This window comes from Mauremys reevesii, linkage group 11 (assembly GCF_016161935.1).
Source record: "Mauremys reevesii isolate NIE-2019 linkage group 11, ASM1616193v1, whole genome shotgun sequence".
Lineage (NCBI taxonomy): Eukaryota > Metazoa > Chordata > Testudines > Geoemydidae > Mauremys > Mauremys reevesii.
Genome location: NC_052633.1, coordinates 27524308 through 28101023, shown reverse-complemented (window position 1 = coordinate 28101023; position 576716 = coordinate 27524308). Strand labels below are relative to the sequence as shown.

The following is a 576716-nucleotide window of genomic DNA, read 5'->3' as shown; positions in this document are numbered from 1 at the left end:
CTTGAACACTTGGAATTTCCCATTGGATGGAAATTCTGTTTTCAAGGCAGCTCTAATAACTCCTTATGTTAGTGGCACCTATAGATCCTAACAGATTAGGGCCCCATCTTATGCTAGGTGCTGTATAGTCACATAGGAACAGACAGTCTCTCCCCTGTAGAATTTACATTGTAAGGCCAGGTCTAAGCCAGAAACTTTTGTAGGAACGCCATTTCTATACAGCAGCAAAAGCCCTAGTGTAGATGCAGTTACATTAGGGGGGAAAATTTACTTTTTTGCTGGTCTAACAATGTCATACTAAGACTTTTTTTTAAACACTAGCTTGTTTCATTTGGGGAACCAGTCTAAGCTATACTGTCAAAAAAAAAAGTCTTTTGCTGGTTTTGCTGGCATAGCTATACTGACAAACCTTTTCTAGTGTTGACTAAGCCTACAATGAGAACATCCCAAATTATTTTCCTAAACAGAATTTGAATCTGAAGCTATTTGAAATTCAAACAGGTACCATTATTTAAAAACAGAAACAAAAACATCCTGCTGCACTTATGCCCTTCCTGATTTTCTCTGGAAGAGAAGAAAGATTAGAATTTCTTGAAAACGTCTCTTTTGACAGTACTTCTGGCTCGACCCAAAGAAGGAAGACTTGGACATCTCACAAGAAGTCTTGATTCTGCAACATTTCCAGACTATAGATAGCTCAACTTCAATGGGATTTTCCCTGAGTAAGGACTGCATGACTGAGCCTTAAGGCCCTGATCTTGAAATGAGGACCCTAGCACGTATATAGAGCCCCATTAAAATCAATGAGACTCCACCCTGCTTTACAAGCATCACTTTCAGTATAATGTATAAAAAGTATGTAGTAAAACTTTCTGTAATAAGAGTTCTGCATTTAAAATCTTTACTAATTAGCTGTAAAAATGCTGGTATTGTAATAATCACTTGTAACAGGAGCCCATAGAAAATAGGCATGTCAGTACAGTCTTGCTGCATTCATTCTATGCTCAAGCAATTTGAGAGCGCTGCAGGATTTAATAACCTGAAAAAGTAACCACGAAGTTTTAAATGTTCACATCTTAAAATGCTTCCCTTTCTAAAAACAACCTGATCATAGACGAAACTATATTCTACTGGAACAATGAAGCTGTCAACCAGTAATGGAATGCTCCTGAGTGCGTGCTCCAGAAGCTGGACCTACACCTTGTATTCACTCCTTCAAAAGATGAAAATGACTTTGTAATTAACCACCTTCAGAACTAAGTGCAAAACTCATTTCTTTGACTTTATTCTCCCTTGAATGTTTTTCACATCTGCACAACACACTTACTTCACATAAAAGCAGCAAAGAGTTCTGTGGCACCTTTTAGACTAACAGACCTATTAGAGCATGAGCTTTTGTGGGTGAATACCCACTTCACATATGCACTATTCACTTACACAACTATACATAAACAAAACAAAAACCCTATAAACTTATCAAGCTATTTCTACAACAGGCTGAGAATGAAGGAAAATAGACTGTTATTGTTATGTCTATTTTAAATACTTGGATGATCAGATATGACTGGAATGGAGGCTATATATTAACCTAGACAGATGTACAGACAAATGCACAAAGCACAGGTAGAGAAGATCTGAACAGCAAATACTCAAAGGAATATTTAAGCCAAATAGTTCACAAGTAATCGAAAGGATTGAGCGTTTGTATAAACCATGTCTTGAATAATTTTGATTAACAAATTAATTTTCAAAAATTGAAGTCAATTTATAGATAATCCCCAAACAAAAAGGAGACAATTTTTTTAATAAAATATTCCTGTTCACTTGAAGAGTTCACCCAGATTTTCACCTAAGCCAACAGGAGTTGTATACATAGAAAGAATTTGAACAGCATTTATGTATAAAACAGAGAAAAATCACCTATTTTACATCTGCATTTTTTAATATCCACATTCTAGCGAGGACTGGCCAAAAATATTTTGACCTTTTTTATTGAAAAGTGACTTTTCAAATTATACAAGTACGTACATATCATTTGAAGTTCTCCAATCTTTTAACAAAATGGTTCAAAACAAAAAATATATTTCAACTAAAATCCAATGAAAATTTTCAGTTTATTTTTTCTCCCCTAACAACTGAAAAATTAAACAAAAGTTCTTTTCAATTCCATTCAATTCAAATTTATATATTTTTCAAATTGATTAATCAAAAATAGGACAATTTTGGGAAGATTTTAAAACAGAAAGAAAATTGTTTACTTTGTTCAAAGTTTTTCATGGAAAACAATTTGCATTTTTGATCAGCGCTAGGTATAGCCTATTCAAATAAATCCACTTCATCTGAATATGTAAATCACTGTTTTAATGCTATATGTCTACATCAGAGAGCTCATAGCTATGCTGGCATAGCTCCCAGCATAGCCGCAGCCTACACCGACAGAAGTTTTTCTGTTGGTGCAGGAACACCATCTCCGCAAAAGATGTTAGCTACATTACTGAGGGGTTAGTTACACTGGGGGTTTTGTCAGCATATCTATGTTGATCAGGGATTGTGGTTTTTTCACAAATAACTGTGCCGAAATAACTTTTTGGTGTAAACCAAGCCTAAGAGTAGCTGTTCTTATTTCAGTGATGAAGATGATACTCCAGATATACCTATTCCTATATCCTTATATCCAGAACATCACACCTTGGTACTTAAAGGGTGAGTAGAAAATTCATGGATGATGTAATTTTTCAATAACTGCATTATATGCCAGAGTTTTAGTAAAGATTACGCCGTTGTCATATTTCTTGCTTAGCGTCATCAAATGAGAGTTACTGTTTGAATAGCTAAAGCAGTTTCAATTTAGATTTAAGATTTCCAGTGATTCATTGCTTCCAACAGAACAAGGCTCAGTATTCAAGCTACTAATTTACAAGTTTGCTTGTAATCTTCTTTCCTTTATCTTTCCTTTCAGACAGTACAAAATGAGGAGGCTGATATCTGTGAGAATCTATACATTGACTTTATTGCCTCCATTTTCAGGGATTCTCACCAGTTTTGACTTCAAGTGATGTTTAACTTTCCAATCAAACTGAAAGAGTATTTAGCTAACAAGGCAGATGCACATATATGTTTTACATATAGGTACCCACTTCAAACATTAACTAAATGTTCACTACCCTGTAAGTAATAATCATTCTTATTAAGAACCACCTTATGATTTCTGATAGTTTTACACGTGCCCCGGTAAACAGAGCCAACTGAGAAATTCAAATTCAGGCAACAGGAATTTTTGAACTTTCCATGCTACAATGCAAGTCTGATATAATATAGGCTCCATTTAAACCATGTAATATTGTGGTTTAGGAATACAAGCAAAACAATCCGACATTTCATGGCTAGGAAAAAAGAAGCTATGAATGACCTTATGTCAACTGTAAAGTGTAAAATAAATCAAGTGAAAATTTTGAGTATTTCACCAATACCTCAACATACGTTTTGTAGCACACACAAAATATAGCCTCCATGTAATAAATCAGAAATGGTAATGAACACATACCAATTAACTATTTCTATTTGCGTGGTCTGATGCTTCCATCCAAACAAAATAATTTAATATCAACAGTGCAGTGTCCAAAATTGCTAAATAATCCTAAATCATTTAAATAGTGCTACCTTGGTTTTATTTCTGAGAATTAGTCTAAGACTAATTCTTCTCTGTCATAAGAAAGATTTTTTTCTACCTCAGGAAATATTTTTCTAGTTGCACATTTATTAAGCAATGTATGACAAACTGACTTCGCAGCTGGGCTAAGGGCTCAGGTTCTGTGAATTACAGTACCGGGCTTCCCTGTGAAGTGTGGAGTGCCCTTATCTTCCAGGGTTAAATCCAAGCCAGCCTCAATTGAACAGTTGGACATGTTCATCACAGTATAAAAAGGTTCCACTATTTCTAATCTGAGAACCATGTGTTTTTGCAACGACATGGATTAGTAGTTTTCATTCCCAACGAATAGTTGCATCTGTCATCATTTATGTTCCTACCGAGCAAGTCTGGTATTTCATAGTGGTTATCCGTCTCCACAGCTATTTCCATGTGAAGGAGTTGAAGAAGAAACAGATGTGAAATGAAGAAATGTATTCTGGGTTGTTTCAAAAACACTAGGAAATGCCCCAGTAGTATAAAATGGGGTCTGAGAGGGTGGGGGAAAAAACATCTTTCTAAAGCTGGTAATTTTGTTTTCTGAGTGTTTTGGGAGAGAATGACGGGAGGGAGAAAGAAAAAAATTGCTCTGTGAGGCAGGGGCAACAAAACAACTTGAAATCATCCTGTACTTTACTATGCATTTTTATATTTTTATTTGCCTTTGTTTGGATTCAACTTTTTTACATCCGACCTTTTAAGCAACATAACATTTGGAGGTTTCTTCTGGGGTGGGAGGGAAATTTTAAACATTTTTTCATTTCAATCTTTTGTTACATATGGTTAAACTACTGATTTAGTACATCATCTCATTTTGTTTCTTTCAATATGAACTATAACTGCATTTCATCATGTCTGACTAAGAATTAGCCTGTTGGTGACAGCATTAACAATATGCTAATTCACACTTCTATAGCAGACCCTATATTCAGTCCTACACAAGGAGCCAGTAACTATTATCACTGTCAGTCTTTCTTCATTTTCCACAGCTCATGCTTTGTGGGTACTATTTCTTAATATGGTTCTGTTTTAGTCCTCGTTTTAAATCTAAACCATGTGGGAATAGCCCCAACCGTCATTGCTAAAGAGAGTTATAAAAGCAACTTGAAATTACTTCAGTTAGGCCAGGGATGGGCAAACTACAGCCTGGGGGGGGGCCGCATCCGGCCCTTCAGATGTTTTAATCCGACCCTCGAACTCATGCCAGGAAGTGGGGTTTGGGGCTTGCTCCATGTGGCTCCCGGAAGCAGCAGCACATCCCCCCTCTGGCTCCTACGTGTAGGGGCAGCCGGGGGCTCCGCACACTGCACCTACCCCAAACACTTCCCCTGCAGTTCCCAGCAAATGGGGCCAATGGGAGCTGCAGGGGCGGCGCCTGCGAACGGGGCAGCACACAGAGCTGCCTGGCCACGCCTCCACGTAGGAGGCAGAGGGGGGACATGCCGCTGCTTCCGAGAGCTGTTTGAGGTAAGTGCCACCCAGAGCCTGCATCTCTGACCCCCTCCTGCGCCCCAACTCCTTGCCCCAGCTCTGATCCCCCTCGGTCCCACCTTCCTGCACTCCAGAGCCCGCACCCTCAGAGGAGGCCTCATCACCCCCACTCGCACCCCAACTCCCTGCCCTATACTGGAGCTCCCTCCCACACCTTGAACTCCTCATTTCTATCCCCACCCCAGAGCCTGCACCCCCAGCTGGAGCCCCCACCCCCTCCTGCACCCCACCCCCAATTTCATGAGCATTCATGGCCCACCATACAATTTGCATACCCAGATGTGGCCCTCGGGCCAAAAAGTTGGCCCACCCCGAGTTAGGAGATCAAACCCCCTCACGCCCTTTTGCCCAAAAACTTTCCTGCCACAAGAAACCCCATTCAGCTGCTCCCTCAACATTTATGTTGCATATTGATTGGAAGGAAGGGTTGAGAGTTATATCCAGGCTCAGAACAGTCACTTGATACGCTGAAAAGAACTTTCTTGCAGTAAGACTGAAACAGTCACTTTCACTAACTTCTCTTGGTGCCTTCTTAATTTCTCTATGCAGGGCCCTTCTTTCCACACAGACCTCTGCTGAATCTTTTCCCTCCATCCCTTTTAGATTGGGATTCCTGATTGTCCAACGGTTTTCCCAATAAAAGGAGAACTTCCCCCAGTGTGCTAAAAGGCTCAGTCATCTCCCATAACCCTCCCTATTCCTGAACGTCTTATTCCCCTCATTTTTCCTTCATAGATCTGCTTTTCCCAGTCTCCATCCATTTCTGCTGGTCTGCCAGGCAGGAGCCACAATGAACAGCTCCCCAAGTGGTCCAGTTTGGCACTACACCTGCCATTTTGCATTTTCTCTTGGAACTAAACAGTCAATTTAGCATAGCTCTGAACAGGGGTGGCTCTAGACATTTTGCCGCCCAAAGCATGGAAGGTCCGCTGGTCCCGCGGCTTCGGCGGACCCTCCGCAGGCATGCCGCCGAAGGCACCCTGCCTGCCGCCCTAGCAACGACCGGCAGAGCGCCCCCCGCGGCTTGCCGCCCCAGGCACGCACTTGGAGCGCTGGTGCCTGGAGCCGCCTCTGGCTCTGAACATTCTCGTAGGATTTGAATATCACTGTACTTTATGTAAATAAATACTAATGGTGAAAATATGGCCTGAGTTTTCAAAGGTCCCATAGAAACAAATATTTAAAAGGCAATCATGAAACCACTCATGAACTTGACTCAAAATCACCTAACAACAAATCAAACTGCTCATCTATGCCCTCTATTCCCTAACGATAGAGATATACGTTAATACCTTTGACTCTTTGAACAGCTGCCTCATGACAAAGTACTAAATAAGGAAACGTAATTAGCAATAGAGCAATATATATTGTGATTGTTTTCTTCTTCTTTTTCTTTGTATCTCTAAATTTGTCACCAGAATCCCATACCAGCTGCTGGGACTAAATGGGAACATGGCAAAATCATCTGCAATGAGCTTCTCAACCATTATCATGAGAAAAAGAAAAAGCTTCCATTTTGTGCCCAAGAGCTACCACTAGCAACAGCAGAATAAACTGATACTGGAACGGTTTGTTGTCCCTTGACTCTTCATGACAACCTTTTTTTCATTCACTCAAAGTTTATTCAAGCTCTTTGTCCAGTTGCCGCAGAAAGCTTGGTTGTTCACATGGAAAAAGCGTAGATGTGTTTGGCCTGAATTTACAATGAAAATTCTTGTTTTTCCACAATCTGTTGTTGTTCCACACGAAGGATTGGAATTAAACACACAGAAAATGAAAGGTTAAGAACTTGATTCTGTTCTCCCTTTCACTCTGCAAAACCAGCATGAGGAACAGAATCACGCCTCTAGGTCTAAGTGCTATGCATTAAACCTGCAATTGCTGCTATAAAATCCAAATGCTGTCATGCTTAGCCCCCTCGAAGAAAGGCAGGATGTGACTCAGCAGAATGTGTCATCTATTCATTTAGGATTGGAGTGGAACCCAAATCTTTATTTTCTTGTTTGAATCCAATACATGCACAAAGTGCACAGCAAGAACATTCTTAACTCAGGCATTAACCTTACCTTGCCAAACGCTTAATACCTGTATTCTGCAGCCATATCTTTACAATACTATACATTCCCCTTTATTTATTCATAAAACAATATATTGTGTTATTCATTACTCAAAGAACTTCCATCATCATATTTTATGTAGTGCTAATCAAGGAATCCCCCATTCCAAACCTGACAGACACACAAAATAGTTTCACATATATTTCCTGCCATATCAGCATGCACTTTATAAATCAGCCTTGTTCCTTTTAAAATCATAATAGCCAATCTACCTCCAGACTCAAATAATAATGTGCGAAAAGAATATGAACTGGGACATTTTAAAATGCATAGTTTTCTAAAAGAGCACGTAGGTTTAACACATACCTTTGCACATTATTCATCTACCCAAAATTGTGGCACAGCATATCATATTCACATACAGAAGCAAACTCCCAGGGCAAATATCACATAACCAATTTATATTACATTTACAGAAAAAACATCTTTGACATTTGATCGGGGAAATACCATCCCCCATGTGATACAATTGGCAGAGGACACTGCATTGGGATGAACAGTTCTTTGGGGTACAGGATACAAAGATCCACAACAGGTGGAGACTGCCACCTCTTTCTTGTGGCAGAGGTGTACTTCACAGGGCTCCAACCATAGCTGCAGGAAGGGGGGTATTTTGAGGTTCAGGAAGGGCAGGAAGTAAACAGCAGGTCAATGCCTATGCAAACCCTCTTGCACTGGAGGCTCCAGCAGCAAGGGAGGCTAATAGAACCCTGAAGATAGTGGGCATAGAACAGTTTAGCTGGCACTCCATGGATTCCTTCCCTACTGGATCAATCCTTTTGGAATCCCACTTGACCTGGCTTTGTGCAGAGGAAAGGATTTAGTCTATAGCTACTTCTACCTGTTCTTGCAGTTCAGAAGGCAACTCTGTTTGGCTTTCCACTGCCAAGCAATCCGAAGGTTGTTTTTCCTTTACCCTAAAATTTTTAGCTCTTCAAATAATGCTCTAGTTTGAAAGCCTGGGAAAAAGACAATTATTGCCCTGCAATTTACATGGTATTTTCTACAGATATATCCATGTCCAATAGTTGCAATGTAATTGCAGATGTCTAGCATGGTTATTAGCACAAAACTAAAATTGAGTGATACTAAAAAATATGAGTATTGTTTTCAGAATGCACCCTTTTTACTCAGATACTGAAATTCTTTTTTGTACAAATACTATAATTTTGACATTGCTTTTGATAATTGTTACCATTCATATGCATCTAACTAGCAGTTATACCATTCCAGACAAGGCTAGTCTTTTCTTTTCAGATGACTCAAGTTAAGTTTTCCATTGTACAATATACAAATAACTCTATCCAGTCTGAAGAAGGGAAATTTGTGATTCTGCCCAATACATTTTAAAAGACTGAAACTGAGAGTTTCATCCATTTGAAAGGGCCACTCCAGTTTTACGTCAGTGGAACTCCTCTGAAAATGGAAGTGGTGAATCAGCTAGTCTTCTTACCTTGTAATGGTGACACCAATTTACATATTTAAACTTGATTGAATTTTTAAAATCTCATATTTTTAAATTTTGTGCTGTTTACTTCTTACACTTCTCTCAAACTTAGACCTGTCAGTTTTACTTTCCCTTTTATAGTCAGTGTGACTTTCCAGTTCTCATGACCTCGCAGAACACTGTTCAGTTAAAGTTTCCAACATTACAGGGAAATATCAATTGTGCGAATGAAGAAACTGCCAATTTTTTAAAAAGTAAAATCTAACTTTGGAGAGACCAGACGATTCTGAAGATTAGCAACAGACTACAAATATTTCCCTGACAGGTTGCCCGTCCAAATCCAGCCAAAATCAAACAGGGACTAAAAATCAGTATGGTAGGATGACTAGTAAATGGTTTATGTGAAATCAGGCAGTGGTTTCAGGCTAATTCCTAGTGCACAAGCATCTCTAAACATACAAATCACCTTAGCAACTGGCTGTCTCAGTAGAAAGGCCATAGAGACTGAAATATGCTCTTAAAGCTTGAGTGTGGCCCCCTCCACATCAGAGTGGAGAGGCTTGGAAGGTTGATCCAAAACTGTGTGTGTGCTACCTATTTTGTAAAAGATAAACAGCATTTACCAGCCTTATCTGTCCTGCTCAAGCTTTCAAAAGCACAATAGTTAAAAAAAATAATTCCCCAGTTTTGGGCCTAACCAGCCTAACAGCATCTCTTTAATTATCACACATTTATGCTACAAGTGGGTGTAAAAGGCTGCCAAAATAGAATTCACCATTCACAACAGCGGTAATATTTTGCACTCACTTTGCATAGGTACAAATTGTCCTATATGGTAGTGAGGTATCACTGGTATATGGCCTATACCAAATAAACAGCTGCAGCATTCTGCTCCCTGGCTGTACCTATTGCTACACAGCCCTGGCAGCCACAAAATCCCACATCTGCACCAGAGATTATAGTTGTGCTGTGTCTTGGGCTGAAGTCATCCTCAAAATGGATTTATATCCCACTTCTAAAACCATCCTTTCTTTGACTTCTCAAATATGCATTGCAGATTTCCAGATGCAAACTCCTGGAGAGGTACCAGTAATCAAAGGCATTCTCATGATTCTATAAGGCAATTTTGCTCATCCCTCTGCCAATAGCTGCAGTACATGTCTGCCAATGTTCTACAGTGTGTCCTACTGTATTGCCAAAACCAATTTTCAATGTACCAACTGATACATTTTCCACACTGTCTGATATATCTCAGTGTTAGAAGATTTACCTGATCATCATACATTCATCATACATTTTCCCTTTCTTAATTTCACTCCATTACACCAAGTTGGAGGATAACCTCTTTTCCCTTCCCCACAAAGTTAAGTTTAAGGGTGTCAATGCAGTTTACTTCCTTCCTCCCAGCTGCATTACCAAGCACCCAGAGGGGAAACCATTCATCCTAATGATCTGATCTCTTACTGCATTACAAAAAAAAAATCATGATTTTTTCAAGGGCTGATAAAATGCTGAAAAATGTCATCAAAGCTCACAAATGCAATAATGAAATGCAAGGATGGGTCATTTTAAGAAATTGGAGACTTTCACTTTTTGGTGCAAAAATTAATGAAAATTTACTAAAACTGGTCAGTTTTGCTTTTAAATTTTCACAAAGCAAAATGCAGGTGTTAGTCTGTCTCTAATTATTATACAATTTATGAAAAAAAAAGAATTGAGAGTAGGAGATTGATTTTGCTCACACTTATGCTTATTTTACACTGGTGTAACTCCATTGATTTAAGGAGAGTTAGCCCTGATTGGCACCAGTGTAGCAGAGGGGAATCAAGTCCTAGGTTATCATGGAATTTTAACCAAATTGTTACCAAATACTATAGGCATTATTCTGATCTCACATTGGTTTTACACCAGATTTATACTGATACAAGAGAAAAGAGAATCCTCTTTAATCTGCGGTAGATTCTATTTTCCATTCCCTTAGCAAAATAAAAAGTAAGCAATCCTTTGACTATAAGTTTGCAAACATGTATCTTAGGCCTGGTCTACACTGGAGGGGGGGGGTCGAACTAAGGTATGCGACTTCAGCTACGCGAATAGCGTAGCTGAAGTCGAACTACCTTAGTTCGAACTACTTACCCGTCCTCACGGCGCGGGATCGAAGTCCGCGTCTCCCCCATCGACTCCTCCACCGCCGTTCGCGGTGGTGGAGTTCCGGAGTCGACGGGAGCGCGTTCGGAGTTCGATATATCGCGTCTAGATGAGACGCGATATCAAACTCTGAGAAGTCGATTGCTACCCTTGGACGTACCCTTAGTTAAAATCCATTTTGTGACTTAACTTCAGGACTAGCTACAGATGTATGAAAAATAGGTATGGCAAACATGAGAGAAACTTCAAACAGATTATTGTTTAATCATATTTCTCATACAATGGTATTCATCTTTCCTTACGGCCACATATTTTGAAGTCATATTTGGACGTTGAACAATGCAGGCAGCTCACAAGGCAGGTAATTTATCAGAGGTTTGAGTCTTAATTCAAAGTGATTTTGAATTTACCTATTGTGTGTGCACCCGATAGATTCTGACATAAGTCTGAAATTACTTCTCATTTCATACTGAAGCTTTCAGGGTTCTAATCTATAGGAACTGGCTGCTAATCCGGGGTGAAATCCTGGCCTCCTGAAAGACAGTAAAGTTCTCAACATGGCTCTCAAGTGGTCAAGAAGTCCAGTAGTTGGATTTGTAATGTATTATGTATTTTCTGTGTTGCTTTACATGCATGTGTTTGGGAACTATAGTTCCAACAAATAAACAGATTGCTGATTAGACCACAATAATGAAAAATTAGCAGGACTAATAGTTCAAGAATATCCACAGTCATATTGTAACTGAGAAGACAGTCTGCTAGCAACCTTACAAGGTCATTACCTATCTCTGTCCAAAGGAGCCAGCTTAGGAGAGGAGAAGCAAAAGATGAGACTTGAGGGACACAAATGGAGGTACATACTCCCATCCACCAATACCAAGTCCAACACCAAGTCCTACTGTGGAGGCTCCACTCCTCCCAGTGCCCTCAGGGAAAGACAGGACTTGCACTTCCTCCATCTTCTCCGCTACTGGCATTTCCTTTTTATGAGTGCACAAGTTCTGCATGCTAATAGAAAGCAAACTCTTTATACATTTGTCCCATTACATCTCTCCTACATATTAGTACAAAAAGAACTTTCTATTTATTACCTCATCAGTGTTGAATTTGAGACTAAACCAAGGTTTTCTGATACTGCCAAAATATTTGTTGACTCATCATCAGTAATTAAATAAATAAAAATTAACATTACTTACTTATGGGGAAAATTAGTATTAAATGCAGATTCCAGCTGCTATTAATCATTGACCTTTAAGTATTAACATCTCTTTCTACAAAGACAAGGACACCTCAACCACACAGTGCTTCTGAGGGTGAGATTAAAAGGGCATAATGCAGGCCCATTAAGTCTTTCAAAGTATTAGCAATGTAAATCATAAATGTATCAATTATATGTGTGTCTCCAGCAGAGTTGCAGTAAGCTACTCACAAAAGATTGCCAAGTCTGCTCACCAGTGAATGTTCCATTTGGCTCATGGTAAAGGACAAGCCAAAAACTACAACACTGAGCTGTACTTTGGCTCCAAAACATTTTAAGTTGCTCAAACTGTAACCAAAAGCACTGCCGAAAGCTAAGGCAACAGGCAGAATGAAAACTTGGCATCAATAAGAAATTAAGACAACTGCATTTTTTAGGATACAAAAGTTAGTCAGGGCTCCAGTTTGAGCTAAGGCAACATTTAATTAGGCCTGGTCTATACTACAGCTGGTGGTCTATTTAAGCTACACAATTTGAGTTACATTAGTAGTGTAACTCAAGTCGACGTAGCTTAGATCTATTTACTGTGCTTACTACTTACATCCATGCTATGCTATGTTGGCGGGAGACGCTCTCCCGCCAACATTGCTTCCACCTCTCGTTGAGGTGGAGCACAGAAACCGATGGAAGAGTGCTCTCCCATCGACTGAGCGTGCCTTCACTAGACTGGCTAAATCAATGCCACCGCACTGATTGCAGCAGCTCCGATTTAGCTTCATAGTGAAGACAAGCGATTAGTGTTGGTCCTAATAACTGATCATTTTTACCTAGGATAAATAGATACAGTTAAATCTACATCTGCCATAATATCCTGCATTTCTTGTATCTACTATGGGAAATATCTTGAAAATCGCAAGTACTGAGTTATCTAACTGCAAATACTTATTTCTCTAAACCATTTGGCAAGTTTTAAACAGACAGTGTACTTCCGTCCCAAGGATCCCAAATTGCTGTGAAAATTTGTATCCAATCTTGAGAATGGCAAGTGCCCTTCTCTCCCATTTGCAGGAGGTGATCTTCATCTTACAGTCAGACATATATAAATTATACCTGTAGCAGGGCAGTCACCCCCTCCGGCCCTGAAAGGGTTAAAAGCCAGCCCTTGGAGAGGGCTGAGGCTGAGAGCCAATAAGAATAGGCTGATTGGGAAGGCAGCCACAGCTGGGGCCATGCCCAATTAGGAGACAGCTGGCCCTATAAAAGGAATGTGAGCCAGGAGCTGGGTCAGTCTCTCTCTAGCTTTTGGGAGAGAAGGACCTGGCTGCCTGGGAGCTCAGGGTACAGGGCATAGAGCAGGGCTGGGGAAAGGCAAGAGGAGCTGGGGAGCTCCAGCTTGGTAAATCCCCAGGCTGCGGGCCTTGCTAAAGGCCAAAACAGGTACTGGGATTGCCTTGGTCCAGCCCGGGGTTAGACAGAGGCAGCTGGTCCAACCTCCTTGCCAATGATGAGTGGCCATGACAGACTGCAGTTTGCCCCAGTGAGCGGGGGCTAGATGACGACTGGCAGTAGCCACTGAGGCAAGGTGGGTTAAGAGGGTGGGGGTTCCCCTGAGAGGGAAGACCCAGAGCGGGGGTACTGCAGGGGCAGAACCCCGAAGTAAAGGGCACCGGGGTCTGGGCATTTTCCAGTTAAATGTCTTCCTTCCCAAACCCTTCTCAGGGTTATGTAAATAGCAGATTGTTAGCAGCCATTCATTACTTGAAATACATATGGCTAGAATGACTTCATCATGACTTTATGATAGAAAAGCATATTAAAATCCACATTTTATGCTACCCCAGTCCGGTACAGGAGTATCAGTCAGAGGCTCACTGGACCCACTGACCCCAAATATTCAAAAACCATGATCCAGGCCCCCAAAATCATGAGATTGAGTTTAAAATCATGAAGATTTCAAATAAATAAATAAATAAATCTGAAAGTGTGTTTATTTGCCTTCTTGCTTTTAAGCCTTCAGAGTACAGTCAGGTCACACGACCAAGCATGCTTTGAAGCTCTGAGGGCCAGAAATGTTCTCTGACCTGTATCCAGGCACTGGATAAGTAAAATATCAACTATCGCACGAGTCATGATAAAATGGCAAGAGATAGCAACAGTGCTCTCCGTGCTGTCCTCCAGCTTGCAGGTTGCAGCCCTGAATCCTCCTCCTGTGGCTAGTGCTGCCCCCCTGCCAGCAGTGGGGTGTCTCTCTGCTAGGCTCTCAGTCTGTCTCCCAGTTTCCAGGCTGCTTGCTGATCAGCCTTTGCTCCGCAGCCTGCTACCAGGCTGCTCCCTCTGGCCTGCTGCTCCTGTTCCTTAGCAGCCTCTGGCCCTCTCCTGAACCTGGTCCTCTCCGACCTCAGGTTATACTTCCCTTGCTTGTGCTGGAGGGTTTATAGAGCCCTGTATTAGCTGGATGTTAAACTGGGGAGGTGACACAATGCCCAATAATGAGCCAGTAGATTAATTCCACTATGGATGCAGATCTGAGTTTGGATCCCCAAGAGTTCAGAATGGGGAGGATTGGTTTGGATCTATTGTTTTGATTTCAGCCCATCCCCAGTTATGGGTCTTTGTTGACCAAAGTAGAAGTAGACAGGGAAAGCACACAATGGCACTTTGTCCATCCAACTGTGTGGTCTTCTTTGGATTCTGAATTCTTGTGAATTCACCTCAGTTGCAAACTTGCTGTTTACATAGAAATATGTTACTACTTTGTCAAGAGAACAATTTGTCTTTTTCGCTGCAGTGTTTCACTTTGCTGACTGTGAAAATTACCTTTAATTTCTGGGGAAAGCCCAAGGCAAAAATGTTTTGTATTTTTAACAAACCCACAACATAATAAGGACTTTTTTTTTCTTACAATGGCAATCTTTTCCATACAAATATTGGCTCTTTATTTACTTCCCTTAAACAATAGTTCAGCAAAGTTGCATGTGAGTATAATCATTTTTAAACTTTTCAGCTTACATAAAAGCCCATTTATGTAACTGCACCTTGGCTTTCTTGTGTGTGTACATGTGTTTTTTAAGCAATAATCCAGAAGTGTGTGCCACATAACTAACCCTTAAAATGCTGGCATTTTCTAAACAGCAAGCCCTATTAAAGTTTATATCTAACCATGAGAGAGAGAGAGAGAGAGAGGATATATATCATTAATACATACACTTTAAATATATTTAGCAAAATATGTACAAAAGAGCTTTTCAACTTAAAAGTGCCATACAAAAATTAACTAATCTTCATGTCCCTGTATCACTTCCTTTATAATTTACACAGGTGGAAATGGAGAGTGAAGTTGTTATTCCTCAATGACACCAGTATCCATAATAATTCATATGTCTGCAAACTCCAGAAAGTTAAACCATATTTTCCTGATGGGACTATTAGGCGGTTTCAAGACCAGAATGTCTTTCCTGGTGTGCTGTACATGTGGCAAAGCCTTTTCAAATTGTTTCCAGACACTGTGCTATTTTTATAGTTCAGTCATATAAGCAAATCCTATTCAGCATGTTCTCCACCTAGTTGCAGCTTTAGATGAAAATTTCACCTCTCGTAAATGACAAGCCATGGGTTGCCCAAATTCTATAGAAAACCCAGATGTAACAGGTTCAAGTTCTAGCATTAAGAAGCTGTTGAAAATAAACTAAGCTCCCAGTCATGCCACATTAGGTCATCAGACAGACCGGCTGCATGTTTTTGAAAGTTAACTAAGTAAATTAGAGGAAACACACTAAAAATGATTTCATCACCATCTCATTGTGCAATGGGTAAGCTCCTTTTAGTACAGGCATTTTGAAATTACATTAAAGCAGACATATATTATTACTTCACTAGGTTTGCATTCCACTGTTTAGTTTGTGTTTTCTGAACACTAGAGGATTAGTCTCTCTTTCTAACGGTGTTTGAAGCTGAAACCCCAACACACTACTGGCAGGCTAGGAAATTAAAATTCTCCACTACTGATTTGAGGGAGATGATCATAATTTGGCTGCGTTCATTAGCCTGGAGCTGGAACAGCAGTGCTCCTGATGTTGTCACTGAAGCAGAATGAAAAGACCTGCTACATCAGCTCAGCAGGGCTCACAGAAGGGCACCAGAGACTCAGCAGGACTGGGTGCAGAATAGGCAGAATCCAGAGTTAAGGTTAGGTTTCTCTCTCTTTCTTCGTCTGAAGTCGGCATTGAATTTTCTTACTTCTTGTGTAAAGTGATACTCCAGAGTCTCCTGGTGGTCTTAAAATTATCCCTCCAACACAGCTCATAAGGAACATAAGAACCCTGTAATAACAGCAGTCAGCATTATCATGGAGGAGCCTGGGATATGTACAGAATAGTATCATAAAACTAGTGCTGAGTGTTGGTATTACAGGAACACTCACAATATTAATTTCCTTCCTTGTATAATTTCCTCTGAAAAACAAAGATTGCTTTTGGCTTAACATACCAAAGTGATTCTTCCCCCTCTTCCTAATATGAGGGAAGTGACAATTAATCTTTCCATGTGCAGTTCTGTTCCAACTGGTCTCTCATCTCTAGAGTGTATTTTGTAATCTGAGCAAGAGCAATGAACCATGCACATTAAACGTCACAGCAATCTAAGATCACTACTAATCACTCATACAGGATTTTAATGCGTTACATCAAAGGAACAGTCTTTATTTACAATTTTATTTAGGCCCTGATCAACCAGATTGTTATTTCAGCCCTCAGGCCTTCATCAAGATTTGAAAATGGAATGAGCTGAATGGATTCAGACATTTGGTATACAGAGATTATTGCTACTGCTTTAATTTTGTCTCTATAAAGGGCCTGATGCAAAGTCCATTGAATCTTTCCATTTACCTAAATGGGCTTTGGAACAGCCCAAAACTCTCAGTGATTTCAACAACTATCATATATAAAAGAAAATGGACAAATTAATCATTTGATACTATCCACAAACAAAAAATCTGTTGCACCCAAATTTGCATGTCTCACATTTTTAATCTAGTCTATATGCTTCAGTCTACCAGAGAAGTTTAATACTTTTCACTTCTCCAGCACATTCTAAAGCTTTCCTATCACTCTCCATATATCAGTCCATTCAGCCTCATAACATGGAGGTATTATGATTATTATTATTCCCATTTTACACAAAGGGAAAACTGGGCACAGAGAGTTGAAATAATTGCTTCAAGGTCACACTACAAGTCTATGGCAGAGCCAACCCAGGTCTGACTTCCTGGTACTTGAATTAGGGAAAAAAGAACATAAGAAATGCCATGCCTAGTCAGACCAGCAGTCCAACTAGTCTGGTATTTTAACAGTGGCCAGCACCTAATGCTTCAGAGAAAGGGACAAGACACCACACAGTGGACAGTTATAGAATAACCTGCTTATGGCAGAACTTTCTTCTCACCCCCAAGAAGCTAGTAGACAATTACTGGATCATACTTCTTGTCCCCAGTACCATAGAATAACCACACAAATGTACCGTATCAATCCTGGAGCATATGCCATATGGTTTAACCTTTGAGTATATTGCACTCCCTGTGTTTTCTATGCCTGAAGGAGGAAATACAAATATATGTCTTTCTCTTTCATTGAGAGCTCTGGAAACTGCAGTGTATAATCTGTACTAAACAGAGAAGTGAGAACATCAGTCATGATCTAGACTTTCAAACTGAACTAAAAACATTATATTCTTTAAAAGCTAAATGGTTTTTCAATGTAAATGCAACGGCCTTTGTGAGTCAGTCAGGATGGTATCTAGTAAATATGTACTAAATCCAGAGAGACTCATCACCTCCTTTTGTCTACTGAGGGTTAAGTTACTAAGAATTGGGATCTGAACAAGGAACTGGAGAATCTGAACTGGTTTTAAAAGTGACATCAAATTTTCTGATAGCTGTAAAGTTTGTAATATGAGCACTGGAGTCTTAAAATGCCTGTTCGCCATATCACCTACAATTCTTACCTGATTACCACAAGCTGTTTTTTTTTGTTAGAATTGCTTCTTCATGACTCACAAAATTATGTTTAACTCACTTGTGGGCACCACGTTGGACAGTTCAGCATTTGAAAATCCTTTCACTCCAACAGAAGTTGGATGTTTCTTGAACTTTCCCATTTCCATAATGTTTCAGTATATTAGCATTTAAAAAGTAAATCCAGCCTTAGGGAAAAGTCCATCTCTCCATGAATGTATGTGTAAACATGTAGTTATGGCCTTGCCCACTGTAAGGTCAGGACCCTAAACATGCTGCAGAAACATTGACCAGCATGACTAACTTTACACTAAACACATCAGTTGTATCCCAAACTCTGGAACAGGAACCATGTCTTAATTACTCAAGTCCCTAGCCCAATGGGGCCACATTGAACACTGGGGATTCTATAAGCTACTAATATAAATATTAAATAATACTATGAATTGGTTTAAAAATATTATAGTTTTTGAGAATAATGTCTACAGAACTGTATTGGTTTCATACCTATTAAAATTCTATAGAATAATGATTTTAGTATTACTTCAGTGTCCCTTGTCTTAAGAAGTCTCTACCATCCCTTGCAGAAAAGTCCTATAGAATTCATTATAGATTAAATCAATGTGGTTCTCTAGACATTACTATAGAGTTTTTAAACCAACTTCTAATTTTATTTAATATTTTTATTGCTATCCAGAAACCCCCGTCAGGACTGGATCCTTATTGTGCTAGGCACTACACAAACACACATGGGGACACTGTCCCTTTGCCAAAGAACTTAGGGCCATAGGGGAGATTTTCAAAGACAAAAATGGGAATTAGGTGCTCAACTATTTACATACAGTGGGAGATGGGCACTTATGTGCTGTTCATGCATTTGAAAATCTCCCCCATAATTCTCTATTAAATTTTATCCGTTGGCTTAGAAAGTCTAAAGAAAATTCATCATTCTCTATTCAAATATGTAGGTCGTTAAAGGAATTTCCATAGAATCCTATTACAACATTTCCACAGAACCATATGGGTTTCATTCCCATTACATTCTATATGACTGTTCCATAAAGGATATTTACTATTTTAGGACAAAGAGCACTAAAACTGTGCTTATACCAATGGTGGCACTGCTAGGTGGTGAGATGCATTCACCGTGTATAAATATGGCAAAACCACTTAAAAGGTTCTAAGTGGATCAAGACCTTTCTAAATATTTGCACTGCTGTTCTTCTTTATTCATTTATTATTCTTTAAACTCAGTTGCTCTTTATTTTCCCCACTGTGGGAGTTCTGTTGATCTGAATTGACAAGTAGTCCAAACTGCTGACCTGGCAATAGTCAGAACAGAGAGGAAAATGCCTGCTCTGGGCATAAGTTCTTTGGAGCAAGGACCATTCTTTTGTTCTGTGTCTGTACAGTGCCTAGCACAGTGGGATCCCGGTCTTTGACTGTGGCTCCTATAAACTATGGCAATATACATAAATAAATAACAGTTGAGTGGTATGCTATGTGTTGGGTAATCGTTAATTAGAGCCCAGATGTGAACAAGAAAAAAATATTTATTAAAAAGAAGATCAATTCCAATCAGTGTGAAAGCTGGGATTTTCCTCTAAGCACCACACAACCCAGGTAAACTGCTTCCTTCTTAGTCCTACTCACAAAACTCTCTAGCAGACATACTAAGCTATAAGCATTATATTATCAGAACAGATTGTCACTGGATTATTGGTGATCCAACAAACAGGATTTATTAATATTTATTTATTTACAAATGAAAACTTTTAGTGGGGTCGTAAGAATCATATACAAAAATCTAAGCTTCCTTGAAACAGTTTGGCCCATCTCTTGTGACTATAGTTATGTTATCATTCAAGATAGCATCTTTGCCACAAAGCCAAGCAGCCACAGAAGAATTTTAGATGTTAAGAAAATAGTCGGATGTCAAATGCTAATGCAAACAAATCTGTGCAAAATTTATTATTTTGAACATTAATAAAAAAGTTCAGTTCTTAGATACTGGTCATATAAATGATAAATCATGTGTTTATAATTACAAAATTTGTATATAAAATGGTATGACACTATGATCCAGAACACTTTACATGAAAAATAAATTGCACCAGAAAATACAGTGCAGCAATATCACAATGTGTTATCTCTAAAGCAGGCATATTACACTCAAGGAATTTGTAATGGGAAACAGCACCTTGTAGGCACCAGTTCAAGAACTAGTCAGTATTGGTAAATATTGAAATAAATGGTCATCTCATAGTTAATGACCTATGTGAAATCATTATTCATTGGTTTATATAGAGCTACCTTTCACAAGCATCAAGGGCTTGATCCTGCAAGATGTTGAGAGCCCTTCACTCCTATTATCTTCAGTAGAAGGGGGTTCTCAGCACCTCACAGGACTGGCCCCAAGTAAGGAAATCAAGTTGCTAGTTGAGTGCTTGCTGAACATGTGTCCACATCATAAACCCACCATCACAGCTGGCAGTAACTGACATCTCTGTTTACAAACCTCAGCAGAGACTAAAGTGAATGAAGACTGAGCTACCATCTCACCCTTATTATTATTGACTGTTTGTAATACAGTAGCACCCAGAGCTGGTTCCTCTGTGTCATGTCTAAACATGTTGGTGGAGCCATTTGTAAAGCATTTTGGGATCATTTTAAGATGAAAGTCACTATATACATTTAAGAAATTATTTTGCCACCTCAAGTATTCTTATTCTTCCATGAATGCAATAGAACTATATCCTACAGTGAATTGTCAGTTCCTCATCTAATTTTCTGTCCTGTATAGCAGCAGCTGAAGTCAATGCTCTGACTTCAATTCTATTCCTTGTTTCCATTTTCACACTGACTTCAGAAGCTCTAATATTCCCCATTTAAAAAAAATAATAATAACCTACTTGGAATAACTTTCCAAAAGTGTAGCTCACATTTTCCCCACACTTGCACAACTACTTTGTAAAAATAAGCTTCAACGTTCCACAAACAAGAGACCTGGAGAGCTGCCCTTTTCCAATAGCCTTTGTTGGTTCAGCACAAATACAGGCCGATCCTATTTCCCAGACCAGAAGTTTTCAGTCATAACATCTATGCCAATAGCAGCAACACCTGCATTACTGTAAGTTTCTAAGCAGCAGTACTACCAGTAGTTTTTACAAACCATTTCATCACACAGAAGACCTAAAACATTGCAAAAAATATAGAAAGGGGCTGCTTCTTGGTTTGGTTTTGTTGTATCTCTGGACCAGTGGATGTGAAAAGTCTTGCCACTTTTTGCAGGAGCTATTGCCAACCTAATATCAAGAAATGTAAAAATCATCTTACCCAAAATAAAACAAATAAAACACACATAAGGCTCATCCTTCAGAGCTTTATTCTGTCACAACTGTTCACTGTACAATGGTGATTGATTCATATGTGTGTGTGTGTGTGTGTGTGTGTGTGTGTGTGTGTGTGTGTATTGTTTTCTTAGTATTAGACATTGTCTGCAAGCATTCAAGCTGGTTTTGCACAAGAAGCTCTCTTGTGCAAAAACAGATCATTGCTTAGATTAGGGTGACCAGATGTCCCGATTTTATAGGGACAGTCCCGATTTTTGGGTCTTTTTCTTATATAGGCTCCTATTACCCCCCACCCCCGTCCCAATTTTTCACACTTGCTCCCTGGTCACCCTAGCTTGGATTCTCTTAAACTGCCCCAATCTACTCTGGCAGCTACAACGCTCTATCCCTTCTGACATGCTCTTTGCAGATCAAGAAATTCAAGACTTGTACAGTTGGGAGTCCATATCAAAGCTACACGTTCAAGAATGGTTTACTGTTGTCCTTATGCAATCTCTTTCCTCAAGTCCTATACAAAGGCCTAGTCTTCCCACAATGAACCTCCAGCTGAGATGGCTGGACTCCACTTCAGAAACCTGTCATTCCTAACCGGCCATCTGGTATTGTGGTTGAGCTCCTTCAGAGCCCAAAGATCATCTCTTCAACTCCACTCAGCCTCTGCTGGTTTTTGGATTAATGGTCCAAGTATGCAACACTAAACTAACATCGGTGACTCATTAAAGTAATTGGGACTACCTGTACAAATAATTTATCATCAGCATGAATGAGGGTAACTCAACGGGGCCAGAATGTCTGCCATCCAAAACTCAGGTATGCTTTTATGTTACCAGGCTAACATGACAAACATTTTTCTTCATCCTGTACACAGTGTTCATCTACTGTTCAAAACACTTGTAGAAATGTAATTTAACTACAGAAGTGCAGTTTCATTTTGCATTAATTTAAAAAGAGATTGGGTTCATAATGCACTGCTTCTTTTTTAAAACCTTTATTTACTGTCTTTTGTTCTCAAAAGTGCCTTATATATATGTACGACATGTTAGCTGGCACATTAAACTTTCATCGCTTCCAGCTGGGACAAGAACTGACAGCACTTCGTCCAGGGAACAAATTTCAACAGGACGGGTGAGACTTTAGCAATACAAGCTCCATATTATTCATGGAACATGTGGAACTGAACCCAGACTCTGGTCATGAAATGTAGCTCTTTATATTAAAGTCTTCTCAATGTCCAGAGAATGTAAAAAAATAGTTGTGGGGGACAGTATTCGGTTTGGAGCGGGAGATGTATTCAAGGGTTGCTTTTGCTTATGGTTGCCACAGATCTGTGACTCTTCTTCTTAGTATAGCCCACAGGAATTAAAAGGAACAAACAATATATTGCTAACCACAGCAAAGCACTGGTCTCTTTAATTTACTGTTCCAAAAGTATATACGGTAGTTTATTCAAGTAGCACAAATTGTTAGGCTGGTTAAAATATTTTATTCAAGTTCATACTGAATAAAACCTCAAATTCCAACCTAATTTTAACAAGTTAAGAAAGACCAATCTCCACAGAAATGCAATTATAGCCACCCAGAAGCTGACAGAGCTAAGTATTAGTGATGTGGCTTCATTAATAGAACACTATTACCCATTTTGATGATGTACCAAAATGTTTTAAAAATAAAATTAGAATTGCTAAATATTTTCATTACTTAGGCCTGGCCTACACTAATCTGTTATTTTGGAATTAGCCGAGTTAATTTGGAAAAAAAAAAATATCATCCACACGACCAAACCGTTTTTTTCGATTTAAAGGGCTCTTTAATCCGATTTCTATACTCCACCTCGGCAAGTGGAGTAGCGCTTAAATCGAGATCACAATCCTGGGTTAAAGGTATTGTGGACGAAATTCAATGTTATTGGCCTCCAGGAGCTATCCCAGAATGTTCCCTTGTGACTGCTCTGGACAACACTCTCAACTCCGATGCACTAGCCAGGTGGGCAGGAAAAGCCCTGGGAACTTTTGAATTTCATTTCCTGTTTGGTCACCATCAGCACAGGTGACCATCAGCACAGTCCACCATCATAGGCGACCATGCAGAGTCCACCATCACAAGAAATCATGCAGTCCTGGATTCGCAGATGAGCTCCAGGATGGCCTGAACAGGAGGTACTGGATCGCATTGCATGTTGGGAAGACGAATCTGTTATGGCAGAACTACGTTCCAAAAAAGGAATGCAAATACATACGCTAAAGTCTCCAGGGCCATGACGGAAAGAAGCTACTCCAGGGAATCAGAGCAGTGTCATATAAAATTCAAGGAGCTCAGGCAGAGTAGATAGAAAGACGAGAGGACATGCGAGGTGGAGTCATAGTACCAGGAGATAGGCGGTGCACCATACTGCACTGTCTGCTGGCAATATGGCGTCTGCTGTAGCTTTCACGGAGGGAGGAGCAAGTGATGGTACACACCCAGAAACACCCGTGAGAATGTTTTTGCCCCATCATGCACTGGGAGCTTAACCCAGAATTCCAGTGGGCAGCAGGGACTACGGGAACTGTGGGACAGCTTCCCACAGTGCACCACTCTGACATTCGATGCTAGCCTCAGTACTGTGGACAGACTCCGCCGAATTCACGTGCTTTAATGGGGACACACAACACCGAATGTATAAAATCGCTTCCGAAAATTCGAATAGAATAAGTTCAAATTAATTTCTTAGTGTAGACGTAACCTTACTGTATGTGATTTCTGCTCCAAAGCAAAGATCTGAGAGAGAGAGAGAGAGAGAGAGAGAGAGACTTTGCCATACCATAGTTATTTCTGGCTCAACTGGCTTATCAAAATTACTTTCACCAAAAGAAAATTAATTTTGTCATGTGCAACAGTCTAAGAAAAATCATAACAGAATTCACCTCCTAGCAGCTCAGGCCCCAGTCCTGCAATAAGTTCTGCATAGACAGGTGCAGAGGTTCACCCATACAGACCAACATGCAGGATTGGGGCCTGCATATTCATAACAATCAATTAGAATTTTCACTGCCAAGGGGCCTGCTGCATTTGCATCACTGAATAACCCTGTCACTGTGGTTACGCAGGCAGCACTTTGTAGTCTGGAACCGTCAACCCTTTTCTTGTTAGTGTTTTATTAAAACTAAACAAAATAGTGCACAATACAACTTATTTTCTTATCTAAGAAGTAAAGGAGGAGATCAAATATGTAATGGATACAGCGGAGCTGAAGTGACATAGGTTATGTATATGTGAGACGATGCTCTGAGGTCTGAGATGGTCTGGTTAACTTATGGGACCAGAAGCATAAGTATGGAAATACCCCTACGAAGACTGTTTTCATAGCACTTCCGGCCTGACTGAAAGCAGGTCCATCAATGAGATTTCTACTTCAATTTCACAAATCAAATTCCAAAAGAGCCCGACTCTAAAACTCCCACTGAAGTAATTTCAAACTGAAGTCAAGAGGTGTTGACTGCACTCAGCAGAATCAGGCCTGGAGTTCAAATAAACATGCAAATCTTGCATGCCCTCTGAGCCTGCCTAGAACTCCTTCTGAGGTTTGGCCATTACTAAATATCTTAGCCCTGTAGAAAGAAGTGTGCTCTGAGCAGAGGACTAGGATCACAAACACCTAAATTCTACTCCCATATTTGACAGTGACCCCCTCTGTGGCCTGGGGCAAACCACCCTACCTCAGATTTCCTACATGTAAAATGTACCAACCCCTACTTCAAACAGACATGGTGAGAACTGATTTCTATTTGTTAAACCCTTTGAAACAGTAAAAAACTGTCCAAAGTACTCAGTATCATTATTAAAACCCTAACAGAAATTAACCTCAATCAATTGGTCAAGAATAGGTCCATCAAACACTGAGCAATTCATATTACAATTTCTTTAAGAGAGTCGTTGTCTATTAAGATTATTGCACTTAGCCATTTTTAAAAATGTCCTCTGAATCATTTCTAGTCAAGAAGAAGAGTGAGTGGAAATTTCAAAGGAGCCCGAAGGTGTTAGGCATCCAAATCCCATTGATCTCCTTTTAAAAGTCCCATTGGACACCTATCTGCATCTTTAGGTGCCTAAATACATTTAAAAATCTGGCCCCAACTCCCTTGGGCCCCTCACCCTAGTTATTAGCCCCTGCTAAAGTACTCAGGGCTCATGTGCCACAGAATTCACAAGATACAGATATAACTTCCCAAATTTTCAAACCCCTCCAGGTTCAGTTTTACTTTTTATAAGCAATCACATTCTTTGCTAAATAAACTACTATGTAGTTATAACAATTATGGAGTCTACAAGCTCATTTCCTGAAGAATGATGGTACAGGCAGTTACAATAAACTTTTTAGGCCTGAGCAGAAATAAGAATCAGTTCCAATTTTCTTTTAATCAAATTGGCTACTCTTCTTACAAATTCTCAAAGATAGATGTAACTCAGCTGCTGACCCAAATTTTATGGATATAAATTCAAATTATTACTTTAATCTTGCCTCTGGAAATCCAAGTTTATGATTTTCCCTGTCAGCGCAAATATGGTTTGCATATGGAGATCATATGTTGAGCAGATAGACCAAGCATTAGATCTCTTTTATAATTCTGCAGTACTCTAAAACTTGATCGCACACGCACTCCCCAAGAAATATTCAGGACAGAAATATTATACTGCATGTGGCAAACGTAACTAGTTTAAAAAGGGTAACATTGGAATCTATTACCTCCCTGGGGCAGATGTATATTAATGGGGGGGGGAAGGAAGAATCATTAGGTAACAAGTTACTTTGCCCAGGGGAAGTTTCTTCCTAATTACCATTAGTTAGATGTTGCTTGATGCCCTGAAGTTTGAGAATTTACATCCCAACCCAAACCCTTGGGTTTTTTGAAGGTAGAGGGTTGTTTATTTTGTTCCTTATCATCATAACATCAGATATTCTTGTTATTCATATAAATGTCCAATCCATTTTATGACTTCTGCTAAGCTCTTTGCTTCAATTATATCATGTGCCAATAAGTTCCACAGGCTACTGGTGCATTGTGTGAAAAAGTTTCTTTTTATCAGTTTTAAATTTCATTTTCTGATAGACACAAGAATCAAAATCATTTGGAAGTCTTGTGAGAAACTCAAATCTTGCAAGTTTCTCAGTTCAAAGAGTTTTAGAAAAGCAGCACTCATGACTGGGAGGGATTTTAAGGGTTTGCCTTTGTCTGAATTAAAACCCTCAAACTTGCTACTTTTGTGTCATGATTCAGGGATAGATTTTTAAAGATATTTAGGCACCTACAGATGCAAACTGGCACTTAGTGGGATTTCAAATTTGAAATCAATGGGAATTAAGCACCTAGGTGCTTTCGAAAATCCCACTAGGCACTTTTCCGCAGCTTTATACATCTAAATACCTTTAAAAATCTGACCTTTATCAGTAAAATCCTGGATAAACATCCAGTCTCCAAAGGAAGAGAGAAAGGGGCTATAAAGAAGATTCATCATAACATTTTAGTAATTTTGTTTTGACTTGAGCTGGTTGTATATTTTGCCATGGACCACATGCCTCTCAGAGTATGTGGATAACGTGCTCACTGCATTTTGCATTCCTGATGTTTCATCCATTTGCAGGACTTGCTTCCAGTAGATACCCTGCAGCGTGGGGACAAGCTCTTGTCCTTTTTGGCATAGTGTCTTTTTCTTTCCAATCCTGCAGGTCTCTCTCTCCCTTTCTCTCTCTCTAAATCTTAGTATAATTGATATTTTCTTCTGGTTCCTTTGCAATCATTTTGTAATGCAAGGCAGTACAGTGGGGGACTTTAAAAGATATACAATTTTCAGTATATTATACCTATTTTGCATCATTTTATATCAATTTTGCTATATAACTGTGAATCTAATACTGATATTTTCGAATAAAAGCATTGAATTTGGACTCAAAGGGCTTGAGTTCTATTCCCAGACCTGCCACAGGCCCGCAGAGTGACCTGGAGCAAGTCACTTTACTGCTCTGTGCCTCAGTTTCCCCATATAAAATGGGGATAGTGATACTGACCTTAGTTGTAAAGTGTTTTAAGCTCTATTGATGAAAAATGCTTTATAAGAGCTAAGCATTATACTATTATTTCTTATGCCTTGTATATTTTCCATGGTTTATGAGTTTCAGCTGGACTTTTGAAAGTGAAGCTCATGCCCTTGCTATATGATCCTAGTTATACCCTGCCCTGTTTTGTGTGCAGATAATACATCCATAGTATAACAATCAGAAATGTTATGATTAAATGGCTCCACTTTTCAGGGTAGCCTAATTTCTTCTCCACAGCAAAATTTGGGAATGCTGGTAAAAAAAATTAGGAGGAACATGGAGGAGATCAACTGAATGGCATTCACAGGTCATAGTACGTGGTCTGGCATGCGTTTTAATGGGTGATAGCCCCGCAATTTTTAGCTCTATTTGCTAGCTGCCTGCTTGAAGTGCTAAGCTTGCCAAACAGAAATTCATAGCAAGGAAAAGAAGTCTAACTGCCACACAGAGAACACCACAAGGAGCATAGATTTATTTAAATGTAGTTAAATCATTTCTTTTAAACAGAATTCCCTGATGCTCTAACATATGAACTGTTGAAAATCATTATTCTGCAGCTAACACAGAGTAACCTGCAGTGGATGGAAAATGTTAGGAAAGCCAGGGTTTGACAATACTTATGACTCACTGTAGAGCTATCTCCAGGGATTGGAGGTCATCCACTCAGAGCGTGGGCTGAAATATTCATTGGTTTATTTTTCAAGAATTTCAGCGTGAGGCTCTTTGAGGGAAACCCAACACAAGAGCTTTTGCCATGATTGCAGCTACAAAGATGAATACATAAAGATAACTGAAATACTGGCAAAACAGTAGTAAAACCTTTCTTTACCGAACAACATTTGATTACAACTGCTAGCACTGATCTAGAAGCAAGCTGTGCTTACAATGTTGACTCAATGATGGATCTGTTTTGCAAGATGCAAATATATTTAAAATGTATAAAATGACTTCTAGATTTATTGGTCTAATACTTATGTTTTAAGGCTGAGATTTTCAAATGGGAATCAGGCATCCAATTCATAGATTCCAAGGCCAGAAAGGACCATTGTGTTAGATCTCTCCCTGATAGACTGAAGAGCCCATCATCAAATATTTGTCCCACATGTAGGTAATAAGAGTCTGTAATCAAGTCGCCTCTTAACTTTCTCTTTGTTAATCTAAATAGATTGACCTCCTTGAGTCTATGAGGCATGTTTTTGAATACTTGAATCATTCTTGTGGTTCTTCTCTGAAATTCCTTTATGCAGCTTTGGAAATCCCACACTACACTGTAAGAGTGATGGCTATTCCTACTTAAGATGGACTATCTCTGACATGGAGACAATTTGCAAAAAACAGTTACTTACCTTTTCGTAACTGTTGTTCTTCAAGATGTGTTGCTCAGGTCAGTTCCACTGTAGGTGCCCAGAGCCCCTTGGCTGGACTTGCTCGGTGCAGTCTTCTTCTCTTTCTTTTTCGGCACTCATGATGGAGATCGGTGCTGGGAGGAACCTGGTGCCAGGGGCACTACACACCAAAGTTGAAGCACTGGGTGCCGTGTCTGGCCGTGCCAGCTCCGAAGGTGGGTGTAAGACAGTCTGCATCAGGAGGGCCATTAGACATATGTCACATTCTCTCTGTGTCCTAGGACAAAAGTTTTTACAGATGTGACACTTTTGTTTTATGTAGAATTCCCCAAGGCAGTTTAGACAGCTATCGCGCAGGTTGCTAACAGGCATAGGCCTGTTACACATGGAACAGGGCTTAAAATCTGGAGACCAGGGCATGCCCTGCCTGGTGCAAAGTCCCCACTGGGACAGTATGTAACTAAACACTTAACAGCTAATTTACAAACAATTTAACTATTTACAGCTGGAAACACAAGGTTGAGATAGAAGGAAAAAATGCTGAACACTTGCAAAGCAAGGGACAGAGGCACGCCGACTAACCACCACGGGCTGTAAGAAGGATCTGAGAGGGCATACGGACGGTGGCACCTGATATTTTAGAGAATGCCACAGCCGGTCCTATGGATGCCACTAAGGCAAAAGTCTCTGAAGACCGCACACATAGGCGCGTGCACACCTACAATGGAATTGACATGAGCAAGCACTCAAAGAAGAACTATTCTGATTATGTTCATAACTATATTCATAGACTTTCCATGCAACCTTCAGACTCAGGAAATGGTGACTTTTAATCAATCTTTATGTGGTGTCAATTAGGTTACAAGGTTGAATTTTCTAGCCAAAATGTAACAGGCATAGAAATAGCTGAACAGATTAATAATTGGGAAGCAGCAGATTCCAATAGACAGACTGTAAGACTGGAAATGTGGGGACCTGTCTATACAAAGATTTAGTGCACAACCAGGCGGGTGTAAATTCACAATGCTCTTGCCTGCAGTGCACCAACTGGCCATGTGAGCACTGCTACCGCATATTAAAAGTTCCATAGTGACTAGGTCAAAGTGCACTATGAAATTTTTAGCGTGTGGTAGTTGGGTCCACACAACCAGTTACTGCACGGCAGGCTAGAGTGCTGTAGATTTACACCCCAGTCTGCCTCACACTTACTTTCTGTATAGAAAAGCCCTTGTATATCCAGCTGTCCAACTGATCATGTAACATTGGCAAGTCACTTACCGGTAATTTTTCTATATCTCAGTTTCCCCAAATTAAAATAGGGATAATGGTATTTGACTACACATGAGAAAATCTTTAAATTCAATAGTAGTACATAAGTGTTAAGTATTATTATAAATCTCCCTTTCGTCTGTAGTTGCTGAATCAAATCTGGACTGGCTTAATTACCAGAGTCATTGGCATCTCATTCATTAAGATGTAAAATAATAAAGACATCTCAGGCTCTAGGCATCCCAACATAATTAGTGATACAGTGAGTACAATTGAATTAGATCTCTGCAGCCTTAAAATTAGCTCCACAGGAACTCAGCCAGCCACCTACTTCCTTTGTCATCTAGGATGCATACCTTTAGCCTTCTCCAGAGACTCTATTATACAGGTGTCTTTTGCAGCATGCCCAGAAGTCACCAAATTCAGGCTATTTCAGACAATAAAGGGAGTAAGTTCTAGAGACTCAGAGTCCTCACAGAGAAATTTGTGCCCACGGCCCCCCTCTCTTTTTTGAGGAGGGAGATCTAAATCATGCACCTCTGCTGACCTCACCCATGGCCGTGTGGCACGTGGAGAGAGGTGATCCCTCAAGAAGGCCAATCCCAGACCATTTAGCAGTTGATAGGTCATAGAAAACATCTTAAATTCCACCTAGAAACAAACAGGCAGCCAAGGCAGATCACAGAGCGACAATGTCGTGTGCTCCCAGCAAGATACTGCACTGAAAAAGTAAGCCGCTGAGCTCTGCACCACGTTCCATCGCCAAAGATTTGAAGGTATAGTATTCTTTGCAATAGTTTAATCCTGAGGAGACTAAAGTCTGGGTACAGTGGCAAGGTCTGCACCCAAAAGAAAGGCTGCAACTACAGCAGGTCAGAAAAATTCTGATGAAACATTTCTTGGCTAGAATTTGCCAACTCATTGAAATCAGAAATGTTTAGTGGAGATGGTTGTTCAATCTTAACAAAATTCCAAAGAACCCTGCCTATCTCCATCAGAAACCTGCCTAATTTCCTGGCAGCCTGCCTGCCTGGCTCCTTGACAGGCCACCTGGCAAGCTGACAGGGAGCCAACAGCCTGGATGCCCTAGGAGACATTGCTCCCAGGCTCACAGCTCCTCAGCAGGTTTGCCAGGGTCCTGGCTCCCAGGGTTCTTAGCACCAGAGCAGCCTGCCAGGAAGACTGCCCCAGAGCCAAAGCTCCATTCCTTTCACAGGGAATTTCAGTAGATTGGTTTTCATGCTGAATTTGAACTAAAACAAATTTTGAAATACTGAAATCCTCCACAAAACAAAATTAACTTTCTCTGCCCAGCTCCAGTTGTAACCTTCTAGCCAGACACAGATGATAAAATGCTGTTTGGGTTACGGCTGTAATATGATTGTCAAATAGCAGCTGGGGAACAAGATCACCCATAGATTGCAAACACTATAAATGAATGGCCAATAAACTTCTTCAGTCAAAGGAGTTGATGTTATATGCACCATCTGCTCTAGCTGCTTCTCCAATCCACCATCGTCACCTCAGTCTTATCTGGGTTGAGCCTCAGCCAGCTCACTGGCATGCAAGCCCCACTCTTGACTAAACACTGGCTGCGGCACTTAATCACATTGTCAAAGTTGTATGAGATAGAGACATAGAGCAGGGTGTCACCAGCATACTGAAAACTACGCATTACATTGCTCCCTATTAACCCTCCTAACAGCCTCAAATACATGAGAAAAAGGAAGGGTGACAAAAAGACACCCTGTGGCACCCTGCACCAGAGCATTTTTCAAGAAGAGGAAAACCTGTCAACAACAACCCATTGAGATCCCTCCAAGAAAAGAATGAAGCCACTGAAAAGTCGCCATATCCACTCCCACCAAGGTCTGCAAGGGAGTCAGCAACACCTTGTGATCAATAGTTTCAAAGACAGCTAATAGATCTAATACTACCTGCATGGGCACTTGCCCTGGATCAGTCACCAAGAGGATATAGATTTAATTGATTGCACTGGGTGACTACGTGCCATAGCCAGGTCTATACATTGATTGACTGGGGTCAAGAAGACCAAAAGCATCTAAATACTGTGAGAGTTCTTTAATCACAAACCTCTCAACAATCACAACGAAGAATGGAAGATGTGATACTCATCGATAATTAGCAAGATTGTCAGCATTCAGCCATGATTTCTTGAGCAAAAGCCACACTATTGCTTCCATCAATGAAATAAGCAGCCTACCTTAACTAAGAGACATTGACCATATCCACAATTAAAGGACCAGTACTTCCCCTCTGGCCTTCACCAATAAGGAAAGACATGGATCCAAAGCTTAGGTTGTGGGACAAAGTACCTCCACTATTTTAGGGAGGGTCACTGTCTGAAACTCTAGCAGAGAAGATGAGGCCTTTGTTCACTGAAGATCTTGCTCTGTCACCATAGAAGCAGACAGCCCTCCTCTAATCTAATTAGTCTTGTCCACAAAATAACAAGCTATTTCCTCATAAGCATGACTCATACCAGCTAGCTACTGAACTGAGATTTTGCAGATGTTATGGTGGAGGGAAAAAACTTTCATAGTTGTCTCCTGAACAATCACAGCAGAAAAGTTATTTTTTTAAACAAAATCTTCTTTCTGCAGCTGAACACAACTTCCACCACTGGTGCATTTGCCATCTTCCCTCTCACTTTATTTGTTACAGATCATCTGTAAACCAAGGTGACATGAAAATGCAGCTGAAGAAGAGCATGTCACAGTTCAGGATGATTGCAACTATATTTCACTTCAATGGTTCAGCAAGCACACCCAATCTCAGCTTTCAGCTCCCCGGCCATTACCTCTCATAGGTGAAGACCTACATCTCACCCCTTTCTGACCAGGGTAAGTCCATGATGAACAGTTCCCTGCCTTCACCACATATATCCTAGCAAAGACAGCCTGCTTACTTTCTCTTCAAATTGATTGCTACAGATATAAGTTACCACACAGTTCTTTCTATGCAAGCCTACTTTATTCTTAAGGAAAAAACAGTGCAGAGAAAACCTATTAAAAACAATAAAAAAGAGCTTACACCCATTCAAATAAGCTTCCCAGAGTTCATCCCAACTCCAACATGAGCTTTGGCAGGAAAAGTCTTTCAACACCCTACTCTAAGTTTCTTCTTGTGGTTACAAGTTCCTCACAGTTTCAGCTCAGATCAAGCACCCAGTCTCCTGAGGCCTCATTAGGTCACAGAATCATAGAATATTAGGGTAGTAATGGACCTCAGGAGGTCTTCTACTCCAACCACCTGCTCAAAGCAGGACCAATCCCCAACTAAATCATCCCAGCCAGGGCTTTGTCAAGCCTGACCTTAAAAACCTCTAAGGAAGGAGATTCCACCACCTCCCTAGGTAACCCATTCGAGTGCTTCACCACCCTTCTAGTGAAAAAGTTTTTCCTAATATCCAGCCTAAACCTCCCCTACTGCAACTTGAGACCATTACTCCTTGTTCTGTCATCAGGTACCACTGAGAACAGTCTAGATCCATCCTCTTCAGAACCCCCTTTCAGGTAGTTGAAAGCAGCTATCAAATCCCCCCTCATTCTTCTCTTCTGCAGACTAAATAATCCCAGTTCCCTCAGCCTCTCCTCATAAATCATGTGCTCCAGCCCCCTAATCATTTTTCTTGCCCTCCGCTGGCCTCTTTCCAATTTTTCCACATCCTCCTTGTAGTGTGGGGCCCAAAACTGGACACAGTACTCCAGATGAGGCCTCACCAATGACAAATAGAGGGGAATGATCATGTCTCTCGATCTGCTGGCAGTGCTCCTACTTATACAGCCCAAAATGCCATTAGCCTTCTTGGCAACAAGAGCACACTGTTGACTCATATCCAGCTTCTCGTCCACTGTAACCTGTAGGTCCTTTTCTGAAGAACTGCTGCCTAGCCACTCGGTCCCTAGTCTGTAGCAGTGCATGGGTTTCTTCCATCCTAAGTGCAGGACTCTGCACTTGTCCTTGTCAAATCTCATGAGATTTCTTTTGGCCCAATCCTCTAATTTGTCTAGGTCCCTCTGTATCCTATCCCTACTCTCCAGTGTATCTACCACTCCTCCCAGTTTAGTGTCATCTAAAAACTTGCTGAGGGTACAGTCCACACCATCCTCCAGATCATTAATGAAGATATTGAACAAAACTGGCCCCAGGACCGACCCATGGGGCACTCTGCTTGATACCGGCTGCCAACTAGACATGGAGCCATTGATCACTACCCGTTGAGCCCAACGATCTAGCCAGCTTTCTATCCACCTTATAGCCCATTCATCCAGCCCATACTTCTTTAACTTGCTGGCAAGAATACTGTGGGAGACCGTATCAAAAGCTTTGCTAAAGTCAAGGAGTAACACATCCACTGCTTTCCCCTCATCCACAGAGCCAGTTACTCATCATAGAAAGCAATTAGGTTTGTCAGGCATGACTTGTCCTTGGTGAATCCATGCGGACTGTTCCTGATAACTTTCCTCTCCTTTAGGTGCTTCAGAATTGATTCCTTGAAGACCTGCTCCATGATTTTTCCAGGGACTGAGGTGAGGCTGACTGGCCTGTAGTTCCCCGGATCCTCCTTCTTCCCTTTTTTTAAAGATGGGACTACATTAGCCTTTTTCCAGTCATCCAAGACCTCCCCCCATCACCATGAGTTTTCAAAGATAATGGCCAATGGCTCTGCAATCACATCCGCCACCTCTTTTAGCACCCTCGGATGCAGTGCATCTGGCCCCATGGACTTGTGTTCGTCCAGTTTTTCTAAATAGTCCTGAACCACTTCTTTCTCCATAGAGGGCTGGTCACCTCCTTCCCATACTGTGCTGCCCAGTGCAGTAGTCTGGGAGCTGACCTTGTTCATGAAGACAGAGGCAAAAAAAAGCATTGAGTACATTAGCTTTTTCCACATCCTCTATCACTAGGTTGCCTCCCCCATTCAGTAAGGAGGCCATACTTTCCTTGACCTTCTTCTTGTTGCTAACATACCTGAAGAAACCCTTCTTGTTACTCTTAACATCCCTTGCTAGCTGCAACTCTAAGTGTGATTTGGCCTTCCTGATTTCACTTCTGCATTTCTGAGCAATATTTTTATACTCTTCCCTGGTCATCTGTCCAATCTTCCACTTCTTGTAAGCTTTTTTGTGTTTAAGATCAGCAAGGATTTCACTGTTAAGCCAAGCTGGTCGCCTGCCATATTTACTATTCTTTCTACACGTCAGGATGGTTTGTTCCTGCAACCTCAATAAGGATTATTTAAAATACAGCCAGCTCTCCTGGACTCCTTTCCCCTTCGTGTTAAGGGAAGTCATTCCAATCCTTCCCTAAGGACTGAGGCCCTCTGTGGAACAGAGTCCTATCTGTTTGCTAGAAAAGGAAGAAGGCCCTAAGTTAGTTTAAACTCAGGCTGTTTTTCTTTGTCTGCTGGTCTCTGGAGAATCTAGTTTGAAAAAAGTATACTAATCAGAAATGAATCTGTCTCAGTCACTGGGAGAAGTAATTCTCAAACTTAGTATGGAAAACAGCTATGGTATTTCATACTTCTTTTCCTCATCTTTGGACAGAACTCATGGGATGCAGATGCTGTACTGCAGGTCCATTCTTCCAGCATCAACAACATCTGCTACTTTGGCAGGAGTCACAAGCAATTGTAATTCTGTAGTTACCACAAATGTTAGTGTTTGTTCTGTGATCAGGCTATTGAAATGGGGCTTTCTGGGCTTATCGAGAATCCATTGTGGGTGTGGGGTAAGGTTGCCAACTTCCTAATCACACAAAATTGAACACCCCTGCTCCACCCCTTCCCCGAGGCCCCACCCCCACACGCTCCATCCCCCCTCTCTCCATCGCTTGCTCTCCCACGCCCTCACTCACTTTCACCCGGCTGGGGCACAAGGTTGGGGTGTGGGAGGGCTCTGGCTGGGGATGCGGGCCCTGGGCGGGACCAGGGATGAGAGGTTTGGGGTGCGGGAGAGGGCTCCAGGCTGAGGCAGGGGGTTGGGGGGATATGGGCTTTGGGCTGGGAGTGTGGGCTCCAGGCAGAGCCAGAAATGAGGGGTTCTGGGTGCAGGAGAGGGCTCCAGGCTGGGGCAAAAGGATTGGGGTACAGGGGTGGGGGGGTTGGGGATGAGAACTCCGGCTTGGGGTGCAGGCTCTGGGGTGGGGCTGGAGATGAGGGGTTTGGGGTGCAGGAGGGGGGTCCAGGCTGGGCCAAGGGGTTCAGAGTGTGGAAGGGATTGCGGGCTCCAGCTGGGGGTGTGGACTCTGGGGTGGAGCTGGGGATGAGGGGTTTGGGGTGCAAGAGGGAGCTGGAGCAGGGTGTTGGAGGGGGTGTGGATTCTGGGAGGGAGTTTGGGTGCAGGAGGGGACTGTGGGCTAGGGCAGTGGGTTGGGTGTGGGAGAGGGTTCGGGGTGCGGCATCTTGGTGGCATTTACTGGAGCTCCCGGGAAGTGGCCACCAGGTCCCTGCAGATGCTAGATGCATAGGGAGCCAGGGAGGCTCTGCATGCTGCCCTCGCCCCTGCAGGCGCCACCCATGCAGCTCCCATTGGTCACAGTTCCTGCCCCCACTGCGGTGCTGACTGGACTTTTAATGGCCCAGTCAGCAGTGCCACCTGGAGCCGCCAGGGTCCCTTTTCAACTGGGTATTCCGGTCAAAAAATGGATGCCTGGCAACCCTAGGTGGCGGGGAAGATGTACCTCTGTTTCTTAGAAACTGGTGGATATTTACCAATATACCAGACATGTTCTTCCCTTTATCTGCACACACAGCTCGTAGGAACACGTCCATGCTGAAAGTCTGCCCTTAAAAGTCTGGGACACTATGGTGTCCTAATGAAATGTGAAGAGATTAATTCATCCAAAAAGGGGGAAATTTACATATTAATAATAAATACATTGGCTAAAGTTCAGTAAGATTTAAAACTCATAGTTCTACTTGTTAACAAGTTCTATCACTCTTTACATACAGAACCATTCATACAGTGATACTCAGCAAGTTATAGACACATGGATCCTATTAACTCATCACTGAAATATTGGAGTGAAGGCTGAATCCTTTAAGCAATACAAAGTAAAACTACAGGCTAGAACTTCAATTTGAAATAACCAAGGAATTTTCAGTAAGGATAACACATTTACCAAATTGGAAGTTAGCAAGGACAACAGCGCAAACACTCAAACAAGGGATTTTAATGATTGCATGTGACCTGACCTCAGTTTTAAATTCCATCCAAAAGATGGCACCCTAGAGCAGCAGAGTAACTACTAGCCTGATGCTGAAATATTCATTTCCTAGTAATAATGCTTTGAAATGTATATATTCAGAGCACTGGATAAATATTAAATTATTTATAGTTTAAACATTCTACAAGGTAGAATAGTCTTACAATCCTATTATAGCCCAAATAGAAATAATAAAGGCCAAATTTTGACATCAGTACTCCTTTGTAACCCCCTCTGAAGTTAATGAAGTTTAATGGGTTTTAGAGTTGTTGCTGAAGGCAGGTCTTGAACAGAACTGACCTGCTAAATGTCCTCTCCCTAGATGTTAAAAATGCTTGTGACACAGAGTGACCCATCTTCACTAGTTCCCTCAGTGTTGCTAACAACTATGGAGCTGAAGAAGTGATAGCCTTGATTTAAGGTCCTTGGTTTCACTTCAGGCCATCAGCTCTTCCATGTGGTCATTAATTTCCCCAAGATGCCCACTTTGTCAGTTGTCATTGGTTAATCCAGGTTCTGACTCACACAGACAAAGACCACAAAAATTCAAACTTAAGGCTGGGTCTCTCTCACCACCCAACACTAAGTCTTGGTTTTGACTGCAAAATTCTATCTCAGCTCTAACCATGGCTTTTCATTCTATGAATAAATGTGTGTCACAACCTATATAAAACTTTTATTTACATTTAAATGGGTAATAACAGGAGCACATAAAATCATTATGCCAGATGTTGATCTAGTAGAAGAGGAATCCCAAAGATATAATATACTGTAGTTAGAAACCACCATTCTTCTAGCAAAATAACCTGGAAAACTTGAGCAATGCTATGGAATTCAGACGTCTGTCTTTTTTCCGTCAGAGGGCTGGGAATTTTTAGAGCCACATACATCCACAGCGTGTACTTCTGAAAATTGCTGAGAGGTTGTGTGTGTTATTTTATGTTTGATTTAAGTGACCAACCACTTGAATTGAGATGTGGCTCTTTATTTCTCTTGAGAGAAGATGACTAATTTGATTTTATAGTATGTATGCTGAAGGGCATATTTTCAAGAAAACTATTTCTTTCATGTGAACTAACCACACAGGGATAGGAAGTATCAGTCAAATACAACTTCCCCGACTGTCCCAGTCACAAAGATTCCACTAAAAATATGCCAGAGGTATGTAAAATATTATTCAGTAGTTTGAGGAGGGAAAATTGGAGTACATTCAATATAAAGAAAATAGAATGAAGAACAGGAACAACCAATCCAGAACTCACCAAGGGTGAGTATCTGGGCTGGTATCATGATTCTGACAGTGCCCAATGACAACTGCTCCAGAAATAAGTGGTAGATGCCACAATGGACCTATGGGTGTAAATCTACATATTATGGGTGACACTTTCATTGACCCGTTCTGATGATTAGCTTGTTGTCTGAAATATGAGGATTTTACTTGTACAGAAGTGTAAAAAATAGACCACGATCCAAAGTCCGTGGATATTATTAGAAAGACTATCATTGACTACAATGGGACCTTACACACAAGACCAGGGCAGGCTGTCACATTAATGCTCACTCTCTCTCAGTGGTCTTGACATTCAAATACTACATTGCACATCAGTAGTTTCACGATAAAGTTGTTTTTGTCAATATGCCTCCAAGTGGATAGTTTGAAGGAAACTTTTTCTACATGCAAGAGCTTTTTGTATGGAAATTCCACTAGAAAAATTCTGCTGCAGTGATCCAGAGCAGAAGCCTGCAAATGTTTAATCCCTCTACTACAGTGGGGCACAATCTGAATGACTACCATTGTACACAACTGCCTGATTTTGCACATTTTTGATCATTCAAAATACTCATTTTCATTCCCATCATTTTTTCTAAATTCCATTTAGCTCTTTTGCTGCCAATTCCCATTGTACTCCTCAGTGTGGTAGCCAAACACAGCTGCATTCCTTGCAGAAAAAAATGAACCATATAAGAATGCAATAGCAGCCTGATGTGATGTACAGGGCCGGCTCTAGACCCCAGTGCGGCAAGCACGCGCGTGGGGCGGCCCTTTCCCGGGGGGGCGGCAGATTGGGCCGGCGGACCTGCCGCAGTCATGGCTGCGGGAGGTCCACCGGAGCCCCGGGACAACCGGACCTCCCGCAGGCATGACTGCGGACGGTTTGCTGGTCCCGCGGCTCGGCTGGACCTCCCGCAGGCATGACTGCGGCAGCTCCAGCAGAGCCGCCGGACCTGCGAACCGTCCGCAGCTGCGGGAGGTCCAGCCGAGCCGCGTGACCAGCGGATCCTCTGCAGTCATGCCCGCGGGAGGTCCGCTGCTCCCGCGGCTCTGGGGCGCCTCCCGGGCATGACTGCTTGGGGCGGCCAAAAACGTAGAGCCGCCCCTGGTGATGTAGGGGGCACAGACAGTGGGAAAGGGGAAATAGTTAGGGCTTTCCTAGGGCCTGATGATCTCTTTGGGCAACTGGCATCTGATATTACTTACAGCAGTTTTCAGACTGCTCTAGATTGTGACGGGGAATTTTTTTTGGCACACAGATGACTCAAGATTAGGCAGAATCAGGAGTGTTTTTCGGCCTCCTATGCACACCCACCCTACCCAGCTTCCTAACATGTGTTGTATAATCATTGGCCATAGACAAGCATCTGGACCTCAATCTGGCTATGGGAGGCAATATATGCAGAGAGGGTAGATCAATCTGCTGAACAAATTCCTTCCATTCCATTGGCACATAATTCAGATGTTATTCCAGCAATTCTATATTATTGATTTGAAGTACGCAGCTTTAAGAGCCTTAGAGATGTTTACTGATTTATATCTCAAATTAGGTCTCTGGAATTTTGATGATGTATAGGTCATGATTCAATTTTCCAGATTCTGTTTTTATGCTTATTTTTCTGAGAAGACATGTTTGACCTGGTCAGCTGAAAGAACTTTTCTTTATCTCTTTCATATGTAGATTCTACCCTTATATTATTTGCCCAAGAATACGCTGATTTTGCAATTGTATAGGGACTTGCTGAAAGATAAACTCAGTGATTATCCAAGAGTTTAATGGAATGATGAACTGGCATTTGTAAAAGGCAAGACAAGAAATTTATGTCTGAATGGATATAGATTTCAATATGTTGCTGTCAGAAATATATACATTCTAGATGTTGAGGGCTAATCTCAACTACATTCTTCTTTCCTCTGTGCTCCCTTCTTGCCACCAGAATGGCACAAACTGCCTCCAGCATCCCAAGCTGGGGATTCCTTCATCCCTCACTCTGGCCCATCTGCCTATTGTGTATGCAAGCCTCCTCCGCTAATATCAGTGTATGGGGCAGGGCATAGTGAGGCCACAGCACACATCATGATGGCACTAAGGGCAGTGTCACCTCCCACGGGAAACCAGGACAGGTTGCCATAATTTAGAGTAGCCCCCTGGACTGAGGATGTCATGCCAGGAGGTATTTCAGCCAATGAACCAGCCTGGAATCAATCACAACCATGAGCTGTGAGTTCTTTTTTTCTTCAAACTGGTTTTTCTTACATTAGTTTAGACCTTGATTATATTTTGTGGTTTACTACAGAAGACTTTAACTCAAAATATTGACAACTCTACAATTGAAAGAACCCATCCAAACATATTTGACAGAATTATGTAATACTTTGGATGTCCTCCTTCAGTTAGATGAAAACCATGTGTATCCATTTTTTTAACCCCCTAAACTTTCAAATAATTGCCTAGGACATTATAAAAAAATCAATTAAGAAATTTCCAAGCGTAAATAGAGACATTTGAGGTTATCGTTGCTGGTGCCTTTTTTAAACAATTCTGTTGGGATATGAAAATTATATTTCAATAAAACAATTTTGATCTAAGATTATACAAAACAACAGACAGGAATAATTGTAAATAGTTATAGGAGTGTCTTGCCAAAATAATTTGCCAATGAACAATTAGTACAACATGTCTACAAAATCTCTTAGGGTTTCCTAAGGTTGAGATTTTAGCATGCTTAGAGTATCTGATTCAGAGATATTCCTAGATGTTACCATATTCTAGTAGTTTGTTATAACTGAAGATGTGAAGTTCTAGTGGAACAGCTGCTCTTTTTGTGAAGAAAATTTAAAACAAAGAAGCAAAAACCAAAACTTGATAATGTATTTAAGTAATATCCCATTCAAAAAAGGGAAAATGTGTTTTGAGAAAATGAACCAGTTAAAAATTACTTAGACAAGTTACATGTCTTCAAATCACCAGGGCCTGATAAAATAATCCTAGAATACTCAAGGAGGAGATATCTGAGCCATTAGCGATTATCTTCTAAATGTAATGGAGGACAGGAGAGATTCCAGAGAAAAGAGCAAATATAGTGCCCATCTATAAAAAGGAACATGACAACCCAGGAAATTACAGACTAATCAGCTTAACTTCAGTACCCAGAAAGATAACAGAGCAAATAGTTTAGCAATCAATTTGCAAACACCTAGAAGATAATATGGTGATAAATAACACTCAGCATGGATTTCTCAAGAACAAATCATGTTAAACCAACCTAATAGCTATCTTTGACAGGGTAACAAGCCTTCTGGATAGGGGGAAGCAGTAGATGTGGTATATCTTGACTTTACTAAAGATTTTGATACTGTCTCACATGACCTTCTCATAAACAAACTAGGGAAATACAACCTAAATGGAGCTACTATAAAGTGGGTGCATAACTGGTTGGAAAACCATTCCCATAGAATATTTATTAATGATTCACAGTCAAGCTGGAAGGGCATATCAACTGGGGTCCCGCAGGGATCAGTTCTGGGTCCGGTTCTGTTCAATATCTTCATCAATGATTTAGATAATGGCAAAGAGTACACTTATAAAGTTTGCAAAGAGTCCTGTGGCACCTTATAGACTAACAGATGTATTGGAGCATGAGCTTTCGTGGGTGAATACCCACTTCGTCGGATGCATGCATCCAACGAAGTGGGTATTCACCCACAAAAGCTCATGCTCCAATACATCTGTTAGTCTATAAGGTGCCACAGGACTCTTTGCTGCTTTTACAGATCCAGACTAACATGGCTACCCCTCTGATACTTGACTTATAAAGTTTGTGGACTACACCAAAGTGAGAGGAGTTGCAAGTGCTTTGGAGGACAGGATTAAAATTCAAAATGATCTGGACAAACTGGAGAAATAGTCTGAAGTAAATAGGATGAAATTCTATAAGGACAAATGCAAAGTTCTCCACTTAGGAAGAAACAATCAGTTGCACGCATACAAAATGGGAAATGACTGCCTAGGAAGGAGTACTGCAGAAAGGAATCTGGGTGTCATAGTGGATCACAGACTAAATACAAGTCAACAGTAACACTGTTGCAAGTAAAGCAAACATCATTCTGGGATGTATTAGCAGGAGTGTTGTAAGCAAGACATGAGAAATAACTGCTCTACTCTGCACTGATTAGGCCTCAACTGGCATAGTGTCCAGTCCTGGGTGCAACATTTCAGGAAAGATGTGGACAAATTGGAGAAAGTCTAGAGAAGAGCAACACAAATTATTAAAAATCTAGAAAACATGACCTATGAGGGAAGATTGAAAAAATTGGGTTTGTTTACTCTGGAGAAGAGAAGACTGAGAGGGGACATGATAACAGTTTTCAAGTATGTAAAAGGTTGTTACAAGGAGGAGGGAGAAAAATTGTTCTCCTTAACCTCTGAGGATGGGACAAGAAGCAATGGGCTTAATTTGCAGTAAGGGCAGTTTAGGTTGGATATTAGGAAAAAACGACCCAACTGTCAGGGTGGTTGAGCACTGGAATAAATTGCCCAGGGAGGTTGTGGAATCTCCATCATTGGAGATTTTTAAGAGCAGGTTATACAAATACCTATCAGGGATGGTCTAGATAATACTTAGTCCTGCAATGAGTGCAGGGGACAGAACTAGATGCCCTCTCAAGGTCCCTTCCAATCCTACAATTCTGTGATTCTATGTACTTTAGAACAGTGGTGGGCAACCTGCGGCCCACGTCAGAGTAAGCTGATTGTGGGCTTTGAGACATTTTGTGGACGTTCACCATCTGCACGCACAGCCCCCCATGCAGCTCCCAGTGGCCGCAGTTTGCCGTTCCCAGCCAATGGGAGCTGTGGGAAGTGGCGGCCAGCACGTCCCTGTGACCCGCCACTTCCCGCAGCTCCCATTAGCCAGGAACAGCGAACTGCGGCCACTGGGAACTGCGGGGGGGCCATGCCTGCAGATGGTCAACATTCGCAAAATGTCTTGCGGTCTGCAATCAGCTTACCCTGATGAGCTGCAGGTTGCCACTACTGCTTTAGAATCATTTTCCCCCTTAACTTACCTGCCAAGATCTGTGTCTAGAGATCTGTATTTCTTCTCAGAGAGCTGGCATCACTAACACTATATGTAGCACAGTGAATACAGCTCTCTGCTCTATCACAGGTTTAGTGACGTCATTAACTCGTCAAGAAGATATTCAGAATCCTGACCTCAAGATACAGACTTTTACTCAAAGCCTTTAGAAATCAATGCTTGACTCCCATTGACTTCAATCATCTCCAGATCAGGCCCTTAGCCTTTTAGTTCATCTCTAATGTTACATCTCTTTGTACTAAAAAGGACTCGGTAAGTAGACCTTACCACGTCTAAAGGCTACTCGCTTGACATCCAGTGATATTGTTGCCCTTCACTTTCTGAAGTGCATGATCAAGGGCATTTTTAAGACTGAGCCCCTTAGCAAAGTGGCATATAACAATTGTGAAGCTGTTGCCCCCAATAAGTAATATGTACTTAACTGAGTTGTCTCAGTACATATTGCAGGATTAGGCCTAAGAAATATCCATCACAAATACACCAGTAGCCATACGATCAACTGTTATCCACATCAGTGGATAACTCCTGCTTCAGTACAGGCACTCAAGAAGTTGAGGGGGAGGCAGATGTTCCCTGTCCACAAAGCCTCCCTTAGACATGGGCTTGCCTAGCCATGTTAACCAATTAGGGCCACTTTTAGCACTTTTTGAATAGCCAAACCATCCAGTACAGTCAGGGCATGAGTGGCTGGGAGGGGCCATAGAAATCCTCCCTGTGTGGTGCTGACAAGAACATTCTGGCCTCCTCTCCTGGAGAAAGGGATAGGATGGATTAAAGATAATCCTGCTGAGAAAGTGTTAACATAGTTTTATTATAGTTCAAGGTCTTAATTTATATCATTTGGTTTGTTCATACACCGCTACCTCAATATAATGCTGTCCTCGGGAGCCAAAAATTTTTACCACGTTATAGGTGAAACCGCGTTATAAGTGAAACTGCGTTATATCAAACTTGCTTTGATCCACCGGAGTGCACAGCCCCGCCCCCCCGGAGCACTGCTTTACCGCGTTATATCTGAATTCGTGTTTTATCGGGTCGCGTTATATCAGGGTAGAGGTGTATCTTTCTTTTAATCAGAGGTTTTAAAATGTCCTAACTCATTTTCGCAAGCAGAATTTCATTCAGCACTTTACAATCAATCTGAAAGCCCATCCTCTTTAGGAAAGCTGTAGTATAATGATTTTTTTTTAAAAAATATCAGAGCACATATTTGTTAGCAATCCCTAAAGAGCCATGTAACATTCAGAGTGTACTCAACAAGTGGGCATTTGGGGCCCATTGGCATATAATGGATGTGTAGCAGCTTAGAGTGCACTGGGGGAAGTATATGTTACAAATCTTATTCCTGCAAGGCATCCAGCACAGTGTAACCTTCCACAGGGGCATATTTTGACATTGGTTTCAGTGCAAGTGTGTGTGTTCGGGCAGGGGGGCGGTTTCTAAACATATTTCTAAGAAAGCACACCCAATATGGTAAGTCCTCACTTCCTATTCAAGACAGAAAAACCTAAACAGGGCACAGATTTATGGGTATAGGATTATTATATCAACCAGCCACATATCTGTGAGTCTCTGTGACATCCTTGATAAGCTTTTTGGGCACTTCCTCCTGTGATGTAAAACAGTGTAGCTCCATTGAAGTCACTACATTGGATGCCATGAAGAAATGGAATTTGAAACATATATACGCCACTCTGAACTGCTCCACATTGAATGTATGTCAACAGGTCCCATGGGCCCACTTGTTAAATATACAGTGAATAGTAAATTCAACAAAACTACCCCAATTTATGCTATCTAAGGAGCCAATCATAGATCAGTGTCTACAGCCCAGCACTCATAAGTAGCCCTAAAAAACCAAACCAGTCTGAGCACCAGGATACAAACATACATTTTACTAAATACTTAGTTTAGAATTATAACGCATTGTTTTGTGGCAAGTAACTGAGAGGATAAAGGACTTTAAAATTATGAAAGATGCTTAACAGAGTCCTCTTAAGACTATATGGCATGAGAATCCCAGAGCTTAGAAGTAAATGCCACTTAAAATGAGACTAACCAAAGGACAATGGGTTTTGGCATAAAGTAAAGATGCCATTTTGAATTTTTGTGCCAAATATCATATATTGTAATTGTTTGTGAGAAGACTTTCTGCCTTAGGTTTTCTCAGATCATAGAGACAAACCAAATGATCAGAGTTTTCCTTTAAGAACTTCAAGATTCCACTGGTAGTTGATTAATATACATCTTGCCTTGTTAATGTAAGAAAATATTTCAAATGGTTTTTAAAATAATATTTCCAAAGTAAGTTTAAAATGTTTGTGTTTACATTTGCTGTATAGATAACAATATTCCATAAATAAAGAAAAATTATTATAATGATATAGGCAGGTGGAAGGACATTAAGGGTCTTCTTTTACATCATAATTCTACAACAGTCTTGTGCACCAAATTAAAAATTAAGTTGACTAATTATAAATTAGTTAAGTATAAACAGTTTTTTTTTCAGCCAGGTCAAGTAATTAAATATAGAAGCCCCTTAAAAAAAAAAAACCCTCCGTGCATAGTCAAACCCTTAATTTGTTACCAGAGCTCAGAACTGTTATGAATTAGGTGGAAGTCTGAAAGGCATTCTGGGTAGTGGTATGCAGATGAGCACAGAAAACAGTCCATTTTGCTTCTAAAAATCATATGTTCAATGCAGCCAGAAAAAGAGATTCCTTTATTAGAGCCTGGTTTCCTAATAATAATGCTTAGTATTTAGACTGCATTTATATCTATAGATTTCTCTTAGGCTAGGTCTACACACATGCATGGGCTTGCAATTGTGAACCCTTTCGCCATGTGCTCAGTTATGGGTTCAGAAATGATCATATAGTCTGTTACAGAAATGCCATTAAGGTTTGTTAGTATGGACCAACAGTGACATCTGGTGCCAGCAAATCCATTTTCAGTTGGGGCAATGCTTTAATTTCACAGCTCACTGAAAATCGCTAGGACAAATCAGTGCCTCCTATTTGGCACCAGAGTATTTGGGATATTGGCTATAGAGGAAAAGAAAAACAAAACAGTAAAACTGGCAAGAAAATGACATTTTAAGGAATGAAAGGAGAAAGCAAGAGTTTTCACAGGATTTTCTTATGGTGCATTTTTTCCAAAATTATTTTCTTGGATATGGTACCTTGAATAGCGCATGTTGCAGCTCAGAAGGGATGGTCATCTTTTGTGATAACAGGAATCAGATGTCCTTTGGAGCGCCACTGCAGAAAGGGCACCCAGGCCTCTTCCCACCCTCACTCTGCTTCTCCCCCAAAGTCAGAGTGGGCTCAGGCCAGCCAGTTGGCCAGGGTGGCTCTGCTGGGGCTCCTCCAGCTCCAACAGGTGAGGGGGGGGACAAATGGGGTGGGGCAGGAGGCTAGCCTCACCAAATGAGGGATTCATGCACCGCCCATGGGTACGCACCTCTGACTTTAATATGGACCATCTCCCAAACCCTTTCCCAGACTCATGTGATACAAAACTGCAGCAGGATTTGAACAAAAAGATCACAGCTTCATGCATAGAACCAACTATGTTGCAAGACTAATACCAGAACCAACGATATTGCAAGACTAGTACCAGATGTTGCATAGCTCCCTTAAATCAATGGAGTTATTACCAGATTACAGCAACTGAAGATCTGACCAGTTATCTATAAATATTAGCCATTAAATATAAACAACCTCACTTTGGGGCAGAACTCTATTCTTTAAACTGATCAAACCTTCTTTTCAACTATCTGATGAAGTTCAAACCTTAGCTGTACTAGAGTAATATTTTCATACCAAAAGAAGTGAACCAAGTTTCCGACCATTTGTAACAATGGTATTGCTATTTGTCCCTATGAATCTCCCTAGCCCAAGAGTCCCTAGTTAGATCTCTCTCAACTACAATATACTTTATTTTTGCAGAGTATTGTTCATACTAAAGTATAACAATGCTTCCTCCACAAACTTGAGCTGTACACAAAGACAGAGCACTGCATAAAGACTGAAGAGACTTGGGTTAAATTCTTTGTTCAGCCACAGATTTCCTGTATGAATTTAGGCAAATCACTTAATTTACCCTATGCCTCAATTTCCATCTGTAAAATTGGGGTAGTGCTTCCCAATCTCACACAAGTGGTGTAAGGATAAGTTCCATTAATCATAGAATAACAAATGTAGGGCTGAAAAGGACCTCAAGAAGTCATCCAGTCCAGCCTCCTGAGCTGAGGAAGGACCAAATAAACCTAGACAGGGGAGAGTCAATAAGTGGACTATGGGCCAAATCCAGACTGGCAGATGCTTTTGAACAGACCATGAAATCTCTTTACTTATTATTATTAATTATTTTTACCCTTTCATTCTCTCACAATGCAATCTCTAATACACTGTACTGTGAGTTAATGATTGACTGGTTCTCCGTAATTCCTTATTTGCTTAATTTGAGCTATTATTTTCTTGGGGATTGTTTTTAGGTTTATAAAGTGGTTTGATTTTATTCTTCATTTCATGCACTAAAAATGTTTGCGATGGGATATATTACTAATGCACAGCATTGTGTTTGTTGAACAGGGCACTTGCAGTGTGAAAAGTATTTCTCTGGAGTCTGGACCTTGACTATACCTTGCCCAAAAAATTTGGACTTTGACAAAAAATAATTGACTATCCCCTAGCTAGACCATCCTGACAGGTGTTTGTCCAACCTGTTCTTCAAATCCTCCAATGATGGGAATTCCACAACCTCCCATGGAAACCTAACTACTCTTATAGTTAGAAAGTTTTTCCTCATATCTAACCTAAATATCCCCTGGTGCAGATTAAGCCCATTACTTCTTGTCCTACCTTCGGCAGACATGGAGAACAATTGATCACAAACTTCTTTATAACAGCCCTGAACATATTTGAAAATTGTTTTCAAGCCGCTCCTCAGTCTTCTTTCAAGACTAAATGGTTTTCTAAACTTTTTATCATGCTTTCCTCTGAACTCTTTCCACCTTGTCCACGTCTTTCCTAATGTGTGGTGCCCAGACCTGGACACAGTACTCTAGCTCAGTGGTCCCCAACCTTTTTAGCCTGGCACACGCCAGACGACGAGCCATGGAGGACCGTGGCAGTGGATGAGCACCCACCGAAATTCTGCCAACAAGCGGCAACATCAATAGGTGTCGCCGCCGAAATGCCGCTGAAATTCGGCGGCATTTCGGTGGCGACGCCTCTGGATGATGCAGCTTGTTGGTGGCATTTCGAAAGATGCTCGTCGCCGGCCAGTTCGCAGGCGCACTTAGACGCCCCGGTGGGCGCAGTGGCACCCGCGGGCACCACGTTGGGGACCCCTGCTCTAGCTGAAGTCTCACTAGTGCTGAGTAAAGCAAGACAATACCCTCCCATACCTTACATACAACATCATGTCAATTCATCTCAGAATATTAATTTTTTTCCTCCACAACCTCATCACACTTTCTAAGGTGCAGCAAATGGTTGTCTGTGGGGACTAACATTTACTGTACTATACTTTCTTCCTAACAACAACTATCGCTAGTTCAAACGCTTTTGTGAAGGATTCATGAACTGGTCACAATCACAAGCCAGTCTGGCTTTTCCTACATTCAACTAGCCAAAGGAGTGTTTTCAAAGTGTAATTGTTCTGGGCATCAAGATACTTTACAACATGTTCCATTCCCATAAGTTGCTTGCAGCCAGCAGACTGTTGTAATAATACGATTCACTGGAATAAAGACTTGGATAATCATCAGCTTTATTATTGCATCTTTGCGCCAGTGCAGACACAGTCTGAATCCTAATTTACCAGCTGTTTCTTATTTCTCTCCCTTCTTGACTGCACTTTGGATTTTTGGGTTTCAGATGGTTCAGACAGACCTTTTTGGGATGTCTTAAGAAATTTACAAATTAAAAAATCCCATTTAGGGCTGGTTCAGTGGAGATGCACTTATGGGAGTCAAGCTTGATCTTGAGCTCTTGGGCCGGCTGTGCCTTCGAGGGAGTTTTGTCATTCTCTGTATGAGGGGAGTGCTTTGAGTCACTCTCTAGTGACCCCATCTGGTGGAAGAATGGGAAGGCATTGACAAGTTCTTGAGAGAGCTGCAGACACCCTCCTCCTCTTCCATTAATGGAAAAGGATATGCAAAGGCCACCCAAGACAATCTGCCACCCTAGGCAAAACTTCAGCCTCCTGCCTGCCTGAACCCTGCAGCTCAGCCACTGTAGTCTCCCTGGCCACTGCAGAGTAACAACATATTCTTTTTAAAAATTGCAAACATAGGCTAGATTTCAGAAAATTTGCAGTTCTGCATGTTTGGCAAGAAAACCAAGATTTCAATAGAGCTTCACTTGAAGATTTGGGGTTCATTCAGCTGCAAAAAAGGGATGGCGTAGGATTTCCAGGTGGATCAATACTGAAGCAAATGTTTGCACAAACCCGTGATGAATGGCCACCAAATTTCACACACCTGTGTTTACAAGTACCTTCTCAGGAAGAGCCTTAGAAGTTCTTCTTTGTTCCACTATAAAGTTGACTGAATTTACAATGAAATGAAGTCAGCCAACTTTAGCTGGAGTGCACCTTTTCTTAATAGATTTAATTAGGTTACCATGGTGAAGATAGTTTAGAAAGAGACAGCACATTGTTTGAAGTGCCAGGAGTTATCCACCCAAAGTCCTTTTCTAATATTCTTTCTGAACTGCTCTACTAATTTAATCTTGCCTGCACTAGATAGCATTACATTTGAGTTCTTTGTTCTTTTTTAACAAAATTTAAAAAAATAAAAAAGCAGCTTTTACAATTGGAGATGGGTGTACAGATTTAGAAGATATAGAATTTGCATCCATCAAACCACTGCCCATTCCTAGAAATCAAGAATTAACCACTATAGTGATGGCATTCAAAATATGTATAACTTTTAAGTTTCAAAAATAGGCACTTAAAAGTCTGAAAAAAATATTGACTAAATCTCTTTTGAAAATTTTACCCCACGTCCCTCTAGCCTTGAGACTAGGGAACAGAAGCAAAAGTGTGAAACTGTCACTCTCTGAATATAAGAAAACACAAAATGGAAATGACAGAAGAAGGGAAGTAAAGCAACCCACGCTCCGTAGCAAGCTGTTGGGTCAGAAAAAGTCTGGCTCTGAAAAGCCACAGCTGTTCAGAAACCTCACCATCCAGTTTATAACCCTACATAATTATTTTACATTGCAATGAAATACACAGAGACCTGGCCCTATCTGCCCTCTTCAGTTTATTTTCCACTGTCCTATTTCTTCCTAATTTTTTTTTAAATCGAGCTAATAGATAAATGATGGGAAAATAAGGATAATTTGTTTTTCTTCTTCCATTATGACTTGAGCCTATGAGCTAAACAGCCAGACACAGCTGGATGGTTAACTATTTGTCTAACTGCAAAATGTTTCAGTTCTGAGATGCCCAAAGTGCAAAGAACAAATTCACAATCTCCTGTGATTACGAGATCTTTTTAGAGTTCACTTATCAGCAATCATGTGTATGTCTGCAAAGTTTCCACTCAAGGAAGCGTTTCATCCCCAATGAGCAATGCTCAATGCAGGTTAAGTTGAACTTTATTAAACCCTATACACTGCTCCATCCATGTGGCTGAGAATTGCTTCCAGCCTAACTCCACCACATTCCTTGTTCCTTTGGTAACCTGTCAATAATAGTCCATGAATGGAACATGGGTCCTCTGACTCCAGCTCCACTGATGATGATCCATTTTCCCTATTTAACAAACATTTTAAAACAAAACATTAAAAATAAATTATTGACCAGAGGTTGCTAGCACATAGCCCAGTTGGCCAGAGGTTGCTAGCACATAGCCCAGTTGGAGTCTCGTCTTTACCACAGACTCAGCATAGTCTGAGATAATGTGGTCACCTGTGAGGACATCAAACTGGGATGGACCTCTGTCTCCCTGTCACTTGTCTGGTTCTAGCAAACTCTCTCTCTGTGGAGCTCCTCCCTTCCTGTGAGGTTTGGTTTCCAGGTGGTTCTGTGTGTCTCTGTTCTGTGATGAGATCTGTATCTCTGAAGGACTCTCTCTGGGTGTTGTGTCTATTGGCTCACAAGTGTCTCCTGTTCCTTCAGATCACTTGTCTCTTGCATAGTCACCTCTTATGAGCTCAATGCCACTGCACCACTCATGATTCCTTCAGTTCACTCCTTCTGGTCTCTCTCTAATGGCTGGATCCTCACACGAGCACCCTTGGCTGACCTGTCATTCTCTTGTGCCCGAGTTCTCTGATCGTTGGCCCTCTCTCAGCGGTATCGCCATTCTTCTGGCTGCAACGGGTCTCCTCTCATTGGTAGCAGGGTTTTGGTCCTTCATCCAATCAGTGCCTGCACTGGACTGTCACCCTTGTGATAAGATATTCCTGTCCATCAAAAATACTAACAAGGGGTCTGAACCACAAGAAATAGACTTGTGTAACAGTCACTTAGGTGGAATCAGCTGTGAAAACAGCTAACACCATTACTCTGTGTGCATGCTGGGTAATGGGTGGAAATTCTATAAATTGGGGTCCAGTGTTGGTAAATGCAGTTTCCAAAACGCCGTATCTCAGAAAGTGGGCCTTCAATTTGTCAATCACTGACTTGCTTCTTGTCTCAGGCAGGACATCGACCTCCCAAAAATTTGAATAGTAATCCACTGTAATCAAGTGATGCTTTCCATTGAAGGTAAGTAAGTCCATTCCCATCCTTTCCCATGGTCAGGTGAGCAGCTCTTGTGGTAACTGCTGGCAGGAAGAGACTGTTATCACACAACTGGCAGGTATCACTATCTAGGAACAGAGTTGTGTGTTAATTCCCAGCCAGTAAATACACACACAAGCCCATCAGACAGCTGACAATGGCCAGATATGAGGCATGTATTTTTTGAATAACATCCTTATGTAATTAGGCAGGGACAACAGCAACCTGGTCCTCAGAATATGATTCCATCCTCCAAACTCAGCTCATTTTTATTTGAAAATAGGGTTCTGCTCTTACATAAGAACATAGGAACGGCCATACTGGGTCAGACCAAAGGTCCATCTAGCCCAGTATCCTGTCTACCGACAGTGGCCAATGCCAGGTGCCCCAGAGGGAGTTGCCCTTCTCTGAACCTTTTCTAGTGCCAGGTCGAATTTGGGGTAGTGTGGACGCAATTCGATGTATTGGCCTCTGGGAGCTATCCCAGAGTGCTCCATTGTGACCGCTCTGGACAGCGCTCTCAACTCAGATGTACTGGCCAGGTAGACAGGAAAAGGCCCGTGAACTTTTGAATCTCATTTCCTGTTTGGCCAGTGTGGCAAGGTGCAGGTGAGTGCAGATCTCATCAGCAGAGATGACCATGATGGAGTCCCAGAATTGCAAAAGAGCTCCAGCATGGACCGAACGGAAGGTATGGGATCTGATCGCTGTATGGGGAGACGAATCCATGCTATCAGAATTCCGTTCAAGTAAATGAAATGCCAAAACATATGAAAAAATCTTCAAGGGCATGAAGAACAGAGGCTATAACAGGGACTCGCAACAGTGCTGGTTAAACTTAAGGAGCTCAGGCAAGCCTACCAAAAAAACAGAGAGGCAAATGGCCATTCCAGTTCACAGCCACAAACATGCCGCTTCTATGATGAGCTACATGCCATTCTAGGGGGTGCAGCCACCAGTCCAACCCTGTGCTTTGACTCCATCAATGGAGTAGGACGCAACACAGAAGCAGGTTTTGGGGACGAGGAAGATGAGGAGGAGGAGGTTGAAGATAGCTCACAGCAAGGAAGCGGAGAAACCGGTTTCCCCAACAGCCAGGATCTGTTTCTCACTCTGGACCTGGAGCCAGTAACCTCCAAACCCACCCAAGGTGGGCTCCCAGACCCTGAAAGTGGAGAAATATACCTTTGTAAATATTAGACATGGTTTAAAAGTAAGTGTGTTTAATGATTAATTTGCCCTGGCATTCGTGGCCAGTACAGCTACTGGAAAAGTCTGTTAATGTGTCTGGGGATGGAGCGGAAATCCTCCAGGGACATCTCCATAAAGCTCTCCTGGATGTACTCCCAAAGCATTTGCAAAAGGTTTCTGGGGAGGGCAGCCTTATTCCGTCCTCCATAGTAGGGTTAGTTGGGTTTGTGCTGCATGTTAACCCAGAAACCACAGCCCCTCCTTTTAAATTGCCAACTTATTTTAAATGGCCAACCCAATGGCCGCTTGGTATGGTAAATAAGGGCGCTGCTGTTTGAAACCATTCCCACATGTTATGAAGGTTAAAGAAGCCAAAAGACTGTGGCTTACCATGGCTGCCTGCAAGCCGAATTCTGTTGCCCGGCCCTGGGTGAGTGATCTTTCACACCAAACCGGCAGGCCCTCAATAAGAGGCAAAATGCGACCTTGTAACAAAAGCACATGTGGTATGTAATGTTAACAGCAAGGTTTACCATGAAAGAATGTACCCATTGTTCTATAAAATGTGTCTTTTTAACTACCACTCTTCCTTTTTTTTAGCTCCACCAGCTGCATATGTTTCTCCTTTCCAGAGGCTAGCAAAGATTAGAAGGCGAAAAAAACGCACTCGGGATGAAATGTTCTCTGAGCTCATGCTCCCCTCCCACACTGACAGAGCACAGCAGAATGCGTAGAGGCAGACAATGTCAGAGTGCAGGAAAGCACAAAATGAACGCAAGGAGAGGTGGCGGGCTGAAGAGAGTTAGTGGCGGGCTGAAGATGACAGGTGGCATCAGCTTGCTGACAAAAGGCAGGAGTCAATGCTCAGGCTGCTGGAGCATCAAACTCATATGGTCCAGTGTATGGTTGAGCTGCAGGAAAGGCAGCAGGAGCACAGACTGCCGCTACAGCCCCTGTGCAACCAACAGCCCTCCTCCCCAAGTTCCATAGCCTCCTCACCTAGACACCCAAGAATGCGGCGTGGGGGCCTCCGGCCACCCAGCCACTCCACCCCAGAGGATTGCCCAAGCAACAGAAGGCTGGCATTCAATACGTTTTAAAGTTTTTAAGTTTTAAAGTGCAGCCTTGTCCTTCCCTTCTCATGCACCCCACCCCGTGCTTCCCTCCTGCCCCACCCCTCCAGGGCTACCTTGGCAGTTATCCCCCTATTTGTGTGATGAATTAATAAAGAATGCATGAATGTGAAGCAACAATGACTTTATTGCCTCTGCAAGCAGTGATTGAAGGGGGGAGGGGAGAGTGACTAGCTTACAGGGAAGTAGAGTGAACCAAAGGGGGGGGGGGTCATCAAGGAGAAACAAACAGAACTTTCACACCATAGCCTTGCCAGTCATGAAACTGGTTTTCAAAGCTTCTCTGATGCACACCGCGCCCTCATGTACTCTTCTAAACGCCCTGGTGTCTGGCTGCTCGTAATCAGCAGCCAGGCGATTTGCCTCAACATTACAACCCCGCCATAAACGTCTCCTCCTTACTCTCACAGATATTGTGGAGCTCACAGCAAGCAGTAATAACAATGGGAATATTGGTTTTGCTGAGGTCTATCCGAGTCAGTAAACTGCACTAGCACGCTTTTAAACGTCCAAATGCACATTCTACCACCATTCTGCACTTGCTCAGCCTATAGTTGAACAGCTCCTGACTACTGTCCAGGCTGCCTGTGTATGGCTTCATGAGCCATGGCATTAAGGGGTAGGCTGGGTCCCCAAGGATAACTATAGGCATTTCAACATCCCCAATGGTTATTTTCTGGTCTGGGAAGAAAGTCCCTTCCTGCAGCTTTTGAAACAGACCAGAGTTCCTGAAGAAGCGAGCATCATGTACCCTTCCCAGCAATCCCACATTGATGTTGGTGAAACGGCCCTTGTGATCCACCAGTGCTTGCAGCACCATTGAAAAGTACCCCTTTCAGTTTATGTACTCGCTGGCTTGGTGCTGCGGTGCCAAGATAGGGATATGGGTTCCATCTCTCGCCCCACCACAATTAGGGAATCCCATTAAAGCAAAGCCATCCACTGTGACCTGCACATTTCCCAGAGTCACTACCCTTGATATCAGCAGCTCTTTGATTGCGTTGGCTACTTTGATCACAGCAGCCCCCATGGTAGATTTGCCCACTCCAAATTGATTCCCAACTGACCGGTAGCTGTCTGGCGTTGCAAGCTTTCACAGGGCTATCGCCACTCGCTTCTCAACTGTGATGGCTGCTCTCATCTTGGTATTCTGGCACTTCAGGGCAGGGAAAGCAAGTCACAAAGTTCCATGAAAGCGCCCTTACACATGTGAAAGTTTCGCAGCCACTGGGACTCGGCCCAGACCTGCAACACTATGCGGTCCCACCAGTCTGTGCTTGTTTCCCAGGCCCAGAATCGGTGTTCCATGGCATGAACCTGCTCAATTAACACCATGATGTGCACATTGCCGGGGCCTGTACTTTGTGATAAGTCTATGTCCATGTCCTCATCACTCTCGTCACCATGCTACCGTCACCTCCTCGCCTGGTTTTGCTTTTGCAGGTTCTGGTTCTGCAGGATAATGTGCGTGCTGTTTACAGTGCTCATAACTGCCACGGTGATCTGAGTGGGCTCCATGTTCCCAGTGCTATGGTGTCTGCACTGAAAAAAGGCACGAAACGATTGTCTTCCATTGCTCTGACGGAGGGAGGGGCGACTGATGACATGGCTTATGGGGAATTAAAATCAACAAAGGGGGTGGCTTTGCATCAAGGAGAAACACAAACAACTGTCACACAGAATGGCCCCCTCAAGGATTGAACTCAAAACCCTGGATTTAGCAGGCCGTTGATTTCACGGAGGGAGGGAGGGGAGAGCAAATGAATACAAATGAATACAAAACAAATCAGGTCTATTTCTTGTTTTGATCCACTCCATCTATCTTATACATCTTAGGCTGGCAGCAGATGGTACGATTGCTAGCCATCGTCATCTCCTGGCTGCTCACCAGAAGACGGTGCAGTATGACTGCCAGCAGGACTGAGTCTCCAGGAGATGAAACTTAAAAAGGGAATGACTCCCATGTCTGCCCAGGCGCCCCTGACCAACCTCACCAAGGTCGGCTAAAAGAGCACCCATGAGTACGACGACGATGGCTACCAATCGTAATGCACCATCTGCTGCCAAAAGGCAATGAGCTGCTGCTGTGTAGCAATGCAGTCCCACGTCTGCCAGCACCCAGGAGACGTAACGGTGAGCTGAGGAGGCTCCAAGCTTGCCATGTTATGGCGTCTGCACAGGTAACCCAGGAAAAAAGGTGCAAAATGATTGTCTGCCGTTGCTTTCACGGAGGGAGGGAGAGGGGGGCCTGACGACATGTACCCAGAACCACCCGCGACACCCCCATAAGGCATTGGGATCTCAACTCAGAATTCCAATGGGCGGTGGAGACTGCGGGAATTGTGGGATAGCTACCCAGAGCTACCCACAGTGCAATGCTCCTGAAGTCGACACTAGCCTCGGTACTGTGGACGCAGTCCGCCGACTTAATGCACTTAGAGCATTTTGTCTGAGGACACACACAATCGATCGTATAAAAACAATTTCTAAAAAAACGACTTCTATAAATTTGACCTAATTTCGTAGTGTAGACATACCCTAAGGTATCAGCTAGCACCAGTAATTGTCCTGGATGATATCTAATCTCTACCTGGTAGTGCTGCAGTCACATCAACATGTGCTGCAGTGTCTTTCAAATTGAGGTCTTCAAAGTCTCTGAGAACTGGGCATGCATATGTAAGGGTAGAAATTGGCCCAGTGTTCTAGTGAATTTATATAAAGTACAAGTTCTTTTATTTACTTTTTTGCACCAGAGATTCACGTCCTCTCCATCTTTTTCAGTGAGCTATATGAGATATGTGAAGTGCAATGACTGCATATGTTTCAAAGAATGTTTTTCAGTCATTACTTCTACAGATGGTCAGAAAGTCTCAAAACACAAAACAGAAAAAAAAATTCCTTTTTTCAATTGGCTCTAATGACTTGTCTATATTATATATTTGTACATAAAAATCTAGTTTTCAAAATATCTTCAGGAGCTTTTACTAGCTGTCACAATTTTTCAAATGGTAACACATTAAGGTGTGACCATCACAAGAATTCAGCTAATGCCAAATGTAATGACTTCACATACTAGAAAACCCAAGTAGTACTTCCCGGGGGAGGACACTTTCTTATATGACACTCTTGGCTTTCCCCAAAAGTATGTTAGTTCCTGGCTTTACTGGGTTATCTTGTGGCAAAAACCTCTGAAAGCTTAACTCACTTTAGATTTCAAAACCCCGTTTCTTCTCTAGGGACCAATTATTCTGTTCAACTCAGGCAGTTGTTAATATCTTAGAAGGGAAAATATTACATCTGTCTGAGTCGTCCATTTCCTGTTGGACATTTACTAAATTACTCCAATGGTTAGAGACATGGAATTCCAAATATATCTATGCAAGTTTTGCCACAAGACAATCCTGTCACCAGAAAAGCTGAGGTTGCATGTTAGTTTGTTGGGGCGGGGAGGGGGGAAAGCGTGACCAGATGGCCAGATTTGTTTCAGACGTCATTTTATCTGAGGACTGTTCTCTCTTTATATGTGTTTGGCATTAAGTTATACAAACTCTGGAAAACACCACTCTGGCAAGGGAACAGACCTGATAACCAAAGAGGTCTTTTTCAGGCCAAATGTCTTATTGCCACAGAATGAGGTTTTCAAAAGCCTAGTTCTGCTTCCATTGAAGTTAATGGGAGTTTTATCATTGACACTGATGGGAGCAGAGTTAGGTCAACATTGAGCATGTTAGAAAATCCCACTACACAGCCACGCTGTAGAAGTCATGGACAAAGCTATTTGACTAAACAGTTACAGCAGTGGAGATGCCACAGAGGGGACAGCTGACAAGAAGAGGTGTGAAGGGACAGTAGCAGGAGGCATCACTATGGAGCTGTTGACAGCGTAAAGGTTGAAGCAGCAAAGAAGAGACTTTGCAATACATATTCATAAGGGATGTTGAATGGAGGGGAAAGAAGGTAGCGAGGGGACTCTGCAGAGCACAGGCTAGAATAGGTGCAGTAGATGGAGTGAGTGCGGCAGGCTACAGAAATGAGATCGTGGCAGTGCCTTTGATTATTACATTTATGCACCTTTCAAAAGTATGTAACCAAAAAGGAGAATAAATGAGCAGAAAGAAATGTGTGTTGATCTAAGAAGCTGTATCATAGCAGCAGTCTGTCTAGTACAAATAAGGGGTTTAATGCAGATCAGAGGAAAATATTGAATTTCAAGATATTTTTCTTTGACTGTAAGGAGCTTTATGATGCTTCTTATATTTCTTTTTCTGGGACCAAACCCAGTTGCATATAATCTCTGGAGTACCTACAAGTAGTGGTTATCCAATTGTATCCTCCCCTTCTGTAGTTTTATGGATACCATTAGAAAGAAACTTTCCATTCCCTCACAATAAATCTTTTCCAAGTTCTGTCTTGCTGTGTTTGAAGTCAGCCCTAGTGATTTGTGAAGCAGCTTTGAAACTAGTTAAATAAAAAAAACTGTCCTTCAGTGCAAAGCTATTGTTTCCAGTAATAAGGTAAATTAACTCATTTGAACAGATAGGTTTATAACTGTGTAGAGAGAGAAATAGAACAGCCAGGCTGAATGATTTAAAACTGTTTACTGAAGAGATGGACACAGTATGTTTCATTTCAGTGTCACTGTGTAGCTGGTATGTATCTATTTGTAATTTAAATTGATGGAGGCACCCTGCAGTATGTGAATAATTATACTGGTTTCTGTGAAACAACGATTCTGAGCCTAATGGCCTCTATATGTTAAACAAGTACAACTCATTTATTGTATATTTCAAGAACATCAGCTGAGATAAGATTGTTGTACTGGCACAAAGTTGTAAGCTAAATTTAAGATACATAATATGAGACAATATTAATCCTATGACAAACCTAATTTGAATGGCAGATAAGGAATTAAAGTATTTCTAACAATACTAATTATGAATATCCCAAATATATGAGTGTATGTTATGTTAATGCTTGCTTAAGCTTTTGCTGTAGAGAGCTTTCTGTAGAACTGTTTGCTCCAAGCTGCCCTGAAGACCGCCCTTATTCTAGGAGCCTGGTTGCTAACTAAGGCAAACTTCCTGTGTTAAGTTCAGGAGTCCAGCCTCCTCCCGGGCCCATGTAATAATATCGGTATGCTTACCTTCCTGGTCTTCAACAGTCCCACGGCCCTCCTCCTGGGAGCTCCTGACCCTCCGAGTCTTCTTTCTCTAGTAACACCCACCCGCTTCAACAGAGTTCAGGTGGCCTTTTATCAGGTCCAGGTGCTTGTTAATTTATTGCCAACCAGCCACCTTGGCACACCTGGAAGTAATTATCTGACAAGAAGGGCTCTTTCTCTTGAAAGAAGCACATCACAGGTAGTTTGGATTCTGACTCCCTTAAAGGGGCCAGCCACCCCATGACAAGGAAGTGGGGAGGACTGGGCAGAAAACTCATTAAGGTTACCCTCATGGAATGGTCCATATATCACTACATCAGGCAGAATGGGTGTGGGGGATTTGTTCCCAGTGGAATGGCCATCTGTTGTGATCCCAGAGCTTACAGATATCTGCAGAAGGCCAGGGCTCCTTTGCACAGTGGTTTTGTGCTTCTATATCAGCTCCTGGACCCCTTTGCTTCCATTCCTACTCCCTCAGAGTACAGTTGGATTGGGAAAAGCTGTCAAGGCTCTCTCAGGCTCCTCCACCTGCAGGATTCCACCTTCTTTAATGGTGGGTTTTCTTGTACAGAGGATGTGCAGGAGAGTTAGGCTATGTCTACACTGCACCATAGTGCAGATAACAGGCCTGCGAATTGCAGAGCTCAAAGTGTTGCACAGTAACAGCCCTGTGCAGATGCTGCTGGCCTGAACTAAAAGGTACCTAGTTCACAATAACATAGCCCTGTTAACATGAACTAGGTACCTTTTAATTCATGCCAGTGCATCCCTGCAGGGCAGTTAGCATGAAGCACTTTGATGAGCTCTGCAATTCACACCCCTGCAGTCCAGACTGTAGCAGAGCATATACAAGCTCTTAGAGCCTCATGTTACAGTAATTTTCCATTGGTTGTTCCATAGGGATTTGTGGGGGACGCCAATCTTCTCCCTGACCTGTAGCGGACATAACACCATGGGTGGCACAGGTTCTGAAGATTGGGTAAAGGGTGCAAAAGGGGCAGCTGACGAACCCAGTATGCATGAAGGGAGGTGAGGGTGAAGAATACACATGGAAGGGTCAAGACAGCCTAATCTACAGATTGTGAGAGTAGCTTCAGGTTTTATTTCTGTGTAACCACAATCTCTTATGGCATTCTATTTTTTTTAAATACAAACAGTATTGAAATACAATTCCATAGATTCACCATACTTTAGTGCCCTCAGTTCAGAGCATCCTAAAATATAGCCCTAAAAGCAAAACCTGTCTGGAAACGGTGAAAACAGAACACAAACATGTCTTAAGCCAAGCCTTGAAACCAGTGGGCAGGATTTGCTTCTCACTGGATACAGGAATAACTGCCATGAAGTTACATCAGTGTATAACGGGTGTAAGCATGAGGAAATTCAGGCCCGGATCACTGCTTCCTGTTTACAGTGGCATGTCTAATCCAAGTCAGATCAAGAAAGGAGAGAATCAGAACGCTTCAGACATATAGTAAACATTACAAAACACCCTTCAAAAATATTTTAAGCTTTTGAATGATGTTATAAGCAATGGGTTAAAGAAGTTACAGTCTAACTTTGGTTCCAAGCCAGAAAGCATGGTAACTTGTTATAGACGTTATTTCACTTGGCCCTTCTCTGTTCCTCAGCACAGATTTTGACATTTTTACACTGTCTCTCTGAGCTTGCCAGTTCCATGTGTGCATTTTCCAGTGACTATGTAATGCTACTTTGGACTGATGTCATTGCTGAAGTTGTACCAAACCCATAAAAAAAAAAAAAGAAAGAAAGAAACACCCACAACTCTGGTACTTAAGCTGTTACCAAACCAGACAGATGCAATTGTAATATCATACTGCACCAACTTTCTTATAAATGGACTTAACTGTACAGCATCTATTTACTGAGGAATGCTAGAACTGCTTAATAACTAAAGCTGCAGAGAGAGGCTCACAAATTGAACCCTGCAGTTTAGTTTGGAAGAGCTGGAAACAAACCACAGTATTCAAACCTCCAAAAATCCTTCAGCGGTTGATCTCATTAATCTCGGGGATCCCACACACACAGTCAGTTCCTCCCCAACACCTTGCCTCCACTATCATGGCTTGGGATCTCCTTTTAAACTTCCCTATGGAAAATCTATAGAGAACAATATCCTTTTAGATTTCAATATACATCTCTACCCCGATATAAAGCAACCCGATATAACATGAATTTGGATATAACGTGGTAAAGCAGCACTCTGGGGGGGTGGGGCTGTGCACTCCGGCGGATCAAAGCAAGTTCGATATAATGCAGTTTCACCTATAACGCAGTAAGATTTTTTGGCTCCTGAGGACAGCGTAATATCGAGGTAGGGGTGTATTCAATAGATTCCGTATATTCAATAGATTTCTCTATTAAATTCCATAGGTTATTTTAAAAAGTATACAATAGTTATGGTTTCAGAGTGGTAGCTGTGTTAGTCTGGATCAGCAAAAACAATGAGGAGTAGTTATGATTTTCTATTATGGTCTCAAAAGTTTTCCATAAAGCCTCAGACCCCAGGATTTGCTGGGCAGAAAGAGTTCACCATTCTCTCATCTGAGCAAACAGTCTCAACCTATGATCACCAACTTTCTTTGAGGATGGGATGCGGTTTATAAAGGCATTGAAACATGAACCCAAGATTCACCTCAAGTGGATCTGAGGGTTAATGCAGGTATTTTGTTGATGTTTGTTAATACCGCATAATATTCAGGATAAGCTTCTGCTTCTTTCATAGTATCTGATTAGTTACAAAAAATATACAAGAACTGAAAATGTCTGTATTGACTGAATATTTGTATTTCTGTATTTTTAAAGCAAAGTAAATAGACAAAAGGAATACCATGTTATATGTTTTCTTATCTTTCCCATGTACATCAAGCCACAAGACTATATAACTCATAATCAATTTCAAATGGCCCTGTACATTTTCTCCCTGTAAAAGTAGTGTTGCAAACTCAAGATTGTCATGAGTCTGGTTATATTTGAAGTGTTTCATAAAGCCCTGAACCTCTGGTGGCATGTGATTAGATGAGACACTCAGCTTTCATTATTTTAAAAAAAGAAAGATTCTAGCCTTCATGGTCGCAGAGGAAAGCCTAAAAACATAACCAAGTGCACCTATTGGCTCAGAAACCAGAAGAAAATTACAGATTTTTTAGCTCATACTATCAAAATATAAAAATGAAAAATTTCATGATTTTTATGGGCTTGTTTTGGCAATACTGTGATGGAGTTATCTTTACACATTTTCTATAAAGGAATATTTCCTAATTTTTCCTTCTGCATGTTGTATCACATAAGATAAATGGATTCATTTTAGTTAAAAGTAATGTGGATAGGATATCCCATCCTAAAAGGAACAATGATAATTCTCTGAAATTTCCTTTAAAATGTTCATCCACTGATAACAAAGACCAAAGTTTTTCAATCATGTTTGTACTCTCAACATCAGGTAGGGGTGTGTGTGTGTGTGTACATTTCCTGTTAACACACACACACACACCCACACACAACTAAAAATGCAGAACACGACCATTTATTTTAATTTTTTGTTTTAAGAAGTTGTTCCTTATTTAAATTTGAATGGTTTGCAAACTGCAGAGTTATTACCCTTTATTAAAGGAGCAGTGTTTTTCCCCATATCTCTTCCCTATTTCTTACCAGCTATCAGGTTGCTTAGTAGCCCAATATTCAAACCCCTGTTTGCATACTCTTAACTTTTGGGTAGGTAGGCTAGAAGTTGTGTGGGCTCAGGTTGGATGGTATGCCCAAAATAAGCATTAGATAATCTGGTCCTAATTGTTTTGTTCTTAACCGTTTGAAAAAAGGATAAAACTCCTTCCAGTGTCTCCAGATGAAAAACCTTCCTCTATGTATAATTTCTCTTTGTGGATTTTTCAGTGTGTGTGTGTGTGTGTGTCTGAGACATCATTTTTCCCTTATTTAACATAAAGATTGCAAGTTTCCTCAATTAAAATAAAAGCAGGGAAATTCGATTTTTCCACTTTAAGTTAATATCTATTACTGGAAGTAGTTGTAAGTCACATAAAAATGGAGTGAGGTGCTTTCATTTCTTATGTGCACATCATTGTGAAATGAAAGATGTATGGTTCTTCACAGCTGTTTCATCTCAGCCTAATCTTATGTTTACAGTTGTGATCTGCTTACTCTTTTATACAGTTTGATGGTATTTCCTGTTTACAGAAGAGCTGATACCTGGGTAGTCTATAAATCATCAATCCATATTCTTTCAGATTAAGCTATTCAAATCAAATTTTGATAGAAACTTTATTTGAGCTAGTGCAACTTTCTACTGCTCAAGATTTTTCTTTGCACTTAAGTCTGACTGTTCATGCACAATATTATTCATTCAGAAAAAAATAGATTCAAATCCTAAAAATATATGTCCTATTTTAAATAATCACCTTGAAATTCTATTTTCCACTAGTGATTCATGAGATGCTACTCTGAGTGATTAGAGTCTCACATTATACTGACCGTTATTAATGATCTATTTTCTAGCTGAGATTAACCACACTGTTTAATTAGGATCTAGAATACAAATAATTAAAAACAAAGACCTTTTTCACAGGCTTCTGGTTAAGCCATCTAATACTGCATTTCATTATTTATAAACACAAACTCCAGAAAATCTGTGTGAATATGCATTACGCAGTAATATGGCGACATCAGATTTCTCAGATCCAGGTCTCATTTTTCATCCAGTTTTTCCCCTCCTCCAGTGTTACTATATCTGTTAAAACTTAATTAAAAAACTCATGAACTTGTAACATGCATCATAAAGCAATGTTCTATTAATTTTAGTACAATAATTCCCTCTGGTGGTAACAATTTGACTTCATTATATAACTTAGACATTATACAATAAAAGGTGAAGCCAACATGGCTGCTTCTTGAATACGGCCCAACATGGTGTCAGACTGGGACTAAAACTCAAGTGAAAAAACTGAATGCTCCTTCAAAGGTAAAGCACACAGGAAATGTTGCTGAACAATGAAAGAAGTTCAAATAATTTCTGATTTATTTGATGGCTCTAGTCAGAAGAAAAGCCACAAACTTTCAAATATCATTGTTCGTGCATGTGGCATGAAAAACGGTACTGGTATTTCACAACACATTTATCTGAGAAAAGGAGATGGGAAAAAGTAATTCAATTATGTGGTTTGACACATTTTTATTAATACTGTCCCTCCCCTACCCAAGAAAAAATAACCTATATGAAAGGCATCCCTTCTGCCACCAGTGAACAGCAAGGCCAGACAACAAATGAGCATGTAACAGAGCTTAAAACTGGAAGTTAAACTTGTGAGTTTGGAGAACTTATACATTCTCTAATAAAAAACAGAATTTGTGGTACTAATAAACCCACATCAAGGAGTGATTGCTAAGAATTCTAGACTTCACATTTAACTAAATAGATATAAGTAGCAACTACTAAATCACTATTCAGAACACTGAAAAGAAGAAAGAATCAGCAGATGCAAAGAGCTGGGGGAAGGAAAGACAAGAGTAACCAATAAAATATAGTTTGTTACATATGGATCTTGGTACATCAGGTGTCCCTGTCCCCTTGCCAATTGCTATTTAAAACAGCAGTTAGAGGGTCCTGGGAATGTTTTTGTATTTTCTAAAAATCCTACCATAAAAGTCCATCATAGGGAAGTGCCAGATTTTCAAAGTTACTTAGGCACCCAGAGATGCAGATGGTGCCTAGAGGGCTTTTCAAAAGCTCTTCAGCAAGCTAGGTGCCTAATTCCCATATATTTCAATGGGAGTTAGGTGCCTGACCTATTTAGGCACTTTTCAAAATCTCACTAAGCACCATCTGCATCTTAAGGTCCCTAAATACATTTGAAAATCCGTCACTGAGGTTTTGTCTATACTACAAAGCATTTGGCATGTATTTTAAACAATCCAGTTAGATGAAATAAGGCTGACCCCAAAGTCACAGTCAGCATGTTGTCAAACTGGATTGTTCACAACAAAGTTCGAACACAAATGTCTGCAGTGTGTGGACAAAGCCTTAGAAATACTGTGGGAAAAAACTGTTTTTGGAAGGAAGACACTGTAATATAGCGGAGAAGCATAAATAACTGTTAAAAAGGTCTTGTGTTGAATTAATTTGAAAGCCTAGTTTGATGCCTCCAGATGTAGTCTGACAGCAACTTTATTATCGGATGTGCTCCAATTGATTTTGCTTCTAGCACAAATACTCAAAGATACCAAATTCTAAATAAATAAGTGCTCTATACTGCATTGAATGTGAAAGGCTTTGTTTAAAACAAAGAATTTGAGCTTGAAAGGGTCCTTGAATCCTTAAAAGTCTTTGCCTAAAACACCTCCCAGTATACAAGGAACATCATCTGAAGAACAAAGGTACTAATTCAACATTGTCCACAAACAAGCTATAACCTTAATTACGGCAGATGCACCAACTACAGAACATTCTCCGGAAGCTGTAGTTTAACACAGAACATTATATAGAAGCACAGATCACAGGTTTGCTGAAAAATCTATCCATCTCTATTGATCCTTACAGGAAGTGGTAAAGAACCTTGTGCGATGAAGAACCCTAAATCCTCAAAGTTTGATTCCTGAAGGACAGCCTGATTCAAAGAGAGAAGTTCCACTGACTCATCACTACTAAACTATTCATGATGAGTCAATGTCCACTGATAATGTAATTCTTAAAGGACATAAATTAGCAGTTTCAAGTAGCATAGTTAGGCTGCTATGAAATGTCATATCACGCTCATTTAGGACTTCTGTGCAAACGGAGAGTCAGAAACATACAAGTGTTTTGCTGTTTAAGTGGCAGGGGCACACACACAACTTCATAGACACCTTAAAGCTTGGTACTTTTCTAGGTATCCTCCCTGTATCTGCAACCCCATGTGTAAGGAAGGCCACATTAGGAAGATGGTATTTTTGAACCATTAGTGTCGCTATGTGCTTTGGACTTTTACTTTGAAGCCTGTTGGGATATTTAATTCCTTTTGCCATCTTTAGAAGCCTATGTTCTGATAAATTCTAAATCTGATTTGGTTTTGAATATTGTAAGAGGTTCCACCTCATGGTGTCAGGTCATGGAGTTGCAGGGGTCTCCACTGCTAGCTTCCCTGTTGAATACTTCTTCAGCCCTGCAATGGCCTGTCTCAGTCTACATCTTCCATTGCCCAGCCCTCCAGCCAGGTCACTTCTTAAGTTCAGTCCTCTTCTGGGATTACCAGAGAGTCCCACTGAAATTCCAAATACATTTTCAGACAAACATTCTTTTGCCCCTCTTGAGCTACGCTGAGGTTTCCTGCTCTTTGCCAGCACTCTGTGCTTCTTAAGCTGAGCACTACCTCCCAGAGCTTTTTACCCCTAGATCCCATTTCTGCTAGAAGTTTTCCCAACTTCTTCCCCTCCCCAGGGACTCATGCAACTTTTCCCAGGGACATCCCTGCTTCTCACAGCCCTTGACTCCCTATCTCAGTTCCTCCGGCAGAAGCCTAACCAGCTCCCAGTACTTAGCACCAGCCTGCCTCTATCAGACCCTTCCCAGAAAGAGAGAACTCCCCTTGCTTCCCCATCCTGTGTCTCCTACCCACTGAGTTCTTCTCGATCCTTATGTCGTCCTCTGACCCTTTCACAGCTGGGATAAATAGTTGTAATTATGTCACGGATGAGAAGCAGCTGGGGAATAACAGGTATGTCACAGGCAAGGCTGAGCCAAATTCCCCTTAAAGAGCCAGCCAGCCTGTGATACATACATAATGGTATGTCTATTATGGGGATGTGATGGTGATGATGCGCAATACTGAATAGCCTGAGTTGTCTCAGGAGCTAAAGGGGTAATTTGTTTGTTTTAATAAGTAAGGGATACTAATCCTTTGAGGTGGGAAGTCTGGGTAACTTTCAGTATAAGTAGTAGTTTAATCTTTTCTTTCCAACATGCATGACTTGGCATATTTGTGGTCCTCATCCCTTACCACTTTCGTGCAGAGTAGCACATTTGTACACCACACGGGACACTGTTCCTGAAGACACCTGAACAACAGAAACTCAGTGCTGCGCATGTAGGAAGAAAGAAGAGGCTGACCACACACCTATTTAGCCAGGCTAGAAGAGTCTAGACTGACCCTGCCCTTCCCTTTCTGACAAGGACCCTTGCCAGTTCTGCTGACATCAGACAAGGGATGAATACAGTAGTTCCCTGCATTAAGCAACACTATCAGGACTGCTGCTCTGCTATCTCAGCCTAAGAGCAGAGTGTTGGTCAGGCAGACTACAGACATGCAACCTATTGGTACAAATCCACAGTCACTCTGGACTTCATGCCTGCCTGTCACAATGCAGCCACATGGAAACAGCATGGAGAGAATGCAGACCTGCCTGCTTTAAAAAAAAAAATACCACACCACAGAGACCCCTTTGTTACTCTTTTTAAAATGACCTCTCACTCTTGGAAGTACTGCCATGATAAATCCTACAAGTGATAACATGGTAAGTATGCCCCATTCTCCTGTGAGCCAAGCAATCATAACACAACATTGCTATTTCACACTTTGCTCCCTGTTTTGGGGGAGGAGGGGGGAATAAGGGGATCAGGAGTACATTGGGTCAACAGTGCTGGCCACCCCTGCTTTTCTGATCCTCAGCACAACTGTGTGTTCATGATTTAAAACAAACAAACAAAAAAACCCAAACACAATCACTCAGAGCTAAAACCATAATAAAAGTCATTACAAATAGTTAAGTGTTGATTTTGTTTGATATTTTACAGCAAGATTAGTTAAGCTTCCAGGAAAGGAAACCCAGATAACCCAGAAGACAGGAATGAACTTTGCATTATTGATTCAAGACGCTAATTTCCATCAACACATTCAGTTTGCTTTGAACCACAACACTTTCATAGAACATAAAAGGAGTTGGTTTATGGTGGAAAATAAATCCTTACTATTCATCACAATTAGTAATATTTTCATGATAAAAGAACATTCTTAAAAAAACAGATACTTTAAGATACAGTATGAGAGTCTAATTTATCAAAAACAAACAAGACTAAGAATTTTAAAATAATTCCTTTCCTTCTCACTTTGCTTTCCAATTACTAGGAGCCTACCAAATTCATGGTCCATTTTGGTCAATTTCACAGTCATGGGATTTTAAAAATCATAAATTTAATTATTTCAGCTATTTACAGCTGAAATTTCACAGTGTTGTAACTGTAGGGGTCCTGACCCAAAAAGGAGTTGGGGGAGGGGGGAAGAGGTTGCAAGGCTATTGCAGGGAGGGTTGTGGTACTACTACCCTTACTTCTGTGCTGCTTCTAGCAGCAGTGCTACCTTCAGAGCTGGCAGCTGGAGAGTGGCGGCTGCAGGCCGGGATCCCAGCTCTGAAGGCGGAGCCACCACCAGCAGCAGCACAGAAGTAAGGTTGGCCTGGTGTGGTATTGCCACCCTTACTTCTATGCTGCTGCCTGCAGAGCTGGGCCTTCAATCAGCAGCTGCCACTCTTCAGCCGCCCAGCTCTGCAGGCAACAGCGCAGAAGTAAGGATGGCCTGGTATGGTATTGCCACCCTTATTTCTGTGCTGCTGCTGGCGGGGCACTGTCTTCAGAGCTGTGTGCCAGGCCAACAGCCGCCGCTCTCCAGCTGCCCAGCTCAGAAGGCAGCACAGAAGTAAGGCCTGGTCTACACTAAGGGGGGGGCGGTCGAACTAAGGTACGCGACTTCAGCTACGCAAATAGCGTAGCTGAAGTCGAAGTACCTTAGTTCGGACTACTCACCCGTCCAGACGCCACGGGAACGAAGTCTGCAGCTCCAAGGTCGACTCCGCCACCGCCGTTCGCGGTGGTGGAGTTCCGGAGTCGACCGGAGCGCGTGGAGAGTTCGAACTATCGCATCTTGATTAGACGCGATAGTTCGAACTCCGAGAAGTCAAACTCTCCGTGTCGACCCGTGTGGTAAGTATAGACCTACCCTAAGAGTAGCAGTACCGAAACCCCCCTAAAATAACCTTGTGATGCCCCCACCCCGCAACTCCCTTTGGGGATAGGACCCCCAATTTGAGAAATGCTGGTCGCCCCCATAAAAATCTATACAGTACAGGGTAAAAGCACACAAAAGACCAGATTTCACTTGGGGGGGGGGGCATGACACGTTTTTCATGGCCGTGAAATTGGTAGGGCCCTACCACTTAGCCTTCAAACCATCTTAGAGTATGTCTGGGACCCTCCCATCTCCCAGGGTCCTAAAGTCCTGGCTCCAGCCCAAGCCCAACATCTACACCACAGATAAACAGCCCCTTAGGCCGCACCCCGTGAACCTGAGTCAGCTCGCATGAGCCAGCCACAGGTTTTTAATTGCAGTGTAGATATGCCCTTAGTGGCACTGATCACTAGCACCAGCAGGAGAGAAGAATGGAGAATTGGTCCTTGAAGTTACTTATGAGTGAATTTTCCATTCAGTGTTTGGGGTTGTATGCATTCTATGTCGGGCATCTAGACCTTTAGCTCTTGCTTTCTCGCCAAGTCTGTTAAAACCTACACTTGTTAGGTTTGGGGGCATGCTGCACTTTTTTCCTATGGTTCATGAAGAGATGGGTATTGGGTAGTGCTGTTGAGAGGGACTGTGAGAGGAGGCCAGTTATTTCTTGTTATATTTGTGCTGTCACTGCTGTATTTAATCAGGAATAATTGATGGGTCTATTTATTAGCATAATTATTGGAGGCAGAGAATGGGGGTGACCATTCTTAGTTGGATGACAAATGAACAGGTTTCCATTCAGTTTCTCCAAAGATGTGCCTCAGAGTATGCTAAACAGCAGTTTTATTTAGGAGTGTACCATGACTTTATTACATAATGCTACATTTTCATAGTGGGAATTAGAGAGCTATGAAAACAAATCCCATTACTAATGACATCTATGAATCACACCTGACACCTAACAACCACGCTCACATGGAAGCTTAAGTGCAAAACATTTTATTAGCATGCCTTTCATCAGAAGATCTCAAAGCAATTTACAAACTGTGGGAGTGTTCTCCATGTTTGCTTAGCATGAATATGAAGTCTATGAATTTAAACATTTGTCTAAGGGTTTTAGCAAGATGAAAAGGAACAGGGTTAGGAAGATGGCTGTGTAGCACAATGCACTGCATCTCAGGGCATTTTCTAGGGCACAGTTCTTGTTTCTGTTTACAAACATATCCACTCGAGCTGCTTAAGCAGAAACACATGCATGACCGCCACAAATTGCAAATTCATGTGACATATTTTCATTTGTTCTACCACAATGCACCTTAATTGCCTGTGTTATCTTATTGGTGTAAAGCCTCTCCTTCCCTGGACATCACATCCCTACTGCTTTAGCTACCCCCTTTGCTGCACCATGTCAGAAATTAGGCCCCAATTCTGCCTTGTGACTTGCATTGGTGGACTGCTGTGACCAGAAAGAGTTCCACTGAAGTCAGTGGGGCACGGCAGTCCACTTGTCAGGATCATAATGCAGAACAGTGATCTAAGACTATATGCCTTTAGTAGCAGGGTCCTATGGCAAAGTTTTCAAACTTGGATGCCTAAAGTTGGATGCCTAAATCAAAGTTTTCATTATCAGAAGTGCTGAATCACTTGCAACTCCCACTGAAGTCAACGAGAGTTGTGGCTGCTCTTATATTGTGTTGTGGACTCAGAGGTGCAGTACATATTTTTAGATGGTGTAAAAATCAATCGAAATCTTTGCTTTCTAAACACATTTTCAAATAAAACTTCAGAAAAAGATATTCCACTATGAAGTATAATTTTCCCCTTCTGCTACCCATGGTAATACAAACAGCTATTTTGTGGTGTCAGTAAACTAGACACCTCTATAGGGAACGCAGCTCTTACCATCCACACTTCTGTTTTAAATAGGTATATTATTTTGATTAACAGTGTGTTGCAGATTTATCCAACTAGTCACCACCACGACAGAATGCTTTATCCACTATGCAACTAGACTATGTACATTGTTGCTGTTCAGCAGATGAATTATGGTTTTTGTTTTCCTCTAAAGAATTTGCTCTGCAATAGGTTAAGGCTTCAAAATGATGAAGGCCTGAGACCTTCTTTTGTGCATCGCTGAGAGCTCAGTCCTATTAACTGTTGTCACATGAGCAATGCCCCTGACTATTCATGTAAGGATTGCTCATGTGAATAAGGAAAAGTGAGATTAGGGACTAAATTAGCCTAACTTTAAAATAATTATTATAGTTTCGGGCCCCAGGACTTAACAGGGAGATATAGTATTTTCCTGATTTTTAATATAAAATAATTGAAACTTTAGGATTTATAAATGACAGATACCAGGGTGGGAATGGAGGGGTGATCACCCAAGAGGAGAATCTCTGGCTTTCCAGTTTCCCACTGTAGGCACCTTGATTTCCAGAGTTCGCAGAGCCACTAAGGAGCACTGAGCCAAGAAGCAGGGAGAGTCTACAGCTGCTGCAAGAGGGGCTAGGTCACGACTCAGCAATTCTGTTTGACTATAGGCATTATATTATTGCTTCAGATTTTTAGAAGCATTGTTGCAAGGCAGATGAACAGTGGCTAGTCAGGTTTCAGAGGGGTAGCCGTGTTAGTCTGGATCAGCAAAAACAATGAGGAGTCCTTGTGGCACCTTAGAGACTAACAAATTTATTTGGGCATGAGCTTTCGTGGGCTAAAACCCACTTCATCGGATGCATGGAGTGGAAAATATAGTAGGGAGGTATAAATACACAGCATATGACAAGATGGGAGTTGCCTTACCAAGTGGGGGGTCAGTGCTAACGAGCCAATTCAATTAAGGTGGAAGTGGGCTATTCTCAACAGTTGACAAGAAACAGTTGACAATCAGTCACAGTAGGCTGTCCCATTGTACACAGCACCAAGGAATTCCCTAAATTGTGCTTTAGTCAAACAAGTTATTGTGCTCAATATAAGAGTAACTGGGTGATGTATTTTTTCAGTCAGACTAGATGAACTAATAATCCCTTCTGGCCTTAAATTAAATGAATAAAATCACTTTACAAACTATTGGCCAAATCCCGTAGTCTTTATTAATTCCTTACTCAGGCAATGCTCCCATTTGGGCCAGTATTGGTGCCTGAAGTAGCTTCCAATACACATCCAATTTTTGCTACAAGAATTTCCCTGTTCTGGGCTGAACGAGGAATACAGCCATGTTTCTCCAGTAGCCTGCTTGAATGGCCAACAAACTATGTTACAATGGGTATGACAATTGCTACCACAGGGAGAAAGGAACTACCATTTGCCATGGGCTTCCCTCTCTGGTCTCTGTAATCCACAAGTGAAACCAGCAGCAGAGTTCTTAACCACTTCCTCTTTCCCCACCCCCCAATCCAGCACAGAATGAAATCAATGGAAAAACTCCCTTGTCTTAATAGGCAGTGGATCAGGCCCTTTGTCAGCAGACTAGCAGTAGGAGGAAACACAGGCAGTCTCATCAGTCTAGATTCTTATACTGTGCCCACCTACTGTGATATCAGTGCCCTGTCTCTCTGTAATGATTTATTCTGTTGCATATCTGGAAAACTTGCAGTAAGCACATAGGAGTTCTGCCAGAGTCCAGAGTCAGCAACTGAAAATAAGCCAGTGTGCATAAAGTGTCCATTTTCCCAAAGTCATGTCCCCTTTTCCCTCAGCTTCTCAGACAGACAGATGTGGCCATCTGTTGTAGCCACCAGTGTGAAATGGAGTACATCTCCAACTGCCTACTCTTGTGGAGCTGTGCAGCTTTCTGGAGTAATTAGTTTCTCATATTATATATCCATGTGGGTAGACATCAGATTGAAATTTGGGCCAATGTACCACTGAAAATGAATGTAAATCTCTTCAAACCAGGAGGCTGATACTGGGTTTGCATAATGTTCGCAAGTTACATTTATTGTAAAAATAAATTTTGAGTGCCTCTTTTACAGTAGTGTCAGCAGGTCTGTAGCTCGTGTGTGTGTCCTGATGGTTGTTAGAACTATCATTGTCCCGAAGTTTTCACAGCAGAGAAAGCAAATTAACAAAACATCACAGAACTGTGTTTTGTATAGGACAAAGAAACTATACTATAAGACAGTAAAATTATTTCCAGATAAGTCTTTAGCAAGAGTGGGCAAAATTATTCCCAATGAAACAGGTCTGACTTCAGTGGAGTTACACCAGGGATAAATTTCACCTAAAGTCATGTAAGCTGACTAAGACATGATTCAAAATGATCATGTCTTGGCACCATTTGATGTCTGTAAGGAAGATGTAATTGTTGAAGTTATAGTTTGCCCGTCACGCTATGGAAACGTGTTCCATAACTTTATTAGCCCATATTTAACAATCTTATATAAAATAAGCTTCCTTGTCTGAAGTCTAAAACCACTGAAAAGAGAAAATCTGGACAATACAACAATTGCATTGAAGAGGCTTTTCATTTACGCTTCAGAGTAGTCAGAGTTTCCAGACAGCTTTCATACTTAATGTAGGAGCTAAAAAATTAAACAACTTACAGATGCTGCCATTATTGTCCCTATTGTCAACAATATGCATTCAATAGAACAAAAAATAGCAAGCTGCATATTCCAGTAAGCTACATCCTTCCTTGCCACACTGCGACTATGAATTGATTGTTATACATACACATTATTCCATGTCTAAAAGGAGATTGCAAACTCTTCCACAGGTAAAGGCCTTTCATCATTGACCCCCAGACAATTTCACTTTGGGCCCTGTCAATCACACATGCACAGCATAGCTAGCATTACAGATCACAAAAAGAGGTCATCTCCAATGACCAGATTCTGTTCCTTATTTTGTGCTGAGTGGTATCTTGCTCCATAAGTAGCCATGCTGCTTTTCATGGCACTAACTCATGGAGTACGGTTATTCAGTATTAGCAAAGAGGGGAAGGAGGGACAGAATCTCCCTAAAATAACTAGGTCCCAGTCCACTGTTTATGCTGTGCTAAAACTGCTAGCAAATATCCTTGAAAGGATTCAAAGTTGACAAGAGTAGGAAGAATATGATCAGGCATTCTCTGTAGCAAACCACCTTTAGGGCTTTGGATTCTCAGGTGAGATGAGGTTTTGCTCATGGTTAGCAATATTATAAAGAACTTGCCTTAAAAGGTGCTTACACTTCTCGTTAGGAATGTTTTTATGATTTTATGATGTTGTCTGTGAGAGATGCTAGGAAAGCCACTTCCACTTGCTTAAAAAGTTTAATGGTTTTCAACCTGGGGGCCTGTCTAAGATTTCCAAAGAATTCCCCACCTTCATATGAAATGTTTTAGGGATTTGCATATGAAAAAAGGTTGAAAACCACTGATGTAGTTCCTTACATAAAGTGAATTTATCACACATGAAAGGTGCCAGGCAGCAGTGGAAATTAGAGTCTTCTATTTAACCAGTGAACAAGAACAGCACAGGGAGTTGTAACACCATAAGGCTCCTGTTACTGTTCTGCAAACATGCCTCAGCCCTGGCCTGGAGCCACCACCGTAGGGTGGGGTGAAATAGCAATTCAGTCTCCATGCTTCTACAGGCTATGGTCCTTCTGCTGACTGCAGACAGCTATACAAAATACTACTAACCACACTGAGTTTTTTGTAGCTATCTTATCCACCAGGAAGTGATCTCAAATCCTTTCACAAAGGATGACAGTTGTCAGGCATAACAAACCTGTGATTAGAGATTAAAACATGTCTCCCATTACTAGTGCCCTTAACCATACCGTCCCAGAACTATTGGCTTTTTTTAGCCTATTGTTACAGATTTAAAATTTCAGCTCTGCACATTATTCTTCCCATCTTCTTCCAAGTGCTTCATCATTTTATTTCAAAGTGTGCTATGTCTGCCAGCATGGAACACAGCCTTCTGCTGAGGGAAGTTTAAAACAAAAAACAAAAAAACACACATCAGAGAACTATGTCAGCTCATCAATACATATTCACTTCTGCATATTCTGAAATTCTATTCACCTCTTATTGCCTTCTCCACATTGCCAAGAGAAAGGACTGCCAACATTTAAGTCTCTTCACAACCTCTCTGCTCCAGCTGGTTCCCTCTTTTATTTCCTCCAAGTAGGTCCTTTGGCTGCCATCAAATCCAGGTTTTGTACAATTATCCGAAGAGCAAGATGAAAGTTTTTGTTATTGGCAGCTTCAGTGGAAATTAACTTATACAACAAGAGTTTGCTTTTTTCTTAGCAAGACAAAGCGTGTGAGCTTTTTTTTCGTGTGCAGTAATACAGAATCAACATGCCTTCTAGGCATGCAAGGTAAACTTTGATACAAGTCTGAGTGAAACTGCTAAGAAGAATTGATGTTACTAAAAGGTACTCTTTCAGATTTAGATTCTGACGCCAGCACTACTGAACACATCACTGATGAGAAAAATAAAGCTTTTCTTGAATCCTGGGGAGATTATTCCATGCTTATTTTATTTCATTTGCAGGTGCCTCTATTTTAGTCATCTAGGCTTCCTCACGGCAGAGTAGGTTCTGCACTAGAAGGCACCTACAGATACAATGAAATAATCTCCCAAGTATGTGAGCAAAGTTTATATATTTAATTTTGGCTACCAGAGGGGTGCACAGCCAACCTGCAACATACTGTACAGAGTATTAGTGAGCTGCACATTAGAAGCCTGATTTGGGGGGTGGCGGGGGTTGAACCTAACTTCCCTGCAAAGCAGCTGACCCTGCTAGTATTTTGCCCACCACTTCGCATGCCCAGGTAGAGGTTTTGGGAGAAATTTGGTTAAACTCAAATGGGAATTTCAGAATAATAGTGTGTCAAAATTTCCCTGAGGTTTTATGTTTTTTGCTTTTCTCCAAAATGGCTTGGCCTCCAAGCTTCATGTTTCGCTTGGTTTGTCAGTCTTGCTGAAGAAAGGTACTTTTTTGTATTTTTTATTTGAGGGAGGAAGCACAGGGTTGTTGGGGAGGATTAGTGCATGGAATTACTATGATATAAAAAGTTAAATGTATACAAATAATGTTTAAGGTATATAAACAATATAAAATAACTCCAGGTTGCACTGTAGCAGATGCTGGCCTGAGCCAGAGATGGAAGGTAGGAGATCCAGGGAAAATACTGAGGGACAGGCGGTATGGAAAAGCTAGGTGGATAGATTATATATAGTACACCAGTATTATTATTATACTGCCTTTATCTGTAAGCTCTTCATCATTAACATAATTGGAAAACAGAAACATCCAATTTAAATATGAGCTAATGGGGATTTTGATGCATCTTGAAACATATTCTTTGATGTAGTCAAACATTTTGGCAATCCATTGTACAGTAGTGTGTATGGGGGAAGACAGTATTAACATGTTGACGTCTGCTTTCAAGCAAGACTTTTGGATATTGCATGAAAAAATGTAAGTAAGTGTGCTTACTTCAGGGTCCCTGTGATTATCAATGGAAATAGCATGGCCATCAAATTCAGTTTGCCTCATTTTCTTACCAAGTTTCATTCTGGCAAGCTGATGGAGTAAGACTTCATACTGTAAAAATCTATACCCTCTCAACTTACTTTCACACAAGGGGAAACAAATTAAAATAGCATTGTCATTACTACTTATTTCTAAATTACTAATACTTGTCTAAAATAAACAAATGAACTTCACTAGTTAAGTCATCTAACATGACTCTTTAGCTACTGTTTTTTATCCATATAAAATCAAAAAGTCATATTATAATCCCGAAAGTTAATGGTTGAATATTTCTGTGGGCCTGAGGCACATGCAGCCAAATAAAATGCAGGCAGGCAGCAAGTTGCAGCATCTACAGTATGGTTGACTGAAGCCTGGCTTCCTGGAATGTATTTTGAAGCCTTTTTGCTTTTATTGTGTTTGGTAGCCTTTGGTAGCAGTCGGACTGGCTTTTAGCTTTTTGGGTGTGTGTCACGGAGTTCACTCACCGCTAACTGCACCTCCTGCTGGCCATCCTGGGAGTTAGCTCTGCCAGGCATTGCACTCCTCCTCCAGCAGTGTCTTCCCCCAGGCTGTCTCACCCTGCAGCCCCTCTCACTCCAGGGACTGTAGTCTCCTCTTTGTGATTTGGCCCAGCCACTAAAGTTCTCCCCTTCCAGGGAATTCAAAGTCTTTCCAGACCCGCTGGCTCGCTGGCCTCTCCAACACCATTGCCACTTCCCAGTGGCTAGTAGAAGAACCCAGGACCACGCTCTACACTGGGTTCCAGCCCAAGGACCCTATAACAACCAGCCAAGATCTTTGCACAGTCCTACCCCTTACTACTGTTTCCCTGGTCTTTTTCCTACTTATCAGGCCTCCCAACTCCCTCCACTGGAAGTGGCTGCAGGCTGCAGCCTACTTCCCTGCAATCCTTCCACCACCACCACCCCCAGCCAGGTTTCTGGCTTTTCCTGTTTCTGCATAGGTGAGCCTGCATGCAATCAGTTAGTCTCGTGCTCCTCTTCCAGCCTGGTGAATTAATTGGCCAGTCTGCCCATCTTAGTCCGTTCCAATCCTGTGCAGTATGCCCACCCCATCACAGGGTGGTTGCCCAAAGGTCTGCAGGCATCAGCTGAGATCTGGAAACCAAACCAACTCATATATATGTTACTTTATTGTTCACAGTGGGTGTTAGACTTGTAAGGATGTGTTTATTGTTTAGACTCTATAAAATGCTTGTTAGCTGCTGCATGCATTAATCTTACAATGTCTGTATTCCATGCTACAGGGTAAAATATAAGTTGGTTTTATAATTGTAAAAATGTCTGTTCTGAACTTGTGGACTCAGACAGGAAAGAGTGGCTCTCTCCCCCTCTCTCCCGTACTTCCAAGAGGACTATCAAAATTAAGTTGGCTATTGTAGGACAAAAGCTCTGTTGATTGCCTCATCCACCCTGGGAGAAGTATGTGCAGAAGGCCTTGTCCCATCGGTTTGACTGCTGGAAGAGGGAAATAAAGAAAGTTGACATGAAGATTTTTCATCTCTACTATTTGGACTCTTACAAGAGCTGGAGCTAAGAAACAAAAAAGAAGAGATCCCCAGGATCAACCTGGGTTAAGCCTTGAAAAGTCATTCAATGCTGACAGATTACTACATCTCTGTCACCTTTCGGAACCATAGACTGAACTCATTTGTGCATATATGGTGCCTGCTTTGACCTGTAAATAGCTCTCATATCTTTTTCCTAGTTAATAAATCCTTAATTAGTTTACTAAAAGATTGGCTACCAGAGTTGTCTGCGGTGTGAGATCTAAGGTACAAATTGATCTGAGGTAAGTGACTGATCTCTGGGGCTTGGGAGCAACTTGAATATTTTGTGATTTTTGGTGTTAAGTGACCTTTATTAGTAAGTCCAGCTTGCCTGGGTGACAAGATAGACTGGAGATCCCCAGGGCACTGTCCGTGACTCCATGGTAAGATTGTTACAGTGATCCATTCTTTATGGGGTTGGAGAAATCTAATTATAGAACATACCACTAGTTTGGGGGGGGGCTGCCCTGCTTTTGACAGTCTGCTCTGAGGTTGGTGCACCACTTTAAACAGCATCACAGCTCCATCATTTGAAGATATTTCAGAGGGTACTACATCTCCCTCAAAAAATATGACCGCATGCACTTAATGCACATTGAAGTAATACCCTCCTCCTATATCACGAAAACAATTTATTTTCTTCTATAATTTATCAGTCATTGGTATTGTGGTAGTGCCTGGGAGCCCCAGTCATGGACCAGAGCCCTGCTGTGCTAGCATAACACATGACACAAAGACAGTCCCTGCCCCAAATATTATGCCCAACTGTAGGGCACTTCACCCATAGCTGCAAAGTTTTATTAAGTTCCACATGTGACACTGTATGACCATAAAACTTCGGTATATAGTCACCACACCCTGCTTCAAGCAACGGTGGGGCCAGGACATGCACCTGTACAAAGCTTGGCAGCTGTGGCTGGGTTAGGTAGAAGGAACTCTGGAGGGCATAATATTTAATCAACCTTAGTGCAGTAACTAAAAACAGTCTATTAGTGTACCTGTGCACAATTAGAAGCTTTTTCTTCTGTTAGTTCATCTATGTCAGCCCCATTCGGGGGCACCAGAAAAGGCGGGTGGGGAGACCATGGCCCCACCACTTTTAAAAATGGGAGGGCTATGCCTTCCCACTTTTTACCAGCCATAAGGGCATGCGACAGGAGGGAGGTGGCAGAGAGGAGCAAGTGGGAGGTGGGGTTTTGGAGGGAAGGAGCGGCACGGGGGCGGGGCATCAGGGAAAGGGGTGGCATGAGGGCTGAGCCTCAGGAAGGTGGAGTGGGGTGGGGGCAGGATCACAGTTCGGGTGTGCCCTCCCCACTTTTAGAGTGCTTCTGTCACTCATGGTCCCATTACACTTTAAAATGGAAAGCTATTTTTGTACCTAGAGAGCTCAGAAACGTTCTAAAAATGTGACTGTACATGCTGAGTTTGGGTTGAATTTCCTGGTATCTAAGTGTTGTTTACCCAGAACAAATCAAGACACACCCTGATTAATACAGAATGTGATACAGCTTTGCAATAAGCGAAACATTTGAATAAATTATGCTTTTTCCTCTCTTCTCTATCCCCCAGCATATTCTTTTGCAGACTTGCTCTGGAACTCATGGTGACAAATCTCTTGGCAATGAGACTGTTTTCCCTGCTATGAAACTCAGCCAATTCAGCTGCTCAGAAAATCCATCCTTCAGCCCTTTTGGAAAAACTGCTGTGACAAAACTTATGAATCTTAACCCTACCAATGGCTTTCAGCAGTTGAGTCACTGGAATTCAGATGGAAAAGTGAGTTTGAGACATTGTTTAAATAAGTTATAAAGTAGAGTTGTACTGTACTGGAAGCATTTATTTCAAAGAAGAGGCATGTGGAAAACAGAGGGATAAATATTCGTTAGAGAGACAGCGTCAAGAGTGTATCATAGGACAAAAGGCTTGACTTGAAAAATAAGTCAGCATAAAAGACATGAAGAAAGCAGATGATTAGTTTCTTATAAGAAATAAATGGGTCATAGGAAAAGTGGGTGAGCATTACTTCCTGCGACATCAAGAAGGGGGGAAAGTCTGATGTGCACTTCTGGCCATCAGTTCTGAAGCAGAACTCTCTCTCTGTATCTTTGTACCGCCCTCTTAAAGCATAAAGTTATTCTCTCTTCCTAATGAGACTTGCCCCCCCTTCCTGACAGGCATTTGAAAAACAGAAATTATAATGAGATACAGAAAAGAAATACCTTGGTGAAGATAGGACCTATGCTTACTTTCTGGATTATCCCAAGATGATAGAGAAAAAATGGATCCAAATGCTTAGTACCAGCTTTCTGCACAAGTACCAGTGTTGTTAAACTTGTTACTTTTATATAGAAACTAAAATCAGCATCAAGATGAAAAGCTGCAAGAACTTTGGCCCACTACTTCCTAAACACACACGGCATGTGCAATTACCACTACAAAGCCTGTTCCTGCCAACTTCACTACAACTGGATCAGGCCCACAATACGCGGCATTCGCCGGTAACTGGACTAATAAGGAAAAAGGAGAACACGTTAGAAAAGAAACAGTAAAGCTTAAAATCTCTTGCTTTGTGTCTGGCAACTTTAAAAGCTAGGAAACACTGTTTACAGAATCTAATGCCTGGCTACAGCTGGTTTGTATCAGAGGAAAGGTCATGAACATTTGTTAAAACACAAACATAGAATTTCCAAAAGCTTATGTGCCTAGTTTCCCTCTGCAAAATGTTGCTGTAACTGTCATACTCCTCAACCTTCCCTTTAGTTTGGCAAAGCTGGGCCCATTTTATCAGTACTAGATAAGAAAGCTTCTCCCGGGGAGGGGGGTGATTCAAGAGGTTCTATTGAGCAGCTGTGCATGATTAATAATGTAAATATGCTCAAGAGGCTCATTCAATCCCCACTGCACTAGTGCTTAAGCATTAGCTACTCTCAGCAACTGTTCAAATATAAGGTGATCTTGCAACCAGCAAAGAGGTTTTACAGAAAGCAACAAATTCTAAAAGTAATATTTATAGCAGTGTCGTCTCCTTTTATAGCAGTCTCTTAAAACAGCTCTTTTGGAAGAAAACTAAAGATGCAGGCTGAGTTTTCCTTACTTGGAGCCATTTGGAATATTCCACAGGCATTCAGGAAGTGAGGGCTTCTCTGGTTTTCATTTTCTTGGACAAGAAAAATATTAAAGTTGCCTTATCCAGTAAGAGCAGCTTAGGCCTAGTCTACACAGTAACTTGTAATCCAGTTAGTGACATGGTTGGCTCTACAGTATGGGCCTTATTCTCATTCACTCTAAGGCCTCTTCACACTGCCAGAATGGTGTAAAGGGGCACTAATATAAATCAGAATCAGGCCCTCTGTGTCTACTCACGGCATTAATAGTAATAGTCAGCTAATGATCATGGCAATTGACCATGGGTTGCCCTTGCCAGCGGTCTAGACAACACATGGTTTTCTTTCTGTACTCGGGTCATAACACTTATTTTGCTGGGTAGAATGGAGCCCCTTGGTACGTCTATACTGCAATAAAAGACCCGGGATACAGCTGCAACTGGCCTGGGTCAGCTGGCTCTCGCTCAGGCTCCAGGACTAAAAACTGCAGAGTAGATATTTAGGCTTAGACTGGAGCCCAGGCTCTGAAACCAGTGACGGGGGTGGTTCTCAGCACAAACCTCTCAAGCTTGAGTCAATTGACCCGAGCTCTGAAACTTGGTGCCATGGTTTTTTTATTTCAGTGCCAATGTACTCTAAGTGTGCCTGCCTGTGTAACCAGATGGGCTGAAACTGTTCCACTCCACAGAGAGCTGAGAAAAATCAGCATACATTGATGGCACCACTCTTTTGCGTGTCTACCAGGCACTTTATCCCCCACCACAGCCCAAGTTTCCCCAAAATACATTGATACAAACAAAAGGCAGCATGGTAAGTTACAAAAGTAATGTGCTATACAGATTAAAGAGTCCTCATAAAAGCAAATGATGTTATTATACTACAGTTTTACCTCTGATTGGTTAGAATCCAAGCCCCAAGTTGGAATTCTGCAATAATAAATATTATGGTAGCATTTGTTCTATTCTTATCAGGACACTATGTCCGAGAATAAGTCTTTTAAATTAGAGATCAGATGTTCATCAGTCACTCCAATATTTAACATGTTTTACAACATTATTTAGCTCCTGAGAAGTGGTTTAAATGCTATATACAGTAGAACATCTTTTCCAAGCCAGTAGAAATAGTGTTGCCATAATCAGAGAAACATAGTCTATTACTTCATATGTCCAAAATTTGCTATATCTGACCTAAATATATTGGACCAGATCCTCACTGGTGTAAATGGGTGTAGTTCTGTTGAAGTGAGCAGGGCTGCACCAATTTATACTAGCTGAAGAACTAGCCCAGAAAACTGTCGACATAAAACTTCAGCACTTTTCTTTGAAGTGCTTTTAAAATAGTCAGATTCACAATGTCTGTGGGGAATCAACATCTTCATTTTACAGAGGAAGAAAAAAGCATAATAAACAGTTAAGTCGTTTGCCCAAGGCCACAGGAGGAGGCAGGGTGAAAGCTGGGATTAGAATTTAGGATGGCTCTCTTACATGCCAAGTCTTTCCTTAATTTAAAAGTGTCTCAATACAAAGCTAATTTGGAAAGGTAAAACCATTATTTCAAATGTATGAAACTGTACAGTTTAAATAAAAATTACTAGTTAAAATACCTTTAATATTTAGCAGTTACTAATATTAAAATAATAGCTTAAGGCAGAATTCTTCTCTATGGTGCTCCCCTTCGATGAGATGTCACTGTCTCAGTGATCATGTGCATGATGTCATTACCTATATAGAGACTTGCCCTTGAACCTTACCACCACCATCCCCGCACCATGAGAGGTCCTTTCCTGTAATGTGCAGAGCAATTCCTGGAGATGCTGAGTGCCCACAGTTCCAATTGACTTCAGGGCCTCCTGAAGTTGCTTGGAACCTTACAGTATGAAGGCCAACATCACTACAATTTTTTTATTTATTCTGACTCTGGCAGGTACCGTAGCACAAAGTAGAATTGCCATTTATGGCAACTCATGATGGGACTGAATCAAAACCGTTGACCTGAACACCCAAACTCTGGGGAAGTTAAATCTGAATATCATGGCCCAGGCCATTTCTATTCTTTTAATACTTTGAGCTACTAGTGTTCAGTTCTTAAAACCATCACTGTTCTTTTAGCACACTCTAGTGTTCACTGCAGCTCTGAATTTAGACACAGCAGTAATGATATCATTATAATCCAACTCTCTATGAAAAAGTACCTTCATACTTCAAAGAGAAGGCTAATGATGTACTCCATTGTAGAATCTTCTTACAATGCAATATCTGTTCCTATGAAGGGGACTAATGATGCAAGCTCAATTTTAATCTGACTCATTTTAAATCTTCCTCATTCAGTCTGGGAATGAGGGACTGCTTTTCATTTACCTGAAAAAGGAAATAGGCCTTAAAGATCAGATAATCCCTAAAGAACTCATTCTCCCTTCCAAACATAATCCTTTGAAAAATGTGTTCCTACTAGTGAAAATTAAAATGTAAGCTACTGTTTCTTTTGAACAAAAAACAACTAATGAATGAATTATTTACCTACAATACATTGGCCAATTATTCTGTGTCAGTCACATCACTGCCTAAATGATGGGATTATTAAAATGTGCAGCCTTTCTTGTCTCTTATTTCATTTAATGCAGACTGCAAGTCCAACCATTTTTTACAGCACTCTTCCCCTCCCCCGCAAATCACAGACTACTGGAAAACTTGAAATGGGAAACTTGGCACTTATAGGTTGTTTATTCTACAATTACTATTTATTATAACAGAAGTAAAGGACATTTAAGCCCAATCACTAGAGTTTACAAATAGCGGATTTTGATGTAAAAGGTTCATACTTGACTTAGAAAAGTGATGTCCATGTTGTCTGATATGACTGAGAAATGTAGTATATAAACTATCCTCAAGCTACACATAAACGAACTTGAATTTTGACCGTTATATCAACATGCATGTTGTATCACTGGAATTAGCCGTTATTTATGCTGGACAGCCTTCAGCATACAGTCATAAAGAAATATAACTAGGGATTAGTATAAGAAGAAAGACTGATAGAAAGAAAATATTTTATTTTAAGAAAATAAGTAATCTACTGAACTCTAAAAATTAGGATTGCCAGGTGTTGGGTTTTTGACCAGAACACCCAGTCAAAAAGGGACCCTGATGGCTCCAGTCAGCACTGCTGACCAGGCCGTTAAAAGTCCAGTTGGGAGCGCAGTGGGGCTAAGGCAGGTTCCCTACCTGCTGCGGCTCCCTGCGACTCCAGGAGCCACCTGAGGTAAGCACCGCCCAGAGCTTGCACCCCTCCCCACCCACACTGCAACTCCCTGCTCCAGCCCTGATCTCCCTCCTGCCCTCCGAACCCCTCGGTCCCAGCCCAGAGCCCCTCCTGCATCCCAAATCCTTCATCCCCGGCCCCACACCAGAGCCCCACACCCGGCCCCACACCAGAGCCCGCACCCCCAGCTAGAGCCCTCACCACCCCTGCACCCCAACCCTCTCCCACAGCCTGGAGCCACCTCCCGCACCCTAAACCCCTCATCCCTGCTCCACCCCAGAGCCTCACCTCCTCCTACATCCCAACCCACTGCCTCAGCCTGAAGCCCCCTCCCACACCCATAACTCTTAATTTCTGGCCCCATCCCAGAGCACGCACCCCCAGCCAGAGCCCTCATCCCCTCCTACACCCCAATTCCCTGCCCCAGCCTCGTGAAAATAAGCAATTGCGTGAGGGTGGGGAAGGCAAGTGAGAGACAGAGGGGAGGATGGACTGAGCAGGGGCGGGGCCTCAGAGAAGGGACGGGGCCTGGGCGGGGCCTTGGAGGGGTGGGACAGGGGCATGCAAGGGTGTTCGGTTTTGTGCAAGTAGAAAGTTGGTGACCCTACTTAAAATCCAAAGTAAAACATTAAGCATATTAGAGTAGACATATTGGGCCAAATTTTGCTCTCACTTATACAACTGACTTCAATAGGGTTGCAGTGGTACGATACAACAGGCCAATTACTCGCCTTAGTCACACCAGTCAGCTCTTCTGAAGTCAGCTAATGAAAATGATTGAGCTCTTTTCAGTACACTAAAGTAGGCTTTAGTTTTGATGAAACAGGCATTTACAAAAAGTTGTGGCTCTTGCAATCAAGATACAGTGGGTAAAACCACAAAGGCTAGCAAGTTTTTCTACAAAGTGTGAATTAGTTTAAGAAGAATTTGCATTCCATGTCTGGAAGGATTTACATCTGTGGCCTTCAGTGACTACATATTCAAAAGAAATTTAATTCTCGTCCTTACACATATACTGTAAGCAAAGTTTATTTATTGGAACTCCAAATGCATTCACTCCAGCAAAGCGCATGTTTCTCCAGAACTGCATATCCAATCACGCAGTGATTCTACATACAATAAATATTTATGTATTAACAGTATGTTCATATGACTCTCTGCAGTATATACAAAAACATCTTTGTGGTTATAAGAAACTTCCTTTGTTCCTGATTTACAAAAAGCAGGTTACGTGCACTTACTTTCTACAATGAGTTTTAAAGAGACTTGGATGAATTCCTTCTGACCACAGAACACTCTGAAAGCAACAAAACCACCATGTCTCTGCTTCATAAGGTGACTATAAGGTGGGAGGAAATGGAACTAGAGACGCCAGACAAGGGGACCCAATCTCAGTTGTTGCTCTCGCCACGTTTTTGGTGGGGAAAGGCACAGCTAACACATCCATAGGCGGCAGGTTTGTATAATTTTTGGTGGGGCCCAAAATGGTGGTGCCCCCCCGCTCCCGCCCTGTAAGCCGATATAAAATGAAGCTACAACGCGTCAGTGCCACAAGATTACAAGGGTCAATTAAAAGTGGAAAGTCAGAAGCAGCACTTGCCTACTTCAATATACAGTATTATATTTTGTTGCATCTGTTGTGATGAAGTGGGAATGTTCTTAATATTTTCTCTGAATACTGTGTGGGTGCCTCAGTTTCCCCTGCAAGATGCCAACTGAAGGTGTTGGGGACAAAGAGATCAGGTGGCCTCCTTGTCCAGAAGAGACACAGAGGCCAGAGGAGGGAGTGTCAGTTTGGAGCTGGCTGGGGAAATTGGGAGAGACCCAGAACTTGGTTCTGGGCTCCCCACCCCCCAAGATGGACCTGACAGAGGGGTTCTGTTTTCTGTACCAACAAGCTCTGTTTAAACTGTGTTCCCGTCATCTAATAAACCTTCTGTTTTACTGTCTGGCTGAGAGTCACATCTGACTGCAGAGTTGGGGTGCAGCGACCTCTGGTTGCCCCAGGACCAGCCTGGGCAGACTCACTTTGGAAAGTGCATGACGTGGAAGGGCATGCTGAATGCTCGAGGTCAGACCCAGGAAGGTGTAAGCTTCTTGCCCTGGAGACAGTATGCTCCGAGAGAGGAGGCTCCCCAGAGTCCTGACTGGCTTTGTATGGAGATGTTCCAAAGCATCACAGCATCCCCTTCCACCGTGCACGTCCCAGAAGTCCGCACAGGCACTGACACTCCCTCCTCCGGCCTTTGTCTCTTTTCCAGGCATTAAGAGGCCACCTGATCTCTCTGTTCTCCAACACCTTCAGTTGGCACCTTGCAGGGGAAACTGATTTGGGAGAAATGAAGTAAAGCTGCCCAAACCGAGCTTGAGCACTCCTGAATTTTGAGGTGTTCAAATCTGGAAGGCAGGTGCTGGGGGTGGAGAGGGCTGTGGGCTCCATGGGGAGCATGGCAGCAACTGTCTGGAGCTGCATGGAGCCAGATACGCTGGTCTGAGTGGCACAGTAAGCAGTTTGGGGTTGGAGAAGAGGTAGGGAGTTCCGGGGGCAGTCAAGGGACAAGGAGCAGGGGAGTTGGATGGGGCAGAGGTTCAAGGGGCAGTCAGGGGACAGGCAGCAATTGGATAGGCATGGGAGTCTAAGAGGTTTATCAGGGGACAGGTAGGGGTGCGGTCCTGGGGAAGTTGGGTGGGGTCTCAGGAGGGGCAGTTGGGGACAAGGAGAAGGGAGGCTTAGATAGGGGCTGAGGTCCCAAGGGGCAGTTAGGGGCAGGGGTCTCGGGAGGGGGTAATTGGGAACAAGGACCAGTGGGGCTTAGATAGGGGTGGAGGTTCTGGGGGCAGTTGGGGCAGGGGTCTGGGAGGGGGCAATCAGCGGACAGAGGCTGGGATTCAAAGGGCTCTGGGCTGCTGGCAGCCGCGGGGATCCCAGAGCCCTTTAAATCCCAGCCCCGGCTGGGAGTAAGAGGACTCTGGGCTGCCTGCAACCGCAGGGAGCCCAGAGCCTTTTAAATCCCAGCCGGGGCCGGGAATCAGAGGGCTCTGGGCTGCCCGCTGCGGCGGGGAGCGCAGAGCCTTTTAAATCCCAGCCGCAGCCGGGAATCAGAGGGCTCTGGGCTTCCCGCTGCAGCAGGCAGCCCAGAGCCCTCTGATTCCCGGCTGCGGCTGGGATTTAAAGGGCTCTGGGCAGCCCTGGCGGCGGCGGCGGGGGGGCGCTCTAAGCAGGGGAGAAAAAACATTGGTGGGGCAGAGCCCCTGCTTGGGATTTATTCATGGGGCTAAAGCCCCAGAGCCCCATATAAGTCGGCGCCTATGAACACATCTGCAACCTGTGCAATAGGCAGCACAGTCCAAAGGCTGTAGTATGGACCACTGCCTACCTGTATACTTACCCCACATCCTGCTTCCAGGTTAGAGGGGAAGATTCAATCTCTTAACAACCCTCGTATCAGTCCCTTGCACACAAAACCTGTTTTGACGATGAAAAAAGATTTAGGGGTCATGGTAGATAATCAGCTGAAAATGAGCTCCCAGCATGACACTGTGACCAAAATAGCTTATGCAATCCTGGGATGCATAAACAGGGGAATCTCAAGTAGGAGTAGAGGGGTTATTTTACCTCTGTATTAGGCACTGATGCAACCACTGGTTGAATACTGAGTCCACTTCTGGTGTTCACAATTCAAGCAGGATGGTGATACATTGGAGAGGGTTCAGAGAAGGGCCACAAGAATGATTAAAGGATTAGTAACATGCCTTATGGTGAGACTCAAGGAGCTCAATCCATTTAGCTCAACAAAGAGAAGTAAAGAGGTGACTTGATTACAGCCTGTAAGTATCTACATGGGGAACAAACATTTAATAACGGGCTCTTCCATCTAGAAGAAAAAGCTATAATGTGATCCCATGGATGGAAGCTGAAGCTAGACACATTCACACTGGAAATGAGGTGTAAATTGTTTGACTGTGAGGGTAATTAACCGTCAGGACAATTTACCAAGGTTTGTGGTAGATTCTCCATAACCGACAATTTTTCAATCAAGATTGGAAGTTTTTCTAAAAAGTATGCTCTAGGAATTATTTTAGAGGAAATTCTATGGCTTTTGTTACACAGAAAGTCAGACTAGATGATCACAAATGGTCCTTTCTCACCTTGGAATCTATGAATCTATGAAAAAGTTGTCTCTGCATAGGAAGCCAGAATTTCCCCCTTTAAAGACAAATATAGTGTTTGTTTTTAAGGACACACAAGAACTCTATGGCAGCAGAAGGAACAGAACCCAGGACTCTGGACTCCCATTGCTGTGCCTTAACAATACTTCCTCCCTTCTAACCCAAATTATTATTTTCCACTCTGTTCAGATGTAAGTTGGGAATAGATTCACCAACCGCAGGAGGGCCTCTGGGGACAAGGTCAGGGTTACAGAGGTTAGGGCTCCCCAGGCTAGGATGGAGGGTAGCAAGGATCCCTAAGCTAGGATTAGTTGAGGCTAGTCAGGTTCTCTGGTCTAGGGTTAGGGTTGGTTCCCTTAGGGTGCCTCAGGCTGCCTTGAAATGGGAACCAAAATAATTGTATACAAAGAAGCCTCCTTGGTGGGCGTATACTGACATGTGGTTTAAGTTTACATATTGTAAGTGTAAATTTAAGCAAGGAAATCAGAGCTAGGCATCAAAAAGCCCTCACTTCAATCAAAAAAGACCATTTGATCAACAGCTGGAATCTGTGCAGCCCTTTATCCAATACAGTATTACATATTGGAAGCCATTAGTGTCTCTTATTGCTTCAGCTACAAAAAGCTGTTTCAGATTTTTGTAATGTTTGTACACCTATAGGAGTGTTAAAAATAACAGAACAGAAAGGGGGGCACAAGGAGAGAGATGAGCTGCAAAGAAATCTAAGCCACGGCTTGTAACATACATCTTAAAATTCAGAGAAAAATCTTATTACAACAAATCCTCCAGGAGCTGCTCACCCAGCAGAAAGTGGGGAGGTGACGGTGAGATCACTTACACACTGAGAGCATGAGTCACATGTCTTCCACATGAAACATTTTAAAAGAGGCCTCGGAATCACAGAGCACTTTTTTTTTTTTAATTTGGGCCTAGTGTGTTAGTTTCTTTGTCAAAATAGGAAAATGACTCATTTATAGATAGCATCTCTTCTTAGGAGCATTCTACATTACCAAGATGTAGCTCTATCGCCATCCTGTGACAGATATGCAATTCACACCTACTTGAAAAGATCAGATTTTCCTTAGTTCCATAGTTAATAGGAAGCTATCAGTTTAAATATTGTGATTCAGTCTGAACACAGTTTATCTATTATTACAATTAATACCTTAGATTACTGTACGTGAAAGAGAATAAGCTAATTTTCCTCTAATCTATTTTTTTCAAGTTGTCTAGTCAGCTTTATTGTTTACCCCTATAAAGTCAGATTCCAATTTTGTTTGTGTGGCCCTTTAACACAGCAATGGGGAGAGAAATAACATTAAAAGACAGTGAAGTTGCATTGTTAAACTACCAGAATTAGCAGGAGATTCAGGGGGATTGGTGTGGCACCTGAAACTAATTCAGACTCGCTTTTTTAAACTGACAATTGCAAGTATATTGTGCTTCTTTACCTGACACTTAAATAAACACCAAGAATCACATTCTGTCCTCCATCACAACAGTATGTCAAATTCCGCCCCCTAAACTGAACAGGAGCTACATACACGTCCAGTGGCAAAAATGACACCAAATGGAAGCACAGCAGGGCAAAGCAAACAAATGGACCATGTCTATGGAGCCTATTCAAATCTAAATACAACTCCCTCTGCCAGAGTAAGTGTGTCAGGACAAGATAGACAAAGAAAAGACCACACCTGAGATGTTCTTTTGAAGACAAACTGTAACACACAGGCCCCCTAGGCCAAGGGTCCACTGTTCTTTGCAAACAACTCGTCTCAGACCTGACAAACAATTTATACCAAACACATATCTTGCAGGGTATATATCCATAAAGGATCACATGTAAGATACCTATAGAAAGGTCATAACCTATCAAGACTCAATTATTGTGAGATTCATGTATGGGTAATATTTAATGTAACTGTATTGAAAGTGTGCTTTATGGAGTAAAAGTTAATCACCAGGGGATAGAATGTCTCAGTGATGGCCCATTCAAGTAGAAGGAAGCTGTCAGCCTTGCTTGTTAGTGGTGATGTAACACAAGGCCAATTTGTCTAGCCTTACTCCATCTCAACTCTATCACTGGAAAACTAGAGACAATTGCAAGCAATTGAAACCACTTGCACGTTAAAAAAAGGAACATTACAACCAACAAAATCACCCTGCCTATGAATAAAGACAAAAGACTGTTTCAGTATAACAGAAGGTGTGGAAAGGCACTCTCTATCCATTCACAAAGGAAACATCTTGTGGAGCAGTGGTGTTTCCATACAAGTTAAGGTCCTGGTCTGCAAGAAGCTCTGCAAGAAGACAGAACTTTGGAGGGGGAAACCTACTTTATCAGATAGGAAAGGTAACGTTAATAAGTGTAGGCCCTAGTTCACATGTTATGATATTGTTTTGTATAGTAACTATATTTTTCCATCACTCTCTTGTTTTTAATTGAATCTCTACTCTTTCTGAAGCCTTCTTTTGTTTTATTACAAGTGCTGTGTGGTTTACCAGTGTAGTGGTTTCAAGTAAACTGTTCCTTTGGGATCAGAGTAGTCAGTGTTGGGGCTGGATGTCACAAGTGAGTGCTTCAAAGGGTCTCAGACACTGGGGTGAATCTATTGTTAGGCTTCAAGGTGAAGACAGGGCTGGCATAGCTCAGAGGAGAGAGCTTGAGAGGTTAACAGGCTGGACGTGTTAGGCAGCTAACACCCAACCATCAGGGGCAAGGTTCTCTCTCGTTAGAGGCAAGGGGTAACAAGATGATGCATAGTCCTGGGTTCCCTGAGAACCATCACACAAATAAATTTCCCCTAACTGAATCTTTTTCTTTTTCAGTCTCCTCTGAAGTAGCATGGCACCACTGTAGTGGAGTCTTAGTGTTTTCCCCAAACCAGAGCTTTTCCTTCCCTAGTATTCTGGATTTTCACCCCTCCAGGACTTCACAGGCTTTTCCCAACTCAAAATCAGAAAATAAACAAAAATGGGTTCATTCATTTACCTCTTTATTCACGAAAAGGGCCCTTAAGCCCTCTCAGCTCCCTCTAATTCTCTGTCTGTTCTCAGGGAAAGGAGCTCTTTCTATACCTGGCACACTTCTGAGCTGGACACATGGCATACAGTCCTAGCTGCCCTGGGAATTGCATCTCCAACCTACCCCCCTCTCTTTCTTCCAGGAAACACAGGAATGGGGAGATGCAGCCCTTGAGAGACGTAACTGGTCTTATGTACCCACTGCAAGGGGTTACATTAATATTTTTAAAGGCATGTTTACTTACTGAGCACCTTATACAGTTCTATAAAAATGTGTCAAAACAGCAAAAATAGAATAATGCATAAAGTCCTCTGAATGCTAGTGTAACCCTTTTCTTGCCAGCAGTAAAAGGAGCCAGGTTCAAATACTTAGGGGTTCCTCTTAAAATTAATATACATATCAGCTCAAGCCTCCACCCAGAATCTTGGGAAAACTAAATTCCTTTCCTGGATGCCCGTAACAGACAAACTTCCCCTCTCCCACGTTTCAAGTATGAATAAAACAAGGAAAAATGTATTCAAGGGAAAAGGAACTTCACATTAATTTGGGAAAACACAGCAACAATAAATCAAACAAAAGTACAGCACCCACTCTCACAGTACCTTTGGCATGAGTCCTTCATCTGAGTTTCCCCACATGAGTGTGAACCTCCAATGAACAAATATCCCTTTAACGCATCATGTTCCCCCTTCCCTCTCTGCTGTATCCCATCAGAGTTTATTGTCAGTGGTTAGCAAAGGTCCAAAGTCCAGGAGTACACTCAGACAGGTCCATCTCCAGATGCTGGGGGAAGTGCTGCCTGGTCCAGTCCAGAGACACCAATTAGACCATGTCAAGGTTTCCTCCCCACTCTGAACTTTAGAGTACAAATGTGGGGACCTGCATGGACCTTTCTAAGCTTAATTTCCAGCTTAGACCTGATAGCGCTGCCACCAACCAAAAATATAGTGTTTTGGTACACTTTCCATTCCCCCCAAACTTTCCCTGGGGAACCCAAGACCCAAACCCCTTGGGTCTTAACACAAGGGGAAATAAACCATTCCCCCACCTTTCCCCTCCCTTTGTTACCCTGAGAGGCTACACTGATCCAAACTCCTTGGATCTTAAAAAACAAACAAAGAGGAATTCACTATCCCCCCTCCCTTCCCCCACCCCCACCAATCCCTGGTGAGTCCAGACCCAATTTCCTGGATCTTAAAACAAAGAAAAATCAATCAGGTTCTTAAAAATAAAGCTTTTAATTAAAGAAAAAGAAAAGGTAAAAATTATCTCTGTAAAATCAGGATGGAAAATGTATTACAGGGCACTTAAATTTATATAGCCAGAAAAAAACCCCTCTAGCCTCAGGTTCAAAGTCACAGCAAACAGAGGTAAAAATCCTTCCAGCAAAAGAAACATTTACAGGTTGAGAAAACAAACATAAGACTAACACGCCTTCCTGGCTGGGTACTTACAAATTTAAAACATGAGACTGATTCAAAGAGGTTTGGAGAGCCTGGATTGACGTCTGGTCCCTCTCAGTCCCCGAGAACGAACAACCCCCAAACAAAGAACACAAACAAAGACTTCCCTCCAACAAGATTTGAAAGTATCTTGTCCCTTCATTGGTCCTCTGGTCAGGTGTCAGCCAGGTTTACTGAGCTTCTTAACCCTTTACAGGTAAAAGAGACAATAACCCTTAACTATCTGTTTATGACAGACCGCCTAACCCAGCTATTGTGATTACAACTCTAGTGGTGCTGAAAAGGAGGGTCTTTACCAGAGATCACTCAGTTCTATCACTGCACTATAGAACCCTTGTCTTTCCCTATGGATTGTGTCCAAGCTACACAACTCAGTAGTGCAAGACTGTGATTTTTATCGTGACCCCTCACTTAGGGTATGTCTACACTACGGGATTATTCCGATTTTACAGAAACCGATTTTTGGAAACAGATTGTATAAAGTCAAGGGCAAGTAGCCACAGTAAGCACATTAATTCGGCGGTGTGTGTCCATGTACCGAGGCTAGTGTCGACTTCCAGAGCATTGCACTGTGGGTAGCTATCCCATAATTCCCGCAGTCTCCCCTGTCCATTGGAATTCTGGGTTGAGATCCCAGTGCCTGATGGGGCCAAAAATTTGTCATGAATGGTTATGGGTAAATGTCATCAGTCAATCCTCCCTCCGTGAAAGCAATGGCAGACAATCATTTCGTGCCCTTTTCCCTGGATTGCCCGGGCAGATGCCATAGCATGGCAACCATGGAGCCCGTTGAGCCTTTTTTCACTGTCACCATATGTCTACTGGATGCTGCTAACAGACGCGGTACTGCAGTGCTATACAGCAGCATCCTCTTGCCTTTGCAATTTAGCAAAGACGGTTACCAGCTCTACTGTACCGTCTGCTCCTTTGCAAGTTGACAAAGACGGTTACCAGTCATACTGTACCGTCTGCTGCTGTCATGGGTGCTCCTGGCTGGCCTTGGTGAGGTCGGTTGAGGGCGCCTGGACAAAAATGGGAATGACTCCCCAGGTCAATCTCTTCTTTAAGTTTTGTCTAATGGAGAGTCAGTCCTGCCTATAATATCAGGCAAGCCTACTAAAGAACCAGAGAGGCAAACGGCCGCTCCGGGTCAGAGCCCCAGACATCCCGCAGAAATGATGAGCTGCATGCCATTCTAGGGGGTGCCTCTGCAATGACCCCATCTGTTGCTTCCCTCCTCCCCCACCCCTCTCGGGCTACTGTGGCACTTATCCCCCCATTTGTGTGCTGAAGTAATAAAGAATGCATGAATAAGAAACAACACTGACTTTATTGCCTCTGCAAGCAGAGATCAAAAGGGGGAGGAGAGGAAAATTGGCTTACAGCAAGTAGAGTGAACCACCATTCTGCACTTGCTCAACCTATAGCTGAAAATGGGAATCTGTGACAAGCACTAGGATAGAAGCACAGGCAGGACTGAATCTCCATTTGTGTGTGGGCCTTTGGTTGACACTGGTAAAATACAAAATGTCCCAGGATATGTATGTTGGGGGACAGTTCTAAACGGCAGCTTAATTTTTTTTATTTGCAGCAAAATGTAGAGGTCTAAGTATCTGATTGTGAGCCCTGGTAGCAAGGGGTAGGCGCGACCGCGCGGTGCTGCTGACTGGGAGAGCAGCCTGAGGCAGAAGCCTCCAGCTGCCATGATATTCCAGGCAGGATTGAATCTCCATTAGACAAAACTTAAAGAAGAGAATGACCTGGAGTCATTCCCATTTTTGCCCAGACACCCCCAGCCGACCTCACTGAAGCCAGCCAGGAGCACCCACGGGACGATGATGATGGATGCCAGTCCTACTGTACCGTCTGCAAGGCAAGGCAAGGGGATGCTGCTGTGTAGCGCTGCAGCACCGCGTCTGCCAGCAGCATCCAGTAGACATACGGTGACATTGAAGAAAGGCGAGAAACGAATTTTTTCCCCTTGCTTTCACGGGGAAGGGGCTGACGACATATATCCTGAACCACCCGCAACAATGTTTGTGACCCCTTCAGGCTTCAGGAGCTCAGCCAAGAATTCAAATAGTTTTTGGAGAGTGTGGGAACTGTGGGATAGCTACAGTCTTCAGTCGCCCCTCCCTCCGTGAGCGTCCATTTCATTCTTTGGCTTTCTGGTACGTTTGTCTCAGCTCCTTAAGTTTCACGCAGCACTGTGTTGAGTCCCTGTTGTGGTCTCTGTCTGTCATAGCCTTGGAGATTTTTTCAAATGTTTTGGCATTTCATCTATTGGAACGGAGTTCTGATAGAACAGATTCATCTCCCCATATAGAGATCAGATTCAGTATCTCCCGTATGGTCCATGCTGGAGCTCTTTTTTTATTTTGGGACTGCATGGTCACCTGTGCTGATCAGCTCTCCACGCTGGGCAAACAGGAAATGAAATTCAAAAGTTCGCGGGGCTTTTCCTGCTACCTGGCCAGTGCATCCGAGTTCAGATTGTTGTCCAGAGCAGTCACAATGGTGCACTGTGGGATAGCTCCCGGAGGCCAATACCTTTGAATTGCGGCCACACTAACCCTAATTCGAAATGGCAAAACCGATTTCAGCACTACTCCCCTCGTCGGGGAGGAGTACAGATATCGATATTAAGAGCCCTTTATATCGAAGTAAAGGGCTTCGTTGTGTGGATGGGTGCAGGGTTAATTCGGTTTAACGCTGCTAAATTCGAGATAAACTCATAGTGTAGACCAGGCCCTAGATCATATTATGTATAGTTCTGTTATCCTTTAGTCACACAATAAGCATAATGAAATTCATTACCCCTTATCCCAAAATAATTGAATTTTAATCAAAATGTTTATACTGGGATGGTGGGTAGCAAACATGCAGATGAAGCTGCTCATTCTGTCTCTTCCTCCTGTTCACCCATAGATGGAAGCAGAGAGCTCCTTCCCTCTAGAGCCTCTGACTACACAAATTATGGCATCCCTGTTTCCTCTATCATCTGCCTCCTTTAGCCTACGTCCACCCAGAGCTGGCTCTCCCATTTTTGCTGCCCCAATCAAAAAAAAAAAAAAAAACACGCTCGGACTGCCGCACCCAAACTGTAAAGCAGAAACAAACAAACAAACAAACAAACAAAAACGCTCGGACTGCCGCCGCCCAAACTGCCGAAGCTGAAAAAAAGAAGAAAAAAAAAGCCGCCCGGACTGTGTCGCCCAAGAATGGATGGAATGCCGCCCCTTAGCGTGTGCCGCCCCAGACACATGCCTGCTCCGCTGGTGCCTGGAGCCGGCCCTGGGTCCACCTGTCACCAGGAATTTGTGTGAGAACTATTTGAGGACACCGGTGGGATTAGAGGTCAGTCTGCCCCTACCCTTTGCATAAAGCAGTTTCTAAATCTCATTGGCAAAAGGATTAGGCAAAAGAATAACATCCTCTGAGAAAGACACCATCATAAGGTGAATAGAAAGTGACATGGGTGGGCTCAGCTCTCAGTCAGCTGGTCACTACATATGTTCCCCTTCAGGCCCCTCCTCAGGGAAGGAGGTGGTCTATAGGGCTCAGGTCTATCAATGGAGAGATCTCTTAGGATGCCTAACCTCCTATCACATATATAGTGGCAGAGAACCGAGAAGCCCATCATGAGTTATACACTCCATGCAAAACTGTCCTTACAGGGCACTTTGAGACAACAGAGATGCATGGAGTCTGCTTACTGGGGCGTAGTGGGGGAACAGTTATAGTATTACTGTCTGGGATGTTGCTGATACAGACTTGTCTAAAAGAAATAGATTTCTGTGGTGCAGGAGAGTCTGAGCATTCTTTGAAGACATGGTTCATGACTCCTGTTCCACATCCCCATCCTCCATCTGCAGTAAGTCATAGAGCTGCACACCAAGCCACTGAAATGGGGAGAAAATGAGCTTCCTCTTGCACTGGCAGCCTCACATGGAGTGGTGGTGATAGTGGTGAAAATGCACACAAGGAAACAGGATAAGTGTGGTGATGAATGAGAGGACAAAGCCTAGGGACATGATGGAAATGGAGATCTCCAGGTCCTCAAAGGCTGGGATGCAGAAAAAAGACAGGCTTTGGACGGTGGAGATGTCTGATGGTCATGTGGACTCAGCTGTCCCCTCACAGCTGCCAAAACCTGGAGCTTTCCCCAACACTGTCTGTGAACCATTCACATGCTGCCATGACAGATTTCAGTGGGACATCTTGCAGAGTCAGGCACTAGTCAATGTAAATAAGGGCAGCAGAAATTTGACCCAAAATAAATTTATTAGTCAAAGAACACTACAGTGATGGAATGTAATGAAATGAGAGTGTGCAGTGAGAGGAGAGTGCTTGGGGAAGGATGGGATCCTACAGCATTTTTTTCAAGGTCCTTACTACATAAATCAAGTATAATGGTCAGCACAGGACACAGGGCCTTGCCTATTGTGAGGGTCAAGGCTGTGATTCCAACTATGTCTCCCACTTGGGTGCACAGAGCACTAACCATTGGATCTTACTGCCTCACTGACATAGGGGTGACCTCTACCGACTGGGCCAGAATCATACCCAGGTTTCCTGCAGGGTAGCACAAAGCCAAAACCACCCCACTATATGAAGAACCCACCTGCACAGCCACAGCAGTATCTGATATGGGCTGGGAAATGAACCCAAATTTCTTTCATGGCTACTCAAAGAGAAGAGCCTGGAACCTCTCAGGCGGAGCCTTTCAGTTACAGCTCTAACTGACTTTTGTTTCTCTCAGGCTCTGAAGGAGCAGTTCCTGGAGGCCAAGTCTACACCGCTGAAGCCACAGAGTATCACAGCAGAGGATAGGCCACCACCACTGATGGAGAAGCATAAACACCAGACCAAGAAGAGGAGCAATCACATAGCGGTCTGCATAGAGGCTAAGGGAGGATGGGCTTAGAACTTGAGTTGAACCCAGTCCTCTCGCTCCCTGAAGAGTGCCCTAATCACCAGGCTATGGGCTTTTCTGGGGTGGATCTTTCTCAGTCTTTCCTGGTGATTTGTACAAAATACTTGAATAGTCAGTCATTGAGCCAGAGAGAGACAGAGAGAGAGTGAGAATGAGAATGACTTTGTACCTTGCTAGTTAGGGCACTCACCTGAAAAAGATGGATCTGGAAAGAAAAATTTCAATTTGAACTTTAATGTTATCTCCAATAATCTGTACTCTTTGGCATCCACAGCTGTGAAGCACAATCTATGCCAGGGGTCAGCAACCTTTCAGAAGTGGTGTGCCGAGTCTTCATTTATTCACTCTGATTTAAGGTTTTGCATACCAGTAATACATTTTAACATTTTTAGAAGGTCTCTTTCTATAAGTCTATAATATATAACTAAACTATTGTTGTATGTAAAATAAATAAGGTTTTTAAAATGTTTAAGAAGCTTCATTTAAAATTAAATTAAAATGCAGAGCCCCCCGGATCAGTGGCCAGGACCCGGGCAGTATGAGTGCCACTGAAAATCAGCTTGCGTACTGCCTTTGGCACGCGTGCCATAGGTTGCCTACCCCTGATCTATGTGTATGCAACCACAGACCTGCTAGACTGGATAGATAAAGGCATACAATGTAACATGCAGGAATTTTGTTTGGAGACATGACATACCCTGGAAGAATCTAGGTGTACAAATCAGTAAATAGATTATTACAAAACAACTTACTATTCACCTATGACAGGCAGTTTTTCTCCAGTACTTGTGTTATGTGAAAATACTGGGGCCATTTTCCTTTGAGCAGCACTCTGAGATAAGATGCACCTAGCGACGTGAGTAATGACAATTCAATACAACTTGGTGGTTCTCATTTCAAATGCCAGAAGTCTAAGATGAGCAAAATGATATTATTTTCTTTTAATTGGCTTTATAGCGTTGTTTGTGAGTGAACAGAAATTCCCAAAGTATGCAAAATTTACAGCATTTTGTGGAAAAAGCCAGTAAAGCGAGAAACATCAAACAACTGCATTTTGGCCATGGCACGACATCAGTAATCAGTTGTGCCATATCCTGAGGCCACATGTCTTCCCACAGTTTAAAATCAAGGATAGGACATGCCTCAAAAGTAACTGAAAATTCTGCATCATAATCCCCAATTTTCATTTACAATTTATTATATTATAGGGATAAAGAGCAGTGACACAAAAGAATCCTACCTACTGACATTGAAAAGACAAACACTAAAGGTCCTTCTGTTTGCTCAGCATCTGTGAAACTCTTATTAATCTAAGTACACAGCATTTTGTTCTTTCTACTGTTACATTGCTGCAGCAGGCTTACCCATTGCATTTATCATCAAACCATCTTTGTGATTAATGACATTTTTGGTTAGTACTGCTTGGGATGGTCCATCATGAAAAGATTTTCCAGAATTTTGTGGTATCCTGGTCGTTTTGAACAAATACTGTACAAAGGCTCTTCAGAGTAGGCTATTCACAGTTATGCAAACTATGTACTTTCAAGAAAAAAAAAACATTAATAGGGTAGTCTTTATATGTTGTAAAGTCAGACCTTGAATTAACAAAAAATGCCTAGAGACGAGGCAAGTTATGTACAGAGCACTGACCATGTGTTTTTGAAGGGTGGATTTCAAAACTACCACCACAGCTGTTCAGCATTCACTGCTCTTATAGTGCAGGGCCATAAAAGTTTTCCACTTAAAAAAGCAGATTGTGACTCTAAGTAATTAAAGACAGATTAAAAAATAAGATGATTACACAACCTATTTCACTGCAGTTAGAGCTTTGAGGATCAAAATATGTAACTTCTAGACACATTTTTTAAATGAAACTTTGAGGAATAAAGCTGTCAGTTGATGCCTTTTAATAATAATTGGAGATATACCTATTGCCTAGAACTGGAAGGAACCTTGAAAGGTCATTGAATCCAGCCCCCTGATTTCACTAACAGGACTAAGTACTGATTTTGACCCCAGATCCCTAAGTGGCCCCCTCAAGGATTGAACTCACAACCCTGGGTTTAGCAGGCCAATGCTCAAACCACTGAGCTATCCCACCCCTCTGCACTGGGTCTTGACCCTTCACTCCTTTTTAGGATAAATGAGTCCTGTCATGCTTACCCTCAATAAAAATATGATCAGCAACTAGGGCATGAGAAAAGGGTTTGCAGGATCAGATCTTTGACTTGTATTTTTAATGAGGTTTCTTTTATTCCTAGCATGATGTAAAATGTGTAATTTATTGTCTTAAAAAACATGAATGGGGTGAAAAATGAGTCAGTGCAAGGGTTAAGGAAACAGAAGAACAGAACAGAAAAAGGGGAGAGCAGATAAAATGGGGGGAAAGGGCTGGTTACACTACACAAGTTGACATAAAGCAGCTTACGTTGACCTAATTATGTCGCTGTCTACACTACAGCCTTCCTCCTGCAAATGTAAGTGCCCTACTACACCAACATAACAACTCCACCTCCACGAGAGGCGTAAGGCTTATGTCAGCGTAGCACAGATACTGCATTACATCGCTGTTGGCTAGCTTGTCAATTTCATGGCATTAGCTGTGAAATTGACAAGAAAGCCTGGCAGCTAGAGCCCAGCTACCCCTCGCTCCTCAGGGGTGAGAAGTCCTGGGCGGATCCCCCTCCACCCCCCATTCCCTGGGGAGAGAAGCCCTGGGCGGCTTCCCCCCTGCTCCTGCGCGGGAACGGGAGGTGAGAAGCCCCAGGCAGCTTCCCCCCGCTCCCAGCGAGAAACAGGGAGCAGAGGTGGGGGGCAGCCTGCCGGGAGCCTGGGAGCTTGTGAGGCAGCCGGGCTCCCGGCAGGAAGCTGCCAGCAGAGCTGAGAACCTCTCAGGCTCTCAGCTCCTCACACCGCCCCTCTTAGGTCGGTGGAAGCTCTCCTGATGAAGATGCTCACCACCGACCCAAGGACGGTAGTGTGGACATGCACCAATGCAGTAATTACTGCAGTGGCTGCAAGTCAACCTAATATAGGTCAACTTACCTTTCTAGTATAGACATACCCTGAGTCAATAAAAACAATGAAAATTTAGACCTGTACTTCCTCAATATATAGCAGGGATCCAGCCATACATATACAGGGCAAATTGTCATGCTGTATTTGGATCTCCAGAGCATGCCGGATGTATTAGCATTTAATGTGAACTTCAGGACAATCAACATATCTATAAGAGATGACTGAAATCACACCTATCAGGGTGAAGGGCCTAATGTTTCTCGCTGAGGGACTATGCTTTGGGTTTAAAGAACGAGCAAGGAGTTTGAGGTTTCTTCTCCAGACTGAGCATTCACTGAGATGGAGCTTAACATCTGCCACCCCAAGACATCTCCCAGGAAAAATAAACAGTAGCTTTTATGAAATATTAGTTGTATAAGGAAGTTGGGTATTACTAATTTTTTTAAATACTGTTTACAAGCATAAACACTTGAAACATGGATAGTAAGACTTTAAAGTAGCAGCATATTTGAGACAAAACACTGCCAGTGCAATTTCATTCCCTGAATTACATTCCAAACCACCCCCAAATTCAATTTTAATTGTTTAAAGGTCTGTTAGTTTTTGTATATTGAGGAACAATATAAGATAACACCTTGCCTGGCTAATTTACAGTGTTCAGTGACAAGACAACATGTGTCCTTTCATTGTCCTACTTTATTCTTTAGAGCTATATATCTGAGCCCATTGCTCCTGGGAGTGGAATGACTTAATATCACCCACCCTGTGACTGCTGTACCCACCCAGTGACTGCTGTTATTCTGGCCATACAGGAAGCCACTTAACAGTACAATTAATATGGAGTGACACTTCCACGGAATCTACTTTCACCAAACACTAGGAGACGTGTCAGTGCAACTGTATATCTGAACCTGTGAGCTTGGGACCCTTGGGTGTCATCCAGGTGACCTAACAATGAGATGGTGTGTACACAATGTGACAGCTCTAGGGCAGAGTGGCCTGTGACGGTCAGTTTCTGGGCCATGGAGCACAGCGATCTAGCTTCCAGCAGTTCAGTCACACAGAGACTTTTTTTCTGTCCAAGATCTCTACACAGAGCAATTTCTCTTCTTTTTTTCCTTTTCTTTCTTTCTTTTTTTTTTGGGGGGGGGGAGGAATGTAGCTGTTTGTCTTAGAGAGAAGTGTAGGGTTCTTTGGTTTCTTGAAAAGCATTCCACTAGGGGACCTGCAATTTTCAGACTCCTCCTTATTTCTCTTCCTTTTTTTCTCCGTAACCCCCTTAAGCAGACTGAGAGAGGAAGGACAGTCTTGTAGTTAAGTCCCTGGCCTGGGACTCAGACAATCTGGGTTCGTTGCTAGCTGTGATACAGGTTCAAGATTACACAGTAAATAAATTATTTAATCTCTTTATGCCACAATTCCCTACCCATAAAATAGGGATAATACCTCTCCTTGCTCAGCGTTTGTCTGTCTTGTCTATTTAAACTGTAAGCTCTTCAGAGAAGAGAATGTTTCTTACTATGTAAACTTTAATGCCTCCAGCATTGTGACTCTAGTCACGACAGCCCAGATCCTCAAAGGCAGCAGAGTTCCCAGCTCAGCATGGGGGTCATCCCCCACCAGCCTCACCCTCACTGCAGGGCAGGCACTTGATCCTGCTCCACTCTCTGTCCTTTGCTCCTGGGTACCCACCTGCCTCCACCTGGGGCTGCATGTGCAGTCACCTAGGCAGCGTGCAGTGTGAGGGTGGTGAGTGGGAGCCAGCCCCAAAACTCCCCCATGGCCTCCCGGGAATGTCTTATCACTGCCTCCTGGAGTGCAGCAGGGCAGGGATAAGGGATGCCCACGGGATCCTGGAGCACACTGCACCCTAAGTCCTGGGGGCACACTTTACCGTTCTGCAGCCCGCAGCAGCCAAGCTGGGGTGCATGTATGCTTTTCCTTTGAAAACCACATTTTGGGTCAAACTTCAAAACAGGCAAAAATAAATAAAAAACCAACCAATCAAAAACCCCTTCACTGAACATCCCATTTTAAACATTAAGAATTGCTAAGTTTCATTTTAATAATTTGACAGCCCTAGGGAGTGACATCCTTTTTATCCTCAGAACAGGTGCACATGGGCATTTTACTGCTACTGTGACTCAGCCTAGAGATGGAGAGCTCAATTCTCAGATTAGATGGCAGTTCAATATAAAGCCTTCACAAACTGCAGTCAGTCATTCTACTGAGACATCTAGCAAAGGAGCCAATTATGCAGTTTGTGTTCTCCTTATGGGCACTTGAGTTTCATCAACAGCATCATCAGAGTTAGGAAACAGGGTGGACAGTAGTTTTCCCACAGTGCAACAAGTTCGTAGGGCTAGAGTGTTATCACTCTGGGATAGGGTTACTTTGACTCAGGTCTGTGCCCTGCTGTGTGGATGCCAAAGCCCTAGATTTGAGCACAGGTTAGAAAATCCTTAACCAAGGGTTAAACACAGTGTAGACACTCATGCCCAAGGTTCCTTGATATGGGTCAGCTGACTCGAGTCCCGCTGACCTTAGGCTTACATTACCGTGTAGACATACCCTCAGAGGTCTGCTCCTGGATCTCCTCCATCAGCTGCTGCAGACTGCCTTCTGCAGTAGCACTTCCAGCTCTCACCATAATTATTCATTATCTGCGAGATCATCCGCCTCCTCCAGGCTCTTATCAGTCACTATGGTGGCTATGGAGGAGGGCCTCTCAAATAGTGGAGCTGTTAGGGTAGGGTTGTTGAGAGGGCAAGAGAAAACACAAGCTTTGTGGCCTACAGGAAGATGAACTGAGGCCACATCTATACGTACAGTGCTGCAGCGACGCAGCTGTATTGGTACATGTGTGGTGAAGACGCTCTATGCCCAGTGGGAGAGAGCTCTCCTGTTGGCAATAAAAAAACCACTTCTGTGAGCAGTATAATCTATGTTGGCAGGAGAAGCTCTTCTACCTACAGCACTGTGCACACGAACGCTTATGCTGGTGTAACTTATGTCACTTGGGAGGTAGAATATTCACACCCCTGAGCGACATAGGGTGTATGTAGACAGCCTGAATTGGGAGTCCACACACCATGAGCTTACATTTAAATTGCCATCACTGGGCCTCAGAGTTGATACTCAATTGTGATGAATGGGACAGTTCACATCTCGCTTAGGGCTCTTTGTTTGCAGATTCAGGCAGATATCACTTGGTTCATATTTAGGAGGTTTTCTTCATAATCAGAGGAGCTGGAGACTTAATATTTTAATAGACAGCTGAGACTCTGGAGCACAGCTTTTTTTAGACTGCTGTCTAAAAATACTTCACAATTGTGTGGCTGTGCAACAGCATTATACATTGGTTCCCACTTACAGACCCCTTGCCCCCCAGTACGTTTGACCCAGTGGCTGGAGCGCTACTGAACACTGAGGAGACATGGTTTTAATTCCCTGCACTGTCTGTGATATATCACTTAGTCTAGAAGGGACTGGCCCTCTACCTAGACTTGTTCTATTCACTTCTCCTCCTCCCCATCTGACTCCAGCTGTGTGCTTGGGAGGATCGTTCTGACAGCTTTCCAAGAGCGAGAGGAAAAAAACCAATTTCCCTGCGCCAAAGGAACCAATATTGCCTAATCCGAATGAAGGGAGAGTTCAGCTCTATCAGAATGGAATGGGACAAATTCCTAGAATACTGCGGGAAGGCGGGGAAGATGTGGTTTGGGTTTTATTCCTGCCTCTGGATACAATGTGATTTGGAATTAGAAAAGGTTCAGAGAAAGGCAACAAAAATTATATGGGGATGGAAAAACTTCCAAATGAGAAGAGATAAAAAAGACGGGGACTGTTCAATTTAGAAAAGAGGTGACTGAGAAGGCTGTGACAAGAGGTTTACAAAATCACAAATGGTGTGGAGAAAGTGAATAGGGAAGTGTTATTTGTCCCTTCATGTAACACAAGAGCTAGGGGTGACCCAATAAAATTAATAGGCAGGAGGTTTAAAGCAAACAAAAGAAAGTACCTCTTCACAGAACACATAGTCAACCTGTGAAATTTGCTGCCATGAGAAGTTGTGAAGGCCAAAAGTAGAAATGGGTTAAAAAAAGAATGAGATAAGTTCGTGAAGGATAGATCCATCAATAGTTATTAGCCAAGATGGTCAAGGACACAACCCCATGCTCCAGGTGTCCCTAAACATCTGACTGCCAAAAGCATCTGGCACCAGCCACTGTCAGAGATAGGATACTGGCTACACAGACCGTTGGCCAGCACTTTCTATCAATAAAGTTCCTATTGGGACAGAAGTCTATAACTCAATAAATGCTACTATTAGTTATGTGTGGACTCCTCATTCTCCCCACTCTCTCTCACACACCCCTCAGTGTATTAATATAAGCCCCATCTTCATGCTCTTAAACTCTGCTGATAGCATCAGATCCTCCTGCTTTGTTTCTGACCTTCTCTTTCCTCTTCAGCCCCAACCGTACATCATTTAGTGGCATCCCTCCTGCCAGACCCAGATGTCTATTACCCTCAGATCTTTGTCCCAGGCTCAGCATGAAGAAACATTGTCTATTGCACGTCCGTTCATCTCCTCAGAGGAACCAGAGTCTAGTAGATTTTAAGTAGCTCTGTGTGAAGTGAGACTTGGGGCCAGAATATCTGGAACCAGGAGGGAATGATGTTTAAGCAAGTCAGGGTGCTTACTGCTGACGAGTGATGTAGAAAGGTTTTAGCAACTGGTGGGGGAGTTGGAGTGTTGTCATTATTGGGCATCAGAAGAGTTTCTCCAGGTAGAAGGTAGGAGTAGGGAGGGATATGGCAACTGGCTGAGAACTGGGATTCCATTATTCACTGGGCGTTGGGTGTAGTGGATCACTGGGTGAGCAAACTCTTAGGTGCTTTCCAAGAGGGGGTAAAAAGCAGAACCTCCAGAAACACAGGCCTCTGTGTAGCTATCCAGTTGGCTCATCCCTAAGGCTGGCTTGGCAGAGTCCCCAGCCTTCTCCCTGACTATGCATTTGCATACCTCCTGCCATTCCTCTTGCTCAAGAGATTTCTCAATTACCAAACATTTGTGTTTGTGAAAGTGAATGCCCTTCAGCTGCTGTGGTCAGTGCCCCCACTCCCTGACTACGCTGAAATCATGCAGATTGATTTTTAGGCCAAGACACACACAATGATACAGAAGTGAGAGTGCAGAAAGAGCCAAAACTACACTACTCCTAGCAACAGCACTCAGGAACTGATGGAGAACAAAGACACTTGGATGCAGAGAGACCCACAGACGATCTCTTTCAAAAAGAAAATCAGGCAGGAGGAAGCAGGTCAGGGTCCAGGACAATGGCTCAGACTACAGTAACAACCAGGGGACAACAGAGAAGCCCAGCAAGGCTCTACTCCTAGCAAAGGCAATGGCCAGAGTCCTGCCCTAGACACTAGTGATCCCCTGTATCATGGAAGAACCTAGGTATTTGCTCCTCCTTTCAAATCTGTTTTCTCAGGTGTCAGGTCACCAGCCCCACAAAATATTATTTCCCCCACCCCTCACTAATATAGAAACATTCACCAGCAAGACAGCAGCATGATGTAGCAGTTAGATCAGAGGACTTGGAATCAGCCAGGAGTCCCGGGCCCTGGGCCCAAACATAGAAGGGAAATGTAGTTCCGTTGTCAAGGCAGGTGAGATTGGGCGTCAGGATTTCCAGATTCTATTCCAGGCTCTCATTATACTTCCCCCAGACAGACCAGAATCCCCTCCACATCTGATGCTCCCAAACCTATGTGTCACCTCTCTAACTACAGTTCCTGACTACTCATCCTCTGAACAAGTACACAGAGGCCGTAGTCACCGGGAGGACCTACCGGGGTAGGGAGACTGTTGGGTGACTGCAAGCCCCTCTCCAAACTACTCTGTGCAATTGTGTGGATCTCTTTACACATGATTTGCTGCCAGCAAATTAATTCTTATTTTAAATGTTTACAAACCCATCTGTATGGCAATTATAAGCATGTCACAGGACCACTTTGGTAGCATACACAGAATCCTAACTACATAGCTGAGCTGTGCTAGAACCCTAGCTCTAACATACAAAGGGGCAGGAATCTAAAATTCAGTCACTGTAAATGATATCCTAATTCCAAGTCACACGCTCAATTGTGCAGAGCCCTATCAAATTCACGTCCAGGAAAAATGCATCATGGACCATGGTCTCCCCCATGAGATCTGCCAGGGTGGGGCAGGGCTGTAGACGCCCCAGCCAGGGTTCCTACCATGCTCCAGGATCCAGCTCCTAGTATTGGCAGGGCTGGGGAGGGACGGGACTTCCTCTTCTCTTGCAGGCACTGTTGCAGAGGCTGCTCCTGGAGTCAGGTCAGACCCACCCCCAGAAACCTCCCCATAGCTGCAGGAAGCTCCATAGCCTGCACCGTTTCCTGCCCCCATCGCTCCCCAGATGTATAGGGAGCAGCCGCTGCCAGTAGGAGCCCCCATCTGGGACGTCCCAGCCAATGGCGCTAGAACCAGGGAGACCAGCGGGTCATGCCCCACACTTTTTAACATGGGCATTGTTTGGGGGGCAGAGGGTGACACTGCCACCCCAAACTGCAAGCCACTGTTCCCCTGCCATGAAGCGCAGCCCCTGCCAGCACAGCTCTGTGCCTGTTCAAGGTCTGCAGTTTGTGGGGACAATGCTGGCTCTGCTCCCCAAAACTACACCCATGTTAAAAAGTGGGAGGCATGGCCACCTTCCCGTCAGTTCCAATGTTGGTGGCTCCCCACTTCTACAAAAGTTCCAGCGCTCTTGTCCCAGCCTCTCTCTCCCTGGCTCTAGGCCCAGCACTCAGGAGTTAAAGGGACCTTGGGCTGGCTGTGTTGGGGGGGACCACAGAGCCCCCCTGACCACAGCATCCTGGGCAGTCCCCCACCTGTAAGGCCAGCCCTGCCCCCACCAAAAGTGAACCCCCCCATACCATGCAACCCTCACATCTGCGCTTCACATTGCTCTCCAGTTGCCCAGCTCTGAAGGCAGCACCTCCATCAGCAGCAGCACAGAAGTAAGGGTGGCAATACTGTGACCCCCTCTACAATAACTTCCCCCCCCACACACACACACACTCTTTTGGGTCAGGACCCCATGGTTATAACACTGTGAAATTTCAGATGTAAATATCTGAAACCGTTAACATCCTATGACCATGAAATTTATTAAAATAGACCGTGAATTTGGTAGGGTCCTAATTATAACCCTGTGTACACAGCATTGTTTTGCTTCTACTGTTGCACTGCCAGAGCATCTTTTACATTTCTTACCATATTTATGATGAATGACAGTTTGGGATAAATACAACATTGGATGGCTTACCATGAAACAAACTCAAGTCAGCTTTTGTATAGTGGCCTTTCTGCATAAAAATAAATGACTTTCATAAATGACAATTAGGAAAGACTATGTACTTTCAAGTAAGGCCATGACTTGCGAAGCTATTGGGTGTTTTAAAGCCAGACCTTGAACTAACAAGAGACAGGGTAAGCTACATATAGAATACTGACCATGTGTTTTTGAAGGATGGATTTCCAAGCCACTGCTACAGCTGTACACAGTAGGTTAGCTGCTCGTGTAATACATGAAGAGCCATACAAATTTTCCATTTAAATATTTTTACTTCTAAAAGGCAGATTCTGGCTCCAAGTAATTAAAGACAGATAAAAATCTTGTCTTCACAGCATATTTCACTGTAATTACAATTCTGCAGCCAAGACAATGTAAATAAAGTCTTGCGCAAAAAGCTGACTGTAGATCCCTGCATTCAGCCATGATTCTGCAAAATCTTGCTGCGGTCTCACTGCTGCCATTCCCCCTCATAGTGTAGCAACTCTTTCCACTCTTGCACCCTCTGCCAATGGTCACTCAGATCCTGCAGTGAACTTTCTTCTCGTAACCTGGCCCTCCCATCAGGTCACATTTTAATTCCCCCCTTTTCAACAAAAAGTCCAGAAACATCTCAACACAAAAGATTTTTTTGCTCCCTCAGCCTGTTTTTAAGCTCAATCTTCCACCCCACCCTGGCTGTGTACTGAGGAGTTTACACTTGTTACTTCATTGGTGAAATCTAAGTGGAGAACTCACAATTATTTTGGGGTGTGTGCCCTGCTGTTAACAGTTTGCCTTGAAGGTGGTATCCTCGCTCATGAGCCACTCAAGACAGTGTGACAGCCCCTTCCTCAGGGCTGTTAAGGGAACCCAGGCCCACCCTCTGCTCTGGTCCCCAGCCCAGAGACCCTGTATTAAGAAGCTAGGTCTGCTCCTTCATGCACAGCTTTTCCCTGAGCCACTTCCTACCTCCTAGGCACTTGTAGTCTCACCTCTGTCTTCTCCCGAGGTCCTCCCAGCTCCTTCTTGCTCTGGAATACTGACCCCTCAAGACCGCCTCTCTGTACCTTGCCGCCACTACAGGTGTTAATTCTATCCCTGTGGCCTTCTTCAATCTGCCTTCTCCCAAACTTTTCCAAGAGAGAGGGAACTGTCTACCTTCTCTCTTCTGGATCTCTATCTTAGGTCTAATAACAAATGAAGTCTGATTAGGTGCAGCAAGATGGGCTAATAATGATCTCACATGCTTGTTAATCCTTTGTTCACCTATGTAGGATAGACACTCACTCAGATTCCTGCATGAGTAGGTTTGCAGAATCAGACCTTTAATTTTATTATTATTGGTTTGGTTTGTTAATAAAAGAAAATAATCTCAGAAAATATTGACATGGTGAAATCTGAGTCACTCCCAGGTTTGAGCATTTGAATTGTCCAAAAATATTTTTTCAGTTGACCAGCCAAATGATGTCAAAAATGGTCAAATATTTGACAGCATTAGTTTATTAGCAGAGTAACAGAAGTAAGACAGCATGGTTTCCAGTAGGCATAGCCTTAGATACTTATGCCTAATTACAAAAAAAAAGACCCACAAGTTACTTGAGTTATTTTAACTCAGAAAAACAAAAAACAATGAAATGAATTTCTGAAAAAAATGAAAGAACTATTACCTTGTTTAGCAATATTAGGCTAGTATTTAAATATGATTATTCAAGACTGAACCATTACAACAAAAAAAATTAAATAAAACAAACACATAGCAACTATGAAAGAAAAAGGTCATCTTTAAGAGCACTTATGCTAAGTAGGCAGCAGGCCAACTCTTGAAACCGCTTAATGGCTGTGCATCTCTTCTCTGGGTGCTTGGGGAGAAGGTTTAAATGACTGTGAACCCTCTTCTCCCTCTCTCATTCCAGTCTGAGTTAATTTCTGTAGGTTTGTCTTGTCAGTTTATAACGTAAGCTCGTTGGGATAGGGACTGTATCTTGTTTAATGAGCTCTGTAAACCACCATTTACACTGATGGCCTTGTACACAAATAAGGATATACATAATGTGATCTTTATTCTAGAAGATTCTGGCTAATCAAAATACTCAACTTTCAATTGGTTCAACCTTTCTTCCATGAGGTGACATTAGCGTGAGTGATCAAAGCATTTAAGCAGACTACCAGATTGCACCATGATGCTATCAAAAAGGTAGCCCACAGGGCATTCTCATAGGAGAATGACTCTGGCAAGGGGGAGGCAGCAAAAGCCTTTCCCCAGTCACTGCCTCCCCACAGCCAGTCTTTCACTGCAGCAGAGAAAGGCTCTAGCAGCAACCTGTACTAGGGAAAAGCTACAGCAGTGGGGAGCTACTGGAGTCTTTCCCCATTGCCTCCCACATGCCAGAGCATTCCCCCACTGCTGGAGCCTCTCTCTGCACAGGGGAGGCATTACTGGGACGTGTAGAGAGCCAAGTAGGGTGCATAACCTAAGGTTCTATAGAAATCCAGGGTATGCCACATCTTGAATGCTGCATGCAGATTTGGTTGCCCCATCTCAAAAAAGATATTGGAACTGAAAAAGGTTCAGAAAATGAATGATTGGGGTAGGGGTATGGAACAGCTTCCATAAGAGGAGCGATGAAAAAGACTGGGGCTTTTCAGCTTGGAAAAGAAACTACTAAGGGGGGATATGAGAGGTCTACAAAATCATGACTGGTGTGGAGAAAGTAAATAAAGTGTTATTTACTCCTTCTCATAACACAAGAACTAGGGGTCACCAAATGAAATTAATAGGCAGCAGGATTAAAACAAACAAAAAGAAGTATTTTTTTCACACAACACACAACCTGTGGAACTCCTTGCCAGAGGATGTTGTGAAGGCCAAGACTATAACAGGGTTAAAAAAAGAACTAGATAAATTCATGGAAGATAGGTCATAGATTATTTTTTCATGGATTATTAGGGTTGGAAGGGACCTCAGGAGGTCATCTAGTCCAACCCCCTGCTCAAAGCAGGACCAATCCCCAAATGGGCCCCTCAAGGATTGAACTCACAACCCTGGGTTTAGCAGGCCAATGCTCAAACTTAATCTCTTTTGATTATAAAAAAAAATGTTCTGGTCCTTGGTTGCCTCATCAAGAATTTATATAGGTTTTTAAACATTATCAACTTAAATTCTATATTTTTCAGATACTAAACCACACAGTAACACTTTTTTAAGGCTTGAGTAGAAGGAAACAGATTACTTAGCAACAGCTGAGATTTATTTTAACATTATAATACCAATATAATTTGGAACTGATTACTCAAAGTCATATTATGATCAGTCAAGACCACTCAAAACATGCACTGGAAACACATCAGGTGTCACCTCCCTTTGAAATTTAACTGCTTGGGAAGTGTTGAGACGTACACTTCATAGTACATTACCCTTCTCTTTAAAGAGAAGATTGCTTAAAACTGAACTGAGAGATTTTTCCAGTGCTCCTAATTCTATTTCCTAATCAAAACACAGAAGCTTGCTGTGCTGAAGAGCTTCAAAGGAGAAGGGGAGGGGGCATAAAAGGCAATGCTCTTTAAATCAACGCCTTCCTAGCTATGTTTTTTTTCTATGATTTTTTTTTTGTATTTCATGATAAAAGATACATTGGAAATTGATTAAGGCCTGCATCCTAACAATCATGTGCTGCAATCATGTTAAGATTCATAAGCACTGCCAAGATAGGTTAATACTGGAAACATGAAAAGATTGTTCAAGTGCCACTAATTCAACAGATGACACTTCTCTCCAAGCCAATATTTAACAAGTGTCCCAGCAAAATATAGGGGCTGTGCTGCTGGAAGTGCTGTCTTTTGGATGAGAAAGCATAATCCTTGATCTTTTATGTTTATTCATAGAATCTTAGGACAGGAAGGGACCTCAAGATGTCATCTAGTCCGGTCCCCTGCACTCATGGCAGGACTAAATATTATCTAGACCATGTTCCTGACAGGTGTTTGTCTAATCTGCTCTTAAAAATCTCCAATGACAGAGATTCCACAACCACCCTAGGCAATCTTTTCCAATGCTTAACCACCCTGACAATTAGGAAGTTTTTCTTAATGTCCAATTTAAACTGCTCTTGCTGCAATTTAAGCCCATTGCTTCTTGTCCTATCCTAAGAGGTTAAAGAGAACAACATGTCTCCCTCCTCCTTGTAACAACCTTTTATGTAATTTAAACTTTATGTCCCCTCTCAGTCTTCTTTTCTCCAGACTAAACAAACCTACTGTTTTCAACTTTCCCTCATAGGTCATGTTTTCTAGACCTTTAATCATTTTTGTTGCTCTTCTCTTGACTTTCTCCAGTTTATCCACATCTTTCCTGAAAGGTGATGCCCAGAACTGGACACAATACTTCAGTTGAGGCCTAATCAGCACGGGGTAGAGTGTAAGAATTACTTCTCATATTTTGCTTACATCACTCCTGCTATTACATCTCAGAATTATTTTTGCTTTTTTTTGCAATGGTGTTATATTGTTGATTCATAAGTTTGTGATCCACTATGACCCCCAGATCCCTTTCTGCAGTTCTCCTTCCTAGGCAGTCATTTACCATTTTGTATGTGTGCAACTGATTGTTCCTTCCTAAGTGGAGTACTTTGCATTTGTCCATATTGAATTTCATCCTATTTATTTCATACTATTTCTCCAGTTTGTCCAGATCATTTTGATTTTTTAGCCTATCCTCCAAAGCACTTACAAACCCTCCCAGCTTAGTATCGTCTGCAAATTTTATGAGTGTGTTCTCTATGCCATTATCTAAATCATTGATGAAGATACTGAACAGAACCAGACCCAGAACTGACCCTTGCAATACCCCACTCGATATGCCCTTCCAGCTTTTCTCTTTTCAAACCTCATAGAGGCTTTGATCCTGCAAACACTTGTACAGATGCTTAATTTTAGTACTGTAGGTCATGTCATTGATTTCAGTAGGACAATTTGTGGTAGTAAAGTTATGCATACGTTTAAATGTTTGTGGCTTAGGGTCAGTCTGGGTTTGGATGCTGCTTTAGAAGCTTCCCCCTCATACTATTGCCCCGCTCCCTGCTCACTCTCCCACCCCAAAGTTTGGAGTACAAAAAATACTTGATGCTGAAACAGCACCTTTGATCTAAAATTGATCCAAAAGCACTTCACTGACTAAACACAGCTAGCAGTGCTACTTGTCATGTTATATAAAAAATAATAGTACTTAATGAACATGTTAATTAATTGTTTTTAGCTGTAATTAAGGAGCATGTTAACAAATTCACAGATGAAACTAAACTGTGCACTGTTGCAAACATAGAAAAAAATAATTATTTATCTCTAGTCCTTAGTCAACATATTGCCATTCTTCTAAGTCGGAGCTAATGCAATATCTCCGCTAGCCAAAGTTACTCACTGGGACTGAAAATAGCCAACATCTGTGATGACCCGCCAACCAAGAAGGCCACTGTTTGAGGAGCAGCAAAGAGTCCCATGGCACCTTATAGACTAACAGACATTTTGGAGCACATCAGCATCACATCGCTGGAAGGTAAATCCCTTTTGGTGTAATTCTCTGGTGCCTGCAGTTAGAAGACTGCCTTGCCCTCTGAGCACCGTTATCAGAAACATCTCGGCAAAGGACAGGCCATGCAGACATAGGAGACCTGCACAAGGCTTTGTCTATACTTATAGTGCTGGAGCTGCGCCACTAGAGCACCGGTGAAGATGCTACCTACGCTGGGAGAGCTTCTCCCGTGGCACAGGGAGGTGCGCCACCTCCCCAAGGGGGGCAGCGATGTCCTCCGGGAGCCCTTTGACCTCGCGCTGTCTACACCGGGATTAGGTCAGTATAAGGATGCTGCTGAGGGGTGCCACACCGTTACCATAGAAACAACAGGCGCGCCGGGGCAGCAGCCAGCGCTCTGGTTGCCCGCCCTGACAGCGTCCCGACGCGACCTGCGGGAAGGCAGCCGCACGAGACCTGCGTACTCGCTCCACTTCCTCACCCCCAGGCCCCGCCCCTCGCTCACCTCCCCAGGCGCCGGCCTCTGCAGCATGATTCTGGCGCGCATTAGTGACGTCACCCGAAACACCCGACTCCGGCCTAGAATGAAAACGGGGACTGCAAGAAAGGCGCTGCGCATGCGCCTACTACAGTTTCCGGTTTCTTTTGCATTCTTCCTCCAGTAAGGGGCGGAGCGAAGCGTGGTGCGCTCCCGCTGACGGCGCTCCCCTGTGACCTCACGAAGGTCAGTGAGAGTTTCCTGTCCCCATGTAAACTAAGGGCGGAAGTGCCCTAACGCTGCGCGATGCGGGGTGAGGGTGAGAGGTCGAAGGTCTCGCAGCGGGAAGATGGTGGCGCAGCAGCCGCTCCGCGTGGTGCGCTGCGGCGGCAGCAAGTTGAGCGGCGCCAGAGCGGCGTTCTCCGCCGATGCCAAGTGAGGGGGGGGCGAATCGGAGGGGGGTTGTTGCGCGGGGGTGGGAACCGCTGAGCTCCTTCTCCACGGTCACTGGGGCCCGCTCGGCGGGACCCGCTGGCCCTGCGGAGCCGGCGCGTGTAACGGCCGCAGGCGGGGCGGGGGCTCACCAGGGGCTACCAGCGCTGCGGGCGCGGAGCCTTCTGCTCCGTCAGCCCAGCGCTGCCGCGGCCGGACACCGACCGGCCCCCAGCGCAACCCGGACAGCCCACGAGCCGCCACCAAACCCCAGGGGGGACCTGCCCTGCCCTGCCGGTGCCTCGGGCGTGGGAGTCCTTAGCTCCGGGCAGCCCCGCCGTGCCAGGGCTTTTCGGGCCAAGTTCTTACTCATGAGAAATTTCCAATACGTGGGGTTCAGGCTAGTTGGGAATAAAGCCAAATTTTGAAATGTTGAAATTTCTCAGAGGGTAACTCAGCCCCCGGCTGGTCACTTTCTCCATCCTCAGCGCATGTGGTGGGAAGGGCAAGATGAGCAGGAACTAGGAAGGCTTGGTTACCTAAGAGGTGTGGGAGTGATACAGGGGGCCCTGGGAAGGGATAGCAGGGGGCGTATAGTAGTACCTTGTACTTGTTTAGTACTTGCAGTCAGAGACTTTCAAAGCACTTGTAAAAGTTAATGGGGAAAGATACTCCAAAATAGCACATCAAGGTAAAGCATTAGACTGGGGGCGGGGGTAGAAAGTAATTAAATTCTCCCATTACTGGTGGGAAAACTGGAGGTGGCCTGTTGGTGCATGGCTTGACCTGGCTCAGGATGAGTGGTGCATAAATAGTGTGTGGGTAACTTTGAATGTACAGATTTCAAAGTGGTAGGCATGCTAGTCTGTATCAGCAAAAACAAGGAAGAGTCCTTGTGTCACCTTAGAGACTAACAAATGTATTTGGGCATAAGCTTTCATGGGCTAAAACCCACTTTATCAGATGCACTGAGTGGAAAAATACAGAAAGCAGGGGTGTGTGTGTGTGTGTGTGTGTGTATATATATATATATATATATATATATAACAGCACATGAAAAGATGGGAGTTGCCTTACCAAGTGGTGGGGTCAGTGCTAATGAGGCTAATTCAATTAAAGTGGAAGTGGCCTATTCTCAACAGTTAAGAAGGGGTGACTATCAAAGGAGAAAAATTACTTTTGTAGTGCTAACAAGGCCAGTGGACACTACAGTGCAAATAAGCAATGGTCACATAAACACCCCCTGCCCTGCACAGCAAACAGGAGGCTCCCAGGAGCAGCTCCAAGGCAGAGGGCAGAAGCAGCACACAGCAGTGAGGGGAGGGACAGCTGAACTGCCCGGCAGGGCTGAGCTGCCACACAGGGAACTTAGAGGGGCTGCCGGCCTTCCCTGGTTGCAAGCCCCCACCAGCTAGCTCCAACGGGCTGCTCTTCCTGCAATCAGTGGACAAAGCAGGAGGCTGTATAACATAGCTTATTGTTGCCTGGGCATTTAAGAAAATTATTGCCATATTGAGACCAATTGCACAATTAAAAGTGAGTATTTTCTAACATAACTTTTGTTTATGGTGTGGCCAGGACAATGTTTTTGACTCACAATAGAGAATTGTGTTGCAACCTTAATTCTATATCCGTGTTGGCCCATCCACACTACAAAAAAGTTATACGTTGGAGACTTTCCTAACCAGTAGTGTTGCTGGCCTAGTTAGTTGTAGGTCTTATCTACACGGAAGAATTTTGGTGTTTTTGCTAAATAATGTGATTAACCCCTACTATGCCACACATCATTGCAGGTATGCTTTATGCCGTTTCTTAGCCCTGCTGTGAACAGCTTTAAATAATATTTGTTCTTAGCCTGTGCTAGGTTGTCCTATCACGAGACCCCGCTTGAGGGGTAGAAAGGGTGTATGTTTTTTTAAAAAGTTTTTTGGCCTGCATTTTGCCAGAATTTTTCAGTCATTTTAAGCAACCCCAGCTGAGCTAACAAAAGGATGTTTTTTTCCATTTTTGCCTTTTGAGACCTGGCTGCAGTGCTGTATAGGCAAGAGGCAGTAGCAAACTAGCTCATGTGCTTCAGTGAGTCCTCTCACCACTTTTCCACAGTGAGCAATTAACTTACATTTCTGTATCTGGCTGTGGGAATAACTGCAAGTGAAATAGGAGTGAATGTGAGGACACTGTAACATATTCATTGCCTGCATTCAATACTGATGTTTGAATTACCTAAAGGTTAATTCTCCAGAGTAGATGAACCCTGGTGTAGATGAGTCTTTAACCTAGGTGTTGAAATTATTTATGCAGGATGTTGTCATGACACTAATTTAACTATAAATTCCTTTATTAAATCCATTAAAGGCTGAGTTATATTTATACAGTAGCTCTAAACATGCCTCAAAAGCCTTAATAATAAGCAATTTACTATATCCAATCAGTAACAAAACCTTTAGATGCATTTGATCAAGATACTGACAAACAGATTAAACCCAGGGGGTGCTTAGACCCATATTAGCGCCAACGTGGTCAAGCAGGTATGAGCAATGAACCCTTTAAAAGTTTACTTTTTACACCCTTTAACAAACAAGTGATGTCATTGCCAATTACTGACTTCAGCTAAACACCAGTTTGAGACACTTCACCCTTATTTCAAGTCTTAATCCAGATAAGTTTTACAACTTCCTTTTATCCCCAAGGCCTATCCTCCCTATCTCTACCCTCCTTCTTGCTGACCAACCAGTTTTTCATTGCACCTCGGTTCACTTAGGCTTTACTTTTAAGATAACATTAGTATGTGGGATGGGGAGGTCCATGTTGCCTCTTAAAATAGATTCTTTCTGTCCTATTCAAAACCATTTGCTGTCACCGCTGTTGATCAGGAGCCTTTTTTCAGAAACTTTCCTTTATCTCATTAATTTAGTCTTTGAACCAGACATCTTCCCTACTCCATTCTTTCTTCCCTACTTGCTTGTCGGGGTCTTGCTTTACAACATGCACATTTCTTTAACCAGATTAAAAGATAACTTTAATTTCATATTTATTCTACAGTAGGGGATATACTGGAGGTGGGGTGGGATAGTATTAAAGCAGGGTTCTCTAGCCTGTTTTTTGTGTGTCTACACAGACAATAAACCATGTTATAAAAGGTTTTGTCCATAACCATATTTAAGCCGAATTATTTTGCAGTGTAGTTGTGGGACTGTCCATTCCAGAACCATTCTTCTCTCCACCCTCCTTAGCTGAGTATGCTGCCTTTGGCAGCCCATAATCAAGGGCTGGAGATCAAAACATAATCTTAAACATGTAGACACATGTTGTTTTAAACTTGTCTGTTTGGCTAATTTTCCTATTTTTAGTGTGAAATGACACTTAATTGTTATTCTGGGCTGCAAAAAAACAAAAAGGGTGGTGGGGGCTAAGGAGAAATTTAAAATAGACTTATTTCAGAAGCGAGGGATGGAACAGCATAAGGGAAATAGTCTTCTGCAGCTGTGAAGAGTGGCATGAAGGTGTGCAGAGAGCAGATAAACAGAAGAGTGGCATGCATGGCTTTGAACATCAGTAGGCCAATTTTGAATTGGAGTTGGGGATAACTAAGGAACCAGTGAAGCTGTCAAAGGAAAATTCACAGACCATTAGAGAGTAGGTTACCTCCAGCATGCTGAAGTTTCACAGGGAACCTAAGAATGCCCTCCCTCTGATACTTATCTTAAATTCTTTATAGGAATCTCTCATTTTTGTTTTGGTATGTTGTTTTTTTAAAACTTATAAAATAGGAGTGCTGAAAAGGTGCTTGAGTCTTAGGGCAGGTCTACATTGCAGCCCGAATTGACGCTCTGAGATCGAGCCACTGGTGGTCGGTTTAGTGGGTCTAGTGAAGACCCGCCAAATCGACAACGGGTTGCTCTCCAGTTGATCCTTGTACTCTACCCCCATTGAGAAGAGTAAGGTAAGTTGATGGGAGAGTTTCTCTCACTCACACTCTCACACACAGTGTAGGTCGACTTGCTGCAATAGTGTAGACATAGCCTTAGGAACTTGAGGTTTGGGGAAAAAATTAGCTAATCTTTATTGTGGCCAAAAGTGAGAGCAAGCATTTCCAGGCAGAGTCCTATAAATTTAGCAGATACTGATTTTATCAAAGGGGGATATAGATATTTTATGTGTAAGTAGCATCATGAATGTTTTTTGTTATGCTGATCAATACAGGCCTTTATTTTTCAAGGTGATCAAGCCAGCAGCACCTTTAGCAAGAACTAAAATACATAAGAGTAACTTTCCTGCCTTTGCAACTGAATGTTTAAATCTGATATACTTGTTTGTTCTTCCGTTACGTTTAATGGTAAAGTAAGTAAATCTGTACAAACAATGGAAAACAAAAGTTCTAAATATGCTGGCCTAAATTTTTCATGTTTAGTACTTTGTAGATTCAAAGTAGTTACTCTTGACAAACATAAAGTGTAATATCTTTATCCAGAATTCTCAGTTGCCCTGTGATATTAACCTTTTGTTTCATCATCTTTTCAGATACCTTTTATGTGCCTCAGGAGACTATGTGAAAGTGTATAGCACGGCTACAGAAAAATGTGTACACATTCTGCAGGGTCACACAAACCTGGTGACAGGAATTCAACTTAACCCCCAAAACCACATGCAGGTTGTTAAATCTTTGTAATTGTGAGTCCTGTCCAGCTAGGCATTTGGTTCTTTCCTGATTTAGTTAAGGAAACGGTACTTGACTTTGGCAGTACAGGACACACAGTCATGTGTTTTTTGGGTTGGCTTGAAAGTGAGATGGCTGGAAATAATTATTTCTTATAATAATTACTGAAATAGCTTCTGTTTACTTAGACTGAAATTGCAATTACCCATATTAGTGTATGAATTTTTTGCTGTAAATCATCAGATTACTCTACTCTACTGAGTGGGAAGCTTTTTCTAAAAGCAGAGGTGAACAGATTTTTGTCTCAGGTCACTTCAAAAAAATGCTATACTGGAACAACCCAACAATGGTTCCTTTAATCTAGTATTTGTCTGTCTTTGACTATTGCCAATACTAGGCTCTTCAGCAGTAGGACATGTAGGACCTGATTCATCAGTGCCTTGTGGCCCACTCTGTACCAGTTATATGGGGAAAAGACTCATAAAACAGCTATAAGGCATACCCAGGTGCAGGAGACATGCCAGGTTTATGGCTGGAGTAGGAGCAGGCATGGCTAAATCCCGGTTATTTCCCAGGGGGTATGGTAATCAGTACATGGCTTTAAGGATTTCCTAATCAGCCTCCCAAGTGTCAGGCTCTGTATTTGCACAGAAATGAGTGGCCCATAGCACTTACAGTGAACGCAAATGTGCAACTATACTGTGGAGAAACGTATTTCTGATCTCGGTGTTTGTGTTATGCACTTATTCATAAATATTGGCAACTCTTATAACTTTTGTCCTCATTACACAAGCCTCTCCCCAATATGTACACATCTACCTACTATAACTGTAGAGTGTGCGTGATCTCTTTCAAAACATGGAAGATGGGGAATATATTAGCATTATCAACAGCACCTTAAATATTTGAGTTAATTCTGACCTTCCCTTCCTACTACACTATCTGTAGCAATCAAATGAGAAATTTGAGGTTACACAGTAATTCAGCTGATGGCATCAACTTAAGTTTTGCCTGTGCATCCTCTAAGTATGAGATTTTTATCTTGTGGGGGTTGGGAGAAACGAGTGGGGAATACTTAAATTTTCAGCTTTAACTTTGAGTTAGAATATGTATCTGAAGAAGAAAAATTGAGTTGGTTCTGTTTGGCTTTTTCTGTTGCTGTGCGTAAAGTCTGGGCCCACTTGTAGAAGGGGACTGAATCTATTTCCCGAAGTTCCGTGCATCTGTCATCCTTGCACATGCATTGTAAATGTATATAAACATTCACATGCTAGGTAACTTTAATATGATGTTCAGATACAAAATAGGAACACATATGGTCTCAAACTGCATATCTCAAAAGTGTGTACATCAAAGTAGAATAGCAGCATGTGTGTTTTGTTAGACGTGAACCAGAACTTGGTGATTAGCACTTTTTAAAAATCCAGTCACTTAGGTGACCAAATATGGATTTAAGAGCCTAACTTGAGGATCGAATTTTGTGTAAAATCTTGGCCCTAGTGTTTTGCTTTGCTATTTGTGTTCTTTTCATAACTTGTTTTATTTTTCCTTTCCAGCTGTATTCTTGCTCTCTAGATGGCACCATTAAACTCTGGGACTTCACAGATGGAATTCTCATTAAAGTATGTAAATATTTTGCTCTGTCACAGCTTTTCATGGATTCCAGAGTTGTTGTTCACTGTTGACCATCAATTAAATGAATACTAGGGCTGGACAAAACACATAGGGCCAAATGCAGGCTCTCTGAAGCTTTTAGTGGAGATGAGCATAAACCCTGGCTTCAAAAGCAGTGTTTATTAATATGGTTTGTATTTTGTCCCTGAGCGGGCCTCTAACTTAGGGCAAGAGAAATTTGCTGACCCCTCACTGGGGCCTGCAGTGACATGTTTGATGACCCTTTGCTAATTAAGTGTGCAGTCCCTTCTTAAATATTCTGTACATTAAAACCATGGTTATCAGAAGGTCCTCAAGAAGTTGCTTGAGAGTTACTGCACAATTGTGTGAAGATGAAACATAGGAGAGAAGCTATCCTGACTTTTTCCCAAGATTGGTAGGCTTTAAGAAAGGAGGGAGGAAGAGTTATATGCACAAAGTTATCTATGATTTTTGTGCTCAGTGTAGCTCTTCTGTTCTCCCTTCCTTATTTTAGCTAGTTGATTGGCTCAGGCAGCTCCTCTCTCTGTCTTTGACTATCTGACTTCCCAGAGAGTTTGCATGTCTTTTTCCTGCCTCACTGGCGGTGAGGATGACTTTCAGATAATTGAAGTTATACCTTATTTTTTCATTTTACAGACCACTTCATATGGGATGGCTTCTCTTATGAGCCGCCTCTCCTCACAATATTCCAGTTCCCCCACTGCTTACTTCTCAATGTTTATTTCTGAGGGTAGCCAAGAAGGGCTTTACAAGCGACCTCTGGTCCAAGGATGACAGTTTGAGGGCTGCTGTTCCACTGCATATAAACTGCCTTGGGACCAAAGCTTGACTAAGGGCAGCTGTAAAAAGATGCAGAAAGATGTGTATTGTGGGATGGGTGCTGAGATGTACTTTGCCACTCATCTGAACAGGAACAATGAGTGTTTAAGGTAGCATTTAGCACACATGTTGTAGTTATTGATGTCAGACTAGGTGCTGAATGTCTCCCCTTGGAGATGTGTAGTCTGTGGGATGCTGTGATGATCAGCTCTATCCTACTGCTCCTGAGCTGAGGAGATCTCCTGCCTTGAAGGGTGAAAGAAGAATAGGCGTCCTACACAGTTCTTCTACCTCACCACATAACAGAGGGTAGGACGTTACCTTTAGCCTTCCCAGTAAATTTGGCATTTCACACTATACAAATACTGCTAAACAAGACTGACACAAGTCTTTTGTTCTGTAATAGGGTTACCAACTAAAAGAATGTTTTTTTTCTTTTGATTTCAAATTGAGAATTATCAACTACAAGCTTTTAGCAAACATTTTTTAAAAAGCAACAAGGCCCATGATAAAAAGAATCTCTGACTAGGTTGTCAACTGTTCTCTATCTGACTGTACGAGAATTTCAGAATAATTGACAACTGTCCAGCAAATTTGAAGTTCTCATTTCATAACTACTTTGTTGGTTTTTTCTTCAGACTTTTGTTGTTGGATACAAACTTTTTGCATTCTATACGCTTGCTGGTTCTGAGGATTCAGTGTTCATTATAATTCCAAAGAAAAATGAAGATTTCTTAGGTACGATATAATTAACTTCAGTTTGTAGTTTGTTGCAGTGTGATATTAAGTATTCTGGAATGTTTAAAGGGACTCTGATAACTTAGTTTAGGCCCCAAAATTGTGTTGTCGTTTTTGCTCCGGGGAGGGGGGGAACAAAAGAAAGATTTACGAAGTCTGATTAATCCTGCGGAAATGCGAAGTTTTATTTAACCCTTCCATTGGTATAATGTAGACCCCAAACACAACAGTACTGTGTTGGTGCACTGACCAGAACCTATCTGGTTTGGTTTCACTGTCCATGCTGAATGAAATGTAAAAAGTGTACCAACAGCACAGGAGGTGGAGAGTGAATTAATCTGGGTACATTTTCACTCTTAATAATCTACAGCTTTATTAGCAAACTACATATTGTAGGAAGAGTATTTTTTAAAAGTTATCTTGAGAGTGTCCTTTAAATAGGTAAAATAACTAACTATTGCTGTACACCTAGTGTTTTGTTTTGTTTTTGTTTTGTTGTTGAAACTATGGTCATTCTTAATATGCAGTTTAGTATATTCATTTTTTGGATTTTGATTGTATCAAAGCTTAATCTTAAACTTCCAGACACTTGTGCTATACATACCTAATATTATGGCAGATCTAATTATTTGAGTCTCTTGACCTATATTTAAACTTCTAAGTGTATCCTGAGGTCATGTTACCATATGAAAAGCTACATCTCTACAATAACCAGTATCAGTTAAGGCTGGCAAGAAAACAAAACTTTATTTTGTGGAAAACATAGAGGTTTCCATTTTTGTTTTGCATCAGAACAAAATTTAAACTCTTCAAAAATTTTCATGCCCGCATAGCCAGTAGCAACTCGCCTGGGATATGGAAGATCCTTGCTCTGCTCTGTTTCTGCAGAAAGTTTGTTTCAGCAAATGGGCATTTTCAAATTGAAAAAACATGATGATGGAAAAAAATTTGACCAGGTCTAGTATCGGCATAAATTCAACTATTCAAAGCCTGAAAAAACAGATATGATATATGACTTCACTTGTATGATACTCCTATGAATGCCACTTCAGAGGAAGAACAAATTATGTAATTTGGTTTGGTTTCTGCTTTATGTTACACAGGAAACCACTATGGAAAAATCTAGAGCTCATCTGTCTGTTTTAAAGTTTGGCACAGAAACATCTGAGACAAAAATATAAAGGTGTCAGGACTTCATCCTTAAGTATGCATCTTTAAGCATGCATTCAAAAAAACAGTGAAAGGAGCTAGTGTGGAATTTATATTGAGGAAAACAGGTGCACCCACATTCTCTCCTTTTGAACACACATCATCCACAAAATTATTTTATTAACCAAAGTCTTTATTTGACTAGATTGGTTCCAGCTTGTTTCTGTGAAACTGCCAAAAACACCAGACCAAGAAGTGGAAGCCAACGAGCTGTCTTTGATTTTGGATGATATAGGCCAGTCGCCCAAATGTACTGCGTTTGGAAGAGAAGTATATTTACCTTTTTAGATGTTTTTCTTTTATATAAAATGCATTAGCCACATTCTGTTTAGTCTGGTATATAAAAAAATATGATTAACCAAGTAATCTTATTGCTCAAAGAAGTGATTGTATGGATGTGTCCACGCTATGCAAACCTAGTGTGAATCCTGACCTTTCCCCTTAGCTGCAAACCACTGATCTTAGAAAGCTTGCCTCAACAAATTTGACATCCAGCACCATCTATTCTTTATAATTTCATAAAAATATAATAAGACCAGGATTGCTGATGAGTTGCAAAAGTATGTACTACAAGACAACTTCATTGCATTAAGGAAAAAATGAAGGAAAATTGCAGAATTTCAAGCTCTTAATCCAGTAAAATGCCCTTTTCTTTAGAAAGAAGAGAATTACCATTCTTGTACTAGACATACAATACACTTTGGCCTTGAAGCCTTTTTTGTGTGGTAAACGTTAATTGAAAATTGTGTTCAACATGTTGGAACTTAGAATATTATCTGCCTTATTTTTCTTGTCTGTTTGCAAAATTTTGGCTCTTTCACACTTAGTGTGAAAGAAAAAGTAAGAGGTTAGAGATCAAAAGGCTCTGATTAGATGACCAACTTTATTTGTCTCAGAGCACTAGCAAAAGTCAGGTAACAAAATAACACTGAATTCATTAAGCTACATCCCTTCCCTCTTAAAATTTAAAATATATACTAAAAAGAGCACTTGTCCTCTGGGGAAAATGGGAACACACAAATCAAAAGAATTTAATGTTGGTTTCTGCCCTAATGTTTTTAGCTCTGATGCACAAAAAGATGAGCTAACGGTGCATTTGTACTCTTAAAAAAAGTGACTGTAAAAATAACATTGTGGAGTTCCCTGTTTGTTACTCTCAGCTCAGATATAAATTTACATTTTAAAAAACTGTTTTGTTTAGGTTTTTTGTGGGGGGCGGGAGGAAGGTTCCCAAACAGCTAGCTTACAAGGTGAGCTTGAAATATAAAAGAGAAGCTATTTGAGGACAGGGGTGTTCCCTTAGGTTATGCATTGCCACCGGTAGTAAATATTAAGCAGTTAGAACTTAGCTGATTTTTTGTATGTGAAATAAAAAAGAATTGTCTCTTCAGTGCCAACAGGAGTATAACTAGTGACAGAAATAAGCTTTTACTGTACTCCCTAGTCACCCAGACCAGATGAGATGCTGTTCTTAGTCATGTTTCAAATTCTGTGTACCCTAATGGATCCTTTGCTTTTATAGAGCAGGACAGGCACTACAGAAGCTTAGGAGTATTTTTTATATTATACCTAAAAATAGAAGGGAGCATGACTGGAAATTCAATATTTGTTTTCATCTGTTTGTTCTGGGATAAAATTAAGTAAGAGTTCCTGGTTCTGGTATAAAATTCATGGAATTCTTGGATTTTTAACAAATACCACTAAACTATTTTTCTGTATGAAAAAAGAATTTGTGCCAGTATCCCAAACCACCATTTATATGCAACCCTACAGTGTGCACATAACAAGAGATTCCACATGTTACTTTACCTGTGCATACTTCTCTGGGATTGCATGGCTATAACTCAGTGCAAAGGTTGTCCCAGTGGGCATGGGAAATATTTAGTAGTTTCTTGGAGGCTGTTATAGAGAAAGCAAGTTTTAAAAAATCTGAAAAAATCTTTTAGGTTGTATGAGCTTATATTAGCTGTATTAGAATGTGGAGCAGTAACATCTCATTGCAAGCAAGCAACTGTCATTGATTAGGGTAATGGCATCATGTGTCTTTGTCTTGGTACCATTTATTCATGATACAGACGGGTTTAAGAAACATGATCAAAGGCCCATTTGTTGTGCTCCAGTTTCAATGTGAATCTATATCAAATACAAAGTCCTAACTTGCTGTATTGCTGTAACAGGGTGAATATGTGGCGTCAGTGCGTGGCCTTCATCTCCTTGTTTATTTTTTCAAAAAGAAAAAGATTAACAGGTAAGACTAATGGCTGTAGATGTTGTCAGCTATGAAACCTCATAAATATGTATTGTAACAGGTCAGCTGTATGTAGATTATTTTAGCTCCATCAGCATCCTTTGATACCACTGATTCAACTGCATATCATTGCATGGGTAAATGAGATTCCTCATGAATGACTTCGTTTTTATTTCTGAAATCCTAGCAAGTGATGTTGAGTGCTTATCCATCTGTCAGATTCTTTCTTTAGAGATTCTCCAAAATTCTGTTTTGGCGGCCCCCCCTTGTTCAGTGTGTCTCAGGCTGCTGGTGGGAAACGGAGGCAGTTTGGGCTGCAGTGCCATCACTGATTTGTGGGATGCCAAGCAACTCTTAGCCTAGGCCCAGACTATAGTGTCATCACTTTTCTATTGCTGGATTGAAACAAGGACTTAAATTAGGATGTTTTTTGTAAGGTCCTGATGAGATGTAGATGCTGCTGTTTTTGTTGCGGGGGAAGAATCTAACAAGCTAAGTGGGGATGGTGTCTGTCCTTTTCTTGGGAGGGGTGCGCCTAACTTTTGTCAACTTTCTTGTAGTTCAGGAGTACTCGCAACCAGTTGCTCACTCCTTGGAATCCCATATGCATTCAGAAGTATCTTTTTAATTTTCATTTGTGCAGTGATTGCGCTAATCTTTTTTTGACGTAGCCTCAGCTCCAGGTAGACTACATACGAAGACCATTGAGAAGCTTCATCTAACATTGAACTCTAATTAAAACGACTCTTTAATTTTTGAAGGTTTCCTTTGAGTGCAACAAGTAGAAAAGGCGCAAACAACTATTTCACTTGTGTAGCCTGTCACCCTAAGGAAGACTGTATAGCAAGTGGACATAAAGATGGCAAGATTCGTCTCTGGTATGTTAAACTTGACAGCTATCCAGCTAGCATTGATTTGACATTCTCATAATAGAACTTGAACATAATGAGTCATGAGAGTAGGCACAGGACTTCCTGCTTGACAATGGTGATCAGGCATTGACATAATTCTCTGACTGGATTTATCATCCTCCCTTGCCATAGTCAGAAGTGGCTCCTGTAGAAATGATAAGGAGCTATTGAGGATAGCCATCCTGCGTCTCTCGAAGCTCTAAATTATGACTGACCTCAAGGCTGTCTAATTTGCATATGATCACAAATTAAAAATGTCTCCTTGGCTGCACCCTGCAACTTTAAAACTGAAGTGTTTGAATTGGGCCTACTGCTGTGGGTGGAGATAAGAGACTTTTGTACCAGGTTTTGGGAACCTCAGTGAAAGCACGATGGGAGTTCTTATTCAGATAAAGCCAGTCAGTGACTAGTGGAGAGGCTAGCTCTTCTCCCTTACACAGCTGCCCGGGAGAGATGGAAAAGAGAATTTGAGAACTAGCACCTAGTAACAGCTCTGCTTCAGTGCTCCAGATCAGGGATTGGTCTATCTTGCTGCAGCTGGCAGTAATTCCCTAGGGATCTTATGCCATCTGGGGACACCTAGTGTGCAGTCTGTGCCACTCCCTTTCCGTCACCTGAACATACAAGAAACCCACATTGGAAGGGTTACAGTAGATGTTAGTATACTTATTTTACATTTTATTCCATTTGACATGCCCATTTTTGTTTGCTTACAGATTATTCTCTCCAGCACGTATTCTGCTATTAAATTAAATGTTTTCTTCCTAACAGGAGAAATTTTAACCACAAAAGAGAATACACTTTCTCCACACTGCACTGGCACCATGATGTAGTAATGGATCTAGCTTTCTCTGTAGAGGGTGAGTGCAAATGTCTTAAAGTGCAGGAAGAAAAAAGAAACTGCTGGAGTTTGGGGTCATCCACCTACGAACAAATACATAAATTCTAGGAATGGATTTATGTCTTCAGGAAAGGTTTTTTGAGGACTTTTTGGGTGGACTAATGGAAAGATGGAAACAGTTGTGGCTTTTTTGTGTGCACAGCTGTATACTTGTTACAAAAAAGCAAGTAAATCAGATGTGTAAGCATGTTTCATGCCATTATTTTGGCTGGCAGACACGACTTCAAAGATTTTCCTTCTCTGGCAATGTAAATCCTGAGCCAGCTGTCACCTTCATTATGCAACAATCATCTTCTGAGGAGATGGAGAAACCTAAGTTCTTGTTGGAGTCAAATCCAAATTAAAAAAACAAGCCAAAGAAATCTTCTCTGGGCCCGTGTTTTACTTCCTTTGAATTTAGTGGAAAAACTCTTGTTAACTTTAGTGGGAATATGACCCACAGTATTGATCTTGCTTCGAGCCTTTTCTCCCAAGCAGGAAGCTTTTGCAGTATTTAATATTAAATGGAGAGTTTCTGCTGTGTTGTAACACAAAATATAGTTGACTCCCCCAAGAAATGAATGAAATTAGCTGTTCGTGAGAGAGTATTTATTAAGTGACATTTCGATGCCTGCAGTAGCAGTGTTTCTTATTGAGTCTGAGAGATCGGATGGGCATGTTAAGAGATTTGACCAGTCTGTGTAGCAGTGATGTATAATTTTTTGATTGGGGCATAATTTAAAGAATTTAAATATAGAATTGGTGTCTAGATACCATGGTGACTAGCACACTAGAAATATAGAGATGTCAGTTTGGAATAGTTCCTCTACCTACTATGGGTTTTTTATTGCATTTGAAGGCACCAGCCTGCTGAGTGGTGGGGTTGAGTCTGTACTGGTTCAGTGGCGTGATGGATCAGATTATAAGAAGGAATTCCTGCCCCGTTTGGGATCTACTATTGAACACATCTCAGCCTCACCGGATGGAACTTTCTATTGTACCTCTCACACAGAAAACAGTAAGCCCAAACCTATTGTAATAGTATTAATTCCATAAGGAATTCATGATCCATAGATTTATTAGAATATATGAATTTAAGATTCACTGTTTTGGTATTGTACACAAGTTCAAATCTCATCTGAAAGCGTAGATGTTTGATCTTTTATTTTCTATGCTAGCAACAGTTGGCTTTTGTTTACAGATTGTGGAAGCTTGTAACTTAGTCCCAAAGATTCTGATAAGCTGGTACTTTTTCTCTCGTTTCAAATGTTCTTGTGCTGCTGACTTTCCATGTGATTTTCAGTCTGTTTAGTGCACATATGTATGTTGCATTTGTAGTTCATTAAGTAGTAGAATGACTTCTTAAAATTGAATTTTGGGTGGGTGCATATCCTGATTTTTCCAGTTGTAGAATATTGCTAACTGTTGCTTTTTACATCACATAAGCCTTTACCTTGCCTTGCTAATTTGTATGTATTTGTACATTTAGAAATAACAATCATACATAGCAACCTGAGCGTTTCTGCCGTAATTCAAGGATTAGTCAAAGGTACGTGCAGTAAAACAACTTTTCTTCTGCTTAGATAGCTAAAGACATCACTTTCTAACTTAGATCGTTTGCTGTTGCTCTTCACTGCAGGCAGTGATGTCAAGACTGGTTTGGTGGTTGATCCTAGAACTAAAGCTTTGGTTCTGAATGGAAAACCTGGTCATCTGCAGTTCTATTGTCTCCAAACTGACAAACAGTTGTACAATGTAAGTTGGATAGACTGGTGCTGTAAGTTATACACGTGTGTTACAGAATTACACTTGCAGTATGATGTAGGTAAGGGAGAGTAGTTCAATGGTTATAACATAAGATTGGAATCCGTAGAGCTGTGTCACAGACTTCCTCTGTGACCATAGTAAAATTGCTTATCTGTGCCTTGACTTGCAGAGTTGTAATGTGGCAAGGATATTACAGAAGTGCAAATTGTCATAATATATAAACATAGTAGGATTTGAAGATTTTGAATTGATTCCTTAGTTATGCCTTGGAATACTAATCACAATTCTTATGGTGATGGACAACTTGGAAGTAAATGTAAGAAGAATAAGATTGTCAGCATCTACAGAAAATGCCCTATACAATGGTCATTGGTGCCTTTTATAAGCTAAATATTGAAATCAAAGTTTATTTTGGTGTGTTGCCACATCTTCTGTATTGTGGAATCTACATGGCTATTGCAGGCATTTCTCATGTATTAAGGCCCATGTATTGGCAATGAGTTCCACTGTTCAGTATTTCATCTAGTATTCAATGGTCCTGATCATTTCCAGAACATCTTTCTTTCCGTGGTGTCCTTTTTCCGTGACTGACTTCTCCAAACTCTCTCACTTGAGCTTTAAAATTAGTTTTGCTCTTTTGACTCTCCAGCTCGATATTGTGCAGCAGGAATACATCCATCAAATAGGTCTAAACCAGGTTGACTTGGTGAAGGCTGCATTTAGTGCTCAAGGCAGCTGGTTAGCAACAGTGGAACAGCGAGAAGAAAAAGAAACCGAACTTGAATTACAGATGAAACTGTGGAACTATGATGAGCAAACACAAAGGTACTGATACTTTTATAGTCAGCCCCTGGGTAACCACAAAATATTTGACTTCTTGTTAAATATTGTGCAAATGACTATAGTGTCTACTTTTAAATAGCGCTCTCACGTATGAATTGTCAGTCACACTTACTCGAATTGTAGTTCTTGAAATTAACAGTTTAAATAAGATTTTATATTCCAATAGCAGCCAGGTTTCTTTACATGTTGATATCACCTTCTTGAATCTGTTTTGTCATTCTAATCTACTATACTATCTGGCCAGATACACCGTACTGATGAATATGTAAAACCTTGAAACAGTACCCCAGTGCTAATACTCACCTGGTCTTCCAGGGTCTGGATTTGTTAATCTTCTGGACACCCATAAAGTTCACTTTTTTTCTTGCTTATTTAGGAGGAGACTGGATAGATGTTACACAAAGTTGTTTGGCACGATAGTTAAGGGATTGGAATTTAAAAGTGAAATTTAAATGTTTCTATGTAACAATCATTTTCCATGTTGATCAAGTCCTAGCTATTAGAAGGGGTGCTCAGAGCTTAGGAGGAGCACTTCTAGTAGGTATGTCTTAAAAATCTAAATAAATCAGAATTCTGTTCTCCGAATTACATAATTTTGTGGGGGAAATGAGGGAGAACAGACCTGGTAAACTAAATGTGAGATTATGTATTGGTTGGTAACAAAATTCTCTTCAAACCACTTCTCCCTTTTCCAAACCGCCATCCTCCTCTCTCCCTTCCTCCACCCCCCTCCGACCCCCACAAAAGAAACAGAACACAAACCTGTTGCAAATTCAAAATGACATAAAACAGTGAAATTAGGTTTTCTTCCCTATAGCTTTACTCTGAACACCAGAATAAACATGCCACATGAGGATCATGTAACAGCTCTGTGTTTCCGTGACACAGATGAATTGGAAGATGGAACTCCTACCTTGGTAACAGCTGGCAACGATGGTCGATTTAAAGTCTGGGTGTTGGTGAACGACTCTGACTCAGAGAGTGAGTATGGCCAAAACGTAATTTGCTCTTATTCACCACCCATTGAACATGTGGAAATTGTGACTCTGCTCTTCTCCATCCATACACAAGTGCACAGGATCAGAAACAACAGAAGTAATGCATTCTCTTCTGTGCACCCTAGTACAGAGTTCCATCACCCTTTTGCATCATTTAGGAATAGTTAGGAATGTAGGCAAGTTGAGGGTGTGGTAGGGACATGAATGCATAGATCCTTCTAGCCTAAACCCTACACTAGTTGTTCTCAACCAGGGTATACATAGATCTTCCAGGGCGTACATCAACTCATCTAGATATTTGCCTAATTTTACAACAGGCTAAATAAAAAGCACTAGCCAAGACAGTACAAACTAAAATTTTATACAGACAAAATGAGACAGCAATTTTTCAGTAATAGTGCGCAGTAACGCTTTTTGTATTTTTGTCTGATTTTGTAAGCAAGTAGCTTTTAAGTGAGGTGAAACTTGGGGGTACACAAGACAGATCAGACTCCTGAAAGGGGTACAGTAGTCTGGAAAGGGAACAGTGACCTCCATTCACTGCTCATGAGTGACTACAGCCCAACCTTTACTTTGCTGTTGGAAAGGAGGTTTTGTTTAGTTTTTCCTTTGGGCAAAGTCCTCTTATTCAGAGCTTTACTCATGAAAGCAAAACTTGGAAAAGTGGTATCCTTGTTTAATTGACTTGATCTGTTGCCACATAATGGAAAATACTGTCTTAGAGCACATTACCTTGTAGTTAAATTCTCATCCACTCTTGCATGCAGATATTAAACTGCATCCTAAAATGCAGACAGAACATAATTCTGTGGATTGCATAGATGAGAAATGAAAATTGAAGACCCTTCACCCACCAAAAATCATGCCACAGTTACGAGGGGCTCCCCATTAATGTACTTCCTGGCACATTTCATTTTGACTAACTTTCCTAACATTGGTGTGTCAGACTTCACAGGTTCTCAGATATGGTTTTTGACAGCAGCCTTTCAGTGATCTGCTTTCAGTTTGGTTGTGTTCATTTTGTTTTAATTCATAGATAAATAGACATTTTTTCTGATACCGTTAGACTACATAGGTTACCTTTTTTCTTTTGCTAGTTTTCTGTTTGCCATAGTGAATTTCTCTGAGCCATTGGATTTAGCTCTTGTACAATGCCTACAAATGCTGAGGTGGAGATAAACAAAGTGTTTTCTAGGGTTAAATAACCTTAATCCTAAACTAAATCCCAGTTCCATGAGTAAACACTCTTTTTGCTCTTAGAAACTGTGTTGGAGGGAATAGGTTCCTACTGCCCTGACTCGTCTCCATTCCTAACTAACTGAACAGCCAGGCTGCAGCCAGTATTAATGGTATGAATTGGAGAGGTGTTGGTGGGGTTGAATGGTTCTTCCTGCTCTCACCATGGAAGTGTTTTGAATCCACTGAACAAGTCCCTCTTGCTTTTTGCATCCTACTTACATACAAGGGCTGTGTAGAGTTCAGTGTCGTGGAATGCATGGGCGTCTACAGCTGATCTGTCTTTGTGTATCTGCATCATGTAGTTGGTCTTGTATACCTGGGGACTGAAGAGGAAAGAGCTGCCGCGCAACAGTATATCAAAAAACAGTGCAGTGATTTATTTATTGTATGTGTAAAACATCCCACTGGCTTATTTTTGTTTTTAGTAAAACCAATTTTTGTATCTTGCCCCTTTATATCTTGGCACTTTGCCTTCTAAAGAAACAATGTAAAAGCAAAAGAGAAATAAGAACATGTAATGAATATCTTTCTGCATCTTGTAAGCATAGTATAAAGTATCATTCAAAATGATGTTGGGTAGATTCTATTTTATTATCTTCCTGACTTTTTTCCCACACCGGCCATTTATTTCAAAATCAATTGAGAGAATATATTGTTACTATGGAACCAACTGGGGAAATTCCAAACTAGTTACTTGTTTGTCGTTGAATAAATCAGCTTGGAAGGAGAAAGATCCTGTTTGTTTTTATGGTAATTGATAATGATGGGAAAGAGATCCAGAAGAAGTTGACAGTTAACAAGAAAGTTTGCTGACAGGTTACTGTATTGTGCATGAAGCTTAACATGGGGGGGGAGAGGGAGGGATAGCTCAGTCGTTTGAGCATTGGCCTGCCAAACCCAGGGTTGTGAGTTCAATCCTTGAGGGGGCCATTTAGGGAACTGGGGTAAAAATCTGCCTGGGAATTGGTCCTGCTTTGAGCAGGAAGTTGGACTAGATGACCTCCTGTGGTCCCTTCCAACCTTGATATTCTATGATTCTACCTGTGTGTCAGTCTGGTTCAGTGAAAATCAAGTATAGGAAAGGACATTTACATTTTTAGAAATAACCTCAAGTGCTTTGAAATGTCCAATACTTTTTAAGGCTGTACATTTTCACTGATAATATTGACCTTCTTTCAGTATAGTGACAGGAATTAAAATTAGATCTCTCTAGGAACCCTTTTTTTTTTAAAGTTGCATTTAATGTAGTTTGCATATTGAACAAAAACATTGCAGTGTGCAAATTCCATGATGTGTCAAATTAGTGGTTCAAGTGTAGAACCTAAAGAATGCAATACTTGCTGGGCATTTTCTATACTGGCATTGAATAGTATCTTAACAGAAGCGCGCTGCTCAGTTTCATTTAGAAGTCTTAATATAGAAAGAATTAATAAATATATTAATTAATGGTTCAATCTAACAGAACAAAGTATGGGATGGAGCTGTGATTTTGTGGGCAGCTATCACAACTATCCAGCTACTAACTGCTGTTTCTCAGAAGATGGTTCTTTGCTTGCTGTTAGCTTTGAAGAAACAGTCACTGTGTGGAACTCGGATACCTGGGATCTTATATGCACTTTTTGTCATCCACCTGGAAGAATACAGTATGTAACGTTTATTATTTGGCTTTTTACTTTCAAGTTAAGACTACTTAAAAAGGAATTTCATCTATAGCATTCAAAGAGCACTGGTATGTATTCATACAGAGATGAAATATTTAACATTTGTATAAATCTACTCTGCTTATGACCTTTGAGATTCACTTGAAGCATTCACTCCATTGAATAAACTTTTAAGATACACACTTTATTCTCCCTTCTCATTATAATGCTGTCTTTGAGAGTTGAGTATTTGCAGAAGTGGTTGGTTGTGGTGTTTTTTGTTTTTTAGCAAGCAGATCAGGTTTGGAAAAGTGCTTGTAGCTTGAGAAAATAGCTTTTGCTTTCTTGGCACAGTAATGGGTACGACTCATCACTATTCTCCGAGCTTTGACCCTTTTATCCATTATCCTCCTGTCATATGGGAACTTATATTTCTGTGAAGATTAGCTAATGCTGTGAATTTTTTTTCTTGGAAGTACTGCCTGTCAAAGGTGGTGCTCCTGAGAATGGTGACACAGTACTGCTATCAAGTACCTAGCCTGCTGAGGTGTAACTATTTGCAGCAAATGACTGAAAACTCAATATTTTTGACCTGTTGGTGTTCATGGAACACTTTAGGACTATAACATTAGTTCTGTGAATTTGTCAGCATTTTTGTAGTTGGTCAGTTTCACTTTTTACTCTGAATAATCAATTTCTTATGGGTCTCTCACAATAGGGGAAAGAAACTGAGCAATATGTGACTGTAAAAGGATAGAAGCTGGCAGGAAAATTCAGGGACAGGTGTATTAACCACAGCTATGTTAAACTTGCTTTTTAAAAAATTGACCAGATTTTAGATTAATGATAAATCTGTAATCTATTGACCCAGAGAATTTTTTTCTTGTTAGCTATGGTCTACATGTGGTACAATGATAAATTTTCTGAAGGCCGGTCAATCATTTGGATGGCCTTAATTGTATGTATTGGACAGCTATGCTGTAATTAAAGGGGAACTGTCATTTACATTAGACCTAGAGTAACTAATCCTTTTGAAACGCATAAACTTACTTTCTGATATTAATATTAGAAATGTCATCACACACAGGCTTTTTAAAGACAAAAATATTTTCTCTTGAAGTACTGGAAATCAGGGTGCTACTTAATTGTACTAGCACAAGAGAACCAGAAGTTAAAATTGATTAGAAACATACCAGCCTAATTTTACTGTCCAATCTGAGGAGATGTACTAAGAAAATCATATTAATGGTGAAAAGTAAATTAGACTAGTAAAACTGAAAAGGAGAGAGAAAATCTCTCGTACTGTTTAGTAACACAGGTAGGAATGCTTTAAATATAGGATTTTTTACTACACTGTGACTTCTTTAGCACCAATGATTGTTTAACAGTTTATTGTGACCAGTGTGGAATCAGGCTTATAATGGTGTTGTAAGTGTCCATAGACACAGTTGCTTTTTGCTGAGATTTTTTAAGATTATAGCACTTTCAAAAGGTTTGCTTATATTTCTTATTGAGCCACTAGAGATGGATCTAGAGGACTAAATTCTGCTGTTACAGTAGATAACTGAGTAGAAGTTGGCTTAATTTAAAAGGATTTAAGATTTAACTGAAAGTGTGCTTGTGAGTGTAATGGTAATTTACAAAGATAATCAGAAGGCTCATTAATTTTTGTTCTGGCTTTTATTCACCTAGGAACTTGTGTTTTGGGAGACTAAGTTGTTCCAAATACCTTCTTGGCACCACCGATAATGGCTTTCTGTGTTGCTGGAACCTGCTCAGTTGTGCATGTAAGATTGATTTTGTTAAATCAGTGAATGTTACCTGCCAGGGCAGTACTGATAATAGTTAGCACTTACATTTTCAGTGTGACCCCGAATACTTTGAGCTTTGATTCTAAACTGACCTGCCACTTTACAGCCTGTGGACGCATAATAGAGGTACTTTACATACTTCAGTTTTATATAATACTGTAGTCCAGGGATCCCCAACACAGTGCCCACGGGCGCATCTAAATGCACCCGCGTCCTGGCCGGCGGTCAAGCATCCGCCGAACGCCTCTGGATGATGCCGCTTGCCGCCGACAAGCGACGTCATCCAGAGATGTCGCTGCTGAAATGCCGCCGAATTTCGTCAGCATTTCGGTGGATGCTTGACCTCTGCCACGGTCCGTTGTCTAGCGCCCGCCGGACGAAAAGGTTGGGGACCACTGCTGTAGACCCTCTTTGCTCCACTAACTGACACTACCACATTGTAAAGCCTGCAGCAATCTTGGCTGAAATGTTTACACTTACATTTTGACTATTGAGGGATTTTTTGGGGGGTGGAATGTGATTAGGCTTGGAAAGTTTAATTTTATTGGTAAATGTCAGTAAACATTGATTTCATCGTACATGCAAACCAACAAGGTTCTCATCAGTAGTAGAAATTCAGATAGGCAAAATGAGAAAAATACTGCTTGAGAACTTCTTAGTTTGTTTTAAGGAGAGTTACTTTGTATATTTTGCAATGTGATGTTAACGGTTATAAAGCTAACTTTTTGAATCTTGATGTCTGCTGTCACCAGATAATTGTCTTACTCTCCCATAATTCCCCACAACTGTGAACATTTAAATCAATGATTTTAAAAAGCTTAAAACCTGCAATTTTGTGCATGTTCACAGGCTGAGTACAACGTAGGAGAATGAGGCTAACAGCTTTCTACTGGTTAGAGAACTATCCTGTCAATATGCAAGGGTTATTTTCCATCTCCTTTTTAGAGCCTACAAACTAAATCAGGTTGTACCGAGTAGTAGTTTGGAGAAGAGTAATGAACGGATTTGGGATAGCAGGATTCCAAACAATATTGTACACTTCTTTCTATTCCGTACAAGTATGACTAGTTTATGCAAATCAGATTTTAATATTTTTTTTAAAAACATTCAGGTCTAGAGTGTGTGCACAGCAAACGCCAACTGACTAGATAATAAAACCCTTTTTCTCTTATACTGGTACAGCAGGACTCGTATTTATATCTGTTTTGACTCATCTGTGAATATTAAAGTTTGAGTCTTCCAGGCAGAGGTATAGCTATATGTGTCTTTTCCACATTTGGCCTCTTATTTAGTAAAACATCTGATTTCCTTTCATGTATTATGGTTTATTTTTTTAGTGGAATGGAGTGCCCAGCTCAACGTCATGGTGCTGCAACCTGACCCCCTTTCAGAAAACATTGCTGCAGTCTCAAGGCTCTTGGAAGGTTCAGATTGTAAGTACAAAGGTTTCCTTCGCTAGCAAAAGATGGTGAAAGTGCAACACTGAAAACATAGCTTCTAGAAGATTGTATTTTTATTGTTGAAGACTTTTTTTTAAATGCACAAAATAGACTGTAGTTCCTTAAATTTTGTCTGTGTAAGAAACTGGGCCATGTCTTGACACCAGCAGTTAAGTAGGGCTCCCCTGCCACCCACCCTTCCCAGAACACAGTTGGCTGCTGCTTTGGCAATGAAAATATGGGTCAGTCACTCTTTCTGCATGGGGTGTTCTTAGTAGGGATGTAAAATGTTAACCAGATAACCAGTAAGACTAATGCTTACCAGTTAACCCGCCTTAACTGTTAATTTCTGCTGGCCCTTTAATTGGTTAATATTTTTAAATTATTTTAACAGTTAATTTTTTAAGCTGTATTTACATCCCTAGTTCTTAATCCTTTCCACACTAGCTAAATTTAGGGGGTGTGGAGCATTTGTTTCACTGTGTATAATGTCTCATGTAGATCTTTTGCTTTGCAGAGGGGTTTAGTTTCTGTTTCTGGCTGGGAATACCATGAAGGTATCATGTACATTCTTGGGCATGGGAGTGCCTCCTATCATTCAGTAACATCTTATCCATCCAATTAAGAATAACTGCACACTGAAGTTAAGGGGAGTCACATCTTTGGCTTTGACATGTGGGGCCTTGTCTAGCCCAAGAAAGGTGGGAAGAAAATGCTTTTGTTTATTAAAAATAAAAAATTTGTTTTGCCAGTGTTTGTATTTAAGCCAAATGAGCCAAGGCCATTCTGTATCCAGAGAAATGTCTGTAGAGAGAGAGTCCAGTGGGCTGTCTTCATTCCAAGAGATGTCCCTGATTCAATTGGCCCAGAAAAACACCAGTGGTTAAGCAGATCTCAACTTTACTTCCTGACTGAAACACAGGTAAGAACTGACAGGTGGGGAAGGGGAAATAAGAGAACTGTCACTTTAACCCATTCACACTAACTGCTGCTGATCAAGCAATAAAAATCCAAGCCTCTGGTAGTCAGTGTAATGGGCTGCTCTGATGATGATGATTGATGCTGCTGCTGCTTTTAACCCGCATAAGGTATGATGTGATCATTAGTTTTCAGTTTCCAAAACAGTCCAGCTTCTTAATTGATTACTGTTGATTCCACTTCAGTTATTCTTAGTTTTTACTGCCTCAACCAGATGAAAGAGCAACACTACATAATCTGGGGATCTATAAAGATAATTGCCATTATTGCCTAACACTTATCAGACTACCGTATAAGCTATTTATTGCTCTTTATGCAAATATTTTTTAAAAATCATTAAATTATTGAATCCAAAACCTACTAGCTTCCCCCAGAGCTTTGTCTTTCCTTCCCCCTCTTTCTCTCCCTCTCCCCCCCCCCCCCCCTCCATCTACATTAACCTTAATTTACCTCTTGGTCTCTGGTTTTTTTCCCCTTCATTGCTTTGTTGCATATTTCATACAGAAACCACAGTGGGGAATGTGTCTGCTTTTATTTCACTCAAATAACTTTTCAGATCGTGAAACTATTTTGTAAATAATACATTGAAGTGTATAGAACACCTTGTTCCACTCCATAATCTGACTGCATCATTCTGCATGTTCTAGGATCTACTGACATTTAGCACAAAGTCCGCAGAAGAAAGGCTTACACCATCAAGCAAACAGGTACTTTTATAGTTGTTCTGATAGTCGAGCTGTGCAAAGGAGTTCAAAATTCATTCAGTTGGACACTTATTTGTCAGATCTAAATTCTCTTCTATCATAAGTGTTCAGATAACCTTGACATGGAGCAAGAGCGGCTAATTTAAAGGTGCAGTCATGTTTAATTTAATTTTTGCTTATTTTTCAGCAGTATTGCTCCTTTTATAGAGACTTATTAAAAGCCGAAGTAACAAATCGCTGTCCTTTCTCCTGGCAAAAATGTGTTACATCTGTACTAAAAGCACATATCTTAAATGCGATATCTTAGTATTTTAAAGTGCTTTTACTTCTCAATTGGCATTTCACTGCAGCTGTTTAAAATCTTTAGTTTTCGGTGTTAACTATTTTCTTGTGTACTTAATCATGGAGATACTGGATTTTGTAACTTCTGAAAATGCTTTTTAATGTAGAGCTGGGAAAATGCAAAAAATTGACTGTGTAGAAGTCGATTCATATTTTATAAATTATACATACAGACCCTCAAAGGTATGAACACCAGAGTTATGAACTAACTGGTCAATCACACATCTCATTTGCATACTTCTGGTTCCAGCCAGGCAGCAGCAGAGACAAAAACAAAACAAACCCAGTACAGTACTGTGTTAAATATAAACAACTAAAAAAATAAAGGAAAGTTTTTTTTAAAAAATTGACATGGTAAGGAAACTGTTTTTGTGCTTGTTTCATTTAAATTACGATGGTTAAAAACAGCATTTTTCTTCAAAGCTGTATTTAATGTATCAATGTTGAGTTGTAAATTTTTGAAAGAACAACCATAACATTTTGCTCAGTTACGAACAGCCTCCATTCCCGAGGTGTTCGTAACTGTGAGGTTCTACTGTAGTCATATTGTTAATGGCCCTTTGTTTGAGTTTCATAGAAAGTGGAAGTTTGATTTATCTTCATGATCACTAGTGTTAATAAGTGAATTTCAAAATTCTAAGAGCAAGTAATGAGTGAATTTAAAATTCATATACTGAAAACATTCATACTAGGGGCAGATCTATTATAGAAGCGCTACATTGGCGCAGCTGCATCGGAGAGCATCTCCCACCGACATAGCGCCGGTGTGGACAACTCTTAGGTCGCTGTAACTTTCACATCCCTGAGCAACATAAGTTAGATTGACTTAAGCGGCAATGTGGAGTACTTCCATATTCATTGAATCAGAACAAAAACAGTACCACTTAATTTGATTAATCCCAGTTAAGCAATTAAGATCAAAGTTCAAATAGCTAGTATTCACAGTTACAATCTAAAACAAATCAGTAAGACTTAAAATAGACTTTTTGAAACCATATTCATCTGTTGTTTGAGGAAAATAGTAACTATTCATTATTTATTCCTTACTCAGCTGTACTCTGTAGTTCAGTGGTAGTGATACTAGTCTGAGAAGTGACTCTGTAAAACCACTGCCCTGGGATGTCTGATTCCAGATCCAGGCTGCTCAGTTGACAGTGTTGGGGAGGTAATTCTAATTTCTAGGCTTATGTATACACCCAGAATCTGAAAGTCAAGATGGGTTCTTTCTAGTTCATGCATCAGCATGTGTATTAAAGGATACGTTGTTCGAAGTTAATCGATGCATGTACCAGTATAGAATCTAACTGGCTTTGCCTTGGAGCTGTACCTCTGCTCCCATGTAGGGACAGGGGAGATGTGATTTGGATTTTGGGGAGTTCCACTGGATTTGTGTGGCCCCTCTTCCTCAACTACCCCTCTCAAGTTCCTTGTTAACATGGCTTTTACAGGGGCCATACAAGTGGCTCCACTCAGCCCATGCCCCCAGACCTACTCCTCCCTAGAGGATGGGGTCCAAATTGCAGAGGAAATATTGGTGAGTTATAATGTTAGCTGCATTAGCTGTAACTCCCTTTCTCCCTGGAATCCTCGATTCATGATCTTGGGTTAAGGGAGAAGGAAGTCACAGAAGTGACACTTCTGAGCCATTAGCAATTATCTTTGAAAAGTCATGGAAGATGAGAGACATTCCAGAAGACTGGAAAAGGGCAAATATAGTGCCCATCTATAAAAAGGGAAATAAGGGAAACCAGGGGAATTACGGACCAGTCAGCTTAACTTCTATACCCGGAAAGATAATGGAGCAAATAATTAAGCAATCAATTTGCAAACACCTAGAAGATAATAAGGTGACAAATAACAGTCAGCATGGATTTGTCAAGACCAAATTGTGTCAACCAAACCTGATAGCTTTCTTGGACAGGGTGACAAGCCTTGTGGATAGGAAGGAAGTGGCAGATGTGGTATATCTTGACTTTAGTACGGCTTTTGATATTGTCTTGCATGACCTTCTCATAAACAAACTAGGGAAATAAAACCTAGATGGAGCTACTATAAGGTGAGTGCATAACTGGTTGGAAAATCATTCCCAGAGAGTAGTGATCAGTGGTTCAGTCATGCTGAAATGGCATAACGAGTGGGGTCCTGCAGGGATCGGTTCTGGATCCGGTTCTGTTCAATATCTTCATCAATGATTTAGATAATGGCATAGAGAGTACACTGAAAGTTTGCAGATGATACCAAGCTGGGATGGGTTGCAAGTGCTTTGGAGGATAGGATTAAAATTGAAAATGATCTTGATGAACTGGAAAAATGATCTGAAGTAAATAGGATGTAATTCAATAAGGAGAAATGCAAAGTACCCCACTTAGGAAGGAACAATCAGTTGCACATGTACAAAATGGGAAATGACTGCCTACGAAGGAGTACTGCAGAAAGGGATCTGGGGATCATGGTGGATCACAAGCTAAATATAAGTCAATAGTGTAACGCTGTTGCAAAAAAAGCAAACATCATTCTGGGATGTATTAGGAGTATTGTAAGCAAGACACGAGAAGTAATTCTTCTGCTCTACTCCATGCTGATTAGGCCTTAACTGGAGTATTGTGTCCAGTTCTGGGCACCACATTTCAGGAAAGATGTGGACAATTTGGAGACAGTCCAGAGAAGAGCAACAAAAATGATTAAAGGTCTAGAAAACATGACCTCTGAGGGAAGATTGAAAAAATTGGGTTTGTTTAGTCTGGAGCAGAGAAGACTGAGAGGGGACATAACAGTTTTCAAGTACAAATAAGGTTGTTACAAGGAGGAGGGAGAAAAATTGTTGTTCTTAACCTCTGAGGATAGGACAAGAGCAATGGGCTTAAATTGCAGCAGGGGTGGTTTAGGTTGGACATTAGGTAAAACTTCCTAAGTGTCAGTGGTTAAGCACTGGAATAAATTGACTAAAGAGGTTGTGGAATCCTCCATCCCTGGGGATTTTTAAGAGCAGTGTTAGGGTATAGATATTCAGGCCTGTCTGCAAAGGCCTATACTTTAAGAATTTAGGTGTATTCTTATCACTTAGCTAGTTATAGAGGTATAAAAGAAAGAATCAAAAATCACTGTGTGTCTCTGTAATGGCCTTCTCTTACTGTGACAGGCTAAGGCCCTCAGCTAAGATGTAGTTAGGCAGCCATAAGCTGGGAAGTGTATGGTCACATCCTCACATTCCAAACTAGTCACATTGAAATAAAGTGCTATTGGGCTATTAGGAATACAGTCCTGTCCTGATATTCCTATCACCTCCAGAGAAAGGGTAGAGCCTAGAAGATGTAAAAGGAAACTTAGTTTAATAGCATCCTGTCTGGCAAGAACTCACTTATCAATAGACACAGCTGGAAAACCCTTATGTCTGTATAGATGTAGTTGTGAACTCTTCACTTCTGTATTGTTTTGTGTGTTTATTTGCATGGTCTCTGTCTGGTTCTGTGATTGTTTCTGTCTACTGTGTAATTAATTTTGTTGGGTGTAAACCAGTTAAGGTGGTGGGGTATAATTGGTTAAATAACCATGTTACAGTATGTTAGGATTGGTTAGTTAAATTTCAGTAAAGTGATTGGTTAAGGTATAGCTAAGCAGAATTCAAGTTTTACTATATAGTCTGCAGTCAATCAGGAAGTAAGGGGGGTGGGGGGGAGAAATGGGAACCGGAACTGGGAATGGGGGAATTGGGATCATGTTTTGCTAAAGGGGGAAATGGGAACAGAGGATGGGAACAGAAACAGGGTACAGGCAAGAGTCTGTGGTGTTAGAGCTGGGAAGGGGGACACTAAGGAAGGAAACTGAAATCATGCTTGCTGGAAGTTCACCCCAATAAACATTGAATTGTTTGCGCTTTTGGACTTCGGGTATTGTTGCTCTCTGTTCCTGCAAGAAGGACCAGGGAAGTAGGAGGGTGAAGGAATAAGCCCCCTAACAAGCAGGTTGGACAAACACCTGTCAGGGATGGTCTAGATAATACTTAGTCCTGCCTTGAGTGCAGGAGACTGGACTAAATGACCTCTCGGGGTTCCTTCCACTTCTATGATTCTGTCTGCTGGGCCCAAGAGCCATTGGATGCCAGTCCCCTGGCCAGTCTATCACGCAGATAGAGAGAATTGAGGTAAATCACTTGTTTTAATCATTATTTAAATCAGCAAGCAGCAAACCTTGATTTAAATCATTGATTTTAATTATGGTTTGCATTTGTACTTTTTAGTTATTTTCCAAAAGAAAAGTGGTTTCTCATGGGTTGGTAACCATTAAAGCAGGTTGAATTGAAACTAAATGTAGCCTTTATACTATATGTGGTGCTTCTTTTTGCTAACCAGGAAAATACATTAAATCTATACATGCTGATTTAAGCAATTATATAGCTTAATTTACATTTATTTAGATCATTAATAAAAAATGTTGTGTTAGAAAATGGTGAATGATTCATTTCTTCTTTACTAAATTAATTTTTTACTTGATTTGTGCCAAGCGCTATTTGGGTGGAAATTCAAACTCAATTAAAAATGTACAAAAACAGAAGTTTAATTTTTTTTCAAATAAAAGTACCTTAAATGTGCTGGATACTAAACTTTTTTTCTTATAAAGTTGAGCAAAATATTTTTCATATTTAAAACGTGATTTATTAAATAAAGGTAATATCTGCAGTTAGTGAATTAAACTGATTTTCTGATCATCGTGTCCTTCAAGATTTTAGAACTAATAGATCTCATCCTCTCACACCTAGATTTTATTCATAGATTGGAAGAGGAAAACAAAGTATTCCTGCCATTTCAACTCCCAGTTAGTTTCTTAACTTTGAATGAGCGGGGAATAAACTGAAATAAAGAAAATATTCTTCCTGCACCTGCAGAAGAGGCTACTGTTGTCAAAAACTGGTTTAGCACTACAAAACATTCTGGTTCCAGGTGCATAACCAGTGAGTGACTTCCACCAGTCCAGTGTAATATATATTTGGCAGCAAACGTATTGCTTAATATGTTTCTATTTAATTTAAATGACCTTAATAGATTATAATCTAAATTTGGATCTTATCAGTTTTTATCCACCCTGTATACAGAGGCAGAGGGGATAATATGCCCTTGAGTAATTGAAGTAATCTGATCTTATTTAGAATGTGCACAGAAATCAGATCTTCTGAGTAGAAAGGTGCTTTTTTTTGTTGTTGTTACAAAGTCACTTTTCTGATTATAACTGAATTAAAGTTTAATGTGGAGTATTAAATGTAAATTTTAAAGCAGAATATTCACAATATCCAAGTGAATTAGATTGTATCTGAACTTCCTTGCATATTTCTATCTGACTGCAATTAGACTATATCTGAACTGTGCCTTGGTAAATTCTAAACACATTGCTGAACATTAGCATTTTGTTAGCTGTTGGCATTAGTATGAGAGGAGGAATTCAGATTCTTGGCACTTAAAAATTGTCCTTTTCTTCTTCTCACAAAGGAAGGCCTCCTTCCCCTTTTAAACTACCTATTCTGTTTTTTACTTTGCTCTTTTTAGCTGGCAGTAGAGGAGAGTCTCCCTGTGACCCCCTTTTCTTTGCTGTTGGGAAAGCACAGGCATCAACAACGATCCAAAGAGAATGCAGATCTTGACACAGCAGTTGTCCAGAGTCACTTAGCCCAAGATTCACCTGCAATCAAAGAGGTGAGAGAGAGAGTGTGTGTGAGATAAACATGCATATATAAAAGCATGAAAAATGGAACTTTAATAAAACCTGTTTTCTTGTCTCCTCAGCTCCTACACACTCCTGCACATGTGTTGCCATCTGCTTCTTTCCTGTGTTCCATTTTTATTAATTCAATGCTGATATCCAAGGAGAATAAAAGGTAAACACAGTCAAGGCTGGTGGCTTAAATAAGTTTCATGTGTCAGCTGATATTTTCCAACTAGATCTTCCTAAGTGTTGTGGCAGTTTTCCTATTTTTTTTAACAAGAATGATTATAATTAAGGTGCCATTTCTGCAACCACTTAAATATCTTCTAAAGCTACTTTTTAAATGTATAACCTTTCCCCCTAAGCTGTAAGATCTTGTTAGATTGTTATTAGAATCAATGTGCCAATTTATTGATTTGGGGGCAGGAGGGTAAACTTTCTGGCCTCCATGTAAACATAAGCAAAATTGCCTTTTAAGTAGAAATTTCTCATTTCCTATTAAACTGTTTTCAACCTTCATTCAAGGACCAAATCTTTTTTTAAATGATATTTTTACATAAATGTCTGTTAGACATTCACAGACCTTTCCATTTATTTGTATTAGTGAATTGCACTTTGAATCTATGTTCATTTCTACATACTCCCCATTTTAGAAGTCTCAAGAATTGAATACTCTATCTCTAAAGGAAATCATGAAGTCAAAATTTAAATAGTTAAAATTGGGGGAGAGAGGCCCCCACAGGAGTGCCTAGGGTTTTTTTTTCAATTGGGACTAAATTTATTGATAGCATGCATAGCAAGTTTACGGGATTAACTGGTTTAGCAGCAATATGCAACGCTTTGGTATGTCTGAGGTGTCTTCATTTATGAAGCTTACTCTTTTGTGAGATAAATGTATGTTCTTGTTAAAAAAAAAAAAAAATCCATATAGGTTGGTGGCCTATGATAGTAATTTTGTAGTAGATTTATTAGCATGCTAAGTACACTGAAGCCAATAAAATACTTAGCATGCTAAGATTAACCTTTAGACCGCCTATTCTTGAAAACCTTTCATACATAAGTGTGTACCAAACAATGAATTAGATCTCCAGAGAAACACGGGTTGTGGTTGGGTTTTTTTTGTTTGTTTGGGTTTTTTTTAATTATTATTCATATTGTGGTAGTGCCCACCAGCTCAAACCAGAATTGGGTACCCTATGCATTAGGCATTTCGCAAACACTTGCAAAGACATACACCAGACACTAGAAACCTTTGCTGGTACAGGGAGGGGTTGTTTTCAATCTTGTTTTTGCAACATTTCTATACCAGCAAAAGCTGTCATGTAGATACTTATATCAGTATAAAAGTGCTTTTGCCAGTAGAACATGCTTCGCTCACTAAACCAGCTTAAGCTATATGGGCAATAGCACTTTTTAGCTGGTATAAGCTGTATCTACATTAAGAGGGTTTGTCAGTAGTCCTGGTTAGAATTTCTGCACATACAGTCTAACAGCTTATCCTATAAATACTTACACATGTGTAACTTGCATCTGAAGAAGTGGGTATTCACCCACGAAAGCTCATGCTGCAGAACGTCTGTTAGTCTATAAGGTGCCACAGGATTCTTTGTTGCTTTTATGTGTAACATTACTCATCTGAAATCCTATTGTAATTACTGAGTCTATCCAAATAAGTAAAGTTACACATGAGCATAAGAATTTGTAGGATGAGGCTCTAAAAAGACAGTGATATTCAAATATGTAAAAATTGTATAAACACATGTACATGCAAACATTTATGCACTTTATCTTGATTTAGTATCCATATCTGCCTGTCAATGGTATAACTTGCATATGCATGAAGTGTATGTACAACTTGTGTGTGTGTGTAAATTGTACATACACTTCATGCATATGCAAGTTATATACCATTGACAGGCAGATATGGATACTGACATCAAGATAAAGGCAGGCATATATATATATATATATATATATATAATAAAAATATATATATATATATATATATATATATATAATAAAAATATATAGGGTACGGTACAGATTTCTTAATTCAGTGATGAGTATAAGGTGCCCATGTTACTCGCAAGTAGAGAGTTATACAGATCATCTCAGACAAGACCAATTAAACTTTCAGACAGCATGCAGCTGCATGTATTCTGTAGGTAACTATTTTAAACATTTGTATTGGGACTCTTTTTTTGAAACCCATTCTACCTTAAGATCATTTGGTCGTCTGCACAAGATTGAGGGAGTGTGAGCGGGAGAGAGGACACTATAAGCAATAACTTTTTAAAGTTTCTTTGAAAAGTTAACTGTGATGCTTTTTCTATACTTATAAATGTCAACACTTTAAGGTCTGATATCTCTGCATTCTCCAGGCCTTAAAGATGATATTGTGGCCTGTAGGGAGGATGGAAAACTCACTCTTCAATGGTATAAAATACCCATTTCTAGTCCTGTAAAATCATGAGATTATACCTATTACTGATGCAGGACTGAATATAGTCTATACAGTACCTTATGCAAATATAATATGGAGAAAAAAATTATCAGATGTGTTTCATTTCAAATAAAACGTCAGATATTTGGAAGTGTTCAAGGGTTTGGATTGCTATAATAAATCCAGGAGAAATGGATTAGTGGGTAGAGAGTGGGTGAGATGGGCAAAGGTGTGTGATACATGCAGTTGAACATATAGCTGTTCAGTTTAAGGGATTGTTCTAGTGCCCATTTAAGCCAATGGGAATTTTTCCATAGACTTCAAAGGATATTGGATCAGACCCAACTATTAGGCCTTACTATAGATATTTGTAGTGTGTTTGTGTATATATGTGCTACATATGATGAGAGTAATCTGTTTAAATTGTAAATTCTTTGGGGTATATCTTTTCCTTGTAAATAAAGTACCTAGTGCTCTTGCAGTGCTACATAAGTCATATAACGTGTATAAAATTCACCGGCACAGACAGTTTAACTCGGTATCATGATTTAGTATCAAAACTATATTCTCATTCCTTTCTGTGGTAGAATATGCTGATAGTCTCTCTTTTTGTCTGTCATCCTACTTTAAAGTACCGGAGAAGTGGTTGATGAAGTTGAAATGGACAGTGAAAAAGCAGAGGATGAATCAGATGAGGATTTAGAGCTTACTGAGATGGAACAAGATATAAATCCTACAGAGTTTTTGGGTGAAATTATCCAAACTAAACTGTCTAAATCTCAGGAAAAACAGCTGCGAAAGATAAGAAGAATGGACTACAGTTGGGTAGCTGCTCTCTAGAAACATCGATATGTTGCATTTTATATTTTCTTATGAACTTAAATATTATGTTAATGGATTAAATGCTGTGTTCTACCAAAAAGCTCTCTTTCAGTCCTTTGTCATAAGTTTCTTATTGGATTCTAATATTTGATATAAAAGCTCTTATTTCAGAGCAAGTATTTTGAAGTTTTAATATATTTTAGTTAAGAAAGGAAGGCTGGTCTTGGGACTAAAGCACAGGATCTGGGTTTTGTCCCCACTCTGTCTCAGACACACTGTTACCTCAAACAACTGTTAACCTCTGTCGTTTATTCTCCAACCTGTAAAATGTAGAAGATGGGCTTGATTCAGTTCTGTATTATATTGGCTGGTGCCCTCGAATATCTAAGGCACAAGAAAGTCTCTGAAAGGGTCCCAGAACCACTGCTCTGTCAGGGATGGCCTACAGAGGGCCAAAAAGTGGGCAGTATTGATCACGAAGGGACAGGCAGTTTTCCAACCAGGATTTCTATAGACTCTGAACCTCACTGCATAGCAGCTGTTGCTATTTATCTTGTAGCTCCTGAAAACCCCAATTGAGGATCAGGGTCCCATTGTGATAGGCTCTGTACAGGCAAGTAACATAGAAGACAGTCGCAGCTGCAGAGAACATACAATCTGGGTGGTGGACAGGATATGGACAAAACACACAGGATGGGAGAAGGAAGTAACTAACAGGCAGAATCCCTGGGAGTTCAGCAGTGCAAACCCTGACTGTCCTAATCCCCCAGAAATAGCAGCTTACCTGCCCCATCACCACCATTTCCCTTTGCCAGCATGGGTGAATGCAGCCTAATACTTCACAGGTTTGAAATACATTTGTTGAGCACTGAGAGATCTTTGGATGTAAGGTGCTTCAGATGTTGAAAGTATTTGTGATCAATACTTTCTAATGAAACATTTCAAAAATTCCAGTTGACTGAACTTGACCACTTAAAAGAAACAGCATCTGTTCTGCAAGGGCAATGAACCCTTTAATGGGCTTCTGGTACATAAATAAAGCAAAGAATAATAGTCAAAGAATAATATAACTGTTAACTGTGCAGGCAGATCTTTTTAACCACTTATGTAATGGGCATTCTGTTGCTCAGTCCCCAACTACCACTGTTTTATCACCAGTATTAAAATCAGTGTTAGCTTCCTCATCCCTCATTCCCCGCCAATATAAACATGCCCTTAATTATTTCAATGTAGGGTGTAGAAAGGGTTTTTAAAAAGCTTCCTTTCTTGAGCTCTAAACAAAGGTATCCAGAACCATTTGGCTGGGCGTATCACTTCTACCATTTCACTAAAACACTGCTGTTCTTGTTTTACAGTCAATTTATAGTGTTGACATTTGAATTTTATTAGCAATTTATCCATCACTCAGATCTGTTAATTAGACTTGAGCAGTTCAAAGCAGGAACCACAAATGCTCAAAGATTATCTAGAGTATGGTGCTTAAGTAGCGTTATCAGCGTAAATCTAGCAATGACATGACTTTGTATTCTGAAATCATCAGTGGAAAAAATTGCTCAGCACTTTTTGCTGATCTGCCCAATGTATAAAAATGTCAAGGAGAAATTTTCTACGTGGAGCTCTAATGGAATTCTAGAGGGTTCCAGAAGTATCCAGAGAATCACACAAGGTGACAGTGACCAAGGCAGCATTCAACCCTCTTCCACACACATGGGCAGACTGAACCAGCATGTTGGAGACTTCCTCTTTTCTGCCATCTGTGTATAAGAAAATAAAGGAAGAGAACACACAATACTTCAGTATGGCTTTTTTAGGGTATCATTCTACTCTATTGTTACAAATAGTGTGGATGTTCTTGTGTATTGAAGTTTTGCACACATAATAAAATTGTATGTACTGTAATGCTACAGAAGGAATACAGGTAAACAGTAACAGGAAACTTCATTATTACGGTATTTGAGAAACTGATAGATTGCCCAAGAGTTGAAGGAAAGAACAATTGTTGGGAGATGTAATACAGTCTGTCTGTTTTAACTGCCCATCAAGCTTATTTACAATAGTTTGATACCAGCAGAATCTCAGTGTCATCATTGTTTAACAGTTCTGTAACTAAAACAGCATATGATGGTATATATTGCAAGTGTTCGCTGAATTGCTATTATGGGGGAGAGGAGTGTCAACCATATGCTATTCAGTAGCCTAAGGAACTCTGGCTTCTTTCTGTTCAAAGGACAACATTTTATCAGTGAGGAATACTGGCTGAGTAGCTGTTCAAGGGTAGGGTTGCCAGATATCGGGTCTAAAAGAAATACTGGACACCAGAAGTTCGGTTGCCATCTACAGGAGCTAGTGGGGCATGTGGGGGCATGTGCCCCACCCCACCCCACCCCCAGATTGACTTGCCAGGGCAGGGAGAGGGGCTCTGTCCTCCCACAGCCAGGCTCACACTTTCTCTCACAGGCAGCCACCACAGTGGTTGGGAGGCTGGTGGGCTCTCACGCTGACCCCAAGTGGAGCGGCTGGTGTGAGAAGGGGTGATCCCATCCCTTCCACTCCTTGCCCAGCCCAGCTGCCAGAGTCAGCCAGAAATGGGTCAGAGAGTTGCTAGGCTGCCTGAGAGAGAGCCTGGCTGTAGGAGGCAGTGGCAGTAGCCTACCCCCCACCCAGGCCCAGCTGCTGGGGACGGGCTGAACATGTCGCAGGGGAGCAGGTGCAGTGGAAGGAGACTTCCCACTGCAGGTAGCTGGTGGGGTGGGGAGAGTGCAGTGGTCCCTGGCCTGGGTGTGGAGGGAAGGGAGGAGTGAATTGAGGGTGGGTCCTTGTGGGAGGGCATGGAGCAGGGGTGTCCAGTGTCCAGAAATTGGAAAGTTGGCAACCCTATTCAAGGGCCAACATCACACTATTCATGGTAAAGCATTACCCGGTTTCCTGCATTCCTATTGTGTCTCTCAAAACATGACCAAGTTTCAGGAAGAGATTAGTGTTTATTCCCTCACCTAGGGTCTAACTCCACACTGCTGCATTTAACCTATGAGCCTACGCCTTACCTGATCCATGAATGCAATAGTGGGCCTGATATATTATCATTAGGTTCCTCCTCTTACATTCTTCCCAACTTTATAATTCTCATGTAGCACAAGTTTCAAAACCAAACTATTATGTGCACTTGTAGGATGTCTGGACAAAATAGCACCAAATATAAGCAACTATTTAACCCCTTCAAATCTAATACATGAAGTGACTGCAGTGAAGTTGGCACACAGTGTCACATAATATGCTAAATGTGTGGGCAAACTAAATACCACCAATGCAAAAATAGTGTGTGTTGCTAAAAGGTAAAATATGTACATTCTTGCTTTAATTTATTTTTGCCAATATTGGCAGGCATTCATTGCAATGGAAAAACTAACTCTAGTATCTTAGATCAATCCCAGCACTGCTATATGGATAATATGACCTCCTACCAGCAGATGGAGACAGAAAATAGGCTACTTTCTTTTCATTCAGGTGTGTACCCGGGAAGCAAAAAAAATAGTGGATTTTATATAGTCATCCTTATTGAAGTGACAACTTTGAGTCCATAGGTTTTTATTAAATTTATCAGGTGTTAGTATGAAATGTCCACAGATGCTGACTGAGATCCAAGTTCTCTGTCAGTCACCTGGTAGAGCTCTTAAGTACTAATCTGCTCTCTATAGGACAATATATGGTTCCAGATACTATTATTAAAGAAAGACAACAGCACTATTTCTAAACTATTTTTTATTCTGTATACTTAGGGCAGTGGGTATTCACACGTATAGAGAGGGTACGTCAGCCTTGAAAACATGTGGTCTGTGAGGAGAATTTTACCTTGGTTTATGTAATTTATTCAAACTGACAGTGAATGCCTGAATGGAAATACATGATGGACAAGATGATTCCAATTTCAAAGGAATTCACATTTCCTTAAGCATACTTTGAAATGAAAGGTGCTATTTACCATAGTTTATTTTTTAATTATTCAGAAAACTTGGGATGGGTTGACCATAATTGGCAGCAAAGAAACTATGCAGCTCCTCTTAAACAGGTGGCAATAAGAGCCATATGTCATGCTATCTCGGATTTTATGTATCCCATATATTTTTTATTATTTTGTTTGGTTATTAAGGAAGCTTGTTTGGCTCTGCAGTGTTGTTTTGTTTGGGTTTTTTCTTCCCCCACTTGAGGTAGTCTTCTTACTATGGAAATAATATATCACTACAGATGGAGTTTAGTGATAGCTGCAAAGGCAGAAGAATGGGTTTTGTTTATACCACATTTTAAAAAGTTATTTTAGGCACTTTTTAGACTTTTTATGTTTATTTATTTATACCTGTCTTATGTGCTGTATTCCTGTAGCCTTGGCTATACACAGGGTGACAGGGGAAAAAAAAGAACACTTTTAAAACCTCCAGAAGTTATATAAACTAGATTGTCTATATAATACGGTATGGTAATATTAAGTCCTGCTAGTTACAAACTCCCAGGGATAGGATAACAAACTTTATAACATTAGAAGAGGGGAAATCTCAACTCTCCAAAGACTATGTGACTTGTTCTTCTAATCCTAGTAGCTCATAAGATAGCTGATCTTAAAATAATCCTTGATCTAGGACTGAATATTGCGTGTCCTGAACTTTAAACCAGTTTAGGTTTGGGGGGAAAGTCTACATTCAGGTAAAAAGAAAAAAAAATGGTAGATTTTAAGTAGAAAAAGATGGCTGTTTGAAAGCTGCTCAATTTTGGTGGATTGTGAACAATTCCACCAAAAAAAGATTAGTGGACAGAGTGTAGGTGATGTGAGGGTGTCTGTTTTGGAAAGTCGTTATTTTTACAATAAAATAATTACAATTGTTTTACTCTGTTACACAGAACTTGGGAGAAATTTTTAGAGCATTTCAATGGACATTAAAAAGTATGGTTAAGTATGTGACACACCAGGTTAAAGTAAAGACATAATATCTGCCTTAATTTTGTTTCCTGAATTCTGGTTCTTTTTTCTAAAGAATGTGGAAATGTTATATTTTTCTTTTTGTATTTGTAATATGAGCACCACAGAAGAACACAGATAGGAGACTGATTTTTATCTCCTTGCCCCAGGCACGTGATATGGAACAAGGTAATACTCCTGTCACTTGATAGGAATCAATGTTCATCTGTTATAGGAGTTACTGTTGCATTATTGTAGGATAAAGGCAAGATTGAATTATAAATAAACTGGCTTAGCTAGATATAAGCAACACTACTCTTGAGATGCAGATGAAAATGAAAGTACATAAATCAAGTCTTGAAACTACTAGGTATGGGACAAAGAAATAATTGAAAGAAAGGAGGAAGGCATTTGTGACAGGTCTACTTAAATACTCCCTCTTGGCCATTCACCAGACTGCTGTGAGGGAATCAATTGTTGGATCCCATGTTCTTTAACCCTCCTGAGTCTGAACCAAGTCTGAACTGAGTCCAGGCACTGCCCCTGTCTTGGGGTCCCTAGGCACATTTTTGGGGTGCAGTTCCTATTTAGTACCCCCTACTGAGTGTTGTGGCCCCACAGTCCAACTGGCTGGCCCCTGTTATCAGTGCTTACCCTTAAAACTCCCCAAAAGCTTAAACACACCTTCTCCCAGAAATCCAGTCCTATAGGCATTCTGGATCCACTGGTTTACTCTTCAAGGGCAAATGATAGGTGTAACATATAACACACAGAGAGACATTGCACAGGATTCTAAAACACCATTGCTGTTTATGTAATTGCATGAGAAATACACAGATCTATCCAAAAATAATAAAACCTACATGCATTTCCTTGCCTCAGTTTCCTCACCAGTCCCAAGCATTCTCTGAGCTGGGATCAAAGTCCTCTGGGAGAGTCTAGGGTCCTCCTCCTGCTGCTCACGGCTTGATTTGCCAATCATGGAGCCTTTCTAGTTCTTTCTCTCTTCTCCCAAGTAAGCTTGTTTTGCCTTTGGTTGGTCCTCAGCTAAACCAGGTACCACTGCTTTGAAAGCATGCAATCTAACCCATCCGCTGCTGGCTTTTAAAGGCTAGCATCTACACCTTGGTTTCTTTGACCTGCATTTGGGGATTTTCCATCCCCCAAACATGAGCTTCTCCCCTCCTCTTGAGGAGCTGGAGAAAAGTGATTATCCTGGTTTTAGCCAACCTCCTTTGTTGTGTGGTCAACATATCAGTTGTGTGGTCAGAATACAAATGTTAAGGTTAAGTACTCTCCATTTTCCCTAGTCGGGTGGTTACTTCTACAAGCCCTGTCAGCCCTTGGTGGATTCCACATTTGACCTAAAAGAAATTAAGATAATCACACACCACAAGGTTTAAATAGATGAGCCATTTTTGCTTCTAAATGTAAACTAGGGACAGTTTCTCTCCAGGGACAACACATCAAGTTTTATGGAACTTTCTCAATCTTGAGGCCTCACTGAATCAGTGTTCACTCCAGAGAACCAGAACTATCCATCACTAACTGCATAATAAATGACTGACAAATATCAAACACATTCCATATGTGACAAGCATTCCGTGCCTGCCATAGACTGAGGTTCTGATTCTACAGCCAGCTCTGTGCAGGTGGACCCTGTGCCTATGCAGAGCCCCATTGAGAATTTCCCTACATTCAGCTTAACTGCATCATCAGGGTCTAATGTACATTTTTTTCCCAGTAGAATCTTGTACTTCATGATTACTAACCCTTCCGACCAGAGACTTAGCTATTTCTGTTTACCTTTCAAAGAGGGTAAATTATAGATATTAAGTAACAGTGATTATATTGTAATAGCTTATTTTCTTTTATCTTTTCCCCCAATGTGTTTTAGTTATTTTTGAATGGAAAAAAGATAATAAAAATATTATACACGAAAGAGAGAAAGAAAGAGACATATTGGGACATAAATTCTGTTTTCTCTGTCTTCTAGATCTTCATATTTGATGCACTATGCATTGTTTTGCACTGGAGTCCCTCTCTTCATATATCTCAATCTGCCAACACCCAAATGTGTGATTTGCCTTTTAAAACCTGGGTAATAGTCAAAATGATTGTCAACAATAAATAAAACAGGAAGCAACTTGAAATGATGTGGGATTTCCTTTCAAAATGTGTGTTTTCTATAACTTTAGGCCAAGGTTTTGAAAACTGGGTGCCTAAAGTTAAACTACTAAATCTGGAGTTAGATGGTTAAATAAGTGACCTGATCTTCAAAACTACTGAGTACCTAGCAGCTCTGTGAAAAGAATTTCACTTATAGGAGTACTTCTTGTGATCTTGTTAGTTTGTCTATGGGATTGGAGTTTTAGCCCAATGATGGCAATATGATTTTTTTCAAACTTCTGTACAATATATGTAGACCTGCATTACTATTTGCACACACAAAAACTGCTTCTCCTACTGAAATGTAGCCATTTCTGGGACGGAACACAGTGGTTGTTTAGCTGCCTTCAGCAACACTGCATATCAGAAGCAAAAAAGATGATGTAGAGTATTGTAGCCAGTTTAAATTGTAGAAGGGATTTAGGTAGGTAGATTGTAATTATGTAAAGTGGCATTTAGCCAGGATACTAGAGGTATCACATTTAAGTCACATTTCTGCATAGCTCAGGGCTTTAACCAGGGTATTAATAGAGAAAAAAAGAAAGTAGCTTCCCACAAAAGCTGGGTATCTTTGAACCATCTGATTAAGATTTCTCAATATATAGCACTGATTAATTTTGCATTACTGTTAAGAGAGACAGTGTGAAATCCTGGCCCTCTTAAAATCAATGACAAAACTCCCATTAACTTCAATAGTGTTAACGTCTCACATTCATACTCTAATTACAAAGAGGTTAATTTTCTATTTCTTGTCTGGATGTGTACCAAAGTCTAAAAACAAACCTGAAAACAGTTCTTTGTCTAGTATAACCGGTTTGGCAAAATTTGTTACTGTATATATTGGTTGCCCTAAGATTGTTTTTCTTAATATTTTGGATCCATTCACTAAACTTAATCTTTTTGTTACATGAGGATACACACTGCACAGCATATAGTCCAAGGAGAGGCCCTAACAGCTCTGGGAAGGTGTGCGTTATCAGTCTCTCTCTTCCGCTACAACAATAATGGAAATGTTTTTAAAGCTCTTTGTATGCTCAGGAGAAGATCATCTTTTTAATGTGATAAATCAGGATTCCCCTTACTATGTAGCAATATAAAACATATTGGATCTAATACAGCAACTCCTAATTGCCCTGATACCAAAGGGCTAAATAGTTAAAAATAAGTCTCAGATAATACAATTTACAATATTAATAGAAAATACTTCCTGTTTGAATGATACATAACTTCTCGTCTTGTGTCACAGTGGGGTAACCTTTTGACCTTTTCTCAAATTCTTAAATGAAATGAAGAATTAAGTATTGTTTTATAAAAATTATTGACAGTGGAGCTGTGACCTTCATTTTCTGTTGACCTTTATACATATTGTGTGTTGCCAGGAATTAGACTTATCTAGCAGGAGCAGACATTGTAGTAATAAAACTTGTCTAATTTCTAGGGGAGGCAGAGAATAGTTCCTGGGGAGAAGAGGAGAGGCGATGCAGGAAAAAAAAAGTAAATAAAGAAGTTATTGTTATGACTTTCTCATATTTCCCTTAGCTTTTCCTTTGTTTCGAAAGAGCAGTAAATCTTTAACTAACTACTTTATGTCAAATATATATCATAAAATGGACTGTCAATGTCTAACATGCTCTCTCAAAATTAAAGCTGTGTTCTGTCTGCTTGCTACATCCCTACCAGCAATAAAGATTTTGGAATTGGAACTCAGCTGGCAGTTTGGTTAACAGTGCACGAATCGGTCAAAATACAGCTTTCTCCTCCCTGTTTGTGCTGGCTATGTGAAGGAGTTGACCACAACAAGCAATTAATATAGTAAGAAAACTAGGTTTTGGTAATCAGCTTTTCAGATGTGAGCAAGAGGACATGTACAATAAGAAGCAGCTGAATGAAGCAACAAGGATCCATTTTTTAAATAATCATTTTTCAGACTGTGGTTGTAATATTAATGCTTTGTTGTAGAGAACAATTCTGGATTAACAGAGGGACAGACTAATATCCTAACTGATTTTTTCCATACTAACTTGGAAATATCTCCCATTACCTTGGTGCAGGCTGGGCTGCCCAGGTCCCAGACTCAGGTTAAGTAAGGGCAGCAGTGGGACTAGAAGGGTATTTCTTAATCCCCAAGCTGCTTAATGGCTGCAGACCTCCAGCTCCATTGAGGACATTTCCTATGGAGGGTTGAGCAGCCAGCCTACTAGCCGTTTCCTCCTCAGCTCCACCCCAAGAGGACTGAGGGAGGAGCCATCAGGTGAGGAAGGAGTTGTAGGCAACCTGCTCCAACAGAAAAATAAAGGTAAGTGGGACTTGTGGAAGAGGGGGAAACAATCCTGATTCAGCCTGAATCTTCTCCAAGATCTGTGTGCATGTTACTCAGCCTGGCAAGAACCTAATACAGGATGCAGCAGATGACAAACCTCAAGAATGAGGGTCAAAAATAATTATTCCTGCAGGATATTTAAAATGCTGAAGAAGTAAATTCTTTAGTTATAAAGAACATTTTCTACAACCTCAGTTTCATGTTTCTTTATTTGTCATGTAAATCATTTTGCCACTAAAAATGAGAGAGTGCCAAATTTTTGTGTAAAGCCAGTAGCTTTGGGAGTAGGATGAGGAATGTTTGAGTGAAAAGGTTACATTGGAGAGGTATGTTTGTGTGAATCTCAGAGGTGCTTCCTTTCCCATTGAAATCAAAGGCAGGAAAGTGTCTCCTGGTTTAAAATTAAATGCCAGCAGTAGCTTAATTTTATTTGGGAATTAAAGAACCTGGGTAAGGAATGAGTTCATCTTCTCCTGCAGTATATGTTGTGCCAGGCTTGGAGCCAAAATAATTTCTATGATCAAAATTGCCAAGATAAAGAAATGTTCCAATTTTTGCTGGTTTCCTTTCTCTCCTTTTCCATTTAAAATAATAGAGATTGAAAGCTGCTCCGTTTCCCACAAGTCACTCCAAAATCATAGAGTGCAGTGGGGTATAGGCTTGTAAAATCTGCAGGCAAACGCAAAAAAAGCACACAACGTTGGTACCAAAAAGCTTCTTAAGAAATGGAATTGCCCATATTAAAAGAGCCCTTTCCCACTCAGCATTGTGGAAAAGGGAAGATGGGGTTGGGGTAACTATCCAGTATGCTGTGAATGGAGATTTTGTGCAGTACTACTCCCTCCCTGAGCTGCTACAGTATGTTATTTCTGGACTGTAGAGCCTGTTAGCAGCCCTGGATTTTATGCTTGCTGGGCTACATGTCTATGCCAGTGGCCATTAATCTTTCTTTTCCTGTGTGGAATCTACTAGATAGCTTGAAAAGTGAAGGGGAAAGAAGTCCACATGGCTTGCAGAATATAATCAACGGGTTCAGGTGCGGCCAGTAGGCCACACTGATTAAATCACAGGTCTTCAAAATGACATAAAACAGACTCCCAGTAAATCAGTTTGGTGTAAATTCCAGGACCATTTGGGCTCTGAATAAGGCATTGTTACTAAAATGATTTGTTAGTGAGTGGGGAAGGGCCAGAGGAAGTCTTTTCTGCTATTTGTATATCTCAGGCCTGTTTATAATTTTGTTGTAAAGTATCAAGTGCACTAAACAAAACTTTGCTACAGCAACAGCAAAACATATATGAATCCAAAGTAAAATAAATCTATCGGAATTAGTTTATTGTGCAATGACAGAGCTCATTCACAAGCACCACTGCTTCTAAGACCAGATCAGAAAACGGAGGCAAGGTCCTTAGAGGAACAGTTTTAAAATGTGTGGCCCTCTTGTGTGCAGCAAGTTTGAGGCCCTAAAGCAAAAAAGTGCTTTTGAGACCAACTACAGCTGCAATTTTTGCAAAACTGTAGGAGTGTCACAGTAGGGAAAGATATTTTGAACATAGTATACAGCTGAACTGTTTATTAATCAAGAATTACTCTGCATATGCTCACTAATAGCTTACTCCTCCAGGCTGCAAGCAAAATGTCTCAGTGAGTGGCTGTTTTAGAGACAGAGGAAATGGTTAAGGGCATTTGCAAAAAAACAAAAGAGAAAACTGCAGAATCAGAAAACTTTAAAATGAAAAACAATTTTCTGATCACTTGAGTGTAGCAGAGAATGAACCTGATTCTCCATCACCCTGCACCTTTTGCACTCATTTACACCAATGCACAGTGAGTTTAAAACAATGCCAAATCAGAATGGTAACGATATAAACCTACTTTGCATTCACTGTGCACTGGTATAAATGGTTAAAGAAGCTGCAGAGCAATGGGAGAATATTATATTATATTATATTATCATAATACCTGACAGCCCTAGTCATGGACCAAGACACCAGTGAGCAAGGTGCTATCCAAACAAGATTAAAAGGTGATCCCTTCCCAAAAGAGTTCACAATCCAAGTCTAGCCCACAGTTCCTATTTTTACATATATTTAGAAAAATAACATCTTCTGCCTTATCAAATGAAACTGAAATGTGTTATTAGGAATTTGTTGTCTTTTGTATTATAGTTGTAAGCAGAGTCTGAATGAGCTTTTCCCTGACATCTAGTGGTGAGCTGTGGAAAAGAACTTCAGGAGCTGATCTCATTTGTGTGGGCACGCCCACCCTGCCTACGTGCTCAACATGATGGGATTACTTGCCCAAATGGTCACTTTTGGGTGGTGTGGGATTCCCAGTCTCCGATTGGGGCAGGAGTAATAAATGGCTGTTATCTGTGTTGTGTGAATCAAGGGCAGCAGAACTGTACTTGGCATTCCCCAATTGAGGGATGGCACTTGCTAGGCCAGTGAGTGGAGAGCAGGTGGGGAGAGGTACCTGTACCTGGTGGTGTGGGCCTTGTCTAAGGCCACTAGACACCATCAACCCTTCCTCTCTCCACTGTGTAATAACAGAGCTAATTTAGACTCAATTGAGAGTCTTGTTACAGGCTGGAGACTGAAAATACTGATTCCTAGGTCTAAGTATTAGACCTGCTTTGGGATGGTGTCTCTGATGCAAGAGATTGCCTAGTAGCTCCCCCACTAACATCTAAAATCACTGCAAGCTGTGTTGGGGGGTACTGAAGACATCTTGGTGTAGCAGGTGGTGAGGTATGATGAGCAGCCAGCAGGAGGGGTGGCTGACGGAGGTGCCAGAGCCAGGGGCGGCTCTAGACCCCAGCGCGCCAAGCAGGCGCTTGGGGCGGCCGTTTCCCGGGGGGCGGCATTTGGCTCCGGTGGAGCTCCCGCCGGCATGCCTGCGGCAGGTCCACCGGAGCCCGGGACGAGCGGACCTGCCGCAGGCAAGACTGCGGCGGGTCCCCTTTTCCCGCGGCTCCGGTTGAGCTCCCGCAGGCATGACTGCGGCAGGTCCGCTCGTCCCGGGCTCCGGTGGACCTGCCGCAGGCATGCCGGCGGGAGCTCAACCGGAGCCGCGGGAAGAGGGGACCCGCCGCGGGACCGGGGAAGGGCGGCGCAGCGCTCCGCGCTGCTTGGGGCAGCGTGATCTCTAGAGCCGCCCCTGGCCAGAGCAGAGCCCTGCATAGAGGGGCAGTGAATCAGTGCCTGAGCAGTGGAGCGAGTAAGGTGCCTCCTTACCCCGACTCGACCCAGGGTGGGAGGTGAATTCTGCAGATGCCCAGGAGGCGGTGTGTAATTGTCCCAGGTCACTGGGTGGGGGCTCAAGGTGGTTTTGTGTTGTATTGTTGAAAAGGAATCCCTAGATACTGAACCCAGCCGTTGTGGCTGCCAGCTCTGACTGGCAGAAGGGTTACATAGTAATTCGCATTATTGTAATGACCTTTAACTAGAAATATCCCAAAACTTCACAAATTTAGTATTGGATATACTATATACAGGTAGGGATCATTTCACCCACAATGTTGCTGTGCACCATCCATTATACAATAATTTATGACAGAAAGTGTATAACAAATTATCCAGTTTAAGAGAATTTAGATAGGCAGAATATAAAGGGATAGGTGAATTAGGAGCAAATTCTGAAGAAGGCAATTTAGAAAACAATGAATAAGATGTCAATGGGCTGGAAATATAATCAGATAGGAGTGTAGGCAGATATGACGAGAGAAATGACCACACCTTAAGTGGGGGTGGGTTGGCTTGCCGGGGGAAGGGGTAAAGGGTTTTCCGGGGGGGGAGTGAGAGAGGAACAGAAGCTGCTGTAAATGTTGAGTTGGTCAGTATGGCGATGCTGACTTATCTCCCAGGGACCAGAAGAGATGGGGAGTTGATAAGGGGCAAGCCCAGCAGGAGAAGCCCTTTTTCACCAGACCAGGTAGATCAGCACCCGCACCCTCTCTTCCCTTGGAAGTGGCACAATACCAGGCTTGGCCGGGACCTGCAGTGATCATCACGCTAGCCACTTCTTTCTAGGGGGGCTGGGAAGGAATTTTTTCCTCACCACCAGATTGGCCAAAGTGGAGTATGAGTGGGGGCTTGGGGGGGCTGCCTTCCCCACAGCAGGTTCAGGGGGGGCTTTGTTATGGTGAGTAGGGAAGGAGTTAGGCGATAATGTCACAACTCATTAGGGAAGTGTGGTGCAGATGTCCAGTGCAAGTACTCCATAGGGAAGGGACACAGTGACCAGATAAATGGCTTGGTAAAAGACTTCAAGGAGGTGTTTCTTAAAGAAGCGGAATGCGGCGGGTGGAGCAGTTCGGATTTCTATGACTGGCACAGCAGGGAGCCAACCCCCCACTTTCTTATAGCCCACCTTAACCCTCATTTGAGGGAGAAATGGTACGGTCCCAACAATTGGTTGGCTGGACACCAGGATGGAAAAGGTGGGGGGGGGGGCGGGGAGCTGGCAGAAGCCCCTGGGTAGATATTGAAATTATCATGAAGTTACCTGCACTGTACACTTTTATCTGCTGAGTAGTCCCAGACATGTAATAATAAAGTTGCGGCCTCATTAAACCATATCCAGCATTTCCTTTCCTTTCAGTATAGCCAGAAAACAGCAATTAACAGGAAGAGATCTGTAATTCTTAAGTACATTTTCTGGAAACAAATATCAGGCCTAACATTGAGAATCCTAGAAATGACATATGTGATAATCCTAAGGAAATGAAAGAAGAAGTAAAATGAGAGAAGTAAAATGACTCTGGAGTCAAATATAGGCAATATCTGAGAAGTATTATTTAAATTTTCCTCACATAATTGTTCTGTGGCCAGAACTTAGAAGTGATATGATATGTCTGTGTTGGTGAATACTCATGGTAAACAACCCCCCTAAGCCCAAATCCTGATAGGAATGGTAAGGTTTTGTTGTTGTTTCTTAAGCGTGTTTGTGCTTTTCCTATTTACATAGGCTTGTTGTTGGGGAAATAAAATGGCACCAGCTACCCTCTGCCTTGAGGAATTTTGGCGGGAAGGGAACAACAGGGTAACTGGTATACACAGATGAATTTTCTTAACATTTCATTAAAATAATCATTTTAATTGACATTTTCTTTTAACGTGGTAAAATCTGTAAGCTGAAAAGCCATCTAGAAGATCTACAGAATTTAGCTGGGGTGAAACCAACAGAGTTCTATAGAAATTATTGTAAAAACCTTTAGAAATTAATCTTTTCATAAATTTAGGCAGGGATGTTTGTTTTTGAAAAATAATATAGAATTTTATAGCACTGACATAATTTTCTATTAATTTCTATAGGATGTCATAAAGCTGTGTAAAAAGGTAGCATTTTTGTTAAATTCAGTAGGATTTAAATAATTATTTTAAAAAATAGAATCCATGAAGTAGAAAGATTTAATTTTTCCTCAATCTATTTCAAAACTGAATTTGACTACAAAAATGTTAATTAGTAATATCACACTGAACAGGAAGTAGTTACTCTGTAAACCAACCCAGACTGCCACTGTTTTGTAATAGCTTGGTTAAACCTGAATTGCCTAGCTATTCATATAAACTATCAAAGGAATTAGAAATCCAATGCATGTTATAAATATACACCAGAAAATTTAACACAGCATTAAAGAAGCAAATATCTAAAAAAGAAAAATTAAGACATTGCAATACAGTGAGAAAACTCAAAAATAAGCAAGGAATTTTAAAAAGGCATGGACGTGTTATCAGGAGAACCATTGCATGATAAAAAGGCATGGACGTGTTATCAGGAGAACCATTGCATGAAAAGAAACATATTCCTATTGATATATTACATAGAAACATAAGACTTAGGGCCATATTATTCCCTCTATTTTTTGGCTCAGATGAATTTGAAAGGGATGGCAAACATACTCTATTGGCCAAAATTCTGTCAGATGGAAAGATTGGGTTGAGTCAACAAAGAATCTTCATCTTACCACATCAGAGCTCTTCCTCGTGAAATTTGTGTGTTTATGGCTCCACAGTTTTAGGTGGGGGTGCTTGGACAGGGAGAGGGAGTGAGACACATCCACTTCTCTGGAGTTCTTTGTGGCCAGCTATTACCTCAGCCTGCTACAACAGAAGTTCCAATGAATATATAGTCTTCTACATCCATTGGGGGCTAATGGGGCAGAAATTGGGGCTTTTAAACAACAGACCTAGTAAATGGAATGCAGTTTGGCTCTACTAGTATTTATGGCTTCAAAAGTAAACAAATTACAAACAAGAAGCAGGTAACAAGGCAAGAAGGTCGACAGTGTTTACACAGAAAAAAAATATGTTTGATTTGCAGTTATAGGTTGTGAAGACATGTTTTTTATCCCATGTTATTTACCACCTCTATTTAAAAGGGTATTTCATGGGAACTCTAGTACATGAGTCTTTTAAACCTAGACTGCACAACATACTCTCAAATAAATTGTAGAGAACAAACCTCTACTGGCAGGGGTATAGACAAGATGACGTAACAAGGTTTGTCTGTTTCTGGGGCTAAATTAAGCAGGTTTCGTGGCTCCCTGAAGTCACAAAGCAACAAGTTTCCTAAGCAACAGCTTAAGAGGGATATAACACCTGTCAAATATTTCTAAGATGGTAATATTTGTCAGTCTGATCTATGTCAAACCATCTGGTCCATGTAATCTTTTACTACAATGGTACTTGAGTGCCCAGGAAGGAAAAGAAGAATTTAGTGCAGGACACTTATACAGCTAGGAGTAATGAAATTAAAATAAGAAAGGGAAAATTTAGCTTGACTATTACGAAAAACTTTCTTGATAGCAAGATGTATGAGGCAGTGGGAAATTGGATGCCCCCTCCCTTAGAACTTTTAAAATTAGACTGGGCAAAACATGAGAAAATGTACTGTGGGGAAAAAGACCATCACAGAGAGGGAGATGGATAAGATGAGCTAAATAGGTCATTTTTATCTCTAACTTCTATGAATCTAGTGATGTGTGCAATGAAGGCATGAATATATTTTATTAACAATTTTTATTGTATTTGCACTTTAGAGGTATATGACAAGTCCAAAACAATAGCATATGTAATAGGTATGTAGGCACAATGTGGAGGTAGTAGAGTAGTTGGGAAGAAAACACAGCACCTATTATTAATAATGGTATCCCAGGATTATGTATAATGACATGAAATTATATTATTAAAAAAGGAATAGAATCACCCACAGGCCATAGACTTGTTCAGTAGCAAAATTTTGAAAGAAACAATACTTTCATTCATATTTGACACGTTTGTTAAATAATTAAAACCATTAAGCCAATTTTTAAAATCAAATAGCATATTCTGTAGTACAAAGCAAGTACTTCTTACCATAGCCTTCCCTGATGATTCATTCAGTGGTATTATACTGGTCAGTCTGGGAAGGTCTAATATCACTGAATAAGCAGATTTTGCTGAACTTCCAGTTTGTCAAGCTGTGTCAATAGTACATACTGCCACACTGAGTAGGATCACTCATTTAAAACAGAAAACATGATCTGGATGGGCTATTCAAGGTTTTAAGTCAGCCATTTTAAAAACATCTTACTACAGTAAAATTACTGGGAGATTCATATATTTACCTTAACTTTCATACACAAATTCTCATTACATCCAAAACACTTAAAGTAAATCATCCATTATTTGTGAGTTACTTCTACTGAGATTGCAGATCAGACAGTGGACTGAGGCCTGGTCTACACTAGGACTTTAAATCGAATTTAGCAGCGTTAATTCGAATTAACCGCTCAACCGTCCACACCAGGAAGCCTTTTAATTCGACCTAGAGGGCCCTTTAGTTTGAATTCGGTACTCCACCCCGACGAGGGGAGTAGCGCTAAATTCGACATGGCTATCTCGAATTAGGCTAGGTGTGGATGCAAATCGAACTTAGTAGCTCCGGGAGCTATCCCACAGTGCACCACTCTGTTGACGCTCTGGACAGCAGTCCAAGCTTGGATTCTCTGACCAGCCACACAGGAAACGACCCGGGAAAATTTGAATTCCTTTTCCTGTCTGGCCAGTTTGAATCTCAATTCCTGGTTGGACATCGGGGCGAGCTCAGCAGCACCTGCAACGATGCAGAGCTCTCCAGCAGAGGAGTCCATGCAATCCCAGAATAGAAAGAGGTCCCCAGCATGGACAGACCGTGAAGTCCTGGATCTGATCGCTGTGTGGGGCGATGAGTCTGTGCTTTCGGAGCTGCGCTCCAACAAACGGAATGCAAAGACCTACGAGAAGGTCTCCAAAGCCATGGCACTCAGAGGATACAGCCGGGATACAACGCAGTGCCGTGTGAAAATCAAGGACCTGAGACAAGGCTACCAAAAAGTCAGAGCGGCAAACGGACGCTGCGGAGCCCAGCCCCAGACATGCTGCTTCTATGAGGCACTGCATGCCATTCTAGGTGGGTCTGCCACCACTGCCCCACCAGTGACCGTGGACTCTGAGGATGGCATAGTGTCGACAGGCAGTTCCTCGGCGATGTTCGCCGATGGGGAAGATGAGGAAGGGTTTGTGGAGGACGGCGCAGGCGACAGTGCTTACAATACCGCTTTCCCCGACAGCCAGGATCTCTTCATCACCCTCACAGAGATCCCCTACCAACCCTCCCCGGCCGTTAACACGGACTCAGAATCAGGGGAAGGATCAGTCGGTAAGTATTATAAACATGGAAACATTTATTTCTTAAAAAACAGGAATATATACTATATAAAAACTAGCTAAAAAGTTGTCCATATAAAACTATATAAAAAGAAGGTCCACACATATAGGGATGGAAGAGAAATCCTCTTGGGACACTTCCACAAAGCTCTCGTAGAGGTGCTCGGAAAGCCTCCGCAGGAGGTTCCTGGGGAGAGGTGCCTTATTTGGTGCTCCGTGGAAGCACACTCTTCCGCGCCAGGCCATCCTCACGTAAAGCGGAATCATTGCCTCCACCAGCATGGCTGCATACGGTCCTGGTCTGTGCAGGGATTCCCGCAGCATCCTCTCTCTCTCTCTCTGAGTGACCCGCCTCAGGGTAATGTCGTTCGGCGACTGCTGCATCTAAGTAGGGCAATTAGTGTACTGTTACTATTGTGAATGCTTGACTTTTACTTTGCATAGCAAAGACCTTCGTTTAACAGCCACGTGTTGGAGGCCGCAGAGGAAAAGCATACAGTGATCTTTCCCGGGCACAGCCGCGAGGGGCTGGAACAGGGTCAGACTTTATGCTTTCCAGATTGCCTTCTGCGGGAGGACACAGCTATCCATTAACTGTTAAGCAGCCTATAGTGTAGGGCTTACCAGGCCTGGCTGATAAACGGATTCAGCTGTACCGCTCCGCTTGTCCGATTTCCGGTGCAAGACCGCAGCCACTGAAAGCATATTCCAAAATCTCGAACTTGTCCTGAGAGCTCGTGAGACTAGGTTCCCTGTATGGTCTTGTTCACAGAAACTGAGTAGACTGTGTTCAGTGTTCGCAAACATGTATCTTTTCAAGGAAATCACTTCCTTTTTCTCATCACACAGCTGCGGCTCTTTCACGAACTGCCCCGCCATCCCCCTCACAGAGGCTGGCGCAGATTAGGCGGCGAAAGAAAAAGACTAGGGACGACATGTTCTCGGAACTGATGGCCTGCTCCAGAGCCGAGGCGGCCGAGCAGAGACAGTGGAGGGAGACCCTATGTCAGCACCAGCGCTCACACATCGAACGGGAGGACAGGTGGCGGCAGGAAGACCAGCAGGCGACTCAAACGCTGCTTGGGCTAATGAGGGAGCAAACGGACACGCTCCGGTGCCTTGTAGATGTTCTGCAGGACCGCAGGCAGGAGGAGAGAGTCCCCCTGCACTGTATCTGCAACCGCAATCCCCCGCCACAAAGTCCTGTCCCCCACTCACCCAAAATAACAAGAAGGAGGGGCGCTAGGGGCCGTAAAAACTGTCACTGCACCCCAGCAGAGCGCTCATGTACCACACAGCTCTGATGCCATAAATTTTGAGAAGTGCTTCCCTTCCTGGATCACCCAGTCCCAAATCCAAGTTTCATCCCCCCACTGTGTAGTTGAGTATTAAAAGTAGTTTGTTGTTATTCACTGTTTCCGTCCCGTTTTTCTTGTCAGAAGACTTTGTGTGAAGGGGGGAGGGGTTTTTAATTGCATAGGACAGCCTCCATTACCAGGGTACAGACTTGGGGGCAGAATCAACAGCAGGACACACACAGACTGCAGTCACTAGGCACCAGGGTCAGTCTGGGAGGTGTATGCTGCCCCGGGTCAGTCTGTGAGGTGTATACCGCCCCAGGGTCCTAGTGCCTGCCATCCACAAATGGCAAGGCAGGCTGCCCTTACCATGCCCTTCCACCCTAGCCACGAGCCTCTCCGATGCCCTGAGCCCCAGCAAGAGCCCTCATCCACGGACACATACTCACCCTTCCCATACACCCCTCACCCCTTCCTACGCCCCAACCCCCAGCCCAGAGCCTGCATCCAAACTCCGTCCCAAAGACGGCACCCCTCACCCCTTCCTGCAAACCCACCCCTTCCTGCACACCCACCCGCAACCGTCCTCCCCCCAGAGACCGCTGTAGGAGCAGGAGCCTGTCATTCCTCTAGTGTAGAAGCGGTCTGTACATCAGTGCACACCGTACCCACCACAGTCTGCATCCATGTTTCAACCCTAGAACAGGAATTCATAATTAAAGAAAACTTTGTTAATAATCAGTGTTCCATTAACTTTATTTTAAAACGTGTGTTGGAAGGGGGGAAACCTGGAGAACGGGGTATGTAACCGCAGATCGAAGTCAACAGTCACTGAAACAGGCTCAGGTTCAGCTTCTCTGTAAATCAAGTGGTTACCCTGCTCTCCGAGGAACCTAGCTTTCAAAGCCTCCCGGATGCACAGCGCTTCCCGCTGGGATCTTCTATCGGCACGGCTGTCTGGCTGAGCATAATCAGCAGCCAGGCAATTTGCCTCAACCTCCCATCCCGCCATAAAGGTCTCCCCCTTGCTCTCACAGAGATTGTGGAGCACACAGCAAGCTGCAATAACAACGGGGATATTTTTTTCGCTGAGGTCCGAGCGAGTGAGTAAGCTCCGCCATCTCCCCTTGAGACGTCCGAAAGCACACTCCACCACCATTCTGCACTTGCTCAGCCGGTAGTTGAAGAGTTCCTTCTCACTGTCCAAGGCGCCTGTATAGGGCTTCATGAGCCAGGGCATTAGCGGGTAGGCTGGGTCCCCGAGGATCACTGTAGGCATCTGCACATCCCCAACTGTTATTTTGTGGTCCGGGAAGAAACTACCTGCCTGGAGGTGTCTAAACAGACCAGAGTTCCTGAACACACGCGCGTCATGAACCTTGCCCGGCCACCCGACGTAGATGTTGGTAAAACGTCCCCTATGGTCCACCAGTGCTTGCAGCACCATAGAAAAGTAGCCCTTTCGGTTAATGTACTGGCTGGCCTGGTGGGCTGGTCCCAGGATAGGGATGTGAGTCCCATCTATAGCCCCACCGCAGTTTGGGAATCCCATCGCGGCGAAGCCATCTCTGACGACCTCGACGTTTCCTAGAGTCACTACCTTTGAGAGCAGTTGCTCAACGATTGCGTGGGCTACTTGAATCACAGCAAGCCCTACGGTAGATTTGCCCACGCCAAAGTGGTTCGCTACTGACCGGTAGCTGTCTGGCGTGGCAAGTTTCCAGAGGGCTATGGCCACTCGCTTCTGCACAGTCAGGGCTGCTCGCATCCGGGTGTCCTGGCGCTTCAGGGCAGGGGACAGCAAGTCACAGATTTCAAGGAAAGTGCCCTTACGCATCCTGAAGTTTCGCAGCCACTGTGATTCATCCCAGACCTGCAGCACTATGCGGTCCCACCAGTCCATGCTTGTTTCCCGGGCCCAGAATCGCCGTTCCACACCATGAACTTGACCCATTGCCACCATGATCTCCACTGCGTGGCGTACCCTGCTTTGTGAGAGGTCTGCACCACTCTCCTCACCGCGCTGACGGAGCCTCCTCGCCCGATTTCTCAGCATCTGACTGTGGAAGAGGTGGACGATAAGGTGCGAGGAGTTGACAATGGCCATAAGTGCCGCGATGATCGCAGCGGGCTCCATGCTCGCAGTGCTGTGGCGTCTGCGCTGTAACCGACCAGAGAAGGGCGCGAACAGATTTCCCGCCGGCGCTTTCAGGGAGGGAGGGCGTGATTGACGGTTCAATGACGACAGTTACCCAAAACCACCCTTGACACATTTTTTCCCCCAGCAGGCATTGGGGGCTCTACCCAGCATTCCAATGGGCAGCGGGGACTGCGGGAACTGTGGGATAGCTTCTCACAGTGCAACGCTTCCAAAGTCGACGCTGGCCCCGTTAGTGTGGACTCACAAAGTCGAATTAGTGTCCTTAGTGTGGATACACAAATTCGACTTCATAAGGTCGATTCCACAAATTCGAGTTAAGTAGATTCGAAATAGTCTTGTAGTGTAGACGTACCTTGAGATCCTTGAAATACTTCTTAAATATGATGCTTATCACTTCATAGCAAAGAATTTATTTCCCTTAATTATTTTCTTGGCTATAATTTGAGCAATCCAGATTCATAGCTAGAGTGAAAGAAACAGAATCAGTAAGTGGAATAAAGATTTGAATGCGCAAAAATCTAAGGAAACCAACCTACAGTAGCTATTAAACGGGATTAGATGTTAGTTCACACTAAGGGTATGTCTATACTACCCGCCAGATCAGCGGGTAGCAATCGATCTAGCGGGGATCGATAGACGCGATAAATTGACCCCCAAGCACTCTCCCATCGACTCCTGTACTCCAGCGCTGCAAGATGCCCAGGCAGAGTCTACGGGGGATCAGGAGTGTTGACTCACCGCAGTGAAGACACCACGGTAAGTCGATCTAAGTACATCGACTTCAGCTTTATTCACATAGCTGAAGTTGCGTAACTTAGATCAATCGCCCATGCTCACCCCCAGTGTAGACCAGGGCATAGTTTGTTATCAATGCTGTATTTCTGGAACTCAGCTCCACCAGCTGGTCACTGCGAAGGGGCCCGATTTTCAAAAGAGTTTAGTTCAACTCCCATTTAGGAAACAAAATAAATGTCCTGAGAGTTAGACACTTAGCATGCAAGATAAATAATGATAGGTGGAGAATGTCTGATTTTTGTTGATTGTACTTTCTAAAACTCTACTCATTTATAGTTAATCATTTAAAAATTGGACTGTCTTAAGGACAGATAGATCCCATGAATGAAGATTCACAGCAGGATCCACAATTACTGACAGCTTCTTAAATTGCTGACTTCAAAGGCACCATAACATCAATGAAGGCACAAAGCCTGTAAGCAGAGGACCTAATTAAAATAATTACTGTGCAGTTTTTGGTTCCTTGAACATGAGTTTGGTTTCATGTTATATTTTGCCAGGTAAGCTATTCTGTAAAAACTGCACCTGAAAAACCTAATGAACTTCTGCTCTTATCCTATGAGCATGTGCTCAAAACCAAAATCATATGACTGACGTGCCATTTTTTTTCTCCTTAAATGATATCTCAGACTCAACATGTCTGATCATTGAACTGGTCACAAGTCCCAGGGTTTTTCCTCTCAAAGTTGCTATTAGAGCATACGCAGAGGAAAGAGCTGACAGACCAAATATGCTGTGGCTTGAATCAGTTATGTAATGGTATCTGGCATGCTTAGCAATCTTCATAGTCTTTCCAGTGAACACACATTCTTACTAACCACAAAAACAGAACGGGCATTGAGTAACAAACTGCCTTTGTTGCAGTAATGTGATCATTTCTCATTTTAAAAAATGTTTTTCAACTTTTTTATTATCCTTTTGTGCTTTTTATGAAAAAAAAAATACATATATCCTGGAAAGGAGAGAACCATCCAGTAGATAAAATGTGGGAGAGAATAGCTCCTGCTACAGTCTTTGCAATGTGGCCGGAATCTACTCCCCAAAAGACTTTTGCTGCTGCAGAAAGATCCCAGAGTGGGAAAAACAAATAGAGAAAAAATGGCATAAAGCAGCTCCTGCAACTCAAACACCATGTCCTGCCACCAACTTGATCACATTTAGTAGTAGCATTTCTTGGCTATCTCAAAGTGCACTTTCAGTCTAGATGGCTTTTACTTTAGAGAAAGGAAAACAAAGAAAGGATAAACAAATATAAACCTCCTGGACCGGAAAAGCAAGGAATGTGTGTCTCCTTCTGTAAGTTTCCCCTGTCTTGAATTTCCCTAATTCCTTGTCCCACACTCATTGACAAATGTTAGCTGAAACAATATTAGATTTGTCAACTTAGACAAAAGGACTTGATGGGGAAGATGTAACCAGATTCCTTTAAAAGTGGATCCATGGGAATTGTGTTTTGGATTCCATTTATAAAAGAGTATTCAGTGATTAGCAACACAGACAACTGTTTTCTGGGTATTGGAGAGCAGAGAGAGAGAGAGAGTATAATCAAAACAGCACTAGCTTACACAGGAATAGGATTTCCTTCCCACCCCCACGTTAGCTGGCTTAGCAACAAGACTTCCTTCCATTTAAAATGTGTTTCGTACAAATGGGAATGAAAGCAGGACTCCTGCAACACACAGGAGCCATCTTGACAGAAAAGACATATGTGTTTTGGGAGACAGAAGGTCAAATCCAGGGATGTAATATGCAAGTTTAACTCCTCATGATCCTTTGTTCTCAATTAGATTCTCTTATGCTCCTTTAGGATGGAGGTTACTTTTACATACATCTCTTCCTGGTCCCTCAGGGTATAAATTACACCAATTTAGAATCCTTCATATATTGGTAGAGTGGGTGTGCACAGCTGCCAGGGACTCTGAAGTGCAAGGCAGTCTGATTTTCAGGGAGTATATCAATGTAACTGACATATTCACCCTGCATTTGGCTCTCCAACTTCAGGGGAATCTAAACAAATACAAAATGTAAAGTTTAGAGGAAATCTAAGTTAGCGTGACTGAGGAGACTGGAAGAAAGTATAATTTACACCAGTTTGACTCCCTCTAGACTTTCTTGGATTTTCCTGACTCACCTTTGAAATTGGCCCAGAGTCTGTCAAAAAAACTTTGCTGAAGCAACCAACCAATGATATGTAAAGCTGAAAGAACATAAAGGTTTACACTTAGATGATGACATAAATATTAGAACCAATATCCATTAATCTTTAATGACTCTATGTAACAAGTAGCTATAGACAAATAAGATAAATTGTTAATCTGTTACGTCCTTCTTAGGAGTCCTTTGAGATGTAGACCTTCTGAATCAATAACTTACTATTCTTAAGAGTTAACACTCCGTCCTGCAGATAATTCCACTGATTTTCAGTATAGCTGGGCTATTTTCCTTATTGTTACCAGAGCTACTTGGAACATCCCCTGACTGCAATGTTCTTATTACTAGGCACATGCAAAGTGTGAGAAAAGATAGATCTTGTCTTAAATGGCATTTAGTTACTTTTGCTATTGCACCAGTTCAGGAGTTTCCACTTTTCCCCCTCTCTAAGCCCAAATGTTTAGACCATCTGAAGAGCTTGTAATGAAGGGCTGGAATATACACCTGAAATAACTTACAATAAGTACATCAGTATTGAAATAGGTAGCGATAAGTTTTCTTAGATAATTATAAGGGTAATAACTATAATTCTTCTTTGAGTGATTGCACATGTGCATTCCACTGTTGGTGTGCATGAGTTCTGTGCAAGTCACTGGAATTTTTTACTCTCAATATTAACCTATCAGGGTGGCTTGTGCACCCTCTGCTGCCCCATGCTGCTGGCATTGGTATAAGGGCCCAGCTGACTCTGAGTCCCTTCAGTTTCTTCTCACCACCCATGACGATGGCACATATCCATTCTATGACCTGCCCTCCTACCTTTCTGCACCAGAGTTTCTGGAAAGAAAGAACTGACACCAGTGGCACACGGCAGCAGAGGGCGCTTGAGCCACCCTGACAATACCACACCAAAAGTGGAACAGACGTGTGCAACACACCTTGAAGAACCACAGTTAGGAAAGGTTAATGACCATTTTTTTCAGTGGGTAGTTCATTATAAATACATTATTTGGTGAATGTTGCCATTTCTCTCTCTTAAGGAAACAGAAACAATGCACATGGTTTATGCACGTATCCAACACAGTGTGAATTTTTAAAGGTAAATATTCACAATCTGAAAGTCCTCATGATTGACAGAACCAGAATTTTTAATTGAAGGAATCAGGGCCTTTAACTGCTTTGTGATCCAATCAGTACAATAGTAGTAAAATAAGATAATAACAAATCAAGCAATCATTTAATTATTCCTTTATGTTGAGATAAAAGGAATTGCTCAATTTTTGTAACTTAAATATTTTATTCTAAATTTGACAATATAATATGAATATTAAACAGAGATATTCATATTGATGTTATTACAATTCCAATATGTATCCTTTTAAACTCAGTTATTTAAATCAAGAATTACACATGAAGTATGTTCTGTAGAAGATACGAATTTAAACATACTTTTACAGCTGGCAATTTATTACAAGTGTAAAGGATAGGAAGCATGTTTTCACTGTTGTGTATAAGAAATAATAAAGGCATGGCTACTGATGATTAAAGTATAAATGTAAAGAAGATGCATGTAATTTAGAAGTAAATGTCATAGGAAAATGTCACTCAGCTGTTTAAAACTGGACTAGTAAGGAATATAGTATAGGAAAAACCCGACACAGGCTGAATGTGGATAGTTCTTCTCCATGTAAAATCACTGAATCCATGAAAGATTTAATTGATAGCTGTTTTGCTTCTAGAGATTGCAAAATACTTTGGTTTTTTATTGTCAAAAGATTAAAATAATTGACGTTTGTAAAGTGTATTGAGATCCTCAAATGGAAGGCACTGTGGAAATGTATTATTATATATTACCAAACATGTATCACACTGACCTGCATTATTTTTCAAACTATATTTCAGCCTTTTTATACTCCTTGAACCCTAGGCTATATTTAAAAGCACATGTGACTTTCATATGAAGTAGACAATAGTCTTGCCTGAAGCACAAGCTGTTTTGATGCTTTGAAGATGGAACTGCTTTGTCTGTAGAGGGCGTGAAGTCACAAATTTCTGAATCCCCAAAACCCATATAGCTGCATAGAAATCTACTCCTATATCTATTAAACAAAGGTTCAGACCCTTTCAGACTGTAATCATAGGTACTATTTCCTGCATTTTTGCATGTTGCTGTACAATGAGAATTATTGCCTTCAGTGACAAACCACAGTGTGTAGCTGTTATTCCAGTAGCAAATTCCTAAAGTCAAAAACAATCTTTTGAAATACAGTAACCAGAGCTAATCCTTTAAAGAAATGTTCCCTCTAAAGTCTCCATCTTACTAGGTATATGGTGCAGTATTATAATGTACTAAAAAACTGGTGTAACTAACACAAGCTCTGCTTATATGAAGGCAGGATCAAGCCAAGAACAGTATTAGCCCTCAAAACCATATTAATTTAAAAGGGTGTGACAGAGTCATGGGAAGGCAAAAATCAGGTGATCAGTTTTCTCATCACATGGCCTGAATTGTCACTAAATAAACATTCAAAAGAATAACAGATTATACAGTTTACTAGTGGAAAACAAGTAAAAAAGCTGCTTGATGACTCAACACTTTTCATTTGTAGAAGCCAAAGTATTTTCAAAAATGTAAGGAATTTGCACTTCCAATGTACTAAATAACCATAATAAGTAGTAAAAATGATCCATCAATAAGAGGGGACAAGATCTGTGCAAAGCTCTCCAGGTGACAGTTTAGAAAAAGATGCACTTAATCACAGCTATGCAGATAAACAGACTAACCATTCCTTCCATGTATAAAAAATGTTGCCTAAATCAGCCAGATGATTGAAGGGTACCTAATGTAATACCAATTTTTAAAAAGGCTCCAGAGGCAAGCCTGGAAATTGCAGGCTGACAAGTCTAACTTCATTACCAGGAGAATTGGTTGTACCTATAGTAAAGAACAGAATTATCTGACACGTAGAAGAACACGATTTGTTAAGAAAGAGTCAACACAGTTTTTGTAAAAGGAAATTATGTCTCACCAATCTATTAGAATTCTTTGAGGGAGTCAACAAGCATGTGGACAAGGATGATCCAATGGATTTAGCGTAGTTGGACTTTCAGAAAACCTTTGTCAAGGTCCCTCACCAAAGGCACTTAAGCAAACTAAGCTGTCATGGGATAATAGGGAAGGTCCTCTCATGAACCAGTAATTGGTTAAAAGATAAGAAATAAAGAGTAAGAATCAATGGTCAGTTTTCCCAATGGAGTGAGGTAAATAGCGGGGTCCCCCAAGGATCTGTACTAGGGCCTGTTCTGTTCAACCTATTTATAAATGCTCTGGTGATCAGTCAGGTGGCAAAATTTGAAGATGATACAAAATTATTCAAAATAGTTGTCCAAATCTGACTACAAAGAGTTACAAAGGGATCTCACTAAACTGGCTGATGGGGGGTGAGGGATAGCTCAGTGGTTTGAGCATTGGCCTGCTAAACCCAGGGTTGTGAGCCCAATCCTTAAGGGGGACACTTAGAGATCTGGGGCAAAAATCAGTACTTAGTCCTGCTAGTGAAGGCAGGGGGCTGGACTCAACTCAGTGACCTTCAAGGTCCCTTCCAGTTCTAGGAGATAGGTATATCTCTATTTATTATATTACTATTATTATTGGTCAACAAAATGGCAGATGAAATTCAATATTGATAAGTGCAAAGTAATGCACATTGGGGGAAAAGATCCCAACTATACATACACTATGATGGGGTCTAAATTAGCTGTTACCACTCAAGAATGAGACTTTGGAGTCATTGTGATTAGTTCTCTGAAAACATCTCCTCAATATGCAGCAGCAGTCAAAAAACTAACAGAATGTTAGGAACCATTAGGAAAGGGATAGATATCATAATGCCACTACATAAATGGCATATACATGGTACATCCATACCTTGAATACTGCATGCAGCTCTGGTCACCTCATCTCAAAAAAAGATGTATTAGAGTTGGAAAAAGTACAGAGAAGGGCAACAAAAATTATTAGGCGTATGCAATAGTTTCCATACAAAGAGAGATTATAAAAACTGGGATTGTTCATTTGAGAAAAGAGATGGCTAAGGGGGGATATGATAGAGATCTATAAAATCATGAAAGATTTGGAGAAAGCGAATAGTGACGTGTTATTTACCCCTTCATATAGCACAAGAATTAGGGGTCATCCAATGAAAGCAAAAGGGAGCAGATTTAAAACAAACAAAAAGAAGTACTTCTTCACACTCTGTACATTCAACCAGTGGAACTCATTGCCAAGAATGTTGTAAAGACCAAAAGTATAACTGGGTTCAAAAAAGAATTAGATAAGTTTCATGGAGGATAAGTCCATGAATGGCTATTAGCCAAGATGGTCAAGAACGCAACCCCATACTCTGTGTCCTTTAACCTCAAACTGCCAGACACTGGGACTGGATGACATGGGATGGATCACTTGAAATTGCTCTGCTCTATACATTCCCTCTGAAGCATCCAGTACTGGCCACTGTCAGAAGACAGAATACTGGGTAGATGGACCACTGGTTTACTTCAGCATGACCATTTTTATGTTCTTATATCAATGCTCTATTGATGCTCTAATGGCTCGATCCCATTCTACTTGCGTTTTCCATTCTGTGCTCATCACCAGGGTATCTGATCTCCTATGGATGTCTTACCTTTCCCTGCCTTCAAAAAAAGGCCAGATTTCTCAGCTCCTGCAACCTCAAAGACCTGGGCTTTTTGGTCAAATAGAAAGAAAGGATTTTCCCCTCCTTCAGGGGGAAGGGGCAAAGAGGAGGGAGGCATCAGTTGATTTAGGACCTGGTGAAAGGGGCTCAGATAAGTCATTGACTGTCTGCACTCTCTCACTCCCAGATCAGCAGCTCCCACCCATGGGATCAGAGTAGGCTGGGGTTTTGTGATCTGTTGTGGGCAATGCACAAATCATCCATCTGAAGTAGGAGGGAATTTTCCCTTTCCGCCAGATTGATCAGGGTGGGGTGGGATTTTTCACTTTTCCCCCAGCAGCTCCAGGATCCAGTGGGGTAGGTCAGGAGGTTAGAACCAATTAAAACATTGATCAGGAGAATTACACACAGCAAAATAATACAAAACACGTCCAACTTCAGTTTCAAGTTTCATTTTGTTTCATTACTGATTTTTAGATTTGTATTTGCCAAAAGTTACTTATTTCTCTCTGAACTTTAACCTACCAGGCCATAGAAAAGACAAGGGAAGTGAATGACATGTTTTCAAGGCAAAAATAAAGATCATGTGAAGAATGTGCCCTCTGTTCATAAGTAACCTATGGAAGCCAGCCTCTGACAGTCAACTTCTCAGTTGCATTTCTGCTTTTTCAAGCATAGAAGAAACAAGGAATAACTTCAAGGAAATGAAACTACTTTGCAAGTATCCGTGTGATTATAGTTATTATATCTGATCCAATAAACTGAAATTCTCAAAGAGACACTTCAGGTAGTTACAAGCTCGAATGTGAATAGCTTCTACATGAGAAGTGGGTAGAAGTTTAAAAAAACTCCTCACCACCATCTTTGCGCTTTGGAGCAAGGCCTAGTTATAACTTCAACTCCCAAATGAAAGGATTATGGACCTGATCAACCCCCCTCCCCCGAAGTCAATGAAAAAACTTACACTGAGTTCAGTTGGTTTTGTATCAGACCTTGTGGCCTCAATCCAGAAAAGTACTTAAGCACAAGCGTAACTTTAAGTACATAATGTCCCCCATGAGGGCAGGGGATTGGACTCGATGACGTCTCAAGGTCCCTTCCAGTCCTAGAGTCTATGAATCTATAAGTTCTCCCATTGACTCTGACTTTGGATTCAACAAGAAAACTATTCATGTTCTTACACACAAGTTGTAGTGCTTTATTGGATTAAGGTCTTAGTTTGGCTAGTACTGACAGTAGTGGTAGCCAGTTTAAAGAATGGTGTGTGAGGGCAGGCCTTGGCTATGTCTCCTGCTATACTGGCCAGCTGAGCTGAGACAGCATGGAGGAGAATGCATGCTGCACCTTTTAAAAGGATGCAGCAAGAAATGTTTTAGCCAGCAAACCCAGTGGTATTTTGCCTTGATCACTGAATCTCTATACCCACTTTTACATGGGCCCTAGTTTATATTCCACAGTCTTGTCCCAGTGCATAGTTATTGGAAATTTTCAAATTAATCTTGATGGAATGACTAGAACCTTCATGATTTTCTTTTGTGCTTCATATATTAATACATTTCCTTAATAAAAGAATAGAATATTTTTCTACAAGAGAAATGTTGATTACAACAAACTCATTTCACATATGTAAGTAAAAGAGACAAGGGGAGTGGCTAATGAATACAGAAAATATTGTGTTTTTATTGTGATATATCTTTGCCTGGTTTAACATAATAATCTGCCACTTCAGCCAAGTTGACATACGTATAGAAGAAATGCTAAACACTGTAACCATGCTGCAAATCAGATTAATATGTTCACTCAGTTGATATGACAATCAGTGATCTGTTGTACCAAGAGCTCTCTGCTGTTCCTAATGAAGCCAGTGGAAGTTTTGCCATTGACTATCATTGGAGCAATATTCAACTCTAAAATGTTCTTTTGAGGTGGATTGGATGACTTGTTGGATTAATACATTGATACAGAGCATTTTACCTCTAGGTCACTTGGTTATATAGATGTCTGTTGTCAGCTACACAGCACATTGTGGTGTATGTTTAGAACTCAAGACCTTCTGTCCACCCTTTTAGACATTAAAACGTGTGCAAAGCAGGAGTATTATCAGAGCTTATATTCAGTGTGTATCAGTGACTTGAGAATGGCATGATCTCACAGAGAGCTCAGCAGATCTGAAATTCCAACCCTATATGACACTAGCTGTTCTATTACGACATGTCAGTGTTAAACAAAAGTCATAATCATCCGATGGCAGTTTTGTGGCCTATGTGCTGTGGTGCTGGGACAATTTGTATAGTGGGGGTGCTGAGAGCACCCCCAGGATCCCTAGTTCCAGCACCTACACCTATGTGAGATGATTTCGGATAGGTGAGATGGTATGGGGAAGCTTACATTACTATTGACCTTGCTCCCAAGTGTCATTGACAGTCAATGGGACAGAGGGTCCTAAGGCTCAGATCTTCAAATTTAGGGGCCTAACTCTCGTTGAAGTGCATGGGAGTTAAGCATCTAAGTATCTTTGAGGATCTGGCCATAGCTCACTTAAATTTTCAAAAATGCCTTGCTTTATACACATTTACAAATTTCTCACCTTTTAAAGTTTAATGGAAACAATTAAACAGTTCTTTCAGATTATATTTAAATAATCAAGGAGACCGGGGAAAAACCTAATAATCTAATGTAATAATCAAAGGGTGAAATAACTCAGCATGTTTGAACGTGATTAAGCATGTGAAGCTGTGAATTATTTCATTGATTCATATATGTTAAAACCTTTTACTTGGACTGATAGTTATTATTAATAAGGGTTGGTGATGATGCTTGTTAACAATAGGTTTGAAGATGTGGTCAACATGTCCCAGAACTAGGATATGTGAAACATCACCCCTCTTAAAACTTTTGTGGATAGTTACATTATATTAGTGACTTCATAATAAACTACTTTGGGTTGGTCAATAGTCCAGGGAAACTAATTAAGCAACCTGAAGAATTGAAAAGCTGTTTATATCTGCTATATATTTGAGTAATTGTGTACATTAGCATCCACTTGTAAAAATAGTTTTAAAAACCTAGACTTTGGCTTAGTATTGTTTGAGCTGAAAGTGGAAAATCCTCAGATATTACATAAGGTTATGTGATTGTTATATGTAGCAACTTTGTGAAATTTGCAATGAAAACTAAGATTTGTGGCTGAATGTGATTTTAAAAATTAATATTGGTAGTGATGAACCTGCACTAACAATGGACTAAATACATCCCTTGACCTGAGAACAGAACTCCTATTGGCAGCAGTAAGAATCAAGAAGCATATGGCCTTAAAAGTGGAAAGTTAAAAATGCAGTATTTCTACAATGACTTATATTTGTCATTATTAAAACTCCTACTCATAAAGTAACAGTTTATATGCTGTTTTTTACATTAATAAGACAGTGCTAAATCTGTTTCTGAATTACCTGAAATGTTTGCAACTAATTTTAAAAGTTTGAAATGGAAATTGACATCAAGTTAATGGAAGCAACAAAGAATCCTGTGGCACCTTATAGACTAACAGACGTTTTGCAGCATGAGCTTCTGAAGAAGTGGGTATTCACTTGCATCTGAAGAAGTGGGTATTCACCCACGATAGCTCATGCTGCAAAACGTCTGTTAGTCTATAAGGTGCCACAGGATTCTTTGTTGCTTTTACAGATCCAGACTAACATGGCTACCCCTCTGATACTTGACAAGTTAATGGAGAATAACTAAATCCCTGGGTATGCTCAGAACCTTGCAGGTTTGGGCCCAGAACTGTTAAGGCTAGTCTCATAAGTGTTGCAGGATCCAGCCTTTATACTATGTTTATGTCACTCTCCTTTTCTTTACAGCCATTTTCATAGCTTAAGAAATAAAACATTAGGTGAAGAAAAAATTGTTTTATCTTTTGAACTTATGGAAAGGTGGAGATCACATGCAGATTGCTCTCAGTGAATGTTTCAACTTAAACAATGTTATTCGGGTTAAGTGAATTCAGGGCCTGATTTTGCAAGGTGTTTTATGTTTTTCCAGATAGAAAGAGCAGACTGCCCACTCTGGCTGATGAATATTTTATTTTAGATTAAGGAAAATGAAAAATGAAAATAAAGTCTCCACAAGAAAGCACAGTGTGTAGCCACACTAGACTGTATGTGAACTTGGGGAAGGGGGAAAGAGGGCAGAGACAGCAAACTCCTAGAAATTTCTAGTGAAGTATTCGGTAAACAAAATCATAACATTGACACAGGCATCCAGAGGTGGTGCATTTCAGTAGAGTATATGTGATCCCAATCTATATAAAGTGTCAAATCCTCAGTGCTCAATGATGCTGGGCTGATTTACACCAGGTGAAGATCTGGCCCCAAGTCAATAGAGTATGTTGGCTAAAAGATAATAAGAGTAAGAGCAAGATATTGTTATACTCTTTAGCTGTCTCTCATTTGCTTGACAATACTCTGGATTGTCACTGATTTCTGTTTAAAGAATTGCAGAATATACTGAAGCGCTGAACTCTTATTAGAGACCTTAGTCTGGTATGTTGTTTGGTACTTTGACTAATTTCAGTATTTTTAGTATTTGAAATAGACTGCTTGGGAAAATTCCATTTGTGTTGGTATGAAAACCTCATGGTGCCTGCCAAGAGTGTGTGGGAGAGAGAGCTGAACTTTGCTTACACTGTAGCTCAGAAGCCTCAATATCCGTAATGCTTTCATTCAGGCCTTACTTACTGAAAATGTAAAACCTCAGAGAGCCTAGAGAAAAGCTTGACTTTTAACATACAGGTTAATATTTGTCAAGCCAGTGGCTGCAGGTGGGTTTTTGGTTGTAACTTGAAGCTTGTCTTAGTACAGCTTTTTTCAAAATCTCTTCTCTTTTTTTAACATTTTTTTTCTGCATGCTGACTAGCAGAATCAGCCCCCTATTGCTGGAAGCAGCAGATGGAAAAGTTAGGATGTGAGACGCCTCACCCTCCAGTCCTGTTGCCTAATAGAGGGACCAACAGCCTGTGACTTGCTGAATCAGCTTAGGAGCGCCAAAAAATTCAGAGTCCCTTGCTGGTTAGATAACTTGTGCCAAAGAATGACCCTGCTGATTTAAGTGGTTAAACTGTATGAAATTCTTTGGATGTGGCTTCTCTGCTCACCTCAATCTTACCACCTCCATCCAACACAACACGGATATCATCATCTCACTGTTGTCCACTCTGCACAGATTCAGGAATGGTGACTCACCAATAGGTTATTTATTTAGCAGGCAATATTAGGACAGATCGCACACACAAGTGCGTGTGTACACACACATCTTGAGGAAAATTGTGAGATTCCCCTCTGCAGGTAGGGGCTAGGGTGTGGCAGATTTTGGAGGCTGCCCCCTTAATTGTCCAGAGATCTTGAGGGTCCACAGGGAAGGGATCCGCTGTCACCCATTGCCCTGAAGGATATTGCTCCTGCTAGAGCCATGCTGCCATTTGCTGTCTCTCTCCATGGCTCATTAGTAGTAGCTGCAGAGAGGACCCAGAGGCTCTATTACCTCCTGCCTGGATTTCCATTCCGAGTGCAAAAAAGGGGATGGTGATGCAGAAAGGGGCAATTCCCTTGCTGTACCCCTTCCTGCCTCCAGAAATCCATGGAGCACCCACAAAGAGGTATTTATGGAGTCTGGGGTGGAGTATTGTGCCGTAAAAGCAGAACTCTCCCACTTCCCATGCAGTAAGGGAGAGATGGGCCTGCCCACAAGCTTTCAGACCACTCATTTTTCTGTCTCTCTTCATTTTGGGAGTCTGTTCTTGATAAAACGAGAGAGCTGCTTCTGTGTTGATTTTAAGTAAATGCTTTCTAGCTTTATCAAGTGCAGACCAAGCCACTGCCAGCCAATCAGCAAGCTGGAAAGATATGGGGCAAATGGAATTTATTGTGCAGAATATTCCTGTGTGTTTATAAAGACGTTTTATAAACTGCTGAAATTATTTTCACATAAGTTTTATTTCTTTTTTCATTTGTAATTAAGATTTATATGGCAAAGGTAATGTATGTCGTAAATGCAACAAGAATATTGCTGCCCATGACAATAAAATTCTGGTGTATAAAATGAATGCACAAACTGTGCCTACATCTACAAATGACATCTACAGCAATGGCCTCTTGACTGTTCATACACAACCATTTTTACATCTAGTTTTACGCTGCATTTTATGTTAACTTTTTTTCACATTTTAGCCATACTTTTACATTCATAGAATCATAGAATCTCAGGGTTGGAAGGGACCTCAGGAGGTCATCTAGTCCAACCCCCTGCTCAAAGCAGGACCAAACCCAACTAAATCATCCCAGCCAGGGCTTTGTCAAGCCTGACCTTAAAAACCTCTAAGGAAGGAGATTCCACCACCTCCCTAGGTAACCCATTCCAGTTCTTCACCACCCTACTAGTGAAAAAGTTTTTCCTAATATCCAACCTAAACCTCCCCCTCTGCAACTTGAGACTATTACTCCTTGTTCTGTCATCTTCTACCACTGAGAACAGTCTAGATCCATCCTCTTTGGAACCCCCTTTCAGGTAGTTGAAAGCAACTATCAAATCCCCCCTCATTCTTCTCTTCTGCAGGCTAAACAATCCCAGTTCCCTCAGCCTCTCCTCATAAGTCATGTGTTCCAGCCCCCTAATCATTTTTGTTGCCCTCTGCTGGACTCTCTCCAATTTATCCACATCCTTCTTGTAGTGTGGGGCCCAAAACTGGACACAGTACTCCAAATGAGGCCTCACCAGTGCTGAGTAGAGGGGAATGATCACATCCCTCGATCTGCTGGAAATGCCCCTACTTATACAACCCAAAATGCCATTAGCCTTCTTGGCAACAAGGGCACACTGTTGACTCATATTCAGCTTTTCGTCCACCGTAACCCCTAGGTCCTTTTCTGTAGAACTGCTGCCCAGCCATTCGGTCCCTAGTCTGTAGCAGTGCATGGGATTCTTCCATCCTAAGTGCAGGACTCTGCACTTGTCCTTGTTGAACCTCATCATATTTCTTTTGGCCCAATCCTCTAATTTGTCTAGGTCCCTCTGTATCCTATCCCTACCCTCCAGCGTATCAACCACTCCTCCCAGTTTAGTATCATCTGCAAACTTGCTAAGGGTGCAGTCCACACCATCCTCCAGATCGTTAATGAAGATATTGAATAAAACCGGCCCCATCACCGACCCTTGGGGCACCCCACTTGATACCGGCTGCCAACTAGACATGGAACCATTGATCACTACCCGTTGAGCCCGACCATCTAGCCAGTTTTCTATCCACCTTACCGTCCATTCATCCAGCCCATACTTCTTTAACTTGCTGGCAAGAATACTGTGGGAGACTGTATCAAAAGCTTTGCTAAAGTCCAGAAATAGCACATCCACTGCTTTCCCCTCATCCACAGAGCCGGTTATCTCATCATAGAAGGCAATTAGGTTAGTCAGGCATGACTTGCCCTTGGTGAATCCATGCTGACTGTTCCTGATCACTTTCCCCTCCTTTAAGTGGTTCAGAATTGATTCCTTGAGGACCTGTTCCATGATTTTTCCAGGGACTGAGGTGAGACTGACTGGCCTGTAGTTCCCTGGATCTTCCTTCTTCCCTTTTTTAAAGATGGGCACTACATTAGCCTTTTTCCAGTCATCCGGGACCTCCCCCGATCAGGGGCGGCTCTAGAAATCACGCTGCCCCAAGCAGCGCGGTGCGCTGCGCCGCCCTTCCCCGGTCCTGCGGCGGGTCCCCTCTTCCCGCGGCTCCAGTTGAGCTCCCGCTGCGGCAGGTCGACCGGAGCCCGGGACGAGTGGACCTGCCGCAGGCATGACTGCGGCGGGTGCCGTGGTCCCGTGGCTCCGGTTGACCTGCCGCAGTCATGCCTGCGGGAGGTCCAGCCGAGCCGCGAGACGAGCGCCCCCTCCGCAGTCATGCCTGCGGCAGGTCCACTCCTGTCGACCTGCCGCAGCCATCACGGCGGCAGGTCCGCCGGCCCAGCCTCCCGCCCTCCCCGGCTGCAGGGGACGCCCCCTACATTTTGCCGCCCTAGGCACCAGCTTGTTTTGCTGGTGCCTAGAGCCGCCCCTGCCCCCGATCGCCATGATTTTTCAAAGATAATGGCCAAAGGCTCTGCAATCTCATCGGCCAACTCCTTTAGCACCCTCGGATGCAGTGCATCCGGCCCCATGGACTTGTGCTCATCCAGCTTTTCTAAATAGTCCCGAACTACTTCTTTCCCCACAGAGAGCTGGTCACCTCCTCCTCATACCGTGCTGCAGAGTGCAGCTGTCTGGGAGCTGACCTTGTCTGTGAAGACAGAGGCAAAAAAAGCATTGAGTACACTAGCTTTCTCCACATCCTCCGTCACTAGGTTCCCTCCCTCATTCAGCAAGGGGCCCACACTTTCCTTGACTTTCTTCTTGTTGCTAACATATCTGAAGAAACCCTTCTTGTTACTCCTAACATCTCCGGCTAGCTGCAACTCCAAGTGTGATTTGGCCTTCCTAATTTCACTCCTGCATGCCTGAGCAATACTTTTAAACTCCTCCCTGGTTATTTGTCCAATCTTCCACTTCTTGTAAGCTGTTTTTTTGTGTTTAAGATGAGCAAGGATTTCACTGTTGAGCCAAGCTGGTCGCCTGCCATATTTACTTTTCTTCCTATACATCGGGATGGTTTGTTCCTGCAACCTCAATAAGGATTCTTTAAAATACAGCCAGCTTCCCTCTACTCCTTTCCCCGTCATGTTATTCTCCCAGGGGACCTTGCCCATCAGTTCCCTGAGGGAGTCGAAGTCTGCTTTTCTGAAGTCCAGGGTCTCTGTTCTACTGCTCTCCTTTCTTCCTTGTGTCAGGATCCTGAACTCGACCATCTCATGGTCACTGCCTCCCAGGTTCCCATCCACTATTGCTTCCTCTACTATTTCTTCCCTGTTTGTGAGCAACAGGTCAAGAAGAGCTTTTCCTCATTCACAATCTTCCACCTGATCCCTGATCATGGTATGAGGAATTGCTAGTTACATGTTCAGTAACTAACCGCTGTGGCTTTTTAGTTGTGTAATTATATTGTATAATCTAATACTCCTACCTTTCCTTTATTAATGAGTGACACACTAATTGATGAATTTACCATATGCTCAGAGACAAGGATAAGTCTGGACTACTCATTGACTAGAAAACTGCTGAGTCATGTGCTTAGGCACATAATGAAACCGTGTTTGACCTGGCAAAGTGCAAAAAAAGCTATCCACTGTAATTATTAATTGCTGGAAACTGAATACTATTTAAGGACTGCTGAGCTGTTGCTGATAAAAAGGATTTCTCCCCCCACCCCCAAATTTACTACTTTCAAGATGGAAAGTGGACAATATGGAGAGCTGGCAGGGTTAGATTTATTCCCTTTTATGTGATCTTGTTGTTTTTTAATAGTAAAAGTAAGAAAATACTCAGAATATTATCAGTACTTGATTTAATGGCAAATCCTGCTTGCCTTTTCATGTGTGCAGACCCAATGACTGCAGTACATGGCTCCATGTCTGTGGTAACTTTGGCCCAAACTCATGCCTGGTGTAACATCATTGTTCTCAATGCACATTGTGATATTTTTAAGTCCTGAAAAATATGGGTATTATTTTGGGTGAGATGGATGGGAAAGCAGTCTCCTTAGATCTTGACAATGGGCACCTGCCTGATGCCATGCAGAAGGGGAAAAGATTAAAAAAAGTTAAGCTAACACATTCACAGCTAGAATTTAACAGCTTTCCATTTGGCAACATTCCCAACTGTTCTGAGATCCAAAAGGCAGGAGAAGAGAGACCAGAACTGTTACCTGAGATTCTTGAGTTTCTCTTGGCACCTGATTACCTCCTCCTGTACTCTTCCACCCTCCACACCCTTGGGTTCTACTGAGGCTGGAGACTGAAGTCCTGCATTTATCAGTAGAGCAGATGAAAGCCCGGCAAAGTCATAAAAAGTAGACAGGGCATTCCTATTCAGGTACAACATGTTCCATTCTGTATGCCCTCTCTGCTACACGCTCATCTTGTTTTCTGAGCTGATTCTGCAGTCCCTCTGCCAGCAGAACTCTCATTGACTTCCCATTGCATAGAAGGGCTGAAATGCACATAAAAACCTACTTTCTGGGGATATACACCATTGCCTTGATCCTGCACATTGCAGCACCATTACTTCTAGTGCTGTGTCCTAAAAGAAGACTGAAAAACACAGGGAGGAAAACATGGGAGGATGATAATGGCTGATGCTGGGCTCCCTACTTGATCAGGGAGGGAATATTACTTCGGACTCAACTACCTCCCTACCCCCTCAGCACTGTCAGTCACTACTGCGGGGACATGGCCATGCTGTCTTTAGAGATTAAGAAGTTTAGAAAGGAGCAGGTATGATGGGAAGGAGTTCTCTGGGGAAGCCTGTAATGCTCTGGAGGCCTATGAAAAGGTCAGAGAACCCTAACAGGCCTGGGAAAACCTGTAAAGCCAGAGATATCTAGGAGAGAGGACAACAAGCCATCTAGGTTACAAGAGATGGGGATCTCTTTCTGGATTCAGAACCAGGGTTCTGAGGTGAGGACCTTACCAACTGTTTGTTTTAATTGCACCTTTCCTGAAATCATATTAAAGGGGACATGCTATTTGGTCAGTTTGTGGTGACTTCTCCTTGGCTGGATCTGTTAAAGTGATATTACTGTGCCCAGTCAGGGAAAAGTAAGGTAGGACTTACCTGCAATACCACACCTGGCCACAAATGGGTGTGCAGAGATGACCCACACCTTTACAACTTTCTTACACAATTTACATTACATGGGATAGGAAGGGTACCTGCAGTGAGAACCATTTGTAGGTGTCCGGCATCACTGTTGTATGAATTTTACGTGCAGTTTCACATACAATCAGTGTCACTTTTCTTCCAGATAAAATCCATTTTTGAAAGTTAGATTAATCAAAGCACAAGTTGAAAAGTGTTGCCAACGTGGCTACTTCTGCCCCAGAGGATGGGGGATCATTCTGTGAGAGAGCAGAGAGTAATACTTGTAAACTTTTCCACCAGTGAAGGGCAGCTTGAAATGATCATTAGAGTCTGATGTGGAATTTGCTTAAGCAATGTGCTGAATCAGCATATTCCCCAGCTGTATTGGCCTCCTACCCAGCCAGTGTTGTTCACTGTTTGGGTAGCACTTGCCTTCTGTAGGCCTTCAAGGTAGAGGAGGTTGCAGCTGCTTTATACCACTATAAATCCCCATCTCCATCTTTTTTCCATTGTGGAATTGCACTTACTAGAGTTCTGCACTTGGGTTTACCCCCTGCTCTTTGCTCCCACTCAAGTGAACACTTTAGCACTTCTTCCCACAACCTGGCTTTTATATACTCCCCAGGCTCAGTATTTAGCTCTTTGTCCCAAAACTCCTTAGTGGATTTTTCCTCTTAGCCCTCTTCTTCCAGGTTATTCCCCCAACCTCTCCCATTACTGATTCCAGGATTCTTTGATCTTGCCGTCCAACCCCAGACAGACTCTTGGTTTCTCAGTGCCTCACTGCTGTATTAGGTGTCCTCAGACCACAAAGCCCAGATTGCATGATTCTGGCTTTTAATTCACCCCTAAGGAATGCCACTTGTACACTACCATAGTTCAGCTTGGCACTGCATCATTACACAAGATTCTACGCTTTCCTCATTCCACTGTGAGCCCTGATGTGTCCTCTCATGTCAATTCTTCATACTCTTCCAGTGACAGAGGACACATAAGGATACAGTGGTGTTCACTACACATGAAACATGACCTGGCGTTCTGTTTACTTGAATAGATATTCCTTTAAAATTCTTGCCAGAACACAAGCACAGACTTCATTGATTGAGAAGTTAAAAGAAGTTATCCAAATACTGTAGTTACCATACATGTAGCTTTTTAGTTGTCAGGTTATTTATTTAGCTGATTTACAGTGATGAGTGCAGTATAAGAACCTGAACAGAATATATACTTGCTGTAGCCTGAATGTAAATTAGCCTTTCACTTAGGGAGTTTGTTTTTAACTTTTGGGATCTTAAATTTTAAATCTTAGCATTTAGTCAGTTTGTTTTAAAATCAGCTCTGAAACACACTCATAATCTTAGCATCAGCTTTTAAAAAATGCACATTCTTTATAAATGACAGGCTTGCCAGCTGTGTTCATCTTCCTCATACCATTTTTGTGGTGATAACCAAGCTTGCTGTAATAATCAATTAGCTGGATCTTGTAAAATGAGAACTGCTGAGTCGCTTCTAGCTATAGCCAGTAATACATCGTATCACTTCCTCAGATTTATCTTGCATAACCGCTTTTTCCTCTTTTAACAATGTTCTTCAAACACTTAAACAAAGCTGGTCACATGCAAGTATATTGTGGAAAACAAAGCCAGTACTGTAATACAGTGTAGCCAAATGAATTGTTCACAACTGTTTTATTACTTAAACGTATATGACATACAAGCTTTTCTTGCTCAATAAGTGCGTTCTTGGCAACATTTTAAAAAATTAAATGTATACTCAGCCATTATTATAGCAACCAGGATAACATAGGATTGTCCTTTTTTAAAGTGTTTAACAAGAGGATTAGAAATGTAAAAGCTGTTTGTCTTACTCTGAAGACAAAAGACCAAAAAGGTCACCAAGAAATCTGTTTCTTTAGTGTATATAGCATCTACATCAATGATTTCTAAAAATAGGTGCTCGTCATGCTTTTCAGAGTTCATTGTATTAGAATTTTTATAATGAAAGGGATGCACACAGGGTCAATAATCCCCTCCACAGTAAAGCCATATACACACAACTCCAGGAAACTGAAAGTTTCAGCTCATGCAGTTGACATGGAATCATCTTGTTGGGGTGGATGGGTGGAGGAAATAGTTAACATTTGCACCCTAAGGATTAGTCCACCAAACCCACTGATGTCATCCATAAAGGGCTAGTGAATTCCCATGGCGGAGCAATGCCTCCTCACAGCTCCCTGGGGCCATGGCAACAATGCTCCTTCTAGACCCTTCTCCCCACAAGCAGCTGCCCCCCATTCCCACAGGGAGGTATTTTGGAGTACAATGGGAATCACCATAAAATAAAGCTGACAAAGGATTAAAATGGACAATGCATAAAAATCACACACAGGATAGGAGATGTTTAGGAAACTTACAAATAAGGAGCAATTTTTGTCAGAGGTTGGAGTGGCTAATCCTCAATGGCATCATCCATCCTGACTGCATAGAAGCCACTTCCATGAGTTTGGGGCTCCATTGGCCTGGAGGATTCTGGCTGGGAGAAGGCTGGTATCTATTGCAATATCTTCCTAGGGGATTTACAATTAGCATAATCTTCTACTGCTTCCCCCCTCTGTGGCTCTGAAACACAACCTCTGTGGTTGAATGGGGAACCATCAACTGGACGTTAGACACCATGAGAGAAAGCGATGCAGAATCAGTGTAAACTACAGTATACATATGTTTTTATTGATCACTCAGATGTTGGCCTTTGTCTCTTCTGCCTACTCCTTCTTGTTCTATTTGTCCTTGCTGAAGTGGCCACTGCCTGACAGACACAGCCTGGACAATTAGGGACCCTTCCATTTGTTTCTACAATTAAGCTCCATCTTCTTGTTTGTGCTGGCTGTTCTTTTTTGTAAATCCAAAGGGCAGACATCACTGGCCAAATTTTTCCACTGATTTCACAGTACTTATATCCGGGATGATTGTAGCCCCACAAGTTCACAAAACATCACATCCCAGGAAAGAAATCCAACATGAGAACAATATCCCTTTCTTTTCTTTTGGCTGGATCTGAGCCTGGTAACACCGAGTCGAAGGACAGAATTAAAGGTTATCAAATGTTTTATCTGGAGCTGTTCTGTGGAAATATAGAGGACTTCAGGGTCCAGTGCTGAGGTTGGTGCTATTCACCAGTGCTTCTCTCACTAATACAAACATTCAAGGTTTTGGAAAAGAGAAAGGAAAAACCTTTACCATAGCATAAATAGACATATGATTCTATTGTCAGGCTCCTATCCCAAGCCCCATGGGCATCTGAATTCCAAGTCTCCCTTTGTTCTGCTTTCAAGTGTCAGTACTGTAGCTATGATCAGATATAAGACCGATACAGCATCACTTTGCCTTTGCCTTAACAAAAGGGGTTTCTTGCAAAAACGTGGGACTTGCACTTGCACTTACAGTAATATATAAACTGTAAAGCTAAATTAATATTTGATATTTGTCAACTATGCCTTAATAAAATGGCCAGATCTTCTTGTGAACAGACACTTTACCTCTAATACTTAAGCATGGTCATGTGTAAGCATTTTTTTTTTCAACAAAGAGTAGGAGAAGGGTAAATGGCAACTGTGACATTCCCCAGGGTACAATCTGAAAGACAGCTGTGTCCCCTCAGTTCTCACCTGGGGTGCCTTTCTCACTGCTTCACTGTAAGAGTAACCACTCCTTGGCCTGCTTACACACAGCCTCCAGCATGTAAATCACTCCCAGCTATAATGCATGAGTGCTCTAGCCAGCCACTCATGAATTACATTGCAGGGTAACACTAGCAGACTCCCAGTCCCAGACTTTCCCCCCAGAAATGTCTGTCTTATACTGCCCAGCACCCTCCTGGACAACAAGAGCTCATATGAAATCTGTCATTTCATTAATAGAAAATGATATGCACAAATCTTATCTCAAATGGGGTTTCCCAAACACTTCAATCTAACACACACTGGTTTAGATAAAACAATAAAACAAGTTTATTAAGAGAAAGATAGATTTTAAGTGATTACAAGTAATGTGGCATAAAAGTCAGAATTTGTTACAAAGAAATAAAAGGTAAAACACAAACTAACACCTACCTTAACAAGCTAAGTGATTTCAAAGCAAAAGTTTCTCTCACCACATGCTCTGGAATCCTTTCAGCCAGCATCCCTTCCCAATCCAGTGATGCTTTTTGTCCTTCAAGTGTTGTCGGTGCCATGAGTAGAGATGAAGGAAGAGATGATTTGGGGCCTCTGTTCCTCATTTTGATCCTTTTCCTATTCTTTGAGAATCCTTTCCAGCTGGAGTTCAGGAGACAGAAAGTCTTAGGAGATGGGAACCTCCAGCTGATTTTTGCTAAGAAGTAAATTTCTCGCTCACATCCTTTTTCCTATCAAAGAATGGCTGCTTAACCAGATGATAGTCCATTTGATTTTGTTGACACCTGGCTGAGCATGAGTTTGCCTTTTGTATAAGGAACTGGTTTGTGCCTGCTTTTTTTAAACTTTGAACATGTCTTAGTAATGTTATACAGTAAAATCTTATAACTTTGCATACAATGTTGCCACACATATTTTACCAGGGCAATAATGATCAGCAAATTATGAGTTTTCAAAGACTACTTCACAAGGCATACTTGTGTACAAAATCCATTATAGTTTTTTAAAAGGGGTGAGCATAAGGATATAGACTGTCACAGCAACCCATCCTGGGTTTTGTGCATGTGGTTAAGGGGATAATGTATGTACTTTGGGGTAGGGACTGTCTCTTATTATGTGTATAAATAGCACTTAACACAATATGGTTCTCATTTCAGTTGGGGCTTCCAGGTATTACTGGAAGTAATCACAGAAATGCTATATCTAGTCCAGCACAGAGTTCCATAGACTCTGTATGTACAAAATAATTGCTGTTTTTGTATAAGGTCATTTATAGCTTATAAATTATTATATTATGCCTTGCACAGACTGAAGAGAAAAGTTATGGTTTAAAAAAAATAGCTTCATGACATAGATGCATTTGTCAGATATTTCAAATGGGCAAGGAAGCTTGTTGCAAAGCTTCTAGAGGTTCTAGGTACAAAAGAACTACGTATCTCTTCCCCTGAAAGGAGCCCTTAGGCATGACTGGGTACATGTCACCTCAGGATGGGATGCAGAGATAAAGTTTCTAGACACCTTAAATGACTGCTTCTTTTAGCAGCTGGTCCTGGAACCCACCAGAGGAGAGGCAATTCTTGATTTAGTCCTAAGTGGAGCACAGGATCTGGTCCAAGAGGTGAATATTGCTGGACTGCTGGGTAATACAATTAAATTTAATATCTCTGTGGCAGGAAAAACACCACAGTGGCCCAACACTGTAGCATTTAATTTCAGAAAGAGGAACTACACAAAAATGAGGAGGTTAGTTAAACAGAAATTAAAGGGTATAGTGCCAAAAGTGAAATCTCTGCAAGCTGCGTGGAAACTTTTTAAAGACACCATGATAGAGGGTCAACTTAAATGTATACCCCAAATTAAAAAACATAGTAAGAGAACCAGAAAGGAGCCATCATGGCTAAACAACAAAGTAAAAGAAGCAGTGAGAGGCAAAAAGGCATCCTTTAAAAAGTGGAAGTTAAATTCTAGTGAGGAAAATAGTAAGGAGCATAAACGCTGGCAAATGAAGTGTACAAATACAATTAGGAAGGCCAAAAAAGAATTTGAGGATCAGTTAGCCAAAGACTCATAAAATAATTGCAAATTATTTTTAAGTACATCAGAAGCAGGAAGCCTGCTGAAGAACCAGTAGGGCCAATGGACGATCCAGGTGCTAAAGGAGCACTCAAGGACGATAAGGCCATTGCGGAGAAACTAAATGAATTCTTTGCATCAATCTTCATGGCTGAGGATGTGAGGGTGATTCCCAAACATGAGCCATTATTTTTAGGTGAAAGATCTGAGGAACTGTCCCGGATTGAGGAATCATTAGCGGAGGTACTGACTTCAGTACTGGGCAAACTGGTTGAAACTATAATAAAGAACAATATTGTCAGACATATAGATGAACATAATTTGTTGAGGAAGAGTCACCATGGTTTTAGTAAAGGGAAATCATGCCTCACCAATCTACTAGCATTCTTTGAGGGGATCAACAAGCATGTGGAGCAAGGGGATCCAGTGGATATAGTGTACTTAGATTTTCAGAAAGCCTTTGACAAGGTCCCTCCGCAAAGGCTTTTACGCAAAGTAAGTTGCCGTGGGATAAGAGGGAAGGTGCGCTCATGAATTGGTAACTGGTTAAAAGATAGGAAACAAAAGGTAGGTATAAATGGTCGGTTTTCAGAATGGAGAGAGGTAAATAGTGGTGTCCCCCAGGGATCAGTTCTGGAACCAGTCCTATTCAACATATTCATAAATGATCTGGAAAAAGGGGTAAACAGTTAGGTGGTAAAATATGCAGATGATACAAAATTACTAAAGATAGTTAAGACCCAGACAGACTGCAAAGAGCTACAAAAGGATCTCTCAAAACTGGGTGAATGGGCAACAAAATGGCAGATGAAATTTAATGTTGATAAATGTAAAGTAATGCACATTGGAAATCATAATCCCAACTATACATATAAAATGATGGGGTCTAAATTAGCTGTTACCACTCAAGAAAGAGATCTTGGAGTCATTGTGGATAGTTCTCTGAAAACATCCACTCAGTGTGCAGTGGCAGTCAAAAAAGCAAACAGAATGCTGGGAATAATTTAGAAAGGGATTGATAATAGGACAGAAAATATTATGTTGCCTCTATATAAATCCATGGTAAGCCCACATCTTGAATACTGTGTGCAGATGTGGTCGCCCCATCTCAAAAAAGATATATTGGAATTGGAAAAGGTTCAGAAAAGGGCAACAAAAATTATTAGGGGTATGGAACAACTTTCATATGAGGAGAGATTAATAAGACTGGGACTTTTCAGCTTGGAAAAGAGATGGCTAAGGGGTGATATGATTGAGGTCTATAAAATCATGACTGGTGTAGAGAAAGTAGATAAGGAAGTGTTGTTTACTACTTCTCATAACACAAGAACTAGGGGTCAACAAATGAAATGAATAGGCAGCAGGTTTAAAACAAAGAAAAGGAAGTATTTCTTCACACAATGCACAGTCAACTTGTGGAACTTCTTGCCAGAGGATTTTGTGAAGGCCAAGACCAGAACATGGTTCAAAAAAGAAATAGATAAATTCATGGAGGATAGGTCCCTCAATGGCTGTTAGCCAGGATGGGCAGGAATGGTGTCCCTAGCCTCTGTCTGCCAGAAGCTGGGAATGAGCGACAGGGGATGGATGGATCACTTGATGATTACCTGTTCTGTTCATTTCCTCTGGGGTATCTGGCACTGGCCATTGTCCAGAAGACAGGATACTGGGATAGAGGGACCTTTGGTCTCACCCAGTAGGGCCATTCTTATGTTCTTATGTATGTCTATGTTCCAATCCTAGGCATATGCTACACCAAGTGTGATTTTTTTTATGGGTTTTCAATCAGAGATCCTCCTGGTTGTCCTAATAATGAAGATGGGATGTTTCCCACTCCTCACAGGACTAGAATTTGGTTCCATCCTCTCAACCCACTGATGCCCAGATTTGTGGTGCATCCTAAGATTTCCACAAGGCTTCTGCCAAGCTCCCTTAATTTAGCTCCCTCCCAAAATCAGCCTGAAATTAGGTGCCATGTGGACCATGTTGCTAGCTCCTCCAATGCTCCAGCAGTAGAATATATATATATAAAATGCAGTCAGACAAAACAAAACATCCATACACAGTGAATTAAAAACAATTTTCTCAGTATGGGTTTCCTGTTTTCTCCCTTTGAATCTTTAGTCAAAGTTATATAACAATGGTTTCTGTATTTTAGTGTTTTGTTTTTTCCCCACATTACCCCTCAATGGATAACTGGAGTTCAGGACATTTTATACTATAATCAGTAACTTTAACTGGCCTCACTCCAGGAACAGCTGAACAAATATTTCTAACATTGGCAACTTTCCTCCTTCCTGCTTCTGCCTGCCTTCTTCAGTCACTGTTTATGTCTCGCATGGTCAGCTTGTAGAAATGAACTGCCAGTAATAAGAGGGAGAAAAATCTAAGTACTGTTTTTATATGTTAAAGGGACACTTATAATCTTCTTAAGACCAAAGATGTACTTTGCTTGAAGCATCTCTGGAGTACACCTTAAAATATTGTGTATGTAGACATATAACATACATAGTCTAAGGTCCTCTGCAATGATATTATGGCACTTAAAAGCAAAGCATATTGTGAAATACTTTCTGAAGGTCAGTCAATAGATGTAGGACAATGATGTTTGTGCCTCTGCTAATAAAGGTATGCCCTCATGCTAAGCAATAATGAGGCAGATCCCATTTATTGTGAGAATGTTTACAGGTTTCCCATGAAACGTACACATAAGGACATTAGTCAGAAGGCATCATTCTGATTACTTGGGCTCAAGATAAAATCTCTGAAGTGGCTTGACCTATATTAAAGGTCCTACGTATGAGGGAAGACGCATGCATTATTTTCTGACCTCAGCTCACTTGCACAGCCCAGAAAGACAGAGAGTCCTGCTTTAAAAATGTCTTTACATAATGAAGGGGATGGCACCTCATTGCTCTTGTTCTTTTTGTAATTAGAGGATTTTCACACCAGAGCCTGCCTTTGGTCCTTCTGATTCAGCATCCTGTCTTAGGCAGTGGCTATTACCTGTTTTTTTAGAATAAGGGTCTGCTGCATACCTGCTGTGGGAAATTTGGCCAAGGCACACTGCAATGTGGGGGTGGCTTTGACTAAGGATATCAAGGCAAACCTCAACTCTTAAAAAGTGTTTCCTGAAATCTTTAATGTCCATGCAGAACAGACTTTAATAGCAAGTTTCACAGACAGCCTATAGACTGCCAGCTAAACTCAGGATCTTAAATGGAGACAAAAGCTACATTTATTGGAGCTATGAATAGGGCAAGCCATCTATTAGACAGAACTCTGGAAAGTAATTGATTGGTGGTTACCAAGCGTGAAAAGTCAATACCTGAATTGGCCCACAGGCTGTACAGTGGTTGTGGAGGCTAAACAGACTATGAAAATATGCTACACTTTGCAGTTTTAGCAAGACTATAGGCTTTTTATAGATCTATTACATATACACAAATTTTCTTCAGACTCTGTGACATAGTATATGTTGGCTAGATGGTAGCAATATTCTATAATCTGTCTTTCCCTCTTAGAAATAATAGACACTGGCTGAACCTGTATTGCTAGCTGCATATATTAAAACATTTCATTTATGGTTCCATAGAACTCTCATAAATGGCTGTTTGTTAATTCTATTGAGTATGTCTTTTTTATGCTGCAGATAGACTGAGGGATGTTTGGTACAGCATAGTGATCAATAAATCTCTAATAGCAATGTTTGTTATAATTTCACACTCATTCCCTTGACTGCCTTGGGATCAGGAATAGGCCCTTTAAGTATAAACGTAGAGAAAGATACTTGCCTTGTAACAGAGTTAGAACCCTACACTTGCATGCGTGACATGTGGATATCCACTTTATTACATGTATTTGGAATAGGATTGCTCTCTGCACTTTGTTGTGTACTTTTCTTCTGGCAAAATGCAATAAAGGAAAAGTTTAACTACAATGAATGTTGACTCACTAGGACAGGTTGAAGTATTTGTATAAAGCATTGCATAACAGCATGCACTTTGTCCTCACAGTTTGCCTGTCTTTAAGTAAACACACTTGTTCAGTTTTCTGTCCTCCATACTTTAAACACTAAGTCTACCTAAGTTAAGGTAGAAATGGAGGGTCTAATCATGCTAACATTTGAAGTCAGTCAAAACTCCCATTGATTTAAAGGGAACAGGAATAGATCCAGAAATGATCCACCCATAGTGAAGTCAGGGGACAGATTACAGAGAAGTTGGTTGTGCTAGTTTGACTTCTCTACCAGAAACTTAGCCCCAAGTAAGCTTACAGTAAAATAAACCTCACTTGCTTGTAGCTGTGAAGCACTGTTTCAGGGCTGTGCTGGATCTAGTCTTCCTGGCAGCTACCAGTGAATGATGTCCATCAATCTTGCAGTTTTAAAAAGCACTGAAATTCACTAATTGTTTGAACAACCAGAGAGGAAAAAGCAACACTCAGATTGCCTATTTCCATTACTCTGTTTGCCTTTAGGTAACTTCCTTTAGGTAGGCTAGTATGACTGGTAACTGAAGATGAAGTGAGTAGCAAAGTCTGTGAATGCTCCTTAGTACTTGGAGCATACTCTGCTCCCAGGGGGGTGGAAGGGCTTTATACTGTTCCAAAACCAGCTAAGTGTAAGGCTCAAAGGAGTTCTCTACACTCTTCCACATGGTGGGAATGGAATGGTGAATACTGTGACAGGGATGATTAAGGCACAAAGTGGGGAGAATGCAGAGGGTGCTGATGGGGATGTGGCCAAAATAATATTGAAAGTGCTTTTTGGAAACCAGGTAATTATACATTCTATAGAACAAAAAGCTGCAGTTACAGGATGTTAAGTGAGCTTTTACCCAGCAGCTTTACTCTTAAATTTCTGAAGAGTAATAGACATTTTCCTTGAACCACAGGCAGAGAGAGAGAGAGTGTAATTTGAGTGAAAGGGAACAAATTCATTATGTCCTTTTGTTTTTACTACATTTCAGTTTTAAAACCCACCTTAGAATGATCCCAGGTACAAAACACTCATCTTTAAATTTTAAAAAGAAAATGCATCAAAGTTTCCATGCTCAAAATCATCAACTATGGAATATGGTATTATTATTGCAGAATAGTTTATTGTTCATGGGCTGCTTAGCTTTATCACAATCAGTATATATTTTGATCACACTTCAGAGGATGCACATGGATGTCGTGTATTGAATTCCAGGGGAACTTTAGGAAACTCAGCAACTCTCAAGCTTAGGCCTTATGATCATCACTTAGGGGAAGAAAAAAAAATCCACTTACATCATTTTACATTATATATATTATGCATACTCTGCATGTGTGAAGCACAGCATATTTAGTATTCTAATATTTTCTAAGACTGGAGTTTAATCTTCACCACCACCTCTTAAGGATTGAAGTAACTAACTGTAATTTGACTTTGCAATATAAATTTAATTCCTAAATAACAGTCCTTGTTAGATTCTTCTTTATGGTATACATGTTGATTTCTTCTATTCATATCTTAATTGTGCAACAACTCTAAATTTATAATATTCTAATTCTCATGTGGCATAACTGACTTATAGACTTTAGCATGATGTAACTTTAGAAAAAACAGCCAATGGCAGGTCTTCCTAAATATCTGCTCTAGCTCAGGCATTCCCAAACTGGGGGTTTAGACCCCTCAGGGGATCATGAGGTTATTATATAGGGAGTTGCAAGCTGTCAGCCTGCACCCCAAACCCTGCTTTGCATCCAGCATTTATAATGGTGTTATAAATTAAAAAAAAACTTTTAAATATATTTAAGGGGGCAGGGAGAGTCACACTCAGAGGCTTGCTATGTGAAAGGGGTCACCAGTACAAAAAGTTTGAGAACCATTACTCTAGCTCAAAATTAGGAATTATTCAGAAAAGCCCTGAGACTTGTGTTACATCAGCAGTCAGACTTGATCACAGTAATCCATTCTGGTTTTCTAATGTATTTGTTTTTAAATGAATATAACATTTAAGAAGAAGAGAAGAGGCCTTGCATAAAACATCCATGCTCTGTATTAAAGTAAAGTAATGTGTAATTTTAAGAACACACACACAGTCTGGAGAAGAGGTGTTTTTTGTCTCCATTTGTCTTAATTGTGCTTTAAAGCACCATGGCATATACACATATACTTAAACAGTACATTTGTCTCCTGACATGTTTAGGCTAGGTCCAAAGCATTTTTGTCTATGAAATAATGGGAGTAAGAAAGGTTCTTCAGGATTCTCTTGGCATCTAGTTGTGCATTGCTTGCCTATCCTAAACTCTCATTCAAATCAGTGGGAGTTTGGTGTGTGCAAAATATATCAGGCCCCTTAACGATACAAAGTAAAGTTCTTAACAAAATGTATGGAGTAGCATTTTAGGCCACAAGTAGTCCCACTGACTAATGAGCACACTAGTAGAGCAAGTAATCTTTATTCATATTCAACATTAGAATGTAGCCTCAACTGAGATTATAGATAATCAGAAATAAGAGGACACATTTAGCAATTCAGAGATCTAAGTTTTATTGTTTAGTCCACTGCCCCAAGTGGACATTCATCTTTAGTATAAATCCATTGTCTTCAATGTCTAACATTATAGGTATCCATTCTATAAAACATGATTAGACAGTCCACACAAACAAGATCTGATTTAATTTCTTGCCTGAAAAAGTTCTGTTGATGGCAAAACTCAAATTTCCTTCAGGAGTTATAGCCCAGGATTGAGCCACTGATTGTTAATTTTTTTTTTTAAATAAATGTGACTCATTACAGTGCAAAACCAGATTCTTTCTTGGAAAGTAGGAACAATTATAAATCTAATGAAAGAATCCCTGAGTGCCATTCAGAAAAGAATCATCAATGATTAATATTGATCCTTAAGAGGAAAAATAAAAGGGAGGGGGGAGAGATTGTTATTACAAGCACTTACTGAACTTTGAGGGCTACTACTTCATTTAAAGTTGAGATTTGATATGGGATCCTCATGCATTCACTTCAGATTTTTTCAAAAAAATATTGGTCAGAAACAAATTCTATTTTAAATAGAACATAAAAAATTTAGCAATACAATACAAGTTATCACAATTTTGAGGAAAGTGACCCAGATTCAGCCATAGTGTAAACACCAATAGTTTCAATGGAGTTGTGCCTGCTTACATCAAGGTTGAAGTTGGCCAACACATAAGGCTATTTGAAAAAGATAGTACAAAAAAGTCGAAAGTGAAAAAAAAGTTTCTCCCCAAACATTTTACAAAGACTTCTTAATATTGTTTTAAAAAAAAAAGTCATACCATAGGAAACTCAGAATACTAAAGCAACATTACTGCAGTTGCCACAAAAGTGCATAAATGGTTAATATAAAAGCTCTGTCCCTACCTGCACATTGAAAAATGACTTTAAAAAAAGGTAACTCTCCACTGTTCTCCCCAAAATTGCTTTAAAAGGGTCATACGGTCGCAGCTTGTTTTTGTTTTACAGATGTTTAAAAATACAAGTTTCTAGTAATTTAAAAAGTGTTAAGATGTTTTACAAGAGAATTTAGAAAGATGTATCAATGTTCATAAAATATTTTAAAAATTGTCCTTTACATTTTGTTTAGCCTGGATTAGTAATTTTCTAATACACCAGGCTGATGTTGGGGTTTCTTAAAGCAATGGCATTAGATTAAAATGAAACTCAAGCTGCTCACATTCTGATACTTTTCAGAAAGGCAACCAGTAAATTTAGCCCTTAGCCTATCTTTCTATATCCAAACTCATGACCCTTAACATTATCTGCTCTGTCAAACCTTCTTTAGCACATTTGGTGTGTTTTAATAGAAAAAGCTTTGCTTTACAATGCTACATTACATTTATAGCTTTGGCTTACTTGGTTATACTGTACTTAATTTTATGAAGTGCTACATACATGTAATACAATATTTTGAACTTATTTATACTATAGAATAGTATACGCTAAACCTGCAAAGGTGTTCCTCTAAAGTTAATCAAAACCAGACAAAGGCAAAGAGATATTTTAGGCAAATGTCAGATTTTAGACAAACATAAGAACTTTAAAATAAAATTAAAAATACACAGTACACACAACCTGTTTGTTAGTATAACATTTCAGCCAGTTTAGAAAAAGAATCCAGTTCTCTTACCTGGAGCAGCATATAGGCAGAAACCACAACATTTATGTAAAGGGGAAAAACCCAACAAAAAGATAAAACAAGTTTTACTCAAGCTAACAAACATGAACTATAAAGTCAGGTGAAGACTACACATGTACATCAGCTAAAGAGTACTGTATGTATTTATGCCAGTGAGGCCATAGGCTTCATCACGGTTAAAATGGAAGAAATTAAAAATTACAATTATGATAAAATATTGTTGCATTCCTACACTACATATTTTGGTGATTCAGTTTAAACCCTCAACTTAGCATCAGAGTAATTTCCTTGTAATCCAAATTTGAAACATATGGATGAATTTGGCCAAGTTTCTTATCTGGTTTGGAGGTCTCCCTTGAAGTGAGTGTACTATGACTGTTAGACTGTAGAGAAACACCTTACTTTGCCTGTTATGGCTACTTTGAAGCATCTACCAGCATACTTGAATTATAATTAAACAGGGGGTGGCAATAGTTTGAGACCCCCTAAACAGCGGATGTATTACTAGGTGGTGAATCGTTAGAGACTGCTTTGGATTTAAGACCACAGCAAGCAAAGACCTGATTCCCCAAGGTTTTTTGGGCAAATCGGAAGTACATTATGTGGCCCATTGCAACAAAGGACACAGAAATAAGAACCAGTAAGCCGAAAGCTTCAGGGTTGGGGGCCAGGATGACCATGATGAAATGCAGCAGATCAAGAAGGTAATTCATGGAGTTCTGGACACCGTTTATAATGCCTCTTTCAGACTCTATCACATTTTCTTGGAGCAACTGTGTGACAGTTAAATCAAAGGACCAGAGGCCTATGGGGAAAAACAAAAAACAAAGAAAAACCTTAATTTATATCAAAGGTTAGATTTTCAAAGGGTCTCATTCTACAGTTATTTCTTTACCAACCCAATCTTCGTTATAATAAGCACTGATTTGAAGTCAAACATCTGGGTCAAGTTGTGCTCTCATCTGACTTGAATAGATTTCCCACCAGTGTAACTAAGGGCAGAATTTGGCCCTTTGCTGCTATTTCTTATAGAGAGAACTGGTGCAACACTGAATCAAGTATGCCTATCAAACAATGCTTTGTACAACAATCCTTTCCTTCTTAAGGAGAGAATGGAAACAGTCTAGGATTGTGAAAAAAAAATCTGGATTATATGACACCCACACTAAAACTGAGTAAGGTAAATATTGTACCTTTAACTAGTTTAAATTCCCCATGTGCAAAAGAGAAAAATGTACAGATACAGCAAGATTAACTTCTTTCCCAAAGTAAAATTAAAGAAATTTAGAGCACATCATGTAGACTATAACCAAAGTCTACTTATTGTTTAAAGAATTTTTCATTCCAGTTGTCATCTCCATTTAAGGTTTGTGACTGTAATAATAGTTCTGTCCTGTGGAGAGATTAATGTGTTTGGTGAGGGGGCGGAGGGGGGGGGGGGAGAGAGAAAGAGTGCATGTTTTCAACTGTAAACACTGCAGGAAAGTTTGATTTCAAGGAGAAACTTATTGTAGTCGCTCCTGTGCCTGATTAATCTGTTTATTTAAGTTTTGAGGGTAATCCTAAATGCATGCAAGCCAAATATTTTTCTCCTCCCAAAAGAACAAAAGTATAGAGAAGCCGTAAGAGCCATACTATAAAATGATAGTTATACGTTGTTTCATTCATGCAATTAAATTGTTCTGCTCTTTGATTCTGTTGAGGTGTTAATACTAGGCTGTCTAGCAAATCCTCAAAGCTTTAATTAGATGTTATCAAATATATAGCTATTTTAATTAAACATCTGCAAATACTTAACTCCATCTCATGAGAGAGTATACTACATATGTTTACAAAGGGTACTGAGTAAAGAAACTTACGACTTAATGAAGGCATTGTGCAATATTATACACAAGAAAGTAGGTGCTACGGTAACTACATAGGCAAGGCTACTGCAATATCGAATACCACAAGTTTTAGACTTGTTATGAGTAAGAGTCATGCAGTCAATCCTGGGTTCTTTATTAAAATCTGAGTTTAACAAAAAAAGATCTACAACTAATAAAACTCTAATAGAATTAAAAATAAGCACAGATTAGAGATTTTAATAGATAGACATTACTTACCAACTCTAGCAGCAATGACTCCTGCAAACAGAAGACTAACAGAGATTAAAGGCACAGAGTCAGAACTCATCTCTAGGTCACTGTTAACAGAGCTAGACCTGTTTAACCAGTTGTGCATTCCAGTTGTAAAGGATATTTCAGACATATCAGCTGGAAGTGCAGTAGGCAATGACTGTCCTTCCAATAACCTGGTACGGATGTCAGCAAATGGGGAAACAGTCAAATCCAAAGGACTTCCAGGCATGAACACAGAAATCACACATAAGACCAAGCAGGCAAACTGGGCTATTCCAGAGATGAAGCCTGTGCGAACTAGGCCACATTTGCGACGGAGCCAGGTAAAGGCTACTGTTCCCATGATTCCAGTTATGGCCGAAGCCCCCATCAGAAGGCTTAGCACAGAACCACTCAAACCCTGAGTGTATGCATAACCTGTAGTAATGCAATCAAAGCCCAGAACGGTCATATAGAGGAATGCAAGACCCAGGCCTGCAAGAAACACAGGTTGGTTGTAGTATGCAACCCATCCATCACGAAATGTGATGAAAGGTTCAGCAATCCGGGCACTACAGCTGATTTCCTTCTCCTGATGGGGCTCAAAGACTGTTACATCTTTCTCACCAATTAACTGGACTCCTTCAGTGGGCTTCAATTCGCTATCTGTAAAACAGAAACATAACTATTAAGTGCTTTCCTGCAAAAGAACTATAGGAGAATAGCTCATTATGTTGTATGTATTTAATAAAGGTGCTTCCTTTCTAGGGAGGTTTGTCATTTTAAATATATTCTGGTTAATTATGTTACAAACACAGCTTTGTTAAAGTTATTATATTTCACATTCTACCCATGCCCTTAAATCCAGAAAGGAATAGGGGAACCAAAAAAAATATAAAGCTAATTTCCATTGATTTAAAAAGCAGCTTGTTGTGTCACATTGGGGAAGAGAGAGTAGCCTACTCTCTCTTCTCACACTAGGTTTCTTGTGAAATGTGAACACTAAGCAATGGCTTGTGTGAAATAATTTGCTTAATGACGACACAACTAGGTACTTATATATGGGCTTTTAGTGTTCAAAACACAACAATTAAAAACGTTCAATGCCCCATGGGGTAGGTAAGCAAATGTTGTTATTCCCCATGTTACTGGTGGGTAAAACCAACATGGAGAAGTTAAGTGACTTGCTGAAGGCTACTTATGGAATCTGTGTAATAGCTGGGATTTTAATACAGACATTGATTTCCAATCCTAGACACACTCACACCATGCCAGGTTCTCATTTTGTTGCAAACTTAAAGCCAGGAGAGTTGGCAAAGGTTGAAAAAGCCTTTCAGCTAGAGTGGAAGCTATCTGACACTTTGTGGATGGCTGAACTTTAGTATGTGTTCTGGAGTTTATTTGAACATAAAGCTTTGCACAAATCCCTGCAAACTGGAAGGCCTGTGTGAGGCATATTTACAGCCCTAACAAGTCTAGTTTTAAACCAAGTCAAAATAGTGGGGAATGAGACAGGTTTTCCCAAACACTGACAGTTGCTAAGTTTGTCCTTAGTCTTAAGGAGCTCAAAGAAGCCTCATTCAGAGCTCCAAGGAGCTGTACTCACCTTTTAACCTCTTAACTTCACACCATCAACCTGTGTTGTCACCAACCTCTTGGCATAGGAGAGGTGACAAGGTCTGTTTTTGGAGCACATCACCACTGCTCCAGTATTAACCCCAAGGCACTCTCCTCCACAGAGGCTAAATGTGCTTTCTCAGGAGTCCCATGCACTGCTGGTTGGGGAGAAAAGCACTCAAGGAATGTTACTATCTGGGATCTCCTAAACTGTAGTGTGTGGTTCTAGCAGCAGACTGCTACATGGCCTCATCCTTCACCATCTTTTTACTCTAACATTAGATTATAAATCCTAGAATTTACAAAGAATGTATTTCTTCTTACAATGGCCCCACCCATATGTCCCCCAGGAACTACTCTGGGTCCCTTCTTAAGAACCCTAATCAAACCGTAAGTCTTCGAAAGGACAGTCCTCATTTAGTGGTACTCTAAATGTGAGGTATCTTTTTCCAGCTACTGCAACAAATTCCATATCCTTGGTGGGTGTTTGGAAGCTCTGTGTTTCCTAGGTGCTTTGAGTGGTATTTCCCTGATAGACATCTCCCTTTTTCCAAAGGGAAAAATATTCTTTAGACTCCATATTCCAACATCTTCCACATTTTTGATACATTCTATAATTAAAACTGGCTAGTTTAATAAACCAATTCAAGGAGAGAGTACCAAAATGTCCATTTTTTGGCTGCTGTTTATGGGGTATTCCAGCCATCTGCAACCTCAAATATTGTTACTCAAAACTAAGTTAATTGGTAATGACACCCGACACTAAAACAAGTTGCTCTTAACAGTAAAGAATAAAATCCTGAAAAGTATCATTAAGCAAAAACACTAAAATGTTCTATCTGAGAATAAAATGGAAAATGAATGGTTTCCAGTTTTGGTACTATTGATGTAGTGTATATAATCAATTTTAAAGATATCATTGATACCTTTCTGTACATTCAGTTGTTTCAGCTCTGATTCCTCAATTTTTGAGGTAGCTTTGAGAGCTAGAGCAGGGGTTTTCTGGTAGACTTTCCAAAGCAGCAGATATTCCAAACACATAGACAACAGGTTCCAGCCAGAAATGAAGCCACAGCCAATCACTGGTGAGCCAAAGGTCATTATTTGGCCAACTGCCATTGGGGCCAAGATATTGGTCAGCTGGTCAATTCTTCGTATTGTAGCATTCATATCTATAATATACAATTTGATAAGTTTTCATTAATATTTTGCTTACAGCAGAAGTATTCATTTTAATCTTCTATTACATATACATAAGCCAAATCCCAGTCCCTACAAAAACCAATAGCAAAGCTCCTATTGACTTCACTGGGACCAGGATTTAGCCCTTATGTATAATACTTCTGTCTCTGATGAAAATTAGTTTAATTGTATTGGGCTAATCAAACTAAACTCCCACTGCGGTCACAGAGTTTTGTCAGAGATGTTCATGATTGGGCATACTGGGATTAAAGTAAGCAGGATGAAAAATTAGTAGATGTCTTCAGAATAATACTCAAATGATTCCCCTTTCATCAAAGATCACTATGTACTCCTGGCCCGATTCTGAAGCAAATCTCCTGAAATTAGTGGGCGCACCAAATACAGAATGGATCATGCCCTATGAAAAAAAATTCTGTAATGGACGACAGAAGTTTCTTAAACTATCTGTACAATACTGAAACATGTATTACTTGGCTTCCTCAGCTCACCTCTCTCCAATTACAAATGACCATATAAATACCCATTCTGATAGCAACAGACCTTTGATATGACTAAGTTTCCTTACTGAGGCACGCAGTGGTCATCAATCATTCTTCAATTTCAGAGAGCAAAGTTCTCTCTCTCCCTTCTGTTCCACTCGTGCACATTTAGATGCAGTCCTCTTGGGTTTAGATATTACTATATAGCTCATGGTTCCATTCTAATAATGGAAAGAAGAGTCCTCCCTCTTCCCTCCCCTGACCCCATAAACTTTTGCCTTACTTTCCCCACCAAGTTGCTGTGCATATAGCAGTGACTAATCTTTATTTGCAATGAACTGGTGCCATTAGGAATAACTTTATAACTAAAAGCTCTGGAAGAGGCTTCCATCTTTAACTAAGGAGGTAGTGGAATCCCTGTCAATGGAGGCTTTTAAGAACAGGTTGGACAAACCTGTCGGGGATGGTCTAGATTGAACTTGGTCCTGCCTCAGTGAAGGGGGCTAGACTTGATGACCTCTCGAGGTCCCTTTCAGCCCTACATTTCTGACTGTTCTGTGGCCAACAGAAGTCACTGCATGCTCAACTCTCTCCACCCCTCTCAACAGACCACATATGTAGGTGCTTAAATACAGATAAGAGCCTAATTTTAGAGTCCTATTTTGGAAAATCTTGGCCTAAGATTTCTGTAAAAACATGAACCAAAGGGTAAACCAATATACTGAGGTTTCCCTGAGTCTGCAGACAGCCTGAAATTGCTTGTTCCTTTTCAGAGTTAATTCCTTGAATCTAATGATAAATTAAGTGTCAGTATTAATAGCCAATTCACTGCTGATCAAAGCACACAAGACATAGGTGTCTTCACACATGAAGACCTGCCCGATCTACTGAGAGAGAGAGAGAGGAGATTGTTTCAGCAAGAAGCTTGGGAAAGTAGTATTCCCCCCCACCCCAAATGAGTTAGAAGGGAAGCCATATGGGAATCAAGATGGAGAGAACCATCTGGGATATGTGAGGAGAGAACACAATAGCTTTTATTTGCCTGTTCTGCTAAATTACATAGCTGTGTGCCTTCTTTGTGAAAAGAGTATGAACAGAAATATGTTCTTTTGGCCTTTGGTCATTCTGCATATTTCACAATCAAGGTAAATATTTTACCGATGTTCCTTACAATATAATCTTTGTTTTGTTTTAGATACTATTATAACTAATTAAAAAGAAAAGAAAACCACAGACACAAAACCCTCCTTGGGAGAAGTTTATAAAATTGGAACAGGTTTTCTGTGTGAGGTATTTGTTTGAAACAGAGTTGCAAGAAGGAATGTGCTGGAACCGATTGCCTCATTTCCGAGGTAATCGTACAGAACACAAATGGTCATATGATGCTGCATTAATCTGTCAGAATTGAGGAAGGACAAAAAAAGGCAATACTGTCTCTATTACATTACACCTATTACATGATAGCTCTCCCCAGGGGTGACATGCACCTCTTCTTGTGTGAGGAAGCAGAGAAGGGATGCGATTTGTCTGTATACAGACAAGAAAGATTATTGAGAACCATAAACATTAAGGCTCTGCAAGGGAACTTCCAACAACTTTTGTGTGTTTGAAGAAACTTAAGAAATTAAGACACTACTGCTCTACAGAAGGTAATTGCTAAGAAACTACTGCAAGGTCAAAATAGGGGACTAAGAGGGAGTTTGTAATTTGAGAAATTAAAATTATATATCAGAAAAGGTTACAAATTGTGCACTTTCTTTGCCTAATAAGAAGGTTACTCTAATGTTCTCTGGATACGGGATTCCCTTGGTAATAAATGTTGATAAATCTTAATAGTAAATGCATTGACTAACAGGATATGATTGAATATTAAACACTAAACACAGATGATTTGATGAAATTATATATTTGGTTTGCAGAAATAAAACTGATCTCTCTCAATAGTGTTAGAGTTGGATTAAAACTAGAACTAGATAGTTACCTAGCCATAAAACTATGTTGTAATCAGAGTTTTACAACAGTCATTTCTAATCTCTGTAAATATAGTGAGGAATATGGTAGGGGGAAAGCTGCCCTTTTAAACTGTTGTTCTCTCACAGCTCCTGGAACATGGAAGAATGTGCTGACTTCAGGGTAAAACTGCAGTCTGTTAAAAATCAAGCCCGCATGTTAAGACACTTTTAGATAGTAGAAATCATGTATTTCACCTGCCAATTTGCTTCTGTCTTCACCTGCAACCACAACAATCCAGTCTCTCTGAATTGTGATTGTTGTCGCAGTGCTGGCCAAATTTGCAATATTTGCTATTGTGATAACCAGGATATAGCACATGGTCTGGAAGAAAGGAAAGAAGAAGTGTTAAACATGAGTAAAATGATGGACCAAGTTAATGACTGAAAAGACACCATGCCTTTCTTGGACAACCAAAATTATAGTTCTGTATTTTAAACCATTTCACATAAACATTACTTTTCAGACAGTACAATTATATGAACATTTAAAAAAAATGTATTAAAGAGGTATGTTCCCTGTGCCCTTTTGCAACAAAGCTAAAAACAGTAAGTAGGATTTAATGGCCTGATCCTGCATCATTGAAGCCAATGGCAAAACCTCCATTGACGTCGACGAGTGCAGGAAAAGACTCACTGGGCAGATCCTCAGTTGTAAGAGCTGTATTGGAGTCAAACTAACTACTGGTAGTTACTTTCCTTTATTAGTGACATGTAAGGAGTCTTAAATTTGAGCACTTACAAGAAGCCATCCAGAGTATAAGGTCAAAAGTTGAGTCTTAAACAAGAAGACAATCATCAGGATGATACCACACAGGATGACAGATGCATTCTGTACAACCAAGGAAGTCTGAGCCACTGTTTCAGATAGAAAAAAAGTTTATAGAATCTGTGGATATTCCCCATCTTCATCTTTGGAATTATTTTTTTCCTATGAAAGCTATATTCGAGTCCTTCTCCCTCCCTCCCCATTTTCTCTTTTAAAAATTAAGTTATTTACAAGGTAAACTGTTTAGTGTTCAGAGATCTCATTTTAACTTTGAATCATCTACACACAGAATCAAATTCATTCTTCATGTCGTTCCACTGACCCAATAGTGTAATACAATAAGAGAAAACTAGGCATTTTCCTCCATTCAGCAGGACTTCAAAACAAACACTGTTTTTAAAAAAAGCGAGTATTATTGTGTAAATACTTTAAAATTAATTTTAATTTTACAGAACAGATTTTCAATTAGCTACATAATATGTACTCTTCAGTCACCTCAACATTCAAGAGTAACAAGTTACAAAGGCAGTTATAATATACAGTGTGGAATAGACTCAGACTTTAAGGTCAGAAGGGACCATTATGATCTAGGCTGACCTCCTTCACAAAAGCAGGCCACAGAATCTTACCCACCCACTTCTATAACAAACCCCTAACCTATGTCTGAGTTATTGAAGTCTTCAAATTGTGGTTTGAAGACCTCAAGCTGCAGAGAATCCTCCAGCAAGTGACCCATATTTCTAGACAGATGGAATCAGCAAGGAAGTGTTAAATTATGTTGTCAGATTACTGGATTCCAGAACTGATTCTGCAATCCTTATTCAGGCAAAATTCACATGGATTTCACCTTCTCTCTCTAGCTACAATTAGAGTTTTGTATGAGTAAGGAATAGATCAGAGCCTAAAATTGGTGTTCTCTTATCTTTGAGAGTATCCATATAGAATTATTTAGTCTATTATTATTCTGAAATATTTATAGATGTTAGTAAATTAAGCCTGGTTTTCATATTTAACCAGAGGATCTTTCTAGCGTGCCATTATGCGGACAGCTGCTTTAGATGGCTTCCTCTTCTGACTCTGATTTGAGTCACCCCATAATAGGTAATAGCCTCCACTAAGGCTGCTAACCTTTAAGCCTTGAGTTCTTGTCCACCCAATCTCCGATAATGGCTCCCAAAAGGAGAACTGATCCTGCCACAACCAGTCCATAGACAGCAGTCAAGAGTAGGCTGTTTCCATAAAGTTCAACCAGAAAGACAGACACTGCAAAGTGCCACATCCGATCTCCCTTTAATAAGAAAAAAGTTGATATCAGTATTTGCATTTTGCTAGATGGTAGCTGATTTCCATGTTTTAATAGCTCCACAAAGAATACCTATGCTAACATGGCATTTAACAACTTGGTTACTTCCTTCCCGCCCATCCCTCCCGCTCCTAATATAAGCCCTTCCTGCCATTCTGTGCATGGAGCACCCTCCAATGTCAATGGGAGCTTGGGTCCAAATCAATACTATTACTGGTCCCAATTAATGTTGGTTATCCTCAATATGTCATAGTACCAAAGGCTTTCTATAGTAATATTATGAGCCAAAATTCTGTCCTCAGTTACAACCAACAAGCCTGAGAAAGGACTAAGTTTCATGAAGATTCTTCATCACAGAAGCTTATCCTCATCAGTGCTCTTTTAGAAAATGTAACTTTGTCCATGTGATACTAAAGTTTCCAAGGGTGGAACTAAGCAACTGTCATCTATTCTAGCTGTTCAAGTTTAAAGTAATACTACCAACTTTAATCAGCACTTCTGTCTGAATACATTTCACCTACAAAATACCTTCTAAGACAACTGTTAACTGAAAGAGAGCAGAGAATAAGTTGATTTCCTAGGTAGTCCATTTTACTGTTTCTGTTGTATTGTTTCCCCTGTAGAGGGCCAGACTCTGGCATTTGTATGGAGCTTCTACTTAGGAAAATGTGACTGGAAAACCACAAGTTAGTAGGGAGATGGGTGGTAAGTTTTGAACATGAAACCAGATTTTAGAAATTGACTAGATTTCAAGTTAAGCATCCTTAAGTTTCCAACAGAAGAGTGGTATTTAGAAATAATTTATCCTTCCTGTATTGTAGTACCAAAACTTGTGATAGCAATTGCAATAGTTTAAGAACAGCTAAGTGTTAAAGATATTCAAGGATCTAGTGTAAAGGCAGCCATTCTTAAATTTTATTCAAAACAAGTTTCCATTATTGTGATTTACTAACAATGCTGTGCAATACGCATATATCCACAGCTGGCCACTGAATATTTTATTTTCCCTTTATTTAGGGCACATAATTTAGGTCATTAGCTTATTTTACTTGAGAAGTATATTGCAACAACTGCATTACAGAAGTTGTAGTGTACTACTGCAGACATAATTTGGTTAAGGAGAGTCCCTAATGGTAATCTATTATAGAATATATATTCTTCAGTTATCAGCCTCTTTTGAAATCATTTTCTGAACAGTACAGAGGACATTGAAATGCAGAGTGTTCCAAGTTTGTTTAAAAAAAATTTTTTTTTTTGCAAGACCAGAAACTGAGTAGTCTAACAAATTGAACAAGATGGCAATAAAAGAAAAGGCCTCCCAAGTGTCACTCAGTTTGGGACCAAATTAATTGTTGCTGAAAGTCCAGGGAAGTAGCAGCAGTATACCCCAGTGATGAATTTGGCTTTTGGGATTTGTTAGAATACATGAACTGAGGCTCTTCTGGAGATGGGTTGCTCCAAACACTCACAAATTTAAAAGCTTTATCATTTATGCAATTGCCTGTGATGGCTGTCAGAAGCAGGGCCACAGATTTTTGGGGCTCAAGACAAAATCTGAAACTGAGGCCCCTGTGGAGGGAGGGTTGGAGAGCAAGTCTACCCCACATTCACCTTGCAATGGTAGATGTCCTGGGGATCTGGGCCCACTCACTCCTGGCATTGTGATCTTTTGCACAGAATCACACCACCACTCAAGTTTGGTCTTGCCACCCCCACTGTAATGGGCATGCAGCTGGGATAAACATAAGCAGTGATGTGACTGTATACACCAGATCACAATACCATTCACTCAAATTCCACAGACTTGGGACCTCTCAGACAGGCAGACCCCAACAATTGACTTGATTTCTCCATATACAAGGACAAAAAAAAATTCCCTCTAACATGCTATGCTTACATTCCTTATTTGGGAGGAGTATGTGTAAAACTATGCATAATTTAATTCTTTCATAAATGGAAGTTAAGTGTCTTTCTGAATCAAGAACTCAGTACGATTCAAGCTACAGTACTTCTTATTCAACTTTCACATGTATGTAGGTGGTCACTGAACCCTAAATTCTGGCTACCTTATTATGAAATTAGTGCTTTCTTCTGAACTAAATTTCTATCTGAATGAACAACGATGCAGACCTGATATACTTCTATTCCTGCATCAAAGTTTTAGTTGCTGAAATTGATTAAATAAAAAAGGAGCTTTATGGAACCCCCACCCCTGTCCACATACACCTTTTTAAATATTGAAAATGATGCACCGTGACAGCTATTACTCTCCAGGTAAAACCTTGGCCTCACTGAAGTCATCAGCAAACTGCAATTGACTTAAATGCACTCAAGATTTCTCCCTCAGTATCTGCAGGCCAATATCTTGCTACTGGAGACTAAGAACCCAAATACATATTAAGTGTAGCCTTCTCTTGGTTCCCTACGCCTGTATTACATTGTATGAACATGGACATTACTCTTTAGCTTTTATTAACGCAAAAAAATTAAAAAGCAGTTTTGTCTTGTTTACACTGTGATTCTGTAGCAGTAGCTTTGAGCAGCATCAGCAGTTTAGGAGTTCATTAACTGGGCATTTTCATCCATTGTGTTCACCCACAGTCCTTTCATGCTACTCCACATTGCCTCAACTTCTCCAAAGCTAGCTGTTTTCAACGGGGGAAGCACACTGGTTTTCGTTTTGGGGTTGTGTTTTTTACTATCAACTTAAAAAAAAGTCAGAGATCAATTAATTGCACAGAACAAGAGGGAATTGAAAATTAAGCAGCACAAACAGAAAGTAACAACCCAGTTATGCATTTTTAAACTACACCCAGGACTCAGGGAATTTTGATAGTAAATTTAGCCTTAATACAGGGGTACTGGAACAATTTTTATAGTGGGGGTGCTGAGAGACATTGAACCAAACTGTAAACCCTGTATATAAGGGAAGCCACTTCAAGTCAGGGAGTGCTGCAGCACCCCACCCCACCCCACCCCCTCTAGTTGCAGGACCTATGCCTTACTGAAAAGGCACATAACAGGCTTAATCCTGCTATTCTTGAGATCTTTCTAATCATTCATAACATGGATATTAAACCCTATTTATTTCTGTATGAATGACAGCTATTATCCTAACCATTCCTCTTTTAATGGCAGTTTGATGATTTTAACACTGTATTATAGTACTACTGTATACAGTTGATAGAATAAAGTTTAAGGCCCTGATCCCAGAGGTATTTAGGTGCCTAACTTCTATTGATTTCAAAATACCTCTGTGGAACTGGGCCTAAGGCACCAGCTCAGTAGAGCACTTAGCTTGTCCTTGACTTCTGTGGTACTTGAACACATGCTTAAGTGCTTTGCTGAACTGGGGCTTAACAGTCTTATTCAGGACCTCCTTCAGGTCTCTGAATGATTGTAGAGCAGTGATTCTCAAACTTTTGTACTGGTGACACCTTTCACATAGCAAGCCTCCGAGTGTGACCCCCTTATAAATATATAAAAAGGTATTTTTAATTTAACACCATTATAAATGCTGGAGGCAAAGCAGCGTTTGGGGTGCAGGCTGACAGCTCACAACCCCCCACATAATAATGTCCCGACCCCCTGAGGGGTCCCAACTCCCAGTTTGAGAACCCCTGTTGTAGAGATAAGAAACAAGTATGTTTAATCAGTTACAGTTTCTTCCTGTAAGCAGGTGCTTAACATGGAAGCTAATTATGTTTTCCCCAACTAGAGTAAAAGAGGTTTATCTATACAAGATTAGATATTCTGAATACATATCACTGATATTGCAGTATGAAAACTATACAAAAGCCATCTCAGAGATCTGGGTTGATATGTTTCCATCTTGAGGGGCAGAGAAAAAAAAAAAAACAACAAACAACTTTCCCCTTCTCTATTATTGAAAGTCTTATTTTAGGCTCCAAAGAGGAATTACTGTGGGTTAAAGAACTTTTTAGACAAGTACAGGACTGAGTCTTAAAAGTTAGACTAAACGTCTGTTGCTTAAAAGGAGTTTTCCTGATTAAGGCCAGCAGATTCAGATCCTCAATTGGGTTTTTGAAATCAATAAAGGTGTATAGTGTTTAATACTGCTATAAAGCTGACGTTTTTCACTCAACTGTTTGCAGTAGTCCAGATTATCCTACATTCTGAGTCAGTCACCTTTATTCATGTTGAATGATACCTTACCTTAATCTGTAAGTAGCCCCTTTGATGGATTTCAGTGGGACTATTCACATAGTAAGGTGCCACTCAATGTTAGTAGAAATAACTAGCAGAACATTGAGCCTGATTCTGCTAAGATGTGCATTTTGTTGCCTGAACATACTACTTCTCATAACAGCAGTAGCACCAACGAAGTCTTTGGACTAAAATAATTCTTTGCTATATTGTACGCATTTAAACCAAAAGTTTACTGTTTCTCTCCAGGCCTTCTTAGGACAGACACAACTGATTCTTTACATTAATGAAAGTGAGTTATACAATCTTGTACTCCTAGAACAGTGTGCTCAGTGCTGTACAAAGTACATACCAAGCCAGTCTCTGCCGCAGAGATTTTACAAATTAGTACAGACATAGAAAGTTACTTTAAAAAAGTGCTTTTACTCATCTTCATAATTAATACTTATCTTAATCCAGTATCTTGCAAGTGAATGACATTAAACAATGTAGCATTTCTCAGGCTAGATTCTGCCACTTTGTATGATTTTAATGAACTGGGAGATACATTTAATCCAAATCAATTTCTAGATCTACTTCATTCACCTTGTTAGCAATTCACATTGCTTCAAAGGTTGGTTTAGATACAGGTGAAAGTGTTTCAGTAAATAGGCACTGTGTTACAGGTAAGGATGTTACATTTCAGAAAAACAGGTTTCTTAAGTACTGATGACTAGGAAATCCATTGTACAACATTCAGTAATTTACATTGGTGAGCAGGTATAAAAACCCTTCAAATTATAAAAGTCAAGGACAAAGCAGTAAAAATATACTTTGATTAGTAGGGCTCAGTTTTATTGTTATCCTCCACTCACTTTGAGTAGCATTTACTCTCTAACAAACCTTACTGGTTTCAATGACCTTCTTCAAGGAGTAAGGTATTACTCAGTGTGTGTGAGGGTAGTGAATCAGGCCCTTAGACAATTGTGAGCAATGCACTTTTATTTATTAGAATATTGCAAATATACTGTACCATACTCTGTAAAGATTACACAGACTTTGAGATCTCGCCACAGCACTTTGCAATTAAGACTTTGCCAAAGACCACCTTCTGTATATAAATTATAGCATGCAGTGCAGTCAAAAGCAGATTAAGGAGGTTCCACTGCATGATGTAACACACACACACTTTCTTTTTAAAAATTTGTTTTTAACTTACCCAAGTGGACAGTGCATGTCCAAGATAAAGAAGAAACTTTGCAGATGTAAAGTAATTGACACAGGATCCTGAAAATGAAATGAGAGATAAATGCTAAAGATGATTCAGATGCATTTTGCCTATTTGGCATCTTCCTTGGTTGCTACTAAATTGTATTAATTTTTAAGTCAGCAATCTCTACACTGCAAAAAAGTCTTTTATCGCAGAAATAAGAAAAGATGTTTGCTATACATGTTTTAATTCCACACACTGGAATAGCCACAGCATAGCAGTTGTGCAAGAGAAAAAACATTATACTAAAATGAAGAAACACTGAATGTATCTTAACATGTCTTACTAGCTAAATATGCACAAAGTTTTGCAGCATATTTACATTGTGCCACCTGATTGTACCCCATCCAACTCATCCCACATGCAGTACCAGTGTTTCTCAATGACCAGTCTGCAGACCAGCACCAATCCCTGAGATCTCTCTGACAGAGTTTAGGAAGGCCAGTCCCTGGTATCAAAAAAGGTTGAGAAACACTGCACTACACCACCAATGCGTGCACCCTTTCCACACAGCACTCTATACACACACACACGACACAGACATGTTAGGCTCTGGTTCAACCTCAAGTCACTAGACTTGATTCAAGAATTACAGAATGTAATTCTGTGGCCTCTGTTACAGAATCACAGAAAAGTAGGGCAGGAGCCTGAGCCAGCTCAAGCCCCTGGCGGATAGGGGGGCCAAAGCCAAAGCCCAAGGGCTTCAGCCTCAGGCAGGGGGTCTGTAACCTGAGTCCCAATGCCCAGGTCTGAGGGCCTTTGGGCTCTGGTCACAGGCCCCAACAAGTCTAAGCCAGCCCTGGCAACCCCATTAAAATGAGGTCCTGACTCACGTTGGGGGTCCCAACCCACAGTGTGAGAACCGCTGCATTACATGATCAATAGGAACCTTTCTGGCCTTAAAATCTCTGTATTACCTCCTGCACAGCCCACTGCAGCAGAACCACACGATGCCACGGCCCCCGTAACCCCACACATGTAATGTCACACATCTGAGCGGCATGGGGTGAAGTGCTTGTAAGTGCCACACCCGCACTCCTTCCCAGGCAGCGTACCCCACAAACGTGCTGCGTCCCTGCGGGTCAGCAGCCCCCCGGGCTCCCCGCACGATACTGACCACAGCATCCTGCGCTGCTTGTCTGCTCTGCTGCCCGAGTCATGTCCGCTCGCGCTGCCAGTCCTGTGCCCCAGCCGCGGGCGCAGAGGAGGGGATGCGCGGGGAGCAGGAGGCGACACGGCTTCTCTGAATGTTTGAATTTCCCAACTTAGCTATCACTGTAGCTGAAGTTGGGAAGCGATAGCCTTATGCGCGGGGGCTGGCGGGGCTGCGCTCCACCAGGAACGGGCCCAGCTCCTGCGGCCGCTGCTACAGCTGCCTAGCGGCTCGCCACGCTTTATAGGCAGGCGGGGCCGAAGGCGGGGAATGAGGTCCCAGGAGCAGCCTATCAGCGTCCGCCTGATCTGCATGTCTCCACCCGGCAAGTGTAGCGCGGCGAACGGCTCCCTCCGGGAATGTGCTGCTTATGGCGTAGGGAGCATGGGCACAGGAACTGCGCATGCTCAGTAACCGCTGCTGAAGCCCTGTCGTTAGTGGAAGATTCTGCTGCCTGCTTTTTACATGGGCTAAAAAGGGGCAAATCGGGGGAGGGGGATGGCCAGGGACTGCGCAGGGGGCGAAAAAAGACCCGCCAAGCCTCGCCCTGCCTATGGCCGGGGGCGCGGAGGGATAAAGGAGCGATGCGGCGGGACGTTAGCCGGTTGTGGAGGAGAGTTGCGCTGTGGGCGGCGCGCGGGGCGGACGAGGAGGGGCTGGAGAGGCAGCAGAGTAGCTGTAGGGAGCGGGTGTCGCGCCCCACAGGCTCCAGCCAGGATCTGTGTCCCCGCCCGAGGGACAAACCTTCACGCCTTACAATGTTGTAACCCTGCTTCGCAGAGTAACGCTGATACACAACACACCGTGACTCAGCATGAAGCAGGTGATGTCTCGGGACGGGTCAGGCTCAAGGCTTTGTCCCGTCCCCCGCCTAGACTCCTGAAGGATGTAAGCAGGCAGCACTTTAACAACCTGTCTCATGTATTGATTGCTGGTTTCCCCCGCTTGAAAACCTACTGGCGTTTGAGGTTAGGAAGCCTTTGCTGTAACTCACATTTATTAAGAGGGGACACTAATATTAAGTAACAAGGTAAAGGAAGAGAAAAAGTAAAAAGTTCTGCTACTATGCTGAGATATATATATATATATATATATATATATATATATATATATATATATATCAGATCTCATGAGTCCAGTATTGCCAACCCCAACACAATCATGAGATTGGTTTAGAAAAATCATCAATTAAAAAAAAAGTTGGGTTCTTATTTTCCTTTGGGGTTTTAAGCCTTTAGGGTTCTCAAGGTTTTCTGAACCACGAGGTCTAAAAATTTACTTTAAAAATCAAGCTGAGATCATGTAATCACATGACTCAAGAAATTGGGACTTAAGAGAAAACGCCAAATGTAAGACCCATGCTAAAATCACAAGGGTTGGCAGTACCGTGAGTCCGAGCTTTCAAAGTGCATATATAGTCAAAGCTCCTCTGGAGTATGAAGCAGGGGACCAACAAAAAATTGGTTGCTTAACACAGTTGCTGTAATTGTCTAATAAATATGGAGCAGAACTGTACTCAGTACATTCACAGATAGTTGAGGGCAATGGTTTTCAAACTTTTTTTCTGGAGACCCAGTTGAAGAAAATTGTTGATGCCTGTGACCCAATGGAGCTGGGGATGAGGGGTTTGGGGTGTGGGAGGGACTCAGATCTGGGGAAGAGGGTGGGGGTGAGGGCTGTGGGTGGGGCAGGAAATGAGTTCAGGGTGGGGGGGCTCTGGGCTGGAGCAGGGGATGGGGGTGTAGGAGGGGGTCAGAGCTCTGGGCTGGGGGTGCAGGCTCGAGGGTGTGGCCCGGGATGAGGGGTTTGGAGTGCAGGAGGGACTCTGGGTTTGGGGGGGGCTCAAGGCTGTGGCAGGGGGTTGGGGTGCAGGAGGGGGTCAGGGCTCTGGGCTGGGACCTGGAATGAGGGGTTTGGGGTGCAGGAAGAGGTTCTGGGTTTGCGGGGGCTCAGGGCTGTGGCAGGGGTTTGGGGTGTGGGGTTGGGCAGGCGGATTTACCTCTGGTGGCTCCCGGTCAGCGGCGCAGCCGCCATGCAGAGGGAGGCAGGCTTCCCGGTTGTCCTGACACCATGGCCTGCGCTGCGCCTGAAGCGGCCAGCAGCAGGTCCAGCTCCTAGGTGGAGGTGCACAAGCAGCTCTGTGTGGCTCTCACCCGCAGGCACCGCCCTCCCCAGTTCCCATCGGCCAATGGGAGTTCGGAGCCAATGCTCGGGGCGGGGGAAGTGTGCAGAGCCCTGTGGTTCCCCTGTCTAGAAGCCGGACCCACTGCTGGCCGCTTCTGGGGAGCAGTGTGGTATCAGAGCAGGTAGGCACTAGCCTGCCTTAGCTGGGCAGCATCACTAACCGGACTTTTAACGTCCCGGTCAGCAGTGCTGACCAGAGCAACCCAGTACCTTACCTGCCGTGACCCAATCCCAACTTTGAAAAACACTGGTTTAGGGGGATATTTTAAGACCAGAGATTGCCCAGTAAAGATGGTCTCTACTACAGGTTTCGCTGTACTTCTTTCCGTACTATATGGGCAACCTGCAGCATTCACCGTGAGCAGAAATTACAGAAACAAATAATTTTGTAGACTTTTTAAATGGTAGATATTTAATTAAACATTTACAATATGCAGTTTTTCTGGCTAGGATGTCATGCAAATGTTTTAAGGTATATCAAATCTTGTGCTTTACAGTTCATGGTGATTGCTCCTGATGGCACCATGTGGGAGATTTATCTTCCCGTTGTAGAGCAGCAGTTTTCAAACTGTGGGATGGGACCCCAAAATGGGTCATGACCCCAAATGGGTCATGACCCCATTTTAATGGGGTCACCAGAGCTGGCGTTAGACTTGCTGGGACCCAGGGCCAAAGCCCAAGCACCACAGGACTGTGGGATCAAGCTTTGTCTTCAGCCCTGGGTAGTGGGGCTCAGGCTTCGGCTTCAGCCCGGGGCGGCGGGGTTCAAGCTACAGGCCCCTCCTGGGGCTGACACCCTTGGGCTTCAACCTCCCCCTGCCCAGGGCAGCAGGACTGGCAGGGGGACTTGGGCTTTGGCCCCCCACCTGAGCCGCGGTGCTCGGGCAGGTTTGAGCTTGGGTGGGTTCAGGCTTTGGTCCCCCCTCCTGTGGACATGTAGTAATTTTTGTCATCAGAATGGGGTTGTGGTGCAATGAAGTTTGAGAACCCCTGTGCATTGCAAAATTGGCCTGGTGAATTTATGGGAGAGGGTTTTCTTCCCCAGAAATATTAGGTACACCTCTACCCCGATATAACGCTGTCCTCGGGAGCCAAAAAATCTTATAGGTGAAACCACGTTATATCGAACTTGCTTTGATCCGCCAGAGTGCACAGCCCCCCCTTCCCCAAGCGCTGCTTTACCGTGTTATATCCAAATTCGTGTTATATCGGGTCACGTTATATCGGGGTAGAGGTGTATATAGGTCATTGCTGGAGGCAAGATACCAAACTCTAAGGACCAGTAATCCATTCTGGTATGGTCACGCCTGTGATCCTGTTCAAAGTATTTCTCTATTAAAGACGTGGCTACATTTTTTATCAATGAATCACAGTTTATTCTTTGTATAAAAAGAACACTCCCCTTGGAAAAAGTAATACACCTGCACATAAAAAAGGACTACAATTACTATTTTTATGGGGATATTGTACATCCTGAAATTAGTTTAGTAGTTTTCCCACAGTGTTTACTAACTAGAAAATGCACCAAATCTTTCTCTCAGGTTGGGCTCAAAGGCAGAGGAAGTTTTGGGAATGCCCATATTACAAAGCCTAAGTGCCTTCATTGTACTGTACTTCATCAGCAGGTAAAATTTCTTTGTTACTATTATGATATATTAAATAAATATATATAAAAAATTAACCAATATTTAGTTGATGATTAGACCTATTTACTAAAGGCTTGATTCTGCATCCTTTACTCACAAAGAATAGTACTTTACTCTTTGAGTAGTCCCATTGATTTCATGGGTAGTACCTGTGGAGTAAGACATTACTCAAGAGATATTAAACCTTGTGCTTCAGTGTTTAAACCAATCTCTAGCTATATGACGCCAGGTGAGACCTGTGTGAAAGGCAGATTATCCCATATCTGGTTTCTAACACTCTCACCTCTGCAGCATCTAATTCTGACCACTGTCAGAGAGAGGATACTGTCCTCAAAGGAGGGTGGTTCTGATCCAGTATTCAATGTTTCTGTGTTTGAGAGGCAGAACTGAGCCCTAAATATTTTTCTATGAAATTGCTATGATCTTTCAAATACATTTGATGCCAATGAACCAAGTCAGGAAAACACTATTAAACCAGAGTTTTGTTCGTGCTTTTTTTCTTTCCTGAGTTTCCCATGATGAAAGCTGGATGAATTAAAATACAAAAACACAAATACAATAAAAATACAATATAAAGAATACAAATAACAACTGGAATGACTCCATACACATTACAAATGGTGCATTATATTGTAAGATTGAAAACAATGTCCTTGTTGTTTCTTCTGCACCTTTACTGCACAGATGACCCCCCCCCCCAATTTTGTGGTAGAGTATGAAATTTGGATTCAGAAAGCCTAGTTTCTGTTCCTGGATCATGTGTCTGTATTTACCGGGTCCCAGAGCCAGTGCAGAGATATGGGCCCTCCTTGCAGTTGGCCCCGGCCTCCCACAGATCACCTGGCATATGTATATTTATGAGCAAACTCCACCCTCCAAATTAATAATCCAGATATTTCCTCCCCTTTACTCCATCATGTGGGTTTTCCCATAGGAAGGGTTGATTGGGCCATTTCCTTTTAATTAAACCAAAACTGATACCATCATGTAGATATTTCTTCACATGAAAAAAAAATCTTTTGGAGTTTCTGCTTAATACCTACCTGTAGATTATGCAGGGGAAATTTTAAAATGCTGTCCTTTGTTTTGAAAGCTCTTTTAATTCTTCAAAGCTTTCTCTGAACAGGCACAGGAATAAACACAAATAAACTGTAGACACATTATAATCTTCCTAGATAAATTGTTTATTGGATCAACAGTTCTAAAAGCTCTCAGGCTTTATTTAACAAACAGATAAAGTTGTTTTCTCAGTTATAGCCTAAGTGAAGAGATGCAACTGTTGAAATGGTTTTGGATTTTTAAACTACAGAATAATAACTAAAACAATTTGCAGTTCACACACAATAGAAAGGACTTCTCCAATGAGCAGAAGATATAAAATACACTGTGGCATATCCAAACTGTCTCCAATTAACAGTTTGTTGTAACAATAACATTGCAAAGGTGCAAAAGGAGAAAGTGTTTTAATTATTAGTATGTGTGTAATTGTAACATAAACTAGATTAAAGGGATATTGAAATATATTTCCTGGAAAAATAATAACATAAAAAGTATTTGGGGATAGTATGTGCTTTTGGTGGCAGTATCTAGAAGCACTGAGGCTGTAGCAGAGATGCTGCAACCTAGAGCCCTATCTATGCTAGGGAATTTTACAAAATAATTCCCACCAGTTCTACCACTGATTCAGAAGAAGTCTTAGTGTCAGCGTGAGACTTCATGTAGAATAAGATCCTCTGTCCAGGTTACTTAAAGATTTTAGTAAATTTAATTAACATGATTGTAAAAAGCACCAGAGGCTGCTGGAGCCCTTTCTGTATTAGGGTTCCCATTCTAATGTGAGTTTTTCTGTGAACTACGCTAGTGTAGACAGAGCTTAGTAATGCTGGGGAGCAATGAAACTCCTTACTGTGCTGGCCCATGTGCGGAGGCAGTAGTGCTGTGGCTCTGTCCTTGTCTAACTTTATGGATTTTGCTATCAGCAGTAAGTCTCCTAGTCCATTGACACCTGGAGCATGAGGACCAAGAATATGCCTAGCCCCTGTATGGGGGAAACAAGAGGGGTGGAAAAGTTCCTCATGCTCACCAAGCCTCCTGCCCAATGTGCTTATTCAGGGCTAGGCACATTCTTCTTATCAACTGTTGCTCTCTAGAACATAATCTGCACATCTCTCTGTTCTTACCTCTTTTCATATCTCACGTCCCTCCATCTACCTTCTTCGTATCCTTCTCCCCATCTTACCAATGGGCTTTATTCCATTCAGCCCGTATCCCTGGAGCCTCATCTCTGACTGAGGTCACTATGTCTCTATCTTTTCCACCCTGAAATACACTTCTGCCAAACAGCTTAGGACCCTACTCAAAGAAGTGTTAACAATAGAGGTAACAGGGGGTGAGTGAAAAACAAAGAAATAAAACTGAACAAAAAATCATGGAACTAGCAAGATGCATGACAAGTTCACAGCTCACTCACCCTCTCTTGCATCCATTTCACCCCCAAACTTTGCTTATGTGTTATCAAGACTCTGACCCTGCAGCTGACAGCATGAGTAGACCCCTAAACCTGTGCAAATCCCCACTGAAATCAATGGGGCTCTGTGCAGGTACATACTCACATGGATTCAGTTGCAGAATTAAATCAGAATCCAGCAATAGGATTAGTAGAGGTAAAGCTTGTACCATCAGCTGAACGTATATTCCAGGAGTGGCCAAACTGTGGCCCACGAGCCATTTGAGGTTCTTTTACAGTTAAAGTGTGGCTCGCTGAGCCCCCCACATCTGGCCCCATTCTCCATCTACCAGACTTGAGGAGGGTGGAAGTTCGGGACCTCTGCCTTGCAGCAGGGTTGGGGGGCAGGGGATTCTGCCCAGCAGGGACAGGGGCTCTCAGGGCTTCAGCCCCACCAGACGTGTCTGCTGAGGCTCGGGGCTTCAGCAGGAGTGGGACTGAACAAGCCCCGAGCCCAGCAGGTGCTTCCCACGGGGCAGAAGCCCTGAGCCCCGGCAAGTGTGCCCAGGTTCTCGAACTTCTGAAGATTGTCGTATGCGGCTCCGAGGGTAAATAAGTTTGGCCAACCTTGGTATATTCCCACCTTTTTCTAAAATTAGTCAAAACCGTGTGGTCTTACCGGATCTGTTGTTCCTCCTGGATTCTTAGATGGCAGTGATGACACATTGGACCTTTCATTTATAGTTAGATGGTAGGCTGCAATCATTCTTGTCTAAAACAGACCTTATAATGGGCATATTCAAGTTTGTCACCACCCGGATAGACTACTGTGATACACTCAATAGGAAGACCATTCAGAAGCTTCAACCAGTGCAAAATACAATAGTTTGCCTGAATTGAGTAGACCTCTCCAAACACCTATTAACCCTGTACTAATGTGTCTGCACTGGCTCCTTGTTTGCTTCTGTGTGCAGTTCAAGGTGTTGTTGGGTGAAAAGTGTTTAATGATCAGATTGGAGTGAAATTGATTACCTGAGACTGTCTCTAAGTCCTATACTCTTTGTGGCTGTTCATATCAGCTGTAAGGCTCTTGCTGTCAGTTTCCGATACTGTACCTTCCAGGTCCTCCAGCAGGGCTTTCTCAGTTAAAAGTCTTTGATGTTGGAATTCACTCCCTTTGGTCGTCTGCCAAAGCACAGTACTAGCAGTCTTCAGAATATCAGGCAAGTTGCATTTATTTGGTATAGCTTTGGGTTGATTTTCCTTTCTGTTAAAATATGGTTGCTACTATTCTGACTGCTGAAGCAGTGGTTTATATGAATGCTACCACCACGAGTAGCTTTAGTTAATGTGTTTGAAAATGTTGTAAATAAGTGACTAGTTGTGCTGGCAACAGTGCTCTAGAAACCATGAAAATAAATAAAAGAAGGGACAGAAGTAGCAGATGGTACAAAAAATAGAAGTTACAGAATATTCTGGAATGATATATAAGCATGTAAGATACTGCTTATTAATTTAAAAATACACATTATGAATAAAAAGAACACATTAGTGTCCAGTATAATGTAATGAACAAGGTTTTTCTTTGAAATTTCACAAAATTAAAAAATGGAATATACAAAGGGTGGCATCAGTGACATAAATCTATGTCCATGATAGTGTGTGACAATGGAGGATGCTTCTCTGAGGAAAAAATTATTGCAGGAAAAAGGATTTGGTTGCTATTTGACTACTGATCATATATTCATTCATAAAAAAAGAAGGCACTGTGCATTAAACAGGTGCAATTTAAGATTCTTGTACCAAGCGTAAAAGAGTGATTAAAAAGAGAGTAAAATGTCACATTTTGTTAACAGCAATGAGTGGACATGCCATATACAAACGACAACGATATTTCTGCAAACAGCTCCCTACATCACACTGTAAACATTTACTCTCCAGAGTCTGAAAGTGATTGCTTGAATTGGAACACTATGTTTGGAGGAAGCAATTAAAATCACTCTTCAGCATTCAGTGACAGGCTAGCTGTAATTCAAGCGTATTTTGTTTAGTTTTCTTTACCGCTTACAGCAATTTGTCCCCTCCAGGGCATTACTGTTCCCTATGACTAAGCAATGCAAAATGTTTAATGATCAGGATTTTATTGACTGGATATATTTTGACCTGCAAAGAGAAAACATTGGGATTTATCATTCATTTTCTCCCCATAACTTTTACACATACACACACCCCTCCAAAAATACATTTTTCTACATGTGTGTCTTAAACAGTTGTTCAGGAGTTTTACTGCAAATGATAACATCAAATACAAGTACAAACCAGACAAGGTTTTTATTACTTTTGGGAAATGCCTTTCTTGGAAATAATGCATTCTACATGCTTGAAGATCACTCAGAAGTTTAAATTAGTGCAGATCATGGCTGCCTGCTTACTCAGCTAAATTCTGATGTCCCCACTTAACCTCCAGTATTACCTTATTCTTACCTTGATTCAGGAAAACACTAAAGGATGTTCTTAACTTTAGGCTCATGTTAAATCCCACTGACTTCATTGAGGCTTAGGCACATGCCTGAAGTTAAGTACGTGCTAAAGAGTTTTTCTGAATAGAGATGGACTGCTGATTTGGGGCCTCTGTACTTAGCTCGATTGGTTTGAATGGAACTTCTTGTAGTGTAAGGGACTACTCTGACAGGAACAAAGCAGTAAAATCTAGCCTTTAGAGGCAGCTCCTGTTTGGGGCGTAATTCAGCTGTGGTCTTTAGACTGCACTGGCTATCAGTTTGTTTCTGGGTCTAATTCAAGGCGTGGCTTTTTATCTATAAGGTTGATTTAGGGACAAGCACAGTTCTGCAAAATGGAGAATCTGGTTTACAAGAATTGTAGTTTTCAGTGATTCAATGTATTATGTACAAATCTACTCACTACCTATAGTACAAAAAACCCCCACAAATATGACTAATGGCTTCCTGCTTCCTTGCCATAATACTTATCCACCCTATCATTAGGGTAGATGCAAATAGGAGGCCTGAGCTGTGATCCTAACCTGCATAGCTAGACAAGGTAAAACGTTTGATGGAATAATTAATGTATGTGATGCTGTTTAATCATTCATTTAGGAAGACTACATTTAAGCACAAGTACCCACCAAGGATTCCAAAAGAAGAGGTGACAGTGAAAGCTTTGTAATTTGTAGAACTGGATCTTTCTTAAGCTGTGGTCTATGGACCAGCCCTTCTTGGTGAGCTGCAAAATGAATTGTTTACACTCAGTAAAGAATTGGGGTGCTTGAAGAGGAAATGGTCTATGATAATTATCTTTCTTTCATGGAGAGGTCCATACAATGAAAAAGCACCTGTTTACAGTGTTTTATGATTATAGACTAGTCTTGTAAAAAAAAAATCTAGAAATTATCTAGTCCATCTTCCAAGTCTATACATCAGGACAAGGCTGATTTAATATTTCCTGGACCATCCTTTAAAAATGGCCTGGCCACTTTCACCCCTCAGTGAGCTGGATTTTTGAATTGGCACATGGCCCAGGGATTAAAATAGCTAGTTTTGTCAATCAGAATACCTGAATTCTTTTCTTTGATCCTGGATTTTCGTGAAACTTCCCAAGCTAGTATGACAATGTGTTCTGAGAGACTTAGCATTCAGTGCGATGGGTACTTGACTTTCAATCAGACTTAGGCTCTTCTGAAGTCCTTTTGAAAATGGGATTTAGCCATTTAAGTTACATAAATGTTGCAATGCTGAGCAAAGCAACACATAAATATCTTTAAAAATATGGACAGAAGTCCAGATACAGATGACAAGTTACATTTGTTTGTTTTTTTATTTCTGGAGAATCCTGTGTTGCCAGTGTTAGGAAATATCGTAACATCTTGCCTGGTATGATATAGAAGGAAAACCTTATGATCTAAAGTTCTATGTCGCCCACAAGTTGGAATGAATAGTTGTGTATTAGCAACATTCTTACAGAATGTGTCCATGGTTCTACCCTAGTGTAAGATCAGAATCAGATCAATGGACTTTACATTGAGACCCAGTCCTGCTCCTATTAAAATCAATGGTTGGTTTGCTACTGACTTTTATTGGGGCTGAAGCAGGACCTTGCTTTACTGTAAGTGTAATTTATTTCCATTGCTTTTTTGGATGAGTTTTTAAAACAAAGACTCCTCTACATCTATGGGCTGTTTACTAATTATGGTTCCAATCCTGCAAACACTTTTGCACATGCATAATTTTACATTGGGAATAGTCTTGTATTGAAAGTATGTGCATGTGCCCAAGTGTTTGCAGCCTCAGAGTCTATACCTACGCTAAATAGATGTGGGAAAGCCAAAAAATGTGACATTATATAGGATAAACAAGTAGAGAGTGTTTATCAGATGAAATCGCAACCAGATATGTCAGATAGGTCACAGGCATTGTTGTGAGGTATTTAACCTCAAGCAAACTAAAGGTTCAAAGCAACATATAATTATAAAGGAAAATATTTATACAACTGATTCTCTTAACTTTAATTCCTGTTTACAGACTATTAAAACCCATTGTGAGGAATGAAGCTTTATTATTCATCAATTCCCACTTTCTCCTCCAGTTCGATCAGGTCTGTTACCATCAGTGATAGATACTATACCTGCTGTCTTGAAAGAAATATTTAGTTTACTCCACTACCTATCACTAATTTCAAAATGATGTTTTCAATATGTTGCTTAGTGGCTGCAAATCATACAGAGTCTGCTAAAGAAATATCTCCTATATTCTACAGATATTGAAGTTGTTATATGTCACTACATATTTAATTATATAATCAGTTGTGCTTCTATAGCACCATTACCCAAGAACCTCAGAGCACTTTGCAAACATTACTGTTCTAAGCTTCACAACACGCTTTTGAGCTAGGCATTATACCTATGCTGCAGGTGGGGAAATTGAGGTTCAGAGGAATTAAGTGACTTGCCCAATATTACATGAGGCTGTACAAACCATTCTATGTCCGGGTTGAAATGGATTCAATTGTTTCACAATTGGTTTGCTTGGTGCAACACACTGAATCTCAAAAAGGAAAGTGTTTTGAGTGTTTCACTCACTAATTCATGTTGTTGAATTCAGTCTTCTGTGTGTTTGGTCAGGAAGTTCAGTTTAATTAGTAAATCATTTAATTATGCTCTGATATATCAACTTAAACAATACATTATGCATTACAGTAGATTTATTACTAATACTGAAATACACTGGCCAAGGACAGAACCCTGGGGAGCAGAAACCTGGAAGAGGAGAAGGAAGAGTATCTACTGAAGGAAATGCTAAAGGAGCAATCAGCAAAGCTACCGTCATAGAACCCTAACACACAGTCTCAGTGAGAAGTGGTTAGGTTTATAGTGGCAAAAGCAGTGGAAAGACGGAGAATGAACATGGAGACAAGACCTTTACATCTGGGAAGGAAGATATAATTAGAGTTTTTGCCAGGGTGATTTCAGTGGAGTGGAGTGGGTAGAAATCAAACTGGAAGGAAATGAGGACGGAGTTGGAGAAGAGAAAGTTAAGACACTGCTTAGAAAGAGGTGTGGTTTAGTGACTTAGCAGAGAGCTGGACGCCAGGAAGTCTTGAATTCTAAGGCTAGATCTGTCACTGACTCACTGTGTTGCCTTAAGCAAATCTTTTCATCTCTCACTCTCTCCCTCAGTTTCTCAATCTATAAGCAGTCGATATTTACTTACCCATCTCATAGAGTGTTGTAAATATTAATTAATATTTGTAAAGTGCTTTGAAGATGGACTAATTTCATGATAATGGCTAGGCAGGTGCCAAGTTGATTTGCTTATTTTTGTCCATCAACAAACAATAAATGCTGTAATACTTATAAAATGTGCACACAACTAATCTATGTCAAAACTATTATCCCTTTTCTCCACTGCCTTGTTTCACCTTGCTGTCTTGTCTTTAACTAAGCCCCAATCCTGCTCATACTTATGTATATAAGACTATTTATATGCTTAAAGTTAACCACATGCATAACTGTCTGTATGATCGGACGTAAGATGGTAAACGCTATGGAGAAGGAGTAATTGTTTACTGCATGTCTGTACAGAGCTTAAAACAATGGGGCCCCCTCTTGGTTGAAGCTTCTACACATTACTCTAATACAAATAATAATGAGTGAGTGATTGAGTCGTGAATGAGTAAGAAAGTGCTACATAAATGTATTTTGTTGTAAGCTCTTTGGGGCATGGACCATCTTTTTGTTCTGTGTTTGCATGGCACCTAGCACAATGAGGTCCTGCTCAGTGCCTGGGACTTGTGTGGTACTGCAGTATTATTATTACTATTTTATTTATAATGTTTTTGTACTTATGCATTTATTATTTTAGCTCATATCGGAAGCCTAGTGTCTTGTGGTACAGTATGGCAGTGTTGTTTACTTGCTTAGAATTAGGCCAGAGTTGAGCTAGTATGGAATTACTTATCTTCCCTTGTGATGCTTCTATTTTAGGCTGAGGTAATTCAGGAAGGCAAAATAGTGTAGTTAGCTACACCATCTGTGTCCTGTAGATAGCTAGATGACATCAGCCTTGGGTTATGCCCAATTTAACAAGACTACTCATTGTAAGAGCATATTCTCATCTTGATATGTCAGGATTTACCCATATAGCTGTGCAATCACACAACTCGATAGCGAGTCCATAATTCTGAATAGCTGAATAAAGACAGTACTCACTGCAAGCAGTTCACAGTTATCTGTAGCCTGAAATTTGTTCACGATCCACTCGGCAAAAAACTCTGAATAGCAAACAAGTTTGTAAGAGCTATGAACTGTTTGTAGACAAAGAGAAAAAAAGAGCTAATAATTTTACCAGCTCTGATAGTCAATTAAATATGCTTGCATACATAAAATCACAGAATCTTAGAGTTAAGTCCAGATGGGACAATGAGATCCCCTCCTGCACATTACAGGACACTAAACCCCACCCAGTTATCCTTGTACTGAGCCCAATAACCCAGATTAGATGAAAATATTACAGCCCTTAGGAGACTAAACTATTGTGTGCCACACGCAGAGAATAGAAGTGACTGAGGTACACCAGTGCCCGCATGGCCTTTGAAATGGCAGGGAATTGATTTGGTAAGCTATACTCAGATGAACCTATGAATTTATTAATAACCCGACATGCTACACTAGTCTTCAAAGAATTAACCTAATTTCTGCTTCTTTTAGCCTCTCCATCTAATTAATTTTCATTTCAGGGGAAAAACAAACAACACTACCTTATGAATCATAGCATCAAGAATGGTCATAATTAAAGACCAAAACTATTAGCGAATGCAAAGAATCAAGATTTGTTTTGTTCTGAAGGAAAACAGCTTGCCTGTCTCTACAAGCCAAGAGGCCTGTGGTGAGCATTATTAAATAGGGCCAAGAGGCTGACCAATCGGAAAGCAAACCTATGTTTATTGAGCCCATTTCCAAGCCAGGAAGTAAACAAGTGTGTGATTTTTTTCTACGTGTAGTACGTACACAGTTCTTACAAAAGGATGGCATATTGCAAATTATTTTAATTTTCAGAACTTGTTTTCTTAAACAAGAATCCTTCTCTGTTTATGCACTGCTGTTTTATTTTTATATATTAGACAAAGTAACATTTTGCTGGTTTTCATGGTTTGAATTTTGAATTGTGGCGGCTGATAATGCCATCTTTCTTTCTGCCTCATGGATGCCAAAAGGGAGGGTGATTTAGAGTTTAGTAGTTTGGTACATAAGAGTCCTGGACTCTGCCCCTGGTTCTGCCACTGACAGACTATGTTACTTTACCCTCTGTGTTTTATAAGCACCCTTGAATCACTGGATCATGCTGGACTGGAAATCTGGTTACCTGAAATCTATTTTTGGCTCTGCCATACACTTTTGTGTGATCTTGAGCAAGTCACTGAACCAGCGTGCCTCAGTTTTTCTCTCTGTAACAGGCAGATATTGACTTATTAGCCTTTTGAAATCTGCAAGTGATAAGTGTCACGTAAAGTGCGTTCACAGTATTATTGTCATTTTATAGTCATTAGTATTTATATTTATTTCAGTGTTCGCATCTGTAAAATGGGAATAATAATTCCTTGTGAGTAACTACAGGGGTTTTCAGAGGTTAGATTCATTAATGTCTGTAAAGTGCTTTGAGACCCTGGGAAGGCAGGCACTATAAATATGCACAGAGCAGAAGGAAAAAGGAAGATAGTGATGTTATTGTATCCATGAGCGATGTTAGAACAGCCATTATAACCTGGCACAAGTGTAATAACCAAATGGATCAACAGCTGAAACTCTGCATCATATAATACTGTACTCATGGGCGCCAACTTATATGGGCTTCTGGGGCGTTAGCCCCAGGAATATTCACAGTCAGGGGCTCTGCTCCAGCAATATTTGGAGCTAGGTTTCTCCCCTGCTCTGGGCTGCCGGCAGCCGCCGGGAGCCCAGAGCCTTTTAAATCCCAGCCGCGGCCGGGAATCAGAGGGCTCTGGGCTGCCCTCTGCGGCGGGGAGCCCAGAGCCCTTTAAATCCCAGCCGCGGCCGGGAGTCAGAGGGCTCTGGGCTGCCTGCTGCGGTGGGGAGCCCAGAGCCCTTTAAATCCCAGCCGCGGCCAGGAATCAGGGGACTCTGGGCTGCCCACTGCGGCGGGGAGCCCAGAGCCTTTTAAATCCCAGCCGCGGCCAGGAATCAGAGGGCTCTGGGCTGCCCGCTGCGGCGGGCAGCCCAGAGCCCTCTGACTCCCGGCTGCAGCTGAGATTTCAAGGGCTCTGGGCTCCCCGCCGCAGCGGGCAGTGCAGAGCCCTCTGATTCCCGGACGGGGCTGGGATTTAAAAGGCTCTGGGCTCCCCGCAGCTGCCAGCAGCCCAGAGCCCTTTGAATCCCAGCCCCTGGCCACTGATTGCCCCCTCCCCAGATCCCTGCCCCAACTGCCCCGCAGGACCCCCACCCCCTATCTAAGCACCACTGGTCCTTGTCCCCCAATTACCCCCTCCCAAGACCCCTGCCCCTAACTGCCCCTTGGGACCTCAGCCCCTATCTAAGCCTCCCTTCTCCTTGTCCTCAACTGCCCCCTCCTGAGACCCCACGCAGCTTCCCCACAGGACCCTCCTACCTGTCCCCTGATAAACCTCCTGGACTCCCATGCCTATCCAATTGCTGCCTGTCCCCTGACTGCCCCTCTGAACCTCTGCCCCATCCAACCCCCCCTGCTCCTTGTCCCTTGACTGCCCCCTGAAACCCCCTACCTCTTCTCCAACCCCCAAACCACTTACTGTGCCACTCAGACCAGTGTGTCTGGCTCCGTGCAGCTCCAGACAGTTGCTGCCATGCTCCCCCATGGAGCCCACAGCCCTCTCCCACCCCCAGCACCTGCCTTCCAGATTTGAACACCTCAAAATTCAGGAGTGCTCAAGCTCGGTTTGGGCAGCTTTTACTTCATTTCTCCCAAATCAGTTTCCCCTGCAAGGTGCCAACTGAAGGTGTTGGAGAACAGAGAGATCGGGTGGCCTCCTAATGCCTGGAAAAGAGACAAAGGCCGGAGGAGGGAGTGTCAGTGCCTGTGTGGACTTCTGGGAAGTGCACGGTGTGGAAGGGGATGCTGTGATACTTTGGAACAACTCCATACAAAGCCAGTCAGGACTCTGGGGGAGCCTCCTCTCTTGGAGCATACTATCTCCAGGGCAAGAAGCTTACACCTTCCTGGGTCTGACCTCGGAGCATTCAGCATGCCCTTCCACATCATGCACTTTCCACAGCGAGTCTGCCCAGGCTGGTCCTGGAGCAACCAGAGGTCCCTGCACCCCAACTCCGCAGTCAGATGTGACTCTCAGCCAGACAGTAAAACAGAAGGTTTATTAGATGACGGGAACACAGTTTAAACAGAGCTTGTTGGTACAGAAAACAGAACCCCTCTGTCAGGTCCATCTTGGGGGGCGGGGAGCCCAGAACCAAGTTCTGGGTCTTTCCCCATTTCCCCAGCCAGCTCCAAACTGACACTCCCTCCTCTGGCCTCTGTGTCTCTTCCGGACAGGGAGGCCACCTGATCTCTTTGTCCCCAACACCTTCAGTTGGCATCTTGCAGGGGAAACTGAGGCACCCACACAGTATTCAGAGAAAATATTAAGAACATTCCCACTTCATCACAACAGGTGCAACAAAATATAATACTGTATATTGAAGTAAGCAAGTGCTGCTTCTGACTTTCCACTTTTAATTGACCCTTGTAATCTTGTGGCACTGACGCATTGTAGCTTCATTTTATATCGGCTTACAGGGCGGGAGCGGGGGGGCACCACCATTTTGGGCCCCACCAAAAATTATACAAACCTGCTGCCTATGACTGTACTGTATAAATGGTGACTATAAACCAGGGATGTTAAAATGAGGTTAGATTCTGGGCTAGTTCAAATGTCTACTTTCAGCATAAGCTTTGAGAGATACAATCACTTGGTACCCCCTCCTAATTAAAAGACAGATTGTGCCATTAGGTCATTAAGGTGGTTGTTTCTTTGTTTGCCTGTTTGAGAATTCCCCATCCAGGTCAATGGGCAGTTCTGCTTTAAAATGGAGTGTGCTAAGCCTGGGAATTTTGAAAGTGCTCTGTGTTGGACAGGGATGATGTCCCTGGCCTCTGTTTGCCAGAAGCTGGGAATGGGTGACGGGCTGGATCACTTGATTACCTGTTCTGTTCATTCCCTCTGGGGCACCTGGCATTGGCTAGGATACTGGGCTAGATGGACCTTTGGTTTGACCCAGTGTGGCTGTTCTTCTGTTCTGTGTTGGCTTAGCTTTGTCCCCAGTTATGTCAAAAGGAGTTTTACCATTGATTTCAATAGGAGCAGAGTCAGACCAAAGCTGAGACCTTTTTAAAGTCCCCATCTAAACTGGTGCACACTCATGTTTTGTCCCTTATAGAGAAGCAGGGCCGGCTCCAGGCACCAGCCGACCAAGCACGTGCTTGGGGCGGCACCTTGTAAGGGGCGGGCAATCTTGGGGTGACGGGGAGGCACTCTGGGGGGGGGTTGTTTGTTTGTTTTGGCGGGGCGGCGCTCGGTTTTTGTTTTGTTTTTTGGGGGTTTTTTTGGAGTGGGGCGGCGCTCGGGGGTTTTTGGGTTTTTTGTTTTGTTTTGTCAGGGTGGGGCGGTGCTCAGGATTTTTTTTGTTTCAGCGGGGCAGTGCCTTTTTTTTTTTTGGCGTTTGGGGCGGCAAAAAGTTAGAGCTACTAATATTGCTGTTTACATAGTTCCCATAGAACAGGGAGCTCTCCTGTGCACAAAGTATCTAGGTTGGGTGTGGAAGATCTGGCTCTCTATATTTAGCCTAAGCTATTCAGAAATATAAATTAATATTGGGTATTTAAGTACCAACATTTCTAAATGGCTATTTATTATTTTTCAGCACCAGAGACCTCACAGTATAAACAAGTCAGATGTGTTCTCCAAGGAGCTTGCTGCAATCTAATTTCAGACATGACACAAGATAGGGAGTTACAAAACTGAAGGGAAAAGTTGCAAGAGGAAGGACAGAGTGAAAGCGCTAAGATTACATGGTTTCTCAACAAAGGTTAGTGCGCATCACCAGGAAGCAAAAAGTGTGTGTGTTAGGGTTGGGGGGGAGGGTATTAGTATAAATAAAGATTGAAATGTCATTGCTGACTCATTTCTTGCAGACAAATGTGAGCAATAAGGAAAGGTTTGAATTTAAAAGGTCCAGGCAGACCAACTTAGAGAGAGCAATCCATAGAGGAAAGCATGGAGAAAAGCACAGCCATGGCTGTGGGAGAAGTCGATAAACAAGGTGTCACGTATGGCATCATTGTCAGACTGGAGTGGGCAGGAATTATGTGATAGGAGACTAGATTCAATAATGGGCAACACACAAGAACATTAAGAGTAAAATGTAATGGAAACACATGGAAGAAAAACCTACATTTAACTTTGTAAAGATCCTTGGGTAAATTTGGAAAAGTAAAGACATATCCTGTGGGTGGAGTGTGATTCATACAGTATTCAAATCAGAGTTGGATGCAGGGCAGCTATTCCACAGGGCATTGTGGGGATTGAGCAGTCCTGCAGGAGGCAGGGGGCAATGCAGGGACCCCATACAGGTATGTTTCAGGTGAATCAGCGAGGTGAAGTTCTGGGCCAGATCCTAGCAGGTTCTGAGCATCTCCTGTGAGGTGCTGCATACCCTCAAATACCATTTAACCCTTGCAGAATCAAGCTTTTCAATTAGGCAATATGCTAGAGAAAACCTGCAAGCTGACCCATCTAACACCCTCCCCCATCACCTCCATCTGCCAACCAAAACAAAAGTATAATGGTCTCAATTTGTTAATATTTGATGTGTCTGAGTTTCCCTACACTAAACTTCCAGAAAGGTCACAGTCAAGAGCAGTGCTGAGCAGTATTAGCCATGCTGTTTCTTCATCTGTCTCTCCTGCAAATAAGTGCGTGTTCTTCTTCATGTTTGCTCATATCCATACCAGTTAGGTGTGTGCATGCCTCGTACACAGTCGTCGGAAAGTTTTCCCTTAGCAGCACCCATCGGGTCGGCTGTGGAGCCCCCTGGAGTGGCGCCTCCATGGCAGTGAATATAGGTCCCTGCTGACCTGCTGCCTCCTCAGTTCCTTCTTACCGCCAGTGATGGTTGTGGGAACTGCGGTCGCTTGCTTCTCAAGTGCTTCCCTTAGCTTGTTATTTGTTATAGCTCATAGTTCTTAGTTTATAGTTGTTAAGTAGTTAGTTGAGTTAGTTAGTGATAGGAATAGTTGGAGTGTTGTGTGTCCCCCCCATATCCTTCCCCTGGGCTATGGGGCATGCCTCTGTCCCATGGGTTTAAGCCCTGCGGAACCTGCTACAGGCCCATGCCAATGGGTGACCTCCACAACTCTTTCCTTAAATGTCTGGGGGAAGTGCACCAGACAGAGAGGTGCAAAATTTGCAGGGCGTTCCACCCAAGGACAATGAAAGAGCGAGACTTGAGGCTCAAGCAGATCCTGATGGAGACAGCTCTTCGTCCTCAGGCCAACAGGGTCTGGCACCGAGTGCATCCATGCAGAGTGCTCCGGCCTCTATGTGTGATATGGTGCTGAGGAAGGACTCTGGCCAAAGAGACCCTTGACACCGGTGCTCCATGGCATCGAAGCCCATGGAGGCAACTTGACACCGCTCCCACTCCCCAGTGCTGCACAAGCAGCACAGAAAGACGGACAGAGGCTGCTCCCCTGCGCCAAAGACAGCAGTGCCAGCTGGCGCAACCAGAGTGCATCCAATGCAGGAGCACCTGGTGCCGGAGTTGCAGGAGATGGCACTGTTGTCTTCAGTCCCTCAAAGGAGTCCGTTGAGTCCAGTGCCCATAGACTCTCCTGACCGGGAGTGCCAGGTGGAGGAGTTGGAGCTCCCCTCCATCCCAGACACTTTTGAGGCCATGACAGCACCTCAGTTCCTGGCTGGCACAAACAGGCCTCTGGCACCGCAGCGAGCGGCACTGTCTAGAAGAAAACTTGCCAGGATGAGGTAGTGACTTTCACCAACATGGCACTTCCCCCCATGGCACTGCTCCTTGACACCGCCATCATGGCACTGTTCTTTGGCATCAGTTTCCAGATGGGGTTTCCCCAGTTCCATTTAGGTATCACTCCCCATCACTGGCACCGGAACACCGGTTCCCAGCACAGATGGAGCAGCACTGGTCTCCGGCTCTGGCTGAGCGGCACTGGTTCCCAGCACCAGCCGAGCAGCGCTGATCCCCAGCACCTTCTGAGAGGATCAGCACCGAGAGCCACAGTGGCAAACAGGACAACAGCAGAGAGTGGGAAGGACAGGAGGGCCCGGCGCCACCTCTGGCTTTGTCATCTTCATTGCTGGATGAAGTGCTGGCAGGGCTTCAGCCTAGGGAGCGCCCCCCCATTGATAGCAGGGCCCATCAGGACCTGCTACACAGGATGCCTGCAACATGGGGTTGGAGGCAGAGGCGGTGGTTGAGTCTGAGGACCCCATGGTCAACATTTTGACACCGGAAGGGCCATCCAGGGTCACTTTGCCCCTCATAAAAACAATCCAAAACAACATCAAAACTCTGTGCAAACCCCTGCATCCATTCCCTCGACAGCCAAGAAGGTGGGGAGGATATACTTCTTACCCTCGAAGGTGTATGAGTATCTCTTCTCGCACCGGCAACCCTACTCGTTAGTGGTGTCTGCAGTGAATGAGAAGGCGAGACGGGCAACAGGGACCGACTTCAGAGTCTAAGGAGTCGAAAAAGACAGACTTTTTGGCCAAAAGGTCCATTCTACTGGGAGGCTGCAGCTGAGGATAGATAACCAGCAAGCTATCCTCAGCAGGTACAACTTGAATTCATGGACCTCCATGTTGAAGTTTAAAGCATTGGTGCCACCGACTTGAGATCAGAGTTTGCGGCAATAGTGGAGAAGGACAAGGCAGTGGCGTGGACCTCTTTACAGGCCTCACTGGACGCTGTGGACTCTGCCGCACGAACCCTGTCCTTGGGCATCACTATGAGAAGAAGCTCATGGCTTCAGGCATCCAGGCTTCCCCCGGAAGTGTAGCAAACACTACAGGACCTGCTGTTTGATAGTGCAGGCCTTTTCATGGAGCAAACGGACTCCAGGCTGCACAGCCTTAAAGTGTCCTGGGCTACTATGAAGTCATTGGGCATGCACACACCAGCAACCCAAGGTAAACATTTTAAGCCCCAGCTGCAACAGCGCTCCTATCCCCCTCAGCTGAGGCAGGATTTCTAGAGAAAGCTGGGCAGGAATGGCAGGCACAAGCCGTCCCATCTTCCACCCAGCCAGGGCCAAGGCCAGGGCCCGACTACGCCTTCTTCGGGCTCAAAGCAGGCCTTTTGAAGGTGTGCCTGAGGATGGTGCACCAGCCACAGCACCAGATCCTTACCCTTGTTTTCTCAACAGTCTGTCCCACTTTTACCATGCTTGGTCCCAAATAACATTGGGCTGCTGGGTTCTCCACATGGTAGAAGTGGGATATTCCCTCCAATACTGCTTTGCCCCCCATCCCTCTTCAGGGACCATTCTCACAGGCATCTCCTTATACAGGGGGTGCAGATGCTCTTCACCTCAGGGGCAGTGGAGGAGGTTCCTCAGGAGCTATGGGGCAAGGGATTCTACTCCTGATATTTCCTAATTTCCAAAGCTCAGACCCATTTTAGACCTGCGAGACCTCAACAGATTCATGAAAACGTTGAAGTTCCACATGGTCTCCCTAAGTGTGATTATTCTCTTTCTGGATCCGGGAGACTGACACTGCCCTCGACCTCAAGGATGCGTACTTCCACATATCCCTACGGCCTGCTCACAGACAATTCCTCCAGTTTGTGGTCAACCACAACCATTACCAGTTCATGGTCCTCCCCTTCGGCCTGGCAACAGCCCCCTGAGTGTTCACCAAGTGCATGTCAGTCGTAGCAGCCTTCCTCCATCGGAGGCAGGTGCAGGTATACCCATACCTTCATTACTGGCTGCTCAGGGGTTGTTCCAGGGAACAGGTTGAGTCTCAGCTATGCTTCATCAAATCAACCTTCAACAGGTTGGGTCTCCTTCTCAACGTGAACAAGTCAACCCTGCTACCGACCCAAAGAATAGAGTTTATTGGTACAGTGTTGGACTCAGTCTGGCTGGGGCGTTCCTGCCGGATGCTCGCTTCCAGCGATGACTGACATCATACAAGGCCTCAGACAGTACCCTACCACTACAGCAAAGGAGTACCTGAGTCTTCTTGGCCACATGGCGGCATGCACATACATGGTACAGATGCCAGACTGAGGCTCAGACCTATCCAAGCTTGCCTTGCCATCCGAGGTGCGACAGCCTAGACTCTGTGGTCACCATTCCGGTGCAAGTACTCGAGTCCCTCCGATGGCGGCTTGATCCTCAAAAGTGTACTAGGGAGTCCCCTTCAACAGACCTCAGCCCTCTCTGTCCCTGGTAATGGACACGTCAGTGGTGGGATGGGGCGCGCACCTGGGAGATGTTCAGATATAGGGCCTCTGGTCTCAGGACGGGCCCTTGCTTCATATCAACATCAAAGAGTTGAGGGCGGTCCAACTAGCGTGCCAAACCTTCCAGGCCCAGCTGCAAGGCCGGTGCGTGGCGGTTATGACGGACAATACAACTGCGATGTTTTACATCAACAAGCAGGGTGGAGCCCAGCCCGCCTTTTGTGGGAGTTCTGCCTAGCCACTCCATTCACCTGGAAGTGTCCTACCTCCCAGATGCCCAGAATGAGCTAGTGGACTGCCTCAGCAGATCATTCCACAACCGTGAATCGTCTATCCACCCAGACATCATACACAACATTTTCCAGAGGTGGGGAGCTCCCCAGGTTGATCTGTTCACCACACGAGGCAACAGAAAGTGCCTGTAATTCTGCTCGTTTTAGAAGCACAACCTAGGCTCACTTGCGGACATGTTCCTCCTCCCCTGGATGGGATGTCTGCTGTATGCATTCGCACAGTTCCCACTCGTACACAAGGTCCTGCTCAAGATTCGCAGAGACAAGGCGGCCGTTATACTGGTGGTACCAGTGTGGCCTCGCCAACACTGATACACCACACTCCTGGAGCTGTCAGGGGACGCCCCGATCATGTTGGCCCTGTTCCTGGACTTGATCACCCAAGACCATGGTTGCCTTCAACACCCTCAACCTCAAGTCCCTCCATCTTATAGCCTGGAAGCTTCATGGCTAAACCCCATAGAGCTCATGTGCTTGGAGCCAGTGAGGGAGGTCTTACTTGGTAGCAGAAAACCCTCCACAAGGGCTACCTACCTGGCTAAGTGGAAGAGGTTTACATTCTGGTGTACTCAAGGCTGCACACCCCCACTACAGGCGCCCATACCGCTCATCCCGGAGCACCTGGAACAGCAGGGTCTAGCACCATCATCCATTAACGTGCACCTGGAAGCCATTTTGGCCTTCCACCCAGGAGCAGCCAGCATTCCTTTGCCAACCCCATGGTCGGCCGTTTCCTTAAGGGTCTGGAAAATCTGTACCCGCAAGTTAGACAACCGGTTCCGGCATGAGACCTTAACCTGGTCCTCTCCAGATTAATGGGGCCCCCATTTGAACCACTGGCGACTTGTTCGCTCCTCTACCTACCATGGAAGGTAGATTTCCTGGTAACCATTACCTCAGCGAGGAGGGTGTCTGAGTTAAAGGCCCTCACCTCTGAACCCCCCCAACACAGTTTTCTGTAAGGACAAGGTCCAACTCACCCTGCCATTCTTCCAAAGGTGGTGTCCCAATTCCACACCACCTGACATTTTTCTACCAGTATTCTATCCTAAGCCTCACAATAGCCTAGACCAGAGGCTCTATGCACTGGATGTTCATCGAGCACTGGCTTTTTACATCGAGCGCACAAAGCTATTTCGGAAGTCGAACCAGCTGTTCATATTGGTGGCAGACCAGATGAAAGGATTCCCGGTCTCATCACAGAGGATCTCATATTGCTCACGTCTTGCATCTGGATGTGTTACGAGTTAGCTAAGATTCCAGCCTCAGCACTAATGACACATTTCACAAGGGCGCAGGCCTCAACGGTGGCGTTCCTCGCCCAGGTTCCTATTCAAGAGAACTGAATGGCGGCAACATGGTCCTTGGTTCATACATTCACCTCTCATTACGCCATCACCCAGCATGCCAGAGGTGATGCAGCATTCGGTAGAGCCAGGGGCGGCTCCAGACCCCAGCACGCCAAGCGCGTGCTTGGGGCGGCATGCTGCTGGGGGTGCTCTGCCGGTCGCTGGGAGGGCGGCATGCCTGCAGGAGGTCCACTGGAGCCGCGGGACTGGCGACCGGCAGAGCGCCCCCCGCGGCATGCCGCCCTGCTTGGGGCAGCAAAATGTCTAGAGCCGCCCCTGGGTAGAGCAGTGCTTCAGTCAGCGATTCCATAACTCCGACCCCACCTCCGGGGTAGGGCTTGGGAGTCACCTAATTGGGATCAATATGAGCAAACACTCAAAAAAGAAAAAACGATTACTCACCTTCTCATAACTGTTGTTCTTCTAGATGTGTTGCTCATATCCATTCCAAACCCACCCTTCTTCCCCTCTGTCGGAGTAGCTGGCAAGAAGGAACTGGGGGAGGCAGCAGGTTGGTAGGTACCTATATTCACTGCCATGGAGGTGCCTCTCCAGGGGGCTCCAGAGCCGACCCAACAGGTGCTGCTAAGGGAAAAACATTCTGACCACTGTGCACATGGCGCACACACACCTAATTGGAATGGATATGAGCAACATATCTCTAAGAAAGACAGTTACGAGAAGGTGAGTAGCCATTTTTTTCCAGCTTGGAAGCCAGTGGCAATGTCTGCTCCTCCACCCACTTGCAGTCATGTTAGTAGCCTGTGCCTGCTCTTCTGTCCTGTCAGTGGGCTATAATTGGCTGAGATTGGCTGAGTGTTCAGATTCGGCATGTGATAGATGGTATGGGATATAGCAATGTGACACATAATAAGAACACAATTAAAATATGAAGCAGCAACATTTTAAAGTGACTTTTAAAAACCTTTGTTCTTGAAATTGTAAAGCAATAGCATATGGCACTGCCGCCCCACAAAGCTAAACCATTTCTGTGGTGTACATGACTCTTCAAGTCTCTTGGCTACCAGTCACCTGGGTGGGTGCTGAGCTCATCACCCTCCACTGAGTAGGAATCAAAAGTATTCTGATCCTCTTGAAGAATCAGTACTTTGGTCTCCAGGGTCATTTGATGGAAGGAGGGGAAGCAGCTGTGGGATCATTCCTGCCAGAATAATAAGCATTAACAGGAACTCTGGAATAAGAGGTCATGTAAAGTAATGCACATTGGAAACCATAATCTCAACTACATATATAAGATGGTGGGGTCTAAATTAGCTGTTACCACTCAAGAAAGAGATCTTGGAGTCATTGTGGATAGTTCTCTGAAAACATCCATTCAGTATGCAGCAGTAGTCAAAAAAGCAAACAGAATGTTGGGGATCATTAAGAAAGGGATAGATAATAAGAGAGCAAATATCATATTGCCTCTCTATAAATCCATGGTACGCCCACATCTTGAATACTGCATGCAGATCTGGTCACCCCATCTCAAAAAAGATATATTGGAATTGGAAAGGATACAGAAAAGGGCAACAAAAATGATTAAGGGTATGGAAAAGCTTCCATATGAGGAGAGCTTAATAAGACTGGGACTTTTCAGCATGGAAAAGAGACAACTAAGGGGGAATATGACAGATGTCTATAAAATCATGACTGGTGTGGAGAAAGTAAATAGGAAGTGTTATTACTCCTCATAACACAAGAACTAGGGGTCACCAAATGATATTAATAGGCAGCAGGTTTAAAACAAACAAAAGGAAGCATTTCTTCACGCAATACACAGTGAACCTGTGGAACTCTTTGCTGGGAGATGTTATGCAGGCCAAGACTATAACAGGGTTCAGAAAAGAACTAGATAAGTTCATGGAGGATAGGGCCATCAATGGCTGTTAGCCAGGACGGCAGGGATGCAAAACCATGCTCTGAAGTGTCCCTAGCCTGTTTGCCAGAAGTTGGGAATGTGCAACAGGGGATGGATCACTTGATTACCTGTTCTGTTTATTCCCTCTGAAATACCTGGCACTGGCCACTGTTGGAAGACAGGATACTGGGCTAGATGGATCATTGGTCTGACCTAGTATGGCCGTTCTTAGGTTTTTATGTCATGCATTTTGCTTTCTGAGCAGCAGGAGAAACTGAATAAAACAGGAGCAGCAGCTGGGGAAGGAGTCAGGGAAATATATAAGGACTATAAGGTATTATACCATATCTATTTTAAGTATTTGAGTTATTTCATTAAAGACTATGTAAATTATACTATGGGGAAAAGTTTGTCTACATTTAATTAAAATAGACATGTTCCTGTTTATGCTTATTATTCTGGCAGGAATTTATGTCCTTTAATTAAAATAGACATAAAAACTGCCCAAGTTTTCTCAATTGTGGCCAGAGTGCTCAGCATTGTGTAGACAGTGCCGGCTCCAGCTTTTTTGCTGCCCCAAGCGGCGAGAAAAAAAAAAAAAGAAGAAGAACCTGATCGAGCGGCCACTGAAGTGCCGCTGAGGAGCAAGACAGCGAGTGAAGGACCTGCCGCCGAAATGCCGCTGATCCGGATGTGCTGCCCTGACATGGGTGCACTGCCGTCCCTTTTCATTGGCTGCCCCAGGCACCTGCTTCCTTCGCAAATTTTGTCGTTTGTTTTCTAGACAGACTAGTAATGGCAGATGCTGTTTTTATACAGCGAGAGGGAAATCCTGCCCAGCTAATAACCTTGCCCAGATATGCAAGGTTTAAAATACAGTATAGTCACAGCAGTTCTGCTGTGCTGGAAAAGATGACAGGCCATGGAAAGGCCTCAGAGGGGGACGCTACACCCCTACATGCAAAGAAGTGGTGCTCTGTGTTGGTTCTCTTCACAGCAGCACATATAAAAGACCCAGTGCAGGAAACAAAGGAGTGCCATAATGGGTCAGACCTAAGTCCCATCTAGTCTTGTTGAGTTATTAGCCTCCATAATCTTATGCATCGGTGAGTTGCACATTGCATTAAAAATATTTCTTTTTATCAATTTTTAAATTTGTCACCTTTCAACTAACTGAGGGTCTGCTTGTTTGCAGTAAAGCAATGGGGTGAACACAAAGACCAAGCCACTTACTTAGTGGTGACCTTAACACTAACATGTTCCCCCTAAATCTCCCCATCTTCCCTTTTGTGGAAACATTCAGTACAACCATGTAACAGGATGAGGACTCACCCCTGCGGCACCTCCTGCTGGTCATCCAGGGAATTAGCTCACCAGCCTCTGGAGCACCCTCTGCAGGCCAGTGTCTCACCTTGCTGCTTGCCCCCATGTCCCTCCCAGACCCCAGTGCTCCTTCTGCCGGGATTCTTCCCCCTGCAGTACCCCACAGTCTCTCTGGGTCTCCCCTCCCCTCCCCAGGGAACCCCCTATCCCCATCTTGCCTCAGTCTTTGGCTACTGCCAGTCACCTTCTAGCCCCCACTCACTGGGGTGGACTGCAGTATAATTGCCACTCATCATCAGCAAGGAGGGTTTAAACCTGCTGCCTCTGCCTACCCTTGGGCTGACCCTCTGCAACCCCAGTACCTTTTCCAGCCTTTAGCAAGGCCTGCAGTCTGGGGGTTTTCCAGTCTGGAGCTCCCCAGCCCTGCTCCAATCTAGGTACCCTGCCCAGCTCCCAGCGGCCAGGCCCATCCCTCTCAGCATCTAGAGAGAGACTGCCTGAGTACTTGGCTCCCAGTCTTTTTTAGTGCTAGCTGTGGCCTGATTGGGATGTGGCCCCAACTGTGGATGCCTTTCACCTAGGCTTTTCCTTCAGCCCCAGCCCTCTCTCAGGGCTGGCTGTAATCCTTTCAGGGCCGGAGCAGGTGACCACCCTGCTACAAACCACCATTGCTTAATGTGATGGGGTGTCCACACCACACAAGCCCTGAAGGGGTTAAGGTGGCTAGCTGTGCCGGTTAACTCTCCAGGGTGCACATGGAGGAGGAGCCAGGGAGCAGGGATAAATTAAATGAGGCTTATATGGACAGGATGGAAGAGGGGCTGTATAAAGCCCGGTAGCTGAGAGCAGCTGGAAGAAAGGCTGCAGACACTCCCTGGGAGAAGGGAGGTGTGTTTGGGGCTACAGAAGCAAGTAGCTTAGAGCAGGGACTCTCAACCTTTTCAGGAGTCCGATTTGTCTTGCGTGCCTCTAAGTTTCACCTCCCTTAAAAACTACTTGCTTACAAAATCAGACATAAAAATACAAAAGTGTCACAGTGCACTATTACTGAAAAATTGCTTGGTTTCTCATTTTTACCATTTAGTTATAAAATAAATCAATTGGAATATAAATATTGTTCTTACATTTCACTGTATAGAATATAGAACAGTATAAACAAATCATTGTATGAAATTTTAGTTTGTACTGACTTTGCTAATGCTTTTTATGTAGCTTGTTGTAAAACTAGGCAAATATCTAGATGAACTGATGTACTCCCTAGAAGACCTCTGCATATCCCCAGGGGTACGTGTACCACTGGTTTAGAACCAGCAGCTTACAGTTACTCCCTGGGAAGAGGGAGTTGTGAGGTTGGCAAACCCAGAGGAGGGGGGAGAGATAGAAGGTAAGGAAAGGGCTCAGGGAAAGGTAGTAAAGCTGGAACACACCTTGGCTGCAGATTAAAGGGTCCCTGAGCTGAAACCTGGAGTAGAGGGTGGGCCTGGGTTCCCCTGCCAACCACTGAGGGGGTGGCATGGGGGCAGTGAATGGGAAGATGGCCAGAGACTGATAGTGAGGAAAGACTTTGATACCCCAGATTGAAGAAATATGTAGAGTGACCTGGCTGGAGGGCCAAGGCACAAAGATGGAGTTGCTGTGAGAGAGAGCGGCAATAGAGCATACAGCAAGAAGCGGAAGGGGGCGTTGGAACTGAAGAGAGCTGATTCCCAGACTGACCAGCAGGAGGTACCATCTGCGGTGAGTGGACCCCATGACGCTCACTTTTACTTCTTTTTCCAGGATTTCAAGCTCTCGGGCAGGACATATTGGAAATGTTATATAGTATCTTGGTGCAATGCTGTGGTACCATTTTATAATGTAAGATTAACTACAAGAGAATGATAATCATATCAAACCATTGTATTATACAGCATTACTAGATCTGAGGCTGACTGATTTTAGAGGAACTCTCAATGCAGTGTCAGAATATGTCCTGTCCAAAAAAGGCAGATTCATGCTGTTCCCCTTTTCTGCCAGTGGTTTAAATAGTATGAAGGTAGGTGGGCTCAGCAGAGAGAGCCATCAAGATGTGTTCTCTTTCAGTGAATAGACAAGAGTATTGAAGGCAGACAGTCCACAACCTTCTTTCTTGCCCTCACACCTATCTTGAGGTGGAAGCCACCACAAGGGAGTTGTGCTCAGGAAAAGACCACCAAATAGTGTTTAAATTCAGTAGGTACCCTCGTTTGTTCAACCAGAGGGGACAACAGAAAACAAGGAGCCTTTCCTGTAGCGAGCCCGGCACTGAAAGGAAGACTCTTAAAACACACACTTTGATAGAAGTGTTGTATATTTTCATTTTTAAGAAACTACCGCACTAATTCCAACTCCATCAAAAGAGTCAGGAAAGAGGATGATCCTTTTTTACCAACACCTAATGATGCTGATCTCAGGGCATGGAAGTCAGTCTTAAGGACTTTGGTTGGTTCCTTCAAGAATTTTTATTACTTAGGGCTTAAAAGTATGTACAGTACATTGTGTTACAGCTAATACTGATTGCCATGTGACCACTTTTACTAAGAAAGATCTTTCAATCTAAGTTATTCTTGGCAATAATTTCACAGCTACTAGGATACTAAAGAGAACATAATACCATAGGTAAAAGAATTAATATAAGATTTAATAAATATGTACTATATGCTATACACCTATTTTTCATATGCACCTATTTATAATATTTTTATATTATATCCAAAAACATTGGGCTAAACAAACATTATTAAGGTTGCAAAATCAAGCACTCAAAAGTTAGGAAAAGTCAGAATTCAGGTTGCCTGTGCAACCATAATTCAGTCCCTTTCTTCATATGCATTATGATAGTTTTTAATTATATGACCACAGGACCACTGCCTTATGCAGGTTTGGAGATTAAAAAGACTTTGTGTTGAAAATTTTTAACCAGCTATATTACCAACCTCATAAAGCCAAACATTCTTGGAACGACTTACTTCTGCTATCCTCTTATTCCATTAACTCAAGGCATACACATATTGAAGTTACACAGAAGCACTAGCTCAAGAAGACTGCAGCTTTATGAAAATGGAAATCAATAGAAAATATGTGACTAAATATTTTGACTCTTCAGAATCACCCATAGAAAGACTGACTCATAACAGGGAGCTATTGATAGAAGATCATAAATCTTATAACAAAAAACTTCTAATGACAAACTCGTCCATGGCTATGTCCTCCCATATATGATTAGACCTACCACATGGCGGGGGAGTCCTGCATTTCATTGAGCATAATGTGGTGAGTGGTACAGCCTGAAATAAACATATCCTATTACTCTGAATAAGGGTGGAGTATCATCTTATTGAGCAGAAATTTGATTACTCTTATACCACAAGATCAATTAATTGTTGCTTGATTTCATGACTTACACTTGGAAGAGAAAGCATCTGCTAGCATTTTTTGCCTATGAAAATTTAAAATACTTGACACAGTTTCCAACAAACTCCATGCAATTGAAACAGACCAGAGTAATCCCAGGAAGTTAGATCATGCTTTACAACCAGAATGCCAAGAAAAGTGCAATATTATGCAATAATATTATGCAATATTATTGAGTTATCTTCTTTGCCTAGTCTATTGCGTTAGGCAGTTTGGCTCTTCACCAGGCCCATATTGGCAGTAGTGCCACTTGACTCTGTGAAACAGTTTTGTACAGCAACAGCTCTGTAGATTTTAGCAAATGATCCAAATCTAGCTTTATGAACCAGGATGTTTCCTCAGCTTGTATCATCAGAGCTGTTTGGAGATAGGCTTATTTGGTACCTTTTGTAGAGGTTTGTGATTGGATGGATATAGAATCATAGAAGACTAGGGTTAGAAGAGACCTCAGGAGGTCATTTAGTCCAACCCCCTGCTCAAAGCAGGACCAACATCAATTAAATCATCCCAGCCAGGGCTTTGTCAGGCTGGGCCTTAAAAACCTCTAAGGATGGAGATTCCACCACTTTCCTAGGTAAGCATTCCAGTGCTTCACCACTCTCCTAGTAAAATAGCTTTTCCTAATATCCACCCTAGACCTCCCCCACTGCAACTTGAGACCATAGCTCCTTGTTCTGTCATCTGCCACCACCGAGAACAGCCTAGCTCGATCCTCTTTGGAACTCCCCCCTTCAGGTAGTTGAAGGCTGCTATCAAATCCTCACTCACTCTTCTCTTCTGCAAACTAAATAAGCCCAGTTCCCTCAGCCTCTCCTCATAAGTCATGTGCCCCAGCCCCCTAATCATTTTTGTTGCCCTCCGCTGGACTTGCTCCAGTTTGTCCACATCCTTTCTGTAGTGGGGAGCCCAAAACTGGACGCAGTACTCCAGATGTGGCCTCACCAGTGCTAAATACAGGGGAATAATCATTTCCCTCGATCTGCTGGCAATGCTCCTACTAATGCAGCCCAATATGCCATTAGCCTTCTTGGCAACAAGGGCACACTGTTGATTCAGATCCAGCTTCTCATCCACTGTAATCCCAAGGTCCTTTTCTGCAAAACTGCCACTTAGCCAGTTGGTCCCCAGCCTGTAGCAGTGTATGGGATTCTTCCCTCCTAAGTGCAGGACTCTGCACTGGTCCTTGTTGAACCCCATCAGATTTCTTTTAGCCCAATCCTCCAATTTATCCAGGTCACTCTGGATTCTATCCCTACCCTCCAGTGTATCTACCTGTTCCCCCAGCTTAGTGTCATCTGTGAACTTCCTGAGAGTCCAGTGCAATCCATCCCATCATTCAGATCATTAATGAAGATGTTGAACAAAACCGGCCCCAGACTGACCCCTGGGACACTCCGCTTGATACTGGCTGTCAACTAGACATGGAGCCATTGATCACTACCCGTTGAGCCCGACAATCTAGCCAGCTTTCTATCCACCTTCTAGTCCATTCATCCAGTCCATACTTTTTTAACTTGCTGGCAAGAATACTGTGGCAGACTATATCAAAAGCTTAAGTAAAGTCAAGATGTAGCATGTCCACCGCTTTCCCCATATCCACAGAGCTAGTTATCTCATCATAGAAGGCAATCAGGTTGGTCAGGCATGACTTGCCCTGGGTGAACCCATGTTGACTGTTCCTGATCACCTTCGTCTCCTTTAGGGCAGCATACCCCAGGACAGAATTTAGCTCTGTCTGCATATAGGAATCACTTCATCCACAAGCAAAATGCAGCCATTCTGGGATGGAATGTAGCAGCTGTTCAACAGTGCAAATCAATACTACCCAAAAGTTTAGGACAGGAAATGCATAAGAGATGGAGTGCTAGATTAAAATTTCCATTCAATTCTCTGGGGTGAGGTTTTATTTCACAACTTAATAATGTAGAGCAGTAACTCCAATATAGAAAAATAAGAAGCCTGCTTAATATATGAAAAATATTTTTTAAATGAAATATAATATAAAATAACTTGAATACAACAGACCAAAATTCAACCCTGGTATAACATTAAATTCAACCACTGAGTTCAACCATGTTCAGTAGAGTTACACTAAAGATGAACCTGGCTCATGGAATCATTCATTTACCATACAGGCTGATGAGTAAGCAATGATTTCATTAACAAAAAAATTACTGTCTGGATGAAAAAATGTAAGAATTATAGAATAAAATATCAGTGAATCACTTTTATTTCCAGATCACCTTTGCATGCATCAGATAAGGCAAATGCCATTTCAAACCAGCTTTACAGCTATTCCAAACACCAGAAATTAAGTAGGAAACTGCACCCCATTGCTAATTTGAAAATTGAACTATTGTGTACAGAGTAATAGAATCTTATTTCTGAATATGAATAAGTGAGGGATTCATTAGAAATGTGAGTGATTAAAACTCCTCCAGGCTTCATTTTAATATCTTTGTTGCTAAACAGTGCACGTTAAATGTTTCAGTAACAAAAAAGAAAAGAAACAAGGAAACTCTTTAACCTCAAAATTTGATTGCAAAAGAACACTGATTTGAATCCAGTTATTTTGTAATCACTCTGTTTACTGCACTGACAACCTCAGAATTAATGATGAATTAAAAATAGTGTTGCCAACAAGTGCCAATCTTTTTATGTGAAAAGAAAGAACTGTCATTTATTAAAATATTTCATTGTATTTACTTAAGAATTAGCTTTATGTAGGTCCAGCCCAAGGCCACAAGGCACAGGATTGTCCCCTTCTGTTTCCTTTGTTTTTTGCCCTTTTAATAGAAACATTAGCTACTGGAGCATAGGATTTGTCATACTGGATCAGAACACATGGACATAGAGTCTGGCATCCAGGCTCCAGACTGACCAATAGCTGATGCTACAGAAGCAGACGGAAACTTCTGTTAGTGCCAGCTATGAAATTCAATATTTTTACATGCATGTATCTGTGCAGAGGGAGGCCTGGGAGATTAAAAAATTCCTTCCTGACCCCCACAGCTGATCAGCTTATACTGTATCATGAAGCATTACGTTATTTTACCCTTATTTTAGCCTACAGAATGAAAAAATGTTGGTAATGCTTATAAAATTAATTAGCTTATATATTTTTAATCCATGCTTCACCATCTTCTTTGCTACTTACACCCATGCTGGGGGGCAATGTGTGTATGCATGCTATGTGCTGCCAAAAAAACCCCAACCCTGCAGTGTAGATGCACCCATAAAGTCATGTGCAGATTTTGCAACTTTTCTCCTTTAAATCATTAATAAATATTTTATATAATATTGGTCCCAATACCAACCTAAGGCTTATTTCATAAATAACTTCCAGATTCTTTGCTCTGAAGACCAGGTATTCATAATAGTGGTTTCTTATCATTAGGACCTGATCTTGCAAGGAGCATCACATAGACAGAGCCCCAATAACTCCAATGTACTCTACTGTTAATGCAAAATTGTACACAGCCTTGCATTACTTTATGTTGTTTCAGTGTTGCAGGGAGAATGGGAAGAGAAACAAAGCTATCACATGATGTGGTTCCTCATATGTCTTGGGGCTAATAACATTGCATAAAACACCTACCTTTTTGCAGTAATCTCTTTACCAAGCTATTAGCACAAAATTCAACATTGTTTAAGGATTTCCTTGAAACCCAGGAGTCAGAACTTCTCAATCCACCACTCCCAGGCGATGAAACAAGATTATTTTGAAGTGTTCTTCTGTGTGTCAGAAAACTTGTGGGTCTCATGGGGATATGGAAGGTAAGATTTACAATGTAGCTAAGTATATTTAGGAATCTCCATTCTCAAGTAAAAATACCCTCATATCAAATACAGATTTAGTTAGGGTTTGAACCACAGCCGATTCAAGTCAGAAGGTATCTTTCTATTGCCTGCCCTGGTCTCTGGATCAGGACCTAACTGAAAGCACAAAAGGTTTGGAATAGGGTTGAGTTTGAAACATAGATTCTAATCTGTTCTGATTTTTATCTGAGCAAGTTTGTCCATCCTTAATCTAAATATTACGTAAATAGAGATGTTGCCCTACAATCAAGCTCAGTATCTCTATCACATAATTAGCTATATTTTAATTCCTAATGATTCTCCTGGGGCTCTTCTTAATGTATAATTTTATTGCACCATTTACAGCTCCCACATTATCTTCCATCTCTTTAATGTGCAATATTCTGTATTGTCCTTGCTGCTGGATGTTCATTAATGATTTCATAAGGCAGAACACCGAAGTGATTTAAAGAAACTGAAAGCATCTTAACCAGAGCTCAGCCCTAACTCATTCCTGTTTTTCTGCTTCCCTGTAATGTTAAACAACAGTTGACACCTTGTGACAAAGACTGAAAAACAACCTACTGAGAAATGCTGCAGACTACATATCTCGTATTTATCTTCCTCTGTGTTTCTCTTTACTAGTATGAGTGATATTAATCTGGAAATGGATCTTGTTTCTTTAGAGTTTAACTGTGGATTCCTCACCTGAATCTGCAACAAACAAACCCCCCACTCCCGCGTATTCTGCAACAAAGATCCAAAATGCTACAGCTTTAAATAGTATTACTGCAGGGTCTGGGACAATTACTGTAGACTACAGCACTATGTTCTAAAACAAGGATCCATAGTTGCCCATATATTCTGTTGAAACCAGTGGGAGTTCTGCCTGCATGAGGCTTGCAGGATGGGGCTCTCTATGATCCTTATGGAAATCATACATTGAAACCAAAAAGTTCTTTTGGAGCTAAATCTTAATCACTTTGCTCTTGTAAGCAGTAGTCACCAAAGACACTTCAATGGGATTACTGGCATGAGTAAGGATAGCAGAATTTGGACTCTGATGATTATTAGCCATCAGCAGAGTAAATGGGACACTGATTTCCAGGGTCTCATTGAGCTCTTGTACTGCTAGCCTTGCAAATACCCTTAATTTACAAGAAGGCAGCAGCTTCCACTATGCTCAAAAATACCAAATGTGATTTCAAATTATAAATAAAACTGATTTCTCAATACATTCAGGGAAGTGCGTCTTAATTTTCACAATTCTGGTATGAGAAAAATAAGTGCAGTTGTTCATTAAAGTGTTTAGATTTTAACTGTGAACTAATCTACCAAAACTGCAGAGGGTCTGCTGCCAACTCCGAACTCAGCCAGCAAGTTTCTTATGAATCTGGCAGATGTTTCTCTCCTGTTCTAAATCAGCCATTGAAACTAATTTTGTCCACTCCCCTTCAGACCTTCCAAAGAACTAATGAACACAAACTGTGATTTAGATTCTCAGTTAGAGCATGATCCTGCAAACTCTGATTCATGTGAGTAGCCGTTACACAGCGCCAGTTTTAGGAGTGGGTGAGCAGGGCAGTAGCCCTGGGGTGCCATATTGCTGCACTTCTCTGTTTGTTTGTTTGTTGCACTTCTCTGATCAGGTGGCCATTTTTGCTCTGCTGATTGGTCAGCCTTCCCCCCACTCCCGGTTGCTCACAGGGTGGGAGGGAGCGTGAAAAACTTTTTCTGCCTTGGCTGGCAAAACAGCAAAGACAGCTGCTGTCCTTGTTTATGCATATAAACCCCCTGAAGTCAATGGGACTACTCACATGAGTAAGAGTTCTCCAAATCTGGCCCATAGTTAACACCAAGAAAAATCTCATAGGAAAATGGAATACTGATAAACTGAAGTTCAAGATGTCTGAAAGATTAATTGTTAGATTTGAATTGCTTTATAATAAGATGATGTACTTTATGTCAATTGATCTCTGAAGCTGAATAACCCAGACCAATTTAATTTCCAAGGGTTTTTTCTGAATACAGATAATCAAGATTTGCAAAAATGCCTACTAATTTGGGGTACCTCATTTTTGGGTGTCCAACTTGAGACCCCTCTAAAGGGGACTGATTTTTCAGAAACAACTGAGCATCCACCCACCGAGAATCAAGCCACTTTAAGGGGTATCAACTTGGACACCAAAAAATGAGGCACCCAAAATTACTAATTACTTCTGAAAATCTTGCCCTACCTAGGCCTTACCTTTTAATTCCAGTTTCAGAAATGGATTATCATTACTCCAGTGTCAAGCTATCGTACACGTATGTAGTGTCTCTCTTTCAGTTTCATGTTCATTTGCCTAGCAATCCTTACCTCTTATACATCATGATTAGACCCCTCTGAAGTTTTGTATATTTGAATGTAGATATGCACTTGCCTGTGTGAAAGCTGCCACTCCATATTTCCCTGCTTTCTATAAATCACAATGACGAGTTCCTAATGACAAAACAACCTCTCAGAGAAGTGTTAAATCATTCAAATCATTGAAGATTAGACCTGAGGAGTCCAACCCCCTGCTCAAAGCAGGGCCAATCCCCAGACACATTTTTACCCCAGTTCCCTAAATGGCCCCCTCAAGGCTTGAACTCACAACCTGGGGTTTATTGATTACCCATTGAGGCTAATGCTCAACCCACTGAGCTATCCCTCCAATTACCATTATTGTGGTAATTGGATTGGGTGGTAGATAAGACATAAAATCAAGCTCCTTTTCAGTTGTAGTCAATAAAGTTTCCATGACTCTTTGTACAAGTGTAGGATTGTTAACCCTGGTGTTCTGACCAAATACCAACTCAGGAGATTACATTCTGCCTTCCTAAATTCCCCTTAGTATGTTATCTTTTTTCCATACACAAAGAGCAACCATACATAAATACACTTTTTATATTGCCTTTTCTTTTGTAGTAAAAGAACAAAAGTAAGACCTCCAAGAGAGAATACACAGTGTGTGAGTTTCTTGTCTAACAGACTACATCTACACACACTAAATGACTGCAGCAAGGCAGGTATTTCACTCCATTTAAAGTTAAACTACACAAGACAAGTCAATAGGTACAGGTTACATTCAGCAGAAATTGGATATAGCATTCTTCTTCACTTCTTATCCTAAACTATTTTTAATATTGCTGGGTATTGTTAAATAGCTGTTGCACTCCACTCCAGAAGTGGATGCATTTTGGTAGTGGATGATTCACATATAGCTATATGTTTATGGACTATTGTGATACTTTGGAGATCGATGAATTGAGTTGCAATAAAAGTCCACTTATTAATTATCATCACCACTTGAAGTTTGAAAGGATCATGAAGCCCTCTGTTTAAGATATTGTTTTCTAAAATCATACTCTTCTATGCAATTCATGCAGTAATTGTTCACTAATAGCTGCGTCAACAATAGCCATGGGTTTTGGGTTTTTTTTGTTCTTTCTTTTTGTTTGAAACACAAGACATACCATGAGGTATTTGTTTGTTAGACATGGTTATTTTGCCCATTAATCCTATTGTATGCTCTTCAGTTTCTTCAAGCAGGAGCATGACACATTTTTTACTGTAATTCTGTTCACCAGTAAACCCCTGAGTCAGTGACTATGCTCTTTTGCGGTTTGGGTGTGTTTGTTTTTGTCTGGGACAAATAGCTAGAGAATCTTCAGAGGCTGATGCTGATATTTGGAACGTCACTGGACATTTCAGATAGTGAGCCTGAAGTTCACTGAAGTTCAGGGTCAGTATTCAGAGGGATAGCTGTGTTAGTCTGTATCAGTAATAATAACAAGGAGTCCTTGTAGCACCTTAGAGACAAACAAATGTATTTGGGCATAAGCTTTCATGGGATATAACCCACTTCATCAGATGCATGGAGTGGAAAATACAATAAACAAGTATAAATATGCAGCACATGAAAAGATAGGAGTTGCTTTACCAAGTGTGGGGTGGTGTCAGTGCTAACCAGGCCAATTCAATTAGGGTGAATGTAGCCCATTTCCAACAGTTGACAAGAAAGAGTAAATAGCAACAGAGGGAAAATTACTTTTTGTAGTGCTAACGAGGCCAATTCAATCAAAGTGGATGTGGCCCATTCCCAGCAGCTGACAAAAAGGTCTGACTATCAACAGAGGGAAAATTATTTTTTGTAGTGACCCAGCCACTCCCAGTCTTTATTCAAGCCTAATTTGATGGTGTCAGGTTTGCAAATTAATTCCAAAGTTCTGCAGTTTCTTGTTGAAGTCTGTTTTTGAAATTTTTTTGTTGAAGAATGGTGACTTTTAAATCTGTTATTGAGTGTCCAGGGAGATTGAAGTGCTCTCCTATTGGTTTTTGAGTGTTACAATTCTTGATGTCTGATTTGTGTCCATTTATTCTTTTGCATAGAGACTGTCCAATTTGGCCAATGTACATGGCAGAGGGGCATTGCTGGCACATGATGGCATATATCACGTTGGTAGATGTGCAGGTGAACGAGCCCCTGATGGTGTGGCTGATGTGGTTGGGTCCTATGGGGGTGTCCCTTGAATAGATATGCAGACAGAGTTGGCAATGGGGTTTGTTGCAGGGGTTGGTTCCTGGGTTAGTGTTTCTGTTGAGTGGTGTGTAGTTGCTGGTGAGTATTTGTTTCAGGTTGGGGGGCTGTCTGTAAGCGAGGACTGGCCTGTCTTCCAAGGTCTGTGAGAGTGAGGGATCATCCTTCAGGATAGCTTGTAGATCCTTGATGATGCACTGGAGAGGTTTTAGTTGGGGGCTCTAGGTGATGGCTAGTGGCATTCTGTTACTTTCTTTGTTGGGCCTGTCCTGTAGTAGGGTAGGGATCCTAAGGGACAAGAGCTGAGGAATCATTGTTCTAGGTCAGCCATAATGTTGGCATACTGTGGGGCCATGCGGATACCCATAGCAGTGCCGCTGACTTGAAGGTATAAATCATCCCCAAATCTGAAATAGTTGTGGGTGAGGACAAAGGGTATGTCTACACTACGGGATAATTCTGATTTTACAGAAACCGGTATTTGGAAACAGATTGTATAAAGTCGAGTGCACGCGGCCACACTAAGGACACTAATTCGGCAGTGTGCATCTATGTACCAAGGCTAGTGTCAATTTCTGGAGTGTTGCACTGTGGGTAACTATCCCATAGTTCCCGTAGTCTCCCTCGCCCATTGGAATTCTGGGTTGAGGTCACAATGCATGATGGGGCAAAACAGTGTCGCGGGTGATTCTGGGTAAATGTCATCAGTCAATCCTCCCTCTGTGAAAGCAATGGCAGACAATCATTTTGTGCCCTTTTCCCTGGATTGCCCTGGCAGACTCCATAGCACAGCAACCATCGAGCCCGTTCAGCCTTTTTCTACTGTCACTGTATGTCTACTGGATGCTGCTGACAGACGCGGTACGGCAGTGCTACACAGCAGTATCACCTTGCCTTTGCAAGTTAGCAGAGATGGTTACCAGTCATATTGTACTGTCTGCTGTTGTCATGGGTGCTCCTGGCTGGCCTCGGTGAGGTTGGCTGGGGGCGCATGGACAAAAATGGGAATGACTCCCCAGGTCACTCCCTTCTTTAAGTTTTGTCTAAAGGTAGAGTCAGTCCTGCCTAGAATATCAGGCAAGTCTACTAAAGAACCAGAGAGGCAAACAGCTGCTCCGGGTCAGAGCCCCAGACATCCCGCAGAAATGATGAGCTGCATGCCATTCTAGGGGGTGCCCCTGCAACAACCCCACCCATTGCTTCCCTCCTCCCATACCCCTCCTGGGCTACCGTGGCAGTTATCCCCCCATTTGTGTGATGAAATAATAAAGAATGCATGAATAAGAAACAACACTGACTTTGTTGCATCTGCAAGCAGAGATAAAATGGGGAGGAGGCAGCCTCCAGCTGCTATGATATTCCAGGCAGGACTGAATCTCCAGGAGACAAAGCTTAAAGAAGGGAATGACCGGGAGTCATTCCCATTTTTGCCCAGGCGCCCCCGGCTGACGTCACTGAGGCCAGCCAGGAGCACTCATGGGACAACAATGACAGATATCAGTCATACTGTACCATCTGCCGTCCGTCAGGCAAGGGAAGGGAAGGGGATGCTGCTGTGTAGCGCTGCAGCACCATGTCTGCCAGCAGCATCCAGTAGACATACGGTGACATTGAAAAAAGGCGAGAAACAATTTTTTCCCCTTTTCTTTCACACGGGGGGGGGGGGCTGATGACATATACCCTGAACCACCCGTGACAATGTTTTTGACCCTTTAGGCATTGGGAGCTCAGCCAAGAATGCAAATGGTTTTCGGAGAGTGCGGGAACTGTGGGACAGCTAGAGTCCTCAGTCCCCCCTCCCTCCCTCCGTGAGTGTCCATTTGATTCTTTGGCTTTCCGTTACGCTTGTCTCAGCTCCTTAAGTTTCACGCAGCACTGTGTTGAGTCCCTGTTGTGGCCTCTGTCTATCATAGCCTTGGAGATTTTTTCAAATGCTTTGGCATTTTGTCTTTTGGAACGGAGTTCTGATAGAACAGATTCATCTCCCCATACAGAGATCAGCTTCAGTATCTCCTGTACGGTCCATGCTGGAGCTCTTTTTGGATTCTGGGATTGCATGGTCACCTGTGCTGATCGGTGCTCCACGCTGGGCAAACAGGAAATGAAATTCAAAAGTTTGCGGGGATTTTCCTGTCTACCTGGCCAGTGCATCCAAGTTCAGATTGCTGTCCAGAGCAGTCACAATGACGCACTGTGGGATAGAGCCCGGAGGCCAATACTGTCGAATTGCGGCCACACTAACCCTAATCCGAAATGGCAATACCGATTTCAGCGCTACTCCCCTCGTTGGGGAGGAGTACAGATATCGGTATTAAGAGCCCTTTATATCAATATAAAGGGCTTTGTTGTGTGGACGGGTGCAGGGTTAATGCGATTTAACTCTGCTAAATTCAATATAAACTCGTAGTGTAGACCAGGCCAAAGTCACAAAGCTCAGCCACCAGGTTTGCAGTGACATTATCGGGGATACCGTTCCTGATGGCCTGTAGTCCATCTTTGTGTGGAATGTTGGTGTAGAGAGCTTCTACATCCATAGTGGCTAGGATGGTGTTTTCTAGATGATCACCAATGGATTGTAGTTTCCTCAGGAACTCAGTGGTGTTATGTCAACTTCACCTTACCTTTCACTTGCCTTCATATCACTTCCAGGAATTGTTTAAAATGTATGGTTGCCACCTGGCTGGCAACTATCAACAAGGGTTATTTGTCCTGTGTTACAACCCACAGCACCCAAAGTTTGAGCAGGGAATATAGTATTCTTGAAGGGGAAGCAGCATTGTCTTGTGGACTGATCATGAGATTGGGAGTTAGGAACTGCCAATATCCAATCCTGGCTCTGGCATTGACAATATGCCCTTGTGCCAATCAGTTAACTGCTCTGTGCCTGTGTTTAAGCATCTATAAAATGGGGACAGTACTAATTTACATGCCTCTCAGGCATGTTCTGAGAGTTAATTAGTAGCTCTGAAGATATAATGTGCTATACATATTATTAATATTAGTGGTGAACTTCCTCCAAAAAGAACCTTTTTTACAGAGCATAACTGAAGCCTCGAGGGAAGTATTGGGTGGAAACTGTGGCTTCCTTTCTGGCATGTTTTGGGGTTACAGAATTGCAGCAATACTAAATTAGTGATAATAAGAAGGGCCAAGTTACCTGGATAAAACTGAAGCAACAGTTATTCTTGAGAAAAACCCTCACCTGTGCATCTGGGCTGCTTGTAACAATCATGAAACAAGTTCCAAAGGCAGATTCCAAACCACACTTGCACTCTCCACTCTGAAAAAAAGTACACACCCACCTCCTCCTTTATCAGCAACTGGAAAACAGTAGCAGACATGGTGAACTAAACAAACAAAAAACACTTTAGCTTGTTAAAGGAACCAATGGGATTTCAAAGTTAAAAAGCATTTGACATATTTTGACATTTTGGTAAATACATGAGCATTTAAAACACAAAATATTTTTGCTTATCCTTCTTGTTTGCTATTACAGGGACATTTATTTCTGTTTTTCATGTGAAGTATATTAGAGTGGCAGGATTTTTATGGTATGGTAATTCAGTTATAAATTTAACTGAGATAGTTTTGTGATAAAGATAATACCATTACGGATTCCTTTTTGTTGGAAGTGTAAGGAGGCTCTAGGACTATACATACAATGTGACCTACACTAGAAAATCCTGCCACATTTGACAAATAAAAACCTCTCCCAGCTTCCCCAATAAGTGTTGAAAGTAACTGCCATTTACATCACTGGTTGTCAAAATGGAATAACTCCAATAATTTCAATGATGTTACTCCAAACTTACACCAGTGTAAATAAAAGCAAAATTTCATCCAGTAATGACCAAGCACGTAGGACTAAGCTACGGACTGGGACCTTCTGGTGGTAAAACATAGAACAGCTGTTGTAGAAAATTGCGAAATTCATGATGGAATTTGCTGAGAGGATACAGAGGTGGGGAAACACAGCTGCCAAATATGGCAAGCACTTTTAATACAAACACAGCCTTCTTTTGAGAGACCTTGGTGCACTTTTGAAATGGAATAATGCTAGAGATTTCTGCTCACCAGTTTGTTTTCCATATCTGTTCTCTGGGCTGGTACAGCCGAGAGCAAATTCCATCACGTGTTTCTCAACTCCCTTTAATAGTTGTTCTATGTTTTACCAGCAGGTCACAGTCTGTAGCTTAGTTCTACATGCTGGGTCTGTACTTGGATAAATTGTCCTTTCATTGGCACTGATGTAAATTGGGAGAGTAACACCACTGAAATCATTGGCATTATTTCATTTTTACAGCACCGTGAACAGAATGTGGCATAGACAGATTGATTCTTCTCCTACTTAGCACAGCTTTACGCCCGTGTAACTTTAATGGTGTTAATTCCACTGGTGAATGGGAGAATCAGGCCACTGCTGCTAAATATCTCTACCAACCAAGTTATATGGATATATTAGTACTCTTTAAACAAAAACAAGTGTGGCCTTATTAAGCTCATAATATGTACAAGGTGAGATTTTAAGCATATAGGAGCCTAACTGTAGGCACCTTTATGTTATTTAGGCACCTAAATAAGTGGCCTGACTTTCAAAGGTGCTGAGCACCCAAGGGCTCTCATTAAAGTAATGAATATATATGTACAAATGGTTTGCTGTTCTAATTTTAAATGTTGCAAAGTGATGAGGCCTCTATCACTCACATAGCAGATGGAATAATCTTCTAAAGGACCTCACTGTCAAGAGTCATAGAATCGTAGGACTGGAAGGGACCATGGATGGAGGAGTCCCAGCCCACCTGCCCTAGCCACCCCAAGCCGCCAGTTGGTCCACTCCAGCCACAGCAGCCAGCGCCAGCCCCAGCACCAGGCCTGTCCAAGATGCTGGCCCCAGCGCCAAGCTGGCCCAAACCGCTGGGTCAACCCGCAGGCCAGCTGTAGCACCTCCCCAGGCCGCCTTGAGCTCCCCAGGCAACTGGCTGGAGCTGAGCCCCTGCTGGCTTCCACCCCCAGAGCCCTCCCATTATCTTTCTGGGTACAAAAGTTAAGATGACTGGTCTGTAATTCCCCGGATTGTCCTTATTTGCCTATTTGTAGATTAGCACTATCTTCACCCTTTTCCAGTCTCCCTTCTATTCAGATTAATTTTTCTTTTTCCTAATTTCACCCTTTCTGTTTCAGAGATCTTAGCTGTTATGCTAAATAACTCTGTACTAAAATACAGGATAGGAATTATATGCTAAAGAATTTCTCTTCCTTCTGTGTGTTGTGTCTTTGCTCTTTACACAACATTAAAAATATGTGGAAAGTATGTGACACAATTAGATTCCAAATAACCATGTTTGCTATCTATATAAAAGAAAGAAAACACAGCTACCTCTATACACTGCTGCTGTGTTGGGTTCTAGTGGCTTCTGCCATAGAAGACGTAGAGGGTCATTAGAGGGCTCCCAAATTATTTAAAGGGATACTACCCAAATCATATACAATGCTTATAGCCTTCCATTATTTCTACTAGTATGTTCCTCCTTAGCTGTCACCATAAGTGCTGAATCGTGGGTGCTCCGGGGCTGGAGCACCCACGGGGAAAAATTAGCGGGTGCTCCGCACCCACCGGCAGCCAAGCTCCCCTCTCCTCACCTCCTTCTCCCCGCCACAGCACACCATGTCCCTGCTCCTCCCCCTCCCTCCTAGTGCTTCCCTCCCTCCTCCCCCACTGCCTAACAGCTCTTTGGTGGCACTTAGGACTTTCCAGGAGGGAGGGGCAGGTGCAGGCACCCAGCACACTCAGGGGAGGAGGCGGAGAAGAGGCAGGACAGGGCTGGGGACTTGGGGGAAGGGGGTGGAATGGGGGTGGGAAGGGGGAGGTATTGGGGTGGGAAAAGGCAGGGTGAGGCGGGAACTTTGGGGAAGGGGTAGGATGGGGGAGGGGGCGCGAAGAGGTGAGGCAAGGGCAGGGCTGGGGGTGGGTGTTGAGCACCACTGGGCAGAGGGGAAGTCGCCACCTATGGCTGTCACTCTAAATCAGTGTAGTTGGCTCCAAAAGTTGTAGTAAAATTTGGCAAAGTGTGGTTAGAACTTCAAGCCATACTGACAATGTGTCACAAGAGGGCAGCAGTGGAAATCAGTGAAGGCTTTCTGAATAGGTTTCAAACGAGAAGATAATGCTAGTAGTGAATAGAGAAAAATGTAATGAGTTTTGCCATTTTGCTGGCTTGGTGATGGCAAAAAAATACCAGATTTTTTTATCTTGTGCAGGCTCAACTCTCAGTGCACACTCTGTGCGGTCTCTTGTACTCAGCATCTTACTTGCTGTAGAACCCCTTGCTGTCCTCCCTCAAGTGCTTACTCTGAATATTTTCTTTACTGCTGCCGGAACCATCACCACTGGTCATAGGACTTGATTATTTACAGGGCACTGACAGCCATAATACTGAACTAATATTTCTTATGTATCAAAAAAATGTTGGAGAAGATCCATGAGCTAAGTGAGGGAGGAGATAAGAATGTGGGGAAAAACAAGCAGACTCTTCAGTGCTGACTTGACATTTAGAAAGATTGGGAGTGAAAACTAAACGTAGATAAAGCATAGGTTGGGCAACAGCTTATTTTGCTGTTCCTGTTCCGTGAAGGGAACTTGTTCAGGCTCACTAGTTTCCTAATGATGGTCATAAATTAATAGAGCAAAAATAAGTCTCATCCATTAAAGTAAGTGTGGACTAGTGAATGGGGCCTGGGCAGGGAGCCAGAAGATTTGGGTTCTAGTCTCAGCTGGGCCATGAATGCCTGTGGGATCATAGCCAAGTCACTTGACCACTCTGTAGCTCAGTTTCCCCTTATTTAAAATGCAGATAATATTATTTATCTGCGACCCAGGGAGTCACTCAATACCAACTGGCAGAGGACACATCATACTGTAACTCACTTCAGGCCTGACACTCATTGTCCCAATACACTGTTGCCATCATCTGTATCTAAAAGGTGCTATGTAAGGTATCATATGCTAGCCACTGGTCAGTAATATTATTGTATGCTGTATGTAAAGATGATGTATAAACAGATTTAGATGTGTTGCTGGAAATATGTTCTCAAAAGGTGTTTTGGAAGCAATTCACAACCCCAGGAAGCCTTCCTGGCTTTTGAAACAGAGACAATAGATGTTGGGAAATATAAGCAGAAGCAGAAAGCCATTTGGCATGCGTCACTAGGGGATAAAGAGGAAGCTGCACCCTTTGAGTCCATGAAAAATGGATCCTCTTGGCCCCAAAACCAAGAGTAGCTGGAACTGACTGTGGGTGAGAAAATTGCTTAGATCAGTGGTTCCCAAACTTGTTCCGCCGCTTGTGCAGGGAAAGCCCCTGGTGGGCCGGCCCGGTTTGTTTACCTGCTGCATCCGCAGGTTCGGACGAGAAATTAATGTTCTGCGCAGAATTTCCTTTCCCCCTCAACAGAAATGGGCTGCTGAGCTACTGACCCCCACTAGATTTGGCAGAGCCCAGCTCCAACATAAAAGACACTGCGAAGAGAATGGGGACAGAGCTGGAGGGTTCTCCGCAGCTGCAACCCCTGGCATGCCCTGAAGGAAGGAGGTGGCATGCAGGAAACTCCACACAAGCCCAGAACCCAGCATCAGGTTGTTTCTCCCTCTGGATCCCTGGGTTCTAGCAGGTAGGGGGTGTGGGTGTTGGGCTGTGGGGGACCCAGCAGCTGGGCTCTGGGAGGTAAGGGTGTCTGGGCTGGGGGGCACCTTGCGGTTGGGCTCTAGGGGAGGGGGTGTGGGTGTCTGGCCCTGCAGTTGGGCTCGGGGGGGGGGGGGAGGGCAGAGAAACAGGAACTGTTTCATAGGGGTTTCTGTAACTCTCTACCTTTGGGGGAATTTTTTGTGTGTCTGTATTGTTATAGATATAGTTGCTGACAGGTATTTTGAAATAAATTACCAAAGGAATTAGAACTGTCTTGAATATATAGTGTAATTTTGACAAATAAAATAAGCAGAATTTTGCAGAATTGTTATTTTTTGGCCCAGAATTCCCCCAGGAGTAGTGCTGTGTATTAAACTGAAGTGTTCAGCTCAACTAATGGGCTGGTGTGTGCTCTGTCTCTTTGGCAGCAGAAAACTTGATAACTTCTGTGAGTGTCCAGTGAGAGGGGCTGGAAACTGCAGAGGGGAGAGGGTTTGGGGGAGACTCAGGACTGGAAGAGCTGTTGGTGTCACCCTGCAAGGAGTAACCAGGGTGGGGGAAGCTAGGATGAGGCCACTGTGCTGGCGGAAGGCTACTTGCATCGGGGCTCTGAGCCAAAGCTGTGCAGCGCAGAAGCACCCTGGGTTACAGGGCAGGCAGTGGTGAACTCCCAAAGCGTCACATTGGCATAGTCAAACAGGATTTACTATTTACTGCTTGCTGTTTGGCTCACACTCAAACCACAGTTGCCAACTTTCACATGGTAAATAAGCACCCCGACTTTCACAATAAGCCAAAAATCAAGCTAATCCCATTTCAAAACAAGCCAATACCTAAGAACCCCAACACTCTATGTGACTAGATCCCCTCAGCGTGCACTCTGGGACTGTGGTGGGCCTGCTGTGCACCCCTGACTCTCTTCCCCCCTTGCCTCTGCTTCCCCACCCCACCCACCCCCGCTCCTGCTTGCCGGGAGCCGATCAAAAAAACAGAAGCAACAAGCTACAACACACAACAAGCTACAAGCCAAAAACTACCCAACAAAAAACTCACAAACCAATTAAACCAAAAACAAGCCCAATTTCTGTGTGTTTTTCACGAGTTTGGCATGTGTGTCCCAAACCACTGATTTACTAGATTTTAAAGTGATTCAGTGAGAAGGCCGAGTGGAGTCAAAGAAAGTTTACAGATTTATTGTTTTTTGCTTGTTTATTTTGGGCAAGGAAATAGAACAAAAGGAATTTTAAAATAAGCAGCAGCGGAATAACCATAAAGTTAGAACTGGACAGATTGGAGGCTGACCAGACAGAGAGAGAATGCGAAGCTGCAAAAGCAGCTCGTGATCACCAAAAATGGGAAGCCAAACAGCAAGATAAACAAAACCAATTATGAGAAACAGACCAGAGAGCCAAAAATGCTGATCTGAGAGACAAGCAGAGGGAGGCAGAAAAGCAACAGCAGGAGGAAGCACACTAATGAACCTTGGAACTAAAAAGAGAAAGAAGCCCAAGAAATGGGGGGAGAGAGGCTGTATAACCTGGATATGATGGATAAATATGGACACAGCCCACAGGTACTCTCTCTTCCCCAGGAATAGCCAGATGGGACAAGCAATGCCCTGCATACAAAATCAGATTACATTGAGGAATACCATGCTACTTTTGAAAGATTCTGTGTGTTGCATAAAGTCCCAGAAGACAAGAAATTCCCAATGCTGGTGAAAAGGCATTTGGATAAAGCATTAAATGTATTTAATGAAATGCCAATTGAATAGGTTTGAAATATGATGAATTTTAAAAGGCTGTATTGCAAACGTTTCAAATTACCCCTGAAGTGTACAGGGTGAGATTCAGAAACCTCAAAAGGATGTTAATATGAGTTGTAGAGAATATATGTATGATTTGATGAGGAAATGGGTAGAAGGGAAAGGGGCAGAGAATTACAACCAGTTATGTGAACTTTTTGCATTTTCTAAGTGTATGTATGCTCTGATGAAATCAGAGCTGCTCTTTGGGATAAATCCCTAATGTCTGTGCAAGAGGCTGCTGATCTGGCTGATTCCTGTGCACAAGACAGAGTTTCCAATGAGCACAAGCCTCCAAGGGAAGGGCACAAGGGAGGCAAGTGGGAGGGTGGAGGGGAGCCCAGGCACTCACCTCTCCAGAACCGATGCCCTTCTGGAAATCACATTTGCAGACCCACATCACAGTAGAACAGACCCAGAAAGTATTTCACATGTAATTCCACCAAGTAGGGCTGGCTTTAGGCCAATTCCCCGGAATCGGGCTCCGCGCCTTTTTAATTTTTTTTACTCACCCGGCGGCGGTCTGGGTCTTCGGCGGTACTTCGGTGGCAGGAGGGTCCTTCACTTGCTCCGGGTTTTCAGCGGCATTTTGGTGGCGAGGGATCCGTGGAAGACCCGGAGCGAGGGAAGGACCCCCACTGCTGAAGTGCCACCGAAGACCCAGACTGCCACCGGGTATTCGAATCGGGCCCCGCAGTTCCTAAAACCGGCCCTGCCACCAAGCACCTGAGAGACAATTGCTCTAAACAAAGGGAATCTAAGCCTACAACCATCCAGCCACACTCAGATTAAATAAATTTGTTAGTCTTTAAGGTGCCACAAGTACTCGTGTTTTTTTTTTGCGGATACAGACTAACACGGCTGCTACTCTGAAACTCAGATTAATGTGGCTGTTGTAAACACAGGACCCACTAGGGTGACCAGATGTCCTGATTTTATAGGGACAGTCCCGATATTTGGGGCTTTTTTTATATGGGCTCCTTTTACTCCCCTCCCCCATCCTGATTTTTCACACTTGCTATCTGGTCACCCAAGGATCCACAGAGGTGCCTGAAACATTCCTGATAACCTTTGTAAGGTCCAGCCCATTGGAGGTTGCTGCTGAGTTTATTAAAGTCGGCAAAGTGAATGGCAAAGAATGCCTAGGGTGGAGAGACATTGGTGCCCAGATCTCTCTGGTTAGCGAGAGCATGGTCAGGAAGACTGACAGGCTGCAGGAAGAAAGTGTAGAGCTCCTGGCATTGGGAAGCTGTAAAACCACTGTGCCTTTAGCTAAAGTGCACTTGGAGTTTGGAAGGTGTGGAAGCCATTTTAAATGTTGGTGTGTTGGATTGAATTCCAGCAGAAATACTCATAGGAAATGATGTATTAACTATGTCTAAAGTTGTTTAATACAAACCTGCTCTTTTCTGAATGTTGGCAGAAACAGGGGTGGTGAGTTATATGGGCCCGTGGTGCGCTGGCCCCACCTGCTGCCCCCATGCACCTCCCCCGAGTGTCCCCCAGCCCCCACTTGCTGTCCCTGCGCACCTCCCCCAGGCCCTGGAGTGTCCCTGCCTCTCCCTGGAGCTCCAAGCTGCCTCCACTCTTCTGGCTCCCAGCATCAACTGCCGCTGCAGGGTCCTAGTGCCCCCCAACCACTAGTGGCAGGGCAAGCTGCCCCTGCCCCTGCCCTTCTGCCTCAGACCCTTCCCTTTTCCGGCAGGACCCTCCACCAGCAGAGGGGGCCCCCCGCCAGGAGTCACTGCTCCTGTCCCATGCTGGGCAAGGGGCAGCCCCATCCGCCACCCACAGTGAGGCTACAGTGAGGGGCAGCAGCAGGGGAGGAGGTGCACATGTGATGGAAGCCCCCCTCCGGCACCCAGCACAGGGGAAGCGAGGGGGCTTCCTGGACCTGAGAGGGGCCCTAGGAGCACGTGCAGTGGCAGTGGTGTGAGGTGAGTGTGCTGCTGGGAGGAAGAGGCCCCCTTCCTCCCCTCCTCCCAGAACTCGCTGCCGCCGACAGGAAGAGGGCTGGGGGGAGTCCTCCTCTCTGGCCTGCCTGCACCCTAAACCCCTCATCCCCATTCCCACCCCACAGCCCTCACCCCTGCACCCCAACCCTCTGCCTGAGCCCCTCCCACACCCCAAACCCCTCATCACCAGCCCCACCCCAGAGCCCTCACATTTTTACATTATTTAAAAAATATATATATTGGCTTATAAGGCAGGGTGTGTGTGCGGGACTTGGACCTGTTCCGGGCACCACCAAAATTATACAAACCTGCCACACCTAGGCAGAAAGGCTGTCTTGGAAACACCTGAAACTGGGCTGCTTGGTAAAAAGGAGTAATAAAAAGATAAACCTTCTGATGCCAGAAGTATTCACAGATGAGCCATTTTTCACCACTGGCTCAACAGACTTCCACAAGAAAATGAAGAAATTCTGCCCTGTTGGAAAAATCAAGAGTTGTGTACAAATATGGATTTTATTTTTAATTGTCAGAGGTGGGAGTGAAGTAGAGGAGTTGGTATGTGTGCAATTTTTCACCAACCTTGAAGCCAAGAAAACAAATAGAAGCCTGTGTTTACATGGCTTAGATATTCAGAGCCAGAGCTTCAATTGTAAATTGATGTAAATTGATATAGCTCCTTTGAATGTCAACCATCCAGTCAGATTAATAAAGGGAAGTATATGGAGATAAACCAGTTTACTCCTGCTGAGGCTCTGGCCCCCAGCGGTTACTGAGCTGGCGTGAATAATTAAATTGTTAAACTATGGAATGAAGAAACAGAGAGATGAATGTAGGAGCTTTATTTCTATTTCCAGGTTTACTCTCCTGGCTTTTGATTTCACAAGAACCCCCAATAAATTATGACCCCAGGGTCGGAGAGTAAAATGTTCCATTTAAATTTTTTAAATAATACATAAATGCAAATGCCTAATTTAACTGTTGCTGTCCTTTCCCCTACCAACCTTTTCTGCAGTCTCCCCAGACAGCTCCAGCTGCTGTAACCCTCATGCTTCATTCTGACTTTGACCATGACTGGAACACTGAGCAGCCTGCATGGCCATGGCTGTTGCTAGCAGCCATTACTGGAGCAGCAATTTGCTTGATGTTGAAATCCAGTTCCATGAACCTGATGGAGGGTTCGGTTTAAACCTACAATGTTTGGACCACACACTTCTTGAAATAGTAAAGAGCCAGTCTGTCACGTGATGTGCTTGGCTCTGTGGGGAAGGTAGCATCCTCTAGTTTATCATCTGATGGAGTGGTAATGTCGGAAGCATCCAGCGAGGGTCAGACAAGATTATCTCGGAGGGAGAGGGGGGCAGGGGAATGGTGGCTATAGAATCATGTTACGCATTCTGCCTATCCTCCAGTGCTCTGGGAGACTTCTTCCAATAAATATCTGAAGAAGATAGTTTATGGGAAAGCCACTTCCCACTTATGAAGCTGCGCAGCATATTCACAACTGGAAATTAAGTGGACGCCAATTTTTCAGTACACAAATGACAACCATGATTCTTCAGAATCTGAATTCTGACAACAGAAATTTACTGAGCATTCATTATTTTAAAAAATTCCATATGATGTGCATGATTAAAAACTGGATATTTATTATACACAGTACTGGAATTTACTGTAGTGTTCATGATATTTCCTATTCTAAGCACTGTGGGAGAGGTTCATATTGTGTAGTAAGCATACACTTTTAATGGTGCTTACGGCATATGTAAACTGAAGTGAGTGCATGCTTTAGAGGCTCCAAACAGTATACAGAGCCTTAACAAAAATTCCAGTGTAATTCAAAGTGAATTAAAATGAGTCTCAGGAACACAATTAGGCAGTGAATGGGGGATGAGGGGAGGGAAGGAGAAAGGCTTTTTTCATAAGCTACCTGTGTTGCTGTTTATAAGCTACCTGTGTTGAGTAATTTGTATTTAATTTTGTATCTTTTTATATTTTTGTAAAGACCCCAGATGCTGAAGAGAAGGGCATTTTACAAGATCCTTAAATATTATCACTCAATACTGAATTTAACAAGTGTCCTAGTCATTATTTTTCACTGAAATCAATGGCTAGGTAAGGGAATTAACTTAGTTTTTTTTTTTTTTTTTAAGGTATAATAAATCAAGCATCTTTAATCTTGTTTTCGAAAGCCATTCAGTCAGGAACCTTATTTGTGCAACAAACTAGGACCTCTTTAGGTAGCACCCCCAAATTATAAATGTTTCATACAGTCAGGAAGTCATTTAGGACTAAATTGTACCAATAATATAATGTTAAACTATATTATATTATAATGTTTAGCCACTAGGTGGCACCATGAGTAACATACCTGTCCCAGGACTTCTCCTGGGGTAGAGCAGTTATATGCCACCTCTCACTCAGGGTCAGGGCTGAACCTCCAGGAAGAATCTAGCCCTCAGTGAGAGACTTTGGCTTGGACAACACAACTCTTTTTTCATTTGTTGATTTTTAGACAGCAAAAGTGCTCTTATCTTGCTTGGATGTGAAGGTGGGGTGATCTGTTAGATTTAATCATGCATTAGGAATGCATTTACTTTAAGAAGACTTGTCAATCACACAGTCAATACTCAGAATTAGTGGAAATGTCAATAATTTCTGGTAAGGACAGAAGTTGAAAACACCCACTCTTCAGGACCAGGAACCCTTATCTGCACTCTCACAAACTAATCAATGAAACGCTCAAACACAGGGACATTGTGATGAATTAGTCATTAATAAACTTTAATTGTGTTTGTAACTGAACATAAAAAGGGTAATCATACTTTGAAATAAATTATACTTTGACTACTCAGTTACTCAATTGTCAACCTTTGTACATATCAATAGCAAATAAATCACTGATGCAGTAGAGTGTTCAGAAGCATTCAGATTAAACCACTTACATTGCAGACCGAACAAGTAGCGAACTATAGCAATAGCATCAAAGAATGCAGGTGAGTGTATAAAATTATTGTCCAGAATTTAAGTATATTGTATAAAATAATTCAGGCACATGCCAGGACATGTAAATGTCTCAGTTGGATTCTAGTACACTTCTCAAATAGTTGTTTGTTGAAAAGCATTCTGCATGGAAGCATACAAATGAACAGTAACACTTAGCATCAGACGCAACATTAGTCTTTCAACTATTCAAATAATTTAATTCCAAATGTCCTTAAAAATTAGAGCAAAAGTGATGTCTGCAGTGTAGTCAGCTACAAATTGTGGGTTTCCTGCTGTGACACTTGTGGGGTATGGTGGGGTTTCTATAAATTTGGCCTAGCTGCAGCAGTTCATGTTAATTTTGGAATGACTCTCCTTGGGCCTTACAATGCTATCTAGTATTAAAATAGAGGGAAAGGACAAGGTGAGACAAAAAGTAAAGGGGACATCTTCACAGTGATCTCACTGACTTTGGCTAAAAGCCCTGACAAAATCCCACAGATTTGTGGGAAAATTCTGTGCAAATGTTGCCTAAATTTCCCTCTGATTTCTGTTGACCCTCCCTGTTGATAAAAATATGATCCAGTACCTATGAAAGTCAACGGACTTTCAGTCAACTTCAATTGGCATTGGATTAATCCCCCTAAGTGTTGTGCATTATTTGCCTGATGCAAAGCCCATTTGCTTCATTGGGTTTTGGATTATAACCTATTAGTTAATGTCTGTTGTCTTCAGTGGGAGCTATGGATGCTTTGAAATTAGGCCATGTGCCTTACCCAAAGTCACACAGGTCCTGATCCACAATGGTACTTAGAGACCCATTCCAGTAGGCAGCCTCTGAGCACACCTACTTGACTGGACCCCACACGAGTCAAGTACAGGATTTGCCTTCTATGTCTGTCTTTTGATGATTGGCAACCAAGGGCACAAGCACCTTACACACGGTACTGGCTGGGTATATCAGGCCTCTGCAATGCTTATTAGGGGAACAAAAAGGTGCATGAACTCCGATAATGCTTTATTTCTTCCTTGCTTTTTCACTTTTACATTTTTCCCATTAAACTCATTTTTCAATCTTTGATTCCTAGCCTCATTTTCTTCGTGTTCAAGTGAATTAACAGAGAAAAACACTGAGCCTTGGTATTGTGGGAAGGGAAATCCTGTCTTTTCCTGACTATTCATAACAGGCAATTCCATTTTTGTTTCTGTAACCCAGCTCCAATGATAGCAGTGATGCGCTGTCGGACTTCCCTGGGGAGCTTCTAGGTAGCTGAATTTGAGCTTTTATGTAAAGGGGACTAGGACCATTAGCAACCTAAGGTTTGGTGAATGAACCACACACAAACTAAAATTGTCAGTGTTCACACACTTCTAGTTACTTGATCACCAAGGCTTACAGGTAGCAGTTTCCATGTAACCAATTTATGATGGTGGCTTCTAGTAGTTAAACTAGGAAACCAGGACTCATTGTTCCTGGCTTTGCCACTGACTTACCATCAGGTTACTTAAATTCTCTGTGCCTTGCTTCAGCCATCTGTGTTGTGAGATCTAATTAGATGTTTGTAAAGAACATTGACCTACTCAGATGAAGCAAGGCGCTATAGAAATGCAAAACAATATACTACTATTAGTAATTATTAAAATAATAGGTTTAGCCAAGAAAAAGGAAGCCTTTAAAACCATGAACCCATATAACTCGTTTAACAAATACCTTTCTATAGGGTTCACTGCTTCATTTCTGCTGTCCATTTCTGGTAAAGGGCTATGAAGTGAACAGTTTTTTTCTAAACACTAATTAGAATCTTTCCTTTGATTCATTTTTTACACTTTTTTGGTTCTTTCATTCTTAAGCTTTTGAGGCCTATCTTCTCAAATTGTAGCACTAGTTCTAACCAATTTCTTTCCTTCTGGTCTTGCTTATATTAGGAAAAAAAGTTTGTTTTTTAAAACCCTAGTGTAGGCAAGTTATATGTTCACATATTAGCTAGTGTAGGTGGACACCAGGGATTTATTCAAAATGTCAAAACCATGTTTGGAAAGGCTTAACCATGTGTGCAAGTAAGGATATCACTACCCTACAATCAGGGGAGTGATTGCAGTATGTGTAGACACATGGTTTGGTCTAGCTATCAGTGAAACTGTGGCAGTATGGACTTCAGTTTGGTCTGTACAAGCCCATCTGAAACCCCTGTGTAATTCAGCCCATGCTGAAATTTGTGCCACTGAGCCTTCACTAGATACTCATGATAGCTAAATTAAAGCTAGATCAGGTATGTCTATACATGCTACAGTTACACCTGATTGTGGTATAGACATATCCTAAGACAGTCATTGAATCAAGGCTCTAGGACAGGGGTGGGCAAACTACAGCCCAGGGGGCCACATTTGGCCCTTCGGACGTTTTAATCCAGCGCTCAAACTCTCGCTGGGGAGCAGGATCCAGGGCTTGCCCTGCTCCGTGTGGCTCCCGGAAGCAGCGGGATGTCCCCTCTTCGACTCCTACATGTAGGGGCAGCTAGGGGGCGTCGCACACTGCCCCCGCCCCAAGCACCAACTGTGCAGCTCCCATTGGACGGGGTTCCCGGCCAATGGGAGCTGCAGGGGCAGCACCTGTGGACAGGGCAGTGCACAGAGCTGCCTGGCCATGCCTCCATGTAGGAACTGGAGGGGGGACATGCCACTGCTTCCAGGAGCTGCTTGAGGCCTGCGCCCCTAACCCCCTTCTGCACCCCAACCCACTGCTCTAGCCCTGATCCCCCTCCTGCACTCTGAGCCCCTCAGTCCCAGCCCAGAGCACTGCCCCAACCCCAGAACCCACACCCCCAACTGGAGCCCTCACCCTCCAATCCCCTTCTCCAGTCCAGAGCCTCCTCCCACACCTTGAACTCATTTCTGGCCCCATCCCAGAGCCATCACCTCCTCCTGCACCCCAACCCTCAATTGTGTGAGCATTCATGGCCCGCCATACAATTTCCATACTCAGATGTGGCCCTTGGACCAAAAGGTTTGCCCACCCTTACTCTAGGAGGCAGTCGTTTACAGCTCCCTAGGGGCAGCTTTTCTGATAAAACTGGATTCTCAAGGTGTGGGGTTCCCAAACTTTGTTGTATTGCAGCTCCCTTCAAGGGATTTTAAAACGTGATGGCTCCTCACAAACAAATAAATTTTTTTAACCAAGTCAAGACACTAGCTTCAAGGATATTGACTTAAAGAGTTAAAACACTTTTGCAGCTACTTATAGTTTCAAAAAATATGAAGCACCTATCCCTCCCTTCCCCTGTCTGCTGGTGCTGGTCAGCACTGGGAGCCTCACTTTACCCTTTACTCTAGCGGGGGGCTTTCAATCAAGAGCCTTCCTGTGGGCACTTCCCCAAGCAGGGAGTCTCTCTGCTGAAGTCCCCACACTCCAGGGGGCACAGAGCGGTTCCAGTGCCTATAGATAAGGTAATTTTAAGTCTAGTTTAATGGTCTCCATCATTAGAAAAGAACAGAGACAGGCATATTAATTCACTCCCCGCCCCCAACACTGGTGGTTTCCCCTCGAGGCCTTGGTAGGGCCCCGGGGAGCCCTGGCTCAGTCTGGGAAATGCAGAGCTAGGCATTGGGCTAGATTGTGGCTTTCCTGCCACACATGCACCACCCAAGGAGGAGCACAGGAGCGGCCTCTATTAACCCCTGTCTTCCTTAAGTCCCTTTCTTCCCCACATCAGCCGGACCCTTCCTGCGCCCTGCCCCGTTTGTGGCCCACGAGCCCTATTTCCACCCCGCTGCAGATGGCAGGTAAGGGCAGACTAGTTAGGGCAACGGCTTCAAACGTTGCTAGTAAGCATGCGCAAAACGTTCGCGCATGCTCAGTTACACTGGGGGAAAATATCACGGAGGCATGACTTGTTACTGAGCATGCTCGGAAAGTTCGCGCATGCTCCGTCGCTCCACCGGCCTAGCTGGATGAGCGTAGTTAGAGACTTTGCGTGTAGTGCGACTGCGTAGTTCGTGGGTTCGGGGCGTTTGAAGGAAGTAGTCGTTCCCCCCGCACGTGGCAGGATTAGGGAAGCGCGAGCCCGTGAGTTTCGCGCCTGACACCGCTGGCAACGGGACACGTAAGGCGGGAATGTCGGGCCGGGAGCCGCGGAGAGAGGAGGAGGGGGCGAAGCTGAACCAGAAGGAGGCGCTGAACCGAAAGGTGGGGGCGGGGCGCGATTGACAGTCGTGCACACGGCCCTCGCGAGACCGGAGGTTCCGGCCTCTTCAGAAGAGAAACTGGTCCAGTTCCGGCTGGGGTCAGTGCGCGGGAGGGAGGCCCCCTGTCGGCTGGGAGGGTGGGGCCCGGTGCGGGAGGCGCGGCAGTGCGGAGGGAAGGCACCAGCATGACGTCATCTTGCTTATTTGGCTTCATCACTACTAGAGCGTTGGCAGTGATGTCACGCTGCCAGGTGTAGCGTCATAATGCCGCCACAGCGAATCAGGGTGTTCCATTGGCCCTGAGAATACTTTCAGGGAAATCGTGTGGCATTGGGCACTTGCTGTGAAAATGGGGGTGCAGGGCAGCAGGACTATAAGGGCAATTACTTCATTTTTACCTGCAGGAAAAAATGAGGGACTCAGTACCACGAAAAAGCAGAGATTTCTTTGGTTTTTTTAAATTTTCACAGTAGAAAAACTTCCACCATAATTTGGCCCTAATTAATGGCCTTAGTGGCTGTGTTAGTAAAGGGCTAAATGGACCTATTGGTAGAACTACTTTGTCATGCCTAGTGTTGATCACTCCAAGCTTGAGATACACGGTCAGGGAATTGTGGGTTATCTTATGCTGCAGCTACTCATCCCATACATGCTCCATGGAGACATAAAATATTTTAGCCTCTGGAGTTATCATTCTGGCATTCTTTACAAACACTAAATATTTACTGTAGAAACAGTAATGTCATCAGTCTGTAGTCTGTTAAATCCCAAGGAACCTCCTTCACTTTCCTTTTGTAAATTTACTGCTTCTCCATAGAGTCCTCAGTGGAGGATATTGGTGCAAAATGTGTGTTATGGTTTGATCACCTGAGAGACAGGAATGGGATCAGAGGTGGATTTATGCCAACTTTGTGACTTCCAAATTCTGGAACCAGTTATGGTACTGTTCAGTCCATGGCATAAACTAGAGGAGATGCTGTGCTGTTCTTGTTTATGTCAGTTGCCTATGGCCCCAAGGGCCATTCTTTCAGCCTGTAATAGCTGTAATAGTAGAGATTCTTTGGTCTTTTTTCCAACAGTGAATATCAGGGAAAGAAGGTGTGAACAGCTCTGCACTCCAAGGATTCCCCCTGCCCTAGAGGCATTCCCAGGAAATTGACAAAATTGGCTTCACAGTTCTTTGTACTGTTGCATGCTTCAGAATGACAAAGAAGTTAGAAAAATCATGAAGAAACCCATTTTTTCCCCTGAAAAGAATAAAATCCCACAAAACAGATTTTTCATATGCTGTTGTTGCATTAACCTCAGTGAAATTCTCCTGATTTATACCAGAATAATTCAGAATCTAGTTCCTAGCCTGTTCTGTCATCCCTGTTGATTACAAAACATACCATATTTGCCTACATAGTAACCCCATCTATAAGAGTAGTAGGCTTTATTAGGGTCTAGCGCAAAGCTCATTGAAAGCAATAGAAAGACTCCCATTGATTTCAGTTGGCTTTGGAATCAGGCCCTAGGTGTGCAGTAGTGATCCCATGCAATTGTGGAGAAAAAGATGCAGGTCGTATACAAATTACCTCCCTTCTAAAGCAGGTATTTGAAAATGTGATTTACTCCCTCCTGGTTTGCTGGCTCAGACTTCTACAGATACATAGTTTTTGAGATCAAATTAATTTCAGAAAAATTTACTTCGGTTTCTATCAGTCATATGCCCCAGAATATCTTACTGGCTATGTTTATATTGGCTATGGAAACAGCATCTTTCATGTCTCAGTTTACTTTCCATTCTTTACTCCATCACTTTTCTATCTAATTTCTCCTGGACCTGTCAGAATAAGACAAACATTTGCATTTACCTATCTGAAAACATGGGTTGGAGTGTTAATAGTGGGTTATAACATACTGATTTATTTGTCATAAATCTAGAATTCTATTATGTTTTTCAGATTAAAGAGCAGAAAGTTGTAGTTGATGAGCTTTCCAACTTGAAGAAGAACCGGGTGAGTGATTACAAAGTGGTTTTTTATCAATTAATTTTTTGCATTAGATAAATCACCTTGTCCGGATTGTCCTCGTCTGTCCTTCCACAAACGCAGGTCGACGCCACATCATTCTGTTTTATTACGAGCACGTTCTCTCCATTTCTGGCCAAAGAGTTTTGTCATGGGATCAGCCCCGTGCATTTCTGGTCTGCCCAGCAGTTGCTTGTGGTCTGTGTGTTCTATTGTCTTGCCTGCACACTACATGACCTGCCCATCTCCACTTTGCGTCGTACATCACCTGCACTACATCAGTCACCTCTGTACGCCTTCTGATCTCATTCGGTATATGATCACAGAGCAATATCTTGCACATTTGCCTTTCCATTGCTCTCTGGGTGACAGCGAATTTTTCTTCCTCTGCTTTTGTCATTGACCAGCTTTCCACTCCATATATCATTGCTAGCAGAACAGTGGATTTAAACAGTTTTTTCCTTTTTATTCCTGGGCAGTTCATCATCAGTTAGAGATGTCTTTATTTTGTTGAAACTTTCCTGCCCCGCCTTTCTCCTCCTCCTGCATTTCCCTTCTAATGAATTGTCTCTGTTCAGCTGCTGACCCAGATAAATATATTTGTCAAAGTCCTCGATTACTTTCCCGATGATTCCTGCTTCAAATGCTCATTTCGCATCCACTTAGTCTTTGACATGTTCATTTCTAACCCAATATCATGTGAAAGTGTTTGCAGTTGCTGCAATTTGTTCTCTAAGAACATAAGAACGGCCATACTGGGTCAGACCAAAGGTCCATCCAGCCCAGTATCCTGTCTACCGACAGTGGCCAGTACCAGCTGCCACAGAGGGAGTGAACCTAACAGGCAATGATCTCTCTCCTGCCATCCATCTCCACCCTCTGACAAACAGAGGCTAGGGACACCACTCCTTACCCATCCTGGCTAATAGCCATTAATGGACTTAACAGCCATGAATTTATCTTGTTCTCTTTTAAACCCTGTTATGGTCCTAGCCTTCACAACCTCCTCAGGCAAGGAGTTCCGTAGGTTGACTGTGCGCTGTGTGAAGAAGTACTTCCTTTTATTTGTTTTAAACCTGCTGCCCATTAATTTCATTTGGTGGCCCCTAGTTCTTACATTATGGGAACAAGTAAATAACTTTTCATTATTCACTTTCTCCATATCACTCATGATTTTATATATCTCTATCATATTCCCCCCTTAGTCTCCTTTTTTCCAAGCTGAAAAGTTCTAGCCTCTTTAATCTCTCCTCATCTCTTTTTTGAGATGAGGAGATCACATCTGTACGCAGTATTCAAGATCTGGACATACCATGGATTTATATAAGGGCAATAAGATATTCTCCGTCTTATTCTCTATCCCTTTTTTCATGATTCCTAACATCCTGTTTGCTTTTTTGACTGCCATTGCACACTGCGTGGTTGTCTTCAGAGAACTATCCACAATGACTCCAAGATATCTTTCCTGATTAGTTGTTGCTAAATTAGCCCCCATCATATTGTATGTATAGTTGGGGCTATTTTTTCCAATGTGCATTACTTTACATTTATACACATTAAATTTCATTTGCCATTTTGTTGCCCAATCACTTAGTTTTGTGAGATCTTTCTGAAGTTCTTCACAGTCTGCTTTGGTTTTGACTATCTTGAGCAGTTTAGTATCGTCTGCAAACTTTGCCACCTCACTGTTTACCCCTTTCTCCAGATCATTTATGAATAAGTTGAAGAGGATTGGTCCTAGGACTGACCCTTGGGGATACCACTTGTTACCCCTCTCCATTCTGAAAATTTACCATTTATTCCTACCCTTTGTTCCCTGTCTTCTAACCAGTTCTCCGTCCATGAAGGGATCTTCTCTCTTATCCCATGACAACTTAATTTACGTAAGAGCCTTTGATGAGGGACCTTGTCAAAGGCTTTCTGGAAATCTAAGTACACTATGTCCACTGGATCCCCCTTGTCCACATGTTTGTTGACCCCTTCAAAGAACTCTAAAAGATTAGTGAGACATGATTTCCCTTTACAGAAACCATGTTGACTTTTGCCCAACAAGTTATGTTCTTCTATGTGTCTGACAATTTTATTCTTTACTATTGTTTCAACTAATTTGCCTGGTACTGACGTTAGACTTACTGGCCTATAGTTGCCGGGATCACCTCTGGAGCCCTTTTTAAATATTGGCATTACATTAACTATCTTCCAGTCATTGGGTACAGAAGCTGATTTAAAGGACAGGTTACAAACCATAGTTCATAGTTCCGCAATTTTACATTTGAGTTCTTTCAGAACTCTTGGGTGAATGCCATCTGGTCTTAGTGACTTGTTACTGTTAAGTTTATCAATTAATTCCAAAACTTCCATAGTGACACTTCAATCTGTGACAATTCCTCGGATGTGTCACCTACAAAGGACGGCTCAGGTTTGGGAATCTCCCCAACATCCTCAGCCATGAAGACTGAAGCAAAGAATTCATTTAGTTTCTTCGCAATGACTTTATCGTCTTTAAGTGCTCCTTTTGTATCTCGATCGTCTAGGGGCCCCACTGGTTGTTTAGCAGGTAGATAAATGAAGGTGGGAAAGCACGAGAAAACAAACACTTCAAAATAGCTGATGCCCACTATCAGTCTGACATTTTTTAAGACAGCATTTAGTTATTGTTATATTGATATTATTAACCTAGTTTACACTCCTTGTCAAAGAAGATTTATTTTCCAGGAAGTGATCACATTCAGTTTTGTGATAGTGATGAAGTGTAGCACATCCTAGATCAAAGTAAAACACTTGAGTGCCCCTTCCAACACATCTCAATGCTTCAAGCCAAAAAGAAGACAACTCTTACTGTACATTTTCTAAGTGGTGAGGGAATTACTCTCCATATTAGATTCAGAACTAAGCTGTGCAGGAATTAGTTTTTATCAGGGGAAATACCAAATTTTTATGTCAAACCCATAATATTTGTCACGAATTTTGAAGGCAAAAGTTGTTTAAAGTTGCTTTTAAAAATACAAAAGAAGACCTTCTCTGCTGTTATCCTCGTCTATAAATCCCTTGAGTTTTATGACCATTATGCAAGAATGGTTGGTGAAGGGCTGTAGATAGAAATGAGAAAACAGATGTTATGTGCACTGATAAGCAAATAAATACTTTCCTTTTCTCTAAGCATAACTTATATTGGCTAAAGCTCCAAGATAAAGATGTATAACCTACATGAAGGGGAAATATCTGCTCCCATTTTAATATTTAAGAAAAGCAGGACAGCTTTTCCATGACTACTTCAAAATGATTGTGTTCCGATATTTATCAGTCTGATTAATCAGTGTCTAAAGTTCGTAAAAGAAAAATTAATTTAGTTTCTCTTTGGATCAGCACAATTTGTTTTGCCATTAATCATGTCCATCATGTGTGAGATTTTCAGAAGTCCTTACCAGTGGCCTAGCTGCTTTCTTTGAAATAAGAGAGATTTATCATTAATTTTGAGGGGAGCAGAGGTAAGCCAATACTGAGCATGTGTGAAAATCCTACCCTATATGCACAAGTTAAAACCTTTTTAAAAATAAAGATAGGGTTAACTATATACAAATGTCATCTGCAAATCATATGTAAATGATGACACTTTATTTTCAGAGATATCTTATGCGTTACCTACCAACTATCTAATTTCAACAGTGCACAGAAAAAATGATAATCAATGTAAATGGACTTAGGTGTTCTTAAAAATAAATCCTTCAAGGTGCAGGTAAATTATGCAGAAACGTGTAAACAATTCCTGACAAAAGCAGAATTAGTTTGAGCCCTGGATAGCTCAGGACTGATAATGGGTTTTTGTCAAATAAGATCAATTTTTTTCTTGGTACAGTTATTGGTGGACATGTTCACATCAGAGTTGGCCCACTGGCTGACTCATTGGCAGTTTCAACAGAGAGTATGGAAGAGATGGAGGATGGATACTGAAGCACATTGGAGGGGCAGTGTAAGAAAGCATGTATCTGCCACTTCTGGTCCGTGTGTTCTGTGGATAGAGGACTTCAGTCTCCAGGACTCTCCATCTGAAGTTTCACAAACCCCCCTCCGCCCCCCCCCCCTTTTTTTTGAGTGTCTGTAGTATGCCAATTGAGACTGCTATCTCATGTTTTGGTTAACTGTTCAGGATTAAATGCACAGTAGGTATGATATGAAATTACAAGTTTTGTTCCCTATCACCATGACTGAATAGTTCAGTGTGGCTTTGTGTACTTGATGAATATCATGGATACAACTTGATAAAGAATTGTCTTTATGGTATAGTAGAACCTCATTTTTACAAACTCAGATTTTACAAACCACCAGTTACATGAACCATTTTTCTTGATGGGACAAAGGATCACAACAAAAGAGACGTCAGTGAAGAACAAGTCAACATCCCTTTATATTCTGATGTCTTCAATGTGTTGGAAATTGTTTTGCAGTTGTTTGAAAGACAAGAAAATGATGCAGTGCATCATACTGCAACTTAGGCACTGTACTAATTTTTTTATGTTCAATTTTATGAACTTCTTGACTTTCCGCACTCAGTCTCCAATTAGTTTGTAACATAGACTCTCTACTGTATTTACAATTTATGTTGGCCCAAATCCTGTAGTTTTTAATCAGTCTATTCCAGTGGTTCCCAAACTTTAACAGCCTGTGAACCCCTTTCACTAAAATGTCAAGTCTTGCAAACCCCCTCCAGAAAATGAATATTTCAAGGGATTTTCTCCTTTACCTGAGCATAAATTATAAAAGCAGTGATCTTGGAAATATAAAATTTGTTTTTATGACATGCCAATTACACACTATTTATTATTCATTATTATTTATCATTACAGTATTTTTATTAGAATCAAACGAAATGCAGAGACAAAATGTCTTGATACTTTAAATGACTGCTTATTGGAGCAGCTGGTACAGGAACCCACAAGGGGAGAGGCAACTCTCAATTTAGTCCTGAGTGGAGTGCAGGATCTGGTCCAAGAGGTGACTATAACAGGACCGCTTGGAAATAGTGACCGTAATATAATAACATTTAACATTCCTGTGGTGGGAAGAACACCTCAACAGCCCAATGCTGTGGCATTTAATTAAAGAAAGAGGAACTATGCAAAAATGAGGGGGTTAGTTAAACAGAAATTAAAAGAGGTACAGTGACTAGAGTGAAATCTTTGCAAGCTGCATGGACACTTTTCAAAGACACCATAATAGAGGCTCAATTTAAATGTATACCCCAAATTAAAAAATACAGTAAAAGAACTAAAAAAGAGCCACTGTGGCTTAACAACCATGTAAAAGAAGCAGTGAGAGATAAAAGGCATCTTTTTTAAAAAGTGGAAGTCAGATCCTAGTGAGGTAAATAAAAAGGAGCATAAACACTGCCAAATTAAGTGTAAAAATACAATAAGAAAAGCCAAAAAGGAGTTTGAAGAACAGCTAGCCAAAAACTCAAAAGGTAATAACAAAATGTTTTTAAGTACATCAGAAGCAGGAAGCCTGCTAAACAACCAGTGGGGCCCCTGGACGATCGAGATAGAAAAGGAGCGCTTAAAGACGATAAAGTCATTGCAGAGAAACTACATTAATTCTTTGCTTCAGTCTTCACGGCTGAGGATGTTAGGGAGATTCCCAAACCTGAGCCGGCTTTTGTAGGTCACAAATCTGAGGAATTGTCACAGATTGAAGTGTCACTATGGAGGTTTTGGAATTAATTGAGAAACTTAACAGTAACAAGTCACCGGGACCAGATGGCATTCACCCAAGAGTTCTGAAAGAACTCAAATGTGAAGTTGGGGAACTATTAACTAGGGTTTGTAACCTGTCCTTTAAATCAGCTTCTGTACCCAATGGCTGGAAGATAGCTAATGTAACGCCAATATTTAAAAAGGGCTCTAGAGGTGATCCTGGCAATTAAAGACTGGTAAGTCTAACTTCAGTACCTGGCAAATTAGTTAAAACAATAGTAAAGAATAAAATTGTCAGACACATAGAAGAACATAACTTGTTGGGCAACAGTCAACATGGTTTCTGTAAAGAGAAATCATGTCTTACTAATCTATTAGAGTTCTTTGAAGGGGTCAACAAACATGTGTCTGTACTGTGTACAGATGTGGTCCTTTCATCTAAAAAAAGATATACTGGCATTAGAAAAGGGCAACTAAAATGATTAGGGGTTTAGAATGGGTCCCATATGAGGAGAGATTAAAGAAGCTAGGACTTTTCAGTTTGGAAAAGAGGAGACTAAGGAGAATGTGGAGAAAGTGAATAAGGAAAAGTTATTTACTTGTTCCCATATTATAAGAACTAGGGGCCACCAGATGAAATTAATGGGCAGCAGGTTTAAAACAAATAAAAGGAAGTTCTTCACACAGCACACAGTCAACCAGTGGAACTCCTTGCCTAAGGAAGTTGTGAAGGCTAGGACTATAACAGGGTTTAAAAGAGAACTGGATAAATTCATGGCTGTTAAGTCCATTAATGGCAATTAGCCAGGATGGGTAAGGAATGGTGTCCCTAGCCTGTTTGTCAGAGGGTGGAGATGGATGGCAGGAGAAAGATCACTGATCATTGCCTGTTAGGTTCACTCCCTCTGGGGTACCTGGCATTGGCTACTGTCAGTAGGCAGGATACTGGGCTGGATGGACCTTTAGTCTGACCCTGTATGGCCATTTTTATGTTCTTATGTATTACATTATGAAAACGGCAACACTCTTCCGCGATCTCACTTTTGTAGCTTGTATCACTTTGAATAAGCCTGTTATAAGACAAAGCTCCTATGTTTCATCAAGGAGTATCAGATGTGAAACAGCATGAAGGTATTTAAGAAGCCAATCCAAAGAGTTCCTCCTACACAAGCATTCGGGGCTTGAGCAGTCCAGACAAACAATGCACGTTACAACAAAGCTTAAACTTGTTTTTCATAATAATTTAAAAAACAATACTAGCTACCTATTTAATTTTAAGAACAGCAAAAAATATCCACCTCCCTTTCCATTTCTTATAAGGAGTCTTGAAGTTTAAATCTCCTTAGTGTGATAGATATGCTTGCTTTGATCTGCTTAGCTCTTGGAAGTCCAGGGACTCCAGGCTGCTGGCCCCGTGCTGTTCAGGATCCCTGTCCGCCATTAGGGATTTTTTTCCTGGGAACCCCCTGTAACATTTCGGTTCATGAACCCCAGTTTGGGAACTACTGATCTATTCTAAACTCTCACTGAAGTTTTGAGTGAGTAGAGGCTCCAGGACACTGTCAGTATAAATGGTAACCATGTTCCGTTATAGATTTTACAACTATAATATGTGTTGCAAAGAATTAACTTTTTAATATTTTTATCTTTTATCCTACATTTTTTGTATCACATACATCTATTTTTAGTACAGTGCCTTTTAATGTAGTAACTTGATGGACACTTGCCATTTAAAAGAATGAGAATTTGTATGTCCTTTTGGCGTCAATACTTTCAGTAATGTCTTATCTAAATTGTTGATTAACATGTTTAACTTGGCCTGATATTTGCCAATATCATGTTAGCCATTCATACGCTTTAAGTATCCATCAATATGTTTACTTTCAATTTAATTTATATTTGAAATAGTGGCACTTGACTCATCATATGTGCGGGAAGAAGAATATAAAATAGCAGTAGGTAACAATGCTGTGGATGGTAAAACCATTGTCTTGATAACACATTAGGCTTCTGCTATGGATTTGTTATTAACATTAACCTATCCCAATTTCCTTCTTATTTTTCAGAAAGTTTACAAACAGCAACCCAATAGCAACATATTCTTTCTTGTAGACAGAACAGAAACACTATCTGAATGCAAAAGTAAGTTCTTAACATACATTACCTACCAATATTTAAAGGTGGTATTCGTAACTGAGTAGGATTTCCCATGCAGATCAAAATGAACAATCATAATTTGTTTATTCAAAGCTGTATGATTGCTGTGTTTAATTTGTCTGGATAGGACAGAAGATTAAAGTAATCACAATATTATATATATGTGTGATAAAGTACTTAAAATGAAAAGCTGCCAGTCCTAAAAATGTAGGAAGGGTTGCCTGTAAAAATTATAGTAGATCTAGTGCCCAGTCCTCTGAAATGCAGAGCACCCTCAACTCCTTTCAGGAAGCAATCAGCATCTTGCAGCATTTGGTCCCATATAGGAAGAATAAACCTGTTTGAAAGTAGCATGGGTTAGGGAAGAAAGAAAACTGAAGTTGAACTGGATACCTTAGGGGGCTGGAGGAATGGGCTTTGGGATTATGGAGGTGTGGAGGGTTGAGGATCCAGGACAGAAGCATCTGGAGAATGAGAGAGAGACTTGATGGTTAAATAGAGACCAAGAAGCATCAGTTAGATGAGAAATCTAGGGTCAGGTGTGGAATGAATTCCAGGATGTAAATGAACTTGGTAATTTCTGGACAGAACAAATGGTGCTTGATCTTCATTTCTTAGAGTGTTTTTAGCTAGTTTACACTGAGAAGGCTTTAGTTAAGACAGTTCATTGCAGTTTGTTATGATAGTAAAGTGCAAATCTTATATTGACAGTAGCTAGGAGTTCACCAGGTTCTGATACTGATAAAAGCCTTATATTTAAAAATGCAGTACAATAATAATGACTTAGATTAGAGGGATAGGTTGTAAACTCTTTGGGGCAGGGACTTTTTGTTCTATGCCTGTATAGTGCCCAGCACAATAGGATCCTGGTCCATGACTGAGGCTCTTAGTCTTGGGCACTACAATAATACCAATAATAAAGAATAATTTCGGTACCTGCTAAGTCAGTAGTTACAGCTAATAGCCCAATCAATGCAAATTTAATGATGCACAATTTTAAAGTTCATGTAAACAAAAATGTGCATAAACAATAAGAATATATATCTAAATTTGATTATCTTTAAGGAGGGGAAGCTGCAATGGACTGATTTGTGCTATGGTACTGATGTAAACACTTTCATATTTTCTTGTTATGTGTCTTTAAATTTGTGTTTGGACTATTGGCTATAATTACTGACTTATCAGGAACCATTATTATTACTATTTATTATTTGTATTATTGAAGTGCCGAAGAGGCCCAGTCATAGAATCACAGGACTGGAAGGGACCTCAAGAGGTCATCTAGTCCAGTCCCCTGCACTCATGGCCTGACTAAGTATTATTTAGACCATCCCTGACAGGTGTTCGGTAACCTGCTCTTAAAAATCTCCAATGATGGAGATTCCACAACCTTCCTAGGCAATTGATTCCAGTGCTTACCTACCCTGACACTTAGGAAGTTTTCCTAATGTCCAACCTAAACCTCCCTTGCTGCAATTTAAGCCCATTGCTTTTTGTCCTATCCTCAGTGGTTAAGAAGAACTATTTTTCTCCCTCTTCCTTGAAACAACCTTTTATATATTTGAAAACTGTTATCATGTCCTCTCTGTCCTCTCTTTTCCAGACTAAACAAACCCAATTTTTTCAGTCTTCCCTCATAGGTCATGTTTTCTAGACCTTTAATCATTTTTGTTGCTCTTCTCTGGACTTCCTCAAATTTGTCCACATCTTTCCTAAAAGGTGGCGCCCAGAATTGGACACAATACTTCAGTTGAGGCCTAATCAGCGCGGACTAGAGCGGAGGAATTAGTTCTCGTGTCTTGCTTACAACATTCCTACTAGTACATCCCAGAATGATGTTTCCTTTTTTTGCAACAGTGTTACACTGTCGACTCATATTTAGCTTGTGGTCCACTATGACCCCCAGATCTCTTTCCGCCGTGTTCCTTGCTAGGCAGTCATTTCCTATTTTGTACGTGTGCAACTGATTGCTCCTTCCTAAGTGGAGTATTTTGCATTTGTCCTTATTGAATTTCATCCTATTTACTTCAGACCATTTCTCCAGTTTGTCTAGATCATTTTGAATTATAATCCTATCTTCCAAAGCACTTGCAACCCCTCCTAGCTTGGTATCGTCCGCAAACTTTATAAATGTACTCTCTATGCCATTATCGAAATCATTGATGAAGATATTGAACAGAAGACCCAGAACTGATCTCTGCGGGACCCCACTCATTATGCCCTTCCAGCATGACTGTGAACCACTGATAACTACTCGCTGGGACCAGTTTTCCAACCTGTTATGCACCCTCCTCATAGTAGCTCCATCTAGGTTGCATTTCCCTAGTTTGTTTATGAGGTCATGCAAGACAGAATCAAAAGCTTTACTAAAGTCAAGATATACCACGTCTACCGCTTCCTCCCCATCCACAAAACTTGTTACCCTGTCAAAGAAAGCTATCAGGTTTGACACAATTTTGTTCTTGACATATCCATGCTGACTGTTACTTACCACCTTATTATGTTCTCAGTATTTGCAAATTGATTGCTTTATTATTTGCTCCATCTCTTTCCAGGTACAGAAGTTAAGCTGACTGGTCTGTAATTCCCTGGGTTGTCCTTATTTCCCTTTTTATAGATGGGCACTATATTTGCCCTTTTGCAGTCTTCTGGAATCTCTCCCGTCTTGCATGGCTTTTCAAAGATAATTGCTAATGGCTCAGATATCTCCTCAGTCAGCTCCTTGAGTATTCTAGAATGCATTTCATCAGGCCCTGGTGACTTGAAGACATCTAACTTGTCTAAGTAATTTTTTAACTTGTTCTTTCCCTATTTTATCCTCTGATTCTACCTCATCTTCACTAGCATTCACTTTGTTAGATGTCCAGTCACCAACCTTCTTGGTGAAAACCAAAACAAAGAAGTCATTAAGCCCCTCTGCCATTTGCACATTTTCTGTTATTGTTTTTGCCCCCTCATTGAGTAACGGGCCTACCCTGTCCTTGGTCTTCCTCTTGCTTCTAATGTATTTGTAGAATGTTTTTTTGTTATACATTATGTCTCTCGGTAGTTTGATCTTGTTTTGTGCCTTGGCCTTTCTAATTTTGTCCCTACATATGTATGTTATGTTTATATTCATCCTTTGTAATTTGACCTAGTTTCCACTTTATGTAGTAGTCTTTTTTGAGCTTCCGATCATTGAAAATCTCCTGGTTAAGCCAGGGTGGTCTCTTGCCATACTTCCTATCCTTCCTATGCAATGGGATAATTTGCTCTTATGCCCTTAATAATGTCTTTTGAAAAACTGCCAACTGTCTTCAGTTGTTTTTCCCCTTAGACTTGCTTCCCATGGGATCTTACCTACCAACTCCCTGAGTTTACTGAAGTCTGCCTTCTTGAAATCCATTGACTTTATTTTGCTGTTCTCTCTCCTACTACACCTTTATCCCTACATAACTCTGTCCTCGGGAGCCAAAAAATCTTACTGTGTAATAGGTGAAACTGCGTTATATCAAACTTGCTTTGATCCGCCGGAGAGCGCAGCCCTCCCCCCCCGAGCGCTGCTTTACCACGTTATATCCAAATTCGTGTTATATCGGGTTGCGTTATATTGGGGTATTAAGGTGTATTCCATACTTCTTGCATTAGTATACAGATCTAAGCTACTGATTTGATTTCCCCCACCGCCAGTTCTGTCTTTTCTCTCCCTTATCCCTGCTATAAGAAACCCATGCTCCACCCAAATTCTGATCCTTCTCTCAGGTCCCCATGTTTTTGACTTACTTGTGGGCTTTGGTCACCTGCCCCCTTCAAACCTAGTTTAAAGCCCTCCACTAGGTTAGCCAGTCTGTATCCAAATATGCTCTTCCCCTTCCTCGATAGGTGTACCCCATCTCTGCTTAGCAGTCTTCCTTCCTGGAACTGCATCCTGTGGTCAAGGAAGCCAAAGCCTTCCTGACGACATCATCTTCGCAGACAGGCAATCACCTCCAGGAGGCATCTGTCTCTGCCTGGGCCCCTACCCTTGACCGGAAGGATCAAAGAGAACACCACCTGTGCTCCCAACTCCTTCACCCTTATTCCCAGAGCCCTGTAGTCACTTCTGATCTGCTGAGGGTCATACCTCACAGTATCATTAGTGCCCACATGGATGAGTAGCATGGGGTAGTAGGGGAGCATGGGGATGATCCTTGACAATCCCTCTGTAACATCTCGGATACGGGTCCCTGGCAGGCAGCATACCTCCTGGGATGCCATGTCAGGATGACAGATGGGTGCCTCCAACCCCCTCAGAAGAGTCACCAACCACCACTACCCTACGTTTCCTTCGGGGAGTGGTGGCTGCGATCCTCCCAGCCTTGGGGGTATATGGCATTTCCTCCTCCACCTTTGGGGGTGACTGCTCATCTCTTGTTGCCAGGGCAGCATATCAGTTTTCCATCACCGTCGTGGGTGGGTTGGGAGTAGGGATGGAGCACTGCCTGCTGCCAAAAGTAACCAGGAGCCAGTGTCCTCCCTGTGACAGAGCCATATCCTCCTCTCTCGGTGGTGTGACAGCAGTCTTCTGTAGCTGTATAGTGTCCTCAGCCTTGGATGTCTCCCTATGAATACTCTCAAGGAATTGGGCACGGATGCTCCTCAGCGTAGCCACCTCCTCCTGTAGCTCTCCCACCGGCTTCCTGAGAGATTCCACCAGCAGGCACCTTTCACACTGGATGGTCCCCCCCAGCCTGGCTTTCTGTGAGTGGGAAATGCAGGCCCCAATCTCAGGAAATCCACACCAGGATCTGGGTAGAGGCATCCATGGTTAGGTTGTCTGCCGGATACAGGCTCAGGTGGAGGAGACAGGAGCAATGCTAGCAATGGCGATGTGGCCCTTCCTAACCATAGGGATTTTATTTCGTCTCCCTCCCACAAACCCCTTCTCAAACTCCCCTGTTTGTGATCCTCTCGTCGCTAGCTTCCCTTGGTCACTTAGTCTTTGGCTTTTAAGGCCTTCTCTCCTACGTCAGCCCTACCCCCTCATTAATCTCATAGGGGCAGGTGATCACGAGGCTGATCAAGGATGAGCCAGGGAACAAAGGAGCCTTTGTTCCCTGGCTCATCCTTGATCAGCCTCGTGATCACCTGCCCCTATGAGATTAATGAGGGGGTAGGGCTGACCAGACACACAATCCCAACTGACCCTAAAACTGAAATAACCTGAAAGAGAAAGAAAAAACACAAGCAGCCAAACAAACTCACTCACCCCAAGATTAGTACTCGCACCTTGTTTGTTCAGCAGGGGGATCGCCCCTTCTCAAACTGTCCTGTTTGCGGTCCCCTGTTCACTAGTTCCCCTTGATTGCTTAGCCTCTGGCTTTTAAGGCCTTCATGGACCAGGATCCTGTTGTGCTAGGCACTGTACAAATATAGACCAGAAAGACAGTTCCTGCCCCAAAGAGCTCACTGTCTATCCCTCTAAGTCATTTGTATTCTATCACATTTATTATTTATTTTTAATAATTATTAATTTATTAATTAAATTTATTGATTTATTAAAATAATTTTCAATGATTATTTATTTCCTCTTTTCTTTTATGCAGACACATTAGATGACCTGAAGAAGGCACATCAGGAGATAGAAAATTCAGAGAAGACCAAAATCAGGAAATAGACCATTTAAATTCTACATAGCAATGTGTGGCATTTGTTGTGTTGTCAGCTTGTCTGTTCAGCACACTGTTGGTGGGTTCTTCAAAGATGATCTGCTGTGCAACCTTAGAAGAAGAGGACCTAACAGCAGCCAGCATCTGATAAAGACTGTGTCTGATCTCTCCTACCAGTGTTTGTTTTCTGGCCATATACTTCACTTGAGGGGATTGATGACTCCCCAGCCTCTGACAGACATTGATAACAATGTGTTTCTTTGGAATGGAGAAGTCTTCAATGGAATTCACATAGGGACAGTAGAGAATGACACTCAAGTTATGTTTCATCATCTTTCATCATGTAGTAGTGAATCTGATATTTTGTCACTCTTCTCATCTGTTCAGGGTCCATGGTCTTTTATTTATTATCAAGCATCTAGACACTACTTGTGGTTTGGTAGGGATTATTTTGGTCGTCGTAGTTTGTTGTGGCAGTTTAATAATGAGCTAGACAGGGCTCTCTGTCTGTCGTCGGTAAGTGCTCTTTCTGACTCTGATAACCAATGGCAGGAAGTTCCAGCATCTGGAATTTACAAAATCGATCTCAAGGCCTGTGCTATATCTGAATCTTTGGTTTTAATATTATATCCCTGGAAATACCATTCCAGAGAAAATGCAATAGAAGAAACATTCCTCAGTGGCTTGGATCAGATTTCAAAAGATTTACCTGCCTATGTGTCTCTTACGATGAGTGAGTCAAAACTTTCTCTAATAACACCAGTTGTTCCTTTAAATAGGACAGTTCCTGAAACTTCAGTTGACTCTCATTGCCCTAATATTACTAATAGTTTAGTTACTGTAGAAGATCTTCATGGATTTCTTGCAGAAGAGCACAAGAAGAAATTGGTCCATCAGCTTATTGATGTTTTAAGTGAAGCAGTAAAGAGACGTGTTTTATATCTGTTTAGAGATACAGATGAGCTAACAGGAGAAATTCTGAGTATATCTACCAAGAAAGCACATGTTGCAATACTGTTTTCTGGTGGCATTGATTCTATGCTTATTGCAACCCTAGCTGATCGACATATTCCTTCGGAGGAACCAATTGATCTTCTTAATGTAGCCTTCATGATTAAAGAACAGACTAAACAAAGCAAGCAGAAAAAACAACATGAATTGCATTCTTGTCAGGAATGCTTTAAAAAACTTGATACTACACTTGTTGATAACTTGTCTCGCTTCAATGTGCCTGACAGAATCACTGGCAGGGCAGGACTGGAAGAACTAGAGACTATTAATCCTTCAAGAACTTGGAATTTTGTGGAAATTAATGTTACACTTGAGGAACTGAAAAGAATGAGACAACAGCGCATAAGCCACTTAGTTTATCCATTGGATACTGTTCTGGATGACAGCATTGGTTGTGCAGTTTGGTTTGCTTCCAGGGGAGAAGGTTTTATTACTACCCAGGGGGATGTAAAACCATATAAAAGTTCTGCAAAGGTATAAGATCTTCTTTGTCTGTCTTATACTTGGTCAATAAAAATAAGTATAGTGCAATTTAGCTTCAATAGTCAGTACAGAATAAATATCCAAGGTCACTGGAATATAAGTAAATTTTGCAGTTGTAATAAGTGCGTAACTGTCTGCAGTTCCAAAAATGCAGGACTTCTGCATTCAGTTCCTTGGCATGGAATTATTCTATTCCGTAAGCTTGAGTATACAGCAGTAGAACTGGGAAAGGCAGTACCTTCAGCCTGAAATATTCAATTTTTGAATTGATGTAGTAGAGAAGAATTGTACCATCAGATCTAGCCTAAACAGATTTGAAATTTTAAATCTGCAGAAAATTTAGTTAATCAGCATTGTTTTGTGCTGGTAGCCCACAAACCAGTAATTCCCACAATATCATTATTTGGGTTGGTATGTGCCCAAAAAATTGCTATTACTATTGAGGGGAGAGGATTGTTTTTTTGAAGGCTTCCGACATATTTTAAACAGTCATTTAAAGAGCAACTTTTCCCCTGTGTCCACCTGATATTTTTCTTGCTGTTTTGAAGGGGGCAACTTCTTTCAGTAATTTGATAGCCACTTCAAGAATTCTTTTCTTTCCTCCCATTTGTCTTTGGTAGCTAGGATGGAGAAAGAATTAATGTTTTTTAAAATAATGCTGCATATTTGGAGTTCACTTCTGCATCATCTTGGAGATTTATACTATTTGCTGCCAGTTAATGGGAATGTTTTAAATGGTTGGAGTCAAATAATAAAGGATTTAAAGCACAGTTGAATGGATTTTGCTTTATTTTTAGATTGTGCTACAACCTATAATGGCTTATCCATCAGAGTGGATCACCTAAAGATGTGGATACTGGTTTTATTTTAGTTGTCTTTCAAGTGACGTGATTTACTTAGCAGTTTTTCTCAATTTTTCAAAAAGTTCAAATTATTTTTTCCCTAAATAGGCTGAAATGGTTTATTATAACAGAGCAGGTTTTTTGTTTTTCTTTAATGAGTTAAAGCCTGAGGGTATACTGTTCAGGTCTGATCCTGCTCCAATTTAAATCAGAGTTCCCAGTGACTTCAATGGGAACAAGATCAGGCCCTATAAAAATTAATAAATGCAGGCTTATTCTATTATGTTAATCTAACTGTGTTTGAATATATTTATTGGGTTTATTTTCAGATTGTTACAGTTGAATATTTTGAGAATTTATAACATGTTTTCCCCCCTTTAATTAGAGTTCCTAGATAAATAATAAAATACCACTTTTTATACTCTTCTGTAGGTTGTGCTTACAGGAATTGGAGCAGATGAGCAGCTTGCAGGCTATTCCCGACATCGTGTTTGCTTCAGAAAATATGGTTTAGATGGCTTGAATAAGGAACTAGGAATGGAGCTGGCTCGCATTTCTTCTAGAAATCTTGGCCGGGATGACAGGATTATTGGAGATCATGGAAAAGAAGCAAGGTAGCACTGTTTTAACATGCAGCAAATCGTTTCAACTCAGAACTCCATTTCTAGCACTTCAGTGGAATTTTAAATCAAAATTGTCATGTCTTAATTTTTTAAAAATTCCATGAGGACATTTGTTGTGTGTGTACAGACATTGGGCCTGTACTAATTTAAAGTGCTTACAGTACCCCTTAAGAAGACATAGCAACTTGAAAATCACATTTTCACCTGAAAGTTTTACTTCCAGTCTCGTGTTAGTATGATGACATTACCCTCACATTTGAGGTGACATCACCTGCACACTGTGGTGGTTCTTGGGGTACCCAGGACTTTGAGCCACCTTGTTACCCCTTTGCCTGCAGCAAGAGAGAGACTTGCTGGTGCTTAACCATTGTAGTGTTAATCAGCTTCCTGGCACCTCCCAGTCTGTTAGCCACTCAAACAGTCTCCTCTGGACCGTGCTAGTCCGCCCCTCCCTTTGCTTTAACAATAGGTCCACCCCATCCCCATGCCCCTTTGAAGTGTTTCCCTGTTGATATCTTGCCCCTCTCACTAGCTACTCACAGAAATATCAGGTTTGCTATCCCCCAGGAGACAGTGTGTATATATGAGGTTGTTTGATTCAACTGAGGATCAGCTCATATATATCATCACAGCACTGCAATATATTTATAGTGAAAACAATCATAAATTTATTATCAAAGGCTAAGATTTAAGAGACAGTGAGTAAGGTAACTATATACAACTCCATACACACTTTCTAGAGACTAACCTTAACTTTAACAGTCTAACCATCTGTCTAAACGCAGTCTTCTCTCTCCTAAATGTCCTTTACAGTGCTGCCAAGCAGGGCAGTTTGGGATCCTGTTTTCAGGAATATGCCCAATTACTCCCTCAGATGCAGGATAAAGAGATGTCCTAGTGTCTTCTCCTTGTATCCACCAAAATTAATTGTTGGCCCCCAGAGTCAGGATGACTCCTACCTTCTTCCTCCCCTGAGTTTTATTCCTTAGTGTGCTGACTTTATGTTGTTTTCACATTCTTGTGTTGACTTCATATGCAAAACTGGCTTCTATTGTGTTGGCTTACAAAGGCAGATGTGAATATACATCCTTTGTCTGGTAGAAATCTGTTTATCAACACTGCCTGGATTCAGACTTTTTTAGGAACATATTTTCAGGTCGTGAGAGAGTGAGTTTATGTGTGTGTGCGTGTACCCATTTCACAACTATATTAATGACCAGTGTGATCCTGGCATTCATTTAAGATCCTACATTACATCATTTATGGATAAATACCATGAATGCGGTGTGAAGGCCAATACTATAATGGTGCTCAAAAGGGAGCTAGATAGATTCATGGAAGATAGGTCCATCAATGGCTATTGGCCAGGATGGGCAGGAATGGTTTCCCTAGCCTCTGTTTGCCGGAAGCTGGGATTGGGTGACAGCATGGATCACTTGATGATAACCTGTCTGTTCATTCCCTTTGGGGCACCTGCCATTGGCCACTGTTAGAGGACAGGATACTGGGCTTGATGGACCTTTGGTCTGACCCAGTAGGGCCATTCTTATGTGATAGGTATAGTGAGCTTGTGTGGCCGGTTGGGAGTTACTGTTGGAAAACAGGAGTTCTTAGGGTCTCACACACTTTCCCCCAGGTTTAGTATAACAGGAACAGCAGTAGCAAAGCTTAAACTGAAGAGGCAGCAGACAGATATGTCCAGAGGGAGGAAGGAGATGCCTGAGCATTTTTGGTGTTGCTCTTGGCCCAAAAGACTTCCAAACCTCAGGAAGGGAGCAGAATTTTTTTTAATCCATACATGCTGTTAGGTGTTCTTATAGAAACCTGAATTATTTAGTTGATTTTGTCACTTTATAGGGGATCATTCATTGTTCTGCATAAAGTCTACATAATCTACAATACATGCAACTTCTTGCAGCCATTATTCCTGACTGTGAAACAGCAGCGGCTGCCCTTCCACACCTCTCCACTAGAGTTTCTAACCATTAGATTGGTATAGCCTAGATCGGGGTGGGCAAACTTTTTGGGCCGAGGGCCACATCTGGGTGGGGAAATTGTATGCAGGGCCAGGGCAGGGGGTTGGGGTGTGAGAGGGAGTGTGGCGTGTTGGAGGGGGTGCAGTGCAGTGCAAAGAATTGGGGCAGAGGAAGGGTGTAGGGTGTATGAGGGGGCTCAGGGAAGAGGGTTGGGATGCAGGAGGGGTGCGGAGTGCAGGAGGGGGCTCAGAGCAGGGGTGCAGGAGGGGTGTGGACTGCGGAAGGGGGCTCAGGGCAGGAGGTTGGGGTGCAGGAGGCGCATGGGATGTGGCAGGGGGTTGGGGTGCACAGGGGTGCAGGGTGCAGCAGGAAGCTCAGGGCAGGAGGGGTGTGAGATGTCCCCGGGGGCTTAGGGCAGGGAGTTGGGGGGCGGGCTGCAGGAGGGGTTCGGGCTCTGGCCCAGCACTGTTTACCTAAAGCAGCTCTGGGGTGGCAACGGCACGCAATGGGGCCAGCGCAGGCTCCCTGCATGCCTGCCCTGTCCCCGGCCCCGCACCACTCCAGGAAGCCCTGCAGCCCCTGGAGGAGGGGAGGCGGAGGGCTCTGCATGCACTGCCCTTGCTGCACCTCCAGGTACCTCCCCCGAAGCTCCCATTGGCCACGGTTCCTCGTTCCCGGCCCATGGGAGCTGCGGGTGGGGGCGGTGCCTGGAGGCAAGGGCAATGCACGGAGCCCTCTGTCGCCTTCTCCCTTCCCCGGGACTTCAGGGACATGGCGCCGACCGCTTCTGAGAGCAGTGCGGGGCCTGCGGCACTCCCCTGGCCTAGATTCAGTAGCCCCACTTTAATTTACACAGAAACAAAGCATCTCCTTTCATGCCTGTTTGACCCACCTAATCATCCCACCATTGGAGTTAAGTGATAGTCTGGAGGTTTTTGCATATTAACTCTGCACTGGGGAGAATTTCTTTCTGTATAGTAAACTGAAAAAATGGATCTTAGGTCACCAATCGTGATTTTGTGACTAGCAGAAAATGTGTAATATCTTGGGCTGGGGGGAGTGACCTATGGAGTTATAAATCTATGATACATGTGAAAGGATCTTTAAGAAGGAAGTACCCTTTTAGCAAAGTAAAAACTGACAGTAGGCATTTAAATTTTTGTGATTTTTTTTTCCCCTTTAGCATGATGTCACAAAATTTTCAGTCTAAATATGTTTTATTTCATAGAATCATAGATTATTAGGCTTGGAAGGGACCTTAGGAGGTAATTTAGTCCGACCCCCTGCTCAAAGCAGGACCAGTCCCCAACTGGCCCTCTGAAGGATTGACCTCACAATCCTGGGTTTAGCAGGCCAATGCTCAAACCACTGAGCTATCCCAGTGTAGCTGTATACTAAGGTTAACGTTTAAAAATCCTCTGATCTTAGAAAACATTCTATTTATAAACAACGCTGCACCTACATCATTTATGTTTTCTGTCTTCCATGTATCTTTATTGGTGGTGACGAGAGCTGTGCATAAAAACAGAAATTCTGTCATTTGCTCCTATTTAAGTACAAATTATTTTTCTTGGGCAAGACTTTTAAAACTTCAAATCAGATAAGTTTTAAATGAAGTTTCTTATGGATGTGTATTGCTGTTTCAATCTTTTATTTCCCCAAGACTCCACAACACTTCTGTTTTTCTCACACTACATTAACACCAAGATTTGTGTTGCATCTCCTTCTAGGAATGGATATTGGCTGGAAAGTCCAAATTTTCTACAGATCACTATAGTGTGAATTGAGTATTCTAAAAATCAGTTGTCTCGTACACTACACATTTGTTTGAGTTTAAATGTTGTCAAGGTAACAGTTTTTCACAATATTTTCTGTTTAGATTTCCTTTCCTTGATGAAGATGTTGTTTCGTTTCTTAACTCTCTGCCTGTTTCGGAAAAAGCAGACTTGACTCTACCTCGAGGAATTGGTGAGAAATTACTTTTGCGCCTGGCAGCTAAGGAGCTTGGACTCACGGCCTCTGCTATTCTGCCAAAGAGGGCCATGCAGTTTGGAACCCGGATTGCAAAAATGGAAAACAGCAGTGAAAAGGCATCTGATAAATGCAGCAGACTTCAGTCAGTTTCAGTAGACTAACTTATGAGGCTGCAATTGAAGGTTTGTTCACAGCACATCTTATGGGAAATTTATGGTTAAAATTTTGTATTTTATTATGTGTGGATATTCAATAAATCCTCAACATTTTTGAATTGTGTTTTATTTACTGGTTTTAATCAGTTTAACTGTAATTACACCTTGTACTGTATATCACGTACATTCCGTCCTTTTATCAATATTGCATTGTCCATTTGAAATGTACTCTACATTTAACATTTTAATTGTTAGTATTATATATTTTAAAAATGAAACTCTCTAAGAAATTCTTAGTTCAAGATACTAAAAAGTCCATGTCAGAACAGTGATTGTTAGGATTAGGGAAAACTCAAGATTTAATACAAGTAATATAATTCTCATCTGGTTTATAATATAGAGAGATACTCATTAAGTGAATGTCTATATCACTATTGTTTAGGAGTGATGTGATGGTAAGAAAGTATTATGAACAATGTACATCATACAAATCCATGTTTCTTCCATTGTAACTTTATTTTATTTGTTTTACAATGACAGCCATGCTGATTAGGATAGACCAGGGATAGGCAACCTATGGCACGGGTGCCGAAGGCGGAACGCGAGCTGATTTTCAGTGGCACTCACACTGCCTCGGTCCTGGCCACTGGTCCGGGGGGCTCTGCATTTTATTTAATTTTAAATGAAGCTTCTTAAACATTTTAAAAACCTTATTTACTTTACATACGACAATAGTTTAGTTATATATTATAGACTTATAGAAAGAGACCTTCTAAGAACGTTAAAATGTATTACTGGCATGCAAAACCTTAAATTAGAGTGAATAAATTAAGACTCGGCACATCGCTTCTGAAAGGTTGCCAACCCCTGGGATAGACTGTCAAGCACAAATGAGAAAGTGACCATAAATACTTGTGGAAAGGGAATGCCTGAAATTCAAAAGGGGAAGAGAGGGGTGACAAATAATTTTTAAACCATGTGTTAAATGTGTCTCTCTGTACCCCAAACTGTACATAAATTAAGGCTGTGTGACAGAGTGTATACCCCATCCTGGCTCTGAAAGATGCCAATTAACATCTGCCTGCACCAAAGGGTGGACCAGGCCTAATTAAAGATGCACCCCAGCTGGGCAAGGATGATGATAAAGAAAGGAAGCACAGTATTAGGAGGACTGTAGGGAAGGAACTGTATAGTTCTTCTCTGGGGAGTGGAAAGTGGGAGGCTTAAGGAAAATACCTAGGGGCAGATTTGATTTTGGGATTGGGAAATCTGGGAAGAAGTGGGAGAGATCTAATAAATAGGCAGGATCTGGAATTCAAGGGAAAGAGTCCAGGAAGATATTCAGTGGAGGAATAGAGCAAGGGAAATTTAGAGTTGTGAAAAGTTGAGATGGAAGAAGTTGGTTTAGGATTTTATTGGGAGATTAAGCGTCCTAGGAATCCCAGCTCTGAAAAAAGGCTGAAATTAGAGGCTGTGGAGAGGCCTGCTGACAGGCTATAGTAGGAAGAAGTCCAGGGAGGCAACAGCAAGGACTCTACAGAATGCTGGTTATAGGGTACCTGGATGGGAGCCCTATATAATGGGAGGGCTTTCGTTCCCCTCCTAGCCGCTGGGGAAGGGGGTGAGTGAGACCCCTGCTGTAGTGTAGGGGGTAAGATTTTAAAGCCCTGAGAATAGTTCAGAGTTATTGTTGGACTCTGTTACCTTAGAATCAGTGGGATTAAACATGAGGGGGCCAGAGATTTGAGTCGAGAGGATGCCCATAGTGCTGGAATAGCTGCGAGCAAAAAAGCACTAGATGAGAGCCTAGCTACCGGGGCGGGTTTGCGAGCAGTGCTGTTGGAGCGCTAATTCCGTGTTGTGCAATTTTCCCATTTTGACTCGAGTTGAAGTGTGCAGCTACTGGTTGTATAGTGTTAACGGGATCCCTGCATTCAGCGAGTCGCCCCGCCACAGTTATTCCTGCTGCCACTTGTTTAATTTCATCAAAGATTAATTGGGGTGATGTGTGATGAGGGATAAATTATTCCTAACGTCCCCCCCTCCCTCCCCGCCGGGAAGCGGGCGCAGGCGGTCCGCCGGGTACGGATTCCCTCAGAAGCGGGCAGAAGGCGGTGCCCTCGTTTAGAAGGGCGCACTGGCCGCTTCCCGGGTGGCTATGATGTCCCCGCCCCACTGCACGAAATGGAGAAGCCGGCACTAGCCACTGCCCCCGCCTGGGCCCGGCGCGCAGCCCCGACTCTCGCGCGCTCTCCCTCGCGGGGACACGCTCCGGCCGCGGGCACGACCACCGCGTCGTGCACAGCTCCCCCTGCGGGGGTTGCCAAGGGGGAGCGGCGGCGGCGTCCCGCGTTGCTAAGGTTCCCGCCAGGCCAGGCGCCGCGCGCGCTTCCCCCGGTTGGGCCGCGGGACTCCCTCCCTTCGCCGCCACGACTGGCCAGAGCGGAGCCTGGCCCCCTATGGAAGCTCCCACCTCGCCGCCAGGCTGGTGAGCCGGAGGGCAGGGACCCGCGGGAGGAGGAGGAGGAGAGCTGGGGGAGAAGCCCGGCGTGGGACCCCCGGGGGCGCCGCTCTGTGCGGGGGACGGTGCTGTCTGTGTCCCTGGAGGCAGGAGGTTGCCAACCGATACCTCATTCAGCCACCCGGACTGGGAAGGCGGTTGAGGCGGTGCTGCCCCCGCCCCCAGATGCCTCCAAATTGGTTGCTTTTTTACCCAATGCCTAACTGGCCAGTGGAACTCATTGCCACAATATGATGGAGACTAAGAGTTTAACAGGATTCCAAAAACAGTTCAGTGTCGGTGTGGCTACCAATGGCTGTAGTTATAATAGTGACCAGCAACAATAAACAAGTTTTAGAAGCTGTATAAATCTCCAAGCTTCCAGACATTAGCTAATTTCTAACTGTTGAGGATTAGGAGGAAATTTATGTGGGAGCAGATTATCCCATAATGTCTCCTCCAGAGTTTCTTGCACCTTCCTCTGAAGGAGCTGGTACTGGACACAGTTGGAGACAGCATATATATATTTAATTAGTGGTCTGATCCAGTGTGACAATTCCTATGGTTTATGTTTTATTTACTCTTTCTGTTACAGTATATATTTTTAGAGGTTACTTGTAACAATAGTAAATTCAAAGTCATAAATTGAAATGTGATTCTTTTTTTCCCAAGAGGGATTTTCTTTCAAAATCATGAACTCCCTCCCGGATTTTTAAAGGACTATTAAAGATAAGTTTTAAAATGCTAGTGTTAATTTTCATGTCACTCCAAAGCCCTGCCAGAATTACACTGCTGTAACTATTGTGATCTAAATAATCTCTATTTTTTCAGTAGGTGGTTCTAGAGCTTCTGCACTTCCAAAATTAAAATTTCACCACTTGCTAGGTTTTCTGGGTGTAGGATTTCTCTTTTTGGATGCTCAAGTGACTGTCACTCTGTTATTCTGGGTTCTGTGTAAGACAGGACTTACGTCCTGAATCTGTAGGGAGTTATGTTTCCATAAACAGCTTGAATGAGCGATCCCCTACAGGAAGAAGGATTAGCATGTAGAAAGTGAGAGTTCAAAGGGACAATGTGGGAATGAGTGGTTTCTTGCCGTATTCAAGACCCTGCATAGGAAGAAGATAAGAAATGATACATTTCTTTTATGTCATGCGAATCTGGTGGTCCTGTTTATGAGATACATAATAATGTATGCCTTGGGTAGTAAATGGTGTTTAGTGTTTGCTCTGTATTAGAAAACACCATGTGAAGATTTGAGAATTCATTCGCAGGTGTTCCGTGCATTACAAACAAAGACATAGTCCCTGCCTTATAGGGTAATCTGAAAGAAAGGAATTTAAAATGTTGATATTTAAATTATCATTACTAGACTTCATCTTCAACAACCATTTCAGAGTAATGGGGCAGTGACACTTGCCCAGAGAAATTGTTTCTGTCTGTCTGTAAATATCACTGCATTGATTTGTACTTTTTCACAGTTGAAGGTTGTTTTTCCAGCCATGAGGGTCATATTGTTTTTTTTAAATGACATCTTAGATCAGGCGTCGGCAACCTTTCAGAAGTGGTGTGCCAAGTCTTCATTTATGCACTCTAATTTAAGGTTTCGTGTGTCAGTAAAACATTTTAACATTTTTAGAAGGTCTCTTTCTATAAGTCTATAATATATAACTAAACTATTGTTGTATGTAAAGTAATTAAGGTTTTTAAAAAGTTTAAGAAGCTTCATTTAAAATTAAATTAAAATGCAGAGCCCCCCGGACCAGTGGTCAGGACCCAAGCAGTGTGAGTGCCACTGAAAATCAGCTCGCGTGCCACCTTCAGCACACATGCCATAGGTTGCCTACCCCTGTCTTAGATTCTAAAGCACAAAATGCCTGGCTCCATAAATACATATTTTTTAAAAGTTCACTTGGTTATTGCAAGTTGGCCCAATTCAATCCTTGGATATCATAGGCAAAATGAAGTTCTTGGTTCAAGGAAAATAACATTTTAAAAAATGTGTTGCCTTGAAATAGCTTGGAACACCTCATGTATGCTGTAGTATATTTTAATCTTGTTAGTAAAGAAAGTCATTTTTCTTAAAAATATTAATACCTAATTAAATAACTATTATTCTTATTTGTCTTATGTTTCTGTAAGTATTTAATTTTAGACACTGCAGAAAGGAACGATTGGAGAATGCTGAGGTCTGTCAAAAAAACATTACCTAGAAATGAACAAGGAGATGAGACAACCTACTTAGCAAATTTAGCAGTACAGAGAAATGCCAGTGCCTTCTTTGACAAATTTGACCGAAGTGAATTACAGGAATTACTTACCACTACCTCTTGTAGCTGGCTGGCTTCTAAAGATGACCTCCGCCTGCCATTAGAACTTCCCAGTGGACTTATGGGTCAGCTAAAAAACATAAGTTCCCCAACTGCAATTTTCCTAGCACCAGTGGTGCCAGATGTACCTTTGGACTGTAAAGAAGTTCATCAGATTGTGAGAGAATTGGCTGTAGGAATTTACTGTTTAAACCAAATTCCTTCCATCAGCTTAGATTCCAATTACGATCACAGCACATCTTGTCAGCTTCCTCCAGCTTACATTGACACCAGAATTGGACAAATCTTGATCAGCGTTGACTACATGTTAAAAGCACTGTGGCATGGTGTGTATATGCCCAAAGAGAAGCGTGTCAGGTTCTCTGAATTGTGGCGTTCTAGTATGGATATTGATATGGATGGGAATCCGCAAACAGAAAAAAATATTTTTTCAGAGTTTTGTTCAGCAGGTGAGTAAAAAACCAGTTATTTTCTTCTGGTATTTTCAGCCACTATAGCCCATTTAAAGAAAAATAATCTTACAAGTGATAAGTACTTAGCATATTCCTAAGAGCTAGGGGTCATTATCTGAAAAAACAAGAGATTGCTGGATAATATGAAAAGTCATCAAGTTGGAAACTAAAAAAAAATACTTCAAAGATCATTTTTTTCAAAATGGTGTTGAGACTGGTATTAAGCAGCTAGATTTTCAAAAGTGGTCAACACTCTGTAGTTTCATTTCAGGGAAGTTAATGCTTCAGGGTGCTGAACCCTTCTGAAAATATGGCTCTAAATACTTGGAAAAAAGTTTGTATGTATTTTTTTTACAAAGGGTTTTTTAGATCACAACTTTGGCTTTATTATTAAGAATTAAAATTAGCTACTCTTTTAATATATAACAAATAAGACTGGGCTAAAATTAAAAAAAAATCTTCTAAACAAAAGACAAAAAACACCTGAGAGAAATCCTGTGGCTCTCACAAATATATCTCAAGAACAGCTGATGGTAGAGATTGCTAATGAAATATAGAACCAGGGTCACTGGTTAAAATCCAGCTCAGTTTCATATTGATTTAATGCGGCTCTCAATCTTTCCAGACTACTGTACCCCTTTCAGTCTTGTGAACCCCCAAGTTTCACCTCCCTTAAAAAGTACTAGCTTATAAAATCAGACATAAAAATACAAGTGTCACAGCACACTATTACTGAAAAATTGCTTGCATTCTCATTTTTATCAAATAATTATAAAATAAATCAAATGGAATATAAATATTGTACTTACATTTCAGTGTATAGTATATAGAGTGGTATAAACAAGTCATTGTATGAAATTTTAGTTTGTACTGACTTCACTAGTGCTTTTAATGTAGCCCAGGGGTCGGCAACCTCTGGCACCCTGGCTGGCCGAGCCAGTTTGTTGACCTGCCGCATCGGCAGGTTCGGCCGATCGCGGCTCCCACTGGCTGTGGTTCACCACTCCAGGCCAATGGGGGTGGTGGGAAGCCGTGGCCAGCACATCACTCGGCCCGCGCTGCTTCCCGCCGCCCCCATTGGCCTGGGACAGTGAACTGCGGCCAGTGGGAGCTGCGATCGGCCGAACCTGCCGATGCGGCAGGTAAACAAATTGGCCCGACCTGCCCCGCCAGGGTCCTTACCCTGGTGAGATGTGTGCCAGAGGTTGCCGCCCCCTGACATAGCCTGTTGCAAAACTAGGTAAATATCTAGATGAGTTGATGTACCGCCTGGAAGATTTCTGCCTACCCCCACAGGTCCATGTACCCCTGGTTGAGAAATTAGTTGGTGCCTTAATCCAGTTTCTAGTGACAAGTATACACATTACAAAATCATGCCCAGTGTTGGCAGTAATCACCTGATCCAAATCCTATTAAAATCAATGGGAGACTTTCCAGTGACTTAAATGGGAATCAGAGCAGGTCATAACTGGCAGTCTCAGCAGGGAGGAACTCTCTCACCCCTACTGGTAGTCCCATCAGAACAAGAACAAGACCACTGCCAAGGGAGTGGGGAGGAGTGTGCTGCAGCTACAGCTCTGACTATTGTGTAGCTAAGTAGAGGGATTCATTTTTCCAGGGCTATTTGGCATTTTCATGAGCACTAAATTTATTCGAGAAAAAGATATCAGGATGCCCAGTGTATCCACTAGAGCACTGAGGAAAAGGAGCAGCTCTTACTGGGAAATTCACTAATTCCCCCCCCCCCCCGATATAGTTAAACTGCAGTCTGATTTGATACAATTTTGTATATAACAGCAAGGTGATGTTTAATATGTTAATATAAAGATCAGTACAATTCTGCAATGTAAAAAATAAAAATATACTTATCAGAATTAAACAGTTGTATTAAATTATTTTTGACAGGCATTAGTTTTTTTAAAATATATTTTACTTACATCCAGTAGCTATATGGTTATTTATGTAGATTTTTGTTTGTGTGATGCAGGTCTAGTTGATCTTTCCAGTGAACCAGATTTTGAGGGAATCTATGATGAAAACATGAATGAAGATCCAACTTATGACCCTAACAGTGCACAAGAAAAAAATCTCTTTATGCAGTATGCAGACAATATACTATTTAAGTTGACATTTGGTACTATACAAGTTCAGCAGCATGAAAATGTGTGTAAATTTGATGCAGCATATGTGCTTTCTAATGTGATAAGATTGACTGAGGATCACCTTGACACAGTAACATACCAAAGGTTGCAGCAGAGGCTAATTCTTCAGCAAAAACTCGTGAAGAAGCACTTAGAGAAAAAAGCAGAAATCCGTAAGAATATTGAATATCTAAAAATAGTGAGCTTTCTGATTCCATTTTTACTTGGCTTAAAAAGAAAGATGAAAATTCCAAATTTAAATCAGCTTCTTCAACCATATTCAGGTACGCAGCTTACAAAAGACAGGTTATAATTTTAAGTTTTTATTTTCAAATTGTATATTGTTCATATAATATTAAATTACAGTACTTTGAAAATCATTTGACCATGTATTCTGAAAATTTTAATAAAATTATAATTATATAAGAAAGTGAATGTCTTTTAAGTGCGGAGAAACTATTATTTTGTACATTCTAAGAGTAGCAACTGCAAATAACTTAATTCAGACCGTGGTAGATAACTTGGATGCTCATTGTGTACAGGGAGCCAAATTCATCCCTGATGTAACTCTGTTGAAGTCTGTGAAGCTACAGCACAGTTGAACTTGGACTGGAATATTTATTCTAAACTAGTATTACACAATCATTTCTCAATGAAACACACTAATATGTAATTGCTTAGCACCTAAGATTTTTAGACCGCATTAAGAAATTACGTTGTATTACTTTAACCTTCTGTCGTGCTCTAAAAAAAATGTCCTCTTTTTTATAGATGATAAAGTTAAGACTGAACGAGAATTGCCTCCATTTGTGTTTGGGCCAGATTTTAAATGCCAACATTTTCATTACATAAAGAATGAGTATTTTCATGTCCATGGAGGAATTGAATTTGATGTTGGTACACCTTCTCTTGAGGATGTTTCAGAAAAGATAAAGGTTTTGGTTCAGTATCTTTTCTATGATTTATGTGTGTGTACTTGCAGCTAATATAGTATAAGAGAATATTCTACTTTTGTTAAAAATACCAGTGAGAGCTAAAGAAATCACGTGCTCATGAAAAAGGTGTTATCCTGCAGATTTCTTGGTAAGAGAAATATAGTAGAGCCAGGCTAAAGTAACAGTGCAATATTTCCTTATAGTAAATCTTCAGTATCATCAGTTTACTAGTTTGTAGCACAACTGTTATGTATGCTGACTTCAGCTGACTATACAGAGTGCACAATGCAAGAATTTTCAGGAAGTTAGGTTTGCATATGTGGGGGGAGAATGACACAGTATTTCTCCCTCCCCCCCCCCAAACACATATTCACACATTTCTCTTTCACCAGTTCCTTTAGTGTAGGTCTGGCTCCAGTTCTCAGTCTTCATCATACTTTCATCTGCATCTTCACAGTTTGTCGAGAGTTGGGAGCTCTCTGAATTGCAAACGGGCTGAGTCAGTGGCATTATCCCCAAATTATATCCTATAGCAGGGGTCAGCAACCTTTCAGAAGTGGTGTGCTGAGTCTTCATTTATTCACTCTAATTTAAGGTTTCATGTGCCAGTAATACATTTAAATGTTTTTAGAAGGTCTCTTTCTATAAGTCTATAATATATAACTAAAATATTGTTGTATATAAATTAAACAAGGTTTTAAAAATGTCTAAGAAGCTTCATTTAAAATTAAATTAAAATGCAGAGCCCCCCGCATTGGTGGCCAGGACCCGGGCAGTATGAGTGCCACTGAAAATCAGCTTGCGTGTCACCTTTGGCACACGTGCCATAGGTTGTCTACCCCTGTCCTATAGAAAGGACAGGGCTTCTGTCCTGTAGCCACAGTTATCACCTTAGTGTGAAGTCTTAGCTCCATTGAGGTCAATGGGTGTGTTTGTCATTGACTTCTGTGGAACCAGTATTTCACCATTAGTCTCTACTGGAATTTCAGCTGTGAGGTCAAACAGCTACTGATTTTGGATAATGGAATTCAGTTTGTTCTGAATCAACCCATTGCTCCAGAGCACCATCAAGGTCCCCATGCCATTTGCAGCTGAATGTTCTTCACAGACATGACTAATACTAGAGTTCAGGAGTCTAACAGGACAGAATGAACATACACAGAACGATGATTGCTGTTTCTACCTGCCGTGATTGGTATCCTTGGTTACAGAGGCAGTATTGCCCTAAAGGATGCATAGAATACAAGGGACAGATTTCTCTCTGTGCAACACAATGCATGGTATTGTATCATGGCCACCCTGAGGGGAAACTTGGCAGTTAAAGGGGCTGGCAAAATCCATTCATTTCCCAGGGATCAGAGTTCCTGTCTGTACTAAAGAGAGAGTGTGCTAGGCACAGCCATTGCATCCACATCCAATAGCAAGACTATTCCCTCAATGAGACTTCACATTGGGTGTGGATTTAACTTTCAACAGTCTCTGAAAGCAGCCTGTGTGTGTAGATGCACAGTGATCAGAATGGATTTCAGCTTGTATGTTTGGCATAACACAGACAAAATGTAAGTTGTTGGGCTCTTAGTGACCCTATGGCTCTGGTCAGTTCTTAGCCATTCAGACAACCACTTTATAAATGTAAACACTTACAGCTGGTTAATATAACAATTCTTTTGATCTAGGCCGTCTTTGATGACATACAGATTTGTGCATCAAACCATGTAGCCAAGTTGTTAGACCCGGATATACCATACAGAGAACATTATTCCATACCAACCATGGAATTTGATGGAAAGAGGTAGGAACATGCCTCATACTGTATATTTAAACTATGTAAAAATTGCCAAAGTATTAGTCTGGTTTACTGCTGTTTTCAAAACAATTATTGATTACTTGGACCTGCTGACTATAAATGAAAGAAATCATAGTTGTCAAGAACACCAAGACAGAGTAGTGTTTGAGAAAATGTGATGTGATCAAAATTTAATTTTAGTAGTCTAAATAATGTTCTGTTTAATATATTAAAGTAATAAAGCTAATTGAGTTACTTGATTAAATTTATGTGTAAACACAATTTTTTAAATCTCATACCCTAGCTTGTAAACTTTGGTTACGTTTTCTTGAAATTATGAAATATTCTTAAATTCTGTAGAAACATAATATAAAATTAGGATTCTGTCTCAGAGATATTGTTCCAAGACAATATGCAAAGAAGCATGTTTTAAATCCCAGCAGTTGAACAAATTCACACAACTGTATTATAAAAATTAATGTAAAAGTGTACAAACAGTCTGAGGCAAATGTTTAGTTTTTAAAATTGTTGTTTTGTTAAACTTTTGTAATGTTAGTGTTCTGTAGGAGAGAATGTTTATGTAAATATTCAGTAGTTTTAAATAAGATGTATTGAACTTGAAATAAGTATTCTCAGCTATACCAACTACTGAAAAATTCTTAACCTGTTGATTATTCAGACATGTATATTATAATGATTTTTTGTTTATATATTTTATTCGTCTTCTGTCAATGACAGTATATTGAAAATATTTTTATATGTAAAGACACAGAGCCGGATCCTCATTTGGTGTAAAGTGGTGTAGCTTCAATGACTTTAAAGGTACTCTGACAACTTCTACCAGCTGAGGACCTGGCTGTGTATTTTAATTTTATATATAAAAGCACAAAGTACACAAAAGAGCTAAAATGTTTCCTTTTAAACTTCTTTGTTTTGTTTTTTTGTTACAGCTACTATGTGATCTCCATTGAATTGGAAACTTTTTATCAGCAGCTATATAAGACCCCATGGTGGGGAGCCATAAATGAAATAATAAGCACTCTCAAGCCTAAAAGGCTTCCATTAACTGATATCCAGTCACTGGAACAATTCAAGAAAAGATTTGGTTATAAGAAAGCTATTAAATGCAAGGTATCCTACTTACTGTATAATTCTTTTTCTGAAAGAGCATTTATACTCTGGAAACTGACTCTAAAAATGGCTTTATGTTGAATGTCTCTCAATCATTCCAGAATAAGTTTGCACAGTTTACAAGTAAAACAATTATTTTTTTAATAACTGCCAGTGCTGTAGATTCCACCTGGAATCTAACAGTGAAGCTGTATTTTTTTGAGGCTCATGCACATCATCAGTGATAAGCAACAAAGAGTCCTGTGGCACCTTATAGACTACTGACGTCTGTTAGACGTTTTATCGTCTGTTAGTCTATAAGGTGCCACAGGACTCTTTATTGCTTTTTACAGATCCAGACTAACATGGCTACCCTTCTGATACTTGATCATCAGTGATGATTCTGCAGGCAAAATTGTGGCTTCAGTAACATCTCCCTAAACCCACTATTCTCACATTCTGTTCTCATTTACACAAGAGCAACTCCATTCTCTTTAATAGAATTAAACAAGTATAACAAAGGGCAAACATTTGACTATTCACTTGTAACTCGATTGATTGCTTTATGCATTATCAACAGTATAGAAATTGGCTCACTCTCCTATCGTACATCTTTGATGCGGCAGTGTAAACAGGAGTAAAATGGAATAAAATGTTGTTGTTTAGTCTCAAGTAAATAGATGTGATTCTGAATACACAGATCCATTGAGTAGTATGCTGCCATTTTTAAATAGTCATTTTCAGGGTCCAGATCTTCATGTGATGTAAATTGACACACATTTATTGAAGTTAAGGGAGTTAAGTGGATTTATATCTGCTAAAGTTCTTGTCCTCAATATAGACCCACAATTTAAGAATTGGAAGTTGTCTCCTTTTCCAGTAAATGTTTTATTCCTCTTTGACATACTGTCTCTTATTCTATTTACATGGATTTAGAGTTTACCTTATGGTATGAAGTCTGCTGCTGAGAGAGGACTATCTGCTATCTTCCATACTTTTTGTCGTAAAACATCTACTTCCAGTCTCAGTGTTGTAGATGAATATGGTTATGCTCTTCTCCATCATGCTTCCATACACAACCGTGTGCCAATTATCTGTCAGCTGATTAAGTCTCATTTGAATATCAATCAGAGGCGCAATGTTCACTTTAACCCGGGTAAGATATGATATATACATATATGTCGGGAAGCTATGATTGAGGGGGCCCCATGTTCCCTGTCACTTCCATCACCAGAGGGGAGCTCTCTGATAGGGGGGAGTCATGGAAGGAGGGAATACCAGAACAGTGGAATGTTTCTTCTTTCTAAACCTTGTGAAAGCCTCTCTGCAGGAATTTCACAGGGATCCAGATTTGTGAAGTGAGAGGCAGAGGGCAACATTCATTCTATATCTCATTTTCTCCTCTTCAAAAACCGTGGAGTAGAGCAGTGTAAATTACTGCAGGTTGAATTCACATTAACTTACTGGTCTATTAAATCTACACCTTCGAGCATTTCTGGACATTGGCAGTTGGGGGAGCACATGTGGCTGCACTGTTTCTTTTGTTAGGTACTGCAAGGAGCCAGGAGTGCCATGTTGCAGTATAGAGGAAAGTATCTTTCATGTGGGTGGCCTTTGTATCTAGCAGATCTCCAAGATCCGTGGGATTGTAGATGCACAGATTTTTAAGACTATCATGATCATCTCGTCTGATTTCTTGCATAATACATTTCACCTAGTAATTCCTATAGTGGAGGAAATTATTTTTTCCTACTACATCAGTGAATACTATCAAGCTCATGAACTGAGTTTGAATCAGAGGGCTTTTAAGAAAGATATGCAATATAGATTTAAAGACTCTAAGTAATGATGAATTTATCACTGGACCCCTGACCTCTTCTGTGGGGGGGAGGAAAGGGGGAACAAATTACTCTGCACTGGAATAACATGTTGGGGTGTATGGGTTCCAGAGTATTTGTGGGCAACAGAAAAGTTTTCCTCCCTAGAAATATTAGAAACCTCCTCTGTGACCACTCTTTGTTTTCTTTCTGCAACGTACAGCATAGGACAAAATGTGCTTTACAACTAATTTTATAAATTTATCCATCTCTCTTTGTGAATTTCAGCCTGTTCTATTACAGTCATCACTATCCAGCTTTTCAGTTTCTTTAAATTACTGCCATAATGTAGCCCTCTAAGATTCCATTTTGCTTGATTTATGACATGTATACAAATATCATTAGAAATATATAGAATTAGAATATATCCAATATACAATTCTATAAAAACATTTAGTCTGGAGCTAACGATCATAAATATATTTTTGTTTTAGGAAGACGTTCACAGAAGAGTGAGACTAAGGGGGACAGAGCTGGTAATTAGTACATTAAATATTATGAGACCTTTTAGTATTTTTTGTTATAAATATACAATGTAAACAAAAAAGAGTTCATCTCAAGAAAGGGAAAATTTGACATTTTTATGAAAATTAGAAGGTAGAGTCTACTGGCCAAGTCTTGTCTCTAGTCAGCTTTTACTGAAGCAAAACTCCCACAGAAGCCATGAACTTTGACTAAGTACATTAGGATTTTGATGTAAAAGAAGGGGAAGCTGAGTGGGGGATGAGCACGTATAGCATGGGAACTTTGAAGACTTGTTCAGAGTTCTACTTAAAAGTTTCTGTAATTCTTTCATCAGTAGTAAACTAAGTTCCAGCCATGAGAAGGCAGTCCCAATATGTTATGTCTCATGATTACTGTCACTGGGATTTCATGAAAACATTAGAGGAAAGCTATAGGATTTGCACTGGAAAATTCTACATTTCACTTGTCAGCAGCTCCTATCTTCCACACCTTCATTCTAGGGTATAGGTTTCATATTTTAGAATTCTTTGGCTTGTCATCTGCTGTGTTTAAGACTATATGGAAGATAGTTAATTCTCCTCTAGAGCTTGGTGTTTCAGTTCTAAGCGAATAATTGCTTTGCTTTGAAATCCAAAGCCAATGCATTCAATGTGATCTTTACTGAGGTAGGGAAGCCTTCTTTTAAACTATCCAGTTGCCTGACTGCTCTTTAAATTTTTCAGAGAAATTTCTTGATATAAGTGATCTCAGCCAGTTCAATGAGTATTGTTAAGTTAAGAAAAAGGAGATGGAGTGCAGACACTTATTCTGCCAAGACTGGTGGTCCATTAATTAAATAATGGATAAGTTCTGGTTTTATAGGCCTTATTATCTGAAACTAACTACTTCCTGACTACTGTTCATGTTATTTATTCCTTGATACATTCCCACTTCAAACCTAATCTAAGTGTTTTGAACTCCAGTTAAGTACATCTTTTAATCCTTTTCACTTGACAAAGGAACTGATAGTTAGGAGCATTAAGGGACTATGCCTTCTCTGGTGGAACGTATCCCCTAGTGTGTGGCAACTGTAGTTGCCCCATAATTCTAAAACCTCAATTCTAAACTCCACTTCCTTACTGAGGAGTCTCCAGGTGTGGGAAATTCTCCAGTGGACATAATCTATGTAGTTGTCTCTACCACCTCACCTTTCATGCACTGTACTATAAACCTTGCCTTTGGTGGAACACAGCTCAGTATCCATTTTAGAAAAAAGTATACTATGACCCCAGTCCTTCGTTAGGCTCCACACAGCCACAGAATCCCTATTAAAGTTGCCTAGGCTTCTATAGGGATCTGGCTGCATAGCACAGATTGGAGACTGTGTGTCTGTGATACTACCTGTAAGAGTCCTGGGCTGCCATGCTTTCGGAGTAGTGCCAGTATATCTGATTATGTTAAATATGTTCACTTTCAGGAAAACCAAATTTGCAAGAAAAGGAGACCTCTGGGGAAAGAACTGGTGAGTGGTAAAGAAATCAAATGTTACCTTTATTATCTTTACCTATGCAGCATGTGGAAGCTAGTAAGATTACAACTAAGGAGCAGAGAAATGAAGTATTTTTTATTAAAACTAAGGCATTTATACTTTAAGAAAATGTGTTTCCACACTGCTTAAGTCTGTCCAAGGCTTTGAAAGCTATAAAAATAAGATTTTTCCATGACTTGCATGGGATGGAAGGCAGGATGTTTGTTTTGAAAAGTATAAAATACTGTATTATTACCACTGAAGTTATAACTTCGGACATCTTTAGTTTTAAATATGTTGATACATTCAGATGTTTTCCTTTTATCTCAAAAGCTTCAATTTGATATTAAATCAAGACCTCGTAGAGATGAATAACTTATTCTGTGATTAGAATGGCATGAAAACAGTGCTGGTAAAACTGGCAAATAGTTATGTGGAGATTTTACATCATGTTTTGCAGGCACAGTTTAGGTGCATCACTTTGAAAAGTATGCCCATTGTATCAGCGTTTTTTATATATCCATCAGCTTTAGGCCCTACTGCTTTACACTTGGCAGCTCAGTGTGGATCCATTGAAGCACTTACTTGTCTTCTGGCCTTTAAGGCAGATTATAAATTAACAGATGATCGAGGATGGATGGCTATACATTTTGCTGCATTTTATGACAACATTTCCTGTATCACGGTTCTCTATAGAAAAGACCCAGATCTACTAGAGGCTGAAACAACAGCTGAGTAAGTCACTAGAATTTTTATCACTGTGACGATTGGTGCTTTATCATTTATATAATACAGTGTACTTGAAAGACCACAAATATGCCCCCTCTCCTAAAATTTCTGTCTTGCTGTACAAATACCGCCCCGTATTGGAAAACGAATTAGCCTTTCTAGAATGAGGAGTAAAATAACAGTATTTATATGCTCACATATATGTCCTTAATTATATGAGAGCAACTCCTTTGGCTTTAATGGGAGTTATATGCATTGGGGCCCCATTGTCTCTAGGCTGTACAACTTCAGTGTTATCATACTCATGATTGTGAATTTCTATTGCTCATGATGTTCCTATGCTCTGGGTGGGTGAAGGAATATTATAAGACATAGAAATTCAGGACCTAATTTTGCCATCCAATAGGATTGTGCAGCAGCCACTCAGGTCAACAGAAGTTACATTTCTGTATGAGGTCAGAATTGGGCCCTCAGAGTCCTGAGACATACTTAGGCTATAGCATAAAATCATTGTTTTGTGGGGAAGAAGAAGAGGAGACCTGCTGAAATCTTGAAGATGCACTCTCAGTGTCATTCAGTCATGATACTGCACAGATATCTACCATTGAGAAACAGGAAAAGAAGGACCTAATGCAATCTCAGTGGCAATCACCGTAAAAGCTACCACTGACTTAGTAGAATTTGGTCTGACCACCAGGGAGCCTCAGCTAAGTCAGAAATCAAATGAACAATTAAAAATCAAACAAGCAGAAACTGTAAATCCAAGACAGATTAATCTGAACAAAGAGCTTATGCATTCACATCCTTATGGATTCCATTTTTGAAAAATAATAGTTTATAATCAGCTGAAATAACTATGAAATAAACTTGTTTGCATACTTCATATTTTATTACATATTAATTTATACCACAATATGTTTGTGTTCCATAGATATCATTCTACTCCACTATTGCTTGCAGCCACATCTGGAGCATTAGATACTCTTCAATATTTGTTTTCTCTTGGTGCCAACTGGAAGAAAACTGACAGTGAAGGAAACAATATAATTCATTTAGCAGTGCTGTACTTTCACACAGAAATTCTCAAGCATCTAATACAGCTAGATAATCCAGATCTTCCAGTTTGGAATACTCTTGTAGGTAAGCACATACATTCTCTCTAAAATAAAAAGTCTGTGTATGATTCATTTTAACCAATGGTATTTTCCCTAAAATGGTGAAAATATCTATAGTTAATGTACTTTCCAAACTAAGCTACAAATAATGAAAAACAGAATTTTGAATGTTTTGGGGCTAAATTGTATCTCTAGCTTTCCCTGTGAAGTCCATTAATTTGAATGGAGTTGCAGAGGCATTACTGAAGGCAATCTGGTCCTTAATTGTTATATGATGAAAATAATATGGTTTCTGTTTTTAGCATGTAGGAACTATCTACTGTTTATGCAGCAAAAAATAGCTTTCTTTTGATACTATTTCAATTACCATTGAGATCACTGTATCTTATTTTTTCAGACACCTGTTTCTCCTACTGTCTTAGGCCCTGATCCTGCAAATACTTAAACATGTGTTTAATTTTATCCATGTGAGTAATCAGATTGAGCTCAATGGGACTACTCAAGTGTTTAAAATTATTCACATATATAAGTGTTTGTAGGCTCAGGACCTTTGCGTGTAATTCAGAAAGACATATTTCCAGCTTCTGCATTACTGAAGCATACCCAGCAATTTATTATTTTAAATTGCAACTCTACAGACTCATAGACTCATAGACTTTAAGGTCAGAAGGGACCATTATGATCATCTAGTCTGACCTCCTGCACAAAGCAGGCCACAGAATCTTACCCATCCACTTCTATAACAAACCCCTAACCTATGTCTGAGTTATTGAAGTCTTCAGCCTCCTTTTCAAAACAATTGGAATATCCATAAAAATACATCTGCACTTACCTACTTATTTATATGTATAGTATTTATGTGTGCAGTTATCCAGTTGGGATGCAGAGAAGGAATTTTGCAGGTATAACTTTTACATCCATGTTTGAAAATTAGTCCCCTTCTCTTTCCTGTTTCTGCATAAAAAGGCTCTTTGGCTATCATTGGGTTTTAAGCACACTTTATAGTCCCGATCTTCCAATCAAATGCACACAGTGAATTCTTATGTCCACATGGAGTCTCACTGTTTTCAGGAGGGCTCCACATTACCACAGTGTTCTACTCATGCAAATTGATTGTAGGACTGGGGCCTATGTCAGCCCCTGACTCGCTTATCTTTTAAAACTGTAAATTCTGATCCATAAAAGAAATAGCTTTCTTCAGTTATAATGTAAAGGGAGTTGCCCTTCACCTAGTAATGAGTCATTGGGCCAGATCCTCAGCTGCAGTTGAGGTATGCTGAGCACAGTTGAGGAATATGGAGAGCAAAGACCCTCTTTATACTCCCCTGATCCTGGAACTGCTGAATACTGCCTCAATCTATGTCAGCTGCCAAGGGGGCCATTATGGCAAACAGGGATTCCTAGATACAGGGAACCACAGGCCAGACCTCCAGTCCCTAACCACAGCCCCAACACTGGCAGGCGGTGATATAAAAGCTGCCTGAGTATCCTTATATGTAAGGGAGACCAGAGTTACTTGATTTAGGTCCGCTTTGCTCTGGATTAGGGCAATTAACTCCAATCTGGAATATAATGAAGAAGGAGTTGAGTATCCATCAAGTTGTCTCCTTATATAGTAATGAGTTCAGTTGCTGCTTCTGGCATACGTGAATAAGGGTTGCACAAAGACAAACAGGGCCTTACATGCTATTCAAAACTGTTCTCAGTTGGGGTATTTGTTCAAATTGTGATTTCATTTAAATAATTTCCCTTTGTACTTATACATGTAATTAAATAGCTTTGCTTCGAACTAAGCAGGTCAACTTTACATCATAATATTCAAAGAGAATAAATACTCTACAGCTGAAGTAATATTAAAGGAAGATTATATGGGACACTCAATTTAAATCCTGCTAATGGCAGTTCATGATTTTACTAGGTGAGGATACTAGGAAGAGGATTAAGATGGGAGGATATATTTTCTTACAGTAGAAGCAATGCAAGCAATATAATAGAAACATAATGTTAAAATGAAGCACTTGTCATATTATCCTACCTCTCCATAAACCTTTCTTTACATTCTCTCTAGCACAAATTAAATAAACAGTTGCCCATACCCTTTGGGGTTGCCCCAAACTAAAATATTTTTGAAATGAGAGGTGGTGTTGGTAAATATTGTTCGATTTGGACCCTGAAATGAATACCACCTAACAGCCACAAACTGTTTCTTTGATTATTTATGTAGAGAGCGCATATACTTAATCTGGTTGCTGCCATGATATAATTTTTGAAGTAGACTGCTAAAGTGGACTATTTGCTATATGCAAAGACACACACAGAAAACCAGTACATAGCACACACATTACTGTAATGTTTGGACTCCCTGATCCTATGGTTATTTTTGAGAATATAGACCATTGATCACCAAACTAAAAAGTAAATATGGATATATGTAAAATTGCTGGGAAGAAGGCAGTTATGAGAACTTGAAAATCACCTTAAATGTTAAGTACAGGTTGGCTATTTGAAATTTAAGCCATAACTGAAAGGTTGATTTAAAGATAAATTCAGATTGTTTGTATTGTTTCAAGTGCAATCAGAGTAACAACATTTGAGGATTGCAGAGAATTCCCATTGACAATAATGGAAGTTTTGCATAGGAGGGGTTTGGTGCAATATGAGAGCACTCCTATCCAAGAAGAGATTTTTTCCTTTATTGTGAATCTCATTGTAACAAAGTAGTATATGTGCACACACATACTCATTCCTATCATAGTACTTAGCTGCTAGTCTGTGGAACAACACTGTAAACTGGAAACTTTTTTTAAAACTATGAGCTCCAACAAGGATTGTTTTTTCTTACCCACATGGAAACATATGTGGAGTAAAATCAGACCCCATTGAAGTAATTTAAATTTGATGGAGCCAGGATTTTTATCCCTTATTGGCGTATCCTTATGATAAAGGAAAAGGACCTAAGGAACTAGGGGTTACAGTGGACCAGAAGCTGGATATGAGTCAACAGTGTGCCCTTGTTGCCAAGAAGGCTAATGGCATTTTGGGCTGTATAAGTAGGGGCATTGCCAGTAGATCGAGGGATGTGATCATTCCCCTCTATTCGACCTTGGTGAGGCCTCATCTGGAGTACCGTGTCCAGTTTTGGGCCCCACACTACAAGAAGGATGTGGAAAAATTGGAAAGAGTCCAGCAGAGGGCAACAAAAATGATTAGGAGGCTGGAGCACATGACTTATGAGGAGAGGCTGAGGGAACTGGGATTGTTTAGTCTGCAGAAGAGAAGAATGAGGGGGGATTTGATAGCTGCTTTCAACTACCTGAAAGGGGGTTCCAAAGAGGATGGATCTAGACTGTTCTCAGTGGTACCTGATGACAGAACAAGGAGTAATGGTCTCAAGTTGCAGTGGGGGAGGTTTAGGTTGGATATTAGGAAAAACTTTTTCACTCAGAGAGTGGTGAAGCACTGGAATGGGTTACCTAGGGAGGTGGTGGAATCTCCTTCCTTGGAGGTTTTTAAGGTCAGGCTTGACAAAGCCCTGTCTGGGATGATTTAGTTGGGAATTGGTCCTGCTTTGAGCAGGGGGTTGGACTACATGACCTCCTGAGGTCCCTTCCAACCCTGACATTCTATGATTCTATAAAAGCCATTAAAAAGGACAACTGAAAATTGTTATTTTTAAGTTCAAATAATCTTGAAAGTTCCCGTTCAATGACAGCTGTGTTTTTGTGAGATGAAAATGTTTTTAAAATGTTTTACATTCCCAACAGAGATGTTACAGTGTGAAGACTCTATGAGGCCAGAAATGGCAGTTAGATCCTTGGAAGTTCTCTGTTTAGCAAAAGATTTCTACTGGAAATGCATTTTGGATTCAGGTGATATAAATAGCGTAGCAAGTGTACTTGATTTTATTTTAACATCTTAAAGCCATAAGTTTTCGTAAAATTAATTGTGCTGTCATGTCACCATTCATTGTCAACAATATTAGTGCATAAACAAAGAGTCTCCAAAGGTGCTACATTCAGCAAAACTCTGATAATTCCAGCTCAGTTCAAAACCAAAGGTGTAAAATATTTATTAAATGAAACTCTAGCATGGGTCACAAGTGTAAAAAAGCTGCTTAACTTGAAGGATAGTTTCAACAACCTGAAGGAAGGCTTTAAAACAGGATTTCAAGAGTGAGGAGAAGTAGTAAGAACTGACATAAATAAGGGTCTGGCTGGGGCCTCCACAATAAAAGTGCCTCTGCATTGGTTTAGTCCTTGTTCATTTGGCAAAAGTCGTATTTTATTGTGTGTCTGGAGTTGGAATGGAGTTTCCATTAGATTATAATATTTGTAGGTGGATTAAATTTCAGGCCTTGGCATGTTAGGTGTCCCTGTCATTTGTTTTTATTTTTGAAATTACTAAAATATTTCATGTAACTCTCATAAGTTCAGTTTAAAATAAACAATAAGCAAACGTGATATTGGATGCCTGTCACACTGCTATAATCATGAGTTTGTTTTCTTATTTATTGCAGGTGCTATCCCCTCTCTAATCAATCTGTTGAAAGGCCACCAGATCAAGCTGGCATGTATAACATCAGGGGTGTTGAGTAACATTTCACCACACATCACCATTTCTAAAGCTTTAGTAGAAGCAGGAGGCATTTCAGTATTAATTGAATTGTTGGGTTCTGGTGAACCTGAACTGCAATCTCGCTGTGCTGTTATCCTATACGATATTGCCCAGTTCGACAATAATCAAAATGTCATTACTGAGCTGGTAAGCCTAATTCAGGAACTGTTAGTTATGTTCACATTATTTACTTAAAAAGGACTGGATTTTTAAAAAATCCTTTGCTTTTCCAATATGAGGTAATTTTCATAGTTGATGAAACCTATTTGACATCTTTTGTTCCATTAATTTATATATACTGTGAGGCACATGGAATGTAATTGCAATGGCTCTTTCTTTGGGATTGTTCCATATTACATTCATATGCTTTTTTCCTTCCTTAGGGTGGAATCCCTCCTTTGATAAATCTTTTGAAAATTAAATTACAGGATTTGTTAGTTAATGTAATAAATTGTATCCGGGTTTTATGCATCCAGAACAAACAGAATCAAATCACAGTGAAGGAACATCAGGGTATTCCAGCACTTGTTGAGTTTCTAACTTCACAATCAGGTAAACTTTTATTTTTACATGTTTGTTTAATATTCTTACTGTAGACATTTGGAAAAAAGGAAACACTGCATATTAGTAATGGTTTGAGTATTATTATATACTCCTGGGGGAATTCTGCACATAATATTTTCAAATTCTGCATGTTTTATTTGTCAAAATAACATAATCTAATCACACCAGTTTCAATTATTATTGGTCATTTATTTCAAAATACCTGTCAGCAAGTATGTTTGTAACAATACAAACAACAAAAAAGATTCAGGAATTGCTTTTTTGACAAATAGATTACTTAGTAGTCATATTAATACAGAACTGAGTAATAATTCATTTGAGCTACAATACAGAACTGTATTTCCCACACCTCTCAGAAGCAGTGCAAAGCCTTGGGGGAGTCAGAGGTAACGGAGGAGCTGAGGAAGAGGGAAGTAATTGCTGGGAAGGAGTCTGGATGTGAACTTGGAACAGGGTGGATTTAATTTAAATCACTAGTCAGGAAGACTCAATTTAATCATTGGTTTCTACATAAAAGTGCATTCTTGTTGGTTGTTATAACCTTAATACATATTCTTCACAGCTCAGAGATAGATGTAGGTTTCATTTTTAGAAGGTACACACTATACATTTTTAAAGTGATTTATTTTGAAAACTTTTCAGATTAGTTTTACAGCTATATCAGAAAATGAATGATTGTTTGGTTATTTCATTTACCAAAGGTAATTGAAGCAGATATTTATGAAGCCATTGGGAGGTGAACTATCTCCAATTCAACAGGTTAATCATTAATATTTGGAGGATTTTCTTGCCATGCTGTATTAGGAGAACATCACCAAACAGACATTTAAATTGTTTTATTTAACTATTTCTCACCTCTATATATTATTTATTTATTTAAAAACATTTTTGCTGTTAACAAGCATGTTATCTCTGGAGACACAAATCCACAGTTTGAGAACTGCAAAACTAAGCATCTCTGATGGTATCTTCTAGACTGAGCACTGAGTCCCATTGGGTAGATAGAAAGATTAACCTAAATAATCTATACAGAAGCCCCTGATCCCCGTAAGATTGGATCTCTAATTCATGAACTATTGGAACTCATTAACAAAACTTTTCTTAAACATTACATGAACATATTGTCTCATACTATAGAATTAGAATTTATAATCCCTATTCCATGATGAGATAGCTTTGAGTTATAATGTATCTTAATTAAAACTATCTTTAGATAGGTGTTTTCCTCAAAAAGCATTTTATCAAAAAGATCCAATTTAAATAAAAAAATATTTTATCCACCTTGACTTGGAGGGTTGTTGGGTATGGATGGGAAAAATATGGAACAGTTTTTTTCGGGGGTGGGGAGGGAGTGCTAGGGAGCTTCCCCCATCCAGACCCTGGCTGACCCCTAGCCTTTCCCATTCAGTCAGGCACATCTGTCCTGGTCCACATATGTCTCTCCACTTCCACTCAGACACCCACTCCCCTCATCCCTATGTGGCCCTGCCACCCCCTCCTCTGTCACCATGTGCCCTTGCACCTCCCTCCTCCCTGTGGTCCTGCGCCTCCACTCCCATTCAGCCCCTGCCCCACGCTGTCCTCCCCCACTAGCCCTTATCAGCCTCTATCTGACTCCCCAGCAGCCTCACGCTGTCTATCTCCCCATAGCTCTTGTCTCCTGACCTAACCCGACAGGCACTGTGAAGAAGGCAGGCTCTTTCTCTTCCCTAGCTGGCCAGAAGCTGCTGCTCTCGTCTATCACCACAGCGCCCTCTGGTGGGCAAAAGGTGGAACTGCAGCAACTTTCTGGCAGAAGCTTTTTTCTGAGCAAAAAAATAAAAATATGCATGACTCATTTAATATAATATATTAATATTTGGAGATATACCTATCTCATAGAATTGGAAGGGACCTTGAAAGGTTATTGAGTCCAGTCCCCTGCCTTCACTAGCAGGACCAAGTACTGTCCCTGACAGTTTTGTTTCCCCCCACCCCCTGAGCCCTAAATGGCCCCCTCAAGGATTGTACTCACAACCCTGGGTTTAGCAGGCCAATGCTCAAACCACTGAGCTATTCCTCCCTCCCTCGATTAATTATGCATGTGCACAGAGGTGCAGAATTCCCTCAGGAGTAACTATTTTTGCTTGATTGTTGTAGGGCCTGATCCAGAGCCACTGGAGTCAGTTGAAAAAAATCCCATTGACTTCAGTGGGCTTTGAATCAGGCCCTTGTTGCCTATGTTAATGTTTTGCTATTTAGACTAGTTTTTCACAATATTTCCATGCAAGTTACTTTAAAATTGCCTTCAGACTGGGTAAATTTGTTTACAAATCAGGCTTTAATACAGAATAATTTGCAGACCCTGAAAGAAAAAGACATAGGAGGGTAGATTGGCAGGGAAAATTCTGTGCTCAGTTCTACCCTGTGCAACTTAATTGATTTGAGTGGAGTTGCATTGGTGTAGAATTTTACTCACTATTTTTTTTTCATACTTTGGTTTTCATTTATAACAACCCAAAGTGTATGAGAACAAGTCCTATATGTACAATTTATACATGGGTGATAATACAATATTAATGCAATATTAAGGTTAATAATTTATCTGCAAAAAGCTTACAAGAAGTGTTCTGCCTAATCTCCCATGTTCTTGACCTGTAAAAATATTTTCTTCTTGCAAGCTTTCTATAAAATCAAGATAGTACTGCTTTGTGCAACCACCAAGTTTAGCCAACATTAAAGTTCAAAGGGCCACATTAGTGATGTGAATGAGATTTTGGGGGCATCTGACAATCGTAGCCTTAGGATTTAAATTTGAAGAATATCCAGAAGTCAGACATGACTAAATGTTTAGTCAGCATTTTAGCTATCTAAATCTGTACGCTGCAAGTGTATTAGCCCTAACATCTCTCTCTGAAACATAATTACTACTAATCTGAAATAAAATCTTCTAAGGGAAAAAAAAAGAGAGAATTTTGTTGATTCTTATCACTGTTTGACTAATACTTGTGCATTTAAAGATGTGCTACAGGCTGTATCTTCAGCAGCTCTTGCAGAGCTTGCTCGGGGGAATGAGAAGATGCAGGATGCCATTGCAGATGCAGATGCAATTGGTCCTCTGGTTGAACTTCTCCGTGGAAGGAAAATCACTGTGCAAGTGAAAGGTGCTATGGCTATAGAAGCACTATCAGATAACAACACTCATATACAGAAACTGTTTCTGGAAAAATCAGCAACAAAATATCTTTTAAAGCTCTTGAAGGCAAGAATTTACTTTGCATTTTTATTTTTCTAAAGTCTTAAATCAATTTGTTCATTAGAAAAAAGCGTAAAATAGGCTGAGTTACTTGGAATAATTGAAAAACCCATAATATCATGGAGTAAATAGTTTTTTAAATGTGTAAGACTTAAAATTCTGCTAGTGAAGGAAAAACTTTGCTTTTTTCAAACTTTCAGGCATTTCACTTGACAGTTAAGGAACAAGGTGCTACAACTTTGTGGGCACTGGCAGGACAAACACTGAAGCAGCAAAAGCTTATGGCAGAACAGATTGGGTACAACTTTATTATTGATATGCTTTTGTCACCATCTGATAAAATGCAGTATGTTGGTAAGATCTTGTTTTGTTTTGCATAAATTAGCAAAATATTGGACAGTTTATTGGGAGGTTTTTAAACATACATTTTTGCTTTGTTTTGGAAGGAGGTGAAGCAGTCATAGCTCTTAGCAAAGATAGCAAACTTCATCAAAATCAAATATGTGAAGGAAATGGAATTGGTCCTTTGGTTCGATTGTTGAGAAGCACAAAGATAGCAGAGGGCACGCTCCTGAGTGTCATCAGAGCTCTGGGGACCATTTGTATTGGTTTGTAGAATTTCTTATGTTTTAAGTTGTTTTTTTTAAAAACAAACCAACCAACCTTAAGTGGTTTTGAATGGGAAAAATGCAAACCAGTTTGAAACAATATCAATGAAAGAAGAAAATATTGTATTTAGTATTAAATTTGGATAGAATTGAAATATAACTTTTCAATATGAGGAAATATCATTTGCCATGAACAAAATTTGTGCTTTGTGTACATTACATAATTTTGTCATGGTAACCGCTGTTTGGAGCCCCTAGCATACCTATGAAATGTAACACACAAAATTGCTTTCAGTGATGTGTAAGTGATTAAAATGCCACAGCTAAACACTATGTGGTCCTTCCCCTTGCCAATTTCCACCACTTAAGTGCCAATGTAGACAAATAGTTTTGGTGCAGCAGCCCAAGAGTGAAAATAATCTTCTCATTCCAATCCCCCAGTGCCACTGCTTAGGAGTACTTTCTGATCTACTATCTGGGATAAAGGTTTCCAGTTAGCACTTTGCTATAGAAATTTCCCTGCATAAACCATTGTCTTAATCTGTGGTTATTTTGTCAGCATCAGCATTGTTATTATCCCATAATTCAGTGATGAGCTCCCAAAATCCTAATAACCGGTTCCCTACTAGGCCCTTGGCAGCACTTCAAGGTGGGGTCTTCACTCTTTACAGGTTTTCGGCGGCATTTCGGCAGCGGGTCCTTCACCCGGAGCAAGTGAAGACACAGTCGTGTCCCCCCCGCCACTGAAGTGCCGCTGAAGACCCGGTAGGGAACCACACGGTGAGTACAAGCCCTACGTGCCTGTCTCTCCCCCCCACCCCATCCGACCCGACCCAATCCACGTCCTGCCCCCAACTGTCCCCCTCAGAACCTGCAACCCATCAAACCTCCCCCCCCCCACTCCTTGTCCCCTGACCATCCCCTCCCAAGACCAGGGGTGAAAGTAAGGCCAGCTCTGGCCCCCCGGAAGTGGTGGGGGCTGGGGCGGGGCTGAGAGAGTCAGAGCCAGCCCCAGCCCACCCTGTAAGGTAAGTGTACCCCGCACCACCGGTGTAGCAGCAGCAGCCCTGGGCTCTGGGGGCTATTTAAAGGGCTTGCGGCTCCCCTGCTTCTACCGCCCTGGCCCTGTAAATAACTGCGGGAGCCCTGGGGAAGTGGTGGGGCTCCCGCAGCTATTTAAAGGACCGGGGCAGCAGAGGCAGCTGGAGCCCCGGGCCCTTTAAATAGCCGCGGGAGCCCCCAGCTACTCCTGGGCTCCGGGGGCTATTTAAAGGGCTGGGGCTGTAGAAGCAGCCAGAGCCCCGGACTTTTTAAATAGCCCCCAGAGCCCTGCAGCTCTACCCCAGGGCTCCAGCAGTGGGGCTCTGGTGGCAATTTAAAGGGCCTGGGACAGGATGGCTCGCGGACCGGAGTTTGCCCACCCGCCAGCCCCTTTAATGACTGGTTCTACACCGGTTTCTAAATTTAACAACCAGTTCTTGTGAACTGGTGCGAACCAGCTCCAGCTTACCACTGCCATAATTGGCTTCTCTATCAGTATGTTTCAGAAGAAGCTTCTTATGAGCATGCTGCTTCCAGCTGTCTTGGTCCTGGGGACCATCTGGGGAGATAGTTAAGCTGAATTCTGTGTGATTTAGAGTACCTTGGTCTATAACTGGGTGATGGAATGACTTAACAAGTAGGCCATTGCTGAGTTTGGCAAGCAGTGCCATGACAAGACTTGGGGTACATCTGCATTGCAGTTTTTAAAATCCATGGCAGCGAGTCTCTGAGTCCACATCTAAAAACTCAGGCTCGTGCTACGTGCTAAAAACAGCAGTGTAGACATTGTGGCATGGGCACTGAAACCTGCCCCCAGCTCCAGCCTGAGCCAGAGTGTCTACACTTTTTTTTGTAATAGCGTATCATGAGCCCTGTGAGCCAGATTCTGTAGACCAGGGCTCCGAGACTTGTTGCCATGGGTTTTAAAATACAGTGTACCCTAACAGGCTGATCATGCACTAAAAAAGACACTGATAACAGCCAGCCCAGTGAAAGGAAAAAAAAGTGTGTGCTGCATTGTCTCGTGAATTTCATGTAGAAAGGTTCTAGTACATGGAGCTGGTTACTCCTTGATGAATATGTACATGAACTTTGCAATATGAAATCTTTTAGCTGTTGGTCTTGTTCTCTGGCTGTCTGTGTGTTCCTATTTTTGTAATTCTTATCATATCCTGCTTGGCTGTTTTTTTATTACCCTTATTTGTTAAGCCACATCTAAAAATTAAGAATGTAAATTCTTTTGGGACTGCAATCTGATTTGAGAGTATTATAAAAATAAAAATATTAATTTTATGCCAACTTATTTCCTTATGGTGTATAAAAAAGGCCTGAAAGGTTTTTTTTCCTCCTTGTTTTCATCCTCAAAATATCAGAAATGTCAAGTCTTGTCATGCCTATTTTTGTTGAAGAGTTTGATAACCTAAATATGTGGATTGAATGCTTTCACAGCCCTTAAATGAAGGTGTTGAATCCTTAATAAAGGCATATTTTCTTTCATATTTAAATTGGTGTTAACCAAAAAAAAAAAAGCCCCAAGCCAAAATCCAGTATCTTAAAAAGTTTAAATAAAAATCACTTCTTATTTCAGTTACTCAAGTTTTACTTGTACAATTGCTCTGATGTAAAAACCTACTAATTCTCCAACATCCATAGAATTTTCTGAGGTGCACAAAACCTGAATTTCTAAGTAAAAAGCAAAAGGAGGGAAAAAGGCTTTTTTGCCACGAGAATTGCCTCCCTTTCAGGACTTTTTTTGTATATCATAAAGAAGAAAAAAGGTACAAAACCATTCTTGGGTTTTGTACTTTTTGTGTTTTCCTTTAAAGCAAAATGTTTTTTACAGCAGTGTATTATATGTCCACCAAATTAATTGTCACGCTGGATGATTGACCTGACAACCATAGAAAACCATGTCATTCACATTCTAATGCTATTTCTATGAGAGAGACATGAGAAAGTGAATGTTGCATCTACTACTTGTTTGGAGAGTACCAGCATTCCTCCACAACTTCAACCCCTGCCGAAGAGGACATTTTTGTTGTCGTCGTGTACAGCAGGAAAATTAACAAGCTCTCAAAACCTTCTTGTCTAAACTCTTTTTGGTATTTTATAAAAATAAGGTATTTTCATCCCAAATTCCTTACTATGATTTTCTTGAAATTTAATATAAACCAGATCAGATCATTTCCTTTCCCCCAACCTACATTCATCCCAAGAACAACATGTTTTTAGAACAGATGTGAAATGAGTCTTCAGGTTTGGCAAAATGTATTTGTCCTCTTAAAATAAGCTCTCTGTCCTGTCTCTTCTTGTCATATGAGGCTAGATCAGCTGGATAAATCATACTAAATGGTGAATCTGAAATAGTCAAATGCATTGTACCCAATTACAAGGAAGCAGAGGTACCCATTCTAGAAAATATTTATGTTCAATTGCTAAGAGTAAAAGTGACACTGAAGGCAGCTTATAGTCAAGTCTCTGGAATTTTAAATATCTATGCATGTATTTGGAAATCATTACTTAGATTTAGTCAGCACTATTATTTAGGGTAGGATGGACTTTTTTGGCAAAGTGGTTCTCCAGTTTCTCTATAACTAGAAATACCCTCAGGCAGCCAACCTTTGGGATAATTAATGTTCATTACAGTCTCCAAGACTTAATGTTTGGAAATATGTTAATGAAAATTCATCATCTGGTGGGCATCTCTGAATTTACTCCAAATTTACCTTCCTTTCTTCCATATATCTTTTTCTAGGGAGCTGTCAGCAACAGAAGCCAGGCATACCTTTATGTACACACGGTCCTTGTACATAAAGATAAAACACCTGGATCAGCTCTAATACTTAGGTATTTCAAGTAAAAAGCATATAGTACTGTTATTCTTATGTAATCTGCCACAATTAGGTATAAACTGGACAATTTTTCTTTATGCTTTCTGTTTTTCTCTTGCACAAATGTCTTACACGGGCTACATCTGACATGTGGACTTTTACAGGTGTGGCTCATACAAACAATCCAGTCAGCCAGGAAAACATAGTGGATGAACAGGCCTTACCAATACTGGTTCACCTGCTTAAAAATCATAATTCTCTTCAGATAAAGGTGTGGAATAATGGTGTGTGTGAGGGGGTGTGTATGTATGTGTGAACATGTTCTGTGACTGAAAAATATGGAGAACTGAACTTTCTGAGAACACTTCTTGCCATCTTTTTGCAGCTTAGAGCATGAGAAAACAAAATTAAATAATATCCCTCCTTAACAAGACACTTCAAAAGCCAGCTACTGAGGAATAATTGCAAACTATGCCTAAAAAACTATTTACTTTTAAGTGTATGAAGGCAATCACAAAAGTAATTTAAAACTTCAAAGGATTCTGTTTTTCCCCTGTGGATTTATCTTGAATAAATTGTTTTTTCTAGATGAGCTGATTGCTGATGAATATTGGACTTCCCTGTGTTAATTCATAACATCCCTTTTGAGTGTGTTTTTTATGCAGGGAATGACATATGACAGTTCGATACACTGGCACATTTTCTGTGCACAGTGAGGCATATGGGACCAAACCTACCTGCTGGTCATAGAATATCAGGGTTGGAAGGGACCTCAGGAGGTCGTCTAGTCCAACCCCCTGCTCAAAGCAGGATCAATCCCCAGACAGATTTTTGCCCTAGATCCCTAAATGGCCTCCTCAAGGATTGAACTCACAACCCTGGGTGTAGTAGGCCAATACTCAAACCACTGAGCTAGCTGTCCTCCTATGAGAGCATGTGAATACTTTGCTTCTCTAAAGGTGCAGTAAGTAGAAGTATAATATAGCCACAATTCTGGAGACTTCATTCCTTCGAATATGACAAAGCTTGGAATGACCAGGCTCAGAATGCTTTAAAGCAGTTTTTTGAGACATTAAAGCTGTGGTGAGGACTGGCTGAAAAATGTATATGAATCTGGTCATACAGAAGCATGGCTCTGCATGTGAGTGTTACTGCTATCTTCAAAGAACAAGAATTACAAGTGGGTCATTTTGTGTCTCTAATCCTAAAGTATAGGTATAATTTAAACTACATAAATAAACCAATTAACCAAAGACCTTGTGTTATAATGGACAAAATACCACTTGTTTATGGTATATAAATTACAAGAGCAATCAATTCTCACTTCAAGGCACAAGCTGATCATGATTTGAGGTCAGGAACATAGGAATTCACATACTGGTCCAGACCAGAGGTCAATCAGCAGACCAGTATGCTTTAAAGGAAGACGCAAGAAACTCTGAAGAGGGCAATTAAGAAGTAACCTGACCATACAGAAAGTTTTTTCTTAACACCTTTGCCATGAAACATGAAGGTTTATATCCCTTAAAAATAATATATTTTTTGTAAATTTTGTGTAGTGTAAATGTGGATGTTTCCATTATCCATATAAATATTGAATCTTTTTTTTTTAAACCTACTAAGTCTTGGCCTCAATTATATTTTGTTGAAGTGAGTTTTCCTACATAGTTAGTTTTCTAGTATAAACTGATTTGTTGTTTATTAAATAAAATATGCCATCAATTTGCTCTGCAAAGTGTAAGTATATAATATCTGCATTTTTCTTTAAAATATATATTTAGGTTGAAGTTGCATATTCCTTGGCTTGCATTGTTTTAAGGAACAGTAATTTACAGACTGTGTTACAAGAGGAGGAAGGTTTCAATTATAGTGATGTTCTTGAACTTCTTAATGCACCTGATAAGGTACTGTACTTGATAAAGTAGCAATATTAATTTAGGAAAAAGTATTCTATATTTGGCATACCAAATTTACTATACAGGAGCTCCAAATGTTTACTGTATGAACTTCACATGTCAGACACACATATCAAAAGTGTGTCCTTTTAATATAACTATTTTTTAATACTCTTACGGGTTGGGTTAAACCTTACTGAAGCCGGTGGGTGTAACAGCTGCTCTTAATTTGATAACTGTAAGAAACAGTTAAGCTCATTTATAGCAGTCCCCACCCAAAACAAAGGCATATGGAGAAGGAAGCTGCAGACATAGCCTGGTCCAGCACAGTGTGTGTCCCTGACAGAATCCTAGAGAGAAGACTTTTGGGCCTTGTGCTGGCTAAAAGAGGCTTGAGCCTGTGAGTAAGGAAACAGTCTTATATTATTTGGGTCCTTGTGTGTTCAGGGAAACAGTACATTCTTTGTAAATAAACAAAATTGCATCAGAGAAGAACTCCAACTCCATTACAAATTTCTCCTCCTAACTGGAACAGATTACAAAGACCCCAAATTGTTGGCTACCAGCTTGAGTCAAAAGGGGTAACAGTATAATTATTTAATAAGTTCTATAGTTTTATTTAGATTTGGACATATAGTTTTGAAATTAAAAATGTATATGATAGGCTGAAGTAGTTGCAGCAGGGTTAATGGTATAAATGCTATCACAATTTCAAGACTAATATATTGTTCAGAATCAAGGCACACACTAAATTCATGACCACAAGATCCTCAGTTTAGGAAGAAGCTACTGACTACTGCAAACAGGGTCAAACCTTAAACCCAAAATATGTGTAAGTGACTTGGTAGTCCTTTCCATCATGGACACATCCTCTGGAAATGCTAATAATTCCTGAGGACAATTGTGCCTGATGTGGAAGGATGTTGGAGGAGATCTGCACCCACTCCATGAATAGAAGGCGGGAAGAGAGCTCATGCCACTGAGCTCTAAGCCCTTCCCCCAAAGCTGCCCTTTATGGATCTTGACTCTCCTTTCCCCCTTCATTGGAGTTGTGGATGTCACTTCAGGCCTCAGTAAACCTTTTACTGTTGCTACTGCAGGGGGCAGAGGGAGATCAGGATTGGGTCCCTAACATTAACACAGGACAAAAAGCAAGGTTAATTATATTGGTTGGGAGTTAGCAAGATTCAGAGTATGTGCATGTTCCTCTTGCCCCTGTCACCAGAGAGAGGGATTTCTTCAGGCTGAAGATCCTTTACTTTACTCCCAGACTCACACTTCCATTTCAAAGCAGTGAGCTGCAAAATCACTGTTGGGCTTCATTGCTCCATCCATCCAGTCTTCTCAGCTGTCAGCCAGAGTGTCAGTGTTCTGAAGTGGATTTGGGGAGGCTTAGCACATACTCAGTACCTTCCCAACAGCATCTTCCAGCTTCTGGTAGTTGGGGTGAGGGAGGCTAGACAGCCATATGGGTGCCTCTGCATGTGTTCTTTCTCATTCTGGGGACAAACAGACCTCTGCAGCTGTAGAGTCTAGCTGAATCACACAGTTTGTGCTGTACAACATCTACCTTATGTTTTATACTGCTGCCCCTCACCATAGTGTCTGAAATATTTCAATGTAAAATCAAAAGCAATAGTGAAGTCCTTAGTGGACTGTATGGAGTCTGACACTTCAGGGACACTTCAGGAAAATCTGCAGGGATAGGGTTTGTTTTTTAAATTTTTATTTATTTCCTTTTTTGTTCTGTCTGTTTCAGGAGGGATTTTTTTTTCTTTTGTTCTTGATTGGGGATTTTTTTGGTTAAAGAGAAGTGTCAGTGTGGTGAGTGTTATTTTTATCATTATCTAGTCTCTGAGGGTTTTGCCTGCAGTATTTATATGAAAATCAATAAAAACAAAGACAAAAATATGATGATAGGGGTTGGTAACTATTTTAACATATCAAAGAATACAGTATTTTATTCTTTAATTTTTAGATAGTATGAAAACTTCAGAGCTTGCATGTTTCTGTGGGGTTTTGTATTTGTTTTTTTGGGTTTTTTTTTAAGGATATTTGTTTACGAGCTGGATATGCTTTAGCCCTTTTTGCATACAACAATCCTGTCCAACAGTTCCTGATATTGGAGACCGGCGCAATTATGATTTCTACATTTGAACCTTTTCTACGATCAGAAATTGAGACAGATAAAGCAATGGCTGCATTTCAGGTATACGAATAGGGCTTTTACTCATAACACACAAAACAGATTACACATTTTGGGCCTATGTGTAATGTTATGGTTATTAGTATAACTGATAGAACTGATTTTTACACAAAAATATTAATATAAAGTCCTTTTCAAAGAGCTTAAATGGCCGAATATAGTAACACTTATAAAATGTGTAGATTACATTACAGATTCTAAAGATCCTAGTCTTCTCTGCAAGTCTCCGTCATGAACTATTTCAAAAATAATCAGAACTTGGGACTGTTTTTGATGGTAGAAGAAAATGTTGGCTATAGACTTGATCCTGTATCTTTACTCAGACAAAAATCCATAGGAATTCTGTCTGATTAAGGAGTGCAGGTTTTTTCCCTATGTGTTTTTAATTTAGCATAAGAAAAGAGTAACCATCGTATCAAGATCATTTTAACAAACCAACAAATGTATAGAGTAGTGGAAAAGTCTGTAAAACCTGAAGATGTATGAATTATATGGATAAAATTGCTTGTATTGCACTGACATGTCTATACTAAGGTTTTGCCTTTTTCTGCCAATAGGCAAAGGTCCAAAGTGCAAGTGATAGGGTTGAAAGTGTCATGTAAACGTACAGAACTGTACACAATAAGGAAAAAAGGAAATGGAAGAAACCTACTTAAACAATCTGTGTCTTTTAAAAATTGTCTGCCTTTGATTTCAGATTGTTGTTTTAGCCAGAGTCATAGTGGATGTGGACCAAGTTACTTTGTCTGCAAGAGGTGTTACTATTTTAGTTGAACTACTAAATTCTGAAAAGACAGCTACTCTTGTTCTAACAGGTAAGAATTATAGAAGATAAGCAAAAACTCATAGCAATATAAAGTAAAGCATTTCCATAAAATATGGTTGTTTCTCCAAAATGAGATATTGAACAGTAGGATAGTGAAACTTACTGTTTAATATTAGATGACAGACTCAGGTCAGGAGATTGGCTCTTCCAAAATGCCTGCACAAAGGAGTAAGAGGACATAAGGAAGAGGTGGGCAAACTATGGCCCGCGGGACCATCCTGCTCGGCCCCTGAGCTCCCAGTCGGGGAGGCTAGCCCCCGGCCCCTGACCAGCTTCCCTTCCTCCCCTGCAGCCTCAGAGTGCCACACCACCAGCGCTCTGGCCCGCCGCTCCTGTTGGGCAGCGTGGGCGGTGTGGCTGGCTCCGGCCAAGCGGCGAGCTCCTGCTGCTCTGAGCAGCATGGTAAGGGGTTGGGGGCTAAATAAGGGGCAGTGGTCCCGGGGGCAGTCGGGACAGGGAGTAGGGGGTGGTTGGATTGGCGTGGGAGTCCGGGGGGGCTGTAAGGGGTCGGGAGTGTGGATAGGGGTCAGGGCAGTCGGGACAGGGAGCGGGGTGGGGTCCTGGGGGGCATTAGGGGTGGGGGTCCCAGGAGGGGGCGGTCAGGGGACAAGGAGCAAGGGGGGGTTGGATGGGTTGCGGGTTCTGAGGGGGACAGTCGGGGGGCGGGAAGTGGGAGGCGGTGGATAGGGGGAGGGCACCAGGCTGTTTGGGGAGGCACAGCCTTCCCTACCCAGCCCTCCATACAGTTTTGCAACCCTGATGTGGCCCTCAGGCCAAAAAGTTTGCCCACCCCTGACATAAGACATCTCTTGGTCTGCTGCAATGGCTACCCACATCTTGAGTTACAGCATGAGGGAGAGAGGAGCAGTCACCTCTGCAGGGCTTTACTCCCACTCCCATGCCTCCCTGTGGTCTGCCTAGCATAATTAAACTAATGTAGAGGGAGAAGTAATCTGCATTAGGAAAAAAAGATTTAGCAGATTACTTTCTCCCCCTAACAAGGTAGGACCCAGGGACTGAATTGTGACTCTAAGACACAATTCAATCCTTCATCTGTTTCTGGGGGAGCACAGATTACCTGCTGCCCCTTACCCTGGGCAAACTGTAGATTTATAATATGGCCCTCCATTTTTATTCAATTCTTGCTCAGGCAAAATTCATATAGATGTCAATGAGAGTTTTACTTTGGTAATAAATGAGTAAAAACTGAAGGATTTCAAGATTTTGCTCAAAGATGATAAAGGAGATGAATTTAATAAAATATTGCTACAGTATTTTAAAATGATTCCTCGTACAAAAGCAAATTTCTTGGAGGCAGAAATCAACATTTTAGATGCAATAGATATATAAAACGTATTGAGAATATCAAAGTAGAAATAATGACAGAAGACAAAAGACTGTGGGTATGACGACTTCACTGATAATATTTAAACGCATTTTGAAAAAACAAAGCATTTCATTAAGATTATGCAGGAGACTAGAAGTGAGCAAACTGATAATATGTTTGACATTATATGATGTGTAATTCCAGTGTCTAATTAATTTGTAGGGAAGTTATTGGCTAGCCTGGCTCATACAAGAGCAGGTGTTCCAGAAGCAATTACTGAACTAGGAACTATCAAACGTCTTTGTTATCATTTGTACTCAGATAAAGAAGAGGTAAAATTTCTCCCATCTCCCCAAAATAAAATGTTCATGTTGTGGTTTTAAATTTATTTTTCTTCTTTATTAATTAAATCTATTTGTTAGAAAAATTAGCTGATGAATGTTAGCTTTATATGTAGTAATATAAATATTTTATAAAACCTCACTAAACAATGAAAAACCATATTAAAAATAAGATAACTGTGTAAGACAAAGATCCTGGCCCCATTGAAATCAATGGCAAAACTTCCACTGACTTCAGTGGGGCCAGGATTTCCCCCAAAGGTTTCAGTGTATGCTTGTTAAATACTTAAATCCTGATCATGAATGGTAAATTTCTTACCTGATAATTTCCTTTATAATAGTAGTATCTACTACTATTCTGAGATGTATGTGAAGTGGTGAGCAGTGAACAGAAGTCGGAAGAAATAAGAAACAAGATTTAGATAAGGAGACACGCCCCCCAACCCCAAGTTAATTGCCCCAAATGGCAATGCTATTATTAGATCACTGCTTGTAGCATATCCCTGCCACAGGAGGCCTCAGTGAAGGGCAGAAAGTCCACTTTATAGGATCTAATAAAGGTGTTAACTTATGACCACATTGCTGCCCTGCAGATTTCTGAAGTAGAAGCATAAGTTCTTTTTGCCTATACAGTCATCATAGCTCTTGTGGCATGTGCCTTATGCCTTCTGGACTGGAGCACCTGGCATCTTGCATGCTTCTATGATGCGTAGCTTGATCCATATAGTTACTAATAGCTTGGATACCCTAAGCCTTTGGTTCTTTGGATGAAAGGATACAAACAAGGAGCCCTAGCTTCTTGTTGATTTGGGGCACATGTTACAGCTCGTTAGTGCTTTTTGAACATCTAAAGTGTGCCATAGCTTTTTCTCAGATGCTGTGGCTTTGGACAGAATGAAGGAAGGAGTATCTCCTGTGAGGAATGGGAAAATGAATTCACCTTAGGCAAGAATGGTTCCGGTATTCTTCACACCAGCTTGTCATCATGAAACATGCAGTGAGAGTCCTATGTGAATATAGCTACCTGTTCAAAAACTCATCTAGCAGATGTGATAGTGACCAGAAAACAGATTTTGATGGATAGGTAGAATAGAGATATTGATGTCAATGGCTCAAAAGGGTGTGGGGTTAGGACTTTTAATTCCTATGGGAGGTCCCATTTGGGAACAAATGGTTTAACCACAAGTTTAGCCAGTCTGATTGTGCTAAAAAATCTGGATTATTGAGGGTTCTCTGTTAAGGCACCAGAGGATCCAAAAAATAGGAGGCTACTTATTGTTGACACCTGGTGTGGTATGGAGCTGGGCTGAATTCCATTGTTTACCCCTTCCTGAAGAGATATCTGAGATATCAGGATCCTTGGGATTTTTGTTATGTTCTTCACACCACGAGCTAAACATAGTCCAGATGGAGGAGCCGCCCTTTAGTGTTGAATCTTGCCTGGAGGAGAAGAGTTCTAATCACTTTGGAAGATCACTTGCACAGCTAAGGCTTCTCTCTTAATAGGCTATCAGTTGTAGATAATTGTAACCGTGCCTCAATGGGTCACAATTGAGGATGCCAAATTCAGGACAAACTGCTGAGAAATAGGGCAGATACACCCCAAGACTGATGGCCTTAGGATATACCAAACCAGCAACAAAAGTAAACTTCTGTTTCACCACACTGGCTAACAAGAAGTAATAAAAGCAGTTTCCTCTGTCATTTCAGTCCTTGTATTACCACTGAAAACACTGGATTTAAAAGTGAGTGTTTCTTTACAACCAGTCTCATCAACTAAAAGGTTCCTCTGATCCCAAAGGACCAGCCACACACCCACCTCAATATACAAGTTATATCTTTCCCAAAAATCACGCTGATGCCAATCCTTTAGTGTCTAAAAACTAAAGGTTTATTCACAGAAAGAAAGAGAGAAAAAAGAAAGAAGCGAGAGTTAAAATTGGTTAAAGGAATCAAATACATACAATAAATGCAAAGTTCTTGGTTCAGGCTTGTAGCAGAGATGGAATAAACTGCTGGGTTAAGTCAAGTCTCTGGCTGCTTCTAAATCATTGGAAGGTCCTCAGTCCATTGGTTAGATGCTTTAATCTTGGTGTGGATGGAGAAATGGGACTTGGTAAAGGATGTCTGGTCTCACTGAGAGCTGCACTGGTGGTTCCAATTTCAGTTCTATCAGATTGGAGAATCATGATTTCTTTGTCCAGCGTGAAGCTATCTTTGCTTCTTCTCGCCTTATCTTCTGGATCACCTTGCCTAGAAATGGAAAGGACAGAATTGCATAAAACAGGCCTTGTGGCCATATGTGCGAAAAAGCAACTGTTCTCAAAGATCAGAAGTCTGCTTCCCTGGCCAAGTACTAGAGTCACGTAGCATCTTTATGATTGGTGAATAGATCGACTGCCAGAAGACTGAATTTCTGCAAAATCAGGCACCATTCTGAGTTTTTGATTATGCATCTGCTGAGCCAGTCTGCCTTTGGATTCAGCTCTCCTTTTATGTATATTGGCCTTATGGAAGGGAGAGTCCTCTCTACCCATTCCATTATCTCCATTACTTCTTTGCATAGTAACACTCCTTGTTCCCTATTGGTTGTTGCTATATGCCACATTGGTTGTGTTCCCCAGGACATTTTTTTACCTCTAAGTAGTTCTGTAACCTCTGTAGGGCTAGCTTGATGGCTCTAAGCTCCAATAGGTTGATGCTCTGGTTCCTTTCCCTGGAGTTCTGTGCTGTCCAACCCCAATGCGCTCTCCATCCCGACAGGATGGCCTCACTTGTGAGCAGGAGTGGTGGAAGCTCCCTAAAAGTGTGGGGGGGGAGCACCGACTCCCAAACCATACGCCCCCCATGCTGCGCCTTCTCCCTGAGGCTCTTCCTTCCACTCGCTCCTTTCCCCCATTCACCCCCACCCCCCATCGCTCGTCCTTACAGCTGGTAAAAAGTGATGGGTGCCCCTGCTTGTAAGTAACTGGGGGTCTGGAAGGCATATGGGAAGACTCCTGCAGTGGTTCTGTGGGATCGCCCACCACCTTAGAGAGGTCAGCATCTGGTTGGGAACCAGTACCTGATCTTGCATGCATTCTGGTGAGTTGTTCCATACTTACAGGAGAAACACCTAGAGGCACCTCACCCCTGGGGTGATATCTGTATTTGAAACCAGGAGGTCCAGTAGCTGTAGACACTGAGATAACTGTATGACTGCAGGTCTGTTATTACTTGTTTTTAAAGTTGTTTTTAATATAGAATTGTAAATATAGATGGAGCATTATTAAGAATTAGCCAAAATATTAAAATTAATAGTAATTTAATTTTTTTATTATGTCTAAACTGCCTAATCAGGCACACTTAACATGGATTAAAGCCAAATACTTTTGTTCATCTTCCCATGGCTATTCATCTTTTCCAACATGTGCCTCATTATAAGATGCTTAATCTTGCTCTCATTAAAGTCAATAGTAAAACTCCCTGTGGTGTAGGATCAGGCGTGAAGTGTACATCAGGCTACCAGTGGTAGACCCAAATTTATCTTCGTTTTACTGGTGAGGTTTTTTTCTGTTATTTTAATATTCTGATCCTCATTTGGTGGTTTTGTCAGGTTGGGAGCTGTGAACATGCATCCCTGCTGTTTTGATAATATAGTTGTTTTACTTAATGTGAAATCAGAATTATAATCAGCCTCAAACCATTATCAGGGACAACATTTCTGTTTCTTCTAGGTTCGTATAGCCTCAGCTGGTGCTCTTGGATACTTAACATTTAACCGCACTGCTTATCGCCATCTATTAGTGGAATGCAGGAACAAACCCAAGCAGTTCACACGTCTAATGAATAACCTCAGCAGGGATGCAAAAATAAGCCAGGATTTTGTAAAAGAATTCCAAAGGCAAAGACAAGTGGGGCTTCCTTCTTTAAGGTACCATATGCTGTACATTTATATGGGTGTGTGTTTACTGAAGTTAAAAAATAGAAATAATTATACCTCTACCTCGATATAACGCTGTCTTCGGGAGCCAAAAAATCTTACCACGTTATAGGTGAAACCGCGTTATACCGAACTTGCTTTGATCTACTGGACTGCGCAGCCCCACCCCCCCAGGAGCACTGCTTTACTGCGTTATATCTGAATTCATGTTATATCGGGTTGCGTTATATCGGGGTAGAGGTGTATATGATTTTATATTTAAGGATAAATTTTCCAAATATGGCAGCAGAGGTCTGTATGCAAAAAATGCACGTGCATACAACTAAGCCATTGGTGCATACAAAAAGATATTTGCTAATGCAAGTGCCTTTTGTGGGCACAGTTAGTCAATTTGCTTTGGCAAAAGTGGGTACATGTATATGTGAAAGTTGGCCTAGGTGATATACTAGGAACCAATAACACCAGTCCCAAAATATTAATGTAACATTATCATTTGCAGATATCTTAGGCAAAATAGTCAATTGGACAAAATCCAAAGTAATAAGCTTGGGCAAGTTCTGTCAGGACGCTGTGCATTAGCATGAATCAGAATACTGTGCACAGCACGGGGAGCACATAGCAGAAGTTTTACATCGCTAAGATGCTTTCCCAAAACGCACAGGTCCTCCAGAAATGGTGATGGTTTGTTCTGGAACACGATTTACATATTTTTGGAATAGATGCAACTGACTCGGCATTGGCCCCCTTCACTCTCCACAGACTGGTCTATCTCCTGACAGGATTCATTCTTGGCAAAATGGGTGTATGTTAATGTTGTTTTTTTAGCATATGTATTGGGTTGTGTTCATTGTGGGGCCATTAATAGAGGCAACATTTAGCTCCTTGTCAAAAAGCTGTACATCAAATTTAAATGCTCTGTTTATTATTTATAAAAATCCATTCAATACTCAGAGCTACTACCAAAAATTAATGGTAAAATTTAGAGTAAGTTATGGGCATCTCCAATCCCATATAAAAAAACAAAACAATTTTATAATTAAAAAAAGACATTCATATTGAAGTGAAAACATAAAAATAACTTATTTAGAAATTAAATGTATTTAGTTTATTATTGGTATTACAGTAGCATATTGAAACTCGGTCAAAGGTAAGGTCCCCATTGTGCTAGGCTGTATGACTAACAAAAAGATGGTCCCTATCCCAACAAGCTCACAATCTAGGTTTAAGACAGAAGAGGTAGAAGAAACAAACTGATGGGCAGGAAGAGAGTGGGAGGACAAGGTAATAGTAAAATGAGCATATTTTGCATAGTAGGCAGTGAGTTTAGTCTGTCATCTGCCTACCATAAGCAGCTGGTAGTGCTTTTTGTGACAGAGGTACTTGGAGGACAAGGTGGTGGCTCTACAGATTATGACAGGTTTTCCCCCCATATATAAAGTGGTATAGAAGAAAGTGTACAGGTGGTTGTAAGTGAGAAGAGGACCAATGGACGATCTTTGATAGTTCAGATTAAATGGTATAGTTAAAGATAACTTTGGCTCCATAATAATTAATCATAAGAACATGTTAAGAGTTAGACCCTCTCAGCCATAGTCCTTTGGGAACAGTGCAGGAAAGATGACTGTTGCTAGAACAAAATTCCCCTGTAGATTCAGTATGCCAGTAGTTGACAGCAGCTGTTAGCCTGCATGCTCCCATCCTCCAGTTGTGAGGGTGGAACCTATCTCCCACCTCTACAACATGGGGTTGCAATAGGAGACTATCCCCACCCCCTTATGCCAATTCTGGGTATGGGATGGGTTGTGGATATGAGAGACCCTACTACTTCTTTCCCTATTAATTCCTTACAATTTCATTTTAAGTTCTGAGTGATACTTTAAAGCTAAAAGGAACATTTGAATAAGAGTGTGCTTAAATTTATGTCTCAATAATAAATGAAATAAAAGCATACTTCCAGACTGGAATCAGAAAATACCATCCATTGTTCAAGGACAGTGTGACATAAATGGAAAATGGATTGAATGAGACTCTAACATTAGACTTATAAGACAACATACATGGAAACAATTTGTAGATGACGTCAGCTAAGATTCTGATAGGATCCCCCTCCTTTCCTTTAAACTAACATGTAACAAATATAAATACATTATTCCCACACAAAAATCTCCTATGTGGTGGTGATGAGATTTCAGACATATATCAGTACTTTAAATTTCAAGAATTTTTTAAATTAAAAAAAGAAATTAAGATTAAATTTACAACACCAAATTTTGAAAGCCTTGAAATTCAAAGTTAAGATAGTCAAACTAGCTAAGTGTTCTATAATTAGAGTCAATTTTGTATGTTTCTGATACTAAATGTGATGACTTATCACACTAGCTTTTGTTTTTAATGTAAATGCTTTAATATAATGATCTGTGTCTAAAGAGACTTAGATTAATAGCTGCCAAACAGAGTCAGAGGCCTGATGCTATGAGGTTCTCAGTGCCTTCTGTACTTTGAAGTATTGGAACCTTAAGAACAAGTGGGAAAAAATTGCCTTCAGCGTTCTATTTATCTAATGAGGAATTTGTAAAATTATTTTGTGTGTCTTGTGTATAACACTTAAGGTGGTAAAGTGGCACAACCACTATGGGCTGGATTGTAGCTACAATCTGGCCTGAGAAAGAGACAGTGTGTAATTGCACTGCCCCAGGAGCAAAGCAGGAACGGGACCCAGATCAACAAAGGGACTTAGGCACCTAAACCCCAGATTTAGGTGCCACTGCAATCCACAAAACCCCTCAGCTGCCACCTAACTCTGTAGGTGCCTAAACTCACTCAGTGCCTAACTTTTAGCTGTAACAGTTTCCTAAGCACCTCAGAGGCTGCCTTTGGGCATGTGCACTGTTGCTTCAGGCAGGCACTCAGGCATCTATCTCATAAGCCACAGCGCAAACATCAAAGCAGGTGAAGACAGGTATTGCCCTGCTTATCTGGCCTGTGGGGCTCAGTCTAATAGGCCTTGCTCTGAGCATTCCACACAAAATAGGTGGAGATGAGTCGGATGGGGAGAGGAGGCCTCCCTTATAATGTTTAGACCAGCAATTGGGAAACTCACCTGGAAGTGGGAGACCTCAGTTTAATCCCCCCCTTTGCCTGTTGAGAGAGATCTACCTCCGAATACTCCTCCTCAATCTCTTATTTAAGCATTTCCACTTTGTAGAATTAAATATTAATTGGATCAGAGAGCGAGTGAATGGCTCTAGAGTGCAGTGGTTAAGGTACGTACCTGAGAGGTGGGAAACCCCTATTCAAATCCCTTTTCACCAAGCAGAGAGGGGGAATTAAATCATGATCTCTCACTGGGCTAAACATTTTAAGGGAGTACTCCTCCTTCCCCTGATGGTTTTGTGTGGATTTAAGTGTTTGCTGCTCCCTATCTTGGAAGAAACGGCTTAGGTGCCTGACTCGAGGAGAGGCGTTCCCAGCTGTGGATTGCAAGCAGAGAGAGATGCCTTCCTGCAGTACAGACTGAGGCACCCAACTCCATGAGAGGGACAGGATTTAGGGACACATACCTCGTGTTAGCATTTTCCATTGGCTAGCTTAGGTGGCTCTCCACCTACCAAGCAGGCTTTTGTGGATCCCATTCTCTGGCATCTTTCTACAGGTATTGTATAGCTTAGGCACTTAACCCAGGGTTTATGGAGTCAAGATTTTTACTAGTTTGGTCAGCACTGCAAAACCTATGCAATAAGAAGTCTGTGGATCTGGGTGAAGACTGTTACTTGGCGAGCAGGCTCCCCCTTTGCTCCAGGGGAGAATTAATTTGCATCAGCCCTTGTGTTTGCACAGTATATCCCCTGGTCTGTGCTAGCTCTGTTGTGCTGGCTGGCTGACAGATTGGGGTGTGCAGAGCCAAGGCTTTGCCCACTTTTGGACTCTGCCTGGCAGCAGCTACCACCTCATTCCCGCATAGGCTATGGCAATTCGGATAGCCCATGCAGTTGAGTAAGGTGACAGCTTATGCAACACTAAGGAAAAGCATCAATAAGCCAAGAAAGACTTAAGATGATTGTTACATTTTCCCATATGTACAAGACTCTCTTACTTCAAGATAAATGACAGATATCATGATAAACATTAGCATGTCCAGAAGTACTCCACAAAATTTCTTCTCCATAACTTGCCTATTATAGTTTTAATATCCTTGAATAGTTATTTAATTGCCTTCCAATATATCCCTGCATCCCTGTAGCCACAAAGTCAGTAATATTAATGTGTGTTTAAGGTTTCCAATATATTATTCCAGTTCACATGTAATTTCTGCACACCAGTTACAAGTGAAATTGGCCAGACCTGGTTTTCATCTACAGAGGTATAGGAAAGAATGACTTTAGCCAGGAGGGTAAAACAGAGCCTGAAAGTTTCATTTAGAGGTACGGTGATGAAATGGGGGTTAATAGTGAGCCATAGATTTTACAGCTTCCAAGGTATATCTTTGAGCAGTAGTAGAATTTACAATAATTTATCTTTATTCTCAAAAAAACCCTGAAATTTCAAAGATCTTGAACTACACAAATTCCAGAAATGTATCCAGATGACACAGGCACAGATCTTAAAACAAACATGCATGTTTTTGTGTGCACCATGATATAGGGTATATACATATAGGGTATATACAAGTTGAGGTTGCAAGCATGCAAAGATGTATAAGCAGAAATCTGTGACTGCATACAATGGGTATTTTTGCATGGGCACTTTTGCTCAACTTCTTTTCAAAATTTGTCCAGACTCTCTCTGAGGCAATAGTAATACAACCTGTTTAAAAGCATGCCTTTCAAGCTCCTCAGCCTTCAACTATGTTTACTACTGATGCAAATGAGCTGGAGAGCAGACCTAAAAGAACCCTTGATGTCCTTACAAGTCCAGGCTCCATGTGAACTGGAGAAGTCAATCCTAAATATCTTCTCATCAAGAACACATGAAAGCCTCCATTCTGCAGAATATTTTATCTCAGTTGGAATGTACTGAATTAACTTTATAAATCAGGCAGGGGTCACTGCACTGAACACTGAAATGCAGCTACCTGCAGTTTGAAATCTACAAAGGACTTTTAATTAGACAGAATGTATTTGCCTTGCAATATCACAGGTCAGAGAGATGATCTAATGGTCCTTTCTGGCCTTGAAATCTGAATTGTAGAAGTACCAAAGCAATAAACACCTGACATATTTCAAACATGCTATTCTCAAAAAATGCCCAAGTTGTCAACTTTGCACCTTTTGCCTGTTTGGCTACTGCAAAAAACTCCAACTTTTTTCTTTTGAAGCTGTTTTTCTGGGATGATTTTGTTTTAATCCAGAAAAATTGGTCTTACCTTCAACATTGCTCAAAACCCCATAGAGACTATTTACTACAGGGAAATTGACCTCCTCTCTAGGGGAAATTCTTCATCATTAAGTAAGAGCATCCACATTTCCTCAGGTACCTCAGCTGCCTCCATCCAGCCACACCGGTAAAACAGCATTAGCAGCCACAGTTAAATGTAATTGATCCACCTTTATTAAAATAAGGTGCAGCGACAAAAGGTTCGCTCAACCATTAGAGTCAATCTTCAACAATCATTAAGGTGAAGCAAAAGCTCAAACATCGATGGGGGATAGGGAACAAAAGAGGGAACTGAATGGCCAAAGAATAGCACAGGTCAGAAAGTCTCCCATGCTCCCACTGAACGTTGCTTCAAACAGGGAGAGTGACTGTCTATTGCTTCTCTGGAATCTCTCTCAAAGCAAGACATGAAGGATAATTAACTTAGTGATGAGATCATATGGAACTGACCCAATATGTATGAAGTCCTTTTTCACTTACATTCTGGGTATGTCTACACAGTGATCGCTCTATTGAGGGATCGATGTATTGCGTCTCGTCTAGACGCATTACATCAATCCCCGAACGCACTCCCCATTGACTCCAGAACTCCATCAGAGCGAGAGGCAGAAGCAGAGTCAACGGGGGAGCGGCGGCCGTCGATCCCGCGCCCCGAGGATGCGAAGTAAGTCAATCTAAGATACGTCGACTTCAGCTACGCTATTCTCGTAGGTGAAGTTGCATATCTTAGATCGATCCCCCCCTACCCCCCAGTGTAGACCAGGCCTCTGTGTTAAGTGGGATCACACGCGGACATTTCCTTTTCTTGTCACAGTCTAGGATTTGTGTATGCTGAGGTAGTTTCACTGTAACTCCCCTTTCATCTTTGAGCATCTCTTAGCAGTGTTATTTGTTCATATTTTTATAAAGCACATCCTGTATTCTGTGCACAGCATAATTTTTAAAAAGATTTTAAGGCATTCCAAATACCACTGACGTGTTTAAAGGACTAGAGAGGGCTATTGGTGCATTGTTCCAAATGCTTTGAATTGCCACCTTAAAAAGTCTGCAAGCCTCGAGTATATTTTTCCTGCTTACTCCTGCAAAATCTAAATCAAGATTGTACAAGACTTGCACATTTATCCTTATAGTGTTATAACATTACAGAGAGTAATTGTTTAGCCTTTTAGAGTCAAATTCTCTGGTCCAGGCAAGAGCTGGGTATTGCCTTGAATATACTGGTACCAGTATAGTTCCAATGCAGAAGTTTTGGGATGTTGATGTAGAAAGCCAGCAATGGAAGTCTGCAGCCCCTCTTCCTTGCAGAGAACAACTCTGCAGGGGTTTCCTCAGTCTCAACATGGAGGTTTTGGTGGCAGTGGTGTGCCCTGTGGATCGACAACAACTCTGGACTGCTAGGCAACCCCCCTGATGCAGAGTGAGGTACTGTAGCCACTGGAAGAACTGGGGCAAGTGTGGAAAGGTTCTGTACTCTGCCAATGAAACAGGTTTCTCTCCCCTGATTCTTCCACTTACTTCAACTGTTCACTTGGAGCAGGATTTCCTCTTTAATCTCAGAGAGCCCAGTCTTTCAGTTGCTTTGTACACAGAATTCCCACTGAAGTCAATGAGCTTTGTATGCAGATAGACTACTTTCTTTAGAGTCCAATCCTGCAATGTATACACACATGATTCTTGCCTGTAATGGTAATTCTTTGAATGTAGTATCCTTTGTGAATTTATGCTGATCATCTCACCTCTCCTTCAGAATTTTAATACTGTTGCAATACAGGACTGACCATTATACTCTCTAATTCACACATGAAGCACCTGTAACAAGGATTTATTAACCACATTCTAGACTAACCTTTTCATCTGATGTCAGGCATCTTAGTGCCACAACCAAAAGAAGTGAACTGGAGAGTGATATGGGTAAGCCACAATCCTTTCTTGTATTAAAAACTGAGATTTTTGAAATGTGTGTATATTTTGAGATATAAATAGTATGGCTGGGATTTTATTTAAAACAAAAAACCTCATTACTGGCCTAATTCTGCTCCCATTGATGTCAATGGGACTTTTGCCACCTTATGCATATATTTGTGGCGGTGGAGCTATAAAGTGTGTATCTGTAAGTTTTAGATGTTGTTAGTGAGTGATAGAACGGTAGTTGAATCATACCGATCTTTCTTTAAAAGTGGCCATAAAACTCTATAACACTCATAATGTCATATTTTGAGAGAGTAAGAGAATGCAAACCTTGTTTAAAACTTTATTTTTTATTGTAAATCAGTTCCACCTGGGGAGCTTTAAAGTAATCTTTTCTGTATGATTTATAACCTAGTAGATAAAGATTGCTAAATTGTCGTTTTCAAAAATTAAAGAAGGGCATCTGGTCATAAGATGTCCACATTTATTTTTAATGTTCTTGAATGCTGATGGATACATGCTGAGTGGCTTCTGTGTTTGGTAGGGTCTTTGCAATCAGTTATCTATAAAGCCCACTTTCTGTATGTCGATGCCAGCATAAGACCTTTTCAGCAGAGGAACGTTAACATCCTCTGAAGTGGTCTTGGGTCTCTTTTTTATATATGTATTTTAGAGTATCATGGACTCACAGTGCATGTGGTACACCACAACTAATTTTTAAAAAAAAAACAACTGCTTGGTTCAGCAGGACCTTTACAAACTGGTTAGCCTAAATATTACCTAACTCTGACCTGATTAGACCATGCTGTCAGAATCCAAGGTAAATTTTATACCTGATTTGCCTGAAGATCTCCAAGGAAGTTGCTGTAAGGTGGGTGTAGCAATGTGAGACTCATCCCTGCAGTGCCTCCTGTTGGTCATCTCAGGGAATTAGCTTGCCAGCCTCCGGAGCACCCTCTGCAGGCCAATGTCCCACTTGCCTCCAGCCCCGTGTCCCTCCCAGACCCCAGTGCCCTTTTATCTGGGGTGCTGCCCCCCACACTCTGCCTCTAGGTCTCCCCTCTCTGAGGAACCCCCAACCCTCTAATCCCCACCTTGCCTCAGTCTGAGCTACTGCCAATCATCATCAAGCCCCCACTCCCTGGGGCAGGCTGCAACGTAAAAGCCACTCATCATAGGCAAGGTTGGGTCTGGACCTGCTGCCTCTCTCCAGGGGCGGCTCTAGGAATTTGGCCGCCCCAAGCACACCAGTCCCACGGCTCCGGGGGACCTCTTGCAGACGTGCCTGCGGAGGGTCCGCTGGTCCCGCGGCTCCGGTGGAGCAGAGGTCCACCGGAGCCACAGGACCAGCGGATCCTCTGCAGGCACATCTGCGGGAGGTCCACCGGAGCCGCGGGACGAGCGGACCCTCCGCAGTCATGCCTGCGGCAGGTCCACCTGTCCCGTGGCTCCGGTGGACCTCCCGCAGGCATGACTGCGGAAGGTCCCCTGGAGCCGCCTGCCGCCCTGCCGGCAAAATGCCGCCCCAAGTGCGCGCTTGGCGCGCTGGGGTCTGGAGCCGGCCCTGCCTCTCTCTGCAACCCAGTGCCTCTATGGGGCCTTGGACAAGGCCCTGCAGCCTAGGGAGTTGCCAGCCTGGAACTCCCCAGCTCCTCTAGCCACTCCCCAACCCTGCCTCACTCTAGGCAGCCTGAGCTTCCCAGAAGCTTAGCTCGGCCGGCCGGCCACTCACTCACTCCTTCCCTCTCTGAAGGTGGAGAAACTCTGTCTGCTCCCAGTCCACTGCCCTCTTATAAGGGCCAGCTGCAGCCTGATTGGGGTGTGGCCCAGTTGTGGCTACTTCCCCAATCAGCCCAAGTTTCAGAGCTGCAGCTCTTTCCAGGGCTGCTTTCAAGCCCTTTAGGGCAGGAGTGGGTGACCACCCTGCTACAGTAGGGTAAGTAAAAATCAAGTGTAAGGCTAAGGGCCTTTGCTCCTTTTAGGTCAACAGGCTATCTGAGGGAAGACTTATGTTCCAGAACTCCAAGATTTCACCTCTGAGGAAGGAAATCACACCATCAATTAACAGGCTTATACCAGCCTTTGACGAGTCTTCCTGTACCTGAAAGCCTACTGGTACTGTGCCAGCAACATTATCCTCTGGCTTCTCATCTGCAATTCTAGCATCTATGTCAGAAAAATCCAGCAGATTGTGAGATCTTAAGAGTTCACAAACACCATTCTCTTAAGTATCTAATATTTTCCCCCCTTTTTGTTTTTATTTGCTGGGGAAAGTTCCAGCCTTTTATTTTTTTTAATTTTAGAAAGTGGCAGTGTGGGTGTGTGCACAAGCTCCTGTAAAATCCACACAGAGAAAGCACCAGAAAGAAAGCTCTTTAGGTTTAAAGAACTCTAAACTTTGCCTCCTAAAAATACTTGTGTTCTGTATTCTGTGTAAGTGTCCTAAGAATCTTAAAATTGCCAGTTGTAAACTGTTAATCAGAACTTTGACAACTCCTACTTATCAGAATGTTCTATTAAGGCCTGTTATCTGTTGTTGGAGGTGGGAAGTAAGGGGTTATCCACCACATAAGAATTGAAACATAAATTTTAATTGGTGTTGAGATTGTGGAGTAGATGTTAAACAATAATTTGGTTTCAGTATAAAATATTCATCCACGTCTAAATTCATATTTCATTGCCTCTGGTAAAACTCTTTAGTTGGGGATTTATAACTAAATAGACAGCTAACCTCCTTAGAATACTACTTAGGATTTATGAGGTTTAGTTTTTTGTTGTATCAATCTGATGATTTAACTAATCTGATAATTTGATTTTAATCAAATTACTAATGTATTTGATCTTGATTTGATAATAGTATTGCTTAGTTTATTTTAGTAATATTGATGGGATTTTAGTTTTATTGATATACTTCCTTGATTTTATTTTTTTGTTAAATTTACAAAGATGTATAAAAAGGATACTGAATCATATTTCTTTCAATAAGTGACATGGGCCAGAAGCATCGAGAATCCATATAGATATCAGCATGTCCACGTAGGAGTTTAACGAGCACCCTCTTAATTATCATTTGGGTTTAATTTTTTTTTTAATTCTTACAACAGTTAATAAGCAGCTTTAGTTAGAGAATCTCAAACCACTTTGCAAACAATAGTTAAGTCTCTCAACATCTCTGTGAGATGATTATTGATTTTATAGACAAACTGAGGTATTAAATTAGTAATTAAGTATTTGTAACTTTTGACACTGGGATTTTAAAAATGCTTATATGCCTAGATATAAAGGTATTAACTGCAAAGAGAGTACTCATGTGCTTAAAGAGAATCATGTGTTTGTTTACAGGCCAAAAATCAAATAAATTTATCAATGCAGATTAGTTTAAAAAAAATCAAACTAATTTGAGTTCTGTGAGTATTTAAAAAAAAAATACCCAGAGCCTTCATGTTATTAGGCCAAAGAAAAACCGGAGTGCTTTAACGATCATGAATTCCTAAGTTGTAAATATTTTATTTACAGTTTGGTGATAAATGGAGGACCCCCTGCAATTCCAACCTATACTAAAGGTATAGAATGTATTTAACTTACTTTGAAGTTCACAGATGAATTTATTAATTAGCTATCAACACATCCCAAGAATGGGGATCTGCAGAACCACTCCTCAAAAGGCAATTTTTTCTTAGTCGAACATTTAACTTATTTTAGAAATTACCTCCATAATGAGGCTACATGTACTATATGCCATTTCCTAACTTTTGAAACTGTGGGCAGGTGACTTTAGTTAGAATTATCAATTTTTTAAATTTAGCTAGTTAGTTAGTATAGGTAAATGTAAGAAGCATATAAAAGTTTCTGGTACAAATGTAAAATACTTACTATTTGTCATAGTTGGCCTCAACTTTATTGTCTTCTCTTTTTTAAAAAAGCCATAGATCTGCTAGGTCATAGTGTTCAGGGACATATACTCAATGTTCTGCTGATGATATAAATGTATAATAAATTACACTATTTTTATTTTGCAGAGAGATCACGAAGTATTAGTAGTAGAAGACAATTCAAAGCTAAATTTCATCCAAAGGACTCTCTTCTTTTAATGCCTATATCTGCTCACTTAATGGGAAAACTCAGAACTACAGACAAACCCCGTAGCCGAACCACTGGACTTCATTCATTTGCACATGCAACTTTCGACATCACAAAAGTTTCAAGACCAAGAATTTTTAATGTCAGCAAGCTCCGACTTAATTCACCAGGAAAGAAAGCTTGAGTCTAGTGCCAACAATGTAGCAGATAAGTATTTGTATCCATGCAATATCCTGTAGGTTTGGGAATAGTCTTTCGGAACAGAATTTCTTGATGACAGTTGCTAATACACAGATGCCTAATTTTGGAAACCTAAACTCTTTTCACAAGAGAGTTGTGTGTGGGATGGAAGGAGGCGGTCTGTCTGTGAAGAATTAAATTTGATGCAGTAGTAAAGAATAAATGCATTGAAAATAATTTCAAATTCATCACTCACAGGCATCAATGAAGGCTATTGTGTGCAGGTTTTATATTTTGGTGAATTTAAGCTTCTATTTCTAATCATACAATGCCTTCTGTTACTAGATACAAGAGCTGCAAAACAGCTGCTATGCATACTTGCATCTTCTATCTTCAGATAGGCACTCTCAAACTAATCTATATCCACTCTTATGGGTAAATTTTTAAAATGTTGTGCAGAGTTTCAAGATCAATGGACTCATGTAGCCAAAATCTTGAAGTGCTATGAAAATTTGCCTCTATAAAACGTTGTTCTGTGTTACAAAAGGATATTTGAGTATATAGATAATAATAATTAAGGCTGATACTTTTCACTTATCTAGAGAACTTTAACTGAGTGCTTTCCAAAGGTAATTATTGCACTATTAACTTATTCCTATTTTACACATGGGGAAAAATAAGGGACATAAGTCTAAGGTCATGCATGGAGTCAATGGCATATGAGAATAGAATAACTCTCCTGACTTCCAACTCCCTGTTTTAACTACTAAATAGCACAGCAGCCCGTAAGGGTGCTTACATTGGTCAGATATGTCTTAGTAAGAAAAGACTAGGAAACATAAACATTTTAATAACAGCCATGAACAATAATTCCCAAACTGGATGTGTTATAAGTTGATAGTTGAAAGTTCATTTAGGGAGACTTCTAGACTTGGTACCTTGATGGAAACTTCTCCAACTTGTTCTGAGATATCAATTCCAAGAGAAGCTCTATAATATAACAAGCACTGTATTATTTTTAACAAACAATTTTTTATAATTATGCTAATAAAGTTATACATCTACTCAATTATGAAGCTACCTATTTAAAGTATTGAGTATTTGGTGCTTGACTCTTGTGAGCTTTATACAGGCAATGAAGATTTGTAAATCTATACAGCACCTTCTATATTTTAGTTTGTCCAACTTCCCTTTTATGAAAGACTTTCCTTGTTCATAGCATAATGATGTACACGAGTTCCACCTAACCCATAATGTTTTTATAGCATTCCCCTTCACCAGTGACAATGAGTAAAGTATTGCAGGTTCTTTCCTTCCATATGAATAACTCAGTACTGTCTACTAAATGTCTCAACACAAATGATCTGCCCAGAACAAGAAACATGTTCTCTCCAGCCCAGAAATGTAATCTCTATACATCTTGGCTTTTCTCTCTCACCTCATATTTGAAACATGAAATGTGAGTCCTTTCAAAAATCAGTCTTTTTGTTAGCAAAATGAACCAAACCTCAGCCCAAGCAATTAAAGGGGCAGCACTGTTACTGAAGTCAATGAGAATTGTCCCAGGTTATATCAGGGGTAAGTGTGACACCGGGGTGAAATCCTGGTTCCACTGAAGACAATGGCAGAACTTCCATAGACATCAATGGGCTCAGAATTAACCCACATATGTTCTGCAAATAATAAAGCTGTCCTGTCCAGTCACAGGAGGACTACCCCAGGGTAGAGGGATCCCACAGTTGTGTAGAGCTGGCATAAAAGTTCCTCTACCAACTCCTTCCTGCAGCCAGCACAGGAAAAAAGGAACATGGGCTTTCCTTATACCCTGAGCATCTGTGACTGCTGAAGTGGCCCCAATGTGCTCGAATGGGGGAGAAAAGCAAATACCTTCTAAAGGAGAAATATTTTCTCAGCTTCCCTCCCACGTGTATCTCCTCTAACTGAGGTGAGGAATTGTGAATGTAAAACACTGCAAACATCTTAAACAAGAAGGGTTTCAACTAGTTTCAATTTAAAATTTCTGACTGAATGAGATTTAAGAAAAAAGCAAGTGGCATAATAATAGCTCCTGCCAGACAAGTACATTTTCAAGATATGGTTAATCTCATTTAAAATAGGCTGAATATACAGTTGGAAGGGAAATGAGCAACTGGCCAAAGGTATCTGTCAGCTAGCCAGAGAATAATCAAGGTCAAAAGAAATCAGCAACACAACAACTTGTGAACAAATGGCTATAAGCATGGGTGAGGGTCTAGTAAAGAGACTGAATATCCAATATAAAGGAGAACAGCAGCTGGAGAAAAACACAAATTCATAGTGTTATGAAAGGGAAATAACAGGCCAGGTCAAATCAAATTTATTAGCATTATTGAACCAGAAGCTTGTCTGCCCTGACTTTCTGGAGAGAGAAAACAGCTACTGAGGCAAACTAGAAGGGCTCAAGTTACTTACAGCCACTTCCAAGAGTTTGCTGTTTCTATCCCTACGTCCTAGCTGAAGAGATTACCCTACGGTCTGAACTGGAACATAGCAGAAGAGATGAACTCTGGCTATGGTGGTGGTTGTTTTCCCCCCAGAAAGTCGCTTTTCTTTTTCACTTTGATGCTCGTTGAGATTTCGCAGTTTGCATCCCATTGCTAACACTTGTGAATGCAAGATATAGCAGAAGTTCACAAGAGTATTTACCTGTGCAATTTATCTATTCTGTGGGATTGCAGCAAAATAAGGTAACCTTATTTTTTAATGAATGAAGCCTTACATAAGTACTCTCTGAAGCATAACATTCCAACATTTTTGTTCTCTCAGAAAACTGCAAATCTGTGTTTCCTGAGAAGTTCCCAAAATGTCTGTTTTTATTGAGGAAACGGGAAAAGATGAAAACCTATTTCATAATAATACAGATCACAATTAGCATTTTAAAAATAGGGAACCTCCAAAGTTTCCCAAACACTCTGCTTCAATTCAACCCCACTTCCATTCCTTCCAAAACCTACATAACCTCATAAAAACAGGCCATGCCATGGATACTAATGTCTAAAGTGCAGTAGAGGTATTTTATATCAAATGTTATTTTATTAAAGGTATTCTGGTTAAAAAGCAGTATTTTAACTTTGTCTAAACACCTGGGGCCAGACTGATGCACAGTGTGGCTTTGCTGAGAGGGTGTCTACTGCTGCCCATCCCTCAGGGTTCCCATCAGGATGCTGGGGAGTAGCTCTTTTTTTTTTTTTTTTTAATGGCTCAGGCTTGTCAGCATCCCAACTGGAAGAGGCAACTGAGAGGTCAACATATCCTTCACATGCCTTCTGTCCAATTTTGGAAAAGTGCTAGCCTGTCTCCAGCTCCTTAGAGCAAAATAGGTTGGGACTGCTGTGTGTCACTGCAGCCTCCACCAACAGATATTCCATCTCAGGAATGTAAACCCATTCTGAACTTAGCACTGGATGGCTGATCATGAACAGGCAGCAGGGTTCAGTGCATAAGACAGTGAGCTCAGAGACAGAATGCCTGAGTTCTAGTTCTATTCCTGGCTCTGCCACCAATTAATTGAATGACCATAAGCAAGTTGCTTAACCTCTTCATGTCTCAGTTTCCCCATATTACAATAGGAATAATGATATTTATCCAACTTCATAAAGTTCTTTGAGATCTATGCCCAAAAAGGGGTAAATAAGTGTTAAGTATTATTTGTATCTTATATAATTGCAGTGAAAAGTTACTGATATTTAAAAAGCACAACTGCATCACAAGAAGTTTCACATAATAAAATCTGATTGTATAACTGAAGGAGGCTTAAATTAAAATGACTGTAGGAAGTTAAAGTTCAATATGACCATACGAGAAAATGGATTGGTAGGAGCTGTGACACTTACTTTGGTTCATAGCGTATGCCATCTGTGCTATGTAACACACCTAAACCTGCACGCATCCTTTCAATACCATTCCTAAATAGAGAAGAACATAAATTTAAAATGCAGTTCATACTTTACGTACAAATGTGTCTTTTTGTCTGGATGACACGTGGCTTAACCACAATAAGCAGAAATTCTTACACAATTACGTCAACTGGTTTTTTCGCATTGTACCACTGCTATATAGAACATTTAAAAAACAACAACATAGAAACACAGTCTTTGCTCACCAGGCAATCATAACACCATTGTCAGTACAGAGTCTGGGAGGAGGACACAGCAAATTGAAGTTAGTTGCATCTGTTACAATTTGCAGAGCTCTTCGGATATACTGATTACTTGCAACTCCTCCTGATACAACCTGACAACAATTTTAAAAAGACAGGCAAAAGTCATTCAAAAGTAAACAAATAAGGAACAGCTGATAGTGCACTAGTTCAACAAAAAAGCTTGATGAAGATATTGAAGAAAATTCATAAGAAAGGCCATACTGGGTCAGACCAATGATCCATCTAGCCCACTATCCTATCTTCGGACAGTGGACAATGTCAGATACTGCAGAGGGAATTAACAGAATGGGTAATCATCAAGTGATCATCATCTACTCCCAGCTTCTGGCAGTCAGAGGCTAGGTACACCCAGAGAGCATAGGGTTGCATCCCTGCCCATCCTGGCTAATAGCCATGAACTTATCTAATTTTTTTTTAAATCCTGTTATGGTTGTAGCCTTTACAACATCCTCTGGCAAAGAGTTCCACAGGTTGACTGTGTGTTGTGTGAAGCAGTACTTCCTTTTGTTAATTTTAAACTTGCTGCCTATTAATTTCAGTGGGTGGTCCCTACTTCTTGTGCTATGTGAAGAAGTAAATAACATTTCCTTATTCATTTTCTCCACACCAATCAAGATTGTATAGATCTTTATCATATCCCCCCCCTTAGTCCAAGGTGAAATGTACTGGGGGAAGCTATTCCACACCCCTAATTTCAAAGATAATAAATAGGGAAATCAAGACCTAATAGAAAAGAAAAGGATAAGAGAATTGGGTGTCTGTAGTCTTAGTAAGGGCTTGTCTCCACTGGCAGGCTAAAATGACGCCACTGCAATTGATGCAGTGGCATCAATTTATTGGGTCTGGTGAAGGTGTGATAAGTTGATGGCAGAGTGCTCTCCCGTTGCCTTCAGTGCTCCACCTCCCCGAGAGGCAGAAGCTAAGCTGGTGGGAAAGCATCTCCCGCTGACACAGTGCAGTGTAGATACCACATTAGGTCGATGTAAGCTACGTCACTCAAGGGGGTGACTTAGAAGCGACAGTGTAGACCAGGCCTAAAAGATTAGTGAACAGATACAACTATCTACAAATACAGCATGTAAAGGATGTGTAAGTAGGGCAGCTATCAAAAATCAGGCATTAGGGCCTCTGTTATGCAGGAGATCAGACTAGATGATCATAATGGTCCCAGCTGGCCTTAATCACATTATTCAAGTAGGACAGAACAAAAGTAATGGGTGTAAATTGCAGCACAGCACATTTAAGCTATTAGAGGAAAATGCTAAAAAGGTAAGAATAGCAAGCCATGTAATCATCACTATATATTCAAGACTAGACTAAATACCCATGTATTATGGATGATTTAGGAATGGATTAGATTATCCACATCCAATGATTATTTGTATTAAATAGTGCACAGAGCTCTCAATCAGGATCAGTGCTCCTGTGTGCTGGGAATCTAATTCAAATGAGACTATGAAATTATTTAATATATATATTTTAAGTGTCTTGTAAAAATGCTAGCTGTTAAAAATGACTTTCTGGTCCTGTGTAGCAGGCAAAGACACCCTCCTTTAAAAAAAAAATCATGTAATTCTAGCATCACAGATCCAGAGTCAATTAAAAGTTGTCATCTTTTTATGCATCCAATAGTAGAAGTCCTTGAAAATTCTGCTTTCTGGGACATGTATGTCCTTGTAGGGTGAAGAACATTATTGGAAGTTTTATTGAATTTGGCATATAACAATTTTTATGCTTAATTTAGACATTTTTCACTTACAATTAAGTTGCTATAACACATAAAAAGGTAAGTAATCTCCAAGGCTTTATAGCAACTACACTTTTTACCTTTAGAGTTAGTCCAAAAATTTCAAGTTTTTGAAATATTTCAAGAAAAAGGCCAATGGGGGGGAGAGGGGAGCAGAAGAGAACTTTCATGAAAGAGTGTCCTATTTTCTAGCAAGCTCTAGTTATATTATTGAAGAGAGGTTAGTGAAACTGAATAATACGAAAAAATTTGAACCCAGTTTACAAGTTATAAAATTAAGTTCATTAGCAGACATTTTCACATGTTCACAAAAATCTTTAATCTTTTCACCATATTTCATAAAGCTTTAATCATCATTGACAAATTACAAGAACAGAAGTGCATGGCCTAGTAGCATTAACAATGTGATGATTAAGAAAATACTATTTTTTTCCTCAATTTATTAAGACAAAATGTGAGAGAGTAACTATAAATGAAGAATTCTGAATCAGTACCCCTGCAAAACCCTGCAGCCAGACCACATTGGGCTGTCAGATTTCACAAATTTAGTAGAGTTGAATTATGTCAAGACTGGGATAGGAAAGCTACAAGGAAAAGCAAGATACTAAAGGAAGTAGTGTTGGCAATTCAATAGGCGCCACTCTCCCCAATAAGTCAATGTTTATTAAATGTCCCAGCATGGGGGGTGGGGGGGGGAGACAGAAAGGGTGCTGTTCTGCTGGAGGTACTCTCTTTTGGATGAGACAGAGAACTATGGTCATGACCACTTTCGGTAATTAAATCTCATAGTGCACAAGATGAGGTGTTAATCCTAGTGTCCTGGGCAAATTTAAACTTGGTTAATCACATTCTGTTTACTTATAAATTCCCCTCGAAATTTCAGCTTGATATATTATTCTCACTTCCTCTCCTAAACTGCTTTCTAGTATTGCTCTGTACAGTTGAAACAAATGATGTGTTTCACCCGATGGCTGCATTTCAGTGGAGGATGATGCTATCCCTACATGTAGTTTTCATATCAGTTAGTTAACTTTATACAATGCTTTGAGATTGTTTGGAGTAAAAGATGTTAAAGTTGTGGATAGATGTTTCTAATACATCTAAATATATACAAGAAAAATAGACATGTAAGAAAACTTTAAAATTACTTTACTTAACAATGCAGCACTTTGCAATCCTCTATACAGCTGTACACTCTGTTGGAGCAGGTTTTATTTATTTTATATGTTCAACTAAATGTATCACATGCATTTATTTTAATGCTGGAGCTGTGTTGTTAGTGGAAATGTCAAGGAGGGTGCTGATGCCTTGCTGCACTTTCTCCTGGTGCTGTTACATGTATTCAGATGTATGACAGCATGTACCCCTTGACATGCATAGTAAAGTTATATGTACTTACCAAAGTTGCATTTGGTTGTGATAGGATGCCACTTTTTATGCAGAATAGAATGGCCCGGTGTGTTCGCTGGGCAATATGAAGTGCTACTGCATGCTGTACTGCAGCAGCAATGTCTGTAACACAGGACAGGAGGTGTCCCTCCTGTAAACCTAAAGAGATTGTGAGCAAAAGGGTTTTTTGCAAATATAACCACAGGTCAGGTGTACAATTTGTATATATCTTACTTTGAAAAATACCTTCTTCCTTTTCTTTTTGCATAATTATTCTAGTGGCATTGGAGTGAAGTCCAGAAAAGGAAAAATTGCAGTTAGGATGATGTCGCATGGGAGCTCCGAGTTCATAATTCAGCCTGTTTCCCTGTTGGGCCAAGTGCTCTATAGCTTTCCCACCACTCATTCTGCAGCACTCTGGGTGCTTTGTTAGAGAGAGTCTTCTTGCTACCTAGAAAAATGGAAAAGAATCTAATTATGCTAACAATAGACTTGGAAAGAAGAATTGGGGAAAAATAGGGCCAAATTAATCCCTGATGTTATCGCACTGCTCCATTATAACTCCAGTCAATGGAGTTACACTAAGGATGAATTTGGCCCAGAGTTTATATATTGTGAACTAGGTCTTATGAGGAAAAGACCAATGATAGATGCTAAGGCTAAGGGCGTTTAACATCAAATCCAATTTTATAGTAAACTGGGTGAATACGAGGGTCCTCAAACTTTGCAAGAAACATGAGGAATCTAATTCTTATTCTGTTTGAAATGGACACTCATGGGTATATTAGACTGCCAAGTTAACACTAATAGAAAGGATTTCAAACTTTTTTTAAAATTTTTGTTTTGTTTTAAAAATTTCCTTGCAAACCTGTGCTAGTGCTTGAGAATAAGAAACAGAAACTGGCCAGCTTAAGTTTATTTATTCAGTGACCAACACAATATAACTTGTGAAACATAAACTAGACTTTTCAAACTCTCTCAGGCACAATTAGTAACATAAGTAAGGACATTTTAAAAAAATCAAACACGATTTTAAACAGCAGCATCCTTTTAAATATCACTGTTAGTCAGATTCATTTGTACTGCATATATTGTTGAACTTTCTATGTCCAGCCTCAGTGTAGGCTGGCCATCCAGGTTATGGCTAGCTGCCTGCTGAAAACAACTAGTGCCAACTAAAGAAATATAATGAATAGATTTTAGTAGCCTCTAAGCCTACAACATCTCTAGTATTTCAAATTGGAGGAAAAAATTGAAGTTTATAGTGTATTGTACTGTTTTCTTTATGTTGACTGTAGGTGATATTCTAGAAAGCATACTGGCTAACTTGTTCCAACCTCTGTGGTTACAATGAAAATTCCCAGAGTTTAAATATACATCTGCCAAATCAGATCCTTCCTTTAACAATGCCCATTTTATAAGCAGGGAATATTTAAAAATTAATTTATTCAGATTTATTTAAGGTATCCATCTAGGGTCTGGGCACAAATATAAAAAATTGCTAATAAAACACAGAGAGTAGGACTGGTCTACACAAGTGATTAACCTTACCTGTTACTGGATTCCACTGTTTTTCCACTGCTGGAAAAAACATTAGCTGCTCTAAAGCTTACACAAATTCTTACCCAAGGCAATGCCAGAATCCCAGTTTCCTAAAGAATACATACCGCTACTTTTGCTACTGTAAGAAACAGACAAACTATTATGTAAATAATACAACAAATGTAAGTACTTGTATAAAATGCATAAATGAATCCCTACAGAAATGTTACCTTGTCAAGCATGTCTCCTGGTGCTATATCCACTGACTGTCCAAGCAGAAGAAAATCTGAAACTCCTTGTGCTACTACCAGGATACAGTGGCCTCCAGAGATTAAAAGAACTAAGAAAGGGAATTCCACTTGGTTTATCAGCCTAATTGTAAGTGCATGTGCCTCCATGTGGTGGATAGGGATGAAAGGTTTTTTATACTTGTCCACCAATTTTAAACTATATTCTAATCCCACGCCGAGACTTAAAGCGAGTCCTGGCTTTACAGTAGTTGCAACAGCAGAGAGCTCATTGAGAGAGATTCCACTGACGCAGAGTGTTTCTTTTACTATTCGCTCAATATTTTCCCTGTGAAGCTGCTGTGCCACTGGAGGAATAATCCCACCTGTTCTAATTAGAAACAAAGAATTATGAAGTGTCCATATTTTATGACAGAAACAGAATCATAGAAATGAGAGATGGAAAAGACTTGGTAGTCCTTCCACTTCATGACAGTTCTCTACAGTTATTCTCAAATGCTTTGTCTAGTCCTATTTAAAAAGCTCCATGCAGTGAAGATTACCATCACCTCCAATGGAAGGCCATACAAGGATTCAACTTGCTCTTGCTTAGTTTATGCCCCATTTGAATTTAGCCCTAGGCTGTGCCAAGACAATTTATAGGAGTTGGTATCCACAACCCCACTCTGTCATCATGAATTTAGCAAGGAATGTCCATATTCTGATTTACCTTTGTCCAAAATTGGAGACAGGTAAATAAAATACTCTTCAGGATTGGTGGGTGTGGGGAATTTTACCAAATTTGATAATCAGAACCAATTCATATTTCTTAAGACTTAAGAACCTGCCCCTTGATGGAATATGACAAGTATAAATGACAATCACATTAGTAATATTAAACTACAAGTGCAGTTTAGAAAATAAAGCACCCATGATAATGTCTACTTACTTTAAATGGACTTCATTTTGAGAATGTAGAGCTTCTCCTAAGATTTTGCCAGTATCATCCACCACAGCAGCTGCTGTATCATCACAACTGGTTTCAATTCCCAGAACTAATTTAGTGGGATAGTATTTGACAGAGTTAAAGAAAATGCTTCTTAACCACACAGACCGGCCGTGTTTAACTGAATTTGAAGTGCATCTGGTTACACTGCTTATTGCTAAAATCTTCTGCACAGAGGCATGCCTAGAAAAGAACTGTACAGATACCATCCTCAGAATTCAAATTCCACAACAGTAATTTAGTCAGGCCAAGTCATATTAGTAACAAGTAATTTTAAAAGCAGTGGCCAAATTCATGCAAACTGTCACTTCAAAATTAATGCAGTTACACCAATAATGACTTTAATGGGTTCATGTTTAAATGGGAAGAGACTAAAAATTCTGCTATTCCATTGTTTATTATACCACTAGAGGTCTGAGTGAACAGGCTTAGCTGATACCAGAATATCTTTAGTCATCTAACAATTAGTCGTCATATATGGGTCCTAATTCTCTTCTCAGCAGGTTTTTTACCCCAGAGTACTTCTATTGACTCATGATTTACACTGGTATAAATCCCAAGGAGAAGCAGACCCTGCTCCCTTCAGTGAGCTCCACCATTCATGAGTAATAAGAACGTATATTTGTGGCAATAAAAACTTCATCGTGCCTGAGAACCATTACATATATTCTCTCTCCCCGTTTGCATATCTATAGCGAGATACATAGCAACATGCTGGGCTAGATCCTTGGAGCTAGTAGCAAAACACTTCTTTTACACTGACCAATCTTATTTTATGATAGCAAACTTGTATTTTTTTCCACACAATCTTCCTAATTCAAACCAACTCAGCTGTTTCTGTGCAGACTTTCCCAAAATATTCACTACTGGGCTTAGAACAAATGTGCCAAATTTCAGCCCTAAAGATATGTTTTGATAGGCCTCTGAAAATGACCCTTTAGGATGAAAATCCCCGTGCCACCTTAACTTTAGGCAGTGCTCTATCAAAAGTATATTTTGGAGCATGCCTTAGGTACCCAGGCCTGATCCTCCAAGGTATTTCAGATCTTAATACACATTGATTTCAATAGGAATACAACTCCTAAACACCTTTTAAGATCTGGGCCACAGTCCTCCTCTGACTCAATTTTTCTCCCAGTACTAGGACAGTTGCTGATCATGACGTAGTATTTCAACAAGGATCAATATTAGCACCAGTAGCATTAAGTGCCCGGTGCTCATGGTATTTTTAGTAATAGAGCTTAAAACTGCTGCTGCATCTAACACTAGAAATCCTGTGGGGTGGAGGACATGGGGGGAATTCCTGGTCGGGAAGGAAAGTGGTGGTGGGGGAAAAAGAAACAAGAAGTTAGAGAAAACGAAAGGAATTTTATAAAAAGAAAAAAAAAGAAAATGCGTCCCATTAGAGGGATTACATAGACAAGAAGCACTGTCCTCCAACTCAGGCCCCAAGAAGAGGTAGAAACAATAGGAGGACCTAACCACCTAAGGTAAGAAAAAAAATGTTTTGGGGTTTAACATGCTTCTAAAATGCTCTCCTATTTTCTCAGTAGTAAGACATCGTCCCATTCTGGCAAATTTGTGAGATGAACACTATGTAGGTACAATACCTGTGCTTTAACAACCTAATCTGAGTTACATTACAAAACACAAATGGTTTGTACAGTAGATTACAGTAAGTGACTAACCAAATGGATATTTCTTAAAGTGAACTGAAATCACTCTCCCCCTCTTTCTATATATGAAAAGTTAATTGAAAAAAAAAAGCCAATGCCAAAATATTTTTAGCAATTTAAAAAATGATTTCTTTTCCTCACTCTTTATACAGTAACCCCTTGGACGCTTGAAAGTGATACCTGTTCCCTTTCCCAGTTTTGTTTCTCCTTTGTGCATGCATACTGGTTTATTGGAGGGTTTCTCGAGAGTGCTTTCTTATTATTCTACTGTACACAGAATTACACTGACTTAAAAAAATTGCAAGAAATTAAGCAGATCAAGTTTCAGGTCAAACAAAAATATAACTTTCATTTTCTAAAACAGTCATAATTTTAGAGCTCAAGAAATTGACCTGAATAGCGTATCCCTTACTTTTTTACTATTACAAACTACTGAGCTAAAACGTGTTTTCTAAGAAATAAGAAAAAGAAAGGGAAATGTTTTCTTAATACTTAACATTTTGAGAAGGGTTAGGAGGTCTGTGGTTACCTGCACCCAAAACATGTTTCAAAACAGATTTTGTTCAGTGTTTCCAACTGGAGGTACCATGTTTTACACTTTTCTGTGAGAGAGACACAGAACACAGAGTAAATCTCAGAAAACTCTGCAACGCATAGACATTATGTATAGACAGGCAGATGTGCTTGGTTACACTCCTAAATTCTGAACTGTATAAGTAACACCTTACCGTTTATATGCCTGAATACTCCATTATTAGAAGGAACAAGACTTACCATAAGTCACTGCCACTGTAAAAAATATTCAAGCTTTCAGAAAGGTATTACTCCAGACAACAAACAATCAAATAACTGGGCAACATCATACTAGCAAGCCAGTTACAAGAAGAGGAACTATGTAGTGGGAGAATGTATTTGTTTTATTTATTTAAAGTAGTCTCACCACAAACATTAAAAGAATAAACAATAGTATAACTTGTTTATAATTCATAAATACTTGTTTTGTAAATTAGGGGATATGTGGCCACAGCATCTGTGATTATATGGAATCAGGGGCCATGAATCCACCGAGGGTACAAAGGTGCAGTGGCTCCTTCTCCAGTCACAGGGCTGGAATAGTGGCTGTGGTGCTTTCCTCCACTCTGTCAATAAATGGGGGAGAGGGTGAGAAAGAGGGAATTGTCCCTCCTCCACCACCCACACAGAACTGGTTCCTGTGCGATTCCCTGTGGTCCTGCTATCACTGAAATCAACAGGAAAACACCCAATGATTTCACCATGAGTGGGATCAAAACACATTTGTTACAGCATGTCACAATGTAAAAACATTCCTTCTAAAATAACCATTTTCCCTACACACCACTCCAGCCAATATTTTTAATCAGTTCAACTCTTATTACACATGCTGTGAGAAATGCCCTTGTGGATACTAATTTAAATCCAAACTAATCTGATTAGATCCTGAGCCTTTTAAAAAACAGGACAGTGATCCCTGATAACATAATTATCTGTGCTACTTTCAAGAGCATCCACTAACTATTCAAGGATACTGATTTTATTTTTGACATAATATGTGAAGCACCCAGGCAGGGGAAATGAAGCATGACTGTAAAAAGAAAAGGGAAGCAATTGAGTTAAGATAGCTGTACCAAAACAATCAATAGTATATTTTCATCCACAGATCTTGAAGTACTTCACTCATTGTCCTTATTTTATAGATGGGGAATCTGAGATAGAAAGATATTAAGCGACTTGCCTAGTCACAGCACAACCAGAAACAAAATCCAGATTTCTCAAGTCACAATTCCCTCCCCTAGCTACTGGATCACACTGCTTCCCATTAAGTGAAAGAGTGGGGATCCTCTAGACCTTATCTGCACAAGGGCCTTGGTTAGATAACTACATAGAAAAACCCACCTTAAGACATCATGTGAGGAAAAACAACAGAAAAGAAGATAACATGCTAAGCAACATTTTCTCCTTTCCGACTTATCATGTCTAATTTATGTAACACCACATCTGACCCTGGTACTTTACAGACAAATAAAATGACATGTACCTTCCCTGAAGTGATTACAATTAGATTTAATGCACCAGATACGACTAACAAACAAGGGGAGGAGAAAATCGGTATGGAAGGATGAGTTACAACAGAAAAATATCATGAGATATGCTTAATGTTATGCACACATTCTGTTAATTATCTCTGGGTATCTTAAAATTAATTTTCTCAACATATTACATCTTGTGGTTAAAGTCCAGAATGAAGGGGAACTAAAGCCTGAACAAAAGGAAGAGTTTTTTGATCCCCTCCCACTACTCTACTACAAGGTGTATTTCTGTGCTTTTTCTTATTCTTGTTATGGAAATTGCTACTGTTGAGACAATACTTGTTGCAACATCAAACAGTTGTTTTGTGTTATGTCACTAAATACTGAAGACATAACCTTTCCAGTACTAGATAAGAAGTTTTTTGAAAATCTACATCTATTTTGTTGGTAACTGGTTGGGTCTAGTATTTCAGTCCTGTTCCATCTTTAATTTCAATGAACAGGGCTATTCTGGGATGGAAAGTGGTTGCTTATTTAATTTTTGCTTCAGGGTTAAATTGTATCTTAACTATCTTCAATAACAGATCTCTAGTCTGGCAGTGAGGCTCTTAAACTGGAGGTAGTGGCTATACAACATTTTTTAGTATGGGGCTATTGAAAAAATGTGTACCTGCCTTCCCCTAATCTACATAGATAACAAATAGGTTTGGGGAACTGATGGCCAACGTTACTGCTAACACAGATGTAGACAGACATACCTGGAGAATGATCCTTCTTTGCTGGGAGCACATTTCTAATGATGTTCTGACTGGAAGGAGTTTTGTTTATTAGCTCTTTTAACATTCCTAGAGTTCTATGCTTAAGTGCACCTACTATGGTATCAATCATATTGTGTGCAATAGCATGTTTATATGTAGAAGGTTATTACACAGAGTTGGGCAAAAAAACCACCAGACTGCATGTAAACAAGTGTCATGGTTCTTTCTACACTCTTGACTGTTTCAACTCCCCAAATGAAACAATGACTGACTAGATACAATCAGGTGGGTCCGTTTTGAATTAATAATGCACAGCTGTAGGGCTTCCCCTTTATTGCTTTTCTATCTCAGTCCCTTTCTGGCTCTTACCTGACAGGGATAATGTGGCTCACAAATATTTTTGAAAGGAAATCGGTTTTGCCATTGGAGGGGGCCAGGATGAATTAAATGGCATAATCTTATAATGGAAGGGAAAAAACAAAGCCCTACAAGTGTTATATCTTCTCTGCTCTGCAAATTATTTAAATCAAACCTTGACTGGGGCACTAGAAGAGGAAGGTTGGTGTAAGGGGCCGGAGACGTGGGACTGTTTCGTGGCTGCATTCTTGGGAGAATAAACGGACGGAGGAGTTTGTAAGTCATAACCCGGTAGAGAGGAGAGCGGCACGGCAGTCGGGACAGGTGCAATGCTACGGTTACTCCACCAGCCATTTCAATGAGATGCTCCTGAGAGAGAACTGACTATAACGGGTGGGCAGGTCACGTAACCTCCGACGGCGAGGATGCAACGAGAGGGGGGCAGCCCTTTCCCTAGCGCCCCAGAGCAGCGCGGGGGCTGTGGTGCTGACCCCCGGGCGCAAAGTCACCCAGCGCCGAGGGGGAGGCCGCTGAGAGAATCAGGCGGGTCCGACACCCCGGCCTCCCCCGCTCTAGCAACCGAGACCCGGGCGGGCCTGACACCCCGCGCCAGAGACGCCCCCGTCAGTCTTGGGCTAGATGAAGGTTCCGCCTCCCTTGGCCCGGGTTTCATCCAACTTCTCCCCCCGCCCCGACACGGAGACACCCCCCCCTTACTTTGCGCTTCTTGCCCCGCCCCTGCGACCAGATCCAGCGGCTTCTGTCCCGCAAGGGTTAAAACCGGCCTCCCCGTAAGAGCAAGCGGACCAGGCCTGGTCACATGGCAAAGCTGGGCCAATGGAAAGGAGGAACGTACGCTGGGGGAGAGGCAGGGAACCGCTCGCTGGCGCCATCTTTGGTCCAGGCAACTAGAAGGAAAGCCCTGGAGGTAAGCAGCCGTGGGCGCCATCTTTGTTAATCCCCGGGCGTCAGCCGGCGCGCTACAGCAGCCGTCAGGGCGGGCGCAGCGGCGTAAGCCGGCCCGTAGCGATGGCGGGGGCAGGGCGGGGCACTGGGAGACCCCACCGGGCGGCACAGGCCAGAACAGACACAGATGCCAGGCCCTGGGGGTAGGGCTCAGCCTCCCCCCGCCCGCCTCCCCCCTGCGCTCCACGGTGCTGCAGAGCCTAGGGGTGGAGAGGGGCAGCACGGGGCCTAGGGAGGAATATAAGGGGCTCCCTTGAGCTGCTTGAGGCCTGAGGCAATTGCTTAGGCTGCTTCTAGCGCGCGCGGGCTCTGCTGGGCCTGTTTCGTGGCGCTCACCACTGCACCAGGGGCGGATCCCGGTTCGGTTAGACTTGGCCCCGCCGCACTCACACGAGCACACTCAGCCTCTGCTTTTCCGGAGGCCGACGCCATTCAGTGCAGCTTTCAGTGCCACTTCTGCAGCTGGGCTCTCCGTGCACAGCCCCTTCGGACGGAGGCAGCCGTAGTTCAGCAGGCCGTGCAGCGCTGATCGCAGACACCGCCTCAGAGCCTAGGGGAGCACGGGCTGCCTGCCTGCCACCCAAAGGGCACATGAGCCATGGTCCAGATTTATCCTGGCCCTGCTGAGGCTGTTAATCGTGTCCACTGCTCCAAAATGCGCAGCAGCAAGCAGCTGAAAGCAATGATGTTTGGCTGACTGTTTAAAGCTAGTTGTCCTTTAAGTTCTTTTGAATATTAATATGTCTCATTCAAAAAAACTTACACTCCTTCATACTGACTCACTGTGCTGTGTCTTGGTTTCAGATTTATTTTCTGGATTTTATATTCGACACAAAGGAGGATATACTCCTTGCCTCAAGAACTTGCACTTTAAACAAGATATAGAATATCATGTACTGTGTGATCAAGATTATGGTTTCAAGTACAGCTTTTTATGTAAACTTAAAATTTGTTACGTGACTGTTCTAGTATTAGTCATGGGCTTTATGGGAGGAATGAGTGAAGGCGGAATAGCTTAGCAGTTTGCACATTGGCCTGCTAACTCCAGGGTTATGAGTTCAATCCTTGAAGGGGCCATTTAGGGAACTGGGGTAAAAATCTGTCTGGGGATTGGTCCTGCTTTGAGCAGGGGGTTGGACTAGATGACCTCTTGAGATCCCTTCCAACCCTAATATTCTGTGATGCTTAGGATTTTGCATAGAGAAGGTAACTATGAAGAAAGTTGAGTTTACAAAGGCTGTGAGAATTTACATTAGTTAGGTTAGTGCACATTGTATTTATGGATTTACTGTATTTTAAAGATACATTAAAAGAAAGTTAAAGTTGCAAAGTCAAGCACTCAGAAGTTAGGAAATATCAGTGTTAAAATTTCATGTGCAATCATAGTTTCCCCCCTTATACATATCCATTATGATACAGTACTCAGTACATCACCACATACTATTTTTCCCACAATGCGTCTGCCTCATTCAGTGCATAGGATGGAGAGTGTACAAAGAATCATGTATGAGTAGTGAATGAGGATATTTTCTGTAGAGCCCTGCCTCGTTTGTTGCAGAAGTTGTCAAGCTTCAACCATTCAGGCTGAAATGCAAGGTTTTATAAAGGAAAGGCCTATATCTGCAATAAGAATCTTATAACAGAGTGCAGGGTAACCTTAACTATAGGTACTAATTCTCCCTATTGTATATTGATACGCCAAAAGCTTCCAGCGGAGTTCCATCCACGTAATCAGTATTATACTTGTCCCTTACTTTCATGTTTGTTTGTTTTTTTGCATAGATATGGAAAGACTGAGAGTTGAGATGGCACTTGAATTAAAAAGGCTCCCACGGAAGCTTTTTAATCCTTGACAACTCTGCCCCATTAAAGTGGGTTTAATAATCTGGAAGTAGACTCAATACTAGTTGTTTTATTTTCTTCATGTGCTTATATGATTCAGTTGTACCCTACAACATATGTGATGCAAAGAGACAAGACCCTTAACTGCTATCTGTAGAAATTACATGGGTAGAGGTAGAGTGTGTGTGTTAATGTTTCCTCATTAATTGAATAGTTGGCTGGAGTAAAATGTACCATGTAACAGTGTTTTGTTCTTACAGAGGAGATAATAAAGCCAGATGTGTATTCTGAACAACTTGTTTTATACTACAAAGAAATAAAACCATCACAGGGCATATTATTTTAAATTCTGTGAACCATGTAAGCCATTGGGAAAAAAAGTATCTGAGGAGAAAAGGAAAAAGCTTACTACAATGATGTGTTGCACAATTACTGAAAAGGTTTTCCTATTCAATTCTAGGCAAGTTTTACATAGTGTTTCAAACACTAATCCTATCAATGATCTATTTACAAAAGCACATCACCAGTTGTAAATTTTTTGCTAAAATGAACAAAAGTACAAAGTACAATGCTGATATGATTCCCAGTCTCAAAGTCATTATCACTTATCCTTTATATAAAACATTATTTTCAAAAACAAGACACTTTCAGAGTGCTAGCATAGCCCTATGAAGCAAACTTGATTTTTTTAAAGTAGCCAGTTATCACTTTATGTTCATAATTAGTTTAACTTGAAGATTCATCTGTTCATACGAGCCATTCAGTTGCTATGAAGTTTCATAGCTCATTGCTGACAAACTACAGCCAATCTTCCATCAGCCAAAGTAGCCAGAAAAATTCTTCTAATAAGGGAGACAAATACGCCCACCAGTGGCTAAACGCTTGATTGAATTTTGCAAGGCAAATCTTTATATAGGTGTTGGTTTTGCTGCATGAACACATCCTGTGCAATCCCTGTAGCCAAGGCTTAAACTAGGGCCATGCTCTTAAAGGACACAGTTCTTATGACACATGCCTCTTCCCCCCCAATCCAAGCCAGTTCAAAATGTGGTAAGCTGCTTTCACTTGGCAGTTACTGCGCATATCTTACACGATCTCTTTTTCAAGACACAAAACTAAATGCTGAGGCCTCAGCATAAACACCCATCACTCTAATCACAGAGCTGATTATCCACAAGGGTAGTACAGTACTATACAGTAGTGGAGTCACCCTTGAAATTTAGATTTCTTGAACTTCTTGTCAAGGTGTTCCAGGAAAGGCAAACATCTACATTTTCTTCTGCTGGACCATACAGGTAAGATCTATAGCTTGGCTGTTTACCCACCACCAGTTTGGGCTTTTACTTGGTGATTTAACTAGCTAGAGAAAGTGGTTTCTGTGGGATATTCCAGCAACCTGCAAAACTGGACTGCCTGTCCTCTAAAAAAAAGGCCATTACAGACCTCTTAACCACTAAAACATGGTCTACCCGTCAAATAAAGAAGACTGCCCAAATCTACACCATGAGAAGTTTTCTGTTTTTAGAAATTTTGTGTTTTAGTTTCTCGAAACAGATTAGCAGCCCTGTCTGGAAAGTAAAAACAAATAAAACAATGTTGACACATTTCATTAGTATACGAAAAGTGGGCTAGCAAGCTGATGCAGAAATCCCCTGAGTTGACATATACGACTGGAGATATCTTTGTTAACTAAGGAACAGATAGACATAAAAGTACTCCATTAGATCACAGCAGCTGCCAGGTTAAAAAAACCAAACAACTATGTTGGCAATATCTAGAGTAGACAGACAACCCTTAAACTGGCAAAAGTGAACCATTTATATGTAATCCAAAAGCAGTAACTGGCTACTTTTACATAATCTAAGCATGAGGCCTCACCATTCTTCAACAGAGGATTCTGGGTTTACATATTAACTTGCTTTGCTTTTACTATGGCTATCTGGATGATTTGTGAAAATTGCTCCTACATTTCAACTAAGTTATTCACACCTTCTTTGCAAGTCACTTGTGTCGGCTGGACATATGTATTCTCTTAGCGCTGATTAAGTTTTAGAGCTGGGCCTGCCCAGTTCCTCACGGAAAACCTCTCTCTGAAAGATTTACCATTCACATTAAATACTTAGAAGCATCTTCCTGTAAAAGTCTACTGGTCTTCCAAACAGCATCCCAAGTAGTAGCAATTAGATCTCAGGTGTGAAAGTATCTCATTGTATGTTACTAGATAAATGGCACAGCAGACTACCCATTCCTTCACCTGAGAAAAAGCAGTAGCCATGGCAGGTTTTGGTCAGAATGCTTCAGTTTCACATCTCCCGATTAGTATTTGTTGATGCCAAAGATTCTTACACCATGAAGCTGTGGCAACTTGGGGATAAGCACACTCAAGAGAGAAGCTGTGTTTAGGATGAAGTGTGCTGGATCATACTTGGTATAGAAGCTTGCCAGGAAATACCTGCAGAAACAAGGAGTAAAGAGAGCTGACAAATCTTGGTTTTTGTTAAATGAAGAGAATTTAAAAAAATTGTAAAGTCATCAGGGGACTAAGAATGGATTCCAAGGATTTGGGGAGTGGGGTAAGGACAGAACAGAAACATTTCTCCTGCTTTAAGATGCTTTTATACTTTCAGCAAATTATGGCCCCAGTATCTTTCTACCACAACCCTAGGGTCAAGGTTTTGAAAAGCAAAAGCTAGATTTTCCCTCCCCTCCCCTTTCAACCTGAGGTTCTGAAACTCAAAAGTTACAAGGCCAGCTGAGAACTTAGGTTTTAAATGGCACAAAGTGGTGTTAGTTTTATATTTTAACCTAAATAAATTTCTCATAAATATTAATTAAACTCAGTGACCAGGCATTTGAAGTCCTCTAAGGCAGGGGTTTCAAACTGGGGATCGGGACCCCTCAGGGGGTCATGGGGTTATTACATGGGGGGTCACGAGCTGTTTGGGGTGAAAGCTTACCCCACTTTACCTCCAGCATTTATAATGGTGTTAAATATATAAACAAGTGTTTTTAATGTATAAGGGGGGGTCGCACTCAGAAGCTTGTTGTGTGAAAGGGGTCACCAGTACAAAAGTCTGAGAACCCCTGCTCTAAAGCAAAGAGGACACTGAAGTTGAGTATACTGGTGATCAGTCAGCAAAGTATTAAAAAAAAGTCTGCAACCCTTTTGATGTTTCCATTGCAAGTTTGCTATTGTATTTTAGCTAGTTGACAACCAGTTCAACTGGAAAAGTTAGAGAGCATGCCATAGATTCCAGCTTTTTGCCAGCTATCTCACACTTTTATTGAACCGGTATTCTCACCCCTTTTTCTGCTGTTACAGTCTACTTCTTTGCTAAAAAGAGCCACAAAGCAAAGTGATATTGTGAGTTTCCTTTTGGGGAGGGGAGGGGGGGTATTTTTTGCCTAAAGTGGTGTAATGGGATGTTTTTACATATTGTGCAAGCCAGGGCTTGAAAAATGCTCTTGCATTCTTGCCATGTCTTGCAAGTGGTAGGCTTTCCCTGAAAAAATAGAGACAACTATGACATCCATTTCTGTGTAGTAGTGTTAAAAATTTAAGAAGTTTCTTGCCCAGATGATTTTGAAATAGCCTTCTAAATATGAACCAATGTAGAGTTCTCCTTCCAAGTCTGCAGGCAGCGCAGTGCTGCTGCTAACACCTTTTACAAGCTGTAGAAGAGGACAACTATAGCAAGACTCTGAGATGTTTTATTGCTGCAATTTAGCATCCTGAGGATAGAATCGGGTCGATTTCATTAAGCTGATGCTTAGAAAGTCTATGAACAACCAGAGGTAGGTATTGGACTAATTTGAGGTTGGGAGGAGGGGGCAGAAAAAAACAGTCTCTGGGATGGGGCAGATTGGCACAGACCTTGTTCCCCTAGAAGGCTAGGGAGGAAAAGGGCAGTGTGCATCCTATCTCCCAGGAGGCTCTAAGGTGGAGAACAGCAAGAAGGACCTTCTCCCCAAGAGCCAGAAAAGCAGAAGGAAGCTTCAAGTTTTATCAAAAACAACTAGGCATCTTCTATATAAGCCTCTGGAGGCCCTGAGCAGCTAGGAATCCTGGCATGCTCCTTGATTCTCAGCAGCTGGGGACAAGGATAGGGCTCTCATCAGCACACTGTCCTTGGATCTTGCTGGTGGAAACTTATCACTAAATCTGGCTGCTTACCAGTAGATTCAGTCCTTGGGCTACTAGGTATCTGATTAGTTTTTCAAATGCGGTGTAGGACATGATCCTGCAAGTGCGGCTTAGCACTTTGTAGGATTGGTACCTTAGTACTTAACTGACTTTCCTTCTATTTGCATATTTGTTGCCGTTACAATTCCACCAACACTGGCTGGGGTGTGTGAAGTTTCTAATCAATTGTATTTACACTGTTACATAACTTGTGTAAACAGAAACAGTCCTACTAGCAGAATGCAAAACTGACATGAAGTGCTATGGATCTGACTCATTAAGTAGTATGGCAAAGTTCATAGAAAATGTGAGATAGGCACTTTTGATGCTTACAAAAGATAAAATCACAAATGCTGACACTCGAGTTTCTGTTTTCAGCATGCACATGGTACTTTGAGGAAAATGTACTGTTACGCTACATAAAGAGCCCAATTCTACAGACCCTTTTGCTTTTTAATAATTGCTAAATTGGGCCTCTATTTCAATAACGGGGTTCAAAACTGCATGGGAAAGAATGACTGTAAACTAATTTAATCTCCAAACACATGATCTCTAAATCTATCAAATAGAAACAAAAATAAATTAGGAAAAAGATTTAACAGATGTAAAGTACCACTAATTGATTAATTGAAGGTTTTTATTCCAAATATATATATATAAAATTTCAAGCACACACACAAGATAGAATCATTCTAATAGTTCAGAACTCACAGAATTATTGGCGAGATTGTGAAGAATTTTCGTGAGGATGTAAATTGTACTCCATAGTCCAGTTGCTCCCAGTGTGTTAGCAGCCTGGCTTTCCCCTGGTCAGGTGTTTCAAAAGGAGTTCCCTTTACTGCATGTAAGAATACATACATTCCCTGGGGAAAGAAATTTTTGTAAAAAGTGGCATTATTATTTAATGTTTTGCATTACTGTAGCCTCTTCAGGGCCCCAATCAGAGCTATATTGTGCCAGGTACAGGTATAGGCACATAGTAAGAGAGTTCGTGCCATGAAGAGCTTGCAACCTGGACAGACAAAGCATAGAAACAGGGCGAAGGGGGCATGAGGGCTGAAGGAGAAAGACACACAAAGAAGAGTAGTGACTTGCTCCAGGTCGGCAGGTCAATTGCAAAGCCAGGATTAGAACCAAAGATTCCTGGTTCCCGATCTCATGCCTTATCCACTAGATCAGTGCTTCTTAAAGTCAGGCTGCCGCTTGTGCAGGGAAAGCCCCTGGCGGTCCGGGCCAGTTTGTTTACTGCCGCATCGGCAGGTTCAGCCAATCGTGGCTCCCAATGGCCACAGTTCGCCGCTCCAGCCCAATGGGGTCTGTGGGAAGTGGCACGGGCCGAGGGATGTGCTGGCCGCCCTTTCTGCGGCCCTCATTGGCCTGGAGCGGAAAACCGCGGCCAGTGGGAGCCGCGATCGGCAGAACCTGCAGACGTGGCTGGTAAACAAACTGGCTGGACCACCAGGGGCTTTCCCTGCACAAGCAACGGACCGGCTTTGAGAAGCACTGCACTAGATTACACAGCAAAGATTAGATGATGGAACAGACTGTAAGTAAGAGCTCTAACAAGTTCAGGGCTGCTAATCAGTAGTCATAAAACACAATATTAAAGTCAGTAGTGAAGAAGAGAATGTGATAAAGCCCCCCTGGTAATTTTTAGACTAGTCCAGGGATCGGCAACCTTTGGCACGCGGTCTGCCAGGGCTGGAACGGTTTACCTGCTGCGTCCGCAGGTTCAGCCAATCGCGGCTTCCACTGGCCGCGGTTCGCCATCCCAGGCCAATGGGGGCTGGGTATATCTCACTTAATAATTTCCCTGCATATCCCTTTGCCCGCACCGCTTTCCACAGCCCCCATTGGCCTGGAACGGCAAACTGTGGCCAGTGGGAGCGGACGCGGCAGGTAAATAAACCGGCCTGGCCCACTAGGGGGCTGACCGTGGCAGGCCATGTGCCAAAGGTTGCCGATCCTGGTTGAGTTAGTAAAACGAGCCCTTGAATAGAACTATGCTCACACTGCATTTTTAGGATAGCAAACTTTACATGATCTGCCACTATCTAGGGAAAAGTCTTAGGCCATGTCTACACTACGGCTTATGTTGGCATAACTTATGTCATTCAAGGGTGTGAATAAATCACCCCCCTGAGCGAAGTAAGTTACACCAACTCCCACTGACACTGCTACCACTGCTCACTAAGGTGGTTTTATTATGCCAACAGGAGCACTGTATGTATAGATATGCCCTTATTGTTGATACTGGGTTGTTGCTGGTCTCAGGATGCTAGATAAATGAATCTCAATTGTGGCACAAGCTGATGGACTGTGGCTCCTGGTTCTCTAACCTTGACATAACATTTATACTCACATCTATAAATTTTAAATGATCACTGCAAAATTATGGCATCCTAAGGCAGAAAAGGCAGTTTGAGCAAAAGAAAAGGCATTTTTTTCAGGTCAGATTGGCAGTGACTTGGGGTTTTTTTGCCTTCCCTGTAGCATGTGGGTGTGAGTCAGTTGCCCAGATTATCTGGGTATATCTCACTTAATAATTTCCCTGCCATTGTGGGGGCCTTGAGCACTGGTGCACCTCAGTCCCTCTTACTCTCTGCCTGTGGCACATAACAGTCTAGTTTCCTGTGGGCTGTCATACTTTGGTCTAATTTTGGTTGTTGGGTTTAGTGCACAGATGCTGAATGATGGTGGTGGTCTGTGATATGCAGGAGGTCAGACTCAGAACCACTAGATCATCTTCCATCTTTAAATTCTATGACTCTACGAGAATTATTTTTCAAGGCTCTGAGTGGGCAAACACTTATGCACGTGAGTAATTTTATACAAATCAGTAGTACCACTGAATTAGTGCTTAAGTGTTTTCAGGATCTGGGTCAAATATTTTAATTATAATCCTGAATGAAAGTCCACTGAAGTCAGTTACCTTTCTATTGCTTTCAGTGAGGGCTGGATCAGGCCCTGTGTGAAGATAGGGGTTTCTTTTTAAATTATGGAGAACTAATATAATCCCTTCTTCCAAAGTGTAAACAAGAAGCATAAAGCCCAGCAGATGTTTCCATCCTAATATTGTGTAAAATGCTGGGTTTTTTTTTCTGTTGCCTCAGAGTTCTTCTGCTAGATTAATAGCTAACAACAGGGGGTTACACACAGAGTATGTTCTCTTCAATGTGTGTGCTACTCTCAATAATATTTAAGGCTTATCTACTTGCAAATAGAACAGAGTGCATAGTTTTTATCATAAATGCCAATTGGCTTGCTTTGTAACATTCTGGTTAATTTTCTAAAAGCTTTTAAAAACATTTTAAACGGTTTCCCTGATTCAAAGGCTTTTGGTTGAACACTAAAATCAATAATCCCATCTTTTACCTTCTCTGTTTTTTTGCCCTTGTTAAAAACAGTAACCTATTGTTCCTTCCACTGTAAATGCCTAACACTCTCGATTGCGAATAAGTTCACTGCAGAAGATAAGACAGTTTGGCCACTTAGGATTTCATTGTCTACACAACCTAGAGTCGATTGTATCTTTTTCCTCTTCTACATCACACAAACATATATACGTACATACATAAATGCCAGCTAATTTCTTAATGTATGTTACAAGACAGAGTTCTGTACTCACCAGATTGTGAATCACATTTGTTAAGGTCCATGCAACAGGAACACTGAAGAAGGGAATGCTGAGCAAAACAATATGAAGCATACCAACTCCAAGTGCATATGTCAGCCACATTCCACGACTGTTCATCACCCTGGTGTTTGGATTTACCTCACTATGGGCAACTCCTACGTTCATTTTGCTCTATAAAAATAAAATTGTATGAAGACTGATATCACAGGATTCATATATTAGAGATATTTAGTATATCCCACATCTAATTTTAAGACCAGGAGAGAGACTATTATTATAAATAATCTATAATGGGGTAACATAGCTAGAAAGAGCATGTGTATTGGGTAGAACACAGGATTTTGAAGTCAAGAGTTCCGTCTTCTGACACTGACTCAGTTTGATCTTGAATATCTATACAACAAGATTTGAGGACTGTCATTCTGAAGCCTAGAATGTCCAAAGAGTCAGTATGTAGTGATGGAAACAGTTACAACCATGGCTGAAGTTCATAATATTCCCTGGTTGAGTCATCGGTGGGATTCATGATCTGTTACTGTCCAATTCTTAAGTTCTCACCCATTTTAACTTTACGAATTGCACCTATGTGGTGTACAACTACAGTATGACTTGTATGTATGTTATGCCAAGTGCCCTAGAGACCATTGTTACATCATAGGTAATTCAACTGGTCACCACCCTTACTGTACAGAAAATTTGCATATGACAATTTCATTAGGTTGTATGAGGGAGACTGCATGCATGGTAGAATATTTGTCCCAACTGCCACCCACACAAATCAACACACATCTTCCAGCACCACTCCCTAGACACAAACACCCAACACATGCAGCACAAACCCCTCATTCTCCATCTGCACAAATCCATACAACTCTCTCAGTGCAACATAACCCACACACAAATCAACAGTCATCCATACCACACCCCCAAACATCACTCTGAAGACTACAATGTCAGTTGAATCAGTGTGAAGTGATGGAAATAGTCTAAACAAAAAGACCTCTCAGCCATGCTTGTAGCTATCACCAGGTTCAATTACCACCGGGATTTGCAATTTGTTACTTAAAAAAACCAAACCAGAACAAAACACACCCAACCACGACTTCATGATTCAGCTACTAGAATAACTCAAGCATTCTGTACCTCAGTTTTCCTAACTGACTGGGTTTTGTTTGGCTTAATGTTTGCAAAGTGATTTGAGATCTCTAAGTGAAAAGTCCTTCACAATAATTTTAATATTAAAGTTTTAATTATTTGCCTGTGAGGCACCTGAGGTGGAGCAGATAGTATTTATTGGAGAAGTCCCTGCCCTTCTCTGCCCAACACCATTGGTCCTGGGTACTAAAATGACTTCTTCCATTTTTATCCACCACTTGTTTACAAAAATGCTGCCATGGCCTGTAAGGCTAGAACTACTTCTATTCATTTCCAAGAAAAAGATATTTCTTTCCGCCTAAAACAGGCTAACCGAAGTTATCAGCCTAGCTTGATTATAGATGGCTAGATCAATCGATCTTGCAAACCACAGATTCATCTGGAGTGATGCTGTTTGCAGTGAGTTCTTACACAAACGTATTTCCAAATCTGCACATGCAAAGGATGAATTACAACGCTCAAATCAGAAACACTCTCTGCCTACAAATGTGATAGTGGTCCCCACCATCAACAACACAGTTTAAGAGGAGAATCCAGATTGTTCTAGTACTGTATATAAATTGTAGAAATCACCCAGGTCTTTGCCTCTGCAAGGTCTTCTTATTTCAGCTTGATAAAAGACACCCTCTTTCACCCACAAAGATGAGCTCTGGTATACCACATCTGTTATACCTCCTGGTTCTGGCCAGAATCCAACCCATATTTTGGCACATTTAAACTTTTTAAGAGGAATGAAACACAATGGATGAACTATTCTTTATAAACTATTAATGGGTATAAAATTGTATAACTTTTCATCTCAATGCACTTTAAAGTTCTACATGCCGCACCACAGAAAGGCAGCCACCTCTAGAGTGGAAGACAGCAGCCAAATGGCTTTCAGCACATTTCAGAAAAAGGTGTATGAGATGCGCATATGAGAGGTGACCATCCTTGGGGAACTGAGGGGAAAGAGAATATATTAGGCAGTGAGAATAGTGTAATCTGTACTCTTATGAAAAGCCTCATATGTTTTTCATTGTCAATGCAAGCTGGTGAGAGCTCGGTTCTAAGGTGTCAGCTGAAAGACGCATATGGTAACTTGAATTCCATGCAGTTTACTATCTCAGAATGAAAAAGGAATTAGTTGGTCCTCTGATTTCAGGGACTCTAGGTGCCATCCCCTCAGTCTGACAAGTAGGACTATAGTTCCTTTTCTTTTACAGATGACCCCTGACCAAGAGACCGCCTAGTCAAACTCTAAGGGCTTGGCTACACTTACAAATTTGCAGCGCTGCAGCAGGGGGTGTGGCACACCTCTGCAGCGCTTCTGCATTGCGGCGCGCAGCGCGCCAGTAATCAGCCCCAGCGCTGGGAGCGCGCTGCCAGCGCTGCTGTTATTCCCCCCCAGGGCTGGAGTGACAGGAGCGCTGGAGGGAGTTTCTCCCGCTGCGCTTGCGCTGCTCTAAGCGCTCAGCGCGCCAGCCAGCTGCGCGCTGCGCGCTGCGCGCTAAGCGGTGCAGCCTCCGCAGTGTTAGCTCTATTTTCAGCATATATTTAAGGCAAATTGTGTTTCTAGTCCACATGCTGATGCGGCCTCTCCCATGTTGAGTGCTGAGGCTGGGCAGGGATAAATGGGGCAGAAGTGATTTAGTGCTATTGACTTTTTTTGTTTTTTAACCCCTTTTGGCACCATGCTGCAGCAAGGGCTTTTCCAAGCCAGCTAGAGACTTAGGGAACAGTACAGCACAACTGTAAGACAAAACTTCACAGTAAGATCTGATTAATGAAAAACCAGTTACAGAATGTTTAAAAGCAAAACAATTCCAACCCTCCTTAAGAAAGGGATAGATAATAAGTCAGACAATATCATATTGCCTCTATATTAATCCATGGTACGCCCACATTTGAATGCTGCATGCAGATGTGGTCGCCCCATCTCAAAAAAGATATATGGGACTTGGAAAAGGTTCAGAAAAGGGCAACAAAAATTATTAGAGTGTGGAATGGCTGCCGTATGAGGCGAGATTAATAAGACTGTGACTTTTCAGCTTGGAAAAGAGACGACTAAGGGGGGATATGATAGAGGTCTATAAAATCATGACTGGTGTGGAGAAAGTAAATAAGGAAGTGTTATTTACTCCTTCTCATAACACAAGAACTAGGGCCACCAAATGAAATTAATAGGCAGCAGGTTTAAAACAAATGAAAGGACGTATTTTTTCACACAACGCACAGTCAACCTGTGGAACTCCTTGCCAGAGGATGTTGTGAAGGCCAAGACTGTAACAGGGTTCAAAAAAGAACTAGATAAATTCATGGAGAATAGGTCCATCAATGGCTGTTAGCGAGGATGGGCAGGGATGATGTCCCTAGCCCCGGTTTGCCAGAAGCTGGGAATGGGTGACAAGGGATGCATCACTTGATGATTACCTGTTCTGTTCATTCCCTCTGGGGCACTTGGCATTGGCCACTGTCGGAAGACAGGATTCTGGGCTAGATGGACCTTTGGTCTGACCCAGTATGGCCGTTCTTATGTTCTCCTCGCATATGCATATGCACATATAGTGGCCACTGCTACAGTTAATCTGTTTGAAAAGCCATTTATCAAGTTAAGTGTTGCTCAATTCTTTTTGCCCCTTCCAGCTTCATCGTCACACACAATTTACCAAAGAGAGATCAGATTCTAATGTCACACCTGCCTGAATCCAGAGCAAACCCAGAGAAGCCAATGGAATTAACTCCAGATACAGTCTTCAGGGTAACAGAGATTAGAATCTGGCCACGGAATTTTAAAACGTTTCGGAACACAGTAAGTGTCCTCAGGCCTGTAGTTCTTGACCACGTGAATACAGAGATTTTAAGGCAGGCTCCAATCATTGAAAAGAGGGATATCTATCCTTCCATCATATACTAGCAATGAGTTCCCTGTTAAAACAAGAGGCCAGCTACTCTATATCCCAACTGAGAGGCAGATACGGGTAAAACCCTTTACTCCCCCCGTCCCCCGTCCCCCCCCCCCAAAAAAAAACAAAAAAAACCACCCCAACGTATCATGCATCGTCGCTATTTTGCTGATTGCGGCATGGGAGATTACACACTCTCTCTACAAAGGCGCTTCATTCACAGACAATAGCCACTCTAGATCCTGACTCTAGCTACCTGCATTCAGTGTGAATCTGAAAACTTCACCTTCGTTTCGTTTTCTGGTCCATCGTGGCCAATCTGACATACAATCAGGGCAAAGGCAGACGTCGAAGCCCGCAAACAAGCTAAATCCATTTGCTGCACAGCAGAGATCCCATGCACTGAAAAGTAGGAGCCTTGATAGAAAAACAGGGGTAGGCCCCTATCCAAGCCCCAGTGCAAGAGATTGTGTGTGTGCAGGGGCCTGCTGCTGCTTTGTTACCGGAGCAGTGCAGCCCTCTTTGTGGGGCCCTTTGGATCTAGGTTGTACACAAACCACCTCGCACAACTACGGCAGCCCCCTTTCCCCTGGGCACAACCCCCCTCCCCGCTGCTCCGTCCGACCCACAGCAAGGGGGGACCTACCGCCTGGGCTCGCCTCCCCTCCGCCGCGCCGAACCGAGCCGATCTCCCCGCTGCCGAGCTCGCTTCTCCCGACCAGCTCTCCGGCCGGCTGCCCGTTGCGGAGCTGCTGCAGTCCACGCCAGCCGCCCAGTGGTGCAGGCTGGGGGAGGCGGGGCCAGCAGCGAGGCGGGGCCGCCGCTCCGCCCTGGGGCCTTCCGAGCTCCGCGCTGCAGAGCGCTCCGGGGCCGGGACGCGGGAGCTGGGCACGGCGGGAGCGGCAGGTAATGGAGCGGCGCTAGCGGACCGGAAGCAGGCGGCACTGGGTTGATCTTTGGGCCGGAAGGCGGCTCTAGCGCTGCACGTGCAGCAGGGTTTTGGCTGGGGTCGCTGTTTGCCTCCGCCAGGCCACAGGTAACAGCGGGAAGGGGAGAGACAAGTGCTTGGCCTGGCACCGGGGGAAGGGCCGCACCGGAGTCTGATGTTCAGAAACGCCGAGCAGCCTCCGCCGAGTGTAGCAGGTGTTGTGGGTCTTCCCCCAGCGCCTCTGGAAACGAGGCCTGAGGTGAACACCTGGGTGGTGCTGTCACACCCCTCAACCTCAGCAAGGCCTAGGGGGTGGAGAGGAGAGCACAGGCTGAGGGGGGCACGTTTCATTGACTAGTGCAGGGAGTTTAAAATGACACTGGACTGTTAGCTTCACTGGTATTTGCTGTCACTTCATTTGTGTAGTTCCACATTTGGATCTGAATAAGGTACCACAGTACAAGTGAAATGATACTAGATTGTGAGATAAGCAGGTAAATGTGGGTTTAAAGGAGGGGAAGGGGTAGACAATGAATGCAGTAAACAGAGTTTTTTCAGGGGCAGTCTGAGACCATGGGAATGAACGCCCCCAAGAACTAAAGACCATTACAAACCTTCACCAACTTTTTCTCCAGGTAATAGGCGCACTTCTTTGACCTGCCTTCTCTAACAAACACATAGCAGCATCTATATTTAAAAACCACACTACTGGAAGGCACTCAGACACTATGGTGATGGGTGAGGCATAATAATCTATATAGAATAGAACAGGCTAGGACTTGAGAGAGGCCTGTGTGTATGGTTAGTTTTTGCAACGGTTTTTCCAAAGCATGAAGTTCTCACAGCTGTAGTGATTATCTTAGAAGTAGATATACACTGTATTATCAGCTAATAGGGTAACAACTCCTTTCCCCTTCCCCATACACATACTGTTAAAGTAACATTATGGTTGAAATTTTCCATGAACAGAAATCCAGAGATTCAAATTTATGACCTTCACAACAACAATTGTAATTCAACCAGTTTCTACATATGACCTGCTTTGGTTGAGTGTGTCTGGTTTAACCACCAGAGTCCAGCTCTGCCACCTTTTGATCTTTGCCCTTGTCCTATGAGATAAATTATCTTGTCTTTTTTATTTAAAGACTGACTGCTCTTAATGAACAGGCAGAAGGATGCCCAGGTTGAAGGGATGTCTCTGTGAGTGATACATAGAGACCACTCCTCTTTCCACAGCCCAGTCCAAATGCCCTTTTCTCTATAAGGGTATTTGTATGGAGGAAAGAAACCCTCCATCTATGGCAGAGGTGGGCAAACCATGGCCCGTGGGACCCTCCTGCCCAGCCCCTGAGCTCCTGGCTCGGGAGGCAACCCCCCCACCCCCAGTCCCTCCCCTGATGTCCCCCTCCACTGCAGCCTCAGCTTGCTCTGCCACCGGTGCGAAACTCTGGGCGGCGGGGCTGTGAGCTCCTGGGGTAGCGCAGCTGCAGAGCCCAGCCTGACCTGGTGCTCTGTGCTGTGCGGTGGCGTGGCTGCCTGTCCTGGTGCTCTGGGAGGTTCAGCTGTAGTGCTGCCAGCCACCGGTGCTCCAGGCACGGTAAGGGGGCAGGGAGCAGGGGGGGGTTGGATAGAGGGCAGGGGAGTTCGGGGTGGTGGTCGGGGGTGTGTGTGGACAGGGGTCAGGGTGGTCAGAGGGTGGGGAACAGGGGGGTTGAATGGGGTAGTCAGGAAGGAGGGTGGGTGGATTGGGCGGCAGGGGGCAGTCAGGGGCAGGGGTTCCGGGGATGGTCAAGGAGAAGGGGCGGTTGGATGGGGCAGGGGTCCCAGGGGGGCAGTCAGGAAGAGAGGAGAGGTTGGATGGAGTGGCAGGGGTCAGTCAGGGGCAGGGGTTCCGGGGGCTGTCAGGGGACAGGGAACAGGGTGAGTTGGATGGGGCAGGAGTCCCAGGGAGGCTGTCAGGGGCAAGAAGCAGGAGGGTCGGATATGGGGCAGGGCCGGGCCACACCTGGCTGTTTGGGAAGGTACAGCCTCCGCTAACCGGCCCTCCATACAATTTTGGAAACTCAATGTGGCCCTCAGGCCAAAAAGTTTGCCCGCCTCTGATCTAGCGGCTCAGAGACGCATCAGAACTGCTCCCAGGTCCAGGGCCAGATTAACTTTTTGTGGCCCCGGCGCCAAACATATTTGTGGGCTCCCCTGGGGAATGATTGTAAAAGGGGCCGGGGGTAAAAGCACAGTGGGGCAGGAGCTTGGGTTGGTCTCTGGAGCAAGGGGGGCGGTCGGGTAAAGTGTAAGCGCAGCAGGGCTGGGGGGAGGGTAAACAGGATCCCCCCTGCCCACATAGAGTGGGTACCTACCCGGTTTTAGCCCATTCTCTTTGTCTCTCTCTGCACTGAACTGCCCCTCCTCCCACAGCAGCAGGACAGGTTATCTTCCAGCCCTCTGGGGTGGGCGTTGGGAGTGGGAGGAGTGGAGGCTAATGTGGTTACTCTTATAACGGGACATTTAGTTTCGAGTCAGCACTGCTAACCGGACACTCAGGTCCCATTTTCTACTGGAGTTTCCAGTCTAAAACTGGATACCTGGCAACAGGGCTGCCAGAAAAGCCTGAGGGGGAGGGGAGAGGGGCAAGCAATCACTTTTAAAAGTAAGAGGGCTAAGCCTTGGGGGGAGGAAGTGGTGGGTGGGCTAGGGAGTGGAGAGGAGCTAGTGGGCAGGGCCATGTCTGCTGCACTGCCCAGGTAGGTTGGAGACTGTGGAGATCAGCTGACACAGTATCCAGGGCAGGTGCAAGGATATTTTGCACCCTAGGCAAAACCTCCACCTTGGGCTCCCCCCCCCCCCCCGAGCAACGCTTATAAAGTTTCAAAAACAAATACAGTGGAGTCACATCTTACATGGGGGTTAGGTTCACCCAGGCCGGCAGCAGGCTGAGCGGGGCCAGTGGCCAAGACCCTGGCTGGCAAGGGGCCGGAACCCCAGATCGTCAGTGGGCTGAGCAGGGCTGCGGCCGGGACCCTGGCTGGCAGGAGCCGGCCCACTGCTGGCCCTGCTCAGCCCACTGCCGGCTGAGTGAGCAGAACCCCAGGCCGGCAGCAGGCTCAGCGGCGGCCGGGACCCGCAGCCTGCCATTAAAAAAAATCGCCTTGCGTGCCACCTTTGGTGTGCGTGCCATAGGTTGAGGACCCCTGTTCTAGTGTATACTGTACTTTATGGTAATTTTCACTATATGCGATTTTCCTCTTACGTGGTGACTTTAGAACCTAACCCCTGGGTAAGATGTGACTCCATTATAGTGTAAAAAATTTTTGGGGGGCACCGTTTTTTGGCACCCCCAAATCTTGGTGCCCTCACCTAGTTCACCTAGTGGTTACACTGGCCCTGACAGTATCCCCAGCCCAGGTGACGTGACAGCCAGTGGTGGATTTAGAGTTAGTGGAGCCCCCCAGCCCTGTGCTCAGCTTCATTTTTGGGGCTCCTCCTTGGGACCCAGCCAAGGAAAAGAACATTCTCCCTTATCTCCCCCTGCCCCTGTTTTTCATCCTTTTTTTCTTCATCCTCCTCCTATAAGTAATAGCAAGTAAGTGAAAATAAAGTGAGGTACCTTGATTGTTCTTGTAGTCTAACTTATTTTTCCACAGACCACTTGAAAATCACGGAGGGTCTCGACGGACCACTTAATGATCTTTCCAAATATTGTGAAAAAATGTTCAGATGCGGGGTCTGGGCAGGAGCTAGGGCGAGGGAGGGGGCTAAGGGTTGGGGCAGGAGGTTGGGGTGTGGAGCACTTATATGGGGCAGTTCCTGTTTGGTTCTCAGGATGGGGGTGGGGATGTGGGGTGCAGAAGTCAGGGCAGGGGAGGTGTGAGGGCTGCAGGGGTCAGGGCTGGGGAGATGTGAGAGGAGTGCAGGGGTCAGGACAGAGGGCTGGATGTGTGTGAGGGGGTGCAGGGGGCTGGGTGAGGGGGTGCAGGAGTCAGGGCAGGGGTATGTGAGTGGGGTGCAGCGGTCGGGGGGGCTGGGGATGTGGGCTGGGGTCGTGGGGGTGCTCACGCAGGGTGCTGAAGCGGGTATGCCCCATTCCACCCCCTTCCCCAAGGCCTCACCCCCCCACTTCTCCTCCTCCTCCCTGGAACTGCGAGCGTGCTGAGGCTCCCTCCTCCTCCCCCACTCCTGCTGGCAAGCAGCAGATCCAGCTGATCGGCAGCGGGGGGGGGGAAGGGGGGCGAAGGAAGGAACATAGCACGCTGGGGAAAGAGGCGGGGGAGAAGTCAGGCTGCTGCCAGCAGAGGCTGCTACGGAGCCCCAGCAGCCCCCAGGATCAAGATTCTCTGACCCCACAGGAGAGAGTCAGAGGCAGAGAAGAGCAGGCCATGGCCCGTTTCAACTGCTGTGGGCCCGACGCTAGTGGCGCCATTGTAAATCCGGTATTGCTCCATGTCCTTACGGAGCAATCTATGTAGCCACCCTCCTTCCTCCTCTCTTCCTCTGAAGTCATTTTCAGGTAGGCCATGTGGAGCTGGACTCCATAGTGTGCAGGCAGCGTGCACCTTATGTTAGTTTGTGAGTTTTACCACTATCCTATGGAGTGTCCTCTGCATAGAGTCATCTGCTCTCACAGAGGACGGGGGCAAGATGTGGGGCTGTTGTGCATGAATAGCTATGGCTGAGATCCCTTCTATAGCTCCACCGCTTCTTCTGTCAACGTATCCTGTCCCCAGCACTTAGTGCCAGTGATACTCACGGTCAAATAAAGACATTCAGCAAGCTGAAGTTGGGGTTTTTTGTTTTGTTTTTACACAATCAGCCATGCTAATTTCAATTTAAAACACAGTGGGGAAATATCAATATTTGCCAACTGATGAAGGGTAAACTTGGCAGAGGAAATGCTCAAGCATCTGAGAGGACACTGTAAAATCAGTAGTTAAAAATTACACTGGTCTACAATTTTTGAGAAGTCGTCTGCTTCAGAGATAAAATGTATTTATTTTGATGTGCTGAATTCAAATATGACAATTAAAACAACTGATTGGCTACTGTTTCTAAGGTATTTAAGTTTTTACATTTTATGTCTATGTATATTGTGTAGATAGTAGAGTTTTAATCATAAATTGTAAACCTAGGTCTTTTCATGTGTTTATGGTTGCTTTACATGATAATATTTCACCTGTCCTGTTTATGTAACACTTTAAAAATCAGCAAAAGGGTTATATAACTAAAATTTATTATGAAACAAAAGGCAAAAAACTATTATGTATATAGTTTAGTCCTATTCAGTGTCTACTCGGCGCTTCTTGGCTTGTCTCTTGTATTAATTAAATGGAGCATCTCTTGTCACTGTCCAGCAATAGTCTGCAAGCATTGATGGGCTCCATTTGCCCTGATAGCGTTTCTCCATTGTTGCAATGTCCTGGTGAAATCGCTCGCCGTGCTCATCGCTCACTGCTCCGCAGTTCGGTGGAAAAAAATCTAGATGAGAGTGCAAAAAATGTATCTTTAGTGACATGTTGCAACCAAGGCTTTTGTATGCCTTGAGGAGGTTTTCCACCAACAACCTGTAGTTGTCTGCCTTGTTGTTTCCGAGAAAATGTATTGCCACTAACTGGAAGGCTTTCCATGCCGTCTTTTCCTTGCCACGCAGTGCATGGTCAAATGCATCATCTCGAAGAAGTTCACAAATCTGAGGACCAACAGAGACACCTTCCTTTATCTTAGCTTCACTTAACCTTGGAAATTTTCCACGGAGGTACTTGAAAGCTGCTTGTGTTTTGTCAATGGCCTTGACAAAGTTCTTCATCAGACCCAGCTTGATGTGTAAGGGTGGTAACAAAATCTTCCTTGATTCAACAAGTGGTGGATGCTGAACACTTTTCCTCCCAGGCTCCAATGACTGTCGGAGTGGCCAATCTTTCTTGATGTAGTGGGAATCTCTTGCACGACTATCCCATTCGCAGAGAAAACAGCAGTACTTTGTGTATCCAGTCTGCAGACCAAGCAAGAGAGCAACAACCTTCAAATCGCCACAAAGCTGCCACTGATGTTGGTCATAGTTTATGCACCTCAAAAGTTGTTTCATGTTGTCATAGGTTTCCTTCATATGGACTGCATGACCAACTGGAATTGATGGCAAAACATTGCCATTATGCAGTAAAACAGCTTTAAGACTCGTCTTCAGTGAATCAATGAACAGTCTCCACTCATCTGGATCGTGAACGATGTTGAGGGCTGCCATCACACCATCGATGTTGTTGCAGGCTACAAGATCACCTTCCATGAAGAAGAAGGGACAAGATCCTTTTGACGGTCACGGAACATGGAAACCCTAACATCACCTGCCAGGAGATTCCACTGCTGTAGTCTGGAGCCCAACAGCTCTGCCTTACTCTTGGGTAGTTCCAAATCCCTGACAAGGTCATTCAGTTCACCTTGTGTTATGAGGTGTGGTTCAGAGGAGGAGGATGGGAGAAAATGTGGATCCTGTGACATTGATGGTTCAGGACCAGAAGTTTCATCCTCTTCCTCTTCCTCGTCTGACTCAAGTGAGAATGATTCTGGTGCATCAGGAACCGGCAGCCCTTCTCCGTGGGGTACTGGGCGTATAGCTGATGGAATGTTTGGATAATGCACAGTCCACTTTTTCTTCTTTGACACACCTTTCCAAACTGGAGGCACCATGCAGAAGTAACAATTGCTGGTATGATCTGTTGGCTCTCTCCAAATCATTGGCACTGCAAAAGGCATAGATTTCCTTTTCCTGTTCAACCACTAGCGAAGATTTGTTGCACAAGTGTTGCAGCATATGTGTGGGGCCCACCTCTTGTCCTGATCTCCAATTTTGCAGCCAAAATAAAGGTGATAGGCTTTCTTAACCATAGTGGTTATACTGCGCTTTTGTGATGCAAAAGTCACTTCACCACAAACATAGCAGAAGTTATCTGCACTGTTCACACAAGTACGAGGCATCTCTGCTCACTTTGGCTAAACAGAAATGTGTCCTTTTGCAAAATCAAACACTGACAAATAAGAGAGCACGACACTGTATGATTTCTAGAGCTGATATAGGGCAATTTGTTCAGCAGAGTGATGTAAGCTTCGTTATGATTGCATCATCCATGACTTCTAGGAATAACATGATGCAATTCATATCATGTATGACGCAATACCAGCTTCAGATTGCATTATTCATTGTTTTGCCTAAAAAGCAAGTACTGTCCAAACCCAGTCATAGATTTATTCATAGATCCAGTCAAAGATGTATTTTAGTCATTTCTGGTTTAAATTGAGATCCCTTCCCTTTATAACTCACTTATCCTCCGCCATTCCCAAGTCAAGGGTCGTATATACTGACCCAATAGCATATGTTGAAAACTAGAGCCAATCAACAATTTTAAGCATCATTTTCGTTCTCAGTGACCCAGAATTAGTAAAGTTTGACTACATTTATTTTAGAAGCATTTTGGCTGTAGAGCAGTGTTGTTTGAAATACTTATTGAAATTCTCTGACACTGTCCTTTTTAAAGACAAAGCCAATAATATTATAGTTCGCATGTATATAACAACTTAAATCTTTAAAGAGCTGTATAAACATTAAGTCTTGGTAGTCCATTGATCCGATGATGACAAATCTGTGCAGATCATCTATTGTTGGTCTCATGATGTGCCCTCTGATGACTGTACAAGCCAATTCTAGAGGTGCACATTTTGCTGCAGATGGTGCATGGGAAGTTCGTGGTCAGTGGGTTGTGCGCTGCTGATGCTCTGTGACGTCGTTCACATGCCTCTTGTAGACGCCGGCAGCGGCCTGCCTCAAAGGTGATGCAGGTATTTCTGACTGTTACACGCCACTGTGTTCTGTTGCTGGCGGCATCCTCAAGGTCCCTAGGTTTGATACTGCTGTACTGCAGATTGGCTTTGATGGTGTTCTTGTAACGTTTCCATGGATGACCTATATGCCGGATGCCCTGCAAGAGCTCACCATACAGAAGCTGGCGGGGGATTCTATTGGCATCCATGCGGCTGACGTGACTGGTCCAATGTAGCTGTGACTTCATGATTATCATTTTGATGCTTGTCAGCTGGGCTCTCTCGAGGACCTCAAGATTGGGCACTTTGTCTTGCCAGCGGATCTTCATGATGTTGCAGAGGCAGCGCATGTGGAATGCTTCGAGCTGCTTGATGTGACGCCTATATAGTGTCCATGTTTCGCACCCGTACAAAAGAGATGAAAGAACAACAGCTCTGTACACAAGCAGTTTTGTTGACATCTGGATGTTGTAGTGGTTTAAAACTTTGACACGCAGACAGCCAAGTGCCTGGCTTGCTTTGGATATTCGTACGTTGATCTCATTATCCAGTGATCCATCACTGGATATGACACTACCCAGGTATTTAAAGTTCTCCACTATTTTAAGCTGAGTGCCGTCAATGGAGATACTCGGGACAGAAGCATTTGATCCAGGTGCAGGTTGATGGAGAACTTCTGTCTTTCCGAGGCTGATAGTTAGTCCGAAAAGTTGCGAGGCCTCGGCAAACTTGTTGACAATGTCCTGAAGATCATTTTCAGTGTGAGCCATGAGGGCACAGTCATCAGCAAAGAGTGCCTCAAGAAGGAGTTTCTGCACTGTCTTAGTCTTTGCATTCAGGCGACGGAGGTCAAAAAGTGAACCATCATGCCGGTATTTCAAATATATACCTCAATCCAGATCTTTCATTGCATGGTTGAGGACGCATGCAAAGAACAGGTTAAATAAGAAAAGAGCGAGAACACATCCTTGTTTCACGCCGTTGGTGATGTTGAAGGGGGTTGATGTGGCTCCATCAGACAATACTTTGCCTGTCATGCTGTCATGAAAAAAGCGTATAATCAGGACAAATTTTCTTGGGCAGCCAAGTCGTGTTAGAATAGTCCAAAGGGCTTCCCTGTTGATGGTATCAAACGCCTTTGTCAGATCTATGAAGACAGCATACAGGTGCATGTTCTGTTCAATGCACTTCTCTTGTATTTGTCTGACAGCAAACACCATGTCGACTGTGCTCTGGCCAGGTCGAAAACCACGTTGACTTTCAGGTAGATTTGCCTCGGAAGTACTGGCTATTAGGTGGTTCGAGATGATGCGGGCGATGATCTTCCCTCCAACGGAAAGGAGGGATATGCCTCTCTAATTTCCACATTCTGCTTTGCTTCCTTTGTTCTTGAAAAGAGAGACAATAGTAGCGTCGCGGAGGTCCTGTGATATGTTTTCATCCTCCCAGATGCTGATGATCACGCTGTGGAACGCTGCTAGTGCTGCTGGACCTGCTGCTTTGTATATCTCTGCTGGTATCTCATCTTTTCCAGGAGCTTTTCCTGAACTCATCTGACTAACAGCTTTCTTAATCTCATCTATAGTGGGTGGAGAGTCAAGATCTGTCAGAGCAGGTTGTTGTGGAATTTCATTGAGGACATTATTATTCACGGTTGATGGTCTATTGAGAAGGTTGCTAAAGTGTTCTCGCCATCTTTCGTTGATGCCTTCTTTATCTTTAATCAGCGTTGTGTTGTCTGATGAGAGCAATGGGGTGGTCCTTAGTTTAGAAGATCCATAGACAGTCTTAATAGCACTGAAGAACATCTTTGAGTTGTGGGTCTCAGCATAGTGCTCAATTTCTTTGGCTTTGCTCTCCCACCAGTTGTCTTGTATCTAACGGAGGTCTTTCTGTGTTTTGCTCTGAAGGTACTTGAAATGGTCCTGTTTAGAGACTGAGGAGGGATCATTCTGCCATTCGATAAAGGCTTTTCTCTTTACTTCCAGTGCTGAGCATATTTCTTCTTGGTTCTCATCAAACCAATCCTGATGTATTCTTTTCTTTGGTCCAAGAGATGTTATTGCTGTATCAGTCACTATCTGCTTGAACTGGTCCCACTTTTCGGTTACAGTACTGATCAGTTGTCCGTGGGATGTCAGTTTGTCATCAAGACTCTTCTGGAAATTGTTGAAACATTGAGCATCGTTCAGTTTGGCAAAGTTGAAAGCAGGTCGCACATGCTTAGGGCGTTTGTGCCGAGAGGGAGCGATGTAAAGTTGAAGAGACGTCCTGACTAATCTGTGGTCTGTCCAGCACTCTGTGCCTCGCATTACTCTGGTGATCAGTACGTCTCGGATGTCTCACCTTCTGACAATGGCATAATCTATCAGATGCCACTGTTTGGACCTAGGGTGCATCCACGTCATTTTGTATTTGTCCGCTTGTCAGAACAGTGTGTTGGTAATGGTCAGGTTATTTTCAGAACAAAGGCTCAAAAGGAGTAGTCCATTGCTGTTCATTTTGCCTACACCATGTGGCCCGGTTACTCCTTTCCAGTTCTCGCTGTCAGCCCCGACTCGGGCATTGAAATCTCCAAGTAGGAGTAGTTTGTCTGTTACAGGTGTGGCCTTAATCAGTCTGTCAAGATCTTCATAGAATTGTTCCTATGAGTTGTCAGAGCATGTTAGAGTGGGGGCACATGCACTAATGATGGTGGCATGACATTTGGCATTTAGTGGGAAGCATAGTTTCAGCAATCTTTCATTGATACCCACTGGAAGGTCTGGGAGTTGATGCATCAATGAGGTTTTTATTGCCAGACCAACTCCATGTATTCTGTCCTCTGTCTCAGTCTTACCCTTCCAGAAGAAGGTGTAACCACTTCCTGGTTCGCTCAAGAAACCTTCCCCAGGCAATCTTGTTTCACTTAATGCTGCTATATCAATGTTGTAGTGGGCTAGTTCTCGAGCAATGAGAGCTGTCCTTCTCTCAGTTCTTACAACAGCTTCTCGATCCATGAGGGTACGAATATTCCATACACCAATGGTGAGTTTTCTCAAATTTTTCTTTTGGTTTCGGACGCAGATTGGGTTGAACTGCCAGCTGCGGCTTGCTGGCCAGTTGTTGTAGGGCAGGCAATTTTTAGGCCAACTTTTCTAGGCCCCTCCCTTACTAGGGTGAGCAGTGCTGTCCTAAAGGCTGCTCAGATGCCTGGGATGCTGCCAGGCAACTCTGCTGCCCCAAGTACGGAGCTGGACGACCACCTATCCACAGGCCACCTCCGTGCAGGATTGGGACTACTACTCCCAGTGGTAACCTCCCCCTGTTGCCTTGCCCCTCCCCCATCGCCACAGGACTTGGGTGGTATGATGATGATGATTGATGATTTGCACAGGACCTGTGCGTGAAAGCTTTTTAAGTGGTAGAGCCATTGCATGGGAGTAATCCCACTCTCTCGACCTTAGAAGCCAGACACCAATGGTACGAAAAATCGTCACGACTGGTAACTTCTTTGGTTGCAGTGGATGGCCTTGACGTCTTTTGTGCCTCGTCAAGCCCTTTGCTTTCCACAAAGCGTTGCAGAGCCACCTTCTTGGCCGCTGGATCTTAGTGATCTCTTTCACGCAGTCCACCGGAGCTGACGTCGCATGTGAGTGGGCATATCCTTAATTCACTGAGGGTTTGAGTCCCATCAGTTACTCTCACCTGGTTTGGCTGGCCTGTCGAGGCCGTTGCCCGGGGTGTGGCCACTGCATATGCTGCAGCTACTTGGAGCCACAGGTGAGAGCTGAGTGACAGGTGGGGACCAAAGTGGACAGACTACCCCCAAAGGGGTACAACAAGTCCCCTCCATCAGAGGTACTACCCCTCCCTGGGCACCCCATACACCCCAAACATTAACTAATATCCACTTTATTGCCCCAATTCTGCCGTTATGCATTTACTTTACACGTGAGTATAATTAGCTTCAAGGTATGTTAAGGTAAGTACATGCATAAGCGTTTACAGGATCAGGATGTTAGATTGTGAACGCTTCAGTGCAGGGAATATGTCTTTATCTTTATTTGTGAAGCACCATGTATGTTTTATGGCAGTATGTAAGTGTTTTACAAGTAATAATAGCACCCCTTTGTGACAGGTATGGTAAGTATTATTCCCATATTACTGATAAAGGATATTGAGAGAGAAATTAATGACCTGCTTGAGGCACATGGTGAGTCAATAGAAGAGTCAGGATTAGAGTTTTGGAGTCCTTGGCTTCTAGTCTCATGCTTCTGCCCTAGTCCACACTATCACTGAATATGACCATTTCTAACAGACCAAAACCCAACCCTTTGTGGGCCATATTCTGCTCTTAGATTGTACATAACTCCAGTTAAGTCAGTATGTGTTACACCGGCAGAGCTGAGCACAAGAATTTGGCTCAGTAATTTTAGGTAGATTTTAAAAAGCCTGATCTCAGAAGGGTTAGAAAAAAGAAGGGTTTGTGACTTTCAGATTTTGGCACCAATCTTGGGCTCCTCATGGTCAAGAGGGGTCCACCTATACAGATATGATTGCAGGATCAGGACCATATACTGTAATCATTTAGTCAAGGAACATGTAAGTGCTCACATTAGTATTGAACAGAAAACAAATGTACCTGAAAAGATAACCATGGGACTATGTACTGTTTTGCCCATTGCTTAGTATTACTCTGAATCCTTGCATTGTCTAACGTAGAAGTTCTCTACTGTCAAACTAATGTTTTCTGATATAGGGCCTGACCCTACGCAAGTCTCTCCTTGTGAATGTATAGTTGGTACTGTTTCCCTAATTGCGTGCTTCACCTAACTAAATGTAGTCATACTGATCATTGAAAAATGATTGAATAGAAATGTCATCATGTTTGTAATACAGTCTTTAAATTCTTGTTCTATTATCTCTTTCCATCCAGCTCCTCTGATTCTAAAAGCCCAAGGATGAAGCAGTTGTCAGCAGAAACCGTCCGTCTCCTTTCAAGTTCTCAAGTGATCACGTCAGTTGTCAGTGTAGTGAAGGAGCTGATAGAGAATTCCTTGGATGCCAATGCCACAAGTATTGATGTTAAACTGGTAAGTCTTCTCTGGTACTAAGTTAGACTTAAGATGGAAAACTGGATGGTAATATACTGGGGAAATTTCTCCTGTGTTACGTAAGGGTGTAAAAGTCTCCTTTTAAAATATATATATCATTTATAAATGTGCATATTTTAATGCTAAAGTTAATGGGCAAAATTCTGCCAGGAGTTACATCTGTGCATCCCACTTAATGTCGCTGGGCATGTAGGGGTGTAACTGAGGACATAGTTTGGGCCAATGAGCAGTCCTAATGAATCACTGTAAACTTGCTTTAATATGTCAGTCTTTATAAAAACATCAGAAATGACTCTGATTGAACAGTTACTTGTTTAGAGATTGTTGGCCATACTAGTTTAGTTTTCACAGTTATGGGCACAAATGTGCAAACACTTAAACCCCGTTCTTGCAAAGAAAACCAGCTGGTGGACCTCCAGGCCCATTTAGAGCCCCACTGAAGTCAGTGGAATTTTACACAGTTGTCACATTTCACATTTGATTAATAGTATGCAATCTTGGCATGCAGTAGAAAAACAAGTATGCAAAATGTTGTCACTGGCCATGTCAGAGGCTGTTTTTCAGGCTTTTGTAACAAGAACATTTAACTTTTTATTTTTTCAAAGTCTTCAGATAGTACTAGTCAGAACAATGTATCAGTACCTTTTGTAATATTTTTAACAGGATATTTTAAAAGTTAGCATGTTACCTAGAAGAAAACAATGCTTTCTTTCCCAGACAAAAAAAACTTGGCAAATAGATCAGTTTCTCTTGATGCAGGAAATTTTTCTATTCTTGAAATATTTCAGCTAATGAAAAATAACACTGTTTCTTTGCTAAGTACAAAATATCACTGATACGTGTTGTAAGAACTAGTTTGTTCACAGTGTAGAAATCCCAATGTCCTTTCCTAAAAAACATAGTAGCTATTTGAGTTATTCCCAAATTGTAAACTCAAATACCAAGTGGCAGACATGGGAGCCATATAATTTCCACCAACTTCTTGGATTGCTTCCCCTAAGCTACAAATATCACTATGTTATCTGAATAGGATTTCAAGCATCTCCTATCTGTGCTCCAGCCTCCCTCAAACACTGAACAAAGTGCTCATTTGCACTGTCTGCATCACTTGAGACGGAGACGCAATATTTTCTTATGATTGGTTTATTGAAGGTACTGTTGTCATTCATGCCTCCTGACTACTCATGTTCAGTAGTATCTTACTCCATTGGGAATGCTCATGGAGTACAATAGTATTTCACTTGTGAGTAAGGGTATCAGAATCTGGATCTGTTCAAAACTCATGGAAGACCACAGAAAGTCAATAGGAATTTTCTGTGGTCATTGTGTATGACCCCATCTCTCGTAGTAAAATCAAGTGTACTTCTAACAAGAGGGGTAAAATGAGGAACCCCACAGTAGCAATAAGAAAGAGCCCTCTGGATCTCTCAGCTAGGAAAGAATAGACCCACTCAAGAACAAGCCCAGCCACTTCTGCTCATGATCCATGGTGTTGAAGGCAGTTGATAGATATCAAACATCCATACTGGTGGTATTATTATTATTACCAATTGCAAGAAGGAGATCAAATAAAGCAACAAGGGCTATTTCTGTGTCATACCCCCATCTGTAACTAGTGTGACAAGGTTCAAGGAGATATGATATGTCTAGATACTGTATGAGTTATCTTGCCACAACCTACTTAATACTGATCTTAATCAAAAGAGGAAGATTCAAAACTTCTTGATAGTGAGCTAAATTGCCAGCATCTTCTTGAGGGGAGTATAGGCTGACATCTGATTTTTAGGAAGCTTGTATATAACTTTTGCTTAATAAACAATCTGTAGACTTTGGCAGTCTCCACCAGCAATTGACCCAGTACACCTCTCCTTCATCCCTACCCTCTCATGCTGTTTCTCACTAGCCCCTGGCAACATGGGTCTGAATTTCAGGTTGTGGTTTACAGTTCACCCATTACCCCAGTACCCTCAGAGAGTCATATGGGCCAAAACTTAAAAAAACTAAGTTTGTAACCTCAAGATATTGCTCTGCTACCATAGATGCAGACAGCTCAGCCCAAATCCAAAGAAATTGTACTGCAAAATACCTAGTTTCTTTACAACTGGAAGCATTTCAATCAGCAATCCAGTGGAGACACCCTAGATTAATCTGGATTTTAATAACTCAAAACAAATTTGCTGATCAAGATTTTGTGAAGGCTCTGGAGGTTCTTTGTACAGCCACACATTATAACACCATGGATTCTCATTATTTTGTTTGGATTTTGTGAAATAAGAGTACTTTATATTGACATACTATTTTTATTTGCCATAATTTAAATAAGATTGAAAACATAATGCATGTCCACAATTACACTAATGCTGCATAGGTTCCAGAGTGCAGCAGAGAACATGAAACTTTTACAAAATTACTGTTCAATCCTTTCCTCTTCCAAAGAATATTAAAGGCCCACTTCCTCATTTATAGGAGTAATCCTTACAAGAGGAGTCCATTACCCTCCCCTCCGAAGAAAATTAATGGCATAGTACTGCAAACCTTGTTCATAGGAGTAATCTTTACTTGTTTCAAGGAGACTACTTTGTCTGAGTAAGGATTCCAGCGTAAGGAGGACTAGGTGACTCAGATGACAGATATAGTTTAACTCTGATTATCCAAAATTTGAAAATGTCCTAAAATTTGTTTTTTTATGAGCTCTGACTTTTCTGAAATTCCATGTCCTTTACTGATGGTGTTTGTCTGAAATATACCACCCTGTTAACAGGGGTTGGTCCTGCTGGGAAAACTGTGGGTGGGTTCTTCAGACTCACTGAGATAGGTGGCTTGTTAGTCCAACCAGATACAATGGAGGTGGGAGTGGCTCTTGGGATAGAGTGTGTCTAGGGCAGCGTTTCTCAAATGCGGCCACCAAGTGGTTTTCCTGCGGCCATGACAGCCTCTTGGCTAGAGATGGGGGAAGGGGCAAAGCCAAGGGACTCCAAGGATGGACTTCAGCCCCCCTTTCCCCCGGCTCTAGCCATGGGGCTCTGGTTCTGGGCTTCAGCAGGGCCAGTCTTACTAGGAGCCATGGTAAAGAGGCAAGGAGTGGGGTGAGCCTGGGATGTGAGGCCATAGAAGTGAGCTGAGGGCAATGCGGGGAGGAAGTAGTGGGGCCTGTGGGGGTGATGGGGAGACTAGGGGAGTGGGTGAAGACAGCAGGGGTCGGGGGATCTGTGGAGGACATGGAAAGGCAGCAGGGTTAGGGGCACCAACATACAACTGTACATTATTATTGAGTCCGCAAAAAACTCCAACATAAATAAATTACAATTTGGACATGTATATGTGCATATTTATTTGTTTTTCCTAAGTTAATGAAGTATTTTAGGAAAATTTGTCAAAGCGTCCACCCGCAAGAGTTGGTAGCTGCATTCTGAGGCCACCAAAAATTTTGTTGTGAGAACCCCTCTGGGGTGTGGATTGAACTGTCTCCTGATGTAAGAACCTTTAGCTCAATCAAGCCTGGCAAGAAAGCTTGAGCGACTGTTATTTTATTGTTAGTTTCTTGATTAATAAAGCTAAACCCCTGGGAGTGGGAAATTAGTTTTTGACTACAATGTGTTCAGACTTTCTTTTACAGAAGGTAGGGAAAGGCATCTGCTCACACTGGAGTTCTGCATAAATTCCCAGAGAAATTTGGATAATCTGGTTTGTGTCTATATTTCATTGCTAGGTCACTGGTTGGAATTCAACCAAGGGAATTTCTGAAAGTTGCCACCTGATTTCTGTTTATTGACACAAAATGAGTTGATGGTATCAGTCCAGTTCCTACTGGACAAGTGTATACATCAGAGTTGGCTTCCTTGTTGGCTATCGCTGTCTCAGCAGCTAGCCCAGGATTCAGTCTATGCTACTCTCTTGATTTGTTTACTCCAGGTCAGGTTTGAAGCATGTTAGTTCATTGGTGGGGCAGTGTTGAAAAGTTTACATTCCCACTGCATGTGCTATACCTCTGAATAAAGAGCAGACATGGGCCATATCTACACTACCAGTTTTGTCAGTAAAACTTACATCGCTCAGGGGTGTGAAAAAAATACCCCCTGAGCAACATAAGTTCTTCTTCGAGTGATTGCTCCTATGCATTCCAGTTAGGTGTGCGCGCCGCGCGTGCACGGCATCTCGGAACTTTTTTACCCTAGCAACACCGGCGGGCCGGCTGGCGCCCCCTGGAGTGGCGCCGCCATGGCGCGAGTTATATACCCCAGCCGGCCCGTCCGCTCCTCAGTTCCTTCTTACCGCCCGTGACGGCCAGTTGGAACTGTGGAGTGCTCTTTGTCCTCCACGACCCTAGCTCTCGCTTCTTGTTTGTACATAGTTAGTTTAGTGATTAGTTTTACAGTTAGTTAGTTAGATAGTTAGTGTTAATAGATAAGGTAAAAGGGGGGGTTTCCCCTTTTGCCTCACCCGGTGCGGGCTCATGCCCAAAGCACCGGGCTTTAAGCCCTGCGCTGCGTGCCAGAGGCCTATGCCCGTCGGAGACCCGCACGACGCCTGCCTCCGTTGCCTGGGCGAAGGGCATAGAACAGATAAGTGTTCGCTCTGTTCTACATTTAAACCGCAGACTCGAAAAGAGCGGGATATCCGCTTGAAGCAGCTCTTGATGGAAGCGTCGCTCCAGCCACCGGCACCGTCCGCGCCGGCACCGCGAGCTTCCTCGGTACAGAGCGCACCAGCGGCACCAAGCCGTTCCGGCTCCGCGGCACCGCAGCCTCAGAAAGCGGCTACGAAGTCTCGGCACCGCTCGCTTTCGCCTTCAAAGAAACATAGGCTGGCGAAGGCACTGGTGCAGGCTCGCGCTGAGGACTCAGTGAAAGCGGTTGCGCCGCCTGCGGCCCCCGCGGTGACCGTGCACCGGACCTTTGACTCCGGCGCCGCCACGCTCCCCGGTACCGTCCAAGGTTGAGCCCCGGCTGCCGTCAACGCCGGAGACATTCTCTTCCACGCGGGAGCTGATTCAGCTCATAGAGGCACCGAGCCTCCGGCCCCCGGCACCGCCGGTGCGGGCTGTTGTGTCGGCGGGAAAGCCGGCCAGAATGACCCGGCCACCGTCTCTGGACAGGCGACATGGACGACACACCCGGTCCCGGTCTCGGTCCCGGTCCTACGGCAGGTCGCCGTCCCGTCGCTCGCGATCTCGGCACCGCTCGCCATCGCGGTACCGATCGCCGTCGAAACGTCGGTCGCAGTCCCGGTACCGCTCGTCATCGCGGTACCGGTCGTACTCCCGGCGCCGCACGAGGTCCAGGTCGCCATCGCGTCGGCACCGCCAGAGGTCGCCGTCCCGGCACCGCGACTCGCGCGAGCGCTCCCGGCACCGGAGGTCTCAATCCCGGTCGAGCTCCCTGCACCGGTCGAGCTCCCGGCACCGTGACGGACGTCACTCCCGGTCACCATCCCGGTACCGAGCGGATCAGCATCGCTCTTCGCTGCCATCCGGGGACGGACTACCTCACTCCACAGCGCACTCCGTCAGCGCTTCGGCACCTCCATGGCCATCCCGTCCCGCGTCGGTCGCTTCTGGGACGGAGGGCTACGGACTCCTGCCACCCACCCCGCAGGACTATCCTCAAGGGGCACAGCCGTGGGGCTTCTGGGTTCCATGGGCCCAGTATGAGGTGCAGGGGGTGCCCTTCCCCCCAAGATCCCTCGCGTCCGAGCGCAGGGTTCCAGAGGCGACAATCAGCCGACCGGCCCCTTCGCCGCCTGCTGTGGATGCTATACCACCTGAACCCCAGGGGCACGCGCAGCCCGACGCCCCCGACGAGCACGCGGCGGATCCCTCTTCGGAGGCGGTCATCCAGGGCTTGTCCTCCTCGTCCTCGCCTGATGAAGCGGTGGCCGGAGCGTCGACGAAGGAGCCTCCGCCCATAGACTTAAAAGCGCACCAAGACCTCCTTCGCCGCGTGGCGACGGCTATGGCTCTGCCGATAGCGGAGGTACAGGAGGACGAGGACCCCATCACAAATGTAGTTGGGGCAGAGGTGCCCGGACTCCCTGGTAGTCCAATCGGTTAATGATAGGGAGCGGCACGGCCAACCGGCCCCTGCACCCATCACTTAGCTGCAGTCTTCCACCCTGCCGCCGGAGGTCCAATACACGCTACAGGACCTACCCTTTGACACAAAGGGTCTTTTCTCCGAAAAGACGGATTCTCAAATCCAAACTTTGAAGGACGGCCGTATTGCGATACGCACTCTCGGCATGCACACGCTGGCGACGCAGCGCAGGCCCTTCCATCAGCAGCCCTCCCGACCCGTCTTTCAGTCTCGATATCGGCCTTACAATAGCCGGCGACCGGCCCAGAATTGCCGTCGTCCTTCCGGCAACCGCCGCAACCAGGGCCAGACCACTTCCAAGGCCCCTCAGGGGGCTAAACAGGCCTTTTGATGGGACGCTCGAGGACGGCCCATCTCTCTCCCTTCCGGATCCTTCCCCGTTATTTTTCAAACGCCTTTCCCATTTCTTTTCGGCGTGGTCCCAGTTAACAACAGACAACTGGGTGCGTCAAACGGTCCAGTCGGGATACCGCCTACAATTTCTTTCGCCCCCTCCTTCCCACCCACCCTCCCTGTCCCTCTTCAGGGACCCCTCTCACGAGCAAGTCCTCTTACAAGAGGTCCAGACTCTGTTGAGCGTGGGTGCCATAGAGGCAGTGCCTCAAGACAGGCGGGGCAGGGGATTCTACTCCCGTTATTTTCTCATCCCCAAAGCGAAAGGCGGGCTACGTCCTATCCTGGACCTTCGCGAGCTGAACAAGTACCTGCTCAAGCCCAAGTTTTGCATGGTCACCTTGGGGACCATCATTCCCTCTCTGGATCCGGGAGATTGGTTTGCCGCCCTTGACATGAAGGACGCCTACTTCCATGTCGCAATCTATCCTCCCCATTGTCGTTACCTCCGGTTTGTGGTCAACAGCACCTACTACCAGTTCGCCGTGTTGCCGTTCGGGCTCTCCACCGCCCCAAGGGTATTTACCAAATGCATGGCGGTAGTTGCCGCAGCCCTCCGACGTCGTCAGATACATGTCTACCCGTATCTCGACGACTGGCTGGTTCGGGGTCAGTCCCGACAACTCGTGAGGGACCAGGTGACAGAAATCCTGTCCCTCTTTCAGCGACTCGGTCTTCTCATCAACGCCGAGAAGTCCACTTTGATCCCGGCACAGAGAGTGGAGTTCATCGGAGCGGTCCTCGACTCCACAGTGGCCAGGGCCTGTCTCCCTCGCGCTCGACACCAGACGATGGTCTCCATCATCCAAGACCTCGTCACCTTCCCGACCACGACAGTGCGCTCCTGTCTCCGCCTCCTGGGCCACATGGCTTCGTGCACGTATGTCACCGCGTACACACGGCTCCGCCTCTGTCCGTTCCAGTCTTGGCTGGCGTCGGTGTATCGACCGCATCGGGATCCTATCGACATGGTGATCACGGTCACCAGGCCGACCCTCGAGTCCCTCAACTGGTGGCTCGACCCGGAGATCGTGTGTGCCGGAGTCCCATTCCGTCCTCCTCCTCCGTCGGCCACTCTGACCACGGATGCCTCAGCACTCGGTTGGGGAGCTCACCTGGGCGACCTCCACACGCAAGGCCTGTGGTCGCCCCAGGAGCTCGCCCTGCACATCAATGTCCGCGAGCTGCGCGCGATCCGCCTGGCCTGTCGCACCTTCTGCACCCACCTGCAAGGCCGCTGTGTGACAGTATTCACGGACAACACCACCGCAATGTTCTACGTGAACAGGCAGGGCGGAGCCCGCTCCTCCCCCCTCTGCAAGGAAGCGATGCTCCTGTGGGACTTCTGCGTAACCCACTCAATTCACCTGGAAGCGTCCTTTCTTCTGGGAGCGCAGAACACGCTGGCCGACCATCTCAGCAGGTCGTTCCTCTCCCACGAGTGGTCCCTCCGTCCAGATGTCATCCACACAATCTTCCGGAGGTGGGGGTTTCCCCAAGTAGACCTATTCGCTTCCAGGGAGAACAGAAAGTGCCACCGCTTTTGCTCCTACCAGGGTCGCTCGCCAGGCTCCCTGTTGGACGCCTTCCTTTACCCCTGGACGGATCGCCTCCTCTACGCCTTCCCTCCGTTCCCGCTCGTGCACCGAGTGCTCCTGAAGCTTCGGAGGGACAGAGCCCACGTCATACTCGTAGCGCCGGCCTGGCCGAGGCAGCACTGGTACACCCTGCTACTCGAGCTCTCCGTTCGGGAACCCATTCCCCTTCCGTTGTTGCCGGACCTCATCACCCAGGACTTCGGCAGACTCCGCCATCCGAACCTGCAGTCCCTCCATCTTACAGCTTGGTACCTGAGTGGTTGACCCATGCAGAGAGGGGCTGTTCTACAGCGGTTCAACAAGTCCTGCTTGAGAGCAGAAAGCCTTCCACCCGCTCCACTTACCTAGCGAAGTGGAAGAGATTTGCACTCTGGTGTGATCATCGAGGTCTTAATCCATTTCTGGTCCCGGTCCCTACCATCCTGGACTACCTTTGGCACCTTAAGGAGCAAGGTCTTGCAGTCTCCTCCTTGAGAGTTCACCTGGCGGCGGTGTCCGCCTTCCTTCCCTCCGTGGAGGGGCGGTCCATCTTCTCGAACCAGATGGTTTCCCGCTTCCTCAAGGGCCTGGACCGCTTGTACCCGCCGGTGCGGCATCCTGCCCCGACCTGGGACTTGAACCTCGTGTTGGCCAAGCTGATGGGTCCTCCGTTCGAGCCCTTAGCCACGTGCTCCCTGCTCTACCTCTCTTGGAAGACGGCCTTCCTCGTCGCCATTACATCAGCGAGACGAGTTTCTGAGCTTCGCGCTCTGACGGTTAACCCGCCATACACTGTCTTCCATGGGGACAAGGTGCAGTTTCGCCCTCATCCAGCCTTCCTCCCGAAGGTAGTGTCAGCTTTCCATCTCAACCAGGAGATCTTCCTCCCGGTGTTCTTCCCGAAGCCACATGCCTCGCCTCGGGAACAGCAGCTGCATACCCTCGACGTCCGCAGAGCACTCGCCTTCTACATCGAGCGGACTAAGCCCTTCCGGCGTTCGCCTCAGCTGTTCGTGGCGGACCACATGAAGGGAGAGCCGGTATCCTCCCAGCGGATTTCCTCCTGGGTCACTGCGTGTATCCGGACCTGCTACGAGCTGGCTCGCGTACCGCCATGCCGCCTCACCGCACACTCGACGAGGGCGCACGCCTCATCTGCTGCCTTCCTGGCCAATGTTCCGATCCAGGACATCTGTCGAGCGGCCACCTGGTCTTCGGTCCACACCTTCGCCTCCCACTACGCGTTGGTGCAACAGTCTCGAGATGACGCAGCCTTCGGCTCCGCGGTATTACACTCCGCCACGTCTCACTCCGACCCCACCGCCTAGGTAAGGCTTGGGATTCACCTAACTGGAATGCATAGGAGCAATCACTCGAAGAAGAAAAGACGGTTACTCACCTGTAGTAACTGTTGTTCTTCGAGATGTGTTGCTCCTATCCATTCCAGACCCGCCCTCCTTCCCCACTGTCGGAGTAGCTGGCAAGAAGTAACTGAGGAGCGGACGGGCCGGCTGGGGTATATAACTCGCGCCATGGCGGCGCCACTCCAGGGGGCGCCAGCCGGCCCGCCGGTGTTGCTAGGGTAAAAAAGTTCCGAGATGCCGTGCACGCACGGCGCGCACACCTAACTGGAATGGATAGGAGCAACACATCTCGAAGAACAACAGTTAATACAGGTGAGTAACCGTCTTTTATACGACAGACGCACCAGTGTGGACAGCGCTATGTCAACAGGAGAAGCTTCTTCCGCCGACATAGCCACCGCTGCTCGTGGAGGTGCCCTTATGTCGACAAGAGACTCTCCCGGCAGCATAGAGCGGCCACACCAGCAATCTTACAGTAGTGCAACTGCATTGGTACAGCTGTGCCATTGTAAGCTCACTATTGTACACATGGCCTTAGCTTTCAGAGCTGTCTGTATGTTACCCTTTTGAATAACATCTTAAACATGAGAAAAAAGAGACAATTTTGCAATAATAATGGAAGCCTGACTTCAACCCACAAAGAAAAACACTATAATTAAAATAAAACTGTAACGTCAAATAAAAGGTGAAGTAAAATGTTCTTGTGATTAGAGCCTGGAGATGGGACTTAGGAGATGTGGCTCTTATTTGCTGCTCTGCTGCTGATTTGCTGAATGACCTTGAACAAATCATCGAGGCCTCTCCTTGCTTCAATTTCTCCAGCTCTAAAGTGGTAGTATTAAAAGTTAGCTACTTCAGGAGGAGATTTAACAAATTAATGCTTGTGCAGCTCTTTGATGTCTTCTAATGAAGGTGCTATAGGACTATAAAATAGTAGTGTTTATTATTCTAATTACAAAGAAATGGAAACCAGGTTAAACAGGTTATGGTGTGTCAGATACAACAAAAAAGAATGAATGTAAATCAGACAGATAATGTTGCTCACAATGGGGAAGCATGGGAATGATACGGGATTACAGTTATAGTAAGGTAATGGGTGTCTTAAAAACTGTTTAATTTTAAAGTTATTAAGCCCCCATTATTAAATTAGCCACATATATGTTTAAAGAATAGCACTTGGATTAAAGCAACTTTGAAGCTTTGGCATTCTCTCTTTCCCATTCTTTCCAGTGGTGCGTTGCATTTCATGTTTCTCAGCTTTGTAGTAGGAGATCCAGACTAACTGAATTATTGGGAAAAATATTAGCTCTCACTAGGAGAAAGCACCAGCACCATTTGGAAACAGGGATTCTAAAACCTGATGTTGCCCATTTGTTTTTATAGATATAATTATATAATAAGCTTAGTCTAATTCAGATGTTCTTAAATTGTTCCATAGTGCAGACATATCTCAATAAAGAGACTGTTTTTGGACACCTTCCCTCCCATTTTAGGATTACATAACATCCCAGTGGCACTTATGGCAATTGTTTACATGGAAAAGTAGTGCTAGAAATGTCTTCAGTGCATTTTAGCACCTGGAAACAAGGAAAAAGTCAGTACTGTTCTGCCAGTTAGCTTTCACAGACCACAGGCAATTGTTCTGTGGACCATATGGTCAGTATGGGAACTGCTGATCCAAGATATTGTAGCCTGTCAGTGCTGATTTCTTTTAAAATGATCACACTAGTTTTAACTCACCCTGTTGTGCTGTGTACTGCAGCACATATTGTATGTTAGATCATTATCTGTTCAGAGAGCCATTCAATAAATGGAAGAAACGGGTTGATTTAGAAATCCTGTAGTTCTGTGACTGTGAATCTCCTTGCTTGTGGTTTGCATAACCTTCATTATAACATTTGTTTTGATATATCCAAATTACAGTACAGCAAACAGAAAAACTTTGTTATAACTCCCCTGAGTTGCGTAGTTTCTCTCATTTAAGTTCTTTCTTTAATTTAGTCATCTTGGTTTAGTTATTTATGATTTGAGACCTGCATCTTTTAATATTAATTTTTGTTAGATGTTAACATTTGTCATCTCAAAAATAAAATAGTGGAAAAACTTCTCCCAGCTAGAAAACTATATATAATGTATCAGTAAGATGAATCATGATGTTTAGTCCTGTTTGTTTGAAGGGCCATCTGCCTTTTAGAGGGATAATTAACAAGTCTTTTGGATCTATCACAGTAGACTTGTTTGAGTGTATTTAAAGCATCATTTTGACAAAAAAATTGTACAGCACGATCCACTGTTCATTCTTTTTAAAAAAAAATTTTTTTACATTAAAGGTAACCTATAAAGAGGAAAAAAAAAGTTTGCTTCTTTCTGATCCATAAAGAAAGCCTGAAATTTTAAGTCCCCACCCCCACTCCTCTGGTCACTTACACAGAACACCAGCTTTAGTGTAAAATGGACTACTCTGTGATGATTGGAGAACTAGTGAAATGGTAATCTCATAAAAGCAAAGAGTGTGGAAGTTGAACAATGAGAGGAGTATGGATTTGTAGTCAGATTGTTGGTGTTTTGTTTTTATTAACAACAATTTAAATCCCATGATTAATGTTTTAAATAAAGTAAGCTTTTGTTCAAGATTCAACATCCTTGCCCCTTTCAATTAAGGTTGCCAGAGGTTATAGTAAATATCACAGATACCTCTCATAAGTCCTCCATTAAAAGCAGAGGGAGAGCTGACTTCATATTCTTGAGATCTCTAAGGTGAAGAAATGAGCAAAACAAAAACTTAACCCCTTTGCTTTCCATACCCACCCCACCCCACCATCCAGACCTTCTCTATATCCCATAAAGAACCAAAAAAGTACACAGATGTCATTTAACATGGTAACATGGTCCCAGTTACTTTAGTATGTGCAGAATCTAGCCTGTGATGATTAGATAAAGTGGAATACATTAACAAAACATGCATTTCCCTTTGTAAAAGGGAGGGAAGATGAAACAAGAATGAACCATCTTTAACATTCCAGCTACTGATCTTTTTCTCAGTTTATATTTTTTTAGTCATTTTAAGTCATGAGCTAGATGTTGAAATAACTTTTAGTGTGTTAGCCCATACTGTAATAATAATGGTTCCTCAGAACTACATAGTTTAATACATTACTTGTTTTGGAACAGCATAAAATTACTTAACTGTTTCATTTTTGCTCTTTACATGTTTCTATAGACAAGTTATGTGCACATATGTGTTGCAGTCTTTCCACATGGAAATGTCAGAATTTTGCCTATTTTGAGGACTAAAGGACTGGACCCTTAACTACTTCAATACATGTGGAGTAACCATTGTATATAGTATCTAATTTTGCATTTGAGATGTCTTTTTGTGATTGATGGTATTATTACTCTTTTCAGGAGAATTATGGGTTTGATAAGATAGAGGTGCGAGACAATGGTGATGGCATCAAAGCTGTTGATGTTCCAGTTATGGCAGTTAAGCATTATACCTCAAAAATAAGCTGTCCTGAGGATCTTGAAAGCTTGACAACATATGGCTTTCGTGGTGAAGCCTTGGGATCAATTTGCTGCATATCTGAGGTGAGATGTCAGACTTTCTTGCTCCCTTAATTACAAAATATAAATGTGAGGACTTAAGGTTGTGCCCACAACCTCACAGTAGAATGCTGGCTTTTATTTTTAAATGTAGAATTTGGAAAGTTTGATATCTCTCTGATGGTTCTTCCGCTTCAGTGAAGCCACAGATCTGTGAAGCTTGCTCGTTTTGAATTCACTTTGGGATGAGTCATTGACTCCTTATCGGATCAGTTTAGTAGTTGGTAGTGTTTCACTTTCTTCCTTCAATTGGGGAGGCAACTATTTGCACTGTGCCCTGATCCTTTCCTTTGACTCCAATGTACTGAGGCTCTCCAGAATTCTCTGACTCATCATTCAATCTCGCTGTTCTTACATCAGTTGCCTTTAAATTATCAGTGTGATCTGCAGTTGTGGTGCCTGCTTGGGCTCCTCATTGTTCCTGGCTATTCAAATATCTATGGCTGCAAAAACACCCTGTTTCACCTTTGAGTAGCCAGGAACCTACACTCTCACCTGGTCACAGTGATCCATGTATTTGTGGCCAGTACAACTGCACTACTATCTAGGAATGAAACTGCTTACTACAAAAAAGCTTTGTTTTCAAAATACAACAACCAGTCTACTAAGCAGTACAAAGCGTTGAGAGCACGTTGTCCCATTGCTCTTCTGTGCACTTTCTTCCCACCTGAATACTGAGTCAAGTTCAAGTTTTCCATCTCTATCTTCAAAAGTCTCTGTGGGATAGGCCCAAACTAGCCACAGGACAATCATGACCTCCCATGATAGTTACTTTTCACTGAAACAACGGAATATAAGAGTGAGGTTTGAGTGTGGGAGTGTATGCGCCCATGGAGCCTTGGCCTTGATCACACTAGAAACTAGGTAGACTTAGATCCAGAATTTGGATGGAAAATTCCCAAAGAAAACCCAGGTGCTTCAGAAAGTGCTGCTGTTTGGCTGGATTATTGTCCCCTTCTGAGTAGACACTGAACCAATGATCTAGCCTGGTGATGCGGGGCATTATGCTGTTGTAGGTGCTGTCTTTCAGATGAGATGTCAAACCAAGATGTCATGTGCTTTGGGCATTAAAAAGCCCCATTGTACATTTCACAAGAGAGCAGAGTTGACACTAGTGTCTTAAGTACTGGTCTCAGCATCAGTAATTACATTACTTAAATACTAGTGACGTTTGTAATTGCAGGCTGCCTCCCTAATTTGTTGTCTGTAGTTAACCATTAGCAATTATCTTTGAGAACTCATGGAGGACGTATGAAGTCCCAAAGGACAGAAGAAGAGCAAACCTAAGTGGGAAAAAGGAGGATCCAGGAATATAGGCCAGTCAGCCTAACTTTGATACTCAAAAAGATATTGGAACAAATTATTAAACATAGAAGATAATAAGGTGATAAATCATAGCCAGCATGGATTTTTCAAGAACAGATCATGTGAAACCAATCTAATTTCCTCCTTTGACAGGGTAACCAACCTAATGAATGGGGGGAAGGAGGAGATGTAATATATCTAGACTTTGGTAAGGCTTTTGACATAGTCCCACATGACATTCTCATAAGCAAATAAGGGAAATATAGTCTAGACTAAATGACTATAAAGTGGGTGCATAACTGATTGAAAGACTGTACTCAAAGAGTGGTTATCGATGATTCGCTATTAAGCTCAGAGGACATATCAAGTGGGGTCCCATAGGGGTCTGTCCTTTGTATGATTCTATTCAGAATTTTCACTAATAAGTTGGATGATGGAGACTATGTTTATAAAATTTGTGGATGACACTGAGAGGGATTGCAAGATCTTTGAAGGACAGGATTAGAACTCAAAATTACCTCTATACATTGGAGAATTGGTCTTGAAAACAACAAGATGAAATTTATGTGCAAAGCACTACACTTAGGAGGAAAAAGCAAATGCACAACTATGAAAAGGGGAATAAGTGGCTAGGCAGTATTACTGCAGAAAAGGATCGGGGGTGTATAATGAATGACAAATTGAACATGAGCCAACAATGTGATGCAGTTGTGAAAAAGGCTGATGTCCTTCTGGGATGTATGACGAGGAGTGTCGTATGCAAGTGTGGTGGGGTACACCAGCTCCTCACTAAGCCAGAAAGGGTTAATGAGCTGCTATCGGCTTGCCCAACCCTGGCCCACTACTCTTGCACTCCCTGTAAGGAAATGAATGGGCAGTTAAATTGGAAGAGGATAGCTCAGTGGTGGGCTGATGATGGAGGAGAACAGACCTCCCGTCCTTTGCTCCCTGAGGAAAGGACTTACCTAGAACCTCTGTAGAGACTGCAGACTGCCAGAGCCCTCCAGAGGTAGGCCTGGCACAGGAATATAGGGTTTATTTTTAGGACTATTTCTTTGTTTTACTACAAGAAGGACTTTTGGACTGTCTATACTGTTTTGGACAGGCCTGCAGCGCTTAAGGCAGGGGTGGGCAAACTTTTTGAGCCGAGGGCCACATCTGGGTGGGGAAATTGTATGCAGGGCCGGGGCGGGGGTTGGGGTGCAAGAGGGAGTATGGGATGTGGGAGGGGGTGTGGTGTGCAGGAAGGGGCTCAGGGCAAGGGATTGGGGCAGAGGAGGGGTGCAGGGCATATGAGGGAGCTCGGAAGGGGGTTGGCGTGCAGGAGGGGTGCCGAGTGCGAGAGGGGGCTCAGGGCAGGGGTGCAGGAGGGGTGGGAGGTGCAGGCAGAGGGCTTAGGACAGGGAGTTGGGGGGTGGGGTGCAGTAGGGGTTCGGGCTCCGGCCCGTGCCACTTACCTAAAGCGGCTCTGGGGTGGCAGCGGTGCGAACCGGGGCCTGCCCTGCACGCCTGCACTGGCCCCACGCTACGCCGTTCCGGAAAGCGCTGTGGCCCCTGGGGGAAGGGGGGTGGAGGGCTCTGCGTGCACTGCCCTTGCCGCGCCTCCAGGTACCTCCTCCAAAGCTCCCATTGGCCATGGTTCCCCGTTCCCAACCAATGGGAGCTGTGGGAGGCAGTGCCTGGCGGCAAGGGCAACACATGGATCCCTCTGCCCCCCCGCCCCTGGGGGGCTGCAGAGAAGTGGTGCCGGCCGCTTCTGAGACCGATGTGGGGCCTGCAGCACCACGGGGGACAATCCCACGGGCCGGATCCAAAGCCCTGAGGGGCCGGATCCGGCCCATGGGCCGTGGTTTGCCCACCCCTGGCTTAAGGAGACTGTTGTGGGGAACCCCTGCCTAGGATGGTGTGGGGAACTACTTCAGTAAGGACTTTTGCACCCTACTCAAGTCTGCCCTGTAGTTTGTCTTTGACCTAAAGAGCATGGTCACATATGGTGGAGAATGTGGGTGTGATCTAACCTTGCAGAAGGGGGAGATTTGAGTGACCTGGATTGTCAAGTATACCAAGGTGGGAAGCAGGAGTTTGTCTTGCTGGGGACAACATGTACCTGGAGTGATTGTTGAAATAGATGGCTGAGAACTAACAGCAACAGTCCCCGCAACAGATGACAGCTGAACTGCAGCAACTGGTCCATGAGCAAGGTGGTCAGGAACAGGAGCAACAGTTGGTTCAATGAGTTGTGACCCCAGTGCAACAGCTTGGAGCCAGGGTGGGGAAGGGAATGTAGTAGAAAGTGTCTTCCTCTCTGGGGCTGATGGGAACAACAGCCGTGCTGGTGCAACTCACTCAGATGGGCCCAGAGGATGATCCAGAGGGCTTCCTTGTGACCTTCAAATGGGTGGCAATGGTGATTCACAGGGCGGAGGAGGAGAGCATCTGACCTGTAGTTCTGGAAGGCAAAGTATCTCCCAAGAGCCTGACCTTGTGTGATTGCCCAGTAATTGAGGATGTTATGCTGGAGGTGGCTGAAGCTGGAAACCTGGACCAGCATTCAGATCACTGAACGTACACTGGTAAACAGTTTGTGCAGATACTCCTGGTTGCAGGAAGAGATGTCTCAGTGCCTCAGTATGCCAAGACACTCGCCGAGACAGTTCAGATCATGAAGAATTATATGGCTTCTGAGGCTGCCTCAAGGGCACATAGGGTGAAGCAGCTTGTGGGTCAGGAGGCCTAACAGGGAGGATTAGCATCAGAGTGGCCAAACTTTGGGTGTGAACCAGCCACCCTTGAAAGGTCTTGGAAAGTTTCAGGGATCCTGACTGGGCTGGACAGGGAAACCTGGAACAACATAGGTTCAAGCCTGGAAAAGAAATCTTGGGAAGAATCCTGGGGATACCCATAGTCCCCCAGCTGATATGATGTTCATGGAAGAAAAAACAGACTTTTATCAAATTATTTTTGTTCTTTTTTGTTAAAGTAATTTGATGCTGAGAATCATCTCAGAACATATCTAATGTCTACAGACCACTTTGAACTTTTGAAATCCTTGATTGACTTGAGATTCTTTATTTCCAGGTTTTGATCACAACAAAGACAGCTGCTGATGATTTTAGCACCCAGTACATCTTGGATAGCAGTGGGCATGTAACTTCTCAGAAGCCTTCTCATCTTGGGCAAGGTAAGGTATGCTTATTGTGATGTTTTGTGTTTTCTTCTTATAAGAACAATTGGTCAGATTTGAAAGTTTTTAGCCCCTATATCGTACTCTGAAATCTACCCCTGCACAACCAAATTGAGCAGTTGTGCTAAAGAGAAACCAAAGTAAAATACTTACAGGTGCCTCACTTCTAAATGATAATCTCTAGGGGCCATAGCGCTGCTTTCTGTGCAAAAACCAATAGAAGGGAAAACCTGGGGACTTGAGAAGATCTATAGGGTTCTGTGAGCTGAAAAGCAAGTCAGTGGGGCTGGGAGGGTTGTCGTATAAAAAGAGGATAGGAACACTTAGATACCACAGTGACTAGAGACTGCAAGACCTAAATAGAATAGAGGGTGCATGGCCTTCAAGTGTCCACATAGACCAGTAAAATCCTTCTGTAGATGTCCCAGCACCCCCAATCACTGGTAAAATGGTAGGCTCACATTCCATGTTGCCAGTGGCTTTCAACACAGCCATGGTATGGAGGTGGCAGTGCTTAAATTGTGATGGGGCTTGCCATGTCAGTTATGAAAGTAGAAAACTTGTGTTGCACAGTGAGAGTTAATGTTGACGTACTCAATATTAACTTGCCTATAGATTTGTTATGAACATTACATGTTTTTCCTTACCACCATACTGTGCAGAGTGGCTGATATGACTCTGTGCTCTGATTTTCATGGGCTGTTTAAATGGCATGTTTTCAGTATAGAGCGGTTGCCAGCTATGCAATGGAGGAAGGGGGAGAGCATGCTGCATAGCTGCTTTCCCTCTCTGCACAGCTTTGTGGTCTCATTTCCACACCAGTAGCCTGTTTGCACTCTCTTTTCTACCATATAGCAGAGGGTAACAGATAAAATTCAATAAGAGGTAACATTTGGCACTAATTTCTGAGATGTTCACAAGAACGGAGTCAACAATTCATAAATCTCCATTTAAAAAATGCTGTTTTGCAGTGAGAATTTCAGACTAAGGATAATCATTAAGAAGTATAAGCCATAGAGGAGTAGTATTGTCCCTTCCTCCAATACCAATGTCCTGTTCTGACACCAACACTGCCAGTCTACCAAGCAGTATCAGATGTCCAGGGCCTTGCAAGTTGGCATCTTAGTGGTGGTGGGGGAAAATCTGTGACAAGGAGTCCAACCAGATGCTAAGTGTAGTTTGTTTTATTCATGCGCATACACCCCTCTGGTAGCAGAAGTGGTCAGATGGTATGCAGGGAAATCCTTATTTCAGGAACCTTAGCCCAACGCCAAATGACAGGCTCACAGAGAGCAATTCTGCCTCAAGAACTGATTCTAATATGAGACCCAGGCAGAGAACAAACTCTGATTGCTCGCACAGTTTTCTCTCCAACCCCCACTTCCTCTACACACAGCTCTGTTTTAGTTCTTCATTGTTAGTCCTGCTGGGGCCAGAGTACTTGGCTGAGATGTGAGCAACTGTATCTCTGTGTAATAATGACTGAGCTGTAAGATCAGATTCTGATCTCTGTTATGCTGGTGTAAAACAGAGTAACAGAGATTAGAGTCCGGTGCTTGGTTTTAAGAAGTGACTCAGTGAGATCTCAAACACCAGTTACCATCTTTAACTTTCCAGGTTCCTTCTTATATTCCTGTTGTTATGGCAGTTGTCACCAAGTGGTGCTGTTGCATATACCTAGTCTTCCAAGTGCTTTTTCTTCATGTGTGGGAAAAGGTTCAGTCTTGTGAAGACATGCTGTGTTGTTAGTTCACAATGTATTGTGCATGCTTGAACCACAGATTTCCTTTATTTCCTAGCCTTGTAACTTTTTTTAAACATAAGGGATGAAAGCTTTGAACCCCAGATCTCTCTTTTACAACATTAATAGCCATCAACACTGTATTTGGGAAATTCTGTTAAGGTAATCCTGTGAAGGGTCTCTGGCAGATGATACTACTGGGCACAAGACAGAATTCCCACAAGTCTCTTTTCTGCCATGGCTAAATTGTTCTTTTTTAAAAAGCTTTTAATGGTCTGGATGGTGTAGCAGCAAGCCAGAGTCTATCCCGCTACTCCAGCAGTGGAAAGCTGTGGAACAAATACAGGGTTGTGAGTCAGAAGAACAGGGTGACTTCAGTCACTTATGTCTACATTTTTTTTAAAGTTCAGTAATTTTAGGCGTCTAGAACTCTGGGTGTCTATTTTGAAACAACGTGGGCCTGCTTTTCAGAATAGTGGAGCATCCACAACTACACAATAGTGGACCAGCTGCTTCTCAGAACCTCTGGAAATCAGGCTCTAGGTGACTTGAGATAAATTCCCAAAAGCATGGACATTTTTGCAAAGTTGTACCTTAAGTTTTCCCCACCTGTAAAATATGTAATAATATCCACCTTTTGTAAAGAGCCTTGAGATCTAAGAATGAAAAGTGCTATATATGTGGAAAATATTGTATAGGGAGGGAAGTCTGTCTCAACCTCAAAACATACATAATTCTCAAAAGGAGAGCAGGCAGACTAGTAAATCTCACAGAAGTCCTGCAAGAATCAAATCAATGAGTGTCCTACAGCCTCAGCATATAAACAAACAGACAAATGAGGACTCCAGTAATGAGAACAGAAAAGTCTCCCACAGCCCCACACAAGGAACAAACAAACAAATCTCGCAAACAAGATTTTTCCCCCATCTCCAGCAGGAAAAAATCCAGTTGCACCTGGAAAAGAAAAGAGGTCTTTTACAGAGCCAACAAGTTATCACAGAAACGTCTCTGCATTGTTAAGCATTTAGTTCGGCTCAACGTCTAGCCCGTCTTTCCTATATTTGCTGTGCTAAATTGTTTATGATTTGAAAAGCTAGATAACGTACTCACAGGCACAATCACAGTTATTTTCTAAATCCCAAAGTTTTGGAAGTTCTCAGGGCACTGGAGAACTACTGATCTCCTCTTAGCCATACACAGGTGCTCATACATGGCTGAGATTGAGGCCAATGGGTGAGTTATATATTGTCTGAATACAGAAAAGGTGCATTCAGTAGTACAAGAGCCATGTTTTTCTATCTCACATTCTTTCTTCTTGAGGAGTAGTAAAACACACACAAGCATAAATTATCTGATGCATTGACAGCACCCTTCCAGTAGCAACCTCCTTTCTTCCTTCTTTTTCACAGTAGACCTTTGTCCTTGTTTTGTACAGAATATGTAGATTATCTTGCACATCAATTCCAGCCTAAATTATATTGCACTCCAGAGAGAACTTGGGAGGAGCAAGGTAAAAGGGTAACTTTTCTAGCAGTAAATGTATATTTTGGGTCCCCTTTTCAATTTTTAGGCACATAGAAGTGCAGTTTTTAAAATGAACTCCCATGTCTGTCCAGTGTGTTGTCTCCTAACTTGACTATGGTAGGTTCTTCTGCCCTGATCTTCCTCCCTGTCTCCCCTCAAGTCCATTCAGAACACTTCTGCTAAGATTATCTTACTGCCTGTCATTCTTAGTCTTATCACGCAATTTGAAGTTCCTCCCTTGGCATACCTTTCTCCACTGGGTCAAAATACGAGCTTGTGATTCTTGCCTTGGAAGCCCGCCACAAATTCTCCTCCTTACTTATTTGCTCTTGTATCTTATCATTTTGCCTCCTGCCCTCCATCAACAATACCAGCCTCCACCACTCTTTCTGTCTGCTTCTCCAATAGGATTTTCAATCTTTGTTTTATGCATAAAGATGACTGGGGAAGAATGTTCTCTAACTAATCTGTTTATCAGTTACCCTGTACTCTTGTCTCCTCAAGACCTACTTCTCCTGTGATGCCTTTAGAGGAAATTACCAACAGGTAATGATTAGGTATGGGGCCATTATAGAACGCTGACATTTGACTTATTTATTTGCCCTCTGTAAACACACATTCTTGTTACTATTCTCCTTTTCTCCTTCCTCATGCTCTCTGGTTTTTGTTTGTTACACCCACTTGTTGCACCTTCTCTAAATGAGATTGCAGGGTGTTTGGGGTGTCTTTTATATGGTGGGAGCTTCCAGGTGTCACTGTAGTATAAATTATCTTAATAAGTTATGGTTGAAGGAGGGAGGGAGTGAAAAGAAATTCTCTAGTGTTATGATACTCAGTTTATGACTTTCAAGCCACATGGATGTGCCCTTTCTCCCCCGCTGCAGCAGCCCCCAAGCTGGGGCTGGGAAGGAGTGGGGGTCTCTCCCTCTCTCTGCCACTGCAGTAGCCCCCGAGTTGGGGCTGGGATGGAGGGCTGTCTCTCCCCTGCAGCCGCAGCTCTGGAGCTGGGGAAAGTTGCCTCTTTCTCTGGCCACCACAGCCCTGCACATCCCAAATTCCCCCCACCCCTTCTTCTCACCCCGCTGCCCCCTCCCACCTATCCCCTATTCTCCCCAAAGGCCACCACCTCACCTTACATGTGTGTCTTCTCCAGGGTCCAGGCACCTAATTAGTGGAGCCACGCCTGTGCGGCTCCACTAATTAGGTGGGTGGCCCTTCATTCTCTTGTGTGCAGTCGCCCAGGCACGCACCTTAGAGGGAACTATCTGCGGATCACCTGAATGGAGCTTGCGGACCACCTTGGTCCACGGACCACAGTTTGAGAACCTCTGATGTAGTTGAATCAATTGGTGTGTTGTGACCAAACAAATGAGGCAAATGTAACATGATTATTTTGTTTCTCTGGGATTATTTTGTTTCTCTCCATCAGATGCAGAAGGGTCTCTGCAGCATTTAAAGGCTGAGTGGCTACCCTTAACAGTTATAAACTTTATAGTCTTACATTCATTATTAAACTGAGAACTTGTCGTTATCTTTAGAAATAATAGATCTCGGGTGGTAATTATGAATAGGTTGCCACTTCTCTGACTCATTTCTTTGAGCTGGCAGAGCTGAAATAAAGGATATCAAATATTCTAATTGCTCTTTAAAATCCAAGAGTGTTCTAGGCCCAGGCAGATTTGCTGTAGAAATGAATAAAACTCTAGGGCCAAATTAATGTTCAGAGACGTAGGGAAATTCTTGGGTGAGGAAGGTAGAATTTGCCACACCATGTGAGAAGTGATGGGTGGAAGCAGTATGTATGGCTGCAGGACCAAGATCAGGCATGATGCTTCCTGCCATGTTGGGGTGAGTGTGTTCACTAGCAGCTCTTGCACTTTTACATAAATGTGTAGCAAGCAGTCTGCTGTTCCCTCAGCAATGGCCTCATGATGCAGCTTAGGTGTAGGGGGAAGTAGAGCAATAGCCATTCTCCCCCCAACATTCATTGCACTGCCAGAAGTGCTAATAACCTCACCACATCCTTGCACTCTCACAGCTGCAGGATTCTGGCTGCCTCCTGCACAGGAGCGATAGAGGAGGAAGAACCTCCCTTTTCTTTACCACACCAATTCACTTTTGCTGAGGCAGTTGTAGTGTGGCACTAAGTGCTTTTTCATTGTCATTGTCTAGATCTGTAGATGACAATTTCCTAACTCAGAAGGTGTTGCATCCAACACAGGGAAATTCTGTATTAGACTTTGTCTTGACAGATAAAGAAGAACTAAAAATTTGTGGTAGCTTAGGTACAGTTGATCACAACTTGATCACATTTGTTATATGGAAACAGAATAAAGTTCAAACCATTATTGTATATACAAAAATAAAATTGTGTGTGTGTATTTATACACACACATGCACGCGTGCGCACACACACACACTTGGTTATGAGCCAAAGTCAATTGGGAGAAAGAATTTAAACAGAAAAAATGTAAATTGCAAATGGGAATTGTTTAAGAACACTTTACCATAAACAAATGGAAGAAAGGGGCAGTTGATACCAACAAAAATCATGATGGCATTAGTCCGTAACTAGATGGAAATGGAAAAATTGTCAGTGATAGTGCAGAAAAGGCAAAAGTGTTTCCTAAATATTTCTGTTCTGTGTTTGAGGGAAAAAATATGATGTAGTCATATCCTATGATGGTGATGATGAAACACTTTCCATTCCAATAACTGAGGAGGATGTTAAACAAAAGCTTCTAAAGTCCAACACTTTTAAATTAGCAGGTATGGCTAACTTGCATTCAAGAGTTTTAAAAGAGCTGGCCTAGGAGCTCGCTGTACCAGTGTTGATTTTCAATAAGTCTTGGAACATTGCAGAACTTCCAGAGAACTGGAAGAAAGCTAATGTGTTGCGACAGTACTTAAAGAGACAATAGGACAGGTAATTACAGACCTGTCAGTATGACATTGATCCCAGGCAAGATAATGAAGCAGCTGATAAGATTCTTGAGTAATAAAGAATTAAAATAGGGTAATGTAATTAATGCCAGTCAACAAGGGATTATGGAAAAATAGATCCTGCAAAAGTAACAATATTGGATTTTGATGAGATAATGTTTGATGTAATATACTTAGATTTCGGTAAGGCATTTCACTTGATACTGCAATGAAATTGTTTATAAAACTAGAACAGTACAAAATTAACATGGCACACATTAAATAGATTGAAAACTGGCTGCCTGACAGGTCTCAAAATGTACTTGTAAATAGGGGAGCAGGTGTGTTTCTAGTGGCATCCAGCAGGGTTTGGTTCTTGGCCCTACATTATTTAACAAATGACCTGCAGGAAAATCTAAAATCATTATGATAAAGTTTGCAGATGACCTAAAAACTGGGGGAGTTGTAAATACTGAAGGGGACAGGTTATTGATAGTGATCTGGATCACCTGGTAAGCTGGGTGCAAGCAAACAGTTTGTTACAAAAATTTGATAATGGGCTCTTAAATCTAGCAAACAAAGGTATAACAAGATCTTGCTAGAAGCTGAAACTAGACAAAATCAGACCAGAAATAAGATGTACATTTTTAACAGAGAGGGTAGTTGACCATTGAATCAATTCACCAAAGATTATGGTGGAGTCTCTGTCACTGGCAATTTTAAAATCAAGATTGGATGTTTTTCTAAAAAATATGTTCTAGTTTAAACAGGTATCAGGGAAATTCTGTGGCTATATTATGCAGGAGGCCAGACTAGATGATCACAGTGGTACCTTCGGGCCTTATAATCTGTTGTCTGAAGCCCACTGAAGTCAAACTTTAGATAAGAGCTGTATTGTCTTGGCCTTTATATTTACCACAGCGGTTGAATGATTGACTGCTGCTGAAATATGAGTACTTCAGTCTTCATTTAAGTACATTTTTAATGTAAGATAAAATTATATACCTCTTACAGGCTAATTTTTTAAATTATACCTGATTGGCTTGGGTAGGCCAATAGCCCTCCTTGTCAGTTAATATACACTGTACATAAACGATGTAAGCGGGGACCATCTTAATACAGTGTCCTGGCATCCAGGCATTACCTCAATACAAATAATAAAAATTATTAGCATGCGATTAAAAAATAGTGGTATTTGAGTAAATTTACCTGGTAACAGAGAATAATACTTACATTAAAGTGTTATAATGGGGTTACAACCCTTTCCCCTACCCTCCTAGCCACATAAAGTGGAATATTCTGGTCTGTTGTGTAACTCAGAAATGCAAGTTAGATTGACAACATGTTGAAAGAGCTTTTAGTTTGATTTTAGACCTGATCTGTACTACAGTCAGTTTATAAGAAAGAAAACTTCACACCACAATCAAAACCACATATTTTTATATCACAGGTCTAAATTGCTGACTCTTTAAGTTGGTATAAAATATACCAGGAAGCATATTGCAGGACTGGAATTTAATCAGGGCTTAAATAGAGTGTGCTAAATTGAGAGAGCAGCACAGTTAAATCTTAAGAATTTTCTTGTAAAATATGATAGTGCCTCCTTCAGTTTGCCTGTTAATATTTTAAATTGTTTGCTGTTTTTCAAAGACAGGGATTTTTAATACCTCTTAGTTTTAGTACATTTTTAATTCTGTATTTGGTTCAGGTATAAAAAGCCTTCCTTGTGGCATCCTATTAAATATGAGAGATAATTATCATGACCTGATGTTAATATATAAATATCATCACAATTAAATAATATAGCAAATTTGCCTCTTTATAAACTGCGACTGTTTTATTATCTGGATTTTATACTGCTGATTTCATATGTATTACTGTTGATTCAGTGGCAAATATAATCAGCACTTTCTGAAGCAGGATTTCCTTTAGAACTTTAATGAAATGCACTGCTGCATTTTTTCTTTTGTTTATAGTTAATAGGATTTGTTTTTCTTATTTAGGTGAATTTGACTAACAACTTGTATATTTTATTGCAGACTTTCACATGGTGGGTTTTTGTTTCAAGAAAAAAATCTGTGGGATTGCTTTTCATTTCAGGTATATTATAGGCAGGTGCTAGGGAAAGATGTAGAAAAGTTTGCTACAGAATTAGAAGAGGCTATGATTAGACATATGGCGAGAGCTTAGTGGGTCTGCACTAGAGCAGATGTACTGTAGATGAAATTTTAACTTCAGTTTATTGGTGTCTACTAATACCGGAGAAAGAGATATGGATGAAACTAGAAAAATCAAAACGTAAAGTAAGATTAATTCAGTAAATCCTCATGGCTCGCCAGAAATGGAAAAAATGTGTAATCTAGGTGTCAAGTAGCTTGAGCATAGCTCCAGTTGAAGGACATGATCAGCTTGCACAGCTGTGAAATCTAGCAGTCAGCTTGCTGTGGAGGGGAATGCTAATGTAGCAGTATGTCCTTCTCTTCATGCACGTATGATTCTAATTGATGTTAATAAGAATTATGTGCACACACCTATATGGAAGAATAGCCTCTTTCAGAACAAGTGAGCGTTTTTTTTTCTTTACACTCAACCAGTCCTGCACTTTTCATGTTAGCTTTACACTCTTTTATTTTCCCCTTGCAGGTACAACTGTAGCTGCACTGAAGCTATTTAAGAATCTTCCCGTAAGAAAACAGTTTTACTCAACAGTTAAAAAATGTAAGGAGGAATTAAAAAAAATCCAAGATCTTTTGATGGCGTATGGCATCATAAAGCCAGAACTACGGATAATCTTTACACATAACAAGGTAAAAGTGACTTTTCTTGTGCCAACTATCTCAAATTCAAAATGAAAGAAAATAAAGACTGATAATTTTGTTCAGTTCATCAAGACTTTCATTACTGTGACTGCATTTTGTCATCAGATGTTTGATTTTTAGGAATTTGCTATAATTGCAGGTTGGTTCAGACCCCCCAGTCCATCATTACATCTGAATTTATTAGCTTATGATGGTTTGAGTTTTAGATGGCCAGTGCCAATCTTTCAAAGAGGACTCTGCTCCCACAAAAACCTAATTTAGTGTCTATAGGTTGGACAATGCTATGATTTATTGGGCACTGATAACACACTTGTTATTGTACAGAACAAAGAGGCAGAGACATACCTCCACCTTTCTTTCTAAAGGTCTGATTTGTTGCTAATTGAAGCCAGTGGAAAGGTTCCCACTGACTTTACTGGGCATTGAAACAGGCCATGTAGATAGTGCTATTTGTGTGCACTGTTTTGTCTCTGAGGGTTGAATTATAACAGATTACTGCAGGAGCGACTTGAAATCAGGCCAGGTAGGCACCTGTGTAATTGCATTGACTACAATACAGTTAAGCCTGATGTACATAAATTTAAGGAAAGCAAAATCAGGCCCAGTTATGGCTGAGCTACTGCTCATTTTATGCCCAGACTTGATGGCACAAATTCAAAAGCTATTGGACATTAATGTTGTATGAATAAGTTTTTATTAATCATGAGAAGTCTAACAGAAATATTAACTATAAATCTGCAGAAATGGTACTTTGGACCTGATTCTCCTCTCAGTTATACTAGTTTAACTCCACTAACTTTATTGAAACTGCTACTGATTTACAATGGCATAAGTGAGAGGAAAATTAGGCCCATAAACTTCCATGCTACCACAGAAAGTAAAGAGTGACACCTAATGGTCAAAAAGATTCCACCAAAGTGATTCTTTTTCCATTTTAAAATAAAACTTCTCTCTATGGTGGTTGAATAATTTAAGTTGCAATCTGAGAGTTAAAGCATTATTTCAATTCACTGCACCATTTATTTCAATTTTTTACTTCTATCAATTTAGAATATTTTTAAAAAAATCTTTCATGTTCACACTGTCAGTGGAAATGACAAGTGATCTTATGTATTTGACAATAAAATACTTAATAAATAATAACTAAAAGTTGAGGTACTCCATAAATGCAATTTAGTGTAAATCTTTCATTGCGATCAATGATAGTTCTGCTGTGGATTGCAAAATCTCAAACTTATACCCAGGTAGGGTTGCCTACTTTCTACTTGCAGAAAACCAAACACCCTTGCCCTGCCCCTGCCCCTGCCCCATCCCTTCCCTGAGGCTACGCCCTATATCCAGCCCCTTCTATGAGGCCACACCCCATCTCACTCCATCCCCCACCCTCCATTGCTCGCTCTCCTCCACCCTCATTCCCTCGCTCATTTTCACCAGGCTGGAGCAGGGGGTTGGGGTGTAGGAAGGGATGAGGACTCCGGCTGGGGGTGCAGGCTCTTGGATGGGACCGGGGATGAGGCGTTTGGGCTACAGGAAGGGTTGGGGAGTGGGGCTGAGACATTTGGAGTATGGGAGGCAGCTCTGGGCTGGGGTAGGGGATTGGGGTATGGGAGAGAGTACAGGCTCTGGGCTGGGGGTGCGGGCTCTGGAGTGGGGCCAGAAATGAGGAGTTCAGGATTCGGGAGCGGGCTCCGGGCTGGGGCAGGGGTTCCCGGCCATTGGGTGCTGTGGGGCTGGCGCTCGGGGCAGGGGCAGCGTGTGGAGTCCCCGTGGCTGCCCCTGCACCTAGGAGCCAGAGGGACATGCCATCTGCTTCAAGAAGCCACGTGGAGCTGAGCAGGCAGCCTGCCTGCCCCGCTGCAGGCGACCAAACGGACTTTTCATGGCCCGGTCAGCAGTGTTGACCGTGGCCACCAGAGTCCCTTTTCAATGGGGCATTCCAATTGAAAACCTGGCAACCCTATACCTGGGTCCACAGACCTTAGAGGAAAATTGTATTCACCTGTCTCTAAAAAACAACTTTGATGACATTAATTTAGAGCAACAATAACTATGTCTAGTTGAAACAATTAAACTGTCCAATTTCTTGGCACTCTAATAGTTGCGAGAGAGAATGAAAAATAAGCTGCAAACACTTACTGAACTCAAGGCTTTAGAATTATGTGCTGAATGACCAGGTATTTCAGAGAGAGATGAGTAAGCACATTCATTTTTTTTTAACATTTTGTGTGTGTGTTGTTGACCCCTTCTTCTTGCTCTTGATCATCATCGTCGGCTTCTTAGTGGGACCTACTCCCCCCATGCTCTCTGTTTCAGATTAAAAACTATTTTGGTATGACAAACAATAAAAGTGTTGCTGAAGTTCTAAAGACAGAACATGAGAGTGATCGAACACATGGAGTATCTTTCTAGGATGGGGCTTCACAGGGGCGCTTTTATCCTCTGTGTCTATTTTAATCCCATTCTGATTTAGTTGCTGATTACTATGTGTCTTGATTCTTTTTCTGCCTTCTCTTTCTTTTCTCCTCAAATTATGCCATGTTTTTCTCTATTGTGTTTTAATGCAAAGTCTGTTATCCTCACAGATACCTTGATCAAGAACCTCTTTCTTGTACTCCTCTGTAATTCTAGATACTGAAGCAGAAAATGTCTCTGGACTTTAGTCCTCCTCCTTCACCTCCACCCCCCAACACATTAATTGTACTGTTGTCTCTTCTGTTTTTCCTCTCTGCTACCCTCTGCTAGTGAAATTGCAACCATCATAGAAAACTGCCCAACACAGAAGCTTGTCATGAGGGCACAATAGATTTGTTTTCATTTAATTTTATTCTTTTTAAACAATATTGTGTGTTTATAAAACGTTCTTATTTTTCTCTCTCACTTCTCACATCACTAAAATATCTTCATTTTAAACCTTATTTTAAAGAGATATCAAATAAAAACCTTTTTAAACAAACTGCAATATTGTTTAACCAAAAGAAGACTTCTCTCCCTGGGCTGGCTCTTTGGCTGCTGTGATATCTCCAGCACAAAGTTGTCTTTTTGAGTGGGAACTGACTATTCCTACTATGTCTTGGCATCTCTCACTTTAAAAAACAAAAAAAATAATTTTAAATGCCAGCAGTGCTGAATGCTTCTCTGATCTGGTGACTTATGGGAGATGGGTGGTTCTTGTGAATAATTCCAAAATTGTTTGGTTTCTTTAACAATACTTGAAATGTTCTGCTCTGAAAACTGACTGTAAAAATGGAATGATGGGTTCCATGGTGTTCCTCATTGTTTTCTACATCAGATCTGCTCAGTTGACAAGTAAAAAGATGGGGTTTTTTTCCTTGCTGCCAGCCCTGCAAAAGCACCCTGTGTTCTAAGAGTCCAGTTCAGTTCTTTCCATTTGGTGCATCATACCAGTAATGGAGGTTCTGGAGGCCTCATTTAAACCTCTGCAACTCTTCATATTATGTCTTCAAGAGCACTTGTGCGTTCACACTAACCTGCAGTGGGTTTTTATAGATGTAAATGATTTGACCTTTCTAACCAGTTTTTTGCTGATGGACAGGAAAGAACAGAATCCAACTTTCAGTGTTAGTTTTGATGACTCTGTAGAGTTCATGGGATTAAAATGCAGTAATGTCAATAGGAATTCATCCAGGTAACAACTTCGTTGGGAAAGAAGATGCCATTTTTGCATAGTCAGTTTTTAGAGTTGAACTGCAGTTCAAAGCTTGGGAAAATTTAGAAAAAAAAATTCTTCAGTAATATTAATACGGTGTGGCAAGGCACCTTCTCGGTCTCACCAGCCTCAGCTGTTTTTAGCCTTGGCGAGATGGGCCTGAGGTAAAACAGTCTCTCTTGGCTGCACAAGGGCAGTCCGCTCCTTCTCTCAGCCAGTCTTTTTTGCTTGTTTTTCTTCCTTATGGCTCTTCTAGGTTCAGGCATTGGGCAGCTATATGCCCTGTTTCTCCACATGCATAACATCTGTACCTTGCTCGGGGCAGCCCCCTATTTTTCGGGCTGTTGGGCCTTACCCCCCGAGTCTTTCTCCCCCACACCCCAAGTCTCTTCGTGATCTTTGGCCGCTCTTCAGCCTCTTTCCTCCCCGCCATAGTTCTGCCTGGGGCTATGGCAACTCTGGCCCTCAACACAGAGACTTGCCTCCTATTCTGGTGCATTCCTTCTCCGAGAAAGTTCTTGGGCTGCTAGGTGTCTCTCTACGAGGGCAACTAGCTCATCATAGGAGGAGGGATCATTTTGACTGACCCATCCTCGTATGTCTGGTGGTAGCCCTCTCATGTACCTGTCCACAATTTTCTCCGGGCCATGGGTCTCGGGGCACAGCCACTTTCGGGTTAGGTGGTTCGGGTAAAACATCTGGGACCTCGGTGCTTTACTGTCCCAGTATTTCCACTTGTGGAATTGCTGGGCCCTTATAGCTGTCATCATGCCAGACCTCACCAGGATCTCCGCCTTCAGCTGGGGGTAATCTGTAGCTGCTTCTGTGTTCATGTCGTGGGCCTCCCCACACAGAAAAGGAGCCAGGATGCTGTCCCATTGGTTTTGGGGCCAAGCTTCCCGGAGGGCCGTTCTCTCAAACGCGAGGAGATATGCCTCTACATCGTCATCCATCGTCATCTTCTGTAAGTAGCTGCTGGCCCACAGGAGCCAGGTCCCATGGGGGCCGTACATCAGGGTGCTCAGGGCCTTTAGCTGGTTCACAACCTCATGCAGGATGGCTCGATCCTGAGCCGCCTGGCTCATCAGTAATTGATTCGTCTCCTGCTGTATTCACACTGACTCCTGCTGGGTAGGCATCTGAACCCTGATAGCCTCTTTTTGGGCCATGGTGGCCTGCACCAGTGACTTCACTACATCCTCCATTTTTTTGTCTTCTCGTTGGGGGTGATTTACCCTGCCCTGAGATGGTTCACCACGAAGTCTCACTCAGAGCATCCCACCCCTGACACTATGTGTGGCAAGGCACCTTCTCGGTCTCACCAGCCTCAGCTGTTTTTAGCCTTGGCGAGGTGGGCCTGGGGTAAAACAGTCCCTCTTGGCTGCACAGAGGCAGTCTGCTCCTTCTCTCAGTCAGTCTTTTTGCTTGTTTTTCTCCCTTATGGGAGGGAATGCAGCCTTCCCTCCTGGTGAGGCTCGCTGTCTTGCTGCTCCTCACCTACTGGCAGCTTGACTTCCCTCTCCCTCTCCCCAACAGGGAAGGGTTTAAAAAGGTCTCAGGCTGCCCTTAGTTGGAATCAGCTGATCCTAATTGACCTCAGGTAACTGTCTCTCAGCTGATCCTAATTGATCTCTGGTAACCCCTTCTCAGCTGAACCTGATTGACCTGTAGACACTCCTCCTCAGTTGATAGAGAGGAGGGCCTTTTACCCTTCTGACTGTTTTCTACTGCACCCTTGCAGCCGTCTGTCCTGAGTTTATCATAACGGGCAGAGATTAGTAGCAAAGTGAGGGGCAGTTTGCTGAGAAACGCTAGGATCCTGTCAGTAAAGAATCAGGAATACTCAACATTGGCATTTTCATGGGTTCCTACATCTCTACCTTACATACTATATAATTTGAGTAATAATGTGTCTGATTTTCCTTCAAACCCAGTCTTTTTAGAATACTGCATTGTTAATATGGATTAAAATGATTCCCTGTCATTATGAAACAAGGACACTTAGAGGATAAGATTGTTCAGTAGATTGGTAATGGTTCAGGATAATGGAACTGTGGCCAAAAGTGGTAGGGACCAAGAGGCCTGGTATGGTGGGCGCTTGGTGCTTATTCAAATGGAAATCTTAGTCTGTTTCCATGTGAGCAAATTTCTCTATCGAACTATCAACCATTCTGGCAGTTTTGGGAAAGATACCAACACTGAATTATCTTGGCCTCTCATGAAGAATGAATTATCTTCTCATCTTCAGAGGTAATTATTCCATAACAGGATTCAGGCACGCTATTCGGGGCAATATGGGACAATACACTAGTATTGCTCCTACTTACATGCTGTATTTGCTTTGAGGACATTGTTTTTTAGGGCTGTTCATCTTCACAAGCACTTGATTTTTGTAAAAAATCCATACAAATAAAGAAAAAACCAAGAAACCCAGAGATTTTCCAACACAAGAGGTCACTCATTAGCTATTGCTGAGCTGGGAAAACCATAAGCAAACAAGGTTTGGCACAAACCAAAGGGTATCTCTGATTGTTTTAAAACTATGAATGTGTTAAAATGGCCTGGGTATGGATTCTTTGCTCCATTTTTACTACTGTTAAGATCTGTTTGAAGATACAAACTGCAAATACTTTGATAAATAGATTTAACTTTTCTAATTTCACTCTAGGTTTTTATAAGTACTTCAACATTCTTTACTTAAATTCCAGCTTGTAATTTCTTTCATCAATTCTACATACTTACCTTTTTACAGCAATAGCACTGTTATAAATAGTACCTTATTTGTCTTCTTTCTTCAGAAGCTGAAGAACACCATTATCACAAGGCTGTAGTAATCCACACCAATAGATCTGTCTACCTCATTCTGATCCTACTGTCCTACTGTGTGCTAGAAATGTACTCTAACATAGTATTTTCCAAGTATTTTGTGGTAAGCTTGGGATAACAACATTTCTCATGGGGTACCTGGATTTATGACTAAGACCACCTGTTAAATAAATAAGTGGTTATATATAATCATTCAAAGGCGTTGCTAGAATCCTGCATTGTGGAGCTGTGCCAATACCTTGTGCTGCTGTGGAAGAAAAAGGATATCAGGAACGAGCTCAGGTTCCAAAGCAGAAAGCGCCATAGTCTTTTTGGTGGTTTGCATGTTCATTTGCATGTGTGGATAGGTGGCTTGAGACACCTGTGGGTGTCTGTTGGGCACAAAGAGCAGCCAAATCAGCTCTGAGGACTGGGCTCTTTCAGGGGGTTATTTTTGCTGCTTTTTTAAAAGAAGAGACTGAACAGAAAGCAGTGGTTGAGAATTTGAGGGAATGGGATCGAAAGAGAAGTAGAGAAGGTTGGGAATGCAGTCAGGGTAGTTTAATATACTGCATAACAGGGACCTTGACATTGAGGGCTAGTCTACATGGTGCATTAGTCCACATCAAAGAGGGGTAAATTCTGGTTTCCCATCCTTTCCCAGGTAAAAGTGTGGGCCCTTCAAACAGTACCATGTTAACCAGGCACTCAGGAACTTTTAGTGTGTGCCAGCAGGGTCCACATAGGCTAGTCAGTGCGCAGCACACTGGTGCTCTGTAGAATTTACATCCTTGTGGTGCAGATTAACACATGGTGTAGACAAGCCCTAAGCGGTAAAAGCTGTACAGATGAAGGGGAGTCTTTGGCCAAAGGCTAGGACTGGCTAAGGAATTAAAGGAGAGTGAAAAAACACAACTTTTACCTGGGAAAGGATGTACTGTACCTGTGCAAAGAGCTTATTCATAGGCCAAGTCTTTCACATGTGCAAGTCTGAGGTTAGGCCTTTAAACCCATTGAGACCTGTGAAGTTAATTGGGTCTACCAAGTGCTCAGCATCTCTGAAAATCAGGACTCTTATTCAGTTGCCTTTCTGAAGATTTTATATCTTTTGGTCCTTAGGTTTAAAACATTTGGCCATAGGTTTAAGAACATACTGTATTCTGCTCCATTTCTACCACTTGATTTACTAAACAGTGGGTGTCATGCTCCTTCTGACTGAAGTTTCTAGAAATTTGTCTTGCTGTTATGCAGTCCACTAGCTTGTCACATCCATTTGTTATATATAAAAAAGAAAATTTAAAATTCTGTATGAAGAATCAACAATAGCTCTTCATGCTTTTTGGATTAATTTCTAGAAAACTACACTTTGTTTTCTCACTCTGAGTATATTTATCAATGAATTTCAGAAATAGGAAATGCTTGGTTGCTTTTGTGTCTGCTAAAAATGTTTTGTTTGCGTTAGCAGTAAATATTGACTCACTTTGCAAATCAGCCCTTGAAGTACGATTGCTGTTTTGACAGCTTGGATCAACTAGTGCTCCTTCTTTTTATGAAGGTTTATCCTGCCAAGACATTCTTTGAATACTGATAATGTTGATCCTCTTGCCAGTATGGTTATGTTAGAAAGAGGTATTTTTTCTTCTTTCGTCACCGTGTTCCTTGAGAGCATATTGAATAATGAGACAGACAAATAGAAACAATTTACAAGAGTATTCTGAGACTTTATTTAAAGTTGACATTACCTGATGGAGAACCAGGGACATTCTGAGTTAGCTACTCTTGTTTATACAGTGTCAGACTTTTCAGTCCCATTTGCCATATTACAGCCACCTGTAAACTCCTGGTATATTTTGCACTATAAAGATGGTTGTCCCCTGGCATTGGAACTTTCTTATTGCCACAGAAGCTACAACAACTCCAAATGTAAAATCTGTAGCAACTAGCTAAATCACTAGTAAATGCGAGCATTTGCATGTACTTTGATCTGCTGTTTGTCAAATTCCTTAGCATGTGGAAAGGAAGACGATACATAAAATTTCCATGTGGGTCACAATGAATAGTTCCATTCCAGCCACAAATAGTCAAGATATGTTTTAGGTTGCTAAAGTTACTGTAGAAGTACTGACAATTTCAGATAAAGCATCTTGGAGTGATTATGAGCTATCATTTCTCACAGGTCCTGCAATGAACCACTGCCCTCGAAAGAGGGGTTGGAGGCAGCACCCAGCACGGCAGTTGCAGCTGCTGCCATGGGACTAGAAGATAATTCAGGGATAAAGGGATTCCATACAGATGGTTTTAGACCCCAGCAGATCTTGGTAAATCAATGGGTTTCAGGATTAAACCTCCTTTAACGGAATAATCAGATGGAAACTCCACAAGTAATACCAGCGTGATAAGTATTTCTAAGATACCTAAGATAGGTGGGATGAGATTCCCAATATGATCCTTAAAGATCACAAAGCTGCATTGGCATAGTTAGCTGTATGCCGTTTCTGACATTGACAGCTCTGCTGCACTCTCTCCTGGGCCCCTCGACTAGCATCAGGGGCATGTCAGGGAGGGGAATAAGTGTGGTTTGAGTGCACTGCACTGCGGTTTTCTGCTGATGTAAAATCCGATTTACTTCCATTGTACATTAGAGAAGACTTATGGTTGCTTTAATTTGAGTCAGGGCTGAACTATCACTTGGCAACCCCTAGGGTTGGGGGAGCTCGAAGCTAAGATATTACCACCTGTGTCATTCTAGACCTGTCCACCCCAAAATCCTACATCAAGCACAGATTGGCCATACCCGAGACTGGGGCAACAGAACTTCCTAGTCCCTGTGTGAGGAAGACCAGTATGGGGGACAGTTGAGCTCTGTGTCTTTAATATGCAGCATTCAAAAGCTTTTCCCCAAAAAGTTCCAAGCCTAGCGTATTTTGGAGTGTGTCTTTTCTGGAGCATGTGTGGTGATGCATCTTTGTTTGGCTGTGGGCTCTATGATAATTTGACACAAATATTGTTGACCAAATGTTGTCTTAATTTTTTACTGTTCAACCTGATAGTCCGTTCTTTCATTTTTTCTGCACGTAGGAGGTTAGTGCAGTACTGTACATGATAGTAAGTATGTGGACAAAAATTGTGAGTTGATAAGTAAATTTAAATGAATTGAGTGGCACAGTTACATTTGTATAAAGCAAATATGTCCATTCTTATTTCTTTGCTCTTTTCTATATAAGTTATTTAAGGCTGATTGTATTTCTCCATTATCACCAAGTGTGTACTCCTGTTCAAAACAAAACCTTAACTAAAGCTTGATTTCCTCGTCTGAGTCAGAGAGCTAGGATGATACAAATATTTCAGCCATCTTAAATTTTCAAGCTTTATTTTAATTGTTTCAAACTTTGTATTTTTGTAGGGTAAAAAAATAAATATCAAATAACCCAATCAATAGGAAACAAATATCTTGTCATATCGTAAAGCTGTGTATTGGGTATTCCTGTATATGAGTCTTGCTTAAGTTAAACAGAATCTTGTGTAGTACTTGTTCAACTTCTAGCGGAGGGCTAGATAAAATAATCCTAAATCAGAATACTTTCCCTTATATGTTAAATGAATTGAATTGTGTGAAGTTAACTTGGTTAGCACATCCAGAGTCTGTGCCCCGCAAAAAGATGAGCAATGTGGTAACTGAGAACTGTAAAGCACAAACTTGAACCTTTTAATAAAATGGAATTCAAATTGATATTGAAGCAAAATGCATTGCTCAGGTCAAATTCTCTAAGATTTAACCCCCAAACACACTATATAAATCTAGTATTATTTTCTGCTGAAGGAAAAATACTTGTTTGGAGAAGGCAAAAATGATAGTGGAACCCGGTAAGTAATTTTATCTTTGTACAAATTGAAACAGCTCAATATGTTTGTCATACATTCTAGTGGGGTGAAATTCACCCCTGGGCAGATGGCCAGCAGAAGGCCCATGGACCACTTGAAATTGCCACATCAGTGCACAAAATAGGGCTTAAGTGTTGAATAGGTCTTGTGCTGGCCCCTTTGCCCAGGAATGAATATCATTTATGGTATGGGGAAATTCAGATTTCACAAATTAAGGATCTTTTTTTTTTCCCTCCAAAGGTTAAAATTTGCACTTGTCTTGGAGACATGCACCCCACTACAATTTTTATTTCCACATTCAGCTATAAAAAGATCTGTCATAGGTCTTATCGAGTATGGCAGTTCCTATCTCTCCAGTGTCTTGTTTCTGACCATGGTCAGTATCATACTTCAGGGGATGGTGCAAGAAACCTCTCAGTAGGCAGATGTGGAATAATCTGCCCCTCATGAAAGTGTGGTCCTAAACTGTAGTAGTTAGGGATTGTCTTAAGCCTTGAAGTATTTTTGTCTCCTTTCCAAAACATTTATTAAAGCATATTAACTATTATAACTCTGGATATTCTTGTTATCCATATCAGTGTCCAATTCCTTTTTGAATCTTGGTGAGTTCTTGGCCTCAGTGACATCATGTGGCAATGAGTTCCACAGTCACTTTTTCTACACAGAGCATAATTTATTTATTTTTATGAGTTTTGAATTTGCTATTTTCAGTTTCATGGAATGTCCCTTATTTCTCGTATCATAACATTTCATGAATAAAAATTACGCATGTACCTTCTCTGTACCATTCATAATTTTGTATATTTTCATCATGTCCCTTCTTGTCTCCTTTCTAAAGTGAACAATCCCAACCTTTCAAGTCTCTCTTAATATAATAATTTTTCAGTGCTTCTGATTATTTTGTTGCTTGTCTCATTAGCACACTCTAATTCTGTAAGATCTTTTTTGAGATGGGGATGAACCATTATTTATATAATGATACAGTAGAACCCCATTTATCTGGTCTAATTACCAGGGCCAGATCAGATAATCAAAACGCCGGATAAACCAGAGAATGGGACAATGTGATGCTGTAGCACCATCTAGTAGAGGCAAGAGAGATCACCTGGAGTCCTGGTTGTTCGGTAAATGCGGAGAGCTGGTTAAGGGAGGCTCAGATAAATGGGGTTCTATTGTATTATATATTCTGTATTATTCTCCATACCATTCCTTGTGCATCCTCTCATTTTGTTTGCTTTTTGATTGCAGCTGCACACTGAGCAGAGATCTTCATTGAGCAATCCACAGTAATGCTCAGGTCCTTTTCCTCAGTTGATAGGATCAATTTAGATGCCATTCAGTTTGTGGTGATGCTGTAAAATTGGAGCGTAAGAGTGGTAAATTAGGCCTCTAACCTAGAAGTTTTAAAGAATACAGGGGAATTGTGGTTGAGAATTGGCTCATAACTTAGTAGGTTTGGGTGCTTTAGATATTTAAAATGTAATATTTTCTCAGAAGGGAAAATTAGAATTGTTATCAATGAAGTTTTGTCATAAATCTAGAGCAGCGGTTCTCAAACTTCGTTGCACCGCGACCCCCCATCTGACAACAAAAATTACTACACAGCACCGGGGGGGCGGCTGAAGCCTGAGCCCACCTAAACCCCGTTGACTGGGGAGGGGAGGGGAGGGGGGACAAAGCCAAAGCCCAAGGGCTTCAGTCCCAGTCAGGGGGCCTGTAACCCGAGCACTGTAGTCCAGGCCTGAAGCCCTCGGGCTTCGGCTTTGTCCCAAGGCAGTGGTGCTCAGGCTTTGGTTTCCGCTCCAGGCCCCAGCAAATCTCAGCCAACCCTGGCAACCCCATTAAAATGGGGTCGTGACCCACTTTGGGTTCCCAACCCACAGTTTGAGAACTGGTGATCTAGAGTAATGCTGTAGTGAATCAGGTCAGGCACTTTGAATTCCTATGTCCGCAGTTACACCTGACTGTGGTTTTAGTCTTCAAAATTTTCCAGTTTACTACTTCATTATTAACTGTTTTTGTTTAACGGTGTTGTTTTAACACTGTGCAGGACTCAGGAGCCCAAAAACAGCTTACATCACAGGGTGGGGGCTGCTCCTCCAGTGCCCTGCACTTTGCAGAGTTAAAGTGTATTTTATATGACTATTGATTTGATCCAAAGCCCACTGAAATCAATAGGAGTCTTTCCATTGATTTCAGTGGGCTTTGGATTAGACCCAAATGAGATGCAACAAATGAAGAATCAGGCCCTTTGATTTGGAATTTTTCCTCCGAGGAGCAAGTCTTCTGCAGTTGTGTTTGAAGGTTTGTAATCTTCATACATGCAATCCTCAAAGAAGCACATTAAATCTATAACAATCTTTAAGTATATTAGTGTACAGGAATCTAAAATGGTGGCTACCTCATGGTGGGTGCAGTCAGGACACTGCAGACTTTGTTTTGTCATGAGCCTTCAACCTATTTATTTTGTAATTAAAAAGGACTTTGAGTTTTGTGAAAGGTGCTGGATTGACAACATTGCAAACTGCATACCCGCAGAGCCTATATGCTGGTGGTGTAGGCTTCCCAACTGCCCTGCTAATGTGCCTCAGCCTTAACCTGGAGGGTAATTTAGTCTTTATGTCCATTCACTCTACAGCCTCTTTGCCGAGGAAGCCAAACAGGGTGCTAATTATGGTATGGTTTTTTTGTGATGTGAGCACCTGCCTACTAGGAACTGTGCAGTGACCATCAACTCATTTTACATCAGCCGCCGAACAGCTGTCAGATGGTAACAACCTTTGGTCATTACCAACCTGGATTGAATTCGAACTGCTGACCTAGAGGTGAAATGCTCTGTATCCTATTACTAATTCCTTGAGCCATCCAGTTTCCCATCCATCACACTTTTCAAGTGACAGCACAGTATATATGAGAAATCTCGTAACAATGACTGGTTCAAGTGTACAGTATGTACTGCAATACCTAATACATGTCTTCAGCTCTTGCAGGCATTCAGACTGCTTTACTTTGTATACACAGGGGAGGGATTAGGAGAGGAAGCCATGAGGAAATTATTTATAATAATTTCTTGGAGGTGTGCCTTTTTATAATCTTGCCACTGTGTTTTGTTACAGTGATATCCTGTGTTTCTTTTGTTGACTAATAATAAATACTAAAAAGCAAAGGCTTTTAAATGCTTTTAAAAATAGGATTCAGTTCTCAGTCTCCCACTGCAATTTGTGTAATCTCACTGATTCAAACTATCTACTTCTTCTGCCCCCCAAAAATAAATAAAAATCTTGTGTTGACAAAGCCCCAGAGGAGTTTTTATTTGATCAACCCCTCTGCAGAAACAAGGTGGACCTGTGAACTTTTCCCTACAGTTTAAGAATCCGTATACATTACTGTTTTAATGCTAAAACATTACCACCAGCACTACCCCTGGTGAGATATCACATCTGGACACTGCGAGTTTTACTTGCAGAATTGGCTCCTTATTCTGTCATGCATGAGAGCAGAGTTTCTCTATCCCTTCCCTATGGATCTGGCAGAGTGGGTTGGTCAGAGAACTTGCAGCTCCCTCTAAAATCTGTGTGGATTTTGGGGGCTTTGTTGGAGGCTAGGGCTATCCACAGGGAGGCCCTGTGACCCTGCAGTGCCTTCCAGTTCCTCTTGACGCCTTCCGGTTCTTTAGCAAGCATGACTCTTAGACATCATGCTGCCAAGAGCTTCTCCACCACCTGCTTCTCTGAAATGTCTCCCTCCTTGGGAGGGTGTGCTCACATCGCTGAGGGGAAACCTGAGTGAGTAAGTTAGTGCTGACAGAGTCAGCATTAATTTACTCAGGAAATCCCTTGGGTTTGTTGGGATGTTGGGGGGGGGGGGGGGGGAGATAATGCTGTGGAAAATTACTATCCCTCAAACTTGCCTGTAGCCCACCCCTTCCTTTCTGCAGTGTCTGATATCTACTGAGGCATATGTTTGTGTTGGAGTCCAGGGGGAGATGTATGTGGAGAAGGAGCAGCTAATGCCATGAAGGTGGCACACTTCAATTCCACATCTTTTTGGGTCCCTTCCATCTATAGAATGGATAGGACAATTGACCCTTAATCCTTAGGGAATCCTTAAAATATTTGAGGGTTGGAGGAGAGGTTCCCCCACCCTTTAAATTACTATTAAAAACTGGTGACAGGTTTCAGTGGTAGCCATGTTAGTCTGTATCAGGAAAAAAAAACCCAAGGAGTCCTTGTTGCACCTTAGAGACTAACAAATTTATTTGGACATAAGCTTTCATGGACTAGAACCCACTTCATCAGATGTCTGAACTAAAAGATGCAGGAGCAGGTATAAATACATGAAAGGATGTGGGTTGCTTTAACAAGTGTTAAGTCAGTCTAACGAGATAAATCAATTAACAGAAGGATACCAAGGGAGGACAAATAACTTTTGAAGCGGTAAGAGAGTGGCCCATTACAGACCGTTGACAAGAAGGTGTAAGTAACAGTAGGGAGAAATTAGTATTGGGGAAATTAGGTTTTGTAATGACAAAGTGATTGGGTCATTACAAAACCTAAATTTAATTTCCCCAATTCTAATTTCAAGGCAGATTATTAAACATATAAATATACTAATGCTGACAAGAACAGGGAGACAATCCAACATGCATGTGTATGCCTGCTAAGCAGAAGAAAGTTTGGTAATGTAAGTTTAATTTAGATGCCCTTAGGTTTACCTTGACAAGACTCTCAATTATAGTTTCTTCCCCATAAAAATGTATTAATGATTATTGATTCACCATAAGGAGAAGGTGGTGTGATTGTTCCTTTACCTTCCCTACAGCTCTAGCCACTTCTCCTGCCAGTTTATTTTCATTTTCCATACCTCCTAGTAGACAGGCTATAATATTTCTCTTTCAGTGGTTAGTAGTGACTTTCAGTAATGCTTGCTGGAGGCTGTCGCCAACTTGTCACTTTTCTGTTTCAATAATCCAGCTAATCTGGAGTTTTATAGGAAAATTTGGGAAATTTGCAGTTTGTCTATACACACATCCTGTAAAACCCCCACAAAAGCTGGCAGCCTCTTTCCACTTTTCAAAAAAAAGATTTATGGCCTGATTCAAGAAACACTTAAGCATTCACTTAAATCCATTCTTATTCAGGACCACATGTAATATGCATTAGCTATCGTGCTATAAAATGCCAGTCGAGACAAGGCACTCTAGTTTTTACTGCATTATGTTTCCCTCACCTAGCTACTTTACGGTAAAAATTACAGACTTGTCTCCAGTATGATTTTAGAGCATGATAGTTAGCATGTGTTATCACCTGGTAAATGCACACCTTTTTTTGGGCAGTGAAGACAAAACCTTTATGTATGTAGCGCCTTTCAGCTAAGGATCTCAATGTGCTTTACAATGGCAGGAAAGATTAATTACTCCCATTTGTCAGCTAGGTAAACTGTGGTTCAGGCAGGTTAAATGACTCACTGAAAGTTACACTGTGCATCAGTGACAGAGTCAGAAATAGAATCCAGTTCCCTTGACCTCCGATTCTCTGTTTTGACTATTAGATTTTCTCTTTTGCTGGTAAACAAGCACAATTATGCTGGTAAAAGTATTAACATTGGCTGCTGGTCAGAGTATTAAAAAACGAGGCTGATTGAGGAGTGGGGTCTGGCCCTATGACCTTCCTTATTGTCTTTGGAAAGGATGACTCTGAAGAGCTCTTGTTCTTCACAAGCATAAAAGCATTGTTCCCAGCTCCTGCTGTAGGATGCAAATGAGGGACTCTTCCCTCACTTATTATGCACCTGCTCAAAAGACCAAGAATAATCTTGGCCTATATATATGTGCTCTAAAATTTAGCAACAGAGATGTATGGTCTGAATGACATGTGTGGGGGGGTATAATTATAGACAATGTATGTACTGTATACACAAACTCTGAATGTGTCAATACACTAATCTGTGCCCGTGAAATAGATATTTATATGTGTTATGGCTTTTATGCCTTCTAATTCATGCAGTGCCCCTCAATGAAATGGGGAGGGAGCCAGGATATATTTGGTCAGCTCCAACAAAACCTAAGATGGTCTGTATGTAATAATATATCTTTAATTAGGGTGTTTTTGCAGTGTCATCATACTGACTAGAGTCAGATTCTTCCTTGGCTCATCACAGACACCAGGCTTATGTGACCTAGAAAATATAAGGGGATGTGTGTGTATATATTTTTAGCACAATTTCAGGGTATAACCAAGGTTATAAAAATCAACTGTTGCAGGAAACTCACTGAGAAGTACTGACACTTTCAAAAATAAATATAAGTAGCATTTCTTCTTAACAGCTTTGATTCTTCTTCTTTTTCAAAACCTGTTGGTGAAGTCTATGAATTTATAATGTATTCTTTAGATTACCAGTTATTTTTAAAGTATCATGCCGTGTTGTTTCATAGTGTGCAGCCAGTTCTGAAAATGAATCTAAGCCAATCTGTTGTGTGGTTACCCGATATGCACGTTTAACTAGTTGACTGACCTCTGCAATGTGAGAACTTTAAGCTAAAGTGTTCTAGTAACTAGATTCAGGAGTTTTACCTACAGCTTTTAATCCTGATATTTAAGAAATAATTGATCAGTAAAAATGTGCCCCCAAATTATTAGCAGTTTCCTCTTTTACAGAGTTTGCAGTTAGTAAGTTCTTATGTTCCATAGCTTTCTTAAGGCAGTTTATTGAAATGAACTTTTTTGAGCCATTCAGCAGGTCAGGCAGTGCAATGACATCCTTGCATTAATCAGCAGCTAGAATTTATATCTGTACCTGTGGCATCATCTTAATACAAGCTAAAATAAACAGTGTGATGTTTATATTAGTTGTGTCACAAGCATCTTTCTCAGTTTGGTCACATGCATTTGAAATATAATATCTAGTAAAGATAAATTGTTTGGCACTTTTGATCATTTAAAATGTAGATATAACTCAAAATAGAAGCAGTAACAAGTATGTTTTTTTAAAGGTGGGACTCTAAAGGGAAAATTCTTTCCTCACTGTTTTGAGGATGTTTATGGGGCAGGGAGTAGAGAGAGGCACAGGGAGGAAGAATTTCCCTCCTCCACTACTCACTATGAAGCATCAGCAAAACCACTTCAGAGCTGCTGCTAAATCCTCAAGACAGCAGTTGCCCCTCTGTCTACTGTGCTCGCCATTCAGCAGCACAGTGGGAACCTCAGTGGAGCTCCTGTGGAACTCCTAGAAATGTGGCTCTTCTCATCCTGCTATCCACCACCAGTGAACCAGAACCACCAAATTCAGGGCTTTTCAAGCTTGCAGTGGAAGGAGAAGGTGATGGTCACAGTGGTCCTATGACTATATTCTTATACTCTAAGTGAGTTAGACTCAAGTAGCAAGTCCAGCAGTACAAACAGTGCTCAATGTGTTTGATGTGTAGTTAGAAGAAATAAAGACTGGAGAGCAATTGTAGTCTCCTATATCTGCAGCCTGAACCTTCCACCTGTTGTGGAGAAAGCGAGTATCACTTTTACAGGAACTCAGTGTTCTTCAATGGAATGCACCCTGCAAGGCAAGGAAATAACTTGGAGGACAGGTGGGATTTTAAGGGTCTGTATTGTATTTCTTGAGGTTGTAGGTATATTTTTTGCTCAGTTACCATATTTGTAAATCACATCCGGTACTTGAATACTATGAACTCACTTTGTATTTCTTGGATGCCTTGCACATATTAGGACACTTTAAATTCAGCATTGTAATGCAAACAAATTTCAGGTTAAATCTAACATTTTTTATCTTAATTTATCCTGTTGTGCTTAGGTGCTGAAGCCCTTGGGGAATGTTGCACACTAAAATACACTTAGATGCAGCTATTTGATTACTATAGTCAACATGAAGCACTGGTTAAAGTCTATGTGTAATTATAAAGATTTTTAGTGCTCACTAGGAGAGGAGATTTAATCAGACCACTCATTAATTTCAACATGAATTGTGTGGCTAAATCCTCTAGTTTACTTTGAAAACCTTGACTAAGGTATGTCATTAATATCTGTAACAGATATTTTGCTGAGAGACTGTAATGGTTCTGAGGGAGCTCAAGCTATTGTAGTTTGTCAAGTCATTCATCTGTGGATTTGTTTACACAAACACTTAGTTTGTGGCAAGCTGGGATGTCGTCGTCCCCCCCCCCTCTCATTATGGCAGGGGACAAGGTGGGTGGGACCCCTTGGGCAGACCCCACTGCCCCTCCTCCACCTGCCCCCCCATCACCCCTCCCAGCCTCTACCTCTACCGCCGCTGCCGAACCACCTGCTACCGCCCCTGCTGGGGTTGACCTCCGCTGCTGCCATGTCCCTCGCCCCCTCCAATTCTGGGGGAGCCCCCCCAGCCGGCGGGAAAGGCCAGAGCAAAAAGAAGGGTAAGGGCCCTGCCAAAAAGACTAGCTTGCTGCATGCTAAGTGTCTGTATAGATCCTGCTGCTGTGCACTAAAAGTTCTCTAGTGTGCTTTGATCTCTCCCACTTTGAAACGGGAGTAGATTAAAACACACTAGGGAACTGTGCCATAGCATGGTCCACATGGCTAGTGTATGGTGGGCTAGTGTGGGGTAGATTTACACCCCAGGATGCCAAAAAATAAATTCCTGTAGACATACCTGTATCTTAAACCCCTGTATACCTGAATATGTGTCTGAACAGTATAGATGGTAACAGGAGCAGCAGTCCTTAGCATCTTTCATGTTAAATCTCATAGGTATCTAGGAGCAGTTTAAATAAATAAATAAAATCACTTAATACATACCACCCATTTTTTCTTCTAACTTCCCAAAACTAGGGGATTAACTAAAATTCAAGGTTCTATGTTAACATTGGCACAAAATGACAAAAGCTAAGAGGTTCAAAGCTAAGTCTGTACTTCTGTCTTGGACCTTGTCTTCTCTGGGAACTGAAATCCAGTGTAACTTGTCTATCTAGGGGCTTGCACCAACATAGCAAGGTGTACAATTAATTGTATAGCCTTTTTTATTGTTCTCAACTGTATAGCACTTTACAAAGATGTGAGTAAGCAAGCATAATTTCCTTCTTTACACAAATAAGGAAGCTAAGGCAGGGAGAGTGATAGTTAGACATTGAGTCTAGGAACAGAAATCTAACCTAATGATTCCCAGGCCAGTGATTTATACTTTGGCCATGGTACTATGAGCATCACAACTCCTATATTATGATGCCAGCCAGTAGGAAGAATATGCAAGATGCATTTTTAGGACCCCCAATCTGATTCAGTTACAGCCATACAAAACCACTGACTACATGAATGTATGTGAGGGCGGAGTGGATCCATAATATATTCTTTTGCTGATTACTTTTCACCAATTGCACAAATTTCAATTCTTGCAGAAATCCTTGTAAGTTAAAGTTACATCCAGGATCAATATATATGTGGGAACAGATTCCTTCATTTTCTTGTTCTTTATTTAAACTAGGAGTAAGATTTTATGAGATGATATATCATAAAGTACTGTCACGTGTATGTTCATACTAAAGCTATGAATGCAAGAGGATCAAAGTATAGAAGATTACATGTCCCGTATAAGTGTGCAGTTGTGTATATATGTTTTCAGTCATGTAATGTTGCAGATGACTTGAGTTCAACAAACTTAAATATAATGTCAAAAATTTGACTCTGTGCCATTTTGTTTCAGGCAGTTATTTGGCAAAAGACCAGGGTGTCAGATCACAAAATGTCCTTTATGTCAGTTCTGGGAACTGCCGTTATGGGCAGCATGGTACCTTTTCAACATCGCTGTGAAGATCCTGAGGTAAATTTTTTTTGAAACGTTCTTCTCCCAGCCCCCATGAAAAAACCTCCAACAAAGAACAAACCCAGCATTTAAAAAGAAAAGGCCTCTAAAATTGATTTAATTTCTTTACTGCTCAATCCCTAAAATTAATTGGTTTGATGATTGAAAGTGCACTCCAAGAATAATCAAATCAAGACTCATGTGGCAGTGATCAAATGGCAGCAAAAATAGTTGTGACAAATGCAGAATTACTGATTACTGTGTACTCTCTAGTGTAGGATACATGGCCTATGTGCAGATGGGTGGCCTGTTTAGTTATCTATACTTTCATATCATTACAAAAACAACAACAATTATTTTTAAAGGAAGATGTGCAAAATTACCCCCTAAATCTAAATTTAAAGGAGTTAACGGGTACGATTTCCAGAAGTGCTCTGCATTAATCTTACTGTGCTCCTATTGACGTTAATGGGAGCTTTGCAATTGCTGCTTCCTTTGCAGGAGATACCTTACTAATATTTTCAGAGGTATATTTTAACTCAGAAATCCTCTATTTAGTTTTAGATATCACTTAAAGGAGTGACTCGCTCCTCTGTTGTCTAGTAATTGTTAATTTTGTTCTGTATCTTGCAGCTATAAAGGCTGACTAGACTAGCATAAAGAGCATTGAAGCATAGTCTGTTTAGTAAAAATGGTGGTTTAGCATGTCCGTAAGAATATTGTTTTATTAGTTTGTTCATTCAGATGTCACTCTTAAACTGAGCTTATGCGAACCCTCATATACACTGAATGAGGAAAATGAAACTGTTTTAGATTTTGTGCTCTCCTCTGACAGCTGGCATAGGAACAGGACTACAAAGAAAGCACTGCGACTGGCAAACGCAATGTTTGTTGTATGTGGTGGGCATTCAGCATTTATGTGGGAGGAATCTGAGGCAATAAGTAGGGAATGGAATGGAATGAAGAGGAAAGTGGAAGCTATGTGACTTCACCTGAGCAGACAAATCCTCAAACCACTAGCTGGTAGATCAGTGAGGTATTGCATATGCCTTGGTTAGAAGTTGGAGGAGCAAGAGAGCCCAAGCTCAGGCTTCCTAGAAGTTGGGAAATTCCCTTGTGCGTGTGCATTTTAATACAGGCTTTAATTACATGATCCCATGTCTTTTCCACAAGACTGCTGCCTCATTCATTGCACAGAATGGATGATGCTCATTTAAGGAACAGCTATTCAATATTTTGTTTTCTCCTTACTGTTCAATGGGTGGCCCTATGCCTTTTATATTTTACGCTATTCAAACCTTGGTCTAAAGGCTGAGTTGTTAATTTCCTCATTGGCTTTCTATGATGCTCATAGCTATACTATTTGAGTGCTTCAGGAATATTAAATAATTTATTTTTGCAACACCCCATGAGGTGTGGGGATATTATTATTCCTATTTTGCAGATGGGGAACTGAGGCATAGAGACATTAAGGTCAAAAGTATCTACTAATTTTGGGTACCCAATTTGAAATACTCGGGATCTGATTTTCCAGAATGTTTAGCATGACATAATACATTATGTGTTCAAAGCACAGCTTCCATTGCATCTGTGAATCATAGAATTGGAAGGTCATCTAGTCCAGTCAGGCAGGACTAAATATTATCTAGACCATCACTGACAGGTGTTTGTCCAACTGCACTTAAAAATCCCCAATGATGGAGATTCCACCACCTCCCTAGGCAATTTATTCCAGTGCTTAACCACTCTGACAGTTAGGAAGTTTTTCCTAATGTCCAATCTAAACTGCCCTTGCTGCAATTTAAGCCAATTGCTTCTTGTCCTATCCTCGGAGGTTAAGAAGAAAAAATTTTCTCCCTCCTCCTTGTAACAACCTTTTATGTACTTGAAAATTGTTATCATATCTCCCTTCAGTCTTCTCCTCTCCAGACTAAACAAACCCATTTTTTTCAGTCTTCCCTCATAGCTCATGTTTTCTAGACCTTTAATCATTTTTGTTGCTCTTCTCTGACTTTCTCAAATTTATCTACATCTTTCCTGAAATGTGGTGCCCAGAACTGGACACAATTGTCAGCTGAGGCCTAATCAGCGCAGAGTAGAATGGAAGAATTACTTCTTGTATCTGTCCTACAACACTCCTGCTAATACAGTCCAGAATGACATTTGCTTTCTTTGCAACAGCGTTACACTGTTCACTCATATTTAGCTTGTGATCCACTCTGACCCCCAGATCCCTTCTTGCAGTTCTCCTTCCTAGGCAGTCATTGCCCATTCTGTATGTGTGCAACTGATTGTTCCTTCCTACATGGAGACTTTGCATTTGTCCTGATTGAATTTCATCCTATTTACTTCAGACCATCTCTCTAGTTTGTCCAGATCATTTTGAATTTTAATCCTGTCCTCCAAAGCACTTGCAACCCCTCCCAGCTTAGTATCATCCACAAACTTTATAAGTGTTCGCTCTATGCCATTATCTAAACCATTGATGAAAATATTGAATAGAACCAGACCCAGAACTGATCCCTGTGGGACCCCACTTGTTATGTCCTTCCAGCATGACTGTGAACCACTGATAACTACTCTCTGGGAACGATTTTCCATCCAGTTATGCACTCACCTTATAGTAGCTCCATCTAGCTTGTATTTCCCTAGTTTGTTTATGAGAAGGTCATGTGAGATATTATTATCAAAAGCCTTACTAAAGTCAAGATATACCACATCTACTGTTCCCCCCATCCACAAGGCTTGTTACCCTGTCAAAGACAGCTATCCGGTTGGTTTGACATGATTTGTCCTTGACAAATTCATGCTGATTGTTATTTATCACCTTATTATCTTCTAGGTGTTTGCAAATTGATTGCTTAATTATTTGCTCCATTATCTTTCCGGGTACAGAAGTTAAGCTGACTGGTCCGTAATTCCCCAGGTTGCCCTTATTTCCCTTTTTATAGATGGGCACTATATTTGCCCTTTTCCAGTCTTCTGGAATGTCTCCCAGCTTCCATGACTGCTCAGAACTTCTACAGATCATACCTCAGGGTCTTAATTCAGGCACACAGCAAATGAGGAGCACACAATTAGCGACCACCTTTGATTAGTTTGGTTTAAGTGACTTGCCTAACATCACACAGGGACTCTGTAGCAGAGGCAGGGATAGAATTTAGTTCTGCTGGGCAGAATTCAGCTGCCTTATCTCTGAGACTGTCCTTTCTCTTCCTGCAGTTACCTGCCTCATTCAGTACACACCTCCCAACTTTTGCAACAAATGAAGCAGAATCCCACAGACAAGTCTCCTTTATTATACAACTCTGATTCATCCCCATCCTGATTCATCTGAGCTGAGCACTGAATGAGGCAAGCATCTTTTTGGGAAAATATCATTTGATTATGTAATTGAGGACTGTACCATAATACATACACACACAGAGAGGCAGAGTTAAGATTTCACAGACAACCTTAATTCTGGCATTTCCTGTCTTTTGAATGCTTCACTTTGCAGACTTAACATTCTTTTAACAGTGTGGATGTGGGTGTATAATTTCCTAGACTGTTTAAAAAGCAAAATGAAAAAAACAAATTCTCCATGAAGGAATGCAAGTCAAGATAGGGAAAGAAGAGGTTAAAGAATATTAGATAAGTTAGATGTAATCAAGTCAGCAGGGCCTGATGTAATTCATTCTAGAGTACTTAAGGAATGGCTGAAGCAATCTTGGAACTGCTAGAAATTATCTCTGAGAACTCCTGGCGGATGGATGAAGTCCTAGAGACTGGAGAAGGGCAAACATAGTACCTATCTTTAAAAAAGGGAAACAAAGAGGACCCGGGAAATTATAGACCAATCATCCTAACTTCGATACCTGGAAAGATACTGGAACAAATTATTGAACAATCAGTTTGTGAACACCTGCCAGATGATAAGTTTATGAGGAATAGCCAGCGTGAATATGTGAACAAATTTCCTTTTTTGACAGGGTTGCTGGCCTAGTGAATAAGGGGGAAGTAGTAGATGTGATATATCTTGATTTTAGTAAGGCTTTTCAGACAGTTCCACAGGACATTCTCATAAACAAACTAGGGAAATATGGTCTAGAGATGAAATTACTATAAGGTAGATGCACACCTGATTGAAAGACCAGACTCAAAGAGTACTCATCATCTGGGAGGGCATATCTAGTGGGGTTTTGCAAAGGTCTGTCCTGAGTCTGACGCTATTCTGTATTTTCTTTAATGATTTGGATAATGGAATGGAGAGTATGCTTATAAAATTTGCATATGACACCAGGCTGGGAGGAATTGAAAGCACTTGGGAGGATAGGATTAGAATTCAAAACAAATTTTGAGAAATTGGAGAATTGGTCTGAATTCAACAAGATGAAATTCAATAAATACAAGTGCAAAATATTACACTTAAGAAGGACAAATCAAATGTACAGCTACAAAATTTGGAATAACTGGCTAAGTGGTAGTATTGCCAGAAAGGATCTGGGGGTTATAATGGATCATAAATTGAATGAGTCAACAATGTGATGCAGTTGCAAAAAAGGCTAATATCATTCTAGGGTGTATTAACAGGAGCATTGTATGTAAGACTTGGGAGGTAATTGTCCTGCTGTATTCAGCACTGGTGAGGCCTCAGCTGCCATACTGTGTCCAGTTCTGGGTACTACGTTTTAGGAAAGATGTGGACAACTTGGAGAGAGTCCAGTAGAGAGCAACAAAAATGATAAAAAATTTAGAAAACCTGACTGTGAGAAAAGAAGACTGGGGGGAGGGATCCTGATAAGTCTTCGTATACGTAAAGGGCTGTTATAAAGAGGATGTTGATCAATTATTCTCCATGTCCACTGAAGGTGGATGATGTCTATTTGGAACTGGACTGGAGACCAGTTTCACACAGTCTACTGTATAGGCACCATGGTAGCAACATTAATGTGCGTTGAGTCTGTCTTGAATTTGAACTGATGACTTAGAGATGATGGGGTGAAGGGCCCCATACTCCATTGCTAATCATTTATCAATCCTCTGAGTTCTGTGTTTTATTAAATACTAGCTTTACCAGGCAGAACACAAGGAATGTGCTGGCATCTTGAAATGAGACTAGAACACATAAAAGACCACATCCGTATGCCTCAGACAGGCATCAGAATGCCTCAAGGATTTCTTGTTTAAATTTCGTAAATTTGACATCACTTTAAAACTATGAAGCAAAGTGAATTGAATATTCATCTGTTTGTAAGACTGACCTGAGGGACCAGATGCTGGCCTCTGTTAAAGCTGCTTTGCGCTGCTGGCCATACAAAACCACTTCAGAGATGTCCTAATGCTGGGGAATCCCTGGCTAGCAGAGAACTGATGCAGTCTGTTTTATGTTACGCTCACCTGGTTTCTTCCAGTGTAGAGGGTGGACAAGAGCAGGAGAGGATGTGTCTAGAGCAATTCCTGCCTATGGAGTCATTGAAATGATGCCTCTAAAATGTACAGGGGTCAAACTGGCAACCATCGGTATCAGACAAACACAAAGGTGGCATCATACTTTGATAGATCCTTGTTGCAGAATAGCCCTTGAGACTGCTCCAAGGATTAGAAAAGGAGAGAGCAAAGATGGCGTAAAGACACTTCTGTAGGCCCCAGTCAACACCTCCTCTGCTGCCCTGAGTAGCGCTCTGGTGTAGCAGAGGATCTGGGCCTAGGATTTCTCAATAAATTCAACAGGAATAGAGGCAAAACACAAACTATTTCAGCTCTTTTAAAAGAATTCTTTTATTGATTTCTCTGATAATTTTGAAAGGCAATGCACGTTTGGGTCATTTGAATCCTGAGCTAATTAATTTGAGTTATCTGTTCTCTTTACAAATAAAATGTGTGGGGAGACTTCTCTTATTGATAATTGTACTTGTTTTACAATTATAGGTATTTCTCTCTGGATTTCTTCCAAAACCTGAATCAGACAATTCTTTGACAAGTCTTTCAAGTTCAGAAAGGAGTTTCATCTATGTAAACAATCGGCCAGTACATCAAAAGGAAATATTAAAGGTACCATACCCCAATTTCTAATTCAATAGAATAAAGAGAGGTTTCTAACTTTCTGCCCACAATTGATAGCTGGTGTAAATTAATTGAAGGTACAAACGTTAGCTTTTGAAAGTCTAAATGCATACACAAATTGGGTACTTTAGGCATCTAAACACTATTATTTGCACTACAATTGATTGTGGGAACAAAATTAAAGACTACATCAAATCCCCCTGGTTTTGTGATGGAGAAAATCAAATAATTCTCACTTGGGACCCAAAGTTATATGAAACTTTCTTCAGCACAACCTGAAATCAGGTTCACAACCTCTAAGAAGAGTCAAGTCAGACCTCTGCCTCCTTTATCCCACAGGCCCTGCTTCCCATCTTATTTAGACTTTAAGCTTGTTGGGATAGAAACTTTATGTTTGTGTAGTGCCCAGAATAATGTTTACCCAGCCCTGATTGGGGTGTCTGGTCTGAGTGCTACTATAATACATATAAACAACAATAATAATAATATTTTTGTGCCCTATTTTGAGCTGTCTTCTGAGGTAGAATGGGGCAGTGGCGTTCCTCCCCTTCCCTCACCAAGATTTTCTAACGAAAGCTTTATTTATACAGCTTTGGGTCACAAGTGAAAGTGTATCTACTAAGAAAAAAATCTTTCCAAGTTATGCTGAAATAATCATTGTTGTACTTGAACTACAGTATGTAAGCCTGTGATTTTAGTTTCACACTTTATTATCCTAAGGAGGAAGAAAAAAATGATATATCTCCAGGCCCGCCAACAGAAATTCTGGGCCCCAGGGCCGTCCTTGGGGGGGGGCCCAGGACCACCCAAAGCACAGGGCCCAGAGCAGTCTCGCACACCTAGGCGCCCTACGGCCCATCCAGGTGATTTAAAAGGGCCCAGGGCTCCCACCCATCGCCGCTACTGCAGTGGCGGCTGGGGGCCCCTCGGCCCTTTAAATTGCCCAGGCCCGTGGGCAGTTGCCCCTTTGTGCCCCCCTGATTGACAGGCCTGTATAGATCATACAACTGTAGTTCAGTTTGTTGCTGAGAGCAGAACTTGAGGGTGACGTGGGTATATTACAACTGCAGGATTTAAAAAGATCTGTTCTGCAGTTCACCCTTATCCTTAACTTTTTTTTCCTTGTTCTTCTCTGTTCTATTACATAATTCTTGCTTGATTTCCCTCCTCCCTCAAAAAAATATGGGCACCTGTAGAAGGATCTGTGATCCTGCATAAAGATGCAGGGCTCTCCTACTATTCACCCACCTTGTTAGCGGGAGATAAAACCCTGAAAATAACTGCTGAATAGTTGTGTAGTCTGTTGGTGGCAGGTGAGACATTTTAACTCCATCAGGAGATAAGAGAAGTGAGAAGGGCAGGGAGACCTGGAGAAAATCTTAGTCACAGCCAGGGTTCCAGAGAGAGCTTATCTCTATTATTTAAATTACAAATGAATCCTGATCTGAGGAAGAGGGTGAGTTTGACATTGGTGGACTTGGTAGGAATGCCACCTTCTCATTCATCCTTTCTCTTTCCTCAAAGAAAACAATATTTATTTCAAAATATTACAACATATACATATATTTTCATTTTTAAAAAATTCAGAGATAATGATGTTCATTTGTCCTAGAAAAAAGTGCTGGATCTCCTGCCCATTTTGAGCATTGAATAGAACCATACAGTACCTTTTTCTCCAGATATATCAAGTGGGCTAAATATATTATTTCAGAAAGTTCATGGAGCCACAATTAATACTTTGGAGCAGATTTTCTGGGACTTACATGGCATGAAGGCAGTGAAACCACGTGCAAATGCCCTACTGAGGATTTTCCTGGTGTGCAAATCTCCCCAAAAGGACATTTTTAACTTCTTTGTTTTAGTATCTTCTTTAATTTGACAAAATACAATTTAAGAACTGTTTGTATAGTGTAGTATTTTGCTTCTGTACCTTTTGGGTCTATTTTACTACTTTTACTGACTTTCCTTTGTTGCATTTATCTGTAGCTGGTTCGACGGTACTATAATCTGAAGTCACATAAAGATTCTTCTCGTTCGTATCCTGTTTTCTTTATTAATATTACTGTACCGGCCTCTGCTGTGGATGTTAATTTAACACCTGATAAAACTCAAGTTTTACTTCATAATAAGGTAATTTATATTTTAATTTATTTTTAAATTGGGATTTGCTTGCTTAGGCCCTGATCTTACAAAGACTTACCATGTTTAATTTTAGGCTCATCCATAACTCATTGGCTTCAGTGTGACTAATCAGGTGCTTGAAATTAAGCACACGCATTAGCCTTTTCAGGAGTGAGGCTTTAGTAGTTCATATATGATAGGCTGCCCTTGTAACATGACTATTTGAAAATTATTGAATCAAATGGGTAACCATTTATTTGATTTTAAAGATCATTTGTGTACTGTCATACTAGCCCCTGTCTCAGCCATGCTCCCTTCAGAGCCCAACATCCTGAGAATATACTGAGTTAGATCACGGTCCATATAGTCCAGTATCCTGCCTCAGACAGTGTCCAGTCCCAGATGCTTCAGAGGAAATGAACAGCGTGATCTGTCTCCTGCCATTCAGTCCCAAGTTCTGGCAGTTGGAGATTTAGGGACACCTCCCAGACAGGCACTGCAGTTTTATCCCCAAGGCAGCGGAAAAAAGGCGATGCCATCTTCAGGTTGATAACCATTGATGGGCTATACCTGGAACCAGCTAGGCGAATGGCCCAGGGGATAGAGACTATGAGATCTGTTTGTGGGGCCCCACCCCTGGTTGGGGTGACGGGCATGAATGAATGAATGAATGAAGCATGGGGTTTTATCCCTGCCATCTTTTCTGATAACCATTGATGGACCATGAACTTATCTAATTCTTTTTTAACTTAGTTATACTACTGGCCTTCACAACATTCCCTAGCAAAGAGTTCCACAGGTTGACTATATGTTGTGTGAAGAAGTACTTCCTTATGTTTGTTTTTTAAACCTGCTGCCTATTAATTTCATTGTGTGACCCCCTAATCCTTGTGTTGTGTGAAGGGGTAAATAATACTTCCCTATTTGTTTTCTTCGTACTATTCATGCTTTTATAGCCCTCTATCATATCCCCCTTTAATCATCTCCTTTTCCAACCTGAACTGTCCCAGTTTTTTTAATCTCTGCCCATATGGAAGTTATTCCCTACACCTAATCATTTTTGTTGCGTTTCTCTGTATCTTTTTCCAATTCTAGTATACCTTTTTTGAGATGGGGCAACCAGAACTTCACACAAAATTGGATGTGTGGGTGTACCATGGCTTTATATAGTAGCATTGTGATATTTTCTGCTTTATTATCTACCCCTTTCCTAACGTTCTGTTTGCTTTTTTGACTGCTGCTGCACATTGAGCAGATGTTTTCAGAGAACTATCCACAGTAACTCCAAGATCTCTTTTTTGAGTGATAACAGCTAATTTAGAACCCATCATTTTATATGTATAGTTGGGATTATGTTTTCCAGTGTGCATTACTTTGCATTTGTCAACATTAAATTTCATCTGCCATTTTGTTGCCCAGTCACCCAGTTTTGAGAGAACCTTTTGTAGCTCTTCGTAGTTTGCCTGGGACTTGACTATCTTGAGAAGTTTTGTATCATCTGCAAATTTTGCCACCTCACTGTTCACCCCTTTTTCTGACCCCTGTTTACTGACTTTCGTATATTTTAACCATGGGGACCTTCCCTCTTATCCCATGACTGCTTAGTTTGTGTAAGAGTCTTTGTTGGGTGACCTTTTCAAAGGATTTCTGAAAATTCTACTACACTGAATCGACTGGATCACCCTTGTCTATGTGCACGCTGACTCCCTCAAAGAATTCTGATAGTTTGGTGAGGCATGATATACCTTTACAAAAGCCTTATTTACTCTTCCCCAATATATCGTGTTCATCTATGGGCATAAGGGTGATGTTCTCCTCTGTTCCTCCCTTCCTCCCCAATGCCACCCTTTTGCCGTTCCTCTCCACCCTGGGGAAGCCCCTGTCCTTCCTTAGCCCCCTTCTGTTGGGTTGTAAGGACCCCGCCCTCCGCCACATTTTGTTGTTCCGCCGGCAGGTGCAAGTTCAAGTGCCACCGGTGGCGCATGACAGAGTGGCTCTGGAGGGGTCCTTTCTGGTGCCCCATCAAGGGGCCCAGTACCGGGTTTACTATTCCTCGGGGGAGGCCCAGTGCTTCCTCTGCCGGGCAGCAAGACCTGTCCGGAGGGACTGCCCCCTGGCCCAGTTCGGAGGGGCATCTGGGACCCCCGATACCCGGAAGGGTGTCGGCTCTACCATCGCCGGCAGCTCTGATTGCCCGGACCCTGGGGTCGCCCCTCCTTCATCTGTGACTGCTGTCAACTCCACTCAGGTCTCGGGGGTGGCCCCCCTGATATACCCATCTTGGGTGGATGCCACTGGCCACTGCACCACCCCAGGACCTGGCTATCTGCTCAGCCCCGAGCAGATAATTGGTAATCCGGCCGACACCGCCGTGCCCAGTGAGGCGACGGCTGACACCGAGCAGCAGGGCTCTGGGCCTACAGGTGCTCTACCCTATGAGTCAGGGCCACAGCCCTCGCCCCCACCGCCCCGGGCTGTAATCCTGGGAGCCTCATTCAGTGGGGCACCTGAGCTTGGCACTGTGGGGGCACCCCGATCCCTTGTTGCCCCTTGGCCCACTGTATTGGGTCAAGAGGCACCGTGTCCCAGTGGCTCTGCCACTCAGACCCCTGATTTTGTCCTTCTTCCCTGCCCTAACCCCGTTCCTGTCCTAGATTTGTGTCCTGTCCCTGACCCCATTCCAGTCCCTGGAAATTTCAACTGCACCCTTGAGGAGCGGGACCGCACAGGGACTGAACCGAGCCCGGCCACTGCAGACGTCCTCAGGGAGATCATAGTTCATCACTCCCTGGTGAACGTCTGGCGTGACCACCACCCGGATGATGACTCTACGTTCACTTATGTCCGGGTGGAGGAACAACGGTCGAGCCACTCCCGGTTGGACTGCATTTATTTTTCTCATTGTCATCTTTCACAGGCCCACTCTTCCAGCGTTTGGCCAGCCCCATTCTTGGACAACCATTTGGTGGCTGTGACCATCTTTCTTTCTTCGGAAAAGCCGGGGCCAGCCTATTGGCAATTCAGTAACAGTCTGCTGGAGGATGAGGGCTTTGTGGCGTCCTTCTGGGAGTTCTGGCTGGCCTGGCGGGAACAAAGGCATGCTTTTCCCTCAGTGCAGCAGTGGTGGGATGTGGGGAAGATGCGTGCCCGGCTCTTCTGCCCGAGCCACACCTGGGGCGCCTGCTGGCAGAGAGATGTGGTGATAGAGCAGTTGGAGCAGGAGGTCTTAGAGCTGGAGAGGTGTCTGGCCGCCAGCCTTGAGGATCCACCCCTCTGTGGAGCTTACCGGGAGGAGCTCCAGGCCCTTGACGATCTTCGGGCCCGGGGCCTGTTTGTTCAATCCTGCATCCATCTCCTGCAGGAGAAGGATCGCAGCTCCCGCTTCTTTCTTCTGCACCTTGGAGAAGAAGAGGGGGGCGAAAAAGCACATCCTCCGCCTTTTGGCGGAGGACGGTGCCCCGCTCACAGATCCAGTGGAGATGCGCAAGAGGGCCAGAGCCTTCTACGCTCGCCTTTTCTCCCCAGATCCAACCGAGGCCGATGCCTCTGGAGTGCTTTGGGATGGACTCCCAACAGTCAGCACGGGTGACCGGGACCGGCTGGAGCTGCCTCACTCTGGCTGAGTTCTTGGAAGCCCTCCGTCTCAGGCCCACCAATAAATCTCCGGGCATGGACGGTCTGACCATGGAGTTCTACCGCGTGTTCTGGGACGTCCTCGGCCCCGACCTTTCCACCATCTGAGCCGAGTCTTTGAAGAGCGGAGTCCTCCGTCATGCAGGCAAGCGGTGCTCGCCTTGCTGCCAAAGAAAGGGGACCTCCACGATCTCCGGAATTGGCGTCCTGTCTCGCTCCTCAGCATGGACTGTAAGGTCGTGGCAAAGGCCATCTCGCTGCGGCTGTGGTCCGTGCTGGCAGACGTGGTCCATCCAGACCAGACCTACACCGTCCCAGGCCATACCATTTTCAATAATCTTTATCTGGTCCAGGATCTCTTGGAGCTTGGGTATAGGGATGGTCTGTCGTTTGCCCTCCTGTCCCTGGATCAGGAGAAGGCTTTCGACCGGATGGACCACAGGTATCTCCTGGGCACTCTTTGGGCATTTGGCTTCAGGCCCCAGTTTGTGGGGTTTCTCCAGGTGTTGTACGCTTCCTCAGAGTGTTTGGTCAGGCTCAGCTGGACCCTGACTGCACCTGTCAGCTTCGGGTGAGAGATGCGTCAAGGCTTCCCGCTGTCGGGTCAGCTGTACACTCTGGCCGTTGAGCCCGTCCTTCGTCTCCTTTGCAAGAGGTTGACGGGTTGGTGCTGCGTGAGCTGGAGGTGCGGCTGGTCCTGGCAGCATACGCCAACAACGTGCTCCTCGTGGTCCAGGACCCAGACGACCTGGTGCAGGTAGAGGCTTGTCAAGCTGTTTATTCAGTACCCTCCTCCGCCCGGGTCAACTGAGTCAAGAGCTCTGGCCTGATGGTCGGGGCCAGGTGGTGGGCGAGCTTCCTCCCACCTGTGCTTCAGGCCATCCGGTGGACCACACGTCCGCTGCTCTATCTTGGCGTTTACTTCTCTGCCACGCATCCGTCTCCACCGGAGAACTGGCACGGTTTAGAGGGCAGGGTGACTGGGTGGTTGTGAGGCTGGACAGGACTGCTCCAGTGCCTCTCCCTCCAGGGAGAGTGCTGGTGCTTAACCAACTGGTCCTGTCCATGCTCTGGCACTGACTCAACACCCTGTGCGCCCCCCCCCCCCCCCGGTGTTCCTGGCCAATCTACAGAGGCTGGTTCTGGGTTTTTTTGTCCGGGACTGCACTGGGTCTCTGCGGGGGTTCTCCATCTCCCCCTGGCAGAGGAAGGACAGGGCCTGACGTGTATGCGCACGCAGGTCCATGTCTTCCGCCTCCAGGCCCTGCAGAGACTCCTTTATAGTGCAGGTGGCTTGGCGGGGAGCATATTGGCACACGCCTTCCTCCGCTGCCTGCGAGGGCTCTGATGTGACCGGCAGCTCTTTTTTCTCCATCCGAGAGGTCTCCCGCAAGACCTCTCTGAGCTGCCGGTCTTCTACCAGCACCTCCTCCAGACCTGGAGGCTGGTTTCAGCGACCAGGTCCCTTGTGGCCACTGAGGGGGTAGATCGCCTCGTGGAGCCCCTGCTACACAATCTCCATCTTCGTGTGCAGGTAGCGGAGTCCCCCTTGATATGCCAGAGATTGGTCCTGGCGGGAGTCACCAAGATCGGAGACCTCCTGGACTACGACCTGGGGGGTTGGATGGATCCCCAGGCGCTCAGTCAGCGCATGGGGCTCTCCACCCTTACAACCCCCCAGCGCATACTCCAGAAGGTGGAGGCAGCCCTGCCTCCTGTGGCTCGGTTTTCCCCTGAGCAGGTCCTGTGAGAGGGTGCGCCCCACCTGCCCCTCACTCCAGGGCCTCCGGATCTTTCCATCGGCCCCCTTCCCTGTGAGCCTTCCCGGCCTCTCCCTGCTCGCACCTCGAGCCGGCTGCATGCAATGCAGCCGGTTTGTTTCCAAACCGTGCCAATGGACCATCTCTACACGTTCGTGCTGCACACGTTTTATTACCCTACCCTCGTGTCCCGCCCTGATACCAAGTGGCAGGACCTTTTACGAGCGGTGGAAGGTGGGGAACTCCGGTGGGCCAGTTTATATTCCATCTTAGTCCCGCGGCAATATCAGCTGGCGGCTCCTCCACGGAGCCATGAGCACGGGCGTGTACTTGGCGTGGTTTACCTCTGTCCCTGAAGCCTGTCCCTTTTGTGGCGTGAGGGAGACTCTGGAGCGCGTGTATCTTCAGTGTGCCAGGCTGCAGTCCCTTTTCCAGCTCCTCCAGAATCGCTTATTGAGGTTCTGGCTGCACGTCTCCCCGCACTTGTTTGTTTATGCACACCCAATTCGAGGCCCCACTACGTCACGGGACCACCTCGTCAGCCTCCTCCTAGCCATGGCCATTCGTAACACCAGGGAGGGGAGGTTGTCGGGGGGGTGGGTGCTGTGACTGTGGGACTGTTTTTTGTTCTTTTATCCGTTCACGTATCTGGGCAGAGTTCCTCTGGGCAGCGTCCGCCAGCTCTCTCGACGCTTTTGAGGAGCAGTGGGCGCTGTCCCAGGCTCTCTGCTCGGTGTCCCCTTCCAGTTCCTTAGTTCTGGCCCTTTGACTCCCACGCCTGTTCCTGTTATTGCCTCTGTTGTCCCCCAAACTCAGTTGGATTCTGGGTTTAGTAACTCTTCCCTAGGCTGGGGGGGAGGGGCTTTTTAGCATTCCAGTTCTCAATAGGAACACTCTTCTGTAGCCCTCTCACACCAGTCAATATGAGAATAGTTGTAATCCCCTATTATTATTGTGTTTTCTGTCTCTGTATTTCTCTAATCTCCCTGAGCATTTCACAATCACCATCACCATCCTGATCAGGTGTTTGGTAGTATATTCCTGCTGCTATATACTTTATAACATCAATTATTTTAAGTCATAAGTTCATTTCTGTCTTCACAGAACTGCTTAAATCAGTCATACGTAGTACTTATATCACAATAGCACTTTTCATCTTCAAATGGCTTTATAATGACTAGTCTGTAAACAGAAATATGATTTATGTTCTTTTTACACAATTCTTTTCATAATTTTATAGTTACTTACATTAAGTGGGGGATTTAAATACAATATTAATATTAAAAACTTGAGTTGTTTCTGTTTAGGGCCAAATTTTGCCATTGTGTGTGTGTGGCATGCCCTTTCACATCATGGAGGCTACAGGATTTAATGTTCATGACTGAGATTGAAACTTGGCCCATTGAGTCTTGTATCAGAGATCGCATAGAGACAGATTGTGATACACTTACTATCACTGAATAGCACCTTAGATCATGAGTAGTACCATGGAAATCAGTGGGTTTGCTTACACTGCTCAAGGTAGATAAGGGCTTCTCTACACAATGGAATAATATACACTACAGGGGTATGATTTCTAATGTGCACTGTGTTGCGTAGTACTAGATTCACATTAAAGGTTCCCTAGCACGCTTTAACGTAGTGCTGTTTGAAACAGCCCAATTAATGCACAGCATATTAGTATGCTTTAGAAATCATACCCCCATAGCGTGGATTATGGGAGACAAGCCTTAAGGGTGGCACAGTCTAGACTAATAGGTTGCCACCTCTCTTAACAATGCATTTTCTTGGTTTTGTGGGTTAGAATCACAGGCTAAATGATATTTCAATATAATTTGTGTGAAAATAAACATAAGCAGGTATCAGAGGGGTAGCTGTGTTAGTCTGGATCTGTAAAAAGCAACAAAGAGTCCTGTGGCACCTTAAAGGCTAACAGATGTATTGGAACATAAGCTTTCGTGGGTTAATGCCCACTTCGTCAGACGCGTGGGCATTCACCCACGAAAGCTTATGCTCTAATACATCTGTTAAACATAAGCAGATTATTTTCACATTTCAGTTTGTTTAAAACTCTCCTTTTACTCTAAAGAAGTTCTCTTTCTTTTTGTTTCTTTTAAAAATTTTCTACCATTTATATAAAAACAGTCTTTGAACCATTCTGTGAATGAACAATCTCACTAAAATTGTGATGCTAACTTGACTTGGTGGTTAGTCCATTCCACCCTGATAGTGTGTTTCTAACTCCAATTAGTGTATACTGAGTGAGAATAGATACGCTAATACTGTTCTAAAGAAACAACATACAAGTACTAGGTCATAAAGAAAGCAGTACATCTGTTTTGTGGTATTAAAATTTATCAGTGGAGCAAAAGTATTTATAGTGAAAGATTTACGGCTAAGGGATCTCACTGATTAGTGAATGTTTGGCATGTTTTAATGAGAATGTATGAACTACTAATACTTCATAATACAGTCAATCTAAATTAACTCGAAAAAAACAGTGAACAGAATTGTTTTTTTATTGCTATTGTGTTATGTCAACAATTGTCAAGTACATTTTCATTGACAATTTGTCCTAATGCTTATGAGTTTTCTTTTCAGGAATCTGTCTTATCTGCTGTTGAAAATGTATTGACATCGCTGTATGGGCCACCACCTGATACAGTTTCTTGTGAAACTAATAAAACAGATGTTACCTCAGCGGACATAGTTGTTAATGAAACAGAACAAACAGATGTGCTTGTTAATAAAATTGAACCATTTGGAAACAGTGATCCACATGCACATACTTCATCCGTTTCATTCAGTAATGATGTGCAAAATGGTCAAGCAGGAAAAAACACAGAGGTCTGCTTAAAGCATCAAAGATTTTCTAGTGATAATACTCATGGTCTCCTCAATAGAAAAGAAGTTTCTGGCACTGACGTGACTGTGAGTGATATATCTCAAGACAGTTCCATAAATAATTTATCATGTGAGGACAGCCAGAATGGATATAGTGTAACATTAACCCTAGATGGCAGTACTCACATGGACACTCAATCTAAAAACAGAAGTGAGCATCCTTTGAGAGCCAGTCATGCTAATGAAGTGGAAAAAAATGAGGCAAATACAGTCCCCGAGTATGTATCTGAAATCTCTGCTGATAATTGGAGCAAGGGGAATGCACTTAAAAATGCTACAGGAGAGAACCTGGAACCTGTAAAGATTTTGATACCTGAAGTAGGAGGAATAACAAATCATAAGGCAAATGAAAATACTGATGAACAAGATCATGATCAGCAGAGTTCAAATCAAAATATTAAAAAAACAAATGTGGTTAATGATAAAGCAGGACAGATCATGGCCTATGATTTAATTAGTAATCAAATAATCAGGAAACCCATGTCAGCAGTTGCCCTGTTCACCCAAGAATATCGTTCTAGATTATTAATTGATAATCCAAAGGCCAACATGGAGGACTTGATGCTGAAAATTGAAGGACTATGGGAGAAACTGAGCAGAGAGGAGAAAAAGAAGTAAGTTCAAGAGTTTGCACCTCACCTCTAAGCCATGTAGTTTCCATTCTGGGTGACTCACTGGGTGCAAAAAATGAAAAATTACATCCGCATCATTTATAAAAAACAGGATGAAAAATTATTTTTGGCTTGCCAAGAACACCATCCTGGCTAAAGGTTGTACTGTTAATTACGATGTTTACTGTGTGCAGATATGTACTGCTTTCTGAATTACTCATTTTGATATTACTAATTTTTCCACTCTGTTTTTCAATTTAAATATGTTGCTGTCTTTCGTAAAATACTTCAATTTTTGCAACTCATTAAAATTATATTTTCTTGTAGATAAAGACCCTGTATAATTGCCATCTTACTTTGGTAGATTTTTGATTTATTCTTTAAACACTTGGCACATGTTGTGTTCTCTCTGTGCCATTATACACATCTCAGAGCAGTTACTATCACCAACCTTCTTTTGCCAAATACCAAGGCACATTTTGGGCAACTTTTTTCCAAGGGCTGTCAGATTCACTGTGCTGATTTATATTCCATTCAGCTGTTTTGTGGTCAATGGGATTGCACAGGTGTATAAGATCGCACAGAATGTCACTGCATTTTTTTTTTAACAATTACTCCCCATTACTTTCAATAAAATATAACGATCTTGTCATTCTCGTGTGTTTTTAGAGGCAAAATCCTGGCCATATCTGTGCATTTGCTGGGGTGTCCCCACCCTCTTGAGCTGTCACACTTCTGCTGGCTGAGTAAGTCCAGTTTTTAGGATAATCAGGCAGGAGGTATACAATGCCTGAATCACAAGAGGCTGTCATTCTGGGTGTGTTGTGGGAGGAATTGGTTAGCAGCTGAGGATCCACCACCATGTAGTTCCCCAATCCTTCTCTCCTCCATCTCCTATTTTATTTATTTTTTTCATTGCTCAACACAAAAAGAACTTTTCCCAGGCTCTAGGAATTTGAACAGGTTGTTCTGTTTTTTTAAATACAATTACAAAAAAAACAACAACCCAAAGCCCCTTAAGTCCAGAAGGTATCGCAGTCCCCATAACTATGTATAAAAAACTTCATCAGATGATGAATTCTGAGAAATATTTCATTCTACCCAAATCTCCACCGATTCAGAGATCTCAGCTCTCCCCAGCATCCAAACAAGTAGATTGTCTTAAGCACCAGCCACAGAGAGGCTCTGTGGCTTGTAGGGAAGAATTAAATTAACCATATCTCTAAAACAGTCACTTGCTCATATTTTTCTTTAATCATCTGATTCTCTACCCACTGAAGTTAGTGGAAGTTTTGCCATTGACTTCAGAGCTTAGTTCTTCTCCAACTAAACTGCTGCTAGGAGCAAAAAGAATGAGATAATTTTTCCTGTGTGGGATGTGATGGTCACTTATGAAGCTTGCCACTGAGAAGCTGCTTTTAAAAGCTAAAACAGTGTTAGGAATATGGGATTTGCAATACTAATTCAAACTCTTCCATTATCTCTAACATCCTGATTCTGGTAGGAGCCAGTGTCTGAGACGCTGAGGAAAGAAAACAGTCCATAATGCACCTAGTCAGTTATGTAGTGCAATGCCATAGTCAGTGGGAGCAGGGGAAGAACAGTTCCTTCTTGACCTCACAAGTAATCATTTTGTACTATGAAGCATGCAGCTCAATTACACTTATCAACTTGTGTAGTTGTAACTGTCACTTTTGTTCATAAAATCATTGAACCTTATATCCAGTTTGCTCTTTTTCCAGTATAAATGTCCCCTCCAATGAAATTACAGATGAGTTACCAAATCCTGAATACTGGAATCTCCATATTACCTAAAATGAAGACCTATCTCTAGATATGTAATTCATATTGACATCAAATTTTTTTAACCTGCTTTTATGATATTTTCACACATTTCAAGACCTTAAAAATGTTGCTTGCTTGCATTATATGGCCTTCCCTGCGAACTGAACCTTGACGCATTGGGAAGGCTTGTGTGCACCAATAACCCTCTGATCTATGCCAATAGGAGTTTTAACTCCTGGCAGGTTACCCAAGCCAGGCATGTTGTTATGGAAACCCTAATTCTATTTTTTTCTTAACTTTTCTGCAATTAAAATCTCAGTTTTAATATTCTACAAACATTTAATTTTAAACAAAAATTGGATTGTTCTTGGATAGAAAGTGAATATACACTATATATAGAATATCTGTTGAAGCTGATTTCCATATAATTTAATTAAATTAATAATACCTTTGAACAATATTCTGTGATAGACACCAGCAGTAACACTTGTCATCTTCTGCCAGCAAAGCAACATTTAGTATAATTCCATCCTAAAGATGTATTAGATAGAGATGAATTTCCAGAATATAAGGAATATCCAGCTAGCATTTATTACTAAAACTAATTTTTCCCATTTGCAAAATATTACCAATTATCAATTTGGGTACAAAGGTCAGCTCCCTAATGTTTTCTTTATTTTCATCAAAACTATTGTTGGGGGTTTTACAGATTTCCCTCTTTCAGATGGATATAACAGCTAAGTCTTATGGTTCAGTGCATAAGTATTGGCTAAGGCAAGCAACAATCCAAGAGACCAAAGATCTATGAGAAGCTACCAAAGCAGAAAGATCTATAGTTGTCCTCTCAAAGATAGCAATCTTGAAGATTTGTTCAATGTTTAATAAAAAATGTAGTTCTCTACTAACTCAGTCTACCAGGTACAGTCTGGATAAATTAGGTCACCAATAGCAGGGGTTCTCAACCTTTTTCTTTCTGAGGCCCACCCAACATGCTATAAAAACTCCACAGCCCACCTGTGCTACAAATGTTTTTCTCCATATAAAAGCCAGGGCTGACGTTAAGGGGGAGCAAGCAGGGCAGATGCCCCGGGCACCACAAAGCTAAGTTGCTCAGGCTTCAGCCCACCGTGAGGGCCCCGGGCTATAGTCTTGCACAACAGGGCTTCGGCTTTCTGCCCTAGGCCCTAGTGAGTTTAATGCTGGCCATGGTTGGCGAACCCCCTGAAACCTGCTCGTGGGCCACCAAGGGGTCCCGGCCCCCTGGTTGAGAACCACATAGTAAAAAGGGGATTGTGTATTTAAAAGGGTAGTCTAAGAAAATACAGATTGTCATCCACAGTCCATACACTTTTACAAGCTTCCAATAAAAGTAAAGAGACAAAAGCTATTAACATAGAAGAGGTATATTTTCTCAAAAGCAGCCCTAAAATGTGATACTTATGTGTATTTGATAAGTATGTGTGACATACTTATCAAATACAGTAGAGTTTGAAATAAGTGACTTGCATTATCTGGATGAACTGACTTGCCAAAGGATGTCCTCTTTATTTTATTTTGGGGTATTTGGGGCTCTTTCGGGTCAAATTTTGCCAAAGGTTGCCCTATTCAAATTATCCTACTTGCTTCCTCTCTATAACAGTCTTGGAATTCCCATCTCATGGATTTCTCACTGCTTGCTAAATCTTTCCATCTGGGCTTAAGGTACAAGTGAGAAATAGTAAAACGTAGGGTAAATCACATGGGAGGAAGCCTTATTTTTCCTCCTTGAGCAAAGCTCCTTTTGGAACTAGCCTGATATTTTCCTTTAAAAAATTCTTTGCTTTTGAATTGAGAATTCCAGCATCATCTCTAATCAAACTTCCTAAGTCACCTCCAACTAGCCAGGAGGCAACTACCTGTATTTCTCATGGCCCCTCTGGATCACACTTGCCTATGCTGAAAGATCTTTCTTGAAAAAGGAAATGGATAGCTTTCCTTGTTGGTGACCCTGCTGTTTACTTTCTGAATCTAGACTGGACACTATCAGATACCTACAAACCCCCCAAACTCAACACTTGCAGGGCTGGAGTTTCTCCTGAATTAAACCTATAATAACAAGTGTTCCTTAAATGTGTGGGGTTTTAAAGTTTAAATATATTATTGGAAACCCAATAGCCACAGAATTAAATGAGTATGGATCAGGTCAAAGTTATAACCCAATATTCAGGATTAAGTTTTTCTGTTCAAGTGATTTCACCCATTAATTTTACAAGTAGCAGATGTTTTTTATCTTAACATTTACTCCATATTTTTCTTGGACATGATTTATTGCTCATCCCAAGATGACTGCTTTAGTAAACTAAATATTAGTACCATATGTGAATGTTAGCACATTATAATTAATTACAAATGGTGACCCTTCTGTGGACCTTATTTTCCACCATACATGCAGATAATTGAACCTGACTGTTCCAGCAAGTATCAATGAATAAATTAACATAAGACCAGTTAAAATACTTATTTCCAATACTGATATAGGATAATAGTGCTTCTTACTGGAAATCAGTTGTATTACTAGACAGAATCCAGGATATTGAATGGAGGTAGGAAAGGAGAACTGAGCAAATTGCTGCTAAGGTCTTCAAACATTAAGATTTGTATCTGGGAGGAACCAGCCCTATAGATCTGTATTGTAAAGTCCCTGCCTTTATATAACCTAAAATAATGTTAAGGTTATTTTCTTAGTCGTGTCCACAAGAAAGCTTATAGCAATTTTTTAAGTGTCATAGAGCCTGACTGTGCAATACCCATCCCTGTTGTTCAGCACTCATTCCTGCTTACTCCCATTAAGTCAATACGATTACTCAGTTAAGTACTCACCAACAGCCAATGCAAGGGTTGCATAGCTAGACACACACTCTCAATCCCCTTTATACTTAAGCACTGATATAAAAGAGGTCCTCACTTTGAAGGGTCTGAGTGTTACCTGGTATGTACAGCTACAGAGGAACACAGGGAATTGCCATAACAATGACTAGTAGCCAGTGTAGTTTGGTACCTTGTTTCTTACAGTGGTTAGAACTAGATGCATCAAGGGAAGGTATAAGAAATCCCAGAGTGGACAATTAAAGAATAGCCTGCTTATAGGAAAGTTTCTTCCTTAACCCCAGTCAGTTAGTGGTTGGCTTAAGCAAGATAATTTATAGCCTGTATTATTTTTAGCCTATCTAATGTAACTGTGGATCATTTCATTATTCATATAAATGAATCAAATTTTTTTTAATTCTGCTGTGCACTTGGGCTCAATGATATGTTGTGACAGTGAGTTCCACAGGATAATAATATATACGTTGAGTAACAAAAAGTCTATCATTTTTAAATTTTTGCTCTCATTTTCATTGAGTATCCCTTTGTTTCTATATTATAAAAGGGAGTAAATAGGAGATCCTCATTTACCTTCTCTGTACCAGTCATAATTTATGTCTTTGTTTAGTTTAGAATACCTGGCAATCTCAGTCTTTTCAAATTCTCCCCACACTAAGGTCTTTCTAGAGATGGTCTGATCCATAGCTTTATTTCATGTTTGTATAGTTAAAATGTGTTTAAAAAATCTCTACAATAAACTACATCAATGTAATTTTATTTCTTTATAAAGTTATTCAAACTGATCTTCATAGACTAGGCTCTTATTGAAATCCTGCTTGAAGAAAGTCTTTTCCTGGAGCTCTTATAATTTAGCCCCGGGGCTGGATAAGCAGTATTCCATAGCAGTTTGCTACCAAATGCCTGCACTTCTCTGATAAATTGATTGATACGGCTATTATCTATAGTCCCCAAAAATTATGAATGTAGGTATGTCAGTTTTTTATACTTACACAATCAAAGAATTTTAAACCATTTGAAGTCAAAATGTCAAGTGGCATTTACTCTGCAATACAAATTAAGTGCCTATAAGTTGAACATGTACTTCTGAAACTGTATTTCTGGTTATAAATTTAAGGTTAGATTGAGCCTTTAGGTGTAAAGCAGAAGTAACAGCTCATCTCTTCTGGCTGTCACACTGGGGTAGAGGCAAGGCTCCATCCACTGTTCAGACACTTCTCACCCACTTGGTCAATGGGGTAGAGTACAGGGGTGCTGAGTACCTGGATCAGGGTGCAGAGAAAACTAATGTGGCTATGGAAAAGAGTGGAGGTGCATGACTGTATTAGAATGGGTGTCACAATCTGGCCTTTAGTTTTACATTTGTGATTTCTCTTCCACACCCTGCCCCACTCTCCATTTAGGTATGAAGAAAAAGCCACGAAAGACCTGGAACGATACAACACACAAACCAAGAAAGCTGTGGAGCAGAGAATACAGAGATCAACAAAAGAGACAGAAAAAAGATACAAGCCCAAACTGAAGACTTCTCTCTCTGACCAGCAGAAACTTGACAAACTTTTTCAGTCTCAAATTGAAAAGAAACAGAGACACAACCAAGCTATGAAAATTGTACAGGTGCCCTTTTCTATGAGTTCTTTCAAACATAAACTTCAGAGGCTTGAGAAGAGAAATTTTGATAAAAACGAGTCTTGCCTGATCTGTCACCTGAGTTTTCCTGATGCATGGATAATTGCTTCTGAAAAAAAAATCATGTTGCTAAATCCGTATAGAGTGGAAGAAGCCCTACTTTATAAAAAACTACTGGAGCAACACAAACTTCCTGTAGAGAAACTGGACAAGCCAATTGTATTAACTGACAGGTATAGTAGTGTGGAGCAAGGGTGTTGTGGTGGGGGTTTTTTTTAGTTTTTTTTGTTTGTTTGTGGTTGGTTTTGTTTTTTTAAGTATCACATAGTAATTATCTACTGTAAACACTGTGGAGGCCATAGACCCAACTTTTTCTTTAAGTGATGGTTCCTCGCTCAAGGTGCACAAGATCTCCGTGCACCTGAGACCAGAAGACTTATTAGCAGTGTCCATTGGTCTGTGCCTGCATCTCCTTGTGTTCCAAAATGAGGGCATAGGGGGTGGTGTGGATTTCCTGCCTCTTCAGTTGCTTTCTACCATCCATGGTCTGTGATGGAACCCCTCCACTGTCCACATCTTTACTAGCATTCCTGCTTCAATTTCAAAATTTTCTGTAATTTTTTTTACCTTTATCTAGTTAGTTAGTGGTAGTGTTTAGTTATCTAGTGTTAGTAGAGGTTTGAGGGGCATTCCTCCACCCCAATATTCCCACCATTTGGAGTACTTGGTATGTCTAAGATCCCTGGCTTCAAGAGCTATGTGGCCTGTCCCCAGGTCTTCCCAGTTAGTGACTTCCATGACACTTGTTTCTATTGTCTGGGGAGATCAACATCCCCTCCAAGTTGCAATATTTGGCATTCCTTTCCCCTATGAACCTGGCAATCTTGAGAGTTCCAGCTCAGAAAATCCCTGCTGGATTGCTCAATGAGGCCCCAGGCCAACCCTGATCATCAGACTCCCTGTTCATTGGTTGTAGATGCTGAGAAGTGCCCCTCTGAGTACAATACTCCCCTGTTCTGGATCATGAGAGGACAGAGCTAAGGACCTTAGCAGGCACAGTAAATGGGAGGAGATTAAGAACAAACACTCTCATAAAAAGGATAAATCCCCTCCCAAGTCCTCATCTAAGAAGAGGACTTGTTCCCCTGCACCCTCCCAATCTAGTCAGACTCTGCATCCTGTTCCAGTTGTGTCAGGATCTCAAGGGGAGCACAGGTCTGGCTCATGGTATAGAGAGCCAACGGTACTTTGAAACCGCTGACCCCTGAAGAGGTGGGACCACCTCCAGTACCAGTAAGCAAAAGAAGGGAACGATGCTGCCCACACCAACAGTACCTTCCCTCATCACAAAAAGGGATTTGGTGATACCAGTATTCACCACCTGACCTTAATCAGCACCACTGGCTCTGTCATGAGGTAGATACAGACCACACAACTCAAAGAACTCCAGTTACTGTAAGGTAAGTAACATTTCTTTTTAAATCTACAGGGAAATGTTACTTTTACATTTATACCATGTTTTAAAATTAGAAAGAGACCTAGATCTGCTCATATTGAAGTTAGTAGGAATTTTGTCATTGATTTTAGGATTGTGAAGTGAGGGCCAGATATTTCTTAAAATAAATTATTTTATTCATCACCCAGAGCTTTGCTAAATACTCCCTGTTTCCACAGCTCCTCACCAACTTCTATTGGTTGTGGAGCAGGCAAGGTCTAATGTTAATTTCTAACCATCTAGATTTTGGGGTTCTTTTAGAGAAAATATATAAAATGTAAAAGAATTGGTATCCTTATCTGCATACCTTAACAGTTCCTACGTGTTATAATATTTTGATTTTATTTAATTGGATCATTCTTGCCATCTAGTTTTTAATAACAGCTTTATTATCTAGCAATTTTAATTTTAAATCATGCTTTTTTCTTGGAATAATAGGAATATGCTTTTGATTCAGGTAATTTATTGTTAGCATATCAGTTACAAAAATAAAACACAGGTCTTTGGGATATAAAAAGAAAATTGTCACACTCAAGTCTGTCTTTTTCAAGCTGATTTGACCTGGAATTTTTATGGTACTTCTATTTTCCAAAAAATCTAATGTTGCCCTTTTACAAATAAAAATCCATTTGTCCCTGGATTTTTTCATATGTACATATAATTTTTAAAATGGCTAATAAATTATACTATTTGGTTAACGGCCTGTAATCCTGGAATTGTCATGCTGGTAGTAAATATATTGTTCACTTCGTCTCCCTGTTTATTATCGTTTCTTTGTCATTTTAAACCTTGTGAAATTACTGTTTGTTTTTCAGTTTGTTCAGTGGATCTCATTATATGGATTCTCTCTACAATATGACAAAGGATTGCCAAAAATTAAATGGATCAATTTATTTGTCGGATCCAAGGCTTATAGCAAATGGTTTTAGGATAAAAATGATACCAGGTATGATGTAGTTTTGTATTTATTTTGACTCTACTGAAACTTTTTTATTTCATAGTTGAAATGACTGCATATTATAAATCTATATCTCCTCACCAATCAAACCATCTGTACCCTCAGTTCCTCAGCATTCAAAGATATTCCTATCTGGCTAAGAGCATCATCTCTGTCACTCAGACCACTGGGAAATGGAAAATGATGGCTAGTTAGTGAGGAGATAGAGTAGAGCTTCAAACATACATTTTGTCAGGAATAAAACCCAGGTCTCCTAATTCTCAGTCCTGTGCTCTGACCACTGGCCCAAGCTGCAACTGAATGTTGATAAATCTACCACTTGTGATGTACGAAGCACTCATTATATGTTTTGCAGAGGACTTCATTACACCCATGCTCTGCTTTGATGACGTTGACCCACATCATAACACTTCAGATTTATTTTCATAAAAGTCTTTCCTGTATTGAAGGTATTGTTGTAGACTAGAATCATAATTCATGGATATCCCTGTGCAGTGCAACTGAATAAGGACAGAGTTGTTTTTGTTTTCTTTGAAATGTGAAGCTTTCCTTATTGGCACACTTGCTAAACTAACCAGGTCTTTGAAAGACAGGAATGGTTCCTCTTTCGTTCTCTGTAGTCCTGATCTATATCCCACTGGCATCAATAAAAAAAACTCCAGTTGACTTCAATGGGAGCTGGATCAGATGTTGTGAAAGAGTCTTTTGCAAGCGATTCTTTGCCACAGGAAACAATGGAAAACCTTTAAATTTTTGCATAAGAAAAAAATAAATGAAATATCTATGGTGGGCTTTTTGTATCCTCAACATCTCAGCAGCTCAAGGAAGGCTCCAGAATCCATGCCCTTTTCCTGCCTCACTGTTCTTTGATCTTCTGGAATGGAAGTCACTGTTCTTTGATTTTCTGGAATGCAAGTCAGTGTTTTGGTGGGACTTCCTTAAACCCAGCAGCCTTTCCTAGTGCTTACCACTCCCACCTCCAACATATATAGAGTTCAGTAGCTCTTTGCTTGCTCCCGCAGCCAGTAGCTTAGATGCCTCCTGCTTTGCTGTGCAATGGATTGGGGACACTTTGGAGATCCAGCAAGGCAGTTTTAAGATTTAAACACTGATCTGCGTTTGCTTCAGGATCATCATAATACTTTTTGCTAGCACTCAGTTTGGGGTCAATAGCAGGGCTGTTTTAGAACCCCCGTCAGTCTGCTCTCCATTAGAATCTATATCATACCACAAACCTTTCTCATTTATTACTTTACTAGCCCAGAAGTAGGGAGTGGGTATACTTTTACAGTGGATGATTTACAGCCATCCCACCATCAGTGGAAATCCAAAGACAGGCTTCTCAGAGGCAAATCAATAGCAGATATTTCCTCTATCATAGAGCCCAAAGAGGCTAGTTTCTTGGGGTGCGGTGCCTAGATGGCAATTCACTTGATCCATGGCAGAGATTCACTATAAGAGCTGTTGGAAATGCTGTAGCTTCATGTGTTACCACATCATGCCTATGTAGAGTGATGACAGATGTTGTGTAACATATGGAAACCTTCAAGAACAGGTCCAAAAAAGATGCTGGAGAAAGTCATTAGTGAAAGGCCAATTACCGGTATGTTCTGTCCCTCCAGGAGAACACTGTTCTTCCTTTTGGGCCACATATAGCCTGAACAGAGGCTGCTGGCAAACTGGTTAAATCAATAGGCAATAAGTCAATAACAACGAGTACATGGAATTTAATCCAGGACATTCTTTAGCAGATCCCAACCCAGTGGCTTCTTCCTGCAAAAGGGGCCAGTTCCTCATTTGCTCCTTTTTCATAGTTGTTTGTGCTGGCCTCCCAGATACAGAATGCTTATTAGTGGGTCCTTGAAGTTTGCCAGGGTCCATTTCCATAGCAAGCACTCATTAAAGCTATTTTTCAGATATGCATGCAAGCTTGGTGTCATCTTAATTACTGATACACTCTAGCTCACCTTTCTGATGACTCACTTCAGCTGCAAGGTAGTGAGTTGGGATTATTTTATTTATAGATATAGATATTTTTTATTCTCTAGATAAAATTACCTGCAGACTAGACTAGTCCATGTTGGAATACTGAGAACTCAAAACAATCCATTTGTTTCCCCTGAAACTTCCCATTATAAGACCTATTTTCAATTGCTTATAACTTTGCCAAACTTTGACCATCCAACTCTTAATCAGAAAAAATGTGAATGATAATTGGGAATAATTTAAGAATACTTTACTAGATGCCCAGAAAGCCACAATCGAGAAAGAAGGCTCAACTGGTTAAAAAAACAGCCTGGTTTAGAGAGAAAGTGAAGGCAGCTGTAAAAAAAAAATAATAATAATAAAAAACAACAAATGGAAGAAAGGGGAAGTTGATGGTAATGAATATAAATCAAAAGTTAGTAATTGTAGATAATTGACAAGGGAACGTGAGTTCCCATTGTGACACTGGGGACAAAATAGGTAATGCAATCCTTGGATGCAGAAACGGGAATCTCAAGCAGGAATAGAGATTATTTTATCTCTATATTTGGCACTGGTGCAATTCCTGCTGGAATACTGTGTCCAGTTCTGGTGCCCACAATTCAAGAAGGATGTTGATAAATTGGAGAGGGTTCAGAGACGAGCCGTGAGAATGACCAATTTACTGAGGATTGTGGGGGATTCTCCATCAGTGACTATTTTAAAATCAAGATTGGATATTTTTCTAAAAAGATATGCTCTCAGAATTATTTTGGGATAGTCCTATGGCCTACACTACCTTTCTTGATTTGGAATATATGCAAGCTGAAATTTTCCATGCCACATGTCTGCCTCAGGCTGAATTGTTCTGGAAAATGGTCAGTTAAAATGGTTTAGTTGGTTCCAAGAATCAAGTGAGGGAAAAATTCATTTTTATTTTTTTTCCTACAGACAGCAGCCTCCTTCACTACACAGCCCTTATTCATCCCCAGAGAAGTTCCAGTCTGTGCACTGAATGAGGCAAGGGTCCTGTGGAAAAAATAGGATGTGCTCATGTAATTAGAGACTGTGTCAAAATACATAAACAGAAGGAAGCCAAATTAAGGTAGCACAGGCAGCCTCAATTCTGGCATTTTTCCTAGCTTGGGAGGGCTTGACTTTGCAGACATAATGTCCTTTTTAATGTAAGTTGAATGTGTTATTTTATATATTTGGTTGGTTTAGCATGAGATTGTCCTAGTATTTCTTTATTTTAGGACAGGATGCCATATCAAACGGAGTTAAGTGTCACACTAATAGCATTTGCACAATAGCTAGTAGTCCGTCTTTTCTTCAGTCTGAGCCTCAGATAGCAGTGATTGTTCTCTTAGCTTTGAAAGTGTTTGCCTGAGAAAGGTGTGGCTTATTCAGCAAATATGACGAGTATATACAGTTATTAGATCAGAAAGCTCTATATTATAAATTGGATATTAGAAGATTGCTGAAAGCATTTACACACTAAGACAAAATATTTCAGGGAACAAAAATATAGTTCATTTCCTATATGCAAAATTAAGTCAATTTATCTCTCATTCCCCCCGCCCCCAATATCCAGTCACATTCTACATTGTAGAAAAAATGTTTCCCACCCCTCCGTTCATTCAGTTTGCAAGCTAGCTGTCTCATAAGCCTTACTAGCCAGAGTTTACAATGTGACATCTGTGATGCAGCTTCCTAGCTCTCATTTTGTTTATGATCAAAAGCTCCCATGGTGAACTCTGTTCCCACTGCCCACTGAATAACTAAATTTCTTATCTTTTGAAGCTTGATATATTTGATGTTGAGTGGAAAAAAGACAACTTTACAGTGCCACCTGATCTAGGTGGGGCAGCTGCAAGGAAGCAGTTTTTCATGGCCAGTGAGAGAAAATGCTCCAAAGTTCACCATGAGGGCTTTGTTTGGAAAGGGAAGAGGGACACTGGCAGCAATGAGAGAGCCACATTTTTAGTCAGTTGAAAATTAGTCATTTGTTCACTTAGCAATATTTTCCTTGGAAATTGCAAATTATTTCACAGAAATCACTTGTGGAAACTAAAGACTGATGTTTCAATACTCCAGAATGTCTTTATACTTTGTCAAAAGTTTACATGTACAGTGAGGTTTAAGTGTCTTCTCACTTCCTCAGAGGTTGTCAAATAGTTCTTGTAAAGATTTACAGATGAAAATATTTGAATTCGTATGCAATATTCCACTTTTCAGTCTACAGAATATAACCACACACTGGAAAATATAAGAAGTGTGCATGATGCAGAATCCAACAAAACTGTCAGAGTGGGTGTCCTTTTCTGCCACTGCTGTACATGTAGCTCACAGAAGTCATACCTCTCAGCCTCAGCTCAAGCTTTAGGAGGAGTACACTGTCTGGTGAATTAGAACCCAAATGTGGATGTAGGGATGTTACAGCTGATAATTTTTCACCGAGAGATTTGAGCATTCGGAACTTACATTCAAAAGTCAAAATAGTTGGTTACTATAGCAAAACTACTTTTACAGTAAAGTTCAACAGTTTGCTTACTGAAACTTATTTATAGGACATGTAGCCATATTGAAGATAGACGCACTAAAATCCACACTTACAAATACATAGAAGGTGAAAACATTTGGAATTACTTGGATAATATCTACAAGAAAAATATGAATATCAGGTAGCTATGGGATGCCGTTGGCATACTGTTCATGTGCGCCACTGAACATCTAGTCTAAGTCTCATGATTAGATAGTCGGTATTCAAAGGAACCATTCAGGCAGTTTTAGTTACATGTCTAGCCAGACTTTGTGGCAAGGGACTGGGTATCTCTCACCTAGTAGCAAAGATGATATGCTTGCATAGGAGGGAGATATTGTCTTATGAAAGGGGGTATCTCGGGACCAACAAGGGCTAAGATGTTAATGAAACTTTTGTTTATTGTTACAACAGTAACGAGTGGTCGGGAGTTTAATGTTATTTTATCGTTGGCTTACTCTTATTGTAATGACTACCATTCAAAATCTTTGTAACCTTTCATCAAGGGTACAGAAAGGAAAAACAGCTGTAGAATTTGAAATGTAAAGTATTAAATAAGGCTTTCAATTTAACAGTATTCCATAGCTCCTTCTCCCTTTCGCCTGTATACAGTATTTTATAGGGACCCCCCTCCCCCCCGATGGATTGTGTCCTTTTTGGAGGGAAAAGAGAAAGTTAGTTGAGGTGGGCTGGAGCTGCTGCTGTTGAAGTCTGATCCTATTTACAGTAAGACTAAACAAACACACACAAAAGGGGAGAGAAAAGAATGAAAAAGATAGAAATTGCAGCTTCCATCTTTTGTGCTGAGTCTCACTTCCAGCTTCCCTGTTGGAGAAACACGAGCACGGTGCACATGGTTTTGTCAGCCACTATAAGAGCTGGCCAACTTGTACCAGTGTCAGGCTGTTTTAAGGCATTGCTTTTAGCTGCCTCTCTGATCAGATGCATAACAGTGTTGCAAAAGATGGAATTGTCTTAGCTGTCTAAGCCAGACTCTTTTGAGACAGAAGACAAAAGGAGCTAGGGAAGAGAAAATATAAGATGGGGAAGGAAAATGACACAAGGGAGTGAGTGAGAGCAGAAACCTAAGTTCAAAGTGATGGTCAGGATTTAGCCGAAGCCAGTGAAGGTGGGAATGTCATTGGTTCTCTCTCTGGCTTGATCTGGGTCTCAGGAGACTGTGGAGGTGCCAGCGATGATAGTTAAGCTTGCTCCTTTCAGCATGCACAAACCTCTCACTACCATTTAGTGATCACCAGATAAATAATGTACAAAAAAGGGATAGCAACCTCATTAGATTAATATTAACCAATTAAAACACATTTCTGTGATTTCAGCTGTAAACATTTCCTCCCACATATAGGATCTTTCAATTTGTTGTTATATTAACTTGTGACTTTATCAGGAGCCTTTAAGACCCCTCTTCACTGTTCTTTTAACTTAGGCTGCGCCACTGTGGTGCTTCAGTGTAGACACTACACCGATGGGAGGGGGTCTCCCCTCATTATAGTTAATCCACCTCCCCAATAGGCAGCAGCTAGGGGTAACAGGGCATAGTAGGGCTCCCTTTGGTCCTGGCTCAGCAATCACCAGTGCAGTTTATTTTTTAGTGTGCAATCCCACCACCTTCTCACCATCTACAGCTAGGGGATTTGAGCCTTAAGGACGTCTCAATCTCTGCAGCCAGGAGGGAAGAGCTACCCCTCTCCTTCCATTCTCCGGCTTCTGCCCCCGCTTTCTGTCTGCCCCCTCTTTGGCTTCCTGCCCCTGAGGCTTTTATGCAGCCTCAGGCTAATTGGCAAAGGGGAAACAGCTTCCAGCCTAATCAGGTGCAGGTTTCTCTAGGCAGCTCCAATCTAACTCCCTTAATTGGAGCTGGCGTGACAGAGGGCTGGCTCAGGAGTCCCAGCCCAGCACCCTGTCATACAGAGTTAACTGAAAAATTCTTCAATCAGCCTGTCTCTGGCTACACTGGAGGTTAGGTTGGCATAGCTAAGTGTCTCCAGGGTATGGATTTTTCACACCGCTGAGAGACATAGCTATGTCAGTGTAAGTTTTCAGCGTAGACCAGCCCTTATTCTAGTTTGTACCATCTAATGGTATGTCTGTACTTGGAGCTGGAAGTTGTCATTTCTAGCTTGAGGAGACATACTCTATCTCTAATCAAACTAGTGTGCTAAAAATAGAGTGTAGCTGCTGTGGTGGGAGGGGCTAGCCATGCTGAATACATACCTGTCCAGGATGCTGTGTATGTACTCTGGGCAGCTAGCCCCTCCTGCCGCTTGCGCCTTCCCAACTATACTGCGGTTGTAGCACGTTAGCTCAATCAGAGAATGTCACCTCGAGTTGCAAATTATGCCTTCAGCTCAAAGTATAGACATACCCTGTGTCTCCATCTTTTGCTGACTTTCAGAAACAAGTCCAGCTCAGCCTGTTACATAAAATTATCTTACATGGGACAACTTAGAGTACAATAATGAATTGGATTGGTTTTCATTATGAATGCTCTTCCCGTTTCCCCATTCAGTGCCCTATTTCTCAAACTCAGTGGGCACAGGGGAATGGATTGAGATTGTCATGGACACTATTCCTCTGTGAGTCTAAGATAGATACTAGCAAGAGTAAGGTTTATGCCATTTTTAGGGGATTTGTTGAGTGGGAAATGAGGAGAGCAGGGGTTGAGCCCTAAAGAAAAGAGAAGTGTATGTTGGGATGGAAGGAGGGTGCCTGGGTGGGATTAATTTGATAGTAGAGTGGGTGTCTGGATTGGTTTAAAGATTTGGGTTCCCATGGTGTAGGGCAGGGGTCCCCAACGCAGTGCCTGTGGGCGCCATGGCATCCATGTGCGCCCGCCTACTGGCTGCCGGACAAGCAGCCGCCGAAATGCTGCCGAGAAGTGGCAATGTCAAGAAGCTCTACCGCCAAAATCCCGCCGAATTTCGGCGGCATTTCAGTAGCGACGCCTCTTGACTTTGCCGCTTCACGGCAGCATTTCGGCGGCTGCTTGTCTGGCGGCCACGGTCCTTGGTGGCTAGTTGTCCGGCGCACGCCCCTCGGGAAAGGTTGGAGACCACTGGTGTAGGGAGTTGAATTTTTTTGCTGGGGAGTAGGTAGTTACATTAATAAGATGGTCTTTGCCCTGGAGGTCCCTATTCAGGTGTCCAGTTGCAGTGGTGGCAACCCCTTGATGTTGAGGGAAAGGTTCAGTTGTGAGGGCTTGGGTTCTTCAATCTCTGTGGTAGTGGAATTCAGTGGCAAGACTCCTTTTGATTTCAGCGGGAATTGGATCTGTCCCAAAGAGTTGAGCTTGAGTTGGATGGATGTTTAAACCATTTACATAGCAACTAGCATCAGCACACTGTTCATAAAAACAAATTGTAGAAGCTGAAATCATTACATATTCAACTTAATTTAATTTGTTTTAATAAAAGCTATGGGATTAAAATGCCTGCCCAAAGAGGAAATACTGTAAAGTGGTGTAAGCATTTAAACAGTTCTAACCAGGATTTGAACTCAAGTAAACTGTGGCACGTGGTGTGAAAAGGCACTCATGACACATGATTAATAAGAAACCCAGGAGGAGGTCATGCTATTCATTCCAAGGAAGGCAAAATTAATTGTCTTAACTGTATTGAATTCTAATGCCTAGTTTACTAAGCGTTTTTACATCAGTTTTATTTTCATTGGGCTTATTCTGGGATATAAATCAAAACAGCGTGTAATGTAGATGTTATTTATTGATACCAGGAATACTAATTATTTTCTTTTCTTATTGCCAGGATATTCAGCTACAGAAAACCAGCTGGAAATAGAAGGAATGGCTAATTGTCTGCCATTCTATGGTATATCAGATTTAAAAGAAATTCTGAATGCCGTGATAAACAAAAATGCAAAGGAAGTGTATGAGTGTAGACCTCTCAAAGTGATAAACTACTTGGAGGTAAGAAATAGCAGGTTTGCTTTCAGGTATTGGTCATCTTATTTTTAAATAAACTGCTGAAGCCATTTGAAAGTCTTTCTAGCTTTTGGCATTAATTAAATGCAATTCTGTTCTGATGAGAGACTCATGGTGATGAACAAGAAACAATAAAATCCAACATACTGTCTCTCAGTTGAATTGGCTGTGCTAAAAGGAGTAAGAACATGTTGGTCACGTCAGTCATCAGATACGACTCTGAATATGCTCAGGAAGCATATTTCAGTAAGAGGTACTCGTTTTATGTTGGCAGTTTTCAAAGAAGAAATGCAGTTTGAATAAATGAACTGTGACCTGATAAGACATTATATAGAAACACTATAAAGAGACAGTTCTCCAGGTAACAGCGCAGTCCCATCATAAAATTGTTTATAGTTTCCAGAAAGTGGTTGGTTCCTTTTTATGTATCACAGCCACAAATTCTTAACTCCTGTCAAGCTGTCTGGAATGGCTTGAACGTGGGTGCCAACCTCAGGCAGATTGTTACAAACCAGGCCACAAACCCCAAACTGGTTGTGTGTTCTATCATTAGACTTTGCCAACCAAGTATCAAGTGTGGACTCCTGAAGCACTATAACAGCCTTAATATGGAGTCTCAGACAGTCCCCTTGGGCACCCAGACAATAGACAGATAGTGCCTTACACCAAAAATCACAATAATATTCAGGTTACTTCCAGTCCCAAATGACCAGTCACATACCCCAGGTCAATTGTACTTTAGATCTCTCAGCAAAGACAATGCTTGTAGCCAATCCTGTGATAAACTAACTATTGGTTTATTAACTAGGAACAAATAATTAGAGCTATTTACAAGGTTAAAGCAGGTGAACACACACACACAAATGAGTTAGTCTTAGGTTTCAAAAAGTAATAGAAGCTGCCGTAATGCGCAAGCTCCATATGTCCTTTAGGATAAACCCAAGCTAAGCAGCTTGGAGATCCCTTGCTTATACTTAGAAATATTGCCCTCTCCAAATGCCAAACAGCACAGTGATACAGATTCTTCTTGTAAGGGATTTTTAGTCCCTTCCCCGCCAAGTTCTAACTGGGATGGAAGGAAGGTTTGTGCATGTCCCCTCTTGGGTGGGGGAGGGGGAGAGCAATCAACAAAGTAATTTGTCTGCTGATGTTCCACAATGGTTTGTCTGGTGTCTATGGACCTTCTTTTGTTGGGCAGGAGATGACACTACTTATGGTAAACTAGTTTTTCACACTTAGTCATGCTTTTCTCCTGAATGTGGGGGTTTCCAATTTCACAGCATACACTTTTATAGTTACAAAGCAAACACTTGCATATTACCTTATAACACAAGATACAGATATTCTAATGAAATTAATATATGCAGCAACTCACAAGAATTTCATAAAGTCCAACAATAAACACTTCTCTATAACTCTAATACTTATTTTAACAATAGTAACACACAGGTGAGACAGACTGATTTCCAGCTATACATTTATCATTGTTCAGTGAGGCCTAGGGGCCTTGGCATGAGCTGGCACCGGGTCTGCCAGTGTCATAGCTCCACCATAACTAATCTGGTAATTATGAAATGATTTAAGGGCTCAACGTAGGGAAAGTAGACCTACATCTAAAGTTTAAATAGCTCATAATGAGATGCACACAGTTTTCAAACAATCTGAAAGTGCACAGTTTTCTTACAAAAAATAAATAAAATTTCTATAATTCATGCAAAGAGAAAGTTGAGAGAGTAGAGATATAATAGAGGTAGATAAAAAATAATTAGTAAAAAGAACTTGGTGAAGAACTTTTCCTTTATTGCTAGCCACAAAATCGAATTATACAAGTTTTAGTTGCATAAATTCAGGGATAATAGTCTTATCTTTTAAAATTTTGTTTTGTTAGCTTCAGGGCAAAGGAAAGAAGGTTTCTTTCCCCTCAGACTGTGGCGTACTCATGCCACACCGCTTCTTAATTCACTTTTCCTCTGTATGCTTTTCCCATGGTTGCTCACCTTTGTGTGCCCTCCTATGGACAGCAGAACTGCCAGTGGACCCTCTGCACCTCCAGAGAAACAAGGCAGGATTTGTCCCACAGTATTTAATCATTAGCTGTACGTACACACACACACACACACATGCGCACACACACATACACACACACATGTACAAGCTTAAACCCCAAGTTGAGAAAGCATCTCTACTCAAGAAAGCACTTTAGCATGTACTTAAATAGGGGTGGACTTAAGTATATACTGCAAGTGTTTTCCTGTATAGGGGCCTAAGATAATAAATCTTCAATCAACACATTACGGAGAGGCAAGAAAAGTGACATAACACTGAGGGGAACAGTATATTGTTAAATATTTCAAATTATCTAATATTCTATATATTATTTGTACATGAAATTGTTCATGCTGAAAGTTGTCCATCCAAAGGGCAGTAATTAGCTATTTGTGCATTTAGACATATTGATAAGAGCCATGATTGAGGGGGATGAGAAGTAAGTGCACGCACAAGCACTAACGTTAAAAAGTCACTTTCCTTTGAATGACTAGCCTAATGGCTGTGGTTTTGTACTTGGATAAGCCATTTCCCATTTCAATTTAGGGTTTAGGAGAACTGACAGAAACTGATGGGGAAGTGGAAAAGCCTGTCTTCCATTATTCCTTGGCATCTTTAAAAACTGCCAAATGGCCCCCAAGCTACCAAGCAACCAGCCTATTTTCTTCTTCAAGTGGTGTCCTTGTGGGTGCTCCACTTCAGGTTTCGGTGCGTCCTGGTGCCATTGATCGGAGATCTTCGGTAGCAGTGCCCGGTCAGGACGCATGTGCGCAGTTGGTGTCTCACAGCTTCGTTGGAGTCTGTTTGGCGCACGCGTATTTCAACCCCCTCAGTTCCTTCTCAACCGTCCTCGGCTGAAGACAGAACTTGGGGCAGTGCTGAACCTCTTCCCCTATTTTGAGAGAAAATTTCCCCAGGTCGGGGAAATAAGTGCACCCATGGCCCCGTACACAAATTTATTTAAGGACAAGATCACGATGCAACCCCACCCTATATTTCTGCCAAAGGTGGTGTTCTCTTTCCACCTTAAAAAGCTGATACACCTTCCCACTTTTTACCCCAAACCCCACAAAAGACGGCACTTCATACCCTCAATGTAGAAAGGCGATTGCCTTCTACTTGGACAGAACGAAATCATTTAGTAAATCACCTAGACTCTTGGTATCTACTGCAGAACACTCCAAAGGAGCTGTTATTTCGAAACAGCGGCTCTCCAAGTGGATCTCTGATTGCATTAGGTCCTGCTACCAGATCCACAATGTTGAACATCCTGACGGCATCAGAACTCATTCCACTCGAGCTATGTCAACATCAGTAGCATTCCTACACAACGTATCCATTATTGACATATACAAAGCTGCTACATGGTCATCAGACCATACATTTGCCAAACGCTACATCAGCATACAGAACTCCAGAGCGGACACTATAGTAGATCAGACAGTACTGTCTGCCACTACCAAACCCGCAACTCCAAAGTCCCCCCAATGATAGCGGGTACTGCTCTACATTCACCTGAAGTGGAGCACCCACAGCGACACCACTCGAAGAAGAAGAGACAGTTACCCTGTGCAGTAACTGAGGTTCTTCGAGATGTGTCCCCCTGTGGGTGCTCCACTACCCACCCTCCTCCCCTCTAGTTTGGAGTTCGATTTAAAGGACTCTACGGTGGAGAAGGAACTGAGGGGGTTGAAACGCGCACTCACCAAGCAGACTCTGACGCCACCATGAGACACCAACTGCGCACGCGTGTCCCAACCGGGCACTGCTACAAAAGATCTCCAATCAACAGCACCGGGACGCATCGACACCTGAAGTGGAGCACCCACAGGGACACACATTTCGAAGAAACTTAGTTACTGCACAGAGTGAGTAACCTTCTCTTCTTATGCTGGATGTGGGCCTGTATGACTAGTTTTTTAAGACAAGTCTTGATGAACGGATTCATCAAGAGATTATCTATCTGAAACGGAGGAGAGCAGACAGGGGCATTTGTTGGGCCTGTGAACATTTCTGTTACAAGGAAAGATATTGCACAGCAATAAGAGCAGTAGGCACGTAGAGAGACTAAATGGGAGACATAAAGCCTGCAATAATTTTTTAAAAATCAATTTAAAAAATTGATGTGGGCTTGAGGGTAGCTTGGTGGTCTAATGGCAGTACACTGCCAAATAGGCAGTTCAAGCTTTGTCTTTGAACTCTACATTTGAGCAGGACACTTTGCGTTTTTCTCCAGTGACCCTCCTTTGGCAACTCCAAGGGGCAGTATTGACTACTAGTTCCAGAAGGAGCTACATCCAGCCCTCCTGGCTGGAGGGAAATGCCTGATGATGCAGGACCTTTCAGGCTGGGAGAAAAAGGGATGGCATCCCTGGATTGGGGGAGGGAATGCAGTAGCTCAAGCTTAAAAATTCCTGAACTCATCTTCATTTTTGTATAGCATGAAGGAAGGCAGCAGGCAAGGGGTAAGGAATACTGGCTAAGTAATATGATTAAAATACCAAGTTAGCAATGTCACTTCAAAGAGACCTTAAGGTTTTGTATGTTGTCAGCTTTCAATGAAGTGAATAAATTAAGGTAGCTAAAAAGATCAAGAAGTGTTCAGCATCTCATAAGATTGGACCCTAAAAGAAAGTACAAATATGACCAACAGATTGGCAACACAAAGTTAATTTGATGCTATTCTTTCTCTTTGTGATATGACCTGATATCTTGCATAGTACCTTGAAATGTCTTGTAAGACTTATGCTTAGAGTTGTAGTTTAGATGCTGGGGTTGAATATACTGGTAATAAGAAGTAGAATTTACCACTAAAAAAGAGAAAAATTGAATAAACTACTACTGTCTGATGAGTTTATTGAAGCCACAAGTTAATCTGATACAAGGTAGCACTATAAAATTTATGGGGGGGGTTTCCTCTCCACAGGGAGAAGCAGTGCGTATGTCTCGGCAGCTACCCTTGTATATGTCAAAAGAGGATGTAGAGGACACAATTTACAGGATGAAGCAACAGCTCGGAAATGAAAATAAAGGCTGTGTTCATGGTCGTCCATTTTTTCATCACTTAACAGATATTTCAGAATTTAAGTTACAAGCACAAATCCAAGGAAGTTATTCAGTAAAGTAGAACATTTTGTTTGGGTTTGTATTTCTTCTCCTTAATTATGACCTGTACTCTCTATTGTCAGCCTGTTTTCTACAAAGTTTTTATACAGCAACTTTTCACTGTCTTAAGTTTAATGTCTTTTGTTTTTTAAAGTTCAGCTACTATTTGTAAACTGAAAATAAACTATGAATAATGTACAGAAACTTATTTGCTACAACTCATTGCTATTTTTCCCATTAAGAATTTAGTTAATAAATGTTTGCAACTATCATGGTGTTTTTTCAGTGTGTTACATAGTTTTGCCTGTAGAACGTGTACCTAACAACCTCTAGACCCCTTTAGTCTTACTTGGTCATATACCTCTTACCGAGGATTAATTTACGCTGCTTTCTCCATTCCTCTCAATCTGATCTAAGTAATAGACACTCTGATTATCTTTCCCAGATCTGAAGAAGAGTTCTGTGAAGCTCAAAAGCTTGTATCTTTTGCCAGTAGAAGCTGGTCTAATAAAAGATATTACCTCGTCCACCTTGAGTCTCTAAACAATAAAGGAATATAAAAGAAACATAATGGGCCAGCTTCAGACCTGATCTCCACTGACTTCAGTGGAGCTGCATGAATTTGTCTGATTAAGATGAGAGAGAAAAATTTACTCTAAACTTCTCTTAACTTATTTATTATTATTCATGATTCCCACCAACGGTCAGATTTTCAAACAGAGGCTGAAACTATACATATGTATACTTTTGCATTGTGACTCCAAAATACAAATTCACCTATACTTGCAAATTTGATTCCAAATTTTCTTCTTCAAATTTCTCTGTACTGCTTGCCATCTAAATTGCACTGTACTTGGAGTGTGGACCATCATTTTTCCTTTGAGTAGTGAACCATATTCCTTCATCATCTTATGCTGACAATTCATATCATGTGTGTACAGATTTCAGCCTAAACATATAACATTGGACTTCAGTATGTGCAAATGACAACGACCAAAGGAGTAAATGCCTCACAAAGACAGAGAATCTCGGCAGGAGGTGGGATTATATATTTCCCTTGTATAAATTTTCACATACTACCACATTGCTGCTGTCAATAATTTAAAGCCAAGATTCCCAGACTTTGCCCATCTGACGTCTTTGACATCAATTTGGCAGGAGCCTGAGCATGGTTCTGAATTAGCATAGAACAGAGCAGATCTAGCCTGGCCCATATTAACTACGAAAGTGTGGCCTGTGTAGTCAAGGTACCAGCGTGCAGTATTCCATCTAAATGGGAGCAGCTGGACCATAATAGTCTCCAGGTGGTGCACCTTGATAGTGAATCTGAGGGGGGCTAAGATGTATTTGTTGTTGTGTTGAGCTGCAAGTTAGACATTCCCATTTAAAGAGAAGGAAAACCAGGCATGGAGGCTACAGGGGTAGATGTGAACAAGTGTTGCTTCATCAGTTGAAGAGTACTTGGGTAGGGTAAAGGGATGAGACAGGGAGAGAGATGATTAGGTAGTCACACGGTCCCTTTCCATTGGCTAATACCAGATATGTGAGGTTTTAGCAACTGCAAAGGGGTAGGAGCTGTTAGCTGGTTCCTCTGTTACCCCATCGCTTTTCCATGCTGCGTGTTGTCTAACACCTGTGCATGGCCAACATCAGGAAGTAGGAGTGGAGGTACGGGAATGGGAGCGAGTGTAAAGGGGTTCAAGTGGAGAAGCTGTTGTGGAAGAGTGTGAGGAGTCAAAGCGGAGGGATGGGAGAAGGCTGCCTCATTAAAGCAGCTGTCACCATTAACAATGAGAGAGATACATCAGTAAACAACTGCCTTACTGAAGGTCCTGTTAAAAGAACTGCAGAAGATGCGGGCTTCAGTGTCCAAATACAAGGCCGGTGGTTACGGCTCCCTACACATCACTCTCAACCCACCTTCCTCCCACTGCCATGCTCCCTTCAGCTCCTCAAACTGCTGCATCCTCACTAACCCTCCACCAACTGCCACAGAACCTGCCCCCTGCTGCTGACAGGCGGCTGCTGCTCATGGATGCGTCACAGCCCACCCCCACCTCGGCCTGGGGGTCATGGGCTCTCACTCACGAGGCATTGGGATGGATGCAGGGGGTAAGAGAATTTCCTGGATGGCCTGTCAGTGGGTGTAGAGCCTGCTACAGGTGTTTCTTTTCCCTGTCTCTCCCCACCCTACCCCAAGGCTTTTTTAAGAGGCCAGTTAGCTGGGTCTCCAGCTGTTACCTTTTTAATTTTAAATCTAATGCAATGGCCAGTGGGGTGATTCCCTTTCTGACTGGTCTATGGTCAGTCCTGCCCCTGCTGCCCTAGCTCTGCCCTCTCCTGGCCCAGTCCCACTGTGCTCCCCCAGGTAGAGCTGTCAGGACACTTGTTATCATCCTGCTCTGCCTGACAAAGGAACATGCTCCCCTCTGGGTGCCCAGGCCCCTTGCTGTGCGGGGGAGGGGGAGAGCTATGAGAGGCTGCTACCGGAGCGCTTAGTGCTGCCTGCTCCACCTGTCTCCTTTCAGAGGCCCATGGGGGTGAAGCACTCGGGAGGACACCACTCCTCTGACCCAGGTGTGTGAGGCAGCTGCCGAGGGGCACAGACAGGAGCTATGCTGGCAGGGGATAAATGGCTGCTGGGGGTGGGCAGAGATGAGTGGCTGGCGGAGAGCTGTTGGAAGGTAAAGGTGCTGGTGCACCAGGGCTGGTGCAAGGATATTTTGTGCCCTAGGCAAAACTTCCACCTTGCGTCCCCTGCCCCCACCCCTCCCCCCAGAGCATCACTTATTATAAACTTTCAAAAATGAATACTGCATACTGGGGCATTGTTCATTAGAATTAATACACATTCGGCTTGAAAATTTATTAATTTCATTATTTAGTCTACATATTTAACGAAAATAAATGAATAACCTGACAGGGTGTGGGGCTGGCTGGCTTCGTGCAGGGGGGTGCAGCAGGGGCTGGAGACAGGTGGTGTGGGGCTGGCTGGCTTCGTGCAGGGGGGTGCAGCAGGGGCTGGCTGCAGGTAGGGTGGCGGGTACCAAGACCATCCCTAAATATTCTGGGGCCCTGCACAGCCCCCCTGGGTGGTGCCACAGGCCTCTGGGGGGGGCAGGAGCTGGGGGGCCCCAGGCTTCCATGGGGGGGGCAGGCCTCAGGGGGTGGGGCTGGCTTGGAGGGCAGGGGGGAACCCCCCCCCAGCACTCCCCGGGGCTGGGTCTCTGCACTTCCCCCCCGCCGGTGAGTGCAGGCCCGGCCCTGCTGCAGAGCTCAGGGGAGTGGGGGCAGGGCAGGGCTGAGCAGCGGCAGGGCCCTGGGGAAGAGCCAGAGCAGCAGGGAGCAGCGCAGCGCCCCCGGCGGCCTGAGGAGGAATGACATCACTTCCTGGCCTGCCGGCCGGAGCTGATCAAACCCACAGCGCCCCCTCGCAGAGCGGCGGGAAATGGGTTACACGTTTAGCCAGCGCCGGGTGAGCATCCCAGACATTTTGGGCACCGCTTTTTGGCGCCCTCAAATCTTGGTGCCCTAGGTGGCTGCCTAGTTTGCCTAGTGGTTGCACCGGCCCTGTGATGCACTGAAGATTCTGGGTGAAGCTGGAGAGCCATGAGTGCTGGTTGTGGGGCAGAAAGCCTGGGGGAGAAGTGAGAGTGGAAGGACCTTGGGAAGTGGGCCTGGAGATGCCTAAAAAGGGAGGCTTCCCAAGGGAAGAGGAGGGGCTGAATGTGAGAGATTTAAGCCACAAGAGGTGGGGAGAGGACCCAGGAGAGAGGAACAGAGAGCTAAGGCAAGGGAAGGAGATGGGTTGCATGGGAAGAAGAGGGAGCAGACCTAGGAGAGGGAAAACAGCGTGAAGTTGCCAGGGAGATGAGGCATGAAGGTGGGGGGGATCCCAAGGTAGAAGTGTGGTGAAAGTGGGAGATGTTAGAGAGAGAGAAGACCCTTTACAATGAAGATGAGATGGGAATATGGGGACTCAGGAGAGTTGGCAGACCTCATTGTAAATGGCAGATGGGTGGAGAACCCAGGTGTTTCTATGCACAGGAAAGAGGAAAACTGTAGCTTTGTTTGATTTGTTTGTGCTCTTCCCTGAGTACAGACTGCTAGGCAATGAATAGCAGTCCCCAGGGATAAGGGAAGGAACAAGAAAACCCGATGCAAGCTGGGAAATGGAGACTTCTCCCTGCTATTTGATCCAAGCTACAGATTTCTGGAGTTTGGATACAGTTTAAACAAATATATTTATGAACTTTATTCAGCTACTTGTTATAACATGCAGTACTCTGATTACTGAACTGTTATGTTGTTTCCTTTTCCAGGTATAAAACAATATAAATTACAATTAAAGATACTTGTATTTTTATAATATATACAGAATAAGAATTGGCACATAGTCTTGTGGACTAAGGTTTGAGGAATTCAGATATTTATGATTTGAATAGATTAATGCATGATTTGAATCCCATTCAAAGATTTATCACATCCTTACAACAAACATACATAGATACCATTACATTTGTGTGTATATGCTTATGTCTAACAAATCATTAAGATATTTAATGGACACAGTAGTTAAGAGAATATAATCCATACAATATAAAATATGGCAGCCATACAATAGTACCTCACAGAGCTATTATGAAGATAAATATATTAAAGATTGTGAGGCATTGTGATGCTAATGATGGGAGCCATATAAGTACTTTAGATAATTTCCATTTGACTTTCAACGCTACTGAGTTGGGAAATTATTTTGGTTGTTTTTCCTGAGGTAAAGGCTAGAAAGGCCCATATGATTTACCCTACTTTTAAAGGCCCTTTCTTCTAAACACTAGAATTATCCTAATCTCAGGTTTTGCTACACAAAAGTCTAAACAAAGTACAACATATTGGTTCCCTCTCAGAAACTGCAATAATGACATGAGGAACAATCCAAAGGTGGGTCTATTGGTGATTACTCATACCTTTTGTAGAGTGATATGTCACTTAAATTTCCTCAACAGACAGCCTCTTAGGGAGTATTATATATTGTCAGCTAGTCTCAACTGTGTGTGGTGGCTGCCATTTAAAAGTCACTATTTAGCTATGTCTTATTCTTACATTTAAAACAAAATAATGTGGTGTGTCACAGATACCATTATGATCAACGTTTATCTTTGATTGTAAGCTCTTCAGGGCAGCGACTGTGGTTTGGGGTTTTTTTAATATATAAAATCTGCTTGTACAGTGTCTAGCACAAGAAGGCCTTGATTCTGATTGGGTCCATACAGGCAGTACCACATTACAAACAATAAAAAATAACTTTAGAATGGAGAGCGCTATATTAGTTTTCACCTCCATAATCCTGCAAGGCTTGTTGGGTATCTGGCTGGTTCTTTGCATGTCCTCAAAGCAGAGTTTCTTAAAAAGCAGGAAACATTAGGTCATAAACAAGTTTTGCTCACTACTTTCCGTCTGAAGGCATCCTTACTATAGAGGGAGGCTGCAAAGAAAAATGTCAGGGGTACATTTCTGAAAGTCTTTATATATAATGATAATCAAAGATCCAACAAGCTTCCTTATTTGGATAACCCAGTTTGCCTCCATAATTGTACAACAAAAGCAATTGTCCACAGATGCAGCTCTTGATACAAGCATCCTAAAAAGGAGGACTTTTATGGGTCTCTGGGAAAGTGCTTGCTATTTTATTGTAATGGTTTATTTACACAACAATTAACTTGTCATCTACCTGAAGAAGCACAGGAAAGAAGGTGTGATGGAGTGTATTTCCCACACTGACCCTGGCAGAGCTGAATTAGGCTTAGTTGTCCAATCAGACAACTAAGCAGCAAATGAAAGAGATTGAGGCTGTGTGGAGAGGCTTAATTAGAAAGAAGCTCACCTGTGAGAGAACATAGGAACTTCTACCCGAGGGAGAATCACAATGTGGATGGGTCAGAAGGCTGAGTCGTGAAGCAGCCATGCTGTGACTCTGAGAGAGAGGAGAGCTGCAGATGGTGGAAGATATGGAAGGGGGTGCTGAACTGAGCAGAGATAAGCCCTAGAATTGCCCAAAGGGGGCACCACCCAGCAGTGAGTAGAGTGCCCTGTGACAGATACAGAGTGAATCACTGTGGTATGAAGACTAGTGTTCTTTAATCTGAGCAAAGTAAAAATACACTGTAGGGTATTTGAAGGCAGGTTTTCTATGTAGAAGACTGACTGAGGTATTGGTAGTTCCACTCAGGAGAGTGGCTTCTGCATAAACACCTTATTTCACTTTCTAGTTCACAAGTGAAGCTGGCCAAAAAGAGACCTGCTCTTCAGAAGGGAGTACAGGAATTTGACTCCTTTCTCCAATAGGTGTATATATAAGGAAGAGTTGTAATGGATGCTCTACCTATTCCCTGGTGCTTTAATCAAACCTATACCTTTAGTTTGTCCCATTCCTGCACAAAGTTGTGGAAAGGGTCACATAAATCAAGGTTAATGTCATTCTCATGGCTCCAAGATGAACAAGAAGAATCTGGCATGCAGATGTTGGCCAAAGATTTGGGAATTATTTTATCCCTTTTCATTAATGTATTGTGTCAGGGACTACTATCCTGCAATAACTGTAGGCTCTTTCACTAGCTGGTGCTTTCAGATGGCTGAAGAATGGAGACTTCCCTCAGGGGTGCTTTGGAGCTATTTTAGATCTAGGAGACCATTAATGTCCACTGTGTATGGTATTAACATATGAATCATAAAAATGGAGAGAAAAAACTATTAGGTCTTTGTACATGTGTTGACCAGTACAATATAGTTCTTTACACTACATTTTGTGGTTCCCTTACAATCTGTTTCTAATTGTCCCAAGTCACATGTCTTCCACTACTTCCTTTAAGAGATTCTTCTATGAACAGATTCTATTAATGCAAAGGCATTTAAATTTTTGTACAGCATTGATGCTTATTTATAAAATATTACTAATATTTTAAACCAGTGGCTCTCAACCTTTCCAGACTGCTGTACCTTCTGCAGGAGTCTGATTTGTCTTGCGTACCCCCAAGTTTCACCTCACTTAAAAACTACTTGCTTACAAAATCAGACCTAAAAATAAAAAAGTGTCACAGCACTCTATTCCTGAAAAATTGCTCGGTTTCTCATTTTTACCAAATAATTATAAAATAAATCAATTGGAATATAAATATTGTACTTACATTTCAGTATGTAGTATATAGAGCAGTATAAATGAGTAATTGTATGAAATTTTAGTTTGTACAGACTTCACTAGTGCTTTTTATGTAGCTTGGTGTAAAAGACCAGGAAGACCTTTGTGCACCCCAGGGGTCCACGTACCCCTGGCTGAGAACCATGGTTTTAAACCATTTCACTGTACTAATTTACTTTCCGATACTAGTATCGTGTTGTACTTAGGCAACAAATATTACTCAGCTCTTCTTTCAGAGTTCTTAACATTGTCGGTGGAACGAGATAATGATTGAAATGAATAGTGTAGATTGTCTTTTGTAGAGTTGTTACGCTGGTATGCATTATTCACCATCATCCACAGAGTAATTTCCATCACATCTGTAGAGTGCTGGACATTTAAGGCTAGACTGCTAGTATTTGCATTGCCCTCTGCTGGCTGTTTTATCTATTTACAATTAGAATGGATACATGCACAGCATATAATCTGAGTTTGGCATTGGGTGAGCCAAAGTATCTTTCATCCTAACTAATCTTTCTTTTCTCATCTTCAGTCACATGAATGTGGTATCACTGATGATACTTCCAGTGATTTCTCCCAAAATATGCCCAGATTGGTCAACAGCATAATCATTTAGAAAACAGTTTTTGCTTTCAAGCAACCTTGAACGTTCTGAAGTGTCTGGTACCAGCCTTGCTGGACTAGATGTACCACTATCTGGGCAAGTATGGCAACTCCTATGAAGTAGTTCCAGATCAAGTATCTGCCTAGCTCAAGTTTAGAAAGTATTTGTATACAAAATACTAAAAAAAATTCTTTTTATCTACAGAAGGATCTTATTGCGCGAAAGAAGAGAGAGGTCGTTCTTGTCCCTGTGTGTGTAAATGTGAAGTTGTCAAGGTAATGTTTACTGATGTATATAATTAGCATGTTTGTGAAAGGAAACTTCTGAAAGTTAATTGGAGAAATGTTATTTTAGGAAAAGAAGAAGTGAGTGGAATACTTCAGACTACTTTGGGGTTGTTCCTTTTTTAAATGTGGAGAACAAAGGGAGCAACATTTCCAGAGTAGTACTGTACAGTAAACATAAACAGGTGTATTGCTTATTTCGATGAGCAATGCCAAATCACAGATAGCAATAAGCCCTATGTGATAGGTGTTTGTAGAACTGGGGCTTTAGTTGTATTATTAAAGGGGTTTAACTATTTAGCACTAGATTGTACATCTTGTTTTGCATATTGGCTAGGATTTACATAAGCAGCCTCACTTTAGTGTGACCACTTACAAGAGTAGTCTCATTTCACCTTTGGCTTCCAAGTACACATGTTGCTACTACTTGTGTAAGTGCTCACTGATACGAGGCAGGGTTGCAAATCTGACCCTTGATAGTTGATGCATATTTTATAAGTGCAGCTTGTTTATAAATATACAATTCTGAAATAAATGTCCAAGCATATAGCAATATTTAATATACAAATACTAAGGATTTCAGTCTGGTTTGTTTAATTTATATTCAAGCATTGATAAAATGGGGTTACTGACTGGGTTGTAATAAAGTTGCAGTGCATACACTGTTTTGTAGAAGGAAAGCTATCAGATGTGGCTTTTTGTTATGTTTAAGTGCTATGTGTATCATATCTAAAATTATTGGGAGTTCAAATATGGAAATATTAAATCTTTTGTTAATGGCTTGGAATTAAGCACAACATGGTTGCAGATGATTTGGAGGACTTACTTAAGGTAAATACACAATTTCAAGCTCCATTATCATATATAGTTTAACTAAACATGGTGAGATATTAGTGCTGTGAATTTGATACAGTGTTACTTCATAATTATGATGCTTTTCTGCAGTAAATTTGATATAGAACATTTGCTAAAGCAAAGCTGCTTAATTGTGTGACCAAACATTTTATGGAAAACATCTGGCATAATTAGTTCAGGATGTGTACTGTATAAGAACAGACTCTTTTGCGCAAAACTAGAAGTAAGCTAACTCCATATGTGTATTTTTTTTATCAATGACCAGAAGTTAAGCAAATATAAATTAATAGTTTAAAATAATGGGAGTAGTATTTAGAATATAATTTCAAAATAGCTAAAGGGGAAATGGAATATAATTCCTGTTTAAAATCTCAAATGAACAGTTTACACCTGTTAGTATGTTATGTTTTAGAACAGCTGTTTCTTTTATTATCAGTAAACAGATGCAGAAAGGAATGGAATGTTTTAAAGTAATATGTTAATCCTATCTTCCACTACTGAACAGTCTCACAATATATGATGAAATATTCACTATATTGCTGCTCTCATTTACAATTATAGAATTTCTTAGTTAATTTCTCTTTTCTGAATATGAATGTGTATCCAAAGTTATTTTAGTGTTTTACATCCCGGGAGGGCCAGTCTTGTACTACTTACACATATGAATAACTTTGTTAATGACTCCATTGGCTTGGATTACTCATATGAGTGAAATTACCAAATTGCTCATGTGTGTAAATGTTTGAAGGATCAAATCCTGAATTTGGTTTTATATCTATATACTCTCAAATTTACTCTTTTGTGAAACAAATCTAAACTCCTGAGAAAAAATAATTACACTTTTAGGGTCTAAGCCTGCAAATCTATTCGCAAACTCCTTTTAAAGAAAATTGGCGTCCTCCATAAAACTTCTCCAGAACAGGCTGGATCAGGCCCAAAAATTCAAGTCATGATTATCTTTGATTATATGGAAATAATACTAAATGTAGAATGGGCCATTATGTCAGTACAAATAAGAGCATGTGTCTTGGATTACTTATATCTAATAGGTAATTCTGTGCAATGTTAATTTATCTAATCTCAGTATAATAGTTCATCTAATTTTTGTATATGATTCATTATAAAGATTCTATTACTGATGTGCTGAAATATACAGTTCCTTTATTTTGACTATGCTGTGATCAGGTCAGTCTCTTGGAAAAGAAAAATCATCAAACTGTGAAGCCTGCCCTTTTAAAACTGCATGGGCTGTACTGTATAATGTTTTAGAGATTATAGTACAAATCAAATGGAACTAGAGGTTCATTATAATCAACTGCAACTCAGACATTAGTCTGCTTTCAGCTGAAAACATTATCTATAAAGACACTTTTTATTCACTTAACTTTGGAGTATTTGTAGGTGTTTTCAACATTTAAAAAAAAAAGAGTAGAGATTTAATGAAATGTCATGCAACTGTGGAGCATTACCAAATCAGCACTCAGAGAACGGAAACACAGCAGATTAATACTGTAAATTGTTTAGCAGATTAGCTTCCAGGAAATGTAGAGACCAATGAATATGGCAGCTGCATTATTAAAATATTGCGTTCAAACCCAGGTCAAATTGTTCATGCATGCATAAACTCGGCATTAATTGAATCACTGCATTTTTAAAACATTCTTCAGTTCCGAAATCTTTCATGCTTCACCATTTAAATTAAAAATATGTATTAAAGGGTTCTTTTTATAAGGTGCATGAATTATTCTGAGTACAGTGTATTATATTAAATATACATGGGTTTATTCTTCTTTGTCAAATGATCATAGTGTTAATGAAGACCATAAAGGTTAAAAAAAACTGGACATATGAGAAGATTATTATGGATTTTAATGCCCTAGAAAACCCATTATGAGGGGGATTCTGTGATGCCAAGTAACATAAAATTACCAGTTTGTGACCTTAAAAAGAGAAAGAGCGAAGGGGACATTCACTATTTTTTTTAACCTGAATACTCTGTATATTGGATCATCTGAAAATAATCTGGGTATTCTGAGGAAAGATGAATAGAAGACAGTTTCAAAAGAACATGTCCTCATGATCCTCTCTGTCTAATACTGTCAGGATTAATCATTAAAGATATAGGTTTAGATGACATCATTTCACAACATAATGTAAATTCTACATTTAGAAATAATCATTTATTGAATTTTATTAAATGGTGGCAAGATTGAGATGTTAAATTCAGGATAGGAGTTGGTCCACAAGCAAGTGAAGAAAACCTCATTGTCAACTTATCAAAAGCTTCTGATAGATTTAAAAGAATCTTCACAGACACCTGATCACAGGGGTGCTTAAGCAATTTGTACAGTGGGGGTGCTGAGAGCCATTGAACCAAACTGTAAACCCTGTATATGATGGAATCCACTTCAAGCCAGGTGGTGCCGGAGCACTCCTAGTTCCAGCACCAATGCCTGATCATTGTCCATCTCAAGCAGAAGAGAATGACCCAATGAGACCAATACACTTTTTACCATACTCAAGCTGAAAACCAGACTGAAAGTTGTCAAAGACATCTTAAAATTTCAGACCAAATTGTTTGGTAACAACCTCCTCTCCGCAAAAGAAAAGTTCAAGATAATAATTGGCAAGATTATCAATGTCCCAAGATAGTTTCTTGAGTAAAGGACAAATGACTGCTTATTTAAAGGTTGCTGGCACCTCTTTCCTAACTAGAAGAGCTGGGCTGTTGTAGGGGAATGCATGCTGTACCCTGAGAATGGGTGTAGCAAATCCTGCTACTATGTGCTCTCCAAGCACTCCTGGACACATTTTCCTTGCCTCACCCACAATGCCTTCAGGAGTTTCTGCTGAGCAGACAATATGCATCTCAGTGGGCTGAAGAGGCAATCTAGCCCCATAACTTTAATTATTTAATTCATTCTACTGAAGACACTGATTCATATTTACAATCCACATCAAAATCCTTTATATACTGTAGTAATCTCATAATGATTTGCATCCAACAGTATAACAGTGCAGCAGCTCAGTAATGCTGTGTTTGGACAGACAATTTTTGAAGATACTTAGAACTTGATAGAGATATCACTGGTAAGATATCTTTACTCTTAAAATGCTCAAATAATGTTTACAGTTAGGGTTTTAGGCTGTAAACTTTTTCTACTACCATGCATCTGCAGCCATTTTTCTTATATCTATCTTACAATCATTCACAAATACCTTGCTTGTTTAATTCATTATTTGGATAACTATAGCCCTATCGAACACTGTACATCTTCAACATTCATTTGTTGCATACTGTTCAATAAGACAAAACCACATGAATCACATATTTGCCTCTGCCTGCAAATAATATTCAAAATTTGATAGATAGTGATATCTGAACTAAATGTTTTATTAAGAACAATAATTGGAGCTAGTCTAAAAAGATGATTATCAGATCCAGAACTGCATGAGGCTTAGCTTAATTCAGATTAAATGCTAAATGAGGGCAAGTATTCTGTTTTAGAAGTTTTCAGGTCAAAATGACAGACATTGCAGTAGACAAGTGAAATTTTGTGGGATTTTTGTCATCTTGAGCTGAAATCTCATGACTGTTTTTGTGAACTTTCTACTGCATCTGAACCAGAACCAGAAAATAGGACACCTCCAACCCAAAATCAAAACTGTAAGGGTGGGCTTTTGAATCCAAACCTTAGCCCCTGACCTCTCTTGAAATTCAAAGAGATTTGGATTTCAAATTCCTGTTTCAGCTCATTTCTGATAATAAGTAAATCATGTATCACACATCAAGGGAAACTGAATGTAATGCCTAACAATAAAAATGGTAAATAATACTTTGCACTTATTCAAGTTTTTCATCCAAGGATCTAAAATGCTTTTATAGTACCAAGATCATTTGTATGATGTACAAAGATGATATAGTATCAAGATTTGATCATTATTCCTTTTTTTCAGATACAAAAACTAAAAAAACAGAGTAAATAAGACACTTTCCTAGGGTGACACATCCAGCCAAATGCAGAGTGGTGAGGGGACTGGCCTCCAGTCACCCAGTACTCTGCTTTAACCACTAGACACATGATAACTATTGTAAATTGCAGATGCACTATTTTCTTTCCTCATTATGACCTTTTCTCTAGATAGTAAAAATATTTAGTTTCTTTTTACAACACCTTAGTTCTTTAAAGGTTGTATATTTTTTAGTTATTTTGTTCTTTATATAAAAAGCCTTACCATTTCTTTTTAGATTTCTACATGCATATCTATCTATAGTAAGGCACTCCTGTATTGAAATCCTAAACTAGTGACATAATATATGCTAGTGAAAGTTTTAGGGTACTAATTTATTCTTTTGCTCTTTTTACCTGCGTGGAATATAGAAGGAAAAAAGAGGAATAAAATTAAATGTATTATTTAAGGAAAGATTAATTCGAAAAAATATATTGCACCCATAATTATTTTACCAGGTTGCTGGTAGGTTATCAACACAGATCCTTCAATTGCTGTTCAAAAATCCAGAGCAACTATTTTGGCATAGCACAGTTTGTTGTAAGATTTAATAGCTTGTTATGTTCTATTTATATACATAGAAGTCATTTAGAGTTCATCAGACCTATTTAGAATCAGCATTGGCCTATGGAGTTGCAGGCTGAATAAAGTAATACTAGAAAAAGAGGGAATTAGAAGTTGAAATTTGTCATGTAATATTCATGAAATATGTTTGAAGCTTCTTGAAAGGGGGTTAATCAAGCATAGAATTCATCAGTTCCTTTACCAGAATGAAACCAATGTCTTATAATTGAAGTTAAAATATTGGGAGTTTATAAATGGCTGTCACAAAATAGTAGTAATAAGGAGTACAGAGTGAATTATCAGTACAGTCATGAAGAATGGGGCTGATCTTGCCCTCCTTACGCTGGCAAAATTCCTATCATCTGCACTGAGAGCTTGCCTGTGTAAAGGAGTGCAAGATCAGGCCCAAGGAAACAGAAGGCTTAACATTCTAGGGAGCAGCTCTATACTACATACTGTGTTGGGTCAGAATATTAATAGGAGTTTACAGTGAGTGATGTGTAATCTGACTTGTGATTTTCTGACTCCAAGGCATGCATAATATCTGAAAAATGTATGTTAAGTCAGTTTAAGATATGAATTTTATAGCATATGGTAAATTAAAACCATGGTGACCTTTGGTCTTGTTGATCACATGTATGAAGATGATCACCTGTTAATCTGTACTAATCATTCTGGTGTGACTCTTGTGCAGAAAACAGCAGAATACTGTTTGATGCTCTATTTGCTCTCCTGTAATTTCTTTACTTAGGAAATTGTACAATTAACTTTTTATGACCAAACTTAGAGTATGAATTTCATGTTCTGTTATGGAAGAAAGAATAGTCAGATTGTTTTCTTATCAGAACATTAATTAAGTGATCTAGATATTTAGAGATCTGGGGGGTTTTCTGTAGATGTTTCTGTTGAAATTTCTAGTTATAGCCATCTTGCTGAAAAGTGATATTTAATCATTTCTGTCAAATCAGTTTCTAGCATGCTTGACACTTAACAGTCAGAAGTGTGATAATTCAAAGTTAAATTCTTCTGCTTTTATGTTTAAACCTTAATAGTCTATTTTTTAATTTTTGTCACATATTTAAACTTGATAAAAATAATATACCACTTTTCATAACTGTTCCCACAATGCCAGTGTCACAAATAGTGTCACTTTTTTAGTAAGATAGCTCCCACCTGCAGATGGATGAGAAATGTCAAATGCAATTTTTGAAACTTCTGTTTTGCATATTATCATTTCTATAAATAGTGAGAACAGAATAATTTCCCATTGTGTGAACTTTCCAATTACTATAGTGGGCACAACATAGTTTTATGTTTTCTTTCCTGTTCCCTGTTCAGTAAATAATTTGAAAAGCTGAATTAAAAAAAACAAACAAACAAACCCACAAATGTTACACTACTCTCAAATTAGTTTCATAGCGTATACAATGATAATACTTTTCTGTTATGGTATCTATAATTTTCCATCCATGCGTCTCAAAGTAGTTTTTAAAACATTAATTAAGCTTCACAAACCTGTATGAGCTAGGTAAGTAATATTACACTACTTTGACATATGGTTAAACTGATGCTTGTCTACAAGGGGGAGAGACCAGAATAGCTAGTGTGGAACAGTTATTGCTGAATCCAAAGTGGATTAATCTAAACTGCAAAAAGACATTTAGTGTGGAATGTGTGTGTGTGTGTCCACAAGAGCAGTTAGTGCAGAATAGCCATACTGCTTTAAACTCACACCCTAGTTATTTCACACTAACTTTCCCATGAATTCCCCATGTAGACAAGCTTTGAGGCACAGAGAAGTAAACATTCACATAGCAAGTTAGTGGCTGAGCTGGGAGCAGAATTTAGGAGTCCTGACTGCTATTTCCCTGCTCTAACCATTAAAGCCAGTGTGTTGTATCCTCTAATGCAGGAAAAAAATTATTCTAGTACCAACCACCAACAATCATTGAAGACCAAGTACCATAAGAAGAGAACCACCTCACATTGCCTTCAAGGACACTGCCTTTAAGAAATATTAAGCTGGAGTAGTGCAACTTAAAGGGAAACTGTGAGGTTACAAACAGTCACTGCCAGCATTCTAAGAAGTGTGCTATATGGTACTATTCCTAAAAGTTAGGAAGGTGTTCTTGCTCATGCTCTCTTCCCTTCCTCATTACAAGTATTTCCCACTTCTGTATTTCCTCATAGGTGGATTTAACCTGCATTTTTTCTTAGCTACCTTTGTCTTGTACATGATATGACACAAAATACGTTTTCATTTTATATGCTGCAACCAGCATGCAGGTCATACGTGACAACACTGGAAAACTGTACTCATATGCTGATATTTCCATATACAAATGCTTCTATTGATGCACTATTTTTCTAAGATTTTGCTGAGTAAAGCTGTTTCCAAACATAAGCATTTTAGCCATCTGCAACTGTTTGTCAATGAGCCTGGTTTGAGAACACTGGTAGTAATTGTAAACTTAGGAATGTGTGACCAGCTAGCAGCCAGCTGGGCATGCTCTGAGTTTTTCCAGGTGTTAAGATACATGGCCACATTTGTTCACTTTTAACCAATTGGACGTTTTTTTAACCGTTTTATTGAGTCCATTTTCAGAATGATGTTTAGATCATAAATATAATATAACTGGATGAAACAGAAAATATTTAGATAAACATGTCACAGCATATAATTGTCGTTAATACGTGATACAGTTTATGCACAGGTCATGTTATATAGCTTGTAAAAAGGAGATCTTCAGTATCTATGTTCCATCCCCAGAATAGAACAAAAGTGCTGATCTTGCAAATGAAAAAGCTTTAGTCAGTCCATTTAATGCCATTAAAGAGACACCCACTCTTGAAATAGGCAATGCCTGCTCTTATATGGTTGGATTATACAGCTCTTTTGGCAGGTCAGAAAGCCTCTCCAACTGGACAGAATTAGTGTCAAACTCTCCTAATCAGTTGTACCTCAGTAATTCCGTCAGGCACCACAAATATCCTTGATAGTTCTCTTCTGCACAACAGGAGACTAAAGTAGTTTGAAGAAGATATAACAATCCCCTTGACTGCAATATAGAGATGTCCTTAAGGTTCTGTGCCTTAGCAGATCCTTTTGTGGCCTATTGGTATTTTGTTTGGGAGCCAGCTCATTCCAATATAAATGAAAATAAGATCTGAAATAGAAAAAAAGTTCATGAATATGATCATTTGTCTAAGGGGAATTTAATTTCAGAGTTGATTAAAAAAGCTAAATAGCTCCACTTTTAAAAATACTTTACCTTTATCTTATCACTTTCTATTTTTTTTTAAAAGTAGATAAACGTGCACAGCACACTGTGTGCATCCATCATTAGATAAGACAAGAGCACATCAAAGAAGCCTTTGAAGGTTATATTTTATATGCCTGAAAAAGATCCTTAAAAGCACCTGTAATACTAAATTTTCATTGCCACAAGATCACCCCAAATTGCTTTCTTCTTAGCTTCTGAGAGAAGAAGGTGCTGTAATACTGTAGTAAATTAAATGATTTGATAAGGAAAATTCTTTTTAAAATGGAAAACCTTAAGTCTGTTTCATATGGCTTTCATAGGAGAGATACAAGAGCAAAGGGCTTAATTTGCCTTTAGGTATACAGGTAAATGCTGTGGCTTCGCATCCCGATAAGATGATGACTACTGAGTTTCCTTTAGCTTAACATTTTAAGTATGAGGTGTGTCTTCTCTGAGAGATGGTCCCTATTGCCATATATATATTCTACTTGAGGTGCTTATGTGTTCCATGCACCTGAGACGGAAAGCTTTTTCACTAGTAGTGTCTGTTGGTCCATGCCTGTACCCTTCCCCTCCTTGATCTCAGAACTGGTGGCATATGAGGTGGTGCAGACTGCCTGTATTCTGAGACTGACCTTCTTCAGTGTCCTCAGCTTTAGCTGGGATTCTATATTCTAAAATTGTAGATAATTGCAAGTAGTTTATTAAACCTGTTTTACGACAAAACAGTTTAGCAGTTTGTAGGCTATGGGAATAGTCCTCCTATTCCCCCACCCCACCCCGCCGCCTTATTGGGTGCCAATTATACCCAAGATCCTGCGATTTAAAATCTGTGTTGCCTGCCCCTAGTCAGTGATGACCACAGAACTTGCCTTTAGTGCCTCAAGGAAGCTCACATCCTCTCAAAGTGCAACATCTGATGGTCCTTCCCTTGCTAAATGCATCAGTACCATGGGTATATCCTGATGGGTATATCCACAATGCAGCTGGGAGCATGCCTCTCAGTCTGGATAGACTAACTTCTGTTATCTCCGCTCAAGCTAACACACTAAAAATAGCAGTGTGGATGTTGCGTTTTCGGCAGCAGCTTGGCTGTCAAACCCAGCTAACCCCTGGTCTGAGCCCAAGCTGCAACCCGAGCCGCTCTATCTACACTCCTAATTTAAGCATGCTTGCTCAAGCAGAACTAGCCTAAGTCTGCCTACCTGGACTAGGAGACTTGCTCCCACTGCTAGTGTAGACATACCGTATGAGTCCTACTCCTGGCCTGTCTCCCCCCTCCCCCTGTATTTCAGTGAGAGGCACTGAGAAGCATGGCGGTCTCCAGCTCCAGGGCTAATCAGAGCAGGGCTAAAGTCTCTTCCAAATGGAGACATGAGGAGGATAAGAGGATCATCATCATCACATGTATAGTCTACTGAGGACCGTTGCACCAGTCCGAATGACCATAGTTGATGGTGTCTCGCCAGGCATTGTATAGTGAAGTTCCCAGATCTGGCTCTATCCTGCGAATCCACAAATCTCTGGGGCAGCACCATGGGCAGTACCAGGCTAGGATCAGGGCATGCAGCCCTTCACACAATGATGGAGCATTTGAGGGATGGCATGCTGGGGTATTTTTGTCCATCCTGGTGACATGGCCGAAGAGCATGCAATGCTTCTTTTGAATATAATGGGTGCTTGAAGGAAGACCAGATTTCTGTGAGACTGACATTTCACACAAGTTCAAACCACTTTATAGTCAGGATTTGATGCTGATAGTGCATATGGAATGCCTTTGGTCACTCCAAGTCTGCCTGGAAAAAGATCTGGGTTTCTGACCCATATAGCAATACAGGTAGTACATAGGTTTCATAGATTCTGAATCTTGCCTCAACACAAAGATTTTTTGCATCAGTAAGTGAGACACAGACTTCGCGCAGGAGGTGACAAGACCTAGTCATCAAAGAATGTCCAGTTTGCTGCAGTTGTTGGAACCCTGCTTGCAACCTAGGTAGAGGAACTTGTCAACATGCTCCATGGTACTCGATCCCACCTACACTGGAGATTCTGGTGGCCCAGCTCCAAGATTCTGAACCTTGGTCTTCTGCCAGGAGATGTTCAGCCTCATAGTTCAAGTAGTGTCTTGGAGACCTTGGAAGGCTGAAATTCTCTAACTCCTCCAGAAGCGAGGTAACATTGTCAGTATAATCTTGGTCAGTGAACAGTTCTTGACCAACCTTGAGTCCAATGTGTGGAGCAGCACGTCCTAAACCAATCAATAGCTGAACAGAATAGTGCCAGGACAGGAATGCATCCCTGCTGCACACCTGAAGTTGTGTAGAAAAACGGCAAAAGCACACAGACTCAAAAGAAATATGAGAAATTTCCCTCCAAGTCCTCCTACAAAAAAGAGGACCTCCTTTCTGACACCCTCAAAGTCAGTTGAGACTCTGTGCCCCAAGATCAGAGTGTCAGGAGCTCACAAGAAGCATGGTACATCCCACCTTGGCGCTGGGAGTCAAAAGTGCCCCCAAACTATCCATAGCCATGGGGAAGGACAATCCTTAGCACTGGCAAAGGAAAGAAGGGAGAAGACACCTCCTACATCGACACTACTGATGCTGAGAGAGGTGGAGTTGTTGTTACCAAAAAACACTGCCAATCTGAAGCCATTACTGCTGGAAGGCAGAAGCCCAGCCTGCGCTCCAACATGAGAGGCTTGATACACTGCTCTAGAGGATCTTACTATCTATACCAGTGTTTCTCAACCTGAGGGCTGCTTGAGGCCCAATCAGCACACAGGTGCAGCCCATGTGACATCCTCAGTGCCATACAGGTAGTATATAGTGTGGCTGTGGCCCACATAACATCTATAGATAGATGCATATGCATCCCACAATGGTAAATAGGTTGAGAATCACTGATTTATATGGACCCAGAATCGCCAATACTGTTGGATCCAGTCCCAACTAGGCAGGTCCCTACACCATCAATTCGCCACTCACTGGTACCATTGACCAGGCATAAGAAGACTTCCAGTACTGACAGCACTGCCCATCAATATAGAGTCTTCTTTCTCTTCTGATAAATCCAGAATCAGGAGAGCTTCACCATCATTATCAAGATGGGTAGTCAGCCTCAACAGAGGTTCCAAGACTTCATGGGAACCTTTCCTCTCCCATAGATTGGACTGCCCAACCTTTGACCAGTGATACCCTTCTCTATGAGGACTTCCTCATTATCCCTACAATTCCTTTCCTTGTTCCTCTGTGGGGACCCCTCACATTAGAGGACTCTCAGACAAGAAATAGACTCCTGGCTCCATCTGGGAGCCATAGAGCTGGTACATCTTCAGTGCAGGGAACAGGATTTTACTCAAGATATTTCCTCATCCTCCAGAATAAGGGAGGCTGGAGGAACATAGTAGCTCTGAGACAGCTGCCTGGGGTTCAGAATGGTCATTCTGGCCTCTATAATCCCTTCACTAAACTAAGGCAATTGGGTCACAGCTGTAGATTTAAAGGATGCTTGTTTCCACAAAGACATCTACCCTGCACATAGGCCTCTGCTGAAGCATAGGAATCTCCTAAACCAATGCCAATACAGAGTGCTCCCCTTTGGCCTCTTGGCAGCACCGTTAGTATTCACAAAGGTGGTGTTAGTAGTGGCAGGTCATCTGCATTGTCAGGGTTTGTCAATGTTCCCTACGTCGATGATTGGCTTCTCACAGGGCAGTCATATCACAAAGTATGGACAACAATCCTGTCCTTACCATTCTTCACTCTGTAGGACTCCATGTAAACATACAGACTATAGACTTTTTTGGAATAACCCTAGATTCAATCAAAGCCAAAGCATACCTACCTCAGGACAGATTCCAGGCTATGAAAGACCTCATTGTTCAGTTTTGGCTAAGCCTATGGACAACAGTTCGAACTCGTCTTCTAGGACACACAGCCTCATGTACTTACGTGACTCCCTTTACAAGACTTCATTTTTTTGTTGTCTACAGGTTTTGTCACAGACGGTCTGTGTGCAAAGGAAGGACAGCATGGACAAACTGATCTTGCTCCCCCACAGAGTTCTGACTTCACTATCCTGGTGGGGAAACAGGGCAACTGTGTTCATGGGGGTTTCTGTCATCCCTCCTCCACCCAGATAAAAAATGATTACAGATGCCTCCCTGCTAGGGTGGGGAACCTACTTTGACAAACACATAAAACTGGACCCACCAAGAATTCCAGTTTCACGTAAGCTTTCTGGAGTTGTGTGCAGTACATGAAGCCTGGAAAACAATTCCAACCATTTATTCAGATCTTGCACTTTCAAGTTAAGTCACACAACATGACAACAGTTCATTATATCAACAAAAAAGGAAGAGCAAAATCTACCCTTCTCTTCATAGAAGCTGTCAATCGCTGGAATTGGTGCAATTCAGCAGTGCATCTTCCAGAGATGCATACACACTTGTCACGCAGTCTCAGTAGACATTTCTTCAGAATTCAAGAGTGGGAACTACACAACTTGGGGATATAGAACATCCTTAAGAAGTGGGGATTCCCATTGTGGAAAAAAATATCCAGCCCATGCCTCCACAACTCCAGAGGGGAGGCATTTCTAGTTCAATGGTCAGAACAACTGATGTACAGATTTCTGCTCATCTCTCTTTTATCTTGATGCCTGAGGAAGATCAGACAAGATAGAGTGCTGGTCATCCTGATTGCTCTCCAATGGTCCATGCAGTTCTGGTTCCTGAGCATTCTTCAGATGTCCTTGTGACCACACATGCATATTTAGCTCTTCTCAAACCTACTGACTGAGGACAAAAGCAGACATCCCAACCCAGCATCCCATCATCTAACAGCATGATATTTGGATAGATGATGGACTTAGAAAAGTCATGCTCAGAGGTTGTACAATCCATCTTTAACAATACTGGAAAAGATTCCATGAAAGTATACTACACAGCAAAATAGAAAAGCTTTTCTACCTGTAACCTGCATTGTCAGATAACCTTGGAAGGTTCTGAGATCCCTACTATTCTAGACCACCACCTCCCTCTAAAAATGTTAGGGCTATCCATCAGTTCCTTTTTTCACTCTCCGATGGAGAGCCATTCAATCTTTGCTGATCCTGCTATAATAAGGTTTCTGAAGGGACTGATCCAATATGTGCTGAAACCTACCCTGATGTGGGATCTCAATCTTGTCCTATCAGCATTGATCAATACCCCATTTAAACCTTTAGCTTCATGTTCATTCACACATCTCTCTGTGAAGGTTGCATCTCTGGTTGCAATCACCACAGCCAGAAGAATAAGGGCACCCAGCTCCCCTATGGCTACCACTTCTTATACAGTCTTCCATAAGGATAAGGTTTCCTTGAGGTTACACACTAAGTTCACTCCCAAAGTAATCTTGGAATTCAACCTGAACCTGGTCATCCACTTACCTGTCTTCTATCTGAAGCACTATGCCACCAGAGAGGTCAGGAAGTTCCACCCTCTGGATGTCTGTTGAGCTTTAGCCTACCTGTAGAGGATGCAGTTATTCAGAAAATTTCCCAGACTCATTGTTTGCTTGCCTAACATATGAGAGGGGAAGCTTCCTCTCTCCTCACAGAGACTGTCCAAATGGATTTCAGGCTGCAACCTGCTTTGTTGTGAGCTGACTGTGACCCCTCTCTGTCAAAGTGGAAGGGTGCACTTGACTAGAGCCCAGGCTACATCAGTGACCTCGCTATGAAACTTCCCTCTCCTAGAGATCTGCAGAGCAGCAATGTGGGGCTCTGTTCATATCTTTGTGAGACATTGTGCCTCAGTACAGGCTCCTACAGCAGTTGCATCTCTTGGCAGAGCAGTCCTACAATCTGTGGTGAAGCAAGGTCCTTCACACCCTCCTCCTCCCTATGTATATAGAGACTATCACTAGAAGAAGAAATGAAGATTACTTACCTTGTTACAGTAACTGGAATTCTTTGAGATGTGTGATCCCTATCTGTATTTTACTACCTGCCCTTGTATCCCTCCACTATGGAGTCTTATCCTAGGGCTATTTGAGGTATAAAGGGAACTGAAGAGGTGGTTTGTCTGCATTGCCCCTTATGCTGTCAGTTCAAAGCATTAGGAGGAGAAGGGCTCAGGTGCAGACCAATGGCCATATCTAGTGAAAAATCCTCTGATTTCAGGCACATGGAGCATGTGCACCTCAAGTTGAATACAGATACAGACCACACATCTCAAAGAACTCCAATTATCGTACAAAGTAAGTAACCTTCCTTTCCATTTAGCTTAGCATCATGTCTAGATCTTCAAAAAGAATCTAAACAATCTTGATATTAATTAGATACCGCCACAGAATTTCTGGATGATATTCTTGTTAAAATAGAGTTAAGGGAATAGGCTACTCAGAATGTCAATTTGACTGTTGCTCATTCCAAGGTCATAGATAGGAAACAAACTCAGCAAAAACATTGTGCAGTCTGTGTTTAAAAATCTGACAAACAGGAATGCTGATGAGAAATTAAATTTAATTTCCTTGTGCAGTCACCAGGGTTATAAAAGTTAATACCACTGTTGGTTAAACAGGGATCAGTATCCACTGACTTCAGTGATTAATATTGTCTTCCTTTTAATTTTTTTTAAAAGGAAGTTAAATACAATACCAATCTAAAATAATGCAACTGATCAATAAAAAACATAAATTGAGATGCCAAGGATAAAGGTCAGAAGAGACAACCTGAACCTCCTGATAGATGAAAGACCTCTCTTTGGACATCAGGCAAAGACTACTGTCTTGGAACCTTGATGGCTTCATAATTGCAGAGTCACTTTTTTGTTTTCAGAATAGTTCCTTCTGTGGTGGCCTGTTCAGTGCTGAGAGTTATCCACCATCTGGAGCCTGTGATTACTCCTCCTGGTGGGCATGTATTACTTCTATCTGTGAACAGCATTCTGGATGACCTTAAGAAACAGAGATTCAGTGTCCTCCTTGATTTTATTTACATGTCTTTGGTTCCATCTTTAGAACTGTCCCTCATGAGTTGTGGTGTACAACGTTGGCGCAGATAGCATGGTTATTATCATGGCAGGTTGCCAGCCATTTTCCCTTCAACATATAATATACTCTTTCATTTGCAATGGAGGTAACGGGCATTTTTGTAGTAGTGTTACTTCAGTCTTGTTTGCTGGTGTGTGCTTCTTTTGTAACTACTTCGAGGTTTGGCTCAATAAGTATGTTACACATTAATATTAAAGTTTTTGTCCCATTCATGAGACTCTCAATTGGTGATCCTAATAGAGCATTTTGAGGTGTGTCGCAGTGCCCTAATCCTGGTGCTGAACCTGGTCTGGGCCAGTCACTCTGCACGAGGTTACAACAATCTAAGGACTGCTGTAACTTAGGCTATGTCTACGCTGCAGTTTGCAGTGTAGCTGCTCTTTGTCGGTAGGACTGAGCTCTCCTGCCAACAAAAGAAAACCACCCCCAATGAGAGAGTGGTAGCTTTGTTGGCTGGAGAGTGTCTCCTGCTGACAAAGCGCTGTTCACACTGGTGCTTTTCATTAAAGCCTTTTTGTTGGAGAGGGGTGTGTTTTTTTTCACACCCCTGGCGACAAAAGTGCAGTGTAGACATAGCCTTACATGGGCAACAAACAGCTCCACAGGGGCTTGAAATGCAGCCAGAAATCAGTGTGGCATAGGGATATAAGATCCCTTTTCCATTAGGGTGATGTTCCCTGGGCAAGTAATGCTGACTTTAGGCAGGGCTGCCCAGAGGATTCAGGGGGCCTGGGGTTTTTGGTGGGGGGGGGCCTGCCGCCGAATTGCCGCCGAAGACCCAGAGCGGAAGAAACTCCAAGGGCCCGGGCCCCGCTAGAGTTTTCCAGGGCTCCTGGAGCGAGTGAAGGACCCCGCTCCAGGGGCCCTGAAAAACTCTCGTGGGGGCCCCTCTGGGGCCCAGGGCCTGGGGCAAATTGCCCCACTTGCTGCCCCCTCTGGGCGGCCCTGACTTTAGGGCCAGTTTATACCATAGAGTTGGGCAAAGTGGCTGCACTACACTGGAGAATCAGCTCACTTTTTCTTAGGCTCAAAGGTCTAAATGTTACAGTAGCAACTGTAATAAAGGGAGGATGGGTACAACCTAATAAGTTTAGATGGTTTAAGAGCTGGTGCTGAACATTCTATTTATTCCAAAAGGGACATCAAAAATAGATAAATAACTTGTCATGGCTCTCAAAGGCTGCAGTATTGGCATCCCACCTGAAAGATGTTGTTTTCCCAAATGAAGAATATTTCTTTCCAAAGGAAACCATGCATAAAAAAATAGAACTGGCACTGAGATTCAGCTATGAGACTGGTGAAAATTGTACTGAAGTACTCTCCTCACTGGCTTTGTGAATAATGGAGCAGGTGACTCTATTCCTAGTACCATTAAGGAAAAAATTAATCATAGTGTCATATGCTGAGGTATCTATCTAGGGCCACACTTAAGCCGGGGAGTATGGTGAACACTTCTTAGAAAATAAACCAGCTAAATTTCCAAGCAACAATTCTGGCCCTTGTGCATTTCCATTTGCTATACCTCAACCAATATGTATTGGTTTACTACCTAAACAAACAAGGGCCAGGGCCAGAACCTTTTTGTTTGTGTGTGTGTGTGTGTGTGTGTGTAATAATCCAGGAACAAAAAGGAAAGAATTAGAAAAACTTCATGTGGCTGAAAAAATCTCTTGTATCTAAAATCAATCCATATAAAAAGATTTGTTGTCAATATATTATGGACCTTCTAGCATATAAAATCTGTTTATCTAACAGTTTTTTCAATTCATAAGGTATGCATATCAAATATCTCTGAGCACATGCACAAAAATAAAACACAGATTAGAAACTCCCAGTTAAAGAACTCGACAACAAGCTTATTAACAAATGTTAATAAAATCCCCCATCCAACAGATATTCAGCCTTCTCTAATCTACTTCTCAGGCAAACTGATGCACCTTGCATCATGCCCTAAAAATTAACAGAATGAGGCTCTCTCAGACTGGGTGGGTGGGTGGTGAGGGTAGCAGAAGTTGCAGAGTTGAGGGCCTTTCTGAGAGTGCCCTTCAAAAACCCATTTTAGGAGAGAGAATTCCCCTAGGTCTAAAATACAGAGAAGTTTAAAAAGAAACTCCTCCAGAATGGGAGAGTAGTTACACTGACCTTGATACAGTGCCTCAAGATTGGCTTGGGCTTTTGTTATATGCCTTCCTTCTGACTCCTTTACTAGCAAGAGTAATACAAAAACCAGAGAGAGAGAGATAGAAGCCTAACTGAAAATCACTGCCTACCACTGTCCTATAGGCCATTGTTTTTAGCCATCTTACATATAGTAGTGCAAGGACTGGTAAAGATTCCTCCCAGACCAGTGGTAAAATTTGCAAAAGTGACTTGAAATCCATGGGACCTGAGCATTTTTGAAAATTCTGTGACGTGCGTATCTGCATCTTTAGGCACCTAAATCCCTTTAAAAATCTGTTTCTTAGGCACATAGCAGAATCAATCTTACTGAAAATCAGTGGGTTCCTAAGTGCCTAAGCAACTTTTGAAAATGGGACTTAGGCACCTTTGAAAATTTTACCCCAGATCTACAATAGGAACCAGTCTGGTACTCAGACCTGTTCACCATAAGCTTACAACCTGACAGTATAAAAGGAAATAATGGAGAATCAGAGATATTCCAAACAAGAATCAACCTCTTGCTCTCACTCAGTAAAGCTCTGCCTTGTAACTTTATTGTGAGGCACTTGTTCTACCATGATGAGCACCATAGAAAGGACTCTGGAGAACTTCCTGGAATGCATATTTAGGGATGTGGCTCCAGTTAAAATAGTGGTATCTCAAATCTTCATGGAAATGAAATGAAAGAGCAGCCCAGTGATGTTGTTTTGGTCTTCTGATGTTTCTCAGAGCTTCTTGAGCTTGACAAATAGACTATATTGATGAGTTATTGCTAATAAGGTCATCTGAGTTGTGTTTTGTTGGTTGATGTATATTTATGTTAACAAAGATATTTGATCTCAGTTTGTTACTTAGAAGATTAATTCAGTGGTTTCACCTAACTGCTGAGATAATTGTAGACCCCTGAACTTTTTCACTGATAATAATTCTTAGTATTTTTATGAAATTGAAATGATGGACTGGGTCTTGGTCTTTTATATGTTCTTTGATCATTTTCATTTTCTGCCTGCCTTTAAAAAAAACAGTTGAGATTGTCTTGATGTACTGTATACTGTGCAGCTTGCAATCATGCTATCATCTACTAAGTTTCCATCAGATGTCACAAACTAAGCAATATTGACTTGGGTAGTTACTTGGATAGAAGACCTCTAAGGAACAACTAGTTCTTATGAGTTCTTATGAGAACTAGTGATGGTAATGCAGCAGATGGCACCCTTCCCTTTAATTCCATACTAAACCAGTGGCCCAGCATGTGTTAGAGCCCTGTGCTCCTGGAGGTTGAGATGTGAAACCAAGGTCCTGAACACATGTGGTTGTTAAAATTCCCATGGGACTCTATAAGTATAAGATGTTAACCCTAATGGCCTGGCCAAATTCCAAACTGGATAATTACATTCTTCCTAACTAAATTCCCCCTGCAATTTTAATTAGATATGGCATTCTTCTTCGCTTCCTGTCCTGTGCTGTATACTGTGAAACAGTTGTTGCATTTCATTCCTGAGGTAGCTGTGTTTCAGTGGTTGATGAAATGATCTCTGTGTTTTAGTTTTTAAAGCACGTTAAGATTACTTTAGATTGAAATGTATCATTAGGTACTGGAACTAAGGGTGTTAAGGGTGCTGCTGTACCCCCTGGCTTGAAGTGGTTTCCATTATATACAAAGTTTACAGTTTGGTTCTATGGCTGTCAGCACCCCCACTATAAAAATTGTTCCACCATCCCGAATGTGTTACATAGATATAAGAGTATTATAACACAGTGCTCCATTCTGTAAGTACCCACCCACAGTTTAAAGCATTCAACTCCAAATTCAGCCATAGATGCATGCAAGCATAGTGTACAGGAGACAAGGAATAAAAGTGTTGCTGCCTCTTAATACAGTTTGAAATCAGATAATGTTTGTCTCCTGTTTGATTTTAAGATTTTTAATTTGATCTTTGGTTTTCCACTTTTCCAAATAAAAAAACATTCAGTAGTAATTTGTTTTTAAAAAGAGGAATTGGGTACAAAATTGGAATTATATAGAATAATAAAGTATAGACAGGCTCACTATATTGTTCTCTAGAGCTCATGCTCGTGGAGATTATGGGCACCTCTTGTCCTGGGGTCCTGGCAAGAAATTCCACACAGCAAGTCAGCTGCCCCATTCTGCTCCGGCCTTCAGTTTCCAAGCTGATGTAAGGTATAGCCCTATGTCCTGTGTGATATATAGATAAAACTATAGATCTATACATATTGTATTTTAATATTATGATAACCATCTTTCTCTAAAATAAAATTAAACTTAATGGGCCAAATAATCTGGGATGAACTTCATCAAAAATTTTACACCATTGATGAATACAACCTAGATAGATACTCTATGTAAAATCAAAAAGCAAGTAGAATGTGGTGCTTTATGTTTCTGTGTTTTTCTCCTTTCATTTATCAAGCTTTTCCCTTTTCCATTAGTTGTCTCTCCCCTGCCTCCTTTTTCTCTTATCCTTCCTCTGCATCCTCTCCCGTCCCATGTCATTCCTTGTGTTCTTTTACTCTTCTCCATACACACCCTTTTTTTCTGCCAAACCTTTGTTTTTGCCTGTTCTGTGTTTCTGGTGCCTCACTGAGGGCAAGCAGCAGCAGTAGTTGTAATAGCCTCTTTCCCCAGTCTTTGCTCCTATTTTGGTAGGCCCTTTCCTTCATCAGAGGGTACGTCTACACTACCCACCGGATCGGTGGGTAGTGATCAATGTATTGGGGATCGATGTATCACGTCTACACTAGATGCGATAAAATTGATCCCCGATCACTCTGCCGTCAACTCCAGAACTCCACCGTGGCAAGAGGCAGAAGCAGAGTCGACGGGGGAGCGGCAGTGGTCGACTTGCCGCCGTCCTCATGGCCAGGTAAAATGACCTAATATACGCCGACTTCAGCTACGCTATTCGCTGAAGTTGCGTATCTTAGGTCAACTCCCCTCCCGCAGTGTAGACCTAGCCAGAGAATCTGTAGCCCTCCTGCTCTTTCTTCTCTTGAGCTCTCCAGTCAGTTATGCTGACTGCCATAAAGAGCTGGCAGATCCTTGGCCCTTTTTCCCCTCATTGCAAGGCCCAGGGCCAGTCCATGACATCAGATGATACATGACTGAGTAAAAGGTGCCAAATGCACCTGCTTGGGTTGCCTATCTACAGTACCAGCACTGGACACCTGCAATCCTTTAATATCACAATGCAAAATGTGGCAAGGAGAAGGTTGGAACAGTGAAGTGGGTGGGCAGTGGAGCAGCTTGCTATGAGATCACAGAGTAAGTGTGCAGTGGATATATGTAGAAATTTTTAATAGATTTGGCAATAGATACAAAGCCAGTGAAGGTCACAGATGATAGGATTGATATTGCAATGAGAGAGTGATCTGACAGTAGCATTCAGGATTCCCTGATGTTTAGCAAGTAGGGATTTAGGAAGACCTTAAGAGGCCATTGGCATAGTCATGATGGGAAGTGATTCTGGCACAAACATGTATTTCATCAGAAGGAGAGTCAAGGTAAAGATGAATAATAGCTGAACACATTTGTGAACAGGTGCAATATATTTTATTTCCCCTGGAGAGTTGCCCCTGTTATGTGATAGCTCAACTAGGGCTACAACTGGGATGGCAGTGGTACTGAAGAGATTCTCTTCACCCTTCCTGTGCCACTCTACTGCACATACTCCTGTAAAAATGTTATTAGAATAAAATCAGTGCTGAATGTTGGTCCAGCAAATAGCTGAATTTCCTTTTACTTTCAAGAAGTTTCAGCAATAGTAATTCTTCATACAATTACCTCTGCTGATGTCCACTGATAGGAATTTTGTGCTGTATCCAGTATGCCTGAGAACCTGTTTTAAAGCTCATCTTTTAGGGGGTACATGTCAGATCTGCAGTCAGTTGCAAACTATAGTTATAAAAACCTATGCCCTTTTCCTCAGCTCTTTTCCTTCTGTTGACACAATCAGTTTTGGAATGTTTTCTTCTTGTACACTTTCTAGTTTTGTACCAATATAGGTTTAAATTTAGGACAATTGGTGATAATGCTAGTTTAGTGTTAGTTGAAAAATAACTAAGAAAACTTCTGTGGTTTTACATCTTTGATTCCTTTGGATCCTGTTATGGGAATTCTGGAGAGACACTCAGCTTTCAGATGGTGTGGAGTAAGCTTTGACAGCAGGGCATTTAATTCTCAGAGATTTGAAACTTGGATTCAAAGTCGTTGGTTAGAGTTCCAAAGAAAATGTCTAAGTATTCAGATCGGGTGGCCTTACTGGACCATTGAAATTCCTGGTTTGTCAGCTTCTCTCAAGAGAGGACAATTTGAAGGCCTCAAGATACTTCAATCAGAGTGGATTGATTTAAATCGCTGATTTAAATCAGAAAATATGATATTTTGTTTAAACCATCAATTTTAATCTTTTTTAAATTTGTACTTTTTGGTTACTTTCATAAAGAAAGGTTGATTCTCATTGGTGGGTAACCATTAAAATATGTTGATTTGCAATTAAATATAGCCTTTACAGTAAATGCGGTGGCACTTTTTGCTAATCAGGAGAGGGCACTGGAGCTATGCACATTTATTTAAGCAATTATATAGCTTAACATACATTTACTGAATTTCTTAATTTTATGTTTATGATGTTAGAAAATGGTGAATGATGAATTTCTTGTTTACTAGATAATTAAATATTTTTATTTGTGATTTGTGTCAAGCTTTAGTTAGATGGAAATTGGAATTAAATTAAAAAGTCCAAAAAACAATATTTTAAGATAGTTCAATTTAAGTAATAAAAATAATCTTAAATGTGCTACATACATACAATTTATCAAAAGTTGTTTTGTCTTTAAAACTCTCATTTATTCAACAAAGGAAGTGTTATATTATCTCTTGTTTAAATTGAACTTATTGTTTCTCATCATCCTGTCCTTCCAGATTTTAGAACTAGTAGATCTTGTCCTCTCCACCTCATTTTTATTCATAGATTGGGAAGAGGAAAACAAGCTTTCCTGCTTTTTCAGCTCCCAATTGGTTTCTTAACTTGAATGACTTACTCATTGTACTGAATTAGTTGAATAAATTGAAATGAAGAAAATATTCTCTGTGGACCTGTAGAAGAGGCTACTGCTATCAAAAGCTGGCTTAGCACATCAGCAAATTCTGGTTCCAGATGTTTAGCCACTGACTTCCACCAATTCAGTGGTTTGACTTTCCTTACAACTTCATCGGCAAACACATACTGCTTATTGTTTTTTAAATTTAAATAATTTAAATAAATTTTGGAAAAGTGGGGCCTTAACATAGGTTGTTATAAGCTCAAATTTAATTTTAAATGGGTTTATTTTTTAAAAGAAAAATGTATTTAATTTAAATTGTAAAAGTTTGATTTTAATTTTTTTTAAATCATTTATTTTTATTCACCCTGACTTCAATGAAAGTAAGGTATTAAAAAGCAAACAGCCTTTTATGTCCCTCAACTCAGCCTTGTCTTAGTATAGGGGTGTTATGGATCTGACTGAGCCTCATTGCTATTCAATGTTTCGAACTCATGTTTTGAACCCCACACGAAGTACAGGCAGGAAAGGGTTAAGAACCCTCCCTGACTGGAGATAGCCAAACTAGCCAGGCCCTATCTCAGCTATGAGAAATAGCAATTAGGGTGAGACACCCACAGCTGCAGTGACTCAGGGAAAGACCAATTATATTCAAGAGGGAGGAATAGGAAGAGCTTGGAACTGCTAAGGAGCAACAATGTTTTGCCAGCCAGCCAGAGGAGTTAGCACCAGACTGCCTCTGAGAGGTAAACAGAGTAGAAAGCCCTGAAGATCAAGGGGTGTTTTGACTCTTTCTTTATGGTATGTTTATAGACTTTCCCTTTTTCTTGCTGATTTGTTTTGAACCAAAATGAAGGTGGTTGGGGATTGTTTTGGAGGTATCCATGGCAAGCTGATCATTCTGTGGAATAGTTTGGTCTTCAGTGACATCAGCTTATGTGTCTTGGAACGTGATACAAAGCATGCTGACCATTCAAAGGAGGTTCCAGGTCCATATAAATTCTTTATTTGGCTGGTTCTCAGAACAGGGGAATTCTGGGGTTATAGTCCAGAGAGAGCAGGAAAGGAGCAAGGATATCTCTGTTCACAGATCCTGGGAAGCAGCAAGCCATGGTGGAGAGACTAAAAGAGTGTTTGGGAAGGAGTAAGTTTATTCATAAATTCCAAGGCCAGAAAGGACTGTTGCGATCATCTAGTGACATCCTGTTTAACACAGGCCATTCAGTATCCCCCAAAATATTGCCCTGTTAAAATATTGGCACATCTTCAGCTTTAATCGTTTGGAACTTTCCCAGTGTTTCAAGACTTGTCGAAAAGCAACACTGATAGTCCAGTGAGCTCTTCAGCAAGCTCATAAAAAATGCCCTGATACAAGTTAACCAAACCTGAAAATTTAAAAATGTCTAACTTTAGTAGCTGCTGTTTAACATCCTCTTGAGTTACTATTGGAATGAAAAGTGTCATCAGCATATGATATGACTACATCTTTTTTTCCCAATTACAGCAAAGAAACATTTTTTAATGCTCCTGCCTTTTCTGCATTGTTGCTAATTCTACCATTTCTGTCTAGTAATGGATCAATATAATTGCTAGAGTTCTTTTTGTTTCTAATACACTTTAAAAACTCTTTAGTTCCTTAACTCTGCTTGCCATACATTTCTCATTGTGTTCCTTTGCATCCCTTATCAGTTTCCTACAGTTCCTAGCTTATGATTTCTATTCATTGCTATCAACTTCCCCTTTCTTCCTTTTGTAACATATTGGTGTTTTGTTTTGTTTTTTAATTTTTATTTCTGCTTTCACTTCCCCTCTTAGCCAGGTAAATGTTTTTAACCAGTATGGCCTTTTTTCTTCATTGTGAAATTGTGGATTCTTTGGCATCTGTTAGTGTTCTTAAATAATTCCCAAATATCATTCACATTTTTCTGTTTAAATTCTGCCTCACAGATGATGGAGTATTGTGTCCAGTTCTGGGTGCCACATTTCAGGAAAGATGTAGACAAATTGGAGAAAGTCCAGAGAAGAGCAACAAAAATGATTAAAGGTCTAGAAAATATGACCTCTGAGGGAAGACTGAAAAAACTGGATTTGTTGACTGAGAGGGAACATAATAATTTTCAAGTACATAAAAGGTGGTTACAAGGAGGAGGGAGAAAAATTGTTCTCCTTAACTAGTGAGGATCGGACAAGAAGCAATGGGTTTAAATTGCAGCAAGGGTGGTTTAGGTTGGACATTAGGAAAAACTTCCTATCGGGGTAGTTAAGCACTGGAATAAATTGCCTAGGGAGGTTGTAGAATTTCCATCATTGGCAACTTTTAAGAGCAGGTTAGACAAACTCTTCTAGATAATACTGCCATGAGTGCAGGGGACTGGACTAGATGACCTCTTGAGGTTCCTTCCAGTCCTATGATTCTATGATTTGGCTTATAATTGTTTTCAGCTTTGTGATAGTGGCTCTTTTGAAGCACCAACTATTACCAGTTTGGACTTTATTCTGTTTGTACATTACAAATTGCCACTAATTTTTAGTTCTGTGATCAAGTTCTTTGTCAAGTTCTAGTTCTCTTGGTCAAGATAAGATTTTTATATAGAATCCCCCATGTTGGATTCAACACTTTGAGTTAGGTAACTGTTATCAATAATAATTAGAAATTCCAAGGATGTTTAGTACAGGCAGCATGAAACCTCCAGCATTTCTAACTCAAATGTATGTTCTCCCATGATCACGCAGCTTTTTTTACTACACATTACAGACAGGTGTTTAAGGAGATACTAATCCTGTTCCTAGTGTGATTTGGTTGTAGACACCAAACTAATACTCCATCTTGTGCTTTATTTGTTAGGGCATTGATCCATGAGCATTCAAGATAATTTTCTTCTGACGTGTCAGTAACTCAGAAACAGGTAATGCCAATTTTGACAGAGCGGCCCTCTCCTTCTACCCACTCAGTACTTCCTAAATAGATTGGCATGTTAAAAATGGTTATCAAGTGAATTATCCCACCAGGTTTCAATAGTACCAACTAGATCTCATTTATGCTCATAAATGAGCAAAGCCAATTCTTCTTGTTTGTTATCCAGGCTTCTTGCACTGGTGCATAGCCAATTTAAAGAATGTCTTCTCTTCATGTCCTTTGGATTTCTCTAGGGAGGAGGAAGACCAGAAAGGGCAGGAGCTTTTGGTCTCCCTGTAAAAAGTGCTTTGAGAAGGGTACTGTGAAAGGATTGTAGGACAAAGGCCCAGGGTATGTCCACACAGTAGCTGGGAGGGTGCTTCCTAGGACAGTTAGACAGATGTGCTAGCTCAGCTCAAGCTAGTGCAGTAAAAATAGCAGTATGGCCACTGTGGTATAGACATCAGCTCGGGCTAGCTGCCTTAGTACAGTGCTGCCCAATCCCCTGAGTAGGGACTTAGACAGTTAGCCTAAACTACTGCCAATGCTGCCATAGCCATGCCGCTATTTTTACCATGCTAACTTCAACAGAGTAAACGCATGTCTGTCTATCAGTGCTGGGAAACACCTCTCCAGCTGCTGTGCAAACAAGTAGCTAGCAACAGGAGGGTTTCTGGAATAGTCCAAGGAGAGAGAGTTCATGAAGTAGTTCCGGAGAAGGAGAAACAAGGTGAGCTGGTCTGACCTGATGCTTCCTACATTGTCAAAGGCCCCAAGACTGGAGTTGAGAGGATTTGAGCTCCTCTTTGACACTGGGAGAACTACAAGGGGCATTGCTCTTATACCTCAGGGAGGGAAGAAGAGCTGAAGATTTAAACTGACACTTGAGGGAGGGGTGTTATTCAGGGAAGAAGGCTAGGTGAAGATTTTGGACTTTTATATGAACTTTTATTATCTAAGACGAAGGAGTTTTGGGTTAGCTTGAGGGCTAAATTATCTAACAAGCAAGTGAGGCAGCAGTACACTGCTACAGACTACTCTAGTATTCTTTCCCATCAGTCTTCTATTTTTGTTAGAAGGGAAGATATAGTCATCTGAGAAATCATACCATTGTGGTCATAGGCATCATAGATAATCTTTTGCTTCTGATCTTTCATCCACGATATATTATATTTAAAAACAGCAGTTTTCGAAGAATTTGAGAAGGAAACTTCATACCAATCCTGACTTCCTTTTCTACCAACTGGGGCCATTTGTTCTATTTTTCTTCAGATGTGGAATTTGACTACTTAGACCAAGACATCAAAAGAGCTATACTATCCACTTTGAATCCATGCCAAAACTCAACTCTACTTTTCCATCCATTTTCAGGGGTCCTTTTCAAAATATATCATTAAAACATCATATTGTTGAGAGGTGCTATGGAACAGGTACCAAAGACCTTTCTGGAGAGGAATTTTATTCCAAGTAGTTAGTTTCCTATTTGAAAAAAAGGAGCATGTGCCTCTAAAAAATGACCTAGATCTAGACCTCTGAAAAATGAACAAACAATTTAGAAAGATAAAGTTTTGTAGTGTTTTTTGATAGTATCATCCCCTCTAAATTCTTAGGATTTGTTCTGGGCTCCTGACATTTTGAATGTTTGTCTTCACAACTTGCAAAGCAAAAAGTCACAGAACAGCCTCTTCCCTTTTCAGTATATTGGGACTGAGCAAAGTAATTATTCCAGAATAAAGTGACTTTTATTCAGTAATTGTGTGTCCATATGATGAACTATTCAAATAGCTGTCTGGTCAATTTCCCTCTCTAGACAAGAACTGAGTCTCTGCTACTGGAACAGTATCCTCAAAGGTATCATTTTTATATTGTCCAATATTGCTTTCATCACAGGCCTGGATAATTTCAGTTTAGGTTAGGAACACATCTAAGCCAGTTGGTGACCAACAGCCTCTGGAAAACAGGGAAGTCTAGGCTGTAAATAAATCTTTTGGCACTCTCTCATGAACACTTTGTTTGATCAGAGGCAAACTGATTCAGAGTCTAAGGCCTGGTCTACGCTGGGAGTGGAGTGGATCAGGAGTGGCCCCATCACAGGCATCATAGATAATATTTTGCTTCTGATCTTTCATCCACGATATATTATATTTAAAAACAGCAGTTTTCGAAGAATTTGAGAAGGAAACTTCATACCAATCCTGACTTCCCTTTTCTCTACCAACTGGGGGCCATTTGTTCTATTTTTCTTCAGATGTGGAATTTGACTACTTAGACCAAGACATCAAAAGAGCTATACTATCCACTTTGAATCCATGCCAAAACTCAACTCTACTTTTCCATCCATTTTCAGGGGTCCTTTTCAAAATATATCATTAAAACATCATATTGTTGAGAGGTGCTATGGAACAGGTACCAAAGACCTTTCTGGAGAGGAATTTTATTCCAAGTAGTTAGTTTCCTATTTGAAAAAAAGGAGCATGTGCCTCTAAAAAATGACCTAGATCTAGACCTCTGAAAAATGAACAAACAATTTAGAAAGATAAAGTTTTGTAGTGTTTTTTGATAGTATCATCCCCTCTAAATTCTTAGGATTTGTTCTGGGCTCCTGACATTTTGAATGTTTGTCTTCACAACTTGCAAAGCAAAAAGTCACAGAACAGCCTCTTCCCTTTTCAGTATATTGGGACTGAGCAAAGTAATTATTCCAGAATAAAGTGACTTTTATTCAGTAATTGTGTGTCCATATGATGAACTATTCCGAAATAGCTGTTCGGGTCAATTTCCCTCTCTAGACAAGAACTGAGTCTCTGCTACTGGAACAGTATCCTCAAAGGTATCATTTTTATATTGTCCAATATTGCTTTCATCACAGGCCTGGATAATTTCAGTTTAGGTTAGGGAGCACATCTAAGCCAGTTGGTGACCAACAGCCTCTGGAAAACAGGGAAGTCTAGGCTGTAAATAAATCTTTTGGCACTCTCTCATGAACACTCCTTTGTTTGATCAGAGGCAAACTGATTCAGAGTCTAAGGCCTGGTCTACGCTGGGGGTGGAGTGGATCAACCTAAGATACGCAACTTCAGCTACGAGAATAGCGTAGCTGAAGTCAACGTATCTTAGGTCGACTTACCTCGCATCCTCACAGCGCGGGGTCAACTGACACCGCTCCCCCATCAACTCCACTTCCGCCTCTCGCTGTGGTGGAGTACAGGAGTTGACAGCAGAGCGATTGGGGATCGATTTATCGCATCTACACTAGACGCGATAAATCAATCCCTGATAGATCAATCACTACCCGCTGATCCGGCAGGTAGTGTAGACGTACCCTCAGAGTAAACATTGTGGCAGTTTATCATCTAAATCACAAAGGGAGTTTCAGGTCCTGTCTCTGAAGGATTTTTTTCACTGGTGTCCCCAATATAGATAATTTGCTTTTATGTAAAACTGGGCTTGCACCAGCATGGCTTATCCCAGTTTGAAATTGGGCTTTGATGCACTGGTACAAATGCAAACCCCATTTTATACTGGTGCATTGCAACTAATCTGGGGTTTGCACCCATGTAGGTACAACAGTGTCACTACATTGCTGAATAATGTCAGTATAGAAACAGCCTCAGTTTCCCACTACTCTAGGAGGCCTCTCATCTTCTGGAATGGTGCATCCCAAACTAAGTGCAGTATTTCCATTATTGATGCACTAGATAGTGTAAAAGACATGCATATCAACGAATCTGGGTCAGCATGAGTGATCACTCAGAGTTGGTAGTAAATTCAGTTGTCGTTATATGGTGTAATTCCTACAGATCTCTTTGCTACCAATCTCAACACCAGGGTGCAAATTCAGAGCAGAGCCTAAATTACTCAATCTAGATGCGGTCTAAATTGATCTTATTTAAACATATTATATAAAGCACTCCAGAAGTTGAGATATAGACAAATTCACTTCATCAAACTGTGTCCAGTCTTACTGTTCTGAAGTTCTGCTCATAATTTTGTAATAGAGCTGATATCCATATCCCTACGTTTTTCAGTTGGTCACTGTGCCATATTATACAACTCAGACTTTCTCTACAATTCTTGTGTCAAACAGTGCTGTAACACAGTACATTCTACATGTATTTTTTGCCATACCAACATTTTTATGTAGATTTTTAGGGCCAGGAGGTTTCAGTTTTGCTGCCTGTTCTCCCTTGTCTTGAAGATGTGGACTCTTGCTAATGTTTGTATTTCATTTATACTTTTTATGTTATTGTTTGTGAGCAATAATATGAACCATCTTTACATAATTTCTATTCTTATACTTATTTTATATCCTCTGTCATTTTTAATATGTTTTGCCAACAAGAATATATATACGTTTCCTTATGATTAAAAGAGATCTACTATGTACTTCAAGTGTCTGAATACTCTTTCTAGTTTTAAGAGTAATTACAAGCCTGTCACAAAATAAGTGGAGATATAGTAATGTACTGAGTGAATCTGCAGAAACTTCAGCAAGATGAGAAGCTGCTTGTGTTTCCTGTAGTGTTACAGATGCCTCAAAAAAATCCCATCCACAAGTTACCAATGTATATTGGCTTTTAATCTTGCTTCAGGGGAATAGTCTATAGATATAATATTTTGGCATATTTGTATATCTATTTAAAATAGATTTTTTTTCTGCAATTATATTGTATTATTTAACTGGGAGCTAAATTGTAAAGTATGCTAAGCCAAAGGACTAAGGTTTAATTTCTTGACACTATTGACTTGGTCAAGAATAGCTACCACAGAGAGAGGTAAGTTTCCAGATTTCAACATTCCAGGAATGGCTGTCTAGTAAAAAGGAATGGAAAATCCCGAGTAAGTGTATTTCAGGGACTAGGCCATTGAGATGAGATCCAAAGTCATTACATGTATGCAGTATTGTTGTTGTAGCCCTATTGGTCCCAGGATATTAGAGAGAGAAGGTGGATGAGGTAATATCTTTTATTGGACCAACTTCTATTGGTGAGAGAGAGAAAGAAGCTTTCGAGCTTACAGAGGGCCCTTCTTCAGATCTGGAATTGCTCTGCATAAGCTTTAAATCAGTGCTTCTCAAAGTTGGGCCACTACTTGTTCAGGGAAAGCCCCTGGTGGTCCGGGCCGGTTTGTTTACCTGTCGCGTCTGTAGGTTTGGCTGATCGCGGCTCCCACTGGCCGCAGTTCGCCGCTCCAGGCCAATGGGGGCTGCGGGAAGGGCGGCCAGCATGTCCCTCAGCCCGCGCCGCTTCCCGCAGCCCCCATTGGCCTGGAGCAGCGAACCGCGGCCAGTGGGAGCTACGATTGGCTGAACCTGCAGACACGGCAGATAAACAAACCGGCCCGGCCCGCCACGGGCTTTCCCTGAACAAGCGGCGGACCGGCTTTGAGAAGCACTGCTTTCAAGCTTCTCTTTCTCACCAACAGAAGTTGGTCCAATAAAAGATTCTACTTCACCCACCTTGTGTCTCTAAAGTCATTACAATTTCATTGTGAAATCTCCAGTCATTGAAATTACAGATAATCTTTTTATTTCTAAACACATAGCCCTAGTGAGGGACTAAGACTCCACTGTGGTAGGTGTTGCACAAATACAGACCATGATGTCATGGTTGTTTTTCTGTAGAAACATAATATGATACGTCTTTTAAAAGCAATTCATATTTTATGAGCTGCTTTTAAATATTTTCAGATGAAGAGTTATTAGTTAGCTCTGTTATAAATAATCTGATGTAACTGGATTCTTTATCTTCCAGATACTTTCTCACTTGATGGCAAAACTTCACTAAAACAAATGGAATAGCTGTTAATCATTTCTTTTTCTTGCAGTATTGTTTTGGGTAATACTTTAGATCTGTTTTTTATTTCTGTTAACATTTACAAAACTTCTTATAACATTTTTCTGATGTTTCTTTTTTATTTAATATAATATTGCCCATATATGATTAAATGCTAAATATACAAATGTTAAAAACTTAAAAGGGATGGAATTGTAAATGAGTTAATCTATAATTTTTTCTATATGCAAACCTAAAACTTGTAGAAAATAATATTCTAGCAATAATTATATATCCAATGTTACTAAACATTTTAAAATCATCTAAAACAATTGCCAAGAATATTTGCTCCCTCTTTGCCAGCTATAAATTGAGCTTTGTGTTTTAAGTGTTCTGTTAAAAACATGTTTAAAATTACTACTTTATTTCTGTATACAGAACTTGATATAGCTGCACCACTATTAGCTCAAAAAATGCAGTGTGATCCTTGTGGCAGCTGGTGATACTCTAATGTTTTTGGATAGTGACATAAAAGGAAAAGAGGTGTATCTCCTTTCAATGTGCATGTGTAACTCCAATTAGTGTTCATAGATGTTGCTCACGTTGAGAGGAAAATATATCCCTGAAATATATAATTGTTTATTATTAATAAATATGCTTTACTGTGCTGTATATTTTTAAGTATAAATGTCAATCATCAGTGACAAGTATGGACTCTTATAATCTTCTTACAGTATTTATTTTATTTGATATAATTTGCTTTGGTATCTTTATATTCCAGTTCAGAGAGATGCAGACACATGGTATGATCATTCCGGCATTTTCTAGGGCAAATCCTGCACCAGTGGAACTAGCATGTTTTGCTGTGTATTTGCTGAGAGAATTTCCATAGACATCAAGGAGAGGCTTATTTAATTAAGGATTACAGTATAGGATTATATGCATGGTCCGCCAAAAAACAAAAGTAATATAACAGACTGGTAGAGAACTATATTTAAGTACAGTTTGAATATAAATCACAGTCAGTTCTTTGATAAGCTTTAGCGATATTTAACCAATTTGCTATTTTTTTTATTCGCATACCATCCTTCTCCTCCTCCTCCTCCACTTTTCTGTCATAAAAGAATGACATCCCATACCCTGAGAAAATTCTAGCTGGTTAGGACTTACAGCAGCCTGCCTGTCCAGCAACGTAAGGTAGTGGAAACATATCACCCATTCACTGGTGTCTTCCAGGCTCCCCACTGAACAGCCCCTCCAGTTTAACTGATCAATGGTCACTCCACTGATTTTTCAAAATCCTGCACAAAATTGGTCCTAACTAGTTGCAGAAGTCTCTCTCTCTTTCTCTTTCTCTTTGTGCAATCCTGTTCTCCCATGGCAGCTATGTTACATTAGAACATTGAAACTGTTAACCACTAGGGAAATACATATAACTGTAGGAGACAACTTTTTCAAGAGCTGGACCAAGGCTATGAAACTTAGACCTCATTATTATTTCAGTAATCCTGCCATACTCAAAGCTAAATGCAAAACCCACTTCTTCACCCAGGCTTTTCTGAGAGGTGATTGTCATTTTTACTCATGGGATGTGCTCAGATTCTCTAAGGTCCATGTAGGAACATAGATACAAAGAAACAAAACAAGATTCAGGACCCTGACCAACACACAAAACCACTTTCCTAACAAGGTCATCAGATTTTATTTCCAAATAGCCGCAGTTAATATCAGGTGAAATGTTTGTTTCTATCTAATTGTTGTTGTAGCTAAATCAGTTTCACCGGCTGTCCTAAATTCCTGAGAATGGGGAACATTTACCTTCAGTAGTCTCCATAAAGCAAACCCTCAGCATAGGAATACCTTCTCAAATTTTCAGTATACATGGAACAAATACTATTTAAGCATTTCCAGTGCAAACAAAATCTGGAATTGAGACTTTGCTTTTGAAATAATATAAAAACAAGGAAAATAATAGAACACCACTGGCCATCATGTACAGCCCCCAGCTAAAACCTCTCAAGTACATCATCAATGATCTTCAACCTATCCTGGAAAACGATCCCTCACTCTCACAGACCTTGGGAGGCAGGCCAGTCCTCGCTTACAGATAGCCCCCCAACCTGAAGCAACTACACACCACACCACAGAAACACTAACCCAGGAACCAATCCCTGTAACAAACCCCATTGCCTACTCAGTCCCCATATCTACTCTAGCGACACCATCAGAGGACCCAGCCACAGCATCAAGGGCTCATTCATCTGCATGTCTACTAATGTGATATATATGCCAGGGCTCTCAAACTCGAATCACCACGAGGGCCACATGAGGACTAGTACATTGGCCCAAGGGCCGCATCACTGAAACCTTCTATGAGGCCCCGCCCCTGCCCTGCCTCTTCCCACCCCTTCCCCGCCCCCATTCCAACCCCTTCCCCAAAGTCCCTGCACCAACTCTGCCCCCTCCCTGCCCCTATTCCAACCCCTTCCCCAAATCCCCACCCCAGCCCGGCCTCTTCTCTGCCTCCTCCCCTGAGCGCGCCACGTCCCCACTCCTCCTCCTCCCCCCCCCCCCGGAAAGTCTTAAGCACAGCCATACAGCTGTTTGGCAGTGGGAAAGCACTGGGAGATAGGCGGTGGAGCGGGGACACAGCGCACTGTGGGGGGGAGGAAGGAGAGCGGGGGGGAGGGGAGCTTGGCGTGCTTCAAGAAATATCTCTGGTGAGGGAGAAGAGGGGGCAGGGGAGCTTGGCAGGCCACAGGAAATAACCCCATTGGCCATGTGTTTGAGACCCCTGATATGCCATCATATGCCAGCAATGCCCCTCTGCCACGTACATTGGCCAAACCAGACAGTCTGTACGTAAAAGAATAAATGGACACAAATCAGACGTCTGGAATGGTAACATACAAAAGCCAGTAGGAGAACACTTCAGCCTCCCTGGACATTCAATAACAGATTTAAAAGTAGCCATCCTTCAACGAAACAGACTTCAAAGAGAAACTGCAGAGTTACAATTCATTTGCAAATTTAACACCATTAATTTGGGCTTGAATAGGGACTGGGAGTGGCTGGCTCACTACAAAAACAATTTTCCCTCTCTGGTATTGACACCTCCTCATCAATTATTGGGAGTAGACCACATCCACCCTGACTGAATTGGCCTTGTTAACACTTGACCTTGTAAGGTAACTCTCTTCTCTTCATGTGTCAGTATATTTATGCCTGCATCTGTAATTTTCACTCCATGCATCTGAAGAAGTGGGTTTTTCCCCATGAAAACATATGCCCAAATGAATCTGTTAGTCTTTAATGTGCCACCGGATTCCTCATTGTTAATATAAAAACAGTAAATCAATTTACTATTAAGTCATCTGAATTTAACTGTGTTCAAGGTCCAGGTCTAAGCTGCCACTTAAATGGTGAAGACATGATTTTTTCCCTCGGTGTTTTACTGTTTGCTTTAAGTATGACTGCCTGGGTTTGACAGTTTAGCACAGACAAGAGAGAGAAGCATTCTGTGATCCTTTCATAGTAACAAAATTGAGTCTTCCTAGTTGTTCCATTTAGGGGATAAACTGCCAAATGTCTAATACATTGGCCCCAATAAAAGATAAAGATAAAATTGACTCTTGTTTTTGGTAATTTGAAACTCTAAAAATGATTTCTCATGGAATATTTACTATGACACCTGGATGCTGGACATGCACTAAAATCAATGATCATATTAAATTTCCCAACAGCACAAATGGGTCCATTCCCTTTGCACCTCACCCACCATAAGAAAATCGTCTCCTGCAAATTCTTGTCTGTTAGGATTTTTCTTATATTGTACTCTTGAAGGTCAGTAAACTTCAATTTTCTGGTCATAAGAGGAGTATGAAGTGCAGCAGAGTCCTTCAGAATCTGCTATCCTACAGCACTGTATTACACAATTTCAGATAGAACACATTTGTTTACATTAACAAAGGGACAGTGTCCATTACCTAATGATGGAAATCCATCTAGATTTGGATCTGAGGTTTCAAAGGGCCCAATCTTGCAATGTAATGCACCTTAAGTCCCCATTGGAGTCAGTGGGAGATGAGGATGTTCATCACCTTACAGGACTAGCCCTGATGGCAATATTCCTTTTACAGGAAGACATCACTAAAAATTGGTGGAATCACTACATATGAGTCTTCCTCAGTGATTTCTGAATCATGAACTGGTATGTCATTCTCTCCCTCAAATGTTTTTGAATCTGAACGTGATTGAGGAGCTGTGGGGGAGAAATAGTGTGGTAGGATTGGGATAATCCAATATATCTGTTTATTAATGTTGGCAGTAGCAATTTGGCTTCAACCTACATACACAGAAAAGACTGTCATCAATGAATGCATTATTCTTTCTTATGGTAACTTCACTCCCTATATTTTTATGCAGCATTGGATTTTTTTTTTGGTGGTTTGTTTCTACAAAATGTTTCCTAGGCTCCTAGAGCTTCTTGGGCCCCTGATAGCCTGCCAGGGAGGGGGTCTGGCCGTCCTGAGAGCCCCAGTTCCAAGGCAGTCTGTGTGGCAGGTTGCCCTGAAGCTGGGGATCCAAGGAGTCTGGGCAGCCAAGAAACTTGAGAGCTGGGGCTTCCAAGCTCTTATCTCCGTTTTTTACTGCCTAAAGAAATCTCTTCTCTCTCATGACAATGCAGACAAAAATTGATAATTCTCTGCATAGGTGTCTCAGTGTCCAATATCCTGAGATCATTACTAATCTAGTTTAAGGACCTCTCTTCTGAATTGAAATCTTAGGAATATTTTAAAAATAATCACTCCATTTTCTGTTCTTTTTTTCCTATGAGGCAGCTATTGAATTCCTCAAAATATTTTCCAGGATAATTACAAGCAGTGGTTTTTAACATAACACGATTTTCCAGCCTGATTTTTGCTCAGGCCCTTAGGCAAGAAATTTATCAAAGGGCTTGTCTACACAGTGATTAAGTGTGCAGCAAGATGTGGGGTGAATCTTCATCGCTGTAGCCTGTCATGTATTAACAGGTCACGTGGACCCTGTTGCAGCACACAAAAAGTCCCGCTTTGACTATGCACTTTAAAGACAAATCCAAAGTATCTTTTTAACCATATCCATCAGGATATAGCTGAGAACCAGTCCATCCTTCCCTGTTCTTCAGCTTCAAAGAAAGAAAATGGGTTGAGATGTCCAACCCTTTGGCTGGAAAAAGAGAGAATTCTGGAAAGTACATATCCACTTACAAAATATACTGGTGCCAAAGAGGGAGAGTACCAATACCAGAGGAATTTTCATAGACACAGGTCCAAGACCACATCAGCTTCTTAGGACCCCAAAGGAAACTTTAATGATTTATCTATTCTCCAAAAGGAAGCTCATCCTAAGAGAGAATTGCCCCATTTTGGCAGAAGTGGAAAGTAAATAACTTCAGGTCAGAGTGTGAGATCAGTTATTTAATACATCTATTGCTTTGAATTCTGTCCTCAACTAGTTGCTTCTCCTTTCCTCAAGAACCCAGAAGAGAGAAGGTTCTCCTGGAATTGATTCAACACTTTCTGTTCACATATTTCTGTCCAGTACAGAGCATAATATGGGTCAACAAATTATTTGGGCACAAGAAGTTCAAAATCAAGTTACTCCGAATAAATGAGAGAAGCAGTGGAACCATAGCTTCCACTGATCTGAATTATACATATTTCCATATCAACATTTTCAGCAGTGATCAAAAGTATTTGCATCTATGGTGAACATCTCTCATTTCCAAACTGATGCTACATTACCTTGTACTTGACTTAGCCAGTGCTCTGCAAGTCTTCATGAAGGTGGTGTTTGTGACAACTGTATCATTTTTAAGAGATGAAAATTTGGTCCCATCATACCTGAACAACTGGCTAATAACTATCATCTCAGTACTAGGCATCTAAATATTATTGCCTCAAGAAACAATGATGGCCCCTCACTATTATTACTGTCCTTTTCAATATCCTTTTCAATATGTATTTATGATTACTATTAAAATGTGAGATCAAGGGGTTGATGATGGTAACTGCCTTTTTTGTAGGTCACTCTGTGTAACAATGTAAGACTTATGCCAACAGGAGTTTTCACTGAGTTTTCACATTGGATCTTTATTCGCATCATACAATAAGTTGAATTGACTGGTGGCAACTAGTCTAGATATGAGGACTTTGTGCTTGTTCTTTTTCTCTTAACTATTCCTGAAAGTTTCCTCTGAGTATAACTGTTTCCATTTTAATTTGCCTATTTTGATTTTTTGGCACTTCTGATCTGATGAAATGCATCTAAAACAATATTTTAAAACAGAAAGATTTAAATCATTTCACTGGCTTCAAGCATCAGTTCTGGCTGCTGCTAATTTGTCTCTTCCAGTTTGCAAGAAACAGCCTAGAAATGTCAGGAACATTAAAAGCAAAGAATTAGTAATCCAAATTTTGAGTTAAATTTTTTTGTTGGGTAGCTTATTTTCCTTCTGGCTATTGACACTGACAGCACTAAATCCTCACCACATAGGAAAAAGCAATTTAGATTGAAGATGGAAAAAATGTCCTGCAGTTGAATCTGAATCAAAATACAGATTTCCTTTGGCATTTAAAATGATTGTGTATGGAACGGAAAGCTTTTTCTGCAAAATCATTACACAGGAATAGAGACAGACAAGTCCCTTCTGTTTCTGCCCCTCCCCAAATATTTTCAGTGTCCCCTCAACATCCTAATTGTGTTTGAATTATCCCATTATTGACTTTTCTTAATAGGTAATGCCATGCATATAATTAGGTTATAACATTAATTTGTATTTCTTTTTTTACAAATATTTCTTTACAATCTATCATTACTTTTTGTAGTATGTTGAAAACGACTTTTTTTCTTCTAAGCAATAAAAACATTAAATTTTGTTTTAGCTTTCTTCTGGGCCTTAAATTTTCTCACAGCAACCAAACCTACTTCCTTTTTGTATAGTTTAAAAGAAAGGCTTCTAACCTTCAGCAAACTTTTTATCATTCTAACTTGATGCCATGAAGAAATGTAAGATGGGTTTTAGAGATTGGGTGGTATGAAAACTATCTGGTCCATCAGCCATTGCATCTCTGCAGAGGGATGACATAGGAGTTGTTAGGGCTTCTGTAGCTCTACACTGTAATAGCAACTCCAGAGCAACTTGCAGGGGAGTCCAGCATCTCCCTAGGTCTCCCTGCATGGCCTGGTTATTTGAGCCATGTGCTGGCTGTTTATAGTTACACAAAATTAGTGACTTCCATTCAGGAGTTTCACTGTCTTGTGCCACAAATTTGTGGTTTTAATGTTTTTCTGATGTTTAATAACCCAAACAAGAGTGAGTGATTTCTTCCCCCCCCCCTTCCCTTTAACTGTGCAAAAAGGATAGTAGGGCAGAAATTTAAGGGAAATCTGGTGTGGCTTGTTTGTGGTGGTGGTGGTGAGTTTCAGGAAGAGGGTGCTGGAAGACTGGCATCCTTACTGCAGCAGTATTAATTCTGTGGTGTGTTGTCTGTGATGCACAATGGTTTTACTAATGGTGAGGTGTGTCCCCCTGGGCAAAGGAGAAGAGGGTATGTACTCTTAAATGCTTTGCCTTTTAATTTCGTGGTTCTGTGTTAGGTATGTTTTTGTATAGACTGACCTTAACTGACACGCAATCCAATTTGTGTATTACAGGCAGAGCTGGTTGCACCACCTTTGGCCCACTAACTGCTTCCTTTTCTGATCAAGAGTCTGACAACTAACATCACTTTAAAACTGGGGTAGACCTGTGTCTTAAAGAAATATCAGGCCTGTCCTTATCCCACCATCGAATGTAATTACTTCATAACTACATTTTAGGGCTTGTACAGGTAGTTTACCTACAGTGAGGATGCTTTCTTTCTCTTAAAAGTGGGGATGAACATACCATGGCATCTCAGCACAGCTGGACACCCCAGGCAGCAAATAGCAGTACTCAAAGTTCACTTTGGAGCTCTAATGTTTCCGACAGGCATAGAAACCCAGGCACTGTAGCCCACTTTATGATTGGCTTGCCTTTTTTAAGGGCCTCTGCATTATAGGAACTGCAGTTCTGCCATGCTATTTGTAGCTGCCATTTTGGATTTGCTCCTCTGTTTATGGATCTTGAAACATTAGTGTAGGAAATTCTTTCTTTATATGGGTATATTGGAGGCCCGAGCTGTTGTTTTATGCTAGATGAGGGAGGTGTTGCCAAATCTCTGAGTTCCACAGGAATAGTGCCAAAAATATTTGGCTTCTGAATCAGAATTAGGGCCTGTGGAAGTGGATTTGGAGAAGCCTTATGAATGCCGCATGGTGAAAAAGGCATAATCAAATGTTGTGCTGACTAAACCTCTTTTGTAATCAGAATCAAAAGAAATTTGTGGAAGCACTTTTTTAATTGGTTACTAAAGATCTGAAGTTAAGTCATTCTTATTCCGAACAGAAACTAAATTAGACTTTCATTTTACCATCTCTGGCATATAAATAATTTGGGGACATGTCTCACGGAAAGGAGAACTCAAATTCTCTGTCAGGGTTAAGTCCACAGATCCGATTCCTCAGCATGGATCTGTAGCTGTAGGTAGCAGAATCAAAGTTGATTGGATGGTTAATGAGGGACGGGCCTCCATCTTCTGGAGACTCCCTCAGTTTGATTCTGCCTCCTGTAGTTATTGTCAGGGCAGTGGAATGCAGCATCTACTGCAAGAAAGAATTAAAAACAAACCCTAAAACCCCTCAATGCTGAAGAGGCGGTTTGTCTCCTGCCTGGAATTACCACAGCACCCTCTTCCTCCCCCACTGCCTAGGTGATGGGCTAGGAGGATGGTGGAGAGAGGTCCAAACAGGAGACCAAAGCTGTGTGCCTCCTGCTCTGTATCCCTGCCAGAGAGTGCAGAAGGAGAGGCTTGTTCCTTTTGCACTCCAGTTGTCTCATCTGCCAAGTCAGAAAGGTTTCACTTTATCTGCAATACCCTGACTCAAGAGTTCATTCCCTAGGAGTTGCCCATCAGCATGGAGTCTGACAGCCAGGCTGCAAATGTCTTGAAGGACGGCAGAAAAATGAAGAAACTCCTTTACTCGCCAGAGGCAGTTATATCAAAGGGCACTGGCCCAGCCTGGGGAAACCATAAGCGGGACCAGCTGAATCCACCTAAACAAAGCAAGGCCTAACTGGTGAGACCATTTCAGGCACATACCCTCCCAAGCACAGGTCTCATCATCATCTCCTCGCCCTCACTCCCCCCCCCCTCCGTCTCATCTGCCAATTTGGCCTCCTTTCTTTGGCCCCAGGGAAAGTTAGGAATTCTGCACAGGGGAGAAGATGGGACTCTTCCACTCAGGAAGAAATCCCCTCTTTGTCTAGGGAGCTCTTGGATTTGGTGCCAAAAGTGCCTTTATCTCAGAGTCTGCCATCTTGTGAGCCCCAGGCAGCAGCTGCTAATGTTCCCTTACAGGTATTCTATCCGCTCTCAAAAGGGCAGAGATAGAGACGCATGTTAGCAGAAAAGGTTTGCAGGACTCCTCATGAGACTCAGGTTCCCAGTCTCCACTTCCTCTCCTGTTCTGGGTATACCAGTTCCTCTGACTCATCACAAAGGGCACCGGAACAGAGAGGTTTTCATTCATGGAAAGAAAAAGCATAATAAAAAGAGAGAAAATTATTTGTGTCTAGTTCTCCTTCTGGTGGCTTTTCTCAGGCAGAAGGGGATTCAGGTATACCGTTTTCTGGATGACATTCTAGTCAGAGCCCCATCCAAGAAGGGGTCCACTTGAGAGACTCAGTAATCTATAAACATTGCAACCAGAGCCATCCCTTGGGTATGGCGAATTGGTGCAACTGCTCTGGGCTCCACGCTTTGGGGGGTCCTGCGGGCCGGTCCAACTGGCCGGCGCAGTTGGTCCCAGAAGCAACGGATTCGTCACTTCCGCCCCGGGTCCCGCAACCCCTAGGGACAGCCCTGATTGCAACAGCATGAATTTATAGTAATTTTTGGAAAGAGTCATCATCAAGCATCTCCGCTCCTAGTTCATCTTGGAGTGTTAGACACAGAGACCCACAAAATCTTTGTCAGCCAAAAGACGTGAAAAGATCAGATCAGCAATTACCCTCCTGAGGAGGTGCTTGAGGACATTGGTAGGCAGCCTAATAAGTGTTCTATAGATGATCATATCATGCCTAGGGGAAGTGCTTTGGGCAAGAAAGCATATGAAAACTCTCCAGAGTTGCCTGCTGTTCTTTCCCTGCCATTTGCTGATTATTTTTTTCCATCTCAGAAAGTGAACATTCTATCACTTGTGTTGAAATCCCTGGAATGCTGGATGAGTCCAGAGAGATTTAATGGAGGATGGCCATAGGAGAGTCAGAGAGATCTACCCTAAAAACAGATGCCAGTCTTGAAGGATGGGGAGTGTTCTCCAAGAAGTAGGTGGCTCAAGGGCCATGGTCCTTCTTGGAATGAAAGAATAGTATCGGTTTCCTAGAGCTGAGGGAAATGAAGTTCAAAGCTGTTCAACAACTGGCCCTAGTTTTGCAGAATGGTCATTTCGGTAATGATGGACAATATATTGGCTATGGCGTATGTAAACCATCAGAGGGGTGCAAGATCCAGGGATCTACAAAAGTAAGCAGTATCATTGATGGAGTGGGTGAAGGCCTATCTTTGGACTATCAGAGCCTTGCATATCAAGGGAACCAGCAATGTGAAGGCTGATTGGCTAAGCAGAAAGAATATTGTTCAGGTGAAATGGAGTCTTCACAATGAATCCTGCTGATTGATCATCAGAAATTTCTGAGTTCTGATTCTGGATCTTTTTGCATCCATGGCAAACTGGAAAGTTTGCCAATACTTTGCAAGAAAAAAGGGAGCCAGAAGCCAGGGCATAGATGTCCCATCATTCAAGTGGCCTAAGAGTTTACTTTGTTTTTTCCCCCAATGTCCCTCATCACCAGGGTAATACAGAAAATCAGAAAGGAGACAGTGGAAGTGATTTTAGTGGCTCTCACCTCATTGGCCCAGGAGACCTTGGTTTTCCAACCCCTTGAATATATCAGTGGAGCCACCTGTTCCTGAGTCTAAGGTCCAATTTTTCACCAGTATACAAGCAAGTTAAATCTAGCAGCTTAGCATTTGAAAGGAAGTTTCCAGAACAAAAAGGATATTTTGCTGGTCCCAGTGAAATGCTGTCCTCTAGGAGAAAATTAATGTACATGCTTACTCAATGATATGGCCTAAATTCAAAGATTGATGTAGAGAGCAACATATTCAGAATCATGTAGCCAAAGTATCTCATTCTGAAGTTTTTACAGGACAGTTTTGATATCGGATTGCAGACTAATACCTTGAAAGGGCATGTTTCAGCAGTGTCTGCAATTTTAAATGCATCCATAAAGGCATATGCCACTTTATTAGAGCAGTTCAGCTATTGTGTCCTCCCAGGGTGCTTAGACCTCCATTTTAAGATTTGAACTTTGTGCTCAATACCTTAACTGTAGAAATTACTTCTGTGATTGCTGTCACTTCAGCAAGAAGGATTTCAGACTCGGGAGCTTTGTCAGTTGATCTATCCTGTTGCATCTTTCACAAAGATAAAGTCGTTTTGAAAATGGGCCCCACCTTTATTCCAAAAGTACCGGTAAATTCGATTTTTCATCAAGCACAAGAGATTTCATTGCAGTCTTTTTGTCTACATCCTAAGAAGAAGCAATGGCTTTTGATGGATGTAAAAGAACTGAGAGCATAAGATAAATAGCCTTACTGGTCTAATTTCATCCAAGAAAGAGGTACTAAGAGATATAATTAATCGCTCTCACAGTGGATACACTGGTGCATTGCTAAGGCATATAGAGCAAAGAGACTCAATCCTCCAGTGGGCTCACTCAGTAGAAGCAGTGGCAGCATCCTAGGCTGAGAAAGGATAGGCCTCTCAAAATGAAATCTGTAAAGCTGCAACTTGGTCATCCCTGCATACATTTACGACACTTACAAGATAGATTCTCAGTCTTCAGCTGCTGCAGCCTTTGCCAGGCAGGTCCTGCACACTGTGTTAATTCCTTAGAGTAAGGGTATCCTTTCTGTCAAGGGCATTATTTTATTCCCTCCCTAGGAATTTTTTGTCACTATAGAGAAAATCCAACACTGAGGACTGTAGACCTAGCCCTAAGACAGAATGGAGAGAATTTGTGATTGCTTACTGGAAAATTTTCTCTCCTTTGAAGGGAGATTTGTTTAACTTATGGTTAAAATTCTCTGCAGTAGTTAATTTTTTCTTGTTCATAATGTTTTCTTGTTGAGTATTATTTTTGCAATGTGTTGATGCAGATTGAGAGGTTCATTTTCTGTTTCACAGTCCTGAGTCCAGAAGAACCATCTTGAAACTTCAGGTGTCTCTGGAAGGTGGGGGACAGTCACTCCATCAGTTTTGATTCTGCCCTTTGCAGCTACAGACAGGCAACAACCCACTCTGAGGATCTGTGGACCTATCAAATTCAAAGAAGGGAAAAATTTCAGATGAGCAACCACAAATTCTCCGACTCTTGCATGATTCCTGAAGAAGTAGTACGTTTTAACATAAACTTATTCAAATTAGTTCTTTTATAAATAAGGTAATGTGTTTGAATAGATGGGCAGATTGTAACTTTTGTGAATAGTTACAATCTTCTGAAGCATTTTTTGGAAGGCCAGCAGCAATGTCTCAGAATTATCAAGTCTAGATAATATGGAGACATTAACAGGGTACATAGCATGTCAACATAAAGGAAGACATGTTGAAAAAAATGAAAAGTACAGTTAAATCTAGAATTTATTGCTGCACAAACAGCCTGTGGATGGAAACAGGCAACAGTAAGAAATAATTCATCATTGCTCATTCCACCTAACCAGAAAAAAATGTTACCTATCAATAACACCAAAATGGAGGGCATGAAAAGCCCTTCACTATGAAACAAAGCTTACTCTTCTCATATGGCCTCCTTAAGGGCAGGTCTACACTAAGAGCGGGGGTCGAACTAGGGTACGCAAGTTCAGCTACGTGAATAGCGTAGCTGAATTCGAAGTACCCTAGTTCGAACTACTCACCCGTCCAGACGCCGCGGAATCGAAGTCCGCAGCTCCAAGTGGTGCAGTACCGGAGTACCGGAGTCGACCGCGGCGCTTCCGGAGTTCGAACTATCGCGTCCAGATTAGACGCGATAGTTCGAACTCCGAGAAGTCGAACTCACCGCGTCGACCCGGCTGGTAAGTGACTAGCCCTAAGATAGCCTTGCTGGATACCTAAAGGTGAGGATAAATCACAAAGAAAGCTAGGGTTTTCATCTCATTTAGGTTCTAATCCTGAAAGCAGTTATGCATGTGCTTAACTTTACTGCCATGAGTAGTCCCTACTCATGGTAGTAATGAATATGTACTCAAGTGACAAGTCCCTCCTCCCAGGGCTTCACTGCTACTCTTACTCCAGCTACCTAAATCCAAACTAGCTTGGGTACGTCTTCACATGCTGTGGTCACACCCCAGACTACAGTATAGACATATCCTAAGAAACCTATGTTTCTGGAGCTTTGAGAGGCCAGCTGACGGGGAGCCAACAACAGAGAGAGGCAGCAACCAACTGAGAGTACAGTAAATTTATGATGACTTAGCTGGAATATTTTGTGCTCTTTGGAGCCTGCAATTGTATAGTCTTGCACTACTATGTTTACTTTCACATCTCTGAACATTTGGAGAGTAAAGTACAAAATCTGGTATTCAAGTAAACTGTAGATAAATTACACTCCCAGGTTGACTTTGGGTCCACAAACCAATAAATAGTGATTTCAATAACACATACCTACAGTTGGCCCAGTTCTCCATTGCATTGCACCTTGTATACACCACATTTACACCTTGCAAATTGGATGTAAAAAAATTTGGATTTGGAAGCATTTTACTCTCACTTTTCCAGGTGTAAATAACTATGTAAAGTACAATGCAGTCCAGACGCAGATGCAAACTTTCTCCAATATTATAATGGTATGAAAAGGGAAATACTACCCATTTTCCTCAGATCCTCATTGCAGAATGTCACAAGTGAAAAAGAACCTGCAAGCATGAATGAATTGAGAAAAATATTTAGAAACTGAGTTGGCATAGTTTTTTAAAGGTTGGTATTTCAAAGATCAAAATAGGTATAAGTCACTTTGCATGTTTTACACCACCAATGTATGAACAAACATAACTGAATAGAAATTGTTATTCAAAATGTGAGATGAGATTATGGCATTTTGTGATATGAGTCATCAATGACAATGAATCAAGAAGCATTTTTTCTTTGGCCTAACACCTCGCCTGTGGTATACAACATGATATCAGCATCATGGCACAGCATACAGTAGGCAGCTTACCACAGCCTCAAAGCATGTCTGTGATGTGCCTTCCACATCACTCATTCAGGCTACCTGGCACACAGTGCTATACTGCAACCTTTGAATAATATTACAGTGCATGACATAATTCACCATTTCAAAGTATCACAAATATCTGATATTGAAAACTCTGAAAGGTCAATGCCAGCACAAGCCTCTTGGGAAAGGAAGATCATGTTTAATGTTTTGCTAGGATACTTTCAATATTTTACAAAACAGATAGATGAAGTCTTTTGTCTGACTTTGATCTGAATTTTAGATATAAATTTCATAATATATCAGTTTAAAGATGTAGGGACAGAACAGCTTGTCTGCCTGACAAATCTGCCAAGGGCCCAAAAAACTTTACATTTCCAGTTTATCATTGTGTCTGAACATTGGCATTTGCTCATCCCAGGAAATTGTCAGGGATTTAGTCCCCTAGACTTTTGACTCTTCCCAGATCTGTGGAGATAATGGCCATCTGCACATCTTGTGCCTCCACACTGCTTCCCAGGAAAAGTCAGCCCCCATAATAGTATAGATTTTTGAAGTCACCATGATGTCCCTAAGAGATGAGATTTTTGCAGTGGGACAGACAACACAGGATGCAATGGAGAGTAGTCATCACCTATTCCAGTCCAGCCCGAGCCCATGCAGAATCTTATCACGTTAAGCTCACAGAGGGGCTTCCATGTGTCAGGAGAAGGTGAAGATGACACAATTGAACCATAAGTTCTTCACCTTCCTTGTTACCCACTGTGGATCCATTAGATCTGGTTCCTTTCCATCCTTGGAAGAGGAGGGCATGACCTAACCTTTAAATGCTAAAATAAATAAATTAGATATAGTGGAGAAATAACATGATTGGAAGTAGTTAGATTTTGATATTTGATAGGAAACAATGATTGCCAATAAAAATCAAAAGTTCTGGATAGTAAGAGGGGGTGTGATGCTTCTAGGATCACTGTTAGATTTGGACCTAGAATAAGATTCTGTTTTTAGGATGAATATATTTGGTACTGGGATGCGAGTTTAGGTATCAGATGTTAATTTGTAGGGCAGAGTCTGAACTATTCCATCTTCTCTGAGGTCTTAAATTTTCTTACGTTATTTCAACCCCCTGATCAGATGGTTGGTTTTTCTTGTCAACCACCAAGATGAGGACTCATTATGCAGCCTGTGTTCAGGAGCTAACAGTGGATGAGATTGGTCCCAGACTGAACCTTCTGGGTTACATTCAGGAATAGTGAGTGGTGAGCTCATTGGAGGTCCAGTAGGCATCCACACTTAACAAGTGACAAAAAATAGCTGGATGTTTCCCCATACCTCCAGTATGGCATAACCACCCGCCAATGAAAAAGCTCTTACTTCACTTATCAATACATACAAGGGCTAGTTGCAGCTACCTAGTGTACAGTCCCTTGTAGGTTTGCATCTATATATTGCTTTTTCACAAAAGGATTACTGCAGCAGATGCCACAATCACTTACTTTGTGATTGTCTGGAAATTACTGAGAGGAAACAGAACTGTGATTCATTCCTATTCTCAGATGTTGGCCTGCAGCCATACCAACTTGCATTGCGATCTCATCAGATCATTTATAAACTAAGCGGGACAAAAAGTAGAGCTTCTGTCTTGCATCAGGATCTGCTAATATGGACCCTTGGCTCCCACACAAAGTTCCATTGGACTCTTCATGGGTTTCAATGCAAGGTTAGGGTCTTAGCAGTTGGAAAGGAAACCTTGTATTGAAGAGCAGTTACTTCAGAAAATGGTGTTGGTGAATCAGTAAGTGGCTCTGCAGTGTGAGTTAATACTAAATCAGTGGTCAAACATTGGTGCTACGAAGAATTGTGCTGCTCCAGATGACATATTTTGGATGAGGTTTAAAACCAAGGTCTCGTGATCGTAAAAAGAGCTAGCTAAGGTTTTATATAGCACCCATTGCCATACTGTCTGAGCCCTGTATTTTTTTGAGAGAGAGTTCATTTAGTCTGTTAAGTTGTTAGTGCCTTCCACAAACGAACTACTATTTGCTAACTTATGTATTAATATTATAGGCGGGGCTAGTATTATCGCCTATAATTAAGGTAGATATTTCCCATTAAAGACCTCGTTTTCATTTACTTTACAACTATGGCAGAATTTAACCATCTGGGCTGAAATTTTCCATACCAAATGTCTGCCTCACTCTGTTTTTTCTTTCTTTTCTTTTTAGCCAAAACAGTTCACCTGTTTCCAAGAATAAGGCTAGGGAAAATTAAACTGTTTTGCCCATGTTAAATTCTAGTTACCTTTTAAAAAAAATCTCTAGTGTGTCCATGTTTTAGAACAGAGACCTGAAATTTGACAAGAGGTGGCCTTTGTGTCAGGGATGTGCCTTTTGCTATCTCCATGGAAATCTGCCCAGATTTGGCCAAGTCATAAACCTTTGAGAAACTGCCATTCACACATGCGCCCTAGAAACTGGATCTGCCCAGTCCAGGCTGAGCAGAACTTTCCCTGTAACTGTGGCTCTGGATTGCTTTGAAGCATGGTGGGTCCAGGCACTTGAACTGAGAGCAGGAAGACTGTCTCTCCCTGTTTCTCAATGAGATCTGGGTTGGGAGTGCCCTCCCACAGGACCCACTTGAGATATGAGAGAAGCAGGGGCCAGGCTGCTTTCACCTCCTGGAGCACACAATAGGGGATGTGCAGGGTGAGAGCCAATCTGCAGCCGATCCCTGATCATCAAGCCAGAGTTCTTGACCCAGCTGACTTGGGTGGAGGAGGCCACACAACAGAGGGCTTCGCAGGACTGAATGAACTCCAGGTCCTGGGCCACAAGGATCATGTTTTATGCTGACAGGACTCCCTTCAAGTTTGGCTTTTGAAGCACATACCCCATCATCCTCTTGCAGAGGAGATGGAGGAAGTGCTTAGAGCCAATGGCAAACCATTGGCCATTCAGCAAGCAGCCCTGACAGACCCCTTGACCAAGTTGAGCTTAATCAGGCACTCCACAGAGGTGTGTAGTACCTGGAGGAACCTCCCCAAAGTGGGGACCAAAGCCAAACACCCACAAAGTAAGCGTCAAACTGGGCTGGTGGGCAGGCAGAGGGAGAAAAAGAAGGCCCATCAGTCCAATGTGAACTGAGGGGAGAAAGGAGAGGAAAGTCCAAGGGGGTCATAGTGAAGGCAATGATACCACTGAAGCCCCAGGATGGGTGGAGGAAGGCAGTCTGGTGGCCAGCAGGAGTGGTAGGGAATGGATTGGGTGGAGGGAGGATTCCATTCCATTCCCCGCCCACCTCAACAGCAGTAACAGCAAAACCCAAGCAGCTGCAACACTAGGAACAGGAAGTCCTATCCAGAAATCACAAATGTGTACTATTTATAGTACTGGAACAGGCAGATCTAGGCCCACCCATAACTTAAAGGCCTTGTCCTTCAATTAAGGATGGTGACCCACTAAGTCCAGGATACAACTGATTGCTGCAGATAACAGAGGAGAAAACAGGATCTAGAGTGAGGTTAAAGATTTGAAAGTCAGGGAACCAGAAGGGAACCCCAAGCAGAGAACCCTGGACTGCACCCAGAGCTTCTCAGAGGCGTCCAGGGAGTAAGTAAATCATAGAATCATAGAATCATAGAATTCAAGATCAGAAGGGACCATTATGATAATCTAGTCTGACCTCCTGCAAGATGCAGGCCACATAAGCCGATCCACCCACTCCTTAAGCAAGCGACCCCTGCCCCATGCTTCGGAGGAAGGCGAAAAACCTCCAGGGCCACTGCCAATCTACCCTGGAGGAAAATTCCTTCCCGACCCCAAATATGGCGGTCAGCTGAACCCCGAGTATGCGGGCAAGACTCTCCAGCCAGACCCTCTGGAAAAAGGCTAACAATATCCTATCATTGACCCATTGTACTAATTACCAGTGTGGCACTTTATTGACCTATTGACTAAGCCAGTTATCCTATCATACCATCCCCTCCATAAACTTATCTAGCTTAATCTTAAAGTCATGGAGGTCCTTCGCCCCCACTGTTTCCTTTGGTAGGCTGTTCCAGAATTGCACTCCTCTGATGGTTAGAAACCTTCGTCTAATTTCAAGCCTAAATTTCCTGACTGACAATTTATATCCGTTTGTCCTCGTGTCCACATTAGCACTGAGCTGAAATAATTCTTCTCCTTCCCTGGTATTTATCCCTCTGATATATTTAAAGAGTGCAATCATATCTCCTCTTATCCTTCTTTTGGTTAAGGAAAACAAACCGAGCTCCTCAAGTCTCCTTTCATACGACAGGCTTTCCATTCCTCGGATCATTCTAGTGGCCCTTCTTTGTACCCGTTCCAGTTTGAATTCATCCTTCTTAAACATTTGGAGACCAAAACTGCAAACAATACTCCAAATGAGGTCTTACCAACGCCTTATATAACGGGACTAGCACCTCCTTATCCCTACTAGAAATACCTCGCCTAATGCATCCCAAGACCGCATTAGCTTTTTTAACGGCCACATCACATTGCCTACTCATAGTCATCCTACGATCAACCAGGACTCCTAGGTCCTTCTCCTCCTCCGTTACTTCCAACTGGTGCGTCCCCAGCTTATAACTAAAGTTCTTGTTAGTCATCCCTAAATGCATAACCTTACACTTCTCACTATTGAATTTCATCCTGTTACTAATACTCCAGTTTACAAGGTCATCCAAATCTCCCTGGAGGATATCCCGATCCTTTTCCGAATTTGCAATACCTCCCAACTTGGTGTCATCTGCAAACTTTATCAGCCCACTCCTACTCTTGGTTCCCAGGTCAGCGATAAATAGATTGAATAAAATCGGACCCAAAACCGAACCTTGAGGAACTCCACTGGTAACCCCCCTCCAACCCGACAGTTCCCCCTTCAATACGACCCTCTGCAGTCTCCCCTTTAACCAGCTCCTTATCCACCTCTGGATTTTCATTTCGATCCCCATCTTTTCCAATTTAACCAGTAATTCCTCATGCGGTACCGTATCAAACGCCTTACTGAAATCAAGATATATTAGATCCACCACATTTCCCTTGTCTAAAAAATCTGTTACTTTCTCAAAGAAGGAGATCAGGTTGGTTTGGCAGGATCTACCTTTCGTAAATCCATGCTGTAATTTGTCCCAGTTGCCATCGGCCTCAAGGTCCGTAACCACTCTCTCCTTTAAAAATTTTTCCATGACTTTGCATACTACAGATGTTAAACTAACAGGCCTATAGTTACCCGGGTCACTTTTTTTCCCCTTCTTGAATATAGGAACTATATTAGCTAATCTCCAGTCAAACGGTACAACCCCCGAGTTTAGAGATTTATTAAAAATCATCGCTAACGGGCTTGCAATTTCACTCGCCAATTCCCTTAATATTCTAGGATGAAGATTGTCCGGGCCCCCCGATTTACTTCCGTTTAGCTGTTCAAGTTTGGCTTCTAGCTCAGATACCGTAATGTCTACCCCCATATCTTCATTCCCATCAGTCCCTCTATCACTATTCCTTAGCCCTTCATTAGCCTCATTAAAGACCGAGGCAAAATATTCGTTCAGATATTGTGCCATTCCAAGATTATCCCTAATCTCCACTCCGTTTAAAGTTTTAAGCGGTCCCACTTCTTCCTTCTTGGTTTTCTTCCTATTTATATGGCTAAAAAACCTTTTGCTATTGGTTTTAATCCCCTTCGCTAGGTCCATCTCCACCCGGCTCTTTGCCTTTCTCACTGCTTCCCTACACCCTCTGACCTCAATAAGGTAGGTTTCTTTGCTGATCCCTCCCATTTTCCACTCCTTGTACGCTTTCTGTTTTTTCTTAATCACCCCTCTAAGACGCTTGCTCATCCAGCTCGGTCTAAAACTGCTACCTACGAGCCGTTTTCCCTTTCTCGGGATACATGCCTCTGACAACTCCTGCAACTTCAACCTGAAGTAACCCCAGGCATCATCTGCCTTTAGATTCCTAAATATGTTAGTCCAATCCACTTCCCTAACTAGTCACCTTAATTTAGTAAAGTTAGTCCTTTTGAAATCGTAAACCTTAGTCTCAGATGCAATTTTGATTATCCTCCCATTTATTTTGAAACTAATTAGCTCATGATCACTCGAGCCAAGGTTGTCCCCTACAACTATTTCCTCAACAAGGTCCTCGTTACTCACCAAAATCAGATCTAAAATGGCATCCCCCCTCGTCGGTTCAGCAACTACTTGATGAAGGAATTCATCAGCTATCACGTCTAGGAAAAGCTGAGCCCTATTATTATTACTAGCATTTGTTTCCCAATCTATATCCGGGAAGTTAAAATCCCCCATGATCAAACAGTTCCTATTAGTATTTACCTCCTTAAAAACATTAAAGAGCTCTCTATCCATATCCAGGCTAGATCCCGGCGGTCTATAGCACACCCCAATTACTATCCCAGGGGAGGCTCTAGTAGTTTTCTTCCCCAATGTGACCATTGCCCAAACAGACTCCGTATTATCCATTGCATTGCTAGTTATTTCGTTACATTTCACCTCATTATTGACATACAATGCTACTCCCCCACCTTTACCTTTGCATCGGTCTTTCCTAAACAGCACATACCCTTCCATACCTGTACTCCAGTCATGGCTACCGTTCCACCATGTTTCGGTTATTCCTACGATATCCGGTTTCAATTCCCAGACCAGGAGCTCCAGTTCCTCCATTTTGTTACCTAAGCTTCTCGCATTGGTGAACAAACATCCTAATTTTTGCTGTTTGGCTCCTCTCACCCTTTTCACCCAACTTGGTAGGGACACAGTACTACCAGTATGACCTGTTGATCTAGTATCCGTCCCCCCCCTCTTCCTTACACCTAACCGTCCCCCTCTGGCTATATCTGTTGTTCTCCTGTTGTTCTCACTCCCAATGTATAAATTTGGCGTGGAGAGCACCTGGACCTCTCCCAACCGTCTCCCCACAGTGTCTAGTTTAAAGCTCTTTTAATCAGATGAGCCAGCCTTCCTCCTAGAAGTCTACTTCCTTCCCTACTTAGGTGGAGCCCATCCCGTGAGAACAGTTGTCTGTCCCCAAAAGCCTCCCAGTGCCCATACATCCCAAAGCCCTCCTTGTAACACCACTCCCTCAGCCAACTATTAATCGTCACGATCCTGTCACCCCTTTGGCGCCCTTCCCTAGGGACAGGTAGGATCCCACTGAAGATCACCTGAGCCTCAATTTCCTTGAGCGTCTTGCCCAACCTGGCATAGTCTCCCTTGATCCTCTCTAGCGAGAATCTAGCCGTGTCATTCGTTCCTACATGAAGGATGATCAAAGGGTTCTTACCTGCTCCTCTTAGGATCCTTTTCAACCTCAGGTCCACATCCCTTATTTTAGCGCCCGGTAGACAGCACACCCTTCTGTTCTCTGGATCGGCCCTGGTCACAGGCCTGTCCAACCTTCTCAGTATGGAATCCCCAATCACGTAGACCTGCCTTTGCCTGGGGACAGTGCGGTCCTCTAACCTATCCTCCGTCCCCCCTGGTTGCAAGCTCCTTTCATTCCTATCATTCCTTGTGGTTCCCGTTAAGCCATCCTGTATCCTCCCTTGGCCCACACTTGGTGCTGCCTCCATGGACTCCTCCCCTCTTTCTATCGGACTAGCCGCTCTTCTCTTTTTCCTTGGCCTCCCACTGTCAGCTACCACCTGCTTTACCCCCTCCTCATTCTCCAGACCTTCGAACCTGTTCCTTAGCTCTATTTCTCCCTCACTGGCTCTCCTTTTTCTCGGCCTGCTTCTCACGGTCACATGCTTCCACCGCCCATCTTCCTCATCCGGCGGTCCCCCCTCACTGGCCTTAGCCTCTGCTTCCCCCTGTACCCCTGGGCATTCCCCTTCAGTCACTGCTTGCCATTGCTCCATCAGCTGCTTGAACCCCCTTCTATGCTCTACCAGGGTTTCTACCTGCAGCTCTAGGCCTTGGATCTTTTCCTCCAGCAGCTCTATTAGGCAGCACTTCATGCATACATAGTACTGTTCTGGGTCCCCCGCTAGGACCATGTACATACCGCAGCTGCTGCATGCTCTCATCCTCGGTGTATCCTCCACAGCTTGGCTCATGGCTGCTGCTGTCTCAGCCTTGCTCAGCGTTCTTACCTGGGGAACACGGAGGACACGGCGCCGCCCCCTTCCACCTCCCCCTGTAAACTCCCACTCAAACTCCCCTGTTAGCAGCCCTGTTGGCCGGCTCCTGGGCCGCTGCGATCAGCTGTGCCGCTGCCTGGCTGGGCGGCCGCTTTTATAGGCCTCCTCCTCCGCCTAGCTCCGCCCCCTAATCAGGGCTCAGCAGTCTGCCCCGACAGAGAGAGACACAAGTCCCCCAAAGACAGACGCAAAACACAAAATACCTGGCTCCTCCAATGGGAACTCCCACTCAAACTCCCCTGTTAGCCGCCCTGTTGGCTCAGAACTCAGGAACTCTGCTCAGAAACGTGAGTTGACAAGGGACCAGAAATGGGCCTCAGAGTCACAGAGTAGCCCCCCATCCAGTTTTCTTCTCCTGGAGTGATGGGTGGTCATTTTGGCCAGTGCCAGGAGGAGGATGACAAGGAGGTCCTGCAACTCTGTGGGGGTATGGATGGGGTGTACAGGAATCAGGAGGTGTAGGGGGGAAATGCAGCCAGAATTTCAGTAAGATGTTCTGGAAAAGGGGCTGCAACCTGACACACTTTTACAGCAGCTCAGGTGTCAAAAAGGCAGTTTTGACCACAAGAATGTGGTCTGAGAAGGGGGCAGGCCTGATGGTGGAGGTGTGGGCATGCAAGGTATGAAATCGAACATGTAAGTGTTGTCTACCCAGTAGTGGTACAATCAAGTCTCCTCCACTTAAACATAAGTGAAGGTGGTGGAGTGGTTCCGGCTGTGGACACGTCAGATGTCCACGAGGGAGGTTGACAATCCCTGAGGATGTCGTGACAGCCTGGCATTCTCTATTCTGAGGCAGTCCCATACATCCAAGGAGGTGTTAAAATTCCCTCTTAAGTCCAGGCACTCACTGGGATCCAAGGTGCCAAGTAGATGTCCGCTGATAGAATTGCATCCACTCTGAGCCCGGTATTGGAGCATAGATGTTGACAAGATTGAGGATCAGCCCCTCCATGTGGACCCGGAAGTGCAGCAGGTGACCTGCAGAACCTTGGCAACTCTCAATACCTCAAGCTGTAAGTCTGGGGAGAATAGGGGGGCTGTGGCTACCTGGGCATTTGCTGTGTGGACTGAAAGGCAGATGCCCCAGAGCTGGTGAAAGGGACGGCAGATGAAGGGGGAGCCACGGCCACTGGTAGGGCTGCTGCCATGGAAGGAGCCTTCCAGGCTGGACCCTTGCCCTTTTTCTTGCCAGGGCCTGTCTTGTTGACTGAGAGGGCCCTATTGGTGGTGGTGATAGTTCTAGCTATGGAATCCCTGCTTGTGCTTTTTGCCACTGCCCTGACATTGCTGATGACACCAGGAGAGGTGTTGGCAGTAGATGCAGAGGCAGAGAGGATATCACAAGGGGGACCATGCAAGACAGGGCAGTGAACTACAAGGTGTGTGTTGTGGGGGGGGAGCTGGTGGCAAGCAGAGGAAGAAGAAGGAGGCCCACCAGCCCAATGCGAATTGAGGGGGGAGGGATTGCACTGAAGGCAATGATATCATTGCAGCCCCAAGGTGGGTAGAGGCAGGCAATCAGGTGGCAATCAGGACTGGTAGGGGAATGGCAGGGTGGAGGAAGGGCTCCATTCCACTCCCCTTCTTCCATCACCAGTGGTAATAACTAGGCAGCTGCAACACCATCAGCAGGCTCTTCCTCCTCCAGCAGCAGCAGGAACAGGAAGTCGCTCCTGTATAGTGAAGGAGGCAGGACATTGCTGAAGGAGAAAGGATGGTCTCAGAATTAAATCGGCTGAATCCTACCCTGGATGATTGGATTCTACCGCTGTCTCTTCCACAGAGTTTCTGTGTGATGCTGGGCAAGTCACTGAAACCAGGATACTTTTGTCCTCAATTTCTCTGCTCCTCAGTTCCCATCTGTAGAAAGGGGATATTTCCACCTTCCTCACCTCATAAGGCTGTTGTGAAAATAAAGTCATTAATATTTGTGAAGTATTCAGATGATATCGTAATGGGTGCCATACAAAAGCCCATGAGGAAATTAATAATTCCATCTTGAGTAGGATTTGAATAGTGCAGTAAATAGACTCTGGGGCCACACTTTGAACAACAAGGAGAAAACAAAATATGGAGTAGCTGATCATTAAGTGAGCACCGTCCATTCTGTGCACTGAATGAAGCAGGCATCCTGTGGAAAAATCAGCATATGAACATGTAATTAAAGACTAACAATGCATATTCACACAGGGGTCGATTTAAGGTTAATTCTGGCATTTCCTAACTTTTGAGTGCTTGACTTTCCAACCCTAATAATGTTCTTTTAATGTAGTTTTTGTGTGGGATTGTAAATTTATGTTGTTCTACAGTGTAGTGGAAAATTTGGAAAAGCTCACTGTCGCACTGGGGGATTGGTAGAGTGTAGTGACAAGCACTAAAGGACCCTACAAGATATACACAATGCACATTCCAAATGTTGCCACTTACATAAGGTCATTGTGTAAACATTATGCAAATCAGTACTGCCTTATAATAATGTATTCTTGGTCATGTTTGGCAAAAATGAACCATACCAGGTGTATGTAATTTCAATCTAATAAAGTTAGCTGAATTTCAAGGCACAGGACCAGCTAGAGTAGACCTGTATAGGGGTTCTGAGACATACACGTTGTTTTTTTTTAAAGGCTTGATGCTGTTTCACTGATGTCAGTAGCAAAACTGCCATCAAATTAAAGATCTGTCTCTGTCTTTTTATATAATTTAATGCTGATCGTGCAAACACACATTATGAGTAGTCCCATGGATCTCAAAGGGATTATTCACATGGTAAAGTTGCATGTACTTTGTGTTTACAGGATTGAAGCCTGAGGGTGAAATCCTGGCCCCACTGAAATCAGTGGTAGTTTTGCCATTGACTTCAGTGAGTCTAGGATTTCAGTTAATTTTTAGTTTTCTGCCTGCTTTCAGCAATACTTCAGATTCTAAAAACATAGACACTTTTAAAGTTGTGTAGTATTCTCTGCAATTTTGGTTTTGGTAAACTAATTTGAAGATAAATTAAAGCCCTAGGATTCTAACACAGTCATTTAGAGAGACAGAAATTGAACAGAGATGCATATCTGTGGCAACAATTTTAGTAACATGCCCAGTAGTTCAATAATGAATTTCATTCAGTAGCTCTAGAAGATAGGTATTTCAAGTCCTAAATCTTAGTAAACAAACTTTAAATTCTTTCCTTAAATAGAAAATAGTGATACAAAACATTTTACCTAGACTTTTACAGAAATATAAATGTAAAGGGGAAGGGAAAAAGAAGACAGACAACTTGATATTTTACTGTAAATTCACACAGAGAAAAATGTAAGTTGAAAGCCAGAATAACGAATAAAACCCGCAACCTTTTGCATCATACAAAAAATGAAAATATTTTAACAGCAATTATGTTGTTTTAACAATGCCTGTATTATTCATTTTTCACATTTGAAACTAAATTAACTTTCTAGAAAATAGATAGATTTCTAATTTTGATTATGGTAGCAAAATATACAGTAATGCGTGGAAATCAGTTTGCTATATCATTTATAAAATAAAGGTAATATTTTGTTGTAATTTTTTTTACATTTACAAAAAATGAAATGAAATAGGAGGTTTTGGTACTATCATCATTAATGGGTACAACATTAGAAGTATGGAAAATCAATGGTTGATCAAAATGAAAACAGTAACCCATAAAAACGTTGTAAACACCCATCATTTATGCACAATATAAAAAAATTAGCATAACCATCCTATGGATTACTTTGTTGCTATATCCATTATTTTATCTACTGTTTGTTTGCACTGATATCCAAAATTGCTTTTATTGCTAGAATATGTATTTGTGTATACTAAAGTACAGGTTAACTTGAATCTTTCTTACCATAAACATATACCAACAGTAAATTTAAAAAGAAACATTTATTTACAAAATAATGATGTATACATATTACACAAATTCTATTATATCAAAGTCTATGTATATATTTTTACAATATTTGTAGCAACCAATTATTTGCATTGGTTTACCAAAGTGCAAACTGTAATGTTGCAAAGGCAGGTTATAATTTGGGATTATGATATTCATGTTTTAATTCTTTTTCTTCCACTGCCTTTTGTCGTACTGCAGGATATCACTAGGTCAAGAAAATTATTCACCTTTAAATTTAAAAAATACCTATTTCATATGAATGTGGAATATTACTGTACCTGAGGAGAGGGGGAATTCATTATTGTACTGTGTTCTTTCAGCTTGATAACTGCTTTTATTTTTATTCAGCCTGCTGTGATAGCACCATTGATATTGATTACTAACAAACTAATCATAAAAGGAATGGAAACATTATGCATACACTATGCCATCCCAAATTTCTGAATTTATCTGTTTTTGTGGAATTTCATCTTTTTGTGTTTCTACACTAAAAATTCAAGTGTTTAAGGACAATTCAGATGGTGGTATGGTGACAATGCTAAATGTACCAGTATATATTTTTTAAATACAGTACTAAATGAAGCTATGATGAAATTTGTTCTCTGGAGGACAAGGAGGTTGCTTTTGTCTACTTGTATATGTTGAAACCGGTATATGAATTTGGTATCTGAATAACTGAAAACTGATTCCCTTATAGTATAAGAAATTCATTGAGAAATCCGGTGATTTTGATTGTAGCTTATCTTTTTCACTGGTTTAAAAACCAGCCGTTGCATATATTGTCTTTTAGTTCACATTCTGTAGCTTGTGTTGTACTGAATATGTACCGTACAGTACCCTTTTGTACAGCCTGTTGGATGTAGGCGATAGCCTATTGTACATAAATTCACAGTTTGCAAAACTACAGAGGGGACAGAACTTTTTTTGGTAGATTCCATGTTTTATGAAGTAATGGATCTAGCAAAGCGCTCATGAACACCCACAACGATCTACTACCATGGCTGGTATCTTTCCATATATTATTTGTTCTTTTCCATTGAAATACAGCATGTTTATTGGGGACATCTTGGTAGGTGTGCAGCAGGGGCCTGCTGAACCTCTGGGGTTTGCTTGGTGGACAAGATGAGTGTGCGGATATTTCTGTAAAAATACAAATTCACATTCTCCAGAGCAGTAATTGGCTTTGTATCTCTTGGGTGCAATAATCCAGTCCCATCCAAAAGCTTCAAAATCCACAGTCAGTGGGTAGCGACAGCATCGGGATTCTGTTGAGTGTTCATCACAGTCAAGGCCAAAATCCCTACGAGATCTTTTTGGTGTGTCTGTAACCCTGACCTCTAAAAATGGATTCTGTGTGGGAAAGGAAAAAAATTGGAAATATTATTGATACATGAAGTATTTAACATTTATGGGGACAGATTGAGACATGAAAAATATGCAATGTCTCAGACATGCAGATTGTTTTAAACTAATATTTTCAAATAATATTTGTAAAAGTTTCTGGAATGCTCTGATCCTGTGACAGTGGTGTGTTGTTTTCTTTTAAGGTAACTGTGTCCTCTTCTAGGTGTCCCTGGCTACACTTCATCCACTTTCAAGGTTTATCCGTCTTTTTCATACTATAAAACAGGATTTCCCCACTATTCAGTAGCTACCATTCCTGAGCATCTTTTTCTGAAATCAACACTATCATCCCAAATAGCTGATAGGAGGGGCTTTGATCAGTGTTATGGACTTTGGGCCAAAAGCTCCCTCCATCTACATGACATAGAAGAAAGCAAAAGAGCATGCACACGCACACAAAAAAGCAGCTCCAAAAATTGCAGAAGGGAAAACATGTAGGCTAACATTCTGGTCCCTCCCTTCCTGAAGAGTTTGCAGATTTCCCTGCACATAAAGTGTGCAGCTGAGACTCAGCAGGCATTGAGAAGGACCTCCTATTTAGCCAGAGGAGGGAAGAAGTTGAAGCAGTTGATGCTACCCCGCCTAACTGGTGAAAATACTATTGGAAATGGTGGGGGGGAAATGAATGATCCTTCTAGCAATCCTACTCCTGGATTTCTACTCCATACCTTTCACCTCTCTCAGAGGGGCTGAAACTATGCACAGGTTTTGCAAGAGAAGCTAATATTGTGGCTCCTGAGAGAGTCATACAGCCAAGGATGCTCAGACTGGCACAGAGGGCCAGCACATGTGTGGATGACCCATGATCCACACTTTTGAGAAAGGAATTCCATGCAGACCCTGGGGCTCCATGGTTATCAAGGCCACCTCTCTTATCCCAGGCATGCAGACCAAACCCCTCTGCTGAGGAAAGAAGATGATTGCAACATAATCATGAGTGGAAAAAACCAGAGCTTTCTTTCCACCTCTGTGACTTTCTGCAGAAGTGGATGATTTCATGCATGTTGATACAGTCAGTACTTGATATTTGTATGCATTATTGTGTTTGAAGCACTAGAGGACACAACTGGCCTATTCCAACTGAATAGGAATATGAGAATATTTTTTTCTGTTGGATTTTTAATCAAACTTCCACAATACATTTTTTCTTTAAGCTAATATGACTGTATTACATTGCTAAGAAAATATATAAAAATCAAAAGCACATTATGCATTATAGTGAAAGAGGGAAATAATGTTCTTACAGGATTTTGTTTAAAAGTATAAATTTACTGATAAGTAGGACTCTACCAAATTCACGGTTCATTTTGGTAAATTTCACGGTCATGCCATTTAAAAATCTTGAATTTCATGCTTATGGATATTTAAATCTTGAATTTCACTGTGCTGTCACAAAAATATAAACGTGTAAAGCCCTTCTCAAACTGGGGATCACAACCCAAAAGGGGGTCACAAGGCTATTGTGGGGGGTTGCAGTAGTACCACCCTCACTTCTGTGCTGCCTTCACAGCTGGGTGGCTGGAAAGCGGTGGCTGTTGGCTGAGAGCCCAGCTCTGAAAGCAGTGCCACCACCGCAACAGCACAGAAATGAGGGTGGCATGGTGTGGTATTGCTACCCTTACTTCTCTGCTGCTGCTGGTAGCGGCGCATTAGGGTGGTAGTACCATGCCACCCTCACTTCTGTGGCGCTTGTGACAGTGCTGTGCTCCTTGCAGGTAGCCACTGCTCTCTGGCCACCCAGCTCTGAAGGAAGTGCAGAAGTAAGACTGGCAATACCACGACCCCACTACAATAGCTAGATTTCTCAGGGGAGACCAGATTTCACAGTCTACAACACATTTTTCACACCTGTGAATTTGATAGGGTTCTACTGATAAGTATTGCTTTATTGATGTAGATAATAGGTTCAGAAATATACTTGCGCAGATTGTAGGCAATTATTGCTTTTCAAAGATTATTAACAATGAAGGAAATTCTTTACCATTTTTGTTTAAGTGCAACACTTACAAATTTATTTTGTTCATTTAGATTTCCAACAAAAAGAAAAAAGGTGCCTATTTTGGGTTGTTGACTGCTTTGACATAATTTTGAAAATAATATGGCATAAAAAGTACTACATTTTCAGAACTGTAATTTTAGAAGAGTGAGTTGTATAATCAAATACTGTATTGTCAATTATTCTTGTACTTTGTCATAAACATAAAGCAAATTGTGCCACTGATGTTTAAGCAGAATCTCTTGATTTACTCAAACGCTTAAAAATTGATGGCATGATATGTTCCATCATTACATAAAGATATCCTTAATTCAATACCCATTGTGAGGTGGTCTTTTGTCTCCTTTCTGTGCATGCATAATTTCCATTATAGTTAACAGCGAATACATGTATTCAAAGAGAGAAGAAGCTCCCTCTTATTTTGAATGCAAGAACTTGGTCAGTAGTGCAAGATTTGAGGCAGCTTATTCTCAAGTGCAGGAACCCAGGAGCCCTCATTTTTTACTATATTATGAAAAATAACTTTTCATTAAGCAGAATTTTAATATCTTTTCTTTACTCCTGGATTTGATAACAAATATTTTGCCCTTTTCTAGCACTTTCCATCGAATCTCAAAGTCCTTTACAAACAAGGTAATGAAGTCTCCCAGCATCCCTTTGAGTTAGGTAACGTAGGATTACCTCCATTTTACAGATGGTAAAACTGAGGCACAGGGCGATTAAGTGATTTGTGCAAGATCAGAGAGCAAGTTTGTTGCAGAACTGGGCATGCAGAACCCTTCTGTTAACCCCCTACTCCTATATTTTAACCCCTAGGCAATGCTTCCACTTTCTTTCCTCAAAATATAACATAAAACATGCTTTCCAATTCCAACTTTTGTAAACAGGTCTATAAAATAAGAAAAGTCTTTTTTTTCCAGTAGAACTTACCAGTCCATCTTCACCTGGTCTTGGGAAAGTTACAGCAAGATCTCGTCCATTCTCATCAAAAGCTTTGATTTCAATGCCTAAGTTGGATTCAGGTTGTTTGAGCCAATTTTGTAACACAGTCTTTACATCAATACTCTGCCAAATACCAGTGCCTGGGTTCATGTCAAGTTTCAAAGATCGAATTCCAGTATATCTTGTACCGTCTTTCATGGGTCTGATGAGTCTCAGGATCTGCACGAATACTGTTGTAGGTTTCTGGACTTGCCTCAAGTAAATCCACAACTGGGCCTTTACTACTTTGTTATATTGTATTTTAGAGCTAAACTTAAAGAAGCAACATTTTGGTTTCCCCTCCATTTGCACAAGAAAATCAGCTATAAAGGAATGGAAAGAATAGATTACTGACCTAAGAGAAGAAAGGAACGTGCATAAACAAATCAGAAAAAATATCTAGCTTGTATAGTATATCTTGGTAAGATATGTTATCAGTGGAATATTGGCTGCAAATGTAGCATGTAACTTAATTCATTATAAAATAAACTCTCAACTCAGGATTTTGTAGGTTTTGTACTGTATGGCATTATTTAACTGAAATTAACAGAATCATTGTGCCTCAAATTTTTAAGCCATCTAGAAGTAATATGGTAAAACCTCAGAGTTAAGAATACCAGAGTTACGAACTGACTGGTCAACCACACACCTCATTTGGACTGGAAGTATGCAATCAGGCAGCGGAAACAAAAAAAAACAACAAAACAAAAAAAACAACAACAAAAAAGCAAATACAGTATAGTACTGTGTAGGGTGACCAGATAGCAAGAATAAAAAATTGGGATGAGGGTGGGGAGTAATAGGTGCCTATGTAAGAAAAAGCCCCCAAAATAGGGACTGTCCCTATAAAATCGGGACATCTGGTCACCCTAGTACTGTGTTCAATGTAAACGACTAAAAAAATAAAGGGAAAGTTTAAAAAAAAAAAAGATTTGACAAGGTAAGGAAACTGTTTCCGTGCTTGTTTAATTTAAATTAAGATGGTTAAAAGCAGCATAGTAAAGTTTCAAAGCTGTATTAAGTCAATGTTCAGTTGTAGACTTTTGAAAGAACAACCATAAAGTTTTGTCAGAGTTACAAACAACTTCCATTCCCAAGGTGTTCATAACTCTGAGGTTCTACTGCATATAATCACAAGGAACTGATGGTCATTTTCTGAACAACCATGTTTTAAGCTAGATTTACCATTTTCCAACTAAATCTAGTAGGATCTTTATGCTATGTAAGCTGTTCACTTTGATTTCTTTAGCTAAGGGGTGAGCACATGCTGAAATTAAAAAATGATGGGGAATATTGAGATAGAAAAAGGCTGCAGGGAAACATTTCATTAGAATTCTCTGGGAATCTGAATACTTATACTAACTGAGCAGCTGTACCAGTCAGTCTGGGACAGGAACACTTCCTCCAGCCAAAAATTACCTGCGGACTGAACACGGTGTACAGACTACTCTGCTTAAGAATGACTAACTACTAACACCTTTCTGGCATTCAACTCCTGCAGTATCTTTACAAAAACACATTGAACAGGAAACCTGTACTTTTTAACTAGGCACTTTTGTGATGTTATAGATGTTTCTAATTTATCAAACATTATCGTTTGTGCCAGAATATTATATAAAAAGAGGCAGCTATGTTCAAGCTACAGTAACACCTACATTCTCCTCCTTTGTTTTATGATCAAACTATCTGTTGTTAAACTAGTTTTAATCTATGGATCTTTATTTCTTTGGGTTTGAATTATATTACAGTATAATGTTTTCATTGTAGTAATCTAACCTCCCTTGGTATACACTACAGGTGCAAAATCTGTTAGACCCAGCTGAAACTGTCCATGTCAAGGGGTAGGGGGGCAAAATAATAATCTTGCATGGTGCAGAGTGCCAATATTCATAACCTCATCTCTTCAAATATCAGCTTTTCTAATACACTAAAAATGGTGATTTGTTTTTTTAAGGCTGTCTATGAAGAGTGAAATGAATTGTGACGTGACAAACAGAGCATAGATCACCTTTCTTCAATCAGCAAAGAAGAATTAGGTAATGGTAGGCTATTGTAAACAGTAAGCTCGATTATAAATGTTGGTTAGTTGGCCTTTACCTACATCATCATGATCAAGCTACTGTAATACATTCAGTATTGCTATAAAGTATCCTACACTGTTAATTTAACCTATATATTTTATAGTCAATTAACTTCTATAAATGTGTGCATTTTGTAGTTAGCAACAGCAGCTGATATTCTGTTAGGTGTGTGTACTATATATCTCTGTTGCTGGTAATATATCAATGCCTTATATGCCCTGTCTTCTTTTCAACTTTTGTCATCATATTCATAAGTGTTATTTTGAAAAACAGCTGCCATAGCCAAATACTTTAGCTGATTAAGAACATAAGATACTATAGTATTAGCTGTGCAAAAGATACTTGATAGGAGTCATGGCAGATGTTTAGCACTCAGAAGATAACTAAGAATCTGCTCATTCAGTAAATGCCTTCATTCTTCCCTGACACAACTACTGGAGTTGATAGATATACATGGGCATTTCAATATCTAAAATCTATCATTCTTCTGCTTACTTTAAATATAGTTTACATTCACTCTTTACTGTTAGCTGGGCGGTGCAGTGCTAGCTTCTGAGATCAGCAGAGGAAATAAGTATTTAAACCTTTATTTGCATTTGTTACAGTGTATTATAGTTAAGTGGTTGTAATGTTCTAAATGACATTTTTGGTCAGTTTCTAGTGCAATGTTTAAAAAGTGGTGGCCCATAAAATCCTTGCTAAGAGTTATAATTACCTCATTATTTGCACTGATTTCTTTGTACTTCCCTATATTTACTGTAGGAAATACCTTGAATACTGCAAATACCAAGGTCAGCAAACTGCAAATCTTATTTAGTATATTAGGCAATTGGCAAGTTTCTAAGGACTATTACTGTATATGTTATAAGGGAGCAGGAAAATAATACAATAAAATAAAAGATCACAGTAAGGTCACTGGATGATGATTCAAATTATTTAAAAATATGCTCTTCTCCCTCCCTCTTACATACTTCTGCCAGCAGCCTGTTGGAAGAGACTGAGACAAGATTTGTTGCTCTTAAGCACTAGGACAACTGTTTATCAGTAGAATAGTGAGATATTAAAGTAGCAGGACTACTTACACTCTGTAGGCATTGTAATAATAGTCTCAGTTGTAGCATGATAATCATCATCTTCCAAAGAACCATCACTGCTGTCATCTCTCTGGACGTCATACTGATCAATCAGTTCTTGCAATGGAGGAGCTTTAGGTAAAAGCTGTTTTATAGTATCCCTGCTAATATTAGGAGCTTGTTCCAGACGAAGTTTGCTGAGGATTTGAATTTTTATGGCTTCTATTCTGGAAGATTTCGTATTTTGCCTCCATGTACATGCAATGCATAATTCATCTTTTTCTCCATTCTCTTTTGGTTGACTACTGTCATTAAGAGCCACTGGATCAAGTATAATCAGCATGAACAGGTAAATATAAACACAGATTTGTAGCTTTTGCATGATCTCACATTCAGTGCAGCCTTTTCCCTTCCTTGCTTTCTTATTTTTTTTCTTTCAGTACTAGATAGATCCCTAAAGGCAAGTATAATCCGAGAAACAACTTGCCACAATGGTGAATCATATATTTTCCAAGAGGGCTTTTATACTTCAACTTTGGTTAGACTTGTGTCGTCAAAACCGATGATTGGCTGTTGTACCAACAATGAATCTAGCTGTCAGAGGTTAAAGCCCTGTCTGTCACAAGTCACTAGACAGCATTTTGTTACAGCCAAGGGTGAACTGATTTATCTGACCACTCTGTAGAGGATATCTCCTCACATACTGAAGAGGATATATTTCCAGTGATTATGGGCAGCAGTACTGAAACATAGCATTGCCATTCTTAAATAAGTAGCAACTTTCTTTTATTATGAATCAATCCATATGTCTCTGAAACTATTAAAAACTCCAGTCAATATTTTTTCATTTGAAAAAAATCATATTCTTAAAAATACAAAGATTATTACTACCATATATGAAAAATATTACTTCCTAAATATATTAGGTAAATTTTTCAGCAGATTTATACTGATGAATAACTGAAATATATTGAACATTGTTTATATATTTCTGTGTAGCTTTGCAAAACATTAGTGGGGCAAAAAGCAAATTAAAAATTCAGAAGTAATATTTGTAAGAAATATTTCAACCATGTATGATTACAAGGAATATACATGGCTGCCTGTTCAGTTATCCTATCAGTGCATACCAAAATCAACATACTTTGTTTACTGTATTGTAAGTACTGTGACTTGTATTATGTAAAATGTTTAATAATTTGCCTTTTCTTAACACTAACTTTTCATTAAGCAGGTTCCTGTGCAAGGAGTAAAATACTGAGAGATACTTACTTTTGAAACATGTATTTTATATTATCATGGTTAGATATTGCTCTAGGCATGGCATTAACTGGTTAATATTATATGCTTTTTTGGATTGCCATTGCTGGCTACTGAAAGAACTACAGTATTTTAGTGTTTCTGAAGCCTACTATGGATACATCATGGATGAATACTTATTCCATCTCTTATATCTCTATTAGAGCTTAACTAACATTATCCTTTCTGTTCCAAAAGATCTCTTAATTATGATATCCCAGATGGTATCTTTCTGTGTTTCTACACTGTACTTGCAAATACTTACAAAGATATAGGCTCTCTACATACTGAAAAGGCAAGTGCCTAGATCTTACAAAAAAAGAGTCTTCAGTATACTTAGACACCATAGATTTTGCTTCCATTTTTAAAGAAAAACTTTAAGCATAAGTGAGATGTATATCTGCATAAGAGTCACTATAAATAAATGTACCTCTAAATAAATACCTTATGTACATATACCATACTGCTCATAAAAGCTTACTGCCATGTAACTAACTGGTGTACACTAGCAAAAAGTAAGGCATTCACAGTTAATTTGGACAGTCTGTTCTTAACTCACACCATTGCAGCACAACAAACCATATAATTTAGCAAGATATATACAATATGTGGGTTAACAAAGTGAATTTAAGAATGGATTGTCAGCATCGCCTTTGAGATTCCTTGATTCTTCTACTTTATATTCAACCTAAAGCATTATACAAACAGGTTTTTTTGCATATGTTTATTTAAGGAAAATATTAATACACAGATTATATGCAGTGTTGTTGTGGCCATGTTGGTCCCAGGATATTGGAGAGACAAGGTAGGTGAGGTAATATCTTTTATTGGACCACCTTCTGTTGATGAGAGAGACAAACTTTTGAATTTACACAGAGCTCTTCTCCAGGTCTGGGCTTCTCTCTTTCACCAACAAAAAGAAGATGGTCCAGTAAAAGATATTACCTTACCCATCTTGCCTCTCACATGTGCAGATTGATATGATAGAACATGAGATCCAAAGTGTTCTTTAACAGTCTGTTTATCCACTTTATATCTTCTTCAAAATATGCAGATTCATTACTGACAGTTGACAGTGAAAGTTGAAGTATAAATGAAAAGTAAATCAGGCTCACTAAATCCAAATCTGTAGATTTGGGACCAGATTCTGTAGTTCCTATTTAGTCGAAACCCCACACGTAAGTCAGTTGACCACATTCTGACTTGACTATACTCCTCAGGCATGATTGTGATCTCATTTACGTCAGTTTAATTCCATTTGCAACACTAGAGTTACTCATGATTTAGACTAGTACAAGTGAGATCATACTTCATTGGAGTTCTGTCAGGATAGAATGTGGCCCAATGTGCATTTACAGCATTTACTATGATGGATGCTACAAATATGTATTGTTTTAAACATAGATTTTCAGCCTGCTATATTATATAAAGAAGCCAGTACAGCACAACATGTGCTGTAAATACATCTTAATAGTAAAAATCCTTTTGAAAAGTACTAGCCCCATTTCAAAGTCCAGTGACTTAGCCTTTCACTTCCTTTTTTAAACTACAGGAATGCTGAAAGGGACTGAAATGCTGAAACTTTTTTTCCCCAAATTCCTGTAACTTTAAAATAATCATAGTGGTGTCAGCAAAATTTTGCATAAATCAGAATTTGCTCCTGGGTAGAGACCTTGTATATGCCAAGTTTCAGAGTGAAGCACATTTTTATAAGAATTATAAACCCTTGAAAACAGGATTCACAGTGGAAATGATGACTCAGCCATTAGCATCACACTAATAAAATGCTGAGACAGATTCCACTGGTTGTGTTGAAAGGGAGTACGAATGAGCTGTACAGAGCAGGACCGCCTCCGAAGCTCTAGCAGGGTGGGAACTCAACCCCCTCTTTGAACAAGTTCAGTGTACAACCCTCAGTGCTAGTTTGTTGTGCTCTGCTGGCCTGTGGGGAAAAGAATGATGCCATGGCCACACTTTCACTTCACTTTCCCTTTCCCCTTTGGTAAGTCTAGCACTATCTTAGGCCTGGTCTACATCTATACAACATAGCTACGTTGCTCATGGCAATGAAAATTTTTGTGCCCCGTGCAATGTAGCTGGGTTGACCTAACCCCTACTGCAAATGCAGCTAGATAAATGGAAGAATTCTTCCGTCAACCTAGCTAACGCCTCTTGAGGGGATGGATTTACAGTTATGGAACAATCCCTTCTGTCACTGTATCAAGTGTCTATACTATGACACTGCTGCCGCTGTGCTCACTGTAATGTAGTGTAGACATTGCCTTAATGCAGTGTTCACACTCCCCACCCTGACTGTGGCTGCCCCATGAACAGGCATTAGGAATGGGAGAACTGCTTGTACTCGTTCTCACTAACTCTATGAATCTGCACAGAAGCACCCACAGTCTGCCCCTTAATGGAGTACTGACAAATTATGAACCAAAAAGGAAGATTCAACACACATCAGCTGACATGCAGTGGCAAAAAAAGTTATCTCACTGAGAGACATGCGTCCCTGCTTGGCATGTAGAAGTAAGATGTAGCAACGTCAGCTAAAGTGGTAAAATAGCACTAATGCCAAATACAACATAAAAATATCCATAGAGTTTAGTAACACGTGTTGCCACAAACAATATTTTCCAATTCCTTTATTCTTTTGCAAAGGCACCCCATATCAACATTTTGTCTAGGTGTTGTATTGTGCACTATGTGTGCATTAGCATTAGAGCAACTTTCATCCTTGTTTCCATTCCTTTTTATCAATGGGGCTGCAACAGTGTGACCAAAAGAATTTGAGCTGATGTATTTATGTCATGATTTATTGAACAAACTGATTTCAAGAAGCAAAGGAAGAGTGAATCTTTGCTGCTGATTTGGTTAATTTTTTTAGGAACCGAAAAAAAGTGTTGGATACAAAGATAAAAATTGGTCTGAGGCCAATGCATAGATAATGTTCCATAGAGAACACAGGTCAAACACTGATCCCAGGTGGGTCTTAGAAAATGAATAAAGGAATTGAAATATATTTTTTGAAAGATGCACCTTGCTGAATTCTAAGGGTGTTTTAATATTGTCTCTGGGTAAAATGGCACTAATGCCATTCTGTGTAGAATTTTACTGCTAAATGGGAAGCAAGGATGTGTGGTTCTCACTGGGACAGTTTTTGCCATTCTATAAAACAGCTGAGGGTGCCACTTTAAAAAAAAATTTAAACTGGGATTCTCACGCTTCACTTCAGGAGCTAAAGCTTTAAGAAAAACACCAGGTATTGCAAGGCTCATGAAATCATGAGAGTTGGCCACTCTGAGTTTCAATCTTCTTTCAGGTTTCAGAGTAGCAGCCCACTGCTGTATCTACAGCCCACTTCACTGGATGCATAGAATGGAACATATAGTGAGAAGATATATATACATATGGAGAACATGAAAAGGTGGGAGTTGCCCAACCAACTCTAAGAGGCTAATTAATTAAGATGAACTGTTGTCAGCAAAAAAACTTTTGTGGTGATAATCAAGATAGCCCATTTCAGACAGTTTGACAAGAAGCTGTGAGGATACTTAACATGGGGAAATAGATTCAATGTGTGTAATGGCTCAGACATTCCCAGTCTCTATTTAAGCCTAAATTGATTGTATCTAGTTTGCATACCAATTCAAGTTCAGCAGTTTCTCGTTGGAGTCTGTTTTTGAAGCTTTTCTGTTGCAAAATTGCCACCTTTAAATCTGTTTCTGAATGGCCAGAGAGGTTGAAGTGTTCTGTTACTGGTTTTTGAATGTTATGATTCCCGATGTCAGACTGTCCGGTTTGGCTAATGTACATGGCAGAGGGGCATTGCTGGCACATGATGGCATATATCACATTGGTAGATGTGCAGGTGAATGAGCCCCTGATGGTGTGGCTGATGTGATTAGGTCCTATGATGGTTTCACTTGAATAGATATGTGGACAGAGTTGGCATCGGGCTTTGTTGCAAGAACCCAACCAGTTTCTTTCAACACTCTGACTTCACCAACCTGAATTTTAAGAATTCTGAGTCAGCTCTTAAAACTAGTGGTCAAATTTGACCCTAGTGAGTCAGTGGAGCCAGGATTTCACCCTAGGTCTCCTGTTTGCCAGAACAGATTCACCCCACAAAGCTGCTTCTAGGTCAGCTAAGAATATTTCAGTGGCAGATTCCATTTCAAATAGTTTGGACCTGATTCATCTCTCACTTATACTGGTGTAAATCAGGAGACACCTCAATTAAATCAGTTTGGTTACACCAATAAAAATCCAGAGTAAATGAGATCAGAATCAAACCAAGAATGTTTTTATATATAAGTATACACTTTAGATATCTAGTTTTGTTTGTTTTCCTAAGGGTTTTCTGCATGCAATTATTTTAAATTAGGTTATTTTTAAAATTGGTTGGGGATTAGAAATATATAATATTCCCTATTGGATAGATTGCCAATTCAAAATTAAGTGATCTATATAGATATAGATAGTTTGTAAGAACACACACACACAGAGTAGTGCTAGGGTGACCAGATGTTCTGATCTTATAGGGACAGTCCCAATATTCTGGGTTTTGTCTTATATAGATGTCTATTACCCCCCACTCCATCCCGATTTTTCACCCTTGCTATCAGGTCACCCTAAGTAGTGCTGAGTTGAAAGAGCAATTGTAGAGGATCTCCATTCAATACATGTTTTTAAAGTTTTGAACTGTTTGCTCCTCTGAGTAGGGACAAATTCAACACTGATGCCTCTTTTTTTAACTGACCATTCGCAAAATGTTTAAAGAAGACTGCTTACAATAGCTCTGAAATGATCAAATAGTGGAAATGGTAAAGCTGCTCTACAATTTGCTGAATTATGTCTACTCCCTCTTTATTTGTTTATGTGCCTTACAGATAGCGCAGAAACAACACTTTGTTTTTTGTGTATGAACTAGCATCACTTCACAAAATACTAGCAATGTTATAGAGAATTAAAATCTAAGAGCCAGATTCTGATCTCAGTTACACCAATGTAAATCAGTAAATTACAATAGAGTTACTCTTGATTTACACTCATATAACTGAGATAAGACTCTGACCTGAAGTCTTACACAAGAAATTGTGACAATAATAAGTCTATGAAAAGATGGCTAGATTTACAGCATATAGAAACATTCACAATGAACATACACATACTGTAAGATGATTGCTAACCATATGCTGAATGAAAAGTATTACCAGTAGACCAATACATGAGTTAAGTAATCATTAGTTAACATCTCAGAATTCTAGAAAAGGGCAAAGAAACTAATCTGTTTTCTACTGTAATTTTTTCTAACAAAAAAATATTCTTATGTGTCTTCTAAACATTGTGCTACATTTTCAGCGACCGGAAATCAGCAACATTTTGGTGAGGTTTTTTTAATTGCTTTCATATATACCCAATAAGAGAGAGGTTATGTTCAGATTAATCAGTTTTGAAATTCATTTGTGGGGGAAATAGATCAAGAATATTAAAAATCTGTTGATTAGCTCTAGTAATTTGCCTATTTCAGCACTATCCAATGAGGCTATCCTGCCGTGTTTGTCTATAAAAGCAATCATTAGCACATCTTACTATGGTGCAGGTGGACTTGCATGCACTACTTGGCCCTTCGGTGATTAATGGGCTCTGAAGGACAATGAGGGCCCAGCTGCTTAGCAACGACTACACTTAGGAGCTACACTTAACAGGGAAAACATCTTGGCTTGCCCAGAGATGCTAACTGACCATCGTAATCTAGCATTGCACAAACACGGGAAATGGTAAAACACCATCTGCTTTAGTTGCTGTTCAGTTGCATGGCTGCCAGCCCCCAGTGGAAAAATATAGCAATTCAGGAAAAAGATACATTGAGTGAGAGTCTGACCCCTACTCTTCCCCTTTTCACTGGATAAAAGGACCAGGAGCACCTTAAAAGCACCTAAATAGGACCAGAGCACCGTTACTGGCTAGTTGAGGATTCCCCTTGCAAAGGCATTATGGAAAACGGCCATATGCTACCTCCTGAGGACCTTTTTGCAAGCCCTGGTACAGGGGCATGCCAGGGGTGAGACAAGTGAGTTGTGTAGGTGCAGGGCTCCAGCAAGAAGCACTGGAGATTTTGGGCTGCATTGAATCCCATAGGGGAGCCCAACGGCAGCTATCATAACTTAGACAGGCTCCCTGCCCTGTACAAGGGCTTGTCTATACAGGGAAATCATGGGAAGTTAGTGTGAAAAAGTAGGGTGTGAATTTAAAGTGTAACAGGTATTCTGCACTAACTCCCCATGTGATTATTCTGCACTAAGAACTTATCTAAAGGAACACTTAGTTCATGGCAAGTTGAGGTGTAAATCTGCCCTGCACTAGCCTGCCCTGCCTAAGTGTCCATATGGACCCGGCTGAGCACTAAAAGTTCCCTATTGTGTGTTAGATCAAAAAGGGAACTTTTCGTGTGCAGCAGCAGGCAGGTCCATATGGCAGTTAATGCAGGGTAGATTTCGACCCCAGTTTGCTGTGAACTAAGTATTCAGGTAGTCAAGCCTTAAGAGACTACCTTTTTGTGGTTTAGGTTAATCCACTTTCAAAGTGGACAAGCCCTGAGTTACACTGGGGACTTCAGCTGTAAGCTTTGTGCTGTACCTTTTAGAGGCATGTCACAGAATCTCACCCTTAGTGTGGAGACCTGACCCAGCCGTCTTGTTTCTCTGGCTCATTCCAATACTTGCAGTATTTGCCCTTATTTACTCTTATCAAACAGCACTATAGAACTGAATAGCAAAGGATATTCTTGCTATGGAAATCCATAATATTCTTTAAAATATATTAGGAGAAAATTCAATTTTATTATATTCTATGGGCTTTTAGAGTTCTATTCAGGTTCTTATACTGCATCCATCTGTGGTATATGATTGATCTTATTATAGTGATTTCTATGGAACCCTATTGGTTCTAACCTGTTTACATTCTATACAACCTTTCATTAGGTTAATATCTCCTGGTTTCCTGCATTTGTGCCCAGAACTCCTGAAACCTTGTTTCAATATATTTTACAATAACTGAAAAAACAGTTCTGAGCTGCAGCTGACTCAGGAGGAAAGAGGAGAAATGGGTTTTATAAGTGGATGTCACATAGCAGTCCCTTTTGCAAAATCTCAGAGCCTTGTCCATCTAGTTTCCCTCATCAGCAGCCAGTCTAGGTGCAGATACAAGGTAAATCTTTGAAAACAGATACCATCCTGTGAGTGCAAAGCTCCCTGGAATTCCATAGCCAAAAAAACAGAAAATTTCTGGGTGGATATTTAATTTAAAGAATTATGTTAGCATTAACAGCTCATTCCATGATCTTTAATAATCTAGTCAACCTTTATATCATTGGTGAACAACCTTGAATTCCCCTACAAAACTATTATTTTACCGGAGTAGAACTTTATTGGCAAAGTATCATTACTTGCAAATATAAAATTATTTGAATTAAAAAAAACCCTGAAGGATATTTAAAGGATTATTTAAGAATAACAGTCTGTGTATTTGTATTTTTTTAACAATATAAAATTTACATGAAACATTTTTACAAAAATAAAACTTTTGAGTTAAATGATTTAATATGTACATCCTGTCCCCTGCTGGATCATTTTGGAACTACACAGGTTTGTGAATTAGAGAATCTGTATTTCATATATTTCTGTAAACAGTATGATTTTTAAGCTCCACTTTAAATGAGATGGTCAAATTTAACAGCTGTTCAGAATTCAGACAAAAGTTAGCAAATGCTGTTTTGTAGACTGCAACTTGTTCTTGCTCTGCCCCACCAACATAATGGGCTGAATAATTCTAATGATAATTCTTTTGACCTAAATGGAGCTATAGCTGGGATGAATTTGGCTCTTCATTTCCCACCACTCCCTCATTATACAACCTGCTCTCTGTATTCTCCTCATTCCTCATTTCTCTCTTTTGTCTAGGCTGTGTACAGAGCCTTATAGATTGATTGTATGTGGCAACTGCACCCTACAGAACCTGGAACGCACGGGGCAGAGATAATATCTATTAACGTCTTTGTAAAGCTCTGTAAAGCTATGGTGCTAGGCAAATATTTAATTATAGGAATATCCTTCTATTCTTTCGCACTTCTTCTGAGTTTTACAATTTTATGTAGAGTGGTTGTGGTGCAGGGCCTTGTATAGCTGCTCTTAGAATTTTGGATTGTGAGTCAGTGCATGTGCATGCAGCCTAAAAGTTAAAATAAGAATAATTCTGGGATTGTGAAGCTTAACATACAACTCCAATGGTGTGCTTCTGCAACACAATATAGTCACTGAATTCCAATAACTGGTAAGCTACCTTCCTTCCTGCAGTTAAAACTCAGAAGAGAGTGGGGGAGAAGACCAGTTATGTGTATTATTGTTATAAAAATATTTTGTAAATAGTTCATAATTCAACAGGAAGTTGAATGGATTGCAGATGACTCCCTGAACATGCATACAAGGCTAATCACCACCTGACTCATGAGCCCCCAAATTGTCGAAAAAAACCCTCAGTTCTCGCTTTTTGTTTAAGTGCAGCAAAGTCAAATACTTTATTCTGTTTAGCAGCTACAACAGAAAAAAAGTACACTAGGACATAAGGTCTCCCCTTCCTAGACAGGTCTCTCAACAGGTAAACAATTACAGCAGCATTTATACTTTTATTACAAACAATAATAAGCAACAGCTGCATTTTGTTTATACATAGGTTATCCTAATATTTTGTTTTTCTCACTTAAAAAACTCCAGTCTACCTTTCGTATTATTTACACAAGGTTGAAAAACAACTTTTCACACAGTTCTTTTCCACTCGCCTTACACAATCCTCGCTTTTACAAATCTCGCATTATTAAAATTACAGTTAGCCTAACTCTTGCTAACAAAAACTATTATGCATTAAAATCCCCTACAAATCCCTATCAATTCTTTCTATACTTCTACAATGGTGTATCATTTTTCTCATGTATTATCAATGTTAACCAGTGATGAGCTGCCAAAATATTAACAACCGGTTCCCTCCTCCCCCCCCGGGGGGGGGTCATGCCCCATCCAACCCCTCATGTTCCTTGACACACCCCCCCGTGACCCTTGACCCATCCCCCCTTTCCCTGTCCCCTGACTGCCCCTTGTCGCCCCACCCAACCCCTCCTCTCATTCTCGATGGCCCCCCAGGACCCCTACCCCATCCAACCACCCCTTCTCTCTGTCCCAGAGTGCCCCCACCACCTCATCCAACCCAGCGCTTTCCTGACGGCTCCCGGGACCCTTGCCCCATTCATTCACCCTGTTCCCTGCCCTCTGACCGCCCTGACCCCTATCCACCCCCCCACAACCCACTCCCTTCCTGCCCCCTTACCACACTGCCTGGGGCTGGGACCGGATCCACTCCGCCAGGACCACAACCGGCGCCGTGGGGCCCAACTCCCCGAGCCCGGCTGGACCAGAGAAGGCACCGCGCTCGGCAGCCGCCGCCCGACTCCCGGCCGGCACCGGGCCGAGCCGCCGAGCCGCGGGGCCTGACTCCCGGCCGGCACCGGGGCCGAGCCGCGTGGCTGGCATCGGGGCCGGAGCCGCGGGGCCCGATTCCCCGGGCTGGCACTGGAGCCGGAGCTGGTGCCGCAGGTCCCGAGCTGGGCCGGGTCGGAGCCGCTCAGCTGGGACCAGACCGAGCCGGGGGTGCTTGGCCGGGACTGGGCTGGGGAGCTTGGCCGGGGCCAGGGGGAGCCGCTCAAGTGGAGCTGGAAAGGGCCACGCGCGCCGTCCGCCCCGCCCGGCTTACCTGCCTGCTACTCGTTTCAGGCTTCCCGCGAACATCTGATTCGCGGGAAGCAGGGGAGGGGGGAGGAGAAGGAGGGCGGAGCGTTCAGGGGAGAGGGGGAGGTGAGCTGGGGCCGGGGCCGGGCAGACAGCTGCCCGAGCTTTGTTAAATTTAAAAACTTTTTAGAACCTGGTTGTCCTGGAACAACCGGTTCTAAAAAGGCTTCTAAATTTAACAACCGGTTCGCGCGAACCGCTGCGAACCGGCTGGAGCTCACCACTGATGTTAACCTTACGTGTGTGAATGGTGTGTGTCAATGCATGCATTAAAATGCCATAAATATTCTAAAAGTATTATTAGCCCCAAAAACACAATTTATTGTTCATGGGCTACTTTTTAGAACTGTCCACTCTGTGAGGGAGCTATAATTTTTAGTTCCTTCTAAACAATACTTACATTTCTGGGATTTTAGTTTTAAACAAAAAAGAAATCCACTGTAAATGGTGGGGAAAACCTCGTAGCATGATTTTGACAATGAAACCTTCTTCAGAACTGTTCTGCAGATAAAATATTGCCTGCACCATTAATAACACCTTTTTGCTTACAAAGGGCTAAATTGTGCTTAGCACTAGCATGACTGCCCAAGACAGTAGGAACGAGTAGAGATTCTCTTCACTTGCAAGGCTACCCAGGTCACACCTCTTGCCTTCAGGTGATAGCAGTAGTTGAACACCTGGTGTTACCCCTGAATGCAAGTCGGCAGGTAGAGTGTAGCAGGTGCAGGCGTGGTTCTGCTCCTCCTTTTCTCCCCACCATGGGAGCCTGTGGAGTAATAAGTTGCATGTCATAAAGGGGTGTCACAAATTCCCCACTCACACCTTCTGCACAACCAGAGATGCTCAGAGGAATTGTGGCTCTACAGCAATGCCTCTGAGTGCTCCCCTGCACCTGGACATCACCTTTTACTTCAGGCTGAAGTTACATGGTACACTATAGCCCAAAAAATATTTAAGAAAGATCTTCTAATCAAAATATTATTCCTCACTTTATTTTTTTATTTCTATCTTGCTTTCTTTTGTTCCATTTAGTTTAGATGTTCTACTGGAGAGTTTTCTGTATTTACATTACAACAGATAGTTGTTAGATGGACAAGATGACATTTTAAAATTACTGTATATTGGTGCCTCACTAAGGAGGCTGGGAAGACCTGTATTTAGATAAGGCTAATTCAGCACCTAAATAACTAAATATGAAACTATTTTGACATTATTTTTATGTTCCCATCATTTCTGACTAGCTCCAGAGTCATTTGATGCACCAGCAAGTTTTGTTTTATTTGGTCCAAAACTGTTTCCTGACTCCACTCCTAGAATAACGATCAAGATATAGGAACTCCAGTAAGTGGTGTTTTTTAGTATATGGGATAGTTTAAATTGTTTATTTTATTGTTCTATTATAATCGTTTAGAAGATATATTGAAAAAATATTGCCTCTAACTAAAAAGACTTATTTGTGGGGTCCCATCCCTCTGCCCCGTGAACTAGCTCAGCTGTCCATTGGAATTGCTGATGATTGTGAAGTCACAGAATGATACATGATGATGTGTTACAACAGGACTAGTCAGAATGAATTGTGACTAAAATATAATTTTTGTAAAATTTAATTGTAGGTGTCTTCAGTACTCGATAGGTGGGTGTGGCAGTATCATATTAGTTGAAAAAAGTGTACAATGCCCAAAGGTAGTTGTCATTGTGTCTAATGACTCTTTATCAAATAGGAGTCTAATTGTGCCTGTAAGGGGTATCTTCAAAAGCACTCAAGTACACAATACACCATGGAGATCCAAAGTGTGGGGTGGGAAAGGTACCCACTGCTATGTATTTTAGGGGAATTCGGTGTACTCCTCTTTTGCAGGTGGCCAGTTCTGTGGGACAGTTTAGAGGGAGGGCAGGATGCAAGGATGTTTCGCGCCCTAGGTGAAACTTCCACCTTGCGCCCCACTCACACACCCCGAGCCCTGTGGCAGCTCTCCACCTCCCCTCCACCCCGAGGCACCCCCCCCAAGGCAGCTCTCCACCTCCCCTCCACCCCGAGGCACCCCCCCCAAGGCAGCTCTCCCACTCCGCCCTGAGGCACCCCTCCCCCACGGCAGCTCCCCACGGCCCTGGGAGCCGTGCAGCAGCTCCCCGCCCCAGCTCACCTCTGCTCCTCCTCCTCCTCCCCAAGCACACCGTCGCCGCTCCACTTCTCCCACCTCCCAAGCTTGTGGCGCCAATCAGCTGTTTGGTGCCGCAAGCCTGGGAGGGAGAGAAGCAGAGTGGGGCGGCATGCTCAGGGGAGGAGGCAGAGCAGAGGAGAGCTGGAGTGGGGAGCGGTTCCCCTGTGTGCCGCGGCCCCCTTACTTGCTGCAGGCGGCCCTCACCGCACCCCCTGCCCCAGGTCCCTCCGCCTAAATGCCAACGATGACCGGGGCAGCTGAAGATCCGGCCACCGTGGTCGCCGACGAAGGACCCGAAATGCCGCCCCCCAAATGCTAGTGCCCTAGGCAACCGCCTAGGTCACCTAATGGGTTGCACCGCTCCTGCCCCCCCACCCATCTCTCTTCTCCTTTTGGGGAGTTTACTGTAGCTAGTTCCTCTTCTATATAGGGGAGCACAAAGACTGCAGTTGTTAGCTCTTTCTGTGGAAGTTATTAAAGAGAAGCCACTTGTACCACACATGGGATGGGCACACTTTGGCCATAAATTAGCTGATCTGAAATATTTTTTTGAAAGTTTAAATACCCAAAATAATTCTGCACAGGGATTTCAGTGCAATTTTACTTTTTTGAAACTTTTGGACTGACAGTCTGTACATTCTATATGCTTCAGTAGGCTCCTGTTTAGGTCTAACTTTTGAGAGTAGGAGAGTTTAAATTCTACGCAGACTCTTTTAAATGGATCTTTCCATGTTATCAGACTTGAATCAGAAAGTGCATTCCAACAGAGTTCACCCCAGTTTGGCCCAGCTTGCAGTGCACAGTATTGTTAAGCACCCATACCCAGGACAAGCCAGCATTGGCTGCCAGTGCAGGCCCATCTGACTGGCCTCATAGACTTTAAGGCCAGAAGGGACCATCCTGATCATCTAGTGTCTGACTTCCTGTACAGTAACTCCTTGCTTAATGTTGTAGTTATGTTCCTGGAAAATGTGACTTTACGCAAAACGATGTTAAGCAAATCCAATTTCCTCATAAAAATTAATGTAAATGGGGGGGTTAGGTTCCAGGGAAATGTTTTTCACCAGACAAAGGACTCTCTTTCTCTCTATATATATATATCTATGCTCACCATTCTCAGTCCCAATAAGGCAGATGACCTTTTCTTGATGGCCAGTCAGGATCAGGGAGACTCTGGGGGACTCCAATTTCTGCACGGTGTCATTGGCAGAGTGTTGAGGTCTGGCTGCTCTGATCTTGGGGCTGTGTCATGGAGTTGGTTCCTAAGGATTTCTTTTTGGACCCAGTTTATATAGTGAAACTAGAGTCCTGCTTAGCTATACTACAATTTTACTAACCAAGCCTAACATATTGCAACAAAATTCTCTAATCAATCATATCCCACTACCTTAATTAATTTACACCTAGCAAAATTAATTATGTAACCAACAGAAACAATCAAAGAACCAGACAGAGACCATACAAACAATAGAGAAGTGGGGACCATAATGACAAAAATAAAATAAAATAATGAGGATTTCACAACCACAACTGTTGATAAGTGATTTCTTGCCAGAATGCTACCAAACTAAGTTCTCTTTAACCATCTTAAAATCTGTTTCTTTATCTGGTGATGGTGGGTGCTATTAGGACAGGATCTCCTTAACAGCCTGATATTACATTGTTTTAATGTAATTTAGATGAAATGTGAGAATGACACTTCCTGCTTCTTAGCTAATGGCTGCTGCTCTCCTAATATGACTGCAGACAAAGGCCTGAGGCCCTACAATATGGTTACAGAAATGGCCTTATTGTTGCATCAGATAGTTTATGCAATATTGACTTCCAAGTAATTCCAAGCCTCCTCCACATTCAGATCCTTGAGTTCTTCAGTCCAGTCCACTTCCCTAACTAATTCCCTTAATTTTTTAAAGTTTGCCCTTTTGAAATCAAGGGCCCTAATTGCAGATCCATTTTTGTTTAGTGCTCCATTTAGTTTAAACTGAATTAGCTCATGATCACTCAGACCAAGGGGTTGTCCCTTATAACCAGTTGTATGAGATCCTCACTAATACCAAATCTAAAATAGCATCACCTGTTGTTGCTTCCGTGACTATTTTGTGAAGAAATGTGTCAGCTGTCACATCCAAGAAAATATTGGCCTTATTATTATTAGTTGCACTTGTCCTCCAATCTATGTCTGGGAAGTTAAAGTCTCCCATAATCACACAATTCCCAGTAGTACTTATTTCATTAAAAACATTAAAGAGGTCTCTATCCATATCCAAAGCAGATCTTGGGGTTCTGTAGCATACCCCAAGCACTATTCCAAAGGAACCTCTAGTAGCTTTCTTCCCCAAAGTAATTTTGACCCAAACAGATTCTGTTTTATCCATTCCATCACTTCTAATTTCTCTAGTCTACCTCATCATTAATATACAATGCTACTCTACCACGTTTATCTTTATTTCTGTCTTTCCTAAACAACACATACCTTCAATACCTGTACTCCAGTCGTGACTACTATTCCACCATGTTTCTGTTATCCCTCTAATATCTGGTTTCACTTCCTGCATCAGTAGTTCTAGTTCCTCCATTTTGTTACTCAGGCTTCTTTCATTGGCGTACAAACATCTTAGTTGTTTCTGCTTGGCAAATTGGTTGAAACTATAGTAAAGAACAGAATTACCAGAATTACCATTACTATTAGTTCTCATCCTTAAAGGAAACCTGCACAACATTTTCAAAAGATGAGCCTGGGATCTTAAATTCATTACTCTGCTAGATGCTAAGGCCATGTCTACACTACAAAATTATGTTGGCCTAACTTATATTGGCATACATTCATCACAGTTACTAAATCGCTTGTGTGTGTGCATGGCCAGTGCACGTCCCTACCGGGAGCACTTGTATTATTGTATTGTAGTGTGGGGCACTCTGGGATGGCTCCTGAAAACGGGTAACAGTTGATGTAAGCAAAGCAGTGTCTACACTGTCACTGTGTTGACCTAATTACATCAACTTTGACTCTATGCCACTTGGGGAGGTGGTGTTACTTAGGGGAGGTCTACACTTAAAACGCTGCATTGGCACAGCTGCATCGCACTGTAGCGCTTACGTTAAGATGTTCCTACGCTGATGGGAGCCCTTCTTCCATCAGCACAGTTAATACACCTCCCTGGGAGGCGGAACTATACTGACATAGCGCTGTCTACGTGAGAATTTAGGTCAGTATAACTGCATTGCTCAGGTAGTGTAGACCTGGCCTAAATTGGCATAGAGAGGCACTTATATTTGCGGAAGCCAAACTTAAGTTAAGACACTTGCACAGCTAGGTTGACACAAGGCAGTTTATGTCGACCTAATCATGCAGTGTAGACCAACCCTGAAAATCATAGACTGAATAGGGACACTGGATTTGTGGTTTATTACAACAGTCTGTAACCCACTAACCCCCTCTTTTTGTCTATGACTGCGGAAGTGTTAACGGGCCATTCTACTTTGAATAGTCTCTTACAATATGTGGTAACTATGCTAAACAATCTGTTCCACCTTGCATTTTGCTGCAAGCTGGGAGTTCCTTTCCCAGACCTGTCTGACTTGAAAGCTTTTCTCTCCCACCAACAGAAGATAGTCCAATAAAAAGTAATCAAATGGACAGGTTCATATCATATGCATAAAAAAGAATACAAATATCTCTCCCATACTTCATAATGTGTATGCAAATAATTAAAAAAAAAGACTACAGTGCACAAAAAATACAATCCAAAGAATTGAACTGTAGTGTTACAGTGGGCATTGTTTAATTCAGAGTTAAATGCTGACTTGTTTTTAAGTCATTCTGATATAGTGTTAGCCAAAGACAGGCATGATCAGACCCAGAAGGAGAGACAAAAGAGGTTACTTTAAGTTGTAGATATGGAAGAATTAAAAAGTAACAAAAAAAATTAGTAAGATTTCCAGTTTCCTGGATATGAAGTTATTTGATAGTTGCTAACTCTGTAATAGATTACACAATTTGTTTTATGTCACGTGAACTTTGTACCAGGCTATTCTGAGTTCATAAATATGTGGAACTTCATACAAGCAGCCCTTGAAAGTCAATTTCTGCAGATTTTACTGGTAAGAAATGTTTCCATTTGTATTTAATCAATTACATTTTATATAATATTTACCAGAGGCTGAATCTTTCATAACAAAGATTTCAGGGAAGCTATAAAGAAAACAAATTTAAAAATGTAATACAAAAACAGGAGTATAACTTATTACATTTATAATTGGTTATAATTCCTACAAACCATCAAAGTAACTTCATGTGAAGAAAAGTTACATACATTTTGCCTAGCCATATTTTACGTTTAATACACATTTGCTTTCTAAAAGCCACTGAATAGAAGTATGCGGTTGGTTTACTTCACTATTTCCAAACAAGCTTAATTAGTGAAGTTTACTGAGATATAACAATAACTCTGGGAAAGTATCTTGGTAAATTGAAATAAATGATCAATAACTTATTAAATCATAATGGCTCTAATAGCGTTTAAAGTCCATTTTTTGAAAACTACTTATATTTATATTTATCTAGTAAAGGAAATTAATATATGTTTTTAAAATAGGCATTCAGCCATATATGTGTTAACCCAGAAGACTATAATGGCACTAAAGAAATAATTAATGTAAATAATAAATGTAATGTATACTTTTTCAAAATTATAATGCACAACAAAATAGGCACTTTTCTAGTAGGTAATAATATCTAACAAAATAAGTATAAAGGACTACTATTACAACGCCCTATCCAGTGCATGACCTTCACAAAGTGCACAGATGTATTATGGGTAGAAAGAATGCCATGTTTATAGATGCTAATTTTTCACTGGCACAAGTAACTCTTTGTACTTTGATTGTCTGAAGATGGCTAAAGTCCTACAGTGTCAGTTGGTAATATTATTGTGAGTAAGCAGATAATAAATAATCAGTAGTTCAAGTTAACTGAAAGTTGAAAACTAATTACCTGAAGTTCTAGTATGTCGGCTTAGACTTACTTTTATCTTATAAACATTGAGAACTATTACAGTGCCATAAAGAGGGTGAAAATCAAAAACATAGCATTCAACTTTACAATCTCTGCTTACTCTGTGTAGTACTGAACACGAACAGTCACTCTGACTTCAACAGTACATTGTTATTTGCATAGCTCCCAATGTGTACACAGCACTGTATTGTTGTGGAGCCATGCCAAACAAGTAATATGTACTCTGTGTCAAAGAGCTATTTGAATGGCCGCAAGCTGGTACAATACAAGATGAAACAGGACAACATATTACAAGTATGTGGTGTTGGATACTCATTATAACTGGAATAACTGTACATGCCTGGCAAAGAGCTTTCATTTTTTTACGTTCTAGCAAGCAGCAGGCAAACTTTTTTTGATTAGGGTAGTGGGGTCAGCCTCAGTTGCTAGAAACAGAGTAATTCTCTGCCTCCAAATATCTTTCCTTACAACTAGGTAGGAAGTAGGGTTTTTCAGATAAGAGAGGCACAGATGGCCCAGTCCCATAACACTTGGGCCATATATACATTTGGAGCTAAAGCCATAATTCTTAGCTTGTGTAGACATCATTCATACTAAAAATAGTAGCGTATCCACAGTAGAATTGGCAGTCGCAAGTGACAGCATGGGCTAGCCACCACACGTACATACTCATGGGGTCCAGGCAGGTTTGTGCTTGGGGAAGCGAGGCTGTGCCACTGCTGCCTATGCTACTGCAGCTAAACTACTCTTTTTAATGCGCTAGCTCAATGAGATCCAGTGTGAGTATGTCTGTGCAAGTGTAGACATGCCCTTAGTGTCTGTCCATACATCTACAACCCCTACACTCTTACAACTGTCTTAAATGGAGGACTGTTCACGCATCAGCTTCAACAAATCCTGCATTGTGGCAGGGGGTTGGACTAGATGACCCTTGTTTCCTTCTAATCCTATGATTCTATGGCCCAATATTCTCTATAGCAAACAGATCCCCAGAAATAGTTATTTAGCACTAATTTATTAAAAGGTGAATTTTGACCTATCCTTATTTGCATCATTAGGCTCCTATAGAAATGCCAATCTAAGCCATCAATGCCTTCAATACGTGTGTCTCAATTGCGATTTTTTCATTAGAAACATAAGCCGTATGTGCAGTTTTATTCTTTATTAAAGGGACTATACGGTATCTCTGCTTACTTTTGTTTAAGATTATGCCTCCTATAGCCCCCTATTTTTCAGGGCACCCAAGCAGGTGGCACTGTTAAACATAGTTTTCCAAATTAGTTTTCTTAGGGTGTGAGCAAATGTTCAGTCTTAGGAAGGCATATTATGTTATTTTTTGTTATGCAAGGTTTTGAGTGGAAGTGGTAGTCCTTGGAAAGTGAGCAACGTGAGCTGCAGAAAAGTTTCATGTCTATTTTGGTCTCTGATGAGAGTCAATTCTTGAGGCAGAGTTACTCCCAGAAACCAGGAATTGGGGTTGGCTGCAGTTCCAGACAGAAGAGATGGCCTGCATGCTGTTTGACCACCTCTCTTTCTGGACTGATGCATGTGTGTAAATTAAATAAGTTATACGATGACTGTACTCAGACTCCTCATCACTGATTTCTCCTCCACTGGGAAGGTGAACTGCAAGACCCAGAACTCAGCAAATGCTCAGCAGAGGGGCAATACTGGTATCAGAATGGAACACTTGCGCTGGAAGAAAGGGCAGTCACATTAGAAACATGCTGCAGAATTTGCCATCACAAGTAGGAGAAACAACTGATTTAAAATTAACCCCAAATGTGGGAAGTTGGCCAGACTTCTCTTTTTCAATCCAGAAACAAAAATTAGCAATAGAAGAGGCTTACTATTTGGATTACTGTCATGGCATGGGGACGCTTTTTGCCCTTTCAGTTCCTAATACTGAGGTCTTCACTGGGCTCTCACAATGATTATCGTAAGAATGTAGAAAAATAAACAGCAGAGTAATTTAAAATATAAATGCCCTGTATTACAGTAGAGAAGAAAGGGAGATGCCTCAGAAGTTGCAACTACTATAGTGGAGCACTGAAACTGATCTTGTGCTCCCAGGACCAGATCCTCAGCTTGTGTAAATTAGCATAGCGCCATCCTTCACTAGATGAGAAACTGGCCCAGAGTATTTTATTTCCATTATTTATGTTATGGCTGTCTGGAACTACCTCAGCAGTGGTGCAAGTGGAAACCATTTCTTACTGGCAAGTGGGGGGAGCCATGGTGGGCACGTGACCTCTTCCTGTGACCCTCCACGTGACTTCTTCCCACCCTGCCTCCAGCTTGGGGCCCCCACGCTCTCTCCATCCCCTTCCCATGATCCACCCCCCTTACCTGGGGATGGGGGAGGCTCTGTCCTCCTCCCACTGTGCCTTTGGAACTGCAGCGGTGAAAGGAGCAGCTACTCCAGCATGGGTCTACCACCCCAGCTCTTTCACACAGGGTCTCCTCCATCTGTACAGCAGCCCCGCCAGATGACAGGGCTGGGGGGCGGGGCTGGAGGTGGTACAGCAACCGCACCAGAGGAGTGGCTGGCATGGGGCTGGCCAGTGGCCACATGTTCTGCTCCTTTCCCTGCTGTGGTTCCTGGGAAAGCCCTGCGGTTCAGGGCTCTCCCAGGAACCACAACGAGGAAAGGAGCAGAATGCCGGCAGCTCCTCCGGCGGCTGTACTGCCCCCAGCTCTCTCCTCTGATGGGGCTGCTGCTGGGAGCTCTGCATGGAAGGGCTGGGGGCAGAGGAGCTGCCGGCGAGGGGCCGCCCAGTAGCCCCATGTTCTGCTGCTCCTCTTTCCGGTATGCTGTACCAGCTATAAATAACTTGCCCTACTTGTTCTGATGCTTCTTAGACAATAAAAAGGAAGCCTCTTGCAAACAAACGTGATGTTTGATGACCAACTTGGGGAGCAACCTTCTTTCTTGCAGTGCTTCCCAAAAATTGGAGGCTGCAGAACTGCAACAGAAAAGCCAGTCTGAAATAGAACATGAACAAACTTGCTCATAGCATTCCAGCACTTCCTAGTTTGGGCCAGGTTGGAAATACTGCCTGGGACTTATGACATATAAAAAGGTGATCAAACAAAGCAGGTTTTGTGTTTATTATGGTAATGTCATAGTTTTGTCCATCACAAAAGACTAAGGTCTGTGTATGAGGAATGGCTAAAGGAGCAAGTTGGTTTTTATTTTATCTGAACTGGTTCACCCATTCCTCACAGAAAATGTATTTTAAATAGTTAACTAATCTGTAAAATTAGTTAACACCTTGAAGCCAACATTGTTCTTCACAGACATAAGTACTATCACTGTAAATCAGGGGACTTGGGGTTTGTTTGGTCATTTTTGGTGACCTGTTTTGACAGAGATTATTCATTTTGTAAAAATTACCTCAACAGAACTTTTGTCTTAGCAGTGGGCCAAAGTAATGAACACACAAATCTCATTAATAAGTAATAAACAAGCATAGTATCTAGCTTGATATAATGGTCACAAATATCAGAGAGTTTGTATTTGAAATTAGTGCACCTTAAACATGGAAAATAAATCATACAGGGATCATTTAAATCAACTGATGACAAGAAAAATTAACCTACAGACATATAG

The 576716-nt window shown here is 41.8% G+C and overlaps 8 protein-coding genes and 6 long non-coding RNA genes across 46 annotated transcripts; 7 read left to right on the top strand and 7 right to left on the bottom strand.

Annotated features, from left to right (window-relative positions):
* Nucleotides 1–15069: 15069 nt before the first annotated feature.
* LOC120375026 lies at nucleotides 15070–60046 on the bottom strand. Its single transcript, XR_005586398.1, has 3 exons — nucleotides 59949–60046; nucleotides 28869–29145; nucleotides 15070–16408 (listed from the first exon to the last, which is right to left on the bottom strand). It is a non-coding gene; the product is annotated as an uncharacterized LOC120375026 (long non-coding RNA).
* Nucleotides 60047–75804: 15758 nt separating this feature from the next.
* Nucleotides 75805–115463, bottom strand: LOC120375028. The gene is made up of 3 exons (XR_005586400.1): nucleotides 115393–115463; nucleotides 75984–76098; nucleotides 75805–75882 (listed from the first exon to the last, which is right to left on the bottom strand). It is a non-coding gene; the product is annotated as an uncharacterized LOC120375028 (long non-coding RNA).
* A 16-nt stretch (nucleotides 115464–115479) lies between these two features.
* On the top strand, nucleotides 115480–149746 carry WDR75 (WD repeat domain 75). Of its 2 annotated transcripts, none has more exons than XM_039495579.1 (21): nucleotides 115480–115611; nucleotides 120319–120448; nucleotides 122011–122076; nucleotides 123568–123667; nucleotides 125022–125146; nucleotides 127054–127124; nucleotides 127886–128002; nucleotides 128807–128895; nucleotides 129775–129933; nucleotides 130405–130464; nucleotides 130555–130670; nucleotides 131332–131507; nucleotides 132343–132506; nucleotides 135225–135405; nucleotides 137095–137189; nucleotides 138551–138646; nucleotides 139405–139574; nucleotides 140278–140337; nucleotides 146214–146360; nucleotides 146451–146542; nucleotides 149446–149746. In XM_039495579.1, the coding sequence occupies exons 2-21, from the start codon at nucleotides 120443–120445 to the stop codon at nucleotides 149651–149653; spliced, it is 2298 nt and encodes a 765-aa protein (XP_039351513.1). In that variant the 5' UTR covers nucleotides 115480–115611; nucleotides 120319–120442; the 3' UTR covers nucleotides 149654–149746. The 2 variants fall into 2 exon arrangements, with proteins under 2 accessions (XP_039351513.1, XP_039351512.1); XM_039495578.1 differs by lacking the exon at nucleotides 115480–115611 and adding an exon at nucleotides 115644–115800.
* Nucleotides 149747–151010: 1264 nt separating this feature from the next.
* LOC120375027 lies at nucleotides 151011–180936 on the bottom strand. Its single transcript, XR_005586399.1, has 3 exons — nucleotides 180839–180936; nucleotides 174148–174213; nucleotides 151011–151389 (listed from the first exon to the last, which is right to left on the bottom strand). It is a non-coding gene; the product is annotated as an uncharacterized LOC120375027 (long non-coding RNA).
* Nucleotides 180937–181096: 160 nt separating this feature from the next.
* On the top strand, nucleotides 181097–182251 carry LOC120374466. The gene is made up of 2 exons (XR_005586119.1): nucleotides 181097–181228; nucleotides 182083–182251. It is a non-coding gene; the product is annotated as an uncharacterized LOC120374466 (long non-coding RNA).
* Nucleotides 182252–201876: 19625 nt separating this feature from the next.
* SLC40A1 (solute carrier family 40 member 1) lies at nucleotides 201877–219816 on the bottom strand. Of its 3 annotated transcripts, XM_039494612.1 has the most exons (8): nucleotides 219541–219816; nucleotides 218373–218440; nucleotides 212833–212992; nucleotides 211678–211793; nucleotides 211134–211260; nucleotides 208171–208416; nucleotides 205634–206293; nucleotides 201877–204333 (listed from the first exon to the last, which is right to left on the bottom strand). In XM_039494612.1, the coding sequence occupies exons 1-8, from the start codon at nucleotides 219581–219583 to the stop codon at nucleotides 204014–204016; spliced, it is 1740 nt and encodes a 579-aa protein (XP_039350546.1). In that variant the 5' UTR covers nucleotides 219584–219816; the 3' UTR covers nucleotides 201877–204013. The 3 variants fall into 3 exon arrangements, with proteins under 3 accessions (XP_039350546.1, XP_039350547.1, XP_039350548.1); XM_039494613.1 differs by lacking the exons at nucleotides 211678–211793; nucleotides 212833–212992; XM_039494614.1 differs by lacking the exons at nucleotides 211678–211793; nucleotides 219541–219816.
* Nucleotides 219817–220231: 415 nt separating this feature from the next.
* ASNSD1 (asparagine synthetase domain containing 1) lies at nucleotides 220232–304395 on the top strand. Of its 8 annotated transcripts, XM_039494350.1 has the most exons (11): nucleotides 220232–220544; nucleotides 223302–223385; nucleotides 228969–229090; nucleotides 230391–230463; nucleotides 233104–233252; nucleotides 237275–237439; nucleotides 279028–279081; nucleotides 286850–286925; nucleotides 292505–294052; nucleotides 295336–295517; nucleotides 299382–299778. In XM_039494350.1, exons 9-11 carry the CDS (start codon nucleotides 292598–292600, stop codon nucleotides 299635–299637), a joined length of 1893 nt encoding a protein of 630 aa, XP_039350284.1. In that variant the 5' UTR covers nucleotides 220232–220544; nucleotides 223302–223385; nucleotides 228969–229090; nucleotides 230391–230463; nucleotides 233104–233252; nucleotides 237275–237439; nucleotides 279028–279081; nucleotides 286850–286925; nucleotides 292505–292597; the 3' UTR covers nucleotides 299638–299778. The 8 variants fall into 8 exon arrangements, with proteins under 8 accessions (XP_039350284.1, XP_039350286.1, XP_039350281.1 ...); XM_039494347.1 differs by lacking the exons at nucleotides 220232–220544; nucleotides 223302–223385; nucleotides 228969–229090; ... (1 more) ...; nucleotides 233104–233252; nucleotides 237275–237439 and adding exons at nucleotides 276779–277082; nucleotides 304274–304395 and having other exon boundaries at nucleotides 299382–299658; XM_039494352.1 differs by lacking the exons at nucleotides 220232–220544; nucleotides 223302–223385; nucleotides 228969–229090; ... (1 more) ...; nucleotides 233104–233252; nucleotides 237275–237439 and adding an exon at nucleotides 253389–253893.
* On the top strand, nucleotides 299539–351766 carry ANKAR (ankyrin and armadillo repeat containing). Of its 5 annotated transcripts, none has more exons than XR_005586142.1 (26): nucleotides 299539–299658; nucleotides 304274–304910; nucleotides 306901–307338; nucleotides 307826–307989; nucleotides 309666–309781; nucleotides 310726–310906; nucleotides 311822–312041; nucleotides 313197–313238; nucleotides 314684–314728; nucleotides 315262–315469; nucleotides 316395–316603; nucleotides 320343–320447; nucleotides 321095–321339; nucleotides 321576–321744; nucleotides 324756–324997; nucleotides 325192–325345; nucleotides 325438–325599; nucleotides 329636–329742; nucleotides 331253–331375; nucleotides 333417–333575; nucleotides 334270–334387; nucleotides 335948–336057; nucleotides 339783–339979; nucleotides 347202–347272; nucleotides 349252–349384; nucleotides 350786–350832. XR_005586142.1 is itself a non-coding variant. In XM_039494336.1 (26 exons), the coding sequence occupies exons 1-25, from the start codon at nucleotides 299641–299643 to the stop codon at nucleotides 350791–350793; spliced, it is 4248 nt and encodes a 1415-aa protein (XP_039350270.1). In that variant the 5' UTR covers nucleotides 299539–299640; the 3' UTR covers nucleotides 350794–350832; nucleotides 351289–351390. The 5 variants fall into 5 exon arrangements, 4 of the variants coding, with proteins under 4 accessions (XP_039350270.1, XP_039350269.1, XP_039350273.1 ...); XM_039494336.1 differs by lacking the exon at nucleotides 349252–349384 and adding an exon at nucleotides 351289–351390; XM_039494335.1 differs by lacking the exons at nucleotides 347202–347272; nucleotides 349252–349384 and adding an exon at nucleotides 351289–351766.
* Nucleotides 351767–352359: 593 nt separating this feature from the next.
* Nucleotides 352360–368033, bottom strand: OSGEPL1 (O-sialoglycoprotein endopeptidase like 1). Of its 13 annotated transcripts, none has more exons than XM_039494365.1 (9): nucleotides 367198–367263; nucleotides 364312–364456; nucleotides 363847–363919; nucleotides 361585–361835; nucleotides 360639–361026; nucleotides 358877–359317; nucleotides 355671–355801; nucleotides 355402–355473; nucleotides 352360–352519 (listed from the first exon to the last, which is right to left on the bottom strand). In XM_039494365.1, the coding sequence occupies exons 3-9, from the start codon at nucleotides 363859–363861 to the stop codon at nucleotides 352417–352419; spliced, it is 1401 nt and encodes a 466-aa protein (XP_039350299.1). In that variant the 5' UTR covers nucleotides 363862–363919; nucleotides 364312–364456; nucleotides 367198–367263; the 3' UTR covers nucleotides 352360–352416. The 13 variants fall into 13 exon arrangements, with proteins under 13 accessions (XP_039350299.1, XP_039350296.1, XP_039350302.1 ...); XM_039494362.1 differs by having other exon boundaries at nucleotides 364312–364920; nucleotides 367198–367250; XM_039494368.1 differs by lacking the exon at nucleotides 364312–364456 and having other exon boundaries at nucleotides 358877–359025; nucleotides 359113–359317; nucleotides 360639–361021; nucleotides 361585–361690; nucleotides 367198–367239.
* On the top strand, nucleotides 367273–481321 carry PMS1 (PMS1 homolog 1, mismatch repair system component). 6 transcript variants are annotated; one of them, XM_039494344.1, is made up of 13 exons: nucleotides 367273–367408; nucleotides 394798–394954; nucleotides 407807–407989; nucleotides 412388–412490; nucleotides 421324–421487; nucleotides 441538–441654; nucleotides 447547–447669; nucleotides 449668–449811; nucleotides 457797–458713; nucleotides 464761–465219; nucleotides 467297–467427; nucleotides 475726–475886; nucleotides 480874–481321. In XM_039494344.1, exons 2-13 carry the CDS (start codon nucleotides 394823–394825, stop codon nucleotides 481072–481074), a joined length of 2835 nt encoding a protein of 944 aa, XP_039350278.1. In that variant the 5' UTR covers nucleotides 367273–367408; nucleotides 394798–394822; the 3' UTR covers nucleotides 481075–481321. The 6 variants fall into 6 exon arrangements, with proteins under 6 accessions (XP_039350278.1, XP_039350279.1, XP_039350274.1 ...); XM_039494340.1 differs by lacking the exon at nucleotides 367273–367408 and adding an exon at nucleotides 381940–382054; XM_039494341.1 differs by lacking the exon at nucleotides 367273–367408 and adding an exon at nucleotides 382093–382184.
* Nucleotides 368708–381938, bottom strand: ORMDL1 (ORMDL sphingolipid biosynthesis regulator 1). Of its 2 annotated transcripts, none has more exons than XM_039494369.1 (4): nucleotides 381795–381938; nucleotides 377100–377279; nucleotides 374183–374334; nucleotides 368708–371740 (listed from the first exon to the last, which is right to left on the bottom strand). In XM_039494369.1, exons 2-4 carry the CDS (start codon nucleotides 377271–377273, stop codon nucleotides 371605–371607), a joined length of 462 nt encoding a protein of 153 aa, XP_039350303.1. In that variant the 5' UTR covers nucleotides 377274–377279; nucleotides 381795–381938; the 3' UTR covers nucleotides 368708–371604. The 2 variants fall into 2 exon arrangements, with proteins under 2 accessions (XP_039350303.1, XP_039350304.1); XM_039494370.1 differs by lacking the exon at nucleotides 381795–381938 and adding an exon at nucleotides 377667–377739.
* Nucleotides 481322–483064: 1743 nt separating the features above from the next.
* LOC120374299 lies at nucleotides 483065–572178 on the top strand. The gene is made up of 6 exons (XR_005585992.1): nucleotides 483065–483164; nucleotides 489056–489126; nucleotides 553587–553668; nucleotides 555103–555135; nucleotides 567169–567268; nucleotides 572117–572178. It is a non-coding gene; the product is annotated as an uncharacterized LOC120374299 (long non-coding RNA).
* LOC120374303 lies at nucleotides 513063–528588 on the top strand. Its single transcript, XR_005585995.1, has 3 exons — nucleotides 513063–513233; nucleotides 524899–524969; nucleotides 528458–528588. It is a non-coding gene; the product is annotated as an uncharacterized LOC120374303 (long non-coding RNA).
* Nucleotides 546859–555261, bottom strand: MSTN (myostatin). The gene is made up of 3 exons (XM_039493715.1): nucleotides 554796–555261; nucleotides 551582–551955; nucleotides 546859–548601 (listed from the first exon to the last, which is right to left on the bottom strand). The coding sequence occupies exons 1-3, from the start codon at nucleotides 555166–555168 to the stop codon at nucleotides 548221–548223; spliced, it is 1128 nt and encodes a 375-aa protein (XP_039349649.1). The 5' UTR covers nucleotides 555169–555261; the 3' UTR covers nucleotides 546859–548220.
* Nucleotides 572179–576716: the final 4538 nt, after the last annotated feature.

Bases quoted from the DNA above. Each gene is read 5' to 3' on its own strand.
- ANKAR (XM_039494335.1), top strand. The intron at 304,911-306,900 runs GTGAGTAAAAAA...TGTGTGATGCAG, and splicing joins TTCAGAGTTTTGTTCAGCAG to GTCTAGTTGATCTTTCCAGT. The intron at 320,448-321,094 runs GTGATATAAATA...TATTTATTGCAG, and splicing joins GAAATGCATTTTGGATTCAG to GTGCTATCCCCTCTCTAATC.
- OSGEPL1 (XM_039494355.1), bottom strand. From the start codon at position 367,878: ATGGCGTCGGCCTCCGGAAAAGCAGAGGCTGAGTGTGCTCGTGTGAGT. The intron at 361,027-361,584 runs GTAAGTAGACAT...GTTTCTAATTAG, and splicing joins CAAAATGAAGTCCATTTAAA to AACAGGTGGGATTATTCCTC. The intron at 359,318-360,638 runs GTAACATTTCTG...CCATTTTTCTAG, and splicing joins CAGGAGACATGCTTGACAAG to GTAGCAAGAAGACTCTCTCT.
- ASNSD1 (XM_039494347.1), top strand. From the start codon at position 292,598: ATGTGTGGCATTTGTTGTGTTGTCAGCTTGTCTGTTCAGCACACTGTT. The intron at 294,053-295,335 runs GTATAAGATCTT...ACTCTTCTGTAG, and splicing joins CATATAAAAGTTCTGCAAAG to GTTGTGCTTACAGGAATTGG. The intron at 295,518-299,381 runs GTAGCACTGTTT...TTTTCTGTTTAG, and splicing joins GATCATGGAAAAGAAGCAAG to ATTTCCTTTCCTTGATGAAG.
- MSTN (XM_039493715.1), bottom strand. From the start codon at position 555,168: ATGCAAAAGCTACAAATCTGTGTTTATATTTACCTGTTCATGCTGATT. The intron at 551,956-554,795 runs GTAAGTAGTCCT...ATTCCTTTATAG, and splicing joins TATTACAATGCCTACAGAGT to CTGATTTTCTTGTGCAAATG. The intron at 548,602-551,581 runs GTAAGTTCTACT...TTTCCCACACAG, and splicing joins GACCAGGTGAAGATGGACTG to AATCCATTTTTAGAGGTCAG.
- ORMDL1 (XM_039494369.1), bottom strand. From the start codon at position 377,273: ATGAACGTAGGAGTTGCCCATAGTGAGGTAAATCCAAACACCAGGGTG. The intron at 374,335-377,099 runs GTGAGTACAGAA...TTCTTTCCCCAG, and splicing joins CAAATGTGATTCACAATCTG to GGAATGTATGTATTCTTACA. The intron at 371,741-374,182 runs GTGAGTTCTGAA...TTGTTTCTGCAG, and splicing joins ACAATCTCGCCAATAATTCT to GTATTTCCTGGCAAGCTTCT.
- WDR75 (XM_039495578.1), top strand. From the start codon at position 115,715: ATGGTGGCGCAGCAGCCGCTCCGCGTGGTGCGCTGCGGCGGCAGCAAG. The intron at 132,507-135,224 runs GTGAGTATGGCC...TCAATCTAACAG, and splicing joins GAACGACTCTGACTCAGAGA to AACAAAGTATGGGATGGAGC. The intron at 139,575-140,277 runs GTAAGAACTGAC...TGCATGTTCTAG, and splicing joins ACTTCCTGACTGAAACACAG to GATCTACTGACATTTAGCAC.
- PMS1 (XM_039494344.1), top strand. From the start codon at position 394,823: ATGAAGCAGTTGTCAGCAGAAACCGTCCGTCTCCTTTCAAGTTCTCAA. The intron at 421,488-441,537 runs GTAAAAGTGACT...ATTTTGTTTCAG, and splicing joins TAATCTTTACACATAACAAG to GCAGTTATTTGGCAAAAGAC. The intron at 475,887-480,873 runs GTAAGAAATAGC...TCCTCTCCACAG, and splicing joins AAGTGATAAACTACTTGGAG to GGAGAAGCAGTGCGTATGTC.
- SLC40A1 (XM_039494612.1), bottom strand. From the start codon at position 219,583: ATGACTCGGGCAGCAGAGCAGACAAGCAGCGCAGGATGCTGTG. The intron at 208,417-211,133 runs GTGAAATACATG...TGTATATTATAG, and splicing joins AGACAGAAGCAAATTGGCAG to ATATGAATGCTACAATACGA. The intron at 206,294-208,170 runs GTATCAATGATA...TCTGTTTTACAG, and splicing joins ACAACTGAATGTACAGAAAG to ATAGCGAATTGAAGCCCACT.